Source organism: Truncatella angustata, assembly GCF_020726525.1.
Source record: "Truncatella angustata strain MPI-SDFR-AT-0073 chromosome Unknown BKA67scaffold_1, whole genome shotgun sequence".
Lineage (NCBI taxonomy): Eukaryota > Fungi > Ascomycota > Sordariomycetes > Amphisphaeriales > Sporocadaceae > Truncatella > Truncatella angustata.
In genome coordinates, this window is record NW_025763381.1 from 7829539 (window position 1) to 8266315 (window position 436777).

General features: G+C 49.1%; 129 protein-coding genes and 1 non-coding gene across 130 annotated transcripts; 67 read left to right on the top strand and 63 right to left on the bottom strand.

The window, feature by feature from the left end:
- Window positions 1-1817: 1817 nt before the first annotated feature.
- On the top strand, window positions 1818-4009 carry BKA67DRAFT_81365 (2-nitropropane dioxygenase). The gene is made up of 6 exons (XM_046109455.1): window positions 1818-2326; window positions 2394-2968; window positions 3027-3112; window positions 3180-3356; window positions 3410-3504; window positions 3829-4009. Exons 1-6 carry the CDS (start codon window positions 2176-2178, stop codon window positions 3888-3890), a joined length of 1146 nt encoding a protein of 381 aa, XP_045965431.1. The 5' UTR covers window positions 1818-2175; the 3' UTR covers window positions 3891-4009.
- BKA67DRAFT_81340 (uncharacterized protein) lies at window positions 3650-5756 on the top strand. Its single transcript, XM_046109454.1, has 3 exons — window positions 3650-4652; window positions 4713-4728; window positions 4863-5756. Exons 1-3 carry the CDS (start codon window positions 4129-4131, stop codon window positions 5556-5558), a joined length of 1236 nt encoding a protein of 411 aa, XP_045965432.1. The 5' UTR covers window positions 3650-4128; the 3' UTR covers window positions 5559-5756.
- Window positions 5757-6440: 684 nt separating this feature from the next.
- BKA67DRAFT_81285 (heterokaryon incompatibility protein-domain-containing protein) lies at window positions 6441-8748 on the top strand. Its single transcript, XM_046109452.1, has one exon. The coding sequence runs from the start codon at window positions 6681-6683 to the stop codon at window positions 8697-8699; it is 2019 nt and encodes a 672-aa protein (XP_045965433.1). The 5' UTR covers window positions 6441-6680; the 3' UTR covers window positions 8700-8748.
- On the bottom strand, window positions 8749-9877 carry BKA67DRAFT_81286 (uncharacterized protein). The gene has a single exon (XM_046109453.1). It carries the CDS (start codon window positions 9652-9654, stop codon window positions 8797-8799), a length of 858 nt encoding a protein of 285 aa, XP_045965434.1. The 5' UTR covers window positions 9655-9877; the 3' UTR covers window positions 8749-8796.
- A 1113-nt stretch (window positions 9878-10990) lies between these two features.
- On the bottom strand, window positions 10991-13003 carry BKA67DRAFT_654425 (uncharacterized protein; the record flags this gene model as incomplete). Its single annotated transcript, XM_046106557.1, has 1 exon — window positions 10991-13003. The coding sequence occupies one exon, from the start codon at window positions 13001-13003 to the stop codon at window positions 10991-10993; it is 2013 nt and encodes a 670-aa protein (XP_045965435.1).
- Window positions 13004-16894: 3891 nt separating this feature from the next.
- Window positions 16895-18819, top strand: BKA67DRAFT_81464 (Saccharopine dehydrogenase-domain-containing protein). Its single transcript, XM_046109456.1, has 5 exons — window positions 16895-17200; window positions 17254-17397; window positions 17448-17793; window positions 17848-18404; window positions 18458-18819. Exons 1-5 carry the CDS (start codon window positions 17146-17148, stop codon window positions 18613-18615), a joined length of 1260 nt encoding a protein of 419 aa, XP_045965436.1. The 5' UTR covers window positions 16895-17145; the 3' UTR covers window positions 18616-18819.
- Window positions 18820-19735: 916 nt separating this feature from the next.
- BKA67DRAFT_654427 (uncharacterized protein) lies at window positions 19736-21562 on the top strand (the record flags this gene model as incomplete). Its single annotated transcript, XM_046106558.1, has 3 exons — window positions 19736-20986; window positions 21037-21388; window positions 21486-21562. 3 exons carry the CDS (start codon window positions 19736-19738, stop codon window positions 21560-21562), a joined length of 1680 nt encoding a protein of 559 aa, XP_045965437.1.
- A 1286-nt stretch (window positions 21563-22848) lies between these two features.
- On the bottom strand, window positions 22849-24195 carry BKA67DRAFT_531365 (uncharacterized protein; the record flags this gene model as incomplete). Its single annotated transcript, XM_046099374.1, has 2 exons — window positions 22849-23792; window positions 24180-24195. 2 exons carry the CDS (start codon window positions 24193-24195, stop codon window positions 22849-22851), a joined length of 960 nt encoding a protein of 319 aa, XP_045965438.1.
- An 813-nt stretch (window positions 24196-25008) lies between these two features.
- On the top strand, window positions 25009-27162 carry BKA67DRAFT_550793 (T-complex protein 1 subunit theta). Its single transcript, XM_046101688.1, has 3 exons — window positions 25009-25217; window positions 25313-26705; window positions 26779-27162. The coding sequence occupies exons 1-3, from the start codon at window positions 25159-25161 to the stop codon at window positions 26968-26970; spliced, it is 1644 nt and encodes a 547-aa protein (XP_045965439.1). The 5' UTR covers window positions 25009-25158; the 3' UTR covers window positions 26971-27162.
- Window positions 27163-36607: 9445 nt separating this feature from the next.
- On the top strand, window positions 36608-37297 carry BKA67DRAFT_81555 (uncharacterized protein). Its single transcript, XM_046109457.1, has one exon. The coding sequence runs from the start codon at window positions 36778-36780 to the stop codon at window positions 37129-37131; it is 354 nt and encodes a 117-aa protein (XP_045965440.1). The 5' UTR covers window positions 36608-36777; the 3' UTR covers window positions 37132-37297.
- A 2301-nt stretch (window positions 37298-39598) lies between these two features.
- Window positions 39599-42780, top strand: BKA67DRAFT_590324 (Pleckstrin homology domain-containing protein; the record flags this gene model as incomplete). The annotated part of the gene is made up of 3 exons (XM_046104578.1): window positions 39599-39842; window positions 39903-40560; window positions 40614-42780. The coding sequence occupies 3 exons, from the start codon at window positions 39599-39601 to the stop codon at window positions 42778-42780; spliced, it is 3069 nt and encodes a 1022-aa protein (XP_045965441.1).
- Window positions 42781-44254: 1474 nt separating this feature from the next.
- On the top strand, window positions 44255-45362 carry BKA67DRAFT_654431 (uncharacterized protein; the record flags this gene model as incomplete). The annotated part of the gene is made up of 2 exons (XM_046106559.1): window positions 44255-44922; window positions 44978-45362. The coding sequence occupies 2 exons, from the start codon at window positions 44255-44257 to the stop codon at window positions 45360-45362; spliced, it is 1053 nt and encodes a 350-aa protein (XP_045965442.1).
- A 1692-nt stretch (window positions 45363-47054) lies between these two features.
- BKA67DRAFT_81626 (uncharacterized protein) lies at window positions 47055-49618 on the top strand. The gene is made up of 4 exons (XM_046109459.1): window positions 47055-48111; window positions 48162-48324; window positions 48381-49094; window positions 49152-49618. The coding sequence occupies exons 1-4, from the start codon at window positions 47401-47403 to the stop codon at window positions 49280-49282; spliced, it is 1719 nt and encodes a 572-aa protein (XP_045965443.1). The 5' UTR covers window positions 47055-47400; the 3' UTR covers window positions 49283-49618.
- Window positions 49341-50799, bottom strand: BKA67DRAFT_81618 (uncharacterized protein). Its single transcript, XM_046109458.1, has 2 exons — window positions 49959-50799; window positions 49341-49895 (listed from the first exon to the last, which is right to left on the bottom strand). The coding sequence occupies exons 1-2, from the start codon at window positions 50561-50563 to the stop codon at window positions 49400-49402; spliced, it is 1101 nt and encodes a 366-aa protein (XP_045965444.1). The 5' UTR covers window positions 50564-50799; the 3' UTR covers window positions 49341-49399.
- A 16-nt stretch (window positions 50800-50815) lies between these two features.
- On the top strand, window positions 50816-52147 carry BKA67DRAFT_550814 (uncharacterized protein). Its single transcript, XM_046101689.1, has one exon. It carries the CDS (start codon window positions 51006-51008, stop codon window positions 52047-52049), a length of 1044 nt encoding a protein of 347 aa, XP_045965445.1. The 5' UTR covers window positions 50816-51005; the 3' UTR covers window positions 52050-52147.
- BKA67DRAFT_550817 (uncharacterized protein) lies at window positions 52148-55238 on the bottom strand. The gene is made up of 11 exons (XM_046101690.1): window positions 55074-55238; window positions 54097-55010; window positions 54009-54039; window positions 53868-53951; window positions 53553-53814; window positions 53362-53473; window positions 53186-53310; window positions 52922-53135; window positions 52692-52872; window positions 52464-52631; window positions 52148-52396 (listed from the first exon to the last, which is right to left on the bottom strand). Exons 2-11 carry the CDS (start codon window positions 54985-54987, stop codon window positions 52317-52319), a joined length of 2148 nt encoding a protein of 715 aa, XP_045965446.1. The 5' UTR covers window positions 54988-55010; window positions 55074-55238; the 3' UTR covers window positions 52148-52316.
- Window positions 55239-55949: 711 nt separating this feature from the next.
- On the top strand, window positions 55950-58564 carry BKA67DRAFT_550819 (uncharacterized protein). Its single transcript, XM_046101691.1, has 3 exons — window positions 55950-56817; window positions 56868-57735; window positions 57792-58564. Exons 1-3 carry the CDS (start codon window positions 56287-56289, stop codon window positions 58388-58390), a joined length of 1998 nt encoding a protein of 665 aa, XP_045965447.1. The 5' UTR covers window positions 55950-56286; the 3' UTR covers window positions 58391-58564.
- A 105-nt stretch (window positions 58565-58669) lies between these two features.
- Window positions 58670-59522, bottom strand: BKA67DRAFT_668260 (uncharacterized protein; the record flags this gene model as incomplete). The annotated part of the gene is made up of 1 exon (XM_046108635.1): window positions 58670-59522. Exon 1 carries the CDS (start codon window positions 59450-59452, stop codon window positions 58670-58672), a length of 783 nt encoding a protein of 260 aa, XP_045965448.1. The 5' UTR covers window positions 59453-59522.
- Window positions 59523-59889: 367 nt separating this feature from the next.
- Window positions 59890-60447, top strand: BKA67DRAFT_654438 (uncharacterized protein; the record flags this gene model as incomplete). The annotated part of the gene is made up of 1 exon (XM_046106560.1): window positions 59890-60447. The coding sequence occupies one exon, from the start codon at window positions 59890-59892 to the stop codon at window positions 60445-60447; it is 558 nt and encodes a 185-aa protein (XP_045965449.1).
- A 243-nt stretch (window positions 60448-60690) lies between these two features.
- On the top strand, window positions 60691-61689 carry BKA67DRAFT_654439 (ribosomal protein L18e/L15P; the record flags this gene model as incomplete). Its single annotated transcript, XM_046106561.1, has 2 exons — window positions 60691-61010; window positions 61110-61689. The coding sequence occupies 2 exons, from the start codon at window positions 60691-60693 to the stop codon at window positions 61687-61689; spliced, it is 900 nt and encodes a 299-aa protein (XP_045965450.1).
- A 1418-nt stretch (window positions 61690-63107) lies between these two features.
- BKA67DRAFT_654440 (major facilitator superfamily-domain-containing protein) lies at window positions 63108-64845 on the bottom strand (the record flags this gene model as incomplete). Its single annotated transcript, XM_046106562.1, has 2 exons — window positions 63108-63762; window positions 63893-64845. 2 exons carry the CDS (start codon window positions 64843-64845, stop codon window positions 63108-63110), a joined length of 1608 nt encoding a protein of 535 aa, XP_045965451.1.
- An 839-nt stretch (window positions 64846-65684) lies between these two features.
- BKA67DRAFT_511153 (glycoside hydrolase family 3 protein) lies at window positions 65685-68344 on the bottom strand (the record flags this gene model as incomplete). Its single annotated transcript, XM_046097384.1, has 3 exons — window positions 65685-66333; window positions 66415-67591; window positions 67660-68344. 3 exons carry the CDS (start codon window positions 68342-68344, stop codon window positions 65685-65687), a joined length of 2511 nt encoding a protein of 836 aa, XP_045965452.1.
- A 2758-nt stretch (window positions 68345-71102) lies between these two features.
- BKA67DRAFT_531378 (uncharacterized protein) lies at window positions 71103-73646 on the top strand (the record flags this gene model as incomplete). The annotated part of the gene is made up of 4 exons (XM_046099375.1): window positions 71103-71607; window positions 71820-72724; window positions 72786-73382; window positions 73437-73646. The coding sequence occupies 4 exons, from the start codon at window positions 71103-71105 to the stop codon at window positions 73644-73646; spliced, it is 2217 nt and encodes a 738-aa protein (XP_045965453.1).
- A 1251-nt stretch (window positions 73647-74897) lies between these two features.
- Window positions 74898-75966, top strand: BKA67DRAFT_654443 (Cullin binding-domain-containing protein; the record flags this gene model as incomplete). The annotated part of the gene is made up of 5 exons (XM_046106563.1): window positions 74898-74978; window positions 75018-75106; window positions 75176-75240; window positions 75295-75469; window positions 75534-75966. 5 exons carry the CDS (start codon window positions 74898-74900, stop codon window positions 75964-75966), a joined length of 843 nt encoding a protein of 280 aa, XP_045965454.1.
- Window positions 75967-76965: 999 nt separating this feature from the next.
- On the bottom strand, window positions 76966-77819 carry BKA67DRAFT_654444 (ribosomal protein S6; the record flags this gene model as incomplete). Its single annotated transcript, XM_046106564.1, has 3 exons — window positions 76966-77263; window positions 77558-77589; window positions 77796-77819. 3 exons carry the CDS (start codon window positions 77817-77819, stop codon window positions 76966-76968), a joined length of 354 nt encoding a protein of 117 aa, XP_045965455.1.
- A 1258-nt stretch (window positions 77820-79077) lies between these two features.
- On the bottom strand, window positions 79078-81643 carry BKA67DRAFT_81861 (uncharacterized protein). The gene is made up of 3 exons (XM_046109461.1): window positions 80832-81643; window positions 79385-80774; window positions 79078-79335 (listed from the first exon to the last, which is right to left on the bottom strand). The coding sequence occupies exons 1-3, from the start codon at window positions 81535-81537 to the stop codon at window positions 79275-79277; spliced, it is 2157 nt and encodes a 718-aa protein (XP_045965456.1). The 5' UTR covers window positions 81538-81643; the 3' UTR covers window positions 79078-79274.
- A 6150-nt stretch (window positions 81644-87793) lies between these two features.
- Window positions 87794-88697, bottom strand: BKA67DRAFT_531381 (cytochrome c oxidase subunit VB-domain-containing protein; the record flags this gene model as incomplete). The annotated part of the gene is made up of 4 exons (XM_046099376.1): window positions 87794-87949; window positions 88056-88315; window positions 88457-88522; window positions 88607-88697. The coding sequence occupies 4 exons, from the start codon at window positions 88695-88697 to the stop codon at window positions 87794-87796; spliced, it is 573 nt and encodes a 190-aa protein (XP_045965457.1).
- A 701-nt stretch (window positions 88698-89398) lies between these two features.
- Window positions 89399-90391, bottom strand: BKA67DRAFT_654447 (uncharacterized protein; the record flags this gene model as incomplete). Its single annotated transcript, XM_046106565.1, has 1 exon — window positions 89399-90391. The coding sequence occupies one exon, from the start codon at window positions 90389-90391 to the stop codon at window positions 89399-89401; it is 993 nt and encodes a 330-aa protein (XP_045965458.1).
- A 714-nt stretch (window positions 90392-91105) lies between these two features.
- Window positions 91106-92221, top strand: BKA67DRAFT_550880 (NUDIX hydrolase domain-like protein). Its single transcript, XM_046101692.1, has 2 exons — window positions 91106-91338; window positions 91405-92221. Exon 2 carries the CDS (start codon window positions 91543-91545, stop codon window positions 92158-92160), a length of 618 nt encoding a protein of 205 aa, XP_045965459.1. The 5' UTR covers window positions 91106-91338; window positions 91405-91542; the 3' UTR covers window positions 92161-92221.
- Window positions 92222-94844: 2623 nt separating this feature from the next.
- Window positions 94845-96804, top strand: BKA67DRAFT_82217 (aspartic peptidase domain-containing protein). Its single transcript, XM_046109462.1, has 3 exons — window positions 94845-95207; window positions 95260-95508; window positions 95556-96804. The coding sequence occupies exons 1-3, from the start codon at window positions 94970-94972 to the stop codon at window positions 96545-96547; spliced, it is 1479 nt and encodes a 492-aa protein (XP_045965460.1). The 5' UTR covers window positions 94845-94969; the 3' UTR covers window positions 96548-96804.
- A 257-nt stretch (window positions 96805-97061) lies between these two features.
- On the bottom strand, window positions 97062-98444 carry BKA67DRAFT_510107 (globin-like protein; the record flags this gene model as incomplete). Its single annotated transcript, XM_046097301.1, has 2 exons — window positions 97062-97655; window positions 97773-98444. The coding sequence occupies 2 exons, from the start codon at window positions 98442-98444 to the stop codon at window positions 97062-97064; spliced, it is 1266 nt and encodes a 421-aa protein (XP_045965461.1).
- A 1770-nt stretch (window positions 98445-100214) lies between these two features.
- Window positions 100215-101671, top strand: BKA67DRAFT_550884 (uncharacterized protein). Its single transcript, XM_046101693.1, has one exon. It carries the CDS (start codon window positions 100605-100607, stop codon window positions 101517-101519), a length of 915 nt encoding a protein of 304 aa, XP_045965462.1. The 5' UTR covers window positions 100215-100604; the 3' UTR covers window positions 101520-101671.
- Window positions 101672-102233: 562 nt separating this feature from the next.
- BKA67DRAFT_654452 (uncharacterized protein) lies at window positions 102234-105197 on the top strand (the record flags this gene model as incomplete). Its single annotated transcript, XM_046106566.1, has 1 exon — window positions 102234-105197. The coding sequence occupies one exon, from the start codon at window positions 102234-102236 to the stop codon at window positions 105195-105197; it is 2964 nt and encodes a 987-aa protein (XP_045965463.1).
- Window positions 105198-106333: 1136 nt separating this feature from the next.
- Window positions 106334-107042, bottom strand: BKA67DRAFT_492606 (aquaporin-like protein; the record flags this gene model as incomplete). The annotated part of the gene is made up of 2 exons (XM_046097000.1): window positions 106334-106463; window positions 106513-107042. Coding segments are annotated over 2 exons (660 nt in total), but the record flags the coding sequence as incomplete, so codon positions are not given.
- A 940-nt stretch (window positions 107043-107982) lies between these two features.
- Window positions 107983-109305, bottom strand: BKA67DRAFT_654454 (uncharacterized protein; the record flags this gene model as incomplete). Its single annotated transcript, XM_046106567.1, has 4 exons — window positions 107983-108392; window positions 108447-108803; window positions 108865-109054; window positions 109135-109305. 4 exons carry the CDS (start codon window positions 109303-109305, stop codon window positions 107983-107985), a joined length of 1128 nt encoding a protein of 375 aa, XP_045965465.1.
- A 1613-nt stretch (window positions 109306-110918) lies between these two features.
- BKA67DRAFT_82357 (uncharacterized protein) lies at window positions 110919-112262 on the bottom strand. Its single transcript, XM_046109463.1, has 2 exons — window positions 111806-112262; window positions 110919-111717 (listed from the first exon to the last, which is right to left on the bottom strand). Exons 1-2 carry the CDS (start codon window positions 111964-111966, stop codon window positions 111027-111029), a joined length of 852 nt encoding a protein of 283 aa, XP_045965466.1. The 5' UTR covers window positions 111967-112262; the 3' UTR covers window positions 110919-111026.
- Window positions 112263-113871: 1609 nt separating this feature from the next.
- On the top strand, window positions 113872-115372 carry BKA67DRAFT_531391 (concanavalin A-like lectin/glucanase domain-containing protein; the record flags this gene model as incomplete). Its single annotated transcript, XM_046099377.1, has 3 exons — window positions 113872-113989; window positions 114085-114522; window positions 114579-115372. 3 exons carry the CDS (start codon window positions 113872-113874, stop codon window positions 115370-115372), a joined length of 1350 nt encoding a protein of 449 aa, XP_045965467.1.
- Window positions 115373-116069: 697 nt separating this feature from the next.
- On the top strand, window positions 116070-117341 carry BKA67DRAFT_82370 (NAD(P)-binding protein). The gene has a single exon (XM_046109464.1). The coding sequence runs from the start codon at window positions 116422-116424 to the stop codon at window positions 117172-117174; it is 753 nt and encodes a 250-aa protein (XP_045965468.1). The 5' UTR covers window positions 116070-116421; the 3' UTR covers window positions 117175-117341.
- Window positions 117342-118432: 1091 nt separating this feature from the next.
- BKA67DRAFT_82383 (Lactonase, 7-bladed beta-propeller-domain-containing protein) lies at window positions 118433-119906 on the top strand. Its single transcript, XM_046109465.1, has one exon. The coding sequence runs from the start codon at window positions 118649-118651 to the stop codon at window positions 119843-119845; it is 1197 nt and encodes a 398-aa protein (XP_045965469.1). The 5' UTR covers window positions 118433-118648; the 3' UTR covers window positions 119846-119906.
- A 629-nt stretch (window positions 119907-120535) lies between these two features.
- Window positions 120536-121693, bottom strand: BKA67DRAFT_531394 (thioesterase-like superfamily-domain-containing protein; the record flags this gene model as incomplete). Its single annotated transcript, XM_046099378.1, has 2 exons — window positions 120536-121354; window positions 121406-121693. 2 exons carry the CDS (start codon window positions 121691-121693, stop codon window positions 120536-120538), a joined length of 1107 nt encoding a protein of 368 aa, XP_045965470.1.
- A 3860-nt stretch (window positions 121694-125553) lies between these two features.
- On the top strand, window positions 125554-127393 carry BKA67DRAFT_82393 (uncharacterized protein). Its single transcript, XM_046109466.1, has 2 exons — window positions 125554-125983; window positions 126062-127393. The coding sequence occupies exons 1-2, from the start codon at window positions 125742-125744 to the stop codon at window positions 127071-127073; spliced, it is 1254 nt and encodes a 417-aa protein (XP_045965471.1). The 5' UTR covers window positions 125554-125741; the 3' UTR covers window positions 127074-127393.
- Window positions 127394-129129: 1736 nt separating this feature from the next.
- On the bottom strand, window positions 129130-130082 carry BKA67DRAFT_550903 (OHCU decarboxylase-domain-containing protein). The gene has a single exon (XM_046101694.1). It carries the CDS (start codon window positions 129910-129912, stop codon window positions 129148-129150), a length of 765 nt encoding a protein of 254 aa, XP_045965472.1. The 5' UTR covers window positions 129913-130082; the 3' UTR covers window positions 129130-129147.
- A 362-nt stretch (window positions 130083-130444) lies between these two features.
- Window positions 130445-132031, top strand: BKA67DRAFT_511558 (WD40-repeat-containing domain protein; the record flags this gene model as incomplete). Its single annotated transcript, XM_046097407.1, has 3 exons — window positions 130445-130544; window positions 130606-131502; window positions 131559-132031. The coding sequence occupies 3 exons, from the start codon at window positions 130445-130447 to the stop codon at window positions 132029-132031; spliced, it is 1470 nt and encodes a 489-aa protein (XP_045965473.1).
- A 1453-nt stretch (window positions 132032-133484) lies between these two features.
- On the top strand, window positions 133485-135599 carry BKA67DRAFT_531398 (uncharacterized protein; the record flags this gene model as incomplete). The annotated part of the gene is made up of 2 exons (XM_046099379.1): window positions 133485-135371; window positions 135435-135599. 2 exons carry the CDS (start codon window positions 133485-133487, stop codon window positions 135597-135599), a joined length of 2052 nt encoding a protein of 683 aa, XP_045965474.1.
- A 678-nt stretch (window positions 135600-136277) lies between these two features.
- BKA67DRAFT_642307 (uncharacterized protein) lies at window positions 136278-138455 on the bottom strand (the record flags this gene model as incomplete). Its single annotated transcript, XM_046105796.1, has 1 exon — window positions 136278-138455. The coding sequence occupies one exon, from the start codon at window positions 138453-138455 to the stop codon at window positions 136278-136280; it is 2178 nt and encodes a 725-aa protein (XP_045965475.1).
- A 1961-nt stretch (window positions 138456-140416) lies between these two features.
- On the bottom strand, window positions 140417-140488 carry BKA67DRAFT_t25. Its single transcript has one exon. It is a non-coding gene; the product is annotated as a tRNA-Met (tRNA).
- A 692-nt stretch (window positions 140489-141180) lies between these two features.
- BKA67DRAFT_654465 (uncharacterized protein) lies at window positions 141181-141711 on the bottom strand (the record flags this gene model as incomplete). Its single annotated transcript, XM_046106568.1, has 1 exon — window positions 141181-141711. One exon carries the CDS (start codon window positions 141709-141711, stop codon window positions 141181-141183), a length of 531 nt encoding a protein of 176 aa, XP_045965476.1.
- A 355-nt stretch (window positions 141712-142066) lies between these two features.
- BKA67DRAFT_550929 (anaphase-promoting complex, cyclosome, subunit 4-domain-containing protein) lies at window positions 142067-145114 on the bottom strand. The gene is made up of 6 exons (XM_046101695.1): window positions 144645-145114; window positions 144278-144596; window positions 143622-144228; window positions 142867-143574; window positions 142761-142815; window positions 142067-142712 (listed from the first exon to the last, which is right to left on the bottom strand). Exons 1-6 carry the CDS (start codon window positions 144859-144861, stop codon window positions 142234-142236), a joined length of 2385 nt encoding a protein of 794 aa, XP_045965477.1. The 5' UTR covers window positions 144862-145114; the 3' UTR covers window positions 142067-142233.
- A 41-nt stretch (window positions 145115-145155) lies between these two features.
- On the bottom strand, window positions 145156-147450 carry BKA67DRAFT_550932 (coatomer subunit delta). The gene is made up of 5 exons (XM_046101696.1): window positions 147330-147450; window positions 147093-147270; window positions 146575-147018; window positions 145508-146515; window positions 145156-145445 (listed from the first exon to the last, which is right to left on the bottom strand). Exons 2-5 carry the CDS (start codon window positions 147093-147095, stop codon window positions 145356-145358), a joined length of 1545 nt encoding a protein of 514 aa, XP_045965478.1. The 5' UTR covers window positions 147096-147270; window positions 147330-147450; the 3' UTR covers window positions 145156-145355.
- Window positions 147451-148341: 891 nt separating this feature from the next.
- On the top strand, window positions 148342-151160 carry BKA67DRAFT_654468 (uncharacterized protein; the record flags this gene model as incomplete). Its single annotated transcript, XM_046106569.1, has 3 exons — window positions 148342-149799; window positions 149851-151087; window positions 151138-151160. 3 exons carry the CDS (start codon window positions 148342-148344, stop codon window positions 151158-151160), a joined length of 2718 nt encoding a protein of 905 aa, XP_045965479.1.
- A 1719-nt stretch (window positions 151161-152879) lies between these two features.
- Window positions 152880-153467, bottom strand: BKA67DRAFT_654469 (uncharacterized protein; the record flags this gene model as incomplete). Its single annotated transcript, XM_046106570.1, has 1 exon — window positions 152880-153467. One exon carries the CDS (start codon window positions 153465-153467, stop codon window positions 152880-152882), a length of 588 nt encoding a protein of 195 aa, XP_045965480.1.
- A 584-nt stretch (window positions 153468-154051) lies between these two features.
- BKA67DRAFT_510196 (AMP-binding enzyme) lies at window positions 154052-156004 on the bottom strand (the record flags this gene model as incomplete). Its single annotated transcript, XM_046097307.1, has 5 exons — window positions 154052-154979; window positions 155033-155059; window positions 155119-155405; window positions 155459-155591; window positions 155646-156004. The coding sequence occupies 5 exons, from the start codon at window positions 156002-156004 to the stop codon at window positions 154052-154054; spliced, it is 1734 nt and encodes a 577-aa protein (XP_045965481.1).
- Window positions 156005-157692: 1688 nt separating this feature from the next.
- Window positions 157693-160678, bottom strand: BKA67DRAFT_550944 (uncharacterized protein). Its single transcript, XM_046101697.1, has one exon. It carries the CDS (start codon window positions 160270-160272, stop codon window positions 158164-158166), a length of 2109 nt encoding a protein of 702 aa, XP_045965482.1. The 5' UTR covers window positions 160273-160678; the 3' UTR covers window positions 157693-158163.
- Window positions 160679-161772: 1094 nt separating this feature from the next.
- BKA67DRAFT_550948 (uncharacterized protein) lies at window positions 161773-164244 on the bottom strand. The gene is made up of 6 exons (XM_046101698.1): window positions 163856-164244; window positions 163733-163742; window positions 163502-163660; window positions 162830-163399; window positions 162518-162771; window positions 161773-162466 (listed from the first exon to the last, which is right to left on the bottom strand). The coding sequence occupies exons 1-6, from the start codon at window positions 163915-163917 to the stop codon at window positions 162229-162231; spliced, it is 1293 nt and encodes a 430-aa protein (XP_045965483.1). The 5' UTR covers window positions 163918-164244; the 3' UTR covers window positions 161773-162228.
- Window positions 164245-166857: 2613 nt separating this feature from the next.
- On the top strand, window positions 166858-167268 carry BKA67DRAFT_82827 (uncharacterized protein). Its single transcript, XM_046109467.1, has one exon. The coding sequence runs from the start codon at window positions 167019-167021 to the stop codon at window positions 167232-167234; it is 216 nt and encodes a 71-aa protein (XP_045965484.1). The 5' UTR covers window positions 166858-167018; the 3' UTR covers window positions 167235-167268.
- Window positions 167269-167880: 612 nt separating this feature from the next.
- On the top strand, window positions 167881-169324 carry BKA67DRAFT_82836 (uncharacterized protein). The gene is made up of 2 exons (XM_046109468.1): window positions 167881-168373; window positions 168439-169324. Exons 1-2 carry the CDS (start codon window positions 168247-168249, stop codon window positions 169191-169193), a joined length of 882 nt encoding a protein of 293 aa, XP_045965485.1. The 5' UTR covers window positions 167881-168246; the 3' UTR covers window positions 169194-169324.
- A 215-nt stretch (window positions 169325-169539) lies between these two features.
- Window positions 169540-171293, bottom strand: BKA67DRAFT_550957 (serine threonine protein kinase). Its single transcript, XM_046101699.1, has one exon. It carries the CDS (start codon window positions 171070-171072, stop codon window positions 169627-169629), a length of 1446 nt encoding a protein of 481 aa, XP_045965486.1. The 5' UTR covers window positions 171073-171293; the 3' UTR covers window positions 169540-169626.
- Window positions 171294-171348: 55 nt separating this feature from the next.
- On the top strand, window positions 171349-173188 carry BKA67DRAFT_599435 (S-adenosyl-L-methionine-dependent methyltransferase). The gene is made up of 3 exons (XM_046105318.1): window positions 171349-171637; window positions 171687-171956; window positions 172005-173188. The coding sequence occupies exons 1-3, from the start codon at window positions 171455-171457 to the stop codon at window positions 173070-173072; spliced, it is 1521 nt and encodes a 506-aa protein (XP_045965487.1). The 5' UTR covers window positions 171349-171454; the 3' UTR covers window positions 173073-173188.
- Window positions 173189-173898: 710 nt separating this feature from the next.
- On the top strand, window positions 173899-174927 carry BKA67DRAFT_531410 (uncharacterized protein; the record flags this gene model as incomplete). The annotated part of the gene is made up of 2 exons (XM_046099380.1): window positions 173899-174290; window positions 174354-174927. 2 exons carry the CDS (start codon window positions 173899-173901, stop codon window positions 174925-174927), a joined length of 966 nt encoding a protein of 321 aa, XP_045965488.1.
- Window positions 174928-176364: 1437 nt separating this feature from the next.
- BKA67DRAFT_511563 (major facilitator superfamily domain-containing protein) lies at window positions 176365-178186 on the bottom strand (the record flags this gene model as incomplete). The annotated part of the gene is made up of 3 exons (XM_046097408.1): window positions 176365-177372; window positions 177423-177952; window positions 178003-178186. 3 exons carry the CDS (start codon window positions 178184-178186, stop codon window positions 176365-176367), a joined length of 1722 nt encoding a protein of 573 aa, XP_045965489.1.
- A 722-nt stretch (window positions 178187-178908) lies between these two features.
- BKA67DRAFT_590342 (major facilitator superfamily domain-containing protein) lies at window positions 178909-180462 on the bottom strand (the record flags this gene model as incomplete). Its single annotated transcript, XM_046104579.1, has 3 exons — window positions 178909-179488; window positions 179540-180050; window positions 180105-180462. The coding sequence occupies 3 exons, from the start codon at window positions 180460-180462 to the stop codon at window positions 178909-178911; spliced, it is 1449 nt and encodes a 482-aa protein (XP_045965490.1).
- A 548-nt stretch (window positions 180463-181010) lies between these two features.
- On the bottom strand, window positions 181011-182235 carry BKA67DRAFT_550963 (thioesterase-like superfamily-domain-containing protein). Its single transcript, XM_046101700.1, has 2 exons — window positions 181968-182235; window positions 181011-181920 (listed from the first exon to the last, which is right to left on the bottom strand). The coding sequence occupies exons 1-2, from the start codon at window positions 182056-182058 to the stop codon at window positions 181067-181069; spliced, it is 945 nt and encodes a 314-aa protein (XP_045965491.1). The 5' UTR covers window positions 182059-182235; the 3' UTR covers window positions 181011-181066.
- Window positions 182236-184752, bottom strand: BKA67DRAFT_550965 (general substrate transporter). The gene is made up of 4 exons (XM_046101701.1): window positions 183976-184752; window positions 183216-183923; window positions 182953-183120; window positions 182236-182899 (listed from the first exon to the last, which is right to left on the bottom strand). Exons 1-4 carry the CDS (start codon window positions 184361-184363, stop codon window positions 182484-182486), a joined length of 1680 nt encoding a protein of 559 aa, XP_045965492.1. The 5' UTR covers window positions 184364-184752; the 3' UTR covers window positions 182236-182483.
- A 1850-nt stretch (window positions 184753-186602) lies between these two features.
- Window positions 186603-188332, bottom strand: BKA67DRAFT_499265 (chitin synthase-domain-containing protein; the record flags this gene model as incomplete). Its single annotated transcript, XM_046097071.1, has 3 exons — window positions 186603-186868; window positions 186928-188210; window positions 188262-188332. Coding segments are annotated over 3 exons (1620 nt in total), but the record flags the coding sequence as incomplete, so codon positions are not given.
- A 2421-nt stretch (window positions 188333-190753) lies between these two features.
- BKA67DRAFT_654482 (uncharacterized protein) lies at window positions 190754-192308 on the top strand (the record flags this gene model as incomplete). The annotated part of the gene is made up of 2 exons (XM_046106571.1): window positions 190754-191347; window positions 191406-192308. 2 exons carry the CDS (start codon window positions 190754-190756, stop codon window positions 192306-192308), a joined length of 1497 nt encoding a protein of 498 aa, XP_045965494.1.
- Window positions 192309-192896: 588 nt separating this feature from the next.
- Window positions 192897-194739, top strand: BKA67DRAFT_550970 (glycoside hydrolase family 18 protein). Its single transcript, XM_046101702.1, has one exon. It carries the CDS (start codon window positions 193206-193208, stop codon window positions 194271-194273), a length of 1068 nt encoding a protein of 355 aa, XP_045965495.1. The 5' UTR covers window positions 192897-193205; the 3' UTR covers window positions 194274-194739.
- A 198-nt stretch (window positions 194740-194937) lies between these two features.
- Window positions 194938-196824, top strand: BKA67DRAFT_550972 (uncharacterized protein). The gene is made up of 3 exons (XM_046101703.1): window positions 194938-195858; window positions 195922-196260; window positions 196426-196824. The coding sequence occupies exons 1-3, from the start codon at window positions 195072-195074 to the stop codon at window positions 196449-196451; spliced, it is 1152 nt and encodes a 383-aa protein (XP_045965496.1). The 5' UTR covers window positions 194938-195071; the 3' UTR covers window positions 196452-196824.
- Window positions 196825-197000: 176 nt separating this feature from the next.
- On the bottom strand, window positions 197001-198086 carry BKA67DRAFT_531419 (uncharacterized protein; the record flags this gene model as incomplete). Its single annotated transcript, XM_046099381.1, has 3 exons — window positions 197001-197636; window positions 197749-197849; window positions 198047-198086. 3 exons carry the CDS (start codon window positions 198084-198086, stop codon window positions 197001-197003), a joined length of 777 nt encoding a protein of 258 aa, XP_045965497.1.
- A 4824-nt stretch (window positions 198087-202910) lies between these two features.
- BKA67DRAFT_83051 (guanine nucleotide-binding protein subunit alpha) lies at window positions 202911-204295 on the top strand. The gene is made up of 4 exons (XM_046109470.1): window positions 202911-203134; window positions 203214-203556; window positions 203614-204170; window positions 204230-204295. Exons 1-4 carry the CDS (start codon window positions 203017-203019, stop codon window positions 204271-204273), a joined length of 1062 nt encoding a protein of 353 aa, XP_045965498.1. The 5' UTR covers window positions 202911-203016; the 3' UTR covers window positions 204274-204295.
- A 3297-nt stretch (window positions 204296-207592) lies between these two features.
- On the bottom strand, window positions 207593-209360 carry BKA67DRAFT_83103 (D123-domain-containing protein). Its single transcript, XM_046109471.1, has 2 exons — window positions 208893-209360; window positions 207593-208840 (listed from the first exon to the last, which is right to left on the bottom strand). Exons 1-2 carry the CDS (start codon window positions 209015-209017, stop codon window positions 207727-207729), a joined length of 1239 nt encoding a protein of 412 aa, XP_045965499.1. The 5' UTR covers window positions 209018-209360; the 3' UTR covers window positions 207593-207726.
- A 231-nt stretch (window positions 209361-209591) lies between these two features.
- On the top strand, window positions 209592-210194 carry BKA67DRAFT_531422 (cwf21 domain-containing protein; the record flags this gene model as incomplete). The annotated part of the gene is made up of 2 exons (XM_046099382.1): window positions 209592-209821; window positions 209888-210194. 2 exons carry the CDS (start codon window positions 209592-209594, stop codon window positions 210192-210194), a joined length of 537 nt encoding a protein of 178 aa, XP_045965500.1.
- Window positions 210195-210459: 265 nt separating this feature from the next.
- Window positions 210460-211753, bottom strand: BKA67DRAFT_654489 (MOZ protein represents a chromatin-associated acetyltransferase; the record flags this gene model as incomplete). Its single annotated transcript, XM_046106572.1, has 2 exons — window positions 210460-210738; window positions 210806-211753. 2 exons carry the CDS (start codon window positions 211751-211753, stop codon window positions 210460-210462), a joined length of 1227 nt encoding a protein of 408 aa, XP_045965501.1.
- Window positions 211754-212913: 1160 nt separating this feature from the next.
- On the top strand, window positions 212914-215735 carry BKA67DRAFT_550988 (uncharacterized protein). Its single transcript, XM_046101704.1, has one exon. It carries the CDS (start codon window positions 212923-212925, stop codon window positions 215398-215400), a length of 2478 nt encoding a protein of 825 aa, XP_045965502.1. The 5' UTR covers window positions 212914-212922; the 3' UTR covers window positions 215401-215735.
- A 2855-nt stretch (window positions 215736-218590) lies between these two features.
- On the top strand, window positions 218591-220416 carry BKA67DRAFT_654491 (uncharacterized protein; the record flags this gene model as incomplete). Its single annotated transcript, XM_046106573.1, has 5 exons — window positions 218591-218606; window positions 218693-218814; window positions 218873-218947; window positions 219017-220063; window positions 220117-220416. The coding sequence occupies 5 exons, from the start codon at window positions 218591-218593 to the stop codon at window positions 220414-220416; spliced, it is 1560 nt and encodes a 519-aa protein (XP_045965503.1).
- A 1883-nt stretch (window positions 220417-222299) lies between these two features.
- On the top strand, window positions 222300-224386 carry BKA67DRAFT_83268 (uncharacterized protein). The gene is made up of 2 exons (XM_046109474.1): window positions 222300-223151; window positions 223261-224386. Exons 1-2 carry the CDS (start codon window positions 222634-222636, stop codon window positions 224042-224044), a joined length of 1302 nt encoding a protein of 433 aa, XP_045965504.1. The 5' UTR covers window positions 222300-222633; the 3' UTR covers window positions 224045-224386.
- Window positions 224387-225106: 720 nt separating this feature from the next.
- On the bottom strand, window positions 225107-225895 carry BKA67DRAFT_531427 (Nnf1-domain-containing protein; the record flags this gene model as incomplete). The annotated part of the gene is made up of 2 exons (XM_046099383.1): window positions 225107-225386; window positions 225486-225895. The coding sequence occupies 2 exons, from the start codon at window positions 225893-225895 to the stop codon at window positions 225107-225109; spliced, it is 690 nt and encodes a 229-aa protein (XP_045965505.1).
- Window positions 225896-226235: 340 nt separating this feature from the next.
- On the bottom strand, window positions 226236-227572 carry BKA67DRAFT_551004 (uncharacterized protein). Its single transcript, XM_046101705.1, has one exon. The coding sequence runs from the start codon at window positions 227347-227349 to the stop codon at window positions 226444-226446; it is 906 nt and encodes a 301-aa protein (XP_045965506.1). The 5' UTR covers window positions 227350-227572; the 3' UTR covers window positions 226236-226443.
- Window positions 227573-228225: 653 nt separating this feature from the next.
- On the top strand, window positions 228226-229299 carry BKA67DRAFT_654495 (uncharacterized protein; the record flags this gene model as incomplete). The annotated part of the gene is made up of 1 exon (XM_046106574.1): window positions 228226-229299. One exon carries the CDS (start codon window positions 228226-228228, stop codon window positions 229297-229299), a length of 1074 nt encoding a protein of 357 aa, XP_045965507.1.
- Window positions 229300-230429: 1130 nt separating this feature from the next.
- Window positions 230430-232556, bottom strand: BKA67DRAFT_83225 (mitochondrial carrier domain-containing protein). Its single transcript, XM_046109472.1, has 2 exons — window positions 232094-232556; window positions 230430-231911 (listed from the first exon to the last, which is right to left on the bottom strand). The coding sequence occupies exons 1-2, from the start codon at window positions 232229-232231 to the stop codon at window positions 230661-230663; spliced, it is 1389 nt and encodes a 462-aa protein (XP_045965508.1). The 5' UTR covers window positions 232232-232556; the 3' UTR covers window positions 230430-230660.
- A 1401-nt stretch (window positions 232557-233957) lies between these two features.
- Window positions 233958-235579, bottom strand: BKA67DRAFT_83254 (SCA7, zinc-binding domain-containing protein). Its single transcript, XM_046109473.1, has 3 exons — window positions 234912-235579; window positions 234651-234827; window positions 233958-234527 (listed from the first exon to the last, which is right to left on the bottom strand). The coding sequence occupies exons 1-3, from the start codon at window positions 235453-235455 to the stop codon at window positions 234124-234126; spliced, it is 1125 nt and encodes a 374-aa protein (XP_045965509.1). The 5' UTR covers window positions 235456-235579; the 3' UTR covers window positions 233958-234123.
- A 4920-nt stretch (window positions 235580-240499) lies between these two features.
- Window positions 240500-242082, top strand: BKA67DRAFT_531432 (uncharacterized protein; the record flags this gene model as incomplete). Its single annotated transcript, XM_046099384.1, has 2 exons — window positions 240500-241195; window positions 241261-242082. 2 exons carry the CDS (start codon window positions 240500-240502, stop codon window positions 242080-242082), a joined length of 1518 nt encoding a protein of 505 aa, XP_045965510.1.
- Window positions 242083-243622: 1540 nt separating this feature from the next.
- Window positions 243623-245816, bottom strand: BKA67DRAFT_510700 (Poly(A) polymerase central domain-containing protein; the record flags this gene model as incomplete). The annotated part of the gene is made up of 4 exons (XM_046097348.1): window positions 243623-243908; window positions 243956-244070; window positions 244182-245614; window positions 245671-245816. The coding sequence occupies 4 exons, from the start codon at window positions 245814-245816 to the stop codon at window positions 243623-243625; spliced, it is 1980 nt and encodes a 659-aa protein (XP_045965511.1).
- An 898-nt stretch (window positions 245817-246714) lies between these two features.
- On the bottom strand, window positions 246715-249422 carry BKA67DRAFT_551027 (Septin-domain-containing protein). The gene is made up of 3 exons (XM_046101706.1): window positions 248073-249422; window positions 247873-248023; window positions 246715-247822 (listed from the first exon to the last, which is right to left on the bottom strand). Exons 1-3 carry the CDS (start codon window positions 249033-249035, stop codon window positions 246891-246893), a joined length of 2046 nt encoding a protein of 681 aa, XP_045965512.1. The 5' UTR covers window positions 249036-249422; the 3' UTR covers window positions 246715-246890.
- A 1035-nt stretch (window positions 249423-250457) lies between these two features.
- BKA67DRAFT_511586 (kinase-like domain-containing protein) lies at window positions 250458-251521 on the top strand (the record flags this gene model as incomplete). The annotated part of the gene is made up of 2 exons (XM_046097410.1): window positions 250458-250526; window positions 250589-251521. 2 exons carry the CDS (start codon window positions 250458-250460, stop codon window positions 251519-251521), a joined length of 1002 nt encoding a protein of 333 aa, XP_045965513.1.
- Window positions 251522-252082: 561 nt separating this feature from the next.
- BKA67DRAFT_83742 (Gtr1/RagA G domain-containing protein) lies at window positions 252083-253692 on the bottom strand. Its single transcript, XM_046109476.1, has 3 exons — window positions 253311-253692; window positions 253143-253244; window positions 252083-253092 (listed from the first exon to the last, which is right to left on the bottom strand). Exons 1-3 carry the CDS (start codon window positions 253541-253543, stop codon window positions 252237-252239), a joined length of 1191 nt encoding a protein of 396 aa, XP_045965514.1. The 5' UTR covers window positions 253544-253692; the 3' UTR covers window positions 252083-252236.
- A 1440-nt stretch (window positions 253693-255132) lies between these two features.
- BKA67DRAFT_83838 (Tautomerase/MIF superfamily) lies at window positions 255133-256813 on the bottom strand. Its single transcript, XM_046109477.1, has 3 exons — window positions 256298-256813; window positions 255807-256244; window positions 255133-255744 (listed from the first exon to the last, which is right to left on the bottom strand). The coding sequence occupies exons 1-3, from the start codon at window positions 256676-256678 to the stop codon at window positions 255481-255483; spliced, it is 1083 nt and encodes a 360-aa protein (XP_045965515.1). The 5' UTR covers window positions 256679-256813; the 3' UTR covers window positions 255133-255480.
- Window positions 256814-258360: 1547 nt separating this feature from the next.
- BKA67DRAFT_551044 (uncharacterized protein) lies at window positions 258361-259980 on the bottom strand. The gene is made up of 2 exons (XM_046101707.1): window positions 259254-259980; window positions 258361-259191 (listed from the first exon to the last, which is right to left on the bottom strand). The coding sequence occupies exons 1-2, from the start codon at window positions 259581-259583 to the stop codon at window positions 258847-258849; spliced, it is 675 nt and encodes a 224-aa protein (XP_045965516.1). The 5' UTR covers window positions 259584-259980; the 3' UTR covers window positions 258361-258846.
- Window positions 259981-260257: 277 nt separating this feature from the next.
- BKA67DRAFT_551045 (concanavalin A-like lectin/glucanase domain-containing protein) lies at window positions 260258-262529 on the bottom strand. Its single transcript, XM_046101708.1, has 2 exons — window positions 262007-262529; window positions 260258-261915 (listed from the first exon to the last, which is right to left on the bottom strand). Exons 1-2 carry the CDS (start codon window positions 262114-262116, stop codon window positions 260688-260690), a joined length of 1338 nt encoding a protein of 445 aa, XP_045965517.1. The 5' UTR covers window positions 262117-262529; the 3' UTR covers window positions 260258-260687.
- Window positions 262530-263548: 1019 nt separating this feature from the next.
- BKA67DRAFT_511229 (Dolichyl pyrophosphate Glc1Man9GlcNAc2 alpha-1,3-glucosyltransferase) lies at window positions 263549-265242 on the top strand (the record flags this gene model as incomplete). The annotated part of the gene is made up of 4 exons (XM_046097388.1): window positions 263549-263625; window positions 263711-263983; window positions 264037-264530; window positions 264581-265242. The coding sequence occupies 4 exons, from the start codon at window positions 263549-263551 to the stop codon at window positions 265240-265242; spliced, it is 1506 nt and encodes a 501-aa protein (XP_045965518.1).
- A 1552-nt stretch (window positions 265243-266794) lies between these two features.
- BKA67DRAFT_590350 (ATP-utilizing chromatin assembly and remodelling N-terminal-domain-containing protein) lies at window positions 266795-270093 on the top strand (the record flags this gene model as incomplete). The annotated part of the gene is made up of 6 exons (XM_046104580.1): window positions 266795-266797; window positions 266851-266916; window positions 266988-267046; window positions 267104-267122; window positions 267184-268973; window positions 269031-270093. The coding sequence occupies 6 exons, from the start codon at window positions 266795-266797 to the stop codon at window positions 270091-270093; spliced, it is 3000 nt and encodes a 999-aa protein (XP_045965519.1).
- Window positions 270094-271985: 1892 nt separating this feature from the next.
- On the top strand, window positions 271986-274494 carry BKA67DRAFT_498511 (uncharacterized protein; the record flags this gene model as incomplete). The annotated part of the gene is made up of 2 exons (XM_046097062.1): window positions 271986-273444; window positions 273596-274494. Coding segments are annotated over 2 exons (2358 nt in total), but the record flags the coding sequence as incomplete, so codon positions are not given.
- A 1162-nt stretch (window positions 274495-275656) lies between these two features.
- On the bottom strand, window positions 275657-281176 carry BKA67DRAFT_510819 (uncharacterized protein; the record flags this gene model as incomplete). Its single annotated transcript, XM_046097359.1, has 9 exons — window positions 275657-276986; window positions 277038-277164; window positions 277220-277260; window positions 277350-277459; window positions 277485-277607; window positions 278203-278254; window positions 278293-279032; window positions 279085-280099; window positions 280161-281176. The coding sequence occupies 9 exons, from the start codon at window positions 281174-281176 to the stop codon at window positions 275657-275659; spliced, it is 4554 nt and encodes a 1517-aa protein (XP_045965521.1).
- Window positions 281177-284514: 3338 nt separating this feature from the next.
- Window positions 284515-286556, top strand: BKA67DRAFT_551073 (26S proteasome subunit RPN7-domain-containing protein). The gene is made up of 4 exons (XM_046101709.1): window positions 284515-284828; window positions 284903-284947; window positions 285007-285287; window positions 285362-286556. Exons 1-4 carry the CDS (start codon window positions 284753-284755, stop codon window positions 286352-286354), a joined length of 1395 nt encoding a protein of 464 aa, XP_045965522.1. The 5' UTR covers window positions 284515-284752; the 3' UTR covers window positions 286355-286556.
- Window positions 286557-286817: 261 nt separating this feature from the next.
- On the bottom strand, window positions 286818-287675 carry BKA67DRAFT_531446 (Sin3 associated polypeptide p18-domain-containing protein; the record flags this gene model as incomplete). Its single annotated transcript, XM_046099385.1, has 1 exon — window positions 286818-287675. The coding sequence occupies one exon, from the start codon at window positions 287673-287675 to the stop codon at window positions 286818-286820; it is 858 nt and encodes a 285-aa protein (XP_045965523.1).
- A 329-nt stretch (window positions 287676-288004) lies between these two features.
- On the top strand, window positions 288005-289358 carry BKA67DRAFT_84329 (uncharacterized protein). Its single transcript, XM_046109481.1, has one exon. The coding sequence runs from the start codon at window positions 288176-288178 to the stop codon at window positions 289226-289228; it is 1053 nt and encodes a 350-aa protein (XP_045965524.1). The 5' UTR covers window positions 288005-288175; the 3' UTR covers window positions 289229-289358.
- Window positions 289359-289727: 369 nt separating this feature from the next.
- On the bottom strand, window positions 289728-290188 carry BKA67DRAFT_654513 (uncharacterized protein; the record flags this gene model as incomplete). The annotated part of the gene is made up of 4 exons (XM_046106575.1): window positions 289728-289781; window positions 289854-289969; window positions 290062-290097; window positions 290167-290188. The coding sequence occupies 4 exons, from the start codon at window positions 290186-290188 to the stop codon at window positions 289728-289730; spliced, it is 228 nt and encodes a 75-aa protein (XP_045965525.1).
- Window positions 290189-290947: 759 nt separating this feature from the next.
- Window positions 290948-292081, top strand: BKA67DRAFT_551081 (uncharacterized protein). Its single transcript, XM_046101710.1, has 2 exons — window positions 290948-291168; window positions 291225-292081. The coding sequence occupies exons 1-2, from the start codon at window positions 291131-291133 to the stop codon at window positions 291973-291975; spliced, it is 789 nt and encodes a 262-aa protein (XP_045965526.1). The 5' UTR covers window positions 290948-291130; the 3' UTR covers window positions 291976-292081.
- Window positions 292082-293811: 1730 nt separating this feature from the next.
- BKA67DRAFT_551084 (carbohydrate esterase family 9 protein) lies at window positions 293812-297653 on the top strand. The gene is made up of 10 exons (XM_046101711.1): window positions 293812-294491; window positions 294539-294914; window positions 295023-295283; window positions 295334-295451; window positions 295510-295547; window positions 295598-295739; window positions 295839-296744; window positions 296799-296882; window positions 296966-297137; window positions 297209-297653. The coding sequence occupies exons 1-10, from the start codon at window positions 293900-293902 to the stop codon at window positions 297472-297474; spliced, it is 2955 nt and encodes a 984-aa protein (XP_045965527.1). The 5' UTR covers window positions 293812-293899; the 3' UTR covers window positions 297475-297653.
- Window positions 297654-298965: 1312 nt separating this feature from the next.
- Window positions 298966-299636, bottom strand: BKA67DRAFT_551086 (uncharacterized protein). The gene has a single exon (XM_046101712.1). The coding sequence runs from the start codon at window positions 299414-299416 to the stop codon at window positions 298985-298987; it is 432 nt and encodes a 143-aa protein (XP_045965528.1). The 5' UTR covers window positions 299417-299636; the 3' UTR covers window positions 298966-298984.
- A 1321-nt stretch (window positions 299637-300957) lies between these two features.
- Window positions 300958-301510, top strand: BKA67DRAFT_531451 (uncharacterized protein; the record flags this gene model as incomplete). The annotated part of the gene is made up of 2 exons (XM_046099386.1): window positions 300958-301215; window positions 301265-301510. 2 exons carry the CDS (start codon window positions 300958-300960, stop codon window positions 301508-301510), a joined length of 504 nt encoding a protein of 167 aa, XP_045965529.1.
- Window positions 301511-305650: 4140 nt separating this feature from the next.
- Window positions 305651-308088, top strand: BKA67DRAFT_551088 (uncharacterized protein). Its single transcript, XM_046101713.1, has 2 exons — window positions 305651-306413; window positions 306463-308088. The coding sequence occupies exons 1-2, from the start codon at window positions 306064-306066 to the stop codon at window positions 307733-307735; spliced, it is 1623 nt and encodes a 540-aa protein (XP_045965530.1). The 5' UTR covers window positions 305651-306063; the 3' UTR covers window positions 307736-308088.
- Window positions 308089-308651: 563 nt separating this feature from the next.
- Window positions 308652-310916, top strand: BKA67DRAFT_599485 (S-adenosyl-L-methionine-dependent methyltransferase). The gene is made up of 2 exons (XM_046105319.1): window positions 308652-309015; window positions 309086-310916. The coding sequence occupies exons 1-2, from the start codon at window positions 308815-308817 to the stop codon at window positions 310571-310573; spliced, it is 1689 nt and encodes a 562-aa protein (XP_045965531.1). The 5' UTR covers window positions 308652-308814; the 3' UTR covers window positions 310574-310916.
- Window positions 310917-314558: 3642 nt separating this feature from the next.
- Window positions 314559-316018, bottom strand: BKA67DRAFT_654519 (uncharacterized protein; the record flags this gene model as incomplete). Its single annotated transcript, XM_046106576.1, has 7 exons — window positions 314559-314981; window positions 315040-315090; window positions 315140-315464; window positions 315517-315708; window positions 315758-315765; window positions 315822-315829; window positions 315892-316018. 7 exons carry the CDS (start codon window positions 316016-316018, stop codon window positions 314559-314561), a joined length of 1134 nt encoding a protein of 377 aa, XP_045965532.1.
- Window positions 316019-318609: 2591 nt separating this feature from the next.
- BKA67DRAFT_590356 (uncharacterized protein) lies at window positions 318610-319932 on the top strand (the record flags this gene model as incomplete). The annotated part of the gene is made up of 4 exons (XM_046104581.1): window positions 318610-318673; window positions 318830-319031; window positions 319087-319474; window positions 319537-319932. 4 exons carry the CDS (start codon window positions 318610-318612, stop codon window positions 319930-319932), a joined length of 1050 nt encoding a protein of 349 aa, XP_045965533.1.
- Window positions 319933-322081: 2149 nt separating this feature from the next.
- Window positions 322082-322994, bottom strand: BKA67DRAFT_84427 (uncharacterized protein). The gene is made up of 2 exons (XM_046109482.1): window positions 322813-322994; window positions 322082-322692 (listed from the first exon to the last, which is right to left on the bottom strand). Exons 1-2 carry the CDS (start codon window positions 322909-322911, stop codon window positions 322327-322329), a joined length of 465 nt encoding a protein of 154 aa, XP_045965534.1. The 5' UTR covers window positions 322912-322994; the 3' UTR covers window positions 322082-322326.
- A 4686-nt stretch (window positions 322995-327680) lies between these two features.
- Window positions 327681-330824, top strand: BKA67DRAFT_508519 (tRNA exportin; the record flags this gene model as incomplete). Its single annotated transcript, XM_046097162.1, has 2 exons — window positions 327681-329247; window positions 329299-330824. The coding sequence occupies 2 exons, from the start codon at window positions 327681-327683 to the stop codon at window positions 330822-330824; spliced, it is 3093 nt and encodes a 1030-aa protein (XP_045965535.1).
- A 1477-nt stretch (window positions 330825-332301) lies between these two features.
- BKA67DRAFT_551098 (peptidase M18) lies at window positions 332302-334600 on the bottom strand. The gene is made up of 2 exons (XM_046101714.1): window positions 334198-334600; window positions 332302-334123 (listed from the first exon to the last, which is right to left on the bottom strand). Exons 1-2 carry the CDS (start codon window positions 334373-334375, stop codon window positions 332694-332696), a joined length of 1608 nt encoding a protein of 535 aa, XP_045965536.1. The 5' UTR covers window positions 334376-334600; the 3' UTR covers window positions 332302-332693.
- Window positions 334601-341634: 7034 nt separating this feature from the next.
- On the top strand, window positions 341635-346700 carry BKA67DRAFT_668329 (uncharacterized protein; the record flags this gene model as incomplete). The annotated part of the gene is made up of 4 exons (XM_046108636.1): window positions 341635-342260; window positions 342337-342439; window positions 342513-345302; window positions 345369-346700. The coding sequence occupies exons 1-4, from the start codon at window positions 342082-342084 to the stop codon at window positions 346698-346700; spliced, it is 4404 nt and encodes a 1467-aa protein (XP_045965537.1). The 5' UTR covers window positions 341635-342081.
- A 1287-nt stretch (window positions 346701-347987) lies between these two features.
- On the top strand, window positions 347988-349343 carry BKA67DRAFT_84549 (uncharacterized protein). The gene has a single exon (XM_046109483.1). The coding sequence runs from the start codon at window positions 348140-348142 to the stop codon at window positions 348992-348994; it is 855 nt and encodes a 284-aa protein (XP_045965538.1). The 5' UTR covers window positions 347988-348139; the 3' UTR covers window positions 348995-349343.
- Window positions 349344-351088: 1745 nt separating this feature from the next.
- Window positions 351089-357751, bottom strand: BKA67DRAFT_599494 (armadillo-type protein). Its single transcript, XM_046105320.1, has 2 exons — window positions 351909-357751; window positions 351089-351845 (listed from the first exon to the last, which is right to left on the bottom strand). The coding sequence occupies exons 1-2, from the start codon at window positions 357618-357620 to the stop codon at window positions 351369-351371; spliced, it is 6189 nt and encodes a 2062-aa protein (XP_045965539.1). The 5' UTR covers window positions 357621-357751; the 3' UTR covers window positions 351089-351368.
- A 621-nt stretch (window positions 357752-358372) lies between these two features.
- Window positions 358373-359580, top strand: BKA67DRAFT_84587 (transcriptional regulator TACO1-like protein). The gene has a single exon (XM_046109484.1). The coding sequence runs from the start codon at window positions 358561-358563 to the stop codon at window positions 359440-359442; it is 882 nt and encodes a 293-aa protein (XP_045965540.1). The 5' UTR covers window positions 358373-358560; the 3' UTR covers window positions 359443-359580.
- A 1260-nt stretch (window positions 359581-360840) lies between these two features.
- Window positions 360841-362564, bottom strand: BKA67DRAFT_510043 (GPI mannosyltransferase 4; the record flags this gene model as incomplete). Its single annotated transcript, XM_046097294.1, has 3 exons — window positions 360841-361768; window positions 361867-362000; window positions 362070-362564. The coding sequence occupies 3 exons, from the start codon at window positions 362562-362564 to the stop codon at window positions 360841-360843; spliced, it is 1557 nt and encodes a 518-aa protein (XP_045965541.1).
- Window positions 362565-363942: 1378 nt separating this feature from the next.
- BKA67DRAFT_551116 (alkaline-phosphatase-like protein) lies at window positions 363943-367739 on the bottom strand. Its single transcript, XM_046101715.1, has 9 exons — window positions 367249-367739; window positions 367150-367194; window positions 366774-367065; window positions 366582-366709; window positions 366144-366514; window positions 365866-366095; window positions 365536-365810; window positions 365028-365485; window positions 363943-364973 (listed from the first exon to the last, which is right to left on the bottom strand). The coding sequence occupies exons 1-9, from the start codon at window positions 367458-367460 to the stop codon at window positions 364402-364404; spliced, it is 2583 nt and encodes an 860-aa protein (XP_045965542.1). The 5' UTR covers window positions 367461-367739; the 3' UTR covers window positions 363943-364401.
- A 287-nt stretch (window positions 367740-368026) lies between these two features.
- BKA67DRAFT_551118 (uncharacterized protein) lies at window positions 368027-369848 on the top strand. The gene has a single exon (XM_046101716.1). It carries the CDS (start codon window positions 368243-368245, stop codon window positions 369530-369532), a length of 1290 nt encoding a protein of 429 aa, XP_045965543.1. The 5' UTR covers window positions 368027-368242; the 3' UTR covers window positions 369533-369848.
- On the bottom strand, window positions 369849-372445 carry BKA67DRAFT_551119 (uncharacterized protein). The gene has a single exon (XM_046101717.1). It carries the CDS (start codon window positions 372291-372293, stop codon window positions 369927-369929), a length of 2367 nt encoding a protein of 788 aa, XP_045965544.1. The 5' UTR covers window positions 372294-372445; the 3' UTR covers window positions 369849-369926.
- A 349-nt stretch (window positions 372446-372794) lies between these two features.
- Window positions 372795-376408, top strand: BKA67DRAFT_551120 (condensin subunit Cnd3-like protein). The gene is made up of 2 exons (XM_046101718.1): window positions 372795-375871; window positions 375932-376408. Exons 1-2 carry the CDS (start codon window positions 373129-373131, stop codon window positions 376342-376344), a joined length of 3156 nt encoding a protein of 1051 aa, XP_045965545.1. The 5' UTR covers window positions 372795-373128; the 3' UTR covers window positions 376345-376408.
- A 1290-nt stretch (window positions 376409-377698) lies between these two features.
- On the top strand, window positions 377699-379529 carry BKA67DRAFT_618156 (subtilase; the record flags this gene model as incomplete). Its single annotated transcript, XM_046105450.1, has 7 exons — window positions 377699-377974; window positions 378026-378117; window positions 378282-378369; window positions 378421-378496; window positions 378637-378733; window positions 378790-379129; window positions 379187-379529. The coding sequence occupies 7 exons, from the start codon at window positions 377699-377701 to the stop codon at window positions 379397-379399; spliced, it is 1182 nt and encodes a 393-aa protein (XP_045965546.1). The 3' UTR covers window positions 379400-379529.
- Window positions 379530-410457: 30928 nt separating this feature from the next.
- BKA67DRAFT_551139 (Alpha/Beta hydrolase protein) lies at window positions 410458-411647 on the bottom strand. The gene has a single exon (XM_046101719.1). It carries the CDS (start codon window positions 411405-411407, stop codon window positions 410616-410618), a length of 792 nt encoding a protein of 263 aa, XP_045965547.1. The 5' UTR covers window positions 411408-411647; the 3' UTR covers window positions 410458-410615.
- A 2073-nt stretch (window positions 411648-413720) lies between these two features.
- On the bottom strand, window positions 413721-414515 carry BKA67DRAFT_496745 (heterokaryon incompatibility protein-domain-containing protein; the record flags this gene model as incomplete). The annotated part of the gene is made up of 2 exons (XM_046097042.1): window positions 413721-413844; window positions 414079-414515. Coding segments are annotated over 2 exons (561 nt in total), but the record flags the coding sequence as incomplete, so codon positions are not given.
- Window positions 414516-415616: 1101 nt separating this feature from the next.
- BKA67DRAFT_551146 (uncharacterized protein) lies at window positions 415617-416160 on the bottom strand. The gene has a single exon (XM_046101720.1). It carries the CDS (start codon window positions 416134-416136, stop codon window positions 415912-415914), a length of 225 nt encoding a protein of 74 aa, XP_045965549.1. The 5' UTR covers window positions 416137-416160; the 3' UTR covers window positions 415617-415911.
- An 809-nt stretch (window positions 416161-416969) lies between these two features.
- BKA67DRAFT_508781 (uncharacterized protein) lies at window positions 416970-417468 on the top strand (the record flags this gene model as incomplete). Its single annotated transcript, XM_046097184.1, has 2 exons — window positions 416970-417378; window positions 417431-417468. Coding segments are annotated over 2 exons (447 nt in total), but the record flags the coding sequence as incomplete, so codon positions are not given.
- A 51-nt stretch (window positions 417469-417519) lies between these two features.
- Window positions 417520-418516, top strand: BKA67DRAFT_496781 (heterokaryon incompatibility protein-domain-containing protein; the record flags this gene model as incomplete). The annotated part of the gene is made up of 2 exons (XM_046097043.1): window positions 417520-418002; window positions 418025-418516. Coding segments are annotated over 2 exons (975 nt in total), but the record flags the coding sequence as incomplete, so codon positions are not given.
- An 851-nt stretch (window positions 418517-419367) lies between these two features.
- Window positions 419368-420746, bottom strand: BKA67DRAFT_551149 (aldehyde reductase). Its single transcript, XM_046101721.1, has 2 exons — window positions 420277-420746; window positions 419368-420174 (listed from the first exon to the last, which is right to left on the bottom strand). Exons 1-2 carry the CDS (start codon window positions 420559-420561, stop codon window positions 419512-419514), a joined length of 948 nt encoding a protein of 315 aa, XP_045965552.1. The 5' UTR covers window positions 420562-420746; the 3' UTR covers window positions 419368-419511.
- Window positions 420747-420832: 86 nt separating this feature from the next.
- Window positions 420833-427048, top strand: BKA67DRAFT_551178 (ABC transporter). The gene is made up of 17 exons (XM_046101722.1): window positions 420833-421212; window positions 421277-421410; window positions 421491-422330; window positions 422391-422673; window positions 422755-422988; window positions 423043-423839; window positions 423900-424062; window positions 424143-424460; window positions 424569-424692; window positions 424797-424868; window positions 424927-424977; window positions 425048-425112; window positions 425172-425313; window positions 425366-425848; window positions 425921-425995; window positions 426066-426473; window positions 426572-427048. Exons 1-17 carry the CDS (start codon window positions 421125-421127, stop codon window positions 426810-426812), a joined length of 4518 nt encoding a protein of 1505 aa, XP_045965553.1. The 5' UTR covers window positions 420833-421124; the 3' UTR covers window positions 426813-427048.
- Window positions 427049-427250: 202 nt separating this feature from the next.
- On the bottom strand, window positions 427251-427684 carry BKA67DRAFT_493092 (uncharacterized protein; the record flags this gene model as incomplete). Its single annotated transcript, XM_046097006.1, has 3 exons — window positions 427251-427456; window positions 427542-427593; window positions 427649-427684. Coding segments are annotated over 3 exons (294 nt in total), but the record flags the coding sequence as incomplete, so codon positions are not given.
- An 805-nt stretch (window positions 427685-428489) lies between these two features.
- On the bottom strand, window positions 428490-428654 carry BKA67DRAFT_510437 (uncharacterized protein; the record flags this gene model as incomplete). The annotated part of the gene is made up of 1 exon (XM_046097325.1): window positions 428490-428654. A coding segment is annotated over one exon (165 nt), but the record flags the coding sequence as incomplete, so codon positions are not given.
- Window positions 428655-431368: 2714 nt separating this feature from the next.
- On the top strand, window positions 431369-432265 carry BKA67DRAFT_510544 (uncharacterized protein; the record flags this gene model as incomplete). The annotated part of the gene is made up of 2 exons (XM_046097332.1): window positions 431369-431724; window positions 431746-432265. Coding segments are annotated over 2 exons (876 nt in total), but the record flags the coding sequence as incomplete, so codon positions are not given.
- Window positions 432266-432418: 153 nt separating this feature from the next.
- Window positions 432419-433021, top strand: BKA67DRAFT_531476 (uncharacterized protein; the record flags this gene model as incomplete). The annotated part of the gene is made up of 1 exon (XM_046099387.1): window positions 432419-433021. The coding sequence occupies one exon, from the start codon at window positions 432419-432421 to the stop codon at window positions 433019-433021; it is 603 nt and encodes a 200-aa protein (XP_045965557.1).
- A 547-nt stretch (window positions 433022-433568) lies between these two features.
- BKA67DRAFT_551205 (uncharacterized protein) lies at window positions 433569-433939 on the top strand. The gene has a single exon (XM_046101723.1). It carries the CDS (start codon window positions 433677-433679, stop codon window positions 433866-433868), a length of 192 nt encoding a protein of 63 aa, XP_045965558.1. The 5' UTR covers window positions 433569-433676; the 3' UTR covers window positions 433869-433939.
- Window positions 433940-434509: 570 nt separating this feature from the next.
- Window positions 434510-434935, top strand: BKA67DRAFT_531478 (uncharacterized protein; the record flags this gene model as incomplete). The annotated part of the gene is made up of 1 exon (XM_046099388.1): window positions 434510-434935. The coding sequence occupies one exon, from the start codon at window positions 434510-434512 to the stop codon at window positions 434933-434935; it is 426 nt and encodes a 141-aa protein (XP_045965559.1).
- Window positions 434936-436777: the final 1842 nt, after the last annotated feature.

Sequence of the window (436777 nt, forward strand, 5' to 3'; positions counted from 1 at the left end):
CGAGAGTGCAGCTGATCAGGACATGTCCAGTGGAAACAAGGGTAGCGTTTCGCAAGCTCAGGAACAGCCAACGGAGGGGGAGATGGATGATGCCAAAGATTCATCTGTTGACCAACCCTTCAAAGCTCTTGGCGATGCTTTGGAGAAGTTCTACCGCCAACAGCGGGATATCAAAGAAGCGCCGAGCGATGAGGCTCAGCCGCAAGAGCAAACCAAGGCAGACACAAATGAGCAGGAAATGGCCTCTAGAGAGTTCCAACATCTTCAAAACGACGACATGGCAGCTGATACCCAAGCAATTGGCACGGCCAATGAGGATGAGGCTCGACCATTTGACGATGCCATGGCTATAGACGATGAGACTCAAGCTTCAGATAGTCACGTTCAGCCCGAGGACAAGGACGAGCTTGCTGAAGATACCACCAATGAGGAGAAGATGGACACATCGGAGCCGCTCGAGTCGACAAGCAACCAGGAGCCCAAGACCGACGAGCCACGTACTGGTGTCTCGACTCGACAAGGTGCCTATGATAGGGAAGAAACCCCGCCTATGGAAGGAGTGGACCGCGAACTACAAGAAGAAGAGGAACACGTCGAAGAGACACGTGACCAACTCGAACTGACGCATCTCTCCGACGCAACGCACGAGTTGCGAGACTTCGACGAGTCCATGGAGCAGTGGACAACCTTCCAGACAAAGACAAATCCACTATCGCTCTCGCTTACGTCGCAGCTTCGACTTATCCTGACACCATCTCAGTCGACCAAGCTCTCCGGCTCTTACCGTACGGGTAAGCGTCTCAATATCAAACGCATCATCCCTTACATTGCATCGAGCTACAAGCGGGACAAGATCTGGATGCGCCGCGCTGTTCCCACGAAACGATCTTACCAGATCCTACTCTGTGTCGACGACAGTAAATCTATGGGCGAATCATCGTCCGGAACCTTGGCACTCGAATCCCTCGTCATGGTCTCGCGTGCACTTACCATGCTTGAGGTGGGCCAAGTAGGTATTCTTGGCTTCGGCGCAAACACGTTCATGGCGCACGAGTTTACCGAACCCTTTGCCTCTTACGATGCTGGCGCCAAGGTGTTGCAAAAGTTTACGTTCAATCAAGACCACACCGACATCAGCCTCTTGATCCAACAGACAATCGACCGCTTCCGCACTGCAAGGCTTCAGAACCCTGGTCGCGGCTCGGAGGATCTATGGCAGCTCGCTCTCATTTTGTCTGACGGCCTCACCCCTTCCGACAAGCACGATGAGATTCGTCGTCTTCTCCGCGAAGCACACGAGGAGCGCATCATGATCGTGTTCATTGTGATGGATGACACCACCACTCACAAACGTGACAGCGTATTGAACCTGCGAAAGGTTCAATTCGTGAAGGATGACCTGGGTCATACTACGGGAGAAATGCACATGGAGTATTACCTCGACAGCTTCCCGTTCAGATATTATTTGATTGTACATAATCTGGAGGACCTGCCGGGTGCGCTGGCGGGTCTCCTTAGGAGTTGGTTCGCGGAGGTCAACGCATAATACGGCGAAAATGTATAGAAAGTAGAATTTAGCGTCATGCCAGCATTATTGCATATGGGAGGTGTTGTGGAGTTCTAAGAATTGGCTGCATGATTCGTTTTAGGTACAGATAGAACACAATACGACCGCAAGGTAATCCTCTACGTTTAAGCATGCACACTGGCTTTGAGTTAGTCTATAGAAAGTTATACTGTCACGACAAGCCTTTATCAGCGGTCCTTAAGAACGAACATCGAAAAGATCCCCTGCTAGGTGTGTCCGGAAAAAGGAGGTAATGGTAGGTCGATTTGTCTAGTCTACTCAAAAAGAACATGTGGAAAGGGGCCATTCGCCGTGCAGTCGTGCCGAGGAGTTGTCCACTGCTATATTATTATGCATAGGGCTTCCGGAAGCCCGTCTACCTTGCTTGGTGAACTAACCTTAGCACCTAACTCCACTATGGCACAACCCGCTAATAGCCAAACGCCAGAGACAGCCGAGGGTAAGGTGACATGTAATATTATTTACTCTAAACTTTATATTTGTCAACGACTTTCATATTGTTCCCGAGAGACCTGGCCACGAACGGGATATATTCACTGCACGTCAGTTTTCAATCGTGCAAACACATTGTAGTGTGCAGGTTCCTCATGACAGTTTCGAGGCGCACTGCAGCTATGGCGGCTTCCAGAATGAAGAGCTGGTTCCCCACCACGACATCACCACTGATAGTCAGCGCGCCCATGGCCTTCGTGACTAATGTGCAGCTGGCATCAGAAGTCAGCAGAGTAGGTGGCTTAGGTAGGTAAACATCATCTTCGTCGGCATTTGGCAATTATGCATAGTCTGGGCCATTGATACTTGGCAGGTTTTATTCAAGGTGGCCGCGACTTCTCCGCTGGCTCGCCAGCTCTCAAGAAGCTTGACGAGGATCTCTCTACAGCGCGTCAAGCGCTCAAGGTCGGCGGGGGCGCCAGGGATACGCTGCCGATTGGCGTCGGATTTGTTGCCTACCCATCCTCGGTCAGTGAGTTCGCTAATACCACTACTCCGATCCTGCAAAGTCATCGGCCGGCTGCCGTTTGGCTCTTTGCGCCGTCCCCCTCAGCGCCCACCACCATCGCAGACATCATCCAGTCTTTGTCCTCGGTGGGAGGTGAGTGGGGATTAAAGGTCGTCGTCCAAGTAGGCAACGTAGCCGCTGCCCGGCAGGCTGCGGAGGAGGGGGCCCACATCATCGTCGCTCAAGGAATAGATGCTGGAGGACATCAATGGGCTAGCGGAGCAAGTATCGTCAGTTTGGTACCGGAAGTGGCGGATATGCTGAAGACAGAGTTCCCCGACCGCGAGATAGGCCTCTGGGCCGCAGGAGGCATTGCAGATGGCCGGGGTGTCGCTGCTGCCTTAGCCCTAGGCGCAGAAGGTGCAGTCCTAGGAACAAGAGTAGGTCATCCTCCATGGAGTGGAGTGTATTGGGATAAATCCATTGATGCGAGCGCAGTTCATGGTGGCAACCGAATCCGATACACAAGACTATAAGCGCCAAGTCATTCTATCCACAACAGATGGTGGGGCAACTACGGCCAAGTGAGTATTGAAGCCAGCGCTGGGAGAGGAACGGTTGCACAAGTTCTCAGCTGACCGAGAGAACAAGGTCACAAATCCATGACCATATCCAGGGAAACCGCGAATGGCCCGATGTATATGACGGTAGGGCAGTGATTCACCCATCGTATCAGGATCAGCAGAGCGGCATCTCATTCGAGGAGAACGAGAAGCGCTTCAAAGCTGCTAAAGAAGCTGGAGAAGTCTCAAGAATGGTGACTTGGTCGTAAGTCGAGAAACAACTCTCTTCAGCTTTTTATTCGCTAATGGGCACTGCAGAGGCACTGGTGTAGGACTCATCAAAGAAGCGCTTCCTGCCGCAGATATTGTACAGTTACTGAGAGAGCAGACATTGAAGGTAATCGGACCGCTAAGTAAGTTGTAGCATTGTTCAATGCCATGTTTATAGTGCTTGATATGAGGTATCCTGTTCGTCAAACTCCCCGTATGTTATATACATCAACTCAATGTCCCTCCCGAGTGATCCGTCCCATGATCTGATTTATTTGGTGGTGACCTCATTTACCGCCAGGGAGGACTGTGCTGGGGTCCATGTAAGCTAGGTTCGGGATTCTGACTGAGTGGGGCGGTATTGATCTTCGTACATCTCGGCAATTGAATCTTAGGGGAGACTTGAACCGTGTTCTCTCACCCTTGCGAAGTAGTGTTGAGCTTCACTGATGGCTACTAATGAGCAGAACAAATACGCAGAATCATGCGGTGTACCGGGTTCCATCCCTGCCATGCAGCCAAGGCCTAAAGGCGAAAGGAATGCCGACGCTGCTGCAACTCCGGTGTCCAAAGTAGTCACCCGTGAGAAAGCCCAGTTTCCCCGAGGACAGTACGATTGGTCCTTAGTGGTGCCAGTCATATACAATCTCTACATCGTGCAGAACCTGCCACTTTCTGAAGTGATGGAGATCATGAAATCCCAGCACAAATTCAAGGCTACGTATTGAATACCGATGTCGACTCTCAGTCCTACCAGCTAACAATGTATGAATAGTACGCGTATGTACAAGGACCGTTTTACAAGATGGGGTTGGCTTAAATATAGTAGGAGGAAACCGCCTGAGAAGGCAGCCACGGCAAGCTCCCGGCACTTTGAACAACATGAAAAAGGGACTTTCAATGTTGTCCGGCACCAGAGCTTGTCTTCACCCACTCGTCGGATGCTGACGCATCAGCACGACTTGGGCCGCTCATTGGACATGGGCTATCGTGCTCTCAAGGTCTTCATCCAACACTGGGCTGAGAACGACCCACGCTGGAAGGCCACTGCAGTCGACAGCTCGATGACTTACCATACGCTACCTGGATATGTCACGACGGCCGTTGGCTACTTTCAGGACGGCAAAGTCGTGCAAGGGGGCAAGTTTCTGCGGCTCGCTTTTCTTGACATTGAACACTGTATCAAGGACAGCCATCTGCTCACTACAATCGGCCTGTTCTTAGATTACGGGCACCCATTCATACAACTTCCTCCCGTGCGAGGTGTAAACCTGTTCCAAGTCTTTAGTCAGTAAGTGTGCAGATACCACGCGCTATGTTCGAGAGTTGCTCTGCTCACGTATGAGTCTAGATATGTATATCAACAGGTAAATCAAATTTCCTCGTAGGACTCGAGTATGGGCCCAGTCCTCTTTAGTTTCTGTGATGGTGACTTCGTGGAGACTGCGGCACTCTATCTTCCTACCAGTAAAAACTCAACAAGGCTGACTCATCCGACCAGGCCACAATACATTTTAGAGAACATCCCATCGCATTAATCTCGAAGAGCCTACTGGCGGTTTCACGTGAGGGTAATGAGCAGGTACGCTCTTGGATACGCAGCATGTTTCGTCTCGTGCTAGACTTGTTCAGATTATTGCGCGGATACGACGAAACGACAATGATAACACAAACATTATTTCTTTCGAGATTCCCGGACCGTGATATAGCCTTGGATTTTGCTCAACACCAAGAGATACGCATCAAGAGACTTGAGAAGGAATTTGGTCGTGATGATGTGCGAGTCCTGCGGGCACACATGGCGTTAATGTGGGTTGGAATGCAGTTCCACATCTTGGACGACGAATTAGAAGGGCGACTGGAACGGCTATGTGCCAGGGCTAGGTCGCTCTTCAAATATATCCAGGATCGAGACCAGGATGTATGGCTCGCAGAAAAAGAGCTAGATCTTTTTCGCGGATCACACTTCCTCCTCGCCTCATACTGGGGTTCGAAAGCAAATATCGACAGAATGGTGGAGGCTTGCCAGGAAGTCGTCTTTCTGGAGGATGAACCGTCCAGTATTTGGGCATCTCGCACTGTTGCTGTCATCGAACTATTGCGGCAATATGGAGTGCACGACGAAGCAGACAGAATAGACGCATGGAGAAAACAAGTGGAGCTCCCCCCATCTTTGGAAGCCCTCCTGGAGGACTAGGCATTGAGGCAAGAACTCTAAAGTAAATTAGGATATATTGAATGCTGATGCTCTGCAATAGACGTGTGCGAGATATACCTTCTTTTCCATTCAATCGCACCTTCCATTTCGATTTCCAAATCCTCCAAACTAACTTTATTAAAGGTTCGTTGCATAACTCGAACAAGGGTTCCCAATTGCTTTCCGACACCTTGCCAAGTGAACAGGAGGATCCATCAAGTCTGTGTAGAAGTTGCTCATAGAACAGGAGATATTAGCCAAGTCTCGCGCTGTTAACTTCTCATTATGCCCAACACCTCATGTTCGTAAGATGTGCCCAGCCGGACCTCGCCTGATGAACTCGAGTGTCACATATCAGTGGCATGGTGAGGGCAGCTGGATCTACACTATTGAGCTCAGATGATTGTTGGCTGTGTTACAATTATCGATGGCGGGCATGCAAGTTTTGGAGCCTGTGTGCCTCTTGCGCGAGCTAGCAGTGCAGCATATCGTTCGTCCGCTATCATATATATGATAGATGAGAGGCACCAGAGTTTTGTATCATCGTAGGCAAAGGACGGCGCATTGTATGATCCCATAGAACAGCAACGAACGCGAATATGTACGGTACATGTGGGTGGCTTTCTTATACCTACATTCATAGAAATTTACACACAAAAACCCTTCCTCTTTGCGTAACATATATGTTTTGACTATTTATTTGTTTTCCCAAATTCCTGCAAGCAGTGAATTTCAGAAAATGCAATGCTTACCATTGGTTTTGGGGCGATTCACTGTAATCGCTCTGACAGACCACATGTGAAGTGGTTCTTCCTACACCCCAGCAGAGCCAACGAAAATCCTCTCTGCGATTAAAGAATTTTTTCCCAAGCTTCTTGGTACGCTCAGAACTGTATCAGGGTCTTATGTTACGGCATAGTGTTTCGCTGGGCATAAGCCCCTGTGGTGCTCTGACGCATTGGGCTGCGACAGTGCCACTGGGACGCGGGTGGGGCGGATGCACGAAGAAGGATCAAGTATGCAGCAGTTTTGATTTTTTGACAACAATTGAGACCTGAATAATCTCCTCGGATAAGTACCCTCCCGCGCGATTCTGGAGAAGAAAGAAAGAAGTAAAAAAATATGCTGGAGCTCGTCAATGTCCCATTTACACCGCACGATGTAAAGCCGACGACGGTTGTAGATGCCAAGGATACCTCGTTCCGGTACCAGCCCAACATCATCTGCTCCGCATGCCGGGAGCTTCTAAGCCTGGGTCTCGAGCTGCACAGGAAACATGGCCGCCAGATGGCCCAGTTCGTACAGACAAAGTTCGAGTTTGCCGACCTGCTGGCATCGGCGGACCTCGGTTGTCATTTGTGTGCCCTGCTGAGAACAGGCATGCTCGGCGTGGCCAACGGCGAGCCCATCCCGGCGCCGTCGTGGGGTGTCGCGTTCTCGGTGCAGCGCGCCGCAGCTGAAGAGGCTCTGTATCAGATCACGCTCGACTGCAGTGGCCCGCCAGGCGAGAACCAGTACGGCAGCATACGCAGAGGGTACCTGCGTGTCTATCCGCGCGACTATGTTGACTATGCGGCCATGAAGCCGCCTCCGGCGGCACATGCTATCCTCGGCAGAAGCACTGGTGACGAAGAGACCTTTGCCCTTGCCGAGTCGTGGCTGAAACAGTGCCTGGACGAGCACCCGCTATGTGCTGAGAACGATGACGAAGCTCGAATCGTCCGGCCTGCGCGCCTTTTGTACCTTGATGGTACCATTAAGTTGGTCGACTCTGCTGAAGCCCAGGGCGAAAAGTACGTCACTTTAAGTCATTGCTGGGGGAAACAGACGTATGTTCCTCGTTTGCTTTTTGAGACTGAGGCCACTCTGCGAGGAGGCGTTGATATCGACTATCTCCCCAAGACGTTCCAGGACGCCGTCACGGTCACGAGAAAGCTGGGTTACAAGTATATATGGATCGACTCGTTGTGTATCATTCAAGACTCGCCGGAGGACTGGGAGGATCAGGCCAAGATTATGGCTCTGGTCTATGTGAACTCGGTCTTTACTATCGCTGCCCTAAAATCACCCGGCAGTTCGGGTGGGTGCTTCACCAACGAGCGCAATCCTCTTGGCCTGCGACCTCTGGTCGTCGATGAGTTGGGCATCACTATCGCCCACTCCATTCCCACCGAGTTATGGGAAGCTGAAGTGAATACGTCTGGCTATGGTGCCTCACCGTTGCATACTCGATCATGGGTCGTGCAGGAGCGTCTCTCATCACCTCGTACCTTACTGTACGGCGCTTTCAGCGTATATTGGGAATGCCGCTGTGCGCAAGGCTCGGAGTTACATTATCGCAAACTGGCATGGGACGATCCAAACAACAAGAAGACGTGGTTGCAGAAACTTGAGGGTGAAGACTCTTGGATGGACCACTGGATAGACCTGCTGAAGACATATTCGAGCTGTGAGTTGACTATGAAGACCGACAAGATTATCGCAGTAACGGGGTTGATCTCAGAGGTCGAAAGGCGGTCCAAAACATCCAAACACTGCATTCTAGGGCTCTGGTCTGATGATCTGGCCGGCATGTTGCTCTGGTACCGAGCAAGAAATGACATGAATTCACCTACAGATATGGTCGGTCGGTTAGAGAACGGAATGCCAACGTGGACTTGGGCATCTGTGGAGGGCCGTTGCAGCTATCTCTCTTCCACGTTGGGGATTATTGAATGGCAAGCGGTGGCCGAGGTGAATACGGCCTCTACGCCTGCGACCATGGCGCTCGAATCCTGGAGGAGGAAGGTTCTTCTTGATGAGGATAATTCGCTCGTACTTGACCCTGATGATCCGAAAACAGGTCAGAAGGGCTGGGGTGGCGATCTCGACGACGTCTATTCATGGTTCTGCGACTGCGAGATGCCGCCAGCTGAGCAGGAGCTCTATCTAGTCCCTATACGTAGAGCACGGATCACAGGTTCGTCACCTCTGTGGGTGACTCAATGTCTGTTGGTGAGTCCATTGTCTCAAGCCGTAGCAAACAAAGGCCAAGCTGTTTTCACTCGTGTTGGGGTGTCAACAGTTCGGTTTGGCAGAGCAAAAGACGATCCATTCAAGTCAAAAGATCCCGAAGCGCGGGAGGTGATTGGGCTCCAATAATTATATTATCTGGTGTTGAATCATTAAAGGAACTTAGCATGTTCTGTATGGTCTTGTAGATGGATGAAACTAGTTGTGATTCATGAATAGTCATGACCTACCTTTCTCGGCTTTCCATCCAGTGGTACGACCCATTCTCATACCGATACTCAATAAAAGTCTGCACCAAAATCTCGAAAGGCGAGGCCTGTGTATTCCGGTTCTGTTCTCCATGCTGCGAAGAATCCCATTCCTGGGTTGCCCAAAGATACTGGGCCGTCCTTTGCACTACGACCTCAACCCAATGTAACAATGCCGAGACTCGTGCGACCTGACCTGGACTCCTGGCTTCCGGCCCTCTCTCATGCACCACGGAAAGCGTGCCTAGGTCATTGAGCGATGCACCACTGATACGCCGCAGCCGGCATCGTGCTGTGGGAGCTGAGAATGCGGCATGTAGGGAATGGCGCCCCGTGGATGATGGAAGGATGATCGTCAATGTCTCCATATTTGTAAAATATGTCATTAGTGCCAACGACCGTGCCCCGTAGTTTAGAAAAGTCTGCGGCTGCATGGCAATATGACGAGTTGTCGAGCAGTGTCTGTCAGCACTGAACCAGACTGGGCTAGAATCCACAGCAGGGATGTAGAGGACGTCAATTTCTGGACGAAATTGCCTGGTTGGCACATCCATCAACGCTGTTTGGGAATAGCGAAGAGTCGTGCGGGCAACGGCAAAGCCTCGCCATTCGCGACAGACATGCATGAGCACCGGATACGCCGTGTAGATTATCAGATAATGCTCTGCAGAGTCATCCGGACGAGGACCTAGAGGAATAATTGGGCGCAAGCCACCGGGCAGGAACGCAATCTCAGGGACCTCCGTAGGCATCGAGTACTGCAAAACAAGCTCCTTGAGCTCGATAGGAAGCTTATTGAAGGGGCAGTTTGCAACCCCATGATTAGGGAGCAACATGGATCGCGGTGCTATCCCCCGATGAGCATTGGGTCAGATAAAATTCAATTGACCATCACTTAGGGTCATGACTTATTCGCATGCCGGGCCTTGACACTTACTTATGTATCAAAGTAGGGATATGCGCAGACGAAAAGCCGAAGCACCAAAGGTCGCAGCAAATATCGAGCGCATTGTCCTAGCATGAATCAGCCAGACGCGTCGAACAATCGATCTATTGTTGTCTGAAGAGTAGACATGAAGCCACCAGAGTTTGCTCAACCAAACTTGGCACAATAATCTAGATTGTGCGTCAAGTTGTATCACAAGTGCTAAACAAGAAAATAGCCACACAAGAGAAATAAATGTGCGCAGTAACTATCTAACAGCCACCCAGTGGTTCCGTAGATGCAGGAGCTGCTAGCGAAAAAAGACTGCCCGATTCCGTCTTGGCACTCGTAAATGGTCAGAACATCGTGGGAGTGAGTAGATGTCTGATGATAAGATGGTGCCTTGAGATTATGTAGAAGAAGAGAAGACAAAGGAGAAGCTCACAAAATTTTCTGAAGGATATCGATTTCCTCCGCGGTGTGGCGCTAGCGTTCGGCTGGCGGCACTTGTGGCTGTTTTGGGTAAGGCTGAAGCTGTGAGGGGCATTCATTTGTATACTTTTATGCATGATATTAATCCCAGCGTAGCATTGGATCGCTAGACTGCGGTGAGGTTCTCAAACAACTTTGAGAACCGACTGGCGCATGGTCATCGGCGTGATTCAAAGTTCCATAGTCGGCCGAACTGAAATGCCGCCCTCGAATACGAACACACTGGGTAGGTATAGGTGCATAATAGCATTTCTTCCAGAACTCCTTCTATCACTAGCACTAGTACAATTCATCCGTCTTAACCTGCTTCAAATCATTGTTGCGTGTAACATCAATATTGATGCTCAAAATACCAAGATCCGACCATGACCTAAAACGCACAGTCTCCTCAAACTTGAGTATATCGCACCTAATGGTACATCCGTTATTGCGACAGGTCCTTTCTATGAAACATGACAGTGTAAGGACCCATTAACACTGCTCGATGATACCGAATAACGCCGTGCGGATGCTGCAAAGTTGGTGAATTTCGAGTGTTTCTCAGACTTGAATGTCCAACAGGACAGCTCCCACTAAATTCAATCGCAATTATCCTCTCACGGGTATATTAGCCAGGCAAAAAGCCGCCTAGTCGTGCCCAAAGCATGCCAGCCATGCTGAAGTCGCTGTGCCCTAAAACAAAACGCCCCCTTCTGAAGAACGCCTATGTTCATGCCCCATGAGTCGTTATGCAATCGTCAAGATAAACAGAGAAATCAAACATTGATCTCTTTCAGTTCCGAGATGGCCTTTGCTACTTCGTTGTTGGCAATCTTTTCGCAATGGCGGCGAGTCTCTTCACTTAGTGACTCTTCCGGGACCTCTTTATACAGTCGGCGAGATAGATCACGATTGATGATAGTATACTGATCGGCAGTAATACTACCTGACTTATAATGAGGCTTCAAGGCTTCCTTGATCACCGCGCTAATGCTTTCTTTCGTCTTCAAGGGAAGTGACTCGCGAGTCGGCGAGGACTCAGGCGACCGAGAATGGTGGTGATGAACATCCGTGTTGATGTTGACTGGGTTTCGACGGCGCGGCTGGGGATTTCGAATTCTCGACTGATAGGAAGCGCCGTTTGGGCGATGACGACATGCTGGCTCCGAATCGCTGCCACTCTGGTCACTACTCATACGAGTGCGACTCGGGGAGAAGTTCGCCATAGATGGATACATGGGCTCGATATGCGATGACAGAGTTAGAGGGGAGCCAGGCCTGTCGGCAATTCCTCTAGGAGGGGGTGTAGCCGAGAGAGCACGAGGACTACTTGGTCCAGAGGGGGAAGGAGAGCCTGCCGGTGAAGACGCATCTGCAGAGGGCCGAGCAAGTGAGCCTAAAAAGTTGCGCACATTCTCGTCATCAGACGGCGTGCTCGCCTCGACTTCCTTAAGCAGGGACGAAAGAAATGTTGGTGCGCCAGCTTGTGCCGGGAACACTGGGGGTTGCCGTGGCGATGCTAACGATGATGATGATGATGCTGCTGCTGCTGCTACCGCTGCGGGTGCATGATTCGCGGTCGACGGCTCTCGGTTTTGACGTGAAGACGAGGGCTCACCTGACTGTGGCATGCGGCGAGTTCGGGGACGCTTCAGGCGGCGTTCTGGTTCAGGCGCAGGCTCTCTAGGCGATGCAGTCGCAGAGCGTGACTTTCGCTTCCGATGATTAGCGGTGGTGCCGTTAGAACTGCTGTCGACCTCCATTGCCGCTTCTAAAGCGCCCCATGCTCTCCGCGCGTCGGCGGTTTCTGGGGGAGGAGGCGGCGGACGAGTCGGCTGGCGATGTGGTTGGGCACGCTGAGGAAGTCCTCGTGCTAAGTTGCTGGCGAAAGTGTCGCCAGCGCCTAATCGACTTGCGATGTTGAGTCTCTGCTGCCATCTTTGATACTCTTGACGCTCTCTCTGCTGTACGCGCTGTGCGACACGGAAATTTTGCACGTCTTCGTCGTCGTCATGGTTATCGAGGTCAAGCTCAAGTGCATCAAAAATGTGACTCGCGATCTGACCCCAAGCACCTTGCCACTCATCCGATCGTGCTCGCCGACGCGCACGCCGCATGGTCGCTTGGGTGCGTGGGAGGTAGTCTGAGCGTCCATGTTCAAGCTCATCCTCGTCTGCATCTTCCAGCTCTTCACCTAGGAGGGCTCTGTATTGAGCGTTGCATTCCATGCATAGCCAGTGCCTTCGAGGGACACAGTCCAGGCCAACGCAGTAAGTGTGGTAGGGGGCATCGCAGTTGTCGCAAAGCAGTGTGAGCTCTTCATGTTCGGGATTCTGGCAGATAATGCATGGCTGTGCTGGTTCTTCGTCTTCGGGGTTTTCGTCCAGCCATGCTTGTGCATCAAATTCGGCAACCTGCTTCTTGTCTTCAACTGTATATGATGAGAGCTTGGTACCACCAACTCTATCGTATACATTGACTAGGTTGAAGGACTGCCGACAAATTGGGCAGCTGTTGGCCTTGCCTGTCCATTCCCGTAAGCACGAATCATGTAAGATGTGACCACATATTTCGATTTCGGCGATCTTGGTGTCATCGACGGTCGTTGCCTTGCCGTTCGTGATTGACGTCGGATGCGCTTGTACTGGTGCTCTAGTGGTGGATTCAGGTACCAGTTGCTCGCTCGAATGCAGACCCGGAGGCTCATTGCTTTGTTCCACTGGAGAGACAGTTCCAGCCAGGGGATGCACGTCTAGATTTTCTAGACATACAATACATTGATCAGCCATCAGGACAAACCTTCATGAAAAGCCTGTACTGCTGTGTTGACATGTAATAAAGTCGTTGCTTTCTAGTTGACTATGCGGTCGGCGCTGCTGCGTTGAATGCAACAAGCCGAAAGTGTACGCGAGTTAGTGCTAACTTTGAGCTCCGTGCTCGTGATTTAAAACAACACCGAGGGGAGTCGAGGGGCACCAGTGATGATGAGGTGCAGGGGGTGGAAATGTTGCGTATTCTGTGGTCTTGGCAGGTGTGCACCGTTATTCTCGAGCAGTGCTCATGAGCAACAGTTCCAAAGATAAACAGACCAGTCAAGTGGGCGATAAAGGTCAGATAACACGTCCTAGCCCGAGTGGTTGATAGAGTGAGTTGGGATGTTTTATGGATCAAAGAAGGACGAAAAGATGGGCATGGAAGTCAACTAGCATGGACACTGGAGGTTGGTAATAACGAGCTTCCCAAAAGCTGTCGAGAAACGTCGATGATCAAAGGTGTCTCTGGAGGGGGGGCGATATGAGTGTATGTGCGCATGTGGTAGTAACTTAATCCACCCTGCGAATAATAAGAGGGAGAACGCAGAGAGAATCATGGGAGTTAATTGCGGAAGGAAACAAGGCCAAATCTGCGGCGAAACTAAGCCGCCAGAGCTTGCCAGTGCCACGCTGGAATTGATAGGGAAGCTCTCTGTTGAAAGTGGGCAGAAAGGCTCAAGTGATGCAGAACTGCGGCAGGTGTCTTCAGGTCGAGAGAGGGGCCTCTGGGGCCTACCGTGAGCAGCCTGGCTTTTGACGGGTTTAGCGCTGTCGGTACAGCCCAATTGAAAGACTTCAGGCTAAGCGGATCCAATCAGCTGATGCCACCACAAATATACTGAAGGAATCCGCACCCTGGAACAACATACCTTCTTCGTGAGAGATGCCCGCAAAAGAATCGTTGTGGAGGCGAGCTGTCCTGGACGGTATCCAGATAAATCTGGGTTATGCCTCTAAACTCATAGAGATTGGACGCTCTGCGCAAGCTCAATGCTATCGTGCACATATGTGTGCTTAATAGCTGGAGTGCTGGAGGTCAAGCACAACTTGGTGTCGGATGGGTACGTACCGAACCTCCCGCGCGCTGACAGCGTCACTTGCCTGCAGTGGATCCAATCGCAGGGCCAATTGGACCAGGCACTGGGAACCACACCCACACTCGAGCACAACTCGAGGATTGCAGCGATTATGGTGAGCAGCCACCTGCAAAGAATAATGGACTCTGGTGGCTGGACTATCGTTGGGTGTGACCGCTCGAGAGCATGTCAAAGCTGTGACGTTAGGATGTGGATCATAGATGTATGGTGGAGTTGGCCTGGCGGTGATGGGATCCCATGCCCAAGCTGGGATTTTGTCCTGGGAATAGAATATAGCTTGCACTGAGACTCAATCCGCCGAAGAGTCGTATGAGCTGTTTGCTATGGGAACATAACGGAGAAGATGCTCCCAGCAACAAATTGGAGATCAGAGTTCAGTTGCGAGCCGTGGCTGATAAGTTCATGAAACGTCAGAAGTGAATAACTTCCGGGGCCGCTAGTGCTTTTGCTCGGACAAACTTGAACGAGAACAATAAGACAACAGCCGACCAACCACGTGAAGGTTCATATGGCGGCCAAGTGCATAGCTGAAGTTTGCTGATACTGGGAAACTCAGAGCAGCGTCTCCAAATGTGCACGCTATACTCAACCACCAAGATAACTGGACTAAATGGAATCAATCCTCACGTTTTGCTTGAAAGAAAGCTCGAACAGTAGATGGCTCTATATGGTTGGGGACCGTGAAGCCGGACTCTACGTTTGGTGATCTCGCACTGATGGTGGTGCAATTGGCGTTTCCCGCGGCGTCGTGCCCACTGCTTGCTTTGTCTGAATTCAAGGAATTCAAGATCGGGAGGCGCTTTTGTTGGAGAAGCAAAGCCAAGTCCTCAAAACTGATTCGACCTGATTTGCCAATTCGATGCCCCTGATTGCCGAGTCTGTTTGTAGCAATGAATATCAAAGCGCGACCTATTTGTAGAAATTGCTGATGTGGTTGCTTTCTACATCACCATATAATATCATTCATGTTCTGCAACGAGATCAGTGACTTAATGTGCTAGGTTAGGCAATTTACTTGGCATCTGTATCTTTTAGGCGGTCACAATTGATGACTCACTTGTACCTGCGTCACACTGGCAAAGATACCACACAGATGTGGTTCCGACTTGTGAATCAAGTCCTCTCCGTCGATCGAAAGGCTGCCCAAGAGACTGTGCATGCTAAGTAGGCTGAGACGCAGGCATTAGTGGCAACTTGACGAATAGCGATCCACGATTGAGCCTGAAATGGACGAAGAACGACGCGACCAATGTCTTTTGTACAAAACTGCCTGCAGCCTGGCATTGTACCAGACTACAGTGCCTCTTCCACGTGGTTTGTAAGGCGGACAACCCGACAACAGCAATGACTCCTGCAAGTGCGGTAAAGTCAAGCCCGTCTTGCCCAAGATCAGGTGTACCGTTGACCCAGACTTGCTGTCACAGGATGGAGGAATTTCGTTGGCGAACTCGCGAAGATGCTTGAAACCACGGAGTATGGTCTTGAGTCTTTCTCATTCACGTCTTGTCATTGGTGACCCATTTGCGTCTCTTTCTAATCACGGAGGTCGAGACCCGATCTCATGCAGCGTCAACCTAAGAATAGTATGCGTAAGAAATCTGATTTTCCCTTTCCGACACCAAAACCAAGCCAAGCGCAGAGACCAATACATTCCATTGCTGTACGTTTCGACTTCAGCAGCCTCCCTCAGACGACGCAGAATTTGTCAGCACATAGATATCCAATACAGAGTTTCCACGCCTGCGCAAAGGCGTGCTCAGCCCGACGTTGGGGATATCGAAACGCACGAGACAGTATAGGCACCACCAGCAACAGTCTTGCGGCAAGAATTGCATTTCCAGGTACCAATGAAGTGACGTTTAACGATGACTACAACGAATGCGAGCATAACCTTGACCATCTTGATACAGAATGCACGAATGCATATTCACGTGTGCTACTTGGGTCTAACCCAATCTCCAAATTCTAAATTCTAGTGTTTCATGGTGCTGCGAAAGACACTCTCTACTGCAGTCCCTGAAGTGAGCCAACACTTCAGTCTAGTTATACTACGTGTCATTTGCTGACTAATGCTGTGTAAAAAAAAATCTGAAGTTTGATGTTTAAGTGAACAGTTTGTTAAACTTCAACATTGTATCAGATTGCCAACGGTGGACAGAAAAGTTCACCCATGCAGCACCAGGCCTGGCCCCACAATGCATTTCCGCTGCAGCACGGAAAAATGACAAGATATCTTTGATTTTCAATAGGTAAATATGTCAAGTAAATTGTCAATTGGTCTAACAAGACAGCAGAGATGAGAGGGATGTGAAAGTAAACATAAAGATGAAGAGTTCAACCGGCGCTTGCGACCCGTTTTGTCCACGTCTTGCACGCTTGCTTTCGCAAGAGCTCGCATTGGGGCATGACTGATGATACCAAGGTTAGCTAGGTTAGACCCAAGAGGCAAGCTCCAATACGACTCTGGCTTCAAAGCGCATCGGTTCTCCTCTCGTTCCATGATCAAGCAACTAATCATGGAGTGAGCTCGGCCGTCCAATCTTTTCTGAGCAATTCAACCGTACACACTAGTCATTTGTCTGACATGGACCTTCGGTGCAGTGCTATTGCGAGATTGTGTTAGTCCTTCGTCAGATTAGTGCAGTATCAAAGTTACGTCGCCGAGGCGCCTTCGGCGTTGCTTCCACACAGAGGAAGCCGTCCTAATGGCACTCCACCCGAAAAGGAAAGGAGTAGAGGTCGGTTAGACCACCGCGGCCTTTGTTCATCCCGTCTGGAGATTATCGCGTTCTCAACGTAGCTCTGCAACGCCCAAGGTTGGTCCATACACTCCGAAGTCGATGCCGCCCAAGCGGCTCCATAAAGGAGCTACGGGGAATGCGTGTACAAAGAGGATCTTGTTACCCATGTCGCACATTGCTGGTGGGGATAGTGTAGAACCTCTTCATTTTTTTGCCAAAGCTTGACAGTTCAAGTATTTTGTCCACAACGTTGTAGAAGCAAGCATAACAAACCTAGAAAATGCCTTCTAAACAGCATGGGCGTCAGTATGACGTCGTCATATTCGGCGCTACCGGTTAGATCCAATATTCTTATGCCACTCAGGCGTAGCTCTAATTCCAAGGACAGGATACACCGGCCTCATGACAGCTGAGCATATTGCTGCTCACTTCCCAACAGATCTCAGGTGGGCTGTTGCAGGTCGTTCTTCCGAGAAACTGCGGAATGTCGTTGCGGAATGCAAGGCACTAAATGCGGACAGAATCCAGCCAGGTATGCTCTTCGATAACGTCATAATCACAGTCACTAAAAAGCTCCCTCAGAGGTTGAGGTTTGCAACCTCGATGATGCCGACCTTCTGGAACTCGCAAAGAAGACATTTGTTCTCATCACCACTGTTGGTCCATATGCTCAGTATGGCGAACATGCATTTAAGGCTTGCGCCGAGGCCGGCACGCACTATGTCGACTGTACGGGCGAAGCTCCTTGGACCCTGCAGATGATCAGGAAGTACGAAGCAAAGGCCAAAGAAACGGGTGCCATCTTGCTGCCTCAGAGTGGAATCGAGTCTGGGCCTTCCGACCTGCTCACCTGGGCAATGGCTCAACTTATCCAGTCGAAGTTGTCCGCTCAGACCGCTGACGTTGTCGTTGAAGTTCATGAGCTCCAGTGAGTACTTACATAAATGCTCAAAAATGTAGTACGTTGTACTGATTCCACCAGCTCTGCTCCCTCCGGCGGTACTCTCGCAACCGTGTTCGGGCTTTTTGATAAATTCACTATCAAAGAAATAGCCGACGCGCACGAGCCCTATGCTCTTTCACCAGTGTCCAACCCACACAACGCGCCAAGGGCTTCCTTGTTCTCCAAACTCACAGGGCTCTACGATATTCCCAATCTCGGCTTATTACACACTTCTATAACTGCCGGAACCAATGCTGCTGTCGTTCAACGTACTTGGGGTGTATTCAAGCAGGACCCTGCCCGGCAAAAGCAGTTCTACGGACCGAATTTTACTTATCGCGAATTCATGAAGGCTCGAAACTTTGTCATCGGCATAGCCATGCACTACGGTCTAATGATCGGGGGTGCGCTGCTCATGTTCGTCCCGCCTTTCCGGAACCTTGTGCGTAGATTTGTCTTCCAGCCTGGACAGGGCCCGAGCAAGGAAGACAGTGCCAAAGAGTACATCGAGTTTAGAGGTGTGGCCAAGCCCGACCTCGAGGAGAGCAAGAAGCTGGCTTTTGTGAAGGCATGGTACTCTGGGTCGATGTATTATTGTAAGTCATCTCCACTGTTTGAACGATTAACCTAGTTTGTTAAGTATCATTAGTGACTGCCGTATTGCTTGCTCAAGCGGCCGGGACGCTACTGCAGGAAGAGGTTGGCCTGCATGGAGGAGTCTACACTCCGGCGTCTTTAGGTCAAGGGTATATTGACCGATTGAACGAGCATGGTTTCAAGATCGAGACCAAGCTCATAGACGCATAGATGTTAGCTCACCATGCGTTCAGTCCGTAGCTCATCTATTTGATAACTAAATCAAATAAGAAGTACAGGGTTCCAAGCTGTGTGTGGCCAGCTTGCCCTCAACCTACTTATAACATGTCGATGAAGAAATTGGCAGTTTAAGACAGAAAGAACTAGGAGACGAAGAAACCGCCGAGGTAGCTGACGATGTTTTTGTGAACTGCCAGGCCATGCCGATACGTCATGGATACTCGGTGATTGCTTCCAGTTTTAGCAGCAATCACTGAGTATCCATGAGATGTCATGTCCATCGGCAACATGAATAGACAACCGAGGTCAACCCCCATACGGAGCGCAGTGAACTACTGTAACCTTGGCACATTCAAGGTGTAGAAGAAGACAGGATCATAAGAAGGGGGCATGCCTGTATGGCATTAGAGAGCACGACATTCTGTCAGTATTCTTTGGTAAATATCGGCCCGCGACTGCTGGCCCAGGTGTGTGTGTGTCACTTAGTTAGTGCTCGACCGAGGATGATTGATAGGATAAAGTGGCGTGTTTTAGCTGGAAATAGGAACCGTGGTACGGAATGCGTGCCAACCAAGAACAGGCCGTGCCCCGCATTGATCTAGGTTAACCCAGTCTAGTCTACATAGGCCGGGCAGGGACCGCATTGTTCAAGAGCTATTGGATGGATACACACATGTACTGCAGGGCGTACGGAACCGTACCTAACCTTAGCTAAGTTATGTATGTACTGGTAGTGCTAAAGTGTTGACCTTGGCTTTGGGCGAGCCTCCCAAAAATTTCCTAGTTCAATTTAGACGTCATCAGAGCCGAGCACCCAGTTGCAACTCCAAATCCTTACGACGAGAATCTGGAAATAAGGCCGTCGTGTCACGATTCAGGCTCCCAAAAGGCTATCACGCGACCTTATCACAATCATCTACGTGTTTGTAATTATGCAATCATAATATTACCTTGTCGTCGTCGGGTATTCCATTACCGTATAGCGGATAGCGACATAGTCTCTCGGCTCAGAGCTCAGAGCTCAGCTCCTAGGCTCCACGAACGCTCGCGCGCGCAGAGCTGAGGCACTGAGACACTCACGGCACGGCCGCCGCAAGGAAGCAAAGCTGCCATGGCTTCATCCGGTGCTTCATCCTCGACAGCCACCGGTTCCAACCTGGAAAGGACTCCGCTCCTTCACGATGGCGAACGACCTCGGGCTACCCGTAATGTCACCTTTAACCCAGACCCCGTGTCGAGCACCTATTTCCCCGAGCCGGCATCTTTAGCCTCGTCCCCAGGAAGCACTCTTGGTACCATACCGACGACTAATCCCTTGAGTCCAGTCGGAACCACGGGTTCCATACCGAACCCAGCAGGCTCTGCTGCCGCCCACTCTTCGACCATATCGGCCATGACAAGCCGTCTGCGACGTAGGAACTCCCATGGCGCTACCTTCTCGACCTTGCCCGCACCTTTGGGGCCTCTGCCCAAGCTGGGTCCTCAAAGGTCTAGCAAGACTGCTCAGAAGCTCAAGCTCCTGCCTAATCCAGACACTGGAGAAGGAATGCCAGATGAAGAGAGTGGCAGGGACGTCTACAGCCAGTATACACGAATCCAAGATCCCGTAGCAAGGCGGGATGCTGCCCGTCTTGGAAAAGCAGATCGGGACCGGCTGCCAAGAGTGACTGCCTACTGCACCGCGAACAACTATCAAATGGAGGCACTATTGCGTTTCTTGAAAGGTCGTGGAAAGACCAGGAGTGCCAATCCAAAGTTGATCGACGAGTGCATATACACCCCATATAACTACAGCACGGGCAAGGGTGCTGAGCGGGCAGAGACTGTCGAGGAACGGACGAGGAGGGAGCGAGGAGAGCAGGAGCGTCGCGAGCGCGAGGCGTCCGGGGAGAGCACGCAAATGCCAGTGCAAAACTACGAGCGGAGGCATTCCACAGGCCAGTTGATCGATGTCGGTGACGGTGCTGCAGATGTCGGTACTGTCGAAACCTATGATAGTGGACGCGATTTTCACAACAATCTCTCCTATCCCTCGCAACATGACGAGATCCACGATCCTTCCAGTACGCAACACGAGGCCGACTTCGATACAACAGTTCACGTACCAGAAGTCTTCCTGTTTGAGTACGGTGTTGTGGTGATCTGGGGCATGACACTTGCACACGAGAAGAGGTTCTTGAAAGATATCGCCAAATTCGAAAATGAGAAGCTTGACGATGACGACGTGGAAACGGAGTGCTTTAACTTCTATTATACGCGAGAATACCAAGCGCGGATATATAACGATTTCATCACTTTACGAGACAAGACCAACTACATGACGAAGCTGGCAATCAGCCATGCACTTGCCCAGAGTGTCAAGGTAAGTGTAGAGGGTTCGCACTACAGAGCTGCGTGGCTAACATGATCTAGACGTCCCTGTTCGAAGAGTTAATTGCTAGTACTATTGAGACATGCAAAGACATACCTACACAAATCGCATTAACTGGCAAGATTGCATTAACTCGCAGTCAGATCAACATGCAAATCGGCGAACTCTTCATCCTCCGTATCAATATCCATCTCAACGGCTCTGTTCTCGATACGCCGGAGCTTTTCTGGGTAGAGCCCGCTTTGGAGCCTCTGTATCAAGCAGTGCGTGCCTACCTAGAGATGGACCAGAGAGTCGGACTATTGACAGAGAGGTTGGACGTGATCGCGGATTTGTTAGCAGTACTGAAGGACCAATTGAGTCATGGCCATGGAGAGATGCTGGAGTGGATAGGTAAGTCGTCCCCTCACCTTTCATCGAATCGGCAGTGTTCTAGATCTCCTCCGTGATTACGTCAAATCACTAAATTGCATCGCTGATTGTCTCACAGTTATCATCCTCATTGCTGCCGAGATTCTGGTAGCAGCAGTCAATATCGTCGTCGATCTCTACGCTGGTGTTGACTAATCATTGGCCACTTAGTCATTCATAATAGCAGTGTATGATAGATGCAGGCAGACTTCTGGTGGTACTCGATATTTCAGCCACTGGAAATGGAATGAAGGACATCAACACTTGCACTCCTACCTGGGGAAAAAAAAAAAAAAAAAACACCAGACATCCTTATGTAATGCATAGGTACAGATATGCACCGTCGCTCGGCCATACCTGGTACGGACGCAAAGTTTTTATTTTATCTTTACCATGAAGAATATCCACATTAGCTACATGGCGTTCCTTGGTTCATAGGTAATTAGATTTGGGATGGTTTCACGGTGTCATGTAGATGTACATTAATCGGGCCAGCATTTTCTGATACCTTAGATGTCATGCCTCCGTCTGATCAGGTTTCAACCAAAAGGTTGTTAAAAATTGAGATTCTATTGAAATACATAATTTGACTAGATTGAGGCGTAAATATGGTCCGTTTCTTAGTCCGCAAATGCATCTCATTCCAAGTAGAGAGCTTTGGTCATGATGTGGGAGACATGCACCGCAGTCGTAGATCTGATTGGGACGCTTCAATTTCCAAATAAAAGATTGAAGGTCTGTCATCTTCACTGCGATTTTAAACTCCCACAAGAGGTGCGTAGCCTTAGATACTCCGCATCAGGAGGATAAACGCCCACTTGCACCTGAGGCCAAAGTGACACCATAGCGCAAGCTGGTAGGCCCAAATGAAAGTTGAGACGGCCGACCAAGCTCACATGTACGGAGTAAGGAAGAGATATTCATCATGCTCGCAATCTTCAATTCCAAAACGCGGTATACACTTTGACCGAAGTAGGCGCAAGGTCAACATGAGTCTTGAGTTTTAAATCCTTCTCCAGATCTCGTGCTTCCATTAATGTATTGCTAGACCGTCAGAGCCATAACATATGCTTCTTTCCCAACTCCAAAAACGCCATCATTCCGGAACCAGGCTTCTTGCAAGCACACACTTAAAGCATTTTGCCCAAGACCACAAGGAAACGCCATAAATTTTGCTTGCGTTACATCTTCTGGGTATCGGAGCGTCCAATCGAGGAATCGTTCAGAGCGTCGATCGACTTGACAGAAGCACTTCGTGTCTCGTTTTTTGCCCCTTTCGCAGTCCATCTCGTCTTGACCGAGGTTCGCATATGGCACCAACTTTTAAGTTTCCGACAACTTTCACAACTGGCGCGAACCTGACCGCCATCAGCCAGAAACCTGTTCGGTCATCTGGACGGTACAGGAGGAATCGGCAGTGTTTACGGAACACGCTTCTGCCTCTAGTCTGAGTCGGCGGGTTCCGGCTCGTCCTCGGTCTCTGGATCATCGTAGAGGCCCTCCTCAGCCGGATCAGCGTCTCCCATCTCGATGTCCTGCTCATCACCCTGGTCCTCCATGACACTGGCATCCTCGTCGTCCTGCTGAGCAAGAAGAGAGCGTTGTCTGGCGGCAGCGGCCGAGCCACGGCCGCGTCTGCTAGGAGCTTGGGAGTAATCATCGTAACCATTACGACCAGCCTTAGCGCCTTTGACACTGCGGCGGTAGGCATCGCGCTCCTCTTTCCATTGCTTGAGTGCCTCCTCATAACGCTTCTGGTAAACAGCCTGTGCGTCAGAGGTGAGATCTTTCCAGCCCTTTGCCAACTCTTGCTCTAGCTGATACTCGCCGTTGGCGATTTCGTCCTTGTGCTTCTCCTGCAGGAGAGGTCGAGTGTCATTACAATAGATCTCAAATCCATTGCTGGGCCGCTTCGGGGGCTTGGGTATATTTCCATTGCGGGTAAAGGAATCACGGGGGAAACTGTCTGACCCATTGGGGGAGTATAGACGGGGGTTGTCGTCGATGAAGGTTGGCCCGGAAGTGGTGAGCTCGGACGCGAGGAGAGATTTGTGGCCTCTCTTGACCCTCATGGGCTTATCTTCTGGCTGAAATCCTCGAGCGTTAGTCGATTCATTTCCATCAAGGCCTGGCGAAGAGTGTCGTACCGTTGGCGGAGGACTCGGGCTACCATCTGAATCTTCTACATTTGTGCTTGTGCGTTTGGCGATTTGTTCTAAGAGGAAAGCGCGCTCAAGACGGGTTTTTTGGATCTGGCGCTCTAGGCGCCTTAGGCGTAGTCTGTAGGCATCGTTCTCGTCCTCAATCTCCTTTGATCTCTGCTTTAGTTGTATACACTTCCGGCGGTATGCCTCCTCTACTGTTGGAGGCAGCGATGGTGGGTTCGCTGCGAGAAAAAGGGTGTGTCAGTGTGCATTCATGGGGTTTTAATGAAGAATAGAAGCTGGAGGCCGGTGACCCAGCACTGAGCGGCGCGATATAGAGCAAGTGCTTCGGCGCTCTGAGGCCGAGGCGTTGCAAAAGCCGAGAGCCCACAGCAGCAACAACAGCAGTCGCCGTCGCAGTCCCAGTTTATGCGTAAGGGCAGACGCCAAGGGGGCCACAACCATTTCTCCAAGACCTTAGGCTGATAAGAACGGCTGACTGACAGCCCATTCGCAAGTGGGAGGTTGTGGATAAGACAGTGGCTCATATCCCGGCCCAGGTGACGCCAGAGAATGCGAGGGCAGAAAAGGTCGGCAGACGGTTTCGAGGGAAGAAGGAAAAGACTTACCATTTGAGGGCGCCATTGTGTGCGCTTCAGAAGTTGTACAGGGTGGTGAAGAGGAAGTACAGAAATGGTGGAGATGTGACGATTGCAATGGGCGTTTGGAAAAGAACAGCGGATATGATTGTGCAGTCGAAAAAAGAAGAAGAAGCAGCAGAAGAAGAAGAAGAATGTAAAACGATGGTGGCTTGGGCCTGGGGGGATGAAAATGGTATCAAGAACGTGTGTGTGTGTGTGTGTGTGTGTGTGTGTGTGTGTGTGTGTTAAGAAAGTGAGCAAGAACGGTGGCATGGAATGAAAGCGAGCAGAGGTCGCGACAGCTTCAGGAGCTTATGCGGGCGAGGCTGCTCAGTCGCAAACAGTGAGTAACGAGTGATTGGTTCACTAATTTTAGTGCCTGGAAGCTTATGCTGCAAGGCTTTAATTGATCAAGCATGTCACTAAGTATGTAACTACACATGTAACCCAAGGTTAGTGAATTCTGCTCATGTTGGCACTGGGTGACCAGAGGGGGACGGGACGTATTTGATGTGGATTCTGAGCAGCTTGTTCCACCAAAAAACCGACAACGGAAGAACGACCTATGGATGTATGCACACATGCATGCCTTGTATTGTATTGTATTGCATTGTATTGTATTGCCATAGAAGACCAAACTTGATTTCGGCTTGGGTAACATGGAAGATGTGACTTTAGAGAGAGAGAGAGAGATAGAGAGAGAGAGGATACTCCAGCTCCACGCAGCCACGCAGCCACGCAGTCAGTCAGTCGGCGCCCCACCTAAATTTCAGCGAGGGTCCCTCTCTGGCAGCTGCTCAACTTTTTTTCCCATCTGGGGAGCTTTGCTCTGCTTTGCGGGCCATATACAGGCTGCTGTGTGTCGTCCGTCAACTTTGGAAGCCAGGTCCAGTTCAAAGACTCAACATCCTTCCAGAAGCTTTCCTCCCGTGATATCTACTGTGGTATCGCGAAGCATCTGGTCACCATGTCGTTAAATATTCCCAACGCCCCCAACGCCGGGCTGTTCAAGGGCGGCTACAACAGGTTTGTTTCTTTTCCTTTCCTTTCCTCGCCCCCGCCATGCCGCATTTCTGCCCTTGCGACGGACCATGAACATGTCTAACAACCACACCTTGTAGCTACGATTCCGAGGATGGCGCCGTCCTCAGAAACATTGATGCCTGCCGGGCCATCGCCTCCACCGTCCAGACCTCTCTGGGTCCCTACGGCCGCAACAAGATCGTCATCAACCATCTCCAGAAGATGATCCTCACCTCGGATGCCGCCACCATCCTCAAGGAGCTCGATGTCGTTCACCCCGCGGCTAAGCTTCTGGTCATGGCCAGTCAGCAGCAAGAGGCCGAGATGGGAGATGCCACCAACTTTGTCATCGTCCTTGCCGGTGAGCTTCTGAAGAAGGCCGAGGACTTGCTGCGCATGGGCCTCAAGACCGCCGACATCGTCCAGGGCTACGAGCGTGCTCAGCAATTCGCCCTCGAGGCTTTGGAGGAGCTCGTCGTTGACAAGGTCGACGACATCAGAGATCAAGAGGAACTGAGCAAGGCCATCCGAACAGTCATTGCTAGCAAGCAAAACGGAAACGAGGACTTCTTGGCCGATCTCGTCGCCGAGGCCGTCCTTGCCGTCCTGCCCAAGAACCCCGCCGGCTTCAACGTCGACAACATCCGCGTCGTCAAGATCATGGGCGGTGCCTTGGAGCAGAGCAGAGTCGTCAAGGGTATGGTCTTCCCCAAGGAGCCCGATGGTTCCGTCAAGAAGGTCAAGAAGGCCAAGGTCGGTGTCTTCTCCTGCCCCATCGATACCAGCCAGACAGAAACCAAGGGCACCGTGCTACTTCATAACGCCAAGGAGATGATGGACTTCACCAAGGGCGAAGAGGCCCAGCTCGATGCCGCCATCAAGGAGCTGCACGATGTCGGCTTGCGTGTTGTCATTGCCGGCTCCACCGTCGGAGAGCTTGCCATGCACTACCTCAACCGCTATGGCATCCTTGTCATCAAGATTCTTAGCAAGTTTGAGCTTCGCAGAATATGCCGAGTTGTCGGCGCCACTCCTCTGGCCAGGTTAGGCGCTCCCATGCCTGATGAGATGGGATCTGTTGACGTTGTCGAGACTTTGGAGATCGGTGGTGACCGTGTGACCGTATTCAGACAAGAAGACGAGGTGACACGGACAGCAACCATTGTCCTCCGTGGAGCCACCCAAAACCACTTGGATGATGTTGAGCGTGCCGTGGACGACGGCGTCAACGTCGTCAAGGCTATCACAAGGGACCCTCGATTGGTGCCTGGTGCTGGTGCTGCAGAGACACAATTGGTAGAACGGATACAGGCATTTGGAGACAAGACCCCTGGCCTGGCTCAATACTCCATCCGGAAGTATGGCGAGGCCTTCGAAGTTATTCCCAGAACCTTGGCTGAGAGTGCTGGTCTTGATGCCACTGAGGTTCTCAGCAGATTGTACACCGCGCACCACAAGAAGGACGACTGGAAGACCGGCGTTGACATTGAGGTAAGTTAACATGAACCATGGCTCTTTGATAATTCAAAAAAAGAAGAAGAAAAACTCACCAATAATTTCGCAGAACGATGACGGCACTGGCACATTGGATGCAAACGATGAAGGTATTCTTGACTTGATGGTCACCAAGGCCTGGGCTATTAAGATGGCTACGGAGGCAGTGCGCACAATCCTGTCTGTGGATCAGATTATTGTGGCAAGACAGGCTGGTGGGCCGAAGCCTCCCGGTCCCAACCCCAACTGGGACGACGACTGAAGAACTAATGAAGTAACGAAAAGATAAAGAAAGGCTTGTCGGCGCGTCGAAACTTGATTCTAGAAGGGGAGTCCTGTGTGGCTGGCGTTGTACAAGTCGATAGACGGTTTACCAAAATACCACTTGTGTCCATTCTGAGCAATATAAACTCACTAACACATTTGAGATGATAGCCATGACTCGCATCGGCTCGTGTATTTGTTCTGCATGGAGCCCTTATGGACACGAGCCGTCCAAATTGTGCTTCGACACACCAGTCTAGACCGACAAATCACGCAAGCAGATGACACAAATGCTTGCATCAGCGCTCAGACTCATACCATGATCGCATACCCAGAGTCATCCATACTATCCTATAACATGATAACAGCTTCTTCCACTGACGGCCCTGGAATCTTTCACTCCAATTATGTCGTGCAATAGTGCAGCTGTATGGGTAGCAAGCTTGGGAGTGGCACGAACTCTCGTGTCTGTGGCTTACCCCGTACTGAGAGTGATAACCCCCAAACTTCAGTGAATCAAATGAGAACGCCGCAAATTCGGTTGGCGTGAATTTAACATGATTTATGACACTGTTGCAAAACAATTGTATAGCCGCCCGAAACGTGTTCTGGGCCCGATATCACGATGCTTGTCGCGTCTGGTAAGGGGGGGTCTCATTCCGGCACCTTGCGAATTATAGCACATAAAGCAACGCTCTAATGCGATGACGGTTTTAAATATTAGCAGCTTTCCTGAGGTCACATTATAATGCTCCTATGTTTACTACTCTCAATTGAAGTAACATTGCGGCCTTGTCAGTCCTTGATATTTCCAATCTCGGCAGATATTCCAGCCTCTCCCTGGTCGAGTTGACGGATCTCATAACCTTCGGATCCCTCAACAGCGTTGTTGCCTGTCCATAACTCCCGGTATTAGCCTCCATAGATGGCCTCGAGATCATTCATAACAGCGCGAATTCCCGCTATGTAATCTCAGTAGCCTCACAGCTGTCGGAACTGCCAAGTGGACGAAAAGTCTCATATGGTAACAGCTCGACTCCTTTGTCGGTTGCTTATCCGAGCTGCCTCTCCGTTCTGGCAGACCCAGGGTACTGTGAAAATCAGGCCGTCGCACTTTGAACATCTTGCTGAAAGCTCCAGTGTGACCCGTGAACGGCGGGGTGACTCCTCCAAATTTAGTGTCTTTCAAGGGGCTAAAAAGTGTAAGAGAAAGCATTATATTGAAGAATAATTTGTACTCGATGATTTGAGGTCCGTGACCTTGAGACCGTTGGGTATCTACATATATGTGGCAATACAAACGTTACCTTCTGGTTTAATTCCACGTTGGGGGTTACAGCAACAAGGGGCTACAACAATATCAATACTCTCCTTTCCGGCGCGTTCTTAAGTCTCCGCGGGGCGGTCGAAATTTGTCTGAGTGGGATCATGAACACGTCAGTCGACCCGAAGTCTTGAAGAGGGCACATGGCTGACCCTTTTTGTAAACAAGTCCTTGAACTGTAACATATTCCCATCGCTCACCATTGTCCACGACAGCGCTCATGTGGAGTCCTGGAATCTGGACTTCGATTGCCTCAAGCTAGCCGAAAGAGCGAAAGCCGATTCATTCGCAGAATTCTACTGCAGCGGTACAGGCTCGACTAGATCTTGGTCACAGACTCAGGACCGCTGTATGGGCCAGCATCGGTGTATCGACTGGGTTATTCATGGTAATAGAGCTTGTTCCGTGTCGCACTTTGCGTTATCGCTCCACGATCATGTCGTCGCTATGGCTGCGAGCGCATAACATATATCGACCAAATGAACATCCACGTTTGCGTTGTGGTTTTCACGAAGTCGGATTTGGAGAAGTTCTGGACAAGGTAGAAGAGCCAGTAACACACTAGGTATAGTTATATATCGTCAGTCCCAACGGCTCGCGTAGAGATAGATGGGAATATATCACGCCTGGAGATAAACACTATTAGATCACCTCGCGAAATGGATATCTCCAACTGACGTGCTGAAACGAATTCCATTAGGTCGCCCATCGAAAGGGGAAGTAAATGGCGCCTAACATAGCAAGCTTACATATATCTGGCTGTGGTTTCCCAGAACTGCGACTAGCGATGGTTTATTTTTATTTTTAATCTAAAGCGTTTTGAACAGAGCAAATCGAGTTTTGGCATGGGAAACTTAATATGTGTATCCATAATTCTATATATGCGTGACAGCTAATTGTACGGTAGTTCCTTCTTGATACGGAATTGTAACATTCTATCTGGAGGACCCAGCTTTAAGGTGGGTGGACTATGAAGCGTCCATATACCGCCAACTAATAGGCCGTTGCCCAAAAGGTAGCACTAAATTGCGAGTCGCGAAATGTTCACTGTATAGAAGTTGTGACCTGGCTTGCCACCAAATTCATAGTCTGAAGTTTTCAAAACTGACTCAGATCGTCTGAGATGATTTTGTACCAGCATGATTTTGCTTATCTGGCCTTGAGTGAAATCAGATCGTTGGCAATACACCAGGGGGAGCTGTCAGATGATAATCACATTCTCTAAAATGGGGCCCAACTGGATAGTCGGTTAAGGTCGGGTACGGAGCATTATTCTATAGTAGGGGCTCGAACAATGACCTCTTTTGCCTTTGTCTTTGTGAAGCACACCTCGGAAGGGAATGAGGCCGATGAAAAGAAAATTTCAATCCCACCGAACTTGGAGGCAACTCTCAGGCACCTATGTTCCGTGAAGGGCCGCGAATCATGTGTATAAGTGCCATCTGCATCAGTCAGAATGACGATATTGAGCGAAGCTGTCAAATATCGATCATGGCGAAAATTTATCATGCCGCGTGGCAGGTTGTTGTATGCGTTGGAGCTGAGTGAAACGATAATAATTACACTTCGGCATATATTACAGGAAACGCGAGCAATATGGTTGTGGATTGATATACTTCTACCGTTATTTTGTCGGCGGCGGCTTGAGCGGTCCCACGCCAATTATCGCAGATGCTTCCATGGAACAATCGCCTCGGAAAAGCGTTACACTCGTTATCTGTATGAAGGTAATCTAGGCATCTTTAGGTCAGGCAAGAAACTCGCATAGATTCCAAGGCTGTGTTGCTACGCGGTCTGTACTCTATGCCCTAGACTGACTTCACGGCCACTATCTATTTTATTCATCACTGAGGGTGTTATATGAAACCTAATCCTTTTGGCAACTTCTAGCGTTGGTTTCAATTGATATATATACGCTATCTTAACACGTTCCTGGGTCCTTACGTCTAGATAGTCTGCGCCTTGCACTGCTGGGCCGCTCATAAAAGTAATCAGCAGACTCCGTTTATGCGATCCAAAGTGTACTATCAAATTGGGATTTCGCGTTGGAATCTTCTCTGGGACCATTAGAGATCAGGAGGCCGATTTCGTCAACTCGGACATAGGTTGTATGCGTGACAAGATTACAAATAGAATAGCTTGGCAATACATCGGTCTGGCACCAGGGGTGATGTTAAGCGCAACGCATGTCTGATGTACTGACAGTCATGGTGGATTAACGGTCGTCTGTATTGGCATAATCCATAGTAAGAGGATCTATATATGTGACACGAAGTTCTAGTACATAGCTGATACCAGCATACAAGCAACAAACTTGAAGCCAGCTGAACTTGGGGTCTAGCGATGATCTCTTGTCCGCCTTGGTAAGTCGTTGGGCTTACCCATAGTCGAAGCGTTTCGAACATTTGCAACAAAGTCAGCAGGTTGACTTTCTAGTTGAGTACTTCCCTACTAGTGGCACTATGAGATTCCTGGTGGACTGGAGGTTGCTATGTTAACGACCGAGAGGCCTATTTTTGTGATAGTTTACACGAGGAAGACACTCTCATTGTCACTGTTTCCATTCCCTCGTGACCAAAATCTAGACCGGTGCATCCTCCATGGACAAGCCCAAAGACTCACATGTACTTCTAGACTTCTAAATTTGCAAAAGCAGACGGATCATAGTCACACGATATGCGTCTCAGCATCATCACCCTACTATCACGAAGACATGTCGCACGAGTGGTCGTCGAACGTTCTAGCCCGCTGACAAGTAGTGTCGTGATAGTGTACACAGATCATCACCATCACAGCCTCATCCTTCACATTTCCTCGACTGTCAATTTTCTGCATCAAGTGTGAAACTGAGCTGCTCGGGTGAGCAATAAGAAGCTGCTTTACCACCACACGTAATGATTGGATGTGGCTGCTTACCACAATATCTTTGTCGTAGTGGCACAAATGGCTCTATGAGGGATAGTGTATGATGATACGTGATAATTTGATAGTATTCTAGTCATACTTCCTACCGTCTAACACGTTATGACTTCCCCTGAAAGTTGTCCCATGGATGCATTTTCTTTTCACTACACGACTTGTTGCCTGGTTTGTCTCAACATTACTTAGCTTTGATCTTGTCTGCCGTAGCTGATCATGGGAAAGGAGCATGGCAGGAAGCCGAGATATCACATGCTTGCTGGCTCGCTGGCCTACACTTGCGCAACACGGGATGCCTATTTTCCGCAAGCGAGCAACCGTACATCCTACCACGGGGCAATCTGATGCGGCGCTTGTGCAGCTCAAACCTCGTGGTGGCAGTGAAGGTGTACGCATCGCATCCTGCGTATCTCAGGATTTGCCTGCCATGTGCTCAGATCTCACCCCTGGGCGGGACCGGCATGGTTATGGCCAAGATGCCGCATCCGAAGTATGTCATGCATACGGGCTGCTGTATAGTGGCTTAGCTATCGGGTGTCTGTCTGTTCGTCACCGATGGTAGGCCTAGATATGCGCGCGTGTGCTGACAGATCCTGCAAAATGAAATGTACTGTTATGAAATATACTCGTATGAAATGTACTGTCTCAACGTGAGCATTGCAGTCACGAGTGTGGCGGAGAGTCAGCATGGGACGAAGATAAGGATGGGGATTTTCCCTCGACAGGCACACCAATAGCAGCCTCGTTCCTTCGAAGTGCATGGCTGCGTGGAGCCGTTCGGTCACTGGCGATAAGGCAGAATGCCCATTTGCCGCAACAGGCGTCATATACGAAGTTCACGATGCGCCACAGCTGCCGGTAGACAGTGCGTAGCGCGGCGTCTAGATGCGGGTATCAAGAACAATCCCTGTGTACCAATACCCTCGCATCGCGCTACATGCGTTACCTTTCGATGTAATGCAGACACAACCAGCAGTCCGAGAATAGTTTATCAGTCGAACCCCATGAGGCCCGCGCATCAGTGGTTGGTCAGGATCCGTGGGTAACACTACAGCGATGACAAGTCAAAAGAAACGCTGCCATATGGTCAAGTATTCTACAACAGCTTCCTGATTGGGTCAACAGGCCAGGGAAAATATGGTGTGAGTTCAACGGTTTGGGTCAAGGTTCATCGATCTCCTTTGCTGCGACTTTGCCGCAAAGCTAGGAGGATTTGATTGAATCCCAACAGGGTCGTGAACCTGGTACGTGCATTCACGTGCAACATCAACGCCAGAGGCGGTGCTATGAGCGAAGACCATCTCCTGTATTAATTTCCCTGTCTGGATATCAGTCCGAATATGTGGGGAAAGTACTCTGTACGAATCACCATTCAACATCCGGGCATCGGCCTTGAGACTCCAGGCGAACTCGGAAACAATTTGAGTTCTGAGGTCTAGTTTCATTGACGACCAAGCCGGGGGGCCTAGTAGATTGCCTGGTGTTGAAGGGTGGTTGCTTTGTTTCACGTTGCTGGGAGTTGTAACCAGATGATCGGTGAAGTAACAGAATCTAGATTCGGAATTTCTTTCGGGAAGGAGATTTTGTCGTAGATTCAGGATCGGCGCAAAATTTGACTATCTTGATATTTGTTGAGAGGATACCTGATTACGACAAAGAGCCCAAGAGTGCCACATTGTCCAATGTTACAGTATTCGTGACAGTTCACCTAGAAGCTAAGAAAGCGGCATTCCTTTGGAGTCCTCCTGATATCGCACTGTCGCACGATCCTGCCGGCAAGAAGCTCTATCCTCAAGGTGATATGACTAGATCCTCTTGGCATCTCCTCTTCAATGAAGCCATCATTCCCGGAACACAGATCCTGGGGCCGAAGAGAGCTTCTCAAGTGAGGAAAGAACAGACGATAATCCCTGGGCAGATCTCAAGTTGACAATGTCCGCTGGTGGAGAGGCAGGAGAAATGACCCCTCACACAAAGTTTCGCTTATTGCGTCTTGGGCACGGTGTGTAAGAGTGAAGCGAAACAAAAGTCGCGATGGTCGCGAAAATTGAGGAGTGATAATGATTAACCCATTGCCTATAACGACAGGCTCTCCATGTTCGTGTCACAAATGTCGATAATTTTTGCAAGGGAGAAACGGACCAGTAACGAAGACTGTTCCGGATCCGGGAGTAACATGCCTAGGGGCCCCCCGTCGAGTGACCAAATTCAACTTCGCGCAGGAGCCGGGGTCGAAATTCACCATGTATGTACATCGAGCGGGGCATAAACACGTGCGATAGATAGCATCGTTCTGAAGCCCATGGCAGTAACGGTAGGATTCAACGGGCGTTAGGTATGTAGTACAGAGGGATTTCACGAAATGAGTTTGGGTTGCATAAAAGGCATTACACTTCTCAAGATGTGCTTACTATGTAGCAATTGTGGCTGGTGGGCAATCCTCCAGGATATGTTGTACCTAATACCAATTTCCGAGCAGCATATTGTTGATCCTTTGCCTCGCAGCTATTTTCGATCTCGCATGCCCAGGTCACATGAGTACTTCATGATGCCACTTTCGCAGCAAGGGCTAAGGGGTCAATAAGAGCGAACGGACTGCTGGGAATTAAGTGGCTATCGGTCGGAAAATTTACAACAACCGTTCACTAACGAGATGACGAAATGTAACCTTGCAACTCGTGAGCGTCCCTCTCCCAGGCGTCATTCGCGTAGAGCCGCAAGCACAATCTAGGTTAGCAGCTAGTCTAGTACTATGTAACCAGTGTACCTGAAAGTCACCAGATTTGGTTCGACAAGGCGGGGCGGCGCGTGTGTTTCGTGTGAGAACCCCCGCGTGTCTACTATGTAACTAACTAACCGACGGAGGATTGCTGATTAAGACAACGCTGGATCCTGCTGTATAGCTTTCGCACGCCACAGTTGAGATGCCCTTATTTGATGACGACGGCTCCAGATCCTTCGCTGCAACCATATTGGTTACCGGTAGAGGCAGATTTTAGACACGTACATAGCGGCAGCGGCTCGGCAAGTCATGGAATCCTTCCCGTTCTTCCATCGAGTCATGCCAGATTGACAGAAATCCAATGAATACACTTCTCCTGATCTGCTGCCTGCCGGTCACCCAGAGTTACCGGGACTACCTGATGCTATTGGGGTGAATTTTCTACTACGCCCTTATGGTGTGCTCAAGTTGATTATCACTACCCACATCGTGCTCGTTGCCGGAATAGTTTGGCTCAAGAAGCATGATTCGGTAGACACTGGTACAATCGAGCTTCACCTGAAAACTCGAATCCGGTAATTCGCTGATGAGGACTATGGACATGATTGGATGGAACAGTTACGGGTAAATCAGCCGGCGAATTCCAGTGGCGGACAATGCGTGGTAGACTAACTTATCAAGTTAGCATTGACGAGCTGGACGACTAGCCCTGACGCGGAGTAGTAATGCTAACTCTTTTCGACCTTGCCAAAGTCAGGACTGCATTTCTAGAGCTCTTCCTCAAGACCGAATTGTGAAGCCCACAGAACCATTAGCAATGTATGGGAAATCTAATGCAGGGCTCTACGTCAAACGCATTGCAAGAAAGCCAGCTAAGGCACACTTAAAAGTTAAGTGACTTTTCGAAGGTGTTATAGAAGAACTTTGACGCCGCAAAGGTTGGTTCATTGTATTTGGCGTTTTAACATGATGCAGTAGTCGAACTCTATTCTTATCCATCTCGTTGACTTTCAGAGCCACAATGAAGCTTGCTAGTTTGGCCTGTGTTTGTGTGGCGTGTACGGAACGCAGCTTTGCCTTGATCTTGTCATTGGGACAATGCTGGAAACACGAGCACGATCTCAGTGATAGACTCCACAAATTACATGTGGCATCTCAATAAAAGCACTATGGCAGGCAACCTGGCAATCGAGTATGAACGAAAGCTAGACATTTAGCGGAATCACCAAAAGTGACAATCGCAGATCCTTATAATATGGTGTTGCCCGGAATAACGTGAGGCTTGTTAACAAGTTGGCAAGGAAAGTATGCAGCTAAGAATATACTCTGCTGGACGGCGTGGGTGTTTTTAAAAGTACTACGACTGCGATTGTGGCTTTTAGAATATACTGACATACATGCAAATGCAGAAGATGATCGCTTGAGGGGAATCTTTGATCAGACCATTGTAATGAGGCAATGGCAGATTGAGCTGCCGGCAGTTGTAAAACCGTTCACTCTTGCACGATCCAGATGGCGTAATTCTCTCGAGGATCGCCACAACTACAGAATGACAAGAAAGAATGCCAGCCTGCTGGCAGTCGACTCCACCTCTGCTTAGCCTTTGTCGAGCCAACTGAGTTTCGAGATCAATTGGAATCGTAAGTTTTCAGTCATGGACCTTGCCAAGTCAAAACCGTAAAACACATTATTCTGATATTGATCGGCAGAGATGATTGACAAGAGGCGGACAATTGACAGTTTGAAGTGGAGCTTGCTGCATTATCCTAAAGCATGACAGGTGCCCCCGGCAGCGATCGCATTCTACATGCGGATGAGTGCCCCTCGCTCAACATGGATCTCTGTTTGAAGTGAGCCCGAAAGCTGGCATGCCGAGCAGGGTGACTCCTAGAACTAAGTAAAGGGTCAGTACTTCGCGTGTCTCCCCAACGTGTTCCAGGAAGCTGGCTAAACTTCCGATTTGTCCTACTTGCAAGTTGTCATCTCGAAATTTGATATTTACGTCGATCCGCACTAGGCCCACCAGCGCTACATCAGAAACACCTGCAAGACCTGCCCCACGGCTGTGCCAGGCCCGCCAGGCCTATCTTCGTTGACCCTGCCCTGGACAGTACCGAGACCGCGGCGTGCGGCGCGACCCTGTCGCACTTTTATTTTTCTTTCTGTTTTGTTTGTAGTTATTACCGTAATAATGACATAAATATCTATGTGTTTAGAAAATTTTGAAATCTGAAAAAAAAAACTCCCCCCCCCCTTTTGGGGAAAATAGCTTGACGTAGCAATGCGAGAAAAATTGGGTTCTAATCACAATAGTATAGTTGCAGTACTCATTTCTTCTTGCCCCAACAGAACAAATTTGTCCAAAGACCGAATACCTTGAAAGCTTATTTTGGCAATCAGATGGTGACTGTGACTGGCTTACCCGTAGAAGTACAGTGGACTGTAGTGAAAGTAATTGTTTATTTGGGAAGCCGTTGCCGGATATTACGGTGTTCTAAAGTAGGAGGCCCTCCTTACGCGGTTCAGTTGAACGATATAAATTAATGTTGGCTGGAAAGATCTGAGCGCTGTCTCACACAACCGATAAGTCTCACCAACCAAGGCTTTAAGGTCCTGCACAATAAGACTACGACACGACTGAATTCGCCTTGATCAGTCCATAACGATATGGAATATGACGATGCAATGCAGACGCTTGTGGAAGCTTTCTTGATACAAGTCGTCCAGTAGCTCTTGACGGATATGCAGGGCAGTCAAAGCGCAGATGCTACGAACAGCTCTATGTATAGGCCGGTTCCGTGGCCAACATTTAACCAGCGGCAGAGGCGCATGTATTTGAGATGCGTGCTTGCCGGATAGTGTCTCTTTCTTTCAGTTGTATTGTAAAATCTGTGCATCTTTCCAAGATGTGCTTGCGCCAAATGCGTCAATTCCAGAAAGGACTTATAATATGTGCGTGCACCTTCAAGAGGTCATTGTCAAGGTCTGGATACCCGAGTGTTCAAGTATACTCTGTACGAAGTGGCGCAATCAAGGAAATTTCCTTCGACGCCGCTGTAGGAAGCACCGAAGCCACTCCTTTCGTAGCCTTGAGAGCAATGAAATTCAAGGGCAGAATGAGGCCCAGTTTGCATGATTCCTGTCATCATTCTCTATTGCAACCCCATATGCTAGCTTCAGAAGTCTCACCCTGATTTTGCCCAAAAATTTCTCCAAAAACGCTACAAGCCACGTGGGCATGGCGCCGACGTGCATGTCTATCTTTTTTGCTCCGTTAGTCACTCCACTAACCTAAACGGCCTGGCAGGAACGCCTTCTGTGCTCTGAAAATCGACCGGCGCCTTCGATGGCCAACACTACGTACCAAGTAGCTGTTATGACCACACTCGATCTTGCTATTGACTTGTCTACTGTAGCTCCTGACGCTGATAAATGCTGCAGCTAGCAAACCGGTCCCATTGACCCGGGCGGAGATGAGGTGCTGGCACGTCTTTAATAACAGCAGCGAACTAGGCTAGGTTAGTTTGGTGTTGACCCGGGTGCGAGCAAGTCTCTCTCCTTTGAATTTACAGTCATATTGGCTGGTCAACATCGCTTCGCGCGATAAAAGTCCTTCGATACTGCGAGAAAAATCTATGCTGAAGGACTCTCCTAACTGCCAGCAAGAGAAGGACAGCACTGACACTCTGGTCACTTTGTCAAGACTTTATCTGTCCCAGCTTTTCATCACCAATGGGCCAGTCAAAATAGCGCCCACGCGCAAGCGGCGATCGTTGATAAACTGCCCAGCAGTCCCGGCCAGGCACTTTCCTGCATGCGGCAGTCACCTTGCTCAAGTGCACGAACAAATTCGACAAGATCCAAAGCCATGGAAGCAGGGAGTCTGACCAGTGCTTGCTTTAGTGGTGGTGTCCCGGCTTTGCATAGCAGAACTCATCGGGTACATTTCTATACCTACTGGAGTGTGATGTTGATGTTGCCATGTAACCTGCCGTTCTCCTGCGTACAGTATCCCATACTTGGAATAGGCTTTTTACATGAGGTGAGGACTTTGGAGGAGCCGACAGCCCCCTGGTCGAACCAGGGATGAGGAGCATGACTCTATCTAATTAAGACCCCTGGCAGTACATCCGTACCATCCTTCTGCTGGGTATCCCCACCACTACATGCCCATCCACATGTAGTATCCGCTAATCAAGTACCCTCCACTTCTACCGTTGTAAGCGACGCTGGGACTGGACAATTGCTCCTTCAAGGGCACGGTCAACCGAGCGAAACCATGAGAAAGGAAGAGGAACGACGAGGGTCCAGAAGCACCAGCCGTACATAACTTAGTATCTTCTAGGCTGGCCTACCTGGTCATTTGCAAATGGGCATTACGGTAGAGTCGCTCAAATGAAATAATACCCCCCATGGTCCCAATTTTCCCTTCTATCCTGCTCCTTGATTGTTTCCGTTTGTATGCTCTTCGTTGCACACGACAATTGACGATTTGTTGTGTGGTCTTCCCCGTTAGAGTTCTTTTTTTTCTGGGAACATAATCTATCAGGTGGTTGCCTGTTTCAGCGGAACAAGAAGCAAACAAAAGAAACACAATATACAAAGTGTGCAAAGGAATTCGTCCCTTCCGATTATCACAGCCAGAGTCTTCTCAGACACCAGAATTAGCGACTGGGAGTTCTAGTAATTCGTCAATTACTGGGTGAAGTGAGGGCCACTGCCGATTGGCTTCCAACCAGTGACCTCTTCGGATGGATTGATTGATTGATTGGAGCTCCTTGACCCCCAATCAAAGCAAAGCAAACCAGCGCAAAAGCAGCCCGACCCGACCGAATAGCGACCAGCCTCCAGTCAACGAGCCTGGGAATCCCCGAGACTCACGAAGGCTCATCACGACCACCAAGTCAGACATTGAACAGCCTGACTCAACACGTAATCAAGAGTCCTTGTGTCACCCCCGCGAGGCTTTTTATACATCATCACCGGGATGCGCCACACTCTTTGAGGCCTTTTGTTGCCCGCATTGAAAAGTCCCATATCTTGAAACACAGCTCGAGTATGCAAGGACATCTGTAACACGACCTCCCAAAAGAAGAAAACCAAGCTCTCTTTGGGCGACACTCTCTGTGTCAACCCGCACGTCACGCCTTAATACTTTTATTCTGCTTTTGCGCGTTCCCTGCGTTGCTCACGTTGCCCTATGTTTAGTCGATTGACATCAAAGGCACAAGGTTCTCCATCGGGTAGGAAAGAACATCGAACTAGTACTAGGGATCAGATTTCGAACTTGCGCGAGCTTGGGATACTCGGCAGTCTATCATCAGAGGCCCGATCACTACGCTCGCTGAACTCAACCAAGAAAAAGCAACAAAAACCTAACAATTGGGACAGTGGGTTTGATCAGCCGTCGTTCCCCGAAAAGAGTAAGTCTCCTCGTGGCCTCCGATAATTGAAAATCCACATTTACCATGTCTCACAACTATCCATGGTATCGGTTGCTGACTCGAACTCGCGCTAGACCACTCCATCTCTGCTGGGAAGTCCCGCGCGTTTCCACCGCGAGCTCCCTCGCATCGCTCGGTAGCTTCTTTAAGGTCGACCACATCCAGGGACACCGTCAAGCAGCTGAGCCCGCACTCTACTACGGCCATGTCAAGCATAATGAGTGCAGACCGTAGCCGCAACCGGCGAGAGCGGACCTTTGTCGGCAGTGAATGCGCTGTGTGCGAGGAGCCCCTTGAACATACGTTGCGTGGCGAGCGCATCTTGCAGTTTTCATGTTCACACGTCTCACACGAAGCATGCTTCTACGAATTTATCAGGGAATTTGAATCGCAATACTGCCCGTCATGTAATGCGCCGTTACATCTGGATACTAGCCGTGGAGGCAATGTACTAGATATCGGTAAGAACAGACCGCCGGCTTCTGCCCGACTCATTGCTGACGAGTCTTCCGACCGTACAGAAAAGATTACCAATATGGTGCGGTCCGCATCAACCAGCGATTCAAGGTCGCAACCTACACCTACACCCGCCGCGGGCCATTGGGATGAGCCAGTCAGCCACAGAGGGCCGCCAGCCAGCAATGGCCGCGAAAGCGCTGCGCGCGGAAGTCAGCGGGATAGCCGTGAGGCGCCATCTTCATTCGCAGCAACATCGCGGCACACGCGCAGCGACAGTGAGGCGACTGGAGTCACGTCATCTGCTGGCTACCCCGAAACTACTCAGAGTGGACCAGCGCGGCGGCATGATTATGACCTGCAGGCAATGGAGACAACACCCACAAGCCCGCAAAGAATAGCGCGGAATCCTATTCCGGCGCCCAGCGTGACAGTGCGCTCAGAATTCCCGACCATTAACAAGTCTCGCCAGCAGCAAACCCTGACATGCCTTATCACTGTCGAGGTTCCAGACAACAAATGGAAACCGGACCCGGAAGATTTAGGGTCTGTTGCGCCGGTTCAGCCAATGCGCATTGAAGAGACCTTCGCACAGCGACCACCGTCGCCAGCGAAAAGCAACAAGCCTCGCTTCTATCCATACGAGTCCCCCGAAGTCCTGCAAGAAATGACGGACAACTTACGAGATCGCGTCGACAACTGGCACGGGTTGGACTTCAACAGGTAGGTTTCCATGTGCCGCCACTGTCGGATTTATGAACTAATGGTCTGCTTAGGTTTGGAAAGCTCCGACTTTACGGAACTCTTCGTGTTGGAAAAGACAAAGTGTCTTGGCAGGAACTTGAATGCTTTTTATTCGCCGAAATGCTCATCTGTGTCAAGGAGAAGAAGAACGCCGCAGCCGCTCAGCAGTGGGACGAGAACGGCATGCCGCGCAAAGCTACGAGATGCACGCTCAAAGGTTCCATACTTATCAAGAAGCACCTGAATGATGTTGCAGAGACTGGTACGATTGACGAGAACGTCCTGACTCTCAGCCTGTCCGTCAACGAGCTGCCGTCATTTCATCTGAGATTCGACAATCGCAATCAGCTCAAGCTTTGGCAACAGGCACTTCTTGACCTTAACGCAACAGAACAATCACCCGTCAGAGGTCCCGACTATGAGCGCGCAGAGACGTCTGAGACGGATGAGGATGACTGGGGACGATCACAAGGCGGCCCCAGGCGGACATCAGCTGCCTCCTCGGGCTGGGGTGGTCCAAAATCAACAACCACGGCACCGACCGAGTATACCAACTTCCCCAAGAGCCCCTTGTTTTCGTCGGTTCATGTTCCCATCGATGTCGTGGTTGTTGTGCCAATTTCATCATCGATGCAGGGCGTCAAAATCAACCTTGTTAGAGATGCACTGAAATTTATGGTTGGCAATCTTGGCGAAAGGGATCGCATGGGCTTGGTAACCTTCGGTTCTGGAGGCGGTGGTGTTCCAATTGTCGGTATGACCACTAAAGCGTGGCACGGTTGGAACAATGTTCTCGCATCGATCAAGCCCGTGGGTCAGAAGAGCCATCGTGCTGACGTGGTGGAGGGCGCCAATGTTGCAATGGATCTTCTCATGCAGCGCAAGCATAACAACCCTATCGCTACCATTATGCTCATAAGCGATGCATCAACTTCTGATGTTGACAGCGTTGACTTTGTCGTGTCGCGAGCAGAAGCCGCCAAGATCACAATACACTCATTCGGCCTTGGAATGACGCACAAGCCGGACACCATGATTGAGCTGTCTACGAGGACCAAGGCTTCGTACACTTATGTCAAAGATTGGATGATGTTGCGAGAGTGTCTGGCTGGCTGCTTGGGATCAATGCAGTCTTTGTCGCATCAGAACGTGAAGCTCAAGCTTAAGCTTCCGGAAGGGTCTCCAGCCAAGTTCCACAAGGTTAGTGGTGCGTTGCAAGTCACTAAGCGGGCCACGGGCCGGGATGCAGAAGCCTCGCTTGGTGATCTCAGATTCGGTGACAAGCGAGATATTTTGGTCCAACTGGTCATCTTGCCCGATACTTCATCTCAGGAGCAGCTGCCGCAGGATCCATGGGAGACCATTGTTTCTGGTCTTGAGGCGCTTGGTGGTCCCATGGACTCAGAGGATCAAAGAACACTCTCTGTGGAGGAATTGCCTCTCATTCAAGCAGACCTTGTCTGGGGTGATATTCTTCGCGAGGGCACAATGATGCATCTGCCCAGACCATCTCTGCTCGCAATCACCATGCTGCCGCCAACAGCCAGTTCGAAGAAGTCCTCATGGCAGAACAACCCGCCCATCCCTCCACACCAAAGTATCGTGCAACGCCGTATGGAATTATTGACATCTGACATGCTTACGCGGGCTTTGACCCTTGTGTCCCGTGGTCAGCATGATCGCGCCCATACATTACTGAATGAAACACGATCAATCTTGAAAGGGCTTGGAAAGGGCGGTCTACCACCAGTTCCACCTCCACCAGGCAGCAAATCACATCCTTCTACACCACATCCTGGTTTAGAGCCGGATGCATCCGCTACCCCTGAGCGTAGGCGTACACCTTCACCAACTGCGTCGGCCAATGGATCTGTCGCCCACGGCTTTCCGCGTCCTCAATCTAATGAAGCCCTGTCACTTGGGTCTTCTGGTGGCATTGATGGGAACACAGTTGCGGCACTCGATGCCGAGCTTGAAGCCAGCTTAGAGTGGATCAGCCACCCCGCCGTGTTTGGGCGTGACAGCCGCAAGCAAGTCCTTCAAGCAATTGGCGTCATCAGCAGCCAACGCGCATACACCTTCCGAACTCCCATCGAAAGCTTGTGGGCTGCACGAGTCGGTGGCGTAAAGAAGCTGACTGACAAGAGTCGCGAATGGAGAGAGGAAGCTGCTGGTGAGGGTATCATTGAGGAGGCGTAAAAGCCACTTCATACCGCTTTTTCTTATTTTTAATCGATACCAAACTTTTCGATACCCTACAAACGTATCTTTTATAGACCAGCGACCTCTACAGGGTTCTGTCTTTTTGTTTTTTCCCTCCCTCCCAGCACACGATATCCCTTGGCTTCATCCAATATATCGCCGCTATTTATTTGGGGATTGAGTCCCATTTCTTTCGAATGTGGTTGATACTCCAAAATAGTCTCTGTTTTCATTCTATGATACCACTTGACGATTTCTTTTCTCTGTGGCTACTGCATAGCATTGCGCTTGTTACTCCTTTAGGTTTAGGCCCTGGACGAGCAGTTTCTTTGTTTTACGAATTTGCATCACTACCCCGAGTTTTCTGGAAATGGCATGGCTAGGCAACGGCAAAAAGTGTTTGGATTTCTCGATGTGAAGCTGAAGTCATAGGAGTCTTCTGGTGCAGCCTGGGAATTTTAGGACTTGTTGTACATTGATGATAAATGATCCCCGAGTATATAGAGAAATATGGGTTTCTCGATACTACGCCAAATGTATCCGTTTTGCAACCCTCCGTTTCAACACTGTCCAAATGTGAGGCCAAAAGTGTTCTTGTCATTGACAACTAAGTTGATATTGGGGCTGATCTAGGCCGCTTGTTTTGCCGCCAGACAAAGATCCCAGCCAAACCTCCCATATGAACGTTGACGGACGGGCCATGTTCCTAGAAATGTATACTATATCGGTATAGTCTTGGCAGGCAGCAGACAATCGAGACCGTGCACTTGCAAGATCTTTTCCTATTTCTGGCGAAGCGAGAGAAGTCATGCTAACTCAAATGTTATTTATTAAAATTTTTTTTACCAGTGTGTCCCTATCATCATAGATTGTGCGGGACGTTTCCTCGCAGCACCAATAGCCACCTGGGGACTGTGCACACTTTTGTCGGCAGAACCTACAATCCTGGATCGGCAGGCCTTCATCCAGCACATTTGCCGGTTGTTCTAGAAGACACTAATGCAGAGAGATAGCAACGTTTCTTGGTCGGCAAGAAGCTTGATTTGAGTTACTCCGCATACAACACCGGCAACGTCGGCGATGTTGGAGTAGTTGGTCGTACGGCCTTCCCCGCTTTCAGCTGGAGAGCTATATACCCAATGCCCTTTGCAATTACCGAGACTGGCAGGCGATGTGGTTGAGCTCATGAAGTAACTCAGATATTGCTTGTGCACCACATTCAAACCGTTGGTATTGGTCTTCTGGTTCGGATCTTCCGAAGCAAAACGATTCAACCTGCCTAACGCATCATCGACTTGCCACATAGGAATTGTGAGACAAATCTCCACTGACCGTGGAGGCCGTGCTACAAATAACTGCCAAGCAACATTTTCGTTGAGCCGGACGCCGAGTACTACTTCTGCGTCAACTTATACCAAACCTGGATGGTTCCTTAGGGTTTCCTGGAAGCTGCCCTTTCCATACAGAAGCCATGACGAAAGACAGGTATACCGAGTTCACCCCTGAGCAGTATCCGCCATTTCCGGATGGACTGCCTGTGGTGGAACTTCAGACCATCTCGCTTGACAAGCTTCTCAAAGGCGACGAAAATGCACAAGATGAAGTCTTCGAGATCTGCAAAGGCAGAGGGTTTTTCTACCTGGATCTTCGGGGCTCAGGGGTTGGTGACGACTTCCTCAAGAACGCCGAGCAGATCGCTCGCGTCGGCGAGGAGACGTTCGACTTGCCAGTAGACGAAAAGATGAGGTACACGTTGGGCAACAAAGTGAGGACGCTCTTCGGCTACAAATTCGTCGGCGCTACCGTCACGGACAAACAGGGCACCAAGGACACCGCCGAGTTCTTCAACGTGGCAAAGAATGACATGATCGTGCCGGACGAGCAGATGAAATATCCGTGGCCAGCCCCGATCCTCGACTCGAAACCGCTGTTCCGAGAGTATATCGAAACAGCTCACTCGATGGGGATGCTGCTCCTTGGCATTCTGGCGGAAAGGTTGGGTGTCGACGCCGCTGAAATTACGAGCAAGCACAGGATCTCAGAACTAGCAGGCGATCATGTGAGAATTACCCGCGGCCCGCCAAGAGAGACTGAGGATATGCCTGAAATTCAAACACCTTCGCACACGGACTTTGGCACGTGAGTGAATACCATGGACCGTAAAATATTGTGAAATCTGACAAGTGGCACACAGAATCACGATTCTTATGAACTGGCTAGGGGGCTTACAAGTATGGTCTGAGTCGGCGCGCAAAGCACAGCTAAGCGACGGCCAACCAGACACAGCTGGCGAATGGCTGTGGGTCAAGCCTCAGAAGGGTTGCGCTATCGTTAATCTCGGCGACGCAGCTGTGAAGTTTACCAACGGCGCATTGTGCTCGGGTCGCCATCGGGTCATACCAGCACCTGGGGCGCAAGGTAAGTGGCCACGGTATAGTATTGTGTACTTCGTAAGGCCAGAAGACAAGTGCATTTTGAAGCAGCTGAGAGGCACGGGAATTCCCGATGGCCCCGAGGAAGAAGGGCTCACAGCCCAAGATTGGATTTATCGACAGGCTCAAAACCTTGGAATTAAGTAAAGCAAGTAAGAGGGATCGATAGGATGCTCGAACGTATAAGATCATAATCAGATTATTGAGGTAGAATATATTTCGTGCCGGAGTAAGACGCCCGCCTTTGATAACTGTACATCCAGCGACGGAGCTTCTGTGGAACTCTGACGAATAAACAGCTAGACTTCTTCTTGCTTTGCCACACAGGGTCTCCAATTCTTGGAACACCGACTTGAACGTGTCTTGAGCGTATACAAAACGCATCAAATCGCAGATACGTCTATACCACAATGTGTTTCCCCCCTCAACAATTTTACCTTTTTTTGTGGCCTGCCATGTAAACTCCGGCGTTAGGTCTACATTCTTGCCACACCGTCCCGTGTTGTTCAAGTATGGGAAAGGGTTTCACCTTGGAGCGAATCAAGATCTATCAGAGTTCGGAAAAGGCTGAAAGGAGATCCCTTTGAATTAGACTGCGTTTGAAAAGTTCAGGAAGAAGTCTTGAACCGGCCCTCCTAGTTTTAACATCGGGCATCATCCTGGTGTGACACATTTGGCCCATAACTGGGGCGACAGGCTGCTATGGTATCCCGAGGGGCTGTGATAGACTAAATCGAATGACTATGGTTTTATATCTTCTGAACATCTGGTGGATTTGGTCGTTTTGATGACACTCATGGCTGGCTCCATTCTTGCTGTCCGGAGACTGTATGTGAAAAGCTTCTTGTCAGGATGATGCAATTGGGGGACTGGCTGATTCGCTGTGCAAGATCCCCAACGAGCAAAGCGTGTCGTCCTTGGGGATGGTGCATGTGAGTCTGGTAGACATGAAGACATCGCTCAGAGAGCCTTACCACTCTTGATAAACCTGCAGGAATTGTGCCTTGAAAAGTGGAAGGCAGGAAACCTGACCAAATAGTTTTCGACCGTAGACAGCCGACATTTAATGAAAACGCCACTACCTGGGACAGACCAATTACTCGAAAACATCCAAGCAGCCGCAGTGGGAGTGCTTTGACTCGTGTTGCTGTAGAAGAGGTCGATGCCGTGTCAAGCGTGTTTTGGCCGGGAATTATGGTCAAAGATGTGCCTAACTTGTTACAACTAGCAAGGCAAGCCGATACCGCTACAAATTGCTTCATTAGAAGAACATTCCGGGGTAGAGCTTATTATGAAAATCACTGCCAAGAAGATGCGAAGCAGCTTTGTCCAGACTACGAGTACCGCAAAGAACACAACTGGGAGTTCGCCTAGTTTGATGGTCAGATTCGTATATATCTTCCCAAAATTACTAGCTCGAAGGTTCTTGCAAGGACGATATGTTTACTGGGACTACTTCTGCTGGTTACTGAAGGCCTCTGCTAGGGATAGGTACTGAATACTCCTAATGATTAACGCACCCTCCCCAAGGCCACCTTTCAATGTTTTGGGCAAAGTTTGCTTGGGTAGGCCAGTCGTGGGCTCAATTTCTAAGATTCATTCAATAAGAGGGTGGTATGGACTTGAGAAGTCACGCTCTCGATTCTGTACAGGTCTGGTGTCTCGATTCAACCATCATTCCTGAGCCAAGCGTAGGCGTGTTATACAGCTATCACGCAAGTTTCCGGGGCTCAACAGCTTATGAGATTATGCCGATACGGCACATAGCTCTCGATCTTAAGGTGGCGTATGAGACACATGATAGCTCGAAATAACCATGAATGCTTGGCATCAGCTTATCGCCATCACGTTTCTTACGAGTATTACAGATACGCCACACTACGCCTTGAGAGTCACGCAGACAAAGTAACGACACCGTGGGCGGTCGACGCTTATTGTTCAAGCGTAGGGTCAACAAAAAGCAATAAACGCTCTCGTAAGGACTCTGAGCCTTACTCTCGCTCTGGCTGGCAGCAGAATTGGGGGCTGTAGGATTGCGGCATAGCCTCGCCTGTTCTGCCTAGATGTTATGCTGACAGGGGGGAGCACGCAGCCATAAAACCCAAGAGGTTTCGCCAGGTCGCGTATTGCGTATTTCGATGTAAATCTCTCGAAAAGAAGAATAAGAAAACCTGCATTCTTTAAAATGGTTTACAGCTCCGACACAATCGAATTTGGGCACGGTTACACAGATCCAACACCCACCAGCGCCGCAGTGGTGTCCGATATTCCTACACAAACTAGCCGCCCTTCCACATCCGCTGCCAAATCGGCTTCTACGCATAGCACTTCGCATATCAAGCCAACGGCGACTCCTGAACCGCCGCCTATACTACAAATATACAGCAGTAACCAAGATGGCGTTTACCTCATGGGCGAGGGCGCCCTATCGACAACGCCATTCTACCAGCTCTGCCCGGGGCAGGATTGCGTCGCGGCATGCGAAGATAAGGCTCGGCTGTACCAGGCTGTCCCTATGGGCATAGAAGCGACTATGAACACGTACGGGAGACGTGGGAGTGACGGCCACTTGAACATGACTTTGTTCGGATTATGTAGTAATTTGCAGCAGACACAAACACTTGCGACATCGCAGCCAGATGTAGCGCCGTTCTTTCGAGCAAACCAGTCGGAAGCACGCATCGAAAGCATAGCATCGGATATCGCCATGTGTCTGGCCGGTACCTGTGAACTAACCAGAGATCCGGGACTCTGTGCCGGACCTTGCTCATTCGAAAGCTTGATCTCGAATGACTCATTGGTAGACATCAACCCTGGCGTCTATACCTGCATAAACACACTGTGTCCTAACACGTGCGGACTTCCATATGCGGACAGAGACACATTTGGCGTTGGGGTAGGTTGCATCGTAGTCTTGCAACTGTGATTTCCGCTGACGGCCATTAGATACTATTGTCTTATTTTATACAGGTCGGCCTATTGCTGATATGCGCACTATTTGTAATCGCAGTTGTACAAGTCCAGGAAAAAGCGTTTAATCCGAAGAGTTCGCTTGTAGCTTTCAAGAAGCCCCTCAAGAACTTTCTGGCTATACAGTGCTTTTTTGGAGGTAAGGAGATCGGAGCACTTGTTGTTCACATATAGGGTCTCTGCTGACAATGGTAGTGACAACCGCCATAGCAGCCATAGCTACCATTGCGTCCCGAGACATCAACCCACTCACGGGTTACGTGCTCATATTTGTAGCAATAGACGGGTTCCTATGCCCGGTCTTCACGCTGATGCTGCTTCACTATTGCGGCATCAAGTTCCGATACTTGACCGCACTAACGGTCATTAGCTGGGCGATTTCCTCGGGGGTCTTCTTGAGGTTGGTGTCGGTCTTGTCCCACATCTCATTCGACGAGAGCGCAATGCAGAGCGGTCTCGAGGAGCTGTTCCAGGTGTCGTCCTGCGGAGGTTCATCGGCCATGATGCTCTGCCAACAGATGCTCGGCACGAACCCTTTGTTCTACATGACCCAGTTCTACAACCATGAGAAGGTGCCGAGCCTCGAGACGGTTCCTCTCCTTCTGGCATGGAGCACTGTCGTACTGTTGGGTGTTGTGGCAGTGCAGTGTCTGCCGGCGCTCGGAGAGACGTCCACGAAGGTATGGCATAATGCCGCGCGAGTAATACGAATACCAGAGCCAGTAGTTAAAGCGTTACCAATTATCCTTTCGTCGACACTTTTCATGCTGTCCATCGCATATTACGTCGATATGGTCGTGGTATATCAGCGGATGGATTTGATTGATTGGCGAGGCTGGGATTTCGGGCAGGTTGTTGCATTTCTGTTATGGCTGCCGACCTTGATCGAGCTCGGGGACGCTTTTCTGAGTAAGTCGACACCGCCCTCTATGATCGGACTCGACCCGTTAATATGTAAAACCACAGAAATACGGAGGAACAGGCGGCAGGCTCATAAATTCCAACAATTGGCAGACGACGAGCCAGACAAGATGCTTGGCCGATATGATTCATTGAATGTTGCAGGGACGCGGAATAATTCGAACGTAAATAAGTAGATTACCATAGAAACGGGTCATGATGCCATATCCTGCTTCACATCCAAGATCCATGGAGTGATAACCGTCACATGTCCTACATGAAAGCAATTGTATTAATGTAGGTTTCGACGCTAATTACGTCCGCTTGAAGAACCCTTTGGCCTTGTTCGGGGCCGCTCCGACCCGCCTACGGTGCATGAGCATCTCTTTCACAGCCTTCGAGTTATGATTCGCCTTTGGTGCTAACTTCTGGTCGCTCTGGTCGACCATGACCCTGTAGGCGGTGGAGCCAACAATCTCATCCCGGGGTGCCCTTCCTTGCTGGGAGAGTGTTTGCAATGCATCGTCGAATTTGATCTTCTTCGGCTTCGCCACTCTCAAATCACGGTCGTCTTCGCTTTCCTCCTCGGAATCTGTAAGAAACTCTGCTGGCAGGACGCTGGGCAAATTGAACTTGTCGGCTCTCCTACGGCCGGTGGTCGCCCTCTCAACTTCAGGCTCGGAATCTTCCTCGTCTTCGGTCTCAGCTTTGCTGGTTTTCTTGGGCTTTGCTGCACGTTGTCTCTTCTGAGCTTGTTGCTTCATCATGTTATCTCGCTCTTGACGCTTCCTCTTCACTGTCGCTGCTTGCCTGGGTGACACTGTTAGCACCAGCCTCCGAAGTACCTACGTATATATATGATCTTGAACCTACTTCTCTGCGGCGTCTGTGGCAGCTTGTGCTGCCTTCTTGGACTCCTTCGCGGCTGCGGAGGTGGTGACGGCCTCAGGGGCCTCGTCGTCGTCGTCACTATCTTCCGGCTCTTGGACTGCAGTCGGCTGTGCCTTCTTGGCCTCCTTTGCAGCTGCTGCCACGTATTTCTCCACGTCGTCATCGTCCCCAAAGACGATACGCTTGCTCTTGGGTGCCGCGGCATCGAGCTCGTGGTTCAATTGCTGTCGTGCATCCTCCTCGAGCTGCTTCGTCACGGCGCCGGGCGTGGGCTCTGCATCCTCACTCTCTTCGGCGGAATCCGCTATGAGGGCCTCGCGGCTTCGTTTCGACTTGAGGGCTGATGACGGCTCGGCCCTCGTGGTTCGCTTGATCTTGGTGGTCGTCGTGCCATCTTCGTCGCGCACACGCACGGCGAGCCTTTGCCGCTTGGGTGTGGTCTCTTCTGCGTCGGGGCTTTTCAGCTGGCCGAATGTCTCTTCTACTGTGACCTTGCGCTTCACTTTCGGTGCCGGCGATTTTGGCGGGGCAGTCTCGGAAACTTGGGGGCTGCTCTGCGCGGCCTTGCGTCTCGTGAGAGGCGCCATATTCGGGCTGAGGGTCGAGTGATATACAGTCTGGCGTCGAGTTGAAACTGAGGGTAGATGCGGAAGGCAATTGCGCTGGATGTAATTAAGAGGACGCTTCCGTCGCTTGTTCTTCGAGAGACTTCAGCGCTCCCAACTTTTTTCTGGAGCGGAGCTTGTTGATAAGAGATAACGTTAAGACGTCTGAGACCACTTATCGGCTGCACCCGATAATGGCAAAAGAGCCGGATAGTTGCATAGCATACATATCATCAACAAGCCAAGGAGAGTTGGCCGTCACGAACCACAGCACGAGCACGGAAAGCAAAAGAGTGTCTCTAAGAGGAGAGTCCCGTTGCTTCTTGTGAGGGCTTCGCTTGGTTCAAACCAAAGCCGGCTGGGCAGAGCCATTGTTGCTACACGACCGTCGTCAACGGTGAGAGCGAGCATCCCTGAGACTAGCATGTTTGCCAGGACGACAACAAGACAGGCCAGGCTTTTGCGGCGAATCGTGACACGCCAAAATTGCCTGAGAGGCAGCAGCATCCAGACTCCAAATATTGCACATTCCGCTGCATTCTCTACCACCAGAAGCCAGAATGCAGTGCCGCGAAAGGTCCCGGGCACCTTCGCCAAAGCCCGCTTCTCCAAGATGGAAGTTCCCCAGCTGGCTTTCTGGAAGAGCATGGCACGCCCACCATTGGTAGTTGACACGGAACCGGACGAGTTCTTCAGAACCACGCATGTCTATGTTGACCTGGCCGTGGCCGACAAGGCCGGATGGCGCAGCACACTTAAAGACCCGCCTCATTCGTTATCATATGCCACTCTCCACTATGCAGCAGCAATGATCATGAATGGGCCAGTTGGGCCGGCTTACCAAATTGCCTTACATATTTACCACACTCTGGTAACCCTCAACTACCCGCCGTCCATCATTACTGTTATACGCTTGGCCTTCATGAGAAACAAGCTGGGACAGCCGCAATTCAGTCTAGCAGAGGAGAAATTCGCAGCCCTGTTGCGGCGAAAGGACGATCCTAATGCTTGTGCGATGCAAGGCATTATACTTGCATCGAAACTGACGCCCGAAACCGATAAGCAAGCATTGCAATGGTTCCGCACCGCAGCTTCTCTAGGTGGGGAGGAGCCAGGTGCTTGGGACTGGCAAGCAAGCTGCGCCATGGAGATGGGAAAGGTGTATCTGCGCATGAACAACACAAATAAGGCTAACGAAATCTGGAAATATTGCGCCGAGAGACTTGATGTGGCCGAGGGCGCTTGGTTGTATTCTACTCTGTTGGACCACTCGGACCCGAAGAAGTACTACTGGGTATGCAGAGCCGCTGTTTCTGGTATTCAAGATGCTGCACGGGAGATGGCACGACTTGAAGGCTCAAGGACAGAAATCGAAGGCGTGGGAGGCGCCGGAGCCTGGGATGCTAAGTCGGCTGGTGTATTGCAGAGAGAATGGGAAGCCATTGCCGGTGATCGAGCACTTGTGTGACGACGGAACTCATGTGATCCAAGTCTGACATAATTAAAATGTAGAACATGTACTCTATACTTGTATATAAGTCACCGTACAAAGGGATGTCAAAGATCTCATTCGCAGTTGGGCAATGGATGAAACCCCTCCTATAATTCACTCTGGCTCACTGTGCTTCAATAAAATATACGTGACTCCAAAAAACCCCGTCGCCTATCCTCCTAACATAATGGTCTCCCTTTCTCGGTTAAGTATTGCTCTGGTTGGCGATACCTTGACCTGCCATCATTCCACGCCAGCGTCAAAGGCGGAAGCAATGTTGATCTGGCACCGCTGAATTTCGGTATCCTTATACTTGGCGTAGCCTTTCGCAACAATTAGTGCCACCGTCGGATGCCCTTAAAAATTCGTCCTGAAATGCAAGCCACTTACATTGTAGGTCTCTTCCAACAACTCTCAAGAAGAGTTCGTACTCGACTTCATAATGTTTTCTGCCTACCGGTTTGCCTGTCTCCTCGTCGAAGCGTTGTCGTGGCCTAATCAAGCCTTGCTTGCGAAGGAAAGTGAAGTCTGTGATGATTCTTCCGATGACTTCCGCACCTAGCAATAATCAGTCATGAGGAAACAAGAAGAACAGTTCACTGTCTCATTCCCAATTACCGTGGTTCTTTGAATGATCTCTCTTATAGTATGATTCGGTGTCTGAGTCAGACACGAAGAGCAACTCTTCACACCGCAGTGGACCTTGAGTGGCAACAATTGTGTGAGTACAGGAGATGGCCTCAGATGTCCATACGGGCTCGGCAGGTTTGTTATTGGAGCGAGTTACGACTTCGGAACCCTGTCATATGTTACGAATATGTCTTATTCAGAGTCAGCTGGCAACTTACATGTTTCAGGACCCAATATATGGTATCCCTTACCCAATATCCACCGTCAGTCGAGCTCCGTTGCGGCTTTGTCAACCCAGCAATTTTGAATTCTTCCTTCTCGTCGTCCCAGGGCTCAGTGCGAAGAAGGCCGAAGCTAGAGCGAATAAAGCGAGCCGGCCCGAGGTCCTTGTTCAAAGATCGGAGAATCCCTCCAGAAGCAACTGCGGATACGCTGGTACTGGATTAGTAACTATTGTGGCCGACTTGAATACTGCCACTAACTCTCTATTCGGCACAAGTACATCAATCTTTGGATAACCGTACCGCCTGGAATATGCCCAAAGCTTGCGTTCAAGATATCTATTTAGAGAAATTGATCCTGCAAAGCCGCCGGTCAAGACGACTTTCTGGCAAACGATCAGTACGTTGTGTCTTAGGCGCGTTAGCAATCATCTTACATCGATTACTTTGTCCGCCCCTGCGAGGTTTCGATATCGTTCAATCTGTGCTTGAACAAGTTCCCACGTAGGCTGTAGGCAAGGTTTGAAAACCTTTTCCTTCATGTGGTGGCTAAGGGACAATAGTTCTTCAATCAACTTGAATGCCGGAAAATAATTTATGGAGCAAACAGACAGAAAAAAAGACTCACAAAGGTACCTCAATGTAATTTTTTCGAAAACCTTGGTTCATATTTTGTTCCAAGCCTACGCACTTGATTAACTTGTTGGATTCACTTTTATGGAAAATGTCGAAGTTTCTTTTGTGGATCAGCTCAAACTCAGTCATGGTGATTGTGTGAGCTATCTCGTCCAATGTCTCTCCTCGTCTGGTCAGGTAGTCTGCACCCTCGAGCCTGCTACGAATGTAGCGGAAGAAAAGCTCGTTCAGATAGCTCGATCCACAAAGATCACCTAGATGAGTCAGTCGCTTTCGTAATTGCCTACAAATGCTGGTCAAGACTCACCTTGAGGTGTAATCCCTTCCGCTTGAAGCCTCAAAGGAACTTTTTGGGAAACGGTATAGATACTGACATCTACCGTACCGCCGCCTGTGTGCAATGAGCTAGAAGCACAAAACGAGCCCCAAAATGGTTTGGATTACCTACCAGCATCAACAAGTACAAAGGTATCGCCCGCCTGAAAATGAATTAGTATTGCTTTATAATTGTGTGATTAGTCAGACCGTGTACTCACCGAAATACTTGTGTTGGTTTGTAAAACCCACGCTGCCGCTGCTTCGGGTTCAGACACAAGGAAGAGTCCGTTGATTGAATTCTGTTCTGTGGTCACCTGATCAAAGTCCGCATGCGTGAAGGCCAATGCAAGTGCAGTCTGCATTTCTCTGCATGCCTTCGGCGTCCAGATAGCTGGGATACATAGGACAACCTCAAAAGCACATTCTTTGTAGCTGTCCTGTGCAATCAACTCGCTCTTCACATGCCTCAGCAGACATGTCAGATAATCAGATATAGCGCAAATATGCGCGTTTGAGGCGTCGTGGTAGCCGATTTGTGACAGTAACGGCGCAAGATCACGTCGCACTTGATGCGTTCTGATGTCATCCTGAAGCATAAGTTTAAAGCGCTTCAATAGTGTTCCTCCATCTGACGAGCCCCGGGCTTGGTAGCCCCAACGTAGATGTCTTGCGATTTGATGATGGGGAGATCCTACTTCTGTGCGCCAGGTACTATCAGCACTCGAACTGCAATCGAAGTCGTCAATCATAGGTGAGTCGTCGATCGTAGACGAGTCGTCAGTTGTAGGGTAGATGATTTCTGAGGGAACTCCAACAGCCGCTGGGAAATCATAGAGGTGGTTTGGGTCGTCTGGCCAATTCGTAATGTAGTTGATGTCTGCTGCAGGTACATGCCTACTGTTTCTATTATGATCGAGGACTGCGTATGACACCTCACAAGTTGTGGTACCAAAATCGATGCTCATGATCACCCGACGGGACTGAGATTTACTGAGAGACTCCCCCCAAGCCAAACTACCAAAGCCATCAGATACCTTGGATGGCGTGGTCTCTGAGGCCAGAAAGTTACGGCGGCGGGATGGACCGCTGAATGACTTCTGTGCGGCCATAGGTCGGCTTTTTAAAACAATGCCTGGAGAATGATGAGCTCGGTATAAAATTTTCAAGACTAGTCTGAAAATATGGCAGCACAAACCTTGGTTTTGTACTACAGTGGTGTTGAACAACAAGTAATAATGAGATCAAACAATTCGTCACATACCAAGACAACATCACGAAGAAACATTCTAGGTTAGATATTCTTGGTTGCCTTAATGTTTCTGCATAGCAGGCATAGACGCAAACCGCAGGAAACTGTGCGAAGATTCAGCATCAAGGATAATGACTTGTGCACGGATCGCTATCACACTTGTGATGGAGCGTATAAAGATTGGTGGCTTCACAAGGCTTGTTGACCCATGGCTCTGAGCCGATTGGATTCAAATTGCTTTTCATTTATATTTCCATCTCTTGGCGACCAACAATTAGCTGCACATTTCCAGCCCTGTTGTTTTACAATCCCGGCAGTCCTACATAGAACGCATAATCATAAAACACTGGCACATCGTGTCAAGATTCATCATCAAGAGAAAATGACTTGTTCACGGATTGCTATCACATTTGTGAGGGTGCGTATGGGATTCGTGGCTTCACAAGACATGTTGACCCATGGGTCTGAATCGATTGGATTCGAATTGCTCCTCATTTCTATTTCCATTCCTTAGTGACCAACAATAAGCTACGTATTTCCAGCCATTTCGTTCTACAATCCCGGTGATACTACCAGCCTTATTATATTTGCAAGGGCCATTAATTGATAACCTCCGGGGTGAAGCTAGAAATAGAAATGCGGGTTCTAAATGATTACGGGACCTCAAATTTGAGCCAAAAGCTGCACATCGATTTATTTGTTTATGAATGGTTCTGGAGAATAAACCCCTTGGCCACAAGGCCTAGTATAGCTATCATTGTAGCCTTGTCTCCAAAAAAAATTGGGGGGGGGGGGGGGGGTTTTTTTCACAAAGTGGCAATGATTGATTCCAAGTTTAGAGTGCACATCAACACCTGTGACGGTGCGAGAAAAGCAAGCATAGCACAGGAGGACGTGATCACATTTGCTTTTTGTGATGATATCTATACACCCTGGCTTTATGTCTCATGTAGATACTCCCCGATTGGCTTTGCGTCCTACCGGAAACAAATTACCCCTCGTAGCGTGCAGGCAGCTCGCATGAAAATGTGACAACTTCCATCGATTCTGGAAGAAGATGAAAGGTAAACGACAAGAATTTATTTATTTCAGGTGCACTTAGCAATTTCCAGTGATAGCATCATTCGGAACTTTTGGAAGTCGCAGTTGTACTATCACCATGACAGCAAACAGCCGTAAGGCTGCAGAGTTAACAACGAAATCACAGGCGGTATGGTCTCGAGATTCTGTACCACAACTGCTTGCATGGTTGGATTTGTGTCGGGAAGAGGGCAAAACTGCTCACTTTTACACAACAATCATTCATCGCCTGCAAGATACATTGAACTTTTCCTTTACAGTAGTGCAAGTCAAGAACAAGCTCACTTACCTTGCGCGGAAGGAAGATTCAAAGCGCAAAATCTACAGGCCTTTGATTCACAAGTTTGGAAGCGACCATTTGTCGAAGTTGTCATCTAAAGATAGGATCCGACTTGAAGAGATCAAAGCAGCCCTGAGGCCAATCTTCAACAATACTCTGAGAAAATATATGGAAAATCAGTCGCTGCAAATCAAGGGGACGACGAGGCTATCGAACCAAAAATCTCAAATAGCGACAAGCAAGGTTGCACTTTCCACCAGCACGAATCAAAGTGAAGATTTCGTTACTATATCGGCGAATCTGTACGGCAAACGAAAACGTTCAGACACTGTTAGTTATTTTCCAGGCTAGTAATTCCTTAATAGTAATGAGGATTGCAGGTACATGTTCAAATGGACCACTCACCGAGATTCCCCAGGCGTTCATCCTCGTTCATAGAGATATCCGCAAAAGACTTAATCTCAGACGAAGAATATGATGTCGAGAAAGCCTCTGATACTTATCGCAATCAAAAGGCGCAAGCGGAACGTGTGACCGGCGCTGTCGTTGAACACCACACCAGAGATCGTGCGATTAGGGTTGCAAGTAGCCTCCCGAGCTTGACTTCTAGAGATTGTCAAGAGAAGCTACCAGATCCGGTCCTTGATCTCACGATATCACCGCAACTAGAGAAGAGGTTGGGAACAGATCAGATACACATATCAGCAATGTTCCAAATTCTCAAGGACGAGTCTTCGGCACTCCACCATCGCATCTGTATGCTCGAGAATGACAACGACGTGACAAAACAATGTCTACGCGCGCCAATCGACGTGGCTGCCATGCGATATGAGAGTAATCATCTGCATGAGAAGAATGCTGCTCTGGAAAATCATATCGAGAAACTGCGAGATCATGAAAAGAATACTCTCGGCATGAGAAGCTGCGAATTAAGCGCGAGGGTCAGAACATTGGAGTCAGATATCAACGATGTCTGCCTCAAGATTTGCTCGATTTTTGATGCAACAGAGTTATCACTTCCGGAAGAAAACGAGCAAATCTACAACGGCTTGTTTGAGCGAGCACTGAAACCGAGCAGCTGGAGTGAAATCACCAAATCATCAGCGCCTTCCCCACTCATGTCGGATGCTTTTCGTATTTTGAGTGCAATTCATGTCTGTGTAAGAATATTCGAGGATCGGGCTTTTGATTCACTGACGGCGGTGGAGCCTTTTTTGAATGGCTGGCGCCGGATGACGCTGTGTGACGGTACGTAGTTAGGATCACCACCGCGCGACTGTTGACTGATACCCTTATTCTCTCAGGTGGCTCGGATGCATTAAGAAAATTTGACTTGCTGGGTCTCAGCTCCAGTCTTAGGTCAAAAGCATTCGACCGCCAAGTAAAGGCCAAAGCCCAGGCGCTGTCCCATGAGATAGTCGCCACCATATCTGACTTGACTCATCAATGTGGCGACCATCAATTTCACCCTTTGCGCAATATTCAATCGACAGCGATCTGTCTCTCCGACTTTGAATCTTTATTCGGAAATGCGCTGAAACTCAAAGCAGAACTTATGCTTACTGGCCAGGAGTACACTGCATTCTTCGTGCCGTCTGGCACAAAATTCAATCCCGAAATGATGGAAAAGGCGGCCTACTCCATTGAGGAGCCTTGCTGGAAACGAAGATCGGGTTTCAGTGAGGATGATGAAAGGACTAATAAGCCACAAACCTTCACTGTCAATATTTGCCTGTTTCCCGCGATCTGCGCGTACACTTCTGAGCCAAAACGCGACAGACAAGCGATCAATTGGAAGACAGTCAGACCATTGGAGGATGCTTGGAAACGCTACTACAATATTGAGGATTTGAAGGCTATGGGTGCTAAGACGTTGTCGAAGGCAGTTGTACTTTTAAGATAGGTGGCTCTGGGATTGCCGGAGAAACAGTTCATGATTTCGAGTTTGTCCTGACCACGAAAAAAGAAAACGTCATTGGAGTGGACAGAGTTGATGACATTAAAATCCGCGATTTCTCGCAATTTATTTACAACATATACTTATGAGAACACAAAATGTGAAAGTGTACCATAGTGATTGCACTATCTCCGGGAATACACAACAGGGAAACAAGAAACATTGAATATAAAAACTGGAACCTATGCCCTCTACACCAGTAACAAGGAAATACTCCGCCTCGGTCTACCTGCGGCGGAGACCAAAACGAGTGCGAATGGCTCGCGTTTCTCTAGTAATGGTCTGCCAGCCTGAAGCCACTCTCCTCCGAGCCTTTGAAAGCTTTGCCTCAAAATGGACACGGCGCCCGTGTAAGAACGGCTTAGCCTCATGGATGGGCTTGAGATGTGTCTCGATTTGGTCAGGACTCGTTCCATCTCCAGAACCAGTCCCCATGACGTCCGAACCTACTTCGGCTTTGAAAGAACCGGCCGCTTCCTCCAAGACTTCGGAAGAGGTCGAGGCTGCGTCGGCATCATCAACATATGCGGAAGAAACGTACTCTGGCGGCACTACACCTGTGGCGAAAGATGGAGGACGATCATTCTCAAGGATTACCTCGTTTCGTCGGCACGTTGCCCCGTAAAGAGGCAGTGGCTCAACCCAAGGGTCTGCAACTGTCTTGGGTGGAGCGTAGCCGTTACGGCCATCCATGTGCTCGATCTCGGCATGTGAATAGACACGCATAGACCCACTCAGTTGCCGGTTTGTGGTGCCCGGAATGAGTTCTCCTATGCTGTTAACGTCTTGCATATATGTGATGTAGTCATCTACGCTACCCCAGCACCCCTCGAACAGGATGTCCTCGACGTCGATTGGAGTCAAGACATATCTATGCTTCGACCAAGCATAGGCGATGACCTGGGGCGTCAGATGCTCCTCTACGATCACCTGGGAAGTCATCTGGATTACGGATGATTCATCTCTCAGAGCCGGATGAATATCCGCCAAAACCGTGACAGTGGCCATTATTTCTCGACGATTCGTACTACGATGGCGTTCTTGTCGTTTCGGTTTCGATATGAATCGGCGCTATTAGGTTCGAAGCATATGGTCTTTAGAGTAGAAGGGTTTATCCTGGGCATGTACGTGGTCACTCATATTTGTATATTCACTGGAGCTTGGTCTTACATGTTTCACAATGGGCTTGTTGCCCTCGAAAAATGCAACAAAAACACCTTTGTTTTTGAAAGGTCACTTACGAACACGGCTTTTGCAGGTTTGCCCGGATTATTGTCACAGCTGTGTTTTCTTTATTGCAGGTCCTGACAAACCAGCGTAACAAGGACGCCTTGTATTAAGCTGTATATATGATAGTAGGCATAGCGGAGGAGGTTTTGGGAATGACAAAACTTCCACGAACGACTCTACTATTGCAGGGAGGTTGACCATTCGACAGAAGCAGAATGTCATTTGCCGGACCCAACGCAATTCGAGATGGTGTCCGGCCATCTAACGTACTATCCAAAGAAGATGACGGTCTTGTTCAATACGAGGTATTCGACTGTGGGCACGCCTATATTCCACAAGAGGGCATGCCTCAGGTGTTCATCGGTAACAAATACACAGGTTGTCGTGCCGAGTATTTTCCGAGACGAGGCCGCCAGCCTGCAAAGTTCCTATTTTACCATGGCTATGATCCGTCGGTCACAGCAGCTTGCGGCTGTCTCACCAAGAGCCAGCCCAAAACCATTACGTGCGATCTCCCGAGGGCGCTGGCAGAGCACGGAGTGGGGCTTGTCAGCCAAAAGAGGCTCGAGACGAAAATGGCCTCGATCGTCGTTATGAAGCTGTTCTTAGGTCTGTATGTGCCTGAATCACTACAAGGACCTTTCTTCGAAGAAGAAAATGAACGGCAGGCGAAGCAAGTTGAGCAAACTGAACGACCAACATGTGATATTGCATTGAATCCAGAGTCAGGAGCAGAAGAAGAGGTAGCCCGAGCTCAGGGTGACGGTGAATAATACACCCATTTAGTCATAGATTTGTTTGTTCAATTGTGCGACCACCTTGAGGAGGTATGTGAGTTGTTGGCTGTTGCTGCCGGGGAAGTTCGAGGTAGCCAACGTCAACTTGTTAGCCGTTACGCACAGGCCATAGCGTGGGGGCACGGGCCACTAAAATTTATCGAGCTTCAACTCAGCATCTTGGAAAGGGATCATGGCTTTCTTGTCGCGGAGCTCCATTGCCACGCAGCGAAACACACAATGCCTCCCAGGATACCAGCGCGCTTGACGGCGCAGTGCTGCCGGGCAGCTCTCGAGCCCTCCAAGTCGACTCCCCTCATTGGCGCTTTCGCCGCGCTTTCAGTCCAGACCCGCAGTGCTTCCATTCTCGCCGATCTCAGAGACAACGACGGAGCCTACCAGAAGCGCATTCGTGTTGGTCGTGGTCCGTCTGCGGGCAAGGGAAAGACGTCCGGAAGAGGTCACAAGGGTCAGAAGCAGCATGGAAAGGTGAACCCGTGGTTCCAGGGTGGTCAGACACCCCTTCTGTTCTCAAGAGGTAAACTGGGTTTTGAGAATCTGTACGTCTCCTCCACCGGACTCTTAGGCAGCGCCGTGCTTGTGCCAACGTGCCATACAGCTCTCGGCTGAAACCAGGCTGACCCAGACACTTCTTCTAGTCGCGCTCCCGTCATGTCGGAAGTGAACCTCGATAAGCTGCAGGAGTGGATAGACCAAGGCCGAATCGACCCTACGAAACAAATCACACCAAAGGAGATCATTCAGTCGAACCTCATTGGTACCATCAGGGATGGTGTCAAGATCCTCGCCCGTGGTGCAACCAACCTCAAGCAGCCCATTGACATCATGGTCTCGCGCGCCTCCTCGGCGGCCATCGATGCCATCGAGAAGGCAGGCGGCAAGGTTGTGACCAGATACTACACAAAGCAATCAATAAAGCGACTGGTGGAGGGCAAAAGTGTCAACACTGCTCTTCCTCTGCCCGTGGGGCCTGAACATGTTGGCCCGGTACTGGAGCAGGTCCGCCAGAAGGGCTTTTTCTACAGATTACCCGATCCCACAAGCCGTTGGGACATCGAGTACTACAGAGATCCGGCACACAGGGGTTATTTGAGCCACACCCTCAAGCCAGGCGAGTCGCCATCACTCTTCTTCAGGGTGCCTCCCACCAAGCTCGCCAAGTCGAAGAAGCAGAAGACGGCGAAGAAGGAGGATACCAAGCTTTGGGAGAAGTTGTAGAGTATACAGATTCCAGATATGTACAGAATACTTGTATTATGAGAATGCTATGCTAGCATGCACTGTATCAACTACCTTTCCGATAATACTACAAACTTGCGGTATTGACAACTTCTCAATGCGTGGCCATTAACATACAGACTTGCTGGAAGCTGTCACTGGATTTGTTTGCACACTTGATTCAGATGGAATGGCCGTGGACCTCAAGAGTCCGCCATATTATCGAATTCTCATCTCGAACCGTAGCACACAGGATAGATCCTATGTGCGATGACGCTTTGCACAATGAATCACAAGCACCCTGGCAAAGCTGAAACATGATGAGTTACCTACACAAGGGTTCCTGTACTCGTTCGCCCAGGTGCTATCGCTAATCAAGACGGCAAACAAGCTTTTCAGCAGGTCACGGTCACTGTAGTTCAACGTAGCTCTGCCCCAGTATTCGTGTAAGCTGCTACGAATGGATCCTGTCGACACTGGAGCTCACAGCCTTGGTACTCTATCTGCGAATGGGCTCAGTAGCCTCCTGCGATAGTTGGCTTTAGTGACTGTGATCTCTCTCGAGATTATGTTCGTACACCAAATAAATACCAAGCATCAATCTCACTCAGAAGTATATGATCGAATATGACATGCCGCATCTAACTATATATATCTATTCACCGCATTCTTCCCACCTTGAATCACTCGTATCCGACTCTATACTAGATAGTATATCTCCAAACCAACAGAACCATGCCCATATATACAGGCTACGGTCGTTATAGTCAATGATGACCACACGAGTTGTTGGGCAGATGCGAAATCTGTGGCCAGCCGACCCTCCGTGGTCTTGAGGAGATGTTTCCGCTACACAAGCGCCAAGAGGCGCAGATGCCTGATCTTGTCGGTGCGGCCGAGATCAGGCCTGGAAAGCTTATGAAGTACATCGGCACCAGCAAGCGACTGTGCTGGCTCTGTCGGTAGTTTCTGAACCAGGGCCGGGTGGATAGCACGACTGTCACATCTGAAGATGCAAGTGGCCGTTGGTATGTGGCAGATATTGCAGCCAAGAATATCCACAACCAGGACGCCTCGACGGACGAAAAAGCCGATGGTGGATCTCGTCAAGAATGCTTATTGTCGTGGTTATTGGGATCGAGAGAACCGACCACGAACTCCTGATGAACTCTCAAACCTTTCGCCAATTGGCCCCTCAAGCCTTAGTACCAGTTCTGGTGAATTTGAGATCGGAAGTCCAAAGACCAGACACCCAGAGGCCAGCATGCCAGGTATCAGACACGCACAAAGTCTTCCAAATAATCTAAATGGTCGGCACGAGGAGTACCTACGTGGTTGTTGCTGACTGTAATTGCTGGTCAACGTGGATCCTGTATTCACTATATAGTCGTATCGTTCTATTTTCATCTATTCCCTATCTAAGCATTCCCGCCAAGTGTCTTTGCAGCCTCGGTGTTAAGCCGGCTCCATCTATTGAGCAGACTAATGGCAAATGCCAATCCACTTGCCGCAATTGATATCGCCAGTGCAACCTTGATGCCAGCCATGTATGCCATCAGCACACCAGGAATCTGGTTTGCATCAAAGACGTTTCGCAACTCTGTCGCACCGGTAGCAACCACGACAGCTGGGTCGACACCCGGCGCCGTCATCGGCAGTTCCTGGACCAGCTTATTGACGAAAGCCGCCTGGGCAGCGGAGAGCATGGTTGTTCCGCCAAGGTTCATGAAGAACAAGACGATTGCCGTGATGGATGGTAAGTCAACAGGATCGGCATTGCCTTGGCCGATGACGATTGGCACCTGCCATGCCATGCCCCAGGCCACACCCCCGAGAATCTGATATCCGATCCATCGTCCGGTGCTGGTGTCAATGTCCAGCGTGTACAGCAGACCGGAAGCTACAGTTGCAAGAGCACTGCCGACGACTTCTAAAGGCGCTGCATGGCCAGTAGCAGTGATACACACGCCAGACAGGATTAAGCATATCGTGACTGGTATGATCAATGGTAAGCTATAGACGCCAGACATTGTCGGCGTGGCGCCATCGACGCTCTGGAAGTAGATTGGGAGACTGCCGATCAATAATGGTTAGCTTGTTATTCCAGTTTCGGGCAATGAGAACCACAACTGCGTAACTGAAACAGTCGGAACAGTAGAGAAACTAACGAATATTGAGATGAGCTAAGGGGGTCGAAACTTACTAGTAGATAGTGAGGAAGTAAGGGCCTGAGAAGAGGAAAGTGAAAGCACTGCTCACACTAACTGAGCGTTGCTTCATCAGTCGTGGGGGAATCATCGCCCTCTCGCCTTGATTGAACTCCCAACAGCAGAACGCGACGGCAATTGCGACGGACCCGACGAGTAAGCCGATCACGGTGCTAGATTTCCACGCCATGGACTGGCCTCCGTATTGTAAAGCCAGGGTATAGGAGATCAGTGCAGCCATGACCAGTGCAACGCCCACGAAGTCCATCTGGAGCATCTTCTCCCTCCAGGTGGCAACAATGGGCTTCGAAGCGCTGGGGGTGTGGAACAGGAAGAAGATGATGAGTGCAGAGACTCCACCGACAGGAAGATTGATGTAGAAACACCAACGCCACGAGACCTTGTCGGTAAATGCCCCGCCGATCAGAGGCCCAAGTACAGCGGCTGCTCCGTATGATATCCCGACGATCCCCGTGTAGCTTGCTCTTTTTGCTGGCTCCACGATCAACGCAATGATGGTGTAAACCCCTGTTCCAAGACCGGCAGCACCAACACCTGTAATGGCTCGACCGACAATCAAAGCCTCAGGGTTTGGAGCTACACCACACAGTAGACTCCCGAGTTCGAAGACGAAGACGGAGGTGAGGAATGTTGTTTTGAGGGGAAAGTACTTGTATGCTTTCCCCCATGAGGACTGAAAGCCACCATTTGTCATGAAGAAGGCAGATCCGTACCAAGATACTTTGTCGAGTCCGCCGAATTCGTCTGTGATTTTGGGAATGGCTGTCGCGACGATCGTCATGTCGAGGGAGGCGAGAAAAATGGCCAAGACAAGTGCCATAACGATGAACAAGAGCTTGGAGCCCTTTGGGTAATCATTTTCTTTTGCATTGTTGCCATCTTCGATGGAAGAAGACTCGTCGAGCTTTTCGTCATTCTTAGTGATCATGGTTGGAGGTTGAGGGGAAATCCTCGCTTCGAGAGGATTTTTCTGAGGACTTGGCTCAAGTATGTCTTGGCTATGATTATCCATCGCTCGAATACTTTGTCGTAAGACTCAATGATTGAAGGGCGTGCTGGAGATGAGTGCCTGGAGTATTGTGACTCTAGTTCTTGAGAAGGATGCTCAGTCCGACTTATATGTCCCACACGAGCCGAATAACAACCAGTAAGTTTGTCGTTTGGTGTGACCGTCTCGGTCGAGAGTCATAATAAAATTTGACTGGACCACATAACATATGAGACATACTTCATCATTGCTTCCCAATTATAATCTCAGTTTCATGTATTCTTCGAGTGCATGCTTGGTACGACATACAAATGCAGATAGATGTATACGGTTAGCGCCGCCTTGAGACCCACAATGAATCAGAATGGTTCACCTAATCCAACACAAAGGCCAACAGCAAACATTGGCGAGCTGAAAAGGGGACCGCCGCGCCCGCAACTAACATTTTCTTGCTTATTTTAATCAAACACATTGGAAAGGGACATGAAAAATCAAATTGCCGAGAGTAAACCAATCTCGAAATGCCTGACAACTTTCGGCCGAGTGCGGTGGTTTCCGGCCCACCTAGCGGACATAGTACACTGATATGGCGATACATTGCGCAGACAAATGAGCTTGGCTTGACCTGATCTTTCACATGGACTGTTTCAAATGACGAGCTCTGTTGGGAAAGGAAAATAAAGTATGATTCTTCCTTCAAGTCGAAAATAATGACTATATACATGAATTGGTTCTACCACACCTGCAGACTACCTACAGCTTGAGATAGTATCCCTCATTTAAGAGCAGCGCTTGACAGCAGTAGAGCCCACCGTAAGGGTAAGCGTGGTGCTAGCCCTGATATCTCTCGAGCTAGAGCCGACAGCAATGGTGTAGTCGCCGGATGCGACAGCCCAGGCCTGGGCCGCGGTGTCCCAGTAGCTCAGATCACGTCTGTGCAGGCTGAATGTGATGTCCACAGACTCGCCGGCAGCCATGCTGACCTTCTCGAAACCGCGCAGGATGCGAATGGGCTGCTCGGCCTCGTCGGGGAAGCTGATGTAAAGCTGAGCGACCTCAGCACCCGTCAGTTCTCCGCTGTTCGAGACGCTGGCAGTCACGTTGACGATCTCGTCCCACAGATCCTCCTCACCACCGAGAGTGAGAGTGCCGGAGGCATACTTGTAGGTCAGGGCGGTCTCGTTGGTGACGGTAGCAGTAACGTCGGCTCCGTAAGTGAAGTTGGTGTACGACAGACCGTAACCGAAGGGGAAACGGACGGTGACGTTCTCGGCGTCAAACCAGCGGTAGTCGAGGTAGACACCCTCGGTGTAGTCGCATTGCTCCTCCTCGCAGATATTGAACTCAGTTGGGTAGTCGCTCGCGTTCTTGGGGATGGTGTAGCCGAGCTTGGCGCTGGGGTTGACATCTCCGTAGAGGACGTCGGCGCTAGATCAAAATTATGTCAGTGTCACGGCCTTTCTCTTTTGGAATAGCGGAACCGGGGAATTGTGACCATGGGATACTTACATGGCATTGCCTGACTCTTGTCCCAACAGCCCACTGTAGAGCACAGCAGTGACGTTCTCGTGCTCGATCCAGGCATCGAGGATACGAGGGCCAACTGTGTTTACAACGACAATGGTGTTGTTGCAGGTGGCAGCGACGGTAGTGACCATGGTATCCTGCTCATCGTTGGACAGCTCACCACGGTCGGCACCCTCGCCGGAGTCCGCGTTGATGAAAACGAGGCACACGGCAGAGTTCTCAGCATAGTTCGAAAGAGAGGGCGACAGAGCAGTGCCGGAGCCGAGGTTGCCAAGGTTTGTACTGCCACCAGAGCTGGAACCGCCACCGGAACCCGCAGCATCAGAGCTGCTGTTTCCAGATGTAGTGCCGTTGGTGTCCGAGAAGCTTGTGCTGCTAGCGCCGCTGGGAGCGGTTCCGGTAGAGGTGCTGTTGTCGCTCATGCTAGGCATACCACCACCGCCGGAGCCACCGCCCATACCACCAGAGGAAGAATTGTCGTCAGTGTAGGTGTTGTTGAGGATCCACCAGATCATGGATCGGTCAGCGATGGCACGGGCACTAATTGCTTGGAATGGGGTAACCAGGTAAGAGAGTGAGGGCTGGCCAGAACCTCCAGGCCCGGCAAGATGGCCCTGGTAAGTGTCGGCTGGAGTTCCCTGAACGCTAAAAGCACGATTGGGACCGGCCATGACAGGGCCGGCATGTGCACCGAACAAGGAAATGGTCTTGGGCTTGTTCAGGGGCAAACCGCGGCCAGTATCATCTTGGGTGTTCTTGAGAAGCACGAGTGCTTCGCCGCCAACTTGACGGATGACATCAGCATGGTCACCACGAACGTCACGGTAGTTCACATAGGCAGTCTCTGAAGGCTGCTCCCCATCATCAAGACCGGCAAAGTAGTAACCAATGACGTTACGGACAGCCATATCATCCAATCTGGCCTGTGTAAAGCTGCCGTTGGAAATACCAGCCTCGAGGATCTCTTCAGACCAGAGCGAACTGGAACCGTAATCCAAACCACCATTAGCGGAACCATAAGACGTGGACTGAGCTCCCTGGTCAGGGAAAACCATACCAGGAAAACCAACAGCAGTCTTGAGGTACTCGTTGAGGAGCTCGGAGTTCTCGCAAGACAGTGTGTTGTTGACCTTGTTCATGGCACACATAGCAGCCATCACTGTATAGCAATTGTCAGCAGGATATTTTTCTGGCGCGAATTTTCACCGACTGCCATCTTGGACTTACAGCCTGACTTGACACCATCAGCAAAAGGCCAAAGGTAGACCTCCCGGGTGGTCTTGTCGTCAACGTTGCTCGAGTATCTGTTTGTGCTGGATCGGTTCGTCTCCTGCTCGTTAAAGAGGAAGTGCCTGCCAGCAGTAATAACACCGGCGCTGTTCATGCCAGTGACGGCTTGGCCCATCGCAACACCATTCAGGTAAGGGTCGGATGCAAACCCCTCGCTGTTTCGTCCTCCGTAAACCACACGTCCCATAGGGCTGGATACAGGTCCATCGATAAGGTTGGCGCCAGAATCGTAGAACTCCTGGCCGACGGCGGCGAAGTTCTCAAGGAAAAGAGTACGGTTCCACGTCATTGCCAGGGCGGCAGGAGTTGTGAAACCAGAGACGAAGAAGTTCATGTTGACACCCACGGCACCATCCTTAGTGACAAGAGGAGTCCATGTTGCGTTGTCATCTGTGATGGACTGTCCAGTAATAATGGAGATTTTCTGAGCATTGGTCAGACTCGAGACAAATGTCACAGCTTTCTCGTAAGCCTCAGCGGCGATGCCAAGGTCAACGGTGCCATCGGCCAGGAGGACTGGGGAAGAAGCAGAAGAAGTTGTGTTAGTAGAATTGCTGGCACACAGGCCGCTAGTAAAGAATGAAAGCGCCGAAGCGACACTGAGGGCTCGAGGTCCCTTCATTGTGAAAGAGTGAATGGAGCAGAGGTAAAGACTGGTTTGCAGAGACCAGTATGATTCAGCAGTCTGGACCCAACGTCCAGTTTATATCCAAATGGGTCTTATGAGACCTGATATCACATCGTCATCCAGCGGAGCCGCAATCTTTTCTTTTCACTCAGCCATATCCCTACAGATTCGATGGACTTCCCGTACGAATCCATATGGTATCATCCAGTCATGGCTGGATCTGAAGGACCCATAATCTGCAAGGTTGACATCGACAATGATCTACATGACTTGTTCACGGGCATGCTTGGGGGTGGCATTCTACGCTTTGCCGTATTGCCCATGTAATTCTGCAGTGACGAGCTCTTAACCATAGTGTTTCGAAACATGATGGGGACTTCTAGCGCTCCTTGGTGCCCGCAGCCACTACCGCTCGATGAAAGCTTGTGTCGGCATTCGCCGTTCACAGCCCGTGTCGAGATTGAGCTTGTCAAGATCACTGGTATGCGCTGCCGTTTAGAGTTGAATGGCATACGCGGCCACCCTATTGAGGCATAACGTTTCCACGTTTTCAGGGAGTAGAGGGCTACCTAGTCAGCGGGTCAGGGCCACAAGTGCCGTGAGTAGTGGAGACACCGGCACCACAACCGGGATCTCTGAGCCACTTCAACGCAGTTTATCTGATGGCAATATGGATGCATTCGATATCGGTGCCACGAGGTATTTAGGTCTTATGGGTCCTTCGATGCACGACCGCCCGGCTCCCTGGTAGCACTGGCACGGATTTCCCGCGCCGTACGTACTCCTAGTTCGGAAAATCCGGCCTGCATCTAGAGAGACTCGACGAAAAATTTAGATGAAAGGGGAGAAGCTTACGTGCATGTGGGCATGTTTTAGAACAGGCAACCAGTAATATAATAAAAGTGCAGAATCCGCGAATGACAGGATATCCCAAAATAGATATATATACTATGGTATGCAAGTTCGTAACAAAGCTGTAAAGCCGTCATGCTAAATAAGAGCAACTAGACTATATCTCACCAAGCCAAGGGGGAACAGACAGCAGAGAGCAGAAAACAAATGAGATCGATGTGTCAGTTACTGACACAATTGAAACTTCGCACTTACACAGGCTCTGCAATTCCTTCCTGTTCACCACGTGTTGGACCGAGTTGTTCAATCAATGTGGGCATGTGAGAGGCCAGGATAACTGCTATATGATCATACTTAAGTCCAAGCAGCAGGCAATACCGCGATTCATCCCGGTTGCAATGCCCGTGTTGCAGTAATTTTATAGAGCTACATACTCGTTGCTGTCTGACTAGATTAGATGATGGTTTTTTGCATCTGTCAATATTTGAGAATGCAATGGCGTTCTTGGATATCGAGTTTGGCCTGAAATATCATGACCATGATTCTAACTATGACGCGATATTAATCTAGCCTGAGCAGCATGCATCATGACCGTGTTTGCTTGTTGGTGTCAGTTAATTTTGGCGTAAGAACTTTCGAATAGAGGAATATGTCATGGCGCCTTACGGCAAATCGCACATCAAGTCGTCGCTGTTCGTTTCTCTTCCCGACAAGACACTTTAGAGCATTCCTCCGGGCTGTGGAGTTCTGGCGATAGCCATGACTTCGCGAGCTCGCTGAAGCTACAAGGCTCCAATGCGATGGAGAGGCAAATGGTGCAAAACACACTTGAACGCCTGTCTGCGCGATAGGCTCGAACTAATGATTAGGACTCCCACAAGTACCTGGAACATATCTGGGACTGCACAACACATTAAGCCGCAGGTACTCCGTAACAGGTTTTGTTCTGGGGTGTTTTGACGTTTCTATAAAGGAAGGGAAGAAAAGAAGAAGGAAAGAGGAAAACTTATGTCAGGGGATTATAAAATTCTTTCGATTTGGACCGGCAGCTCTGCTCCACTGTAGAGTGTCCGAGTACCACTTGGGATGTTATACCTCAGCCTCACGTAGCTGAAGAGGTTCAGCTGATCTTCGAAGGTTAGGTATCCAATATTCAACGAATGCGCACCAAAAGAAGTATCCACACGACCTTGCATGAAAGTCCTCATTACTTGGGGGTCGCAATTGTTTGCAGCGCATTTCTTGAGACAAGTTCCAGATATACGGGATCCGAAGTGCCAACATGTTGAGGAGCAGGAACCAGATCCCTTAGCTTGCGATGAGATCATCGGCCAAGCCTGGCGCGGCGATAAGGTGCAATACTCCCTAGGCAGGATGCGGGTTGAGATTGAGGTTGAGGTTGAGGGTGGTACTGATTTTAGGCGTTTTCGGCTCCACATCAGCTCCCCAAGGCCCCCCAAGGCCCCCCAAGGCCCTGTTTCAGTGTGGGCAGCGCCATAATAATACACTTGGAACCAATACGATTGATTGATTCACGCAGTAACCTTAACTACTGTAGAAGCTTCCCCAGCTTGGTCAGTGGAAGTCATCGCGACGAGAGCTCTTCTCGCACAAGTTTCCCCGTCTTCCACCTCGGCAATTGCGCTGCGTTCTGCGCTTCATCAGCTGAGTGCAACTGTACATTACCTGTATCACCTCGTCATTTACTGCAACAGCGACAGCCCCGTCTCATAATCCCTCCGTGATTGCTCCATATCGTCACTACGAGGCACATTACGACAGCCGGATAGGCCGCCGATATAACTTTGAACTTGCAGGTTTACCTGCATACATCTACATATATCAATACATTTTCTCCGACGGGCTGTACTAGCTAGGTTCAGAGTCCCAGCCTGTAAACATGTCTCTCTTTGGCACCTCTCCGCCGAACGAGGAGTCCATCCTCGCCAGCTCGACTCTCGGCCGGTCGCGCAACACGCTCTTCGACGAAGAAAACCCGATGACCCGGTCTACGGGAGACTCGCTCTTCAACGACGACGAGCTGTCTGGCAGCGGTGCTGCTTCGCCTTGGGACATGCCCACGCCTCGAAAGCAGCAATCGCGCGCCGACCTGATCCGCGGCCTGCTTTCTGGCGCACAAGTGCCAGATGGCTATATCGAGGCATTCGACCACGCCGTGCAAGAGGACGGTCGAGGCGGCAGAGTCACGCCAGCCGGTGTATCCAAGATACTTGCAGCAGCCAAGCTTGGCGCAGACGAACAAGCCCGCATCACGAGCATCCTTGCGCCTGGCGGAGAGGAGACGGACCTTACACGTGATGCTTTCAGTGTTCTTCTAGCACTTGTCGGACTGGCGCAAGAAGGCGAGACAGTGAGTCTGGACAGCGTTGACGAGAGAAGACGAAGTAAGTTCCGCGCCTGCCTTCACAGTACCTTTGTGCATGGATCTATTGCCTCATTCCCATCCTGCGCTTCTTCAATTACGTGTAGCTCCGCTGGCCATGGGTCGGTTAACATAGGCTGCATGTCCTGTGCTCACTTCCCACTTATGATGAGCGGGTCCCTTGTTTTTGACGCTATCGTAATGCCCAGATTAGATACTTACGAGGCGAAATAGATCTCCCACAGCCACAGCTATCCAACATCCCCAAGAGGGAAGCGCCTGTTTTCGACGCGTCTGAGCTCGCTGCCAAACCACCGCAGGCTCCCGAAACGCCGCGAAAGGATTCATTTCCCAGGCCAGCTGCCAACGTCAGAAAACCCACCATGACCGACCCCGAAGACGATCCGTGGGGTTCGCCCGATCTACACAGAAACCACCACCACCCCGAAACATCCCAGACGAACGGGAATCCTCCCACCAACGGACTTGGCTATGACGGTCTCGGCGCCGGCGCACCCGAGCTGCACCAGAGGACGACTTCGACCTTCACCACTACCACGGCCGGCTCGGGCCCGCCTTCAGGACGCCAGTCAGCTGCTTCGGGCACCATAACCGAGAATCCGACCGTCGGATGGAATTATTTCGAGGGCGCAAGTTCCCACCAAGATCAAGGCTTTGGTGTTCCACCCAACAACCAGCCTACGAGTCCCTTTGGCGGAGTGCCTCGAGAGTCGGGCCCGAATCCTGCCGTTGCTTCGCATTCCCGCACTATCAGTGGTAGTCGGATTGGCAGCGGCGCCGAAGAAAACATCCTGGTCACGTTGATGCCGGAGAAAGAAGGCATGCTCTTCTTCCAGCACCACAATTACGAAGTCACGAGCTCGCGACGGGGAAGCAAGGTCATCAGACGGTACAGCGACTTCGTGTGGTTACTAGACTGCCTTCACAAGCGTTATCCATTCCGCGTTCTGCCACTCCTTCCGCCAAAGAGGGTAGCGGTCAGTGGAAACCACCTCACCAACGACAACGGGTTTATCGAGAAGCGAAGACGGGGTCTGGCACGATTCTTGAATGCTGTTGTTCGGCACCCGATACTGGGCCAGGAGCAATTGGTCATCATGTTCTTGACTGTGCCTACCGTAAGACCCGGCTCTGCTTGAGCTTTGACATGAAACAACAAGAAGGCTAACAGGAAGACAGGAGCTTGCGGTCTGGCGCAAACAAGCCACCATCTCCGTCCAGGACGAGTTTACTGGTCGGGCACTACCACCCGGCCTGGAGGATTCGCTGCCCATCGGACCACTCAACGAGCTGTTTGACCGCACTCGGTCAGGTGTCCGTCGGTCCGCGGACTTGTATATCAACACTTGCAGCCTCATGGATCGCCTGGCCAAACGCTCCGAGGGCGTGGCAGCTGACCATGGGCGTCTGGCTGGATCGCTGGCATCCCTCACAGAAGCTAGCGCGGACACGTACTCGACCGACACAAATGACGTGCCGCTGCTGAATGACGGACTACACGCCATGTCGAAGCGATTGCAGACGGCGAAAGGATTACTCGAGGACGAGAGCAAGGCATGGGAGACTGGAGTGCTCGAGGATTTGAAAAGACAGCGCGACGGGCTGGTATCCGTGAGGGAAATGTTTGACCGCAGAGAACGGCTTGACAAGGACAGCATTCCGTCTCTCGAACGGCGCATTCAAAGCAACGAGACGAAGCTTGCTGGGTTGCGCGCCAAGCCTGATGGTTTGGTCAAGCCCGGCGAGATTGAGAGGGTAGTGGAGAGCATCATCAAGGTATGTGTCTTTTCGTTGCTGCCACGCTTGGATACGTGCTGACGGCGGTAACAGGATAAGGAAAGCATCGTGACCCAGCACAACCGCTCTGTCTTTGTGCGAGAAACTCTCCGCGACGAACTCATATACTTCCAACAGACACAGTATCAAGTCTCGAGATGGAACCAGGACTGGGCGCAGGAGCGTGTCAAGTACGCCGAGATGCTGGCCGACAACTGGCGCCGACTTCTGGACGAGCTCGAGGGCATGCCGCTGGGAGAGTAGGGTTCTCATGGTGGCCGTGGTGGCGGGCGGGGGGTGTCTCAACACCATCTAAAGCGTTCGTCAAACAGTGCAGGCATATCGCCAACTAGGACATGGGCGAGGGGCATTCTAGACGGTGCTTCGGATACTGCGGGAGACGCCAGACGGAAGGGGAGCGAACAGCAGGCCTGCGAAGCGGTGAAGAAAACTGATGCTGCGAAGGCGAGAAGACTTGTCCCAGGTGGCGCTTGCACGACAGGTTGGGCCTTGCCAAATTGGCTTTGCATTTTCTACCACTTGGCACGACGGTAGGTGTTACTGAAGATGTCACGGGATCGCATCTGTTGTGCGGGAGCTTAGATTGCATGTTGGCATTTTTGGTGTTTTATTTATTCGTAAGAGCAGGGGGCATACGCCGAAGGTCAAGAAGAAGAGGCAATGCCGATGACGGCGGAAGGGGCTGAACTGCTGCGATACCCTTTGGTGCAATATACATTAATTTGATTTCTTGTCCATGGATTGGCTGCTCACGAATGGGCAATCAACAGGAGAGGACTTTTGAGATATAAGGAAGTTGGTTAGAGGCCCGGATGCATGGCAAGTATGTGTTTGAAATACATTCTATGCAAACCTACGGGCTCCGAGTGAGTGAATTGACGATACCAACGTCTAGCTGTGCACGGAGGACCTTGCTGTAATCTGGGGCAAGTCGAATTGAGCGGTTCCGTGCTTTGGGATGGCCAGTGTTTGTATCACTGATTTGATTGTCTTGGATATACTCAGAACCCCCAAAATATGTTTAGCCTGGACTAGACTAACCTAGACTAGGTTAGGCACTGGATCGACACGACCCGGCTTTTGAACCACCTCGAAAGAAAAAAAACCCCACCAAGGCCACGACCACCCCCACCATCCCCTTCCGCTTAACTTGGGACGTCAGCCGCGTAGACATCACAAGACACTCTCAGCCAAGGGTCTCTTTTGTGAATCACTTCCAACGCAGCTGCTTCTCTCGCGGAAGGAGGTATTTGTGTTTGCTGGGCGCCGACTTGGGGGATCTTGAGAGTGAGTCTTCTTCGCCTATCCTCATCCCGCTTGCACAAAGCTGATTCCGCCGTCCTCAGACGTCATTGTTCATCCCATATCCTCCATTATCTCCGACAGCCATCGAGCCATCCAGCACGTCGGCGCATTTCTCCCCTGCGGAAACCACTCCGGACGACCGAGGAATCCTTCAAGATATAGGGACGTCGGACCCGGCCAGTCTTCGCCATGCCACTGACATCCGGCCAGAAGAACCTGGTCGACCATTTCGTCGCCAGGACTGGGGCCGACAAGAAGAGGGCTGAGCGCGTAAGTCTCGTCTCACCTTCAAACATTTTATCCCTCTAGATTTCGGCCAAGGATGACCCGGCTAAATCATTGTTGCTCTTCAAGTTACTCAAGACCTCTGGCTGGGACCTTGAAGCTGCTCTCAGATCGTAAGTCACATTGTCTCCCCCGTCTCTACTTTCGCCATGGTCCATCTCATGCTGAACTGTGCGTTGAAGCCATTACCCTCCCGGCTCTGGACCTTCCGAGACTGCTCTCAAGAGCCAGTTCGACTCGCTGCGAAGTATGCGATTCTGCGCCCTGACTTTTATGAACCCACCAGCTCACGATACAACAGATGCTCAGGAGGACGCCCCAGATACAATCGGTGCCGAGAGCGCCATGCAATACCTCTCGCAGCTGGGCGTTGACTTCGAAGACGCCTCCATGTTCGTCGCATTACAGGTCCTCAAGGCAGAAGATATCGGCGACCTGAAAAAAGAGGGCTTCGTCAAGGGCTGGAAGGAAGCCGGGTATGTCTTGCCCCCTGGTCAACGACGTTTCGTATCGTTACCCCGTATGCTGACCCCGCCGCAGCGTCGATGCAAACATCGCTGCCCAGAAGAACTACATGACCAACCAGGTGCAAAGTCTGAGCCGTGACCCCAAGACTTTTAGGGAAGTCTACCGACACGCCTTTGTGCTGGGCAAAGAGGGCGAGGCCCGCGCCTTGACCCTGGAGATGGCCACGACCTTCTGGCAGATGCTCTTCAAGGCCCCCGGGCGTCCCTGGGTTGGCAAACAGACGGGTCTTAACTGGTTGGCCCAATGGCTCGCGTTCCTCGAGGAGAAGTGGACTCGCACTGTGAGCAAGGATATGTGGAATCAGACATACGAGTTCGCCGTCAAGAGCGCCGACGACGAGTCCCTCTCGTTCTGGTCAGAGGATGGCGCCTGGCCAGGTGTCATCGATTCGTTTGTGGCCTGGTACAAGGCGAAGCCCGCCGAGGCTATGGATGTCGACTCCTAGCAGGAGGTGGATGACCAACAAGTTCCCGGTACCAAGCCAAAGGAGGGCAGGGACCAGCGAGGTCCCGGCCCCAAGCGCAGCAGGACCAGCCCAGAACAGGCTCATAGTGCCAGGCAAAAGAGGAGCGGCAATGGACGACAAGCCGCCGGTGCTAGGCGATCTACGCGGCTGAACTTCAGCCTCGGAGGCCAGCCGCGAGCAGGGTAGAGCGGTAGCATGGTGAGTCCCAATGGGTGGCTGACAAACCTCACCAACAAACAACCCACCAGATGGCCGGCTCGAGACAGGGTTTGCACATGGCAGCAATGGCTTCATTACAGCATCAGATTAGATTAGCCAACGAGACATGATCATGATGATGGCAGCGACGATAGACAAATATGAACAAAGCTTTCACGATTGCAGGCCTTGAATCTTCCAGTGACCTGTCATGTTGCCGCACCATCGTACGCAAGGCCACATTTCGGTCACATAATCGCTCTCAGTGATAGAGGACTTGCGGCTTGCATGACACGTAACTGAGCAGTAGTTGAAAATGTGATTGTAACACTCCCTACTACAGCACGCCGCCTCTCTGGCAAAAACAAAACTTCATGTCTCCTACTCTATGCAATGTGTGTGAATCTCCCCCCGATGATATCCTGTTCTGCACTCTCACCCCTTGCGGCGTCTCGTTCGGTCGTGCGATATGTATACAGATCTTCCTCATATCATACACGGACCAGGAGCTTGTATATATGTGTGCCCCTCCCTGTTGATGTACATCCGGTGGCTGCAAACAGAAGTCGTAAAATAACCGCTGCTGGACAGTACTGCCGTTTTCTCCGCCTCTCCCAGCAGGATATTCGTCTTGGGCTGGTCGGCTGCTGCTATCGTCGTTCGCCTTTCTCCCCTTTCGTGTTTCGTTTCCGCGCCCTTTACGACGGGCAGAGATGCCATGGGGGTAGCAGGGCGGGAGGAAGGAGGAAAATGGATTTTTTTTTTCTTTCTTTTTCTTTTTTACCAGCCCTGCGCGCCGTTGCCGCCGTCCCTGCCAAGGCGGGCGAGGGTGTCGAGCTTGCCGTCGCCGAGCTTGACGCTCGTGTGGCGGATCATGCGCGGGTCCTTGGCCAGCACCTGCTTGACGGCCTCCTGGGTGCCCACGGACGAGTCGAACCGCATGGCGAAGTAGTGGCCAGTCTTGTGCCGCATCTGGTGTACCGACGTCGGCTTGGCCAGCGAGAACACGCCCCAGTTCGACACGCCCCGTATCACCCCCTTGTTCTGCAGGATCATGTTTCCGGCTGCCAGGACGATCCTTGGGTGTCGCGTTAGTATAGGAAAGGGCGTTGTCGAGAGAGCATCGGGGGCGCAAAGAGAGGGGGGAGGGAGATGAGTTGTTGACCGGGGCAAGGGCTAGATGTGCTGTAATCGTTCGTCAAGATGAGCCCGAGTGCTCAGCAGTTGTGCGATGATATATCGCTCCGCTTGTGATAATGCTTCGCGCTTGTGATGCGTAGACGGTGCTGCCATCACCGAAGGGGAGAGGGAAGAGAGAGAAGAGAGAGAGAGAGAGAAGTCGTCGCATCATAATCGTGGTGTAGGTACATACTCTTTCACCTCGGCCAGGTTGCCGGGTCGGACCTGTTGAAGAGAGTATTGGTCAGCATAGGCCCTTTGATCCTTTGGACATATTTTTTCAAAACACCTAGCCCATGGGGACGTCACCAGCATCCTCGCCGTCGTCGTTCAAAATGCATGCCGGGCTCCTTTTTTTTTTGGTCTTTGTTTTTTTTGGCTCCCCTTCTTCCGCATCGCCTTTCTCGGACAGGAAAAGGGTCGGTACTCACAATTCCAATCAACTCGTACAGCATCTTGCCGACAAATTTTACATCTGCTTCCCGATCTCGTAAGGCTGAAGCAGGAGATGAGGGAACACGGGCAAAGGGATAGTGTCGCGTGCTGGGTAAATTGGTATGCTATGAGGTTGAGCTCCGCGACGGGCCTCGAAATTTCATCGGTGCTTACAGGGGTCCGTGGCGCCGGCGGCCTTTTGCACTTGCAGTTGCAGTTGCGGCTAAAAGTGGAGGCGGGGGGAGAGGGGGGAGTTGACATCTATCGGTACCTAGCTGCCTACCTGCCTACCTGCCTACCTGCCTACCCGATCATGCACCTACACTCGACTTCACGCAGTTGACCACAGCAACACCAAATGTAACATGTGTAGTTGGTTTACTTTTTACCGCAGACGAACGCCCGGCGAAACGTTCCTCTGCAACACCTAGACAGACGGGTTCACATGTCACTTTGCTGCGATTCCGTGTCACTACGGTCGTCTTCGTACATGGCAAGAAGAGAGGCGTTTATCCGAGGCGTTAAACCAACCTGTCAACCACAATGTGCTTGAATAGTATTTAGAGTCAAACCATACGAATTAGTCATATATTAGGCAAACGAAAGACTTGCATTTTCTCTCCTATAGTACACAACTAGAGCTACTTGTTCAGAAAGGCAACAAGCATCATCAATGATCAACCCTGCTTCTCTGGTCTGTTCAGCCGTGAGGCCCCCATAACCATTCTCGTGACAACCTCAGTAGCTTGTGAATTGAGCGCCTTCCACAACCGTGTTTCAAGCAAGTGCACAACTCCCATGTGAAATTTCATGCGGTGTAATGTGTCGGTCTCCCCACGGGTATCTTTTGAGAGGAAAAAGAAATGAAACGAAAGAAACATTTGACTGTGGAAAAAAAGTGCAGCCGGAAAGGAAGAGAGGACGACGAGTGCCTTGGCAGAACCAATTCGTCCACTTCACTCCGAGAAGAGGCGCATGCGAACGAGTCATGCGAACCATGCTGTGCATTAAAAGGGTGTATGGGGTAGGGTGTATGCTGCAAGAAATGGAAATGGAAAAGGGTATTGCGATGGCCACCTGAACTCTAAAGCCCTCTCATGAGCTCCCGTGACCTCGAGAGAATTCCATGAACACCGTGGTTTTGTTTTGCCTCCATGGCCGCCACATGATGAAAATACCAAACAAATAATGCCGACCAGGAAATCAATTTGAAGAAAGGGGTTGAGACATCATGTCGAGTTCATGAGAACCTTGCCGTCTCGCGAGCAGTAGATTTGGTGGATTACATCGGAAATGCATCCTCCAGTCTTCGCAGGTGCTGCTGCGACTCGCCCACCTGGAAAGTGTTGGCACCCAATCGCCCATTAAAAAAAAGCATCGGCACGCAAGGAGATGCACAGGCAGGTGTTCCAAATCAGTACCTCGGCCATTTGAGTACAAAGCCCCAACAGCCGGGCGAGTGTCGGGCGATCCCATTACTCTTCACCCGTCAACTCTTCACCCTTCATTGCCTCCCAAGCATCATCCAAGTTGTCACTACGCGCTGTTAGCTAGTTGCTGGCGAAGAAATCAAGACACGACTTACGAGGCGATCTTTGTAACATTTATGTTCTGCTTGCGGAGGAAGGCTAGGAAACGCCTCTTGGTACGCTCACGCTTGAACTGAGCCAACACAGTAGGCCGTGCTGGGTCGCGGAGCTGCATAGCAACTCGAAGATTGCCCGAAGAATACTGAGCCTCGATGAGCTCGTCGAGTTTGAGGTCGAAGTCGAGTGGCTTCTGGTATACACCCCAGATAACCTTTGGGTGAACATCGCGGAGGACCTGGTGAAGGAACGTTCTGGACTCCTTCTTATACGTCCAGTACTGTGTAACCTCGCTGCTGGTCGTCAGCTGGGGGGTCTTGATTTGATGGATGCGCCAGTCGAGATGAGAGATGGTGCCGGCCGAGAACGAATCAGTGCTGCTCCATCCATCATATTCGAGATCATCCACAACCTGCTGTGGTTGTTGGGGCTGCTGCATGGGGGGCAGCATTTGATGGGGCATGTGCTGAGGGATAGGCTGAGGCATCATGGTCATTTCCTCGATACGAGCTCGCTTCTGCATGCGAGGTGTCAGAGGGTCCAGGTATTCCTGCTGAGGGTGCTGGGGGTAGCCGTCGATGCTCTGGGAATCATCCATATCGACTTGACCAATTGACCGTCGTGCTTTGCTACGGCGGCTGGTCAACCCCATCTGCTCACGCCTCTGCTTTGCCTTGCCCTTGTCAGGGTTCTTCTCGCCAACTTTGTAGCCTGAGGGACGGCCAATGTTGCCGAAACCGTGCTTCTCACGCAACACCTTGAGCTTGGAGTCGTGATACAGGTCGTGGGTGTACTTGGAGAGATTGAACTTATCACCCTGTGCGGTCGAAACTTCATACATGCGTTGACGAAGCCACTCCAGGGGGGTGACGTCAAGGTCGAACTTCTTCAGCTCCTCATGAACATTGATAAGTCGGAACATTGTATCGTAGTTGATGAATGTCTTGTAGAACTTGACCATCATTTCTTTGCCAACGTATTGATAAGGGTGAAACTCGGGGTTCGGGCTCTTCAGGTAATCAATAATGGCCTGGCCACGGTTGACCTGTCGGTTGGCGAGAAAGACAGTATGGCGCACGGCGGATTTGTCCTGGCGCAACTTATCTAACTTTTGCTGCCATTGTTCGAGCTGAGGCATGATGTGGTCCTCCAGAGGAAGCCATTCCGGATCCCAGTACTCGTGCTCAGGTGCGATTCGCGCCAGAGGAACCCCGGCGTACATGGGAGGCTCCGTGTAGATGATGCCATTATCTTTGAGTTCGATCGTGTCGCGGTTGATCTCGATGTGGTCGGCGGGGTTTGGCTCGTGCGGTGCCTGGGAGTGCGATCTTGCGCCAGGCAACGACCTGCGGCCAGAAGGTGATCGTCCCTTGGGGTCAACCGGCGAATCTTGTAGATGTAAGTAAAATCAAGACACGGCAAAGGCATTCTCCAGAATTGACGTACCTCTACTCGCTTCAGAATGGAACCCGGGCAGACTGTGGCGCTGCTGCTGCTGCTGCTGCTGCTGCTGCTGTTGTTGTTGCTTCGGCTTCAGAGGTCTGCTACGACCAGCCAGACTGGCGTCTGACTCGTCAATATCCATACCAGAACCGTTAGGCCGAAACGGTAGTGGCTTGCCATTTGCATGGCCATCGTCAGCAGACTGATAGGTGCCAGACATGATATTGCCGGCATCTATGGGCAACTCTTCGTCCTCGCGCTTCCGACCTCGCGAGCCATTAATGCTGGTCCAGCCACCACTCTGCGGAGTACTCGTGCCCCGTGCTGAACCGGGGCGGCCATTGCCGTTGGCTTCAGCTCGCTCACGGTCCTGTGCTGCGTACATCTGCTGCTGCCTATCCTCCTCGGCGAACTTTTGGTTGAGCTGATGCAAAGCTGTATCCCATTCGACAGAGAGCCGCTCCTGGTCTTGCTCATGCATGTGAATGGTTCGACTCACAGCTTGCAGCTCTGTCTGGAGGGTAGATCTGCGGTCATATTGGTTGACTAGTCTGGCTCTGAGTGACTCGTATTTCTGCTCAAAGACTTTCTGCAGCTCTAGGTGCTCATTTCGGCGGCGAAGGGCGATTGGATCGCGTGTTTGCGCTTCGCTCCAAGCTGGCGCCTGATCTGGTTCTGGTTTGATTGACATGATCACACGTCCAGGCATGAACTTGATCACCACGCAATGATCTATACAACTTGGAAAAAGTCAGTTGTTTGTACTGAAAGGTGCATGAGACTAGGATGGTTTGGGTGCAGTAGTTTGAGGTGTGCAGTATAGGCGCGCCCCACCTTGGTAGAGCAGATGCAACACATAGGCTAGGTGCCGGGTAATGGAAGTCGGCCAGCAAGAACAAGTCATCGATCGTGTCGTTTGAGGATGATCAGACGCGACAACGAGTACGACAAATGCTGCCGGCTATATGCAAACGAAATGGAGAAATGTGAAAGCAATGGATGGATTCTGGGGAGTGGGGAATGCGAAATGGTGGTTCCCAACTATAGTCGAAAAATATACTCGAGTATGGAAGCAGTGATTGTCATGTGCTGAATGTGGGGGGTGGGAAAGTGACGGCACGAAAATAGGTGGGCGCACTTTCCCTGGTTGGTGAAGGTGAGAGCTCTGGGGGGGGGGAGGGAAAGGGTAAGGCGAAAAAAAAAATTTAGATGGAAAAAAAAACTCCCCCTTCTCACCTGCTCCCCTAAATTGTGGCAAAGGGCAGAAATGCGAGCTGTGCTAATAAGGTGCGAGGTGATACAGGATTGTGATTAAGGAAGTTCCTTCGAATACACGGTGCTTGCAGTATAGGAACATCACCGCCTACTAGACAGCGTCATGCTAGGGTGGTCGCATCTGACGAAAGATGATTCTGAATGGGGAAATTGGTGATTGCCATCTGACTGCGGTGTGCATCTGCGATGCAAGGGTGCATTGGAGAAAAGCGCAGAGAAAACGGAGTATAGCGACGCGTCGGAAATACGCGATGCGCGCCTATGGTTGGGGGATGTAATAGAAACAAAATATAGGACTTACACTACTGTTTGAATGCCTTCAGGCGATATTCGGACTCGTGCTCATAACACGCAAGTGAACAGATTGATGCGATCGTGGTTGGGAGGTGTGGACGAAGAAAGAGTGATGCAGGCCGCGAGGGACTAGTATGCGGTCTATTAGTCGTGCGGAAGACAAGAAAGGGTGGGTGGGAGGGATAGTTGGAGGATTTGGCGGGCGCGGCCAGGATAAAATATTAAAGTCGACTATTTTCGCTCGATAGCCGAAGGGATGGGAAATTGATGAAATTGGGTGATACGTACCGAGTATGAAAAAGCTTAGATACCCAGGCTTTGCTAGGCAACCGGGGTGGGTCGATATAAATTCTGATGCGATGCGATGTGAGCACTATGCGCTAATTGAGTGAGTAATTATTAGTCTAGGCTCTCCTCTCTCTCTCTACCTTATCGATAGGTTGCAGGCACAAAGTGCAGGTGGCAGCATAGATGCACGCGCACAGAATAGGTGCCAAGGAAGAGGGAATAGAACTCGTGTGGGAAAAGTCTTGGGGTGCAGAAGGGCATCGCTCTTTGCGACTTGGCGGTAGAATCATATACTCGCGAGGGAGGGATTGCGAAGCACTGATGGAGGATGATGGTGTATACTCTGCTTTGATGCAGCTTGATCAAAGGAGGTCGGCTTTGATGGATGCACCTTAGCACAGAGAAGTCATGAAAAACCAACTTACCACGTTCTTCAAAGGCACGCCTGTCAAAAGATCAACAGGTTGGCCGGGAATGGTTCGAAATCTGAGGCGTGGCGTCAGTGAACCCACGTATTATACTCATTCGATCACTATAGGCGTCGTGATAGTCGGTGAGTGACGAATGTGATGCGGTGAGAATCGGAATAGTCGAACCGGGAATGATTGGAAGAAAAATAGCCTAGTGAGATGCAGGAAGGCAAAGCGTGGGTGTGGAGTATTGGTGTGTAAGGGCGAAAGTCGATTCACTTACATTGACGAGGCAATCAGGGTAGGGTGTTCAGCTCACATACTACTGTGTAATCGGCAAGTCAGAGCATGGCTTAGCAGGCTAGAGACAAAAAGGATGAAATAACAAAAAACGGCGGCGCACGTAATAGTCTGGGCGTGTGGGAGTATTTACCTGCTGCTGTGCCACTAGTGGCCGGGCCGGACGATGAGTAGGCAGGTAAGAGTATGGGCCGCAGGAAGAAAAAATTGAGCTTTTCCTATCGCTCAACTTTCGTGAGTGAGTATTGAGTAGAGGCTGTGACCGACCCCTTTGTGCCAATTACTTGACCTAGTAGTATTCCAAGTACTATCAGGTAGAGGAGTGGAGCACTTTTAGCGAGTTGTGCAGCCGTGGATGGAAGGACACCCCGGCCAGTTGCGGCTCCCCCCTACCAAGGAGATCTACTGGGGGTGTGTCTATGCTGGGGCTGCTTGGGAAAAAGACAGCTCTGTGCTTTGCACCCAGATCAGCCTAGGACGCAAAGACCTCTGCAGCCGTTCTTGTACAACCAGCTTAGTCGACAAGTTTCTGCAAGTGAGCTGAAAGAGTAGACGGGCCACCGCAAGCCAGACTTGAGCGCGCGACGTGCAACCCCAATCTTGCAAAGACTGGTACAGGTTGAGCGTTTGATGGCGGTTATCAAAGAGAGTTCCAAAGCAAAGAAATAGGAGTAGCGCAAAACTGGTAAAGTTTGAAGTTTCGGACTAGCAACGCTTCAATATCCCAGTCATGTGATGCCGGGCAATAGGAATAGCTCGGGATAAGGTCAATACTTAGGGGGTCCCAATAGTAAGTAATGAATGAAATTACAAGCCTTACGAGCCAGCCCACTCCGATAGCATTGTTGGGACTATCGAACGCGGATTGTACTTGTATCCTGCTGGTTGCGCTGCCAAGTCTCACGGCGCTTTTTCTACCCGCGTGTCACTTCAACTGCACTCGCATTTATCAGCGAGAGTTTTTGTTTTTGGGTTTCCCTACTGATTGAGCTGTGTTACCGTGTTGGGCGACCGTCTTGTTATCCACCGAAAATTATAGAATCCTGCACAAATCACAACGATTGGTCGACATGGTTTATGCAGATCTCCACATACCTGAGGTTAGAGAAGTGTTAGCAGTAGGCCGGGCACTATTTCGATAAGCGACGCGAGCGCCAGGGCTTTCGCATCGATATACACAGCTGCATTCCGTAAAACCAGGTGATTTGCATGATGTTATTATGCTTGTAGACATATATCGAGTTGATTCCATCCTTCTTGTACTCGGTTGTAACATGACGGGGCAGTATTCAGAAAGCTCGAAGCTAAACGCCGATCCGGCAGACGCGTTTAAGCAAACGCTTCCGCCAATATTTTTGATGTTGAAGGTGGCTTTCTTTGCGATATGCACCATGTTTGCTACTTCCCACTCGCCTGCACTCGGTTTCAGCTTTAGCTGATTTAAAACCACGAACATTGGTTTAAGATACAGTAGTATTCCTGGCTTAGTTACAAGAAAATGTTACTTGACTTACCAGCTAAATGTAACGGTCACTGTAAGGAGGTGCAATATAGGGCTTAAACGTTGATGAGAAGTGACGTGAAGGTCTGGTATTCATGCCATCTCGGGCAGATAAAGTAACAGTAAGCGTATTGATTCTTGTACTACCTTGGTGCCACTGGAAGGATTTTGCGACGATCCGCTGACGTCGTGTATAATTGTCACATTATTCACCACAATTCCAGGGATGGTGGGGGTCTTGGGTCTTGGTGGCACATTCGGGTTTTATGTTGGGGGGCTTCTGGTTGACTCACGGCGTTAGGTCGTGATCTAAGGCGCCTTTGGAAACAAATATTCACACCAAAGATGCTACTCCCGTGTGTTTCTAATTAATAAAAGTTCTGTTCCGTTGTCATGGGGAAGTCAATTGAAATTTGCACCGGAGTTTATATGATATGATAAACTGGAGAGGATGCTTTTTCAAATGAGACGAGTGTCTCATCCTTGAACATCAGATCATACCTTGTCAATTGCGCCAAGGCGGGGACTCGGCATGTTGATCACGATCCTGACCAGTCACACAATTTGGGCATTTCGCTAGTACCTCAAAGTCAGTTCGGATTCAGGGAATTGATGCCTGGTCGAATAGCAAGCATCTCAAGCTATAGGCGGACGAATACTTTAGCCGGCTAGCATATCGGTCCGGGCTGCGTCTATGGCACACAGGTTTGGCCCAAGCGAGCCTGGGCTAGAAATAGCAGCCGCCGATTTAGGTCTTGCAATTGCTGACTTGAATGGTGGCGCAGTCTTGGATGCGAGCATGGTTGGCCTTCATCTTGCTCGATCGCAATTGTTCAACGCAGCTCTAACCCCTTGCAAGGGATTATTACGAGGTTTGAGGAAGTTGGCGGGTTATCGAACTGATCTATATGCATCAGCTGGTTGATCGCTGACCGTGCCTACTAACAGAAGTTGGTCCAGAGTGTAGAGGTCAAGGATGGCATGTGAACCCAAGCTGAATACTACGTCAAAAGTGAATAGTTACTGAAGTATCGGTGGTCGGCACCTCGAGTATACGACTTGCAGTGTAGGCACACCTACCCACTCAAAGCCTAAGACAACCGAAAGGCAGTTGACAAGGTGTCATCAAATACATCTAGTTCGAAGGCTTATTTCAACCATTAGCGATTCAGGTGACACTACAGAAAGAAACAAAGAAGAAGAAATAAATAAATCCAATTATGCGTCTCTAAACTCAACAAGACAGGCAATAGGTTGGAGCATTGGTAGTAGTAGGTACATATGCAAAACTTCCTTCGAGGGGATTTCCTTAGGAGTATGCGAAATGCGTAAAATAGACAAACTTGCGACGCATGCCCCGGCCCTGAACGCGCCAGTGTCAGACCAGCAAGCCAGTAAGAAGTAGCCCTCGTATGGGCTTAGTGCAAACTCTACAAAGTGTGTCACACTACCTCATGCATGAGTTATTATGCTTTTGCGGTAAGTCAGCGACCCAAATAGTGCATGTATCGTGTGGTACCTACCAATGACATATATTTGTCGTCTCTATATTGGGTCGGCGGTTGATTACCCAAAAGAGTATTTATAAAAATGTTCATGGTGTTAACCTCTGAGACTTGAAAATCTTTGCTTAACGCTACCTGAACTTGTATGAGTATTTTGTGCCTCGTGCATTACAAACAGTTGCCAAATGGGTGTCGCCATTCTCAGTGTAGGTAGAAGGAATATACGTATCCTGCGGCGCGGCTTCTCTGGATCACTTCGCTTATGATCAACCTATCTTAGCACACCGGTTCTGTTCATGGCTAGCCTAACATTGCAAGTAGTAAGGGCAGATATTCCTCTCTATACGATGCAGGTGGCATGCAGAAATAAATAAAAGAGATACTATGGTTATAGCTCTGTTATTCGTGTATACTGTGATTCAAGAAAGTGCCGCAATCGAGTATTGTGGTGACACAAGAATTGGCCAAGTATCAAGATTCTTATTTCAGCTCCTCGAGCACCACAGTTGCCCTTGTGATTACAATCATGAATTGCGCTTAGTCATGTTTTCGGCAAATTTACTGCGTACAAGAAGTTGGTGCACTTAAGGAAAGATAATATCCATCTTACTGCCACGACTCAGCCGTCAGCCAAGCTGACAAACCAAGGGTATGTTTGCCCGACTGGGAGGGGGGGGATAACTGATACGACAATAATTCGACGAGATACACGGTGGACACATGCTTGTCGGAGTAACGAGAAGGAGGAAGATGACGCCGCTTCCATACGCATTCATCCCTACCGCAATGATGAGTAACATGTCAGCGTGGTGGTCGATATATCATATCATAGCACGGTGCCCAATGCAACACTGGCCCAATCAATGTACGTGTCAGCACACGGCGGATAACCGGACGCCGTGGTGACACAGGGCAGTCGGCTGTCGTATCTCTACATGGCATTGCGTAATACTTTGAGAACTCGTCCAGTGACTTATCAAAACCTTGCGGCCCTAATAAAGCACAGATATCGCGAATTCGATAGGCCTCTGCCCGGCCTTGACGATTGAACCAGCTCTTCATCCCATTTTGGAGGTCGTTAGAGTGCTACCCGTCAGTATACCAGACATGGATATTCACGATGGGAGATCCAGGGGTCTGGCGACCAAATATGCAGTGTGCCATGTGGATTTGACCAGAATGATGAATGCACAACAATGGACAAAATCCCACAACCAAGTTACAAAGAAAAGTCTTGGGATGGTATTTGATTGCTGAAATCTGGATTCTATACACAGTTGTTTCCCGTCTCACAATCAATGACCCTAATCCTGTTCTACAGCTGCTGCCTTTCTCGCCGCTACGCCTCTGTGCACCGGGTGCTATCATGAAACACAAGCCAACTCGCATTGTTTACCAGTACTGGGGCTTGACGAAGTCGGCGAAGGTCTTGGGCTCCTCGTATCCGTGGTGGTCGTGGCCGTGGTGGTCGTCCTGGGGTCCAACGTACTCCATCTTGTAGACGCTACCGCACTCAGGGCATCGCTCCACGGGGCGCTCGCGGGACATCTACGCAGAAGGGAGTCAGTATCATATCAACATAGATAGGTCGCACTGAGAGCCAGAGTGTTTCTTCCCGACCTTGGCCGACAGTGCGGACCATGGGAGAACTTACACCCAACCAGGTCACGACGTGAGAGTCAGCGGGGTAGCCGGTGCAACCAGCGTACTGCTCGTCACCAGCGGACTTGACCAAGATAGGGTTGTCCAAGGTTCCCTTGCGCGAGGCATCGAGGGGGCGCATGTCGAAAATGTCAACACCCTCCATCTTTCCCAGAATTTCCAAACGCTCCAGACCAGTAGCCTGCTCGAGATCGGTAGGGACGGATCCGGGAGCGGCACCAGGACCAACAAGGTCGGCCTCGGTCTTGATATCTGCGTGGCGATTGCCGTGTTAGCTCTCCTAGCTCTCGCGCGGTCCCGCGATGGCCAATTGCATTCAATGATGCCCACGATGTCCGATCCCATCTCGGTCGGGTTGTGGCGGCCGGGCACAGGTGGAAGAGGGTCTCGTACCGTGGAACTGCTTTATCTTCTGGCCAACAGTGGCATGAGGCTCGACATTCTTGGCACCGGCATCACCTGTGGTGGCGGGATTGAGGGTTAGCTAGCTGTGACGTGATGGTGTGACTCTTGTGGATTTCTCCTGGTGATTGGGCGTCTTACGGCGGATGACCGAGGCGGAAAAGGTTCGTCGGACGATGGGGGAGACGGCAGCGCGTCTGGCGGCGGCCACAGCAGATCGTTGCAAGAACATGGTGGCGGACAATTGATGTGCTGTTGAGGAGTGGAGAGGCGGGTGACCAAGTTGGTGATGTCGGGTTAGGCTTTCAAATTGCTAGCAAAAGAGGGATTTCCAATTTGTCGGCTGTCAATTGAATGAGCTCGGGTCGGGTCAGATCAAATCGTTCGATTGAGTGAGCGAGTGCTTTGCTCCAATTCCAATTCGTTTGAAAGCTCTAACCTCAGGCTAGTCTAGTCTAAGCTGGATTGGGGCAGTTAAGCGAGAGAAAGGTCACTGCAACCGCAACAAAATCCCAACTCCCAGCTGCGCAGCTTCGGGGGGGACGGCAACCACGTGATTGTGATTGGCCAAAGCTTCATTCTTCCACGGCAGTTACTAGGTAGTGTAGCAGTTCTTCGATCGTCTCCTCGCTTCTTTGCCTTGATGTCGATATTTACAAGTCGCCAGAGCTCGAACAATTTTCGAGGGCATCCGCGTTGTCCGCCGGAGCACGGGGGAAGGAGAACCAGGCCGATATTTCCTCTCCACATACGATCACTCTTTTGTAAGTTATCACGTAAACAACTTTCAGCATGTTCGAAGTGCTCCTCAGCCGGGAATCAACTAGATTCCCCGACGCTGCGTGGTTCAAACCGGAGAGATGGTTGAGAGATGCTGTAGTATATTACACGATCATGCCCACGTCAGTCTAGCGATTGCTCGTAGACTCAAACTCAAGCCACTTTCAACACAACCTTCCCTCTGGCGTGCCTCGACTCGACCTTTTCCCAAGCTTGCTCGAAATCCTTGAACTCGACCACGCTATCAATGACCGGCCGAGCCCTGCCGTCTTCGATCAGCTCCGTGACCATGTCCAAGTTCTTACCAAGACTTTCCATCACAAACCATAAAGCATGCACATCCTTCTTCTCCACGCCTGCTGGCTTGCTCTCTTCAGGCTGGCCACAGATACTAATGAATCTTCCATCTTCCTTGACGGCAATCCAGCAGTGAGCCAATGTCTGCCCACCAACACAGTCAACAACAAGATCAACTTGTCTTTCCGCGATATCTTGGCTCGCCCATTCCGCCACATTCTGTTTATGGTAGTCCACGACCTCCGTAGCACCTAGTCGACGAACAAATTCCACATTATTCGTCCCATTAACCGCAACGATAGCACCCGCACCAGCCAACTTGGCGAGTTGCACGGCCCAACTACCCACACTGCCTGCGGCAGCTGTGATTAGGACCCTTTTCTCACCATTGCTTCTTCGCGCCTTCTCCTCCCCCTTCAAAGCCTCCACGTCCAGATTACCTTGCACGAACAGCGCCTGGTAGGCGGTCAAAGCACTGAGGGGCGTTGCCGCAGCCTCAGTCCAGCTCTGATTCTTTGGCTTGAGCGCCAACTCGCTCACACGAGCCAGTGTGTACTCGGCGGCAGCGCCAGGGCGGTTGGCTGTGATGCGGCAGTAGACTTCATCGCCGGCACTGAACTTACTAGACTCAGGCGCAGAAACCACGGTTCCAGCCATGTCTTGGCCAGGGATAGGAACTTTGTCACCGACGAAGTCGGGCGCCCAGAGTGCCCAGTCAAGCTCACCCGAGCAGGGAGAGGTCGCTTGGACGCGGATAAGTACGTCGTCTGGATGATGCGGCACAGGTATGGGCTGCTCGCTGAGTGTCAATTTATGAGAAGCTTTGTCGGGCTGTATGACAGCCCTCATAGTGTCTGGAACGGCGGTAATCGATGCCATAGGCGTGACTAATGGATCGTATCTGTAACTTGATGTGAGAGGTTCTCTATGCAATGGACTAGGGGCTGTTTCTCAATGCTTGATATGTGCACTTGTGCTGCGTGTTCACAATCTGAGACTGATGCGCTCATCTTTTGTCGTCTCCATCCCTTATTTGTACAGCAGTTATGATGAATTCACGGTGACCTTCGGCCTCGCGTTCTTGAATTCGCCGTGGCTGTCATTCTCTTCCGGGTGCGTTTTGTCAGCACTGTCATACGGTGTGACAACCAGATGCCTTAGACAGGAATTAACTTTTGCAACGGTGCCCGGTGAGACGGATAATCCAAGTTGCCAAGAGATCTTTTACATGTGTCTCTTCTACACAGTACTGCGGCCCGCGAGGCATGAATAAGCACATGCGAATTTTGCGTAGAATGGTGTTATCCGGCATTTATTGCATGCAGCTCTGCATTTGGCTTACTCACGCGGAGGCATTTCCTGGGTAAGACAAGACGACGGGGTTGAAGTGTAGGACCCGATTCGGGTGACATCCTAACGTTAAAATGACTCGTGCGGTGCATCTCCGCGGACCACCTATACAGGACGGTGTCGCTTGTATATCGTGTGCTAAAAGCACTATCGAATATTTATCTTAAACAATCTTGAGGTATCAGATCTCGGCTGTGAGCAGTACAATACGAGATTTGTCCGTGTAAATCGAGGATATATGGATTTCCGGCATGACTGCTGGAAAAAGTAGTGGGGCAATAATCGCCTCTCAATGGAATGGTCCGGCTTGCTGCGGAGCCCCTGGCGATAGTCGCGTTTGCCTATTGATTAGTCTTTGCGTTTCAAAATTTCCCTTTACATTGATTCCATTGAGTATTGCTCCATAGTGGACCGGCAACTGTGCATTGTTCGCAACACATCTTACAGTGAGCATCTTTTCCACTGTTGTTATCGAAATGTTAGAAACACCAATCGCTAATTGCCCCGGCAAGTGAACCAGAAACTGAATACTTAAACGACTTTGGGTCTTCTTATGGATCACGTCTTGCATTTCAATACACTCATATTACCTAGTATTGGGTCTTTTTACTTGGATTGCGTTGTTGCGGATAAGTACGAGAGCCGTGAACATGTCCGAACAGAACCCGGTACCAGACAAAGCTCCTTATCATCCCCCGGCGTTCACCTTGGGCCCGAATTTAGCACTTTATGATGTGCCCTTAGCATCATATCTTCCCTCCAACCTATGTGCTTCTGGAATCCCTTACCAAGGCATTGCAACGGGCTCAGTGGTCATTGACCCACGTACAACCAAAGTGCTGCTTGTTCAGCGAGCGCCTCACGATTCGATGCCACTGCGTTGGGAAACACCAGGCGGTGCCGTGGATCCTGAAGATGAAAGTATTATACACGGTGCTGTACGTGAGCTGTACGAAGAGGCTGGACTCGTAGCCACAAGAGTCTGCGAGGTTGTCGGTGGCGTTCGAGTGTTTTTCACCAGGAGAGGCCAACTCATGGGCAGGATCAATTTTCTTGTAGAGGTGGATGTGCCGCAGGATGGAGACATCGACGTGAAGCTGGACCCTAATGAACATGTGCAATATGTTTGGGCCAGTGAGGAGGAGGCTAGAGCCAAGAGAGTAGATGAGGTGGTGTTCGAGTACACAAACAAGGCTCAGGAGCAAACGATATACGAGGCATTTAGGATATGGAGAGAGCGGGCTAGTGGCACAAGCGAGACATTGTAACCAGGCACAAGCATAATATCCATATATACCCAACAGTGCTGTGACGCAGCTTTTCTCAATACCAAAGACGGCCTGCGCCGTCTGCATAGTCTGCTGAAAGACACGTTTCTGTGTGGAAAAGGTAAACATTTTAGACTTTCGTCGCACTATATGCCTGCTGCATGTCTCGAAATGTCGTTGGTTATGCATCTTGGACTAATGAAAGGTTCACTGATGTCCAAGTGGCCGCTTTTGACGGCCACATGGAGCGGACCGAACATGCTTTTTCGTGTTCCACGTCGACAAAGCCTTCCAGACATATTTCGCGAAATTGGTGGCTCCGTTGGCGGCCACAAGACAACCTTTCGAAGTTGCTCATTGAAGCACCTTGGAATTCGCCATGTGAGATATGATACGTGGTGGGAGTTTCACACGGTGCGCCTACAGAGTATATACATATCCTCATTTATGCTTCTCCTCACGCCTCGTCGTAATTTTCTCTTTGTCTGCTTCGTCCGGTGCGATATGCTCAGCGTTTTGTGCTAAAATGCCCCCCTGCTGTCTCGTATTTCCTAATCTCCTCCCACCTCAGCCTCAGACCTTTCAAAATGTAGTTCTGGAGAGTCACTATATCGGGCTCGGCCACTATCTATCCTTCTACATTAATCTGATGTCTAATGATTCAACTGAAACGACAAAATCCTGCGTTGTGTCAGCCATCTCTGAATTATAGCGACCTAGCAACGGGGACGTCTGTGATGACGGTTTCCTGCCGTGTCGCGGCGTATAGCCTTTTGTTGCTCGTAGCAAGTGTGAAGACATCCCACAGGTCAATTGAGTAGTCTTTGAAGCACCTTCCCCCGGGGGGTCTTTTTCTTTTGCGGATCATCACCATCTTCAGAATCTTTAGGTGTTTTCAGCTCGGCTCCATCGTTGGGCTTTAACGCCACCGCCTGGCGGATTGTCGTGACGTGGGCCCTCTGAAGCCAACATCGTAATAAACTTAGCGATCTGCACTAACAAGTAGTGATATATAATGGAGTAAGACACTGCTTTACGTAGTAAATTGGTCAGATCAACACTTGAAAGGTGCAAGTGAACACTCTGTTTGCTTTGTGCAGCCCGCTTCCATGATGCTTTCAAATAGTAAGTAAACAGCAAACGGCGTTGATAAATTAAGAAGGACAGCCAACAAGGAATTTGCAGTTGCATGTTTAGTACACAAAGCGAGCAGATTATATTTCTCCAGCCAAGAAGAATTATGGTGAAGGACTCAAACCACCACCGAGAAGCTAGCATCAAGTCTCAGGAGTCGGTTGTTTCTGCGGCCACGAACGATTGTATGTTTGTTGTGGGGTGCTACAGACTTGGCTGGTGAGTTCGCTTCCTTTCAAGGCGGGTTTTTTTGTGCATACCACCATAGACAGGTATGAAGCTCTTCAAGTACGTGCAGTCCGAAATCGAGCATTTTCTTTAAATGCCCTAAAAGCACAAAGGGCTCGCGAGCAGTCGTCTGGATATAGGCAAGTGGTTGCGAAATGCATGCTCAGACATCGAGCTACGGGCTACTCCAACCTTGAAGAAGCCGCTCCAATGTCAGGTTCATAACGAGCGTCGACTTGAAACGCGTCGTCTTGAAACGTCACCAGAGACATTAGCAAATGCTATCGACGGGTACGCTACATGGGCGGCGCACGGCAGAATCTAGTTAAGGCAACTAACCTTAGAGCATCTTCAAGTATTGAATCGCGAATAAAAAGTGAACACTAATTCCCCAGTCAAATGTCCTGAAGTTAATCTTATTAAGCATCGTAAACTTTGTCATGTGGCCCTGCTATCCGAACCGGCTAAGCTATAGCGGGATCCCTGATCCCGAGGGCTCCTAACAATTACCATTCACGGATACTCGGCCACTAAATGCGGCGTTCCCTCTATCTCGAGTCAGCCTCCAACAGTTGGAACGGCCAAATTTTGGAGAATACCAAGTGTGATTGTTCTAAGCCTGATCAGCTACGTTGCAGTCATCATCTTCCATCTTCCCATGGCATTTCTCGAGGAATGCCTGATAATCCATGTGATAAATCGGTGAGGCCAACAGGAAATTCGCATGGCAGCCCAGATACTGAAGCCTACATATGCCCAGCAATTTGAACCCTTGGCGACCCATCTTTGAGGTTAGCGACCTCCTGAAGATCCCTGCCTGAGCCGCAGAAATGACAGGGAACACGAGTTTGTGTTTGATCTGCCCAGCCAAGTTAGCACAAGTTTGTTACAGCTCGAAGGGCTCAGCGCTCTTGCATCTGCAATGGTCGCGCCCAGCGGCGCGGTAAGCGTCGAAACGGCGTTCTTTTCTGTCCACTTGCTCTCGTCGCGGCGGGAGTTATTATTATTCATTGCGACGACTACTTGACGCCCAGCTTCTGCTATTACACACGTCTTGTCTGGGCGCCGGGCTAGTTGCTGCCAGTTACCCGTTTGGAACGGGGCTGAGCGGTCAAACATCGATTGATCATTCGTGTTTCCATCTTTCAGCCTTTCTCGGCATTCTCTTCTATTTCTCTTGGAAATCGGCTCGTTCATTTGCTTTCATCTGTCGCTAAGCATTGGCAAATCTGGGGACCCTTGCATCATTTCTATTCTAATATATCCCGTTACCCAGCTTTAGAACGCATATCTTTTTTCATTACTGTTCCCACGCTCTAATTTGACAACGGGTCCACGACTTGCGGGAGGTTATCGATTGAACATTGGAGTATCGCAAGGAGATTTTGATATCGCATGAGCTGTGTGCAGTAGTAGATCGTTTTCTCGACCTTTTTGCTCCCAAAAAATGGCGTCCCGTCTTGCCGCCATCAGTATAGCTTTGGCTTCATATTGTCACGCTCTGGACAGCCTGCCAACGGACGACATTACGGATACTCCCAGCAAATATGTCAGATTTCCCGTGATTCATTCGACAAATACGGACGTATTTTCCGATGTTTGGACAAAGCGAGAGTTATGGTCGAAACGAGGCATTCAAACTTTGCCTCTAGCCAACCGATCTGATGTGGCATACTATGCAAAATGTACGAAAATGCAGATCATCTCATATTGACGCTCATCACTAACATATAATAGTGGAGATTGGTAGCCCACCTCAGTCGAACTATGTTCAGCTGGACACAGGATCCTTTGAGCTTTGGGTGAACCCGGACTGCACCAACCTGGATTCGTCTTCGGATAAGCGTTTTTGCCAGGCCGTTGGGTCATATGATCCGTCCACCTCAGGTTCATCTGTGGTAAGCACTTCTACCAAGAACCTTAGATATGGTATTGGTAGTGCACAGATCCAGTATGTCACTGATGACATTGGCTTTGAGGGGTCAGGTAAGGTTTTGGACCATGGAGCAAAAACATGTCTAACAGGTTTCTAGACATCCAACTCAAGAATGTGCAGTTTGGAGCGGCTACCTCGACTGTAGATGAGTTCTCTGGTATCTTGGGGATTGGGCACGGTGAGAATGTGACTATCCTCTATAAGAACTTTGTGGACGAATTGCAGGCACAGGGTGTCACAGACACGAAGGCATTTAGTCTGGCGCTTGGCAGCAAGAGTGAGCAGGAGGGTGTAATTATTTTTGGTGGTATCGACACTGGAAAATTCGCTGGACCTTTAGTCTCACAACCGATTATCCCAGCAGAACAAGCACCGGATGGCGTCCCTCGATACTGGATTGACATGGACTACTTGAGTATAACGCCACCGAGTGGCAAGGAGCAGAAGTACGCCAACTCAACGATGGCCGTCTTCCTCGATAGTGGAGCGACACTCACACTGCTCCCTCAGGTATTGGCAGACACCATTGCCGCAGACTTTGGTGCTACTGGCACCGACTCCAACGGGTTTTATCTTGTGGACTGCTCGTTGAACAATCTTGGCGGTACTGTCAACTTCGCGTTTCCGGGCGTCACCATCCATGTTCCTTACAAGGAGATCATTCGTGAGCTGGCAACGTCTTTTGGAACCTTGTGTTACCTGGGCATCACGCCCAACGAGGATTTTGTGCTCCTGGGTGACAGCATGCTGCGCTCCGCGTACGCTGTCTTTGACCAGACGGGCAACGCGATCCATCTCGCGCAGTACGTCAATTGCGGCACCAACGAGAAGGAGATTTCGACCTCATTGAACATCAGCTCACTTACGGGCGATTGTGATGCGCCTGACTTTCGTACTGAGGCTTCTGCATCCACTACTGCTTCCACTGGACTGGCCACCACCACCGCGACCGCCACCAGCTCTGGTAATTCTGCCGCGAGCAGTACCGGGGCCTCGAACGCAGCTGGGCCAGCGTACGGCAACGTCTTCAGCTGGGTTGCCGTGTGGGTTGGAGCCATGGCCACTGTTGGCTTCATCGAGACTATCTAAGGATGATTGGAGTGGGCGGGCATGGACTTTGCATCAACACTGGCGTTACCATTGGATATCCCTCACATTGTATTTCATAAAGCATTGTTGGCACAGGGCACTCAAAATTATCGAGGCTCACTGTAGCACCGGGGACTGCTTAGATCAGAAAAACATTGGATTATTGCTAAAAATTGTATTTCAGACTCGCAGCCACCTTGTCATGGGGGTTGCACGTCGATATCAACAAAACTGTTCATATCAGGAGTTGAATTCTCTCATCGTAAGATGCGTTTAGCAATACCATTAGCAAATGAAGCTCATGTCCACGCGAATACAATGATTATAACCTTCCGGTAGTGGCCCCCATTTCCCCTCTATATCAGACGCCATACACTACGTAAGCAATAACTTTTCCACTGTTATGCATTGATCTGTATCATCCCGACCCGTGTGTATCAATTGCAGTTCCAATCTCTTCGGCCTCTTCCTCCGCGGCAGACCCAGTCCCACGCTCCTCGTGCTCGGTTGCCACCTAAGCATCCTGAGCTAACTCGAAGGAACCAACGGAATGCAGTTCGTACCGAATTTGCGCCGACGAAACGCCGTTTGTAACAAGATAAGTTGAAATGTCCTTCATGAATCTCTCTGGGCCACAGATATAGTACTCGGTCGACCTGTTGCTAAAGTACATATCTTCTTCTTTAAGCCACTCAAGGTAGTAGCCGAAGCCAAGGCTGTCGGTCGACTCAGCGAGGTCTTTGTTGCCCATCCCTGTGTTGAAGAAAGTCGTCCTCATATTTGGCCTCGTCTTTGCCAGCTTCATGACATGCTCCTCGAAAGGAATGCTCTGCTTCGACCCCTGAGCCCATGTGATTGGTCGCGTTGAGTTCTTCTCTGTCACTGTGTTTAACATTGATAGAATCGGGGACACGCCGATCCCTGCAGATATAAACACCAATGGCGTCGAGCCCGAGTCATTGCTGGTATCGAGGTAGAAATCGCCAGAAGGATGGCTCAGTTCGAGGACATCACCTTCCATAATTTCGTCGATCAACAAGTTTGATACAACGCCCTGTTTCCTCTTAGAATAGTCCATGATTCCCAAGAAGCTATCCCCAGTTGTACTCTCGACAGCTGTGGAGAACGAAGACGCTCGGCTATGAGATCTGTTCGGTGGTGAAGGCCTCCTGGAGGGGGCCGAGAGATTACTGCTGGCTGAGGAAGCTACGGTTGTCTCCGAGACTCTTTTCACGGAGATGCGGTAACGGTCGGGCCGAGGTGTATCACTGAGGGAGTACTGTCGAATTTGCAGATATCCGGATCCGGGAACACGAACGCGCAGAGACACGTATTGGCCTGGCATGAAAGCTGGCAAGGGGACCCCGTCCACAGCTTTAAGCTCGAAAGAGACTATATCTCCCTCAGTCGTCTCACGCGTCTTCTTGTCAACAATGAAGCGACGGAAGCCTTTCCAATTCTCGTGCTCTCGGTAGAGCTGCCGCTCTCTACCAGCCAACATGTTGGCCATAATCCAATATGCCTTGGTCCATGCCACACGCACATCGGTGTCCATGGCAGGCCCGAGGACGGCAGCAAACGCCCTCATCAAGTACTTGCAGACGATCTCATAGTGATCGGGCTGTATGCCGAGGCTGACGTGCTTGTTTGCAACGCGCTCAAACTTGGGTGTGAGCTCGCTGATGTGGCTGATGTTAGAAGCATACGCCAGTATGAGCTGGGTGAGGGCGCGCGGCTGCCTGCCGCTTTTCATGTTCACGGCATTGAAGTAGTTGTTGAGCTCCGGGTGGTCCTTGAGCATTGTCTTGTAGAAAACCGTAGAGATATGTTCTCCATGCTCCCGCAATGTAGGAATTGTGCCCTTCACCAGCTTCATCTGGTTGTAGGTGAGGGCCATTATGGGTTGATGACGTGAGGGGTCGTCTGCCCTTGCTATGGTACGGTTCGCTGGGATAGATGTCGGTAGATCGCAATGTGGTGTTGGGCAAGGTCGCTTGACAGGGTTTAACGATCCTTTGAGATCTTCTGGAACAAATAGTAAAGAGAATCAGGAAAACTTCGGGTGATAACCGGAGCAGATAAGGAAAGGAAAATATTTAAGAGGAAGAGCGACCCAGGCTTCTCGGTTAGAACCTTCTCGCCCACGAAATTACCTACCTATGCAGTCTAGGTATCACAAAGTTCGACAAGTCTATCACAATCCATCTGTCACTTTCTACTTTTCCCGGTCCACGCGACATCTTCTGATGTATGGCGCCTGATCCCGGCAAGAAATCTGCAACGCAAGTGGGCGGGCGAATGTGAGTTCAGACTTTATTAGCCCTCACCTTCCGAGGTATCCCACTTTGCGGTGACCCTTCAGGGTTTTGGAGGAACAATGCTGCCGGGGCACGTGTGGATTCGAGTGCCGGCATACTACGCGAAGCAACGGAATGCTTACAGAATTTGCCTTGTATTCGGAAAGTCCAAGCAAGCGTGCCAATGACTGTGAAAGAGCGAAATTGTAAATTGGTTCGATATTGTAAGGTTGAAGGCCGCCGTCATGATGGGCTGATGAACAGGCGAAATGGCACGATTGTCGCCCGAGTCATGTTCGAACTGTCAGTTCCACGGGCCGCACACGGCCTAAGCGCCCAATCAGGAAAACCGTGTCTCATGCAAGGGACAAACAGAGAATCCGAGCAACCGGCCAAGGGAAGACCCTGAATTTGCGAAATGACCGCCCAAAAGACTCGTGAATACCCCATATCTAGGGCAGAGCGCTCGGGGACGGGATCTTTACCGCCGTGCCAACGAGCAGATCATCTGAGATATGGATGGCGGTGGCTCAAAAGAGTCCCGAGGGCGTATTGAGATTTGAGTATATGTAGGGGAACGGCGAAGTCCTATACTTGAAAGTGGCAAGCACACAACCTTAATCGCATCGCGTCGACAGACACTTGTCCTTCGATACTCGTCGTCGTGGCCGCACCTTCTCTGCCCAGGTGTGTTTTCTGGTACGGATCCGTACGTAGTAGAGCTTCTTCACTTGGGATCCGCTTCGTGGCAGTGATTTTTCTCGAAGATTTCTTGGAGGGGCTAACCAACGGTTCGGATTCCCGGGTAGTTAGCCCTCGTTCGTTGCGGGCCTTCTAATTATATGCGAGCAAGGATAGGCCTGTGATTTGTCGGTTCGAGTCCGATTTCCGACCTCGTAAGCATTGAAATTACAACCCCAGATACACGTAGTACATTAGCATCCTTCCGAGGTCTGTCGGTGTTTACTTTTGACCTCAAATCTCTGCATAGCCGACAACGCCCGCAAGTAGTCAAAATAAAAAAGGTCGTAATGACCTGAACACACCGGTACAAGCCGGCTAGTCTACTACCTATTAATCTAGCTCCTCGGGAAATAGTTCGGATATTTATTAGCAACCAATTTTTAAAACACTGCAACCATAAGAAAGCACCCGTTATTGTGTACGTAGTATTATAGCGATAACCGTTGCTTATGGCTAGACACATTGTACATAGGAAACAATAACATATGACAAGTACATCATCTAGTCTTAGTTCTAATCTTTGCCATAGACCGCCAGGCCCATAGGGCCCACATAACGATCCAGGTGGATGCATCATTATTTTCACTCAGAATTGCTGATTTTGCTGTGTTATACTATGTAACCTTCATAACATTATAGTATAGACTAGAACAACCTGATGAAATACAAAGTCTTCTCAGAGAATTCCGGTGACAGGTGTTGATTCGTTCGAAAATCCCCACGCCGTCTAAATTGACTCCCCTTACTATGTACATACTGCGGATCCGTACTCGAGGGTGGTTCTGTAGGTCGCCCTGCTGCCTGGCGCCTCCGCGCTTCTGGCTTTCTCCTCACCTGGGGTCCACATATGCTGATGACACTGGAGCGCATGATACATTGGGGTGATTCATATGGCTGGGGTCAATTGCACCACTTGAGGTGTAACGATTCCCACAACAACGAGGCACACAGGTAGTCCAAGCGTCTTATCTAGATTATCTGGTATTATTCCCAAATTAACGCTGATTGAATCCGTCATGGCCATCAAGAACGTTGCCCTTGTTGGTGCCAACGGTAACTTGGGCGGGCCGATCCTGGAGGCTCTTATCAACTCGAAGCTCTTCAACGTCACAATCCTAAAGCGAGCATCATCAAGCTCAAACCCTACGCCGGGTTCAAATGTTCGCGTTGTCGACATCGATGATGGGATGTCACTCGACAGCCTCAGGTCGGCCCTGGAAGGCCAGGACGCATGCATTGCTAGCTTTCCACTGAAAGACACCGAACAGCACCTGCGTCTTGTTGATGCGGCTGCCGCAGCGGGCGTCAAACGCTTCATCCCTGCTGACTACGGCAGCTGCGACTCGAACAGCGAGCAGGCTCAAGAACTTGTTCCTCTGTTTTTGAACAAGGTCCGCGTGCGTGAGCGTTGCCAGGAACATGCGAAGGACAATCCCAATTTCACATGGACGAGCCTTGTAGCGGGTCACTTCTTCGATTGGGGTCTGAGGGAGAACTTTCTCCATTTCAATATCGATACGAAGACGGCGGATATTCTGGACGATGGCACATATAGGAGCTCCACCTCGACGCTCGCGCGCATCGCAGAGGCCGTGGTGAAGGTCCTGCGGGACGAGGATGTGGGCCGTAACAAAATGCTTTTCATGCAGAGTTTCTGTGTATCACAGTTGGACGTGCTGGCATCGCTCGAGAAGGCTACAGGCGAGAAGTGGAAGGTCAACTGGCTCAAGTCGAACGAGTTTATCAAGGAGAACAAGGCCAAAGCCGACGGAGGTGATAGGGATGCCATTGAGCACCTTGTGTTCGCGCTGGGTGCTATAGATGGTGACTGGGAGAAGAAAGATGGCTTTGCCATGGACGCCCTGGGCCTCCGGAACGAGGATCTGGATGAAGTAGTCCAGAAGGTGGTATCTGAGGTTCGATCATCCTAGATCACCGCACATGACGTCTTGGGCTGCATGCTTCATGCCTATGGATGATGCCTCGGCCCAGGTTCTGTCACAATCACATGCGCCTAGACAGCATAAGCGAGAGAGTGGAATTCATAGACGAGCTAGACAATTGAACCATGTTCTAGATGCAATTTCTCTTTGTACTGCTTTGATGGCAACACGATAGACTACAGGAAGCCGTACAAAGTTGGGTTGGTCGTCCGGGCGCAAAGCCGCAAGCTTGAGGATTATCCAGGTTATCTGCATGACTGTACGTCGCTGTAGTATTCAGTGTCGCCGTAACGTTTTCATATCATTCACCATAAGTTTATGATTCGTTTACAAGACTAGAAACGGATCTGTCGTTCTGTTTCAACTGTGGTGGAGGGTTACATACACAATTAATGCTCAAGTGGCGCCTGCTAATCAAGGTCGTTCGCTCTATTATCCCTTTTGCTGTCATGTGTTTTCGCTCATCCCGGCCATATTTAGCGCTCACCGTCAGAACCCCGCCAACGCGCCAGGACGCGACTCACAGTAACTACTTGGAGATCAATACACAGTCCCTTGTGAACCGATACTCAAGCACACACATACGCACAAGCACAAGCAAAAGCAATTAATACCACCAATATCAGTCAAGCCTGTACACGGCTGTCTTCAATTGGCAACCCAACTGTGTACCAACATGCAGGTCGCGGTGTCCTCTTCAGGATGGCCCCCATACAGCAGACATTCTCGTTGATCCCTGAGCTGCCCTCGGCGCTCAATGGCGGGGAACAGGCCGGCAAGCTCTCGAGACCACCCATGACGACCAAGCAGGCGAAGAAAGCCTACAAGGCCAAGAACAACGGTCCGAAGCTCTCCAAGGCCGAGCAGCGCCGTATAGAGCTCATGGAGCAAGATCGCATCCGACGCGAGTTCGAGAAAGAGCGCAACCAAGCAAGAGCCAGGGCCGCCAGGGACAAGCGGAAAGAAAAAGAAGAGAAAGAGAACGCCGACAAGAAGAAAAAGGGCCTCCCCCTTGTGAACGTCCATCCGTCACAGGACACCCTGGCACGTTTCGTGAGGAAACCTATGACCCCTGTACCAGAACAAGCAAAGAACGGCGAGACGAAGGAGCCACAAGCACCAAGCGGTGAACCAAGGAACCAGGAATCCATACCAGTACTTGTTGCTCGTCCCGAGGCATATAACAGTGAAGGGACCTTGTCAGCCGGAGATGAGACTGAAAGGCCGGCCAAGCGACAGCGGGTTGGTAAATCACCCAACCTTCAGGAAGTTCTTGGACCTGTCCCACATAATATGTTCACACCAAAAGCCCAAAAACCGGAAGCAGAAATAGAACTCAGAACAGATAAGCTACCCGTGATTTCGGCAGTGGTCTCCCAAAGAGAGCCTGCACAAAAGACGAGCCGTTTTGTTCCAGATGATGCTACTATCGAGGAACTGGTCAATCACCAAATTTTCAGCGAGTCATTCTCTGCCGATGATGGTCTATTTGATGATATCGACATCGAAGCCATCAAGGTGAAACCTACCGTTGACGACGCCGCACAACGAACGAAACTGGATGGACCTCCTCCCAGACCTCCTGACTGTTCGCCGGTCATCGGGAAACAGAACGTAAAGACTCAAAATCGCAAAGAGGAATATCGGAACTATAAAGAGATCAATTCAGGAAGAATGGATTGTCACAGTGTATCGAATGCTACACCACGACAAAGAGTTGGAGACCCAAAATCTCGGGGAATTAACGAGCCTCGTCAAGACCCCCTTCACACAACAAACCAAGAGAAATCCACTGTAGAGAGAATTACTACGCATCAAATTCTACCAGATCATTCGAAGCAATCCGAAGAGCTAGTTGACGGGCCTCTGCAAACCCTTGCTAACACCAAATCACCCTCCGGCTATGGGGCGCCGAAACAATCTCGTAGGTTGTTGATTGTGGCCGAGCAGGATGACCGAAAACCAGTCCGTGAAATGACTTCTAATGAATGCGGTCAGGTCAGATCGCACATTGTGGCGCAAAAGGTGGTCATGAAAGCACAAGCCGAGAAACAGCCCCAGGAGAAGCCGCTGAAGCCAATATTGGCAAAGCAACGGGTGGCATTTTCTAAACCTGACTCTTTTCGGTCTCCTAAGACGCCTATTATGGGTCCACCACCTGTCCCGCCTAAATTCAAGACATTTTTATCCACGTCTGGCATCATCGCAAGTGGAAAATTCAGGTTTCTGCCTCAGAAATCACCCTCGAGCGTGTCACGAGATGAGCAAAATCAATGTACAACCAGCCACGAGAGCACACTATCGGCTCCACCGCCTAGCACACAGTCATTCTTGTTCAACAACCTGGACGACCTCTTTCCAAGCCCTTCTCAAGAAGTTGCCGAGATCTTTGAACGACCTCTTGGTGCAAGACATGGCATTTCTACTCGCCCAAAGACTGCTCCGCCGCCTCCACGCTTCATGCCGCCTGCTTGCGAGAGGCCCAAGACAGCAAATAACTTGAGCCGCCATATTACCTCGAGGTCTCTTTCACGGGACTCGGGTATCACAACAACAGCAAAGTGTCAGGAAACCTCGTTGGCGCGTACGACAAGTGCGAAGGTCGTCCAGTACCAAGCGCCATCGGCACCTATCAATGATTTCATGTCATTATTATCAACTCAAGATGTTTCATTATCATCAGAGGACCTCATGGAGCTTGGGGACGGGGCTTGCTCACCAACAAAAATCCCGGAGGCAGGGAATAGTCCTACGTTTCAAGATGATTCATTGATTTCATTACACTGTACCTCTAATATACACCTCAATCACGGGTATGATGATCTCCAGACTCCTTGTGGAAAGCAGCACAATACCATGAACATAGGCACAACACCTGCGGCAAGCAAAACGGATGCTCCAACCACGGAAGATAGGGTGCTAGGGTCCAATTATCAACCGCAGCATTCAAGCGGTTTGCCCGAGACACCTTCAGGTGCATATCCTCGTGTAAAGAAAGCATCTCGCAACGGTACACCGGTAGCTATGGAGCAGGCGCATAAGGCTTCGCGATGTCAAGAAGACGCAGAACCTAATTCCTCTTTCATGGACGATGAAATTGCAGAACTTCTAGACATGGACTTGGAAAAGGAAGCCGTGGCTGGCCAAAAGAACACCGAGGCCATCCGTTCAGCAAATGACCAGCAGACACCGGTAGGAACACGACCGTCTCCAAAACCATTCTTCACATCTAGCGGTACCAAAGAAAAGGTATATTTAGCCATTGAAAAAACTAAACACACAGCTTGGCGAGATTTAGACGCACAACGGCAAGCCCAGCAAGATTTAGACATCCTTCTAAAGCAAGAAGATGAAAAACAGGAACGAGTACTATTGACCAAGATGCTCGAGGAAGAGGAGGAGATTATTGAGACCTCGCAACCAGATCCTCCTCGTAGAAATGGCAACTTCCTTCAAGGTTTGCCGAGAAAAGAAGCAGGCAATATCATACCCCAAAGCCAGAGAAGCAAGACTAGTACGCCACCGGCTCGCCGGCGGAGCCAGCCACAGAGCTCATTCGAGAAGATGCTGCAGATGCTCGATAAGTCAAAGAATGACCAGAACGTGATCTGTGCATCTCAGGAGAGCGATTATGGTTGGGATGACGATGACATGATTGATGTATAGGTAGATGCCGGTTTTATGAGCGATATTTACCGCCTGGGGCCTCGATACAGCCTTGGTTATATACACTTGCAAACAACGGTTCTCATTGTGCCTGTTTGCAAACGGCATACGGCATACGGAACCAGAATACAGCGGCAAACAACTATCGCTTGTGATAGCGTCTTGAGAGGTTACACCCCTGGTATTTCGAATGTGCCGCCGTTCTTTGAAACCCCAAATAAAGTAAACCGAGAAGTCAACGTATGACGGGTAGGTAAGCAGTATCACCAAGGTAAGCAGTATTACCATGGGTCTCATATTTAGGCCCACGAGGCCCGTTTGCATGCAGTGTAATTAATTTTCGGCTTCTTTACGGCTTCATGCAACGCATTACAGCTACTTACAAAGATACTTATGTGACGGGCATATCAACGGAAATCTTGTACCGGCGAACGATTGGTGCCATTTACAGACTGTTCATTATACGAGCACATCCGTTGATCCAACGGTTATGACTTCCTGCAATACTACATTACAATTACCAATATGTTATGGCAAAGGGACCACCCACCATAGCTGAAGCCTACGGCTACCCAAGGCACCCACCTGGATATGGACATATATATTGCCACGGATTCATAGATCCACGCCACGGGTATCTTCCCTCCTTACGCCCTTTCTGCTATACCACTTCACCCCATATTTCTCCGTTTCAAATCACCTAATTTTTGCACAAGCCTACACATCGTATTTTACCATGCTTAACACGTCGCATTTTTACGCTTTCACCATCTTTAATAAATCTATATTTACGTTGTCATTTTCTTAAATAGCTTTTGATTGATTACGAGCAAAACTGAAATGAACGCCGTGAAATAATCTTCCTCGTCTAGCTAACTCAACCAAATCGCGAAGTGCCCAATCTTCTTTCAAGGGCCATTGCGTGATGATTCTCCGGACTCCAAGTTTGGACCATGCACGTATGCGCCATCTGTTCCCACAGACCTGCTTGGCACATTTGTCTCCGTAGCGGTATTACCATCGGTGTTATTGTCGTGATGATCAGGTATGATGCCGTCATCCTCGGGGTCCTGATCCGCATCCTGAAGAGGATTGAGCGTTCTGTAATCCACGGCTTTGACAAGAAAATATATGAATGAGGCAAGTAAAGAACCGAGTATTGGACCGATCCAGTATATCCAATGGTGACTCGGCCAGGCGCCTGACACGACAGCAGGGCCAAAGGATCGCGCTGGGTTGAGCGATGCGCCAGTATAGTATACGCCTCTATTTTACGGTCAGAAGCCAACTCTGATATAAAAATGGAGATTCTTACGTCAAATGAGTAATAAATAAAGCCAATCCAATGCCTATCGGCGCAATAAATGTGCCTCGGTGCTTCTCGCCAGCGAGCATGAATATCGTAAAAATAAGCTGCGCAGTCAAGAACATTTCAAGAAAAACTCCCTGAGCCAAAGTCATTCCGTCTTTGAGCGTCGTATTTACACTGAGAGGTCCAGGTAATAGGCCGTGGATGACTGCGGCTGCCGCGATACCTCCGGCCAGCTGCGCCAATACAAACAAGATGCCTCGGACGACCGTGATAGCACCGACAAGGACCATGGCTAGACTGACAGCCGGGTTGAAAAGCCCACCGCTGATCCTGTAGAAGACCCATGCGTTCACCGCTAGACTGATGCCAAAACTCAAGGATATAAAGAGGAGGCGGGCCGGGTTGGCAGCAAGGTCCCAGGGCTGTCCATCGTCGGGAGCCGTATTGACGGCTTGAGTGCCGCCGAAAGCGAAAAAGAGGAACATGAACGTGCCGACGAATTCAGAGACGGCGGCCACAAAATGGTGTCTAATGGGTTTGGGCAACTTGTTAAGCAATCTGACTCGACGACCTTGTAGCACGCCATGTCCTGGATTGGTATCATAATCGTGAGACGGGTCGCCAGAAATGGGAGTGGCTGGATTGTTCTTTGCAAGTGGCATTTTCATGTCCCGATCCACCAATAACTTAGGAATGTCGAACCCAAGGACAAATATTTAGCGAGAGGGGCTCGTTTTTGAGCCAGGTTGGGTTCTGTGTAGAGTGCAGTGTTACAGGACTCGAATGAGCCGAGCGAAGGTCTTAAGAAAAGTGGTGAAATGCCGGCTTTATAGAAGCTACAACCGAAAGACAGCAATGCACTGATGCTCATGATTTATGATCAACGGGATGCAAGTACAGTCGTGACTCCTTAGGTTGCAACACCTGTGAACACAATAGTCTGTTAGGACGTTACACCTGTACGAAGTTACTGGCACACTACTCCAAACAATGTGTATTGGTGAGACCTCATCATACTAGAGTTGTGAGACGATAAACTACACTTAAAAGTGGCATGATATTAGAGGTCTTTAGGATTAAGATACAACACCATAGGTACGCACAAGAAGAACGCAAGCACATGACAACCGAAGCCTGGACCAATTAGCAATGTTGCTTGGTTTCCTCCGCATCACACGAGAATCATGCATCATGACCCTGTAATAAATCGGTCATCAGCCCTTGCGGGATAAGTAGGATCTTGCTTGGATATATTTCGTGGGATTTTCAGGAGGAGCTATCATTACTTTCACATGGAGTCTGCTGTCTGGGCCTTGCCCTGGCCTCTTTAACTTAGTAAAGCGATATGCAGGTAAATGAGACAAAACTTTTCCGATGTAGATTGAGACCCTGAAGCATATACATGAATTTCATTTTCCGCTAAATACACTCGCTTTTCGTAACGTATTTCGTAATATAGTCCTATAGCATCGGCTAACCGCCTGCACGTGACGACCCAATGACGGGGGGCTCATTACCTGACAGGGGCCATTCCAGCGGCTTGGTTCGTGATGCTTCTATGGCACGATCAACCTCGGACGGCGTTAAAGATACATGGGAGACCATTCGACTTTTTCTTTGGGCTTGAGATTGTAGCTCTGCCAAGATAAAATTTTCAGTATCGTGATCCACCGTTGTACTTGGGCGTAGAGGAGTAGACCGCGTAGACTCCTGTCGCTTCATTTCTCCTGTGATGCTTCGTCCATCCTCGGCATCAGCAAGTCTTCTCGATGCTAGAGATGTCTTCATTTCGCCCAGCAGTGGCCTCATCACTGGGATGCACTGCACCATGATTGTTCCGGTGACCTCGGCTGAGTACCAAACCATTGATAAGCCTTGGTGCCCTGTGTCCCTTGGTCAGTTGCCGTACGTGGTAAGAGACTACCTGAAGAACTTACAGAAATACCAATCGTCGTAATTTGATGTAGCAGGGCTGTCCATCCACGATTGTCGAACAGCTGAGATTACTGCCACCACAATGCCCAGACTCATGGTCCCACAGAGGCCTATTTTTTCCCACTTGCTGATTTTGAGTTTCCATATGACCATCCATGGGTACAGTGCTAGAACGAAATCCATAACAATGTTCCATATATTGCCAGCAGCTTTCGTTCTCGACACGGCCACGTAGTCCAAACAGAATCCCTGCATCCGCCAATAATTCTGGTAGGACGATTCGTTGCAGTACTGTGCCCAGTTCATGAAAACTTTCAGGACCATGAACGCATTGAGCGATACTATGCAAAACCACAGCCCTAAGAACATCTAAATTAATGGAGGTTCTATTGCGGTGCCTGCAGATAGAAAGCCGCTTACCTTTTTTCTTTAGACTGTCAGTTATTCGAAGCAAAGTCACAGCGAATGCAGTCTTGCTCCATGTCTGGCTAATGGTTGTCCCGCAAGACGATATCGAAATGAGCATCAACATTTGATCGCCCCATGACTTTGTGACATAACCATTTGCCATTTCGTAAGTGATGACAATATTTGTTGCCAGCAACACAAGCTAGTAGGACGCATCCGTCAGCTTTCTTCCGTCGAGCATGGGTATCAGACGAGGAGACCGAAATGGGAAGGATCGCTTACCCAGCAGACTAGGAGAATATAGTCATCGTACCAAAGCCCATGGCGGCGCTTGAGCTTGCACCATATCCTGACACCCAAGAATGTGGTTGCGCCTGCGAACAAGGTCCACAGACCGGTATCGACTTGCTTCACAGGCGACACGAAATGGTGAACGGCCCGTGGCGAGGACATCCTCGCATCTTGTCTTGGCGAAGAGAAAATTGTCTTGGCAGATAAAAAGAGGAAGGGATTCAAGGGCCGAGGGAAAATAATGGCGGTTACACAGATTTGACTGGTTCCAGGAAATGTCCTTCCAAGACGATTCCGTACTTCTTTCCTTGAAATTCTGTTTGTTCGCTTGTTCCCCATCTCTGCTGCGGCCTAATATCGGGTGCAGCATATTGGAGGGGGGACCCATGCAGACCATGTGGCCGGAGCTGGAATATACGATGACTTTAGATAACTTTAGATGAAGAGATGACCACCATCAGCTTTCATCGTGAGACCGAAATCCAGTAATTTCCACGGTGCTGTCGCATCTTTATTGATGGAGTTGTCATTAGTGGTATATGGACAAGGGGCCCCCAGTCCCTACCCCTGCTGTCGACGGATACTGAGATCCACGAATGACGAATCGCAACCTCGAGAGGTAACACACCACGTGTGATTGTATTTCTTTTCACGTTCTATGGAGTTGCGGAAAGTTTAGCGAACGGCAATTGAAGATGTACATACTGTAGTCTCGTGGGGATAATAGATTACTGTCATAGCGGCCATCTATTTGACATGTAACAGGTCCAACTTCTCAAGTGTTCACTTTGCGGATCGCATCCAGCTATGTTAGCTGACTCCAGCGAACCAGGACTACTGTACATAAGAACCCAGCGGCTCCGCAATCTCCTGTTTCCATCTGAGTTGACCGAAATCGGTTAGGACGGGTTCGGGGCTGACATCTTTCTGCGTGTTCCGAGGTCATCAGAGATTGACGAAATACGTAAATACTCTGCACAGACTTCGGCGGACAATTCATACCTGGGCTAAGTGCAGAGGTATGTCGCGATAGGTGACGTGACATGAAGTGCATGCGCATGAAAATTATACTGGGTAACCTTCGTAGCGCGCATGACCAACGCTACTGCATGTTAATTCACGGTGGGCCGTGAGCCTTGTGAAAAAAGAATTGTTCCTACCCTTCTTTCTTCCCCGTGTAGAACGACACCATCAGCGACAGAGCTGTGCCCGGGATCTGGCCCATGGAAGCATTCGATAGCATTGGCCACGATCACAGGTCGGCAGATGGTGCATCGTCAGAGAACGGCCTGATCTGGACTTTCTTTGCGCATGGCATCCCTGCCATTCTGTAACTTTGCGTATCACATTTAAAATAATAAAATCTAGTAATAATAAAATGGAAGCCAGACTTCTCTATAGTCTGCTTATTCGGAAAGTCACTTCCATGCGTACTGTTATATTCTGCCCAAGTATATCGCCTTGTCTGATATAGTATATTCAAGCACAGCCCTCTGTTTGCTTATGTCGCCGTCGTGGACTTTGCCATTATACCATGATATACTGTCGCCTTGTTGTGTACGTGATGTTCGGGCTGTCCGAGGTCTTGAGCTTTGCAATTCCAGAGAATTATCTCATTATCGGCAAAGACTCGCTAATTCTTCAGTAGGCAATAGTATTGCTGACTAGATTCTTGCGAAATCAACTCCTCAACCTGATAATTGTGAGGTATCAGGTCCAATATTCTGCACTGGCGTGCCATAACTGGTTCCTACATTTGGCGCCACGTACATCAATCCTATCATGATACACTTTATCCACAACGGAGCTCCCTAAGTGCTTGCTTGCTGTTCGAGCCTACAAGCCCGCCTGGAGCCCTTGGAATATATCACACAAGCGAATACTCAGCAAAGACGCCTCGCCGCCCAGGTCAAAGCCTCCTTTGCAAGATCGCGGGTCTCGTCTCGGAGATTGAGCATCCCCAGTGCGTTCCAGGTCGCCCAGACGTACTCTTCATGCTCGTCACTTTTGACAGCAACATCCCCGATATCACTCACGGCTACGGCCCAGTTTAGCTGCAAGTAGTCCGTATTGACCAAGGATGTGAGGTCGGTATGGTCGTCATCGTCCATCCAAGAATACTGCCTGTCCACCCATCGCTTCTCGCGTAACATGGCATTTATTCGAAAGACCTTCAAATCGACTAGACTGCTGACTGCCCGGGCTATAGAGTCCGAGATGATGAAGTCATCGTCATTCACATTACCGTTAGGGACTTCAAAGAGTGCTGGACTGTGTATGCCGTGCCGCTTGCGTTTTAGAAGCAGTATCGATGGTCTTGAAGACTGAACATCTACTTTGAAGATGGCAGCAGCGACCTGGAGCTTTGTTTCGTAGTCGTAGTTGCCGATATGCGAGAGGTATTCAGCCTTGGACATGGCCAAGATGTTCTTTTGGATGACTGTCAGGGTCGCAGCCATTCTAGTTGATAAGGGTACTGAAATGCCGATTTGGTCTGCCCAGCTGCTCCCGTTGTACTTACTGGATGACTTCGAACAGAAAGATAATTGGGCGCGGGTTGATTGATTGAGTGATCTTTGGTCATATAACGAATCAGCTCTTCTTGATTCCAGGAATAGGTCTTGTTTCACAACATGAAGCTGCAGGATCCAGGTGGCCTTACAGTAAGCCGTCATATCTTAGACGGAAGCTTCCAAACGTGGTTCCTGCGAAGTCCTCACAAGCACTTGTCATTTGGACTGACAGAGTTTGGTATGAGACACGGGTTGATGCAGTACGATTCAAGCACCGAACGATTCCCAGGTGGGTGAGGTTGCAAGGCATGTACGCAGGAGTTGCTTTGCTTCGCTTCTAGACTAACCTAGGTCAAACCCCATTTTGAAGAATTATACCCAGAACAATAGACCACCTCACGTCTGAGGCAATCTCTGCCCTCAATAATCAGCGCCAAATACCCACATACTGATTGTGACTATAAGCATGCCTATGCGTTGGCTACTTTGCTAGGTATGAGACATGTCTTAGACGAGAACGCCATCGCGTGGCATCATAGAGATATTGGGTCTGGCCAGTGAAATATTGCCCAACACACCAATTTCCTGTTGAATTCCACAGCACTGCATTTGATTAACGCTGGATAATGTGACTGAGAGTCCAACCTAGACTCGATACTGTCGAGCTGTCGCATATATTCGGAGTTAGAAGAGCGGACAGGAAATGCAGCTCCAGTTCGTAGATCCGGGGTAGAATTCTCTTGGCTTTTTGTCGTGGGCCGACGTCACTGGTGAACCTTGTGACCCTGCATAATGCGGAGCGCCTAGATCGGGCACTCGACAGATGCCGTGTAGAGGGAGGCGCAACGACTATGAACTTGTCAAGGGTTCCTCTACGAAGATCGTGGGTTTATTTTTTATTTTTATTTTTTTTTTACTTTTTTAACCTTACTTGTAATGACCTTGACACGAGCTTTGAAAAGCCGCAATGAGAGGGCGTTTTTGCATGGTCGCACGACATTCCTTCGGACGCCACCGTTAAATGACAGCGGGTACAGCCCAGTGGACCATTGCAAGGGAGCGGCTTTTCTCTCTGTTTCAGTCAGATCGTGCATAGAGGCGCATATCCCGGAGTCGGGTTGTGTTGCACTGAAAGCTCAATTCACCAGTCTCTTAAAACAGACTGAGCAGAGTAAACATGATCCCACCAACTTGCACCAGAACCCATCTGGAGGGATGCGTGAATCCAGCTGAGCGGTTTAGTTAGTGCTCAACTGTTTCAAACGGCGTGCGATTTAGCACGGATTCAATGCACTTGCATGGTGGACGGTGCAGGAAAAGGAGAACGGCGCCGATCACCAGGAGGATCAACTTGCCGAGGAAGGTATAGCGCTGCCCGATACGGGGAACTCGAGCGAATTGGGGCCACTAATTACGAGCCATTACCCCTTGGTCGCAAGGTTAATTGGTTAAATTCAGTAGAGTTATTGTGTGGATCATCACGAATGGAAAACAGTGTCGTGTTGGGGGACCTAGACCTCGGGTTTCGATGCCCAGAGAACCATTGCTGCTCCTTCCTGCCTGTTACATCTTCTAATCGCATCTTCCAGCAGCACTGTGCTTTTTGGGTCTTTGTGCCTTTTCTTGTTTTTGCCTTGGTTTCGGCGGTCCTTGGTAGCGGAGCCATTGATCGACGACAATCAGGTTACCATCAAAGATCTCATGTGCCAGTGAGTCTCTGAGTCTCCTGACGAATCTGAGTCCCTTTCGACTCGCCACGATCGCTCTGGTATACACTCGCTATAGCCTCAATCGAACGACCGAATTTCGCTTCCAAAACAAATATCTGGTTGAACAGGAGAGTTATTTCACATTTAGACGCCGACTTATAGTTCATATATACGCAACAGCAACAATAACAACAACTATACTACTATATTTTGGGCTGGGTCTTTGCCCACCATATCACGGTCGCACTTTCTGTTGGACATCGTTCCAGTTCGAAAACTCGCCACACTTTCTCTCATCGTAAAGTTAACAGCAACGATAATACCTCACAATCACAGATATCGGTTGTCATTACTTGGCAACACTACCTTCGCTTGTGTTGCGTTCTGTTTCGAGATCGCCGCTGTGTAACGCATTATTCGATCAGTTTGCCGGGGCGGATTTGTTCTTCGAAAGTTTACAGCACTATAATATCTAATACTATTGTTTCGGAAACGGCTCTCCTATCATGCTCCGCTCTCTCCTACCCGTGGGCATTGCCCTGCTAGGTGCAAAGTCTGTTCTTGCTGCTGCCGCAACATGCTCTTTAGAAAGCAAATGCCCTGAAGACACGCCATGTTGTTCACGTAAGTCTTTCTGCCAGTTCCCTGAATAGTTCTGTATCGAAGTTTCTGTGCGTGTTCTAGCGTATGCCATGTCTGCTAATGCGAAACTTTATTAGAGTATGGCCAGTGTGGTGTGGGCGCCTACTGCCTTGGAGGGTGCGATCCTCGCATGTCGTTTTCGCTCGACGCTTGTGTCCCAGAACCAGTATGCGTCAGCAAAACTATAAAAATGGACAGCAAAGACAATATTGTGGATGTTTCGAAATATCTCGGCGATTCGACGAAAGCCGATTGGGTTGCCCAGGGCACGCCCGTGCCTTTTAATGGAAACATGCTTTTGACCATGCCTCCAAATACTGCGGGTACTGTTCTTGCGTCTACGAACTATATTTGGTATGGAAACGTAAAAGCGAAAGTGAAAACTGGTAGAGGCGCGGGAGTGGTAACAGCGTTCATCTTGTTAAGTGATGTGAAGGACGAAATTGATTACGAATGGGTTGGTACCGAGCTCGATATCGCACAAACAAATTACTATTTCCAGGGCATCCCGGACTGTAAGTAGCCACCCGCCGCATCGGTCTTGCATGCGCATCTAGCTCACGGTCTGCAGATACACACTCTTCTAACATTACTGGCGTTTCCGATACGAACGCCAACTTCCATGAGTACGAGATTCGTTGGACGCCTGACGACATCACATGGCTCGTAGATGGCAAAGTTGGTCGGACTCAAAAGAAGTCGGACACATGGAACGCTACTGCCAACCAGTGGGACTTCCCTCAAACGCCTGCTCGTCTACAACTGTCTATCTGGCCCGGTGGAGCCAGCACCAACGCAAAAGGAACCATCGACTGGGCTGGTGGTCCGATTGACTGGAACAGCGAGGATATTCAACGCGATAAATACTACTATGCTACCTTTGGCGAAGTCAGCATCGAGTGTTACCAGACCAAGTCTCCACCGGGTACGAACTCAGGCAAGAGCTACACATTCAACGACTACCGTGCCACCAACGACACCGTCATAGATGGCGATAGCAATACAATCCTCAAGTCACTTTTGGGCACTGGTCTGGATATGGACAAGGAGATTGCTGCGTCGGCCTCTGGCACAGCTGAGGTCATCCCTGGTCTGAGTGGTGGTGGACCCGGTACCAACGGACAGGCAGCTGGCGATGCCAGTGGCGACAGCAGTTCTGGAGGCAGCAGTGGCAGCAGCTCATCTGGCTCCAGCGGTTCCACTCCCAAGTGCAATAGTGACAGTGGATGGCAACAGGATTGCTCGTCAAGCAGTAGCGATAGTAGTACCACTACTAGTACCAGTGATGGCGAGAAACAAATACACGTTTTTGGTGTAAGCGTGTTCGCTGCACTGATCGCTGTTGGTGGCATGCTGTTCATGTAGGGAAAGAGTGGGATAACACGACGAGTATTGTATATATTCACGAGAGCCTCAATCAGGTGTTACTTGGGTCAAACAGCTCAGCCTCGCATCTGGTCAGAGCGCACATTCTTTGGCAGCTCATCTGCTTTTCGTGAGTATAAGTTTGTTTTCCAGCATTTGGAAGTACGGGCATCTTTTGGAGCATATTTGCAAAGTAGTAATGGAAAATGCCGTCCCTTCATTCAGGACTTGGTCCGATTCATTGGTGCCAATGCACACAATTACAAATTACGCAGCCTACGGATTTGAGAGGTTGAACGGTTGGCTAGTATCTAACTTCTTCGTTATCATGTAGACCAGTACCATCATCCTAAGCAAGTCATGCCCCAGAAGATATGGAGCCTATAACGCGAACAGTGTTTTCTAACAAGGGGCAAGAGCAATATCCCAGACATGAGCCATAAGACGGTGTTTGATAATGATCTGTCTCGGACTTGTACCTACCCGAACTATGTATGCCATATTACAGTAGCACGTGGCATCAAGACACGCAGTTGAAATGAGTATTTATCAGTCGTCATATCACTTGTAAAACGTGTTGAGAAGTGTCCATTCGCACCCTCTAGCTTATTCCCTACGGCACCTTCGAACTGAACTTTAGAGTGTGGCGTTCCCCACTCGGCTTGATTCAACCTCCGTGTACAACCTCCAACTTACACATCGCTGCAGGCTTCAGTATTGATTTTGCCGACTTGTGGCTTTCTTACGATCGAGGCCGGGCAAATCTAGCTCGCGAAATGGGGGTACTCAAGTAGCAACTGTGGACTGATGTATGTCCGCTTCGCTACTGGCCGCGTGTCAAGTATGGTTTAGTGATTTGCAGATGATCAAGTCTAACATTCCGTCCAAGCATATAAGGATGATGGAATGACCATTTCTACGGATGTGGAAAAATCACATCTAATAAGATACATTAACCAGAGGAAGGTCTTACTGACTGACATACTTTGCATATTAAAATAACATTGTTACGACCATACACATTTCCTCTCATTCATCTAGTCCTCATAATGTCAAATACCAAGGCGATCGCTTTCTTTGGAGCTTCTGGAGGTTGCGGACTGTCAGCCCTCAAGCATGCTCTCGCAGAAGGTCATACTTGTATCGCGCTCTGCCGTTCACCCTCAAAACTCACAGACCAGTTCCCAGCGGACAAGTACCCCAATCTGAGCGTGATCGAAGGAAATGCACATGACGTCGCGGCAGTCTCAAAGTGCATAGTGCAACCCTCCGACCCCCTGAAAATTGTAGACCACATATTATCGTCAATCGGTGGTGTTTTCCAGCCCAGCAAGCTCACCATCGATGACCCTCACGTCTGTGAGCGGGGCATGGAAGCCCTCCTTCAAGCACTCGCAAATGTGAGGGCAAACGGAGCGACAGGAAGGCCGCATATCTCTGCTCTGAGCACAACCGGCATCTCAAAGGCCGGGCGCGACCTGCCGCTCGCTATGGATTTGTTCTACCGCATGGTCATAAGCGTGCCGCACAAGGATAAGAGAGCTATGGAGGACCTGGTTGTGAGCAGTCGTGAGGACTTTACAATTGTCAGGCCGAGCTTGCTAGTGGCGGACAAGGAGCATGAGGACTGGGATATCAGGGTTGGAATTGAGGACTTGATGGGTGGAAAGAATATCGTCGAGAGGAAGGAGTGGGGCTACACAATTTCTAGAGCTGATGTTGGAAAATGGATTTACCAAAATCTGATAAAGGAGGACGAAGGAAGACAATATGTCGGAAAAGCCACCAGTCTCACATGGTAATTTGGCGGGTTACTCTACACGGGTTATGAGCTTGGTATCGTCTTTTTACGGCTGGCTTGATCGCAAATGTGACGATTTGACGTTGTTTTTCGTCCACCACAACTTTCCATAATTATTATTATGTGATGGACTACTTCCATCAACTTCTAATACATCACAGAACATATACATCGGCTACACCCTACACGTATGCGGAAGTGCTTGACGGGAACGCGTGAATCGATGACTTACAACTATTAATCGCGAATCACACCCCAACCGAGTTGGCAGTGCGGTTTCCAGCAGTTCAGTGATCGCAGCTTGGAAATCCAGAAACCCAGTGGGTGGTACGTGCCTATTCACCAGACACCAAACTATGTAGTTGATCTTGCTCTGAATCCGTCATCGCGCCAGGAGTTGTATGAGAGTCCATTCGACTGGAGACAGAAACATGCCACAAAAGTGATTGGCTGATGGATTCGATTGAGCACAGTTGTTTCTAAAGAAGCACCAACGACTGGGTTCCAAAGCTCTGTTGGCGGGTACTGGTGCTTGGCAGGCCGCTGTGTTGTTCCCGTCGGCTGCCTGAGCCCAATACTTAGACCACAGGATGTAAGCTTTGAGCCAACCATTTCCCAGACTGTATTCGTAAAGCCGCCGCTGGGACTCTCCTTGAAGCGCAGCCCAGGAGCTCGCAGTAGCTAGTGAGCCAAGATTGATTCAAAGCCAATGGCCAGGCAGGTTTGTTTCCGATCGGAGCCTTGCTGCGCATGAGGATCAGACCGGATCAGACCGGATCGAATCATCCATGCTTATTTTAAGTGTTGCACTGCCAGCTCCCTAACCTAGGTGCAAAAACCCACCTTACAGCGCCTTCTAAGGCTAAGAACAACCCCGTGTAGTTCGGGCATCCGTAAGTACCTGCATAAGCACAAACAAGCCAAATCCCTATATAGACTGTCAAACAGACAGGTCTTTCTGGCCTTGCCATGCTGTCATTCATGACTCTTTTCAATGAAATTTAAAGTCAAGAAATAATCACTTCTTTATTATCAGCCAATTTTGATTGAAGTTGCTTTCACTTTGCAGTCGTTGTAAGCATTGATGCCTGTGTAGAGGGTTGTTTGAAGGGATTCTAACCAAATGCTTAAAGATTTATTGTATCTGTTCCATATTTAGATTTGGCAACGATCAACGCAGGAAACCGCAAAGGCAACAATCACAATTGAATTTACTTTTTCTTTTTTTGTGAATCATATAAGATCCTTTGTTCCGCTGGCTCTTGTCACCAAAGTCATCCGACCATAAAGCAGTGCCATCGACTCATTATTTGCGACCTTGACTTCAACCAAGCTGAACTTCGCAACAAGATTTCTCACCACACCGGCCTCAAGAACGATATCCCTTCACGGACAACTTCCTCCTTTCGCCAGAGAAACACGCAAATATCGCAACTCGATAAAACCTTCCCCACCACAATCGAATCGAGTCGAACATGGTACGGATATTGCCATCGCTGCTCCTGCTTTCGCTTGGACTGGTCTCCGCGAACTCGATGCTTACCTCACGGCAGGAGTCAACCGACCAGTCCAGAAGACTGATCGTAGGTGCGCCCGGACAGATATTGTCGTATGATTACGATGGAAAGACCTTCACCTTGGTAGCCAACTCGTCGGCAGCAGGCACTGCTCCCAGCTGGATGATCTTCAAACAACCCGACCAACTCTATGCTGTTGACGAAAACTCTAACACCACTCGGCTCTTCAACTTCAACCCTGCTAACGGCAGTCTTTCGGGACAGCCCAGCTTTGTTGCCGATGGCTCATTGGGGGTAGTCTCGCTCGAGTTCAACTCGAACCAAACGTATCTAATCGGTGGTTCGTACAGTGAAGGTCAGGTCGATATCTGGGACCTATCGTCACCTGACGTTAGCCTGAAGCTTGCGAAACAAATTCCCTTGCCTGGCTCCCTTGGTCCTGATCAAACGACTCACCGGGCACACCAAATTGTCCTTGATCCGACGGGGCAATTCTTCGCCGTTGCGGATCTTGGAGGAGATGCTATCCACTTCATTGATTCATCGACGTGGGAGATTAACAACTCCGTCCGGGTTGAGCCAGCAGGTGCTGGTCCTCGCCATGGCGCATTCCTCGGTGGTAATGCAACATCGCTGCCGAAGTACTATGCCGTCGCTTGCGAATCCCAGAACTTGATCATCCTCTGGGATATTGAGAAGACCGAGAACGGCAAGATCAACCTCACAAATTCACAGACTCTAAGCACGTTCGGCGACGCCTTCCCCCCTTCGAATGCGACTAGCGCCGCAGCTGGTGAACTGCTTGCCTCGCGGAACGGCAGAGACATTTACGTCTCGAACCGCATTAGCGGCAACGAAACAGACAGCATCTCGCATTTTCTAGTTCAGGATGGCAAGCTTGTCTTTGCCGATCAGGTTTCTAGCGGTGGCTACATCCCCCGGCAGCTCAGTTTCAGCACCGACGAGTTGTTGGTCTTCGGCACAAACCAGGGTGGCAAGAACGGGCTGGTTGCTTTTCAACGCTGTTCCGACGAAGGAACACTTACACTTGCTGCCGCTCTGCCCAACACGGAGACCAGCGCCACTGCTAACACTGGACCGCAGTTCATAATGGAGGTTCCCATTTTATCTACTCAGGAACCTGATCAGTGTTAAATGGTACTCCGAAGCGATTACGATAGGGAACGGCTTGATAGGGAGTTTGGCTAGTTAGGCGTTTAAAGGAAAGGTCAAGATTACTGTGACCGCAGGCGTTGTCACGAAGGATTTTACCTAAATTAGATTCCGCCCGAAGGCCTAGAGGTATAATAATGCGATATAGATTTTCTAAACGAACTCTCATCATATGACATGACATCAGATGCACTACTTTATGAAGCATTGAATAGTAGTTTCTATACACCCTGAGAATATCCTCCTCGCTCCGAGACAATGGTATTCACAAAGCCGTAATGTCAAGCTAGCAATACATATAGAAAACTAACTAATCGTAAGATTTGACCACTTATCATCATAGATGATTATTACCTTTGTTAACCTATATTATACCGTCCACTTCTTACTTAAGTCGTTATTAAAATCTAGTGGCTTTCGCATTTATCTAATATGATATTCGTAATCGTCTACTAGCTTTTAGTTCCAGCCTCCATCAAGTTTGATGGTTACGACGCGCACGCCTCCTAGTTTATTTATTTATTAATTCGTCGACCAAATCGCGCAAACGTAATCCGTTTTGCTGGCTAATATTATAGCTGCCAAGATAGGGGATTGGGTTTAATTAATCCGGCAATCACTCTTTCAGCTCTCGATCCACAGAAACTGTGTTGGCCTACCACTCGTTCTAAATCATAGCTTCTGTACTGCCGTCAACTGTCTCCTGGCTCCTTTGTTTCTGAGGATTCCATCTTGATAGCAAGTCGCAACATGTTGGCCCTTTGGATCCCAAATCTTGCTGTGCAACATCCCTCTTCCAGCATCTGATCTACCAATAAGGACCTCTTGCACCCACCAGCCTCCATTTTGCATGATGGCATCTGCTGGATTAGTATGCACCACAATTGAATTACTCAATGAGGCCACACGCCCGAAATCATGACCCCAACCAATGTGGTTGACAACCATCAAGATCCCATTCCGATCGGCCTCGTAAGCGTGAACCATCACATGTGCCGCCGGTTCGTCAGGCGGCAGAGGGGCCAGAAGACGATACAAGATCAGCTCGCGGCGCTCGTGCAGGGGCCTGCCATTGTTGAACGAGCGCATGTCCACTTTGCGCATCTCCAGGGCTGGAAAGCTCCCTACTAGGCTGCGTGGTGTGTTTTGGGTGTAGAAATCGATATCCAGTGGCGGCGCGGGGATCCATTCCATGGGACTGCGGGATGAGAGGATCGTAGCGAAGCGGCTCTGGACAGACGGCTCCTGGTGTTTGTAATATGTTTTCTCAGGTGGTCTGAAGGATACCAGACTGCTGAAACATATTTTCCCCATGGAAACCTCGATATCTGCTGGAGTGTAGTAGTCCCCTGACCCCGTTGTGCTTGGAGATAGTGGCTGCCGAGCTGTGACTAAAAGGTTTATAAACAAAGGTGACACTGACAGCGGCGTCACCTCATAGACAAATGGACGGTCTGTGCTACCAATCTCGGACCAATATCCATGCATTGTCTGTTTTGACATTAGCGAATATAAGTCCCAACACAAGAGTTTGAAACATACGTGTATACCATACTGGCTCAGGTCTCCTCTTTGTATATAAGATGACTCCCTCATAGCTTGAGCAGCTGCCATTCCAGCTTGGCAGTAAACGTGGCCACCGAAAGCATTACGATTCACTATGGAGTTTTTGACAACCACGGATACCTCCTCGGACGCCTTCAAATCGGAACCTGGAAGCCATGCAGCTCTTACGCTCATAAATCGTCTCATGCCTTTCACGTCATCTTCACTTCGGGAGGGCAGAGACAGGAGGCTCATAGCCTCCTGAAACGTTAAACGAACGGTCATGATGTCCTCTTATAAAAGCACGCCGAGGTGATAAGCGCTGTCCAGAAAGACGTTCTTATCCTGGTTAAGACTGTAATCCGAAATGTTCGCGACAAGGTCGCACCACGGCAAGAATACAGCGCAGAACACAGAGACGGTATACAGAAAGGTCTGTTCTCATTTCCAGAGGAGAGGAATTCCGACTGGCCTCAACATCTTTGGGAGAACGCCTGAAAAGGCACAAAAAAGCTGAGTTCCTGTAAGCGCTTGACCTTATGTGGAAGCTTGTGGGAGGTGAGTCGCGGGGTCAGGAAGCACAGATACGGAACATTGCCAACGATCACCATCACAGCTTCAAACCGCTGGAAGTCTACATGACCTCTCATCGTAACGGACACGCAGAGACATCATTTGTTTGGCTGGATTTACCAGCGATCAAATAGGCCGAAGAAATAATCTCGCTCGAGAGCCATGCGAACTGATCGTATTAAGTTGGTTAGACGACATGAAAATATACTGCGTAGGGTAGGAGTTATATATGGCGCAAAAAGATACTGCAGATCCATGTATAAATTATGAAAGGACAAAAGGGCAGGCTCAAAATGGATTTCGATTATCAGGATGAAACTATACTAAACTCCACAAACGCTTTTACGCCAAAAATACAACTCATTCGGTTTAGTGGCCTTTGTATATCATGGGGTGCCATGGTAGTTAACAATCATCATCGAGCTTCGGGTTATAATCGTATTCACTATTAGTATAATCTTACATTCAAGAATGTGAGTCTATTGCGCCTCGGAAATAGCCTTGCGAAATTGGGGAATCAGTGGGCTGGCAATGGCGACCATAACTTGAAACACTCTGTAGAAGTGTGAATGGGTAGTTCGCAAGGTCGCTGAAAGCAGAATTTACAGTAGTACTAGACAGAGATTTAGAGCCAGTCGAGTATATCATTTGGAGATATTAATTAGTCTAGCCGGTTAGTCTAGATGGGATATTGATCCACATGGATCTTGCAAACCAATTGAGTAATAACAAATCACAACGAAGCGCCGCATTCCAGTAAACCCACCCAGTCCATTTCGAGGAAGGATACCTTGGGTTTCTCGAGAGCTAGAACCTGAAATATTCTCGCAAGGAGTTGTTCTCGCCCTAGTTCAGCATTGTTGTCTGGCTTATAGCGGTAAGGCGAGCCTGATTGAAGACATCTTCCGCGGTGGTAGCTGTCACATTCCTCCGTCTTGTTGGGCAGTACTCTGAAAGACTCTGACAACCTCGACTTGTCTCGAATGGGAGCCCAACTCTTGCGGTAATTAAATTGCAAACTAACCAACCCATGACCTTATTGTGGCAATAGCGGACGGGAAAGCAAATTCAGCCAACTGCGGCTGAAAGAATGTGGGCCATTAGAACCTCTAAAGGGCAGGTCTCGGCCTTGGAGCAAGAAAAGCACGTGTAACTGATTGATCGGATCTTTGTGCTTAGAGTTATCCAGTAGTAATAGCATCAAACATGCATGAAAACCAATTCCAATGACATACCCACGGCAATGTCCCTTTACCATGGTCAGCATTTTGTACGTTGTAGTCTTCGAGCCCGCTGACTGCAATCTGTAACCCCGCTTCCTGTCATGCGGGTGAGCGTGTCAACAAGGTCTAGGGTTTATGCAGTACCTGTGTGCTCTAGAGCCCTGGATGTATCTGGAAGAAGAAATGCCGTCGCTTGTCGGGCTTCCTGATCTCTGAGTGACTAGAAATTCTTGTCAGTAGGACACCAATTGATCGAGATGCTACAAATAGCTTTGTGTACTGCGGAGGGTGCCGCTTTGAGGCGAGCCACATGGGAGAAATCCCGCAGCGAGTCTTTCAGAGGCTGACGTTTTCTTCCAACCGCGTGACCTGACAGCCACGACAACGATTGGTTATATCAGATGTACACGATTTTTGTTGAGACTTAGGCGATGGGTTTGGCCACAACGTAATGCCAATCAGAAAGTATCTCGCGTCAGCGAACTCTACCTTCATATTTGGTTGGCAAGTAGAACCGACACGACTGCAAGGACTGGAGACCGGTTGAGATCTTCATACCGAAGGCAAAATCTGCATCGACAGTCATTTCGGTTCCGCCGCCGGCGATTTCTCTCGGAAGAGTCTACATAGTTATGCGACCAGGTATGAACAAGATTGAATAGGAGCTCTCGTATCCATAACGAGAAATCTGAAAGCCGTACGTACCCGGCCTCGCGTCGTAGGGATTCTGTATGGCTAGCGGGTGTTTTTGTGCCCGAGCGGGCTGGCGACAGGCCCCCAACTTAAAGATGAGACAACTGTGCTGGGAACTAGGTAGTATTATACTGTAGCTCGACGAAAATACAACTTGGAGGAGCCAATGTGATGTAAGCATTCTACAGGAGCGAAATGTCGGGGCTTCCGCCGTCGTGAGGACAGGCCCGGTTCTGGTGTCCTTGGGCGAAAGGAGGTCCTCGCTTGGAATGATGGATGTGTACATCCATACTGTAGTATCCGTACCAACCTTGGGTGTTCCATTTTCAAGTTGCGCGTCCTGGCGATCCAATACATCGGACAGTACCAACTAGTTCTAGTCTTGGACGAAGGGCGTGTGGAGAAAAGGAAAATTGGCAAATGGCCCTGGCAGGAGGAAATCAGTTTTTGCAAGGAAGTTGCTGCAGGCCAGCCCTGGAAGTCCGGGGGATCTCACCTTGTCAGTCTGGGGTACTTCGGGTGAGGGGGCTCACAAGGTCAGGGGTCAGAGCCAAAAGCCAGAAACCAAAAATCTGCGACCCACGCGGACCGTAGTTAGTTCAGGCCTCTCCTTAGCACGCACCATCATAAAGGAAATGCGACACATACGATTCGCAACATGTTGTCGTACATTGATGTCCTCGTTTCTCCTGCATTGATTCTTGCGGCGCGGATGTTGCCCACGTGAGCCCAATCGACGCCACCAGCTGGTCCAACCATAGCCTCGGGAAACATCGCAACTCCGGAAATAAGGTTCCATGTCCCAGCCGTTCAAGCGTGTTCGGTGCAAGCAAGCCTCCCCCAAAGACCATCGCCATGTTCATCACCGCCGAGCGTAGCCAATGAGAGACGAGTGCTCAGTGGCTGTTCTCTTACGGGACGCTATTTTCCATACGAAAACCGCGCCGTGCTCGCGTGCCACCTCAAGTGCCTCCAGCGAGGCGTGGGCAAGAAGTGAACCTCTGCTGCTCATCCAAGGCTAACTAAATACCACCCTTCACCCTTCTTAATGGCCAGCATTTCTTACGCCAGAGTCGAGTAATACGAACGGGGCCATCAATCCCGCACACCGATTCTTCGGCCCTTGAACTGGTCACGCCCTACTTGCCGTCTTACCACCAGGTTAGTTGTATAGTAGACCCGCTCGGAAGACCCCCCCGCTCCGTCGATTGTCCAACAAAACTGATTGAAACGAATCAGTCTTGTCTTGTGCCCTCTACAAAAGACAGCTCATTAACTCCCCTGGATCGTCAAAACTTACAACCTTGGTACACCAATAAAGACCCGAGGACCCTGGCACTCCGCAGGCAGACGGTCTGGTTCGCCTTCCCCACGGGGACACTCTTCTACCCCACACAAACCGACTCCCCGGTTCTCTAGACCTCTCAGGTCTCGATTTGCACAGGCTTTCCTGGTTATCATTCTGCATTGTAGATTGGGTTCTGCCGTTTGTTTTCTGTTCGGGGTGGTTCAGCTCCTCACTCGGTCGTCTCGTCAAGCAGGTTGTCTCGTTAGTAAGAAACAGCCTTTCGTCCTTGAAGCAAGTCGAATAATCTGGTCCCCCGATCGTTCAAATTTGCAGATCCTGCTCGGTCCTTCTGGACAACATATATCGAAAAGAGTCACAGTATTATTCGCGAGTATGGTAGTATCAACCACACGGCCACTGTTACAGGACTACTGAGGGGGTTGGATTCACTGGATCCCGATAACTCCTCTCCAACACGTCACTTGTGAGAGATACAAAGGCAGGGTCCAGAGCAAGCATTTATTCTTGCTTATGAATAGCTCAGGCGCAGCACATAATGGTCATAGGGTTGGAGATACGCCAGGCAAATCTGGACCATTTCAACCGATGGCCTTACCGGTCGAAAGATCAACCGAACGAAGCTGGTGGAGAAAGTGTTTACCTAGCCCGTCAAACATCACAATCAGCTACGTCGGCTAATGGAGTGTCTGCTATCAACGGTATCCTTGGTGATGCGCGTAACGCGTTGGCCGAGGGTCTCGATGCAGACATTGTTCGATTGCCGGACATGAATAATCTGTTGGCCCCATTTCCAGAGCCTCCATTCAAGCACGCATCAGCTTTGAGTGAGACGCATGCTGACCGCTCCAACGAAAGTGCCGGGTCTCCAGAGTCGTTGACTACGAACATAACGACAACTGGGTCTCGTTCTAGCCAGACGCAAATCCGAATCATGACAGCAACAAGTCTGTCAGAGGGGCAAGCTGAAAACCAGCCATACACATCGCCTAGTCTCTCTTATAGAGCCTCGACTACATTCAAACGAAGAAGGGCGCTGCATGATGTTGATGGACCTGGTACTAGCCATATGTCGTGCAAGAAGCGGCGTCTACGCCTCCAGCTTGTCACTTCGAGGTTATCTCAACCATTTTCCTTACCTGCCACACACATCCTCAACCGCGAATCGGATAACGACACGCCAGTAATCTCTAGATTCGTCAAACGCGCAGCAATAGGTGCCAAGAAGGCAGGCCATCAAACGGCACTGGTTCGCAAGGCAGCAATCATGAATCGTGTCAGGCTGACCATACGACAGACAGCAGTCACGCGTGGTCATGATCGAATATGGAAAAGAACAGGATGGGGTGCCATGAGACATGGCTTCCAGTTAGTAACAGATAGCACCGGTGCGATGTTTCCGGGTAGATCAGGAGAGCAGGTCCCCGGTCCTATAGTTCCACGCGCATGGCGACCACATACTACTAGTACCAACGCCAAATCTCCTCCAGGGATGCTACTACCTGGGTTAATATCCTCGGAGAAACGAATTGTGCATATGAACGCAGCGTCTAGCAGAGACATGCCGCCAACATCATCCCATACCAAGGCAGTAGTGGAGGATACGTCATTACCACTACCTCCTCCTCCTCCACCAGCTACATATATCATGACGCCATTGGCCGGAGCGGATGAAGACGAAGCATCTTTTCCTGACTCAGACCTGGATTCGAGGTATACTGAGGCAAGCGATGACGAAATGGATGATGTATATGCTGACTTTGGTGTCCTGTTCGGTGGCGGGACAGATTCACTCGAAGGTCTAGAGGAAGACGAGCATTTCTACGAGGAATACCTCGACGAAGTTGATGGTATCATATGGGCATCGTAGGATGTAGTGGAATAGGCGGCGCTCACAGGTTCTGCATTGCTGGTGTTATTTACGGAAGCACTTCAAAAGTCTAGCATAAAACATCTTCATCGTTATGAGCGTAACATCAAGCATATGGTAGCTCAATCAAGTTATCATTAGCGGATAATTGGAATACTGTGTTTGCAAATTTCGATAAGCATATCACAGTCATGGTCGAAACTAGTTAATGTTGCTTATTTGCTTTGAAACCTACCTAAGGCCCAAGGGCCCTACTATTCATTTGTTATGCAAACTCAGCTCTGTTGCCGAGGTATAATGAGAGCTGTAAACCTTTCTGCAGTAATACATGTATATCGATAGTTGAGCCTTTTCGTACTTGGCCACCGGCACCGGCACACGGGATATTACGTCTCATTATTATGATACCAAATATTGATGAACTTGCCCCCATGTCCAATAATGATGTTGGGACATCTCTCTTTTATGGCGAAGGGGCTACTTCCCAACTCCGGGTTTCCTTCCCTTCTATATCTTTCAGAATTTTCTCACATTGTGCCTTAGATTCAGATTTATTATGTAGTCTTGCCTCTTCCATAAATCTTTTCACACCCTAAAGCTCCGGCTCACGGCCGAGCAGACTCTGCACACATTCTGTAGCCAAATCCCAGTTATATCGTTGTTTATCCTTTCTTAGCGGTACCTCGCTCATTGAAGTTGGCATCTGTTGAGTAGCTGCTGCAATTGATATGTGAGAAATCTGACGTTTACCTGGAAGTCTTCCGAGGCCAAAACTCTCCAACCATTGGCCAAATCGGTGCTGAATCTCCATGTAAATATTGCATCCACTTGTACATATACTATCCCATTGAGATCGCGTCGAAGACGCTCCCATGAAGTGTACCTGACTCTTTCTCGAGGCTCCACTTCCCTACGTCATACCCAGCTGGAATATGATGCTTCTCAAGATCGGCTGCCGTTCGATTTCGTATGTTGACCTTTGCGGTTAAGATGGAGTCGGCTGGGATAGTGTTAAAAGGCTGGGGAACATGTGAAGTTCTTGTACTTGAGCGTAGAACAGGATCCCCATGGGAGACCTGCTCACCGTGTTGATTGGAATAGTTAATAGAGGTTGCGTATTTCCCACTTGATATGTAACGAGGATCCACCAAGGTTCCTGTATAAACGGGTTTTGTTCTGGGAGATTTTGAGTAGCGCTTTGATAATACAATGCTGATATGCACGCAGGACACAGGCAGGGTCCAGGGGGCGGGTTACCATAACGGGGGGCATAATATTGTGCCATTTTTAAGATAGAGCTAAGCCGTATTTGTGGTAAAGAGTAGACTCCTTGTGCAAGATAAATTCTGACTTGGTCCTTTCAGTGCGCACAATATAGGTTGGACTGCCGTTTATACTTGAATCGGCCATATCTTAAACCATTATCTTCAATGATCCACGCTGTCGAATGAACACAGACGCAGTAACGTACAGGCAACACGAATGACTAGAACCGCAATCATCGCATGCTTATCCTTTGTCCTTATTCCTAACCAATATGACGGCAACGTCCGACTAGAACTACTACTGTACGGGAATTTGATCAGATGAATGGCTAGAGGGATTTTGAACAGATATAGATCGTAGTCGAAATGCATACTCATGACACATTATACTAGAGGGACAAAGATTTCGTGTGTATTTGCAATCAATGAAGGCGACAACTTTCGAAACCCGTGACGCTCAGGAAGACCGGCCATATGACTTGATCACGTCGAATTATATGAAAGGCACTCAAAACTGATCGAAACACGGCGGCGACTGCATGTTGACCGTGCAGACCGATACTTTGTTTCCAGACAAGACCGCGGCGCCGTGCCCACTTGGTATTGCGGAAGCCTTCGATGTATATTCCCGCGAGGCAGGGCGCCACATGCTGTGTATACAAAACCATGTGTCATGGTGATTGGCTACTAATGCCACTGGTGAACTGTCCCGTCACCACGTTTGGACATAAATATGGTTTAGACGGTGAAGTAAAACTCCTTGAGCACTGTGGGATGGCGAAGTACAAGTACGCGGCAATTCCATTTATTCATTGTTGCACGAGTTGGAGCTTCTTGGCTCGATCCTGGGCAATGTCTACCATGGCGCGTATGGCCTCACGCTCCTCCTCTCTGATATCGGCTCTATCAATCCTCTGCCTCATGTTCTCCATGATGACAGGCCTACTCCTTCCATTGACAAAGACAACGTATCGGAGGCCGGGGAATGTGGCCTCGTACTCATCATTTAAAGCCTTGAGCTTTTCAGCTTCATCGGCGGTACCTGCATTGAGCGAGGCCTGTTCAGCCTGCGATTGCGTACTGTCCACTTTCTTTGCCCCCAGCCGCGGGTGCGATCCCAGAATGGCATGTAACTTTTGCTTGGCGGATGGCTCGTCTGACTGGGCAAGCTGGAGAAGAAGAGAGGCGATATGTTGTACAAGTGCAGGGTAGGAATCAAAGGCGGGTTCCGCAGCACTGGCGGCGGAGGTGACCGTGTTAGCGGGGGTTCTTTTCGATTTCAGGGCCGGGAGCGCCAGGGTGTGCAATTGTTTGGAAGGCTCGAAGAGCAGGTCGAGGGCCTGTATCTGGGTGTTTATGGAGGCGCTGGAAAGCTCAGAGATGGGCGGGAGTGTAGTCATCTTGCGACGAGCAGGTGTGGATGGGGTCGCTACGGCTGCTGGCGAGATGCGCTCTTGGAGGGGCACGTGGGGAGGCCGGTCAATATGGACTGGACGTTTGGAGGTGAGATTGAATCCCAGGTCGTGATGGTTCTTTATATTTATCTTTAGCTGCAAAGGAGTGAATTGAGGCATATTTCGGCCCCTTGAGCGGAAAGTTTATGCTGCCAGTCTGGCTCGCGGCGAGGTGCGACGTCGGGGTGGATGATGAAGTTGCGACGGGGGAAGGAGATCCCCCCGAAAGAGAGTCCCGAGGTCCCGATCCATGAGACGGAAATGCGGTGCAACGCATGAATATCGATAAGATAAGGGAGAGAGTGCTGTGGCTACTGCATTGTAATGGATATACCAGCACAGTGCGGAGCAGCTGGACGCTCAAATAGCTACGGCTACGGCCACAACCACAACTACAACGCCAGCTGCAGCGGCAGCCACGGCTCAGTGAAACACAGTGCAATGTCTACCGCACGGACTGTACGCAAGCAACTATTCTTTGAGCTTTGTCTGATCAAAGCTAGCGTCCCGCCCCCCCGTGGCTGTTTTCCTTTTGGCGGCTCACTTTCAAGGCTGCCAACGCAACTCCAGCAAATTTCCAGCATCTGAAGCTTGATGCGCCAGAGCTAATTGCACAACACCACATTAGAACCTCATCATGCTGTGTGCTTGTATGTACTGGTCCATATATCGACCCCCCCCACCAAGAGATACTAACGCGTCAATAGTGTCCGGCGAAGCTCCTCAGGAGCCTGTTGTCTCCAAGCTCTCAGGTACCTCTCTCAATGTGCTATAAATGCAAACGGGTACTACACCGGACTAACAACGCGACAGGTAACGTCTTCGAGAAGCGCCTCATTGAGAAATACATTGAGGAGAATGGAAAGGACCCCGTGACTGGCCAAGACCTCACTCTCGATGACCTCCTTCCCGTCAAGACCGCACGTATAGTCCGACCTCGCCCCCCTACTCTCACATCGATACCCGCACTCCTCTCTACCTTCCAGAACGAATGGGATGCATTGGCACTGGAGACATTCAACTTGCGTGAGCAACTGACACGCACACGTGAGGAGCTGGCCACGTCCCTATACCAGCACGATGCAGCCGTCAGAGTTATCGCTAGATTGACATCCGAGAGAGATGAGGCACGAGACGCCCTGTCCAAGGTCACTGTCGCCGGCACAGGAGCAAGCAATGGCGACGCCATGGCCGTCGATGCCGAGGCCCTTCCGGAGCACCTGGTAGCAAAGGTCGAGGAGACCCAAGCTAGGCTGTCCAAGAGCCGCAAGAAGCGACCTGTACCTGAGGGCTGGGCTACCGTCGACGATGTATCGTCATTCGCCGTTAGCAAGGAGAGTGCTTCCAACGTTGAGCAGCCCACGACGCTGTCGGTCGAAGAGGATTATGCAGCAGTTGGTGGTCTAAAGGGCGACGTCGCCATCTACTCGATCGAGGCAGACAAGGTGGAGAGATCTTTACAGGTCAACGAGCCTGTGACCGATTCCATCTGGAAGGGTTCGAGGGTCATTTTTGCGACGGCAAAGGGTTCAGTCAAGGTTTATGAGAGTGGCAGCGAAGTATCTTCTTTCTCGGACCATGCGGGACCTGCCACCGCTCTCGCTATCCATCCGTCCGGCGACATCCTGGCCTCGGTAGGCTCAGACAAGAGCTTTGTCTTCTACGACTTGGTCGCTCTGAAGCGCGTCACTCGCGTTTTCAACAACTCATGTAAGTTCATCCAGCCCCATTGGGGCATTTCCACATGATTGCTAACTCTTTGCCAGCGCTCACGGCATGTGCATTCCATCCCGATGGACACCTGTTTGCCGCAGGTACTTCTACGGGCGACATCAAGTTCTACATGACTGCTACCGGGGAGCAAGCTACTTCCTTCTCTCTCGGTGCACCAGTGCAAAGCATTGTGTTCTCCGAAAACGGTTACTGGTTCGCAACTACGGCCAAGGGACAGACAACGGTGACCATCTTTGATATTAGAAAGGAGGGTGATGCTGCGCGTGCCAAGGTGATTGATGTTGGCGGTGCTGTGCAGGATCTGGCATGGGACTACAGTCAGCAATTCCTGGCGACGGCTGGCCCTGCCGGGATCACGGTGCAGCAATACGCGAAGAGCAGCAAGAGCTGGACCGAGCTCGTTAGGAAAGATTTCGCCGCCTCACAAGTACAATGGGGCAAGGATGCCCGACAACTCATTGCGGTGGGTCAAAATGGCAGCATCGGGGTGCTGGCAGCGCAGTAAGCCACAAAAGGCTTCGTCCAGAATAGCACCGTCTTGTTGTTGTTATTGTTGTTGTTGTTGTTGTTGTTTTGCTTGTAAAATGAACGGTTAGAGAAGGTCAAAACAAGCTGGCGTTGTTATTGTTGTTGTCGTTTTATAAAACGGGAATCAGAATGGTCATCGGATTTCAGCATGATTTGTATAGTACATATGGATGTATGATATCGACCTAGCCAGTGCAGAGTCCGTGTCGGAGTTTCTCAAAGCATCTCGTCAAATTGTACCGTCTATGCTAAGCCAGCGTTACAGCAGTGGACTGGTCGCCGTAGTTTCATGACAATATGCGCTTGTTTCTGTGTGTGAGAAGAATGACGAAATAGGCTGTAGGTCCGTCGGTGATGGGAAATTTGAGGCGTGGGCCATCGGAGTTTGCAGTCGGCGCGCGGGACATCAGCAGGGGTAATTGGTGGCTAATTTACCTCTACTTTACAGTACATAGCACTCGCTGAGCTAACGTTGGTACGGAGCATTTTGCATTACAATTACAATTACATTCATGTACTTTACAAGCACAAAGTAGCCGGAAGGTAAGGTGCTCGTCATCCTGCCCTGGCGCCAACCGAACTAAAACCTACAAGGCCCAAGGAAAGGATCCAAGCATCCAAGCATCCGGGCGGCAACAAAGAGACCTCACCTCACCTTGGGGGCGGTTGGAGGCGCTCCTGCTGTACCTGTACCCCCTGTGGACAACAAACATACCAACGAACGAACGGCTGAGTTGGAAAAGCACAGAAGTCTGTTTTTGCAACAAATTATTCATTTCCGGCTTTGACCGCACGAATAACCACTTGTGCTTTCGCGACATTTCAATTCGACTCGTCGACAAAGAGATTAACCCAGTGCGCCCACTGCCCGCTGCTGCCCCATGGCCACTTACTGATTGATTGGATGATTGATTGACTAATCGAGCACGAGCTCCAAGTACGCTCGGGAAAGCATGATCTCGAATATCTGGTCGATCCCAGGCCTCTGCGACTCTTTGTACTGAGATTACTTGGTCGCCGAACTCTGCTTAAATTCAACTGAGCGACAAGGAGACTCACAATCCTGAGTTGGACTCGAAGGCTTAAGGTTGAGGCTCAAGGCGGCTCAAGGCTCTGTCGGTAAGTGTGACCCTACACTTGTTGCTTTCGCCCCTCTGTCTACCATCATCCAACTGCCAACCCTCTCCATGCCACCAGAGACGCCGACCGTGACTTGAGTATTCCCTGCCTGTGCCGTGCACCCACAAGGTAGCCATAAGGTAACCACTCGTCCAATCTCGCGCTGCATGGGAGAGGGGGGAGAGGGAGAGAGAGAAAGAGGAAGAGAAAAGAACTACCGGTAGAGGAACACGGAAAGATTTAGACACAAATTATAGCACATTCCGCATAACCTGCTTGCTGCCGTACCAAACGACACTGACGTTCGGAACATGAGTAGCCCGGCCGACCCAAAAAAAAAACTATTACCACGACCACTCGAGGAATTCGCCTCCTGCTTGTCCGAGCTGAGGCATTGCGTTATGGACCATTATTCTAGCACCGTTTCTGCCTCCCCATCCTCTGCTAGGTACGGTGCCGGGTCTGACGTTTCCTTCGACTCGGACTATAACTCGGATCAAGCCGACGCATTTCAAGATCAACAAAGCCTACCAGACAGCCATATTGGCGAAACCGCCAGCGAGAGCGAAAGCGAAGGCGGGCTCTTTGTCGAACAAGACCGCAGTTCTCCTGCTTCCATCATTACACTTTCCGCTTCTGAGCCAGGAAGCGATCATAGTCGTCTGGGCTACGGTTTGCCTGAGCCAGATTTAGGACCCGGCTTAGTAAACGGGCTGTATCTGGGCAACGACCCCGACGAGTTCGATCACGACTACGACCTAGAGTCCGAACTCGAGAGGGAGCTCGTGAGGGGCAATATTGATATCATCAGTAGCGACAGCGAGGGAACTGTTGGCCAGGAGCCGCACGGTTCCCCATCACCAGATCCGCTACATATCGGGGCACACCAATATCGCCTTCTCGTTCACGACGATTACCCACAGCCAGGATCAGACGACTCTGGGGAATCCGAAGATCTAGACTTTGACAATTACGACTTCGACGACGAGCTTGACAACGATCATCTATTTGGCGACGCCTTTGGGGAATCTGAAGAGGAGGACTTTGGGGAAGGAGCAGGCGACGCCGAGTTCCTAGGTTTGCCTGAACCTGTGCCACATCACCACCACCATCATCATCAACACCACCACCATTTCCATCACCCCAGACTTGCTGCAGTTCACCCGGACAGGCATTCACCCATTGTTCTAGGTATCAATCCGTTGCAACACTTGGTACCTAACTTTCTCCCCCCACATCTGCACGAGCACTTGCGCCGAGCAAGTTCCTCACCTGCATTATCCCCCAACCGTGTACCCAGGATGGAGGCTAGGAACCAACAAAGAGATGAGCTGGTTGGTGTCGAGTTGGGCCGAGGTCGTGGGAATTCAGCCCAGAACAATAACGTCATTGATTTAACACTCGATGATGAGGATGTAGAGATTGTCAACGGATCCCAAAACGCCCGGAGGCAACAATCACAACGTCGGGATAATGCCCCGCGTCTCAATCGAAGCGACGGTAGCTACGTGGGCAACCGAAACGTCATTGAGCTTAGCTCCGATTCTGAAGACGATGTGCAGATTCACCGCGTCAACGCTGTAGAATTACAACCCGCAGCAGCTGCTGCCGCAGCAAACCATCATAGGCATCATCATCACCACGTTTACCACCACCACGCAGCTGCCCATCATCATCATCGTGCTGCTGCTGCCGCCATGGAGCGTGCTGCCGCCATGAACCAGAGACAGCAACGGCGTATGCCTGCCGCCAACAATGTTCGAGCCGATGACAATAGCAATCGTGGCTTCTTTAACATGGCCATGAATGGAATTAGGGGTGTATTCGGCGTCGGCGTCGGCAACCGCCGCGGTGACGATGGAGATGTTGTCATGCTAGGTGCAGGGCCAGCCGCCATTTTACCAATACCCAATATGCCTAATTTTGGCCACATCCAACTTGACTATGGAGCGCACCCATTCCGGCCCCCACAACCAGCTCCTGGTCCCCAAAAGCCCCCCCATGAAGCTCCTCCAAAAGCCCGCGAAGGGTTCACCAGAGACACCGAAGGCAATAGTCCCGTTGTATGTCCAAGTTGCGACGAGGAATTGGCATTCGACCCCGATGACGGGGATGAGAACGGGCCACCTGCAAAGAAAGCAAGAACGAAAAAGGACAAGGCCGAACACCACTTTTGGGCTGTCAAGGAGTGTGGCCACGTGAGTTTTAACTGACATTCAGTAATACCATCACTGGTACATTTACTAACACCGACATCTCAGGTCTTCTGCAAGAAATGCTATGAGAATCGCAAACCTACAATCAGGAATCCCGTCAAAGTTGGCTTCAAGACCTCTCCCCAAAACAACAAGAAGATTTTGTGTGCCGTGGATGACTGTAACTCCGACGTCTCCAGCAAGACCGCCTGGGTTGGGATCTTTTTATGATACTGCGTCCATTGGCGTGCGTGGGAGGAAACTTTTTTCTTCGCTTTCACAACATAGTTTGGGCACATGACTTTCTCGACATGCACACTCCAGCAAAACATCCGACGCACATCTGGGTTTTGCATTCTAGGGCGTTCACTCGACAGATGAACAAGAAGGTTTCTGCACTACATGGCGTCTAGGCGGTAAAGGCTTGCTGGGATCGCCCAAGAGGCACATTTGCGTACGGACTCACTGCATTACACTGGCGTTGATTCAACACGGATTCACGAATAGAACGAGTCATGAAGGTAGTGGCCATCAGTGTATATATATATACACCTGCCATGCTAAGTTTGGCTTACAAACGTTTCATCATCGTCTGAGACGGTAGTTTGGAGGCTATCCATAGTAAGCGTTATGCCTAGACTAATGAAAATATTTAAATTCATGGTACACTATTGTTGTCGGGACACTGTGTTTCCAACCATGCTTCAAGTTAATCATCTGCAATATTCATTTGACCTGTGCGAGCTTTGCTGCCCATTACTGACGGATACCCGCAACGCTTTCTCTCTTCCCCTAGAACAAGCTCAGGTTCGTCCTCGGAGCGGCCTCCCATGGTTGTGAGGGTCTAGGCTACTGACAGCCGGTTGTCTCAAGAGAGAGAGAGAGAGAGATATATATATATATATATTTTTATCGTCGAGCCCTTATTTCCAGGCACCTGCTAATCTTATGGCAGAACCCAAGTCTCGGAGCCATATTGTCATGATTGCTAACATGAACGTCGCCTCTAGGCAAGGTATAGAGTGGTCCATGGGGCCTGGACTGCTCTTCTCCTCCTGACACAGCTGCAAGCGTCTCGTCAGAGCTGCTTTCTGAAATATCAGATCGATCTCCCAACGCAGCGACGCTTCGTGCTACGGGCCGAGGATGGACGGTGAACCCCCCGTTTCCCCCACGCTCGACATCACCTGGTCCCGCAAAGGTCGGTGTCTCGCTCGATGGCCTGTCCTCCGTTACCTGTACATGGTGGTCAATCTGCACTTTTATCCCGTTTTTCATGTGCGTCCTGCCGCGGAGTCGGCCCTCGTACTGCGTGATCCGCGTGCTAATCTTGTGGCGCAGGAGATTTGCATTGGTGTCGGTCTGGCTTGAGAGCTGCTCGCGCAGCTGTTGGTATGCCGCGATTGCCTCCCTTATTCGGGCCCGGTCCGTGTCGTCCAGTCCGGCCTTGAGCGATTTTCCTTGTTTTGCTGGTTTAGTACGGACTAGCAAGTCGTCCTTTTTTGTTTTCGGTTCAGGCGGTGTCTTGAGGACTGTGACGGGCGCGGAGGTGCTGATCGGTACAGATCGGAACCGTCTCTTCAGCATCTGGTATCGGAGCACGTTTCTTGCCGGAATCATATTCCATAGCGCCGTTGGGTCAAAACCTAACCTGGTGTCGTATACGAAGGTAGTTCTTCTGACGGCTTGCATCTGATACTCCTCGTTCTTCACACCGCGCCCTGGGCTGGAGGCGAAGCCAAACGCATCGCCTGGGAGCTCTCCCAGGGTGCTCGTTTCCTCAGGAATGACACCGTTCCGTTCTAGGACAGCCCGCAATATCCTGGTTTGTTTTTCGAGATCCGTCCGATTTCTCTCAGCCATCTGCTGAAAATGTGCGATACCATCCCACAGAAGGTAACTTCCAGCCGCTGAGCGCTCAACTGACGGCCATGCCTTCTCACACTGCTTGACGACGGGGTAAACCGTCCATATCGCCTTCCTCAAGGTCCCAATAAAGCCTTGCTCGTCGGCTTTCCCCATCGTTCTCGTGTCTGTTTCGCTGGGTTCCGACGGCCCAGGCGCTTCTGGCATGTAGGGAGCCCGCAACCGGAAGCCCTCCGGGCAGTAGGGAGAGCGGCGAAAGGCATCGACATGGACGTCAAGTTCGTGGGCCACCGCGATAAGGGGCTTTACCGACGACTCCCAGTTCGCCCCCAGCCACGGCTTCTTGGAGATGCCCATTCGCTGCGAGCACAGGGCCTTGCGTACGCTGCGCCAATCGCCCAGGACCAGCTCCAGGTTGTCCTGGGTCTTGGTCGCATTGGGCGCGCCCTGGCCGCGCGGAACATTTTGCCAGGCCACTGCCTCCTTGGGTTCGATGTCTTCTTCGAGATAAGGATTAGAGAGGCCTGGTGGCAGTGGTGGCTCAGCAAGGCCGGGAATGCGGTTCTCTGTGTTGCGCGTTGAGGCCGCAGATGAGTTATGCATCAGTCGTGCAATCTCGCTCTCGTCAAATGGCTCAGGGCCGAGTAAACCCGTCCTATTCGATGTGTGTATATCCGTGGCGTCTTCAGCCTGGGATCTCGATGAGGAGGTTTCGCTGCTGGGGTTTTGGGTCCCATTAATGAGTGTATCTTTTGGACGCGGCCTTGACTGTCCCGGTGTAGATCGGTCGTGCGTGAGGGACTCTGCATGCATTTGGCCATGCTGGAGATGCAGCTGCGTTGGCTTCCCTGATGCCAGAATGGCGTCGATTGAATAGTTCCAGGATAGCCAACTACGAACTGCCTCAGTTCGCTCCTGGAGTGATTCTCTCAATCCTTTCGAGTCATATGATGGCTTGTTCATCTCTATGGGATTATGGTTAGTGGTATGTCTACGGACCAAAATCCCCGATACCCTGGCATGTTCATGATATATCTCATCGTTTCCTTCGGGCTCTAGCAGTTGTCTCTGTACAATGTCGGTATTTATTCCCCCTGCTGCAGGTAGATCTGGTGAGTCTCCTGACTTCGGAGTAGCCACAGGCGCGATAGTACCTAGCGCGGGATACTTGTCGGGCACGCGCCCATGTTCAGACAGCCCGCTGTTGCTCATCCCGTCCATTTTCAAACAATAAGTCGGTTTGTTATTGCCTATCAGAGGTTACCGGTGAGATACATTGTTTCTGAAAGAGCTCGCCTTGTTATGGTGTGTAAATGCGACACTTAAGAAGCGGGAGACGACTGCAATAAATCATGGTCATAGTTATATGGTTCGAGTACACAAGATTTTGTAGACAATGCGCGCAGAGCAGATTTGCTACAATTTTGTTGTACTGCACAAGCGCGTCACGAACCTGCACCTCAGGAGAGCATGTTATGATATGACTGGATGCACTGGTCTGAACAGCACTTTCAATGAGGGATTCCACGTCAGAAATGATGCGTATACATAATGAAAGAGCGATAGTACGCCAATACTTGGGGTGAAAAGGTAAACCTATTCCGCTGCTACAACTATGAAGACTGAGGAGACTATACTGAGTCGTGATCGACTGCATTTGTGTTGGAGTTTTCTAACATATGCGGCGACTGATGTGGCTAGCCTTTGTGAACCACACAGACAGTAAACGTAAATGTTTCTGCATAGGGCCCGCGTATGTACTTTTGAAATTTGAGCGTCATTGACGATCCGCAAAGTCCTACATTATTTATATTGTACGGAAGCTAGCGACAGAGCACCTCCATTGCCTGTGCTGTATCAGTCTCTAGCAAACAACGTAATCCGGGCAGTATGCCGCAGGGGAAAAAAAGCAAGTTTCTTGGATCGCAAATCTGGAGGACAGCTCTCAAGCCAGCCTCTCAACAGAAATACCCCTGTGAGCTTGTTTCTTGGCCGAGAGCGGCCAGAACGAGGGCTCTGCTAGAGGCACCCATAGATTCAAGAGGGATGCCCAAATAAAGACCAGTAGCCAAGTTGGCGCTCTGTACAAGGCTGGGCCATCCGATCAACAGGCTGGACAGGCCGATCCGCGGTCTATCAAGGTGAAACGAAGAACTTTCCCTATGCTTCTGAAGTTGAAGGGCCAAGAAGAATGAACGATGTTCTTTGAGTGCATTGTCGAAATAGAGTACATTGTGTAAGTTTTATCATCTAGACTTCCATCACATTCGATTTGCGGCCGACATGCTCCTGTTTTTGGAAATGGGCAAACTGAGTCAACCCTCAGATAGAGCAGTCGCTCCCCTGAGATATGACGCAAAGTCTCAGAAGAGTCAACGGTGAGGTTATGTGAGAAGCCCTCCCAGGACTCCCAACATGGTAGGAATATTACCTCCTGTCGTCTCGACTCCATTGTCGGCCCATTCATGATTGTCATGGCTGCCTGAAAGCACCTTTTTGAGGATGACTGTACCCTTAGAAGGCCTATGGATGAGATTCAATATGTGGCGATAAAGCTGGAATATCATTTGTACGGGTATGCATTTCAGTGTACAAGCTCAGATTCAACTCTATTTATATAATTCAGTAAGTAAGTGGCCATGTAGCCGAAGCAATCCAAGATGGGGTGAGATTTCGAACGAACCAATGAGAGTATAACCGCCTACCAGGAAAATTGTAGTGAAATGCCTCACATAGCAGACCCGCAAAGGACGAAATAAAGCGGAAGTAGGCGGCCTCATCTTCCGCCCGAAGGCTTTGATTTTGGCTAGACGAAACCATTTGCAACGACTTCAGAAGTCATTAAAATTAAAGTTGTATTACTGCGATCGATATCCGAACATAATGATCACGCCTTCAATCTACCCAAAAGTCTTTATTATGGTATTGTAATAAATACGAAAGTGTACTACTAAATGAGAGTGTCCAGTTTATTTTGTCCTCTTTGGGCAATAGACAAAAAGTTGCATAATAAATCGAGAACAGCCAAAAGAAAGCATAATATCTGTGCGTTTTGATCTGTTCTGATTGACCTATCGCTGTGTGTGCATGCAAAACACTGGGTTAAGACAGCAAAATGCTGCAAACCACCACGTAAAAATAAGGAATATGACAAAAACGGGACAAAAGTAAAAGAAATATTGTAGCACCTACTCGTTTCGATCGAGTGTCCTCCGGGTTATGAGCCCGGCGCGCTTCCACTGCGCCAAGGTGCTTCCTTTGTTGTTGAGTTTTCGAAGCTAAATGAGTAATAAGTAGCTAAGCTTCTAGCATGACACAGTTACGTACAATTATGCACACAGCTAAGGTTAAGCTTAGTTCGAGAGCACTGCTCCGGCAGAACGTCGGTTATGCCCAAGCACGGTTTGAAAAATGATCATTTCAGCTTCATCACAATCATTCTGTATAATGTGTGGTAGGATTATCTGCCGTTGCCATTTATAGTCTTCCAATGTTCCAAAAGTTTGGCGGTACACCCGAAGCGAGTAGCAGGATTTTGGGGCGTCGGAGTCCGGACGATATTCTCCATATGTTTCGCCTTTCAATGTATCCACAAGCCGCTCAAAGAAGCCAGGGATATACTCAGTGGGACTTGAGGATGAGAGCTGTCAGAGCTGAATCCATGTCCTTATTTGTTCTATTTCACCGTCGAAGAGGCCACTAACCAAACCTGTCCCGTAAACCCAAACTGCATCCACCACAGCAGGTGTATTTTCCAAAACACTTCGCTCCGTATTATACATAATCAGCTTTAACCCTGGAGATACTAGTCATGTAGTATCACAAACCACGATGGGGACTTCGACTAGCTATCTGCTCGATTTCCCAACTCTTGTCTCATAATGACCACACACGGCGAAGATGGACTACTCTTATCATACTGGAAATGCTCAAGATATGTAAGCATCTAGATGAGGGTGATGAATCTAAGGTTCCCCGGGGAGACACCACGACAATTTGTATGGGCCGACACGGACCGCGCCCAATCTGCCGTCAGGGTCCAGTTCCTCCGCTGGGCGCTGTCGAGGCGGCGCCATTCGGGATGCGGGGGGACGCCGCCGTCCCAGTCTGGATGTGTCGGGTCCAGCTCGCGGTTATGGAGCAGAGCCCGCACCCGTCTCAGCAAGGCCGCCGCCCCGGTCAGCCTCTGATCTACGTCTTGCCACTTCGCCAGAGCGCTTCGGGTCCACCGCGCCCTGGCCTCGTCGTGCATGTTGGGGATGCTGCCCTGCCAAGCCCGGAGCATCCTGCCCATTCGGCTGAACGAGCGGTCGGCTCTCCCAAAGCTCGTGATGGTAGCCTCCAAAACCTCCAGGGGCTTTGGGCAAGGTAAAGTTGCCGTGCGTTGGCGGCAAATGACTGTGGCGGCTGTTTCTTGTGCGCTGCGCATGGACTGTTCAATGTGCTGGAGCGCAAGACCGACAACGAGCACTGCCATGGTCGTTAGAGACCAGTGCCACCAAGAGTGGGATCAAAATCATAAATAAATCGGCCGAGAATGAAACTCACTTTCGTCGGAATCGGGTCCCCTTAGTCGGGCTCGTTGGCGCCACTCACTGGAGTCGAAATAGGCAGAATTTCCGTACATGGTACCGAGTAGTGATAGATCGACAATTGTATATAACTGCAATGACGAATATTTTGTACCTGAGAGTGTCGGAGCATTCAAAGGCAGCAAGGAACTCAATTAAGCAACATCCAAATGAACGTGGTTTTACATAGTCACGAAATTTCGCAAATCTTCTCTGCCCTCTCCTCGGACATAGCTAATCATCGCAATTCATTGACTTACACGCGAGACCAGATTCTGCCACCAAGCGCAAATAGTTTGTTGTGATGCTCAATTATGCTCAACTACGGTTGAGAATTAATGTTCTGAGGATACGACATTTAGGTCTACTGGCTCAAAAAATGAGAGCCATCTACGTGGCTTGCGACCAACATACTTAAACATGATGTCTCAAAAGACATTTTCGGGGAGAGCAAAGACCCTATATGTGTGTCCATCATTGCTTAACAGGCATACCCGTGCCGGAATGTGGCCACGCTCGGAGCTGGCCTCCTTGACCTCCATACGAACCGGTACAAAGCCGTTTGTACCAGGAACAATCACGTTAGGGAAGATACTGGTGACTTGCTCTGTGCTAAGCTCATGTGGTTCTTCAAGTACCCACGGGTCGTATTTCTGGTAGCCGAGATCGGCTGATTGATGTGGGACTTTGATTAGCCGCAGTTGCTCTACAACAAGATTAGTACATTGCGGTAAAAAGGACCTCTTAGCTTCTTTACCATCAACTAATAAAAGGACAAGTAATGATTCGTCGTTGAGGAACCTCAGATCGAGAACCTTGGCATCGCCGAGCTTAAGGTATGAGTGCTGGGTTGCTACAGCACCACTAATTCCGTTGACAATTATCGTTTCTGTGCGGAACACATGTACTGCAGCTAGTTAGTCAAGAGCCATAAGCTTGTCGTATGAGTTCCTACTGCTGCCCTCTTGCTCCTCTTCCATCAAGGCTGTGTAGGTCACTGCGTTGGAACTCTAATCTCGTCAGTGTTCCGAAGCTATTAGAATATGGAAATGGTGCCTCACCCCTTTGTCAATTGTACACATCCTCATGTCAAGCTTGGACACATTGTGCTCTAGTTTGATCATTTGAAGCGTTCCGAAGCGGACGCTGCGCCGCTCTGCCGCAGCAATGCCTTCAAATACGACATCGGCTTTCTTCAGTAGGAGAGCCCCAAGAAATTCGACCTGGGGGACAACTGTGGTATGAGGCTTCCCATCTTCTTGTCCTTTAATGTGCTTGCCAAGTGTATCAAGAAGCGAAGCCACATCTTCGGTGGCCGCTGTATCTCGCGATGCATCCTCTTCAGACACCTTACTAAGATAGTATCTTAGGGGACTGGCAGGCATGTATTGTGAGATATAAGTCAATATCTTGCCGTGTTCCATTGTTGCCTCCTTTTCTGTCAACTCTTCAGACACTGTCGAGGACGCAAGACGGTCGATTTCATAACGTAGCCATGTGGAGAAAGACTGGAACAGTTCCAGCTCCTCCATGACCAAAAGTAGAATTTTGTTGCCGACAAGCATTAGACATGTTACGACATCCATGACTTTGGAAATATGGATGCTGGTAAACCCAATCTCGTCCTTGGAGTCGTGAAAGCGAGCTATGCCAAGAAGGCGGCTCAGAAGGATTGCAATCCTTTCCAAGGCTGGCAGGAAGTTCTCGTGCACGAGACTACGGAGACCTTCTAAACCAGCCACCACTGCTTTGTCCCAACGTTTGTGACCCTGAGATGGGTTTAGACACATTCAGACCAGGAATAGGACGAACTTACACGTTCCGCCAACTGGTCAACTAGCCATTCCTTCACCTCTGGAAATGTGTGACCCGTAACAACCGTGTGGTACATGGCTTGGCCGATGTCCATGCCGCCGTACTTGCCTGTCTCTTTCAATGTCTCATTAATGCTATCAAGAAACTTGTGGGGAAGCTCTCGTGTGGATTGCCACTCAAACCCCATATGTGTCTGCACCTGTTTGACGTATCTGAGGAGCTTCTGCAAAGTAGTAGTTTTAGAAGCCAAAAGTGACAGGTTCTCAGGTGAGGAATAGATGAATCCCAAGTCGACAGGAACGATGTACAGCTCGTTGGTCTTCATCTCTTGAGAAGGTTGGAAGAGTAGTGAATGTGTGGTAAGAGCAGGATGCGATGCATGGTGTGTCAACTTCAGCGACGGTGCTGCATGCAAACCGTCTGGGAGGTCATATTGAGGTACAGTGTATTTGAAATGGCCGATGACGAAGGAGTCGTAAATGCTTAAATGAATGTGGCCATTATCCGTTCCTACAAGCATAATGTCGACCATATCGGCCGCCTCAGGAGAGAAGGGGCGAAATAAGAACTCCAGAGACGCTCTCGTGGTAAAGACGTACATGTCATCTCTATCATTTCGTTAGCCGGCCATCTCTGTCGTTGCAGCAGCTGACATACCCCGAACCACCCGATGCTGGCAAAGGACTGAGCTTGGGCAGCGCAGTCTCTACCTCCAGGAATGCAAGCTCACGCGGAAGATCAGGTTTTTGTTTCTTTTCACCCAGGCTTCGCCCGTCTACAGATGATAGATCTTTCCATAGCGAATCGGACTTGGCCGCCGCAGGAGCCTTTTTACCGGCACGATTGCGAGTCCAGCCGATGCAAGTTATCTTGGTGGCAACACCATCACAAACGGGAATTTGATGAACGGCTTTGCTGTTCTCTAAACCCATCAGCCGCACTACGCCGTCGCTCCATGCTACAGCCAAGAACTCTCCTGCTTGCACGTTAGTCTGCCATCTCACATTGTGTGCGGGCTATATACCATCGGTCTTCCATCTGAGTGCCTGTATGGAGTCCTTTTCGCCTTTCTGGCTACTTTTGATGACGGATTGGCCATTGGAACGCCAAACCTGGAGTGTTTTCGAGCCTGCTGCCCTGGCGAAAAGCTCGATGCTGGGGTTGTAGGTGAGTAGGCCGCCGTGGGGCTTGGGATCTAGCTTTGTCTCGCTCAAAAGCTGCAAGGTGGTTGGCTCAGCCATATTGAGGGTAGACAGCAATTCTCATAAGATCTGTGATCATCTTGGGGGTTTCTCAGAATTGACAAAAGATTTGTTCTTACAAAGACCGCTTGTGAGAGCAGTGCGCAACAAGCAGTTGCCATGGAACGCGCCTAACGCGACATTTATTTTGTTTTTTAGAGGGTGCATACTCGGTACAGTGCTGGCGTATTGTCGCTCGTGCGCAGCAGTAGGAACCTCACAAGACCCAACCAAATCGGCGCTTTACAAATGCACTTTCCACAAACTCTGGGATTGAAGAGGCAAACGCATCAAGTTTTATGGCTTTGCAGCGCCAGTCGAATATCCTGTTGGACGTGACCAATTGCATATAGGGCGCGTGTATCACAGTGTATAATCTTCTTTTCAACCATTATGCATAATCATCAAAGTAATCCACAGTTCTCTATAAGCCTTGAGCTTTTGATTAACCTTTGCTCCAAGAAATTCGCTGAATATTGCACCTCTATCACAGTCTATTCGACCACATAGTTGTCCGCCACGGACTTGATCTCCTTGGAGAAAGTCACCTCCTCGTTCTCTTCTACCAAAGCAACGGACAAGACCTAGTAGTGCATTTGTTAGCGAATTTGGGACCTGGGGTCTGCAGACACGAGTAAGGACTTACATCAACGTCGATAAATGGCGTTGTCTTTGAGAATCGGACTTGCATGGGGAAGAACTCCTCCTCGGCGTCTGCTTGAGCTTCGAACTCGAAAGAGCCACTAGGTTCATCTGGTGTAACTGTGCCAATTGTCCACTCCAAGCTGTCGCCAGATACCTCATACTGTGCATCAAAGCTGGAGACGGACGGCTCGCTCGTGGAGTAGGGAATGGTGACGCTAACATCCTTCAACTCTTGGCCACCGGTCAGTTCGTATTCGACAGTAAGACCGTAGTTGCCCTCGGAGCCCTTGTTCACCCAGACGGTAAATTGAATGGGGACAGCCTCCGGGTCATCGACCTTTGGCGAAGCTCTCCATCTAAGCACACCGACAGCGTTGTTTACGGGGAAGCCACGTGCTAAATTGCTCATCTGGATGGTCCTGGAGCTGTTGAAGGCGGCCTTGTCCACGTTGGGGTGCGTTCTGAACTGGGCTCCGTGAGAGGGGGTGGCTGAGAGGGCGAGCTTGACCTTGGTCAAGCTGGGATCCAGGACGCGCAGGGTCAAATCTCCAGTTACGGACAAGGAGTTGACGGAGCCTTCTTTGGACAGCTTGGCAGAGATGGTTTCGTTGACTGTGACGTGAATAGCATCGCGGTCTAATGTGGTGGATGCACGCGGCGCGGCAGGTTCAGCAGCGGGAGCCGGGGCGGCAACGGGCACCAGAGGTGAGTCGTCGGCCTCATGGCCCATGTCTCCTCGCACACGCTCAAACATATCGGTGGTCTTGGACTTCTTGCCGAGCTGCATACCCTTGCCCTTCATGGTACTTGACTTGAGGGTGGTCTTGTTCTTCTCGGCCTCGTAACTATCGTAGGTATCGGCAGGGGTAGGCCGCGAGGGCGGCGTGTAGGTCGGGTAGACTGGGGTACGTGGGACGCCGGCACGACCGCTCCTTGCGGATTCCTTGCGCTGCATTTCCAGCTGCTTCGCCTTGCGCTTGCGCTCCTCTGTAGCCTCGAGCTCCTTGTTCTGTTGAATTGTGTTAGCCAGAGTGAGGGATGGGGGTGTGTCGTGAAGCAGTCAAATACCCTTGCGATGATCTCCTGTATGCGCTCCTCGTGGGACTCCATTTCCAGGAAGGTCTTGATCTGGCTGATTGTGAGGTTTTCCCTGTAGCCGAGGGTGACGAGCTCGTCGAATGCGCTGAGCAGCTCGTAGGCATTCTTGAGGATTTCTCTCTCGTCCAAACTCTTGCACGTGCTGGTGACGACCTGGGCGAACAGGTGGAGGGAGTCGATGTCCTGGAGGATGTTGGACTGGCGGTTGGTGATAAGGACCATGTAGAGTTCGTCGAGTGGCTGGTAGACGAAACGGACATTGTCCTGCTCGACAGTGGTATGTTGGGTGCCCGAGTCGGCAAGCTTGGGGAACGATGCCAGGAGGGCCTCGATTCGGGACCTGGGCATCTCGCGGAACTGCCTGGAGAGGACAGCTTTACCCCCGCGGGTGCAGATTGATGCAGCGAGGACGACCTAGAGGAGCATTGATTCGTTAATGAGTTGTCATAGTGTGGGCGACGATATGATATATATATGCATATACTCACCATTGTTGCTGCTGGTTGTCTTTCTTGGTCTGGGTCTTTCTGGTCTTGGAAGTGTGGGAAAGAAAGGGCAGGTTGAGTTCTGGGCTGGACTTTGAGGCGGTGTTTGAGGCCGTTCAGGAGATACAGTAGACGTGCACCATATGCGCAACTGCGTCTGCAGCTACAACCACTACTACAACTGGAGGTACAGGGCAGTTATTAACAAGCTGGCCGAATCGCCCCGACCTTTGGACTAACCTTGGACTAGTCTAACAATTCCTTGCAGTAAACGCTTGCAAGGCTAAAATTCAATGCCAAATGCCAACTCGTTGCGACCGATGGTTAGTGGGATAAGTCGTGGCTTGTGGCTCAGGTACTGTGCCGACAGAATCGTGGCACATTGTGACATTCTGGCCTGATTTATTAGTACTTTTCTAGGTTAACCTAGACCGAGTGTAGCTACAGTATCAACGTGCCGCAAAGCAGTGCTAAAGGTAAGCTTTCAGAGAGGGGCAAGGCAAGGGGAGCACGTTCAGCAGGTCAGGCTAATTAATTTGCGCCGCGCTCTGGAATCAACGCCGCGCCTCCGCACCTCTTCTAATTTAAAGCTGAGGCAGCTCGCGTAAGTCACCCAGAGCCCACTTTCCAGTCATCAACCACCAAACTTTTCCTTTCCTTCTTCGAGACCGTCCGCGTCACACCGGAGTTTGTCGCAGCTCACCATCATCTTCGCCTCCCGCCATTCCTTCCTCCCTGTGCCTGCTCTCAGCTTAGAGTAGCTTAGCTCTCGAGACCACCTCTCACAACCTCCCCCGCGAGCGAGCCACTCCTTGTTGAATCCAAGACTCCGGCTTCGTCGCGAAAGACGCCCATCCGCCGACCTCCATCCGGCTTCCTGTATTCCCAACTCCATCCTGTATTGGAGCTGCTGGCCATCACACTCAGCCTTCCAGTTCGACACCAATGTGCCTCGTTTCACAAGACAAATTGAACTACCTGAATTTCGACCGGGAGAAACCATAAGCTTGGACCCGAGCATTACCAAAGCCAAGTGAGGCGTCTTCACCACCCCAGTTTAGACTCTTCTTAGTTCTCGAATCAATATTGTTCAACAGGACAGTGCTTGTTTCCGTTTGGGCCACTAACAACACAGAGGCAATCCCCTTGCCCATAACCCGTCGTTGAGGCTAGTCCTGGCCCTTCTAGCTTTGTCTCCGTCCTTCGTACCGAAACCCCCCGCTGCTACGCTTCCGTCAAGTTCATATGCAACATGTCGACCGAGGACATGGAAATCAGCATGGATTTCGGCCATCAAGTCTCCGCCGAGGACATTGATATCGATATCGAATTCGCCGCTGGACAAAATGACCAAGATCTCGAGTTGGGCGATTATAACCAAGCCGACGAGTTCCAGCATTTCAACTCAGATAATAGAGACGAGCTCATGGCAGAGGACGACGACGCCTCGTATGCCATGGCTGACGCCGATGAAATTAGCTACAACGAGACTGCCACTGCCGCCAGTGACTATGATATTGCCATTGGTGATACCGATGTATTTTCCTGGCAAGAGCATCATGGCACCGATAACCTTGAACAAGTCTCAGCTGTGGTTCAAACCCAGCAGCTCAATGGCACCCAAGTCAAAGGTGACGATTTGATCTCAGCTGTCATCGAGGATTCCGGTGCACAGCTGCAGGATCAACCGACGCGCCCGGAGACGGTGTTTGAAGACTCCCTGGAGGCTGTAGAGTCGGTTCAGATCTTTGAGAGCGCCAGCACAAAGACTCCGAATCCGGAAGAGCTTGCAAACCCCAATGACATTGTAACTCAAGATTCCGAGGTTGGCTCAACCGCCGTAGATGAGGGCCATGCCGCTTTGGCAGACAATGTGGAGACTGAAGCAGACCAGCAGCAACAGAATCTTCAAAGCTCCGTGACCCTAGATGCCAGGAGTATTGAAGATATCCATGATGCTGCCGGCTTCGAAAGCACGCATGACACTGAAAGCCCTGAAAACGCGCATGATGGTATCGTGGACCGCCTTGATAATAAGCCAGACGCTGAACAAGTGGGTGCAGACCATGTAGAGCCCGCTTTGATAGAGGAACATGATGAAAATGGCAATGACCTAGAGGCTCAAGAGGATGAGATTGGCTATGATCAACTTGAAGATGAAGACGATCCCAGCCATGGGAGCCTGGCTTCTTCCTCTGCCGCCGATGAACATTCGAAAGAACAAGGGCCCGCCGAGCAGTACACCGCCGAAGGCGATGGCAATGGTGAGGACAATGACTTCACTGCTGGTAACTACCAGTTGGACGACGAGTCATTCGAGCACATCGAGAACCAGAACACCCAGGAAACTGAAGAGTCCGAGCAGCGCCAAGACGCCTCGCCAGAACCTAGCGAGCAAGCCGAGTCTGTTGAATTCGCTGGTCATGACCTGGGAGACACCGATAACACTAACACTGGGAACGTGAATCAAGAAATTGCATCGGTTGCCAAGCGTCATATCCTGGTTGTTCGCTACGGTGAGACAGATTATCAGCTCTTCGCCAGCGATCCGGATGATGACCCGAGTAACTACTTCTTCAAAGACACGTCAGCTTTAGATCTCCCACTTGGAGAGTTCTTGTCGGGCATACGCAGTGTAATCTCGGAAGAGGTTTCGCCACTGGACGAGCTTGTCCTGCATATCGATGGTCTTGGCCTCGAGTTTGGAGAGGTATGTGACTTCTTGTGCTTTGAAAGTTCCGCTCGCTGATAAATATAACAGAGTATGACGAACCAGATACTCGAAGAGTACACATTTGGACATATTCTATCATTGTATGATTCGCTCGTCCAGAATGATGCCAACAAGGAGGTTATAGATGCCCCTGAACTGTACATGTACCTCATGGTGAGACCGAATTGCTTGCAGCGCCTTTTGGCACTACAAGTCCAGGCAGCATCAGGTAGATGTTTGACCGACGTCGCGGTGTATCGTGAGGCCTCCCCAGCACAAGATGATGCTGATGACGGCCACGTCCTCGCTGTATCTCCTGATTTTATCGAGGATGAGTTGTATGATGATGAAGATGAAGATGAACTTGAAGAACACGAATCGCCGGACCACACAGAAAATGCTCAGCATGACGTTCAACCATCGCAAAGCGAGGACACCGAGGCCGAGGCGTCACAACACGGCGATGAGCATGGGGACGAAACACAGGAATTTGCAGATGACGTTCAACCATCGCAAAGCGAGGACACCGAGGCCGAGGCGTCACAACACGGCGATGAGCATGGGGACGAAACACAGGAATTTGCAGATGACGACGATGAAGATGCCGTTGATTATGGCGATCTTGATCTCACGCCGTCACAGCAGGGTAATGCCCCTCTTTCCCTTAGCTCTCCCTTATCTACGCATTGTACAGGCGAAGTCACCTGTCTATGCGATCCTTGTTGGTACCAGCAAATTGAGGACGACTTTGCTCCCCTCACTTCGAGCGACCCAGCGCTGATCAACAATGGCGGAGTGTTATTCGCTCAGGCGCATTTCAAGCATGACTCGTCAGATGCTAACAATTTTTACTGCGAAGACTTCCCAAACGATATTACTAACGAAACCACAACTGAAGCGAACGCGCCCCTGGCCAATGGCAATGGTACTACCAACGACGCCGATACTGTCCCCTCCGCGCATGATGAGCAGCATGACGACCCTCCTTCTGAGAGTACCAGCGCTACCGCCACTTTGGACGGCAATCCAGATGATGAAATCGACTACGATGAGAACGATCAGAATGCCAGTGTGGACATAGCTGACGCCGAGTATGCGACCCCTGCTCTTCCTGCTGCGAAGCTCCCAGCGCCACTGGACGAGGAGATCACATGGGAATCCGAAAATGAGGAAGCACGAAACGAACAACCCGCAACATCTCAGCCGTCTGAACAAGTGTCCACGACGCCGGGAAAGAGAACGCGTTCTGGCTCAGACGCGGCTGCATCCGCAGGTGATCGGAAAGGTACGTTGCGCTTTCCTTATCGATGTAGGTTGCCTGCTAACATGTCATAGATGTCAAGCGTCAACGATCCTGATTACCCGGAAAATGCATTCCTGGGCATAGTGCTTCTTTGCGGTATCCCCTCCCTCTTCGGCTTTTTCATGACAACCATCGCAACAGGGATCGACTAATGGCACCATGACAACGCGTCCCGCTTACGATCCTGTCCAACTTTTCCCCATTCTATTACAGATTACTAACAAATAGGAAGTGAGCGCAGATCTGACAGAGCGACAGATTCTGCTGGTAAGTTTGCACTGCTCCGTCGGACACTCTTGGTCTTGATTTTCATGTTCGCATCGGTTTCAGAGGTCGACTTTCTTCGCCCGGCTTCTTCACTTGTCCCCATATACCCCTAATCTGGGTCGCGTTTGGTTGTAATCAGTGTCATTTAAGGAGTCCAGGATTATCAAGAGTTCTGTAAGAGGCGGAAAGCATTTTAGGGGCGTAATAGGCTCTTGAGAGATATGGTAGCACCGTATTTTTACCAGATACCTAGGTGTCGTACTGAGAATCTGGAACGTGGGTAATCTGTCTCGAGACATCGGCGAAACTGATGGACACCAGGGCGCTGTCGTGCCATCTATCGGGAAGTATATGCGCTTCCGAACGATTTTAGCATTTAGTGTTGAGACTCTGGCAACCAGGTCGTCCTGTTGGGCCCCCTGCATCAAATACACTATAGCCAAGAATATGATATTTGATATTTATTTCTTGGTATTCAGGACTTCTATAACAATTGGGTATTTCTTCAGTAAAATATTGGTTTAAGCTAACCACATCCCATGAGTTACGAGCCTGGGCCTAACAAGATGGTACTTTTCGTTGGCTGCTCCTTTGTAGAAGGAGGGCTTCCACACCCGCTTTCAGACGTCGAGAGAGCAACTCTGTAACGCGCCCCAGCGAATTCGCCACCTCTCCGTATATGAATATTCAGTCAAACATAATTTATCGAAAATGTGTTTTCAAATTACATAATTGCAACAACCAGAAGCCCTCCGAGAAACCGAGACAGTGATAGCTTTAGTACCAGCTCTTGCTGATAACACTGAGCATAAGCCAGAAGGCACGCCCACCGTGGACTGTTCACACAGGCTACAGGCTTGAGTCTGAGGTCCCTGAGGATGAGACTAGACGGAGATGTTGTAGGCGAAGAACTGACCAGTCTCGAGAGGTTACTTCTCTAGCTGAGCAAGCCAATGGACGCCCCCCTGGAAATGATCAATGCCGACCACCCTATCCTGACGAGCCCGTCCAGAAGCAATTCAAAATTAGAAGACAAGAACAATGCAGAAAGTAGTGGTTCGATCCAAAGGAAATTGGGGAAGCAAGCTGCACCGAAGTATGAGTAACTGCAATCCTCGGAAGCTGTTCTCATGGAGATACTTGAGCGCGACCTCAACAAGAGGATTACGACCCAGGATGTGTCGGAGCATGAATGGTTCAGTCACACACATCATGGTGCCTAACAGCGGGCGTCAGGATAAAGTTCAAGCACGAGTTGGTGCGGTATACGGACAGGTCGTGTAGTCTACTCTTTAGTTGCATCCCCATAACGACCATATGAATGAAATTGTGTTCATGAGGCTGGCATCTTGCACGTACGCGGCCAGGAAAGATCTGAGCATTTTTGCCCCCTCCCCATACGCTATTGAGCATTGTCAATTCCGTGCCGCGTATACCAACGAGGAGATCGTCCTCAATCAACGAAAAGCGCACTCTCCGCTGCTTTTGAGTCGTATCAGGATCCGACTCAAGCCAGACTAATCTGTCCCTGCTTTTTCAGGTATCGTTGGCTGTACCAGATGCCCAGCGCCTCGAACCCCTGGATGACGGCCAGCAGATACTCCACCACGACGATCACCAACCAGGCGTTCAGGATCCAGCCCTGCACGTGGAAGACCCTCCCGAGGCAGCGCGGCTCCCCGCACTCCACCGCGAGGTCCCGCGCCAGGGTCGAGAAGACCACCAACAGCGTGGCCAGCACCACGTCCACGAACGCGAAGACGAGCTTGGCCGCGAGCGGCGCCATCAGGCCGTCGCCGCCCTCGTCCGAGTCCCCGTACGCCAGGACCGTCCGGCCCCTCACGGTGACGCTCACGGGGAACGGCAGGCCGTCAGCGAAGCGCTGCAGGTAAGGGTGCACGGCGGCGGCGGAGATGCAGACGGCGTTCCAGGCCACGACGGCCCACGAGGTGGCCATGGAGCCGTGTGCGCTGAAGAGGGCCCGGAACGGCCCGATGTAGGTGTGGTAGTTGGCGAGGAAGGCGGCGCTGAAGAACAGCAGGATCGTGCGGAGGATCTGCGTGAGCAGGAGACGGGGTGCTAGCTCTTTCGCCATTGCTGATGCTCAAGACTCTGTACTCAACGACGCTGTCCGTTCGCGGTTGTTCTTGGGATGTAGGATAGCCCAAGGGTATTTGGATGTGCGCTGCAATGCCAATACGGTGATCTTTGGGATACAGAAGGTCGGTGGAAAAATGGAAAGAAACTTATGTCTTCTCTCTAAGGCAGCTCTGAATTATTTGTTTATATAAATGAAAGGCGGAGTCTGCGACCTTATTGTACTGCGCGTATGACGTTGCGGCGGAGCATGATCCTTGTTTCATGCCCCTCCTGCCTTTGTGTACTGCAACCGTGGTCCCCTCAATTGTGCAGGAATACATCATATTGCTGCAATAACTGTTTGCTCCTTTTTTCCTTTCTTTTTCTACTTTCAAGAAAAATGGCAGATGCAGGTTCCTTATTAATAAGTGTAGCAAAGCTTCTATCCAGAATTAAGACTCCTCGAGGCTAGCAATTATACCATGGTTGCACCGGACCATCGTTGAAGTGTTGAACTATAGTGGACGATGTAGGGTCTGGGTCGCATGAGGTTCAAGTATTCAATTGAAAGAAGTGCAGAGCACTCGGTACTCTCCCCATTTAAGCCTGGGGTTTCCCCTTCTTTGACCATTCTCTGAGCACGTTCTTCTGAATCTTTCCAGTGCTTGTCTTCGGAAGCTCGTCGACAACCTCAACTTCTCTTGGCACCATAAACTTACTAATAGTACTTTGATGCTTTGCCCAGTCGATCATATCCTCTGCCTTCAAAGTCTTGCCTTCTTTGACAGTAAGGTATGCTTTAGGCCGCTCACCCCAGTGCGAGTCAGGCACGGCCACAACTCCTGCCTCCAGCACATCCGGATGCTGTACCAGCATGCTCTCTAAAGCCACCGAGGATATGTTTTCGCCACCTGAAATTATGATGTCTTTGGCGCGATCTTGGATCTGTGCACTGCCGTCAGGATGCCAGACTGCCAAGTCGCCAGAGTGTAGAACACCACCGAGGAAAAGTTTTCGTGTAGCCTCCGCATCCTTGTAGTAGCCTTTCGCACAAATGTTGCCTGTGAAGACGATCTCTCCAATTTCTCTACCGTCTTTGGCAACATCGATGAGAACCCCGTCTGGCTGATCCGGCTTGATAATTCTGATCGGTAGACTGGTCACGAAACCATGACCTTGGAGTGCCATCTTTGCGAATTTCTGTGCTGACGGCAATATATCCCATTCGGGCATGTGATACCCCTTGGTAGCTGGTCCATAGGTCTCAGTCAAGCCATAGACGTGAACAGGGTGAAGGTTCAGGTTCATCATTTGCTCAAAAAGATGAGCTGTCGGCGGGCTAGCCGCAACTGTTACTCGTACTGGCTCCGGTAGTTTTTCGGCTTCTTTGGATGCACATAGGAGGGTATTGACAGTAGGCGCTGCGTTGAAATGGGTAATACGCTCTTCCTTGAGTAACCTCCATATCAGTGAGTAGTCAATCTTCCTCAAACAATAATGCGTGCCCCTAACAGCTGTTATTGCCCAGCTGAGGTTGATTAGCAGAAAGTTTTTCATACATTGATCATGTAAACAACTTACGGAAACGTCCAACCCATGGCATGAAATCTAGAAACCGAGCATTAGTAAGTCGAAATTTGGGACCAGGTGGCAAGGGGTTGGCTTACAGAGGCAATGTCCACAGATACCTACATCTGCCATTGTGGTAGTTCAAACCAGACTCTATCACATTTCCCATGCTTGCCAGATACGCTCCCCTATGGGTGTATATCACTCCCTTCGGCCTTGAGGTTGTGCCTGAAGTGAACGGAATTGCGAGCATGTCATCTTCATTCGAGCATTGTGAGTGCAAGCCTACCCAGCCCTTGTTGCCTTGCGTTTTGTCATACTGTAGACCCTCAAGGATTGTCTCATCAAAAGGCCCGCACAGCTGACCTTCAGTTGCATCCGTATCCTGTAGATCGTCATTAATAACACTTGGATGGGATACAGAAAAAAAGCCCCTACAGTGTCAATGATAATTTTCACCCCTGGGTGCGCCTTCTTGAATTCATCTAGTAGAGAGATATACTCTTGGTCGACGATAATGGAATCCACTTCCGCAAAATCCAAGATATAGGTTATGTCATCCGGCTTCAATCTGCCGCTGTGTTAGAAAGCTTATGGGCCCCGTGTTTCTGATGATGATACACACCGATAATTGACTGGCACAAGTACGGCACCAGCTGCAGCAACACCGAAGATGGACTCGAGGAAAGCAGGCGTATTTGTGGCCAGGATGCCAACGCGCTTGAACCGATTTTTCAAAAGGTAGTAAGCGAGTCCTCGCGCCCGATCGGCGAATTCTATGTACGATCGTCTCAGTATCTGATTGTTGGACGTTACATGATAGATAGCCGGGGCATCGGGTTCAATCGCTGCTGCGCGCTCCAGGAAGAATGTTGGCGACAATTCGTGTACATGGTGATTATGATCGTACTCCGCCGGAGGTGTCTTCGCCGATGAAGTGAGATGTCCCAACAGGCCCTTGAGGCGCGATGTAGCCACAGACATGGCGGCGGGTGGTGACCCCTTCCGCAGGCGGACTGTTGGCTGGTGGATTCCAATGTATTGCTTTCTCAGTTCTTCACAAAATCTGAACTTGATGAAGGCTGGTGATTTCTGTCAACCGGCTTGATGCTCTACGATCTCACGCAAGGTCGTGTCATGTCATGTATAGCAGTTGGGTGAGATTCAGCGGCAAGACATCACGACTCCGATCTCCTTAAGGTGAGAGCTGCAATCTTCGGCATCATTGCTACGAAAAGGGCTCTTAAAAGCAGAGCTCGGTATTAAGGTAGGGGTGATGCGGGGAAGACAACCGAGGACCCCTGAGCGCTAGATTATATGTACATACATAGTCGGTGCCAATGACTCTGGGGACGACGCGCTAAAAATTAGCAGTTTAGATAGCCCCGGAAAGCTTGCCATCCCCACATGCAATAGTCTACCCTGTTTAGGTATCCATTAATAATTGGGTTTGGCAGACTCTCTTCTACATTCTAATCGTTTCGATTTTTTACGATCTTGTATAATAGTAAAGCACCTTGACATAGGAATAGTAGATGATTCTCGCACCCTGCCAGCCTGGCCAGTTTTACAATATCAATTTGGTCGCATAGTGGTACCAAACAATATGAAGCGTAAAAATGCGTAGGAATAAATAACCCTCGCAGAATTGAATGAATCGATATCTCTTCCTAACATTTTTCCGTTCCTTTTTTTATTTTATTACTTTTTTTCCTGCTGTCTTTTCCGTTCCTCCAATAACTCAGGACATTTTGCTCGCCATACTCGAAACATCATAAATGCCAATGACGGCTCTAGAACTGCTCCGATCTATTACTCACATAACTCGAGCCCCGTCTGCTAACGTAACATCGGTTTTGTCGACAACCAGTGCTCTCGCACTCCAGGACGAAAACGTTGCCATTTCGTTCTTGTAACCCAAATATTATTCCGATTTCGATATTCGTGGCTGACTCGTATTGAAATTCCATGTCTACCGTAGTGCCGCCATTTTTCCAAATCCTCATGTGGGCGTCCACAAGTCCCCTCATCCTCCAAAACTCATGTGCCGAGTGTTACAGAACATCTTTGATCTTGCTCCAAAGTCTTGAAATTTGAAAAGTTCTAGGAGAGCTGCCCAGATTCAAATGGTCTTTGTTCGGAGAGCACCAGAAGGAGCATGTTGGGCTTGAATCTGCAAACTGCGTTGGCAGCCGTACAGTGCCCAATCTGGGCTTCGCGATGTGCCCAAACACGGCGTCGACTTGGGGTTAACATGGCATCTCGCATGGTTTAGAACAAATGATCATATATGTGTATCGTGGATGAATCGATGTCCTTCCCCACTATATTATGCGGAGCTCATAGAAATGCTCATTGCGGTTATTATAGAGAGAGCTATTAAGCAGTCGGCGAAGACGCCAAGCACGCACACCGTAGCGCTACCAACGTTGTATGACTTTGTAGTGCTGCTGCACGAAGTATGAGTATTACCGGTTCCAGAGAAACTTCATTCGGCGTGGGCCATACTACCGAGCCTTATACCAAAAGTCTAGTGACTTCTGAAAACCATATTAAGAGCAAGTCTACTCACCTTGGGCGTTGTTACGGTCATATCTTCTCGTGTGTAAATTGTAGGTCTACTCCTCGCGATGTTGAACGGGCATCACGTATTAGTCCTTTACTTAAGCAAGTATCGAATCAAAACTGTGATTAATGTACTGTAATCTCATAACTCTAATGCTACACATATCCTCTTATTCGGCGATAGAACGCTAGCCCATGTCAACACCTGTAGGCAATCGAAACCCTACTTCGCACAGCTCCCTGATAATGTATACACTGTGAGTGGCGCTAGGTTGTGCGTTAGTGCTTCCGCCGCAGAAGAAGCATCGAGGCCCAAACCACTGCTGGCATTGTTCAAGATGTCGCCTCTCGAAGGCACTATGTTGTGGTTGTGAACCTGCCACCTATCCATCTCATGCCACTCCCCCTCAACTTCTAGGACTAGCAGTCATATGATCACATAGCTGCTGCCTGTTCACGCATCTCGGAATGCGTCGGAGGAGTATTCGCAGAATGATGCAATAGAGTATCTGAGATGCCAGTAAACAAAAACAATCGCTTTACATGCATAAATTTCGAAATCATAGTACTAGATACATTCAACGCTGTGGTTTAGAGGCGTTCTTCAAGTAATTCATCAAGAAGCTTTGATCCGCAGGGGTCAACGAAGTTGGAGTCGTTTGGCTACCGCGGCGGCTGCTGTTGGTAGCTGAAGCTGAAGCTATCGATGCAACCCGTGACCGCGGACGCTCCATGAACACGGGAGAGGAAGCTGGCTCCTTCCCCTTGTTCTTACCAAAGAGAGATAAGAGTTGGGTTTTCTGCTCCGATGACGAGTCTTGCCTTGGCTTGAGAAGTTGATTTGGAAGCGGTAGTGCAGATGCCTCCGGAGCACGTGCAATCGACAAATCGGCTGCAGAAACGCCACGATTGCCTTTCACACCGTACGTTTCCGGGGCAGGCTTGGGGCGTGAAGCGATTGAGAGAGCCCCGAAGGGCAGATGTAAGTCGGGACGCGCAGCCGCCGCCGCCGGTGCAGACGCTGGTGTGGGTACCTGTGCTGGCATCTGTGCGTCGTCCTGCTTGAACATACCCAGCAGTCCACTTCGATGTTGGTCTGTAGGACGCAGAGGTTTCGGCTGAGTTGCAGGCTGCAACGCATTCTCCTGCGCGTGTTTGTCCTTGAACATATTGAGCAAACCCATCGAATGGGCGTTGGGCTGAGCTGCTTGTCTAGAAGCGACCGGTGCACCGGATGCCGTGAAGGAATTTGGTGGTTGTTGTTGTTGATATGCAATATGCTGAGTGCCTGGGGCAGATGCATGCCGTGGTTGTTGGTGCATTGGCGCGCCAGGCGTGCCGAGCATTCCGCGCATCAACAAGGCCTGCTGGACTTGAGGCGGCTGTGGTTGCGGATGAAGTAGTTGAGGTTGTGTTTGGTGCTGGCGGGGCGAAACCATGACATTTGTTGGATGGCCACGCGCATCCGTGGTCATATGTACCTGTGGCCGCCCCTGGTACTGCTGAGGACTGCCGTTATACATATGGTGCGGGTTGGGCGCGATTGGAAACTGGGGTGGGTTCTCGAAAGCACCGTGTGGCAGCCGTGCTGCTTGGTGATTGTAACGAGGCGACTGGGGTTGCGGCGGGTTGGTGTTGATATGGTCCATAGGTGTATGTGGATATTGGTTCTGGAATGGTTGTACATCAGGCTCCTTGGACTTCAACATGGAAAGTAATGCCGCTCCTTGGCTGTTGCTGCCATTCGGCAGTTGCGCCGCTGCATGTTCCTGGACCTGGAGCAGGGTACGCATTTCTTGTTCAGCGGCACGAGCACGACTGGCAGCCTCTTGGAGATGCGGGATTGCCGCCTCCAAATCTTCCATATCTCCGTTGTTGACGAAAACATCGTCCTGAAAGACCTCTGGTGGAATGTCCTTCTTCTTCTGGCTGAGTACCCATTTCTTAAGGGGGACCAAGAAGGGTGCCACATTGTAGAACTTGCTGGCGTTGGGTATGGCGTTGTTGGCAGAAGGTCCTTCGTTCTGTTTGCCGCCCTTCTTCTTCCGGAAAGCTGGCAAGTCCCGAAGCGCGTACCAGGCGACCTTGCCAATCTCATTTCTCGTCTGGGGTTCGAAGACGGTGTCCATGGGCACGTCGCGAAAGACAAACATGCGCAAGTGCTGATCACGCATAGTTATATCAAACGACTTGGCGTCCTTTTCTTTGGGAACCAGCCCGGCTTTCTGCAGGTCGAAACCTGTCTCTTCCCAACATTCTCGCACGGCGCAATCGAGGTCGGATTCGTCTTTGTTGATTTTCCCCCTAGGAAAACTCCATGTGGCATTGCTCTTCCATCCTCGGACCAGGACACAGTGGTCCATTTCGTGATTCAACATGATAGCTCCGCGTACGGGTATGCGGGTCTTGTATTGCATGAATTCGGAATATGCCTGCAAGTGGTGCTCGATGGAGTAGGCGGCGAACAGCGGACAGTGCTGGAACATGCGGAGGCAGAAGTCCTTGAGGCTCATGTGAGGCAAGGCGGGATCCAAGACTCGTATGAAGTCCTCGTAGAACCAATGGGCCTCTTCAATCTGAAAGCATATGTGTGGGATGGATCCCAGATCTTCGGCCGGGAGGTTTAGAATAAAGCGGACGCAGAGGTCGTCCAGCCAGTCTTCGAGAGTCATTTGTTCCTGGTCCATCTTGCCTAGGCATGTCCGATGAGGTGGATAATATGAGGTGAGTTGTGCGAAGAAGGAGAGGGGGACTGCATCGGTCGCCTTAAAGCAAAAGTGGTTGGGCCGTGATAAGAATATTTGGACTTGGGAGACAAAATAGATCAGATCAATTGGGTGACGTGACGCAGAGGAGCTCGCTGGCACTCTCAACTGTTAGGCGCAACCTGAACCATGAGCTGGCGCTAGCTTTGAAGTGGGGCCTTTTTCTTCTTCTCGGCAGGTGCCCAGTGCCGATACAGTATGTACATATCCCGGGACACTACAGACCCGTACTTATGTATTAATAAGTTACCTTACTTATCGATACTGCAGACAGCTGCCAAGAAACATCTGGCCGCTCACATGAATTGAATTGGGAGCCCCCGATGGCTGTGCCCGCTTCGTCCCTGGTGGGGGTGGGGTGGCAGGGTGGGAGGCAGAGGAAGCGACAGTCGCTGTTGCCAACATGTTTCTATACTAAGAGCCCCAAAGCTGATTTTCACTTCCCTACCTTTCAACGATATGCTAAAAATAAGCGTCGCTTTGCCGTGGTTGGACTGTATCACAAGACGCGCCAGGTATTTGATACACAACTCCATTTATACCATGCATTTTACTTCTGGAGATGGATGACTTTGAGTTGGAATTTACCTTTGGGATTACTTGAATTGTATAATATCAACATATCAACCCGCTAACTAGCGTACTTTACTGGACATGGTGTCGCATCGTATTATGGCGCACTCTTGGCAGCATATGCAGCTTGATTCGAAATACGAGCATCGTGACAACCTCACCTCGGATACGTTGTGTGTAACTCCAAGGCAGTAAAAGTTCCTTCACCGCACCGTCAGTCACGGAGCCAAGACCATTCAGTAGTTGAGCCGGAGCTGCAGAAACTAGATCACTAGGTAGAGATCAAACGAACACCTAGCATCACAGTTGCTCCGTTTCACAGGAGAGGAAGGTTCTGTTGTGAAGAGGACACTTGTACCGACTGGCGGCATCAAAATACAATGCGTGGTACGCCGTATTGGTACACACACCACCAGAACAATACAAATACCATCACCCACATTCAACGCTTTCCTATTCAGCAGATAGCCATTCATAGATGTGACATCAAAGTCGTACTTGCAGCAGGGAGTACTCTATTTATGTATTCGTGAGTCATCTTGAGTGCGTTGATGTGTCGTAAAGAAACGAACAACTATCTAAACCAACGGATGGAGGCCAGCACACCTCGGGCCAATCAGAGCAGATCCAGGACTTACGGAACATGACATGGGACACCGGGCCGAGGATAGGCGCCCGCGCTAATAAGCGAGGTCAGGTCCCAAACTGTCGGGTTTGAAAGGTGGGGTTAGTTGAGATCTTGTAGGTCTTTGGTTGATCACTTAGTTGAGCTGAACATTGCTGTATGTGCCTTAGACTTCATGGTCGGGGTATGTTCACGAGTCGAGCAGTACCCAGTGAATGTATTGTAGGCAGTGCTAGAAACCAAAACAACATAACAAGTAAAGACTAGGTACTCAATCTTGCTACGCAGTCTTGGAAATACATTCAACAGAAATTGCTGTGTATCAACACTTTTATTTCTATAAACATGTTTAGAAACAGGAACCTCAAAGTGAAACAACCACACATGCAACTTCTGTCCCGGTAGCCCTGGATATCTATGTAGTCGGCTCCCTCGCGCCACTGCAGTCTCTCGTATATCGTGTGAGGTTCACCGTTGATCATCCAAGGTCCATCATTCAGGTGAACCCGATTCTCTCCACCAGCAACACCTTGCTCGCCACTGGAGGGACCGGTCAAAATCAGAGCCTGAAAATTTATGACCGATACTATGCAGATTAACACAAAACTAGGCGCAGCCAGGTCTTTGTCGGAGCGTATGCATAGATGGATATCCAGGTTGCTGTCCTCGGAGAGCCGTCACTATGCGGTGACATCAACAGTGCTGGGCATGTCAAACTCGGCCGAGCTGTCGAATATATCGTCTGTCTCGGCGTTATCGTCATCATCTAGTCGTAATGTGGCGAAGCGGTTGCGTGTCTTAACGATCGGCTTCTTGGGGAGCTCTTGCTGGGGCTTAGGATGTGATTGTCGCGGAACTGTCTCAAGGGGCTGCTCGCATTCATCCGTATCCCACTCGATCTTGGAGCCCTTGTATTTGCTGAAAGGTGTCTCGTGAGTACTGGTAAACGAAATATGACGCGAGACTTACATTTGGCTCATCATACATGTGCGCGCGAATATCGCGTTGTGCACAGAATTGGTCTTGATGTAGCAGCTACCACCAGAAAACTCGACCTTGACCACTACCAGATTGTGGATGTGTTCAAGATCATCGCGAATGCTGTCCTCGGTATTGTTGGGATCACATCGTCGAATAATCATATTTCGTGTGGCTCCGCGGACGATTTTCCCGGCAACGTGGCCTGCAAGGTGAAAGTGTCGATCCGCCCACTTGATGAAAACCTGTATGAGCAAGGTCAATTGCTCATCGTTCGTTAAAGGCCCAAAATGGTATGCTTACACGCTTATGGTTGATGTACAAGTCATTCTTTCGTGAGTGATCATAGAAGCGCACGGCGTCTTCTCCACGCAGGAACGAGACGTGGGCTGAATGTTCCGCCGTTCTGATATATACCTCCAACAGTAACCCACCTCGGACGACCTTGGTGATATCCTCGTGCGAAGTGTTGTCTGCAATTCCGGCGAGTACGATCGTTCGCTTACACATGCGAGGATAGCGGGGTTGATCGAAAGGCTGAGTGTGACCAAAATTGTTGAAAGCGCTATCCTGTTGTATTTCCGTAGTTTGAACGTCAGGAGAATACTCAGCAGAACATTCGTCCCCTTTCACACCATCCCACACTGGAGGGTTGTCATAGGGCTTCCCATCACAACCTCTATAGTACTGGTACTCATGCTGTTGAGCACCCTTGGCAGGACTGAAGCAAGCCTCTGGGTTCCAGTCAGTCTTGGTTTTCTGAATCCCGCCAGAGACTTGTCCAGTGTGGTCATCATGTTGGTAGGTAAGCAAATCGGTCGACTGACTGGTCACTTCCTGATTTCGCAGTTTTGCTTCCTCCTGGCTCAAGAGCTAAGCGCAATCAGCCCCAACGTAACTCTCATTATGCTCAGAAATGCCTCGGCCAATAATGCTATGGGTGACGATGGAACACTTGCCAAAGGGCGAACTCACTGAAATAGTGTTTTCATCAATACCGCCCGCAATCAGGTTGGATCGGAGAGTTGCGAATTGGTGTGCAATGAACATGAGTTGCTCGTATTCCGTATTTTGCACAACCATCAGATTCTGCTCTGCCAAAGCGTCGACGAAAGCTTCGTAATCGCCATTATTCTGGTAGATTTCATTAGAGTCCTTGCAGTTGAACTCGAAGGGATTGTAGATTCATCCATGGATATAACATACAAAATTGGCCCTAGTAATGGAGCAAAGCGTCTAGAATCAGCCTTATGGAGCATTTCCACCAATAGCCAGGGAAGATATTGGGCAGCTCTGTTTTGATAGAGCAATTTTCAATACAAGTCTTACCTACGCACAAGGGTCTCGAAGTAAGTGCGGTCTATGGTGACGGGTTCGGGGGTTGAGGCCATATTTGACAAAATAACGAAAGGGGAACGAGGCACGAAATCAATGTGAACCTCGTATACAGAGTACTAGTAAGGAATGAAAGAGAATTTCGAAGGGAAGGAAGAAAATATTATTAAAAAAAATTCTTCTGCTCTCGACTCGGGTACTTGCAAAAAAGTAAGGGAATTGTGACGACGAACCAAAGACCCTTGCGGCAACTGCGACCATATGGGTGGTGGGTCCACCAACACTGTTGGATGCAGATGCAATTGGAGGCACATCTGGGGGCCTTAGGCGGGCGCTAAATACCCTGGGGGAGGGGGTCTTCAGAATTGAAGTTCTTGCTAGATAGATAGATGGAGCGGCAGCTATTCGACATCTGCCGCTTGACATCCGTTCCGCGTGAACAAGACTGTTGGTAGATCTGACATGGCAAAGCTTATTGTGTGGATACGAATAGCTGGCCCCCAAGAATCCCTAGATGCCAACAGCAGTATCCATTTATATGGCTGCCAACATATCTCTAAGAAAAGATCGGTATGGGAAACATGTTCTGACAGATAACATATCCAGACGTCGTCCACAAATGTAGAAGTGCCGCCGGCCGAGGCAAGTAGCATCCGCCCTGGCTTCCAATGTGAGAGCATGTTTACTATCTCTTTGAGATGTCTCGCATTCAACACATCAAAAGTCCACGGAATTTTGATAATCTTGGGGATGTGACCGCTGGCCGCTGCCCAACTTCAGTGTACCAGATCCAATGACAACCATCTGTTCACCGCGATTCAAAGATGCAATTTTCATACAATAGAGTATGCAATATGTGGCAGTCTAAGCTCAATGACATTTTCCATCGGTCTTTCACAATATTATTCTGCTCTAACTAATTAAGCCCTTTGACAGAGCACTCAGGTAACGCAATAGCAGTTGCAGCTCGTAAGCTTCTGTAAAGAACCCATTTTGACATATATTACTAAACCCTCGTCTCATACGAGCACAAACATCCTTTATTGCGACCAACTCGAGTTATATATGGAAATGGTACGCGAGTACAAGCTAGCCATGAATATTTGCATGATTCAATAAACAAAAGACCTAGCATCCACATGCCGTTATCAAATTCAAGCATTCTCTTCATCTGCCGGCATAGATGCCGCTCCATGATCGTATCTCATAGATCGACGGCTTTTCTAGCAGGATTTAAGAGGTGCTCTTGTTGTTGGACCGTTTTGACGTGAGTTACCAAGGCTGACGAGCGTTTTCATCATCATTCGTTCTCGGGTTTACTTGGCATAAAATATCTTTGGGCTCGTGGAGCTTTTCGTTGTGCCAGAGGGCCTAGGAGTTTGTGCAAGTCTTCAAGTGGGATTAGAAGCTCACAGGATTCAGGGTGATTTTTTCTGCTCCAATCGTTGCTGAAAACAATGCTTCTGATCTTGCAGGTAGGCTGGAAGTTGTCAAATATACGGACAATGATGTATGCCTATTTGAAAACGCATGCAGCAAGCCTTGCCCTTATTTGCTTCGTCAACTGCCGTGCAGATCTCCGCCTAATAACTAGGCAGAGACCAAGTTCTATCATGCACACAAAATAGTTTAGGCCATACAGCGCCAGTTTTCATGCCTCCCACCGTCAGTCAATCTTGGGGGGCGATGCATGGCATGTCCGTCACCAACTCTTGTAGAAACGCTGATAGGGTCCAACTAGCGCTCAGTGACCTTGTGTTCGCCGGTATTGTTCTAAGGATACCCAATGTGCTGACTTGTCATGAGAGAGACATCAAAACCAAGAAGTAGCGGCCTACCCAGGCTCCTGCTGTTGACGAGATTGTGGACATGTCTTGCTCAGCATCTAATTTTTGCCCAACTCTGCAAATGCAATTGGTTGATGACCGTAACAGGTCCAGGTGGACTTGAAAGTGGTCACGAAAATTCAACGAACCATGTTTAGATCACCAGCATGTTTGTTGAAATGCTAAAACGCCTCACCGGTAACCATTTTTCGTAGAATGTAACCGTGTAAAATAGCAAGTAGTCATTATATAGTGCTTAGAGCCCTTCGACTTCGTCAGCGGCAGATTTGCCTTCGAAGTTCCCATTCATGTTGGCTCCACGAAATAACAAGTAGCTGTCAACCAGCTGCACAATCTGTTTCGAATCAGTTTAAATGTATGGAAAATAGTTTGAACCCAGCCGGGGACAGCTGTCGCTTTCACGAAGTCGTTTAAATTTTATACTTGTTTGTTCAAGTGTGTGAAAACATCGTGTTCTATTGTAGATTGCTAGGCTAGACTCTTATTCGAAGCACTTGCCAAGTTACTGACTTTCGAACTTAAACCAGGTTTCACCAATGGAAAAGCACTAAGAATCGATTGTAGCCATCAATCAAGCCACTGTAAATTGTTGATACGCCACATTGTTTGTACATGGCCCTGCTGTGGATTCCCAGATATCTTACGTTGGCAGTGGCAGTTTAAGTTCCGCGGATGAAACAGGAAAACGTGGAGTGGTGGTGATACCCTGATGATGCCCACGTTGCTGAGAGACTCTGCAACGTCCAAGAAGGCACATCGACAGAATTGCAAGCTTATGCGGTGAAATTCTTAATACACCTAGGTATGCAAAGAATCTTTGATGCGGAGCTTCTCGAGAAGCATACAGGATAGACCGGATAGGTTAATAAGGTGTGCTGAGAAGCTGTAGGGTTTCGGGGATCCGGCTGTTGCATGCTTGGCTGCATGATGATGGCGACAAGCAGAAGACATGCAGGGATGGGCAATATGCAGCCATAAACACAAACATTTATCGGAAGGGGGAATGAGTACGGCCGTTTGCCGTGCCCATGAACGAAATATATATTTTTTTGGAGAGACTATATGGATTGTTCAACTTTGGAGAAGGATAAACTTATTTCGAGGAATGCGAATGAGGTCATTCGATATCACACAGCCTCCACGAAACACGAGGAAAGCATGTGGCGAGAGCCTATTTTTAGGCGGTTAAGATATTCTACTGTCTCGCTCGGTGCCACGTCCAAGCTCTGGAAAAGCTCCTGGCTCCTAGCCTTCGTGCTCCCCTGACTCCGTACAATACAGTACAGCTGGAGAGCAGCTAAAAGATCTCAATGCTTTTTTATGTATCTAACCCACCAGCCAATCTCAATCCGGCGGACGCCAGGTCACCTGCCCCGCCCGGGAACTCAAAGGCTCAATGCTCAATGCTCGAGGCTCAGGTCAGGGCTCCAGGGCTGCAAATACGACCTCGATCCAGGTTGAGGATCGTCGCTGGGTCGACCAGGGATTTACCCTGTTGGGAGTGGTCAACTCAAAACATGGGTTGATTCTGGACGGCTTTTGCAGCATGTAAAAGGCGCTGACAACTAACTTAAGTCTCTGGGGCGATGAGTATTATTTGTTTGTGTCTGTCTTTTCTTTCCTGCGCCACGGCCAACATCCATTGCATTCAACGAGAGGACGCCGAGTCCTGAGATAAAACCGAACCGGCCTACAAGTACTCAGTGATTCCCTCGAGTCTGACCAGGAAAGCTTGCCAGCTTGGATCCCCGAACTGCATTGAGGTCGCGTCCACTGGTCATTAGCGCGCATCAACGCCTTCCCCATCTTGGGCTGGTACGAGCCGATTTACTTCGTGTTCGTCAGTCCCCGGGCCAAAAGAGCAGCAGTGCCCCTGTCTAAACCGAAGGTAGGTGGATGGCCTGCACTTTAATCAACGGGTCAGCCGTATTGTATTAACTCGACATTCCCCCCTTGTTACCGCCCGTTCCCTTCACTCAATCGATACCATCGCTCAGCTTTTAATGATTGTTGCATTTCGGATTCTGCCTTAGAGAGAATCCTGCTTCCCATCCGACACTCGCTTGTTTACTATTCGACTATATTCTTTCCCTCGCTCGCTCGTTCTGTGCATCAGCTATACCCTAATAGTTTTTAAGTTTTCTCTGATCAGTTTTCTTTTCAGCAGAGCCAGAGTCAGAGTCAGAGTCACAGTAAATTCTGAGGACATTCTATATCTAATTTAGTCCACGCCATCCGTCTGTCTCCGCGAGTACCAGTCAACACGAAGCTGCAAAAAGGGGCATCAACACAAACGCATCGCCCCGACAGGTACCACGTACAACGTGAGACGACAACTTTAAAAACTTCAGTTCACAAGTTTTCGGACGTGGCACAACATATTCTTCGGCATAAAACCCTGTCCATTTTATAATTGCTCAGCATTGGATTTGGATTGGGAACTCTTCGCCCCCCACAAAGTAAAAGAGTTGATTGAGACTATTCTCAAGCCCGCATTCCGACACTCTGAGACAATACCCCCCAACAACAGACATCAAAATGAAGGGTCCTACAAGTTTCTTGGTTGCAGCTGTTGCACTTTCTTCAACAGTATCGGCATGGCCCCAATGGCTTCCAGCTCTCGACTCCCTCGTCGTGAGGCAGGATGACTCGACCACAACATCCGGTATGCCCTGCACAAGTTCTGGCCATCTCTAGGGAAATTTACATTACTAACGGGGGGGATAACAGCACCCAAAGAGACCGGCACTACAACAGCCGAATCAGCAACAGAGACAGCCACAACGACAGCTACAGGAAAAACTACTGCCAAAGTTATCACAACAAATTTGAACACTGGTGGCGTGTCAACGACGAAGACGACGGGGACAGGCGAGACGACAGGCACGGGCAAAGAATCAGGCAGCAGCAGCACCGGTACGAGTGGGTCAGGAAATTCTACGCACACATCTTACGATTCCGACGACCCAGCAGGCGGTATCTCCATGATCACGCCAGCAACGACCGCAAGCACACCACTTTACCGTATCGGAGAAACAATCACATGGGCGTGGAACTACACGTCGCTCCAAGGCACGCCAACTGCCGTAGATGTCCTCGTGTCCTGCAGTGTCGCCACCGAGACCTGGACTCTGACCCAGAACATGACATTCGAGCCTACCGGCACTTACATCTGGGACACTAACTCATATGCTCAAACCGCTGTGGCCAGTCCTTTGCTGACGGAGCAGTACACACTGATCATCTACGATGCCGACTCACAAATCTCAGCTACTGCCGAACCGGGATACCTGAGCGTCTATAAAGGATTCACATTCGGCATGTACACTGCCCGTCCATACAAGGATCTAGGCGAGTGGAAGTGTGTCACCTGCAGTGCCGCCAACAGCAACCTCGACAACCAAGCATTGCGATTTGCTGTTGGCATGGCGACCATCACCGTCTTGACCTTCACCTGGTTCGTGGCTGGATTTGCAGGGTTATAGAAGTAGATGGCCCAAACGGATGACTAATCGTGAACTTTTTATGAGGTTCAAGAGGGCACAGGGAATCTCGGATGGGTGCCGTTTCACTGGGTAATATCTTGGGATATGGAGGGAAAATTCATTGTACATGGCGTTCTACATTTGATTGAAAACATAGCCGGAGCTATATGTTTTGCGAGTTTATTTGCACATAGTCGGTTTGGAACGGGTACTCAGCATTTCGATGACCACAAACACAGCTTAATGACCAGACCTACACTTTCAAAGCATAGAAGAAGATGTCATCTCCGATTGGCCACTATGGTTTGATACGCAATGCACATATTTACAAATCAGTTTCACATACTCTTACAAGTCGCACGACGATGGCGTACGTTGGGATTCTTCTAACCTAGGCTACTTGATTGTCATGAGTCCATGTAACTTGTATATTTTACACCAGTCGCAGGGTGAATCCACCACCCCTTTCTTCCTTTTCTCTTCCAGCGAAGATGCCACTGAGATCCATCGTGCCCAGATCTGCCGCCTTTTGTCCGCGCCCCGGTGCGTTCGGGGTCTCCCTTCTGCGTCTCCTCTCTTGACCTGCCTTTGACGGGAATGTGGGGAAGAGAGCCTCGTGCTTGGGCTTGGGGTCCTGCACGAAATACTCGTGCTTCAGCATCTCTCGCGCACCAGGCCGCTGTTCGGGGTCTAGAGACAAGAGACTGTTCAGTAGACCGCTGCCCGCCGCGGTCAGTAGGGGGAACTTGGCGCGTATCACCGAGCCGGTCGTTGCGGAACTCTTGGGCAGCCGCAGAGTTCTGGCATTTGGGAGTCGCCTGAAGCCCGGCCACGACTCCTCTGTAGGAATGCCACAGAGCTCGAAGATCTTGGTCAGCTCGTCGACCTCATTCCGGCCCTGCAACAATGGTTCTCGCGTGAGGAGCTCTCCGAATATGCAACCTATACTCCACATGTCGACCTTGTTGTCGTATGTCTTCGCGCCCAGCAATAGCTCGGGCGCGCGATACCACAGCGTTACGACCAGTTGTGTAAGTTTTGGCGGGGGTGGATCGCCGACGTACCGGGCCATGCCGAAATCTGCTATCTTGAGCTGTCCACGATTGTTCAGCAGCAGATTTGACGTCTTGAGATCCCGATGTAGTATCCAGTTCTCATGTAGATATCCCACGCCCGCCGCGAGCTGCTGCACGAGCGTCTTGACCTCTGACGCCAGGAATGGCTCCGGCATGTCCTCCAGTATAGTCTTAAGATCGTGCTCGACGAACTCCAGAACGAGGAATATAGACTCGATCTTGCCCGGCCTGCTATCTGCAGCGCCGTCGTTGACCACCACGTCATGTAGATCCACAATGTTGCGGTGCGAGCAGTCCTTGAGGATCTGGATCTCGCGCAGCCCCGTCTCGGGTAGGCCGATGCGATTCTGTGGCGAGTCGTCGAGCTTCAGGCGCTTCAGCGCCACGACGCGGTTCGTTCGCAGGTCCTTTGCGCGGGCGACCCAGCCGTAGGCGCCCTCTTCGATGTCGTTTAGCTTGTCGTAGTTCTCGACGCTCGTCGCGGGTGCAAAGACGCCGGATTCGAAGCGCAGGAGTTTTGCCGTCTCGCCGTCCTCCTTGCTCGCTGCATCGTCGCGCTCGGGTGTGAGTTTCCGTCGTTTTACTGGCCTGTCGTCGTCGTGCTCGGCTGCTTCTTGCTGGGATTGCAGTGCTTCTTGCCGTCGGGCTTCTGCTGCTGCGCGCCGTTGTTCTTCTTCTGCCTCTTCAGCTGCCTTGCGAGCTTTCTCAGCCTTGGCGCGCTTCTTTTCTTCCTTCTCCCGCTTCAGCTTTGCCTCGAGGGCGGCATCTTCTTCTGTGTCTGCCCAGCGTGATTTGCCAGCCATGGTGCTGTGGTGCAAGGACCGCAGCTAGAATGAAGCCACTCGAGGTGGACAACCAAGCGGACCTTGGAGGGATCGATGCAGACGCTTGTCTCGTTGGATAGCTATCGGATTGATAGGTGACTTTGAGCCGAAATGAGTGATCGTGTTGACAGGCTTATCGCTATTGAGATAGGGATTCTCCCTTGACGTAGGCGCGGGACAAGTTCCGCCTTAAATTTTTTGGAGTTCGGCACCTTCTGTAATGTTAGAGCTCTAATAGCTAAAGCTCCATTTTAGCCTCCCGTCTCTGAATTGACAGAGGTCAGGTCAACACCATTGGCTCAACGCACATATAAGGCTATTCGCGGCATGTGTTTGTGATTGTAGATTTTACGAGGCCAGAATGCGGTCCGTAATTACACGCAATGCCCGTCATGGGCTGATCAGTGGCTTGAGACTGAGGTCTGCACAACCTTTATGGATCTCATGTCAGAGCCGCCGGAACTTTGTGGCAACAGCCGAGAGAAAAGATGAGGATCGTAAATGGTCAACACCGTTGGCGAAGCAGTTAACAGAAGCGATAAATGTGAGTCTCCTTCGCAGCGTATCATCAAACATTGCTAAGGCTGGAGTAGACGACCGGGCCTGTGCCCCTTGCAAGCTTTATGCGCATGTGCTTGACGTCTGATACCGGTGGCTACTACACTGGGGCACTGCAAGAAGGTCGAGACCAGTTCGGCAAAAAGGGCGACTTCATCACATCTCCAGAGATTTCTCAGACTTTCGGGGAACTCATTGGTATCTGGTTTGTTGCAGAGTGGATATCTCAAGGTCGACCAAAGAAGGGCGTTGAGCTCATGGAAGTCGGCCCTGGCCGAGGCACTCTGATGGATGATATGCTCCGTGTAAGTTGTTCTGTCACCGTAAGAAGCGCCATTGCTCATTTTGAGTAGACCATCAGAAACTTCCCAGACATGGTATCAAGTATCGATGCCATCTACATGGTGGAAGCTAGTCCAGAACTGCGGGTGGCGCAAAAGAACCTCCTCTGTGGCCAGGACGCTCAGATGACGGAAGACAAAGTCGGATATCACAGCACAAGCAAGTACTCGGGTCTGCCTATAGTCTGGACGGAGACTATCCAGGCTGTGCCTCGAGACGCCAGTAAGACACCACTTATAGTGGCCCACGAGTTCTTCGATGCTCTCCCTATCCATGCTTTCCAAGTTGTGGATATACCACATTCAGAGAAGAAGCAACCGTCCCTCTCGTCAGCACAGCCTAGAGCTACCACTGATGCTAAATCAAAGAAGCAATGGCGTGAGATGGTGGTCGCGCCAGCGCCGCTGGGATCTACACACGACAGTCTCGGAACGCCCAAGTCCGAACGGCACGATGGACCGGTTCCTGAGTTTCAACTCACCCTTTCGCCATCCGCCACACGTCACTCCATGTACGTGCCCGAGACATCAGCACGATATCGAGCACTCAAGTCCACTCCCGATGCACTTATTGAGGTTTGTCCGGACTCATATCTTTATGCTGCCGAATTCGCCTCACGCATTGGTGGATCTAAGCAATATCCCAAAGAGCGACCTTCTGGCGCTGCACTTATCCTGGACTATGGCCCAAGTGACACAATACCTGTGAACTCTCTTCGTGGTATCAAAGCCCATAAGCGTGTTAGCCCCTTCAGTGAACCAGGACAAGTGGACCTCAGCGCAGACGTTGATTTCATGGCTATTGCAGAGGCGTCAATGATGGCGAGCGAGGGAATCGAGGTTCATGGCCCTATAACGCAAGCAGACTTTCTAGAGACGATGGGCATACGACACCGTGCAGAGCATCTTGCTAGAAAGGTCACAGACGAAACAAAGAAGCAGGAGATAGAGAAATCCTGGAGGCGACTCGTTGACAAAGGCCCAGGAGGTATGGGAAAGCTATACAAAGCGTTGGCAATCTTACCGGAGAATGACGGAAGAAGGAGGCCCACCGGTTTTGGTGGTGATGTAGGAGCTTGACGCCCTTCTCTACTTGTACATATCGGCATTGCGGTTGGCAGAATGGCCTTGTATTATAAGTCATCACTGTAGAGTATTGTATAGCCATAGAAAATTTAGGCCTTATTGTGCTTCTACATACAGCATGCATGTAGTATTCTCAAACCTGGATTGGATGCTTTCATAACCCACGTTCCCGCTCCTCCTAGATATAAGGTGGTCTACTTCCACGCGGTTGTGGATTCACATTTTGCTAACTTCGTTTTCCTACGTTGACCATCTGTTTCAGGATATGTTAAAATGGTTAGTTAAGGTCATGGCATTACCGGTAGCAACAAGATTGTATATGCATAGGATGCTCGCTGTGGCGCAGCTCGAAATTAAAACAAAAACACAACGTATGAAATGAGAGCGATGGATACAAACGTACTCCTTCGATCAGCCGTTCTCCTGTTCATTGGTGAATCACTGGTCTCGCGTCCGTGCGATCATTCAGGGCGCCGGGAGAGTCCATGATTCCTTGGCTAAGAATGAACAACATCCGTGGAGCCGTGCGCTCACCCTCTAGCTCCGGTTTCGACTTCGGCCGATGTTTTGCGGATCGGCACTATCCCGCCCGCAACATTTGAAGTCGATCAATGCCTGGAGTGTGATGGAGTCTTCGACCGGTCTGAAATTGTTCTGGCCCCCTTGAGCACGGAAGTGTCACAGGCTTGGCATTGATCCCGCGCTGGGATCCGTTCTCTTTGCCTAGTGCATGGAGTTGGTTGCTATAAGTAATGGTCCCAGTCCCGTCGTTTTATGTTAAGCCTATTTACTATCATTACGTACAATACGTTCGTTCAAAATGTCTTACGACACGACTGTAGAGGACGCGCTGAGCGTCGAAAGCGTAACGATACCGGACAGTGTTTGCGAGAAGGTCGGTGAAGCTCTGCCCGATATTGCAGGTGTTGGTGTCATGGTATCCTTCGCTGGCCAAGCTTTCCTATCACTAGCCATCACTATCTGGGTCTTCTTCCTAGCACGGCATGGGCACCTAGATCTCGATGGATTCGAAGGAACAGTAGAGTACTGGCGGCGGAAAAAGAGACTGGAGATATTCTCCAAAATGCTCCGGGTTGGAAATGATGTGCAGATGCTGCTAGGAATAGCATATATGATCACGGTGTGGGCCAAGCAGGACAAGATAGGGGTCTATCATCTGAGACTTGCCTTTGACACTGTCAGCTTCGTGGGGTAGGCGAATCCCAACAAACCATAGTAACGATGTGCAAGTATATTAACCTCAGATCTTCACAGAGTATCCGGCATTGTCGCTTTTGTCTGGACGAGGTTTTGCCAAGCCAAGCTCAACAAGTCGCCGCGTCGATTGTCCCTCCAGTACTTGTCTGTCTACCTTTACGCAGCATTTTTCTTCGCCCTGACAATCGTCACGCTTTCGCATATGCTCCAATGGAACGAGCACTCGGAGTCACTGGGCTACTGCTATGAAACCAAGGGTTCTGCAGATGCAGGTGCTGAACAGCCAGGCACGGAAATAACATATGTTCTTATCACAGGATTTGCACTCCTGATTACCATGATCGGTGCCATTTTCTCTGGCCCTAAGCTCAGATTCCCCTTGGTCATCCTTGCGGTCCTACACTTTGGGGTTCACCTATATTTCATGGTGGTGGTGAGAGAAGCAAACCAGAAACTGCTAGAGGGTGTTGAGCGGGAAGATCGGTGGGATTTTGGACAGTCAACGGCCATGTTGCTGCTAGGCCTCGCAATCCTCGAAGTTATTAAGAAGTCAGTGATGTACTGGCAATGGAACCACACGTCGGACGAAATGATTTTGGAAGAGGGTAAATTATCTCAGTTTGATTATTAGTTTTGGCCTTCGCGTTCACTGTACAGCGTAAATAATAATTGTCATCTATCACATATTTACCAAAGTTCCGGGTCGATTCCATCAATGGGAGCGGTATCGCCAACCCCCATTTCTAGGCCCGTATTCGTCGTTTGGAGCCCATTTCTGGCTCGAGCTGTAGCCTTCAGTTCTCTAGCACTTCCGCTGAGACTTGGCATGACTGACGCCATTAGCATAATCTATGAAAACGTTCCGTGTCCTCGCAGCATCTTCTAGCTGTCACTGAACATATCGGCCACATGTTCTAGCACTTGGAAGTTATGTAGACAGACACAGCCATAATGACCACCTTTTCTGAATCCAGCAGCAGTCGGCTTGTAATGTCCAAATCGCTCAGATAAGCTCCTTGCAGTGTAAGGAGACAAGTCACTCCCAGGATTTAAGCTTGCGATGAACGGGTACAGTTCTCTGGGCGCTGGTTTGTTAAAGGCCTTAGTATACACGTAATGATATGTTGCGATTTGCTTACCATTTTCCATTGGTTCTTGGTGGTGCTCGATCAACTTGAAGGGACAAATGAGGTGCGTTCTCTCCCAGTGATACGGATGCATCGAATACATATTTCATGTTGTTTGATAGTATTTCTCAGTGCTTGATTTGGACTGGACCTTTAAGTTTTATCTAAATCATGTGGTGGAATGAAAGCAATCCCGATTTTAGCCACGTCGCATTTTGTTACACCCAAAGGCTCAAAACCAAACGCAGTGAAGCTGCGGGGGTGTTTCATGAGTTTACGAACACCTTGCGGTCTGGCACTCGATTATTTAAAAATGAGCTCCGGTAGAGGCGGAAAGCTGTTTTGGGTCTTGGTACCGCTTGTTGAGGTTGAGTCATGGTAGAAGATTTGGCATATTGACACAGGAGCTGGAAAGATCCAAGTCATTTACCATAATATTCTCCTATGAGTGCGTACGGTCGAAGACAAGGACTTTCCGAGTTTCAACTTGCAAGGTTTGAATGTGAGAATGCGCAGTTTCTATAGGTAGCGCCCCGATCATAATTTTGAAGACAGCGCAGGCAATACGTCGCCTCAGACCACCTATATTCATCATTAGACTTGTAGTCTTCTGCCTCCTAATATGCTCCATCACGAGCCGTTTGTTCATCTCACCTATTTTAGTCCGACGGTGGTTTATAGTTGCCTCAAGTGCTTCCTCACTCAAGAGCTTGTTATTATGACGCTAGATTGAGTCGAATTGCATCAAGTACTACCATTGTGGGAAACGGACACGGGGTTCTCCTTGTTGACATATCCAATAGGACAGCACATATCCGCTAGTAAAATTTTACAACGAATGAATTATTGACAAGCCTAGACAGAGGACTGCAGCAATGTTTCACGTTTATCGGCTCTAGTATTGTAACAATGTACTGCACTGATTATTCATACAAGTAGCTTTACAGTGTGAAGCGCTGAGCCTTCCTCAGCTTCAGCCCGAATTTGTAGAACAACATTGGCGTCGGGATCATCGCCACGCAAATAAATCCAAGCAGTGAATTTCCCCATCCCAGACCCAGCGACTCATACATTGGTGGTCCTGCTAAGGGAAGCAATGCACCCACAAGACTTCTTAGTACAGTGCTGGCAGCGATAGCCGAAGCGGCATACATGGGATAACTGTCAACAATATAAGTAGTAAGGGGCAGGAAAACACCCACGACACCAAAGCCGTACGGTATCAACGAAACGATAGTTGCCGCCCAGTGTGCTTTGTAGTATGCGCACCATCCGTACCAGAACAACGTTATGGGAAGGAACACGCTGAAGTACATACTAATGTTCAGTCTCATCTCGGGCTCGAAAACGCCTCCATTGGCCTGCGCGAGGCGCACAACAGACTTATCTGAGTAAAGCGTCACGAGGGTCCAGCCGAAGAGATTACCAACACCCAGAGCCAGATACACCAGGCCTGTCAGCTTGACCTCGAAACCATACGTCTCCTCAAAGACAGTGGGAATGGTTGTAAAGAGGAGGTAAAGGACACCATAGACGAAAGCAATATACATGGAGATGAAGAAGACCAGGGGTGACAAAAACAGTAACTTCAGTGGCCGTACAAGGCCATTGAGCATGGTCCTTGTTGCACTGTGTTGGTGCTGATTGCTGGTTTCGTAGCAACTCCGCAAATCATCTCGGCCGAGCTCTTTCTGAAGTCGAGCTGTCTTTCGTTCGATCAATTTCTTGTGACTTGTTTCCTTGTTCAAAACCTCTATCAAGGCCGTGATGATGACAGCAAGGATAAGGACAATCCAGAAGTCCCATCGCCAGCCAATAGAGTCAGCGACAAACCCGCCGATCAAGGGTCCGATGGTAGGTCCAAACAGCGGACCAAGTGTCCAGATGCCCATGGCAAATCCTCGTCGATCTGGCTGGAACATATCACCGATGACACCGCCTCCGAGAGTCTTTGTGATAGTTAGCAAGTTGCCAGTCTAGGATTTGTGGTTGAACTTACTAGGCAGCCGGCACCACCGAGGCCAGTAAAAAAGCGGCAAATAATGAGTGTGGTGATATTAGGTGCCAAGGCACACCCTATCTGCCATACACAGAAGAACACGTTGGCAGCGCCTAGGATAGGTTTCCGTCCATATATTTCTGACAGAGGGGCCAGAAAGAGTGGGCCTACAACATACCCAAGCAGGTAGATACTGACTGTCATGGAACCAACAATGGAATTCTCCTCGCCAAAATCTTCCATTAATTTCGAAATTCCAGGTGAGAGAATCGAAGAAGCAAACGGTGTCAGAAGAGTGATTGCGGCCAACAAACCAACCAGCAGCCATTTCTTCCACATGGGAAAGTTCAATGGCATGTCTGGATCGTCCTGCCCTTCCCATCCAACTACGCCTTCGTTGAGATCCGTGACCGGAAGCAGCTCGTAGCGAATGCCATCTCTATTTGTCCTACTACGGCGGCTGACAATGCTGAGAACACGAGAAGCCTTACTTCGAACTGAAGCGCGTGTCTCTACTCTGTGAGCCTGGTCTGTGTTAGTTATCCTACGGTTCGTCGTAACTTGGCGTTTTGCTGCAGACCTACGTTCTGCATTTCCATGTCGAACTCATGGCCCGGAACTGCTTTTTCAACATCTTCGTGGTTTGAGTCTGGCTCACCGTGCAGCTCACCGGCTTCGTGGGAGTATCTTTGATATTCTTCCTGTGCTGTCGAAGACGAGGTCGATCGGCGTGAACCACCCTTCTCTTCTGCCTTATCACTCATTTCGGCGGATGTGGGACGGCAGCTTCTTGGTCAATAGTCTGCACTGGAGCATCCTGAGATGGAAAGTGCCCGTTGCTAACGCGCAAAACCTGGGGTCACCGGGGAATCCGAGGGGAATGGGGACATATCCACCTGTGACTCAAGCCGGTGTTGAGCTCAATTCCGAAACTGTCAACTTGACTAAACGGGGAAAACCCCCAGTCTTTCAACGGTCTATACTCTTTTGGTGCTTAATCTCGCGTTTATGAGCTTCGGCAACTACTGATTCCCGTGCAAAAGCCGTAGCCGAGGACGAAACCCACAGCACCGGCACCGTTCCGCTTAACGAACGGCTAACATCAACCGCAATTTCGGGGGGTCATTGAGCCGACATATGATTTCAGACAACCAGGAGTTCGATCTGGTTGACTCGATTTACTTGCAGTAGTCTAAACTATACATAACAGAGGTAATCTTTCAAAAATTGACCCTTTGAATTGTCCGTCCTCCTACAACTTACGAGCAAATCATGAGTCGGAGAAATACCATCAGTCTCACCAAAAACCTGTTAGTCTTGACTAAATAACTTTCTTGGTGCAGTGTGCACAAAGCAAACATGCTGCTTTTTCAATGAATGACATTTCAACTGCGTTCAAGTTTTCTTGTAGCATATCTTCAATTGATCGAAACTCGACATCTTAGTTCTATACATCGGCCATATCGCATACTATTCCTAAGCAATATTAATCATTGCTTCTGCGTTCCAGGAGACGCTCGAATTCCTCATCGGCCCGCTCAAGATCGGTCTTATTCCCCTCAGGAAGGAAATAATAAATGGCTGAAGTGAGTATGCCAACACCTCCAGCTACGTAGAACGTCGAAGCTGGGCCAGCCGCAGCTCTGATCGGTGTGAACACCTGAGTGCCAATTGCAGCTCCTGCTTTTCCGAACCCTGCCGCGATACCATAACCCATACCTCGTGCAGCGGTAGGGAATGCTTCACACGAGATCAAGCCAATTGTGGCTCCTGGTCCGAGATGTCCGAATGCTTGTAGTAGACCGTAAAGAACAACAAAGGCAGGAAGTGCATCCTGCGTGAGCTTGTCGTAGCAACCGCCAATGATGAAGCCAATAATCACATAGCCTCCCATCAAGCCAACGATACCCGTCCAGCGGCGACCAATCTTGTTCACTAGCCATGCTCCAATGACCACACCAGGAATGGGCATTAGGGCCAGATAAAGTTGCCATAAAGCGACGTGCCGGACGTTCTTGCCGGGGACCAACGAGTTTATGATGACTGATGACATAATCGAGTTTGGACTATATACTTGTTAGTTCGGATCTCTTAGTGGACAGTACCGGAGTACTCACAAGTTCACGAAATCGTAAAGGAAGAACGCAGCCGATGTCCCAATAATACGCCAAAAGTATTGTCTAAGGAGTAGAGTCCAGGGAATTGCCCGTTCCTTGAAATTGCTCCGAGTAAAAAGCATGCCATCTTGCATTCGCCATCTAATGACGACCACGAACAAAGGTAGAAAAATGGCGATGGAGTAAATAGCATGAAAGGCGACTTTCAAATCATTGCCGCTACCAACCAGAGCCATGAGGTATACGAATGTGCACACAGCTGAACCAGATGTCGCTTGCAGAGTTGAAATAAGCACTTGAATAGGACCGCGCCTAGAGTCAAAATGCTCTTGCGAACCTTCGAGTGCGGCTGCAGCTGATGTTGGATACTCGCCTCCAACACCTATTCCAGCAGTCCCGCGCGCAATCGTCATAAACCAAAGCATGGCATTTACTCCCTGCGAGCTATAAACCTGGAATGCCAATGTCGACATTAGAGTACCGACAACAACCAATCCTGACGTGGCGAGCACTGGGTCACTCAATCAGCTCAAGTTCAGAAGTAACCCAGAGGCGATACACTTACTTCCACCTTTTCGACTGAATTTATCCGCCAGGTATCCGAACAACACAATACCGATCACAGAGCCCACTAATAACGAGTTTGAGATGCGCGTCTGAATGGCGGATGTGTAGACATGTGTACCAATAATGTGATTGAAAATTATGTTTGTGGACGAAGCCAGGTTCTGCTGGTAGCCATCAGAGAAATTGGCTATCGCACTTCCTACAATGGTCATAATACTGCCGGTCTTTCGCCCCGACGACCCATTCTCAAAACACTTCCCTGAAGTATCGACGGCACCGGTCACTGTAAGTGCGGGCTTTTCGACTTGCGGAGGTTCTTGAGCCGTCCGCGGAGGCAATGTTTGTACGGCCGCCATCGTGAGTACAGGCAAGTTTCGCTATGTGCTGGCAGAGCGACTGCCTTCTTCGCCTAAAACTATTATATTCATATTGGATAAAGAGATTTCCTTGGCTTCCACTATCCTCCGCGGGATTGTAGACGTTCGGACCGATCTACCCACTGTATCTGCGCCAAGTGGGAACCACAACCCAGGAATTGTGGGTAGAAGATTGCTATGATAGGCTATGAGAGGGCAGGGCATTGGCTTATCTGTACGACCTGATGGTAATAATGACGAGAAACTTATTCTAATGATGATAGAGTAGCGGCGTTTAGCTCATCGTTATGTCCTTTAGCTTTTGGAGGCTCAAAACCTAAGTCCGACCAAAGTTGCCAAGATCCTCTATAGTTCTCCATTAGATATACAACAGTATACAATGCCAAGATTTATATTCAGGACATTGGCAAACCTCAAGACTAGCTCCACCACATGGTCTGCCAATGTATCGCCAGCTCTATCTTCTCAGAGATGGCATGCTCCATTTTTACACTCTCAATGGCATTCAAACAAGTCTGCAACGAAAGTGTTAACTAGTTGTCTCTATAATTAATACATTTTACGTATAAAAATATTTTTGCATTCATAATTTGCTCGAAATCTGATCCTTTTTGCCATCGCCCCTCTTTGCGAGGTTTCTGGCAGAGCTCAGAATCATGGCCACGTGGTGGCTCAAGGCCACAACTTCCTTCTGTTCGTCCATTATTATGACTTCCAAATCTTTTCTTCCATTTGCGATGAGTTTCGACTGGATCCTGACAAAAATCCATTTGGCGCCGCCGTCGGGTAAAAGCTTCTTGATATCCAAATTGAGCGCCAACGTTGGATACCAGTGCTGTGTCAACTGTTTCTGTGAGATGCCAGCGTTGTTCATGGCTTCCCAGTCTTCGCTGTACGATTCAACCATCTGAGGAAACATGTCGCTTAGCAGGCCGAGGCAAGTATTGGTAAAATTTTCGCCGTTCTTGAACTTGATCCACTGATCCATGATACCTCTGCCCACCCTTCCACCTTTCGGGATGTATACATCCATATTCAACGATGCCTTTCTGAAGTCCGACCGGGGCGACTTCCACTGGTCCCACGTGCCGTCTGTTCCATTCTCAGCGAGCTCGTCCAAGTCAGCAGGGGGAGGAACCGGATCGAGAGTCCAAGCCGTTGGCAGCGACAAGCCCGACTCAAGTGCGATATTGGCATGCGTGAGCACGGCAATGATTTCATCTCGTCCCTCCTGTGTGAGTATCAACTGCACTGTGGAAGTTTGCCGGCCGAGTTTGAGGTCCTTGACATTCACGACAGCAGGCCCGACAGATGTGCGTTGTACGAAATCGACGTGAAGTGTGATGCAATCCGGTTGGTTTTGTGTTTTCAGAGTAGTGGTGAAATGTCTACGAGCGACCGATTGCAAAACCGACGTCACGACACCGCCGTTAGGCACTGTAAAAGTCAGTGCGGGTCATATGTACTAACAACAAAGTTCTCACCAGATCCAATAGCCCATTCGTCCTTCAGGTTCACCTGATATGAATGCGAGTCAATCGCCTCGACTCTCAATATCTCCGAGAAAGAAGCCATTTCTTAACCGGAGCTTATTTAAAGTGGTACAGCCTTTAACAATCTTCTTAGCCGTTAGATGTATGCATAGATTTGTCTTTGCTAGAAGGGCAAGGTATAGGGGTCCGGTCAGGCACTTGTATGAGAAAGTTCAGAGTTTCAGCAAGAATATCATATATATTTTGTTCAAGTCTAAGAGACGCTAATTGGTGAACCTCGGCAACTTTGCGCAACGCTGCCGACCGGCGATAATTTGTACCCCGCTTAAAAGGTACGAAGGCAACTTCAACCCTGTTATAGAAATATATATCCAATGAAGGGATCGGAAGAGCCCGTTGTTTTCGGCATTGCGCATTTCAAGCCACTAAGAATGGTCAATTTTCCAGCGTCTGCCTCGATAAATTGCAACCTTTTACTATACTCGTTTTCGCCGTTATACTCGAAGTCTAAGAAGACACTTTATGCAGATTCTCTTCGTGCACAGAAACATCTCCGCGTCTATGATGCGTCTGTAAGCCACTCTCCTGATCTACGACTCCTTCTCCTTTCTTCGCAGCATGAACCAGATCGGGTTGTTCAGCCTTGAGTCGCGCAAAGGTCTTCTCGGCATCCCAGACCCATGGTGTCTTCGCCGCAAACAGTAGGTCCATCTCCTCGAGTGTTCGCTGGTTGCTCTCGGGATATAGGGCCCAGACAATAGGAATGGCGACAAAATTGCACGCGCCAAAAATGTACAGAGTTTTTTCTCCAATGGCGTTGAACATGACCGGGCATAATAGTGTAAGCCATCCGTTACCGATACTCCAACCTACCACTCCCCACGCGTTGCCCTTGGCGCGAACAAAAAGAGGAAATATCTCGGCTGTAGACGATTTATTAGCTTGAGAACCTTCATGGAATTCCGCAACTACTCACCAGGATATAGCCATGGTACTGTAAGCCAGGTAGCGCCGAAGATTGAGGTAAAAATGAACACAAACGACGCGGCAGCAGCACCATATGAGTTCGCCTTGGAGAGGTCACCGGCGCTGGTCGCGTCTTGCCCAAGGCGCGAGAAACCTCCGGCTAAAAACATGGCAATACCTTGTATCCCGTTAGCGATGTACACCAGTGTGACGCTGCACATGTGATCTATCACGAAAAGACAGTCAAATAGAGAGAAAAGAAGAAGAAATTACCTTGTCCAACCGCGCCCCAGTATAGCGTCCATCGGCGACCAATGCGATCAAGGGTAAACACGCAAATGAGTGTCGCGAACATGTAGAAAATATTATTTAGCCCACTGATCCATTGGCTCTTGACTGTATCGAAGCCGGCAATGCGAAAAATGGTTGGCGCGTAGATGGTAACGCCAGCAATTCCTACCCATTCCTGAATGATCTGAAGCCAGATCACAAGTTGCACACGTCGTCCAGTATGCAGCTCGCCAGAACCGATACCAAACAGCATATGGTAATAGGAATTCTTCGAGGACTCCTTCGACTCCAGCTGAACAATATTGCGAATGTCTTGATATTCGAGATCTGCACGCTTGGCATCCTCGTGGGTAGAGCCTCGGAGACGATGCAATATGTATCTCGCCTCCTCGTCGCGGCCAACTTTCACCAGCCAGCGCGGTGACTCGGGAAAGAACCATACCACACCCAAGAGGATCAAGAGAGGAATGATCTGAAAGGCAATCGGAAATCTCCAGCGAATAGCACTATTGCCGTTGTCAACGTATGACAACCCAAACTCTAACCAGTAAGCTACAACAACACCAAATATGTTTAGCGTAAACTCGATAGCAATAAACTGTCCGCGGGAAGTGTGCTCAGCAGTTTCGGTAGCCCATACAGGCACAATGGCGTTGAGAATACCAGTACCGATACCATTTATAGCTCGAGCTGTAAGCTGTCAGCCCATTGTTCACTTTTACTTCGTCACGAGTACAATTACCGCAAATCATCCAGTTATGGTTCATTGCTGAGCACTGGAGGCACGCCCCGATTATAGCCCAAACTGTCCCAATGGCAATCGTTTTTATTCTACCAACCTTGTCGCCGACCCACCCTCCCAGCAAACAGCCGAATAGCGTTCCTAGATAATAGACGGAAACGATGCCGCCTTGCAGAAGACTGTTCGTGACAATGGGCTCCTCCGTAACAGGGTCGACGTAGCCGAAACCCATCAAGTCGATATAGTTTTTGGCGTTATTGACACCGCCCATCATGCCTTGGTCATAGCCGAAAAAGAAAATGGAGAGTGCTGCAACGCAGTTGATTGCGATCAACAACGATCGCTTCTCTAGCACATTGGCTACGTTGAAACCTGGAAGTCGTTCCATGTTGCAGATATATTCATACCACAAACTTCTATCAGACCTGGAGTGAAAGCCCAGTACGAAAGTATTCAGTGGGAGGGGCTTTTCCTAGGTCTTATAGTCTCGCTCAAAGTCTGCAAACTTGTTGCTGATCACACCACCCGTCATGGGCCGAGCTCATCGGAGCATTCGCCGTATCACTACCGCCATTATTCTTCGGCAATATGACCGACCCCTAGACTGGAATCCTTGTTTCCGAGTCATTTCGTTTTGCCATTCTTGCAGCTTGACCGTTGAAAAATAGAGCCGCCTGAATGCTGTGGCTTCCGGTTGGCTGGCGGGAGAGTTCTGGGGCGTTTAGGCCTTGTCTTGAATAACCCTTGGGGAAGCGTAATGCTGATCATCGACTGATGCGCGCCAATGAAGCTATTAGAAGGTTGGGGCTCACTGCAAGAATGTGGGGTGTCGTGGGGTCCCCATCATCACCATCGTGACCACGAGACTAGTTGTGAAAAAGTGACACTGACGTCACGACGGTGCAGCACTGATGACGTTCAAGAAAATGTATAGAAAAGACGTCGTATACACAGATACATGGAGCTGACCAAACCCTTGGTACAGTTTCTCAGCTGCGGTTACAGACGTAGCGGTGTTCAATATCTTGAACAAGCACTCACTAACAAAGCCACCGGCCCAGACATCAGTCTAGGATTTATGATCACATATAATTTGTCAGGTGCGTGTTGAAGTCGCACTATGAACTGTTGGGAACCTTAGTCACTCCTTCAAGAAGAGCCAACTCATAGTGGTCTCAAGGCATCTTCCTGACCACTGGTTTTTACGATTGAGTTGCAAATAGGTTGTAGCGATGGGACGGGTTTTTATTTCTTTTTACAAAGGAACTCATATAAAAACGCGCGTTCTACAGCTCATCAAGTGCTCTCTGGTGAATACGCTCTAAGATGGATGTGTTGACGCCTTATGACATGGGAAATGTCAGAATAATAGTATGGATCCAGTGAGAAGAATTCGTTATTCGAACGAAGAACGGGTATAATCGACTAATACATGAGAACTTCTAGGTCTCTTGCTTACGTATAGGAGGTTATCTGGCTGCATGATACAACTTCTAAACTTCTGATTCTGAGAACGAAAACCCATGCACTCATTATCATATATAAATCATATAAAGTTGATACTAGTCTGAGTTTGTAAAAATACGGATTTATCATCGTAGGTGACTGTGGTGTGAAGATCGATCTAACAATCCGCCAAAAAGCATAAAGTTAATAGCATAGCTTAAGACAAACATAGACGACTACCCAGCCATAAGCGCTATTACTTGACCTAATATGGCTCTCGAAAGGAGGGAGCCAGCCCAGCCCCCTTCATTACATCATCAAAGTTGGCTCGACACTGACTGGTGCGAAAAAGCAGATTTAATATCATTGTTGATGTTATTGTTATAGACCTACTTATTCGTCCAGATGAAGTTGCGCTAAGTTTATATCTGTAATTTGTTTTAAAAGAATTATGAAAGAAATTAAAAAGAAAAGAAAAATCAATCGTCTTGAACCTCATCGACAAAAAAAACATGCACTTTTCACTTGCCCAACTACTCTACTCTTCTATAATTGGGAAGGAATCGATTTGGTATATCGCCATCAAAAGCGAACCAGTTACACCATCGGAAGGGTTGAAGGAGTCCGTAACACCTAGAGACTCAATCCGATAATCCGCGGCAGCAACTCAAGCCTCACCTCAGTGTTTTCCAAGTAAGAAACATTGATGTCAGCAATTTTGTGCAAGTCGAAATCTCCTGCTCCTAATGGCGAGTGCGGAAATCCTCCGGACGAAATCTCGGACTGTGGTTGCGATAGCGACCTCTGTTTATCTCAAATGGCCCAGATTCAAAAGGTGGCCGTGAACATCCCTGGGCTACCGCAATTGAGTGAGGACGTGCTGCACGTAAGGGTCGGTATTGAAAGCTGTCGTGACCATTACCACTGATACCATTATGTGAACTATCGACTCGATTATCGCCGTCTAGGCCTGGTGGAGGAACAGGTGTAGGCGAAGCGGCACGCGCAGCAAATTCGGGTGCATCTGCTTGCACTTTGCGTGGAGCGCTAGCTAAGGGCCTGTGTAGCATGGCAATATAGGACGTGGCCGCCCGAGCCGAGAGCTGGTTCTCCTCGTCGGGAACTTGAGGTCCAACATCATTCTCGTTGTTGCTTACAGCGTCTTCCATCCGCCAATGCTCTTCATCAGCACTGGCCTCCTCGACTTCGCCAGTCACGGCAACGACTGTCCTTGTCTTACCCCAACTAAAATTGTCCATATTCCAAATGGCGTAGACTGTGACTCCAATGTTGATAAAAGGGCCACAGAGGGTAAAGATACATAGACCTAACATGAACTGACATCTCTCCAGGAGATTTCGTGGCATCCAAGCGATCATGGTGACATAGTACAAGAGAGGGATGATCATAATCGAGGCGAATGTCACAATGATCCACCAGGGTATGTCTGACGAGATTTTAGTATGAGCTTTGAAAGGCGTTAGGCTTTCCAGGGCAATAACTCACGAATGAAGGCGTATATCATGCAACCCAGACTGGCAATAACGAAAGGATTTAGGAGCCATGTAATAACATTGGAAAAGGCTACAATTCTTTCCCACCAATTGAAATGCCACAAGTGAGCTTTGGTGAAAAGCATTAAATCGTTTGAGGTGGCACCAAGGGTCCAGCGTCGTCTTTGACTTAAAAAGACCCTAAACCCATGTGGTACATCTGTGTAAGCTCTTGCCCGAAGCGCCTGCCGTGTCTGGGCTCTGGGACTCTCCATCAACATCAAACAGACGTGGTTGCGATCTTCCGAGGCAGTAGCGCGAATACGACGTATAATGCCGTCAAGAGGCTTGGGGTGATATCCAAAGAGGTCAATAAGGACTCTGTCACCGCATGTCTCTTCGCACACCTTAAGAAGCTGACAACAACCTGGCAGGCATGAGACTTTGTGTGTCACCAAACTCTGGTGCAGACGTCGGAGTGCCTGAGAAATAGTATATTCTGCTGATTGATAAATGGACCACAGGTTCCAGTTACCATAAAGAAAGTCGACTGCCACGTACCCACAAACACCAACAGTGTTGGGGTAATGGCTCTCTGTCACGAGGTGGGAGATACAGTCTCTATCAAAGACCGTATCAGCGTCCATGCCGATAATAACATCAACCATATCGAATTCAGCCTCATTGTGTAACCAATTTGCCATTGCCTCAAAAAATACTGGGGCGAAGACAACCTTGGGACGTTCAGCTCGTCGATTGAAGTTGTAGACGAATGATCTACTGACGATGAGACTATCACGCTTGCCTTGGTTCTGCTGCTTGATGATACAGAAGAATGGAACTCCTTTGTAAATACCCTTGACATATTCAATATCCATCGTTTGGCCGTCCCAAGCTCGGTAAGCTGCGCGAATCGATCGGCGTTCGGTCCCGTGGCCCATGAGGATGTCCTCGATTAAGTATTGTGCAGTGGTTTTCTCCATGCCTGGACCACGAACCTTTCCATCGCAAATAATCATGATGGCTTTCTTGTGCTGGTCAATTCTGACTTGGCTTATGAGTGAGTCTAGAGATCGTGTGCACTCTTCGAAGGTCTCGTTGTAGCATGGCATTACGAGAACCATGGTCTCTGGCGTTGCGGGGACAATTTGCTCCGGTTTGAAGACTAGATTCTTGATACTGTAAGTAATGATCATGAAGACCATGATGCAATTCAACACCAAAGGCAGCGAAATAAACGGCAAGTAGATGTAGTAGTATTTCTGCCACCACCAACTTGCGAATATCAAAATGAAGCTGTGCAAGAGTTAGCCATGTTAATGGATCACTTCAAGACGGGGTACTTACTTGGCAGAAAAAACCAGCGCTGTCAGGAACTGCTTTTGCCAAAAGACTTTACGTTGGCCTCGCTTGATGATCTTTGGCTCAAGTGCCTCTACAGCTTCCGCTGCAGTTTTCTCGTTCAGCAAAAGAGGAGGTGCCCCTAGGGTTGGCGGCCCACTCTGTTTGACGTTGGTGATTTCTTGAGAAGACGTAAATGATCGCGTTACTGCTATAGCTGGTGCTGGCATCTGAGAGGACGCCTGCAAGATACGCTCTGGAGCTTTGCCCTTGCCACTGGTGGCCGATTGTCGACTTGAGCGCTTGGAAGATTCCCGTGGTTTGTCACGAGAAGAGCCTTCATGCCCATCTAGCAGTTGTCTTGACGACGATGCCACTGCTGGGAAATCACGGAACAATCCTTCTGAGGGTGTGGTATTTCCCTTATTCGAGGAGTTCTTGGATTGCTCCAAGACCGGTGAAGCGTCACTTTGTTGAACATGGCCATGCTGCTTTGGAGATATCTAACCACTATTTAGATAGTACTATACGGTTTTGATTTTGCTAGACTCACCGTTTGGGGGCCACGTAAAGTTCTATTAGATTGTTCGCTTGTCGAATTAGAAGAAATGCTGCGTCGCACGGCATGGTCGCCAAAGGGATCTGCAACGCCTGGAGGCGGAGTGCCACTCGACCATCGTTCTGAGTCCATATTGCGAGACTAGTGCTCCCCAAAGTGAACTACCTGATTGAGGCTTCTTCTGAGAATAGCACTCAGGGTTCTTGGAGGATCGAATTGTCTAAATCGCCATCGTGTTGCATAACTTATACACGGCTGTTCTAAGACGAACCCATTGACAGACACTGTGAAAAGTGTTTCACTATACTAGAAATTTCGAAGTCTTATGGAAGCTGACGGGACATTAAGTAGACCAATGTCAGGATTCAGAGACGGAGAGCACGGAGTGAGCCTAGACTAGAGCGCATGCCCAAACTTGCGCACCATCAAACATCGTGATTGTAAAATTTTGTTTTACAAACTCCAACCGAAGGCAAGGATCTGCACATGCACAGAAGAGCCCGTTAAGTGAAAACTTAAAGGCGAGCAGCCCAGTTGCTGAGCAATTTTGCGATCCACCTGCCTGCATGTGCACTTGGAATTGACACCTGTCTGTACCGGAGATGTAAGGTCGATGGGCGTGATAATTGTTTATCCAGTAGCATACTGAGAGCTGAAATAACGTCTCTATGATATGGCCTGGGCCGTGTCAGTCGACCTGCAGCATTGGCGCCGTTGTGTTAACCCTTTCTCAACCCTCTCATTTGCGAGAAGGTATACTGCATTCGAGTCTACGCTCACCATCACCACCCGCTGACAGCATTATAGCAAATGTTGAAACACTTGCGGACAAATCTTTGTCACCCAAAAGCCATCCTATAACATTTATCACCATGTATAAATAGGTTCAATTGCTTTGACAATAAAGCAACCGGTTGGACTTATCATTTACCCAGATAGACCTTAATAATACGTAGTTTTAATCCAAGTCGATGCCATTTGGGATTCATAAGAACCCCCCGCGTACGCAGACGACCGCCATGAAAGAAATCGCGTCTCAGTCACGCAAATAGTTGTTTTAAGATGTGCGGTCATTATTTAGTAGTGGAAATACGTCGCTTTTCCAGCACCGCTCTGAGGACTTCCAGTAACACAAATAATGATATCTGTAGTTTTATGTTGTGGATATTTCTATTCGACCAGGAGTAGTTGTTTATAGAGTGTCCAATCTCCAGGTCAAACTACCTCGCTAAAACCAAATACCTTTCAGGAACCTGGCTACCAAACATAAGGGTCGGTATATAGTTCAATCACACAGGAGCTGTGACATTCCCGTATTCTGCTTAGTTGGGCTGGCTCCTGGAAGTTGATGTTCTGGAACAGCCCCCATGCTCGTAATACTATCGAGAAGCCCCTAGGCAACGAGATAACCTAATATTATCTGTGACATATACAGTTTACAGTTAGACTAGTTTTAAGATTCGCCCTCGCAAAAAGTAACGAATGATTTACAGTAGTAGCAATATTATAAGCTCTCTGTGGAGAGTAGTGAAACGAATTGTACGATGGGTGAAAGCGCTTTAACCTTTGCAGTATCCTTGGACAACCCTGGGGTCTCCTTTGGTTTGCTTTCAATGTACGGCTCTGCATGCAGGCCAAGGAAGACATATTTCGGACATTGGCGTCGCGAAATTATGGGTACCCGTACAGGGCTCGCGAACAGCAACAAGTCCCTGGGCGCGGGTTGCGTCTACTATACTGAAAGTCAAAATTATAGAATTGCGAAATTTCCCATCCAAATCCTTTTGATTCGTCTTCGGACTTGCTCGTGCTCTTGGTATCGGGTTACTTATCGATCTCTTCCACACACGTTCGTTGCCTTGCCAGTGGTAGTACCAGTAAATCGGATTGATCGTCCATTTCTTTCGCTCACACCTGTCCGATCTTCCATCTGATAAGCATGGCTCCAATAATAACTACATCATTTTCTCAGCCTAGCTTGGGTCGTCACGGCCATTCGATTGATCTGTTTAGTGGCTCAAAGCCAACACAACAGACCTCGCCTCCACGTACACCTCCTGCTGGAGTCCACAAGGACAGCGCATCTGATATTGAACACCTCAGTGTCTCACGTTTTCCTCCAGTAGACCCAGGAGAGGAGCCACATGTTGCTATCATCGGATGTGGCTACGTCGGAGAACATCTCATAAAAAGATTCTCAAGCCGTTACAGTGTGCTTGGATTCGAGGTTTCCACCGAGCGCGTTGAGTCTTTGAGAAAGGTGTATGATCAGGAAGACAGTCGCGTTTCCTTCACGCTCGCTCCCAAGGACCTATCCAGAGCCACCCATTTCCTAGTCTCTGTTCCAACCCTCTTGCTGGAGGACAAAAGTATCAACACCAGTTATATCCAGCTTGCTCTAACGACGATCGGCAGATATGCGCGTCGCGGTTCTACCATTGTCGTGGAAAGCTCTGTAGCTGTGGGAATGACCAGACAACTTGTCGGGCCGCTAGCAAAGCAAAAGGGATTCTATGCAGGCATGTCTCCTGAGGTCAGTAATTCTACTCATCCCCCGGTGTGCTTGTATGCAGTACTAAATTTCACCGAAGAGGGTTGATCCTGGCCGAACCGAACCACCTGCGCAGAGAATACCGAAGATCATCTCTGGCCTAGATGACGTTGTTCCCGGATCACTGGAAGCTATCACTCGCCTGTACTCTCCCGTCTTTGACACCATTTTCCCTGTCTCCAAGCCAGAGGTTGCGGAAATGATGAAACTTTACGAAAACTGCCAGAGAATGGTATGCATTGCATACGCAAATGAAATGGCTGATGCTTGTGCCCCCCATGGCATCGACCCCTACGAAGTCTGCCGGGCTGCAGCAACCAAACCGTTTGGTTATATGCCTTACACGCCAAGTTTGGGCGTAGGAGGGCATTGTATACCAGTCAACCCTTATTACCTCCTCTCCAACAGCGATTTTCCTTTATTGGAAGCTTGCACAGAGAAAATGTGGCAAAGACCGGTGGAGATTGGCCAGAAAGCCCTTGAACTTCTCGGCAATATTGATGGCAGGGAAGAACAGATGCGACCGGCAATTCATCATGTCGATTCTTGTATGGACATGTATTGTGCCCAAACCGTACACAACGCTGCCCTCGAGAACAAAGACATGGCCATTGAAGTGACAAGCCGTAGAAGCTCTACGTCACGAGCTCGTGTGCTTATCGTCGGTATAGGCTTCAAGCCAGGCCAGAGCGTCTTGAGCAACTCTCCTGGACAAAAGTTGGCTCAATCACTTGCAGACTCGGGTCGCGTCGACGTCATGTTTGCTGACCCTTTGGTGGAACAATCTGCCATACCGCTTATCCCACGCCTCGACGACGAGTCCTGGAACAAAGAGGTGCTCGAGACATTCGACATGATTATCGTCGCCATCAAGCAAGTTGGCCCCGACTTGGACGTTCTTCAGGAGTTAGATGGACCGAAGATCCAGATGTGGTGCGCGTAATGGAGGATCCGCAATTCTGTACCAATTCATGGAGCATCGTACCGTCGCAATTAGCCGTGGCCAGGCGAAATCAAATGGTTTGAACAGGCGTTATGTCTTTAATTAAAAGCCAAGGTCAACGACGCAGGCCATTCGGCTAAGGCGAAGCTATTTGTGCAAGTGCACACATTACATATTTTAATATTCATACTGTAGCAAATAATGTCATTCTTCAATGGAGACAATAGGAAATATACCATTTGCACACGCTTGGTACGAAAGCAGTTGCAACCAGTGCTAGGCATTGCGATAGCCATTAGAATGCGTGAGCAACATTCGCCAAAGCACCTGGCAGACTTTCCATCCGCTCCCAACCATGCTGCCTTTTATGCGTCTCTTGCGCTCTGTGCATGCATTTGGGTTTCATTTGAGACTGCAGCGCAGGTGGCATCAACCGTGCCAATACTTTTCGTGAAACATACTAGGTGCTGCTATTATAGCGCGGGTTGGTAGAAGTGGTTTGCACCTGAAGTTGTGGGAAGTGTGTTGATTGACATCGGTGGAACCTTCAAAGTCTAAATGTTCGACCATTTGCAGTTCATGTTAGCACATGAGACAGACGCGCCTTCTACCAAATCAGTGCGGAAGTCTTGCCCTGGTGGTTTTCTGACATGAACCTGCTTGGTACTAGATTGTCTTTCTCTTTTTAGATGTCTTCTTGAGAACCTTCTTGAGCACTGGTTGTACCCAGACCTGGACTATCCTTCTCAACATCTTATGCAAATGTTCTGATCCGGAACAACTACCTAATACTCAAAGTGCCACCTAGTATACTCTTAACAAGTTTTATCACAGCCACAGCTTCAGTATTTACCGCAACAACGAACCAGTGCAAAGTTCCTGTCCTAGCACAGAGCTATGGCCAGCCCTCATTTTGTCAATGGCGTATACTACCCCTGCTGGCGTATATACAAAGGTCATGCCCCGTCATCCCTCCAGCTGGATGCCATTTCACACATTTTTTACGCTTTCGTGCATGTAAACGAAGATGGTACACTTCGCTTCCTGGACGACTATGCCGATTGTCATATCGTCGCCGATGGAGAAAAGGGATGTCTGGCTGCTCTCGCCAAGCTCAAGACTCGAGTACCAGGACTGAAGACACTCATGTCCATCGGCGGCGGCAGCGGGAGTGCCGAGTTTCCAGTCATGGCAGCTAATCCAGATACCCGTATTACTTTCGCCAAAAGCTGCCGAGAATTCTGCGAGAAATATGGTGTGGATGGGGTGGATGTCGACTGGGAACATCCGCAGACGCCGCATGATGGAGCAAACTACATCGCTATGCTTCAGGAGTTGCGCCGGGCACTGCCATCACCTTGGTTCCAGATCAGCACGGCGCTGCCTACGAGACAATATTGTCTCCAGCACATCAATCTTGCAGTTGCCGGCCAGCTACTCGACTACCTCAACCTGATGGTATATGACTTCAATGGACCGTGGACAGACGTCTGCGGCCATCAAGCCCAGCTATATCCTCCGCCAGGACCCTTGGAGAGCGTGTATCCTCGGTTAAGGAATTCCGGCCACGGAGGCGTCGAGTACATATTATCACGCGGCTTTCCGGCCAGGAAGCTCGTAATCGGAATTCCAGTGTACACCCGGACCTTCGAGGGTGCTCACGGCGTTGGCCAGCCTTTTAAGAGAGCGCACGAGATGGAGTACAACGAGATGCCGCCCGAGTGGGTCGCATATGCTACCGTCGACCATGACTCTGTAGCAGCAAGTTTTGTGGATAAAACACCTGGGGGCAAAGGTTTCGCGAGCTTTGATGTTCCAGAAACCGTGGAGAAAAAGGCCGAATATGTCAAACGGATGGGTTTGGGCGGGTTGTTCTACTGGCATGGCGTTGGCGACGTTCAAGGACCAGACAGCTTGGTACGCACTGGGTATCGAGCACTACACAATATACCACGCCCGACTTGAATCAACATAGCCCCAAGAGAGACATACGCAAACCAATAGACACCGCTCAACTATGCCATCATCTCTGAGAACAGTAGCAGACTGATATCTGGTTATTATACCCACGAGGCTGTGTCAATTAAGCCAGACCTTGAAGAGCTAATACTGGCCCGCCTGGACGTTTAGTGTTGCGGGCACTGCCTAGCTTAGCATAGAAGGTGACAAGTAATCGGGTACGATCCTCGGTCTCGGAGTGTATGACTTTCAGCCCAGTTGTTTCCGTTGCTTACCATAACTTCCCGTTCCTCTTGCGCACATGGAGCAAGTAGAAGCACTGAGCAATTGCAGAAATTGGGGTTCTATCGCGTGTGTATTTTAGCACAGAGCTTGGCGTCACTAGCGTCATTAACGTGTGCATGCATCATTGCTTCTCGTTCAGAAAATTTGGGAGCATAATATTGCTTTGATCAACTGTGGAAGTCTGCATAGTCGGTCCAGAGGGGAGGAAATAGAACGGGGGCAGAGACGGAGCCAGGAAGGATGGATGCAAGCAAAAGCATGGACACGTTGACGAATCGGTACATGGTACACGCACACGGTACATGCATAATCTCCAATAACCTAGCGCGTTTTCCCTAGCGTGTTTATCTAGTAGGTCATCCACAGCTCCCTCAACCACGGCGAGAGAAAACTCTCCCCCCAAAACCTCGCACAATTGTCACTGCTGCAGCTGCCGACAGCTGATTCTTCGCATCAGTTCCAGCGCGTTTTCATCCAACTGCCAGACAGCCGACGACGACCTCAATCGCCTACTCGACCATGTCCACGACCAATAGAGGAGGCATCATCCAGCCTCCGCGAGGCCGGCCTTCCAAGGTTACCAAACCCGCCGCGACACCTCGCCGTCCCGCTGCTCGCGGACGCCCCGGACTTCAAGACACAGTCCCGAACCAGGACCCTGAACTCGAAGCGCACCATGATCTAGGCCCGGAGCCCGAGGATATAGACCAGCAACAGCATCATCACCATGAGCATGAGCATGAGCATGAGCATGAACATGAGCATGAACATGAACATGATCACCACAATGACTTTGATCCCGAAGCTGCCGCAGCAGCCGCCGCCGTCGCTGCTCAGCATACCGCCGCTCAGCAGCACCAGCAGCAGTTGGACCTGAGCACGGCAGCCAGCATTCTGGCTAGCAGCGGCGCGAACCCCATGGGAGTCAGCCCCCACGAACAACCAGACTTCGAGATGACTCAGCATGATGGAGCAGAAGAGGCCCCTCACACCACCGAGAGCCTCGCCATCCAGTCTGGCTACCACAACGTCATCGTCGAAAGCGCCTTGGCCAAGAGACTTGCTCGCGAGCCAGGCATGCGCTTAGCCCAGCAAAGACGCCCAGAGCAGCAACTAAACTTGCAAAGACGTAGCAACGTTGAGGCTTTGTTTGCCCACATTGCTGGCGAGTCTGCCCCCGTTCCTTGCAAGAATTGCCACAAGGGTCACGGCCCATGGACTACATGTGTCATTGTCGACGGCCAAATGTGTGGCAGTTGTGCCAACTGCTGGTTCAACGCATCAGGTGCTAGATGCTCATTCCATGGTAAGGGACCCCTCGGAAGCACGGGTTTTTTTATTTGGTTGCTTGCTAACCAAGACAATTCAGAAACCCGCAACCCAGCAGCTCATCCTGGGGCTGTGATAGGAGACGGCTCGTTCAACAATTTGGCCATACCATCTGCCGCCCTCGGTGGCTTCAATTACGTATCTGGGCCTGCTTCAGCTGATCCCGTTGTCAAGTACACCATCGAACGGGCCATGGCAGATATCAGAGCAGCTGACAAGAGAACACGCCATATGCTTATGATCGAAGCTGCGGCCAAGCAGCTGGCTTTCCAAGTTGTTGCCTACGAGGAAATTGTCCATGAAGAGCAGGCACAAGAACACGCACAGGCTCAAGCGCAAGCACAAAGCCAAGGCCATCCGCCACCCCCGGAAGCCATCAGTAAGTAATCCCTGCCTGCCTCTAGCCCCCCTCCCCCCCCCCTCTTTCCCAGCTTATGCTGTAAGCTCTATCATTGTCTCTCTGGAGTGTTTTGGGAGCATAGAATTAATCCCCTTTTCTCATCAGTGAAATATCACTTCAGTCCCACTGACACCGGACCTCTAGTGGAAGACCCTGATACTGCCCAGTAAGGCGCAGGAGGTCCTCGCTAGTCTTTCTTGGGTAGGCCAGCGTGAACTGGAGTTAAAAAGCGAATGCTCATGTGATATGGCAAAATCGTCAATTTCAATGTTAATAGTAACAATATTGAGGCTAGTCCTTCGACGCATGTTGTCTCATGGTCCTGTCGTCATAGTTCCAGGTGATTTATGGCCAGTTGATTCTTGAGGCAGACGAGAGGAACCGAGCACTTTCTACATGGTTAGAGGGAGCATGGCTGAGATTATATCATACGGTGTGGACGGCGGCGGCGATGTTTTTCAGCACTCTATGATGTGTTTGGGAACATGTGAGCAGAGCAGATCATTTTGTAGTAGGCGACGAGTCGCCTTTGAAACTGGAATTCAATTACTCCAGTACTTAAAACTCTCATTTGGTATTACTGCATCATACAGGCGTTATCTTGAGACATGCCTGATAGCTTTGTCTTCCGTATTACCCATATACCGTAGCAGGTCATTATAATCTCCTTCCAGCCGTACATCCAAATATTAACCAAACATGGTAGAACCCAAGGCTTTCTACATGACGACACAGCAAGCCTTCTCCAGCTTCTTGAGCAATGTCGTGACGATCTTTTCAGCCATATCACCACCTTGTTGCTGTTGCTGTTGCTGGTGCTGCTGGCCACCATGTTGTTGCTGTTGCCCACCAGGGTACTGGCTCTGTCCGCCATGGTGTTGTTGCTGGCCTCCATGCTGCTGTTGCTGCTGGTGGCCGCCGCCATGCGGGTAGCCACCCTGCTGCGCAGGCGGCATGACGGCCTCGCCGCCCTGCAGGTTGATATACATTCTCCCGGCGTTCTCCTCAGTCGCATACTGGAGGCCCAGCTCCTGGCAGACCTGCTCGACCCTTGGCTTGATCTTCTGGACGTGGTTGGTGGAGTGGTTGCCCTTGCCGACGATGACGTGCAGGTGCGTCTGGCCGTGCTGCTGGGCGTAGCGGATGCGCTGCTCGAGGATGTCCTCGGCCTCCTCGACGAACTGCCCGTGCAGGTCGATGGTGTCGTCGGCGACGCGGCCGGTGGCGTTGTTCTCGCGGAAGATGAAGTCCGAGGCCTGCTTGTTGTACTCGTCCATCTTGGCCGCGTGCCGCTTGCCCTCGTTGCTCAGCTCCTTGGCCTCGGCGCCGTCGCCGCGCTCATAGGCTTGGTGGGACTGCCGGGAAGCATTCTTGTCAGCGCCCAGTGTCCTTCAGAAGTGTGTCCGAGGCCATGAAACGCGAGATAGAGTGGGCGTGACAGGCCTGGCTGGTTATGAGAACACATACCCGATCAAAACACGCATTGCGCTTCTTGGCCTCCTCGCGCGCAAGGTCGCGAAGACGGTCGTATTCAGCCTCGGCATCATTGCCGGCGCTGTGGTTGAAGGCTACAAGTGATGGTTCTTTGTTAGTTGAGTTCCTTCATCTATTCATCATCACATCGTCTGCAACACCGGCGCATGATACACACAAACACCGGATGCATGAAAGCTACGTTGTGGGGTTCATGATGCATTGGCCGGCTCTTGTGATTTTTGGGGGGGTTTCGTCTGAAATGGAGACGTCAACTTTTAACAACGCGTACCTTTTCCGCCGAGACGCGTCAGTGGGATAGCCTGCGACATAATTGGGATTGTCCAACGAACTGCAGGCGGCTAACAGACCTAAGGAATCGGCTGACGTAGTAATGATTGTACCGCAATTATTCTTGCGAAACACAAAGGGGCACGAATAATGTGCAGTTGCAAGCGGCTGATACTTGAACTGGATTCTGCAGGCCGCCAATGCATACTTGGGTACGTGCTTCGGGAGCTGCGACGGTCTGGCCCTCCCTTCTCCCTGGTTTATTGGAGGCTGAGAGGTGCGGTGGACTGCACAACAAGGCAATTGAGCTGTACTATGATCATGCGCCAAATTGTCAAGATTTGAGTAACCTAGATAGACAGTAGACTAGATCCGATATACGTCTAACCTGACCAAGTTAGATCAATCAATCTAGATGCCTCCCGTAAATGAGTCTTATTCCGTTCAACGAACCGTGCTGGAGGTGAAAACTCCAGGCTGGGGGCTGAATGTGATACCTTTCTTGGGAAACCAGTATGCCGCATCTTCAGTCACGAACTCGCATCGTAGCATATACTAGGGTAAGCTTATTCTACACGTGTCTTGGAACCCTAATCGGCGAACTGCATAGCGGGGGTCTCCTCTTTGTGCTGGTCCTGAGGGAGTTTGATGCGAGTTGCCGCCTTCTTCTAGACCTTGAGTCATACAGAACGGGAGTTCCCTCCTTAAATGAAGGCATGCTAAAAATTCGCTTGCGGTGCAAGAGCGGCAGAGGGTTGCATCTGGACGTATACGCGTTGCCGCCCATGTTCGAGTATGCCCGGTAACCTGCAGCTTCATTGAAAAGAAGGCGACAGCATCGTGAGTACAGGGGTGTTTCTGTATGGGCTTCTGGAAGCGCTTTCCAATTAGGGCCATCCATGAATGCTCGTCCAAGGGTCCAGCAGCACGCTGCCCAGTCTGACGTCGCTTGAACTTCTATTACAAACTCTTGTGGAGTCATCACAACTGCCGTGGCTCGCTGTGGCTTTGCTGTGGTAATGGATCTTTTGGGAGCAGGTTGAAACGTGCTACCAGAGAACCCAGTAGACAGGACTGGATATTGGCAAGGTACTGAGCCTTGGGTGAACATGAGTCCTCCATGTAAATCCAACATGGTTGACAGCGTTGAAAACCAGGAGACTGCGCAGAAGAATGCTCGACTATGTGCTCAGTACAATTGAGCCCATCGGCCCGTGGCCTATCAAAGATGGTGCCGATTGCCACGTGGAATGCCGGCCGACCGGTTACTTTCTGAACCAATCTGACCTTCAATTACTGGCCCATTACAAGTCGATGGAGCATGTTCGAGTTCAAGCTAATGCGGGAAAGCCTCAGTAATTACAGTACACAAATGGCGCGAGGGACGAGATGTACATTGGAATAAAGGAATGAAAGTTAATGGTCAAGGCACCTTGAACGTTAATCAGACCACCCCAGAAGGTTCTGTGCAGGCTTCTAGAACGGTTCAAGGAGGCATATCCTCAAGAACTCGTTTCAATTCCCTTGTCGCGTCCTGTGCCTGCCAGGTAATCGTATCAATAACGACAGAATTATTGCATCGAGAAAGGATACCCTAGCCCTGACGATGTTAAGCAAAATACCTAAACTGGCCTTTTCTGTGAAAGAATACACACGCTATAAGACCATTTCGGAATAGCGCCAGGGGCACGGAGTATTTTCTGCTTCATGGGATGCAGATCATGAAAGGTGGGCATGGATTTCACCACCAGTGGTGGGGTTGGAAAGTTGTAGTCTGCATATGGATACTATCCGGCTAATCTGGAAGATGTTTCAGATGTCGAGTTGATGTACCATCTTCCCTATGTTTGGAACGGATCGGTCCTCGAAGCTATATGCCAACTTGAAAAGTTAAAAGATTGAAGTTAACGACCAGAGACTTAACCTTAGAGCTGTTTAAAACGGTTGGTTTTTGGGTGCAAATCACCAAGCTCAAAGCGTCTCTCATCTAGCGGCTTGCCAGCTCGAACTGGAAAATTGGCGCTCAGGAAAAGCCTAGGCAACCCCGTAAAAGAAGGATTAGTTCTCATCCATCGGATGAACAGACTGCAAAGCAGGGCGAGTCAGCACTGCTCCCAGCCACACCCGCTAATCACTTACATACATAACATTTCAAAGCTGACTGCAGAAAGACAACCAAAAATGTCAAGTAGTATGGCTGTTATAAGCAACCAAATGTCAAGAAGCGTTGCTTATTATTACGAATGTCTCTGTCGATCTTTGGCGCAATCCCGTGTCGCACGGACTGGAGTGGAGCGCATCAAGTCTAGAAACAGGATGGTGATCAAAGGCTAGGTGACGAGTCAAGGTTCATGCCTTGCAAGTCGGAAGAACAAATAGTAAGTTGTGAAGATCACGGAAGCTTACTGATCACCATGCAGTTCGGGTCATGGCACATGTGAGCAGTATGTAGTGTTAAAAGCAGCTGCTGGAGAGTGTCTCAGACTGTCAGACGACAACTGCGTAGGTAAGACGATCATACCCAGCCATCGATCAATATTATCTCCACAAGCGCTGTGTGCCGCAGGAAGAAAGGCCTGGAGTGTTGAGCTGCGGTGTCATATTTATAGACCCTGGCTTGAAATGAGTGCGACCGGCAGGGTCCGAGCAAGCAACAAGTACATAGATTGCCTGGCTTCTTGCTTGCAATTCGTTCGGCACTGCAACTGGAAATTTGCTGCAAGCTGGTTGCAGATGCGCGTCACGGTGCAAATCAGTGGATCGGCAATCCCGGTTAGGAATGCTGGTGATGGCTACTTGGACTCTGAAAGTTGCGCGCGCCCTGAGTTTATATGTTGATCTATGTACTGTAGCAGAGCATGGTAACCGAAGATCGTGTGCTGCTTGTTTACTGTAGGTATATTCCTTGGAGACGAAATCAATAGTGGACGGATCTGGGGTGCTCATTTGCGAAATGAGCATGGGGGATGGAGATGATGCACAGTGTGATGCACACGGACCAATCTTATGTCATATTACCCAGGTGAAGATAGTGTGCTTCTATAATCAGGACGAGGACGAGGACGAGGAGCATGCGAGACGGATACGCCGTGTCAAAGCCCACCACTATAGCAGTGACTTATTACCGTCATGGCAACCCAAATAGGACCAGTTAGTTGCGCGTTCACTATACCGAGCCGATGGTTCCTCGGACGACTCATGTATATCTAAACAAGGATCAACGGCCGAATGCTGCATGCACGAGTTCAACCTTATCCGGGCGAAGCAATAGCCGCGCACTTCCAAGGCCGCCAAAAGGGCAGCATGGTACTATGGAATGGAATGGAGATGCGACAACGCCGATGCGACCCTCCGGCAGCACAGGATTTGTTGGAGATGATGGTGGTGCCTATTACTTTGCCAGCTAGCAGGAAGCTAGAGGATGGATAGTCGGGCTGGATACTGTAAGACTGAGGATAGGAAATGACCATGACTACAGTACCTATGGGAAGAGTGGTGGCGCGAATGGGAATTTCCATGGGCGTGGAAGCGTGCTTCTAGACTGGCGACGAGTCAAGAAGCTTGAGGCGCGGCGGCGAGCCATCACAAGATGCTCATTAACCAACAATGGGGCTCATAGCATAGTCCTCCACCTGTGATGCTCACGATGCAGTCGCTAGGACAGGCTTGCCTCGCTTGCCACGCCTGCTAATGAAAGCAAATCCGGGCACTTGTTAGAGAATACAGGAGTCCTTTCCGCTTGGAGGCTAGTGCCCCTGACATTATGGAATGCCCCCGGCTGCGACAGGCTGGATGCTGGATCCCGATTCACCAATTGATGCTCTGGCGTCTCCTCTTTCGAGTTCTCTGGTGCCAGGCAAGCCAGGACAAGGTCAGGAAAAGCGCAAGGACCCAGACCCGCCTTTGCAGCAGCGGCGGCCATCCCCCCTGGCCCATCTTTTGGCACCCTTTTTTGTGTATTTTTTTTTCTTCCCTTCTGTCTTTCTTTTCCCCCCTAAGCCCTCCCCTGCTGGTGCTACTTTGCTGCTGTACTTTGTTGGATTACAGTGAGCGACAGGCTGAAGCAGCTCCAATTGGCTTAGTCCCACGCAGTACCAAGTAGGTAGCCTCTGGCACAGTACCGAACTTGTTCTCCATTTCCAGTGTCCCACCGGCCACCATCCAATCCATTCATCTCTTTGCGTCGCCTTCGCCATCAATTCTCCTCCCTTTCCACTTCAGGAGACAGACTTAGACTGGCGTCCTGTCACATTTGATTTTCCCATCCATCATCCATCTGGGCCACCCTTTTTCCTTTTTCCTTCCCATCGTCGTCGGGGGCCTATCGTGCATTCACTGCGCATTCATTCAGCTACCGTGACACCTATCACGATCCTTTCTATCCAGCACTGCGTCTGCATCTGCATCTGCATCTGCCTCTGCGCCTTCGAATTCTAACTATTGCTTCGTTCAATCGGTAAGTTCCAAAAGAACCAAAACCACACTCGGCTACAGAACCTTATTTCACCTGCCAACACCACATCACATCACCCATCACATCAACCATCCCGTCCCATCTCCTCCACCGTAGCCCGTAACCGTAACCAGCAACAACGCCAGCCTTGTTTCCGTGTCGCTGCTTGCGATGCTACTTCCCCCTCTCGGCCTCACGTTCTCCATGTAGCAAGTTGTGCGATAATTGAAGCTGTTTCGTTCTGCCAACCACCGACCGCGAAACACTTGACGCCAAGAGCGTCTGCAAGCATCGCCATCGCGCATTGAGTCTCGGGCACTGCATTCAATCACGGCTTCGCCACTCGGCCGCTTCTAAATCATACATGCTGTCTAACCACTCAACTCGCTAACATTGCTCCTTCCCAACAGACAGCAGCTTAATAGCCATAAATCATCCAACCGTACCAATAGACCTGGTGCTTCCGTTATATCCATACACCAGTCTTTATATAATCGACAACTGAAACTCCAGTCAAGATGGGCTGCGGAATGAGCACAGAGGAGAAGGAGGGCAAGGCCCGTAACGAGGAGATTGAGAACCAGCTCAAGAGGGACAAGATGATGCAGCGAAACGAGATCAAGATGCTTCTTCTGGGTGAGTACACGTCCCTTGAAGACATGCCCGGGACAGGAAGTCACGAGAGCAACGATATCTGACCGGCTTTTCTTTCTAGGTGCTGGTGAATCCGGAAAGTCAACCATCTTGAAGCAAATGAAGCTCATCCACGAGGGCGGCTACTCGCGCGACGAGAGGGAATCCTTCAAGGAGATCATCTTCAGCAACACTGTCCAGTCGATGCGCGTTATTCTTGAGGCCATGGAGTCCCTTGAGCTGCCGCTTGAGGATCAACGCATGGAGTACCACGTTCAGACCATCTTCATGCAGCCCGCCCAGATTGAGGGTGATGTGTTACCACCCGAGGTCGGTAATGCCATTGAGGCCCTCTGGAAAGACCGTGGTGTGCAAGAGTGTTTCAAGCGTTCGCGTGAATACCAGCTCAACGACTCTGCCCGATAGTGAGTTGACATCTGTTGTCTGTTCCCTTTTCCACGCCCTAACCTGTTTCCTTTTAGCTACTTCGACAACATCGCCAGAATTGCCGCTCCTGACTACATGCCTAATGATCAAGATGTCCTGCGATCTCGTGTCAAGACAACCGGTATCACGGAGACGACTTTTATCATTGGCGATCTGACCTACAGAATGTTCGATGTCGGTGGTCAGCGATCTGAGAGAAAGAAGTGGATTCACTGCTTCGAGAATGTCACCACCATCCTCTTCCTTGTCGCCATCTCCGAGTACGATCAACTGCTCTTCGAAGATGAGACCGTCAACCGTATGCAAGAGGCTTTGACCCTGTTCGACTCCATCTGCAACTCGAGGTGGTTCATTAAGACTTCCATCATCTTGTTTTTGAACAAGATTGATCGCTTCAAGGAGAAGCTCCCTGTTAGCCCCATGAAGAACTACTTCCCTGATTACGAGGGCGGTGACGATTACGCCGCTGCTTGCGACTACATCCTGAACCGATTCGTAAGCCTCAACCAGCACGAGACCAAGCAAATCTACACACATTTCACTTGTGCTACGGATACGACGCAAATCCGTTTCGTCATGGCTGCTGTCAATGGTAAGTCCCTCATGCTTTCAACCTGAAGCCGTGTCCCGCGGAGCTAACCCGGACTCTAGATATCATCATTCAAGAGAACCTGCGTCTCTGCGGTCTCATCTGATTTCATTTGATTGTTTACGCGATGCTACGAAGAATACCCCTTTTCACCACTTTACAGTACGGCTTGCCAGTAATGTCACTCTCTGGCTAATGAAAATTGGGCACACGCCCAAACTCACAAATTCATCAACCCATCTCCTTCCGTACCTCTGTTTCGACGCTTCACAGCATACATCTTCGGAGCTTGTTTTACCATACCAATCACCACGCGGTTGAACCGAAAGGATATCGACGATAGATGTGGAAACGCGAAGGGGAGAGGCAAGGACTGCATCTAAAGCCATGGCGGTTACATATCTTGTTTAATTATGTGTTTGTGGAGTCCTTGGTTCTTTCTATATTTTCTCTTTCTGCGGCACAGGGCCGCCTGCGATGACGGGCGGAAATGCGGTGAGGTACACCCAAGCGAAATAGTTGACGAAGGTCGATCAGTAGAGGAGTCCAGTGCGTGTTGCAGACTATACCAGAGCAGATGCCAGATGGATCTGTAGGAGCATAACGGAGGCGTGTATCCAATGCGTTGGATGTGTATACAGATCAAAACAATGTTTCCAAAAGCCTACGCAAGTTTAGCATACTCCCGTGCGTATTGATCGCTCCGAGAGCTTATCTCCGCCGCAATCATTATTTGTCTGTCACGATGCCACCCACTTACCCAACCGTGAGTCACACAATGTTGTTGCTCGTGTTCGACTATTTTTATTTTTATTTTTTCTAAATGTTTTTTTGGGCGAAATCCAGTAACCCAGCGTGCCCGATTTAGGCTTACGGGACGGGGACGGGACGAAGGCCTGGTACGCGTGCTCAGTCAAATTTTGTAAAACCTAAATCCCGAAGTCAATTGAGGTCAAGACCTGCATGCAGAGCAGTGAAACCACCCGTAAAGATGGATCGGATCATCCCGTGTACCTAGAGCTTAAGAGTATCTTGCTGGCTCTATACGGGCTGCAAATATGCGTAGTGTGTTGTGATTGGTTGTATGCAGGTATATAACCAGAGTGTCTCGGCTTTTGGGATTGTAGGGGGGTTTGACCATGGCGGTTGTGACAATAAGGACACGGGACGATGGCTTGTATAGTTTGCTTATAATCCAGTGCATGCCAATGACACAGCACGTCGGAGTGCTTCTGGGCAGTCCCCTGCGAAAAGACACCATCACCATGGCTCGGCGAAATATTCTCCGTTTTTCTTCTTGGAGCTCATGGAACTATCTATATCCTGAATTGTTAACCTTCATCAGGCAACAGGTTTGATACAAGGAAGAACCTGAGGAGCTCCGTGGCTCACTTGTTTCTACCAGACATGCACGCTGTTCAAATACCACGTCAGTGCTCTAGACGGACTCCTCCAAGATTCATGGCTCCCTGTCGCTAATTTTTATTTCATACTTTAGCGGCGCAGATGGAAATGTCTACAAAGTGTCTCTCAGGTCTGGATAATCCAGAGAATGAGACAAAACGTTGACAAGACTTCGACTACTGTTCGACCCGTCCAAACTACTCGTCCAGGTGAACGGCGTAGGCCTAGCTCAGCTCGGGGGGTTTTTATTTTCTCCCAGCCATCTTACCGTGTAACTGGGCTGTATAAGTTGTAGTACTTCAAGCCGCACGCTGTATGGTCTCGCCGAGTGACAGCAGTGAGCCCGATCTAACAGTACGTGCCCAGCAAACGCTGAGCTTAACCTAACGTTTGGATTAAGGCAAGTTGTCACAGTGGCAACTCTTTTGTCCTCGACCTATGGAATACCCGTGTAAACTAAACTTTTTTTTATTTTCCTGAAATGTTGTGGACTAAACATGTTGTAGTTCAGTGCTAGCAGAAATGATAAGGTTGTTGTTGTTTTCAATCACCTGTAGCCCTGGATACGTGAATCATATATGTTCATGTCCCTGGACCTGTCTCCAGTAGTTCCACCTCAAAACGTCAGCCTTCCTCATACAAAGAAGTAGTTTTTCTTCTTCTAAGTGCTCTGGCATTTCAGTTTAGATCTGATGGTCTTAGGTTACCCATCGGACATTTCAGGGATGAATCTCGTACTGTACCTCTAGCCCCTTTTCAAAAACTCCATTGCAACGCCATGCTTTAACACACTACCGCACGGTACAGCAGGAACACGCTTTCTGACATGCTTCTGATTCGCCCGTCGGAGGCATCGTGGGATGTTTGCTGCGTTAATATCTCAACAGAATCGCTCTGCATGACGATTACGGAACAAAAATCACGCAGAGACTCCCGTCGGTCCCTAACTTATCTTGGTACCGGGGGGGGGTTTTTTTTTTGGCTTCACTCAACAGAAGCTCGAGTGAAGTGGCGAAATTATTGTTTGTACGTCTCATATAGCCCCATGCTAAGACCTGAGTTGCTATTCACGCGGAAACCGTAAGCGGCAAGGATGATATTCTATCGCCTCGCCATTCGGACCTTACGGGGTCGGCTTTCGAGCCTAAATTAACACTCAGCTGGACTCTAAATCGTGGGCCATTTTCGCCTGCTACCGAGTCCAGTCAGCTTGTCTTCAAGACTACAGATACTTTACGACATGGCCAGCTGTCCTCGCAGTGCGTTTGCCTCTTCACGGTGTACCTGTTCGTGGGCGACGCAAGTCCACCCACGGCGAGTTGCTAGACACTCAAAGTAACCTGGTGATATTCAAAGGTTCAAGAGATCCTGGCCTTCGGAAAAGGTTAATCACATGACATTGATTGCATGGGTGCCGAGGTCTTCTATGAACGTGAAAACCATGTCCCCAACCAGTACCGTTAGCATGGACTGCGAGCATTGGACTGACTAATGCATATCTTACTTGACTCGTAAGATTGATGGCTATCCTGGACCTGAACACGATTCACGGAAATTCTGTTTCTCTTCGTTATGCACAAGGAAGGGGACCAGCTAGCGGGTTTTCGGTGATGTAAGGTACTCTGTATCTCTTTTCGAACTCAATATTAATTCATCTATATTCTGCTTAAATGCGTCCTGGAATTTCCGATCGCGGGTTGAAAATCTGGCATAGCAAAGAGGTTTCTTACAGCCGAACCTTGACAGCAGGCTTCGACATAATCGCTTTAGTGGCTGGTGAGGTCTTGACCCGTCTCGAAGGTGGGTATGTCAAGCTCTCTGCCGAATGAAACCATTGACCATACTTTGTGGTTGCGATCGCAAGTATGATTACCCGCCTGTTCCCCATGAGTGACAGGGCATGGATTGTTGGGCGAAGCCTGCAGCCGTTGGAGATGCCCACACCACTGCGCAATGCTCTGATTACCAGCAGCCCACCCCATGCCCCCGAGCAAAGGTGGCAGCTGCAGTAATGTGATTAGCCGCCGATTGGAGCAGTTCACCTGTAGTGACATGCACGCCGGTGTCAGTAAGGCTGACATGAACGTTCACTGGGGAAGCCTCGAGGTTTGGAACGCGTGGTTGGTCGTGGGATTAATTGCCATCTTGTTGCTGCTTAATCTTTCTCCCACTGCGCGAGGTGGTCTCTATACTCAATCATTTCTTTCCACTTCTGCGCAAACTCTCGCATGCCACCCTCGCCGGCCTGGCTCGCATCTACGACATCTTTGGGTAGTTTGTGAGCCGAATAGGCCGGGGAACTCATGTTATAAGCACCTGCGTGTTCTTTCTCAACCAGCCTAAGCTCCGGTACGATATCTTCATCGTCGTCATCTTCGTCTTCGGTCGTTTCCGATTCTGTTTGTAGAACACCATCGTCCCCTTCTCCTGCAACTCCGATGACTGGGCCGGGAACTTGCCAGTCGTTCAGCTCATCCCAACCGAAGAGCAGGCTGTCTGTGTGAGGTGCCCAGGCGTTTACATCGATGAGCCGTACCCGGCCTAATGGCTCGTCTTCGCCTTCAGGAATGTAGACGTCAAAGGCGAAATTGCCGTCCGGAAATGTGTAGCGAATTTTGTTGTTGAAGAATTGGCTGATTTTAGCCACAATGGCAGGACGCAAATCCATGAGGAAGTCGTAATGCTTCAAGTCGCGTTGACACATGCCGATCAAATTTCTATGCTTCACGAAACACCTGAATTCCAGTGCTGTGTGGGGGTTGAAGAAAGATCGAAGCACTAATACCGGCTTGAATGGTGCCTGTTCCGCAGCTCCAGGTATAGGAGTACAGTCCTCGAAGGCGTGCTCCATATCATAAGTGATAAAGTTGGAGCTCTTGAGGAGCAGGTAGATATCATTCGGCGTGGTGCACTTGACAGTGTTTTGATGAGGCGATATCCATGCAGCGTCTTTTGGCGATGTCCAGTTGAGCTTTGGGGCAACTTCACCACCCAGCTCAGCAATCTTGTCCTTGATGGCCTGGTGCAGTTCAGGAAACCTCTTGTTGGGCGGCAAAGCTGCAGGGGCTTCGTCCTCACTTTCCGAGTCCGAGTCCAGTTCCTCGGGCTCAACTCGCGAAACCGTGGTTGGGCCTTCCCATTCTACATCATCATCATCCTCCTCCTCCTCATCGTCTTCGTCGGCCAGGGTGATGCCGTCTTCCCGGATGTACTCCACGAAGTCGGGTGTAAGTGGAATGATCCTGGACTTGATGCATGATGCTCGGTACCTGACGAATGTGTTAGGTATGACCATCTCAAGCCAGAAGGATAGATGCGCACTTGGGAAACCAGTAGTCATATGAGCAATGAAGAATGTGATCTCTGGTTATAGGAGGAAAGCGCAATTCCGGCGCAGGACCCTTTGATGCGCCAGCCGCAGGCTTTGTATTAGTGACGGTAGGCATTTGGCCAGACCTTTGATACCCAGCGGTATTCTTGTGTTCGGGCGGAGCGGAACGAGAGAAGACTCCGTCAGGTATTTACAGACAGTAGGCCCTAGGATATCGAGACCAAAGCCGTAGGAAATATCAAGGAAGGGTGTATAGATGAAAGGATGAACATGGCAATCACAACTATTTCGATGGGATAAATTCAGATACGAGTCATCGCGGGGCAAAATCCCAACGCGCGAAGCTTTGAGTCAAAAACCCCACCATCGAATTGATTAGTTAGACACCGGGGGCATTCTTGCGTGTCTAGCTGCTAGGTTGGACTACTGCCAGAGCCTACTGATGGTATGAGATTTAGAGCCCGTTGCCCGTAGAAAGCGCCCAGGCCGCTCTAGGGTGCTGCTGTCCGTGCTATACTGCCTACCCAGACCGCTAATATGAACCGGCATCTCGCTGGTCACGACGCTACATCATCAACCGATTGTATGCATCTCGGGGGCGACTACTGAAACCGCTTTTACACCGAAAACACTTGCGATATTCCGAGTCTGTCCATTTCTCGCAACGACAAACCCCATCTGCAGCCATCATGTCGGACAACGTGGGCCTTTCGACGCCCCGTGGCTCAGGCACCTCAGGCTACGTCCAGCGCAACCTGGCGCATGTGAGACCGCGCGACCGCGCTGCCCCATATCCCAAGGACTTTGACTCCATGCGCCACAGGCAGAGGCAGCCGGACAAGGGAATACTGGAGCATGAACGCAAACGCGAGGTGGAAGTCAAGGTGTTTGAGCTACGGGATCGGCTTGAGGACGAAGGGTGAGTTCCTCCCCGTTGTTACGGACTCTACTCAGGGCCCGGGGCCCGGGCTAACAGGCGCGGCAGTGTTGACGAAGATGAGATCGACTCCCAATGCGACAAGCTTCGGAAAGAGCTACTCGACAAGATGAACAGGGGCGGAAATGAGTCCAAGAAGGGGCTAAAGATGCACCAAGTACACGAACTCGCAGACGCCAAGATCAAGGAGAGCGAAAGACTGAGAAAGGCGCTCAAGATCGACAAGGACTACGAGGAGGGCAGTCACTGGAGGAGACAGGAAGAGCGCTTAAAGAAGGCGCTCGAACGGGATGCCGACAGAGACGAGGATAACCGGGATGGCCAGCGGCGATCGAGGTCGCCCCGGCCATCATAGAGTGGTATCCTGTCATGGGGGGGAGGCATATTGCATCGTCACGGCCCACGGTCTACGGCCCACGGAAGTCTGGAGTTCTGGGTTGCTTTGGTTTTGGCAAATCGTGGGCTGACATCATACGATCAAACTGGTGATCAGCAGCGCTTCTTGCATTGAGACAAATGAAAAGGTGATTGAGCTGTTAGTCCTGTAATCGTTTCCTCTTCCGCCTGTCTATTGGGTATCATTGATAGGTGTCCATCCATGTTTTCCGAAACTTCCGTTCCTAGTTGGCGGCCAGAATGGCTGCTGCCTCGTGGGCCGGCGCATTATCTTCACGGCCGATATTCCTCCTTGCGTCCTCGGCCTTTCTGGCCTTCTCTTCCACCTCTTTCTTCTTCTCGTGGTTGACGTATGTTGCATAGCGTATCGTACCAAGGGTGAAGACGGCCATGAACAGGATGCCTATGACTGACCGACGAATCAGCACCCAGCGTAGCCCTTCAATGTCCGACTTGGCATCACTGGTCAGAATGACACTGATGTCGAGATTGACTTGTTGAATCTTTTGCACGTGTTAGCCGCCGTGGATGCCCACTCCTGTGGTCACTGCAGTGACGGGCCTAACTTACAGCTCCCTCCATCCGCCTCTGCTCTTCCCTCACCACCATCTTCCGGTCGTTGAACATTCCCCTGACGTCATCCCTCAGCGTCATCAAATCTTGGCTCAGCTTCTGGCTCAATATGTCGACTTCGTGTTGCAGCAGAGTGCGCTTCTGCCGCGATTCCTCGTCGGCCTTTCTCTGGTTGTTGATCACTTCCGAGCTCAGTTCGGAACAGGCAGCTCGGAAGAGGTATGTTTCGTTGTCGACATCGCTCTTGCTGACCAGGCCGTCCTGTGCGATATCCAGGTTGGACGACAGCAACCCCCTGACTGCTTTCATGATGGTGATGGCTTGGTCGTTGGAGTAGCCTCCGCCCTCAAGCTGCTTGACAAGTGTATATGTGTCGAAGTGGTGCACATACGGCGGCTTGGAGATGTGCGGGTGAGAAAGCTGACCGGGAGGTGGCATGTGAAGGACTGCATCCATAGGCCCGCTGGACTGCATCTTCTCTTCTGCCGCTTTCTGCTGGGGAGAGAGCGCGGTCTCGTTGGGTTGGTGCGACCCCTCGTCTTGTTTGTTGGTCTCCTTGTCCCCGTCCGTCTTGGGTTCCGGTACAGCCTTGGCCTCGAGGTTTGCTGTGTCGGCGGCGGTAGCGGCAGCGGCAGCGGCAGCAGCGGCGGCGGCACTGGCAGCATTCTTCTGCTGTCGCGACTCGGCGTCGGCGACCTTGGTGTTGCCGGGTTGCGGTAATTCCACAACGTCTGGCAGAGTGGATGGGGGTTCGACAGCCTTGCCATGCCTCTCGAAAACGGCTTCTCTCGACTTGGCCGAGGTGGTAAAAGCCGCTGCACAAGGTTTACGTCGGGGAAGGGATTTGCGACATGATGTCTTGGAGGTCTGCAGAGCGGCAGACTCACCTAGGCGGATGGACCTGAAGAGGTGGGGGTAGAGGAAAGTCAAGCGGGCTGTCGACATGGCGAGTGCTGCGGATGAGGTTGTGTAGAGTCAAAGTTGAAGAGTTGAAGTGATGGAGAATACCCCGAGCATGGCTAAAGTGGAATTTGCTTTTGTTCAGGGGCCATGGACACGGTTGGCTGGCGGCGGGACGTGTGATCTCGTGGAGCCCCGGCAAGCCTGGATATACAAAGTAATATGGAACAAGTGCTTGTACAGTACGAGCACCAGACGCTTCCCACGTGGGTCGCATGGGGCACCTGTTATCAATTACGGAGTAATGTGTGATCCGTGATCTGCGATCTGTAAGTTGATGAATAGCGTGGAGGAGGGCAGTTGACGGGCAGTGTCAAAAGTCGATTCGGCACGTGTTTGCAGTTTTCAAGGCCCGTGGTGAGCGAGCTCCTATAAGTTCCCAGTTCTGCTGTAAGCTCCACTGTAGGTTCTAAGCTCTGGCTGATCTGCCCAGGTGGGCAACGGTTCTGCGGGGCCCTGCTGATGCCCCCCGGCCGTCACCCAGCGCAACGGCAGTGCAAGTCCAATCCATAGTCAACAATAAGCTCGAGATGTGACGACCCTTGTCAGAGAGAGTGCGACTACTGTAGGTGTCACCCATAATACTTCCGCCAAAGCTGCACAGTCCCTTCTTGCTGCAGCTGTCCTTTCTCAGACTCCAAGTCTTGGATGCGAACTCTTTCCCCTTCTTCCTAGCCCTCGCATCCACCGAGTATCGACCGACGTCGACATTCTTTTGGGCGTCACCGCTTCGCTTGTACACGTAGGTATACGCTCCGCTGGGCGCTACCCCACCTGAATACCCGAGTTCACCTACGGAGCAGAAGTCACTTCACTTCGACCAGATCAAGTCGCGACATCGCTTTTGCTACAGTACAGCCAACTTTTGGAGAGCTTGCGCCTGTCCTCAGCGACTCAAACCTACGACACTTACATTCTGCCGACATCCAACCAGAAGCCATCGTGCCGTTCTCCGCAGGCCGAGTCGACCAACAAGCACAGTATTGTGCTGCCGCGAAAACGGCTTTGTCGCAACCATGGCCCCGGCCGATGCCCTGTCGGCGCCGGGGGCAGTATCCTACTCCTCTGATAATCTCGTCGTAGGAGATGGAACCTGGGATTTCACCAAGAATGATTTCCTCCTGCCCAACCTCATGGGCTTGCCCTTTGACACCATGCAGTACAACGGTGAGTGCCTCTTGCAGTTCCCCGCCCCAGTTTTGACATGCTGTGCTTTGCCGTGCCATGCCATGCGCCGACTGACGCATCCAAACATAGGCATGGGCAATCGCTTCTCCTCGATAGCGCAATATCATCAGCTCATCACCGGCCACGGAATCCTGGCCGCCATCGTCTTCTTGTTCGTCATACCGTTTGCCGTCATGATAGCCAGGTTTTCTCGACGTAGAGACGACCGAGCCGTCAAACATCACGCTTATCTACAGGTACTGGCCGTCGGTTTGACCACTGTCGTCTTCATATTAGGATTCTTCGCAGTTGGCCCCGAACGAAGTCTGACCAACCCACATCACGGCATTGGGGTTGCCATATACACCCTGATTTTGCTTCAAGCATTGGGCGGCCGCTTCATCCGTAAAATCAGGAAGACGTCGCTGCGCATTATGATTCACCAGTGGTTTGGACGGACTATCGCCCTCCTTGGTATTGCCCAAGTGCCATTGGGCCTGACATTGTATGGATCACCCAAGTACACGTTTATCCTGTTCGCCGTCTGGATGGCTTTCCTACTGTTGGTCTATTTCCTGCTGAGCTGGCGCCACGAGAAGACGAATCCCAAGATCTATGCTCATGGCGGAAGGTCTGTCCCGGCGGGCACTGAGTACTCTGTGTCTGAGAGAAGGGAGGAACGGGATGGCCGTGGCTGGTTAGGTCCCCTGGCCGCTGGTGCTGGGATTGCAGCGCTATGGCAAGGTCGCAAGAACAGGAAAGAAAAGGAGCAGAGCCACAGTCGCAGCCGCAGCCGATCGCATGTGCGAAGTCGGAGCAGGCCAGCCGAAGTCATTTCTTCTAGACATGGCTCGCCAAGCTACGTTGAAAAGACCGAATACTCGGAACATGCCGAGCCACCGAAAAGCGGTGGTTTCATGAACAAGCTATTGGGCGCTGCAGCTCTATTCGGAGCTGGCGCTTTTGCCAAGAAGCAGTTGGACAAACGAGAAACGCGGAGATATCGCGATGAGGAGTATTCTGCAGTAGCAACTGAAACGCCCAGCAAATCCGATCAGAGAACTAGACCAAAGCGCCCGGCCCACTCTCAGCTCACCGAGAGTGAGTTCTCGGATTCCGTGACAGAGTTTGGAAGAGACGGTAGACATGGCGGCCCTACCGCTGCAGCCGCTGCTTTGAGCGCTGCTGAAGCTCGCCCTCATCGGCCAATGACACCAAGGCCATCACACCATCGAGGGCCTACAGAATCCCGCCTTGACAGTGTATTCAGTTCTGATTACTCATCCTACGTGAGTCCATCCAGGAGGGCCAGAGAAGAGAGGGAGAAGGGAAAGGGTGGTGCGGGTAAAGGCATCCTTGCTGGTTTGGGTCTGGGCTGGCTCGCGGCCAAATTGCAGGGGCGGAAAGACAGAAGGGCGGCCGAGGAGGAAGAGCGCGTGAGATACGAAGATGAGAGGCGCGACGGACAACATGGGTCGAGGCTTACTGGAGACGGCTATGGATCGCCTAGGAGGGCATCACGCCGGCGTCCATCCCGACCTGCAGGAACCGTCACCACTTACATGACTGGCGATTCGGACTTATCTTCTGTCGAACCTCGTCCTACCGGCGTCAGTTCTGCAGGCCCGCCAATGCCCCCGCTCGGCCCAGCAGGTCATGGCCCTGTGCAGATCCGGCCAGTCGCCGGTGAATCAATCACGCAGCACGGGGCAGTCGTGGAGCCTGTGGACATGCCCTCGATCCCTAACGATCCACACGGTATCTTACACAGGTCTCAATCGGGCAGTGAAGAATACATGTCCGCTGGTGGCCACCCACATCGCCGCCACTCGTCTCGCCGACGACGCGAGTCTGTAGCTGCTTCCGCCGCGGCACCAGCCAGCGCCCTCGCAGCCGAGCAAGAATTTGACAGTCGTCGTACGGCTAGGAGCCACTCTCGGGCTCCGAGTCAACCTGTGAGCGTCAAGGTCAAATATCACGACGATCGGGACCGCAACATCACCCTGCGACGTCTGACAGAGGAGGAAGCAGCACGTGAACAACGAAGAAGACGCCGATCCCAGTCTGCCAGTAGCCTTAGTGGGTCTGATATCGGTGGAAATGGACGCCAGCGTCGTTACCGTCGCGATTCGAGCGCGAGGCGGCCTGGAGATGAATTGGCCTCGGAACAACTATCTCCCCCGGCGCCAGCATTTGCCGGAGGACGAAGACCAGCGAAGGACTCTGCCTACTACTCAGGTCCCCCGCCAGGTCCTTCGACTGCGCCAATGACACCTATGCATGGGAACCCCACGGTTTCTAGTATTGGCAGTCCAGGTAGCCACGGCGAATGGAGCGCGCTCAGCCCGTCGCCGAGTGGACCGACTGGCACAGATGGCGGCATCTCTGCAGCCGAGCGGAGAAGACGGAGAAGACTTGAAAGAAGAGACCAGCGACCTCCCGCCAGCACTGTGGAGTTCAGCTAGAGGACCTTTTTATGTTTGGTGAGCAAGCATGGCGAAGCGATGACAACAAACTCATGGGTCGGCGTTCTGGGTGTGATTCTGATCATCTGGGTACTTGCATGAAGCACATTTTTTCTTATGACTGATGTATCCAAGAACACGTTTTTCGGTCAATTTTCAATTAGAAGTCACTGCACTCGGGGCTTCACAGCCTTGGGTGCTGATCATAGTGGGAAATTCGGTTCAATCCTAGAATGGATTATGTGGTTGGGCTCATAATTGAGTACACCATCACGGCTTCTTTGTATTGTAGATATGAACTTGGAGAATGGTAATACGACATGCATTTTTGGCAAGCTTTTCGCTCGTGAAGTGTGTTGCAGGTGAAGGATTGATCTTATCACCCGAATTACTCTTGTGACTTGTGAAGCTTACCGTTCCTGATGTGAGCACTGTGCGCCTGGCCTTTCCTGCCCGCTTTCTCGTTTTTCATACTCGCCATTTGGGCTTGACTATTCAATGCCAGTCCTGGCATCCGTCCGCCATTTATTCACTGCGCTCACGGTCCCAAGCGCATATATTGCCCCAATCGTACTTGTTTAATACGTCTTCATAATTGTCACTTATCTTGCGCTGTGTTCTCTCGCGGTAGTACAGATGATACGGCAGCTGCACACTCATTTCGTAGCCATCAAAGTTGTCGTATATTAGGGCTTTAGTCTGCGATTCGCACGGTTGTTATCCTTGTGCGGCTTTTGATGCTTTTCTACCCAACTGTCGGTCCACCTGCAACGTTGGTCGTCGGCCGGTCGGTCGACCGTCATACTCAGAAGTTCAAGTCCCATCTTTGTGCACAAGGGATGCCAAGCCAAAGGGACAAGGATCGTAAATTACTCGAACCCTCTACTGGTAATTCCACGGCACTCGGTGGTACCACAACTGCATACGATACATCGACAAAACGGCTGCTAGGCGCTCTATCGAGACTTTGATGGGAACCCTACATTACCTGCGCCGGCGAGTCGTCTATGTGGGCGTCTTCTGCCATGACGGCGAGTAGAGCAGGTGGAACTACGTCGCGATGGGGTGCTGAGGTGAGAGAGAGCGGGTTGCGACAGTTTCGCACCAGAGGTATCCAAGAGGACGAAAGATTCGCTGGCGCGAGACACCTTGGAAGATAATATGACGTGTGGGATGAGTAACATCGTCGTCGGTTATATTAGTCCTAAGCGGTAGTGAGGTAATCGACGTGGTCAGTGAAGCAGTCAACGTGGTGATGGAATATTCGATATCGTAGTGAAGCAGTTGACTCGGAGTGAAACACTCGACGTCGTAGAGAAATAGGTAGGTTGAATCGCCATATATACGAGTAGCTAGAATAGACCAATGCCTACGTAGAGTGCGTGCTTTCCACGAGCGAAGCATGTTATGCCATACCCTGGGCTTACTGTCAAGTGGTGCCTTTTGCGACATCAGGACTCTAGAAGAGATCACCGACGGAAGGCAAGTTATTATTAATCCGCACACTATTATGCAAATGGGCCGCAACGATCTATCAATGCCTGGGCTTGTGGAATCCGCAATAAATTTATATAAATTTGAAACTTTACACGTCTGGGTAAGAACACATCCACTTGTCATGATATAATAATCTTGCCCATGGAAAGATGTAAGTGAGAGAGCCCTGGTACATTCAAAAGGGACAAACCTGGTGGTTGCCAGCATGACTAATTATTGGAACTTGTTTGTACATGATGTCCGGTTCCGTGTGTCAAGTATTACGCATTGTCAGGTCATCCCTTGGTTCGTTTAATTGCGCCTCTTGCACTGAATGGCACCGTAACAGGCTGCATTTCGGCTTCTGCCATTGTCTGTCAGTGCATGGGCCGTGCCCTCAGAACCTGGTGGCCCTTGCATACCAGACTGGTACATATAGTCGAGGCTTAATAATACGGATGGTGATAGTAATAGTAAATCGTTAGCTTGCTATGACCCTATTGAAGGGCCTAGAAACAAATGCTGTCGATTCAATGGAAGGTTCCGATATTTCTCCGAGCGCCTGTCTCTCATCTGCGAGCTCGAGCTTCCAAGTTCAGGGTACTGCATAATCCGTACTTAGACAGAATAACGGGGGGAAACCGATCAGATTTTTGGAGGCGGACGCGGACGCGGACCCTCTTGGGCCACGTGCACCACGCCTTCCATTTCGACATTCCAGCGTACTAGACTAAGGTTGGAGGTTTGAAAGTCCATCTTCTGCTCTCCGCATCTTACGTAGAATACTGTTATAGTGAAGGGCTTACCTGAATAGCTACCTACCTTTGTCTTTCAGAAAGAAACTAGAATATTTGGTCTTGTCTTCAACGCCGCCCTTATTCATTATATATCGTATCCTGCGCATCGCATCTGACGCGTGCAGCACAGTATCCAGTTTGGTAGCCAAAGCAAGCCAAAGTAGAGGTAGACTAGGGTAACAAGCAGACCTCTCCGACCTTTTTGAAAAAGGAAAAAAAAAAGGAAAAAAGGAAAAGTACAGTAGCTAAAAACGACGTTTGCGTCTAGCTAGTACTGGGCTTGATAGGCTAAGGTTAGACTCCATCCCCAAGTCTAGGGTAGGTGCTTTAGAAGCCGAGTCCACTTCCATTTGATTGGCATTTTGGCCCATCCCGCATCACCACCATCACAATCTTCTCCCGCACCACAACACAACCGAAGACACCACAATACAATACAAGACAAGACACCACACTTCATCCAGTCGACGCTTCCTCTCTCGCCAGGAAACCGTCCTCTTTTCCTCAACCCCAACTCTTTTTTCCCCCATTAACGACAGATTAGTAGACCTCCGAGTCTCTTGATTTCAATTCCCTTAACCAGCGGGTCTACATCTAATTCTCTTTCCACGCGACTTCATTCTGGGCGTTTGCTAGGGTAGGTGATTTTGGTTCAGAAAAGGTAAGCTTGCAAGAGCTCCATCCCACGACAGCCGCCTCGGTTTTAGTTGCTTCCACTGCTTCGCAATTGCGTCCTCATCCACGTGCACTACGTACGGTACCTTACACGCCTTTCTTTCTCACTTCAGGATCCTCCTTCGAATTTTCTATCCACGAAATCCCACACGGCCGCGACTCTCTGTATACGATCGTCACATCCCACGATCGAATCCGATTTCCTCTTTTCTGCCCATCGTAATAATCACAAGCAAATAAACATGGCAAGCACAAACGGTATGTTCACCTGGTTCCGAATCATCAGATCCCCACGACGCGTCCTTGTCTTGACCCTTGTCCTCCTTCTGACAACATAGTTCAAGGTTCCACCGCTGTCGAGCAATCGGGCGGTCCCAACAACAACAACCTTGGCAAGGATGAGGTGGCCTGGTTCTTTGTCGAGCAATACTACACCACCCTCAGCAAGACACCTGAGAAGCTCCACGTATGTTCCTGCTGTAACCTCATGTGAATTCATCTATCTACTTGCTGACATGTTGCAGCTATTCTACAGCAAGCGATCCCAGTTCGTGTACGGAGCAGAGGCCGAGGTAGCTGACGTCTCGGTCGGTAGACAGGTATGCGCACATCCTGTCATCCCTCATTGCTGCCCACGGAAGACAGAAGCTAACCCGTACACTTCACAGAACATTCAAGAGCGAATCAAGTCTCTCGACCTGTCGGAAAACTGCAGTAAGGTTCGCATCTCCAATGTCGACTCCCAGACCTCTTTCGACAACATCGTCATCCAAGTCATCGGTGAGACATCCAACAGGGCTGGCGATGACCCAAAGAAGTTCGTGCAGACCTTTGTTCTGGCCCAGCAGCCTTCCGGCTACTTTGTCCTGAACGACATTCTCCGTTACCTCAACGAGGAGACCGAGGAGGAGCAGGGCGACATTGCTACCCAGGAGGCTGCCGTCGAGGTCGCTGCTCCTGCCCCCGCCTCCGCTCCTGCTGCTGCCGAGACTCAGGAGGAGCCTGCGGCCAAGCCTGAACCAGTCGCAGAGGAGACCGCCCCCGCGGCATCTTCTTTTGACGCCGGCGCCGTTGATGAGAAGTTGGAGGAGGTCGCCACCAAGGACACTGCCGACGTCAATGGAGACGATGCGGCCGAGGCCTCCCCTGAGCCGGCAGCTGCTCCCGAGCCAGAGGCTCCAGCTCCCGCCGAGCCCACCAAGGTCACTGACCCAGAAGAGACAGCTCGTCAACTTGAGGAGGAGGACACCAAGGAGCCGGAGAAGCCCACTGACCCAAGCCCAACCCCTGTTGCTGCTCGTCAACAGCCTCCTGCCCCTCAACCCTCGGCTCCCGCTCAGCCACCCAAGCCAATGACCTGGGCTAGCCGTCTCGCTGCTGGTGCACCTCCCAAGCCCGTCGTTCCTCTCCCCAAGGCGGCGACCCCAGCTGCCCAGCCGAAGCCGGCAGGCCAACCCGCTGCAGCCGCCGCAAAGGCCGCCGCCGCTCCCGCTCAAGCAGCTGAAGCACCAGCAGCTACCAAAGACGAGTGGCAAACAGCTGGCAGCGACAACAAGAAGCACACCCGCATTCAGTCCGTCTCTAGCCCTCAGCCAGAGAAGGAAGGTGTTTTGGGATACGTTAAGTATGTTACCGAGAAAGTCCAGCAGGACGAACTGAAGGCGGCATTGGCCAAGTACGGCGACGTTGCCTACCTCGACATCAACCGCGCAAAGGTATGTGTCTCTCCAAAACAATTTCTTGATAGCCTCACTGACTGGTCTCGCAGAGCTGCGCCTTTGTTGAGTTTGCGAGCCCCGCTGGTTACCAAGCAGCTGTAGCTGCTAATCCCCATGTGGTCAATGGCGAGAATATCACTGTCGAGCCTCGCCGCGCCAAGGCCCAACCCTACGGTGGTGGCAACTTCGGCTCGGGGCGCGGAAACCCGGCCAACCGAGGACGTGGTGGGTTTGATGGAGGTCGCAGCGGAAGCCAAGGTGGCCGAGGCAACTTTGGCGGCCAGAACCGTGGCGGACGAGGTGGAGCTCGGGGAGCTCGGGGAGGTGCCCAGCCTCCTGCTGCTGCTTAAGGATCTGTCTCGATCCGGTTGCTAGCGTCATGTACGCCAGCAGTGAGAAGGCGTATCGGCGTGGTATAGGTTGGGTGAGTTGCTCAGCTGTTCGCCTGGCGGGCGATAAGGAGTCTTGTGCCTGTCAAGCATGGTGGCAGGACGGCGGACCGTCTGAGTTTGGGTTGACGCCTATTGTTATTCCTTGATAGACTCATTCTCTAGGGTGTATTTTTTGTTGAGGTGGTCGTGGTTATGGTCGTCACACTTGTGCAAATAAGCATTGCGAGGGTCATTTGCTGCTAGGAACTAGCATCATGGGGATTTGTACATTGCTCGGTGGCTGGGAAAAGTCGATACCTAGGGATCATTTTGCATGAAGCGTTACGGTGGAACGTGATCAAGCCCAAAGATGGGATATGTACAATACTGGAAGAGTATTCGGTATCCTACTTGTATTAGTGTAATGCTACCAACGAACTTGATGACCTTTATACCAGGATAATCACATTGCCTGACAGTGGTGCAGCTTATAAAACACTAAGTGAGACCTGTTTGAGGCTCTTGGACATGAATTGTACTTGTACCAGACCAGCAGCGGCATTAACTTGGCTACCCTTTATACAGGGGGGGTACGTTATGAAGGAGACCTGGTCCATAGCATATAGCTGAGCTATTCGCAAAGTATAATCTTTTTGCTTGTATGTATTTATGTAGCCGTGATCATGGCGATGCGCGTGTACGAAACGAATAATATCCGAATGTTCGATATATATATATATTTTAATAGATTATTTATGCGCGCGATTAACCATAAAACTTCCGTTGTTTCGTTTCGTTCTCATTTTAGTCCACCCCGCAGTTTGCGGCCACGACGATTGAAAAGCACGGATTCGTTGTTCACGCCGACCTGCAAGTCAGTCTCAATCTATGTTATTTCCATAGAGCAGGAGTTGAGTTTGTAGACACCCAACCAAGCATCAAGGCATGGCCCCTTGTCCATTCCGCGCTTTTAAGAGCATCTGGGAGATCTCGCAGCATCCGGCAATGTCACCTTCCACAATGAATTTCTCTTACGAAATAGGCTTTGAGGAATACAATTGAGCACGCAATACGGATCCACCCATCATCCTGGCTCACGAAGCTCCAGGCTCACGACCTGGCAGCTGCTGGGTTCTACGTTCCCGCCCCCCCCCCCCCCCCCCCCCCCAAGCGATCGGCATGGATTAGCACGTCGGAAGCGATGACGGGTACGTGGCCAAAATGGCCGATCTTCTGGAAGTGGCAATGGGATCCTGTACTATGTACGTACTGTAATTAGTGTGCTTGCAAATGGGTTCCGGCCTTGGCTGTCCAACCAGCAACCACACCGACCCAGACAAACATGATCCCCCAAGTACATGCTTCTGCCTGCGTCAGGATGCCCATGTATTGGGTAATTTCGCCATGCAACGGATATGCAGCCCGCTGCAGACCACTCGGTCAACGCGAGTACTCTCTACGTCGTTGGCGTCTTACAGCGCTGCCCACAACTCCATGCAGTTACTTACCACCTACTTGGATGGGTTAGCGGCGTCGATGTGATAGGCTCGGCAGACACAACCCTCTCTGAACCACCCCTGAGCACACGGGATTAGGGGACCATGTACAATTTGATGGCCCAGGGGGACTGCGATCTTCAGACTCGTTGTCCGCTGGACTTCCGCCCTAGAACACTTATCGAACGCGAGAAAAAGGCTTGATTCAAGTACGACTGACACGGTTCCTCAGAAAGCCCTCTCTTAGCGCATGAACACCTACACTCGTGATCCTTGCTTAAGTTCATAGTGCACACAACGCCGACAGCACTGCACGGATTATATTATACTGAGCAGCCTGGAGCAGCTAGCCGCATTCCCCGGCCTTTTACTTCACCCTACCCGGGGCCCTTCTGACCTTATTCCTATGCTGCCTCCCCTGATCTCTTGGTTCTCTCTCGGCACCTGATCAGTGTCACCCCTTTGCATCTTCCTTCCACCCCGACGACTACAGCTTGGCCCTGTCTTACTTTGCTGCATAACTCTGACGGCTTAGTTGCAACATGTTGATGGACTGGCAATAACACCAAAGTTGCAGTTTCCTCGTCACTCCTTGCTCGGCGCGGCACCGGCACCGGCCTTGCGGACCAAGCCTCAGCATCTCTGTTGATGACCCCCTTGCCAAGACCTGGGCTCTTGTCCTCATACTAGAGACGAGTTGATGTCTATGGCACCTGTAGCCGCACACGAGGAACATGATGTCACGAGTCCAAGCCCATTGGCGGCATCGCCACTCCGGCGCCGCGTCTCCATGGAGGAGGACTACTTCTACCAAGAGGTCATGACTATCCCAACAGGCCGTCGCCTCTCATTACCGCCGGAGTACTCGCCGCCTCTCTTTGGATACGACAAGGACGGTGAGCTGGTAGTACTAGCAGAAGACGAGCCTCTACCGCAGTACACCTGCGATGTGCAGATGGAAGGCGTCTTCAACATGAAGATGGAGATCGTGGACACGATCAAGCGAGCACCGGCTCGGAACTGGCGCGCCATGTTTGTTCAGCTGGAAGGCACAAAATTAAGCATCTATTCCATCAAAAGGGACTGGGGATTGAGTAGGTCGAGTAGACACGGGGCCGAGGTTTTTGCCGACAATCCGCCCTGGGTACAAAAAGGCGCTCTCGAAAAGACATATACCCTCCTGCACGCGGATGTCGGCATTGCGGCAGACTATGAGAAGTACGTATTTTATCGCCGCACCACGGCCGGTTGCTTATAGCATCTGGAAACCGTAGCACCTCAACACCCCACAGCTAGGATCTTGGGCAGTTCTAACATGTAACCGTAGGCGAAGATATGTTATACGCGTCCGCGCAGAGACAGACCAATTCTTACTTTCCTGCATCGAGCTCGAAACCTTTGTGCGTTGGTTGGACGCCTTGTTCGCAGCTCTCAACATTGCACCGGCCATCGACGAGCGGGATTTCCCCAAGGACCAGAGCATACCCCGGAGAGCACGGTTGCAATATTTCCGTGGAGGCATAACTGCGAGCGGTTCCGGTGTTGCGCGGCAAAGCAGCAGGGGCTCCGATGTCCCACGGCCGGAACCAGTCGTCCACCATTCAGCTGTTACGCCGAGAGTCCCAGTACAGCAACCAAGCCACGGGAACAACCGACCGGATCAACCCAGATCTACAACGGGTCGTTCATCTCAGCCTGGATCCTCGAGGGCGGTTGCGAGGGCGTCGACTAATAATTTGCCAGGCTCCTCTCGCCCTGGGCGAAACACTTCTTCATCAGCCGCCCAGGCCCAGCCGGGACCTTCGACAGAGCCCTTACCGGTCAGGTTATCCACGACCTCGTACTACAACGAGCACATCAATCCCGAGACGGGAAAGTGGCGGCCGATACACGAGTGGACTGCTGCACACGACATGGTCTATGCCAAGCTCTGCTATGCCGTTCTGCTATTCAGAAGTCCAAGAAAGTCCAACTACGTGATCGCCAAAGGCAAGAAGTGGTTTGTAGACTGGACGACGGGGAGGATGATTAGAGTCCTGCCTCCGGGGTATTTCGAGCACGAGGTCGTGGGACCATGGCAAGTCTGGAGTAGCGAGAATAGGAGGATATGAATCCAATTGTGGAAGGTCTGTTGCGTGATTTGCGCCTGTGTGGGTGCGGGTCTTCCCAGGGTCGAAGCCAGGCCGACGTGGGAAGTCAAGACTGGAGGGAGATGTTGGGGATACTTTTCTTTGTGACCTTTGCATACATGGACGCATCAAAACATCTGGCTGCATATTTATTGAATTCTGGCATGGGTGGATACCAAGCACTATAGCTCTCACAATGCCTTGCATATAACATTCTATATTGTCCAAGACAAGAAACAGGCATGATTTGCCTACAAGCTGATTTGGCTCGATTACCTGGCTCGCGTTGTGCACCACTTTTCTTTTGACTGCCGTCTTTGAGAACTTTGTTCCGTCTTGAAGCAGACTTGGTCTGGTCAGGAGTGTGACACACTTCCAGTCGCAGCCAAACTTCCCAATACTGACTGTGCAAAAGGTAGTAGAGGGCGGCCCGGGCTGCTTCTCATTAGACACCACCATACATGTTTAGCTTCTCCGGCCCCTTGAGATGATGATGATGATGATGGTGGTGGTGGAGATGATGATTCTGGTCAGAATTGCTCGATCAGATGGTGGCTCAACCTCACGGGATCAGTGGAAGACATAGACGTGTCCGTGAACAAGGCCGCAACGGACCAGGCGGTTTGCGATGCAGCGTGATGGGGGCTGAAAAGGTTGAGAACCGGGATGATGGAAACGCATCCCTCTCGTGGCCTCGATGGGGATCGGGGTACTAGAGTCTGGCCTGGCCAGCCTCTACTCCATAGCGTCTACCTCGACGGGGCCAGCAGGCGTCATGGCCCTGCGTGGACTGCCATTATTCTCGTCTTGTGGAATCTGTTGGTGGTTTGTCAGGCCGTGCTCCTTTCTTTGGCATTAGGAACAGCGGAGAGTTCGAAGTGCCCTCTGGTAGTCGATATAAATGCTCTGCTGGAGGGGATCATGTCAATATCCACAGAAGGTGTATTGGCCGCCGTGGGTGTATGTAATCGTCACACAGGGGACGCGAGGGAGACCAGGCCGAAGGGAGCCTTACCTGTTACAAAGCTCGTAGCATCGTGGGCTTCAAGACCCGGACATTTCGGCTTCCACAATCCTCGTCTCTTTGGCCAGATCGTCTACGACACCGTCCATGGCCTCGTTGGCGCCGTGGATGTCTGCGAACAGCTTCTCGAGCAGCATGACGAGGGATTCGAGCTCCGCGCGCTGCTTCTGGATGTCGGCGAAGAGCCTTGCGTTGTGCGCCTGTGTCGTCTGAAGCCTGGCATTGAGCTGGGACTGATGCTGGGCGAGGTGAGGTGCGAGATGCGCCGCAAGCACAGTGTCGGCGGGGAGTAGATGCGGCCTGTCGGGCTCGGCGGTCAGCGGATCCGTGTCTCTCTCTCCGCCCTGGCCCTGACCCGAGATAGGATAGGATTGGGATGTCAAGTGTCATGAGACTTACGGCGCTGGGGCGTCGCCGGCGTCTACCGGTCCCGCCTCGTCCCTCCTCTGCTCCGCCTGTCCGATCAAGCTCTCGAGCTCGTTGAGCTTGGCCACCACGCCGCGGTTCAGCAGGATGGAGTCGAACTCCTTCCGGCACAGGGCACCCAGCCTATCCACCATCTGCTTTTGCACGGCCTTGAGGGTGCCCGGCGCTTGGGCGGCGATGGTGGGGTAGCACGAGGCGAAGTTTTCCCAGCTGATCTTGCCGAGCGTGTGCGACAAGGCGCTTTCGAGGGTCTTCTGAAAACGCGCTGCCCTGGGGCCCGGCGCGACGGGTGTATGTTTCGTAGGAAGGGGAGGAGATGCGGGAGCGGGCGCCGGCGCTGGCGACGGCGCAGATTCCGAATTTGAAGCCTCTGGTTCGGCCATGTTTGCAATGCTCTATCTCGACGCTTTGGGAGTCTGCCCGCAGAGATGGAAGAGGATGACAGTCAGCTGGGATATCGCGAGTGGGGGACGCGTCGCAGGTCGCATCGCGTTTGGGGGCACCGGTGATAGTAATAGTAAGGTTAGACACTCAAATTGGTGGGGTCAGGCTCGTCTCGTCTTTATCTTTATCGCCGATAACCTATTATCCTCCAGTATTCTTGTGAACATGCTACAGTACTACGCACGCCTCATGGAATGCTTTGGAGTGATGCCAAAAGATTCAATCCGAGGTTGTAGATCAATCATGCGTATCAGCCTGTGCTGTTGTGCCCCCGCGAAATGTGCCTTTGAAGTAACGTTTGATATTTATACATTGTAATCACATGTAATTTGTACAACACGCCGGCTTGTGGATATCTCAGGAAGCTCTACAACTGGAATGCATGCTCGCACAACACGACTGCCTGGATGCTTACAAGCAACCTTCCCGCCCAACTCGCAATGATCAGGCCCCTCCCCCTTCCTCCGCAACACATAATTGGCCTCGATTACTCCTTCCTCACCAGGCTGCCATCGACGCTGCTCGGGAACGCTTCCGTCGGTGGTTCTTTCGCCCACGTCTCGGCGAGACCGAGTTTCGCATCGCCCTCTGCATGTCCGGCACCAACCCTGAGCTTCTCGATCTGGTCTCTTACTCGCCTTGCCACCTCTATCCGCAACTCGACAGCCTCGCGCCCATACTTGAGCTCATCTGTAAGCTCGCCCATGGCCAATGCCTTGCCATCCTTTGTCTCCTTGCGCACGAGCTCCTGCCATTTCTTCCGGAGATCGCCGAATGTGGCTTCTCGGTCGACGAGTTCGCCAAACGACACACGTAGTGTCTTGTTAACTCTGGGCAAGAAGCGCGGAAACGTCCTGTTCTCGGGCATCATGTGCTGCGTTCCATCGATGAAAATGGGCAGCACATCAGGCATAGGATCTGACTCGAGGATCAGACGCGCCGTACCCCATTTGAAGTAGCGAAGTGTCAAATCTGGGTGTTGGTGTGTACACCCTTCTGGGAAGACGTGCAACCAGGCCATCCGGTTTTGTGCATACGCCGAGGGAGCAGTAAACGAGTCGGTCCCGGTAGTGGTAAAGGTCAGACCACCTGTCGTGAACGGGTCTGGTATCTCATCGGCGGGCGACGAGATCAATGGTGGTGAAGAAGAGCCCGGCTGAGCACCCGCAAAAGGTTGTGCCGAAAGCAACCGGATTGCCTGCGGGATTGTTGACTGAAAGGCACCTCCGTGCCGAGAGTATAGGAACCGATGAGTCGGTAGAACTTGGCCCAGGCTGAAGAAGGTTGCCAGGGCTCTATGGTAGACATGAGCATGGGCACGGGCTGAGTGGTGGGACGAAAGGTGAAGGCTCACTTGTTCTTGAAGCATATGTCGTGGGCTCCCAGGCCCCATCTCATGTTGGCTGGGTTGAAGGCATAGCGCGTTGGCAGCACTCCCCACATTACAGGGTCATCTATCCTGTGGCCATGCATGAGCTTTGGAGTGTATATAGTCAAAGATCACTTTACAACGTACACACTCACGTGGTTGCACACTGTATGATCTGTTAGTCACTGATGTCACCGGACGGGGAGGGAAATGAGAGACGGTACCTGTCAAAAGACCTCTTTCCCTTTTGTTCACATCTTCCCTGCCGTCTAGTATATTAAGAAATCTCTGCAATCCATAGGTTTCAACGTTGTTGAAGCCGTATAGAAATCCCTTGCAGACCATGCCAGTGAGGCCCATAATCACTGAGGATGACGCACGCCATGACAGACTTGGGTGCTGCAGCGGAACCCTGGCTGGTGGCGGGTTCGACACTTCGATATTGTCCTTTGCCATGGCTGAAGTCATGACGCCCTCGCCGGAGAAGGAACGGGGGAATTAATGGAAGTCAAATCAAAGACTGAGTCATAGCCGAGGAAGCAAGCAGTATCAGCTCCTCAGAACGAACGTTGGGCGGCACGAGCCGAAGTTGGGTTTTTTTTCTTGAGAAGAAAAGCGCGACAGCGAAATCTTCATCTCAACTCAACATTTTCAACAAGCGACCTGGTCCCCCTGTCAGGAACAACCAGCTAAAAGAGCCCCAGAATCGCCAGAATTGGGGCGGCTTCCATGTCCCATTTTAGCCCCCGGGCCGCCAACCGAAACCACTGAACCTTGGGAATCCGGCACGCTAAGAACGAGGCAGCTCTCGCCATTGAAATACTTACGTATGCAGAATGCTCGTGTACGTAGAATACCCAACGCAGAATACTCGTCTACCGCACGCCCCTCGTCTGCAACATGTCACATAGCAAGCGCAACACCTCCCGTGCCGTCTTCACGTCCTACGAGCGAGAGCAAGCGAAGAAGGCATGGGGTGCCAACTCGGCCCGCCTGTCGCGCGAGTCCATGCTGCCTTTCTCGGCGTGTAGACTCTGTCTCGAGCCTGCAGAAGATCCCGTCTCTTGCACGCACGGCGACATCTTCTGTCGAGAATGTGCCCTGTCCAATATCTTGGCTCAGAAACAGGATATCAAGCGACTGGAAAAGGTGCGGGAGCATGAAACGCGAGACAAGGCAGACGAGGACGCCAGAAGAGACGCCGAGGCCAGAGACCGCGAGATCAAAGAGTTTGAGCACATCATGAGTGGTGTGGCTTCGTCAGCGCCCGCCAATTCAAGCGTGCCCGACGCAACAACTGCCCAGCCAAGCAGCACAGATCGCCCCGGGAAGCGCAAGTTCGAGATGGACGATGAAGAGCTGCAGCGCATAGCTGCTGGAGACCGAGCCAAGGCACGCAAAGCTCTCGACGACGAAAAGAATGCGAAGCCCAAACTGCCCTCCTTCTGGACGCCTTCCATAACGCCAACCTCGAATACCAAAGACGCCCTGCACGATATAGTCAAGAAGGCCAAGACCACCCCGACATGTCCGGCTTCCCAGCAGAGCAACTCTCACCCATACTCTCTAGCCACCCTGGTCACGGTGCATTTCACAGAGGACGAGGATGAAAAGACGCGCAAAAAACAACGCGTCTGCCCGTCGTGCAAGAAAGTTCTGAGCAACGCATCCAAAGCTGTACTCGCCAAACCTTGTGGGCATGTTGTATGCAAGAACTGCGTCGACAGGTTCATGCGCCCCACAGGCCATCACGATCCTCATGCCGACGACTTCGATCCGGAAAGTCTGCGATGCTATGTTTGCGACGCCGATCTTGTCGACAAGAAGCCCGCCAAAGACAAGGGTGAGAAATCCAAGAAGAAAGACAAGGAGAAGATCAAGCCTGGCCTAGTAGACTTGCGCAGTGAGGGCACGGGCTTCTCGGCTGGAGGAGTCAACCAAGTCCAGAAATCAGGCGTCGCCTTTCAATGCTAAGCCAATGGCAATCGTGTCCCGGAATCATGGCGGATTTGGTACAAGGTGGGTTGACGTCCAGATGTACGTGATAAGCCCTGTATGGACCGAACTAGATGTGTCCCTCTATCTTCATGTGTCTCCCAGAGTACCTGCATGGGGATCGGTCGGTGATACCGCCGTTGCCGGGGGCGCTTAACTCTTGCACGAGACCACGTTTCTATCTTTCTTTCGGAGACAAAAGGTCAGAGTGTCCTCACGATGACTTTGCCCGAGCTTGACTTACTGCCTCAAACCCACTCGTTGCCACCTAGGGTACAACTTAGGAGCAGATAGCTTCCTGCGCCAGATACCATGCTCAAGCCTGCGTTGAAGGCCTTCTGTATCTCAACCAACCCTTTGTTCCTCAACGTACGGTGAGGTTGATCACACCTAGTCGGGTGCTCAACTTAGTACGGGGAACCAGAAAACGGCAAAGGACACTGGTTCGATCACGGGAATCGGCATGTGATGACCCTCTGACCTTTTGTCCCCGAAATATATGATAGATGAAATAGGTCGAACCTATTTTTCTGTCGTTGCCGCTAAATATGACTATTACTGTCCGTACACACAAACTCGGCTTGCCTGGCGTGATATCTGCATGACAAGCCCCGCTGAATAATGTGGTATATCTCTTTATGGGTTACCTACCCGCCGAGGAATGTACTCACGCGCTACATAGTCTACTGATAAGATGGGCCGGACTTCTGTGCTCGCACTTCGGGAGCAGCTCGTAGTCTTCGTCGATGCATCTATAAGGTATATCGGCATATGGGTCGTGTGTCTCCACAAGAGGATGATTGTCCAAACGATTTCTGGGATTAAGGCACTTCGAACATCAGCGACTTCAAGGTTTTTGGACCCAAATTCCCATTGCATGAATTTCTTGCGTTTTACGCCTCATGTTAGGTGGTATTTGTCGACTTGATTGCGATAATGCATATATACATGTTATCCTTCTAGAAGGCCTCTCTGCATAATCAAGGTCAAGTCATCCACGAATAGTAATCAGAGGTAACGAATATGGAGTAATCAATACTGAGTCGGTTTGGTAACGAGAGACATAGATGTGGTTGATAGCGACGTAATTAGCCGTGGAGGAAATAAACCTGTGTTATGCTTGACGCCTCCCCGACCCCCCGAAAAGAAAAAGACAACTAATCTAGAAGAAGAAAAGAAGAAGAAAACTCCTGCTAATGCGCGTAGTTACAAAAGGAGATATCACAGCAACTAGGGGAAACATGCTTTAACCCTCCTCTCCATTTGTATCTCCTCCATCATTTTCGGGTTACAAAGTTCTCCTTTAAATTTCTCCCTCTTCTTCTTCTTCTTCTTCCTCCTCAATCTTCGTCAACCGTTCTGTGCGTTCTATCCTGAAAATTCAGTACGATATTGGCGCTGGATTGAGGTTGCCTGGCGGTATCGGCTTTCGTGGCAAACGGGTAAAGTCGGGAAAGGAAATTTAGCGAGCCAGATTGAGACTTGACAGGTGTGGGTGCTATAGCCGCATTGTGAGGGCCTGGGCTTCTAAAGCTCAGAGATGTTGGCATATCTGCTGCTGACCCATCACCGACTCTTCGCAGGCGCCTGGCCCTGAGTTCCTGGAGCACGCCAGCCACAACCAAGTAAAGCTTGAACAACAACTTATGCATGACATCTTTAGCAAGCATGGTCGTGCCATGACTAAAGAAACCTTTGAGCAGCTCGCCATGAATGCCGCCGTAGAGCGACCCAACGCCTTCGGTACGCACAATTTGTGCAATAGTCCCAAAGACGCTTTGCTGGGCGAACTTTTGGACAGCACGCGTGGCCTTGAGCTTAGCGTCGATTTCTTTGTCGAGAGCGCGATCGGGAGACTGTAATTCGGTGGGTCTGTCAGTTTGCTCTTCTTTGTTCTCTCCTTCCCGAGACTCTGCAGTGACAGGTACGCCAGCTTGGAGACGAGCCTTGGCCGTTTGGAAAGGGTAAGTGATCGTGCTAGCGATGGCTTTGCTGCTTGCCGCCAGTAGGAATGTCAATGCAGCACCGGGATCTTCCGGACTATCGTCGCCCAGTATACTCCGTTTCAGAAAGTCTTGTAGGAAGAAGGTGATGCCCGGGTTGAGCGTCAGAACCAAGGTGGCCGAGTACCCGGACCAAAGCCCCTTGACACCTTTCTCCTTCAGGATGCTGTTCACGATTTCTCGGACGCTCAGTTGTCTCGCATCCGCGTTCTCGCCCTCCACCATGGCCCCAGTCTGTTTTCGCGTGACCACATTAGAGATAGGGGTCGTGAAGGCCCTCGAGCAGGCACCGGCGGCGACGCCAACGGCAAGATCCTCGATGACCCTTCGTGCTCCACCACTCTTTCGAGCAGGCGTCCGCGACAACAGCCGAGACCTGAAGAACTCATAGAACAAAAAGAATAGAAAAGAGTCCAAGACAGATTTGGCTGACTCCGTCGTCAGGCCAGTATAGAGTGCTGCGATGCTCTGGCGCGTGCCTGCAGCGCTTGCACTCGGCTCGCCATCCCGCCAGATCCGAGAAAAGGCGTCGACGATGCCGGCGTACTCGTCGGCTGCGGCGAGATGACCGGTACGAGCTAGTTGGCGCTGTTCGGTGTATAAGCATTAGCATTAGTCTCTTTGATATTGAAGTGGATGAGCGGTGTAAGTCGTGGTGGGTCTTATAGTGGCCCTCAAGAGTGAGAGCACAAAATGCTCTGTGCACATGAATGAATGTTGTGCACCCGGGACAGGACTGCGATGTACGATATGCATAGAGGAGTCCTCACCTGTACCTGTAGACGGGTCACTACTAGAGATAACGGATAGCTCGTGCATGTCGATATCAATGTGCCGGCTGAGCCAGAAAGAGCGTGGTGGAGAGCAGGTAATAACTTGCTTGCAGAGGTACGGTTGGAGTTTGTCATGGTGAGAGGAGAAGCGAAGGCAAGTTCGCTTTGACTTATATAAAAGCGTGAAGGTATCCTCAGTTGCGGTCTACAAGTATGGAAGACCCAGAGTGGAACGAGGTGGGTATATTGGGCACATATGTGAGAGGACGTAACCGGGTAACAGCTGCGACTCAATCGTTCTGAGCTGCTATATTCACAGTGCGCGCTGTTGTAAATCTGGTTTGTTTGCAACGTCTACTCTGTAGCTGTGTTCGCGTCCCACAAATTCGAGCTGCAGGACGCGGGAGTTGCCCACAGAGCGAATCGGCGTGTTACCGGAGGTGCCAGGTCTGAAGTCTGAACCTCCTCAGGTGTCTGTACAGCATGCAACCTGACGCCGAACAGTCCAGGCTAGACTAGCAAAGGGTCGGGCTGACAAAAAAAAACCTGAGAGGTCTACAAAGCGATCGATAGCTCCGTGTTGACGATTGCAGGCACCTGGAGTGCAGCGATTGGAAGTTAGTCGGTCAAGGGAAACAAACAACTCAGCAATCACATCCCTCCTCCTCGATGGTGGTTGGGGCGTTATACAACCACGGCAGCAATCGACGTCCAAGCTAGCCTCCAGTACTCAAACCCGAGGTTACTTGACCTGGACCTTGATCGACGTCATTGCCGAAACGCAACTAACTTAGCCAACGTTTAGAACATGTGCTCCGCCAGCCAACAAACAAGCCCAACTCTTCCAACGACGACACATGCGAAAAGAGCCCAGGTGCTGCATACATGAGCCCGCGAATCGTGCTTAGACCAATAATGGTTCGAGTTGATGCCCTTATGTAGACTTTTGTGTCAACAGCCTGCGTGGAATACTCTGTTACACACGAACACCACCCTACCACAACTACGCACAGTGCCATGTTGGTTTGTCGGCGTAGACAGTAGAGATGCGGGCAAGTCCTCCGGAAAATGAAACTTCTATTTCCAGACACGGCACCCCTGAAATTGGCTGCCCCATCTGTACCCTGTAGGGATGTACCGCTCACAAGCCGCGCCGATACGCGAGTTCCACGTTGCCAGCCGTGGGGCTCGGTTCATGCAGGTTGAACTCGCCTCGTTGTGTCAGGCGTCGACACGTCAAGAGCTTGCCCACCAGCAGTGTGTCCAACCCAAACTCACTCGGCATGCGACGGACAAACAACCACTTGTATTGCATTCGTAATCTGCCCTACCTTGGTTTGACACCTTCATCGGAGTGAAGCTACATGCTCTGAGTCAGTCCTTCTTGCCGTTGCCCGTTAAGAAGGAACAAGACTGATGAAAATAAAATTAAAATGAAATGTTTCTTAGATCATTGATCAAGCGGTATAAATGCATGGTTCCAACCGAGCAACTGCCATATGATAAATATACAGCGACATCTTCAAATGCGACATGAGCATATGAGCCAATACAATGCGAGAGGCGGATGCCCAACTCGCCCTCACTGTAACTTGCCAAAACTCGCCCAAGACCTGAACGCCGTCGCCAACCGTGAATTCCTAACAGTAGGTTCCATAGGCACCGCAAAATAGAGGTGATCTGCTTATCAATCATGCCTTCAAGCTTGAAGCGATTCTATAATAATTTCATCACCGAACGCCAATGCTCAAGTTCGATTCCCCTTGTTAGCCGTATGTAAGGTGTTTTCTGGGCCTACCGCGCTTTCTACGAGGCGTCTCGACGGGTGTTTCACCCGTACATTTTGTAGGCCTTGTCTTCTTAGTCCCAGAGCCTGCCATGGAAGGCAGCTCTTTTGAAACAGGCGTGGGTGACGGTCCGAAGGCCAATCTTCCGATTGGCGTTGCCGCGACTGCATCGAATACCGACCCTGGTTCTCGTGGACCCGGGCTGTTTGGCGTTATACCTTCGTTCTCTGCCGTAGCATCCTATGTCCGGCTTGCGATTGATGGACGTCTCGAGGCATTTGACATGCTGAAACTAGGCGTTCGTCGGGCCGTCACTGAGCTCATCATAATATCTGGCTCGCCTGGTGCATCATCCATATCCATGTTTAAATCAATAGTGGCATCCGGTAGTTTTTGTGTACCATGGCCAACGACCTTGAAGATATGCTGCCGGCCACCATTAGTGGCAGTTTGCAGCTGTTCATGAAGGCGGGCTAGTTGATATGTCCGTCTTATCGGGTTGAAGACCGGTTGCGGCACCACTGGCTGTGGGTTCCAACGAGCAAGAGCACTCATGACTGCCGCAGTCTCTTCGTCAGAGTCGACCGGCGCTGCATTCATTTCGTCCTCATCTTCCAGTGGTGCGTTGGCATCTAAAGCAGCCTCTATAGACAAAATGGGGTATTAGTCATCTACATTTCGTTGATTTCTCCTTTTTCTTCTCTTCTCCTTCTTCTTCTTCTTCTTCTTCTTCTTCTTCTTCTGGCTAGCACGCGAAGGGGGCTTACTTTGCTGTTTGGCCTGGTTCTTCTTTTGATATGCTGCTAACAACATATCATAAGGAAGTGATCGACCGGGAACGGCACGTTTGGCACCCATCGAATGGCTCTTGCACGTCAGTGACCGAGCACAGGGCTGGCCGTTGGGTAATATGACACCGCATTGTTTCTCGACATCCACGGGGCCTAGATGATGGAAATATGGTTAACGAGTTCTTGACCGGAGGGCCATGTGGTGGGAGGAGGAGGGCCCGGGGGTGCAGGGGGTACCTTTAGGTTTGGGGACCTTGGGCTTGGGTTCTTCCTTCTTCTTTTTGTTTTTGGGCCCCTTGTCTGCATCGCCGTCAGCCTTCCGCTTCTTGCCCCCTTTGCTCTCCCCGTCGGGCTTCTTGCCGCCGAGCTTTTTGTTTGCTTTACCGCCAGCTCCCTTTTTGTCATCTTCGTCGTCGTCGCTGTCATCGTTCATCAGAGTGTCGCCGTCGGGGTCGTTTTTGCGAGCCTCTTCTTGACGAGCCTCCTCTTTGGCTCGCTCTCTGGCCTCCCTGGCTTCCTTCTTTCGCTGAGCCTTCTCTTTCTTAATTTTCAGGCATTGAGCGATATGTTCTTTGGCAGCACCCTTGAGGATGCCTTTCTTGCAGTGTTTGCATTGTTGTAGAGGCAGGAGGTCATCGAGTGGCATACCAGTCGAGAAGGTATCTCTGGTGTCGTCGACGAGAGGAAAGACGACAGGTGCTGGTGACGATGCGCCCAGAATGGCCGATGGGCTTTCGCTTCGCTTCTTCTTCTTATCCACTGTAGAAAACAAATCACGCATCAGCCAAAACAGCTCTTGATGGCCATAGTAAGATCCAAGGTGCCAATGGAGGGAAACATACAGTCTGCAACAATGCCTTCCCTCCAGTTGCCTGGTTTCGTCTGCTTCACGACCGTCTTCTTCAGCTTCAGGCCGCCATTCGCCTGCGCCCTTGAGATCTTCCTCGAGGCGACGTTGATGGTGCCCTCGTCATCAAGGCCTGGCCATGACCATGTCAGTACGGTGCTGGCTGCCGAGCGCTTCTCATGTGCAGCAGCGTGGGAGCACGACTCACCTTTGCGTCCCTCCGACACGGTCGCCATTTTGTGTCACAGGAGGGCGCACTCAGCGGCGCGTCATGTGGTGCAGCCGACCAGATTTGCCGTCGATGATGGTCGTGATATCTTGCGCCGTCTCAATCGCGGTCCCTGTCGCTCTGCGCTGTGGAGCGCGATATCTCCGATGACGTGTCGCGCAGGCCGGGTAGTAAGATGTTGGTACGGCGAAGTTGTTGTTTTGGCGTCTTTCGTTCCTGTGGTTGTCCCAAGTGACGCGCCGCAGGTGTTCTCGATGAAAAGAGCTTTGAGAGCCGAGCAATCGATGAATTGAGTGCGTTTCGTCGCAACATCTGATGGCCATCCGTCGTCGTCTTTGGTGGAATGCGGCGCTTGCAGCTGGAGCCTAACACGGACCCTCCAAAGCACGGACCATCAATCTATCGATCTGGACTGATAAGCTTATCCATAATCAGAATCATGGTCATGATAATCATAGTCATAATCGATGCGGATCCGTAGGTTGTTGCAGGTACAACTTGACCAACGTCAACTCCGTAACGAGACCCCACACAAGCTACCTGACTTGTGAAGTACACTCGAGGTCTTTATTTCCCAACTTATGAAAGCAAATCGGCAAGTTGAGTTACTTTGTACACTACTTGAATGGAATCATGACGTCAACCGGCACGGAACTGGTCTTTCGATTCTTTGAGATCCATTCAGCCTTTTGTCTGTAATTACCATCCTTGGTCATTCAACTTCGGCAGGGTAGATAACTTGTGGCTTGCGCCTGTTGTAGGTTATTTGCATGATTCATTACTGTTATATACTGAAGGCAACGAACATTGCTGGACATCCTTCGAGTCGTGTATGCAAGCATCATCGACGGTCTCCCAGACTCTGGCCCACAGTAGAAATCAAAATTGAGCAGTCCTCTAACTGGGATTTCCTTATTGGTATTGTCATTGGTATCCGATTATATACATGAAGAGCGACGCAGCAATTATCAGTGCCCATAACACAAACAGTACTACACAAAACTCACACACGCATGAGGTAATATTTCACTGCCAGGGGGAGCGACAGGTCGAATATAATAAGACTTGAATTCTTTCGAAATCTAAACTAGGATACTACACTCCTTCCCTTAAACCCCCTGAACAACCATCCAGGTCGTTCCCTAACCGCTATCAGTTGCTTCAAGTCGGTTATCATGGTAGATAGTTGGATGTCGCGGCGAGATGTCAGGGGCATCCAAGTTATACCATACGTGAGGTGACCTGAGCTTAGCTGCCGTAACATATGTCCTCTGTAGTCCTGGCCACAGCGCCGCAGATAAGCTCTTTCTGACAACTAGCAACTACTCTTGGGCTTGTCTGGCCGTAGGATCTACGGTCATCTTATACGACAAGACTGCATACCCAAAGCCGAGGCCGTGCTGTTTTTCTTCCAGTGGTTCAAAAGCAAGGATCAACTTGGTAGAAAGCGGTGGAAATCGAGGCCTCTAGATCACAGAGCATATGCATTCAGATCGGCATCGTTGCTACGTCAAGCACCATATGTGACTGTCTTCTAGGATTGTGAACTACCTTATGCCAGCTGCGACAACATGCAATTCAGGCGCCGAACGTGATTCAACACTGCAAAGTGGCGGAGAATATCACTCAAGGCGAACGTACAGTGAGGACTTACTAGGATAACATGCCTTTCCTACTCAATAGTAACTCCACAGTAATAGTTGGGGGCTAGACTCGTTTTCGGTTGCCGAGGATAATTTCAAGTTGCACACCAGTGTTTTTTGCAGCATCAAATGTCTTTTGTGGTTTATGTTAAATATATTCTCTGCTACGCTCATATTCCAAGCATGGACGTGCACAAGTGCAAAATGCAGCCAAATTGATGGTCTGCCAACCAGTATCTCAAAAATATGGCTTTCAATTTGTATGTTGTTAAGTCAGAGGTAACGTCCCGTATTGTTGCTATCATATGGTTCAAATACAAGCACAGGTTAAGCAGTGCAGCCTTGATGCAGCTTGTCTGGTAAAACGGTTGTTCATGAGCCAAATGGGGACAGAGCCACGGGATTGTAATGGAAACCATCCGTTCCAGCTCTTACTGTGCTAAAACAACTAATAAATAACAGAAAGGAACTACAGTCGCCTTGGGCCAGATGGTCATGAATGAAATATGCAGGCAATCAGTAATCAAACATAGTGATGAGGTCACCACCCGGCTCATTTTCCACGGAGCCGCGTGAAGAGAGCTGTAATACCGCTGGCGACCCTTGTCGAGCCATGGGCGGCCTACATAACAATTGCTGTTACCCCTTAGCACATATTCATTTCGCCAATTGAGCCTCGAGATGTGTCGCGCGTGAAACTCGTTACCAAGGTTTGAGATGCCAGGCGCTTTCGTTTATCGTTTGACGCGAGCTGTTTCCTGGTTGTCGGTAATTATTTTTGACAGCAGACATCCATTAGAAATTACAGGGATGCTGCACTCGGAGCTTTCTGTTGGCGTCACGACGTTGGCCCTCTCGGGAAGCGGGATGACTTGAAATCCGCAGTCTTCTAGGGTCACGAGGCTATCCCCTGCAAGGAAGACCTTCCCAGATGCTCGATTGGGAAATCACTCGGAACAATCCTCACAGGGAAGCTCAAGATGAGGAGTGGCTAATCGTTTGTGAATAATAGAGTAAGTATCAGAGCCTTCCTGAAGCAGCAGGGAAGCAAGAGAGAAACAGTGACATTTGGGTGATGTGTAGTGTTTTTCCCATACATCATAACCAGCATTGGCTTAGGTTACCACCGTGACTTTACCAGGGCCAAAGGCAACATCCGCGCCGCACCCCAGTCCACCGAAGAAGCGGATTACAGGGGATCAGCCTGGCAGATGGAGATGGCAGATGGACTCGCTGACAGGGAATCCTGCAGTCGCCGTCAGACGTTATTCGTCGAACTCTATCGGTTTGCTATGGTGTCTGCAGGCAACGACAGACCTCCTGATACAATTTGGCCCAGAGATATGGCTCAAGGTCAAAGATGAGCCCGGGGCCAGATTAACTGATTGACGGCTTGGTTAAGGGATCAGCGCTTTGCGTGATGACGATTGTGCCATGTACATAGCACGGCGCTGCTGTAGTGCCCGTCAGCTAGCGAGCATCTGCGGAGTACTAATGAGGGAACCCTCCGCCGAGCGTCGAAGCGGCGGAACGAAGGTTTGCTTCTAATGCAAGCAAGAAAAGCTACCGCACACGTACAGTACAATATGCAGGCGATGTCGAGCTGTGGGCAGGTATTCTAAACACATACTCGAGTGGGCAAGAACATCGCATTTCGGGAGGCTTGCAGCAAGCTAAGGCAAAGTTGTCGTTCTTGATCAATAGAGTGTGGAATTTGGTCACAATGTGGAGTGCAGAGACGGGCTCATTACACTGCATCTTGTTGATCTCCGCATAATATGTAATTCTACCGAACGGGCGCGTGGTGGTCATGCTTGAAGGGCTAAAAGGGGAAAGCTACCTTTCCTGTAGGTAGACTGGCGTACCGATGGGGAGTTCTCTTACATCTCATGGGGTTCTTGGTATTCAGGGACAGGCGAATAACTACATGCCCAGGTACCCTCCCTCACTCCCATTTGGATATTAGTGCACCATGTGTACTCCATGGCTTTGCGAAATGCGGGTGCGCTCTGTTGCTAGGTTAGTAGGCTGTCTGAGGTTGCCCCTCGGCCGTCTCTAATGCCAGATGCGCGCCGATGATGCCGACTCATCATCCATAATCTCTTCCAGGGGCTCCTGGTTCATGGTAGTTTTCTACAGTATTTAGTGACCTCCGCAAGAACTCCATAATCGCCATCAATAGTCGTGCTTAGGGGGGTCCCCTTGCCGTTTGTCTCGAAACTTTCTTCCTTTCCGGCGGCAGTTCGCACTCGATCCTGGTTCCGATTCACTCGGGTCTGTGTCTTCCGCGCTGGACGTCTTGTACCGGTTTGTGCGACAGTCTGCGCCGCGCTGCATTGCATTGCTGAGCTGCGAGTTGCCAGCACTGGAAGAGGAGCAATCCCGACTTAGGCAAAATCAGCTAAAAACTGGCAGTATTCGAAACATGGTCGTCCCCTCCCCTTTTGTTTCCACGATCTTTACGAGTTGCTTTCCATGTTTGGATGCCCTACAGCGTTAAGAACATACTTTTGGTGGAGAGATCCTACAATGCGCACGAGTCACCCGTACGAGCTTCATGCCTGACTTGGTATCCTATTCGTCCCCAAGCTGGCTTAGTTTATTGTTATCAGCGTTACCGTAGATCTTTGCATACGAACTCCTGTAAGGATGGTATATTGTGGAAAGGCATCCCAAGGTTCGTCAAAAATTAATGTTCTACTTATCATTGTCGTGTCTCACTAGTAGAATCGTGCAGGATGCCAAAATTGTCGTCAGCGTCGAATCAAAGTAAGCACCGACTTCCTACGCAGCATGACTCCTCACCCACAGTCAATCTTGCGCTCTCTCCTGTTGCTTAACAAGCATATATACTGCGCTCCACATGGCCTTAGAACTGTGTAATTGGCTCGGCGCTCTACGGCTTGCATGGCACTCTGCAACGCAAGACACAATCCCTCTACCGTTGATTTCCCTAGGTTGATCTATCACACAATGCACTAGTTTTATGATCACCTCCATACCGTTGGCTGATTATCGACTATAGTGCGACAAGGTGAAGCCAGAATGCTCTCAATGCATCCGGATCGGCAAGAAATGTCCTGGCTACCGGGATCAGCTGTCATTGATGTTCCGAGATGAGAGCAGTAAAGTGATTCAGAAAGCACATGCTCAGTGGGGGGCAGCAGCAACACCACCGTCGGCCGCCTCTGCATCAGCACCGTCAAGCTCGGCATCATGGACCTCGTCGCCGACGGGTACGTATGAATCGGGGAGCCCAGTGACAGACAACGCAACCTCCCCTGCCGAGTTCGTACTGAGCAAGAATATGGAGTTGTTATCTCCAAAACTACAGGCGAGGGTGGAACCTACCATCGATCAGCGTGGTCTTCAGTTTTTCGTTGACCAGTATCTCATGAAGACTCCGGACGCCCCCTCACTCGGCCGGCATCTGGCCGTGTATAGTGGTAGCTCCGAGGCGATGCAGACAATCATGATCGCCGTTGGTCTTGCTGGGCTGTCACACAAACAAGGTGACCGGGCAATGAACCTAGTGGCACGCCAGAAGTACACCACAGCAATGAAACAGACCCGCCAACTCATTGCAACGGGCCCGAACGATGCCGTCAGTGTGATGGCACCGCTTCGTGCTGTCGTCTCGTTGGCCATGTTCGAAGTCGTCCAGGGGAAGGGTTCGAAATTATCCACCGGAACAGCAAACATCCATATACTGGGTGCAATTGCCTTGCTGAGAAATGTAGTGCCAAAATCCCAAATGCCCATCTTTGGTGCAAGGGCTATACTGCAGCTTATGTATTCTTTGGTTAGTGCTCGCTTGCCACGGAGCTTACTCCTCGAATCATCGGAACGAGACTGACCGCCCGCAAGTTGATTCCTTCTCAAGTGACAGACGAGCCACTACCAGCACTGTTCTTTGACGCCATGGACATGGTCCGACATATTCTGCCTCCACAAGAGCACTCTACCTGCGATCTCGCTGTGGGCATCGCTGAAGTTTTACAACTACTTGCACTTTCTAAGAGCGCTCTGCTTTCAGATGGAAATCACGAAACTGACAAAATACTCGAACAGCTACTGAAAATGGACGTCATAATGAGTGGTCTCGAACAGAGGCTGCAGGACTCATTTCCTTTCACGATAGAAAATGCTCCTAAAGGATACCCACCGGAAGCCGTCTTCAAGGGCAAATATCACAGATATGTCGAAATCGAAGCGGCACGTCTCTGGAACCACCTCCGCTGGGCACGAATATTAGTTGCCCAGCGAATTCTTGAGATGGAAAAGGAATTCCCGTGCTCGTACTCGCTGATGGTCTCTCCTTCACATACAGAAACGTGTTACAGCACTTCGCTACGCATGGCCGAAGACATCATCACGAGCACACCGTCGCATTGGCACCATCCCGTATTGTCCGAAACACAAGCGAGGACAATAGCTGCCGTTGGGAAGGGAGGTACTGGCGCCGCGGGTCTTCCAGGACTTTTGTGGCATCTGAAGATTGCGGGCTGTGCTCCCGGGGTCCCGACAGAATTCTGGGACTGGTCATACGCAGTGGCGCAGATCGTGTGGAGGACTATGGGTATGCAGCACGCCCTTGCCCTTTCCGAGGTGATGGAGGGGCACCGTGCCGGAGTGGAAAAGGAGGCTATAGATCGCCTCATCAAGGTGGAACAGGACGACTGGCAATGATCAATCGATGGTTTTCGGCAAGCTACACCGTGGCACAGACATTTGTACATGATTAGTAGAGTCATGGTGTGACACAGGTATTTCCTTATTGTCACATGTGCGGGGTTGGGGGCTAAGAAGTATACCATGGTTTGGCGTTCAAGGGCGAAATGTTCACCGACTACTGCATTGTTGGATTTCACAATATCTGAAAGTGTGGGAAACGGACGGCCAGTCTGCTGGAGTATGTCCCTAGACACTTGGCTCGGGTTGGTTCCCGCGGTGCCGGGACAAAGGGTTAGGATTCCCGGCTTGAAGTGTACATGTATGCATCTAACTCTTTACTTGGGGTCCACGAGCTGTATACCACCCATTGCAATACCTGATGAAATCGATTGAAACGCCAGGATCCCTCATTTCCCGGGAATTGCTTTGAGCGCATCATGTACTAATAGAGGACAAGCCGAGCCTTCTAGTGCTCTCTACCAAAAGGGAGTTCTCAAGAGCATTTTCACACCCCAGCTCCTACTCATGCCCCACCTATACGGTTGTTCCGCGTGTATGGGATGTGTGCGATATTCGAAAACGATGTTTTATCACTGATGCCCTGTGACTCCGTATTGCTCCACGTGTTTGCCAGCAAGCACATATGTCTGTGGTCTTTTGTTATGACAACGTTTTTCACGGCTCGTGTTTCTACCTAACGATCGAGCCAACATTACATAATAGTAAGAGTCATGGTGAAGCAGTCTGAGGAGGATTTTGTTTTGAGGTAGTCGGGCACTTATGCCCAAGAAGCTAGATTTATTCATCTGCAGGTTCTTTCTACATACATATCGTGGTACGTTGCTGGCCCATCCGGACCGAGATTCCACTGGGTCAGTAGAAAGAGAGTTCCGTCAGGTACTGGCAGACCAACATTTCCTTTAGCAAGCCTCGCTGAAGCCACTGTCAGTTTCCAGCTGGAGCCAACGCAACCTCAAAAACAATTTCCAACTGTCGGCTGTATCAGGGGACGGCCGACTAACTTATTTGGTAGCAGTCAATGAGACACCGTATGACTGGACAACAGAGGCGCACTGCGAACCCTGCCAGTCTCTAGAAGCCTTCTGACCATTTCCTTGTTAGATTACTGTGTTATTAGGCATCATTCTTTTTCTGTTTTTGTTTTTGTGCCGCTCGGCGCACTATGAAGACACCCTACCGGATGAAAGCGTTTACTGGCATTGCTTTCGACAGTGGTATAGCCATGAGAACCTCTTGGGGTTCAGCGCAGAAATGCCACTGGGCCGAGAACAGTGGTCGATTAATGGTAATGAAAAATGGACAGCGATGTCTCTGCTCGAAGTTGGTGGCGCTTGGGGCCACGACAGTCATGGCAAAAATATCGATCTGTTTCCTGTACAGAAGGGGTCGATCAAAGTGCAAAGAACTGATGCGCCCGTCTAATTCCATGTTGCTTACCGAGCTCCGAAGCAGGACAGCATTTGGTCTTAAAAGACGAGAGACCGTGTCTTCTACTAAATTAGAAAAGTTGTAAACAGCTGAGTGGTTTCCGTAATCATTCAGCTGTCTTCAACCTGCGACTGTTGGCTGGGGTCGTTTTGACGGGGGTTGTCCCTACGCGTCCAGTTAGTGGTTCTCCACGCATCAGGGGTAAAAAAAGGGTTTTGCATCGGCCATCGCTTTTAGCAATCCACCGTTCATCCCAACATACATCTGACGGCGACGGATTAGGCCGCTTCACGGTTTTCTGAGATGCAGCTCCATTCGTGGCGCCCGACTTCTTAAGCGGGCGCGTGGGCTTCACCTCGCCGGCTTCGAACACGTCATCGGGTAGGTTGATGCTATTGATGTTGAGCAGCGGGTCAGAGAGGACGCGGCGAGCACTTACTTTCTCACGTGCTGAATGCTCAAGAAGTTCAACTCAGGCTTGTATTTGTCCCAGCCATGGCAAAGGTCCTTAAACTCGTTTACCTGGAAAGAAAGGTCCAAAGATTTGGCACCTGCTAGGTCAGCAACCTCTGCTACAAACCACCACGAGCGGCGGATTTGTTGTCGTGAAACGCCGAAGATCACTATTCTGAATTAGGGGAGGAAGTCACTGATTGAAATCATACCTTCTGCGAGCTCAAGGCCAATGTAATGGGTGGTGGTGTATATCTTGTCGTCTTGAGAAGGGAGATCTTCGATTTTGACTTTCGACTCTTCTCCTGATTCTGACTTCATAGAAATGTCTAGCTGCGTGGGTGCAGACTCGACACCAGGACTTGAAGATTCGGGTTTGATTGGCGTTTCGGCGCTCGGCTTGATTTTGTCGGCATTGTCCTTGACGGGCCCATCCTTCACCGGGGTCACTGGAGTATCGTCCTCCTTGCAAACATAATCCAGCTTTCCGTCCATGACGGCACTGAATTGATCGTCGTCGAGAACCTTGTGGGTTCGATCGAATCCCTTGTTGAAAGGATGGGCTATGGCAATGGAGGCGTGTCGCTCGACGCTAGCGACAAGGACTCTAACTTTACTCTCGACGAAGCCTGACCAAATCTTGTGGGCATCCTTGTCTTTAGAAGTGACAACAACAGCCAAGTAGTATTTGTAGCCACTTGTGAAGAAGCTATGCTTTACGAAGAGGTCCTTCCAGGGCCGGGCGCCTGCGATGATCTCGCTGGCAATATCTCGAGCGCGCTCCAGCTCTCGTTGAATAACGGCCTTGTTTGAGTGGGTAATGTTGAAGGTAGCACACATCTGTGGATAGGCAGGAGTAATGACAGGCATCAAATGGAAGCTATCACCCTTGTAGATCTTGGGATTCCAGACACGGACGTTCAAGGGACCATCCTCCATTTGCTTCAACATGACGGGGGAAGGCCAGGGCCACTGGCGAATTATGACAAAGAACTTTGTGACGATGATGGCGGCAGAAGCCTTGGGGTACAGCTGACAGATTCTGGCAACCAGCATCGCCCAGACCACGCCACCGGGAAAACCAATGATATTGGCGTAGATGGCACGACGTTGGGCCCAGAGTTTGATAGCACGCAATGCCAGGCGGAAGGTCGCCTTTTCGGGGACGAGGTTCAAGATCTCATTAGTGACACGGGTTCCATTCACAGAGCGCAGCTCGGCTTCGTCAAGACCGCGGAGATATTGGTTGTCTGTCAGATACAACTCCTTGTGTTTGGGGAACTGGGTGAGAGTGGCAATGCGGGCAAAGATCAGATCGATGCTGATGCCCCAGTACTCGAACTTGATGATGGGGACAAAGGCATCTTCGACGGGAGTGAGATCGGTGATTGCGCCTTTGGGTGCCATCTCGACGATTAGGTCGGGGAAGTCTTCGAAGTAGTGCTGGCGTGTCACGTACTTGGGGGCACAGACGAGAGTATCTATATCGGAGCCAGGGCCGTACACGCCGAGACAGAAACTTCCATAGGTGAAGACCTCTCCACGAGCTTCTCTGATCAAGGCAGTATTATGTGGCTCTTTCTTCTTGGCAATGCGACGAACAAACTCATCCGTGATCCGTTGTAAATCGGCCAGAACCTTGTGCCTAGAGCGACTTGTCAGGGTGGCTGTATCACGTTGAGCTGGATGTGATGCCCTCACCTTTTATTTGTCTCCTCCTGGGACTCGTATGTTCCCTGACGCTTGAGTTCTTCAAGTAGTGCATTCGTGGATTGCACCTCGATGGGCGTGGGCAGTACTGTCGAGATGGGTGGCGTTACGCCGTACGTCTTCTCCGAGGATGCCATGAGAACGGATATAGCTGGTGCAAAGAACCGAGTCAATGATGAATAACAAGAAGGAGAAGAAAAGAAGAAGCGAATCCCAAAAAAGAAAAGAAAAGAACAAAGCCCCCCTCCAGGTGTAGTTTGCGACGCGACAACTAGAAGGGTGTTGCGTCTCGCAATGTGAGTCCGAACTCGTCCAGCTCTTAAACGTGCGCGTTTGAAATGCACCTGCGTCTGAGTGACGAATTGAAGGAACGAATAACGAGCGAAGGAAGGTGAAGCATGAGGAACATGCGCAGGAACGGACACAGTTCAGGCGGCCTGTTTGCTGGTGGTAGTGGCTGATGATGCAGTTGTAGTTGCAGCTGGAACTGGAGCTAGAGTTCTGCCATCGAAACAAAATGCAGCTGTAGCAATGAGATCCAAGATCCATTAAACATTGGAAGGCACTAACCTAACCTAGTTGACTTACATACACAAGGCTTGAGTCAAAGCTTTGCTTCGGCGACCAAAGACATGCTTGACAGACTACATGAGCATAAACATACTGAAATTTACTGTAGTCTAGCGCGTTTTTAGCGGGTCCCATCAGCGAAGGCTACTAACCTTACTTGAATGCAGCCTGCCACGGTATGTATTGGAACCTCTCGGTTACAGTAGTTTACACAAACCACATATAGATCACCTTCCCCCCCACCCGACGATACCATGAGACAAACGACCTGGACGATTCTGCAAATTGCCGTTCATTGACGTTTCCAAGAGAAGGCCATGTCGCGCATAGCTATCAAAAGTGAAGCCGCACCAACCAGCCCTTGGGTAAAGATTTCTTGGCAAATTATCATATGCTACTAGCTTTCGAGCCCAAACATACTTCTCTCATCTCGCAGATCGCGGGGCCCCGTCAGAGCAGGCTATACTGGCTCAATTCCTGGATTACAATGCCTGTTAAATTGTATATGGGAAGTGGTAGACAAATCAAAGACTGTTGGGTATGCGACTCCTGCCCTAACTCCTGCCCCTGAGCTGTGTTTCATACGCATCACCATCGCATCTACTAATTATATACAGCTTATCCCACGCCTTTCGCCATCCTCAGATGTCGAGTCCCCACATCCTTGCCCAGTCATCCGCGCTCTGCGCCGCGTCTATCTGCCAGCGTTGTCGTGCCAGCCAGTACGTTATGCCGCCAAGTACACCGAGGCCACCCAGCATCTCCAGAGCCAGCCAGCCTTTTGCCTTCAGATCCGCTGCCACTTGTAGTAAGCCAAGTGGATCTTGATGACGGGATCCTCTCTTCCACGTTTGATATTTTCGCTTCCTCTTGCGACATGGAATTGCCTCCTGTGAACTGTTCGTCGGGACTAATGTGCCATCTTGGAAACATCCGTTCAGTCGCTCATTGAGCCATGCAGCTTGTCCCCTCCTTGGGTGCGCCTCGTATTGCGCTTTCTCGGATTCGAGACTTCTCTGAAGGTCCATTGCCCAGTCCGCCATGTAGACACGAGGACTGGTGTCATTGTCTCTTTGAAGATGCACGCGGGCGAGCGCCAGAGGTCGCCGGCCGATGAGTGCACCCGTCGTGGGGTTCAACGGCTGATATAGATATTTCGGTCTCGGTGCAGCTGAGGCATCTCGCCACTGCATATACTTCTTGGCAGCCGAGTGCCTCAACCATGAGGACCCCTCGAAGCTGAATAGATGCTCTACCAGCCGAGTAAGTTCTGATGAGGCCAAAGGCTGGATATAGTCTGGACTCATTAAAAGACTCGCATCCATAACATCATGATCAGACCCAGCGGCACACGACACAGCGTGAATTGTTGGCAATGCGGAGCTTGGCGATTGACCCGCGCTTGAAGTGAAACTAAAGTACCGTATACCAGCCTCGCGGAGTTGACATGCTATCTGCTCTTTGCAGCTAGCTTGCTCGTCCGGGCTCCAGTTGTCAGCCTGGGCCAAGATTGGTATGATGTTCGTCAACGGTGCTAGACGCTTCAGGTATTCAATATCGACAGAGCTTAAATCTACAAATTGTAAGACGCAATGCTAAAGTTGTCGCGAGAGAAGCACTTACGGTGTTGAATCATGTAAAGCACAGCATCGACCTGGAACCCACCGTCCCCTCCCAACAGGCGAAGCATTTCCGGCTCGCTCAACGCATCGGAAGACACCTTGTTCAAGTGAGACTCAACGTATTCTACACACGGCATAATAGTTTCCAGGGCCTATCACAGTGAGCAGATAGATCGTAGCACTAGGTTCGGGGAAGCTTACAGATGAGCTATTACCATAGCCGGGTGTGTCCACGAAGCATATATTACGGTCGAGTACCTGGTCGCCAAGGCTTTTCCTTCGTTGGTTGGCACGGGATTCATCCAGCTCTGTCCACCAGTCTGGATATGGCTTCGTGCTCGCGAATATCTCACATATTGCTTTTGTTGAGTCGGAGCCTCGCCGACTAGGAGCAGCAGGCCTTGCGGAACCTTTCGAGGATCGTCTCAAGCCAGCCTGGGGTACAATGGGATCTACATGGACAATGTGCTCACAGCTCTGAACAACTGCCTTGACGAGTGAAGTCTTGCCAATACCAGACTTTCCTGCGATTAGCAGCTTCAAGCGACCAAGACTTTTACCCAACTCAGTAAAGGGACGGCGACTCGGCATCTTGATGCTGGGCATGACCAGTTGTGGGGCACTGCCGCTGTCTGCCATATTCATGGCTGACCTGTCGGGAGTATACTCGTCGTCATCTGAGCTGACAGCGTTTTCTGATATGGAGCCTGCTATGGAATTTCTCCTGGACGACGGGCTGCTCAGCAAGGAGCCCGCGACCGAAGTGCCTAGTGTTATCGGGGTGATGGACCGCGACAGTGGGGCGCGATGGTGGGAAGATGTTGGAACTGGCGTCGGGCTGGGTAACGATGGCATGGACAAAGGCGAATATGCCGAGCCATGCTCTTCCAGTGACTCTATTGAAGTGCTTCTCGACAAGGCATGGCCCCGGTCATGACTGCGTGCCGACAGGGTGTGCCCTGACTCTGTGACTTTCCTGTGGTCTCTCAAACGGGAACTGGCAAGACTTGGTTGGTCAAGATAGGAATCGACAGTGGCTTCATCGGCGAGGAAGAAAGACATCTGGCTGGTGGAGGTGGAAGTCGAATTTACGGATGGAAGGTTATCGAGTCGATGGACCGAACATTGATGCCCAGAGGCATTGTCGCTAGGGAGGGGTCGCATAATCACATCAAAGGTGCTATGTATGTATGTATGTATGGGTATTGGTACAAGCGCAGCCCATACTCAGATGATAGGGTTGGCAGCAGGACGATCTGGCCTCAGAGTAACGAAGAGTTGGGCATTTTAGAGGAAGCTGTCTAGAACGCGGATGACTGATGACAAGACATGACATGAATGGATGCAAGTCCGTTAGCAGTCTGGTTGCAGGTGATGGGTTGAGCTAAATGGTAGGGGTAGGGGTATGTGTATGTGTGTGAGTGTCCCTCTCCCTCTCTCTCCCTCTCTCTTTCTTCTCTGGCGGATAAAGCACACCCCGCATCATGAGTGTGTCGCCATTGAACCCGTGGTTAATCGTACTACGTACCAGACTACCAGACATAGTTGGAAGGTTCAAGGTTGGGGGGTGATGGGGGCCAGAACATGGGTGAGGGGTGAGTGAGGTGGTGAGAGGTGAGGGGTCACAGCTGATGGACGATCATGTCTCCCCCACACCACCAAATCAGCGGCCAGGCTTGCTAGGTACAAAGCATGTACGTGTGTATGCTGTCGGTGGAAGTGGCCATTATTAAGGGTCTCACGTCTGGTGCTCTGCAGTCTGTCACAGGCAGAAACAGGCGGCGATGTTGATCAGACTAGCGGCGTTACCAGTCTATTTCGCAGGGATTTGCCCCAGAAGCTGCGCCAGGGTCCTTACCTAACTGTTACGGTAGCCCGCTAAACTGATTGCACTTTCACAAAACTATTGGGAGCGTTTGTATCGCGACTTCCCCTCATTGGGATTCGCCTGTTCTTTTTGAAGTTCAAGTCTACAAAGTAAGTCTAAGTCTAAGTCTAAGTCTAGGTTCAGGTTCAGGTCCAGGTTCAGGCCCAGGTCCAAATTCAGGTTCAGGTTCAGGTTGGAGAGCTTCTCAACTCCAAACACTCCCAGAAACTCGGCCATATCAACTCAAACTCAACTCTTGCCCATTTACACCCACCTAGACTACCGATAGTAGACACCATCACACCCGCAACCAATCTTCTTTTTTCCCCGATCCCGAGACCGGACTGGTATCTTCTCGTAATCCCGACAACCCCCCCACGATCGCCACTATAACACCGTCGCCCGTGCGAGAGCGTCCGTCCCAGACGGCGAACGAGAACGTGAACGAGAACGAGCCTCCTCCTGTTCCCGTTCCCGTTCCTGCTGTTCCCACGGCTACATTTACAACTGCAACCACAGCTACGGCTTCGTCCCCAACAATACCCATCGCGCTTGTGCCGCCCGTATTCCATCAAGACAGCCGATCATCGGTTTCTCGACCAAGGATAACGACGGCCGCAGAAATCTTGTTCAACCCGCGCTACACATCGCAGCAGCCTCGTGCCGCTTCTCCTGACCCCGCCGTGTTTAGCACCTTTCCGACGAGCTCTGTTCCAGCCATGGACGCAAAGAGACACCCCAGCTCCTTTCAGCAGCTGGAGAAGCTGGGAGAAGGCACTTATGCTACCGTACGCTTCACCTCACGAGATATATCTATCTGTACGTAGTACCTGCTAACCCCCGTCCCCAGGTCTTCAAGGGCCGGAACCGGCAGACAGGTGAGCTCGTTGCCTTGAAGGAGATCCATCTCGACTCGGAAGAGGGCACCCCTTCGACCGCCATTCGAGAAATCTCTCTCATGAAAGAGCTCAAGCACGAGAACATTGTGGCATTACATGACGTTATCCATACAGAGAACAAGCTCATGTTGGTCTTCGAATACATGGATGGCGACCTGAAGAAGTACATGGACACCCACGGAGACCGCGGCGCTCTGAAGCCAATGACAATCAAGTCTTTCATGTACCAACTCCTCAAGGGCATCGATTTCTGCCACCAGAACAGAGTCCTGCATCGGGACCTGAAGCCTCAGAACCTCCTGATTAGTCCTAAGGGTGTATTGAAGCTTGGCGATTTTGGCCTGGCTCGTGCCTTTGGAATTCCAGTCAACACGTTTTCCAACGAGGTCGTCACCCTCTGGTATCGCGCCCCAGATGTCTTGCTTGGAAGTAGGACTTACAACACAAGCATTGATATCTGGTCGGCGGGATGTATCATGGCCGAGATGTACACCGGTCGCCCTTTATTCCCCGGAACGACAAACGAGGACCAGATTGTCCGTATTTTCCGCATCATGGGCACACCCACCGAAAGAACTTGGCCTGGTATAACTCAGTTTGCCGAGTACAAGCCAAACTTCCAGATGTATGCCACTCAGAACCTGCAGTCTATCCTCCCGCAGATCGACCAGCTGGGCATCGACCTCCTGCAAAGAATGTTGGTTCTTCGTCCCGAGCATAGAATCAGTGCCCATGATGCTCTTCAGCACCCTTGGTTCAATGACATTGTCATGCAGCAACAAATGCAACAGCAACAGCAACAGCAGCAGCTGCACGCCCAATCTAGAGGGTATGCGGCACAGGACTCGGTTCCATCACAAGCGGCTTACAATAGTGGTTATTAGATACGGTCAGCAGAACTAGGAATCAGGACTTATCCTATAACGTATGCGTCCTCATATCCGATCGAAGAAGCAGTGCATATTTCGGCCGAAAACGTTGAGACGTTCTTAGTAGAGTTCATCGACGAGGTGGGATGCGGGTCGCAAAGTCCACAAGCGTAAAAAGGTGTTATGGAACTTAGGCTGCGGTCGGGATTTCAGCATTATTGCGGCAAGGGCGTTTCAGGTGGGCTTTTTCTTCTTCTCTATTTGTGAAATTCTGTTCTTTTTCTTTTTGGGGGGCGGGGGGAGGCTCTCTTGTTCGGTGGCCCCGACTGCACCTGGATCCATAGAGCTGGCCGGAGATGAATTGGCCGCACTCGGTTTCTAATGATAATACCCAAAAACATTGCATGTTATTTTACGTTCGACCAAGTGCGAGGTAGAAAGAAATCCTCGTGACAAGTAAAGTAAGGTTAGTGTCTGACGAATTGACGGCTACTGGCTGCTGGCTGCTACTAACAGCAAAACCTGGTAGGCATGCAGTGACACTTTGCATCGGAAAGCATTAGACTAGGCAAACTATGCAGGATTGCGGGTGACATGGTCTTTTGATTACCTCAAGCCTTGCCCACTATATGTATCAGCTTTACGAGCTAAATCTCCTATTTGTGTGTATATGCTCTTGAGAGGGCCATCCCTCCACTGTCCAAGTCCATTCCGTGCAAACCACTCCTCCTTATTTCGGTTTCGTGATCTCAAAGAACTCCTTCAAACCATCGACAACCACGTCAACGTTCATGTTGACGAGAGGCATTTTGTCGTAGCTGTCCTCCTTCATGATCGCTACAAGGGCCAGGTACTTGTCGACCTCTCGCAGCATGATCGGTCTGTTTCCGTCGGTCAGAACCATGCAGCTCTCTGCCCAATTGCTGGCGACTTGATCCTCGAGCTTCTGGTTCCATGGTTCACCTTCCAACAACTCCCGGTAGCCTTGGGATCGTGGCCAACTGCCGTACACTTCCGTCAGGTCAATAATGACATCGATGTAATCCGAACAAATCTCGTAGCTGGCCATGTCTGCAGGCGCACTGTCCGTGGCGATGTAGATCTTTGACAGCACGTCAAAAAGATACGCCTTCTCGAAGCGGCACGTACGGCAAAGGTTGGTAAGCATTGCCTCAAGGCTGCCGAGGCGTGGTATCAGCTTCTGGATGACCTTGCTGAAGGCTTCGAAGATACTGTGGTTGTAGATACTCGTAAGGTGGAACCTCAACGGTACATTGTCGAATCCGTGGTCGGACAGCTCGTCCTGGATACGTATGGTGATATCCCGCTGTATGTCCAGCTTGTAGTCGTCAGATAGACCGTCCACTTTGTGAATAAATACCTCAATCTTGATATTCGGAAATCTGCTCTGCAGGTTGAGGATGGTCACATTGAGTCGCGCCACCGCTTCCATGTAATCGTCTTGAGCGTCAATCACCCATATCAGTGCTCCAATCTCTCCGAACATGGCATCGATGTCGAAAGTTGGGTTTTCAAATATGTCAATTTGACCTGGAAAATCCCAAACTTGAAAGTCCATGAAAGATCTAAGCGAAAATTAGTGTGGCTCTCACAAGAAAATACAAACGAATCTTACGCCATTGAGTCTTTCTGTATGCGTGCTGTAGATTCCAGAAATAGCGTTTCACTAGGAGGCAACTTGTGGAATACGACGCTTGATATTGATGATTTGCCACTCCTGGATCCAGTCAGCATGGTCATGGACATGGGCATAGGCGTGTTCTATGTAGCTGAGACAATATACCTTCTCTGGCCCATCAAAAGTAGTCTGGGCTTTCCTTTTGCCGGAGGACCTGCGTTCGCCGGCTCCGGGGCTTGCGTGCCATTCTGTTTCTGCTGAATTCGGAGACGGTTCTGTTCGAAGACACGTTCAAGATTTAGCTGAGCTGGACTAAGAAGGCCTTGTAAACGTTCTGAAGATGCTCGGGAATCTCTTGACCTGGGAGCAACATCCCATCCACTTAAATGAGAAAACATTATAACCGGCAAAAATGTAGCAAGAGAATAAGGGGAAGAAAACGAGATGGTGATCCCAAGATCTTTGGTTTCCCAGTCTCATCAATGCCCAGTAGATGGCTTTCGCCAGGTGCCTGCTGTTCTACAGTCGGGTCTCTTGCCATATCATCTGGACTTCAGGAGCCTCTCACTGGTTTATGACGTTGCAACTAGCAACGTTTTTGATTGGATTCTGCCTGCACTTTGCTCCAGCGAGCCAACCCACAGACGAAGCTGCCGAAGACAATTCCCTTAGACAATGACCGGACCACCGATTTCATTAGAGGTGACGTCGGCACGGATGCAGGCAGGCAGTCCGTTCAGCCATACGCTTGGTGTTTGCTGAAACTATTCTTTCTTTGGAAGACAGAGACAAGTTGTCGACTATGAATCTCTGGGTGAACAGGTACAGGACCATGGGTGATCTCACGGTTCCACGACCAAGCAGCTTGTGTCTCTGCCCAAAAAGTGACCCAATCCTCATGCCTGTCGAGCTCGGGCCCGCTTGTGACGCCTGCCTGGTTTTATCGTTTGCGTTTGGGCAAATTCATACCTGACTGCCGCGGAGAGGCCGATGAACCCATGAAAGTTTCACATCCAAGAAGCTCTATCGCTTGTCTTAAGCATCTTGGGACAGAACCCTTGTACCCAGGTTCTGCGGGTATTTCTGTACCACTCGGCAGGTTTGTTGGCGGGTTTTAGACGAACTTGACCAAGAACAACTCAGGGTTGCAAATGAAGGGATTCCCGGTCACTGACAGAAACAAAAACGTCTTACCTCCATGATTTCAGCACCCAGTGGACAAACTGTCTCAGTGTCTCTAATATCCGAATCACTGTTCAGTCCTCCCCTCCACCACAGCTGCACCGATGAGCTAAGCAGCAGCGCCCGTCCGTTGCGTCCTGCCCGCCCTTTCTGGCCACAAAGGTCAAATTGGAGGTATCCCGGTTTCTGGGCGTCGCGTAAGTCCCTACAATTATGTGGTGATCCAGAACTCGAACAGATTTGGTGTTCTGTCGTACAAGCTCGGCGTCTGGTGACAGCAGCCGAGTTAGTCTTCGTCTTGAGGAGCAAACAGCCAATCAGCCATGGAGATAAAACTCTCTTCCTCCGATAACGTTGAGATGTGCTTGACGGCGATGTGCCTCCTCAGCCTGCAACTATTGTCGATATCTGCTTTTAAGCAGTGGTGATGTGATTGATTGAAGTCAATTCAGAACAGGCGCGCGGTAGGACAAGTCAGTCCTGACCCTTTGCAATTGCTGCTACCACACGCTCGATAACCGTGCTCGATCGAGCAATGCACCCGGATGAATGGGTAATTTTGAATGCCTTTGATCGCGCAAATATCGTTGCATGTGACGAGTTGATTGATGCAAAGTACGAAGTCACACTCACTTCTGCAAGGCTGATAGATCTAAGATGTGTGGGGGAATTGGCAGGTGAGGCTAATGATTAGAGAGACAGTGTCTCGCTTCACTAATTTTGCACTGTACGCGTACGTTGTCCACTCAACTAAAGCTTCCAGATCTCGGCGTGAGCCTCACAAATTCAATTAGACGAGTGATTCATTATTCATTGCACATTCAAACGGCACATTGATACCAGGCTTTCTCTTCATGCTTATTCCGTGTTACATACCTGAATTAGTCCTCATGCCTGGACATATACTATGTGCCGCCGTTAACCACAGCTTGACAAAGGGGCACCCACTACAATCATTGTTTGAGCTACACCGAGAGTGAAATGAGTACGGGCAACTGATGATGAAATATCTATCAATGTGCAATGCTAGCTCAAGCAAACATAGCTAGGAAACAATGCATTATGGCGATCTGTATATTTTTCGCCGATCAGACTATTTCTTGATCTCATGCTACATGGATGGTATCAATAGAGCGAAGTGCAGTACAGATGACTACAGAGCAGGTGAAGCTGAAGATGTCTTTGGACAGCGCGCCTTACTTGAAGTCTTGCCGCCAAACAAAGCCGTGACGAAGCTCTTCCTACGAGCTGCTGTCCTGGTAGGCTTCTGGTCCTGCGGTGGATCCGCTGGCGGTGTGGGAGGATGCTCTGACATTGCTGTTGTGATCATAGGAGTTTCATCTGTGCTAGCTGGTGGTGTTGGCAGAGGGTCGGCTCTAATGTTTCCAGGCGTAGACGGTCGCAAAGTCGCAAAAGACTGCGTCTAAAATTAGTTTCATGTGATCCACAAATACCGATGGGAGAACTCGGGCCTGAAACCTTGTTGTTAGTGATGGCATGACTTACGCGCACACTAAGCCTTTTGCTGTTTTTCGATGGCTTCAAGGACTCACGTCCGGGTTCGTGATGGCCATTTAAAGCCCTCTCCAACTCGTCCATCTCACCAGCCAGTGTTTTGCCGGCACAGGCGACGTCCTCTTCCGGCGTCGCAACGAACCGCACGTATCCTCTGGAGGGCGCAACACCGAGACTTTCCTGTAAGTGACTCTGGATAAGGGCTGCGTTTCTCTTGTTCGTGGTCGGTTGAACCAGGCTCGGCAATGCAAAGACTGTCAGGGTATATGCAGGATCGAAAGAGCCGCCAAACATCATGCAACACCCATGCTGAAGGTTGATGACAATGGATGACATGGACCTCTGATACCGATTGGACAGTTGGTACGAAAGATCAGTGATGAAGGTAAACTCGTCTTGTATCTACCCAGGAATTGTAAGTGGAGGGCCAAACCCCAACGAGCAAGGCAACGTACCATAACATTCGTCCGTAACTCTGCGAGGACGATAGCTTCATTTCGTACTCTGTCTTTTGTGGGATCGGCTTCTCGCCCGACCGAGAACTCATTCTCGTAGTATGCGCTTCTCTTCTTCGCCAGCCCGGGCTGAAGTTGCGATTTGCGGCGGCTGCTCATAATATCTCCAGGAGGGGGCCGTTCAATGTCCCTTATTACATTGTTACCCTCCACGATACTGGTCTTTAAAGGTCGTGACAGTTGGACTTTTCGCTGTGCAAAAGACAGAGAGGCGGAAGAGACGACATCTTGTCCCTGATTTTGATTTGCCGTCGAGTTGACCGACTTATTAGGCAAATGGGGTTGTTTGACACCCGGGCCTGGGGTAGCTGATCGTTCCATCCTCTGGGATGAGCGATAGCACGGACTAGGCTTGCCAAGAGGGTATAGTTTCACGCATCAGGTGGTGGTGAGGGTGCTAGTTCCCTGCTGAGTAGAGACTCTTGTGGGTCTGAGCGACCTGAAGAATGTCGTATTTCAGACCAAGCTGAGAGCTTTGTGGAGTCGCAATGACTAATGCAGAAAGACACCGGTGATCACAATGCTAGTGCTCGTTTGTAGTGTTCTAACCTTAGATGGATCGCAAGTTGGGTAGCGTGTTTGTCGAGCTTGATGGTGTTCAACACATTGTTGAACATTCATGCAGCACAGAAAAGGTTGACCACTCGAGGTTCTTACGGGTGTGTTGCAAATGGACGTAAAACACAAGATACTGCAGCCGAAAAAGAAGCAGAGAAAACAAAAGAAAAGAGAAAAGGAAAATTATTCCGGAGAAGAGTGCGGCACCAGAGATGGGATTCCTAGAAGCGGATTAACATCATGCTTGCCAACTCCTGTACGGATGCAGGTTGCAGTGTTGCAGGATAAGAGAAAAGTGAATCGCTTCAATGGGAGATGTTTGCTTGACTCGAAACCTCAAAAACAGCACCGGATACGCAATGTGCTCACAGCATATCCACCAATTGAGCAATTGAATGGGCACTTAATATAAAAGATAAGTGACCAATGTGGGATGAGGTGACATGAGGATGATATCGAGCTGAGAAAGATACGCCTACCTACAGTAACGTAGGGACCGCCGTGTTACACGTTAGCCGATCACAGTGGAAGCTTTCGACCGCACTAACCTTAGACGTATGTGAGAGACTGTAAAGTAATCGAGACATCACAGCATTGGGTGATCGGGAGAATCCCTAAATTCGGCATACATCTAAATTTGTCAATTATGACAACGCCTTGCGTCGGTGTTTGTGTCCTACAACACGGTTAATGGTGGTGATAAGGATAGTTGCATCCTCCTGTTGGGGAAGCAAATTCCCCACGGATCTGGCCAGCGATGATCCTAGCGTGGATCATCTAAATAAATGAAGGGTGCGACCGGCAGCCGTCATTCACAGTACGAAACCAGCCAGTAATCTTTGAGGCCATGACATTTCCGCAAGAATAGAATTCGACCGCAAAGGCGTGGCCTGCAAAACTCGTCCGAACCTATGCACAATTGATCCAAAATTTGAATTTAAAAATTTGTACATAGGTAATTTTTCATGGCCGACAGATCAAAGCAGGAGACGTAGCAAAGCTGAAAATTAGGAGACAGGACTTCGCAGACTAAGAGTATCGTACGGATCCGTATGGATGATGTGTACACTCCACCAGCCTGCTCAGAGCTGGGTGTTCAATTTGACAGCACAAGAGCAAGCTTGAGTTGTCGCCTGAGAACCACCAGTCTGCTCGGTCGCTCAAAACAAAGTTTTTGGTCTTTTTTTGGGGCTTAAAAGATGTTCACGTTCTGCTAGGAATGTCGTCTTGATACCCGGGGTTAGTCCCGATTTCTTCTTCTTGCTTTCTCTGTTTTCTTTTCTGTTGAACAACAGCTTTGCTTAGTTGCTCGACCCAACACGGTGCTACTCAATGCAAATTTGGTCACATACAAATGGTCATTGTACGGTCAAAGTACTCTCCGGCTCAAGCATCGTGCAAGTGACCGCAAGACCGCCCACTCAACCCATTTATACCACCAGCAGGAGAGCCTCAACGCGTTCACTGCGTGGCACGGAGCCAATAGAACACCAATATCATACTGGCACAAGTCTGACGTAAAACGGCAATTAAAATAAAAATAAAAATTCGGACGAGGCGATACTCCCATTTCACTTCCGATATCCATCGTCGCCTTGGAGGTTTAATGTTGTAGAATTACAAGGTGGTTATTATTCAGCTAAGTCCAGACAATAACAGCATACCAGATAGTTCGCTGTACACCTCAGAACTCGCTCCATTCCAGGTCGTCTAGTCATAGTGCATACAATATCACCTGCGCAAACCCGTTTCACGTCAAGCCACCTGACATAACCCCCCTTTCCAATCACAAAAAGATTTACCTTGTGTGACTTCAAACCCATCCACTACTGCTACAACGATCCACACGGCACCTGGATACAGCCCCAATCTCTGCATTCATAGCAGCGTGAAGCATAAAATTCTCGAGGGGAAAGCTTGGCCTCCCCTTCTCAAGCAGATGGAGTAGGGCTGCCGCGCTTTGTGGAGCGTGCGAGGCCAGCGGCCTTTTTCTCCAGTGCCAGCTGGTATCCGGCCAAAGACAGAATAACAGCCTCAACGGGCACCAGAATAACGGACAGGTAGAGTGCAGTTTTGCTCTCCCGGCAAAGCGTACCAAAATAAGGTTGTACCGTCATCTCAATGGACTCCCACTGGCAGCTCCAGCTTTGCAGTGTATCAACTGTGCTGGATGTGTTAACAGCATAGAAGAGGATCATTGCGATCGTGGATGCAGTGAATCCAACGAAAGGTGTGACAAGTGTCAATGGTGTGTGGATAGCAACTCGGCTACGGAGCTGAATGACATTCACAGGTCAGCACATATTCACTGTGAAAAAGGACAACGACCAATCCTTACCGACGCCGTCTTGCTGAAAGCTAGTGATAGGATGCTGGCGAGGACGACGATCGCACTTCCTATCACAAGGGCAACCGTTGGGCGAGCATCGAACTCATCGGGCCACAATGGGAGCAAGAAATTCGTCGCCAATGATGTGTTGTTGTAAACGTCCAGAGCATGGCCAGAAGTCCCCAGGATAGTGATACCGGAAAGCAGAGCGAGCAGGGTCAAGCCGACTCTGGCGCCATCAACAAGACGTATTGTTCGAAGATGGGAGTGGTGTTGCAAGTCTTGAGGATCAACCTCGAACTCCGAGGTCGAAACCGGGCCCTTCGTATCATGGGACATTATGAAGAAATAACGAGTGTCGATCTGTTACAACTTTACCAGAAAGATGGGGAGGACAATAATAATAAACACCAACAATGTGACTAAATGACACAAAAAACAAGAAATAAAAGGTAGAGGAGCGCTTGAAGAAACGAATAATGTTGAATGCGAATAGAAACAAAGTTAACCCACCTCCAGGAAATGCGAAACAAGTGATTATAATGATGAGTCCCAAATAGCCGCCCAGAAGCGCCAATACCAGATCAAAGTCTTGTCAGGTTCTAAAGGTGTGAAGCACCAAGGATAAACCTCAAAGGTGCATACGGCATAATTAGAGCGTTGCGCTCATGCACTGTGAGCGCCTCGCGGCGGCCATTTGGAAAGGCCATCGCCAGTGGTCGATAAGGACAGCTTTGAATGCAAGAATGAGGAGCTGTCTTGGATTGGCTGCAGGTTTTGCTTTAGGCCCCAATTTGGCACATCTGGGCGCCTAGGAGATCGTCTAGCCAATGAATACAGGGCGTTAAAACGAGACCATACCTACTGCATCCCCGATTGGCTCCACGGCCTACCTAGGTACCTGCATGTGCCCAGATTTCTATTTCTATTCAGGAGGTTCAACGTTTGGGTCGATACGTATCAACTTTGCAGTTACGTTCAGCAAGAAAACATGACCATTTATTTGGTTTGTACATTGTTAGTATCGCGCATGAATAAAGTAGTCGTCTAGTCACGTCATGGTCTCACCACCCTGGCTTAAGCTCTATTGTGTAGGATGTTAATGCTATTGTTAATTTGCTCCTTGAGCTTCGATCGTGATTTGAACGACACGTCTGCCTCGGCCTGACTTAGATGCGAAGCGGTAGGATTGTTAGCCAAAGTATTGAGACGCGCACATATATCTGGGCATGGGGCCAGGTGCTCGTTCTCAACTTTGGCAAATCAAGTTCTGGCCCGCACGTGGCACATAGTCGCAAGCAATTCACCAACTAAATTCCATGTCGCATATTGCAATGCCCTAGATGCCTCGAAAATATCATAAGCGCTATGATTTTGAACAGATAATGATGTACGCTGACCCTTTGGTGGTGGCTTCGTAGCCATTCCCACATCACAACCGCACTACAGGTACTTCTTGGGCGACGTCTTCTTGCGCTCGTACCAAATATATGCAGCCACCAATACAATTTGACTCCCGATAATGACGAAGATCAACTTTCCGTGGGTGGGCTGGGTCTTTTCAGCAACATGCAAGAGCATATCGCCATGAGAAGTGCCGAGCAACTTCTTGATTGCATTCTCCGAGTCCTTGACCTTGTTGGCTGTGTCCTGTTTGATTGTCTTGATCTCCCGCTCCAGGGACACAATCTGGCCTTGCAGGCCATCAATCTTGTTCAGCTTCTCTAGCCTGTCTAACAGGCCTTTGATCTCATTGATTGCGGTCGAGGTTTCCTCGTGGCGCCTCTCCCCAATGCTGTCTTGCGTTGCTACTTTTCGGAAGATTGTTGAGAGATGGTGGTTTACACTTTGTAAGCGATTATGTAAATCGGAGAACTGGGCCTTGGAGCTGGTGATAGAGTCGGCAGTGGCATCGGCAATGTCCTGCTCCCATGCACTGTCATCAAAACGCATGTTCTTTTCGTAGCCGTGACCACCCGGATTGGTCCAAGTGTTCTGCTGTTGCTCCTGGGAGTTGAGCTGTTGCTGGGGTGGCGCTTCGTGCTGCTTGTTGAGGTCCTCGGTCATGACGACGAACTTGAAAATCTCGAAGGAGTCTGGGTTCTCGGCACTGGCAGCAGTGAGGCCGAAATTGTATCCCGGGGGGATTTGAATGTTGCTGCTCTCGAAGCAGAGCTGGCCGTCGACGTCAACACGGAAGTTACTCACAGTTTGACGCAACTTGATCTGGGAGGGCCGGCCAAGATTGCGGTAACTATAATCGCAGTGGCCAAAGGCCAGACTGTCGACGCTGTGATGGTTGCTGTAGTCTGTGGTGCCATCATTCAGGAAGCCACGAATCATGCCAGCACCTCCGCCAGAACGATCAATGACCAAGGCCAAGCCATCGAAACGTCCGACCTTGTATATACTCGCTGTGCCAACTTCTTGGGGGCCACGGCGCGCCAGCCAGATGTTGAGGTTACCGCCGGCTCTTTCGGGGCCGTTGACACGAAAATCAACGTCTGCTACCCATTCTTTGTACTTGTTCGGGTTGTCGCCCCAAACCGCGCCTCTAGCATTGCCTGGCGACGGCTGTGTGAGAATGATTTTATTGGAAAGGATCTCTGGTGTGTTGGGCTCTCCTTGCAAGGAGAATTGAGGAACTGTTTGTTGGCCTTTGTCATTTATCCTGCGGAAGAGTCAGCATGTGATATGAGATGCGACGCGATGCCTCGCCTTGGGAGAACATATTGTCCAAGACATAGAGTTCTTGAGCTTACCTGCCAGTATAGCCGAAACTGAGTTGATCTACTAGAAACTGAGCTTGAGCTTCAGCGACGGAAATTCCAGCAAGCAATCCGGCTAGCGATGCCGGGCGGGAGAAGCGCATCTCTATGCTTTGGACAAGGACTAGGGAACAAAAAAGCTAGGCGGAAGCTGCAAATGAGATGAACTGACAAGCGCGAGATTTTGTGATGTGCGAAGAAGAAGAAAAGAGAAAGAAGAAAGAAGAAAAAAGACAGTGAAACCGTCGCACAAATTCTACACGACTTGCTCCTTGCGCTCGTGGTGGATTTGCTGTATCTGAAGCTGAGGACACTTTGTCTCCAAAACCGGGGACGGTGGTGAAGCTCAATGCGGGCCGGATCCCAGCGTTGGTGTACGAGTAGGGGCCAGCAGGCCCAAGCAGGCCCAAGCAGGCCCAGAGGCAGGGGTCTTGGATGCACATCAGACAGGCATGCCCATCTCCCATGCGCCCCCCTCCGAGGAAGACTCGTTCTTTCTGGGGAAAGCTTGTGGTGCAGGCGACTTTACAAGTCTACTGTAAGAATTGCTTGGTACATTGTACCTATGTAGCCACCGCAAACTAAACTAACCTGGTGCCTGGTAGCCGGCCTGGTTACTTAAGCTTGCAGCGTCGTGCACCCACTAATACCATAAGAACAATGTCTTGTCCTCGGAGCTTATGAGAATATCTCACTGGAGATATTCCGTCTCTATGCTGCCACTATGAGTCCTACCCACTGTAGGCAAACAAGGTCTTGACCAAGCATCACTTCTAGCTGATGTCCATGACTGGTGTACCATGTAGAAGTCGGGACGTTAGGGGTTCAGTCCGTTGGAGCCAGCCAGACTCATGTGGGGTAAAGGCTTGATTGAAACAATGGAGAAAGTGAGTTAAGCGTGGTTCTGTCTAGGTTAACCGTAAGTTCCTGTGCCGGGTTCTGTTTCTGTTCACGTTCCTGGGGATGCCACGCTACAGCCAGGCGGTTACTCTCTACCAAAGTTTGCAGTACGTATGTGGGCAGTCACCACGACGCGTTGTGAGCCGTGCATGTACTGAGCAGTAACTATATACCCATACTATGTATCCACTGGCGAAGGTCGGGAACACCCCGCTGACATCTACATTGACGGGAATCTTTGAAAAGCGGTAGAGCCCTCCAAGCAGTGACTTGGATTTCGCGACAAGGCTACTGTAGTTCCGGGAACCCCTTTGTTTGTGACTTTTTAATACTATAGGAAATCACTATCGGCATGGCCTAGGTTACTGTACTTGGACCAAGGTATATTCTGGCGCTGGCCCCAAGACATACCTATCCACTAACTTATGTACCGGCGGGGGGGTTATCGGTGCTTCGTGGCCTTTGACGCCGATTTCGAGCGGCGCGTCACAAAAAGTTAACGACGTCGTTTGCTCACCTGCGCGTGCTTTCCTACCATCTGCAGCACCTCACCAAAGCTAATACCCGCTTATACGCCGCCTACAAAGCTCAAAGCTACACCATAACGTGCGCCTGGCAGGCAATGACCTTACAAGCATGACAGACATCTACCCAACAATCGCACAATGCGCAATTGTCGCGACCGCCTTCAAGATCCTGCTCTTCCCAGCTTAGTACGTGACGCCTTTAACCGAGGTACATGATACTTGGTAGCGAGCTACAACAAGAACTCAGGAGGCGCTGACAGCTGTATAACAGTAAATCAACAGACTTCGAGGTTCATCGCAACTGGCTCGCCATCACCCATAGTCTGCCATTGTGGGAGTGGTACTACGAGAAGACATCAGAATGGACTCTCGACTACCCGCCCTTCTTTGCCTACTTCGAATGGGCCATGTCCCAAGTCGCCAAGCTCGTCGATCCCTCCATGCTCAAGATCTACAACTTGGAATACGATAGTTGGCAGACGGTTTACTTCCAAAGGTTCACCGTCATTGCCACCGAGCTGATTCTCATATATGCCCTGCAAATGTAAGTCTGGTTCTCCCGAATATCAGACGCTGGGGAAGCTCATCTTATCCTAGCCTCATCGATGCCAACAGCGGAACAACAAAGAAGGCTGCACAGGCTGCAGCTATTTCCGTTTTTCTTTCCCCCGGTCTTCTCATCATCGATCATATACACTTCCAGTACAACGGATGTATGTACGGCATCTTGATCGCGTCTCTCGTCCTGGCAAAAGAAAGATCGGGCCTCCTCCCAAGTGGGCTGATATTTGCCGCGTTGCTTTGCATGAAACACATTTATGCTTACCTTGCACCCGCATACTTTGTATATCTGCTGCGCGTCTATTGTCTCTCACCCAAATCTGTCTTCCGCATACAATTTCTCAACTGTGTCAAGCTCGGCGCCGGCATAATCGGGATACTTGGAGTCGCGTTCGGACCGTTCGCCATCAAGGGCCAGATTCCTCAAATTCTCAGCCGGCTGTTTCCTTTCTCTCGCGGGCTTTGCCATGCTTACTGGGCTCCCAACATGTGGGCGATATATTCATTTGTGGACCGCCTCCTGATCCTTGGTACGTTGCACGGTTCTCACATCGAAGAACAGGTTACTTACACCAGATAGTTGCTCCACGACTCGGATTGCCGGTGAAGACCGAAGCATTGAACAGCGTCACTCGAGGGCTTGTAGGAGATACTTCTTTCGCAGTCCTTCTTGAGATCACCCCTAGACTTTGCTTCCTCTTGACACTTCTCTTCCAGGCCATTCCCCTGGTCAAACTCTTCCTCAAGCCAACTTGGGACGGGTTTGTTGGAGCTGTCACGCTCTGCGGTTATGCATCGTTCCTCTTCGGGTGGCATGTTCACGAAAAAGCTATTCTGCTGGTCATTATCCCTTTCAGTCTCATTGCGCTCAAGGATCGCAGGTATCTCAGTGCCTTCCGTCCCTTGGCAGTGTCCGGTCATGTTTCCTTATTTCCATTACTTTTCACACCTGCCGAGTTTCCTATCAAAACAGTATACACCATATTTTGGTTGATACTGTTCCTGATGGTCTTTGACCGACTAGCTCCAGCATCAAATAGGCAGCGATTCTTCTTGTTCGACCGCTTCACGGTACTGTACATCGCAGTCAGCATACCTCTGATTGCATATACATCGCTCATACACCAGATGGTGTTTGGCAAGAGTTATGAATTTCTTCCGCTGATGTTTACGAGCTCTTACTCGGCGATTGGGGTAGTTGGAAGTTGGCTCGGTTTCATGGTTGTGTATTTCACCTCGTAGAAATCAACAGTGGCTAGGACAGCAACAACAAGAAAGTAAAGTATATAGAAGACTATACACGCGAAATGAAATATCAACCAGTCGTAATTTATAGCCTGTATTTCTATTCGAAAAGTTCGCAGAAAGTGGAACTTGGAGTGTGATTGCTGGATGTGTCGTCATGCGAGGCACGCACACACTGGCTTTTTTCCTAACCTTAGGGTGGTCGGTCACCTACATGATTGTTTGAGCCGCAGGGTTGGCTTTCTTCCCACAACGATCCCTGCCGGCTAGTCCGCTGGGCTCAGTCTCACACAAGGGGTCCATTCTTCACAGACGAGTTTGGAAATCCAAGAATAGAGATTACCAGCGTTGAGGATGCGCTCTGACTACTCCCTCGATACTCTCGATACCAGAAGTGCCAAGGTGGGGTTTTATCAAGATATTTGTTGGCATTGGGATTCGAGAGCAGGGAGTGAAGGCGGCGGCCGGGTTATACTAGGTTGTACCTCACCAAAGCGACGGTAAAAAACGAGGTCTTTGGCGCCTGCAGATAGTTGAATGGTCACGAGAGGAAATGAGTACTGTTTGCAATGTCGCCGATGGGTTGTCGGCTTGAGAGCAGGCGTCTAGCATGTCGTCTATGAGGAGGCAACCTGCGCCTGGATCGGGCTACCTTGAAGGTGAGAATGGGCCAAATCACACTTGGAGGGATATCTGATGCTGATGACGTCCAAATCTAGTGATTTGGAGCTTGGAAGATTCCCCTCGCAGCGACGAGTAGATCGAGTACAAGAACGTGGGCGTATCCGCAGAATGCGGTCTGATGCATGCGTAAAAAGAAGAAGTCGATGGGGTAGGTAGGAGATGTTGCTCTAAGGTCCACATTCAATCGAGGTGGACTCCTGGACCCAATGGAGCAATGGGCTATCCACAGTTGGTATGACGAGCCAGTGATATGCGAGCTGCAGCTCGTCTACACCCCCGGTCTGTCTTTCTCTTCCCGTCCGCGTCCGCCTCCCTGGAGGTCATTGACCTGACTAGTAGCACTTGAGTCCTCCCGCTTCCTTACCTGCCTTTGCTTCCTCCTCTACTCAAACCTGCGAAAACTTTGTCAAGAACAACATAGCAATTGCACATCACCGCATCAGCCCACGACGTCGACTTGCATCCGCCACCACTAGCAGATTAATCCTTGCGTCCCTGCCAGGTGGATCAGACGCGTCTTATAGAGCCCAGACCGCGTCCTGCTAGATTGAAGGCCAGGTACTGTATGTATGTGTATGCTCTTTCATCTCAGTGCCCGCCCTATTCTTCGCTTTTCTGACTACCCAAGCCTGCACTACCCACATGGGGGGGGGGGCCCTTACTCGCCAACCAAACACCACGACCCCTTCCTTGACGCGCTTTTCTTCCTCACTCCCACCATTATTTTTTTCATTCTCGTTTTCTTCACCCAACTACTTGCAGCACCCAGCTCACACGAACGAGGCTGATTCTCAGCCTTGCAGATTGATCGGCCACTAGTTACCCGGCAAAGGTCGCCGGCTACCTTGAATTGTTGCCCGCTGTTATGGTAAGAGAAGCTTCCAACTCCAGACTTCCTTGACCAGTATCTGACATGCTCAGGTGCTTTTCAAGCGCAAGCCGGTGCAGTTTCTGCAGACGCCGGTAGTAGAAGATGAGTCTCTGGAGGTAGGTACCTGCGCTTGCTCCGCCTATTCCCTTATTTCTACCATGAAACCCCATGCTGAGAAGCTGTCTAGGTGTGGCATATTCCCCAGACGGGGGAAATCTTCGTGTCGTATGAGGAATATCTGAATCGGTAAGTTGGACAGACGTGTTGTGCCTTTTCGCACATGGCTGACAAGTATCTATTTAGCATGGATTTTTATAACCAGGTTTGTAGCACCAACACCAACTCGGTGCACACCCGTCATGGCTTCTCTAACAGATCATTAGCCGCGATTCATCTGCCAGATCACCGGCCACTCTGGCTTGACATTCTTCGCAGCTCTGAGAAGCGAACAGGCTGGCGCCGAAGAGGTAGAGCAAGCTTTCCCCGAAGCACTGAAAGGCCCCGTCTTGCGACGCGTCCAGTTCCAGACCATCTCGCGAATCGATAATCTCGTGGACTTGATATACGACGAGTTCAAGGCCGACTATTACCCTGGAGAAGCTGTCACGATTCACCTCATGAACGGCGACCGCACGACCGGCATCGTCAGGGACAAGGCGCGACTGGGCAGCAAAGTACTACCTGACGGCACTCTCACAGAGCCCTACTCGCGCTACTTTACCAGCATTGACGGCAGACCCGGCGAGGAGGGCGTCGTCGACGAGAACAACATCTACCGTGACAGGAAGATCTTTACCAAAGCCGTGCTCCGATCCTTCATCAAGAAGACCGTCACTCGAGAGGCCTGGACGGGAGCACCTTGGCTTGTTAAGCATGACGTCGCAGCGCAATACCACATCGACACCCGCGTACCTCCGCATTTGCGGTACGACAACAAATTGCTGGAGCGCAAGCAACACCAGGCGCAGAAGAGGGCCTTGGGTGCGCAAGAGATGAACAACTCCAACGGCATCTCATTCCAGGCCACATTCGGACCTACGAGGTTGCCTGAGCTCAAACCCGCGCCCAAGTCCCAGAAACTAGCCCGGCTTCAAGAGCAGCAGTTCAAAGGCAGACAGGGCATCCATGTTGGGCCAGATCCGCACTTTGTGCCTGGCAACAACCCTTTCCAGTTCCCCGTCTCGTACCGCAACAACATGCCACCACCTCCCACGCCTGTCGTATACACGCCTCCTGCTCCACCGCCGCCCCCTCCACCCCCCAAGTATCCAATCGAAGATCTCCAGCTTGAACCGCGCGACGATTACGTACGACCGCCATTGAAGTTCATATGTGCCGACCCCCCTCAGGGTGTGGTTGATAGCGGCGCTCGAAACGATAAGATCCTCATGAAATCTATCGGGCCTCTGTTGGAGACTTGGGATACCTTGAACGTCTATGCCGAGATCTTCAAGCTGGATTCCTTCACGTTCGACGACTTCGTCCAGGCCATGGAGATTGCCAGCGCAGACATCCCCGTTCAGCTTTTTAACGAAATCCATTGCGCCGTCTTGAAGCAGCTCGTGAGCTCCGAAGCAGATGGTGGCAAGCTTTTGGTACGAATGCCAGAGCTTGAAGAGGAAGAGGATGATGAGAGCGAGGACGAAGAAGACCAGAGCCAAATTCCTACCCCAGAGCCAGAACCGCAACCAAAACCGGCAACGCGTGCAACTCGAAGTAGCCTAGCTAAGGCCGAAGCCGAAAGACTACAAGCCGAGACGGCTGCTGCAGAGAAAGAGGAGGTTGAAGCTACCCCAGCTCTAAAACATCGTGCGGCAGAGGCCCTTGCGAACTACGATTGGATTGAACATCTGAAGAAGCGCGACTTTAAAGAAGGCGGGTGGGAGCTCATCATGGTTGGGCTGTTGAATCAGTTATCTCGAGATCCCAGGAAGACCGAGGTTTGCGAGGAGCTGCTAATTCAGCTGGTGCCACCCGACCATGAGCCTACACAAGAGACGGTACAGCAGTGCTACGGCAAGCTTGATCTCAATCTCCGGATTTCCGCTCTCCAGATAATATGTATGTTGACAGTCGGAACCAAGGCCGTCCGTGCGTATATGGAGGACTGCTCCGAGACTATGACTGGCTATCGAAAGGAAAAGATCGAGTGGCAGAAGAATCGAAAGCAGACGTAAGTAATACGCCATATCTAGACACTTTAGATGCGTGCTAACAAATATCATTCCAGAATCGAGGAGCTCAAGGCCCTAAACGATCAGCGCAAAATTCTACTACCTGCCAATATGCCGCAATCTCCCAAGTCCGAGGATGCGCCGGAAACCAATGGTGACGTTAAGATGACGGACGCCGAAGAGTCACAGCCTGAAGAGCCTACCGAAGACATTGTTGATAGTGACGAGGAGACTTCCCTTCGACGTAACACGCGACGCGGAGGCGATCGTGCTGTTGCCCAGAGAAAGCAAAAAGAAAGGGAAGAAGAGCAACGCAAGAAAGAGGCCGAGGCAGCCGCTAAACTCCCAAAGCAGTCGAAACAGTTTATCAAAGTTGTCAAGGATATCCAGAAGAAGGAGGACTATGTCAAGAAATGCGAGGACGAGATTGCGGTTATCGACAACGATCTACGAGAAGCTGATTGTGCGCGCACTCGAGTTCTGGGCAAGGATCGCTTCTGGAATCGATATTACTGGTTTGAACGCAATGGCATGCCCTATGCTGGTCTTCCGACCAGTTCTACTGCTGAAGCAGGTTATGCCAATGGTTGCATCTGGGTTCAAGGCCCCGACAATCTCGAACGGGAAGGCTACATTGATCTCCCCCCAGAGCTGCAAGCCGAGTACAAGCAGAAGTTCAAGATCACAGTGCCCCAGCGAAAGAAGATGGAGGAGGGTCGCACAAGCGTTTTCAACGCGCATCAATGGGGCTATTATTCCGATCCAAACGACGTTGATTCCTTACTTAGCTGGCTTGACCCCCGAGGCTTCAATGAGCTCAAGCTGCGCAAAGAATTGCTCAACTACAAGGAGAAAATTGTTGCCGGTATGGAGAGTCGGGCAAAGTACCTCGCTGCAGTTGAAGAAGCGGAGGACAAGAAGGAGGAAGAACAGTCAAAGGAGCCAAAGCGTATGAGCACTCGCGCTAAGAACCAGCCCTCTCCAGAGCTCCAACCACAACACCGATGTGCAACTTGGTACAACTCTATGGCGATTGACGACATTGGCCACGTACACAGCGAAGAGCCCCCTCCCCCAGAGAAGAAAGCTAAAAAGCCTGCTCGAAAGTCCAAAGGCTAATCCGATACATCAGTTCAGCTGGTTGTTGAAGGTGTTCGGACCGACATGACCAAAATGCCTGCGGTCAAGTCACTCCACAGATGACCGCTGGCATAACAGTTGCATTTTGTTAAAATATTGATTTCTGGCGTCCAAGGGCGCGGTTGCATAAAGGAACGCATGAATAGAATGGACTGGGGTTCTGTCTGCATATACGCAATAGTTTTGAGGGCTGGTGCATCAGCGAGCAAGCGAGATTTATGGCACGACAATCTGGATGGGAGGCAAGATTAATCTTAGATGATTCTCCCAGATGAAGCACGGCGATTGTTTTTATTATTATTATTATTACTATTATCGACCTTTCTTTACGGTAATTGTGAGAAGTTCCCGGTCACGAAGTATCGCCCACGACATCCCTGGAACGGAGAGCAGATCCTCGTGGTGCAGACAGGAATGGAGCATTGCATCATGGCGTAAACTGGTTTGACAATTCAAACAAAAGTTATGTACGCATTCCTTGTTTGGTAGATTAGAGCATATTGCACAATCAGTTAGAGAAACGAATTCGACAACTCCATGCTCATATGTCGAAACTTGAGGGAATCATGAATTGGTAGAGTGAACTGTAGGCGCGTCTGTGCGTGTTTCTGTGTTTTTTTGTGACAGCGATGTAGGAAGAAAGCCGAGGACAACACAAGGCTTTGAAGCAAATTTTACAGACCGTTCATCCACATTGCCACGACAGTGTCCAAGATTGCCTTTGTACTTGAGCGAGGGTAGACTTGTGCATGTCTGAAGCGCAACGTCAGAGCTGGGAGTGATTGGAGGTCAGCGGCATGCGAATTGGGTTTGGCTTGCTGACATCTCACGCTTATTATATCAGCTTCTTTCGTCCTTGGGTTTTTACTTTCCATTTCAAATTCGCACTGTAACTAGCTTGTTAGAATCATAACATCGCTTCCACTCCATCGACAACTGGCATGTATTCCGATGACGTCAAGGCGGTGGCAGTTGGACTAGAAAAAAGTTCGGCGCCGCACCAGCAGCTCTACTAGTGGCCTGACCAGCATAAATCAGCATCATCATCATTTCTTTTCAAATGTTCACAGTACGAAATGCCAGATCGGGCCACGAAAATGTCAATGTTAGGGATTAAGTGAGATGGTCCCAGTCAGTCTTGAGGATCAGGCCTACTAGTTCAGTGGCAGTGAACACACACAGATGGCGATACATCGAGATCATGATTGGCCCGGCACAGACTAAAAAATGCTTATATGGGATCCATTATCGTGGCGGCGCCAACAGCCTTCCAATATCCGTTTTTAGGCAAGGACCCTGAGAAAGGATTACTCCATTGCTTGCAAGCAATGCCCATAGTCCGTTTGAGTGCTTCCCTCGCTACATGTAAAATCCACTCCGTTTTTCGAGTCTTGTCATTGTTATTCCTCTATCTCCTAACCCTGCATTGTATTTCTCTCTCTTTCAAGTGTCTGACCTGTACCCTTCAATGTGAGAGTAACATCTCATTTTGGTAATTTTTTGACTGCACACACGCTCCAACATCGCCTCGGGCCTAGCGACTCCGATCAACCTCGCCGGCCCTTCCGGGACCCTCATTGCTACCGAGGCCCCTTTGGGTACATGTGCTTGTGGGTCTGACTCTATTACGGATTATGATTTGCATCGAACGAAACTTTCTGAGCCACTGATTCTGCTGGTTGGCGGCGTGATCCTGCATTTCAAGAAGGATCCGATGTAACAGGCGCACACCGTTAGGCACCATGGCCAACACGTCTGCACCTGGCGAGCCACAAGCCACGCCTAGTACGTCGACATTGGCATCGTCTTCTCGCCAAGAACCAGAGACGCTGGTCCTGCCACCAGACGAACTTTCGTCCGATAGCAACTTGGAGGATGATCCGTTATTTGCAAACCCGGAGGATGCGCAGTCCATCTTCCAGCCGGCGCTGAGCCCGGCTGCTACCAGACTGACATCGCCCAAAACGCCAGCAGCTGAGAAGGCAGCGGCAATGGAGAAACTGCCTGGCGGTGGAATTTTTGGTGCTTTCGAAGGTACAGCGGTATCTAACGGGGCTACGGGAGCACTTCCGCGAAAACTGGTGAAGCAGGCACCAAATCGCCAAAACCGCGGGCTATCGCTTTGTGAAGTGCCTCCACGATATGTATCTCTGCCCAAACTTCCCTCACCGTGGCAGTCCGGTGCGAAGGATATCATAGTGCAGAATGATCGCACGTCCAGACCGGCGCTATCAGGTGTGTTCGGAGGAACTAGACATAGCAGGTCTTCCTCGGGAGGCGCTGAAGCGTTCAGGAAGCTTAAGGACGCATTACCAAACATCACACTTCCAACCAATCTTTGGTCAAGTCTGCGGTCTCCCTCGTTCCTCTCTGACGGCTCATCGCAGAAGAGCCCAGGTCTGGAAGCTAAGCAAACATCGACTAACGGCAGTATCGGGTCCCCCCAGGTTTCATCGTATGATGGGATCCGGGACAGAGATGGTCACCTGGCGGAGGGGTTTGGGGAATCTTCACTGCGGACGCCATCTACTAGCCTGAACAGACCTAGAGCGATCAGAAGGTCGACGTCTGATGATTCGATGCTTTATCACTCCTTGTCACGCGTGTCCTCGCTAGGAGATGATGACAGGTGGGGAGACGTCACCGAAATGGCCAACGTCAGATTTAAGGCCATCAAGGAGAGTTTCGACAAGCCATCATTCAAGCTACCACAGTTTCCACATGCTCTCAAGAAACATTCGCTTTTAAGCTCGTCACCACCGCATGAGAAGAACCCCATAGGCTCACCAACCCTGAATAACTCAGGATCCTTTCATAAAGACCCCTATCCTGAGCTTGGTCAGGCCTTGGAGACGCTCACGGGCGATATAGTAGTAATGGGTGGGTACAGGGGCTCCATTTTACGGTCTACAAAAACAAACCGTCAAGTTTGGGTTCCTGTCAAAGTCGGGCTAAACATCCGAAAGGTCAACCTCGAAGTTGGCCTAGAGCCCGAAGATGAAGAGAGAATGGAAGAGACCATATACCCATCAGGTATGCTTACGAATATTGGGCCAGTGGATATATCAAGACGTTTGTTCAAAAGGCTAAGAGAATGCGAAAATGCCAAGAGCGGCAGACTAAGAGTGTGGGACTATGGTTGGGATTGGCGGTTGAGCCCACATATCCTAAGCAGAAAGTTGATTGCGTTTCTGGAGTCATTACCTTGTAACCAGCCTGGCAATTCGGAAGATAGGGGCGCTACCGTCATCGCGCACAGCCTTGGCGGCATGATCACTCGGCACGCGATAAATCAACGACCTGATCTCTTCGCTGGTGTGGTTTTTGCAGGTCAGTCGATTAGAGTTGTTTGTTACCCTGTCTGATTATCTCAGGATTCGAAGCTGGCCTAGTTGCCATCCGTGCTTCCAAAACATCATAAGCACTTCGACACTCTTGAGACAATCTGATCGAACAAACTACTAACACGTATGTTGCATAGGAACGCCACAAAGATGCATCAACATCCTTGGCCCAATTCGAAACGGAGATGCAGTCTTATTGAACGAAAAGGTGCTTACAGCACAAGTCAATTTTTCACTTCGGACAAGCTTTGCATTCTTACCCGAAGACGGGTTTTGCTTTGTCAACAAGAACACGGGTGAGAATTTCCCTATAGACTTTTACGACGCAGAAGAATGGGCGAAGCATGCACTTTCTCCTTGCGTTGGCCCTACTTTACCGGCATATAACATTCGACAAAGTGCGCTGGGCTCGCTACGTAGCTTCTCTGCCAGCTTTCCTAGTCTACCAACGAGAAGTCGCGGCAACAGTACTGCTAGTGACTTAGACACAAAATCAACAACGAGGTATGGTGCAGCAGATGCTGCTCGGCAGGTAGAAGTCAAGAACGATCATACTTTGGCTCCACAGATGGGCAGTCGGCCAGGAGGCTCGGGAGCTGCTCAGCAGCAACAGGCTGCCCCGAAGACCTTCAACGAGCAAGAACGGTACATGAAATACTTAAAACGCACGTTGTCTGACACGAAGCGTTTTCGGGCGGAGCTGCATCATCGGGCAGAGTTGACCGAGTCAAATATGTATCCACCAATGGCTGTGATATATGGCAAGGAGATTCCTACAGTGTATGCAGCACATGTCACAAATCGTGACCAGATCCCCTGCGCTGACGCGTATGACGATCTCCTATTCAGGAGTGGCGATGGCGTGGTGCTTTCTCGCGAGGCTATGTTACCACCAGGGTACGATGTAGTCAAAGACGGCCGTATTAGTACTGATCGTGGCCATATAACAATGCTCGGTGATATGCAGGTTGTAGGAAGAGCACTCCAGGCAGTGTTAAGGGGACGGCAAAAAGGCATTGGGTTGGGTACTCCGACGAAGCCGAACCGACCCCCAGAGGCCACGCAGACAGACTCACCCAGTCAATGGAAAGGGCCGCTTTGCGGTGATTGAACAGATGGCTCTTCCACGGCGCTGTGAGAGACTAAGGCGAGACGAGTGAAATAGAGCAAACGCTTATTGCATACAAACATGCTACTATTTCGAGTATAAATTTAGACATCCCTATTTATGGCTTCGATACTCTTGTGTGATCTGCTTCTGGTGTATGATGACGAAAACACTTTAACGGTACTGGACAAGTGAACGTGGGTACGGACTTCCAAAGAAACAAGTGGACATTATTAAGCCAATACTCTGGCTGACATGTCGGCAGACAAATTTGAGCCTTGATATCCACAAATGGCTCTGGCAATAAGGGCGTTGAAGGTATTCGTGACCAGGCGGCTAAATATAACTCACCGTAGGTGCTTGTAAGATTGATTACGAACCAGCACTCTGTTACCCGTCTCTGACTGCAGTGATGAGAGGCGCTCGTTGTTCACAAGTTCAATGGTGGCCAGGGCAAGGTTACAGAGTTAAAGGTGGCGAGAGGAGTCTTGTCATGATGCAATATTATGAAATTTCGGATGGGGGTTTCCCAAACACGGGCTGGCAAGTGGTGGGCGTTGCCTGCTCCATGGAGCAGTGCGAATCTGATTATTACCCAAGGGTCTCAGCGATTCTCAGGCGCGCCGGACGGACCTGTGCTCTTATCACCATTTGAGGGTGGCGTCTGCCTTTTCATGTTGTGTCCCTGTACTCTCTTGCCATGGCGGTGGTTCTTTGACAAATAATTAGTTCATCGGACCTGTCCTATCAAGAGGCATCTGCTTTCCTCTGAATAACAAGACCCCGCCCTGGACATGAACACGTACACGGAGGCTTACAATACTTGGTTCAAAGTCCTCCTGCCAAAGTGACACCAACTAATAAGCTAACGGAATGGCTACATCCCTGTCATAACAACCGAGGCTATAGCTAATTACTGCTATGTGAAATCAATCCGAAACCAGTTTTTCATACCAACTTCGACGCTTGGCCTCGAGCCATCGCAAACGCCAGTTGATGTGGACTCGCCTACTTTCGTGCTTGGGGGGCATCACTGATGACTCGGTTTAATGGACGCATAATTGTTTTGAAAGGGACACAGCAGCTCTATCTACATTGATTTCCCGTTGATGATGTTCAGCATCTCCTCGCCTTTGGGTGCCCAGCTCAGGTTCTCAGCGCCATCTTCTGTCACCAATAGACAATCCTCAATCCGGACACCACCTACATCCCAATACCTCTCCAGAACTTCTTGGTTGATATACTTGGCATGCTCCGGTTGTCTCAGGAAATACGCCTCAATGTATTGCCTGTTAAAGTAGAGGCCAGGCTCAACGGTGACCACCATGCCCGGTGCCAATTCTCTTCGGCCTTTGTACGGCGGCCCTGTAGTTGCTGCGGCATCTCCTGCATCTCCCTTGGACACGGCCGTGTTGATCATCTCCTTCAGCATATGGGGCACAAACAGCTTCATCTTCCCACCAAGTGTCATAAATCCATCCTGTTCAACCAAGAGCCGCTCGTAGCCAGCAACATCGTGAACCTCAAGTCCAACGTGATGGCCTAGCCCGTGAGGGAAGAACGCCGCACTGGTACCGTTCTTGAAAATCTCGCTCGCAGTGCCGTTGTGGAGAATACCCAGCTCGAGCAGACCCTTTACCGCGACCAAGTGTGCGTGCAAATGCAGACTAAAGTACACCGTGCCAGGGCGGATGCGGTCTTCGCATTGTGACTGCATCTCCGCCACCAAGTCGTAGATAGCCCGGGCTTCAGGTGTAAACTTCCCCGAGATTGGTAGCGTGCGGGTGATGTCGGATGAATAAACGTTCCACTCGGCGCCGGCATCCAGGACAAGCAGCTGGCGGCCGGCAAGGGGTTCATTGTTGGCACCGTAGTGGAGCGAGGCGCCATTGGAGCCCGAGCCGGCAATGATAGCGTACGATTGAGAGTGCGCATTGCGGGAAAGGCTGACGGCTTGGAAGATGGCTTCGACCTCACACTCGTTCTTCAGGTAGCGGATCTTCTGGCAGACAGCTTTGTGGGCTGCAGAACTAATGTCGTTGGCTTTTCGGATCATGGAGATCTCAAAGGCAGTCTTAATCACCCGAGCCTCGCTTATGGCAGGGAGCAGGGACGTTGTGTCAACCGTGACATGCGGCTTGAGGGTGTCAAAGGATTTGAATCTGGGCAGCTGGGATTCTCTGAGTACGTATAGAGTCTCGACGAGTGCTAGGGTTGGGACAAGATACTTTGGAAGCTCGGCAGTATACTTGACATCGTCCAGGTCCGATTGCTTCAAGCACTCCGCCGGCGTGGGCGTTGTACCATACCATAAGGCCTGTTGAGGAGGTGTGTATGGTACCCAGAGAATAAGGTTGTCTGCTTCGATGTCATACGTGACTGCGCAGCGCGGGAAATTTGCACCACTCAGGTAATAAAAGCTGGAAGGAATCATGAGTACACGATGATGGCCTTTCCCAGCGGTGACTTACTATCGGCGTTGCCGAAAGGGAACGTCCATGTCCGAGTCCTCCCATCCCTTTTCGGATTGACCTGGCAGGTAGATAATGCCGTGGTCAACGCCAAGCTCCTTCGCCACCTTCCTTGCATGTTGTTTCGCTATAGTCAATCAGATATCAATGCAGTGCAATCCAAGAAAAGCCCGCAGACATACCAGGAAACTTCTGAGACGGTGCGGGCTTCACCTCAATGGCCCTGGAGATTGTGTCGGTTAGCGGTAGATCAGAAAGCGACAGGCCGAGCAGAACCTCTGCCGGAGCTTGATATTATGCGGATAGTCTTACAAAGCATCGAACTCTTCCACAATCACCAGGTCGTGGTCTAAAACATCATGTGCCTCCATATCAAGACAGATGTCGATGAATTGCCAAGGGGGTTTCGTAGTGAACGCTACCTATGCAAACTGGCGTAGTCAGCACAGAAGTCGCAGCTACCGAGACGAAGGTTAAGCCTGCTGCTCGCCTGTGTGTCGAGCTCTGTTGCGCACCTGGAGTAACGACGTTCTTTTCTTGCTTCCACTCACAAAATAAAGTACTTCCTTGCTCAATTCTCAATCCCTACCTAGGTACGTACATACGCTTGAGATCATTGAAGGGGTAGAGGCCATTTGCGGGGCAGATGGTTGGGTACAAAAACAATACCAAAGTAAATAACAGATGCCATGTTCGGTTTAGCGCTCACCGGTTACAACCTCATAGAAACACCGCACTTATCGTGCCAATTGTTGTTGGTGAGGGTTTTTCATCAAGCACCACTATCTCTTAATTGTTTTGTTCTGTCTTGCTCACATACCGGCCGCCAGATCGATGTGGCAGATCGCGGTATCATGAAACTGGGTATTCCGAATGAATATTACAGCTCAGGGAGATCCGTCATGGTACTCCGAGCCCCGCTAACTACTTTTGAAAATACAAAATCTAGTCCCTGTTCGCATGAACCATTGGACCGCTCGCTAATCACCGTAGCTATGTACAGTCATCTTCCTTCTATATCCGATGTAGCCTAGAAGGACTGCGAAAGACGCCTCACATCTTTTCCCACAACTTGAAAAAGAAAAGAAAAGAAAACCCCCCTCCAAGACACTTGCAACACGTGACAAGTGATCGTGAACGTATATGCTCCCGAAACAATATGAACTCCAACAAAACTTTCCGCGATTCCATAAACTGCTTCCAAACCGGCCGTCGTACTCATGAAGGGGTATCATTTGGTCCACTCTAATCATACTGAGGAAACATGCCAGACCACGGTTGCTGGCTGCCGAACTGACTGAACATGCGTCGCCGCTGAGCCTGTTGCGGCATCTGGTGGTGCGGGTGAGGCTGGTGCTGGGGTGCCCGCTGCATCTGTATCGCGAGCATTGGATCTGGATACATTTGAGCTGGGAACGAAAACCCGGGCTGTCCTTGAGGTGTCTGCATCAGGTATGGAGGGAGCGGACCCATCAACTGACCTTCAATGCCATCGAACAGATTAGGCGCGTAGAACTGGGATGGATCATAATGCTGAGGTCCACCCCTCATTGCGAATCCTGGTTGATTGGGATAGGCCAACGGGTCTGCCGAAGGAAACATGACCGCATCGAGTTGGTTGATTGGGTTTACCCCATGGGTCATGCCATCGGGCAGACGTTGCCCTTGTTCCATTTGGCCGGAAGACATGGACTCCACTGGTGTTGAGGCCAGGTCCAGCGGAGACATACCCGGGACGTTTGAAGAGAAGTCGTCCATGCCAAAGTTGGTGTCGAGGTCAAAAGAGACGTTGGGTGCCATAGGTCCTAGGGAACCTCTAGCTCCATGTGCTGAATGATTCCGCATGCCGTCCATTGCATCGCCCGTAATATGCATGGGCGACGGGGAGACGACTGCGTGAAGTGACTCCTTGGAATCAGTTGCAGAACGCTTCTTGGAAGGCGCTGCACCAGCGGCAACTCCCTTCATCTTGTCGGGGAGTTGGTCAAACATAACCTATGCATGTCAGTATTACAGCAATTGCATATTCAGTTGATTTTGTACTTACATCCAAAGCTTTGGAGATACGGTCAGCAGCCATGCTTCGTCTCGCAAGCTTACCGATCATGTCTCTACCGGCCGTAGCATCCGCCATAATATCGGTTGTGCCAGGCTTATCGTCGTTTTCCAGAACGTAGAAAACCAACGTAATGATGGCAAAGAACTCGGTGAACAGAGTAAACCAGTACGGTCCAACCAATGATACCTGTTTTCGCATTTCAATGCCAATATGTATGATGTTCCGGGCAACATTGATGCCAGCTGCACCACAGGCGTATGAACGCTCATCCGGCGGCTTTCCTGAAGTCATCTTGGCCGAGACTGCGTGAAGGAATGGCCTGTACAGTACCATCTGCACATGAGCGTATGCGAACCTGAGTAGGTTACGGACACGAACGACTTCCTCGGGCCCTTCAGAATCCGGTCGCCAAGCAGCAGGCAGCTCCTCGTTCCACTGTTGAAGCGCGGTCTCGAGCTCCTGTACCTTGCCATAACTTATCATGTACGACGGACTCATTTGACCCCCTTCCGCAACAGTCTGCTCCATTCCCTTGACAGGATAAATATGTTTGATGATCTTGCTCAGGATGTCCATTAGGCGAGCGTGGGCGTTGAAGGCCTCAATGAAAGAAGTTGTGCCTGGAGGGACTGGCACCATCCCATTCTTGGTGATGAATTCGTCATCAATTGGGGTTGGTAGTGGCTGGTCAATATCGTCGTCGTTGAGCAGCATGGGAAATCCGAGAAGCGCGGACACATAAATGTCTAGCTGGCGGCAAACAGAGAAGACCCGCCGCCTTGACTCGGCATCGATAGCAGTACCTTGATTGTGCGGCAGGTTTCGATGAAGGCCCATCCTCAAGGCAGATCGTAGCGCTATGCCGACGAAGCCGTAACATGTGCCAAGGCTCGATATTGATTGTATGAACAGAATCATGAATAAGAGAGCCTGGAGTGATATGAGATCTCGGCAGTCTGTAACGTCTTGAAGTAAAAACCTCGCAGAGGTGTAGTACTTTAAACTAAACACATAAAAGAATTCAGTATATATATTCCCTGTTTGTGCAAAGATCAGGGACTTACCCTTGCTCCGTGGCGATTTCATAAGGAGGCTTTTTTGATTTTTCGTCGTCTGCAACATTGTACATGCATCCTAATGCTAAGACGGAATAGAGCAGGGCCAGGTCCCTGTCCTCGTCGGTTCCATAACTGCCATACTTTCCCGGCGGCTTGTCGTATATTCTATCGACCATTGTGTAAAAGGAGGGAACGTGGACAATTCGAAGTAGACATGTTGCATACTTGAGAGAATGTGAACACAGGCGACGGGCTATGACCTTTGGGGGTAGATCACAGACGTCGGCGGTAGAGCCCTTCCTGCTGCTGCCAGGCGAACTTATGGCTGATAAGCGGGGAGAGTCGAGACCCACGATGCTGGAGGGTTTCGGCGGACGAGGTAGCACTGGTACGTGGTAGTCACGACCTAGCAAGCCCTTGAAGTGGTTCTTCATCTTCTTGAAGAAGACATTGCCAGAAGAGGGACCGTGAAAGTCATAGTCACCATTGTCGTCAAATTCGAGTTGGCCGACACCCGAGATCATGGACATGAGACGCTCATCAGATTTCATGGGCGACGGAGAGGAGCTGTCTTCCTTTTTGAGGGCCTTGGTACGTGCCTGTTCCCGTAGGCGGAACTCCTGCTCAACAGCAGGGTCGAGGTTCGGGTCGGCCAGATCAACGTCGGGCATGAACTTCTTCAGAAGTCCTTCAGCGCGCTGCAGCCGGTTCTCCAGGGCCTCGATATACTGTGGCGCAGGGTTTCTGCGTCGGTTAGAGGGCTTGTCGTAAGTGCACTCGTAGCTGTAGACTTGGCAATGGGTGCAGGGTTGTTTCCCGTCGCACTTGATCTTCTTCCTCCGACACTCATCACAAGCTCTCGTAACCCTCCGGCGCTTCTGGAGTGGAACATTTGGGGTGTCGCCTGCCTTGCCCTTGTCCTGGGTGGTGCTTTCATCTTCAGAGTGGCCGCTAGACTCTGCATCGGACAGGTCCAAGTTGGGAGATTCGGTGGCCTTGTCCTTGCCTTTGGGAGGCGCCATGTTGCCTTTAGTGATGGAGGTCCGCGCGTGGGACCGCGGCGTCTTCAGTCAAAATGATTGCGTGATAACGGTAGATGTGCGATTGACGCGCTTGAGTAAGGGAGGTGAGTCGCAGTAGTTGTTGGTGCAATTATCTCATGTCGGACCCCCTCGAAAACACTGGTCAAGATTCGCGACGGACGCGGGGCAGGTGGCAGTGAAGTGAAATGAGGCGAGGTGAGGTGAGATGGAACACGGCCAGCAGTCCTGTCGGGCAAGATAACTAAGTTGGCGTATTTACCCCCCAAGGCCGAGCTCAGTCCGAACAGGAATGCGAGTAAGCTTTGATCCAGATGGCCAAAAAGACTCAATCAAGAACGGGGGGGCGGGATAAATGAAAGCGACACGAGTAGAGAGAGATTTGGATGAGCAATGGCCCCGGGGAATCGTCGCAGAAAACCAGGTCGATCGACGGGCTGGGTTGTATGAATCAGAGTCAGTGGTCGTTTGAAGCGAACTGAACTGGTTGAAGAGGAACACTCAATCAGTTGGTGTGTGCAGGACCCAGGCAAAAGGTGGTCTTCCATGCACATGGACTAACCTAGGACATGAACAAGAACGAGAGCCGGGGAGGTCCAGTAGGGAGCGCCCAGTGCCTTGGGGCCCAGTGTACTATGCACATTCAGAGTACAGTAGCAAATCAAGTGGACCGCATGCGACAGCCAAAAACAGGTCAAAGTCTTCGCGCCTTGTGGTTGGAGACTTGGGAGATGCGGCCTCTGCGCTAGACATGCATACTACGTATATCCCGTCTCTGCTCTTGCGACGACACTATGTACCCAAGAATTGTCCAGTGCCGTAGTTTCGTTTCGGTACTCATTAGCCTAGCTCGACATCGTTCCAAATACGAATATATACGGCAGTATATTTTCATTCTGCGTCCAAAGGCCCTTGCGAGGTTCTCTCAGCTACAGTAGAGTCGGACGACATCCTGCTGTAACCAACGCGCCAAGCCCGACATGGTATGACGGTTGCCGATTTCAGCTTTGTACAGGCACCGGCTGCGATCACCTTGGCCGTTTTACGTATGCCGTTGGACTTTCGAAATTGAGGACTCCCAAGTCCAGTCCCTCTCTCCTGACATCCAATCATGTTTGCAGATACTTCTCACGAAACTAATTTCATCGTTCCCAGCTCCACAGTACCGTGTGGCGGGCACCTGTCTGCCCTCAACCGAGTCTAATCCAAACCGCCCAATGGTTATTATGCCACGCTCAACTTCAAAAGTAACGGCATCCCAACGTCCTGGGTAGGAAAAGGACGCTATTGTTGCTCACGTGTGTAGGCCGGAGCCTTGGCCGTCAACCGTTCATTGACCCGGGCCCTCGCAATCTTCACCACTGCCTGTCCAATGCAGGACAAGGCGATAAATCATCATTGGCTTCGTCCCTACTGTAGTGTATCTGGCTAAAGAAGACGCGAACGTTCGAAGCCATTGTCATATGCTGCTAGCTGTCCTAGCCTTTTCGACTATAACTCATCTACCGCCACGTAACAAGCCGGCCGCGCTCGATTATCGAACGCTTGGTACAATACGTACTGCATATTCTGCATCCTTTTCACAGTATGGCCAAACCATGCAGTAATGACTTACTTACTTGGTATTGCGTCACTGTGCCTCGGAATATTTAGTAACCTTTTCCCAGCATAATTCTCAAACGTCGTTCGGAAACATTGACTAATTAATGTGCTTGTGGAATAAGACCTTGCATATCCGAAGTTTCTTGTTGCTGATCGTTTGACAGCACGACTCATGCCTTCCTCATGAGAAATTGTGTCTTTTTTTTTAACGTCACCTCGCGGCCCATGTATGCAAGGTAAGCGAATCACATAAGTACATACTTTGACGCCCAGTGATTAGAAGATCGAAGGTAACATAGCTATGAAAACAAGATCACCGACGGTGCGTGGCTTTTCCCGAGCTCTCAGCTAGTATCAGGCCGCACCTTGCAACCGCAGCCGGTGTTGAAGTTGAGTTGCCAAGTAAACCGAAGCTTCTTGGCATTTTCTAGTGCCAGACCATGTGCCGGATATCCGATTTGGTCATTGCTATTTTCTTTGGTCGTTCGCTTATCAGATTATGTTTCAGACAATCTTGGGGAAAGGAAACTGCTTCTCAGGCAAATTCGAACTGGACATTTTAATACACAGTATGCCGTTGCAGCTAGCTTCTCTTGTTTTGAGAGGCTTGTATAGTGCCCGACTGATTTCCTGTGGCTTGTCGCGTCAGACGTTCTCTCAAGATTCCATGCTTACTGAAACCATCAAAGCGCGGTGCGAGTCATTGGCCATGCAAGCCTTGTCAGACCCTGCGAGAGGCTTCAGACGGCGCGCAGTGGCAATAAAAAGTGTGATGATGTACTATGAGGCATCTTATCTCAGGTGGGAATGATAAGTCTTGATACATATCTTCGCGCACCCCGAGAGTGAAAAAGAGAGAGAGAGAGAGGGAGAGAGAGTCAAGATACGTAGCATTACGGCCCACTCGAACCAGGTGGGACGTTTATCTTAACCTCCCCGTTTAACCTCACCTCCAAGCACATATGCGTGTAGTGAGAGTAGCATCTCCGCTACATAGGTGTGACATGCCGTGCATAGTCGGGCAGACATGGACTTTCCCGTACGTAGCACGCATTTGAGTTGCCTTGGGGGCTGTCATCGCTTGGTTAATCAGTGGACTCGGGAGGTAGATAAACTGTATCGTTTATCAAGTTGCTATCTCTACTACATATCTAGTACCAAGTCAGTTGAATATATTCATAGGTTGATCCACCGGGGACGTTCCTACCAGGTGTTAATTTTGTGCAAAGTGATGGCCAGACTGGTCCATTGTGGCACAGATGAAGCATTTTCTTTTGGAAGGAAAACTAGTCAGAGGTTGCGCGGGCATGCTACCAAGCTACATACATACTGCACATGTTGAGGCTGCGAATACTTGAATACTTGGTAGCGTCCGTCTACTATGGTGCTGGTGTTCGTTACTAACGTTAGCTGTGGAAGAGCGAAGGAGGCCGTTGATTGGTTAGGACGTAGAGAAAGAAAGGTCCGGTCCGCATGTGCGCTGCCCTGTCGGGACTCTTGATTCCTTCCAAGTTGCGAGGCGCAACGGCTGAAAATTGGAGCCTGTCCAGACTGAAGCAACTGGACCAACGCCTGGACACAGGCGGAACAGAAGCTACCCCGCTGTCCGATGAGATGAGATGGCCAACTACTGTAGCTTCACAGCTTCCCAGCCCCACCCCAAGCTGTCCATCTGGCTACCTAATTGGAGCATCTGCAACCTACATTAAGTTAGGTAGGCTTAGACACATGGAGTAGTTAGTGGCCCTTCAGCACCTTTCAGTGGCCCAAGGCTTGCGGAGGCCCGCTGAGGCTTGCTGAGGCTACCTCCCACCTGGAGTTGTTACAGCACGAAGTCTTACTTGGGCAAGGCTGCAGCTATCATCTACCTCCTGGGCATATCTTTCTCCCAACTCCTCCATCTCCCTGCAGTGTGAATTGTTCGTTGATGGTGTTGCCAGGGCTGTAGTATACATCATGGCGGACCAGAGCGGCGCTCAGCTGCTTACCTACTTCACTGCCATGGACAACCAAGGAAACGTCATCGTCAGAGGTAAAGGCATACAGATACAACTGCCCTTCCAGCATGCTCTTCAAGGCCGGCAACTAAACTTTATCATCCAATAGAAACCCCGAAACTCGACCTCGAGCTGTATATCTCTAATTATCGAGGTAGGCTTGGCCTGACCACACTCCCCCGACCAGTCACGTATGCCATTAACACCAACTAGGACGAACCCGCTTCGAACGCCTGCTCTTGGTAGGCCAATCGTCTGTTCCCCTCGCCGTTGACGCCCTCAAAGCCGCTGTCCTCGAGGCCAAGAGGGGCAGGGATACCCAACGCTACCGTAACGCATGGGAAGCTATCCGCATCGCCGCTCCCACTGAGCCGGAGGCACAATGGGATCAGTCGTGGCTGGACAGGACGAACCAGTCAAACAAGACTGAAGCACATCGTTTGGACGTCGAGCTCAAGGGGTACAAGAACAATCTCATCCGCGAGAGCATTCGAGTACGTAAACCGACATCCATCCCTCCACTTCGACAACGTCGAGTATGTTCCGAATTTCTAACTGGTTTGTCTAGATTGGCTACCGAGACATTGCCCTCCACCTCGAGAATACTGGCGACCTACAAGGTGCTTCTGACGCCTTTCTTAGAATGAGAGGCGAAGCAAGCACTCAATCTCATCTCCTTGAGGCTGCCAAGAACACAATCGGCGTCATGGTCCAAAAACGGGACTGGCCCAGTGTACTGGCTAACGTAAGCAAGATGCTCTCGGGCAACACCAGCGATGATGAGTTCAAGGCACAGCAGCCATACCAAAAAGTCGTCACTGGCCTCGCCAACCTCCATTCTGACAAGTATCATGAAGCTGCCAGGAACTTCCTGGAAACAGGAGACCTGGCCACTTGCCAACTTCACAACGACATCATCAGTCCGAACGATGTGGCCACGTATGGTGGGCTACTGGCATTGGCCTCCATGGATCGATCCGAGCTGCAGGCTCGGGTGCTCAACAACTCGAGTTTCAGAAGCTACCTGGAGTTGGAGTCTCATATCCGAAAAGCGATCAACATGTTTGTCAACGGCCGCTACTCACAGTGCCTAGCCATACTCGAGTCATACCGACCTGATTACCTTCTGGACATCCACCTTCAGAGACATGTGCCGGCCATCTATTCCCAGATCAGGACCAAGTGCATTGTTCAGTACTTCATCCCATTCTCCTGTGTCACCCTGGACAGCTTGAACGAATCTTTTGCTCAGCCTGGAGAGTCTCTTGAGGCTGAGCTCGTCACCATGATTCGAGGCGGTCATCTTCAAGCCCGCATCAACACAATCGACAGGCTGCTTGTTGCAGTCTCCACGGATCGCCGCGTCGAAATGCAGGCCAAGGCACTGGAGGCGGCAAAGCTGTACGAGAAGGAAGCATTGGAGCGAATCAGGCGGATGAGTATCGCCGCAGCTGACCTGGAGGTGAAGGGAAGTCGGAAAGGGGTTGCCGCTGCGGGCGCCGGCATGTCCGATGTCTGGTTTGACGATGCCCGAAAAGGGGTGGCGGAGAGTTTGATGTAGAGGTGGCCAGGTATGATAAAGGTCATTGGCATACGGATGGCGTTCCTTGAGTGGGCAGAACATGGCATGACTGGCGTTTATCGGCGTTACAGGCCTGGTCAAGGAGTGAAATGAATTGCCACGACGCCCAAAGATAGAGCTTACTAGGCGGAAAGCCAGGAATGATACATGAGAGATGACAAGACAACGTACAGGACAAACCGGGCTGAAACGAACATGTGATTCACAAGATGATGTGTGACAAGTAGACTATCCTGGAAAGGACATGCATGCTTTCATCGTCTCACTTGCTCTATGGGTATCTGGCCAAAATGCGACAATTCGAACCTGAGAGCCGACATGCCCGAACTTCAAAAGACACGCGAAAAACCAACCAGGCACAACTGGCCCCCAAACGCCCGAAACACCAGTGCAAAGTCGAGCCGACCAACAAGGTAAAAGCAAATTGGGCAAAGGGTAGTTCTCACCAGCGTCCCCGGCCCCTGTTCCGACCAAATGGCGCATCGGGCGGCGGTCCCTCTGCCCTCCTCCACTCCCCAGATAGGCCACGCCCTTCCCTCTGCGCCTCGGGCAATGCCTCACCTCTCCTCCACTCGCCCACGGGCACGTTTCCTCGGCCGAACTGTTCAGGCCGACCGCCGCGACCACCCCTGCGGCCGCCAAACCCGTTCTCCCTATCTCGTCCGCCCAGGCCGGGGGCCCGTCCGACAACAGCACCTGCCTCTCCGGCACCGGCGCCACGGCCCATGCGCGCAGCACTCGCCGGGGCTACACTGCCGTCCTCGAGGGGTGGCAGGATGGCGACGGACACGTGGTCGCCCACGACGAATCGGGCCTCGGCGAGGGTCTTGGCCCCGTCCCCGCCGTGGTCCGGGGCGGCGACGCTCTTCGCAGCGGAGGAGGGCGCGGGATCTAGCCCCGAGGCTGGGCCTGACCCTCCGTGGCCTATCACGATGCTGCCCAAGTCCTTGACCATGTACTTTGGAGGCTGGCTAAGGGTTGAGGAGGAGCTGGCGGTCGACCGCGTGTCGGGAAAGATGAGGCGAAAGGAAAGCCTCGTCCCAATGGCCGGGTCGGGGAGGATGGCCGGGGCAGTAAAGGCGAGGTGATGTGAGAGCTCCGTCAGCGTACACGACGGCCAGGTATGTACTGTGAGGTGTGGTGGGAGCTGAAACGAAGAGAACTCGTCGGGTCTGCGCGCCATGGTCAGTTGACGTGCAGGGAGAACAAGGGCGTAGTCTGCGTGTTCATCGTACCTATGAAACGCGCCGGTCCGGTAGAAGAGCCGTATTGCGCATGGCGGATTGGTGCGCCGGTCCATGTTTTCACCAAGATGATTTGGATGGTGTCCGGCCTTGCGACAGACAGACAGCCAGGCAGACGGTGATGTTGCCGTGGATCGGGCGCAGTTTCAACCTAAGCACAGATGTTGTATACCTGCATATGCATTTGACCTTTTGTACGTGACCAGGAAGCGACGGGAGAAGCATATGTACCTTGCTCTGGACAGCCGCATGTACCCCCCATGCCACTCGTTCAGCCTGCTAAGTATGTACGTAATCGGGGCCCCGTCGAGGCCCTGTAATGCTTGGAGCTTTAGCGCGCTCGACCCCTCCAAGCTCGCGCCGCGGCTACCAATAGCATCAAGCAACTACTCAAACAAAGTATGTGACCTCCTGGCAGTGCAACTGCTTGCTTCTGGCGCTGTGATGCTTCGACAAGTCTACTTCTTCTTCTCCAATCCACATCAGAGCTGAATAATCATCTGCACTTGCCCCGGTATTCCATCTGTCCCGGACACCCGGGCCGAACCCCGTCGCCATGGACTTCGCATCTCTCATGTCCAAAGAGATCGCGAAAACAAACCCCAAATCTGAGGATGCTCCTTCCAAGCCCACCAAGTACATGCGGCGCGCCGAAGTGGAGGCCGAAAGGCAAAGGGCATATCTAGCAGAGCAGAAAGAGCTTGACGAGAAGCGCCTCGCCAGAGCTGCAGAAAAGCGCAAGCGCGACGAAGACGCCGAGGAGGAGGCACGTCTACGAGATGAGAAGCGTCGCAGGATGGAGGAAGACACCAGGAGACGCCGTGAAGAGGCCGCCAAGGAGGAAGAGAGAAAACGAAGGAAGCGGCTAGGACTGCCAGAACTGAGAGAGGAGGACAGCGCAGAGCCCTCCGACGATGGCGACGGCGACGACGACCTCCCGCCCCAAGAGCTAGTCAACAAGCTGAGAGCCCTTGGCGAACCGGCGACGCTGTTTGGAGAGACACACAAGGCCCGCCTGCGGCGCTATACGAGACTGACGACTGTCATGACCAAGGGCCCCATCCCGACAACGCTCCAGCTGCTAGAGGAGAAGGACATGAAGGTCGACGGCGACATGCCGCAGAGCAAGGAGGCCCGGAAGCTCCTCTTCCGACAACTGGCTTCCTACTTCACCATGGTGCTCCGAGAGTGGCAGCTGGCCCTTGCCCAGGAGGAGAGGAGGGACACATTCGAGAGCAAGGCCGCTTTCAACGCCATGACCCAGAGTCGCGAAAACATGGTGCCGCTGTTTCGCAAGCTTGAGAAAGGCGATCTTGACGATGATATCATCAAACCTGTGATCGAGATCGTGAAGGCTGCACAGGAGAGGCGATATGTGGATGCAAACGACGGCTATCTACGCTTGAGTATTGGAAAGGCGGCTTGGCCCATTGGTGTCACCATGGTGGGTATCCACGAACGTAGCGCCAGAGAGAAGCTTCATAACGGAGAGAGAGGACATGTCATGGGCGACGAGGTCACGAGGAAATATCTCCAAAGTATCAAGCGTTGCCTTACCTTTGCCCAGGTAAGGTGGCCGCCGGAAGATGTTAGACAGCTGATGGGCTAGATGAATCAGAAGACCCATGAATAGAAGAAGCAATTGATCAGTCGCTGGTCAACAATAAACCATTGTGCTCAGCAGCTAAGAATTGGGGGGGTTTTCCCCCCGGTACCCTGCCAGTAACGGGAAGCCAAGTATCAAGGCCAAGGAGTGAAGGAGAATGCAAGCCTGGACAAAAAGAAGAAGAAAAAGGTTCCGACTGAGAACTTGACCCAGATGATAACACCTGAGGCTCCCTTACCGCGGGTGCCATATTTCTTTCAGCATGCTACGACTGCACCACCGGGCCCAGGAGAAATCATTAATAGTTAGATTCATGGGTCGCCGAGCAATCAGGGTACCGGACTGCAACAATCGCCCGAACGCGACATTCCATAATCTACAGTCCAGTTCATTTCTGTTTAAATATAATTTTTTTCCCTTCTTCTTCTTCTTTTCAATGCCCGTCCACTGCCCCGAAATTATGTACAAGTCCGACGCCTGGCCTTTGCTGCACCGGTTCCATCTAGTACTCGGAGATCAAGTCGCCCTTCCTCTTGGCCCGGAGATCGTATTTGCCCTGTGAGTTATATACGCATTAGTCCCGAGCTGAACGTTGGTGCTGGTTTCCTGGGTGGAGGCAAAGACTCACGTCTGTCTGGTATGCGAGGATGCCGAAGAGTGCAGGCACGAACACGACGTACATGAAGGTGATGCGGGCAGTTCGGGGTGTCCAGCGAAAGTATTTGGCTCGGTTCGTTTGCATCGCTATCCTTCAATTAGCCACGGTAGCTCTCGGCGGTGTAGCCCTCAGTCCTCCTCTTGTGGGTTCGCTCGAGGCATCGGGAGATAGAACATACTCCCCAGCTTTTGGATGGACGGGTCAAGCGCCAGCTCTATTGTCGTACAGATTAGCTTGCTGCTTCCAGTTGGGGGGACTGACTTGACGTGGCTCCGGGACGTACTGAAGTGCTTGAGGCCAGCCATTTTGATTGCGTCGGGGCAAGGGCCTGCACAGGATGTGGAATGGTGGTTGGTATATGGTCGCGTTCAATGCGAGTGAAGCGCTGCTGTATCTCTCTGCTCCGAGCACTTTGGACTTTGGGATGTCGTCCGTCGGGGAGTTTGTGCGCCTCACCTCACGCACGACCTTCACCTTTCGGCACGCAAGCACTTCATCAGAGGTGGGGAAATGAGCCACACTGTGGCGTTTGCTTTGGTTATGAAATAATAACTTACAGTACAAAGTACATACTGTAATTAGGTAGCACTCCGTACGGATCCGTACATGGCAGCCCGCCAGCAATTGGTCAATTCCTCAATTCCTCAATTCGCGCCCCCCCCCGCCATTCTTACATAGTAAAAACGAAATGATAGCAATCACGTTGCTTCTTTCCATATGACATTTTCTTGAGTATAGTCCATACGTACAGCACGTGTGATCAGGCCCAACATCGCACTAACGCGTGATATTTGTTGTCCGCAGAGGCTCAGCATATGACCATTGCTCCAGAATCCAGAATGAGAGAACCCTCAACTTACGTCAACTATTAACCTTTCTTGGACAAAACTTGGGCCGGGAGTGCAACTTACCGAGGTAGCCGTCATTCCAATAGCCCCAGAGATAGCGAATTAAAATCAATACGCTTGACGAATCTGTCCTGCGATTCCCCTTGTGTCCGCCTATTAATCTTTATTAACTTTTCTCAATTGCCGCTTTTGGTAGCTTCTTCGAGCTTTTGGTAAAATAAAGCCCACTGTAAAGGACCACTGTAACTATCAGAACACGGACGTGGCAAGATTCTTTTCTTTTGCTTCTTCTACTTCTTCTTGTTTTTCGCATACTCCAGAAATCAAGACGCCTTCACCCAGGCACATGAAAAATTTTTACCTCTCTAGCAGCAATCACACATCAGTAGTTTCCGCATCATGTCTACAGAGCAGCAGCCTAAAATCAAGCTTTACTGGTACTTCAACAGGGTGCATTCCCCCCACCAAAGACATCATCCCTAACTATGTACAGGCTAGAGAAATCAAGGGCCCAGAGTATCCTGTGGCTGCTCGAGGAGCTCAAACTCGAATATGAGCTTGAACTCATCCACCGAAATAAGGAGACCATGCTGGCTCCTCCCGAGCTCAAGGAAGTTCACCCGCTGGGCAAATCGCCCGTCATCACAATTACTCCCGTCGGTTCTGATAAGCCGATTGTGATCGCAGAGACTGGCTTTATCGCCCAGTACCTGAGTGAGAATTTCGGTCGGAACAGCACATTAGTACCAAAGCGCTGGAAGGATGGGCAGGAGAACAAGATTGGTGGTGAGACCGACCAGTGGATGCGCTGGATGTACTTCCTGCACTACAACGAAGGCAGTCTGATGTCGCTGTTTATGATGACCCTAGTTGTGAGCATGATGAAGGGCCCCAAGGTGCCATTCTTCATCCGTCCCGTCACCACTCTCGTTGTCAACCAGGTCTTCAGCTCTTTCCTCATGCCCAACGTGAAAACCCACATGGGTTTCTTGGAGGACCAGCTCTCAACCAGCGGCGGCGACTATCTCTGCGGGACGAATCTGACGACTGCTGATATCGTCGTCAGCTTCGCGCTGATCACCTATCGACAGAGGTTTGACTCCATGGGAGTATGGAGCGACAGCCCGGATAAGCTGTTCCCCAAGGTGTGGGCGTACATCGACAGGATTGAATCCTCCCCAGGGTACAAGCGATCAGCTGAAAAGATTAAGGAGATCGATGACAGCTACGGGGTCAAGTGGTAAACCATTACAGATATTCCAATGTACTAATTACACGCTTTACAATATTGTTGCTCTGCAAAGCATCGAAACTACCGTTCCGGGTGTTTCTAGCATATCTCCTTTCTTATCACTGTAACATAACTCCATATCGTAGACTGCATCTCTGCGTCACGATATGTTCCAAAGATGTTAATTAACCGTAACAAAACATACACATTAACCAGGATCAGCCTTGTTGTCACTACAGAGTAATCAGATTACCTGTATCTTATCTCGGTCGGCCAATTTCTCGCTGTTATGACACTACTTTCCGTTTCTATCCAGATGTCGGTTTTGCCCAAGGTCGGAATCAAGTCAGAGACGTGATCTGGTTAATTAGAACACTTGAGTTAATGTATCATCACGTGGATGACTTGCCTGCACCCCTTTAGTTAGTTTATATCATCCAAGTCTCTGATCCAGCTTGGGCATGATATATCCATGTAGTTGTAGCTTTTGAACAAACTAAAATAACGCTTTGCAGTGTTCTCGAAACTTGGAGAGGTGGTCGACTTCCTTGACTTGTCCGAATAACATAATACACAGTTGTATATATTTGAGATTATCTGATGGCGAACGCATGGTATTCAATCATATGTATATATACATACCTCACACACAGCCCGGCTGGGAGTATTGTCCGATACGCTGGCGTCCTTCCGTGTAATACCAATGGTAGATAAACGAAGTCTCGTCTTATAAACTTAACAGAGACTTTGCTTGCCACTAGTGCTAGCCTTTGGCCTGCTTTATTTAAGATGGGTTGGTTTGGTTATTATATTTCCGCTTTCCTTGATAATTCTGAGATCACTATTATTAACCGCGAAGGCAATATTCTAGTTGCGGAGACTTTTCGCTTTGTAGCAGTTTATTCTATCTCTTGCCTGATAAGCGTCCCCTCTCTCATTTGGTATGTAATTACACCTAGGAGGTTTATAGTGGCTAAACTTCACCTCGAGCTGGAAATCGCGATGGTGGGTATTCATGCCCCTCTCGTATAAATTGTGGCACGCGTGGGACCTCAGCGATATGTACCGTGTCTACGCGTACAACACAAAAATCTTCGCCGTCTCGTCGTGAAACACGTTTGACAAGTTATTGTAAATTGCATACGGTCAATGTGGCATCACTCGCAGTTTCAAGTATTCTATGAACCAGATATCGCAGCCTATGCAGTTGTTCTAGAGGCAGGAACCATGAAGATCGGTCGGCTACCTATACCAGTACAGTTTTACCGATTGTTCGTGGTGACTAGATTCAATGTTTGGGTTGTCGTTGCTGACTAACGTTGGCATATTGATATGTAGCTTCGATTACAGGGCTGCAGCCATCGGGTTGCACGGTACCAGTTAAATGATAATAAGATACAGTAATTTCAGCTCACACAAACGTTTGGTTCGATCTTCTCGACGGACCATGGTTATTTTGACGGAAATTTCTCATTATCTATCAACTATGGGTCTCGCGTAGTTCCGTTCTATCTGTAGCTTAACCTTAGTCTAGTCTAACCTAGTGCACTTGCTAAGCGCCAAATGAGTTAACCTAGATACGTTGTTGTCCCAAGACTAAGACCAGCCTGCAACCATGTAACCTTAGCTATCTAACTGTATAATGTCATGAATTGTGCCAATGATCTTATCACCTTCCTATATAGTCCAAGTGTGGTAATCCATGTCTCTGTTTTCAAAATCTTGCTTGCATTCGCGAATGGATCCCAGAGTATCGACACTGATGACGATGGGTCAGACGCAAAACGCGTAACTGGCGGATCTCTGTCGGAGTTGCAACCGGAGTTCGGACAAGTCCATCAGTAATATTCATAAATGTTCGTCAATAACAATAGTTTGAGTTGAGATCTTGATTAAAAAAAACACAAGCTTGACCAACTGCGGGAGGAATCTCGAAGATGGCTCCTCGGAAGAATGAATTTGCTGCTCAATTGTCACCCCCGCCTTATGAAGTAGAAGCATACACGTATAGACGGCCCCAATTCCGTCGACGTTTACGACGCGCTTGCTCATTTCCGATTGTCATCGCGTTAGGCCTGTCATTTGCGGTCTCATATCTTTGTTTGTTGATTGGGAGAGAAACCTTATTGAGGTCATCCACATCCGATGCGTTTGCATCGGTCGCGCTCCAGAAATTCGAGAAGTCTATTCAGCAATGTGCAGCTCGCACCCGTTTCCCGTTGGAAGTGCCACCTGAGTCTCGGAAGGAAAATCCTAGATGGAACGGGGTGCGCGGTCAAAATGAGACCATTGCGCTGCGCAATGCAACGCTGTTTGACGGAGTATCCTTTGCTTCAGCTCCTGTAGACATCATTTTCTCAAAAGGGCTGATTACAGCTGTATCTCCTGCTTCATCGGCGGAATCAATACTGGAAAATGGCGCACAGTATAACCTGGATGGACGCTATGTGACTCCAGGGCTTGTGGACATGCATTCGCACCATCTCGAGATGCCATGGCCAGGCGTGGAGGCGGTAGACGATGGCAATGGTAAGCACCAAGCGCTGGCGTAGTCGACTGGTCTAATCTATCCACAGAGATGCACGAGTTGTTTGGACCATTGACTCCATTTGTCAAGATTACTGAATCGCTCAAGGCATATGACAAGGCAACAAAGATCATCGCCTCGGGCGGTGTTACGTCAAGTCTTCTCATTCCCGGCTCGGCCAATATCATGGGCGGAGAAGGGACTGTTGTAAAGAATATCGCAAAGGCTGGCGAACTTGGTGAATACGTGGTGGAGGAGATGCTTCTTGAACATGGCATCAATATTGAAGACCGTCACCGCTATATGAAATTTGCTTGCGGAGAAAACCCAAAACGAGTCTATGGCCACACTCGAATGGGCCTGGCCTACATGCTGCGTCGCCACCTTACACGCGCAAAGGAACTGATGGACGACCAAGACGCTTGGTATGCATCTCTGCACCTCTGAACTATATCCCTACCATTGGAGTTGCCCCATGAGTGGTGTTCGTTCCTGACTAAATAAGGTATCACTAACCTCTGATTATGGTATAGGTGCGATGCGGCCACTAAACTTCGTACAGACGCGCAAAGGATTTATTTCACAGAAGAGAAGGGCCGGCTTCCAGAGCAACTTGAACTTGAGTCAACAATTGCTTTAATTCGTGGACAAGTGGCGATGCATAACCATTGTTATGAACCTCAAGACTTTGAAACAATGCTCGGGGTAGTTCAGGAGTTTGGCATTCACGTGCGGGCTTTTCATCATGCAATCGAGGCATGGCAGGTCCCAGAGATGATAAAGGCCTACGGAGGGTGAGCGCAACCTGCCTATTGTTAACTGGTAGCGGACTGACAGACCATAGCAACATCACGATTGCAACATTTGCTTCGGATTCCCTTTATAAGCACGAAGCTTACCACCCCAGCCTGTATGCCGGGGCTATATTGGACGCTCATGGCTTGGCCGTTGCGTACAAGTCTGCAAGTGTCACTCAAACAAACGCGCAGGAATAAGAAGACTGAGACTAATACTTCTCAGGACCATGGAGATGAATCAACTAATGCTAAATATATTTTGTCAGTATTGATAGTCTGGCTGTACAGGCCGTTCGTTAACTTTGATTCAGATCGCAAGCGGCCGCAGGACACGCTTTTCACCTTCCGGCCGAAAAAGCTCTTCAATCCGTAACATCTATACCAGCAAAAGCGATAGATCAAGGCAATCGTATCGGTTATGTTCGTGTTGGATACGACGCTGATATTGTCGTTGTAAGTACTGTATTCGTATTGTTACAGAGACGGTTCTCCTTAAGTCCTTAACTCTTGTCCGACACTCTCATCAGGATCTCTACTGACAAGCATACCTAGTGGGATGACCATCCTTTATCGATCGGCACAACACCGCAGCAGGTCTTTATCGACGGAGTAGCAACTCTGAACTCCAGAGACGTGCAGGTGTCCACTGGCTCCTCTATGGAAAGCGCTGTCAAGACAAGAAGAATATCAGAACCGCCGGTGATGCGTCAGAGGTATCAGCCTGAAGATACAGAAAGCTTCTGCGCATCTGCCAAGCGACAGAGCACGAGTTTTGTTATCCAGGGAATTAGGAAATCATTCTTGGACAATCATTCAGATTTGTCGGCCTCAGTCTCGACAACTGGTGCCGACAATCTCACACTCGTCGTCCATGCTGGGCGTGTGTCTTGTTTGGACACATCAGCCTTGTGTGCCAAAGAAATCACAGCGACAAGCGATGATGCAGTCCACGTTACATTGCAGAATGGTCACCTACTTCCAGGGCTCACAGCCGTCACTTATAGCCTTGGCATGAAAGAAATCTATATGGAGGAAGACACTGGAAATGGCGTTGCAAGAGCAAAGGATATCAAGGACCCTGCTTCTGTCGACTATGCTAAGTATGGGGTGTATCTTGACGGGAAGGCCTTTGCCAGGGCACGCGTAGGCGGAATCACTAGGGCAATCACAGCACCGGAATTCCCGACAGTCGACTGGCAACCGTCCGGCTTGGTCCAGGGCGTATCTGTTGGTATTCGTACATCTGGCACAAAAACCATTTTGAACGGCGGCATATTCCAAGATGAAGTTGGATTACACGTGGTCATTGGTCAAGCTAATAGGGGTATAGGAAGCGTCAGCATGGCAATCAAAACGCTTCGAACAATCCTGACAGAGAACAAGGGTAAAGGTAACGAGAGCGCATTCGGCCTGGTAGCGGATGGCAGAATGCCCGTCTTGATCAATGTGGATAGTGTTGTAAGTCCCGATCTCAGTCCACCCATGTATCTTGACCTAACCCCCTCTGCGCAGCCACACACCCAACAAATTGTATTACTGAAGAAAGACTTTCCAAATGTTAATATAGTGATCGATGGCGGCCATGGGGCACCTCTGGTGAGTGGTCTTTAAGCATCAGTCATATTTGGAACAAGGGGGTGGAAGACCGAGAACTTTTCAAGACTGACTTGGAGACCTAGCTAGCGGAAGAGCTGGCTGCTGCAAATATCTCCGTGATTCTGAGCAAGACACGTCCCGCACCAGCGCACTTTGACACGAAAGACACCCTTGTAGGACCTCCACTCACTCGAAGCCCTGCGAGTGTTCTGAGTGAAGCCGGTGTACACTACGCTATTTCGGTTGCAGACGAAAGTACGTGAAAAAGTTCTCCTTGATTGCTGTTATCCGAAACTAACCCAGCAATTTGCTGAAAATAGTCCCAGTGGCGGATTCTAGAATCCATGACCTAGTTCTTGAGGCGTCCTGGGTAGCCAAGTACGCCGGGCTCACTGAGCATGAAGCTGTCCAGCTTGTCACCAAAAATGTGGAAACAATATTGGGACTCAAGCCGAGTAAAGACATAGTCGTGTGGGAGAACAATCCGTTACAATATGGCGGGTCAGTCGTGCTTACATTTGAGGAAACTGCAGATGGCATGCTAGCCTTGGGCACATGCTGGCCAGATGATACCATGGATAACTCATACTAAGCACATATAAGTCGTGGTAGCCGCGTTGCAAGTCGGTTGATTGCCCCGTGAAAGGCAGTATAGTCGGCGGTTAGGTGTTGCCAACTAAGTACTCTTCTATGAGGCCGCCAAGGCTAACAATGTATGAATGCGTCATAAATGTAGTTCTCAAAAATTAGGTATTGGCTTACAAAGTTGGTCATATTTATATGCTTCAAATAAGTCGCAGCCTGGAAATAAATAGACAATTATGCACGTACGTACCTTACAAATAATGACACTAGTCTGGCGCAAGCTCTTATGTAGCAGCCGTTCCAGGGGAGGAAGGTGGTGGGAGTGGCTTGCCCTTGGTGACTCTTGCTAGGAGGAAACAATTTGTCAATTAATGTACTTAGCAGCTCGTCGTAGCGCCTATTTAAGGCACGATGGCTGTTGTGCTATTACGCTGAGTACAAATACTCACCAGTTAAGCTGTTTTTGGACTTGTTCCGGGATAAGCTTTGCGGAAGATGTGATACTAAGTTTTGCGGATCGCCAATGTCTAGGAACTGCCTACGGACCAGGTAGAAAGGACATTGTCCAAGGTTTGCTGTGTGAAAGGGAAGCTTGATCTCGACGACCACGCGAACTAACATGAGGAGGGTATAACCTCACAGCTGTCACCGTGACAATTGCATGGCCGTGGATTACTACAATAGTTGAGACATGCAACAGTTAAACTTCACATGCGTCACTCCTCGTAATCAACATATAGGCTAGTTCAACCCAGATACTCTCCTTGAACGACATGATGCAGGTGCTGTTATGAATTGACTACGGCAACATCTAAGGCCGTGTGCTAAATTTAGAACTCATGGCAAGAGCCTTGTCAAAATAAAAAGGTAGTACCGAATCATTATTGAAGCTCTTGTGATATAGCGAAAATGGCATATGCTTTTCGAGAAAAAAAAAATTTCGCGCCTAAGGGCGAAGCGCAAATCGATCTGTCCAAATGGCGGATTGTTACTCCTAGTTGATCTGGTATTGTACCTCGTTGGGTCTTCAGGATGCATGTCACGAGGCTGGCTACAGCTGGTGTTTGTGTCTAGTCCCGACTGCGTTCAATATCAAGCAAGCCCAAATTTGAACCGTACATGGTTGGGCCAACCAGAACCTAGTATTATAAATGGCTATGGCCCTGCAGCATCTGAAAGGTATGAAGACAAGAGTGAAGCCTTTCTCTCACGAAGATGAAATCCAACAAGGATCGTGCAAGCGCCCAGGAAAGGTAATGCAGCGAGTGCCGGCCAGCACGCACCTAGATGAATCAATTATAACTACTCCGTCGGAAGAATTTTTTATAAAAAGAAATTTGGTATGCCGTGATTGGTGCACGTGGAGAGACAACCGCGCGCAATGGATTGCGTCGATGCAGGGTTTCTCAAAGCCGATTGGGTGGGAAATACTTCATAACGTTCATCTATGATGTACTAAGAATAAATCCACAGTAACTTGAATGTGCGTCTCTTATAAGCTTAATCCAGGTTGTACCCTACATCTTTGTTTTCTTTAATGACCGTACCAATAAGGCAAATATTTTCTCGCCATTACAGAAGACACAGGCGTTCTCCCACTCTGTTATAGTCTTAATCCTGCGCACATGATCGTAATTCACGTCACAGTTCTGGACCTTTTCCCTGTCAGCGAGTTCGACTTCGTCATCACTAAACATCTCGACCTTGGTTGCCATGGTGACTTTAGGCACGGAATGTCGGTCGACAATAGCCTGCAGCTTCTCGGGGTTTGATATGGGACTGTCAGAGGCGAGAATGATGGGGAAGTGTGGCTCCGGCACGCGAATTCCGGCAAGCCAAGCAGCACGAGCTTGGGCGAACTTGTATCCCCACACATCTCTATTTTCGTCCTCATGCTGAAGGTGCTCGACTTTAAACTTGGCCAGCTGGACCCTGAGATGGTCTGACATGGCACGTGACGGGTTTGGGTAATTGGAAAGTGTGGAAAGCGAGTGCGATTGTTGCGCCGGACGAAAAGTTCCTCTAGAATTGCTTTCAGCTTAGCGAATTTGAGAAGCCTTACACAACCGAGGTGGGTGGCTCATTAAAACTATGTACGATGCTGGGTGATATGAAACGTAAACGCTTTGGGTTTGAATTCATATGAGTACGGAGTAATGGAGCATAATTCATAGCATGTTACAGGATCAATGTTCTTACTGGCACGCGGTGGACAAAAGAAAAACTCTGACATAAGTAAGACTACATAACACAATATGTATTCTGATTATTATTACTGTAGTATAGTTTAACTATAAAGAAATCAAATCAAATAAGAGCTTATCGTTAAAATGGTCACTTGATCTTATAGGATTCTTTAAAAAGAGAATTAGTTAGATTAAATATAATATTTAAGCTATAAGATGATATGCCAAATAGAGGATGGGGACATGTGTCGGAGGGGCCGGGTTGTTTGTCCACCTTGTGACTGGCTGTTGGTCAATAAGTTACCAAAGTCTACATTAAAACCAACAACCAACCTAACCTTAGTCTAGTCTAGTTTCAGGAACCGCCCATAGGCTATATGACGAGCCAACCACTGCTCCTAATTTGTATCTCCTCAATGGCCAGACCAGCCGATTAAACTGGCAGCCCCCTAATACATTATGATTCTTACTATTCGCAGACTTCTGAAGTCCCGTGCTCTCACATGCATATAGCAGTGGCAATTGGCCAATAATCCTTACAAGAGCTCATTTGAGATTCAAGATAGTTCATACGTCATGTCAGGTTGTAGACGACGTGGCTATGAGCTGTGGCGACGGCTGTCTTCAGGCCTATGTGCCAAAAGTTGTATGCTTGCAGTACAGCCTAGTCTTGTAAGGACCAACTGCACCCATCTCAGCGCCAAGACTGCTGGCATTACAGATTGACCATAAAAAGAGACTTGAGCTATATATAGAAAAAAACATATACTACCGATTTTATTACATCATGTACATTTACTCACATCAAGCATATTTGGGGAGAAACTTCGTCTTCTCTCATTGTCCGAGCTTGCACTAATATTGTTGATACTTTACTTAACTAAATTTATCAACTATAGAGTCATTCTCAGTTAGCACTCTAAATTTTTTAGACTAGAGACGGAGATGCTTGTTAGGCCCAGGTCACCTCTACGACATTCTTGGGAAGGCAGGCTGGAACAAAAACGTCGAGTCAGGAGACCCGACTCCACGACGCAGCCCTGAGGACAAGAATAGACTTGCAGCAGAGATACCTCAGAACCTCCAACGAAAGATCCTTCGGAATACACTCGCCGCTTTGCTGAACAGAGGGGGTGTCAAAGCCGGGACAGCAGCCGAATAGTACTCACAAACGACATTAGCCGACGAACCTAGCCTTGATGAAGTCAGCCCAAATTTCTTTGAGTGCCACATTTTGATAACCACATCATTGAATGACAATCTGATAACAGTCAACTTGGCGGCTCGAGCTGGCATCCCGAATTATGAACACAAATGAGGACTGGCAACGAGAAGTTCATCTGGTCTTTTCAATTCCAGAGGAGTACTGTGAAATCAAACAGACTGTCGGCTGCTTTATGCACATTCACGTGGCACCTATGCAGACCACAGACCTCGACCAAAAGTACGCGATGGTCCAGCTGCAAATCATCCTAAACGTAATCTCGTACTACGATGCAGCCATCACACAGATCATGCCGGCTGAGGGGAGAACAATCTATAGGCCCACTCCAACATCAAGAGTGAGAAAACGCCAAGCGGGATAAAATGGCATACAGAGCTGTCCCCCAGAGGTCCCGGAAGCCACTATTTTTTATCTTGGAGAAGATCAAAATGAAGCCAATGGTCTACCGTGAGATGGGCCAGGATAAATATCAATCCTGGAATTTCGGCCATTTGACCAATCAGTGCGGTAACATCGAGTTTCGTCGACCACCCGGAGTCCAAACCGCCGCGGATGCGAAACCCTGGACAGCTTACACTCTTAGTTTCATCAACATGGCCATAACCATGTCCATTGGATGGGCTAAGGTTTAGACGAAAACGTCCATCCTTCTATCGATCATCTCAAAAGTTTCGTATAAGCCGGTGCCGCCACGCTAGGACCTAAGTGCCAAGAAGCGCTGAATGATCGAAGAATTGTAGTGGACAAGTCACGGGCACGTGTATACTCTGCCGCCGAAATCGAAAATATCAACGTGAACATGAATGGGACGAATAAGTTTGGGAGCGTCTTTGCTGAGAAGGTTTGTAGTTCCACAATTCTGAGACTCCTTCCGGCTAAACTTTGTTAATGTTAATCAGATATCTTTTTAGAAGGCCAACCCCCGCCCAATACACCAAGCAGCCGCCCTTCTTCGTACTCGTCCAACCCATGAGCAGCAGAATCATGTGAGATTACCTCCATCCTCCTGCAAATATCAAAGAAGACACTGCGGCGGATGATTACTATGTTATGTCATATGATATACAGGTTGGGTAGGATGGTTGTCTCCAGCCTTTATCGGGCTTGCATTGGATACTCGTACATTATGTTTACATTTGGGTATCAATATATGTGATTAGTCGTAGATTAAACAGCAGTGGTAAGAGTTTATGAAGTGTTTGTAAGTTACACGAATCGACTGTGTCTTGACGGAGCACCGAGAGAATGGCTGGGTAGTTATTGCTTGGGAAACAAGCATGCCAATATGCGTCAGATAAGACCGCTACTACCTCCTGATTACATAAGGTCGGTGTTTCCCCCCTCCCCAAGTGTCTTACCAAGTTTTAATATGGAGCTATTAGACACTGGACCATGTATACTTATTAGCATGTCCTCCAAGTCAAACCATTTAACCTTGGTGTAGTTTCAAGTCTTTTTCGGAGCAGTCTCATCCCTCTTCTTCTAAACTCGCAGAATCCATATCCCACACAGATGCCTCAGATGGCCAGCTTGGGAATCCAAAATGAAGCATGGTCAATTTTTCTGTTTTCACTCTTAATATCTAAGAGTCATGAGATATGAAGGCCTTGTCAAAATGGTCCACCTCGAGCGGGCAGCGCGGTTGGTTTGCCCAAGCAGTATCATGGTAGTCAACCATCTCAAAATCCACGCAAGTCTTTGTGAGTGGTTCGTGGCACACTTAACGACACCTTGGCGTGCAGAAGGGACCCTGAGGCTACATCCAATGGACCCTGAATCAGAGCGAGCGGAGTGGGTGGTGGCCGGCGCGATACTGGATGAGGTCATAAAGCTGACCCATGCAGAGGCCTGGGGACTTTTCAGGAGTACCGGGGATCACCAGTACCATATGAGTTGTCAGACCGGACCCAATCGGGCTGTCAAGAAAAAATGATATGCTGGGCGACAAATAGCCAAGTTGAAGCGGTGGTGGTTGGGATATTAACATGCGCCGCCAGCTTTTCTGTCTGGTCACTCTCGCCGTGGGTGGAGTGGGCTTCCGCATAGTACGGAAGGAACCCTTATTTAACGGGTGAGTGAACTCTACCTCCTGGTACGGTCGTGCAGTCTAAGGAAGCGTGTAGAAGGACCCCGAGCGTCGGAAGTAAGCGTGTTTTCCAGAAAGGTCGAAGAAGCACAGGGAAAACCTTTCCAGTAGCAGCGGGTTAGGCTGAGCACTTTCTTTCTGCTTCTCAGGAGTCGAAGGCTAGTGGAACGCCTGCGCATCGTTATGAGTAGATATACGTGTCTTGAGAATCTTCGTAGGAGTCGGTTTGAAATATGGAGCCTCCTGGATCGCCGTGGAGTTCATCGTGACGTTGTGCCATGCCATGCTTACTCGCGAAGCCGACACAGGCAAAGGAGTGGCCAAAAACTGCTATTCAATAAGCCACATCGGCCGGGCTACACCATGATTAAATACTGTTTGCTCTGCATAAACGAGCATAATGTCTCGTGACCCTGGTTACTCAGGGTACGTGGCTGGAACTATAGCATGGCGCGCACTTTTTCTATGTCAATAGTAAGATAAAAAGCCTAACCTAGTACACATCGAATGCTGATCATTTTAATTCCGAAGTAGATATGCTTGGCGCAATTAACATTGATAATAGAAATCTAGGGGGGAAGCTTAAGTGAATTAGATAATCGCATAAGGAATTCGCACCTGAATGGAGTTCGTACCTCAATGGAATCCGAGAAGAGACGGACTTCAGATTTTCGAGGCACACGTCAAGACCCAAGTCCTTTACCTCTCCCGCAAAAGCAAACGCTCAGCACATGGCCGGTTTATTGAGTTTGAGTCAGTTGTGCATAATTTCTCAGTGCATGCTTCTATTTTCATTCGGTGCACATTTGGGGGTGCACAACTCACGCCCTGCTCAGGCCCCGCTCAGGTCCCGATATCAGAGGGCCATGGACCCTCTACTTACAAGGTAGCCAATGCAAAGGAAGGATTTGCAGGGATTTGACATCGGACGACAGCTGAGCTGAATCTTGACGCACTTCTACAGAATGAGTTCAGGTAGGCTGTCCTGTCAAGTGAACATATAAGGCTAAGAAGGGAACGAAGACAGCATGGGCGTTTCGTTTCCGGTCCCGAAAAGTGGCGAGGAGCATGCATTTTGCTTGAGAGCACAATCCCGGTCTTCCAACCCGGGCCTAGTCTAGAGACTAACGAGCCTGTTCACGATAAATATTTTGAGCTGTGATGGGAGAATATCAGTCATACCTTTTCGAATGCTTAAATATTGATGCTACTATGTACATAGCACAAAATAAGACAGGGAACCCGGCCCCAGTTTCGCAGCGCAAACCCGTGGAGATAGACACTGTACATGGTAGTCAAATGCTTTTAACCTTAAGTTTAGTTGTTCTTGCAAAAGCCTAAATTCAACGACGACGCAACCGAGCCAATGAACCTCAAAGCACAAGCAAAGCACGTTGCTCTGAGATCCCAGACAGCCATGATTTTAGTGTGTTTCGATATTCTGCAAAGCCCCGGGGACAGGTCCCGATTTGCCAACACCGACACCAATGCTGGGCTCTAGCATGCCCGTAATGGCTGCAGGTGGGAGGGGCAACCTGCAAGTGGGCTGCCAAAGATACCCACACTTTTGCGAGGCTTTCACCACCTGGGCAGCGTGGTGCTTGAAACAAGAGTAAACAATCTTAATCTAAACCAAAGGATTGGGTCGTTTCGGGTCGACCTCAAGCATTATACATGTCATGTTTTCGCCTCGTGCTGTTCGCACGAAAAGAAACTGACAAGGGACCGAATACTGACCGGCCAGACATTGTGGCCTCGGGTAAACGCGATGCTCTCAACTGCATTGCAATTCGAGATAGCTTACGTGTGTAGACCAGAAGTATATCGCCTTCTTCTCACCCATCTCTGACATCTTCATCCACAAGTAAGGCCCAGAGATTTCGTCCCACCGCCTTTAGTGCCTCTGGGAGAGTCCTCCTATTTAATTTACTGTCTCGGGAGACGCCACAGTGCTAGCGTTGCATCGGATACTAAATTTGGCCGCCTGGTCTGCTTACAGCTCCCTTGTCAACAGCTCATTCGATGATGGCTTTTGACACGACGGGAGCGAGCGCGCTAAGTTAACGTTAGAATGATACACATGTACATATGTACTTAGAAGGTTAGGATTCTGGATTCTGCCCCTCTCTGCAGAATCATCCCATTGGTCCGATCGAATCCGTTCCTGGCGGCGTTCCTGGACTACCTCGATTGCATCTAGAACAGGAACTTGAGTAATAGCGACCCACCCCCTGCATGTTGCTTGTTGGGTCATCTTTTCCAACTTCAAAGAACAAGAAGGAAACACCAAGTTGCTTCTTTGGCTCAGCTCATGGAGAATGCTGGGCCTCACGCGCATGGAGTTTCACCTTGCATCACAGCAACTTGTCTAGCTAATTTAGCCTCTCTTTCTCGTCTTTTGATTACAATTCGTTCGATAGGGACTGTCATCATACACTATTATGCGCCATTATTCATCCCCTGCATACCCGGCTTCAGTGCCGCGCCTAGGATTTCGTCGGTCGTTATGGAGTGCACACCATGTTTTGGAGTCTTGGTCAACGGTGCTCTCGGGTTGGCAATAACTAGCGCTCTCATCAGGGGCGATCCTTTGTTCTGGTCCAACCGCCAGTATATCCACACGTGCATACTACTTACTTTAGCTCGATTGCTACGCTGAGGCCTCGAAAGCCCACCCTTTTTTAATTTTTAATTTTTAATTTTTACATTTACATATGGCCGCCCTGTTGCGCAGTTTACGTTGTTTGTTGCTCTTCGTCCCTTTTCAAGTTCTTTCTGTTCACCGGCTGAGTCCGTCCTATCATTCAAACAAAACAGCCTTTGTCTGTCCTTCCTTTCTCACCAACAGAGGTCACATGCTTGACACCTTGTCAATCCAATCCCTATTGTCACTCATTATCTGCCCTAGAATCTGCATAGGCGGATGCTATATCATTCCTAGTGCTCTGGAAACGCCACAACTCATAAGTCTTCTTCAGTATTGATACAAAGTCGATCAAAACAACGTTTTAGTTTACAAGACACTTGCGGGTACAAAAAGAATTAAAAAAAAATTTAAACCCCAATTAGAAGAACAAGGAAAGTTTTGGGGAAATAGCAATGAGGGTCACCAACTTGAGCGTCCTGGCCACCCTAGCCAGCTGGGCAGCGGCTGCTCAGAGTGAGAGAACCTTTGCTGTACTTCGATTTGATGGCGATGGATTTATGACCGAGGGTCGGGTCGACCCCATTATCAGCCCTGGAACCGTGTCCAGCCACCTCCATGGTATTATGGGTGGAAGCAACTTTGGTACAACTGTCGAGGGGGACCAGCTACTTTCATCGCCTTGCACGAACGCCAAGATCAAGAACGACAAGAGCAACTATTGGGCTCCCCAAGTATTCTTCCATGATCCCAACAATGGGACTTTCACGAAAGTTCCACTGTTCTACATGAATGTTTACTATTTGTATGACTCCCTGCTCTCACCAATATGACAACTACCTAACTAGATATAGCTTTGAGCCTACCGACGATGAGATCGAAGCATTCCCTCCTGGTTTGAAGATGGTCAGTGGCAATGCTATGACAAGGGAGCCGCCTGCATTCGGCGGTGCCATCAATCTGGATCCCGGCGCTGGTGCCGTCCAGCCCATACAGTTCACTTGCCCACGCGCAAACTACAACCCCCCCTCGTACCCTTCAGGCTCTGATGGCACGGCAGCTGGAATACAAGATCCGAACAATGCAGGTGCAGGTGCTGGTTTCCCTCTTTACCCTTGCGACGGCTACGCTTCACCTATGAGAGCTGACATTCACTTCCCTTCATGCTACAACCCAAAAGCTGGCCTTGAGGACTATAAGAACAACATGGCATTTCCCACAGTCACCAACGGAAAGCAAAATTGCCCTTCAGGCTGGACTCATGTACCGCATATCTTCTTTGAGCTATACTGGAACACCCCTCTTTTCAGCGACTTGTGGACACCCGATGGCGTTGCCCAGCCGTTCGTCATGGCCAATGGAGATGTAACTGGATATAGCTCGCATGGTGACTTTATTTCGGGATGGGATGAGCCCACTCTGAAGAGAATTATTGATACATGCAATGCTGGCTCAAGTGGCATGGATCAATGTCCTGATATTCCAGGTGGCCTGAACGATGACAACAACTGCAAGATTAGCGACCCGGTCGCTGAGATCTTGAGCCTTGCTAGCGCGTTAACGGCCCTCCCAGGCGACAACCCTCTCTCTGGCTGGAAATACGGTAGCAGCGGCTCGAGCGGTAGTGGTTCTTCCAACAGCGCAAGTTCTTACCCAACTTCGGGTGCTACCAAGTCAAGTACCACTGTTTCTAGCGATGATACCAAGTCAACTACCATTGTTTCTAGCGGTGTTTCTTCGTCTGCTCGCATTGTGTCCTCGGCGGTTTCATCGTCTTCCTATATTGTATCCGCAGCAGAGTTCTCGTCCACATCTATCGCTTCTTCGGCCAACCACAGTGGCAAGAAGAGCAAGGGCTCGTCTACATATGGCGCTTCACCGACGGAGACGTCGACTTCAGTCGTTGCTGCTGAACAATCCGACTATCCCACAGTCGTCGCTGCAGCTGCACAGACAGCTTCAGGCGACGGCGATCTTGGTCTCCTTACATCAACGATTTATGACATCGTCACAGCGACTCAAACTGTTACTGTTTGGGCAGAAGAGACTTCACCGATCAAGCGTCACGTTCACGAACATGGTGGTCATCTTGCTCGTCACCGACGATCCGGCCACATGCGCAGATGAACTGCGCCTACCTTCATTTCTTGTATACACTTTCTAGGGCGACGGCGCAGAGGCTGCTTGGATAGAAGAAACGCACTGGGCTGGTTACAAAATTTGAGTTATTCATTTGGATATGATACGACGCCATGTTGAAGTCCTGCTTGGACAGGGTTTTGCATTTGATTGTTTGGTTCGATTGTATTTGTTAGATCTTCAATTCTTTGGCGGGGCCGTTGCCTGAAATAGGTAATGTCACGGCCTCACCCCTTCACATCTCAGTTGGGGTATCTACTACTCATGACTGGCATTCTCAGTGTCCCTATACGGAGTATCTGGACAGAGGAATTCAATTAGCCAGATTCTACAACCTCGCGTCTCGCCTGGGAAACCCGAAACCATTCGATTTATGAGAACTGATGTGAACCACTAATACCCACAATGATGGGATTTCTATCCCCTTGCAGTACTGGATTGTGTTGACAACACACAATCTGACAACAGCAAAGCTCATGAGTTCAAGTCATATGTAGACGCAAATCACCTGCCGGGTGTGATTATGGTGGTGCTGTGTTTCTTTATACAAGGTGAACACACCAACGCGTGAGAATCGTCTGCTTGGCGCTCGCGCAATTAGGATAGTATAGTGAGACTTATTCCACTATCTGAACATTGAGAGCGCTGGGTCAACATAGCGGGCAATGAGTGTTTGCTTGCTTGTCCGCTGTAGAATATTGTGACTTAAGTAACTATTGAGGCATCCGGTAACCGTGTTTGTTGAATCTCATTGTGCTTAAGCCTTAGTTAGGTGGTCTACCTCCAAACAATTAACCTAACCTAGACTAGGTTAGTCATGACCAACGGCGTAACGTAGTTGGTGGGGCGGAAGTCTATTTAAATAGTGTAACTTAGGTAAGTGCAGTATGTAGCAAACCTCAGGGCTCAGGCTGGATCCAGCGCAGATTCAACCAATTGTATCCACTGGAGAAAAAGCTGAGCTGCATTCATGTGTCTAGGCTAGCTTGTAGTCTAGAGTCTGGATTGGATTTTCACCAACCAGAAAAACCAAACACCGTTGCACTTCTTGTAATGATATTTCCATCATGTCGCTGTATCATGAGACGGCAGCTATCCTGTCAATTCCCGCCAGCGCCGGTGGCAATCTGAAAAGCCGTGTGTTTGGAAAGAAGGACCACAAGACATCTCCCCAGCAAATCTACGCCTTGGCCGCAGAAACGTGCAAGTGGAGCGCCGTCCTCAAGGAGGTTATTGACAATGCAGATATCCTGCGTCTTGAGCGGAAGGTATGTTCACTCACGCCGTGGGTTAGCCCACAGCTCTCGCTTCATTTCCTTCGGTATTGATGTTGCGTAGCTGAGCCCAATGCTTGTGCTCCTGCTCGTCCATGACCTGCTGCTGTCAAAGAAAGGCATCGCACTGCCTGCTTCTCATGGGCTCAGGGTTTCCATTGAGCGTCACAAGGCTCGCTTGTCGGCAGAGCTTACAAGAGCTAGACTGAGGAGAAAGGCGCCGTCGCTTGATGCGCTCCACGTCCAAGTAGAAGCTGCATTTGCGGAGACTTCTCCTAAATATCCTCGTTGGATACGGATCAATGCTCTTCGCACCTCCCTAGAGGAACAACTTAAAACCACATTCAAAGACTTTGTGAGGGTGGATGCAATCGGCGATGTTGCAGCCGCCAGCAGCAATACTTTATACGTTGACGAACACATTCCGAATCTGGTTGCTGTCTCCCCGAGCTTTGAGGTTCTAAAATCAGCTGCCTACAAATCAGGTGCTGTAATTCTTCAGGATAAGGCTTCCTGTTTCCCAGCATATCTCCTTGATCCCCGAGCTGAAGATGGCGACATCATCGACTCGTGTGCCGCTCCTGGCAATAAGACGACTCATCTCGCTGCTATTGTGTCTCCTCGCGCTCATAAAGTTGATGGCACAACCCCGAGAATTTTTGCTTTTGAGCGAAACGGGTACCGAGCCCAGACATTAGAAAAAATGGTTGCAGTAGCCGGCGGAGAGGACATTATAGATATAACCCCCAAGCAAGACTTCCTTAAGGTCGACCCGAATGGCAGAGCGCATAAAAATGTTGGCTGTCTGCTTCTTGATCCTAGTTGCTCGGGTAGTGGTATTGTCGATCGTGAAGGGCTGCCGGAAATCCATCTCCCTGGAGGTAGAAGCTCTGCAGCCCAGAAGTCCACCGGCGAGGACCAAAACCGGAAACGGAAGCGCAACGCGGAGGGAGTTGTCGGCGCTCAGGAGGTTATGGTAGATGATGATGGCCAGCAGACAGTGATTTCTACCGAGCAAGAATTGCTCTCTCGACTCGATACCCTTTCATCCTTTCAGCTCATATTACTTCAGCATGCATTCAAGTTCCCCTCCGCAAAGCGGGTAACCTATTCTACCTGTTCAGTTCACGCTCAGGAGAACGAGCACGTGGTCATCAAAGCACTGCAGTCCGAAATTGCGAAAGAACGTGGCTGGCGAATACTACCCCGAGAGCACCAAGTTCGTGGCATGAAAGATTGGCCAGTTCGAGGTTCTATCGATGCTGCTAGCGGTGACGAGATGGTAGCAGATGCTTGTATTCGTACCTACCGCGACGATGGTCGAGGCGTCATGGGCTTCTTTGTGGCAGCATTTGTCCGTGATGTACAAGGCGATGCCAATAATACCGGATCGTACGTGCGCAACGATGAACTCGGAATGACCCAGCACGTAATAGGCATGTCTGGATTGAGACACGTAGATTCCGGGGAGGCCAAATCCCCAACTGTGGGCGGCGCAACAATCGTTGATGAGGACGACTCGAGTGATGGATGGGAAGGCTTCAAGGACTGACAAGAACCAATGCCATTTATCAATACGAAAATTTTTGTACGTGTTCTTCCATCCTTCACTCATAAATTGAGCCTCGGGGAGGTATTGTGATCCAGTCATCCAGGAAATGTTAGAAACGACAAATCAGCGCAGTGAAAACCCCCGACGGATCAGTCACTTCGCTGATGTATGGTTATAGACGCCGTAGAAGCAGTACCACCTAGGTTATGGACAAGAGTTTCGAGTAAAGACTCAGCACATAGTTTACTCTGTGGCACGGCGCAAAATAGTACACACTTTCCACCAACATCCGGTCTTTCCTGTAGCAATACATAACCCGCTGGGCACCTTGACGACATAAAGCTGCGTAGTGACTCATTCAATACGATGTACTGATTAGAAGTCTCTTCCTCGAATGATTAATGAGACAAGGTTACCCAAGCCCATACTTTTGGCTGTGGCTAGCTTTTCGATTCAAGGAGATTTCAGGCAAGCTTGCTAATGGCCTAGCATCCAAGAGCCCATGATAACTATACACATGTTATTGGATATAAGTTTCGCCCTATGTGGCAGTATGCAAACACTCGAAGTGATATTTGCGTCCTAAAATGTGGTATTTATAAGCATCGTGAATTGCTCACAATATCATGCGAGGTTTCAGTTTGGGGCAGATCAGTACTGTATTTACACATTTCCATTTAATGCGGGAAAGCCACTTTCAGTTTTACAATGATACGTTGGTCCTTTTGTAGAACCCCTGAGCTTGTAAAGGTCATCCCAGCCAACCAAGACCGATAAGGTGTTGACAATCATCCATTCGATGATAGACTATCTACCGCCACGCCGAAGTAAGTAAAAAACTCCTGTAAAGCCTGAATGTTGATGATATTATGCCACCAGCTTTTTAGGTCTTAATAATGCACTTGTATTCTGAGAAATACTATACTAAGCAGACGAGGCAAGGTTTTGAGGCCAAGACGGGGTCAAGATTGTATGCATCTCAGCCGCAAGGTACTCTGACTATTACCAGGTAACACGGCCCGATATTATCTTCCGGCTGCACGGCTTCCGAGTAACAGAAAATCTCAAACTTCAAATCGTGTGGATCAACAAACACACCATCTCCACCTCGTCTAACGATGTTTAGTTTATGGTAAGTATCGAAAACGATCAAGGTAAACCAAGGGCTCACAGGTTACACCAGGATTTGGCTAGGAATACATGCCGTGAACCAGGCCTTAGGAGATTCTAATGCCACATTGAGTCCGTTGTCCAATTTTACTGCTTGCTTCTAATGGCCTACAAACGTGATCTATGCCCATGGCATATCTGTCAGTCGAGGATCTTCTGCGAGGCTGATACAGCATACCGCGGCATCAAAACTCGAATCCAGTGGACTCAAGACACTGCTTTGTCCTAGTGGCTGCATAACTTAGCACAAGACAGATGATATCCCAGACTTGCGAGTGTTTTTAATCATGTCCATCATGAGATCTAATCCACTATGAATGGTCCAGCTTTTGGAACAAGTCTGGCTCTGGGTCGGAATTATCGAAAGGTAACGTCTGCTGTGGAGTCTCTTATGCAACTCTGCTCCTATTTTACAATGCATATTGACGTGAATTCTAGCTGTATTGATGGTAGATTCGACGTGTCACTCCTCTGCTTGGGTTTTGGGAGGTTAACCTTTCTAATATTCTAGTTCAACTTTCCCAAAGACAACTAACTTGACGATGCCAACACTAACTTCTTCATCGCCCTCAGTTACAGCAATGGAGACAAGGCAAGATGTCAAGTCACAGAAGAATCACCGACTGCCCGCATTTATCATGCTATTCGACCAACCTGCTGTAACTTGGGAAGTCCTGGTATGAAGATACAGAGGCAAAGTAACTACCGAGGAACTATATGTTGTTGATTTTCTAGATGGCGATCTGAAAAATTCTACATGTTTCCGCAATAGAAGAAGTGTAGTGTCCTGATTCTTCAGGCATTTGCAGTCCTAGCTGTAATTGGCATTTATGTCTACGGCCTCCTCTGGAGAGAACCTCTGAACTCATGGAAGAATTTGAAGTGAATGCAAATCACAGCTATACCGAGCATCTTCCTCTTCATCACAGGCTTTGCAGTAGGGTAAATCTTTTGATTTTGTCCGTTAGGAACTTAGATGCTGAATCATCCTTGTGGTTGGATCCCTTCTACGGGCTCCTTTGTCCGAGTTATCTGGCCAACAGGTCCTGTTCTTCGGATTGTATTTGGCCTTGACAGCGTGCAACGCAGGAGCAGCAGCGCCACCAAATATTCGGACACTCATCATTCCTCGATTCTTCGCTGACACATTTAATTGCTCTCTAATGACCAATGCTGGGGAAGTCGTTGCCCACATGTTCTCTGCATCAGACAGAGGTATGGTGACAGCTGTCTTTGCCACGCTTCTTTCTTATGACCCTCGACAGGACCAATTGTTTGAGAATTTCTGGGAGAGAAGTCGTGGAGATAGGTCTAGGGCTTGATGGCGTGCTTTGCTGGTCTGATTGGATCACTGGCCCCTTCTGCGTGCCCTAACCTTATACTCCTATAGTACTCCGCAAACGAGTTAATAAAATCTCACAGATTACTGGTAAGGTTTATATTCCCAAGTTGGATACGAGAAGCCCCCAGAAGACCATATCACAGGCGTCCAGGGTTGCACTCACACGACCATGGATTCTGTTATTTAACGAACATATCGCGATGCCTACGTCACTTTACATGGCCTTTCTATACGGTAATACTTACATGATGTCCGCTGCTTTTGTCATCCTCTTCCTGCAGCTGCGAGGTTGGTCTTCTGGAATTGGTTAGCTTGATTTTCTTGGTGTTTCCTTCGGTATGGTGTTCTCGGCCGGCTACAGTATAATCGCCAGCGAACGTTATACGAAGATATCAGAAGCTCGAGGATGACATGTGGCTCCAGAAGAACGGCTACCAAGTGCAATAATGGTTTCAGTGCTGCCCCTAGTCAGCCCGGTTTGGCTCGCTTAGACCAATTATATATTATATGTTAGTTAGTTGTATGAGCAAAGGTTTGAGTTTTGGGCTAACAGTTTCACCGGCACGGATTATCACTTGGTTGTATCTATCGTCGCGTCGGGCTTTTTGGGTGTTGGACTCGTCCTTATTTTCCTTACTACTTGATAGAAGCTATGAGTCATTATACATGTCAACAACAGTCAGATTCATCGCTAACAAAATGCATAGCTAATTTATGCTGCCTCAGTACCAGGTGCTAACTCCGTCCTTCCATCATTGTATAGTGCTGCCTTTCCCACTTTTCACGACAAATGAATTCAGAATTCTCCAGTCATTCCTAAAGCATTCATTCAGCTTAGATGGTTCTGATATGAACCAAGATATGTATATTCACTGGGCATTTTCAGTCCCGGCATTCCCTTCCCTGGCGTGTTTACCGTTCCACTTCCTTTTCCGAAAGTTTGGCGGCCAAATCAGGACCCGATGCAAATTTGCCGCTGGTGCCGCCAAAGTCTTGGCCATGGTGCTACAGAGTGCTGACAACTCAGTAGTTAAAGTCGTCAATGAGAAGAAGGCCATACAAGAGTCTGTAAGGGAGATTTTGTCTGACAAGGGTACTGTCACAAGCTTAGATGGGTCAATGAGCGGCCAGACACAGTTCAGTGAAGTTGCGAGAATTCCAAGTAAAGTTAAATCAGAACATACAGGGGCATTATATAGATTTGGATGCGCGTAGAATTGGCCTGGATGACAGTGTCGCCATAGACGTCCTGCCAACACTTGTATATGCATTCTATCGGCTATGGGAATTCAGTCATAGATATAGATAGTTTGCTCACATATGTAATTATAATACACAATTACCCGCCGAATCCGCATGATCGAGTGAATTATGACGGCTGTCCGCAACCAGTTGAAAACCATAGAGCCAAATGCCTCAGGACTCTGATGGCTGTCGACATTAAAACCCGTTGTATAAAATCATGTGTCACTTCTAGAGCTCATCACGGCCGATATTGATCTTTATACCCGGATAACTTCGAATTGAGACTTTTCGCGAGGCTTTGATCTGACCCGGAGCTTCTGATACGAGTGCAGTGGTCGTTCCAGGCGGACTCCAAGGCTTTATTCGTCCTTGCCAAACATCCAATCCCCATTTCTGCATTGACGAAGGCGTTATTGGCGTCCCTTTGGGATAGGGAAAGATCCTGTTTGTTGAGAGCTGGTGCACAGCACCAGCTGGGAAAATCTCGGGCTCGAGACCCAGCTTTGCTGGCAGGTCCGGGAATTCCAAAGGGTCAACGGTAACCATGGTAAGTGATTCATAGTGGCTACGGGCCAACTTCTTCAGACTCTCACGTAAGTTGGCCCGTTCGGCTTCCGTAGCAGCAAAGACGTACACCATTGGCCACTCGCGCTAAAACTGGATCAATGGAAACGTTTCCAATGGTGACCAAGATGCTGTCGCAACTTACTTCAATAAAACGCTGATGGTTGTAAGGTAAGAGTTCACCAATTATTGGACGCTTGGTATTATGAGTCAGCCTTTGTAGTCACTTCGTACTGACAACATACCGAAGCTTCTATCACAAAAGATTCAAGAGACACTTGATCGAACGGGTCATTGAGCACCTTGCGGTCTCCATCTATGACCCTGAAGCAGTCAACTGTCGGATTATTCAACTCCTCCTTGCTTTCGTATTTTACAATATGGATGCCGAAAGTGAACTCGTTCTTATATTTCAAGGCCACTGCCTCCAATATAGGTCGAGATACTTCATCATCGGGACGGATATTTGCCACTATGACTACTTCGTCTATGGACCGGAACAATTCCATTGAACTGAGCTGTACGTCAGATACTGATGGTCGCAGGACTCTCGCGGCCCAAGCTGTAATCCTAATTTCATCGTTAGCAATTTTGAGGAGTAGCAAGTATGGGTCATACATACGCGGAAGCTCGGCTGGGCCCTTGATATGTTGCCATAATATTTCCATCCTTCAACAGCTTAATGCCGTAAGATGCCGGCGATCCATATGTCTCACAGACTTCGCCATCTGCACTACAGTCAACGCTAAAGAACGGCAAGTGCGAGGCTGTTGCAGCCACATTCCATTCCAATTCGAGTGCTTTGAATTTATCGCTTTCAACATATCAGTATTTTCCTTGGGTTATCCAGGCTAAGGACTCACTCTGCTGGCTACACAACGGACATATCGTAAGCAGAATTGGTCATAGACGATGGAAGCTACATACCGACACAACTAGATTCACACCATTAGCTCAAAGTCGATCAAAAACAAGACTGCAAGATTTTGTCACGCACAGGCCACCACGGCTGTTTTTTTCTCGTTGGTCAATTCCCCCAACTCTTTCGAAGATGCGAACTTCCAGGCGAAGCTTTGAGCTGAAAGGAAACCGACCCAGGCTAGTAAGCATGCAAGTCGTGCCATGACGGAATCGGCAGCTACGACAACTAGTTAAGCGCACTGAATTCGTCAGGTAACTGATGTTAATTACCTGTGAACGAGGCGGATTGTAGGAGTAGCAATGCAAACGCAAACGTGTTATCTAGGGCGATTGCGAGGTTTCATCGCGCTGCCCTCCATGCCAGCACAATCAGTTCTTAGCGTTGTCGTAGAACTGCAGGGGGTATAATTGCCAATATGCCATCAGCTAAAGAACGTTTTTAAAGAAAAGAAATAAGTAAGGAAAAGAAAGGAAATAGGTTCGCCAAAAAAAAATTTCCTTAATGATTTTCTTAAATGTTCCTAATCGTGGGATTCCACGATAACCATATTAATTATCGCTTTCCCTTAACATTTCAATTTTGCAAGAATATAATAGAAATTATAAGACTAAGCCGTTGAATACCAAACAATGCCATTAACAAGCCTTCGCTATCATGGCTAAAACATTAAGTAATTGACCACGAACAATACCAATAATGTAACACACTATACATACAACGTTATAAGAAGATTGGTAGATAATTTATTATCAAAGTACAAGAGCCGGACAAGTGGTTGCAATCGACAGGGTCTTTCTTTATCGGCCAGCAATGCTTATGGTATTGTGCTATGTGAGTTTCTTAAGCCGAAAGCAATTCCAACCACTCTGAGATAGGTGTTGTATCATTGCTTTGATCAAGTCAGCGCACAGGCTTTTCAAAGTCGGGTTTGGTTGTCTTCACCAAAAACCGAGTATCCACGTTGTAGACTTACCATCTGAACCAGCCTTGCTAAAGTCTTGTGGCTAGGAGGTCATGTCATTTTTATGCCCCGGGTATTTAGCAACAAGCATTGCGACTTTTATGTGGAAGAACTGTAAGCTATTCTATATGAATGGAATCATATGGGATCTTGGATTCCGCAATGGTCAAGCTTGGATGATTGAGTCAACGACTGTTGAAACCTTGTAAACGAGCGGTGAACCCCTTAAAGTACGTGGATGTAAGGGATTTTTTTTATGATTGCATAGAACCAGGCTAATAGCATATCACAAATAGTGACCAATCACCAACAATCACACGCCTTGTGGGCTTTCGCGGCTGAGTAGAAACCCAATCAGACGTAGACCGGAATGAAGTGCCAAACATTCACCCACTCCCGCTGCTGTACCTCTGCTCTTAAATTAGGTGTGAGTCAGTTTTACTTCTAGCCTATGAACCAAAAGTTGCAAGTCTCAATATCTAGATGAAGAACACAAATCCAATGATTACGAAGGGCATCGAACCCCGTCAGTGATATATACATCAGTGTGACGCTATAGATGTGTTCTGTTGCAAAAGGATGGACCAATAATGAATACCAATCTATTACCTGGTAAACCGATTGCCGGATTGTAGAAACTCTTCACGAATGACAGCTGGTGCTCTGCGAACTTGGACTACAGGGGATATCGAATGAGGACATTATACAGCCAGGTCGAGGGTGTTTGTACACTACAGAGGCTAGCAGAAATAATAGGCTCATACAAATGTACCGAGACAAGTATAGTGGCCTAAGCATCCAAGCGCAATTATATGAGACCTGTTAAATGAATGATTTGGATTACTGCGACCAACGTACGTAGACGTCGCAAACTTATTTTTTGTGTCCAATTGGACGACTGGCTGACGTTTCCGTCAAATTCAGATTATTACACTTCATAATGCCTGGATTATAAACTCAATGTAAGGTGTGCCCTGAATTAAAGACAGCGCCATGCTCGAATTGGGCCATCCTGGTTGAAGTTCATTTTGTATATGGACTAGTCTAGTATAGATCAACACCACTGTACGTAATCATTAATCCGAAATGTGTGTGGGATCTGGAATTGTATTGGTTAGCGGCATGGGGTATGTCAGAAAGTGGCCTAAGGAGTCCATCTTGAAACGATCTGCTGGCTCCGGCCCTTTACCCGGTAGCCCGGTCTGGCAGCACTTTATGACAACCAGTGGAGGCATCGTGATCTAGAACATACGTACTGTATTCTTGCCTGCAGCCTGCCATACTGCCTGCTGGATTAACACACTAGGTAGGCTATAACGACAAGCAAGCGAGTCATTAGCACAATGAACTAACTCGATGATGCTATTAGCTGCTATGGTGGCTTAGTCCAGCAATGCACCTAAAATCTTCTAATTTCAAACCTAGCCTTCGTGACAAGAGACTGCGCCGAGATGGTATCCATTCACCTTGCCAGATAAACGACGAAAATGGTAGATCACAGACCGATGGATTGGACCAGGCATCTCGCGTGGTTACCAAGTCAGATGGCAATCTCAGGAACAGGCTATTGTTCAGAGCCTGCGCCGATTAACCCCATCTGGTTCAACGGTTACCACAAGTCATTCGCTTGTCAAACGCCAATAACTAGCTATCTTTATGAATAACAGTAGGATCCAAAGTGTTTGCATGTCTGTGTAACTAGCTCGGTCTGCTCTCACAGGATAGGGGTCATAGACCTTATAATATGATCTGAACGCCCTGTTCTACCTGTCCTGTGCCAGCTAAAATTTGACGATAGATTTTTATTCCTACTACTTGAGTCTCAAACGATTATGGCACAATCCGGGTTCCTTGTACCATCGAGGTACGTGGCAGAAGTCCCCACCGAAACGGACTGTAAGTTACCTTTGCAATTATTTACAAACCTGTCCAGCATGACTCGAGGGAGCATATTGCTTGACAATGGCTTTTGAGCTGTTGAAAGAATTCTGGTGCTTACAAAAGCGCATCTCGTATAAAACCCAAAACAACTACTGATCTTCTATGTGTCAGTGAATATTGCCAGTATTATCTGGGGGTTTTCTCTCGCCTGCAGCTGCTTCACTTTTGCTAAAGCGTCACGCCAGACATGGACTTCCATGCGGCGGATTAAATCAGTTAACGCATATGTAATCATGATTTGGGCTGAATGGGTTGCCTGTCTTATAATTTCTGTGATAAGCTGGTTGTTCCTTAGAGGCGTGATTCCAATCAGGTAAATTCCTCTTGCTATCTTTGGAGCATCCGCTATGCTAATCGTCAATATCTAGCTTCTGGTTTGCTTTCTCTCTTCTCTGCCTATGGGTTGTCCAAATTCAATGTATCATGCAAATAATCATCAACCGTATTGCACTTCTCATGGTCAATCAACAGAAGGCAAGAACGATCAAATGGATTGTATTTCTGATCATATCAGCCATTAACATTAGTGTCTTCTGTATCTGGATTCCGGCAAGACTACAGATCAGCGACACGTATGTTAGCGTCAACAACGTCTGGGATAGGTGTGAGAAGGCTATCATCGCCGTAATAGACATGGGGCTCAACTTCTATTTTATTCACCTGATCCGCGCGAAACTTATCTCGAACGGTCTTACCAAATACACTAGACTGTTTCATTTCAACTTGGGCATGATATGTATCTCTCTGGCACTTGACGTGAGAATCCCCCTAACATCCAAACTGTATGACACGTTGTGTAGTTGCTTACCTTCATCTAGGTCATCCTCATTGGTGTCATGTCTCTTCCCAATAGCGTTGTCTACGTTCAGTTTCACCCTCTCATCTACCTTGTGAAGTTACACATCGAGATGAACATCGCTGATATGATCGCGCGGGTTGTGCGTGCTGCGAACCCACACCACACAGGATCATACGACAAATCCAACTCGAGACGATACGAGGGGGGGCACAAAATGACAACTCTGGTTACAACACGACATAACAACGCTTCGCATGCTAAAGCTGACGAGGGTAATGAAGATCAGTATCCTATGGATGGTATCAAACGGACTATCGAAACGCAGGTGGTACGTGAGCCCAAGGTACAAGACGACGACGACCAAAGCGAATCCAGTTCCACACGTGAGCTGCAGAAGCATTTTGCCATTGTATAAGATGGCAGTTCCGTTTGATGCTGATAGCAGCGAATGGCGTTCTTGCAAATTCATCTAAAGTCTTGCATGCGACAGTTCTAATGCATATAAACCCTCACTCTATATATAATGTCGAATACACGACATGGCTGCTACCAAAAGACAATTGTATAGCAAAAATATCATTTCGGGCAGACAATGCGGCTTTCCACACTAAATGCCAAGAGAACCTGTCACCAATTTGTTGAATAACAATGAAGTTGATACATATTGGCAAACTTGAATTCTACCTGCGTTGCTGTAGTCATCGACTACCCCTTTTCGCTCACGCTTTATGCCATTTGAAACGAATGGTATGCTTATGTCCTGCACATTGCCATGCCAGCGAACTTCCTTTTACGGGTAGGAAATGATATTCCAGGGAGTACGTATCCAGAAGCCTATCATATTGGCTACTAGTCTACCCAGTCATTATGTCACGCTACCGGCAACAATCTCTGAGCCCATGGAAGCACATATATTTTAATATTTTCATTTATCAATGAACGGTATTTTTTTCATCAATGAACGATACTTTTTTCATCAATGCGGATTTTCTAAAAGCAACTCGGGGACTTTTCCTCACACCTACTATGTTTGTATACACCCTTGCCGTAAGTAATGTAATCAGCTCGCAAATATATACATGCCGTAGCACGTGTCGTTGTGACTTGATCTTATATAGTACTTCATATCGATTTGTTGTGTTAGCTAGCTGTATACCCGTCACGACTCATAGTTAGTCAATATACCATATGGAAACATGCTAAAAGCACAATCTTTGGAACATCCACGAAACTCTCCCATCTACGTGTTAAAGCTCTTATGAGATTTCACTTCTTCTTCTTAATCATGTATATCTAAAAATGTAGACAAGTGCTAGTGTGGACAGCAATTAGTAGGGGGGGGGATTCCAGGGAATAATTAAACTATCCCGATATAACTATAGCTGAGGTTAGGAGTCTAATACTAGGAGTCTCCATAAGGATGATTTGAGAAAAAGACATGAAAAAAAGAGGGAAAGAAGAAAATGATGAGAAATCAAGAGATGTGTCATATCACAAGTGCATATCGTTTGTGAGTTAAGAAGGATAACTCGATTGCGAACTTCCTATCAAATACCGCTGAGACGGTATGTTTTTGCTGGACACACATTTCGTTGTTCTTAATACACACAAACCTGAAATGCAAAAGAATAAGATTTCGGCAACTTAGGTAATTAGCTCTAGGGCGAGCGTAGGAGCGAACAAATTAATGAGTCAGTCATAGACCTAGGTACCATATGATGGCGCTTGCTTGAAATTGAACATAGTAAGCTGAAAATATGTATGCGTGCTAATTCGATAAAACACGCGCTGAACACGCTCTCATGGCTGCGTAAACCATAGCAAAATCGGTTCACGCAGCAGCGAGTTTGACGGCATGAAGTAAGGTAATATATGTCGGAACCATTAGTAGAACGGCTGTTCCATTGGCCTCTACAATCATACACAATTATACGCTGGACACCTACGGACGGTACGGTACAGTCTGTGTTATGAAGGAGGTTAAACCCTTTAGGTGTTGTCGGGATCGGCCCCGCGAGCGCAGATAGCGGGTTTCATATACAGGGATTTGGGATAAGGAACAAGGAACAAGTGATGATCGCTGTGTTTGGGGTTTAGTGTTTGTGGAGCCCTCAGAAATGGCACGCTTCCCAACTCGGGAATCTGGCTTCGTCACCCACACAGAAGTGTTTTTGCCTCTAAAATCTTGACACAACCAAATCACAATATCCATGGTCAAACATTTCACGTACAAGTCGGAGCTATTACACATTGGTCCGAACTATGGGCGATAAGCTGAAAGTTGTCAGAGAATGGTTGCAACATGGGCGTGAATGGTAACGTATAATGCAACATTCAGCGACCATATATACATTTAGAAGATTAAATACATGGATAGAATTGGCATATATTCATATACCTGATGAAGCCTGAACTAGATCGCCCACTAGCTTTACTCTCCCGTGCTGCCTAGGGTATCGAGAAGTTATAGCGCAAGAACGGCAGCAAAGATCGCCAGGACTGCGGAACCAGCAACGCTGCCGGCGCCAGCAGTGACCGGGTAGGTCGAAGAGGGGGTTGCACCAGTGGTAGAGTTAGTACCGTAGCCAGGAACAGAGGTACCGACGCTGGGCTTAGCAGTTGCGACAGTAGAAGCGGCGGTGCTCTGGCCGACAGTGACGGTTGAGTAGATGACAGTGCTAATAGAAAATGTCAGCCTTTACTCATAATGGTGGACAGACGGAACCTTCTCGGCGGTATTGACACCGGATGGAGAGGGTTCACATTCTAAATGGCACGCGGCATGTAGAAAACATGCGTGTCCTGGTACTTACGGGATGCAGGTGGTAGTAGAGATGGTCAGGACAGAAGAGCTACCCTCAGCCGGGGACGTGCTCTCAGCACTGTTCTCAGAGGTGGTCTTGCCAGTCTTCACAGTGGTGGGGAAAGGAGCCGCAGAAGAAGGGGCGTAGGTTGGGTAAGCGGCCGAAGGAACACCAGAGGCAACGCCCGAGGGGTATCCGGAAGGAGCAGACCCGGATGGGTAGCCAGAAGGCTTGCCAGATGAGACAGCGGGATAAGTGGAAGGAATCTCGGCGGAGGGAGTCTCGGCAGGGTAGCTGGAAGCCTCAGTTGGGACAGAGACAGCGTATGTAGAAGAGTACACTGCAGTGGATCTAGCAGGGCAGTTTGTGACCTATAAGGGCGTATTAGCTCCTTTCCCTTGAATTATAGCCATCCAATGGTGTGGTGAGACGATGGATAATCATGTTCACGCCAAAATTATTGATGATTATTGAACGCATCCAAGGCTTACCTCGGGTGCACAGCTCGTGATAGTAACGTAGTCAGTACTGTAGACAGTCTTGGCCGAGACGGCACCAGCGAATACAACGGCAACGGTAGAGAAACGCATCTTGATGGTATCTGGGTTTGTTCGTTGGGGAACGTAGTGTTGTCAATGAGTGGTGATAAGCTGAAAGCTTGAGTGAGTTTTTGTTAAAGAATGGACGACGGTTAAGTCAAGAGTTTCAGTTGAATTGGCTTGTTTAGCTGAAGAGGGACAGAAACCAAAGTAGGAATCAAGACGCAGGACAACCAGTATTAATAGGATACACCCACATAACGCCGACAAAGGAGAGGAGACAAACGACTGGGCTCCGGGAGATTAACTGGATGCAATATGCGGGACTAAAGCCCATGATCATCGGGAAAGACACCCATGCGCTGGTTGACATGATGACCGGATCCACTTAAACCGGGGTGATAGACATGGGCAAGCATGGAATAGGCCCCGTGGCCGCCAAACGGGCAAACGTTCTTAAAGTTGTCATCGACGAGCCTTCTCCACAATCGTTGGTGGTCTCATCGCCAACTGATCTCAGTTGAGTGGGCAGAGTGGGCAAAATGGGTTAGTTGCTTCAGACAATCTTGTGTGTTTGTTTGGGTCTGGGCTGAGCTGGCTGCCCCCCCGGTGATATAGTCAGTCCAATAACGATACAGGACTTGGCACATTCATGGAAATTGAATCTAACCAGCGGTTGCGAAGGGTCCATAAGGGCTGCTGATTTGTGTGGTGTCCGGGACGATGGGTTTCGACCCTTGTCCAATCTACATCGGACATGGTGGCATACATAGCTACAGTATTACAAGGGCAGTGCAAGGACTTGCTTGAGGGGTACCGCCGAAATCCGTCCTTGCTTGACATTTGTACACTGTGATTAGCCTCCTGTCGATTCGGTACTTGCATTGCCTTACTACATATGTACATATATAGCCACGATATGAGAGTGGGAAAATAGCATTAGGTTCATCAGAGTCAAAGCCGAGGTTCTGTGTGTGTAGTTCAGCACATTAAGGGCTACTAAAATATCTATTAGTCTATTATAGTAGAGATTGACAGCCAAGTCTTTACAATAAGATAACCAAGTCGAATGGACAAAGCGTCAACGTCAATGTCCATGACTGTCACAGGTGCGCCGCATGCTTGCAGCCAATTTCTGCCCGGGCCTGCCACTATAAGCACTCCATCTCTGTGAATTATGTATTCCGCGCAACTTCTGTGCACTTCTTGCATCATCAACTTGTTCAAAAGGGAAATGCGGCACATTCATTGTGTTCTGGAGTTGCGCAGGCTACGGATTAGGTACCCCGCGATTTGTGGTACTCAAACAACCCGTATCTATTTTCCAGGATGGGTGTTGAGCAACACAAGACCAAATCCACAATGAGATCGTCCAGGATTGAGCTGCGCTCAGGGTCCTACTGTGTAGGTAACATTAGACCCAACCAGGAATGTCCAAAGCACACTGGCACTTGGGCTACAATACAAAGTATGCCGCTCAGATCTGGGAGAATGGTCTAACCTAGCAGATCAGGGCCCAGGGAATGGAATGGTGTGCTAGAGCTAATGCAGGTACCGACGCCTCTCGGCCTCCTTCCCTCGTCGTCAGTGCTTTGGATTTACAGGAGTTAAGCCGTCAATGCCTCCAGACCGAATTTAACGACCAGGTCGTTAATTTCGTTCGTTGGCAATTCAACCCCTGCTGAAGAGGCTCTGTAATTAATCGGAGAAACCAAACACATCTTATTTGCAACAGCATGCCCGGAGAAGTGAAGAGTGCCTGTGAAATTGTCATTTGCGACTGCGAGCCCTGGAGAGTAGTCTAGGGTTCTACCCCACCGACTCGCTGCACGGGAAATAGCCCTATCATTCCTTCAATTTTACTTGACCGCTCCGTAATCCGCAATCTAAATGTCAAGCATTGAGACGAGCAGAATTCATAACAACTTGATACCATGCAACCTCATACTGGCCATAAGCATCATGGAAGACGACTACGTAGACGTTGAATACCGTTGCAACATGGCATCACCCACTGTCGGGTTATACTTGATCAGAGACATGCATGGACAAGTGCCTACGCTCATAGTATTCAATTACCTATCAGCAAGTGGTTCCAATAATAGATCATCGTGGACTACTAATGGTGCGACACGCACATGAATAGATCAGCAATGCCAGTATGCCTCGCAAGCAGGCAAGCCTCGATGTCTCTGCTCTCTAATGATACGTGCCGCCACTACCGTAGACTAGACTAAGGTTAGTCTAAATACTAAATACCATTGTGACAAGCTGTGCTCGTCGATCACAATCCGCTGGTGGCTGATTACGTCGTTGGTATAGGCCATGTAGGAAGAGTAACTTGGTCGCAGTAATGCGTCGAACTCTTCCAAGCCAAGGAACAGGGGGGAAAAAGCAAATTCCTTTATCTTTAGGTATGGCGGCTATATCTATCAGTGGAGACTACAAAGTTTACTTGCACGCTGTTTGAGAGATATTGGTTTTGTCGAGGATCAACGCCATCAAAAGTTCCCCAGAGGTTTTTCGCCAGTTTATTACCGTCCATGACCTGGAGGCAGTCAATTGTCTCTTGATCTTTTATACTCAGATGCACCCAAGTGCATTAACCTGTTCTAAGTTGCTTCGCGGTCGGTAGTGGTAGTCTGTGTAGTATAGCAACGAAAACAAGAGCTCATCGAAACAGTCTTGTATCCACCTCATAGGCTTGACGGTGAACTATCCGCTTGCCCAGTATGTTTCGTTGATAAGCAAAGGGTATTTCAAAGACTTCGAAAAGTTGCTATACCTTTGTTATATAGACTAAGATCGAGATATTGAAAGGTGAGTATTCGGCTTCGCCGGTGGTTTGATGAGATAGACAATAATGACTATCGATTTTATAGGTTGATACGTGCTTAATCGGAGTAGCTTGGCAAATGATGTGTTCCGGCATACATTCGAAGCGGTCCTAGGAACCGGTACAAGGGCACTATACAGACGATGATTTCAATCGCTGTGTCCGAATGCATGGTCATATCAATCGCTAACACAATGTATCTTCACCTCTCCACTAGTCTAGCCTATACTTTATACGCCATCCTTTGCGGCTAAGCGTTTCATGGCTTACAGTTACGACGAATTACTATAAGTAGCCGAGTATTTCATCTGATCATCTCACCAACATCGAGAAGTTGCTCGCGTGCCTGATGTCATAATAAAGAGCCATGTTACCGGTATCAACAAAAGCGCGTCGGTGGTCAAATCAGTATTAGAAAGCCATTCTCTCGACTGGTCTTGCTAGAACAGGGCTATAGCGCCTGTTATAAAGCCAACTCGTGGACGCTTGAGAGCTGCCATGGCCAATTCTGCCACGATGGGTTTTTTTTAATCATTTTTTATAATTTAAAATTTGAACTGACATTGAATGAACGCAGTAGGTTGCTTGAAAGGTTTGAGCGAGCTAGCCCTGGTGTAGACTGCTGAGAAACTGAAATCTGCTCGAGTATTTACATTAGTGTCTTCAGGCTGGAGAAAAGACGAGCGGTGGCATTTTAACAACTGTAATCAATATCACGTTTCCCCCGGCATACTCTAATCCTAACATTGGTCCAGTATGGCTTGTGCCACACAACGCCAAATCCTCTTGTAGACCCCGGCAGTCAATAGGTTCCGTGCAGCATGATGTCGTTTCCGGCTATAAGACAGCAATACCGGATTTACTGGCACTGTCACACACCCATATATTACGGCTTTCTCCTGATCAGTCTATGCTAAGCTTGGAATTCTACTGTGGTTGCCGCCCAAAGTCACCTAGGTTAGCATAAGAGCAGAAACCGCATAAGCAGCTTTCGGGGGACAGAGCAAAAAGCTGTTGAGTGATGACATTTTCTTTTTGAGGCTCTGCTGCGCATTATATCACGGACGTGGAAGTCCATATTGCTGCTGGGGGGCAATCTCTGGGGGTGCCGTGCGTGCTTTTATGGGCGTGGCTGAATGTAGTAGCAACGGCACCACGGTATCCAATAAAGCCGAGGGGAGCTCCAGCCCACTTTGTTTGTTCTCACTGACCGCCTGGCAGATACCAAGACCCTAGGTTAGTCAAGGCGGGGTGAGGGAAAAAAAAAATTATGGATGGCAGGGTCGAAGAGTTGGGCTGCGATGTGGCAGCGGTGGGTAGCTGGATCTAGTGAGGCTGCTGCGCTCTTTACTACAGTATCGAATACATACATTCCTCGTTTGCTTGTGACCGTGATGTGTTCAGAAACTCAGTTGGCCACATATCTGGTGGCATAGAACTTACTTACCGGGCTGGAGAATAGAATGATCTCGGTGAAAATCTCAGTGGAATACCCCAAATTACAGTACTCAAAGTTCTCAAGCCCGACTGGCGGCTGATTCCGACAGCAGTTAACGTTCTAACGTTAGTTCATGTCACAGCGACTTGAACCACTAACGTTACCGTGAATCACATCCCACCTTCACATTCAACGGGCCACACAACATTATTCGCAATCTCCGTCTCCGTCTCAATCTCCATCTCCATCTCAGTCCAAAATCATCATTGGCAACACACCGCTGTCAGGAAAACACAACGACTGTTGACCAATACGAGCTGCATACTTGCAAGCATGCTGTATGCACCCCGTTGAGGGTTGCCCACATCATAGCAGCAGCAGCAGCAGCAGCAATCTCATCACCCCGCCGAGTACCTAACATTGCGCTGCGGTCATAACAGACGCGGGGCTCTGGCTCTGGCTTTGACTTTGGCTTCGGCTCTCCTTTTTTTTTTTTTTTTTCCCACACCCCCTTCCCCTTGGGATACTTCCGCGGTAACCGTTAATATGGACACCCAGATCGAGAAGGCAGTGGAAATAGTATGGAACCCAACTGGTGATCAGGCCATCAAGGCTCAGGCCTTCGACTATCTTCAACAGCTGCGCTCCGACCCTCAAGCCTGGCAAGCCTGTGTCAGCCTCTTCACCAGGACCCCTCGCGTTTCCGAGATCGTGCGTCATGTCTGCCTCGAGTTGATCAGCAACAGTGTTCACACCCATGCTCTCGACGGTCAAAGCCTCGTCGTCCTAAAAGATACACTGCTTGCCTACATCAAGGAAACATACGGCACGAACCAGCCCGAGAAGGTCGACTCTACCAACCTGCAAAACAAGATTACCCAGACCGTCACATATCTGTTTGTTACCCTCTACCAGCAGGGCTGGGAGTCTTTCTTCGACGACTTCCTGGCACTCACTGCTCTGCCCGGTAGCGCCACTCACGACAACATCATTGGCACCGTTCTCTACTTGCGCATCCTGAACAATGTACATGACGAGATCGCCGATCAGGTCGTCATGCGTCAGGGCAATGAGGTCAAAATTCACACCGAGCTCAAGGACTTGGTGAGAGCTCGTGATGTCGGTAAAATCGCTCAGTCATGGCAGGAGCTCCTCGCCGAGCATGCTGACCATGATCAAATCATTGTCGAGACAACACTCAAGGTCATTGGGAAATGGGTGAGCTGGGTTGACATTTCTCTGATTCTCAATGATTCCATGATGAGCCGCATATTTCCCTTGATTGGTCGCAGCAACCCCAACAGTGGTGAGGACAAGATTCGCGACGCCGCCGTCGACGCCTTTACTGAAATAGTAGGCAAGAAGATGCGGCCTGCCGACAAAGCCAGCATGATATCCTTCCTCAATCTGCGTGAAATCATTTCTCAGCTCATTTCGAGCCCCCCCTTGAATGACTTCAAGGGCACCCCACACTATGATACGGACTTGGGCGAGGCAGTGGCAAAGCTAGTCAATACTGTCTTGGCCGACCTTGTACGCGTCCTTGAGGACCGCACAACTGACGATGACACACGCGCCAAAGCAAGCCAACAGCTACAAGAATTTCTCCCTCTTCTTCTCCGCTTTTTTAGTGACGAGTATGATGAGATATGCTCCACTGTTATCCCTTCGCTCACCGATGTTCTTACCTATCTGCGGAAGGTCCCCGACCTCCCTGGCCCTTTCCGCGAAATGTTGCCTCCTATTTTGAACGCTATTATAATGAAGATGAGATATGACGAAACTTCTTCATGGGGTCATGAGGACGAGCAGACAGACGAGGCTGAGTTCCAGGAATTAAGGAAACGTTTGCAGCTTCTGCAAAAGAGTGTGGCAGCCGTGGACCAGAACCTTTATGTGGACGTCCTGAGTAACCTGGTGGCAAACACATTCCAACGCCTTGACGAGCAAGGCTCCCAGTTAGATTGGCGGGATCTGGATCTGGCCTTGCACGAAATGTTTCTCTTTGGAGAATCGGCCATGCCCTCTCAGGTCCTGGGTGCTAATAAAAGCCAACCGTTGGCCCCTGCTGCCGAGCGGCTCATGGCCTTGATGAACAAGATGATACAGTCAGGTATGTGATCGCAGTAGAAAAGCTGTGCCGGTATATACTAATCTGACATAGGTGTTGCCAACTTTCCCCATCCAGCAATCATACTCCAATATATGGAGATCATTGTTCGATACTGGAATTTCTTCGAGATGGAGGCCAACTCGTCACTCATAGGACAGGTGCTCGAGAATTTTGTCCGCTTCGTCCACCACGAGCACGTACGCATCCGCAGCCGTTCGTGGTATCTCTTCCACCGGTTTGTGAAACATCTTCGAGCATATGTTGGCAACGTTGCGGAGACCATCATTCAATCAATTGCTGATCTTCTGCCCATCAAGGCTGAGGTACCAGGCGAAGATGCGGATGATGATATGTCTTCGGACGAAATAGACAACTCTGCTGATGCTGTATTCACAAGCCAACTGTACTTATTCGAAGCAATTGGTTGCATATCCTCAACTGCCAGCACGCCTGCCGACAAACAAGCTTTCTACGCTCGATCTATCATAGATCCCCTCTTCAGGGATATGGAACAGCATCTCCCAAGGGCCAAATCCGGGGACATCCAAGCCATTCTTCAAATACACCATATAATCATGGCATTGGGCACGTTGGCTCATGGATTCTCCGACTGGACTCCTGGCTCGACCTCGTCCAACCAACGAGCCCCACCTGATAAACTGTTGTCTGAAGAATTTGCCCGAGCTGCTGAGGCCATCTTGATTGCCCTAAGCCAGCTGAATGGCTCCGCAGAGATTCGCACTGCGTGCAGGTCCGCATTTTCCCGCCTCTTGGGTGTTCTGGGAGCGGCTGTCCTTCCCCAGCTGCCTCAATGGATCGAAGGCCTCTTATCGCAAAGCTCTTCCAAAGACGAAATGGCCATGTTCCTTCGTCTTTTGGATCAAGTCGTGTACGGCTTTAAGACTGAGATATACGATGTCCTGAACCTCCTACTAACTCCATTACTCCAACGAGTCTTTGGCGGGTTGTCCGAACCCATGGATGGTACCGACGATGAGATACAGCTTGCAGAACTGCGCCGTGAATATTTAAGCTTCATTGGGGTAATTCTCAACAACGACCTTGGTGGTGTACTCGTATCCGAGGCAAATCAGGTATTCTTTGACTCCTTGATCACATCCATCCTAAACATGGCTACGGATATCAGTTCTGGTAACCTACCAGCGAGCCGTCTTGCTTTTGGGATTTTATCAAAAATGGCTGGAGTTTGGGGAGGCCCAGACGTTGCGAACATAGCAGCCAACCCTTCTGCCCCGACCGGGTCTCCGTCCCCCGCCATTCCGGGTTTCGATCAGTTCCTCCTTGACAGGTTTCACTCGGTCTGCTGGGAGGTTATGAGAGATCCGCAGTTCAGACCGTCACAGGACGCTCAAAGCAAGCAAGTCCTCAATGAGATTGCAGGACTTGAGCAAGCAGTCTACGTCAAGACCGGCGAACTCTTTATCCAGCATTTGCAAAACTCCTTGTTTCCAGGGTTGGGCATTGATGGGAACGACTTCCTCCGGCCGATGACCACCTCAACAGATCGACGGGCGTTCTCTAAATATTTGCAGGATCTACAGAAGACATTCAGGTGATAGAAATGGAAGTGCGAGATTATATCCTCATTGCCAAAAGTCATTGATGGCATCATTGCGGTGGCTTTTCTAGCATTTGCATATACAGGAGTTCGGCCAAATATACCAATTCGTGTTGCGGGGATCTAGAAATTTGTTTTGTAAGGAGCCGAGTGATGCGTACCGTGGAGTGATATCGGTCGTGGAGCGCTCATCTGATATAGTGCGGCCTCGGAAGTGAATAGATATCCCATAACTACACCCAACAATTACAAGCCATTGTTCTATTGAAATTATTAGTTGAGCGCAATTTTGCCACTCAGCTGTTTACATATGAAGCCATGATCTGCTCGCGCCTAGGCTACGATCCTCACTGGAAGATATTTCAACTATATAAAAAGCGAAAAAGCCTGCCACGAAGCTAACAAGTTTGGTCACAGCATGACAGTCGTCGACCAGCGGTCATCAGTGCTGCAACTAATTCACTGCTTTCGTTGTACGCTTAATCACAAGACGCACGCCGCAAGGGGCTTCAGATTGCACAACTATAATGGTAATGGGCACGCAAACATTGCTGTACATATATTTGTCAACCTTTAATCATGCGAATGCTAAACTCCACTCGTCGCTGCTTGTGGCGATCATTGTAGCAATATGTATGTCCTGTCTGGGCCTTTCATTAAATTCACATCTTTGAGCCGCAGATTTGAGAAACACGACTTCTACTGTTCTTGCTACTCTCTTCTGGTTCCATAAAGCTTGGGACCGAAGAGTATCTTTCGACGTCTCCAGAGAGTTAAGGCCAAATGTCGCAACTTGGACTGCTTCTTAGATCCGGAAATGTTATTTTCAATTCGCCCCTCCCTCCCTGGCTGGTACCCTTAACTGATAAAAACGGTTACTATATATTACGACACGCGTTGAACGGCCTATCTTCACCTACTAACACGAATACGGTATGAACCCTGGCTGTTGCTACCGCTTATGTTTGATGTTTTTTTTTTTTGCTATATTTCCTTTTTGTGATTCATACGGCGTTATCAAATAGTTACTCACTAGCAGGATCAACTACCACGGTGAAAGAATTCAGACACATATTAACTGCTGATAGCATGAATTACGCTGCACAGTGTTGACATAAACCGCAGTTGAGATACATACACCATGTATCTTCAAAGATTTATTTCTTTAAGGTGACATCCTTCTCTGTCCACGCCGAGGGGAATCACTGCAAGCGTTCCAATAGTGCAGCGCGGGTTGTAAGAACATTGGCAGCATTTCTCTAGACTACATGGAAGAGGGACTGTGTCAAATAGCAATGATGTGAAGACAACGAATAGGGGAGTAACGGGTAAAATTGTCAGGCCGGGTCCAGTGCAAAAACATCTGCTTTTTTTTATTTTTCTTTTACAAAACTTCAAAATCGGGACTCCCTAGCCGTCGCTTGTCTTACTCCTAAGGAACCTATATTACATAAACCATAAGTACATATGAAGCCGCTGGCTATAGTGTTTTATGCCTGACAGACTATTAGAATGCTAATAAATACGATACCAAGAAATCGTGCATTGCCTTAGAGAGAGAGGTGCGAGAGGCAGTCCAAATTATTTGCACTATTACGTTTTGCACTTTCTTCACAATGACACTTGTTCGGATTATTCTATTTTTACGACTTTTCGTTCACTCCTGCATGATCGCCAGCATCTCGAGTGTCTCAAGCAAGAATAAGTATATAACATGTGCTGCAGTTTTCTATTTTTATTTCAGCTGCTCGCTCGTTTATACCATTGTACGGGTAAGGTCCATTGCCAGAAGAACCAAACGTCATATACCGAATATGACGAGTAGCGGACAGTTGGCATGGGTACTCATCACAAGCCGGTCAGTTGCTCAGTCCACATATATTTTGGCCTCAAGTTCTGAGTAGTGGGACAAGAAAGAATCGAACAGCTTAATGGCATGCTCGACATCATACGTACCACCAGTCTCGCGGATACTGTGCATGGAAAGTTGTGGGTTGCCAAGGTCCAGCGTGCGAACTCCCATCTTGGCCGAGAGCATGGGCCCAATGGTCGAGCCACAAGACGAGTCGTTCCTGACCACAAACAATTGTAGCGGGACACCAGCGCGCTTCGCTGCCTCCTGCAAGAGTACAATGCCAGGAGAGTTGGTTGCGTATCTTTGGTTGGCGTTTACTTTGATAACAGTTCCCTTGTTCATCTCAGGCTGGTGGTTGGACTCATATTTGACTACATAATTGGGATGCACCGAGTGTGCCATGTCGGCGGAGACGAGGAATGAGCCAGATGCAGTCTGCTCATAGGCTGTAGTCAGGTCGACTTCAGGGTCGGAACTGATGTGTTCCCATGACTTGTTGGAGGCGGAATCGCCATGACGATCGCCGGCGACCACAGACAGGCGGCGAACGACAGCAGGCAAAAGATCCGAATTTGCGCCCTGGGCGGACGTGGAGCCAACTTCCTCATGATCAAAGCAGGCGATCAAGCGGATCGAACTCTCGTTGTCCAGGGAGGAGGAGGATACGGACTCGATCAGTCCCATGACGCTGCAGTAGGTCATGTTGAGGTTGTCGAGGCGAGCGGAGTATATGAACTCCTGGTTCAAACCACCGAGAACAGATTTTTGAACGTCATAGAGGACGAGTTCGAAATCAACCACATCAGCTACGGCCACACCGGCGTGCTCGGCAATGATTTCCATGATGTAGGGGTGATGGCGATCCGTCATCTCCTTGAGTGGTTGGAAGGTGTCATTTTTGCTAAGTTGGTCTTCCTCGACCTCCTTGACGCCAGTTCGATTGAGCTCAGCGGCAACCATGCCCGCAATAGGGAACAGTTCGGTCTCCTTGTTGGGATCGAAGCCGGAGGAGCGATCGAGGTGGATGGCGAGAGTGGGAATACGGATTATAGGTCGGTCGACTTTGACAAGCTTTTGTAGGAAATTGCCCTTGCCGTCCTTGACCAGGACTCTGCCGGCAATGCTGAGGTCTCGGTCAAACCAGCTGTGCCATATACCGCCTCCATATGTCTCTACACCGACTTGAAGGAAGCCGACGCCGCTCTTCTTGCTGACAGGCTTGATACGGAGGCAGGGCGAGTCGGTGTGGGCGCCGACCATGGCGATAGGGTTTCCGGGCTTCCATTTGGAACCGATGGCGAATGCGACGATGGTAGAACCGTTTCGTGTCATGTAGTACTTCCCGCCAGGCTGGAGGGTGGAAGACCAGTTATCGCGCTCCTTGATCTTGGAGAACCCGGCCTTCTCGAGACGAGTGATGGAGGACTGGACGGCATGGTATGCTATATGGTAAGGCTCAAGTGTCAGCCAACATGGCCATGGCACGACCAAAGACGCACGTACGGATTCGACTTACGAGTGGGCGAGGCATTAACAAAGTCGAGGAAGTCTAGAGCCGACTTTGGGGGAGCCATCTTGATCTTGCCAGTGGTTGCGGAGTGGAAGCGAGTACTACTAGCAATTATGCGAACGGGAGTGCGAATGCCAATGGTGGGGTTCGGGTTCAGCAAGAAGTGACAACCTCTAGCCCTCATCGACGCAACTGCAAAAATAACGTATCAGGTAGTTCGCTGTGATGGCGGCGGATGGTCGCGATGAACGGGGTGTGTGTCTCTTCACACTAACCTTGGGTCGACAACCCCCAATCGGAGCTAACCTGACAAAGCAACTCGATAAGAGTCCACGACGATACTCTAGATCGCCCTACGACCTATGGTACGGAGCACTGGTGAAGAAATTCGTCAAAGCTACTTTGTCCATGCCTCACTCGAATGCTTTTCTCTTTTCTTAGGCCCCCCCCCCCCCCCCCCCTTTGTTTTGTTTTGTTTCTTGGGGGGGTTTTTTTGGCCTCAAGAATGTAGATATATTTACGTATATACATATATATATGTAAATGCTATATTTTATTGTTACGCCTGCACAAAAGCTAAACCCTTAGATCCTGTTCAAAGCGATTAACCACGTGGAACGTACTGGGAGCGCAAGGCACAGACAGTCATGGATGCGCTGTAGCGATCATCATTGGGGCGGCCGCTAACCATCTCGTCGATGGAGGCCAAGTTCCTTGTACGTGACAGCTATTACGTATGGTTGAATTCAAGTTCTTGGCAAACGATTGACGGTCATGTCCACATGAAGCCATCGCATTGCGAATCCGCCGGGGATGTAGGGCTGTTGATTATTTGGCAGGTGACGTCTACTGTATAACGCCAACATGGCAGTACTCCAAAGTCCAAATCCTGCTCTCAGTGCAGCGTCGGGTCTTTTAGTGACGCTTTTGATACCAACATTATGTAATGTAGGTATCGATTACTGTACCTACCACGCACTGCCGTGAAGCGTGCATGTGGCCTGGACTAGCAGTCGTCATCGCACGGCTTTGTTCTCAACTAGTCTAGTAATACGCTTTCTGTAAAGGTATCTATCTATGCGACCAACTACAATTACGGATTGGCAAGTCTCCCAGAGTCTCAAACACAAAAGCTACGGCGTACCAACTAACAGGCATAGTTTGCCTATGCTGCATGCACTTGAGGACCGTCGAAATAACACGATAGCCATACGCACAAACAAACCACGCGCGATTCAACGAGTCTTTAGCGAATGAGAGGTTCTACTCTGTGCTTTACAAGACCCTGCAAAAGAAACTCCATAGGATTACATAATTTCTCATGTAAATTTCAAGACCAGCGATTTCGCGAGTGACTACCCTCATTAAGTTTATTTCTTGTCGTATTATTCGCACGAATTTCATCTACCCATGGCGTATGCATCTATCCCAGCTTGTTTCTATTACGCTATTAATCTGCCGGGTCCAAATGCGTGGAAATGGTTAAGCACTAACCTTAGATCGAGGGGCAGTGGATCATCTCTCGCCACCACGTAGCTTGGCAGGGTCTATGGCTTGAACTGAGGCTAAGAGATCAAGATACACCGGTATGTACCTATAACTAGACTAAGGTTAGACCTGTCTGAAAGTCTCAGAATCTGATACTTGTCTGCTGATCGTGCTTTTGTGCGACGGCGACGGCTACCCATTTATAGCGATATCGGAACGCATGCTTCAACACCAAGCAATGCGTGATGGGCTCCTTTCCTGTACAAGACGTTCCTCTTCACGGTGCCCCTAGGGACGGCATCGTGCGTGGCAGCGTTGCACTTGTCTGGGAACGTGGCAGGGTCTTCCGCCTCCCCTGGTGCAGCTCAAAAATATTTTTTTGGGCGGCGGGCGCAAACCAATCAAGGGCTCATGCCTACTGTATGCCAGGCTAGGGTCGAACATGCCCCTTAGAGCCTGAGCCAAACATGGTTCGAATGACAGTAATGTCTGCGAGATGACTTTGCTCCAGGAACAGCTTATTCATTACATCTGTACAGCCAACTCGATCGAGTTCGCATTCATTGGGATGTGAAGTTGAGACGCCTGTCTGTCATGTTCCGCCACAACGTGAAAGGCGCCCATCTCAATCCCAGTCACCCAATGCATGTTGTCCCGAAAAAGGTAAACGACGATCAGACAAATATATTTGTATCAGAATATTCGAGACTGTCGTGGCACCTTTTATACTGCGTTAACGATCCGAACCGACGAGGTAGACTAACCTAACCTTAGCAACTAACCTTAGTCTAGACTCCAACGCCCATCGATCCTGCTCGGAATAAGATAATCAAACCCAAGGTGCAGATGCCATGCTGATTCAGTAATACCAATTAGCGATATATGTTTGAATGTTTGTTTTCATGCTGGAGGAAATTTGCAAGACCAAGCCAGCGCACGGAGCGCATAAACTGGACGCACTGGTCTTCGTCCTAACGACGTAAGCTGCTAACGTGGGGTACACAATCGCCCAAGGTCGATATCAGAGGCATATTGGGATATGCAACCACGGTGTGGTCTTCCAATTGGAAGATACGCCACCCTGAAGTTCACAATATTAACGGTGGTCCACCTAGTTCCACTGTCGAAATGGATGATTACCAACAAAGGTTTCGAAAAACAAATACATGCTTACATCACTGCTTGCCATACCTGGCACGTTCGTTTTTCCAGCTACTAACTAGCCCACCTTAGATGCTTGGGTATAGTTTTACAAACGGAGGCACATTGCTACAGTGCTAAAGATGACATAGTTAGGGAGAACAATCACTTCGTCTTGACAGTGTTCCAATGGCGCGACTCAAGTGTTCTAATATCGAGAATTACACTACAGGGTATGGACTATAGGCAGGTATCGGTACCCAAGAGCCGCTGTACTTATAAAGAAGAGGAGACAAGAAGGGCCAAAGGAGTCAAAAAGACGCCCGCTAGGTAAAGCGTAAGGTTATATTTTAGGGAATCCCAATATCCCAGGTGGAGGTCATCAACAACTTTGCCTCTACCGACCTTTAGAGTTAACAATTCGTATCGCTGTAAAGTGTACTATGTACTGTGTCCAGCATGGCCGGGTGGTGGGGACCCAGGTGGCTTTTGTTATTTACAGTACGGAGTAGAACTGGAGTGAATTCCTGGCATAGGGGACGAATCTGAAACAACACTTGAAGCGCACGTCTTTTCATGGCCCTAGATCCATACAAAAAATTGTGACAGTCTGTTATTGATATGATCACTGACAACGAAAGTCACATCGAAGGCATAGAACGACAGAACGACTTCGTCATCAGCCTGCTGCTTGACTTGGGGGAAGGGGGGCGCCTCGTGGGATGGTGTTGTCAGTTGTGTCTCGCTTAGTCCGGTAGGTAGTTGGGCAAAGAAGCCATTCGTGCTTGCAGCAGGTTCTAGGGCTCTACAGAGTACATAGCACAAAGTACGCAACACCGTGACGCCGTGGAACTAACGCGGTTGGCAGAAGCGGGGGGCTAGTCTGAGAACGGCTTACAGTGGAGCGTGCTAGTCCGGGGTGCTTGTCAAGAATCGCATCGCCTGCCTGCGTCCGAGACAATGTCGCCACAAAACGAGATTCTGGAGCGAAATGCTGCGGAATTGTCCTGGGTTGTGACTGATTGAATCTTGTGGAAGAGGGATGAAATGCTCCCGCTCAAGTTCAAAGAGCCCTACTACTAACAGTCATTATTGCTCAAGTCACGAGAAGCCCTCCCTCTGGAGACGAAACCACCAAGGTGTACAAATGAAAGCATGTGTCACACGGGCAGGATGGGCAGCAATTGACATGACAAGCTTTAGCTGCATTGTTGGTCGGCTGAGCCCAAGCGGCTGCCCATTGCTGTCAACATCTTATGGTACACATACAAAATTCCCAGATAGCGGTGACCGGCAGAATAGAACAACAACCAGAGGTGAGGGCATAAAATAGCGGCCCTCACAGAGTATGACTGGCCCACCCTTCCGCCATGAAAGGCTGGTCATGACAGTACTGGTTTATAGTAAGCTTCAAATATGTATCTTCAAGACAAAGATAGGCAGTCCTGGGCAACCAACCTGTCGTCCGGAGCTCGTCGTTCATTTCGCATCACACATAGGTGATTGGCCGAAGAGCAATATGGCAAGGCTTACATCTCAACTAGGTTTGAGCCAATTACACCACCAACGCAACCACGCAACCACGCAACTATTATTGGACAAGTACATCCAGATATGTGCAGGGGAATGAGGACCACGTCCGCATGGAAGAAAAAAAAATTAGCCTCCGAGATTCTTGATAGTCGAGCAGACTACGCTGCTTTTGAGGTTCTACAAACGTTGAATTTCGGAATCTTTTTCGATCGAGTCCTGCTGTGCAATAGCATCTTTACTTGCTTCGACGGCAAGCTCCAAGATTCATAACGCAATTCCAAGGCCGACTGATGTGGGACAGGGATGGTGAGGCACCTGGAAACTCGGCCTACTTGACATTGCTAAGCTTGGCTAATCCAATCGAATCCTTGCCCTCTGTCTTGCACTAATCTGGCTACCGGCACCATCGGTCAAGGGTACACTTGTCCCCATAATCTTGTATTCCTGGCACACTGTATGGGCATGCTGACCTAGATGGTAAGGCATATATTATCAAGTGTTTACACCACAGAGCCAATATGGTAGCCGTTCCTCGAGATGACCTTGACCTAACGGCAAGCACCCCAAGATTGAGAGATGCATCCTGACAAATCTGTCCACTGTAGGGCTGTCTCTAAGTTCGTCGTGGCGGATTATCAACGGGTTGCTCGCAGCATTTACCGTTCTTTGGCTCGTTCGACAGGGGAGCATACTTGCATACTACAGTATGTCATCCACGCACATAGTGTTACAAGAAGAACCTGATCATCCTGGCACTCCTAAGTTCGCAGAAGGCTTACAAGCGGGGTTGACACGTTGTGTACTACTCCTGTGCTACCGTCATCGACATGAAGTGCTAGGTGACGACGTTGAGAACGACCAAATGTTCAATTTACGCTGATTTGGCCGAGAGTGGCAGGTATAGTACAAGAATGCTTGGGCAACTCAGAGTACCACAAGAAATGAACCCAGCCAGTTGCAGATGCCTTGGGAGTCCGCAATTTAGAGTTGGGACGACTTCTCCCTAATTTTGAGAATGAGTCTTGACTTTATGAGCACTGCAGTCGATAGGACGCCACCGAGAGCGTTGCTTTGCGTTTATTCTGTAACTACATCTCGAGTTGTAGATGCGATTGCTCCCCAGTTGCTCTCCCGGAGACACAGCCCTCATGTTTGCTGATAGCACGTCCCACATATTTGTGACTACGAAATACCAGGTCAATTGTCAGGCGATGTACAGAGTATACTCTCACGAAACGATTGGAGCACGACAGTGCAATCCCGAGGAAGATCTAGTGCAGGGCACAATAAAGTGCCGATCCGCAGATGAAACCCAACTTGTTGCATTTGCCCGCGGTAGCACTCGGTTGCTTGATGTTATTGACAACTCTTTCCTTCAGAGGAGTTGGCCCTTACTTGGCAAGTCTATTTGATGGTTTATTTTCGTTGGATACTGTTAGGTACCAAGGTGCGCTGCTTGAATCTCGCCTATTTAGAGGATTTATTGGTGCCCTGTGCGCAAGTGCTGTGGAAATACGCAACCGAGAAAGATGTTTGCCACACGAACCTCTCGTCATGAAGATGACCTGCTAAAGCCGTAGAAGGCTGGACTGCCCAGCTGAACTGCCAACTGAGCAGCAAAGCTGCGACTACCCACGTATAAAGTGCATATGAACCTGCCTTACTACGTTGCTACCTACCTATCTAGCTAGCTAGCGGCCTATCTGTATACCTATTCCTGTCTTCTCGAAGGATGTTGACGCTTTGAGATGCTAGACTAGTCGGAGCATACTTTGCACCATCAAAGCCAACGCCTACTCGAAGTGCAAGTGTGCGATGATGGAGTTTGCGGCACCGTGGCTGACAACCGCGCTTGATGAAAAACTGTTACTGAGCTGTGGAAGAAGGAAGACACAAGTGTAACATGTGGTGCAGGGTCTTTGGAAAACTGATATCTCTGGAAGTACAGTGTGAAGGCTACTGTATGATCTGTATTGAGTTGGGCTGATCAAGTACCGGAAGACCACCGCTAGATGCCGGGGGTTCTAGCCAGTCAGCGCAACGGTCTGCCGCCTCCCAGGCCCCCAGGTGAACTGCTACAGTATAGACATGCGCATGTTGAGATCTCAGCCTTGAGGAACTGTTCATGCTTGATATTAGGAAGTGCACAACTTGGCGGAGGAGAGCAGGTGGCATGGAAGACATTTGAGTATGTATGCCTACTTTTGCTCGACTCTGGACTTGCATTTGTATTCTTATCTTTGTATCAATCTTTCACTCATTCCCAACCCGTGTACGGATCCGTAGATGGCCGATACATAGTACTACTCCCAGGGACACACTCGATTGGATTTATACCATGCATGATCCACTCACACGCACATGGACACACACCAGACACACCGCAGACACACACACACACACACACACACACACCTTTCCTGCCTACTAGTACTACTGCAGTCCGGTACTAACTCATTCACCCTATCACCCGCCGCCGCCGCGTGCAGCCTGGGTACGGGTACCGCATACTTAGTCTACCCTTTTTTGTCGAGGAGCCCTGTCCGGGAGCCCTGTCGAGGAGCCCTGTCCACAGCCAGGTTCAGGTGCCAGGCCCAATCTAGTGCCAGGCGCCTTGCTGGGCACCCCTCGCCCGTCCCCTTCCATTTCCCAATGATATCCTCTTTCCACGCCAGCTCTCCTTCACCACCAGACACTACGGATTACATAGATACTCACATACTGCCTACAGTATCGTCAAATCTTGGTGCGCCAGCAACCTGCTCGTTTTGCTGCTCGGTATCGCCCTCTCTACCTGTGCCTGCTGCCCATCTGTGCAGATTCAGATTCGGGTTCGGATTCTGTCCCGCAAGCACATGAGGCTTGTCATCTCTCGACTGTAGACTGGAAGACGCCAGGACCATTTCAGTATACCCATCGATCCATCCGCATCCAGCCCCCCGGCCCCCCCCCCTCCTCCCAACGACGAACCGTGTCTCGAGGAAACCTTGGGAAACTAACTAACCTACCGACTGCACTTTATTTTATCCACCTTGCCAGCCAACCCACCCTGATCCACCTACCTTACATTCTTGTTCGAAATTGATCAGCATTGCTTTCTCTTCACCCACTGCCCCATTCGACGACAACCCTTCTTCCGCCAACTTACCGGGCTGAATCTTCTCATCGAGGATGCGGTCTTGACAAGCTCCTCACCAGACGAAACAAATTTCGTACTCTTTTGCCTCGCTGCACAAGTCCTCGCTGGGCTCGAATTGCTGCGCGCCCTGGCATAGACCGTCACGACCCGACCCGATCCGACCCTACTGCATTGTACTCGCACCCGTACTCGATCACCCGCCGAGATTCCTGCGCGACAAAAGCACGACTGCCCTCCTTCTTGATATCATTTCATCGTCAAGGGACTGGCTGCACCTCCTAACCCATCCACATCCACACAGTAGCCATTATTCGACGGACCCGACCCCTTCGCCCCGCATCCCCAAACCCCAGGCGTCCTTCCTGCCCTTCCCAGCACGCCCAGACGGACCAGGACCAGGACACACACGTCTTTATGGCTAGTATCTGAGTACTCGCGGGCAACACCTAGCCTTGGCCTAGCCTGGTCGCAGTACAGCGTAGTCCAGGGACGCTCTTTGTTCCAGCATCATCTAGACCACCACTCATTACTTACCCGCGAGCGACAACGACTCTTGTGAGGCGAGTTACTCCGACAACACCGTTGCGGCCATGGCCGCCCAAATGCCTATGATGGGCCCTGGAGGGCAGATGCGGCCTCGCGTGCCACAGGGGAACCTTCCTGGCGTCCTCATGAACCTGCTCATTTCGGAGCAGCAGAAGATGGGGCCACCACAAGGCTGGCAGGCCGCGCTGCCCATGCAAAACCGTGTACAGGTCGCTCACAACTTGTAAGTATATGTCCCACAACTCATGCTACCGGCCAAAAAGGCCACAGTGACAAGAGTACTGATGATGCCCAAAAAGGTTCACCAATGCCATGCTGGCTATGCCACAGAACGACCAGAGCGCGACCATTAGCCAAATCGTTGGCTTTGAGAAACAGGTCTTCGTGGAGTCACCGTCGAGAGTGAGTCGCATCTCTTGCCCCCCACCCCCACATATATGCCTATTGCTTGTTCACGTGCTTACACTCACTGAAGGAGGTCTACGACCAGAAAATCAGAAGCAAAATACAGGAGCTGTTTATAAAACGCCAGCAGCAAGAGCCCAATTTGCAAAACACCATCAACCAGCAAGCTGCCCAGATGCAGGGTCTTCCTCCCGGCATGATGAACCAGCCCAACATGTTAAATCAGCACATGAGAATGGGCCAAACCCCCCAGCAAGGTTTTCAGCACCTTCAGCAACAAATGCAGGCCTCGCCTATCCCTGGCCAAGCACAGCCTGGCATGGGCATGCCAAATCCAGGTGCGAATGTTATGAATCCCAATCCTCAACAGCCCATGCACATGGGAGCTCCCTCAATGCGCCCCCAAGGTGCAGGTCCACAGCAACTCGCACCTCAGGACCGACAACGCATCCAAAATATGGCCGTTGCCAAGTTCAATTCCATGTCTGATCAGGAGAAAATACAACTGCGGAATACGGCAAACCAAAAATTCGCGCCTCAGCTTTTACAAGCTTTACAGGCCAAACATATGGACCCGGCCATTTATTTTATTCAGCAAAATATTCAGATTCAGATGAGCGCTAAGATGGTCAACATGTCTCCCAATGGGCCCATGAACGCCGCTGCTCTGCAGATGCAAGCGCAGCAGCAGCAGCAACAACAACAGCACCAGCACCAGCAACAGCAACAGCAACAGCAACAACAACAGCACCAGCAACAGCAGCAGCAGCAGCAACAGCAACAACAACAGCAACAACAGCAGCAGCAGCAACAACAGCAGCAACAGCAGCAGCAACAGCAGCAGCAGCAACAGCAGCAGCAGCAGCAACGTTCAGCTAATCCTGGCAGCGTCAATACTGGTGGTCAGCAGCAAGGTGCAACTGCGGCAGGTGATCTAGGTCCCTTCTCTAATGCCGAGATCATGAACCAACAAAAAGCAGGTTTGATGGCTCAGGAGGCTGGACAAATGGTTGTTCCAGCGAGTGGACCCGGTCGAAATAACACTCCGCAACCGATGAGTGGTGGTCCTGGTCAAAACCAAGCTGGAAGTCAACAGGCACCCAGTCAAGGCGGACGTCCACAGCACCAACAGCAACCATTTAACATGCAACAGAACCAGCAGATGCAGATGGATCAGGCCGCCGCCAAGACGCAGGCTCAAATTCGAGCTCAGGCTCACGCAAAACAGATGCAAGGTCAGCCAGGCGGTCTTGGCGGTCCCGCGCAGATGTCCCAGAGCCCTGCTATGAACACCCTCAACGCTCCCGTCCAACGGCCACCCGTGGCAATGGGACAGCAACCGCCCATGAACCAAGCTAATCTACCTTTCGGACAAACGCTGGACCCACGATTCAATCAAGGTAATCAGCGACCCCAGCCTGGATCCATTGCGAATAGAAATCAGTTAATGAGTTTCATGGCGCAAAGCATGACACCCGAACAGCAGCAGGCTCTTCGAAACCTAACGCCCGACAAACAAAATGAAGTCTTGGCTCGGTGGTTTGCCTCGCAGAGAAATCAACAAATGGCTGGTCGTCCTCAACCGCAGCCTGGTCAATTCGGCCAGGGAAACCCAATGGCACAGTTTGCTCAAGGTGCCAATATGGCCGCGCCGCAGGCCAACGGCTCCATTTCCATGAATACGCAGAACCCTGCCCTGGTTCAACAACACTTAAATAGGATGCGCGCCAACGGGGTCAATCAGTCCTCTTTCCCTGCAGATCCAGCTGCGGCGGGCCCTTTCATGGATTCATTGGACATACCACCTAACGTCCTCAGTCAGATATCAAACTTACCCCCCACAGTCAGGAAATGGGGTCAGCTCAAGCAGTGGATGGCACAGGCCAGTGTGCACCCAAACACTCAAGCCAAATTACTACAAATACAGAACATGCAAGTTGGGAGAATAATGAATCAACGTGCCCAGGCAGCCGGGGGAGTGTCATTGCCTCCGGGTGTTCCTCAGCCTCAGGGGCCCCAGGGGCCAGGAATCGGCCAAATGCAGCCTCAACATCCCAATCCTGCCATGCAAATGGCTATGCACAACATCACGGTGACATCACAAGAGATACAAAGCGCACGAGCAGCAAGCGAGAGATTCAGCACTTGGGATGACGGACGGGTAAGGCAGTACCTTGTTCAGCTTAAGCAACACCAGATGAAAAACAAAATCATGGCTGGTCAGCAACAAGCACAACCTGCTCAGCCAAACCAACCCACCGCCATTAACTCCGCACCGCCAAATCAAACCGCCCCTGCGCCTGTCCCAGCTGCTCCGCAAAGAGCGCCCAGTACTACTGAACAGCCGGTCTCCGCTGGCCCTATCAAGGCTCAGAAGCCTGGGTCTGGAAATCGCTCAACGCAACAACAAAATTCGTCTCCGGCGATCCCTCAGAGACCTAACAAGAGAAGTAGTGACGATGTGGTGGAAGTGCCGGCTCCAGCTGCAACACCGGTTCAGCGCACGCCCTCGCAGCCCTCTCAACCACTGGCAGGTCCTCCGAAGATGACAGCGGCGCAGCTCGCTTCTTTGACGCCGGAACAAAGGATCAAGTACGAACAATTCATCAAGAATCGCCAGGCCCACCCTGCACAGGGCAAGTCGGAAGATTTTGAACGCCTCAGGAGTATTGGTATCGAGATTCAGCGGCAGTCTCAACAAGAAGTACTCCCGGACGTACCAATGAGCCCACAGCAACATGCAGAGATGGCCCGAGATATCCAGTACATTATTGGCGAGATGAACAAAGTTGGTAAGATTTTGGGAAGATGGTATTCCCTGACACGTGATGACAATCGAGCCAAGCAATACTTCACAATGGTCAGACGCCCTGCACTCTATACTTTATATCCCCCACCTTCGTATTTGTGGCTAACTCTGAACTAGCGTATACGGCTTATCAAACAGTTCAAAGATGGGGAGGCGTCCACGCAGCCGAGAGAGACATTCTCGATCGAGCGCAGTCATGTTACAGAAGCCAAGGCACTTCTGGGCAGTATGGCACAAGATTTAAAGGCAGCGGCGGCAGGAGGACAGAGAACCGCGGCGGCTCAGGGCGTAATGGACACAGGTCAGCAACAAGGAACCCCAGCCCAACCCGCCACGTCAGGGCAATCTATCCCTCTGAGCGCAGCAAATCTAGACAAGCACAACAAGCACGTACGGTCGAACAGCAGGCAGGGTCCACCAGCTGCTCCAACGTCGAGCCAACCTCCGTTCCAGATACCCTCTGCCCCTTCACCTCACGGTGTACCGACTTATAGCACCAACAATGGTGTTCTCGAGCTTCAGCTTCCCAACAAGAGGCGGAAATACGGCCCTGGACAATCTACGGGTGCGAGCGCCAGCCCGCAGTTGGGCAAGCAAGCCTCTCCGGACGCCAAGAAAGAAAACATCCCCGAGCCTCAATTCCCTTGCCCAGAGCCGGATTGCGAATCCAGCCAGTTCGCATTCTTGACTGAGGAGGCTCGCCGTATACACATCCAAGAAGAGCACGTTAAGCCTCACGAAAATCCCATGAAATTTGTCTTCGACGCCTACACAGACAGCCTTGGTTTTGGCTCTAGCGGTAACCTGAGGTCGGATTCCATCGCGGCAGCCGCTTCACTAGGGGTCGCTTCTTCCCGGCAGGGACAGGCTCCGGCCGCTGCACCCATGTCGCGCGGTCCGTCCATGAAGAGGCAGGAGAGCGCGCCAGGTCCGGCGGAGGCTTTCAGAGATGCAGTCACTAAGATGCCCGGGCAAAAGCCCACATTGATCAAAGCGGAAGACGATGCGACCGTGCAACAAACAGTGGCCGAAATACCTTTCCAATTTGGAACCATTGATCCACAGGATCTGTTTCAGAATCTGGGTGGGCTACAGAGTGGCGGGGGCGGCGCCATCTCGGATATGAACGTGTATCGATCAGTGACACCCAATGATACTCCAGAATCGAGCAAGGATAGTGCTTCGTCGGAGCCAACGAGTGATGTGTCAGAAGGTGTGGCACTCAACGTGACCTTGGATATGGGGTTCGATACCTGGCAACCGTTTGATGGTGATCGATACATGAACATGGGCTTGGATGTAGAATTGGATCTGCTCGAGGCAAACAACGTCGACATGGCAGGGAGTTCCGGCTTGATGGAAATGCCTTCTTGGGATGAGATGCAACCAGATTTCACGAAACCATTTGCGCTAGACACTAGTCTTTTCGCTCTAGACACATCTTCGTGATTGTGTCGACACAAAATGCATCAAAGGTGGTCAGTTGGCCATACAGGGTAATTGAGATTCGAGCGGCGGGATTGGGAAGATATGACCTGGGCCAGCGGCGTTCGGGACACGGGGTGGCAATATTGTCTTTATGTTTTTCAAGTATTCAGCAATTGGCGGCGACATAGTGATTGTTTATGGGCGTTTCGGAAAGTGAGAGAAAATGAGGCTGGTGCATTGGGAAACCTAGGATTCAAGGACAGGGATGGCGCCGGATTGGGGGTGTATTAGGGAGGGAGAGGCCAGTAATATCTATGCCATACGGACTTAGATTTCTTTTTCCTTCCCTTTTTTCTTTTTTTTTTCATCTTTTTTTTTGGAATCTTTTCCCTTCCTATGGAAGTTTTCCGAGGGGGTGGTGTATTACGGTTTGACAGTATGATACCCGCAAAAGAAGAGACGAGCAGCAAGTCACAGCTGAAAGCAAAAAGGAAAAAAAGTCTAGTCTACATTTTATATCAGCTGCTAATGCACTAACGTTGAATATAACCTATGTCTATATCTACATGTACGGGAGTATACAGGTCAAGGTACCACTACAGGAGTGCCGGTGAAGAATGGCGGGAGCAAGGCGCGACTCTCCCACACACGTAGATCAAGGTCAAGATCGCAGTCTAGACTAGGTGAAGGTCAAGTCAAGTGGATGGAGGTAGAGTACAATATAAGTTACAGTACACACACACACTACCTGCGAATACTCGGTAGGGCAGCAAGCCTGCAGTGCATCCCGGAATGGGGATGCGGCTCCACCTCGCGCTAATGTTAATGTCAATGTTATGTACATATGCAGGTGATCTGATCTTGTCCCAATAGGGTCAGGATGGGGCGCTTGGTTACATATGTACTGCATGTATAGTACAGTAGCAGACTGCCATTTTTTATGTTTATACATAACATACAGATCCGCACATAGCAGATTACCTTTTAGCGTCGGATCGTGCTCAAACGGGCAAGAAACAAACAGTGCATAAGTCATCACGACTCACAAAACAAGCATTATATTCACATCACCTGACGCGGGACGGACGCGACTTGACCTTTGGAGGGGGACTGGCTTGTCATTTAGTACTAGTCCAGCTCCCAAGTTGGCATTAGACTAACCTAGCTAAATCAACTATCACCATCTCCTTCATTTCGACATTCGCAACCAATCAACCAAACCAACCACTCAAAAAAACGAAGGGGCATTGTTTCTCTCCTCGTTCTCCTCCTTCTTCTTCTTCTTCCACTCCCTCTTCCTCTTCTCCTTCTTCTTCTCTCTCCTGACCTGGTCACTCTTCTCCTCTGCTGCTGCCTTCCACCTGGTGCAATCTGAGACCTGACCTGCGCCGCGCTTTGCTGCCGATTAATGCTCCGCGCGAGTATTACTTGTTGATTGCATTGTACACCAACAGTCCGACATGGACGCTTCACCGGCCAAGAGGCGCGTACTGGGCCCTCTCGATGCCAATCTCCAATCTCCCGTCTCCCACAACACCTCGAAGCAGGGCCAAGTGAAGCCCCAGGCGTTCCGCGACACGAGTCCCACCACAACTATAAATGGAGGCATCAAGAGGAGCATGTGTACAGCAGACCACCAGCCAGCCAAGCGACAATGCAAAACAGTCTCGTGTCCTGCACCCGTCTCGTCGAATGACAACATACTGCCCAGCGAGGAGAGGGATTGCTCCGCCTCGCCAGAACCCTCCTCCGTCTTTGACAATTCCGCAATCGATACATCCCAAGCGACATGCACCACGGAACCAGACCCAGACCTCCACGTGCACGCCGACACTGGTGCTAATGCCGATGCCCTTGCCCTTGCCCTTGTGCATTCGCCGCCCCGTCTGCCGCGCCCGCTGACAATCACCCGCGATGAGGCTCGGCAGAAGGCAGAGGTATTACGGCTCAGACTGGGACTCGCTGGCTACAAGCTCCGGACGGGACAGGAGAACGTGCCCTTGGAACGTCTGCAACTTCGACGGATATCCAGCCGCAAGTCGGACCCTCACCTGGCCTGTACCGCCCAGACCAGCAACAAACCCGCGAGTCGGCAGGCGATATTGCAGACGAGTGACCACAGTTCGGATCTGCCAATACCACGTGCGGCGCGGTTGCGTGCATCTTCCTCGCCCGAAAAGAACAGACTACCAACCCTCCCTCCGGCGTCCTCCATGACGCCTCCGCCCCCGCCTTACCACGAGGAAGGGTGCCTCCCGAGCAATGCCACCAAAGGAGGGGCGGCAAAAGGCTTACTCAGTCTATCTCGCAGCTGATCCCCGGCGTTCCCGGGAGGGTGCGGGTTGGTGTATCATGGAAAAGAACATCGATTCCTTACGTGTTTGCATTTTCACTGTGGGACTGTGATTTATTTTACTGCATGGAAGCGAGGGGGCCATCGCTGGGAGCCAGGGCGTTGCATACGGTTGCTACGGGGTCCTGTCACGGAGCTGGACACCGGATCGCGAACAGCTAAGCTACATTGTGCAGAGCTGAAGTGGTCAGTAATATAATTTCAAAATATCTTCGTTCATGTCCGTGTCTGTATCTGTGTCGGGTGACTGTTCTTGAAGCAGCACGACAGGGTAGCCATAACTTCCATCTACATCCCAATCCAGGTGGACAGTTTGATACGCTCCCGCCTCAAACTCAACCGGGCAATTATACCGCAGGCGCGTAATCGGGCAAGTTGACCAGCAAGCCTGTCTGCTTTTGTACGCCCACAGCTACACATAGACGACCACGTTCACCCGTAACAGCTCTAATCAGGCATGCTCAATCACGGTGGCCGGGATGGGGTATGTTTTCTCGAGCTATGTTTATCAGCCTTGCGGGGAGTTGCCTTTGCTGTTTGGGAGTTTACGTTGGTTCTGTAGTGCATGTATATAAAATCACCAACCTGACATCGCCACCTGGGCCTTCTTTCTCTTCTCCCGATTTCTTTTCTTGGCCCTACTGTTATATCATCCCAGTATGTGTTACAGCCAAACTCGTCTTGGCTTCGTCCGAGTTGCTCGGGGTATCCTTAATATCATGGCGGTGATCTATCATGTACAGAGTCTGTCTTACAGTTCGGATGTTTGTGTCCAGCATTACCCTTTCGAGATATGCACGTTCTTACGTGCTAACTTCCACTCCTATTCGTGGCCATCATGCCATGTGTTTCCTGCCCGTCGGCGCTTTGGGCTCATACTATCCATATCTACTGATATCCCGGCAGCGACAGCTGTGGACTTTCTCTCGTCACGATTTGAAAACGTCGGTGCTCTAAACTGTTTCGCCATGCTTGCTGCTCACCACGATAGGCACCGAACCTGCACAACCCCTAGCCTCGAAACAGCCGCCCACGGCCGGCCTGTTCATGGATGATGTTTGGAATGACGAAGTTCTGTCCAGCGGGGGGATGGCTTAGAACCTAATTAACCTTGGTTGGTATAATTGGTCAATGCACTGCGAATATGTTTCACCTCATCGGAGATGTATAGCGACGGTGTCAGACAAGCACCAGAGTGTATAAATCACATAGATCGGTCACGGCACGCTCGAATTTTCAAAGGGCCAGGCGATGGTGAGACCGGTAAAGCCACGTACTCGATGAGCTTCCCTGCCTCGCAGTCACCCTGTGGCATTGGCATTTTAGGTCTAGCCCCCAGCAATGGTGTTTTGTACGGGTCTACCCTTTTATTTATCTAACAGGATGGGTCAAGCCGTGTCTTCCACATGAAAGCTAGCAAAAGACGCATGTCTGAAGACCGGCCTTCTAGAGAGGATACACTGAATTCATTCCTGTAAGCGTTTGCCACAACAGAAGCTCACGAGTGATTCATACGTGATAGCAACACAGCAGCGAGGTGTTAGCACCAAATCAGTTCCAGTCCTTGTGTGTTCCAACTCTTACGTCTTCATGGATGGATTTCAAATACACATTACGCTACGGCGCAAGGACTTTTCTGATAACTGTATGTCAACTACTCATACTACAGCTAGCCCGGCTCTCGTAGTATCTAGAATCATGTCAAGTTTTCCCTGAATGAGGCGAGAGAATGGTTCAGGACGGCAGGCCAATCCGTTAAGTTATCGTTTTAGACAATTAATATTTCCATAACCGTTCGTGCAGCCTTGTCCCGGACCACAGTGAGCCCCTGCGGTAATTGTTCGTAATCATAGCACCGACGCCTGTCCCAATGACTATGGTTCATGTTACAATCGGACGTGCGGCGATTCCAACAGTGCTATATACATGGCTAACACTGCTTAATCATAAAATTACTTGACTCACACATCAAGTAAGCGCTTAGCAAATACTTTGTTGCACGAGCATCCAACCCATAGCATATACAATGTACATGAAAACATATGATCATGTTATACCATCTTTGGACAGAGCAACATTGGAACAATCTTGGCCCTCTATCCTAGTCTTCACTCGGATAGACAATTAGCGCGTTTTGACTGTTACATTCTAAGTGGGCTGGCTTGAGGCATTTCGACGAGGTCGAGGTGAACGACGAGATGCTGCTTGAGGATGACTATTATCATATCATGTTATTCGTCTAATTCTTTGGCTCATGCAGCCTATGAGGCGTAGCTCCTTACCCAATCACGCCAGCTTGATCCCATCGGCACGCACAACGCCGTGTAAATACACCCCTAGGCTCCGAAGTCCATTTTAAGCGCAATGCTTGGCTGGCCACCTGCATCGGTAGCACCTTTCCCACTGTCACCAGTCGCACGTCCTGACTTGATGACTTCCTCCATGAAGGCCCTTTGCCCTTCAGTCATAGCAGCTACTATACCCCTAAAGGCAATTTGGTCCACAGATGCCATCTCCAGCAGCCTCGTGCTGGTCTCCCGATATACCTCAGCGCCCTCGGTTGACGCACGCGAAAGGAGAGCTGGCACAACGACCGCCATGACGATTTGAGCATGTTCGTTGCCCACGCTTGTCACATAGTGCGTCAACGTTTGTGAGACAAGGCGGCGCGCATTCTCTGGATCATCTGGCTCCGTGTTCGTCACGAAGACGATGAGCCGAGGAAGAAGATATCGCACGATGGACTGATCAGCAGGGCTCGGCGACGGTTGCAGAAGTAGAGAGCGAACGCAATTAGCGGCGATATTGGCAGTCTGTACGCATGCATGTGTTAACAACGGTTTGATATCACGTGGATATTGTCAACTTTTACTTACCATTCGGTCCGTGAGGCAGTCTACGAGCTCATCAAGGAAGCGAACAACTACCGGATCGTTGGCTGCGAGGCGGTTATTTCCTCCAGTAAAAAGGACGGTGACAGCGAGAAGACAGTTCTTGACACATGTGAGTGAGTTGGAAGATTCGCGTTTCTGGGCGTTCAAGTATATGGACAAGAAGCGGCGCAGACATCCCTGTAGCTGTGCGCTGGAATTGGAGTTCGTGTTTGCTGCTGATGGTAAATCGGATATGCTCATCATGAATCGTTTGAGTATCGGCAAAGCTTGCGGAACAATGACTTCCTGACAAGATGGCGTGGCCAAGATAGTCGCAAAGATATGAATGATGCAAGCATGAAGATCCGTCTTGATAATCGTAGGGAAGACTTCAGCTGCGTCGACTATGGCATTGAGAGCCGACCGTATCAACAGGACCGCTTCCTCGGTTAACTGGTGGCGGACGGGCTGATTTGTATCGCTGAGGTTCGGAAGGAGGCCAGAGAGAACGAGGACAATGATGCGAGTGAGCTCGAAAAGTTGCTCGATATCTTCCGACAAGTCGCCACTCTCAGCCTGTCCCTGCTTACGCGCAGAAGGATGAGAAACACACAGAGCCCTAGCTATTTCAACAATTACGCCTTGCACATCGAGCCCTTCGGTTAGTACAAGTCTGTCGAGCAAGTCCATGGTTTCGGAAAATATGGCTTCTCTGTAGATAGCATGACCGGAAACGCTGGGATGTAGTATCTTTTTGAGAGCCTGCAGGATCTCAAGCGTCTGTTCTTGGGTCGCAAGGGAATCTGCCTGGCCGGGACGAGTCGCCAAAGCTTCGAACGCGATGCCGAAAAGAACAAAAAAGAAGGCAACAGGCTCATCTCGATAGTTGATATCGACTCCTTTCGATTCGCCGTTGGGTGAAGGTCCTTCGGTTTCTTTGCCATCGAGGGCATCGAACACAAATTCACTGTCCTGCTCTATGAGACTGGCGATGGCATCAACAAGCTTCAACCACGAGTCCTGATAGAACCGCAAGAGCGTTTCACGGTTTAACGCAGCATATATGGTATCAAGACTACCCGAGAGTGAAGGCGGCCCAAGAGTCATCGAGATGTCAGGCTCGAAGCGTAGTCGTGCGAATTCTCTCAGTGAAGCCAGCCAGAGAGGAGTGAGGGTTCCGATATGCGGCTTTAGGACGTCCAGCAGGTATTTTTGTTCCAGACTAGCCACTTGCAGATCAGCCCAGGCGGAAAACACAGACATTTTGACCATGATTTGGGCGTTCGAGCTGAGGCATTGCAGATCTCCTATCCCTGCATTTTCAGAGTCCTTCGAGAAATTCTCCAGGGCAGTGACGAGCGTTTTCAGGATGCGCCCCATCCGATCAACGTCGGTCACGATGCCGGTAGATATGAAGGCTGCGCAAACGTTTACAGCTTCGGAAGCTAGCTCAGGTGAAGAGTCAGCAGCGAAAGCTGGCGTCAAGGCGGAGCTGATTTGTGCTTGGTACTGTTCGAGGAGCATGGCTTCGTCAAAGTCAGGATCCGGCGTTTTTCCAAACATGCGCAGCACAGCTCCAATGATCTTCAACCCCCATATCCTTAATTCTAGGACATTCGACGTAGAGGCGGAAAACCCCATGCGCACGACGTCAGCGATGCGTACTTGTAGAGCTGTCTGTGCCGGTGATTCACCATTGGTTGCAATGTCTTTGTTGACAAGAATGAATATCTCGTTCAAACAGCTCATTGCAAAAGTTCGGACTTGCCAGCGCAATGGCTCAACCTCCGAGCTCGCTGGCTGGTCTTTTTCGTCCTTGGCAATACCCGCAAACCCTGCAACCTCTTCGTCCTGAAGGTCCAGAGCTACCGTCGGTTTGCCCATACCAGCACGGCGTTCCTCTTTTGCCTTCGGCCTCGTCATCCTGAGGACATTTTGAAGGCGTAGTAACCAGGACGTTGTGTCAAGCAAGGACGTTTGACGTATCCAGTTGCGAACAATGTTGCGGGCACCATCATGGCCAGGACAAGAATCGAGAACGAGCCAGAACTGGTCCTCTAGACCCGGATCGGCCGCATCAAACACGTCCCGAGGGTTTCGCTTCATCAGGTTGTAAAGACCATCTACAGCAGCGTCTCGCAGAGACGGACGCTCGCCGTTGAGATGGGTTTGGAGAAGCTTCACATAGTCTACGAAAACCATGTTTCCTGGTGCATAGAGCGAAAGGTGTTCCAAGCAGCTCAGGCTTGCGCGTTGAACAAGCACGTTGGTTTCATCCTGGAGCTGACCGACCAATGTAAGAATCAATTCCCGCGACTTTGTCGAGTCCTGTAGATCGGGTCCTAGCACATTAATCATCGAATCAATGCAACGTGTGATAGAGCCTGCTGTAGACAACTCCGTTTCGAGATTCATCGAAATGGCTGAGGGTATCTCAGGATGATGGGTATCCGACAGGTATAGTTGTGCCAGCATTCCCAAACTACTCGACACGAACGGGGCGAACCCCAGCCCAGCCGCGTCGGCTGCCTGAGAGAGCGCCTCCAGAGCCCAGTAGTGAACGGTGGGGTGCGGATCGTTACAGAGCGACATCAGAATACCTAATATAGTCTTGAGATGGTAGCCTGCAGCCATGCCCCCGACTTTCGCTTGTATGCATCCGAGAGCCATGGCACATCCAGCTCGCGCACTAGGCTCCCTGTTGCCGACGATAGTGTCGACGAGGTGCTTGATTTCACTGTTAGTGAAAGCGTTGCCGCATGTATTGCAAAGCCTCGCAATCGTTTCATAGCCAAGTCGGCGGATGTACTGGTCCGGGTCTACAACAAACCCCCGGACAACCTCCTGGAGAAGTCTTTCTACTGCCAGGTTTGTAACATCTCCTGGCGGCGACGTTGTTTCCTTGGAGGCCACCTTCAAGCTATACAGGAGTGCTGCAGAGATATTGACATCCATGGCTGCTTTGCGACCGGGATCGCGCTGTAGAACGCCTGCAGACATGAAAGTAGCTAGTTGCTCCAGAATACTCTCCTGGACTTTGGCAGGGGTCAAAGGGAAGACGAAGGCGAACAGCTGGATGGCCATGTTGATGACTTGGGTGGCCGGCGGGTCAGGTAGTATGTGGGACTTGTCGAGGCTCGTGACGTAGAGCATGGCTGCATCGTGCTCAAGAGCTTGACATACGGGTGACTTGAGAAGGTCATCAATCAATTCCTCCGGGTCTGTCTCATCAGAAGTTGGTTGTTCGCTCAAGCCCTCCTGCTCTCCAGGGAGCTTCTGGAGCCGGAACCCATTGATGAGGCCAGTCACACCAAACCCAGAATTATCGCCAACCTCCCAAACGGACTCAAACGTACCGGCGGCATTGGCTATAGATGCACTAAGGGAGTTGCCGACGTAGTTCTCTGGGTCAGCGAATAGGGAGATTGCCAATGTGAGCAAATTAGACTGTAACAATGCCTCGCTACCCCCAGCAGGGCTCTGATTGACTAGCTTCATGTAGCACTGGAGAACACGGCGTTGGACCATGAGGTCGAGGTCCTGTAGTTGCAATGCTGGAGTCAGTCTTTGTGAGATGTCATCGCTGACCTTTTTGGATGGCAGGGTTCGGAGGAAAGCAGTGGTGCTTTGCAGCATGGCTGCTATACGCTTCGAAACATCCACTGTCAAAAGCCGACTGTTAAACTGCAAAAAGGAGAGGATAGATCCAAGCGCACATTCCCTGACGTGGGTCAAGAATGAGGCCTCCAGCAGGCTGCGCTGTGATGTATTGTCCTTAGCCAAGGGCTTGGGGAGGGCGTTCTTCCAGAGGAGCAGCAGTTGGGACAGGTGAATCTTGACGAAGTTGGGGCCCAGGGACATGAGACCGCCTATCAGTATCCAGGCAACTTGTATCTGTGTGCTCGAAACGCGGAGCTCCGATTTTCCACTCGACTTGAGTAGGTTGGTGGCCATGGTCAAAACGCGGCTGTTGATGTCAACGGATCCATACAAGGGACGAGCCGGGCTGGCACTGAGGGTGGCGGCCAGACCATGGGCGAAACCGATACACCTCCTTGGAGAGTTACGCCCTGTGCCGAGTTGGGACAGTTCCCGGCTCAGACTATTCATACACACGGACAAACATGGCAGCAATTGTTGCGGACATGCCTTGACGAAACTCTTCATGCAATATGATGCATGCACTTGCACACTATAGCTAGGGTGCTGTAAGACCTGTAGAAGGCCATCGCGGCAAGCTTCGGCAAAGTTGTTGGCGGCGGACCCCAGAGAGTCAATGAGAGATGCCACGGCACCAAGAGCAGCGATCAGTGTGTGTTTGCTTGGTTCAGGACGCTCCGGGAGTGCCTGGGGATAATTTTTCAAGACGTCGTTGATGATAGCCGTGGCAGCGGCTACCTGACCGGACTCGCCGAGAATGCGCTGGCCAACTGTGCTCCGAAGGATGGAATCGACGATTCGACGGGAGGTAAGCAAGCGGTAGCGATTGTTGGTCACATTTGAATTGCCTAGAAGGTCGACCGTCAGGTTTTCCATAATCTTCAGATAGTTGACCTCGACGGTCTTCTCGCCGAGTCTTCTAAGCAGTCTGCCATAGCAGACACCAAGGGCAGCCCTTGCTCTGTTGGTTGTGGACAGCCTCACGTAGTGGGTGGACAAGGTCTTGAGCATGTCAATCAGTGTCAGCGACAAGACCTGTGTCTTCCTCCCACCAGGAGCAGGGCTTCCTGGTCGCGAGGGGATATCGTCGTCGTCGACGAGATTTGCACCGGGCTGGACAGAAGCGCGCTTTGCAGCCTTTGACTTTGGTCTCTTGATCATAGGGACTGCGCTCCCGATGGCGCTCATCTCGGAATGGCTTTTGACCATGGCATCAGCCAGACAGTCAGCAGCAGCTTGGCGCACGGGAGAAGAAGCCGAGTCAAAGGCTTTGAAGAGGGCATCTTTCAGCTTGTCGAAGTCGCCCGAATTGTCGAAATATGCGGTGTGCTTGGCCAGAGCCCTCAAGCAACGACAAGCGGCGACGACGGACAGATGGCCTTTGTCCCCAGAGGCGACTGCTCGAGACTGTTTCCATATATCGCGGGCGATGTTCTCATCCATGCTGGGGCCAATCATGGCAGCAACCTTGGCGAGGGAGACGAGTATGGCGGTGCGCAGGCCGGCATTGGCCGAAGTGGCCCTGAGGAGCTTGATGAGGGCACCACATGCCAACTGGTGAAGAGGAACGGCACTGTCGCCTGCGGCAGCGTAGACGTCGCCGAGGCATGTTACAGCAGCATGCCTCGTTCTAGTCTCGGCGTCGGTCTTGACTTTTGAGTTGGCAATGATGGCGACCAGATCGTTGACGGTTTCGAAGAGGAGTTTCCGATCGCCGTTTTGGAAGACATGGGCCAGTACTTGGCCGATATCAGTCCTTACGACGCGGCTCGGGGAGGGGACAGAGAGGTTGATGACCTGGAAAGCCTCCTTCTTCAGATAGAACTGCTGAGCGGTACAGTCGTCGGCGGGAAGGCTCTTGACGTGTTTGCGGAGGCTGGAAACAAAAGTCAAAAGATATAGATCCTGCTGCTCGGCGGGAAGCGACTGCAATTTCGCGACATCGAGCTCCGGGTTCTGAGTGACGGTGGCCGCCGCAGGGGCAGTCACACGAGGCGGCGAGGGTGGGCTGGCGTGGCCATTGGCATCATCGGCAGCTGGCGTGGGCGCCGACATGAGGAGATATCGTTTCCACCAAACAAGGTTGGTATGGAGGTGCCCTTTGCCTGGACGCGAACGATAGGACTCGGCGTGGTGCACTGCTTGTATCGCAGCTTGGTATGAAGATATTCAGAATGTTGGTCGACTGTGTTCAGTACAGCAAGCACCTTGGCTGTTGGCTGGGTGGTAACTAATAATAATGCATCGTACAGTACGGGTTATTTGGCCTACTGTAGCGTCGCTTCAGTGCCGCCCGCACGCACTTCAAATAGTGCTCCTAGGAGGCTCCTTGGTGCTTGCGGTTACCGGTAATCCCCCTAACGAGGTGCCGCATGGGGGGTGTGCCGCAATGCGAGGGAGAGTTGACGCATGGGGGATTCCAGGGCCTGGTCTGCCTCAGGGCAACCAATGAGCACCCAGTGTGCGGCCTGCGTCTCTCACACAACCACTCCCCACAGATCGGCTGAAGGAGCACCTACATAAGCTCCCGCTCCAGCTCACACTGGCGACTACTGACCAGGAGCCGAGCTGAAGGAGAAGAGGGTACCGTAGTATCTGGTGGACGAGGCGGACTTTCATTTATCCTGCGATACAATGGTTACTTTGTGCTCACTGTTGTTGCATTGTCACCTAACGAGAGTATATTCAGGCCCAGGTCCTGTGGATTGGATCACAGTCAGTGAACAAGTGCATAGGCGCATTTTCTCGGCCGGTTTTGCAGCTTTGCAAGTTTATACCGAATCGCGCTGCATCATTGGTCCCCCCTTCTCCCTCTCTCTCTCCCCATCTCTTTTCCTCTCTCCCTCCCCCCCTTCTCTCTTCATCATGCTCATGTAATATAATATGCTCTTTCGGAAACGATCAGCTTGTCTAAGCTCTCTGGGGAAAGAAAAAAGAAAAAAGGGTTCATTTTACGCTCTCCAAGGTTGAGGGCTGAAAATATAATCACACTCTGATGGTCTTGATTTCACCGTTGAGGCGCCCGGCCGCGCAAATGCTTCGAGCCCCTCCACCAAAATATTCCCAGTGCCGCCGCGCGTTTGGCACAACTCTTGCGGCTTCTAGTGGCCACAATCGCTGGTCAAAAATAAAACATGAAAAGGGCGCAGCCGACAAGAGGAAGACGACTGAGAGAAGTTCCTTCGCCAAGAACCTGACCTTGTATTCCAAGCTCTACGGCGCAAATCCGGATCTGAACGCCCAGCTAGCCAAGACCATCACCGATGCCAAAAAATCGGGCATGCCAAAGGCCAACATAGAGCTGGCCATCGCCCGCGGTCAGGGGAGGTCGTCAACGGGCGAGAAGTTAGAGACGGCCATGCTGGAACTCATGGGCCCGGGATCCGTGGCCGTCATCGTGGAGATCGAGTGCGACAACAAGCAACGCGCTCTGAAGGACCTAAAGCTCATTGCCAAGAAGCATGCGGCCACGGTCACCCCCACGACGTTTTTGTTCACCAGGCTTGGAAGGACCATTCTGAAGGATCTGGCCGACAAGGACTTTGACCATGTCTTCATGCAGGCGGTAGAGGCAGGTGCAGAAGACGTCGAACAGGACCAGGAGGGAAACGTCATTGTCTGGACACAGCCCAATGCGACACACCAAACAGCCCAGAGTCTCAGCACCGCCCTCGAAGCCGAGGTTGTGACGTCGGACATAATCTGGAAACCATCAGAGGATAGCATCAAAGTTGACGATCAGATTACAGCGGGCCAGCTTGGCAACTTATTGGCGGCGATCAAGGACAACGAGGATGTGCAGGCAGTCTACGCCAACGCCGAAAAAGGAGACATCTCAGAGGAAGTGTGGAGCTCGATCGAGGATAATCTCGACTGAGCGCCCAAGTGATCATCAAGTATATATGCATAGAATTGTACATTATGTAAACATAGGCGCCTCCCCCAGAACCAAGGGTTTGGACATTTGCCATTTCCTGATATACAGCAGCCGATATAGCAAAACACTGCCTCCTTCAGGGGCCAGGCCTCTTGTTGTCTGTCGCTATACACGCCGATATGAGACGGCTTCTCAATCGCACATGGGGCGCATGGCCCGCGGCGGATGTGTGCGCTTGTGTGTGCGTGTGCGTTTCCTAAAGGTGTGCTCCAGAGTTACTTGTCCTGATGCCCACTCGGGTCGGCCTGGGGCGGGGGCGGTGGTCTCCGTGCCTCCTCTTCAAGTCTCTTATCCCTGAGGTAGAGTCTTCTGGCCCTTAGGCGCTGCAGTTCGGCATGGATCTCGTCTTTATCAAGGGGTACCTTGTTGGCGTTTTCGGCCTTGGGCCAGAAGTCGGGAACAGCGAATCGCTCGTCGAGGTTGGTGCCAAAGTAGTACATGATGCCGATCGGGAACATGACATACATGCCGAACTATGGATCTTTCATGTCAGTACAGGTTGGCTACGTTGGCCATGGGGGGTTGGGGGGGTTGAAGGGACGTAGTAGGAAGCGGCATGTATTCCCGTCGTACCTTGAAAACCTCAAGATTGAGACCGCCCATCTTCACAGTATGGTGGCTGCGGCAGCACAGATTTCGAAATCGAGATGCGATTTGTCCTGACTGATTGGGTCGGTTGGTTGATCGACCGGGCTGACTGGTCGGTTGATTGATTTGCTGCTCCTCAAGTTGCGCGTTCGTCCGGCGACGGTCCCCGGTTGTTTGTGGAAGACAGGCAATTGTGGTGGTTTGTAACTGGATTCAGTCCATGACAATCTGATGTTGGATTGAGCTTATTGCCCATTTGACAGTGGGGCACCAACTTTTAAGGATCGATCGGTCAAATCGAGACGATTAAATAAACTATGGGCGCAAGTGCAGGTGCGGGTGCAGGTGCAGGTGCAGGCTGGCAGGCGCTGCACTAAAGCTTGTTGGGGCTTACAGCGGCTTGATGCACTGCACAAGTACTGTACCGTACTGCCCATCGTATCGTTGTGGGGGCCGTAAAATATCTCCGGCTACGTGTGCCCGTTAATCCAGAGCCGCCTTGGATACTGCGTAAACCTTGTTTTCACACAACATCCAAATGCTCAAGCCGGTAGAATCAATACACATTTCTACACATATTAGAGCATCTGTACCTTCCACCTATCCCATACCTCACAATCTCATACCATGAACGCGCCCTGCTCGGCACGTGTTAGATCTTCATCCGCAATCATGAAGTCATCACGCGAGATGAGCTGCATCCTCGAATTGACTGAGATTATGCGTCTAGAAAAGTAAACGCTTTCGTTCCTACCTACACGTCTTTGTCACCCTCCAAGCCGCGAGGCCCCGTCTGCCTATTACTCTCTTCAGTGTCGGCCAGAACCCGTCCTCTGCCCAGTCCAAGTCATCAAGATTCAGATGTTGTTTGTGCCGCCACACCTCCCGGAACCGTAAGCCGTCCAGTCCTTTGTTTGGTAGGTAAGAATCGAGCCATGTCGCCGATAACGGCGCCACCAGGTAGGTACCATTTGGCTCCTTCAGGTATTCCTTGTTCCTCCGATCTGCCGGCGTATCGCATGTTGCCAGCCTTTCGAGCTCCTCAAGGAGCTTGGCCCCATCCAAATCCATTACATCCCGTGTCCGCAACACCTCGTTCTTTCCGTTCAGAAGCCAGATAGGTGGCATGTATGTCTTCCACCATATGGCCTGAGTTGCGTCGGGCTGCTTGCTCAGAAAAACCTGACCGGGCACGATCCCTCCTTGGTGATAGACCCCCATGAGCAACGATAGCGCCACGTTGAACGCAATCCAGGCGCCCACCCAGATTTTGAGTATCTTGGTGTTCTGTGGCAGTTGAACCGACGACAAGATCAAGGGGATTGTTGGAAGTAAAAAACGTGCTTCCTGATGTTGAAACACAGATAGCACAAACAGGCCCGACACGGCGGAATAAAGCCGAAGCGACAAGTGCGGCTGGAAAAACAGCAATCCAGCCGCAGGTCCGAGAAGCATCGGTATGTTGACCAACATGTGCTGATACCACGGGTGGAGTCCATGCTGGGCCAGGTTGGCCGGAGACATGTTGTATCTCAGATTGTTCCAGGGCGTCACAACCGGATTGCGCAACAGATCAGACCAGTTGATAGAATACGGTATATAAAACGAGGTATCTAGCGAAATGGCCACGATCACGGTTGCGGTAGCTGACGCTACCAAGACGACAAAAGACACAGGCCTACCGGTGACTCGGTCAGCTTTCCGAACATGGAAAAGAAAAGTGCATTGCGGCACCTGCTGGACAGGCATGCCGCGCAAGGTAGACACTAGACTTACTTGTTCCAGAAATGCGGTATCAACCGAAACCCAGGGATCAACAAAAAGGCTGGAAATGTGATCCTATTAAAAATACCGAAGACGGCGACCACGCCGAGTACAGTCGGCGCAAGAAGCGAAGACGTTTGTTGTGACTATACAGTTGTGAGTTTAGCCGGGGTGCGCTTTAGGCTGGGAAAAGGGTTGGTCCTGGCTAGTCTTACAGAAGTGTCCAAAATACGCTCTATCAAGACCAAACTCCAGGCGACAGCGAGTGTCTCGATGGAGTTGGAAAATGTGTGTGTCTGGAAAGTCCAGGTGACGTAGGATGATGCAACTAACAGCATGGCGATGCGGCGGTGTCGCGCAGACTGCACAAGCTCGTGAACAGCCCAGTCCTCAAGCACAAAGCTGAGAATGAACATGAGGACCCTCAGAGTCCAGAAGACGGCAATGGGTGGTACATCGCCGTCCTTGCCGTTGCCGATCCATAGCCACCTCAGGAGCAGCATGGGCAGTCCGTAGACGGGCCACAGAGGAAAGACGCTACGGATGGGATGTTCGCTCGTGAATTCCCATGTCCGCCGTACCGGATAGCTGAATATTTCGCCGGCAATCACTTCAGGGCCTTGGAAATTTTCGTCAGGATGTAGATAGCTTGGCGACAGGGCGAACCATAGCCGCACCAATAACAACAACAAGTACGTGCGCCTCCACATACTGGCGATCAATCTGGTGTGTTCCCGTTCTCCTTCTCCTTCTCGTCAAGTCTTCGTCTTCGTCTGCTCAAGGTGGCACGCCGCTGACTAGCAACGTCATCTACTTGAACACGGATCCGATCAGTGCTCCAAGGGAGGCGAGGGTAGTCCGGAAAGGCCTGGTGGCGTAGTTCTTTCACCTCACCAACCTTGGGATATACGTGTTCTTGTTCTTGTTCTTGTTCAGTTGCGCTATGGTTTCGTGTCGGATTGTTGCATGGTCGAAGAGCGCGCTCTTTTTACCATAAGCTGGTAATGCGACTGTAGAACTCGGACTGTGCTAGCTGGTTACCAATTTCTGAACCGTCTGTGGCCGTTGGTGTCGCGGCGCATTCGCAATAATGGTCGTGACTATGAGGAGGAGGGCAGGCTGGAGCAAAAGCAGTATTCAGGGCAGAAGGAATCTTGGTTGTCTGCTGTATTGGTAAGACATGCCGGATGATCAAATCAAAACAACACCCATGATGACAGGAAATGAGCTGATGACAGCCCACGGTGGCTGGAACTTTTCAATTTTTATCTTATTTTTAAACTGGGACAGGGGAGAAAGGGAAAGCCTTCCTCGTGGCATCGCACATGTAGGTCGCGTTTGTGATGCACATCACATCGCACAGACAGTAATTACACAAACCAATGTCCATATCCACACCTAAACAGGGGCCAATGTTGAACACGCTGGCACTGATCGATCAGTGGGGAGTGGTCACGAATCTGGAAATACACGATGCTACAGTGCGGGGATCCACAGCATGTATCTACAGTATGCACTAAAGGTGAGCCCCATGCCCGCGCATACACCTAGCCCGGCAGGCTCAGTCCCACTGAATATGTCTTTGGATGATTGTTTGCAGGGGCCTGATCTGCCAACTACCGTGCACAGAACAGAACTCTAGGCGGGCAGACAAGTTTCTGGGCCTCTGCCCCCATTTCGCGTCTAGGGAAACCCGCGGAGGTACTACGCCTAGTGCTTGATCATGAGATATGCACTGTACAGAAAAGTACTGTGCAAATCATTGATGGGGCAAAGATTGCGCTAATGTCCCCGGGTTTCCGTGTCCGTCTCCGCCGATATCTAATTACATACGGAGGTTGCTACCAAGGTCTCCGGTCCCTCTAGTTTGTACAAGCAGCTGCGGTCGGTAGCGATCATTATTAGCGCCAGCCGATATCTCATTTTCGTAAGCTGTCGGCCAGTTGCTACGGTACGTAACGAAAGTCTTGGGGACCTAAGACTTTTGGTAGCGACCTCCGTACAGATGCATACTTACCTCAAACGCTGCAAATGCCTGGCGACAAACAAACTTGCTCAAGACACACGGATCAACGGCCATGGACATCATTTTACTAGTGATGGCGCCTGGTCCACCATGGTGACATTGCAGTATTTGTTTCTCTTCTTGTTATCTTTTCTCCTTCTTTCTCCATACTTGTGCGGCGTACCTACAACCCAACCAAACTTCAACTGCCTACATTTAAGTATTACCAAGTCCACAAATTCTGCGGACCATCTAAATGCGCTGAATGGCTCTTGTTCCACATCTCAACATATCCGTTTGGAGGGGGGGTTCTACGCCTCGGGTAGCCAACGTACATTCTGTGGCCGAGACATGCGCACTCGCACTTGTGTAAGGTTCACTTCCATGCCCGATGCGCATGGTACCGTAGGCCTCCAGTATGTATGCCTCACACCGTATATCCGAGGTTTCCATTGGCAACCGTCAATTCACCAAAGACAGAAATGAAGGTTCCTAGTACGCTTCACTTATAGTGTAAAGTTCTTTGTAACCATTGACAGAGCCTACCTGGCCCGGCTTCCTAACCAGTAGAGCAAACCTCCTAGCCCAACATTAACTGCAATATGTTGCCCAATACTCCAACCCATGCTGTAGAGGTACTTGGGCGAAAACACAGTCCAAATGAAGAGATGTGTTCTCAGTGCCGTACAAGCAGCCATCACAAAAGTCAAACTCGCCGCCACGAAAAGCGTGAGTAGAGCGATGTGGGACTGGAACACATTGCCGGCATTGTTGTGCTTGTTCCGCAACAAGAGCAGAGTAGTTGCCGACGCCCACCAAATAGGAGCCGCCCAATTGCTGATGAATGTCAACACTCCGACAGCGACAACGTTGAAGTCACTAATTCCATTGTATGCACTTGAGAGATCTACTGATGAGATTGCGTTTGAGCCACCCATAGCAAAGAATGATGCGAACTGCAAGATAATGGACGACGTTGTGATCTCAACGATACTGAGACTCAGCGCTTCCAAGTACGCTTGCAATATTCGGAACAGAAGGAACAGCGGAATATTCGTCGCCCGAGTCTGGGTCAAGGCAAGGAGCGTATACAAACCATGCAAAACCTTCAAGCCTATAGAGAACAATAGTTAGACTCCAGCACGGAATATGTTGACTCTTGGCTTACCTCTGTAGCGTGCCGATCCCTTCGTAGCAGTTAGGAGGTATAGAGGATATATCAACGCAAGCGATAGTCCTAAGAAAACTGCTTGAGCCCTTGCTACAAGTGAAAGATCACCAATGAGGTGCAGAAGGCTGCGCACACATCCCACAACCAGTTCTGGAGCATCCTCGTTTGTGAAGGCAAGCTTAAAAGATATCGCAGATAGCGCCAAGCCAAGAATCACAGGTTGGTTGATAGCATTGGGAAGCCTGCTTGTACTGACCATGAGCTCAGTGGTAACCATTGCATACGCACCAAGAATCAGGCACCAAAGGAGTCGCGGGTGAGGCAGCAGGAAGAGCTTCACGAGATCCGGGCTGCCAGCAAACTTCTGGCCCGTCTGATTCCAGCCCCTAATGAGACGCATGGAGACGAGAACAATCCCTTGGACAGACGCCGAACCTAGCATAGACATGTTTGAGCTGGTATATATTAGCGGAAGGCTATGAAACACTTGAAGATCCTGCAGTACCGTTTATAGGACAGGTACACCAGCCAGGCTGTAGCTGACCAGTACCAGAAGTGTTGCTCTTCTTCGACGTAACTACTGGCAAACATCATCGTGCCATAGAGGATTGTAACCGTCGCAAAACACAAGATAGAGCCAGCTGTGCTCCTCACGGAAAGAATGGATGCCACTAAAGCAAACATAAGTGCCAGCAGGGCAACAGCAGCGCCTTGGCTCAGCCTTGTGATGTCGTAATTGCTCGCCATACTGCTCATGGTTCGTTGCGAGTTTCGCAACCACTGTAAGATAGAATTCAGCAACTCAGTCCTTCAAGGGAGGCTATTAGCAACCGACCTGCAAGACCCGCTGGTCCCATTCTACATCGTCCAAGGCCTGTGAGCTATCCAGTGGTGGTCCTCGACTCAAAAAATGCCATTCGCAAGCTAGTTCTTCCGCGTCAGTGGGCATGTGTGAGCAGTCATTTCCATCAAAGCTGTCAATAAGCATTGAGTCACCAAAAGCCGCTACCACAATCCTGAAAATTTGCTTGGCGTTGTGCATGAGGATGTGCACCTGCTCACGTCCTAGATTTCTATAAGCCAATGTGTGTGTAATTTATCTGGGCAACTTACGTTGTGGCCACATAGGTAAGAAGTCGGAGATTATAGCCCCTAAATTGTTTTTGGGTACTGGGAAGCCAAGCAGCGCGCCAAGAGTAGGTGCCAAATCAGATTGCTCAACGGCGGAATAGTATTGAAAATCTTCCCTGTAAGGAGCTGGGACGGCTAATGGCTTCGAAACGGACTTCAGTTTAGGCGACATGAAGACCAAGGCAGGCGAAGTCTCACCAGCCGAGGAAGCACCATGGTTACCTGCATCGTTCATGCCGTGATCCCCGCAAAGTACCAGAATGGTTGACTCCAGATGTGGATAGGTTTCCATTGCTTTATAGATACGCCGGACGATTCCATCCATCTCTCGTTGTTTCGGTACCATGTTGACACTGAGCGGTCGGTAAGCTTGATGAAAATGCTCCGCCGGGCAATCAAGCCAGGACAAGCGTGACATACCTTCGAGGTCCAGATTTATGGCCAATGTGGTCAAGACCTAAGTAGTGAAGAACCATAGTATTCCAGTCATTCTGGCGCAATTCTGCATCGATATGCCTGGTCACGTTGCTGTCCACCTCGGTAAAATCCTTTCCGCACAAAGCCATCCATTAGCTTGCAACCCCTGTTTCCATAAAGCCGTGGGCTCCTTACCGAAACAAAGAAGCTCGAGGTGCCATCGGCTCTGTCGAATGTATGGGGAAACAGCTTCAACCAGGTATCGTCTCCGTACATGACTAATTTGCCAGCCTTTTTCGCTCTCATTTGAGCAAGCCATGTGTCCTGGGAGGCAAGTGTTGAGGAACTGTCGGCCTCGTCGAGGTTCAGGATGACATCGAGAAAAGAAGGAATCGAGCCGGTGGTTATGGCCTTGAGACGGGGCATGGTGACGGTCGGGGAGGCGGCGTGGGCCGTGTAAGGAAGGGCATAGCCATCTCGAATCAAGCTGTGTTCCTGATGAGTATTACTCAATGTACAATGTGTGGTATAGGGGGGGGGGGGAGCTGGTAGGGGAGGAGAGATGACAAACCCTTGGGTGAACTCAAAGCCAGAGCCTTCGGCAAACACAAAATCGCTTCGCACATTTAGTATCGACTCACGGAGCAGCACTACGATGTTCCTACGTTACCTTCTCAAAGCATCAACCACCATGAAGACCAAACGATTAAAGGGTGGGGGTGGAGGCGGGCCGTAACCGAGGTCGTCATATTGAGCAAGCCCTGACAGGAACGGCTTGTAGGGAAAGAAACCAGCAGCAAAAATCAGAATGGCCGCTGGTATTAGCAGATTGGCGGCTACGAGAAAACCCTGGGCCGTAAGAGTGGTCCTGCGTTGCTGCATCTTGGACTTGGCTGCTGTCGAGGAGGTCACCGGGCGCGATGGTATATCCTCAGCCGCTGGCAATCCCCATTGCTCGAATGACTGGAATCGCAGAGATGGGGACGAAGCGCGCAAGCGTGGAGAATTGATCGATCTCCGTACTGGTCAAATGAGCAAGAGCAAAAGACAGGGCGGGTTTACTTGGCTGACTCCATGGGCAATGTCTTGTACATGGCACGTCTGTTTAAGGTGTGTTCGGAATATTTATTTGGTCAGAGTCCTGTTCGGACGCGAAACCGATACCTATGTAGGGGTCCCCAGTAGCCATGCGCCCTGCAAGGCACGTCCCATTCACGACATTCGCTGTGCGTCCAGTAGTACCAAGTAACAATCTTGTGCATGTAGGCAAGTATGTAGGTACCTAACCTTAGGTATCTAGCTGCGGTTTAGAGTGGCCAGGGGACCTCCAAACGGCTCTGTACTATGTATGTAATCATGCACCCTTGGTACATTATGGAGTACATGCTTGTACACACTGGTCCAAGGCGCGTTAGCAACGGATGGTAGTGCCCCGCAACGACATCATGTCAGAAGTTATGTAACTTGTCGCCTTTGTCGACTGCCACTGGGGATTCTACTAGTACTCATGGATATTTCCGAACTCGCGTTGCTCACCGAATATACCCTCCTGTAGCGCCAATTTCTACTCTGTACGCGCTTCTGCCGAGTTGCCCTTCCCCTAAACTATTAAATAACACTCCCCCTAATCGTGCGTGGCCGTACAAAGACCGGCGTCTTCAAGCATGCCAAGCGACCAAAGTCCAGACAATCCCTTTGTCCGCTTCAAAAAGGAAATCGACAGCCAGTTCTCAAGAATTTGGCACGGCAACCGCCAAGATGTGAACAGTGTCGGCTTGTACGCTGATAAAAAGGCCGAAGGGCTCCCTCCCATGCCTCTCAGCAGCTTTTCCTCAGACAATATCAATTCTGAACCTGATGAGACGCTGACCTTGGGAGGTGTTGCTGAGCAATTACGATTCCAGACAATCTCGTCATGGCTGAACTTTTCATCCTATTCACCAGAAAACCTGTACTTCATGCCTCAGCCCTCACCGAAAGACCTGCCGCCCGAGCCTCTGGCACACTTCACTTTCCACGATGCTTTAGAAGATCTCCTGCTTGTGCGCTCAGGCCAGCCCTTGAGAGATCTTGAGCAAATCAGAGCAGGACGAACAAGTCATATGGACAGCCTTTTCGATATATTTGTGCAAGCCTTCAGTTCAAGGCCGTGGCGAGCTGCGCTCGAAGATCGCGGCCTTTGGGACGCATATTTCCCGCGTTCGGATTTTCAACAGGGGGCGCAATCCATCCTTCGCCAGGTCGCTGAGGCCGGGCAGCAGGGAAAAAGTTGGCAAAGATCGGACGTCCTGGTCAGGTCTCTTGTGAAACAAGCAGCCAGCTGTGAAGACGAGGTCAAGGTATCCAGCATCATGGGACACCTGGCATCGCTCGGTCCTTCCGCTTTCTTTGGTTTTGTGGGCGACGATTTGAGTCATGTCATCCATGAACTAGACGAGTTACATAGTCCTTGGGCGAAGAAACTAGGACTGCGCGCACCCAAAGACAGCTCCGCTGGCGCGGCAGACACGTCGGGAGGAAAACCTACGACTGAGGAAGACCTCCACCAAGTCCTATATTCCCATTTTGCTCAAGGCTGGCCCAAAACACTTCCCTCATGGGATGATTATCCAGCAAGTCAGCACGATACACCAGAAGACACCAGTACAGACCGAGAAACAGAAAACTCAACAGACACAAACACAGTAACCTTGACGGATGGAAGTAGGATTGTGACAAAAACCGAAAGGCGTTCGCGTGGCGGCATCATCAAAACCTCCCTTACCATAGAGAAGCACGACCCTCAGGGCAAAGTACTAGAGCGTTCTGTAAAGACTCGCACTTTCTCATCCAGTGGCGGCGACGGGCATCCAGGCTATAGCTGGTCTCGGGGAAATGGTGGTTTCAGCAACGGCCCAACCAAGGACAAAAATACCGCCGGGCCAAGTGGATGGTTCTGGACCAAAGATGAGTGAAGCTCGGAGAGCAGCAGGCTATCTTGAGTGGCTGCGTTCGATTTGTCTGTCCTACCAACAACTCTCAAGCCTTTGGTATACGTGCCTTAGAGTGTGGGTGGATTATCAAGCACTCGTTGGTACCAGCTGGGCGGAAGGAACAGTCCTCTCACGCAAGGGGCACACAAGTGACCGAGGTCTCCCCCCCTCTCTCTCTCTCTCTGGATTTTTTTTTAAAAAGAATTCGAAAAAATTGGTGTCTAAAGAATCTTGGCATAGGGGTGGGGTCCGGTTTAAACAATACTATAATGGCTCAATGACAATTAGTCCCAAGGGTACGTAGCAAGTTGACGTATATTAACATTTTAGTAGGATCGTCTGGATATCTATGTGCACCATGCTCCCCATCTAATGCTTAGCCTCGAGCATTCGCCTTCTTCTTCTTCATGATCCTTTTTCTACCGATGATCTTTTGCTCTAGAGCACTGCGAGCATCGCTTGTTTTCGCCGCCGCGCCGTCTTTAATAATATTTTTTTCATCTGATCCCTTGAACTTGTTCCTGAGTTGGTCTCCCTTGGCAGTCCTAGGAGCTCGCCTGTCGTTATAACTGCCACGATGACCTCCTCGCTCATCCCTAGCAAACTTTGAATGCCCCTGCTGCGCAGCGCTGGTGTCGCCGGCTCCTTGGCCGAATTTCGTCTGTCTGTCATTGCGCCTGGAGACAACCTGGGCATTCTCGATGGCAAACTCAACAATAAGTCGTTGTGTCTTTCCAGAGGCGTTCTTCAGCGCGTGGCCGTTCAGCCAGCGCAGTCCCATTAGAGCCCACCTATGTGAGGAGTACTCGACGAATCCATAGCCTCGACTCTTGCCGGCAGCATCGGCTTCGGCTACCTTGGTTCCTTGTGTATTCTCGTATACAATCTTGGCCTGCTTGACGATGCCCTTGCCCTTCTCCTTGCGCTTGCGCTCTGCTTCGCGGTCGTCGTCACCACCACGGGTGACCTCCTCCTTGGATAAGGGTTGGCGGCGACCCTCTTTGACATCCTTAGAAAAGCCAACGGCAGCCTCACGGGCCAGGGCCTTGAGTTCCTTGTGCGAAACATTTCGCGGGATGTTCCGAATGGCCAGGCGGGTAAGACTCAGATGAAGACTGGGGTTGGTCTGAATCTGCTTTTTCCTCTGGGCTTCACTCTCTTCTCTCATCTTAATCTCGGAGGCTGAGAGGAGGGAGTACAGGGGCGAGCTGGCGGCGATGGTGCCCTCGGGGAGCAAGTATAGGCGTCGCTTATCCCTGTCTTTGCCATCACGGGTAGCAACGCCATCAGCAGTCAACTTAGTGGCCTCGTCCTTGCTTACGGCCTGAGTAAGTTGTAGTATTCTGCCCTCGAGAGTATACAATCCCTGTGCATCGGCCAGCTCGTCCTGCAGAATGGATCGCTTGCCGGATTGGTCGTTGGGTCGAGGCCGCGGAGCTCCTTTGAGACACTTCATGGCATCATCAAAGCTAATGAAGTTGACAAAACCAGTACCCGCAGGTCGGTCCGTGGCACGGTCCATGACAACTCTGGCATATCGTACCGGGCCGAACTGTTCGAAATGGCCCTTCAGGTCAGAGTCGGTGGTGGAGAACGGTAGGTTGCGAATAAACAGAGTCGATGAATTATCTGTCATGAGGGGCTTGGTGGGCTTGCTGTTTTTTCCCTCCGGGTCGTCCAAGTCGTCTTCATCGTCGTTGTCTTGCTCAAGACTACTATCATCGTCGGCTTCTGAGTCTGGCCCGTCGCCTTCAGCGCCACTCTCTTCATCCTCGAGCTTGTCTCCAAAGTTTTTCATGAAGTTTCGAAGATCCTCGTCCTCTTCCTCGTCGTCTTCGTCTTCAGGTTTCTTTTCGCTCTTGCTGTCATGGCTGGGATCCGCTCCGTCCTGCTTGGAGGACTTCTTCTTGGCCGATTTTTCCTTGGTGGCAGTCTCTCCATCCTCCTGGTCTTGAACATCATGGTCGCCATGGTGCAGCTTTCCCCATTCCTGCTTGCTGACAGCCCAATCGACGGCAAGAGTGCGACCATCAACAACCTTTCCATTGACGGCCTCGATTGCTTTTTCGGCACCTTTGCGCTTCATGGTGACGAAGCCGAAACCGGAGAGCTTGCCCTTGTTTTGGGGCAGGTCGCAGTAGTAGATCTTGCCATGACCACGAAAGAGGGCGGCGAGCTGGTCGGGCTTCTTGATGCTCCAAGGCAGGTTTCTGATGATGAGCTTGGGGGGCTTTCTGGCTTCCTGCTCGGCTGCACGCCTCTCTTCGTTGCCATTGTCGTTTGTAGTGCCAGTAGTGTCGTTGTTGTTGTTCTTGCGGTCTCTCGCTTTGGCGAGATCAATGCTTATGGGGCGGCCGTCGAACTTTTGGCCATGGAGCTTCTCCTTGGCATCATTGGCATCCTGGGCGTCAGTCAGGACGACGAAGCCGTAGCCTCTGGAAAGTTTGGTGGCGGGGTCCTTGACGACGACGGCGCTCTTGACGGGGAAGTGCTCAGAAAAGAAGTCGGTGAGGGTGTCGTCGGTGGCAGAAGGAGGCAGGGACCTGACAAAAAGGGATCTGCCAGCCTCGACTCTGGCTTTCTTCTTGGAAGGTTCGGCCTGTGTCTGAGTCTGAGTCTGGGTCTGAGTCTGGGTTTGAGTCTTAGTCTCTACGTCTGTGTTGGGGTGGGACTGAGATTGAGAGGGCTCTGCAGTCGCATCCTCGACCTGGTCGCGGGAGCGCTTCTTGGTATTGCCGGCCATATTGAAAGGTGTTAGGAGATGACTGTGTTGCGTTGTTATCTCAGACCACACTGCACAGCATAGCCAAGCATGGCATATCGATACTATTTTCGCCAGAGAAAAAGTTCTGGGTTGTTTCTTAATCTTAGCGCAGCCAGAACGATAAGGGTGGATATGACATGTACGACGCATTCGCGGTGGCGGCGGGTACTACTGTATGTATGTAGTAGGGCATCACTGATAGATGCATAACCCCGCCATCAGCAACGGAACTTCCTTCAAAGTACCTCCCCTCCAGCACGCTTGGACGCGCTCGTCGGGGTACACGTACACGACAGACCCAGAGGCTGAGGCCCAGAGACCTACAATAGTAAAGACCAGAGGCTTCCGTTAGCGGCTGTCTAATGTCTGAGGTCCAGCTGCACAATAGTTACCTGCCGCAGTTGTTTGTTGCTCTGCCACCCCCCACTTGTTGTTGACATGCACAGATGGAGAAGCTATCAAGCCCGTCACCCAAACAAATCAAGACAGACGCGCATGCAAATCAATCAATCGCGTGTTGAGTAGTCCCAGCATAGCACAAGCACAAGCATAAACACAAGCACAAATCATCTCGGCCCGGCGCAACGGGGTCGACGCTTATTTACTGCCTCTCCCTGTCGTGTTTCTTGCTTTTACAACTGTTGCTCTCGCTCAATCGATTCTTCGGTTTCACTTGAATCCAATATCCCCCCTCCCCTTGGCTGGGAGAGAGAGAGAGATCTCCAGGGCACACCAAGGCCAAGACAAACTGGCAATCCATCCCTCGATTGACGACTGTATTTATATTTACATTCACACAACCGTCCCATCTGTCATGCCGGCCAAGACCTCGACGAGGTCAACACGCACCTCGAGTGCTGCTACCTCACGCAAATCATCCGCCCCTGCCTTGCAATCGAGGACTTCCAACACTTCTCGCACCTCTGCCCCAGCCATTAGTGTCCCAGAAGAGCCACTGGAAAACTCCTTGCGCACCCGGGTCTGCCTTATCTTCAGGGACGCCCAGAAGACCACCGCCTCTCATAGGAAGCTCGTTGTCAACCTGCGCAAAATCCACGAGTCATGTTGCTACGAACCCAGCCCTCCTAACAAGGGCAACAGCAAGGGCCCTCCGCCCGCCGACGACTTCGATGAGGACGACTTCAACACAGAGTTCGCACGCTGCGTCATGAGGGCCATGCCCGTCAGGAAGAGCGAGGCCGTCGGTGAAAAAACTATCCGCTTCGTCGGCCTCTTCTTGCGCCACGCCAGTGACAAGGACAACGAGTTGCTGGGCGAGGACGATGCCGATGCTAGTACCATGCCCGAGACTCCCACCACCAGGCTCATCACCCGCGTCATGAGCGCCATCCTGCCCTTACTCACTGCCAAGGACAAGTTTGTCCGCTTCAGGGCCACTCAGTTTGTCTCCCACGTCATTAACTCCCTCGACGCCATCGATGACGATCTCTTCCAGAACCTGCGACACGGTCTGCTCAAGCGCATACGTGACAAGGAGGCCATGGTGCGCGCGCAGGCTGTCCTCGGCCTGGGGAGGTTGGCAGGGAACCAGGTCGAAGCCATGGCCAACTCGGACGATAGCGACGATGACGCCGAGACCGGCTTGCTCGAGAAGCTCCTCGAGGTCCTTCAGAACGACCCCAGCGCAGAGGTCCGCCGCTCCCTCCTCGTCAACTTGCCCATCCTGCCAAACACTCTCCCCTACCTCCTGGAGAGGGCCAGGGATCAGGATCCTCTAACCCGCCGCGCCGTCTACGCCAGACTCCTGCCCGCCTTGGGCGATTTCCGTCATCTTTCCTTGTCCATGCGCGAGAAACTTCTGCGCTGGGGGCTGAGAGACCGAGATGAAAATGTGAGAAAGGCCGCAGGGCGCCTGTTCCGCGATCGATGGATCGAGGACTGCGCCGGTACGCCTCCTCCAGCCGAAGATGGGAAGCTCAACGAGAGTCCGGAGCCCAGTTTCGATGGTCTCCTCGAACTTCTCGAGCGTATCGATGTCGTCAATTCCGGAGTCGAGAATGGCGTCGCTCTCGAGGCCATGAAAGGCTTTTGGGAGGGCCGCCCTGACTACAGAGATGCTGTTACCTTTGATGACTATTTCTGGGAGACTCTTTCTGCCGAGTCCGTCTTCATGGCCAGGAGTTTCAACGACTTCTGTCGAGCCGAAGGCAATCGAAAGTACGAGACCCTCGTCGAAGAAAAACTTCCTGAAGTCACCAAGCTAGCTTTCTTTCTTGAGCGCTATCTGAAAGTCCTCGTAGAGGCTATTGGTAGGGTCAATAGTCAAGAACTGGCCGATGACGACGACGACGACGACGAGGAAGAAGATACGGTAGAGCAAGAGTTCATCGTGGAACAACTTTTACACATCATTCTCACTTTGGACTATTCAGATGAGGTCGGCCGCCGGAAAATGTTCAGTCTCTTGCGCCAGATGCTGTCCATACCGGAACTTCCCGACGAGGTGACCAAGCTCACCATTGATGTGCTTCGCGATATTTGTTCGCCAGATGCAGCTGGTGAAAAGGAGTTTTGTAGCGTGGTCCTCGAGGCTGTAGCCGACGTCCACGATACTATCGTTGACGAGCCAAGTCCCGATAACGATGATGATAGTTTCCACTCCGCCCGCTCTGACGTTAGTGGCGACACCACTCCCACCAAGAGCGAAAGGCGTTCCAAGGAACCGGAGAGCGAAGAAGAAGCAAGAGCCAAGGCTATCAAAGAGATCATGATCAACATGAAGTGCCTCCATATCGTACAATGCATGCTCGCCAACGTCCAAGGTACTTTACAGGAGAACGACCACCTCGTTGCCATGCTCAACAATCTTGTCGTCCCTGCTGTGCGCAGCCATGAGGCTCCTGTCCGAGAGCGAGGTCTTGTCTGTCTAGGGCTCTGTGCCCTGCTCGATCGCCCCCTTGCCGAGGAGAATCTCACGCTCTTCATGCACTTCTTTGCTAAGGGGCACTCTACCCTCCAGATCACGGCGCTTCAGATCCTTACTGACATTCTGAATGTACATGGCGCTCAGTTGCTTGCCGACAACTCAGCTCTACTCAAAATATATATCAAGGCACTCCGATCGGGCTCCAAGAACCCCGAAGTACAGGGTGCCGCCACAGTTGCTGTCTCCAAGCTGCTGTTGGGCAGGGTCGTTACGGACCACGATACGTCCGCTGAGCTTCTCAAAACTCTTGTTGTGGCCTACTTCGACCCTTCCACGGCGGGGAATCAGAGCGTAAGGCAAGCTTTGAACTACTTCCTCCCCGTCTTCTGCTATTCAAGAGCTGAGAACCAGGACCTCATGCGTTCCGTGGCATTAGACGCTCTGCATGCACTTTACAACGTGCGAGAGGGCCTAGAAGATGACGACGCCGACGTAAATGAGGAGATGGCAACTCTCAACACTATCGGCGCATGCTTAGTAGACTGGACGGACCCCCGGAAGTGTTATCAGCCCGGAGTCTCAATGGACGCCGAGAAGAAAAATGTCAACGGTGATGGACATCTCGACTTCGCCACAGCTATTATAGAAAGGCTGAATGGGAACATGAGCAGTAAGTGACTACCCCATGACGCACATTCTCCATCATGGGCCGCTTCTAATACGAGAGCAGAGGATGAAAAGAAGGTCATCGCGACCCTCTTGGGTAAACTTTATGTTTCACCCTTCTCGTCAGAAGCCAAAATTCGCAATCTATACGATGAGATCAATATGGCCGTGGAAGAAAACATTCTATCAGATGCCACAAGTCGAAATTCTCTCTACAAGATTCACGTGAGTCTCGGTAAGATTGTCAATCAATTTACAGAGCAAGAGAAAAGTGGTGGAAGAAGGATGAGCCGCAGCGTTAGTATCTCTGCTGTTGGTTCCGTCGCCGGTGACGAGAGAACCATCACGGAGGAGCAGGAGCCTATCAAAGAAGAAGACGTTTCGGATGATGAAGATCGGAGCAATGATACTATCCGCCAAGGTGGAGAGCATGAGTCTGGGTCTTTGGTGGAAGAGCTTCTCACGGATGGCGAGTAGCTGGGCTGAATATTTATGGTATGCCGGACTTTTTACGGTTTCATGTTAGACAACGATTCCCCTGGTTCACTTATGAATTGAACGTTTTGCTTTTTGCTCTCAATCATGATCTCGTATCGAACCTGACTAAAGAAGCAGTGTCAGTTTTGGCCGTAAAAGCCAGAACTGTGTCTCTACTCCGTTGCGGCTCAAAGCTATACTATCACAGTAGTTCAAGTGTTGTCCAAGACAAGACTCTCGCTTGAATTGATGCGTATGAATGGTGCTTGGTCAACTGGTGGGACCGCATTGACTCGTAGCAATCAACGCGAAGCTCTGCTGCATAGACCCACTCTTGGTCTTGTTTCGGCCATGTCAGTATCATAATAGTCTCGGAAACATGGAGGGATTGAGCCCGAGCTCTCTGTAGAATGAGTACGGAGTAGGAAGTATCATGCAATCGGAATGAAATGATTGATCCATTGTTAGGAGATAAAGATGATCTCACCATGTTTCGGCAGCATGATCGCGGCTAAAAACGGCCACCCAAATGGGAAAGACTATAGAATACGGTGGGGGTTTGAAAGATCCGGAAAAATCACAACCTCGGGGCTCGTCGATTCAGGGATGATCGACAGCTTGGTAAAACCCCCAGGGTCTGCTCTCCCGGATGTAACTGGTTCAAGTCCCAGCCGCTGCCGAGACTTTTAGAGTTCCATAAGTTTCAACGAGCAGCTCCGTCGCCTATCTGCCGTATACCGCACCAAACAGGATGCTGATCCAAGTCCCGTAGTCACAAGTTTATGCACTACAGCGCCAAGCTTTCATGCCGTCCCGATCAATATGGTACGGCGCAAGCGCTGGTTGGCGTTTCTCCCATGGTTACTTCGATGGGCATCTAATAACTACTGTCAAATCAGATAATCGCCTAGTTCCAAGCCATAGCAATGCGCCAGCACAGCATTTCCATGGCTCATAGCAACTCGCTAGTCGGATTGGCCAACACGTGAACCGGAGGTTGTTCGTCATGTAGATCACATCAAGTGGTCAAGACATTAGTCCAATGATGCCTGATCACCTAGCGGCAGTTTCTCAACCGCGCCGCTATGCCGTGCTCTCATTCGCCGACGTTCCTACAATGAGGACATGCGTTGTCGAAGATAGTCTGGCTAAGTTGCATATATGCCTCACCGGGATAAATAAACTGCTTACTCACAGATGAAATGGTTATTTTGTCTTCATCCAACCGTGGGAACTCTGATTGCCGGCAGCTCGAATACAAATTGACTTAAGTCGGTCTTTACACCTCACTCCAAAGACACCCGCTGTTTTGCTTCTTCTTTTTATCTTCTTCTTCTAGTTTCCTATCGTCACGATGCACCCTGCTACTTTCCTGGTACTGTTCCCATTGGTGTCTGCCACCCCCTCGAACCGAGCACAGCCCGTACCCCTTCTCAAACCTAGAGGGGCTCAGCTTGTTGATGGGAAGTACATTGTGAAACTACAACATGATGCCATCGAAGGTGTCCTGAGCTCGACGATAAGCACGCTCGCAAACAACGCTGAATTTGTCTACAATACGGGCAAGTTTAGGGGATTCGCTTCAGGATTGACAGCTGCTGAGCTTGACGCCCTACGTAATGACGACAGTGTCAGTACAATTATCAGGCCTCCTCAACCACACGTGCTAACTAATGATTAGGTTGAATATATCGAGCAAGATGGTATCGTCACTATCAAGACTACCCAGACAAATGCAGATTGGGGTTTGGCGCGCCTATCTAGCAAAGAGCCGTAAGCAATTCCCGAACCCTTTCCCACGACGTTCAGTGTGGCTACGGAGAGTGTATCATCGATCGGCTGTCAAAGACATCGACCTCCTCATGGCTCCTCTACGATACCCCCGAGCAAACCCCAACCTGTCTCAACGAAGCGATGACTAACTCCGAATGCTGTAGTGGGAGTACGACGTACACCTATGATAACTCGGCCGGGAAGGGTACTTGCGTCTATGTCGTTGATACTGGTATCGACACGAGCCATCCTGTATGATCTTGTCGATTATCTAGTGGCCTACCTCGCTGACGTTTTGCACAGGAGTTTGGAGGTCGAGCTGAATTTCTTGCCAACTATGCCGACAATGATAACACGGACGGTCATGGGCATGGAACACGTATGTATACACCTAAAAATGGAACTCGCACAGGTTGGTAGACCCTGAGATGTGCTTTTTATGAGCTAAGGTCTACCACCGCTCCCTGGCCTTGGGTATATCCTTTGTCATGACCTATCTGCTAACTTGGCGATGATAAGACGTTGCTGGCACCATTGGCTCTGTTACGTACGGTGTTGCTAAAAAAACCAAGTTATTTGCCGTCAAGGTACTTGATTCTAACGGCTCGGGCGCAAAGTAAATATCACCACAAGTGGGCTTGGTCGTAATCAGTTTTACTGACTACCTCTCAGCTCACAGGTCATTGCAGGTATGGGATTTGTGGTCGACGATGCGCCTGCCCAAGATTGTCCCAATGGCGTGCTTGTTAACATGTCCCTCGGTGGAGCAACGTCGACTGCTGTGAATGAAGCTGCTGCTGCCGTGGTCGAGGCTGGTTTATTCCTCGCAGTAGCAGCTGGCAACGAAGCGGTGGGTGCTTCCACCTCCTCTCCGGCCTCTGAGAATTCGGTTTGCACCGTCGGCGCTACCGACATAGACGACCACCTTGCTGAGTACTCCAACTTCGGCAAACTTGTCGACATCCTTGCGCCAGGGACAGACATCAAGAGCACGTGGCGTGGCAATAGAACCGTATGTACATACGAATTATTGTCATGCCGCCATGAAATAACTAATAGTGACCGATAGAACACCATATCTGGGACCTCCATGGCTAGCCCCCACATTGCTGGTCTCGCAGCCTATCTCCTCGGTCTAGGTTCCACCCCAACAGATCCGCAAGAACTATGTAGCTACATTGGTCAGACGGCGCTTTCAGATGTCATTCTGGGAGTTCCTGGCAGTACAGTCAACCTACTAGCACAAAATGGCGATACTACAAGTAACAGAACGGTCGTCTAGAGCTATATAAGACGTTCTCGAATGCTATACGTTACAGAAATTAAGACCTAAGAGAAGTAGGCTAGCTCGAGTTATTATATTAAAACAAAAGTAGTATAAAGAGTATAATTAAATATTTATTTATATTATTATTATATATAATTTAAAAGATTTAAAAATATTACTAAGTTAATAATAATAATAATAATAATAATAATAATAATAATAATAATAATAATAATAGTAATAATAGTAATAATAGTAATAATAGTAATAATAGTAATAATAATAATAATAATAATAATAATAAAATATAAGCTTAAAATTTAACTTATTACTTAAATTAATAGTTAATTTCTAAGTTAATTTAAACTTGTTAAGTTTAATTTAAGTTTTAATATTAATTAAACTTATAACTAATAATTTATAACTTATATATTAACTTTATACATTAATAAATCTGTAATATAACTTTATTAATAAAATTTAATATTATTATTACTTTTATTTTATATCTCTTTATTTAATATATAATTGTTTTCGTTTATTTCGGCTAGAATAATTTCTTAAATTTCTTATATTAATTTAAATCTTTAACTCTTTAAAAGTGTTAACATTTTAACTGTTCTTAACGATATATTGTTTATACTTTTAAGAATATTATTATTTAAAATAAAATAAACTCGTTTTAAAATAATAAAGAATTTATTTATTATAAAGTTAATAATTAAAATACTAAGATAATAAAGAGATATAAAATATAACGTACTTTAATTAAAATTATTCTTTCGTTAATATAAACTTCGTATTCTTTAAGATTTTAAGTACGATTTTAATTTAAAAAGAATCTTTCGTCGTTTTTATTATTAATATTAATATTAATATTATCGTCTTCGTTAAATAAAGTATAAATGTTATTAAATACTAAGATTAAGAATTAATTAAATCGAAAGTAATTAAAACTAAGACTAAAATTAAGACTAAGATTAATTTAATTAAAGAAAGCCGTAATAAAAACTAAATTAATTAATTACCTTTATAATTAATATTAGTTAATTTAGTTTTAATTATAATTATAATTAAATTAATAACTATTAATAAAAATGTATATTTTATATAAGATATATAAAAAATGTTTTATCGAATTTTAATTATTAAATAATAAGTTTAACTAAAATAATTAATTTAAAAATTATAAAAAAGGAAAAGGAAAAGAAAAAAAGAATTTAAAAAGAAAGAAAATAAAGTGGTATTATTAAGAAAAGAAATAAAAAGGCTTTTTTTCGATATTATATTTTTAAGTTATTTAACTGTTTTTCTTCTTTTATAACCTTTTTTATTTCCTTTAATAATTTGATTTTTTAACTTTTTAATAAAGTTAATTATTTAAGTATATTAAGATTTAATTAATTTCTTATTTTAAAAATAATTAATTTAAAAATAAAAAAGGCACGTTTAATAAAAGTTAAAGTTATTAAAATTATTAAATATCGACGAGTTATTGTTAATAAATCGGGTATTTAATAAAGTATTATTTATAAAAAATATTAATAAATTTATATTAAGAAAAAGTTAATATTTTTTCTTTTTATCTTTTTATCTTTTATTTCTATATACCTTTTTAATAAAAATAAGTATAAATCGTTTTATTAAATATAATTATAAATATAAGCTTTTATTATAGTTAAGAATATTATTATAATTTATAATTTATTTTATAATTATTTTAATTTCTTTTTTTATAAAATATATATATATTAACATTAATTTTATATAAAAGTTAAATATTAATATAATCTTTATAATATAAATTAAATAGTATTAATATTTATATTAAAGCTATTTAATAATATTTAAGTTATATTTAAATTTTAATAAAAGTTTATTTTCCTTTAATTATTACTTAAACTAAAGATTAATTAAGGTTAATATTAATTAGTTTTTACCTTAAATAATAATTAAATTAAATTAATTACGAAACTCGTAAGTAATAGTTAATAATTTTAGTCTTAGTTTTAATTAAACTAACTTAGTCTTACTTATAATTATAAATAATAAAAAGACAGATAATTAATTTTTAAACCTTATTTATAATAATTATATAATTAATATCTTCGCCCTTTTTAATATTAATATAGCTTTAACAAGGTCGTAATATATATATAATTTAATTAATCTTATTCTCCTTTTAAAGCGAGCTTAAGATTCTTTTAATAGTTTAGAATAAATAAATACGTACTCGATTATTCTTAATACTTAGCCGTAATAATATAAAGGCGTATATACTCCGGTTTTAAAAAGAACGCCGCGAGTTTAATCCGCCCCGTTTTAAATAAAGATTTATCGTAACTTCTTTCCTTTTTAACTTTATATATTAAATAAGGCCGTTCCTTAACGCTTTATTAGTTAACGCTTTATATTAACGATTATCTTTCGAAACATTAACACATTTTTTTTATAATTATTAATATTTAATAAGCGTTACCTTTTAATTAAAGCCGTTAACTTAGTTTAATATTCATTCGAACTTCTTTATTAACTACGTTATTAAACGTAAACGAGGCGATAATAATAATATAATATTATATTATATTTAATAAACTTCGTTATTCGTAAAATATATATTACTTTAATATTAATATTACGTAAAAGATTATTAGTATTCTTCTTATATATATATTTTAAATTTAATTACTTTTAAGTTAAAATAAATATTTAACTATAAGATCGTTATTTTAGCTTCGAGTAATCGTGTTAATATTACTTTATACATGTTATATATCGTTTATAAACACTCGTTTTAAATGACTATTAATAATTTAATTAATATTATAAAAGCCCCGTTAATAATATATTACATTATTACTTTATATAATTATTAACCTTATAATTACTATATATAATAACTTTACTTATATAAAGTTTATTCTTTATATTATTTTAACGAGCTTAATAAAAGTTAACGTTTAAATAATTATCTTTAATTTCACCCTTTTTATATAAACGTATTAATTTAACGTTAAACAAACTTATCTTATTAATAAACTTTATTTTAATAAATAAGAAATAATTTATTATTAACTCATTATATAACGTAAAGTTATAAAGTAAAAAAAGAATATATAATAATAATAAACTTGAAAAGATATTAATATATAAAAAGAAAAGTATAAACTCTTTATTATTAATAAGGGTTAGAAATTAAGGTTTGGAATTAATTAGACTAAAAGTGACTAAGACTAAGACTAACTTAATTAAAAAAATCCGTGATTAAAACTAAATTAATTAGTTACTCTTATAATTAATATTAATTAACTTAATCTTAGTCTTAGTTATAATTAAATTAATAACTAATAATAAAAATATATATTCTATATAAAAAAGAATTTTTTTAAGGTATTAGTTTAATTAATTTAATTAATTTAAAAGTTTAAATTTATAAAGAGGAAAAGAAAATAAGGAAACAATTTAAAGAAAAAAATAAATAGGCTTTTATTATTATTATATATTTAAGTTTTTAAGCTCTTCTTCCTCTTATATAATCTTTTATATTTCTTCGATTAATTTTATTTTCTAACTTTTTAATAAGATTAATTATTTAACTATATTAGGATTTAATTAATTCCTTATTTTAGAAATAATTAACTTAGAAATTGAAAATATACGTTCGATAAACGCTTAAATAGCCGGAATTACTAAATATCGGCGAGTTATAATTAATTAAATCAAATATTTAATAAAGTGTTATTTTTAAAAGATTAACAAGTCTATTTGAAAAAATTGTTTAATAACTTAATAAATAATAAATATATAAATTAAAAGTAAATACCTTTTTATAACTTAAAGGTGAATTTAGATAATTTGTTAATTCGATTTTAATTCGAATAAAATCTTAATTTAAAAAGAATTCATTGTCCGAAGTATTTAAAGTATTAGAATTATCTTTAATATTTAATTCGTCTTTGTTTATTATACTTTATAATAAATATAATTTAATTTTTTGTTTTAATTTAAATTAGATTTAATAAATAAAAGAATAAATAAACTTACTTATCGAATTTGAATTTTAATAATTTCAAAATCTATATATAAATTTATAAATAAAAGTATAATAAATTGCCCGGTTTAAAATAAATATCTTTAAATCGAGGATTTAAAGTTAAAGATATTAATTAATAAATAATATGTTTAGTATCTCTAGAATTTTTTATTATTAAATTATAATAAAATTTTAATTTTCGAATACCCTTTTCTATAATATTAATTAAACCTTTAAAGATCTTTTCCTATTTAAATAAGTTAATATAAATAAATATAAATAGAAAAATAAACGTACTAAATCTTCATTGTCTTCTTTCTAATTATTATAATAAATAAGCTTTTTATTTAATTATTTATATGTTTTAAAAATATATAATAAAGCTGTTAGGCATGTTGGCACGGCCAACGTGTGGTCAGAGAAGAGTGTTATATAAAGCATGTCTAGCAACTTATCTGTGGCATTGGCCTAGCCAAAGCTATGGCTGGCCTCACGCCAATGCCATGGCTGGCCTCACGCCAATGCCATGGCTGGCCTCACGCCAATGCCATGGCTGGCCTCACGCCAATGCCATGGCTGGCTTAGGGCCAGCCATGTGTTAGTCTAGCCTAACAAAAGCTAAAGGTAAAGTTATGTAAACTTAACCTTATAATTTAATATTTATAATAATAAATATTTTGAATAAGCTTTTTAACTTGTTTAATAAATCTTAATCTAACGAATTAAAAAACGTATTTTTATATTCGTTATTAAAAGTATTACGATAAATAAAAATTAAAGCTTCCTTTGATTTTAAAGTAACTTCAATTATATTATGCGTAAAATTTTAATAAATATAAGAATTTAAAATATAAATTAATAAGTTTATTTAATTATATTAAAATAAGATAAAATAAATACTTATTATTTAGAATTTTTGTTTTATTATAATTTTCGTTTATTCGATTATTTCGTTTCGTGAGGCTAATACCTTTTAATAATAATTTATTTATTTTAGAAGTATATTTAATTAAAATAGCGATTTATCGTACTCGGTTAATTAATTCTAATTACTTATTAATATTATTTATACAATAATATTAATAACATAAGATATATATCGAATATCGCATCGAAATTTATTAAATATAATACTTTTATATTCGTTTTTAAAGGCTTCGATTAAAATATTATTATTACTTACGTTATCTCGAGTAATAATAATATAATAATTAATACGTTTTAATATAAAATAAAAGAATAAATATGAAAATAAAATATTTACTTAAAGATATTTAAAATCTTTAAAATTAGATAATTACTTAAAACGGACTTAAATTCGTTATAAATATTTATTTTAATATATTTTTCTTTTAATAAAGTAAACCTGATTAATTTATAAATTAAATCAAATTAAGTATTAATAAAATAGATAATTACTCCTAAATAAGAAGTATTATTATATGAAGTTTAAATATCGAAAATAATAGAAAATCTTCTATTATTCTTAATATTAAATTTTAAAAACAAATTAAGAGTTATTAAGCTTCTTCGAATCGGGTTTCTAAAATTCCTTTAATTTTCTAACTATTAATAGTTAGGGAATTCCTATTATATTATTTATTTATTTAAATAAGAAAATATAAGAAGTATTTACTTATTAAAATAAGATAACATTTCTTTAAACGACGGAGCGTTAAGAATATTCAAAGAAAGATTATTATTTATAATAAAATTTAAGATTTTATTATAAGCTTCTTTTTTTTTTAAATTCGTTATTTTCTTTAGAATTAATCGTATTTACCCGTTATTATTTACTTCGATTTGTTAAATCGAAGAAATTTAAATTTCGTAAAAGAATTTCAGATTTTATTAAAAAAAGAATTAATATAATATTATTATATAAATAAAAGGTTAATAAATAACCTACTTTTTTATAGCCCTTTAATTCGCGTTTTTTATTATAAGTAATTAAATAATAATATTCTCAATAATAACGAGAGAAATTCGATAATTAAAATTTTCGAATAAAAGCAATCGACTTTTATTTATAACTAATTTAATTTAATTAATATAAATAATAAGATAAACAAAGGAATAATAATACTTACGTAATATAACATAAAGTCATTTTCCTTTAGTAGAAAAATCGATTAGATTTAATACCCGATTAAATAAATCATTTTTAAAAATATAAATATCTTCTTTTTCGTTAAGCTTTAACGTAAAAGTCGATTTATTATATTTAAATTCGATATATTTATTTAATTTCGAAAAAGACGAAAGGTTAAAATCTGTATTTTGCGATTTAAATATATTAAAATCCGAGTTAATAATAATAGAATTAGAATTTATTATATTAAATTCGGATTCTAAATAATTAGAATTTATAATAAATAAAAATAAAAGGGCAATTTAAATATAATATTATTAAAACTTAATATTAATAATAAATAATAAATAATAAGAAGAAGAAAATGTTTAAAAGTAAAGAAGTTCTTAAACTTATATAATTATTTATATTTATAATTAGAAATTATATAAATAAAGGATAGTTATTTTAAACTTAAATCTATAAGATTAATCTTACGATTCCTATAATTCTTACGATTCTTACGATTCTTACGATTCTTACGATTCTTACGATTCTTACGATTCTTACGATTCTTACGATTATTATAATTATTATAATTCTAATAATTCTTATAATTTTATAAGATTAATCCTTTAATTCCTTCGATTCATTCGATTCCTTTATATTATTTTTAATAATTACATTAATAATATAAAACTTAAGATTCTTTTAATATTATAAATTCACTATTTATAAAAGATATATCCCCTTTTAAAATTCTAGTTCCTTGTCTTTTTATTAATTACTTAATATTCAATACTTAATACTTAGTACTTAATAATTACTATTTAATATTTAATTATTTAAAGTTTATCTTTTTATCTTTTTATCCTTTTTTCCTTTTATCCTTTTTTAAAAAAAAAAGAAAGTAAGTATAAATTGTTTTATTAAAGATCGTTATTAACTTACGCTTTAGTATATAATTTAAATAATATCGATATTAATATTACATTTCTTTAAATATAAGTTTAAGTTTTCTAAATAAAAGATAATTATTAATATAACCTTTATTAATAGATTAAGTAATATTTGTATTTATATTAAATTTGATAAATATATTTAACTTATCTTTTAATTATAATAAAAGTTTATTTTCCTTTTAATCATTAGTCAGACTAAAGATTAACTAAGATTAATTAAGACTAATATTAATTAGTTAGTGCCTTGAATAATGACTAAATTAATTATGAAATCCGTAACTAAGATTAAATAATGTTAGTCTTAGTCTTAGTCATAAATAATAGAAAGACTAGTGATTAATTTCTAAACCTTAAATAATAATAGATTCGGATTTTAAACAATTAGATTTTATAATGAATAAAGATAAAAGGGCAATTAAATATAATAATATTAAAACATAATATTATTATTATTATTATTAAATACGCCGTAGGACTCTAAGTCCCTCGGTACCTCTCCGAGTTAAACTGTACGGTAAACCTTGCCTTAAGGGCTGGACAAAACCCGTACGCTTCGTGTGCTCTACGCTCTAATAGCGTTTACGTTATAATGTCTATAATGCGACGTTGGTTTTCACCTAACCAACGTAACTACCCTTGAAAAGACTGGCTATCCCCGATATTAAATAGTCTCCCCGTTTGTAATAGCCATTGAACTAGAACCTTTGACACTTTCGGAATCAACGTAGCCGCGGCGAGGTCGCGGCGTGTATCCAATCTTACCGGAGTTATAAAGCTCCTTAGGCGTGCTTAAGTCTCTTCTAATAATCCGTAATAAAGGAATACGTGTACGATTGTTTTAGGGGCTTCGCCGTAGCGGTAGAGGGGTGTATACGCTCCGAACGCGTTTATTTTAAATAAGAAGGCTACGAGTCTAATCCGTTTAGACCGGATTTGGAAGATTATCGTGGCTTCTTTCCTTTTAAACTTCTCGTACTATTTTAGACCGGTTCTAAGGGCTTCGTCAGCTAATACTCTGCGTTGGCGATCATCTTACGAAGCGTTATCGCTTTGTCTACGCTTTTGCCAGTGTTTAGAGAGAGCTTGTCGTATATCTAGTCCTTCGGCCCATCTTAGTGCTCGTTCGTACTTCTCGATCGGGTATGTTATTAGGCGTAAGGGGAGCGGTAACGGCTTTCTTCGCTTGACCGGCCTTGCTTCTCGTAATATATGCGTCGCCTTTACGTAAGCGGTGCGTAATAGCTTGTTAGTCTTTTTCTTACAAATCCGTAGTTCGAACTTCGTTACCTAAGCGCTTAAATAAATGTCTAGCGGCGGGATCGCTAATTTAGCTTTAAGTATCCGCGTTAGTATAGCCTTATATACGCCGTAAATAGCGCGTAGGCACTCGTTTTGGGAGCTCGCTAATGCTTTGACCGGGCCTACGGGTCTCTCGCTAATAGTGTGCCACGTAGCCGCTCCGTATGTAAGGGCTGTTCGTATCATTACTATATATAGTAGCCTTGCTCGTAGGAAGTCTATTCCCCACGCCATTCGTACGAGCTTCGTAAGGGCTAGCTTTTGTGTAGCGAACTTCGATTTTACTCTCTTTATATAGGCGTGCTAATTCAGTTTCCTATCGAACCAGACGCCAAGGAACCGTGTTAATATAACCGGCGTTATAGTTACGTTTCCGAGGCGAACTCTTAACGTTAACGGGTCTCTGGCTCTTGTAAAGTGTATAAGCTCGCACTTTTCTGGCGCGAAGTCTATGCCGTGCCTAGTTGCCTATGCTTTATACGTCGTCCACGCTGCTTCTAAGTGTGTATAGGTTGTCTTTATATCGTGGCCGACGCTAAGTAAGTTCGTGTCGTCGGCGAACCTTATTATAATTAGCGATAAGTGATTTATTGCTAGCTCTTCGTATAAGGTAAAGATATAAAGTAGGAATAATATAGGTGATAGTGGGGAGCCTTAAGGGACGCCCGCGTTTAGTAAGAAGGGCGTGGACTCTTCGCCGTCGAAGCGTAGCCTAGCCGTCTTATCCTCTACGTAACTTGTAACCTATGCCCGGACTTATTCCGGAAATCCCTTCTAGGCTAGGATCGCGATTAACCTGGTATGATTAATTATATCGAACGCTCCTTTTATGTCTAGTTATAATAGCGAGGCGATACCTCCGCGCCGCCAAGTTATATGCGTTACGTCTTCGACGATACGTATAGCGAGTTCCGTAGAACGGCCCTTACGGTTGCCTATTTAGCCGTTAGGAAGGACGCCCCCTTTCTCGGTTGCTTCTGTAATTCTCCGGGCCATTACCCCTTCGATAACCTTCCCTATCGTACTAAGTAACGCTATTAGTCGCCACCCGCTTACCGTGCGTCTTTAGGCTGTTATCTTGTTTGGTTTAGGGATAACTACTACTTTAGCGGTGCGAAAGCGCCGTGGGAAGTAGTTAATAGCGAGGCTTGTTATAGTTATATCCGCTAGGATTTTATAGAGTGGTTCCCCGTAGCTCTTTAGTAGTCCTACCGGGATTAAGTCGTCTCCCGGGGCTTTCTATGACGCCATCTTTAATACGGTAATGCTAATATTTATTATAAATACCTCTTGTTTTATATCGAGTACGTTGCTCGCTCGTGGTGGTATTATAGCGAGGTCGTATAAGTCCGCGTACGGGCTCGGGAAGAACCTTTCCGCTAGGATTTGTGCCTTTATGTTATGGGTAGTCCCTATAGCCGTGGCCGTCCCGTTGTCGTTGCTTTGTAGGTCTGGTATACTGTGTTAATCTTGGGGTTTCCAACTACGTAGTCGAGCCTACCGTTGTAACGCTTATAAGCTGTTACGGTCCCTTGCCATGGCTTCTAGCTTTTCTTGCTAGCTCTGTTCTTGGGCGTCTGCTATTTCTTCCTTTTGGTGCTGCGTAGTAGTGGTATACTTAGTCCATGTGTTAAGGGATTTCGCTTATAAGTAGTCCTTACGGCGTCGCTTTATATTTGCGTAGGCTTTGTTAACTTGTGGACTTTACCATGGTACCCCGTGGCTAGTGCTTACCGTCCGTTTTGGCGTTGTTAAGTTTGCGATTTCATGTAATTCGTTTACTAGCTAGTCCACTATTTAGTCGATTTCATCGGCTGTTTAGACGGGTAGCCAGTTCTCGAATCTGTTGGCCGCTTCGGCTAGGATAAGCTCTTTGTTAGCTGTTACCTAGTTCTAGCCTTCTATCGTACGTAGTCCTTTAGCTGCGGCTTCGCCGTTATTAAGGATTTGTACCCTTTAGGCCCGGTAATCTAAACCTTTTAAGCCTGGGTCCCCTTCGTAAAGGATCTCTATACCTTCCGTAGCCCAAGCTAGGTCGATAGTTAAGTCCTTTTGGTTGTGTTTGCTCCTTGTTACCTCCCCGTACGGTGTTATTAACGTAAGTCGCTACCGTTACGCCTACGTTGTTACTTTCTCACTATGCCTTAACTCTCGCCCGTATATATCCCATAACGGGTAGTAAGTGTTAAAATCCCTTACGAGTAAGTGCTTTCCTTTAAGAGCGTCGCTTAGGAGCTCTGTTAAAGGGCTAACCTAGCTGCTTATTTGGTTCGGTGAGTAAATAAACTATATTATGACTGGTTCTAAGCCTTTTATAAGTGTAATACATGCTTAGTCGTGGCCTGACCGGGGGTGTAGTGTTGTTATGTTATATCTTTTGTGTACGTAAAGCGCTACTCGTCCGTTATTATATACTACTTTGTAGCTCGACTAAGATGGGTAGTAAATGATCCCGTTTTTCACCTATGGTTCTTGGAGCGTAATGAAGTCGTTACCTCCTCCCTTGTCTAACGCTAGTATTACGTTGGACCTTGATCCTACGGTATTTTAATAAAGGGTTATAATTCCCATTATGCTATAGAGGGTGGTGGTATTCGGCTGTCTTTTGTTATAGTGGTCCACTGGCGGAGCCGAGCTGCGGACTGTTCCCTTTGGGCGGCTTGCTTCTTCGACCCGCCTACTAGGCGTCCGCGTTTCGATGACATTACGGTAAAGCCATCCTTACTTCTTGGCTGGCTTGTGTGGTCGGCTGTAGGTAGGGAGTTAGGCGGGGTAAGCCGTCCTTTGCTTTGCGATCCCTCGGTGTAACTACGGACCTCGAACTGACGTGGTCGGTGGGTATACGCCTCCGCCGCTCTTTTACGTTGCTTGATCGCGGCTGGACAGCTGCGGTCCCACGCAGGGTGTAGCCTTGTGCAGTTGATACAGCGTTTTGTTCCCTTTTCGCCCTTTTGGGGGCACCCTTTTTCCCCGTCTAGGTGGGCCGTGGCTGCGTAGATGCCACATCGTGGTGTCTTTTTGTAGAACCTTGCGATATGGTCGTATTCATGGCAGCGGAAGCACTGGCGTACCCGGAGCGTTGCATCGTATGGTTCGTAGCTAAATACTAACGCTTCCCATACTAGCCCGTAGTCGTAAAGCTTCTTCGCTGCCTTTACGCTATCCACGTAGAGGATTAGAGCTCCGTATAAGGCCTGGGGGGCTTTTAGGAGGCTCCTCTTCGCTTTAGTAACATGGTCATCTACTTTGTTAACTTCGAGGATATCCCGTAAGATCTTTGTTTTATCGTGGGCTACCCGTAATAGCTTTGTTAGGATGCCTTTCGCTAGTACCGCTACCTCCCGGCGAGTAAGTAGTGCCTTTTCTCCGAAGGCGCTACTTACCCATTGTTGGTTAACAATGGCCGTTTGGATAGTCCCGTGTTTAAACGTAACTACCGTGTCGCCGTTATATAGCTTGCGGACTATTATCGCATCGTTAACGCTACGAGCTTTATTTACTGCCTTTAATACTTTGGTAGTAGACTTATTCTTTAACTAGTCCCCTTGGATTCCTTTTACTACCACCTCTCTCTCGCGGCTTGCCGGTATAATTACCGCTTGCTTCCACGGGTCGACCCCGTTATGTCCTAGTTGCGTATCCGCTGCGACTTTAGCCTAGGTCGTATCCGTCGTGTTCTTCCTCTCCGTGAGGGCCACTTGTACCGATTGTACGGATTATAAGATCGCTTGTTATAGCCCGGCTAGAGCTTTGGTCATATCCTCTTTGCTAGCCGTACGGCTCCCATCCTCGAGGGAGCGGAGCTGGTACCATCGGCCTATTAGCTCCGCTAATTCACCAGTCTTTTCGGGGGTAACTAAGCTGGTTATCATCGATTCGACAAGTTGTAGTTCGCTGCCGGTAGCCTCATTCGCATTCGCTTCGCTGCTTTTTCGCTGTTTCTCCGTTGCGCCCGCGCCATTCGGGGCGTGGGTGCTCTCGTTTGCTTAGGGGTAGTGAAAACTCTGATCGAGTCCGCCCCGCCCTTCGTCAATTGCCATCGGCGCCGCCATCGCGTTGCGCCTACGTCTCGACGTAAGTGCGCGATCGTAAATAGCGGGAGTCGATAGTAAGGATTCGATTGCCGTGCCCGGCGTGTTAATTAGACGCGATTTCGTAGAGTTACCGTTCTTATAAGCTCCCCTTAACGAAGATAAGAAGAGCTTAATCTAATATTAATAATGAATAGAAAATAAGAAGAAGAAGAAAATATTTAAAAGTAAAGAAATTCTTAAACTTATATAACTATTTATATTTATAATTAGAAATTATATAAATAAAAGGTAGCTATTTTAAACTTAAATCTATAAGACTAATCCTACGATTCTTACGATTCTTATAATTCTTATAATTCTTATAGTTCTTATAGTTCTTACGATTCTTATAATTCCTACGATTATTTTAATTCTTATAATTATAATAATTCTTACGATTTCATAAGATTAATCCTTTAATTCTTTCGATTACTTCGATTCCTTCGACTCTATTAATTCCTTTGTATTACTTTTAATAATTATATTAATAATATAAAACTTAAGATTTATCTAATATCATAAAATCATTATTTATGAAAGATATAATATTCCCTTTGAAAATTCTAGTTCCTTTGCTTTTTATCGATTACTTAATATTTAATACTTAATACTTAATACTTAATACTTAGTACTTAATTCTTAATTCTTAATTCTTAATTCTTAATTCTTAATTCTTAATACTTAGTACTTAATACTTAATACTTAATACTTAATACTTAATACTTAATACTTAATACTTAATATTTAATACTTAATTATTTAAAGTTTATCTTTTTATTTTTTTATCCCTTTTAAAAAAAAAGTAAATATAAATTGTTTTACTCTTATATTATATGTATATTCCTTAACGATAAAGCTCTTTATAAAAAATTAACACTATCGTTATTTCTTTAAGATTTTCTTATAATTAATAATAATTAAATAATATATAAATTAAATTAATGTATAAGTTAAAAGCCGTATATTAGTTATTTATAAGTATTAATAATATTAACACTTTAGTTATTTAATTAAACATTATATTTTTATAATATACTTACGGCTTTTTAATTTTATAACATTATTATTATTATGTTTAATATTTCGTTAAATATTAAGCCTTTTCGGGACTGGAGCCTAGTTTATTTTATAATTATTACTACCTTATAGTTTAATTATTTTTAATATATAATAAAGTATTTATTTAAATTATTACTAAACTACCTTTATAAATAACTATCTTTACCCCTTTTTAAAATATACCCCTTTTATAATTTAAATGGTTTTATCAAGGTTTAACATGTTAAATAAGTTATTAAATAAATTAATTTAAATATGTTTTAAAATATTATTCAACTAATATAAGAGTTAAAACTAATTAAACATTATAGAAAAACATACATAATATAATATATAATTTTAAATATATAATAATAATGAAAGTGTAATATTTTCAAAATATTTAATAGCTTCTTATGTGACGATTATACTATCGGGTTGCACAACCACAAATAATATAATACAAGGGGGTTTATGCTAACAAGATATGCTAGCCACGAATAGAAGACTATAGAGATAGACCTTCGAATATACTGAGCAAAGAGATTCACAAGTGTAGTCGTCAAAGCGTGAGCTTCACCTATGGGTAAGATAGATGCTTAGATTGATCACTGAAGTAATGACTGTCTATGTAGAGTAGGGAATCCAATCCTTATTATATCCATTCATTCCTTCACTGTGATAGTTCTGCTCACTGGTGATCAGTAGAGGTATACTGATCACGACTGAGCCCTGTGTCCTTTGATCAGTGTCGCTACACTGATCATCACTGATCATAGCTGAAGGGTCACGTGACCTCATGGTGTCTCCTGGCCAATCACCATGCTGGTTGCCAAGCCTTCCTCTGGTTGGTGCGTTCTGGGGACTTCCCTGCGGCCCATGTAATGGCCTCGTTCGTAACATCAGGTCCTCCCTCTCTTTGTCTTAGCCCTCTAAGACTTGGTCCATAAGTAGGTCTGTGTCGTCGCGTTTCAATCTGGTGAGTTCCCTTCTTCTTCATGTTTTTGTGATGCATGGCCATCATGTCTAATCGTGTTCAAAAGCGGTCATCCGGAATTAAGAAAATCCGAACTTCTCCGCAACAATCCACTGCTCGTCGCCACGACCTCGTCGCAGCTTTCGACGACTTCGGGTTTGAAGTTATGCCGTGCTCTCGTTGTTTCGACAAAGGTTGGAATTGTGTGATGATGGAAGATGTTTCGAAATGTAAGGAGTGTACCCGCGCGGGGTGCAGTTGCGATGGTTCTGGTGTTCCGCTCTCTTCCCTTCAACGGTTACGGGAAGAGCATCAGCGTCTTTCACGCGAGGAGGTGATAGCTGAGGAGCGCTTTCTGGAGCTTCAACGCCGTCATCAATCGGAGATGAACGAAGCGATTGCTCGGTTGATTCGTCTGCGCAAGCTGAAAGAGAAGGCTCGTTCCAACGGTGTGAAGATGGTTCAGCGTGGCCTTCGTTCTCTGGAAGAGTTAGAGGAGCAGGAGCGCGCGGAGTCTGAAGCCGCCCTGGCCGTACAGGCGCATGGTGGTTTCGGGGTTATTGATTGGAGCTCCGTTGGGCTCTTGCAGGAGTCCGTCCCTGCGGATACCTTCGATGGTACTCCTCAAGAACTCCTGGGGAGCGCTCAAAATGCTTCTTAGGTTCCCAAGTGTTTTCCGAATGTGGGTACCCTTCCCATTTTACCAAGTACTGATAACCTCTTCCCTTTTTCCTGTGTCCCATGATTTCCTCGACCTCATATTCTTGCTGACCGAGTTGTTCGACCTCTAGATTGGTTTCTAGTTTCGTGTTTTCTGGTGCGGGTTCAAGCAAGGCTATATGCACGGTTGGGAATATTCGCATGGTTTTTGGTAGCGCTAGTCGATAATTGACTGGCGAAATGACTTCGTCGATTTTGAATGGTCCGATCTTTTTGAAATCGAGTTTGTCGCTTGGTCGCTTTGTTTTGATGTTTTTGCGTAAGAGGTAGACCTTGTCTCCCCTCCCTAAGGTTGGTCCCTCAACCCTTTTCTTGTCGTAGTATGTTTTCATGCGTTGTTGCACAAACATCAATTCCTGCTGCAATGATTCTTGCATGTTTCGTAGCTTATCGACGTGTTCGATAGCTTTCGGAGCTTCTTCTCCTTCTAATGGTTCTTTGGTGATGTCTGGCTGGTAGCCATAGTTTGCGTAGAATGGTGACATTCCGGTGGGTTCACTAACCGCACTATTGTATGCAAACTGTGCTGTGGGCAATAACGATACCCAATTGTCTTGTTCGTAATTGACATAGCACCGTAAGTACTGTTCGAGCGTCTGATTAGCTCGTTCCGTTTGTCCATCCGTCTGAGGATGATAAGCTGTGGATAGCTTATGTTTGACGCCTAACTGCGTCATGAGTGATTTCCAGAATTTCGACGTGAAGAGCTTGTCTCTGTCGGAGATGAATTCGTCTGGTAGCCCGTGCTGGCTTATCACTATTCGTAAGATTGCATATGCGAGTTCTTCTGCATTGCTAGCTTCTTTGTACGGAATGAAGTAAGCGTACTTCGTGAGTCGTTCCGTGATGACTAGGATACTGTCGTATTCCGTTCCTGTCATGGGTTCCTTGGATAGCGGTAGCTTGACAATGAAGTCCATGGCTACTGACTTCCATGCTCGGTCGGGCGGTACTATCGGCTGTAGTTCCCCGTAAGGTTTATGTCGTGAAGCCTTGGCTTTATTGCAAAGGTTGCAATTCTTGATGTACCTCTGTACATGCTGTCTCAGGTTGGCACAGTCGAATTTCTGCTGAATTCGTTTGAGTGTCTTGAATACACCCATGTGTCCTTGAAATGGTAATTCGTGATAGTCTTTTATGAGATCGTCTCGGAGCTCTTCCGGGATCCATAATTTGCCGTTGTATTTAGCAACGTTTTCCATTCCTCCAACTTCTAGTGTTGGATTGTGGAACAGATCCTGAAGGTGCGGTTCTGTCGCAGCCTTGATCTTGCTTGTCCACGTGTCTGCTGTGTTTACCTTGAAAGTGGCGTACATGCTCATCGCGGGTATGAGGTTCCCGTCTTTGTCCGTAGATAGGATAGCATGCGTTTCCTTGGGTGCCACTTGGAAGTGGTCTACCCTTCGACTAAGTGCATCTGCACGGCCGTTGTCGGATCCTTTCCGATACATGATCACAAAGTTGTAATCTGCAAGGAATTCTGCCCAACGTACTTGTCGTTTGTTGAGTTCCTTGTTCTTGGTGAAAGATGTCAGATTCTTGTGATCCGTGTACACCTTCACAGGGTGTGTGGTCCCACTAAGATAGTGTTTCCATTCTTTAAATGCTTCAATAATGGCCATCAGTTCTTTGTCGTGAATCTGATAATTCAGTTCTGGTCCATTGAGCTTTTTGGAGTAAAATGCGACTGGGTGAAGTTTCCCATCGTCTCCTCGTTGGCTGAGCTGTCCTCCGAGCGCGTAGTCTGACGCGTCGGGTTCGACTTCGAATTCCTTATCTGGATCGGCCATAGCCAACACTGGTTCGCTTGTCACGCGAAGCTTTAATTCGTCGAATGCGTTCTGCTCTTTCTCTGTCCATCGGAAGGGGGTATCCTTCTTCGTCAGGTCCGTCAGGGGTCCACCAATCTTTCCGAATCCGGCAATGAACATCCGATAGAAGTTCACAAGGCCTAGGAAGGATCGCACTTCCGTAACGGTTGTTGGTGTAGGCCAGTCTCTGACTGCCGCGATTTTAGAATCCTCCATCCGGATTTCTCCTGGGGATATGACGTATCCCACAAATGTCACCTTTTTCTGGTGAAACTCGCTTTTCTCAGCGTTGACTAGCAGGTTTGCGTCCTGTAGTTTCTGTAACACGGTAGCAACATGCTTCTTGTGTTCTTCGAGCGTTTTCGAGAATATGAGGATGTCATCCAGGTATACTACGACGAATTTGTCGAGGCATTCTCGTAGTACCGTATTTATCATATTCTGGAAGCTGGCTGGTGCATTGGTCAAGCCAAATGGCATGGCCAGGTATTCAAAGTGACCGTACTTGGTTCTGAATGCCGTTTTCCATTCGTCGCCTTCTTTAATCCTGATCAAGTTGTATGCGTTGGGCAAATCTAGGGCCGTAAACCATTCGGCTCCGTGCAATTTGTCGCGCAGGTCCTTGATCAAGGGTAAGGGGTAACGATTCTTCTTCGTGATTTCGTTGAGTTCTCGATAATCGATGCACATTCTCCATTTGATGCTTCCGTCATGGCTTTTCTTGGGTACAAACAGTACCGGAAAGCCTGCTGATGATGTTGATGCTCGGATAATTCCTTTTCTGAGTCCTTCAGCTATGTGTTCTTTTAACACTTCTTCGTGCTGAGGTTTGACCGGGTAGATTTTCATGAATCTGGGTTCCTTTCCCTCTTGGAGTGGAATCTCATGGTCAAATACCGAATGCGGCGGTAATCCTGTGTCGAGCTTTCCGCTGAACAGTTTTCTGAACTTGTTGTATTCTTCGGGTATTGTTTTGTTTGAGTTCAGTTTGACATCTTTGGTTACTAGATAGAATCCAAATGTCTTAGGCTTGCTTGAGGGTTTCTCCGAACGCTTCTCAGAGGCTAAGTCTCTACTTGGTGTATCCCACTGGAAATGGCCTGTGATCCAGTTTACTCTGGGATTGCTCGCTCGCAACCAAGGTATCCCTAGGACTAAGTCGTAGTCCGTAATTTCGGTGATGTCGCATTGGAGTTGTTCCTCTCGATCTTGGATGTAAACGGGGATATGCGCAGTCTCTCTGCTTACAAGTCCGTTGTCGTAAGTAACAAATTCTCCATCTACCGTTCTGAGTGTGTAGGGCGTCGTTTTCTGCTTCCAATCGATCTGGAGCCTGTTGACGATTTGTGGCGAGATAAAATTTCCTTGAGCACCCGTGTCTACTAGGGCCTCAATATCGTGTCCCATGATTCGAACCTTTATCGTGAGGTGATCATGTATGTTAGTTGTGGCAATGCACAGGGACCTTTCTTCTAACCGTTGCTGTCCCGTTACAGACGGTTGGGTTCTTTTCCCGATCCTGTCTTGATAGGTCGGCGTCGCTCTCGACGTTCTGTGGCTTCTTGTATAGCCTGAGCGTACCCGCGCTGTTCGCTTGCTTCGTAGTCCTCTTCCTGAGTTCCTGGGGTATTGGCTCGTCGTCCTGTCGCGGTCATCGCGAGGATTGCGTAGTTTCGCAATGTTTCTGTCTGAGGTGGAATGACTCCGTCTTGTTCCAACTCGTGTTGTCGATCTCGTATCCATCTCTGGATTCTACTGCTAGGTAGATTGTCAGGGTTGGTGCACGTCCGTAGATCGTGACTTGATCTGTTGGTTCGATGCTGGTTCTCTGGCGATACAACTCCAGACTGAGTTGTCCCCATTGTCGGTAAACGTCCCGATATATTTCCCTGAATGACGGCCAGCCGTTGCTGTCGTCGTATTCTTGATACATCCTTCGCTCGACTTCTTCGAGTAGGTATCTGTGATCGTCGTATCCTTCCTGAGGGGCTGATCCCTTCCTGAGGTCTTTTCTGATAATTTCGACTCCTGTTAGTCCTTCGTCGGAATCTTCGTCCATGGTGTCACTACTGTCATCGACACTAGGGGTTTTCTTGTTCTGTCGTTCTCTCAGTCGATCGCTCATTTCCGCAATGTCGTTGAGCTCTTGGAGGTCGATACGTTTTTCTGGGTTCCGTGTGAGGTGGTAGAGTAACTGATCTAACCTCGTGTCCATCGTAGTTTTTACGATGCGGAATGCTTTCTGTTGGTGGTATTGCTGTAATCCTCTCCACGCGCGACATTTCCGGTCGGCGTGTTCCATGCAGTAGTTGTTTGGGCATTGGTCCCAGTCAACTTGCTCCTTAAGGCAAGCGAAGTATTGGCGAGGGTCCGTGGTGACGATAGCGTATCCCTGCGGGTCTCGGTATTGTACCACTACTTCTCCAATCTCATCGGCCAAGTAAGGTTTGTTGATGGACCATGATGCGATTCTGCTTGGAAAGAACTCGTGCTTCAATTTTTCTTCGAGGTGGAACGTGCAGTTCCTGTCGATGCATGAGGTCCAAGCGAGTGTTCCGTGTCCTCTGCTGTTTTTGTACAATATCTGGTCATCTCCAAATATGGCTCCTGGTGTCCATTTTTCCCATCCCGTGGTGCTGAGGTCTTGTGCGTCGTTCAGTACTTGGTACAATTCTTGTGGGGTATGGAATGATTGTCCTGCGAAGATCATAGCTCCTGTTTCTTCGAGGGTGTTTTCAGCGAGTATTCGTGGAAACTCTTGTGTTCGAATAGCTCGATCCATAAGGTATCGAAGTTTCGCTATACTGTTCTCTCGGTGGAGTTTTCCTTGGTAATTCTTCTGTTCGGCGTCTTCTCGTTCTACCGAGAGACGTGCGTCTTCTTCGAGACTGTCTTCCGATTCGTACTCGGATTCGTTTTCTAGACGTGTGGGTCCGTCATATTCCTGGGCAGCCCGTATGTGTTCCTCTGAACTGCTGTACGTGTCTTCTGCCTGTGTTACTGGTTGTCTCCGAACCATGTGGAAGTTGCGTGGCTTGGAAGGGTACCACCCCTGGTCCCTTTTGCTCGAAGCGTGCGTGCTGCAGCTGTCGCCGTAGCAAAATGTCCAATGCAAGTCCTCGTGCGGTGGTTCGATACGGGTGGTCACGTTGACCTGTCGTTCTTCCGTATTGCTGGTTCTGGTGGCTGCTTGGGCCTGTCTTCCTTCCGGAACGGGTTTGAAACCTTCCTTCTTGGGTTGTCGGCATTCGTTGGCGTAGTGGCCCTTCTTGTTGCAGTTGTAGCAAGTGATGTTGGTCTTGTCCTTTTGGTCCTTCCTAGGTTTGTCGCGCTTGGTGGCGTCGAGGTCCATGGGTCCACTATGGTTGCCATACGAAGTTTTGTTTCGCCATTCGTTGTTTGGTCGGTTGTTCTGTCGAGGTTTGCCGGTGTTTGCCTGTGCTTTCTGGTAACGGTTCTGTCCTCCGTTACTGCGTCGTTCGGTCTTCCTCGCGTACAGTTGGTTGTCGATCCTGATAACCAATTCGCTGTACCTTCCAAATTCCATTGGGGGTTCAAGGATTCTGCTAATCTCATCCTTGACATCTTCCTTAAGCCCTTGGTAATACAGCATGATCTTGGTGTCGTCGGTGCAATCCATTCTAGCAATGACTCTTTTGAAGTCTGCTGTGTATCCGGATGCAGATCCTTTCTGTTTAAGGTGCTCAAGTTCTCTTTCGGCCTGTCGTTTCTCGTCGGGATCTTGGAACAATGATCTGAGTGCGGTCTCATAACCGGTGTATGTTTCGAAGATCTTCTGTGTTTCTCCTTTGCAGAGTTCTAGCTGCCATTCATTTTCGGCGGCTTCAGAGAGATAAGGCTCGAACCACGCGAGGGCTCGCCCTTTCAAGAATGAAGCAGCGTGAAGGACTTTCTGAGTGTCGTCCTTGAAGTTGTTGCCGTAGAATGTTTGATAGGCTCGCACCTGAGCCAGGTATCCTCGGAGAGCTCCGGGGGTACCATCAAATGCAGCGGGAGTACTGAGTCGAAGGTTCTCTGGTTTGACGGGGGTGGAAATAATTCTGGCTGCGCCCGTCATGGCGTTGTTCGTGTCTTGGAGTTCCTTGATCACAGTATCCTTGCGTACTTCTTCTCGCTCAAGGGACTTGATTCTTGTAACCAACTCGAGGTATTGATCCTTGGTGAGTTCGAAGTCGTCTTCTTCCATTTCCTGCGCCAGGCTTCGTGCCGGCTGCTTGGAAGATGATCCATTTCCAACGGAAGACATAGTGCCTAGATATTGCTCAGTACTTTTCGCGGATAACGTACCTGAACAAGAGTGATCAAAATGTGACGATTATACTATCGGGTTGCACAACCACAAATAATATAATACAAGGGGGTTTATGCTAACAAGATATGCTAGCCACGAATAGAAGACTATAGAGATAGACCTTCGAATATACTGAGCAAAGAGATTCACAAGTGTAGTCGTCAAAGCGTGAGCTTCACCTATGGGTAAGATAGATGCTTAGATTGATCACTGAAGTAATGACTGTCTATGTAGAGTAGGGAATCCAATCCTTATTATATCCATTCATTCCTTCACTGTGATAGTTCTGCTCACTGGTGATCAGTAGAGGTATACTGATCACGACTGAGCCCTGTGTCCTTTGATCAGTGTCGCTACACTGATCATCACTGATCATAGCTGAAGGGTCACGTGACCTCATGGTGTCTCCTGGCCAATCACCATGCTGGTTGCCAAGCCTTCCTCTGGTTGGTGCGTTCTGGGGACTTCCCTGCGGCCCATGTAATGGCCTCGTTCGTAACAGTCTTGTCTTAAAAGCTATTTTTGATATAAGTTAAAGAGAGCTGTTTATATACCTGTTATATCCCATAGCCCCGCTATGGGTATTATAACATTATAACTTAAAAGATAAGTTAATAATCTTAGTTTAATATACGTTTTAAACGCGTTTATTTTAAATAAAAAGGTTATAAGTTTAATCCGTTTAAATTAGATTTAAAAGATTATTATAACTTTTTTTCTTTTAAACTTTTTATATTACTTTTTTTTTAAGTAATTTACTTCTTTAACTTATTTATTAAAAGTTTACGTTTTAATAATATTATAATAAAGTTATCCTCGCTTTTTAATTAATTTATATAATTAATTATTAATAAAAAGTTAAATATACGCTTTCGTTACTTTTTTATATTACTTAATTATTATTAAATAATTATAGTTTTAAATAAAGTATAACTTTATATAATTAATATAATGTTTTATTCTTTTTTCGCTTTTTTAAAAAACACTTTTTATCTTCGTTTAAATAAATTATAATTATATAAATATTATATTATAATATTTTTCTATAAAACCTCGTAATATAATTACATTTATAATAATAAAAGTATTAATATACTCGAAGCGTTACATTATATAATTCTTAATTAAATATTAACGCTTTTTATATTAATTTATAATTATAAAGCTTTTTCATTACTTTTATATTATTTATATAAAGTTTAAAAGACTTTTAAAAGGTTTTTCTTTACTTTAATAACGTAATTATTTACTTTATTAACTTCACGAGAGTTGTGACGATTATACTATCGGGTTACACAACCACAAATAATATAATGTAAGGGGGTTTATGTTAACAAGATATGTTAGCCACGAATAGAAGACTATAGAGATAGACCTTCGAGTATACTAAGTAATAGAGATTTACAAGTGTAGTCGTCAAAGCGTGAGCTTTACCTATGGGTAAGATAGATGCTTAGATTGATTACTGAAGTAATGACTGTCTATGTAGAGTAGGAAATCCAATCCTTATTATATCCATTCATTCCTTTATTGATACTCCTTGGAGCGCTGGGAGCGCGATGCTCTTGTCGCTCCTGGAGCGCTGGGAGCGCGGCGCCTTTATCGCTCTTAGAGTCGCATGAAGCGCCGTCCTTGTGTGGCTCCTAAGTCACGTGACTTAGAGTCTTGTGCTGTCTTTTGTCCAATGGAATCTCAGTAGTGGTGACTGGCTGGTCCATGCTTCCTTTCTCCACTTCAGGCCTGGTTCCTGACCTTCGTTTGTAATATCAGGTCCTCCCTCTCTTTGTCTTAGCCCTTTAAGACTTGGTCACATAAGTAGGTCGCTGTCGCCTACTTCCTTGGTTTGGTAAGTTTTATCCTTCTTTTGCATGTCTTTCGTGATGTATGCTTATTATGTCAGATTGTACTGAGGAAACTACTGTGCGCAAAACTCGCGAACGTTCCTCTCTTGTTCGATTGATTAGTCGCCTTGGTGTTCCGGCCACAATGCCGTGCACTTACTACTTCAAGCGTAAGCTTAAGTGTAAGATGATCGAGAAGTCTTCTCGCTGCTAACGGTGCGCTTAGGCTCGGAAGCAATGTGATGGAGTTTTGGTGGCGGGGTCCTTAGAGAAGTTACTCGCGCATCATGAAAAACTGGATGCGGAGGAGGATAAAGCGAATCTGGATTTGCTTTAACTTCATGAGAAAATGACTGAGATCCAATCTCAGCTTTCTACGGCGGTTGGCCGTTTGGCGCGGATCCGTAAGATCCGGAATCATGTGAAAGGGAAAAGTCTGGAGTTGGCTGAGCGGGGCATGTTGGAACTGGACAAGGAGGACAAAATCCTTCCTGCCTTGGACAGTTATGAGCATTATGTTGTTGACGATATCCAATCGATGGGCGTTCCTAACGATGTGGACTGGGCTTCGTTTGGCCTCGGCGAGGAGTTCGTAGAGCTTGGGCCCCTTGTGCCTTCGGGTGTCGCTAATATTCCTTAAGAGTCTCCTTTTTGAAGTGGGACGTAAGTTCCTAGGTGTTTTCCTCGGGTGGGTAATCTTCCCATTTTACCAAGTATTGGTATCCTTTTCCTTTCTTTTTGTGTTCGAGAATCTTCTCGATTATATAGTCTTGTTAACCGAGTTGTTCGACTTCTAGATTAGTTTCGAGTTCGGCGTTTTCTAGTGTTGGTTCGAGCAAGGCTATATATACGGTTGGGAATATCCGCATGGTTTTTAGTAGCGATAGTCGATAATTGACTGGCGAAACGACTTTGTCGATTTTGAATGGTCCGATCTTCTTAAAATCGAGTTTGTCGCTTGGTCGCTTTGTTTTGATGTTTTTGCGTAAGAGGTAGACCTTGTCTCCCCTTCCTAAGGTTAGTCCCTTAACCTTATTCTTGTCATAGTATGCTTTCATGCGTTGTTACACAAACATCAATTCTTGTTGCAATGATTCTTATAGGTTTCGTAGCTTATCGACGTGTTCGATAGCTTTCGGAGCTTCTTCTCCTTCTAACGGTTCTTTGGTAATGTCTGGTTAGTAGCCATAGTTTGCGTAAAATGGTGACATTCCGGTGGGTTCACTAACCGCACTATTGTATGCAAACTGTGCTATAGGCAATAACGATACCTAATTGTCTTGTTCGTAATTGACATAGCACCGTAAGTACTGTTCGAGCGTCTAATTAGCTCGTTCCGTTTGTCCATCCGTCTGAGGATAATAAGCTGTGGATAGCTTATGCTTAACGCCTAACTGTGTCATGAGTGATTTCCAGAATTTCGACGTGAAGAGCTTGTCTCTGTCGGAGATGAATTCGTCTAGTAGCCCGTGCTAGCTTATCACTACTCGTAAGATTACATATGCGAGTTCTTCTACATTGCTAGCTTCTTTGTACGGAATGAAGTAAGCGTACTTCGTGAGTCGTTCCGTGATGACTAGGATACTGTCGTATTCTGTACCTGTCATAGGTTCTTTGGATAGCGGTAGCTTGACAATGAAGTCTATGGCTACTAACTTCTATGCTCGGTCGGGTGGTACTATCGGCTGTAATTCCCCGTACGGCTTATGTCGTGAAGCCTTGGCCTTATTGCAAAGGTTGCAATTCTTGATGTACCGTTATACATGTTGTCTTAGGTTGGCATAATCGAATTTCTGCTGAATTCGCTTGAGTGTCTTGAATACACCCATGTGTCCTTGAAATGGTAATTCGTGGTAGTCTTTGATGAGGTCGTCTCGGAGCTCTTCCGGGATCCATCTCTTGCCTTTGTATTTGACAATGTCTTCGAATTCTCTAACTTTAAGTGTTGGATCGTGGAACAGGTCCTAAAGGTGCGGATGTGTCGCGGCCTTGATCTTGTTCGTCCACGTGTCCACTGTGTTTACCTTGAAAGTGGCGTACATGCTCATGGCGGGTATGAGGTTCCCGTCTTTATCCGTTGCTAGGATAGCATGCGTTTCCTTGGGTGCTACTTGGAAGTGGTCTACCCTTCGGCTAAGTGCATTTGCACGGCCGTTATCGGATCCTTTCCGATATATGATCACAAAGTTGTAATCTACAAGGAATTCTGCCTAACGTACTTGTCGTTTGTTAAGTTCCTTGTTCTTGGTGAAAGATGTTAGATTCTTGTGATCCGTGTACACCTTTATAGGGTGTATGGTCCTACTAAGGTAGTGTTTCCATTCTTTGAATGCTTTAATAATGGCCATTAGTTCTTTGTCGTGAATTTGATAATTTAGTTCTGGTCCATTGAGCTTCTTGGAGTAAAATGCGACTGGGTGAAGTTTCTTATCGTCTCCTCGTTGACTGAGCTGTCCTCCGATCGCGTAATCTAACGCGTCGGGTTCGACTTCGAATTCCTTATCTGGATCGGTTATAGCCATAACTGGTTCGCTTGTCACGCGAAGCTTCAGTTCGTCGAATGCGTTTTACTCTTTCTCTATCCATCGAAAGGGGGTATCCTTCTTCGTCAGGTCCGTCAGGGGTCTACCAATCTTTCCGAATCCGGTAATGAACATCCGATAGAAGTTCACAAGGCCTAGGAAGGATCGTACTTCCGTAACGGTTGTTGGTGTAGGCCAGTCTCTGACTGCTGCGATTTTAGAATCCTCCATCCGGATTTCTCCTGGGGATATAACGTATCCCACAAATGTCACCTTCTTCTAGTGAAACTCGCTTTTCTCAGCGTTGACTAATAGGTTTGCGTCCTATAATTTCTGTAACACGGTAGTAACATGCTTTTTGTGTTCTTCGAGCGTTTTCGAGAATATGAGGATGTCGTCTAGGTATACTACGACGAAGTCGTCGAGGCATTCTCGTAGTACCGTATTGATCATATTCTGGAAGCTGGCTGGTGCATTGGTTAAGCCGAATGGCATGACTAGGTATTCAAAGTGACCGTACTTGGTCTTGAATGCCGTTTTCCATTCGTCGCCTTCCTTAATCCTAATTAAGTTGTATGCGTTAGGCAAGTCTAGGGCCGTAAACCATTAGGCTCCGTGTAACTTGTCGCGTAGGTCCTTGATTAAGGGTAAGGGGTAACGATTCTTTTTTGTGATTTCGTTGAGTTCTCGATAATCGATGTACATTCTCTATTTAATACTTCCGTCGTGGCTTTTCTTGGGTATAAATAGTACTGGAAAGCTTGTTAATAATGTTAATGCTCGGATAATTCCTTTTCTGAGTCCTTTAACTATATGTTCTTTTAACACTTCTTCGTGCTAAGGTTTGACCGGGTAGATTTTTATGAATCTGGGTTCCTTTCCCTCTTGGAGTGGAATCTCATGGTTAAATACCGAATGCGGCGGTAATCCTGTGTCGAGCTTTTTGCTAAACAGTTTCCTGAACTTGTCGTACTCTTCGGGTATTGTTTTTGTTGAGTTTAGTTTGACATCTTTGGTTACTAGATAGAATCCAAATGTCTTAGGCTTGCTTGAGGGTTCCCTGGAACGCTTCTTAGAGGTTAAGTCTCTACTTGGTGTATCCCACTAGAAATGGCCTGTGATCCAGTTTACTCTGGGATTGCTCGCTCGTAACTAAGGTATCCCTAGGACTAAGTCGTAGTCCGTAATTTCGGTGATATCGCATTGGAGTTGTTCCTTTCGATCTTGGATGTAAACGGGGATATGCGCAGTCTCTCTGCTTACGAGTCCGTTGTCGTAAGTAACGAATTCTCCATCTACCGTCCTGAGTGTGTAGGGCGTCTTTTTCTGCTTTTAATCGATTTGGAGCCTGTTAACGATTTGTGGCGAGATAAAATTTCCTTGAGCACCCGTGTCTACTAGGGCCTTAATATCGTGTCCCATGATTCGAACCTTTATCGTGAGGTGATCATGTATGTTGGTTATGGCAATGTACAGGGACCTTTCTTCTAACCGTTGCTGTCCCGTTACAGACGGTTGGGTTCTTTTCCCGATCCTTTCTTGATAGGTCGGCGTCGCTCTCGACGTTCTGTGGCTTCTTGTACAGCCTGAGCGTACCTACGCCGTTCCTCGGCTTCGTAATCCTCCTCTTGAGTTCCTAGGGTATTGGCTCGTCGTCCTGTCGCGGTCATCGCGAGGATTGCGTAGTTTCGCAATGTTTCTGTCTGAGGTGGAATGACTCCGTCTTGTTCCAGCTCGTGTTGTCGATCTCGTATCCATCTCTGGATTCTACTACTAGGTAGATTGTCAGGGGTTAGTGCGCGTCTATAAATCGTAACTTGATTTGTTGGTTCGATGTTAGTTCTCTGGCGATACAACTCAAGACTAAGTTGTCCCCATTGTCGGTAAACGTCCCGATATATTTCCCTAAATGACGGCCAGTCGTTACTATCGTCGTATTCTTGGTACATTCTTCGATCGACTTCCTCGAGTAGATATCTGTGATCGTCGTATCCTTCCTAAGGGGCTGGCCCTTTCATAAGGTCTTTTCTGATAATTTCGATTCCTGTTAGTCCTTCGTCGGAATCTTCGTCCATGGTGTCGCTACTATCATCGACACTAGGGGTTTTCTTGTTTTGTCGTTCCCTTAGTTGATCGCTTATCTCCGAAACATCGTTAAGTTCTCGGAGGTTGATACGTCTTTCTGGGTTCCGTGTGAGGTGGTAGATTAACTGATCTAACCTCGTGTCCATCGTGGTTTTTACGATACGGAATGCGTTTCGTTGGTGATATTATTATAATCCTCTCCACGCGCGACACTTCTGGTCGGCGTGTTCCATGTAGTAGTTGTTCGGGCATTGGTCCCAATTAACTTGTCCCTTAAGGCAAGCGAAGTATTAGCGAGGGTCCGGGGTGATAATAGCGTATCCCTACGGGTCTCGGTATTATACCACTATCTCTCCAATTGCTCCGGCCACGTAAGGGTCGTTGATTGACTATAAGGCGAACCTGCTTAGGAAGAACTCATGCTTTAGTTTGTCTTCGAGGTGGAACGCATAGTTCCGGTCGATGCATGTAGTCCAGTCCAGTGCTCCATGTGTTATGTTATTTCTGGACAGTGTTTGGTGATCTCCAAATATGGCTCCTGGTGTCCATTTTTCCCATCCTGTGGCGCCAGGTTGTTGTGCGTCGTTGAGGATTTGGTGTAATTCTTGTGGGGTGTGGAATGACTGCCTTACGAGGATTATGACCCCATCTTCCTCGAGGGTGTTCTCGGCGAGTGTTCGTGGAAACTCTTGTGTTCGAATAGCTCGATCTATAAGGTATCGAAGTTTCGCTATACTGTTCTTTCGGTGGAGTTTTCCTTGGTAATTCTTCTGTTCGGCGTCTTCTCGTTCTACCGAGAGACGTGCGTCTTCTTCGAGACTGTCTTCCGATTCGTACTCGGATTCGTTTTCTAGACGTGTGGGTCCGTCATATTCCTGGGCAGCCCGTATGTGTTCCTCTGAACTACTGTACGTGTCTTCTGCCTGTGTTACTAGTTGTCTCCGAACCATGTGGAAGTTGCGTGGCTTAGAAGGGTACCATCCCTAGTCCCTTTTGCTCGAAGCGTGCGTGCTACAGCTGTCGTCGTAGCAAAATGTCCAATGCAAGTCCTCGTGTGGTGGTTCGATACGGGTGGTCACGTTGACTTGTCGTTCTTCCGTATTGCTGGTTCTGGTGGCTACTTGAGCCTATCTTCCTTCCGGAACGGGTTTGAAACCTTCCTTCTTAGGTTGTCGGCATTCGTTGGCGTAGTGGCCCTTCTTGTTACAGTTGTAGCAAGTGATGTTGGTCTTGTCCTTTTGGTCCTTCCTAGGTTTGTCGCGCTTGGTGGCGTCGAGGTCCATGGGTCCACTATGGTTGCCATACGAAGTTTTGTTTCGCCATTCGTTGTTTGGTCGGTTGTTCTGTCGAGGTTTGCCGGTGTTTGCCTGTGCTTTCTGGTAACGATTCTGTCCTCCGTTACTGCGTCGTTCGGTCTTCCTCGCGTATAGCTGGTTGTCGATCCTGATAACCAATTCGCTATACCTTCCAAATTCCATTGGGGGTTCAAGGATTCTGCTAATCTCATCCTTGACATCTTCCTTAAGCCCTTGGTAATACAGCATGATCTTGGTGTCGTCGGTGCAATCCATCCTGGCGATGACTCTCTTAAAGTCTACCGTGTATCCGGATACAGATCCTTTCTGTTTAAGGTGCTCAAGTTCTCTTTCGGCTTGTCGTTTCTCGTCGGGATCTTGAAACAATGATCTGAGTGCGGTCTCGTAACCGGTGTATGTTTCGAAGATCTTCTGTGTTTCTCCTTTACAGAGTTCTAGCTGCCATTCATTTTCGGCGGCTTCAGAGAGATAAGGTTCGAACCATGCGAGGGCTCGTCCTTTCAGGAATGAAGCGGCGTGAAGGACTTTCTGAGTGTCGTCCTTGAAGTTGTTGCCGTAGAATGTCTGATAGGCTCGCACCTAAGCCAGGTATCCTCGGAGAGCTCCGGGGGTACCATCAAATGCAGCGGGAGTACTGAGTCGAAGGTTCTCTGGTTTGACGGGGGTGGAAATAATCCTAGCTGCGCCCGTCATGGCGTTGTTCGTGTCTTGGAGTTCCTTGATCACAGTATCCTTGCGTACTTCTTCTCGCTTAAGGGACTTGATTCTTGTAACCAACTCGAGGTATTGATCCTTGGTGAGTTCGAAGTCGTCTTCTTCCATTTCCTGCGCCAGGCTTCGTGCCGGCTGCTTGGAAGATGATCTATTTCCAACGGAAGACATAGTGCCTAGATATTGCTTAGTACTTTTCGCGGATAACGTACCTGAACAAGAGTGATCAAAATGTGACGATTATACTATCGGGTTGCACAACCACAAATAATATAATGCAAGGGGGTTTATGCTAACAAGATATGCTAGCCACGAATAGAAGACTATAGAGATAGACCTTCGAGTATACTGAGCAATAGAGATTCACAAGTGTAGTCGTCAAAGCGTGAGCTTCACCTATGGGTAAGATAGATGCTTAGATTGATCACTGAAGTAATGACTGTCTATGTAGAGTAGGAAATCCAATCCTTATTATATCCATTCATTCTTTTACTGATACTCCTTGGAGCGCTGGGAGCGCGATGCTCCTGTCGCTCCTGGAGCGCTGGGAGCGCAGCGCTGGGAGCGCGGCGCCTTCATCGCTCCTAGAGTCGCATGAAGCGCCGTCCCTGTGTGGCTCCCAAGTCACGTGACCCAGAGTCCTGTGCTGTCTTTTGTCCAATGGAATCTCAGCAGTGGTGACTGGCTGGTCCATGCTTCCTTTCTCCACTTCAGGCCTGGTTCCTGGCCTTCGTTCGTAACAAGAGTATCCGGAGGCAAACTCTTAGAAGTTGTGCAAATATAGGAAAGATAAAGGCTGGTACCGAGGGAGAGGCTTGCAAACCATCCAATCGAGAATTAGTAACAGAAAGGAACAGTTATAAAGCCACTAAGAATACATAACACGATAAGGGACTCTCAAGCCGAACGACCTACAAATTAACCAACGTTGCTCCTTGCGCATATCTAGGGTAATGGGCTTTGGAATGGACATTCGACGTTAGTAATAAGCAGCGATAGTTAAGGGAAAAGGCTTTAAAAAATCATAATTAGTGTTATCATTGGGTTTATTGAGCAGGCTGGGCGTATTATTGGCTTCCCTTTATCCCTTTCATATTTCTTCTTGTCGCACACTCCTTAGCGGAATGGAACTTGTTTTCAAAGTCTTACGAAAAGGGAGAATCTCAAATGTTTTATTATGTAGGGTCCTATAAGAGGATTGTTAGATGTGAACAAATCCTAATTAATACGAAGCAAATGACCGTGCCGCTATATCACATATGTTTAATGGCATCATTGCGAACTATATCGAAGCAGTAAAATATAAGTTGTAATAAAAATAAAGATAAAGATACAGCAGCACTAAAACACTATGTACAAACGTTATCGCATTTCCATATAGCTAGAGAATAGACTTAATTTAAATGATCACTCACTCCAGGACTAATTAAAGTAAGAAGCATGTACGACCTACTGAACGGATCATAGATCGTCGATCCATTTACCTACTATTTGATTAAACCTCTCCGCCTCCTGAACATGCAACCAGTGATCGCCGTCCAGCACCATCAACCCATCCTTCTCTCCTAGGCCCAAACTTCTCTCCTTTTCCAGATTGGTCTCATCTTTAAGCACTACCAACCTCGGACACCCTCTCCCCCCAAACATCCCCCTCACGACCTCCCAGTTGCCCACAGCAGGCTCAACGACATTCTTCTGATAAGCAACCTGATAAACGACCCACTCCGGCGTAGCCAGCAGCCTCATGCGATGCCAAGTCCTCAACCAAGCCGGCTTGTCGTCCGGTTGCGCAAACGAGCGTCCGAGAACCTCATGTGCGCGGCCATCGCCGGCAAGCGCCCTTGTGAACCCCTCGTGCGCCGCCGCCGTCTGGTAATACATGGGGTCGACCAAAACCAGAGCACGCACGAGCCGCGGCGCACGGATCGCGAGCAGCGATGCTGTCAGGCAGCCTAGGGAGTGACCGAGCACAAGGACGGGCGCCGCGATGCCCAGGTGGGCCAGGAGGGCTACGGCATCGTCGCTCGTCACCTCGGGTCGGAGCTGTTCCGGGTGGGAGACTGGTGGGGTGGAGGAGCGGCCGTGGCCGCGGGCGTCGAAGGCAATGGTGTGGTAGCCCAGGGCCTGCAGGAAGGGGATCTGGAAGATGAAGTCTTGGCTGTCACATGCCCAGCCGTGCAAGAAGAGGACGGGCGGGCCCTGGCCTTCGGTTATGTAGAACAACAAGGCGCCGTCTCTTTCGAAGTAGGGCATTGTTTTTTATGCTTTGAGTTCATTCACTTCTAAAACGATTAGGGAATGCCACGGCAGCTAGCTTTCCAACCGCTTTTATGTAATAGTTTATAACTACGTCTTAGAAAGATTGTATTCCTATAAGATATAATGTTTCTTGGCAGGACTATTAACGACAACTTATAATTCACTGCCTTATTATGTACTGTAGTATTATGTAGTATTATGTAGATGTTTAGGCAGCCATGCTGACCGGAGGTGGATCAAAAGTTGACCCGACTCGACGGCTAGAAGGCGTTGGAGTTATTGGTGGATAGTCATAAGCACTAAATGACCCTCGGCGCCGCTTTGTGGCTAAAACCTTCTTGCTGCCTGGGGCACTAATGCGAACCCTAAGGTGGCCAAGTTAGACACTGCTTTTAGGCAATATCAACCAGGCTGTTATACTGTAATAGGTCACTTACAGCGTATTCAGAGTAGCGAATGTCACGGCCGGCATACCGAGAGAAGGAACTTAGCGTGGTGCAACGAAACACAGACTGCCAATTTTGTCAAACAGCTGTGATGTACACAATTCTCACGCACTACGTCATCGTAAATTGGATTTTGTTCACGTGATGTAGTGCCTAAGCGAAATCATCTGTTTCAGAAGTCCGCCGGCTGGAAATCCCAAAAATCTAAATCAGTAATCACCGCTACTGTGATTTATAGTAATGCTAGAAAGTCATTCATCACTAGAACAGCCACCGTCTTCATGCGTTACGCGTTGACAGTTCCTAAACAGGGTTCTTTGCTTGCTTTGGTTCTCGAGTACACAGAACTTTATGTGACTCTAGCCCAATGGACCGACGTCTATATACAACGGCTTAACTGTTATTTCTATGACGATTATACTATCGGGTTATATAACCATAAATAATATAATGTAAGGGGTTTAAGTTAATAAGATATACTAGCCACGAATAAAAGACTATAGAGATAGACCTTTGAATATATTAAGTAAAGAGATTTATAAGTGTAATTATTAAAGCGTAAGCTTTACTTATAAATAAGATAAATGTTTAGATGAATTACTAAAGTAATGATTATTTATATAAAGTAAGAAATCCGATCCTTATTATATTTATTTATTCTTTTATTAATGTTAATTAAACTACTTTAAATTATTATTTACTTATTAATAATCTCTTTTATTTATAAGTAATCCTGTGGAATGGCTTCTCTATTCATTTCTTTCCGTACAGTTTAGGCGACAAATAGATCTATTCAGCGCTATCGTACGAAGAAGAAGAAGGGATTCTTCCCCTCGTACGTGATCTATAGATAGGGGTTCACCCGTACGGCTGCTGGCTGCCGACAGCCACATCGTGGCTGTGGTGGCTTACTACCAGCACGCCGGTAACTAACTAGGCTATATGGTCGTGCGATACCGCGGATGACTATGTTCCAACAAATCCTTTATATAAATTACTTTTAACTTATATTAAGGCTACGTAATCTTATAATCTTTATATAACCTCGTTTTATTAAAGTTTAACCGTTTAACACTTTATTAATTATATTTATATAAGGTTTTATAACTTATTTATAAACTTCGTTTATAATATTAAGTTTTAACTTTTTTAATTTTAGCCCTTTAAAACTTTAATTATATAAATAAGTCTTATTTACTTACTTTTACTAGGTAAGTTCTTTCCTTTTTATATTGTTCTTTTTATAATATATGCTTATTATATTTAATCGCGTTATACGGGTAGTAATTGAACCATTAGAGCTTAAATTAGAGATCGTGCTTATATCGGATTTCTTGGTATGATGACTTCGGGAAAGCATTATATAAGCTCCATCGCTGATCTTCTCCTCTTTTCCCTACAGGCAATCTTTGACTAAAGTCGATTGCCCAAGAAGGCAGGTTTTTGATCGCCGTTCTTCTGGCACCAACTGCCTTCTGAAGATTTACCAAACTTGAGGTTTCCATGTAGAGCAACTTTGTGCCTTGAGCAAATACCTCAGCGCTTGTACGAAAGTACCCCGGTTTTGCAAAATATGTCTGGCATTCGTCGGATAGCAGTCCTAGGACACCGAAGAAATAATCGCGGGTATCTTTACATTCCCGAGACCGTGTTGAGTCAAAGATATCTTTGATACTTAGGGCTGCCGATCCAGATTCTATAAAACTTTGTCGATCTTGCCAAACGCTGAAACCGATTCCCATAGCGCAAACGGAAAATTTTGATATTCTGCCATCCATATCCCCCCAATGTTTTTGCAGCAACTTTGGCGGTGGTCAATCACACAACTGACACCATTTAGCAGCCTTGAAATGCGGAACGAAGAAGACCCTATGTGCACCAGAGAATCTACACGTGGTAGTATAGCTTCTTGTAATGTCCAGACCCGAGACCACCATGGGCGACTTATAATCCATCGCAAAGAGTCAACGATTGTAGGCCAGCGTCTGTTCATGACAATTTGACCCATACCGAGAGTGTTGATATTTAAGAATAAAGGAAACTCATAGAGGTGCTTTCCGCTAGTGACACGATCAAGTGTATCAAGAGCCAGCAGAAGAAGGTCTCCTGACGATGGTTCTTCACTCGTTTCGGACATTGGTTGGGAATGCGGTGTTACTCCATTAACCTCTAGTATCAACTTCAGATCGCGGAAGCAGGATATCTCAGCTCGATCCCACATAACTTCAGTAAATTGTGAAGTCGGAACGTACAATGGATCCGAGAGAATCTCATCTTTCCATGAATGTGTAAAATCGCCAAACCAAATATGGTTTTCTTTTCCCTGCCGGTATATTTGGGCCATTAGTCCAATTTGAGTACTCTTTTCTCTTCCATTCTGCTGATCAATGCAGAGGGCATCAGCCCATAATACTAAATCAGCATTCGGTGACCTTAGGCAACGCAGGAACTCCTCCAGATTTACTGTAATCTCGAAGGTCACGTTATCAACCAGGATTGTCTTGGTCATATTGTCGTCGCCCCAAGGATATGACAATGTGTCATAGGCCGGTTTGTCCTTCAAGGACACCACCAGAAAGTTGCAGATTAGCGGGTCGTCCGTGGTTCCTCTCCGTAACTTAATAAGGCGAATACAGGATCTGTTGGCGTCTAAAGGAGTATCAAACCATGGCATTCGTTTGAAGATTTCGGAATCGACATAACCATCGTCGCCGAAACTATCCATCTTGCCGCTTATATTACCCTAGTATCATAGCGTGTCGTCACTTCCGAATAGGTTTCATTGTGTTGATATTAGGGCTAATTGCGTGTGTAACTGTTTAATGACGCGTCGTTGGCCATATAGATCTTAAGGGTAGCGGTTGACGAAAAGGCGAAGGGTCAAGTACAGTTGAACAATTACGACTTTCACCATGCTTCCAATCTGGCTTACACACAGTTAAGGTCCCTACCCACTCTGTACTGTACGCGCTGGTTCGGTAGAGCTTGAAGTCAAGCTTTCTGGAGTCCAGAAATAGAGCCTCCGAGCCAGTCAGAAATAAAAGCGTATCTTAGGGAACGTTCGATACGTACGTCGTATCGATGCAGCCACATCCAATTAGCACTGAACGCGACATGTTACCCCGCTCGACCCTCGAATGCGGCCACTTCCGGTCTTAAAGTAAGACAGGTTGTTGCAACGAAGGCAGAATTTCAGCCAAGGCATACATCGTCAGCTGATCAATATGCCTCTGGCTGACTCGCACAGCATCAGCAAGGCCAGTGAAGATCTCTGACATGGTGAACCGTAAAATGTGGCCAGCTGGTGGAGACGTGCTTGGCTTATCGACTGACACTTGGCATTCCAGTGAGGATTAGCTTAGACTAACTCAACTCCGCTATACTAATCTGACATTCCCCAATCTCCGGCTTCATTTGCTCGACTTCTCTTCTGTACCTTGCTTAGCTTCTCTTAATTAACGGACAGAACCGGCTAATAATGCAAAATGGCGGCTTTAGTAGGATCTCTTGATCTTAAGTTTCAATGGCTAAGCGCCGACTTGTTTATTGTAAGATACATGAACTTGAGTCTACTATCAACAGTGCATATAAATTTAGATACTGGTCAATGCACAAATCGTGCGCCAGGCAATGAATCAGGAAAACAGGGGAGTTGGGCAGGAGAACAAGAATGGCTAGCCTCTGGTGCGTTACGGTATCCAAAACTCGTGGAATGATCAATTTAAACTAATGATTTCTAATTACACCCAACCATCAACTTCTTTATGTGGTGGTTCCGTAAAGGCAACAGAGTAATAATTTGAATCGAATTTAGTGGGGATCTCCAACGCGGAAGCGTATGGTGCCCTACGAGGACTCGCACCTGCAAGAGCGATCGCACCGGACAAGGAATTGTACATCTTCGTGTAGGCGAATTTTGGTTATGCCGCCAACATGCATATCGAAACAGGCACTTTGAGGCGTAAAAGATGCAGCACAGAGGCTTTGCAATGTAAGTAGCGATAGCCTCGTATTACTTCCTCTAAGATGGTCCCCCTAACAACCTTCGACTTCTAATCCCAACCATCTATATTATCGTGTTCCCAATGTGACATGCCTTCTTTTGCAGCTCTCAAACAAAGGTTCAAACTCAAGCGACAAGAGAGCGGCGGCCGATCGGGAGTCATCCATATAAACGCGTTGACCAACAGCCCAGAGGTCCAACAAAGATGGAGACTCGCAAGAAGAAGCTGGGCGAGGACCATCCACACACGTTGGTCAGATGAACAACCTTTCATTCACGTAGAAAGCGTTAGGAAAAGATATAGAAGGCATTCATTTACTGTACGTAGCGAAATCAGCGTCCTCTTTTTACACTATATCGAATTTAGAAGCAGGGATATTTTGAGTGGGTCGAACTGCTGACCAAGTACCCCTCATAATCTCTACGTACTGGTTACTTGAAGCCAATATTAGATCTTTTCTTAAATGCATATATGTTACAGTATATGATGGTATTGTGCCAGCCAAAAGTTCTGTTCTCCTATTTAACGACTGCTGACGGGTTCAACCCACTCACTGCCCGCACCCGCAGCCTCCCAAGTCGCGGATGCGTCAGTGGACTGATGGTATGGGGATGAAGAGGGCATCCAACCGCAATTATACCATCCATACTGTCCCTAATCATGGCGATGGCGGAGTCGTTTATCAGCAAGATGAGACTTCTCTTCAAGGCATGACTTCAGTGCCCTTGGCACCGACTAGCGATTTTTGACTAACAGAACAACTTTAAGGTGATTGTTCGGAGAATATATTATATAAGATTTGTATTCCCTGCTTGTTGCCAGTGATTCAATCACAGAGTAGAGCATACCAGTACGATGCAAACCCCTTCATGTTAGCCATTCGTGCAGTGCTTCTTAATAGCCAAGATGTCCCTACTTTCAGACCACATCATTGCTGCCGTACAATGACACACGGAATGCCTCTGGTTACAGTCGTGCTGGCTCCCAGCGCGACATGGTGTGTTGCCCCGCATTTATAAGATCCCACGGCACTACATAGCCCGCTGCCTTCACTCTAGCCTGCTTCCCCGCCAACACCATAATATCAGAATACAATGGCCATGCAAATGTTGAGAAAGGAGCCTGAATTATGCACCTTATGCCGAGAAATTAATCTAGAGGACCTCAAAAGCGACCATGGATTTCTCCATCATTCAACCTGCGATTCACTCGTCCAAAGTGCGCACACTTGCGATCTATGCAAGTCTATTACGAATTTATTTATACGAAGCATTCACATGTATCGAAGTATTATCCATCCAATTCGAAGTATCTATGACTGCAGTCGTCTGGGCCCTATAGCTTTGCATGCTGCGTGCCGAGATTTAGACTCTGATAGGTCTTCGTGGGCACGTATACCAGGGCCTGTCTTGAGTAGCAAGCTATCATTGCAAGTGGCAGTTACATTAGGGCCTACTGGAGACCGAGTATTCTATGGCGCGGGGTACCCAACTTTGTCAATGTTTTGTGATCCAGGTTTGTTCCCAATATGAGTACTACCAACATGTGACTGATGAAACTCTACTAGGGTCGATCGCTGAGGGGTTGGGTGTTGTAGGGCTATCCGCTATTGATAGAGGGATACAAGATAATCTCCTCTGCATATACAACATATCAAGGATCTTGCGATGGACTGACGAATGCAAAAGAAGTCATGACGCCTGCAATCATCCCTTGCCTGGCCAGCAGATCAATAGTCTGCTCCCGAAACGACCTATGGATGTCGGGCTAACGGGGCAATCACATCTCCGTCTGGTTATCCTGAATAACATCCCTGGCGAGTATCTTGCGCTCAGTTACTGCTGGGGTAAGACACATGCCGGCATGATCACAACCGATGACAACTTGGGTCAGATGCAAGTTGGAGTTGAGCTGGCTTTGTTTTCTCAAACCATAAAATATGCTGTCAAGGTTGCACGCGCATTGCATGTCCAATACTTATGGGTTGATGCCCTGTGTATCATTCAGCGACAACCAGGTAGCGAAGACTGGAAAGAAGAGTCACAGAAAATGAGCCAAATCTATGGCAATGCTTATTTAACAATTGCTGCCTCGTCAGCTAGCGATTCCGCGGAGGTTTCCTTCGTCGAGCCAATGGGAGTGGCATTGCCGTTGTTTTAAGCCCCTAAGAGATTCTTCTACCGGTCAGAGAAAGATCTACTTCAAAGAACAAATAGATATGCGAGAGGCTTTCGCGGAGGATGTGGAGAAAGGTTTCCTGTTGAGACGAGCTTCGGTCAAGCAAGAACGGATCTTGTCTCCTCGTATCATAGACTTTTCAGGCAGACAAATCTACTGGTCTTGTCGAACGTGCAGATACTCAGAAGCCGGCGAGAATAATGCTGATGGCGCTAGAGAAGCAGCCAACCTCATGCATAGCATGAGATTATGGGGTATCATCCGTTTGCTTCACGGAAAGCAAAGAGACACGATGGAGGGATTCTTTTTCAGAGCTTGGGGAAACTTGATAGGCGAGTACTCTGTCCTTGGTCTCACGTACGAGAGCGATAGACTCGCTGCTATGCAAGGCATTGCCGCTGTTCTGAGTGAAGTCATTGGTTGTCGATACTTCGCAGGATTGTGGGAGAATAACCTTGCGGACGGACTAATGTGGGAGCCAATGAACCGAATCCAACCGGGCCATTATATATATATTTGACAAGCCTGCCAAATTGGACGTCGAAGTTGGTTTCCGATATGGTCCATTGCGCCAAATCATTCGCTAGCCTGGATGAGATGAAGTCCATGGACAACTTCGTGGAATAGTTCTTGGCGACTATCTATACTTGAATGTGGCTAATAAGATGGTCAACTGCTCCGGCGCATGATGAAGCGGTGTCAACCTTATACTTGAGCATCCAACAAAACCGGTTATAAATGTTGAGATATAGCGTACCATGAAGACCGAAGGGCCACAATTACACAGCAAAATTAAGCCTGACGTTCGTTACTCACTGATATCGGCTATGGGGGCAAGAGTGTCACAGGCTGTCTGTATAGTTGCGTTTGGCGATGCCCTCAGCCAAGGGACCCACCGAAACTCCGCGATGCTTCTCCGCGTTATAAATTGCTTTTTCCAAGTATATAAGTGAATCTTGATCCTGTATCCTAGACAACTTTTGTTCCTTAGGCTCGCAATACTCGTCATATAGGATAGTCAATTGAAACCTATATTGACTACACCTCTCACAGGTAGCGTCGCATTCGAACGCCCATAAACAAGTATTCGAGGATAATCCTCCAAATATACGTCGAAGATTCTGATCTAAAGGGGCTTGATATTGGATCCTGGTGGACTGATCAAGCAACTGTCGACACTGGAAACGATATTGACGAGCTACTGGGAATGATAGCAGTGCCAAAAGACCCTGAAGATGGCTATCCACTCTGTCACGGATTTGTAAATCTGAAAACGCACTGCAGGAGTCAGTGAAACGGCTGGCAGCCAATCTGAGTCAGGTGACGTTATTGGGCGATTAATCAATTAATGCATGTAATGCTCTTTGGCAAGTCACTAAGTATTGTGCTGTCTAGATGTCGAAGTCCCTTCAATGCGACGACGGCCCGACCGTACAGACGTTCCGAAGGCCGACATGATCCATTATGAATTCAAAGATCGCCCGCATTGTTCAATGGGGCTTCGTCTTTGATGGACTCCCAGATCTCGTCAATTCTCTTGGCTGTATCACTGCTTAATGGCCCTTTCTTGATCCAATTGAGGGTTTCTCGGAAATGATCAATCTTCGACGCACCGATAATGATGGCGTCACCCAAATCTCCTCGCAGACTCGAGTTGTGGACAGCCCAGCGGTATGCCAGCTCACTCTGCGAAATCCTCTCATCCTTGGCGATCTGGCCCCAGGTGTTCAGAGCTTTAAGGTAGCTGGGCCTATGATACAACGCGATATAGAGTTTGCCGAGGGCCGACTCGGGATCCCAGCGCTGGGTGGAGGTCAAAGTCTCCTTGGTCTTGGCAAGGAAACCGCCAGCGATCGGGCTATATGCGTAGAATATGATCCGGTGCTTGCGGAGGACAGGTAGGATCTCTGTCTCGGTACGACGGGCTATTGCCGAATAGTTGCCCTGGTAGACGGATGGGCGGACCCAGCCGCGCTCCTTGGTAATGCGAACGACCTCTTCAATCTCATGGGCCAGGAAATTGGAGATGCCGAAACGTTTGAATGCGCCTTCCTTGTATAGCTCGTTGACGCCCTCGAGTGTTTCCTCGAGCGACACCCGGCGATCAGGGGTATGCAGGTAGTAGATATCAACCTATGAACATGGTGTCAGTAAGGGAGATTTGAGCTGGTGGGGCCGAAAGCAGCTTTCTTGGTCTGTTGAGGAGTAGTGCGGCTCTATACTAGTAGTACTCACGCTTTGAGTGTTGAGCTTCTTCAGACTCTCATGGCCTGACTTTAGAATAACATCCTTGGTGGCAGGTTTGCCGAAGCCAGCTGCAGCCTTTGTATCTACGGTAAAACGCGATGGTGCATTGATATTGCCGAGATTCACTTCTGACTCGGCGTAAACTTGAGCCGTGTCGATGGTCTCAATGCCATTTTCCTGAAGAAAATCAAGCCATTTCTCGTGGGTATCGCGATCGCCTCCAAAGAAGGGATTGCTTCCGAAAATAACCTTTGGGGGTTGTGTCGTCGGCATGTTGGCTAAGTTCGTTAATGGTGCGCAAAGTGATTGGATTAGAGACTGGAGGGTACCGATTAGGCGGGGTTAAGTACGATAGTGATTGAACACTAAGAGATGAATACACGATCGTTACTTGTGAAGTGATTAAAGTTAGGTATCGTGGCTGGAGACAGCAATAGCTTTTAAATTTCTTAGACAAGCGGTGCCGTATTACAAATGCAATGTGCCCCTGTTAGCGCAGTTGGTATTTGTGACATATATTATCACTCCCATACCCCCCTAGGACCCGTTCCGGACCCACCCACTCAAACCAATCAGAGTGAAGCCGTGAGGGGCTCTGGTTGCCGATCATTGCTTATGTACGTGCCCACGTTTGTTAAAAGGATTGCACGGTGCCTCTCTTCATTCCTCACCTTACAAGATTCGGGAAGCTCCGCTTTCATTTGTGTCCTTGTGTTCGCTCAAAGCCGAACTAGTACCGTGAGGACCAGATCCTTTCCTGGCCATACGATCACCCGCTTTTACCAACGAAACCTTTAATAATTTACCAGGCTTCACCCAATACTCTGTGACCCAGCATGAATAATGTGTCGAATGTCTGCCACGATGAGCTTTTCGGGCCAGCCGTCGCCACGGAGTCTTGTCGAGGCGGGTTCGACTTCACAGGTACGCAGCCCTTGAATGATAATGCGATACTTTGTGGCTAGTCACTGACATGATCTTTCCATAGTGCTATTCGAAGAAAGCGTCCTGTCTATCCCGCTGTCGGCTGGGTTTCTCCTGATTACCCCTATTCAGGTGGCCCGTATCTTCAAAGCCGTTTCGGCTGTGAGGCCATCACTACTTCTATCGATGTTCAAACTCGTTCGTACTTCTCGGTCACCATTGTTGTTACACTTTTTTGTAATTATCAGCAAGTTCATGTCATTAACATAGGCTGGCAGGTATCGACTCTCGTTTATGCCGGACTTAATTTAGCCTTGCTGATCTTATGGGCTTCGGGACATGGATTCACCACTCGCGCAACCCTGGCCTCATCCGTGTTAAGTCTCTGCGCCGCTCTCGCCCTCGCTGTCCTGTCCCAAGTTCAACATGGCAAAAGCCCACGGCCATCTTTCATAATCACTGGTTATCTCATAATTTCACTACCCCTGAACGGCGCGCGTGTCCGAACCGCCTGGCTCATGGCATCGGACAAACATCTCATGCCAGCTATTCTCACCGCTGCTCTAGCCGTCCAGGTTCTGATTCTCGTCCTAGAGACCAAGAACAAAAGGAAAATCCTGGCTGGTGCGTATCGTAGCCTCTCACGCGAGGCAACAAGTGGCCTCCTCAGTCGTGGGCTTTTTTGGTGGTTGAGACACTTGCTTTCTGATGGATCCCGGCGCATCTTGGCCGTTGAAGATCTCGAGTCCATCAATGAAAAGCTTAGATCTTCCAAGCTTTCGAGTGAGCTACAGGTTCGATGGATGAATAAAAGTGAGAACTATTTAAGCCCTCTTGCACCGAAATTGTCGTCTAGTACTCTGACCTTGCCTCACGCGTCAGAGAAAGTAGACCACAATCGGCACAAGCACGCCTTAGCTCTGGCTACGCTTTCGGCCTGGCGTTTGGAACTTGCCAAGATTGCGCTTCCTCGTCTTTGTCTGGTTGCACTTAGCCTTGCACAGCCTTTCCTCATCCACCAGATCGTAGAGACTATATCGGCTCCTGTCAGTCAGCAAACTTGGAACCAAGGATATGGCCTGATCGGTGCTGTGGCTTTAGTCTATACAGGGATACCCGTAAGCTCAACTTCCTTCCTCCCGCCCGGGTTACTGCTGATCAGTCATGTGTGTCACAAGATTGCGACAGGCTTTTATCAGCACCTTTCCTTTCGACTCATGGCTATGGTCAGGGGCGGCCTCATTTCCCTGATCTATGAGAAGATTGTGCAATCGCCGTCGACGCAAGTCGGTGACTCTGCTGCGATGACCTTGATTGGTACAGACGTCGAACGAATCTGCGAGACGTGGCATCTTGTGGTCGCCGAAAGCTGGGCGAGTGTCATCCAGCTTGCTTTTGCTGTGTGGCTCTTACAGATGCAAATCGGTCCCGTTTGTGTCACTCCAGTCATTGTTGCTTTGGGTAGGTCAATGTACTCATGTCGAATGGGCTAAGAGTGGCTTTTATTCACTGGTTTATGTTGCTAACTTCACGACTTGGTAGTGGCGACCGCCCTGTCAGTCAAAGCGGCTGGGTTTGTGAATCCCCGCCAGAAGGTCTGGCTCGAGGCAATTCAAGCGAGGATTAACTTTACCGCACATGCCCTAGGCTCGATGAGAAGTGTCAAGATGTTGGGCCTTAGCAGAAAATTTGAATCTCTCATACAGGGTATGCGTGTTACTGAACTGGACCTCTCCAAGAGGTTCAGGCGCTTGTCCAGCTTCAATATCTGCCTTGGTAAGCTGAAACGCACCTCCAAGTTGATCCAGCGCGGGCACTAATGAACCGCAGTAAACCTACCGTCGCTGTTCTCCCAGTTCTTCACATTTACGACCTTTGCAATCGCCGCCAGAGTTCAGGGTAACGGCTTCGTGACGGTGTCGCAGGCAGTCACATCCCTGTCCATTCTCTCCATCCTCATGGCGCCTCTAGGCACGGTGTTGATGGTGATTCCTCAGGCATATGCTGCCTTGGGTTGCTTTCAGAGAATCCAGGACTTTCTTGATAGCGAGTCCTGGGACGACAAACGACTGCCTGAATGCCCGCTGGAAACAACGAATCTGGAGAGCCACGATAGGTCGGACACGATTCAGATGCCCTCGGGCTATAACCATGTGGAAATGATTCAACGTCCACAATCAACACCAAAAGAGCCTCTTCCTCGTACCATCCTTATCTCCGACCATGTGATCATCCATAATGCTACCATTGGCTGGGGAGGCTCCAGCCATGTAATCAAAGACCTATCACTGCGCATTGGCCAAAACCATCATCTCACAGTCATTTTGGGACCAGTCGGCTGCGGCAAGTCTACAATTCTAAAGGCCATTCTCGGTGAAGCCACCATATTCAGCGGCTCCGTCTGGATCAGTAGCAAGGAGCTAGCCTATTGCGATCAAAGCCCGTGGGTTTCGAACGGCTCCGTCCGAGAAAACATTGTCTCGGGAACTGACTTCGACGCTGCCTGGTACAATACTGTCATCCACGCTTGCGCTTTACAAGTGGATCTGCTGCAGCTGTCCAACGGCGATGCGACGAACGTCGGGAGCAAAGGGGTTTCGCTCAGCGGTGGGCAGAAGCAACGCCTGGTAAGAGCTGCCTCGGCGCCTGACTATATTGTATTGTATACTGATACTGAGATGAAACAGACGTTAGCTCGGGCACTTTATGCGCGCAAGCCTATCGCTGTCCTGGATGATGTACTGAGTGGCCTGGATGCCGCCACCCACGACATCGTCACCACGCGTGTCTTCGGACCCGATGGACTGATTCGGAAGCTGGGCATGACAGCCATCTTGGCCACGCATTCTGGTGAGTAACAATGAAGTTTTGAATAGCAGCTCATAGAGCGTTTGGGAAAACGTGTCGAACCTACTAACGACCACACACAGTGAGCCTATGCACCATCGCAGACCAAACTATCATACTTGACGACCAAGGACAAATCATCCAGCAGGGCTCATCTGATAATATGGCGCCTCTTGCGCCACAGCTAGCCGGAGACGATGGCTCTTCGGCGAGCTCAGGAGATAGCCCACCTCCCAAAGTTTCAGCTGGTGAAACTCAGGGCTCAAGCACGAAACGAGATGACGAGAGACAGGTGGGAGACTTGTCCATCTATCTATACTACTTCTCGTCTTTGGGATGGCTCAGCTTCGCCTTGTTCGGTATCTTCGCAGCTTCATACGTGGCATTCAGCACCTTGCAATGTAAGCATGCTTCTTCTTCCATCAGATCTGCCCCCCTTTTATCAGTACTGTTGTAGTGCCACTCAGCCGCAGTAAGTCAGGCTCGGAAGCTGATGTGGGTGAGTACAGATGCATGGATCACACTGTTCGCCCAAAGCAGTGACGCTTCGCAACCATCACGTCTTGGCTACTGGCTTGGGTTATATGCACTTTTTAGTGTTTTGAGTGCGGCAGGTCTTATTTCTGCGGTCCAGTGAGTTCTTCTTCTCCTACGGTGTCGAACCTGACTTATCAAAGCCTGGAGGCTCACCGAGCATCATGCTTGAGGCTCCTACTTATGCTAATGATTATACCCAGCTACATGTACGTGGTGATCGTACCCAAATCTGCACAGGCTCTCCACTTGACTGTGCTTCGGGCAGTTATACGGTAAGATCGCCGAATTCTTGTGGCCAGTGGATTGTTCATGTTCTTACGGTAACGACAGAGCTCCGATGTCTTTTCTCGCCAAGACCGACAATGGGGTGTTGGTTAACAGGTATGTCATGACTTTCGCGTAAGACAACAAGAGTATGAACTAACCCATAAGTATTTCTTTCCCATGACAGATTCAGTCAAGACATGCAATTGGTTGACATGACCCTACCTGGGGCACTCGTGAATGCGAGCTTTCGTCCGTAGCAACTTTAACGCAATCCTCTAGGAAGCTGGTCGCTAATTTGAGAATCATAGAGCTTGCGGCGTGTTTCGCAGTTGCAGCGTTGGCCATTGTCGCTGTTTCCTACTTCGCAGCTGTACTGCCCTTCGTCGCCTGCGCTCTCTTCTTCCTCCAGCGCTTTTATCTAAGAACATCTCGGCAGCTTCGACTACTAGAGTAATGCCTATTGTTACCTTGCAAAGGATATGAAGTACTAATGCTGGCTTAGCCTGGAAGCGAAAGCACCTCTCTATTCTCACGTTCTGGAGTCTCTCCAGGGCATCGCCACTATCCGAGCATATTGCTGGACGAGCAACCACGTCGCCAAGAATCTCGCCCTCCTCGACAGGGCCCAGAAGCCTTATTACTTGCTCCTCTGCATTCAACGATGGCTGACTCTTGTATTGGGACTGACGGTCGCTGGGCTCGCGATACTGCTCACCACCCTAGGCCTCACGCTCCGCAGCAGACTGGACGCCGGTTTCCTCGGCGTTGCCCTTGTCAGCATGATGAATCTTGGCCAATCCTTGGCTGCCCTTATCACCTTTTGGACTTTGCTTGAGACGTCCTTGGGTGCCATTTCGCGCGTGAAGACTTTCTCCGAGGATACCCCGACCGAGAAACCTCGCGAGATTATGGATACAAGAATTCTCGCTGGCTGGCCGTCTCAAGGATCGGTGGTGATTGAGAATTGGTCGGCTCACTATAATGGGTATCTATATCTCACTTTATACTTTCTGGAGTTTTGTACCAGTCTTAAGCAGTAGCTAACATCATACAACAGTCACCCCGTGCTTCGCAACATCGATATTTCGATTCAGGCCGGGGAGAAAGTTGCCATATGCGGCAGGACAGGAAGGTAAGAGTCACAAGCATAAATCATTCCACAAGTCTTATGACGAGAAACTTGCTAACGAAAGTGCCACAAGTGGCAAAACCTCACTTCTCTTATCTCTGCTCGGCATGGTCGAGGAGTCTACCGGGAGGATTGTCTTAGACGATGTCGATCTTGCATTAGTACCTAAAGATGTCACCCGCCAGAAGCTCACATGTCTCACACAAGACCCTTTCTTGTTTGGCGGGAGTGTCAGACTGAATGCAGATCCGTATGGCGAGGCTACAGATACTGATATCATCTCTGCCCTGCAGAAGGTTGGGCTATGGGATGTCTTCCGATCAAAGGAGAGCACAGAGACCTCTCACCCTCTAGAATTCTCGACACTTGATATGAAGATGGAAGAGGACTTCTTGTCCCAAGGGCAAAGAAAGCTTTTCTGTCTCGGCCGTGCGCTTTTGCGCAAGAACCCGGTCCTGGTTTTAGATGAGCCGAGCAGCGGGTAAGTAACAGACCCTCCCTCTCCTTGCGTTCATATCTGAAAATAGATACTATGATGCAGTATGAAAGCTGACACTAAGTATCACTCATAATTCACAGTGTTGACGCCAGCACCGAATCTTACATAGAAGCCATCGTCGAGTCGGAGTTTGCGACTAGCACTGTCATCATGGCAACGCACAGTCTCGCTGGTGTCCGTAGATTTGATAAGGTTGTTGTTCTAGATGGGGGCGTGTTACTTGAGTATGGTGAGCCAGAGGAGCTATTGGCAAGGGTTGATGGGGCATTCGCGAAGCTCTATGCTGTGCAACGTGGAAGACCCGAGACTTCTTCTGCGTAAGCAGGGGTGATAACAATACCTACAGCACAGGCCAGGTTTCACTGTTAGTTCCAAACTTACTTGATATAAGTTTTCCAGTGGAATAACCCTATCAAAGGTACTATCCCTACATAATAGCCAACAATCAATCCTGCTTTGTAGTGTGCCATTTGTAAACCAGAAGACACAGTCTAGAATTATGATAACTTGAGGTAAATTCTCTACTGGAAAAACGAAGGTACATGAGCACTTCCAACACAACGAGGCACTGTATTATCCCTTTGGAGGGCCAATGCAAGGTCTTAGTTCACATCGTGATCTACTTTCTCAGGGGCTGTGATGTCCATGACCACTGACGCCCAGTGCGGCCTTTGTTTTCTCTAGGCGCTCACCCCACATGACCATTGTCTCGTCCTCGACAGCCTCGGAGCCGGGACCTTGCTGTGCCCGCACGTTCGGTGACCTCGCCAGTGACCAATCCATCAGTGCATCGAAGTTTCTGCATGTGTGCTGTGTGCGGAAATTGGGTCCAAACGTCTGTGCCGACTCGAACCATTTATGAGTCACAAGGGTGGTGTCGGCATTGCACATGACGGCCTGTCGCACGTAGTCGAGGCAGTGTTCTGCCAGATTTTCATTGTTAGTGTCAGTCTTAGACGGTATACCTGAACCTGGACCACGGGTTCAACGAGTCACAGGCGTAGTTCAATGGGAGAGGAGACCTACCCCAATGAAGCTTGTGTGCTCGACTGCTCTGGGAGGGAGGATAGTATTCCGGATAAAGGGCTTTTCGTACTTGATTCTAGACACAAGTCAGCTCTGTAAACAGATGACCCAATCTCATGGACAGAGCATACAATGCAATGGACCTGGTGGAAAACATCGAGACCTGTTACCTAGTAACCGTTCCCAAGCGTTGTACGATCCCGCACAAGGTCGGCCTCGGCGCCTTGGAAGAGTACTGTCGATGCTATATGCAACTGGCTAACATCAGTATCAAAGCAACCAGCAAGAGCACCAAAAGACTGTACCAGCTTCAACATGATCCCATAGACGGTCCATCTCCGGGCCTGGATCTCCGACCCATATTCTCTCATAAGGCGCGTGCTCTCGGGCCAGATCGCCTGTCGAGTTGTAGGATAGAGCGCCGTCGAAGAGTTTGGGTTCGAGTTGGATGACACTAAATTCAGGACCTGTGGCAGTTACTAATGTAGTTCAGACGACTTGAAATGGCAGACTCACTGATCCTACACACCGATGTCGAAGGCGCATGTTCCAGCATAGCGAGATAGCGTTGTCCTCGTTCTCCAGTAGTCTATGAACAGTCCAGCAGCGGTGAGGGCCAACACGCCGGTAGAAAAGATCCATGGCCAACGCCGCACGTGATATGCCCTGTAGCGATTATTAACATAAGATCCGGCTGAGAACTTGGCGGCTTGTTCATCGTCGAGCAAGCCAGCACGTAGAGACTCTGTTGACTCTCGGTGACTCGCGTCAGAATCTGGACGCCAACCGCGACCATGAAGGATTCTTTGGGTATTTGCGGTTCGTCCTCTCCAGGGGCAAGGTGGAAATCAACCATGAAGGTGGCCTTAATTTTTTTCTCACACTCAATTGTGACGAGATGTAGACCATTCCTATTCAACTAATCTAGTATCTGACGGGCTTCCTTTCCTGGCGTTTTGGTATAACGTATTGTCATTGATAGCAAACCTTTGTTGATACTGCAGATACCGGAAATAAGCCCTTCAAGCCTTCATAACCGCGGATACAAAGCAGAAAATAAAGACACCATTCCGGATCGTTAGTGCTATGTAAGGTAGCATTGGCGAGATGAAGAAGGCCAGTGTGCCAAACGATGGATTACAAAGCCGCTACATGATTAGTCCGATAACACACAACAAGAAACTTAAGTTGATTAACTGAAGAAGCATAATATCTATCGGGAAAGCTTGCTGGCGCTGCAAAAGTTCTCATTCGACGTTTTTGGTTGGGGTTCAGGCCGATATACGGCCATAGCATAGCTATGATAGCTGTATGTAGCCATATGCTACTCCTAATTAGTTGATAGTACAATATGGGAATCCAAAAGCCAGGGAAATGTAGTGTATGGGGTAGCGATAACATGCTGAAACACTGTCACATGATGGGAACAGTTCTGGTGCCGTAGCATGGAAGGGGATAAGGTCTCTACCCAAGCAATGAGTTCATGAAAGTGGTACTCTATCACTTCCGCTCTTGGATTGGTCGAAGGACTCTCATAGTATGGTAAGTTGATCCAGCATGTTCGTTGAATGATCCACAGAACTCGCAGACCACCTGGAAGATATTGGTCATGACTTCAACATCTCGATCTGAATTTTCGCCTGATTGTCGAACCACGAACCACTTTCTTTCGGGAATAGACAGAGCAGGAGGGGAAATAGGTGTTTCCGAACTCGGTTTTCGATAAAACAGATAAACAAACCTATAATATCAGCACTATACTGTGGCGTCGTAAGTAGTTACTCACATAATCCAGTTGAAACCTCCCCATGCTGCTAGGCAACGAGCATTATTTTCTTTCTAAGTATTATTTCCGGCATTGGCTTTTCACCAAAAAGGCGCAACGCGATGCCCATTCGTTGTCGGCCTGTTCGCTCTATAGAAAAGTAGGGGTATATCCTTTGTTCCTGTGCGCCCTCTTGTTCATTACGATCATGTCATTGCAGTTGTAGATCCGTTGTGGTAAGCTGCATGCGTTCGCGTGGGCGGATCATGCTGAAGCGGTGTTGGACGTCATATGAAGCAGAATTCTGTATGGGGGTACCCCTACTAGCCCAACGATTTGTGTGTAGCTTCTCAGTGTCAAAAGCCTTCCGCCTGCATAAGTGTTGCCTGCCAGCATCCACACAGCCACTGCAAGGGAGAACTTGTGTACACTGGACTTTTCGTCGAGAACATTCAGTACAACTGAGGATGTTGCGCCAGATGGGGTGAGCTCCATCTCCTTCGTTTGGGTTGCGGCCGAGAGGACGGAAGATAGAGGAGGTGAGGAATGGCTCAGACACGAACCCGCGGGGCTAGGCGCTGGGCTATTATGCTTTGCACAGAACTGGACATTTTTCAATCTATCCCCTCCAAACACCACCCGTACCCCAACCTCTTTCTATGTCGGCAAATCGCCCTGCCCATTGAGTTGTGACGGAGATAGTGCAATACATGGCGCCGGTTTCTCGTCCTCACAGCTTCTTATGAATAGCTCTGGTGCTGTTACAGACGGCGTTGATATGAACTCTGCGCCAGTGGCTTTTAAGCGCACTTGTGACACCCATTTCGCCTTCCACCTATAGAGAACAAATAAGGAGCTAAGTCGAAGGCTTTCTCAACTATAGCACTATAGCAGCCATTCTAAAAGCAAACAGCCTAATATTCAATCGGAGATCCAGTCAAGAAGGCTAATTTAGCTTTCTTTGATTTAATATCAAATTGAAGAGGTTCCCAGCTGGCGCCGCGAGGAGGCATTAGAATCCGACTTCGCCAGCCTATTCCTTATAACTTTGGTATATTAACACTTTATATATCGCGATATAACTTTTTTATATTTAAGCGAACTTTTTTATAAATGATTATTACTTATAATTTATTCAAGTTAAGATTTATATTATAAACGACGAGGAATAATTATTTAAAGAAGTATTTTGGCAATATAGATGGCTATAGATGTCCGCAGTATACGGAGAGCACTCCGTACACTAAGGCGACGAGCTCGTGGATCACCAAACTTGGGAAGTGGTGATCACGTGACTAGGCCAGTGGGTATACGCCCACTTTCTATACACCAATATTCTCTTTTATACTCTTAGACTTCTATATACTACTTGACAGTACCTAACCTGTAGTCTGAAGGAATCCTACGTAGAATTCTTTCATTTTGTATGGTTAATTGCACGGACTAACAAATTTACATGGGGTAGGATTCTTTCAATCTGGGGGGTAGGATTCTTTCAACTAACTTGCCATAATTCATTTTTCGAGACTGACATTTGGACGCCCTAACCTTTGCGATATAGGAACCGATCTTCTTTTTCTTATACGACCATGTTTTACGTAGAATTCTTTCAACTGAAATTCGTGCTGTCCGTTTCGATGGGGGCGCTAGTGCCATAAAGCTACACCGGATGTAGTAAGGTCAATATGGCCCGAGTAAACGGGGGCACAATATTGCAGCGTAGACCGCTAGCTCCTAGTCCCGCTATGGAAGAATTTAATGTAGGATTCTTTCAATTTTAGTCTTATACTTATTTAGTGTACGATTATAGTAACATTTGTATAAGCGTTACGTTAGTTAATCTAGTTTCAATATTAGCTTTATGACCTAATTAGCATCCGACTTTTCTATTATGGCCAATATCCGACCATTTATTTACTTGCCTAACCACCGTGTTATAGTGTGTAGTCAATGCCAACATGCGTGTGTTGGCGATAAAGTCGAGAGGCATCTTTCTAGCGATGTGCACAACCATATACTTGGACCCACACGAAAACAGACGGGCGAAACGATCCGATAATTGCCCGGTATCATTCGAACGTAATAAGAACTCGACCATTTTACTCTCCCCGATCCACATTCTGCCCCCATCCCCGTATTAGGCGAGCCGTTCGAAGATGGACTCGGATGTAACGAATGTCGATACGTAGTGCGAAATATCAAAGGAATACAAGAGCACTACCGCAAGGAACACGGCTGGTCGAACGATCGTAAAAGAGGTGGACAGAAGAAACACGGCAACCATTACGTAGCAGTGCCGTGGAGGGAACATGTCCGATGCCAGCGCTTTTTTCCTAACAGGAAGGCTAGCCAGTACTTTGAGGTGGGGAGAATCGCTGTGCTTACCACGCCGTCGAGATCGCTCGCCATTCGGTCGCCCGCTGCATCGCCGGCCAGCAAGGGGTTGCTTTAATTATCAGAAAGACGTATGATCTTCGAGAAGACCAGTCTTCAAGTTATAAACGTAGCCGAGGAGAAGTTGGAGCCCAATCCATGGGTACGCCGTGTAGGATGGGCGAGGCATTTGCAGGACTTTCTCACGGACGACCATATGACGAGGCTGCGAGAGTCTATCAGCATACCTACTACAAAAGAGCCGAAGCTACAGGTAATATGGGAAAGCTTTATGCGTATGATCCACGATGCACAAGACCGGGTTTGCGGTTTGGACAGCGGTGCAACGGTGTTATTTGAGATGTATCGGGAAACCGAAGTTAAGCCATTAACCCCGTTCGTAGCCACTATGGAGAAGGACTCGTGGTCCCGGTACTGCATCTTCGTCGGCCAGATTCTCATGTATATTTTCAGGACACAGGAATGGAGGGATGAGGACAGGCCGGCATATACGCTTACAAGGCAACAAGGTAACATCTTCGATCGACTGTCCGCTATCGTTGGGTCCAGTATTGATAGTGTAGGCGATGCGGACGATGCAGATGTATAACGCGACCAGATGGACAAGCATTATAGAGATCTGGTTGTTGCATTATTTGACCATCATTATCATATATCGCCATACGAGAGTGTAGTGATTAGTGCGCTCGCCGTCATGGGTATTCGAGGTGATAATGGCTGGGAAGAAGCCTAGGACTATACGATGCGTTATTCTGCCATGGTCAAGATCGCGCGTATCGCCGTCGTAGCCCAATCGATGGCGAGTCTCGAAAAAGAAGTTTCCAAGCGGGTTACGGGCGGGCAGGATGTGGACGAGGCCCGAGAGTTTACCGAGAGCTTGTTCGTCAACGTGCGCAGAAAGGTGGATCGGTTTATGACCAGGGCCACGGCTAAGTCGCAGCCAGGGGTAATGGACTGGATCTTGACGACGAGGACATATGGTCTCAAGATTGTATATACTACGCTAGCAGAAGGGCATATACAATGGGATGGCGACCGTATTACGTTCCACCGCATCCAGTTTACCATGAATGAGCTAAGGGCCATGGTATACCAGATGGTGCGAGATACACGGAAGATGCTGGGCGATGCGTTGCTGCTTGCGTCGGGCCCGGACCAGGAAGAGCCCGTTGGATTTCCAGAAATCCCGTGGGACTTGCTACAAGATGACCATGGCGACAGCCGTATCGGGTACTCGTTCTTACAAGACGATAGGAATCCATGGCCGGTGGAGGGCACGCGTTGGCTGGCAGAAAGGATTAGCAGCCATCTAGAGCTAAAACACCGGTGGTTCCGTGGTGAATAAGGGCAGCCGATCCGCCAGAAAGCCGCCAAAGCATTCGGCAGACTAGCTGATGACATCCGGGGGAGGTTGCTGGTATTATGTCACATGGTTAGCGGCTAGCCCGGGAGGAGCATAGAAATGCTTGGTCCGCGCATGTTTAACACAAGACAGGGCGGCATCCGGAATATCTTTATCTATTAGAAGATGGTTTGTCTTGTCGTCGGGTATCATAAATGGTACCAGGCGTCGAATAAGCTAAAGATGATCTTCCGGTTTCTATTACGAGAGGTCGGCGAGCTCGTGGTGTAGTACTTATGGCTGGCATTACCATTCTGGCAACAATTGCAAGGCGTTATGCGGAAGGCGGACTATAAGAGCCCGTTCATATTTGCCGAAGCCGTTGTCTATGGTACCATGTCGAAGAAGACGAGGGATGAGGTAGTACGGGGAGATGATCCATTCTGGGATACGCCGCCGCCGGAGGGTGTAGAGGAACAAGGAGTAGAGGACTTAGACGGGCAGACCGGTCTTCGTTACGGTGTGGACGGGCATATGACTTGGGTATTAGATCGCATAAGGAGGCTTCTAAAAGAGCACTCGGGCCGCTATCTAGGTACCGAGTTCAACATCAGCTTATGGCGGCAATTAGCCATCGCTATCAATCGAAAATACTGCTATGGGCAGTTTGTCTATGAAGATGACGATAACGAGAAGGGGGCGGAAGAAGACCGGCCCGAAGATCTTCAGGCCGGCCATACGACGTATATCGGAGAGGCCATCTATGCGCGTGGGTTGCAAGAAATCTTTAGTACGTCGAGCATGCGGGACAAGTTCTTGGCGGCTAGCAAAACATGGCACCGCTTCTTAGGACTGGGCCATACTGAGGGGATGTTCATCGGAAAGAGGCGGCTCGAGCCGTTCGAGGAGCATTCGGCAGAGGGTCGGATGAAAAGACAGAGAAGGCTGGCCGAAGTGGACTTAGGAGGGAGGCTCCGACAAATGTTGGATAACGAGTCGGCTGCATTCCGACCGGGGTAGGAGCGGGTGCTTCAAGCGATCCATCGTGGGTATTCGCCCATACTGCAAATCGTGGGCACGGGCGGTGGAAAGAGCTTGTCATTTATGCTGCCGGCTTACTATGCAGGGGACGGTGTGACTATCGTCATCGTGCCGCTAGTCGCGCTCCGGGAGGATATGGTGCGACGGTATGAGGCAGCACGCATTTAGTCATACGTCTGGAGTGTAAGCAGCCCGGTGGCCGGGAGCGCGTCTATTATCTTTGTGACACCAGAGTCGGCCACTACTAAAGCGTTCGCGTCGTATGTGACGGGACTGCGGACAAATTCGCGACTCGACCGGATGGTGGTAGATGAATGTTATATGATTCTGGACAGTGCCAGCCAAAACTCGCGGTTTCGGCCAGCATTCTTAGAAATCGGGAAGTTTCTCGAAGGCACGGGTGTATAACTGATTTTCTTGACGGCGACGCTGGCACCACGCGATGAGACCATGTTTTTCCAACACGCACATATCCCACGGGACCGCTCGATGGTTTTCCGAAGTCGAATTACACGGGGTAATATCCGCTACCAAGTCCAGGAGGTGGACATGGACGAAGAGGACGACGTAGAGGACTGTCTGGCACAAGCGGTGGAAGAAGAGCTCCGGTTGTGCGAGCAAAGATTTCCTAGCGGCAAGATTATTATTTATTATGGAACCATTGTGCGCGCCCAGTCCATCAGTCGAAGGCTGAATTGTCCGGCATATTACAACCAAGCGGGAAATGCGAAACAAAAGCGAGAGATACTCGAGGAATGGATGGAGCATGGAAGGGCGATCGTAGCCACCAACGCGCTTGGGGTGGGACTCGACGTGCCCGACGTCCGAGAGGTGATTCATGTAACGTCGCTAAGGAGAATCCGTGACTTTGCATAAGAGAGTGGGCGCGCGGGTCGTAACAAGTAGGAAAGCAGGTCGGTTATTATCCGGCAGAGTACGGGACCGATACGGGAGAATATGATTTATTAAGCGCCAAGGGTCGAGTCTAGACGCCAGCTATAAGAAAGGCGAAGGCGAGAGAAACAGGAGCAGCGGTCGGGGATAGTCCCGGGAGATTTTATTAAGGATGATATAGCGGAATTTCTTGAAACGGTATATTGCCGGAGGGTTATACTAGACAAGGTGATGGATGGGATAGAGCGAGAGGGGTGCGCAGGGGATGAGAACTTTTGCGACTTGTGCGAACAGAGGGGGTCGATGTTATCCGATGAAGAGGGCGACGAGAGCACCGATTTACTATAAGACAACATGGAAGAGCAGTTTATCATGGCCGAATTAGCGCGGCAACGGGCCAAGGGGGAGAGAAAGAAGGAAGGGAGGGACTGGGCGCTTTTCCGGGATTGGCTGCCCAAGTGGCAAGAATACTGCTTCATCTATATAGTATATCTAGAGGGTGAGGAGGGCTAGATACACAGACAAGGAGACTGCCCGTTACGAGGAGGGAGGCAGTGGGAAGGAGTAGATGAAATGAAAGGAATGATAGGACAGGGAGTTTTTGGAGATAAGATGTTGCAACAGTTTTCGGGCTGTAGCCATTGTGGGATTCTATAGATGATGTGCGAATCATGGGAAGCGAAGAGGGACGATATGGGCAGGTTCCAGAAATTGGGACAAGAATGGCATTGCCAATTCGAAGGAGAGGCGATCCGGATCGTGGTAGAAATCAGCAAGACACACGGGGAGATGGCATGGACGATAGCAAAGGAGATGATGAATGGGGACGGCGTAGGCGAAGTGGTGCGACCGGAAGATGACTTGGACCCGTGGCTGGCATGGATGGGGCGGCGGGTGATTTGGGCGGGACACGAAACGAACAACTTATGTAAATATTTGTTCAAGCTGGTTACTCGATGCTATGTTGAGGAATAGAAGGGGAAGAAGGTTCCGGTTAGGGTGAACACAGTTAGAGATAAGAAGTGAGAGACGATAAAGGTCCGTATAGGAAGCATAGCGACCCGTACTTACTAGCCGGCGGAGGCCCGGTACTTGATAAAAAAGACAGGTTAAAGACGAGGACCAAGAGGAGTAAAGATAGGCCGAGGCGGGCTAGCGTAAGGAAAGGAAAAAAAGGGGAAGTTATTTAAGAAGATAAAAGAAAGAGGAAATATAGATAAGAACAAAGAAGAAGAAATGAGAAAAAAAAGGAAAAGGGTAATACATTATAAAACGAAAGTAGGAGGATAAAATGTGAGAAAGAATAAATAAAATAAGGAAAAAGGGTAATAAATTATAAAAGGAAAATATAAGACGATAACACGTAAAAAAGAATAGATAAATTAAGGAAAAAGATGAAGAAATCTATTCACTTTGAAAAGTAAGGTAAAAGCGAACAAAGATATGAATACTATACAGAAAATATAAGTAATACGGGAATAATAAAGAAAAAGAAAAAAAAAACCACAACAACTATTTCGTAAGAAAAGGGTTGAACAGGGTTAAAATAACCCAACTTGCAGGTCAGGGTTAGTGTTAGTCGTTTATAGTGGGAAGCTAGGTGGATAGGGTTAAAGGCAGCTAGCCAACTTGCGGGTAACGGTTTAGGGTGGGTAGTAAAGAAAGGCAGCTAGCCAACTTGCGGGTTAGGGTTAGGGTTAGGGTTAGGGTTAGGGTTAGGGTTAGGGTTAGGGTTAGGGTTAGGGTTAGGGTTAGGGTTAGGGTTAGGGTTAGGGTTAGGGTTAGGGTTAGGGTTAGGGTTAGGGTTAGGGTTAGGTTAGGGTA

Excerpts from the sequence above, each read along its gene's own strand:
- BKA67DRAFT_83051 (XM_046109470.1), top strand. The coding sequence starts at position 203,017 with ATGGGCTGCGGAATGAGCACAGAGGAGAAGGAGGGCAAGGCCCGTAAC. Across the intron at positions 203,135-203,213 it reads GATCAAGATGCTTCTTCTGG|GTGCTGGTGAATCCGGAAAG; the intron begins GTGAGTACACGT and ends TTTTCTTTCTAG. Across the intron at positions 204,171-204,229 it reads CGTCATGGCTGCTGTCAATG|ATATCATCATTCAAGAGAAC; the intron begins GTAAGTCCCTCA and ends CCCGGACTCTAG.
- BKA67DRAFT_551149 (XM_046101721.1), bottom strand. The coding sequence starts at position 420,561 with ATGCCGACGACACAACCCCCAAAGGTTATTTTCGGAAGCAATCCCTTC. Across the intron at positions 420,175-420,276 it reads AGAAGCTCAACACTCAAAGC|GTTGATATCTACTACCTGCA; the intron begins GTGAGTACTACT and ends CCATGTTCATAG.
- BKA67DRAFT_82217 (XM_046109462.1), top strand. The coding sequence starts at position 94,970 with ATGGCGTCCCGTCTTGCCGCCATCAGTATAGCTTTGGCTTCATATTGT. Across the intron at positions 95,208-95,259 it reads TGTGGCATACTATGCAAAAT|TGGAGATTGGTAGCCCACCT; the intron begins GTACGAAAATGC and ends AACATATAATAG. Across the intron at positions 95,509-95,555 it reads CATTGGCTTTGAGGGGTCAG|ACATCCAACTCAAGAATGTG; the intron begins GTAAGGTTTTGG and ends ACAGGTTTCTAG.
- BKA67DRAFT_551045 (XM_046101708.1), bottom strand. The coding sequence starts at position 262,116 with ATGCGCTTCTCCCGCCCGGCATCGCTAGCCGGATTGCTTGCTGGAATT. Across the intron at positions 261,916-262,006 it reads AGTTTCGGCTATACTGGCAG|GATAAATGACAAAGGCCAAC; the intron begins GTAAGCTCAAGA and ends ACTCTTCCGCAG.
- BKA67DRAFT_84587 (XM_046109484.1), top strand. The coding sequence starts at position 358,561 with ATGGTCTTGATTTCACCGTTGAGGCGCCCGGCCGCGCAAATGCTTCGA.
- BKA67DRAFT_550970 (XM_046101702.1), top strand. The coding sequence starts at position 193,206 with ATGGCCAGCCCTCATTTTGTCAATGGCGTATACTACCCCTGCTGGCGT.
- BKA67DRAFT_551178 (XM_046101722.1), top strand. The coding sequence starts at position 421,125 with ATGAATAATGTGTCGAATGTCTGCCACGATGAGCTTTTCGGGCCAGCC. Across the intron at positions 422,674-422,754 it reads TCCAGTCATTGTTGCTTTGG|TGGCGACCGCCCTGTCAGTC; the intron begins GTAGGTCAATGT and ends ACGACTTGGTAG. Across the intron at positions 423,840-423,899 it reads GTGGGCAGAAGCAACGCCTG|ACGTTAGCTCGGGCACTTTA; the intron begins GTAAGAGCTGCC and ends GAGATGAAACAG.
- BKA67DRAFT_551081 (XM_046101710.1), top strand. The coding sequence starts at position 291,131 with ATGTCTACAGAGCAGCAGCCTAAAATCAAGCTTTACTG. Across the intron at positions 291,169-291,224 it reads CCTAAAATCAAGCTTTACTG|GCTAGAGAAATCAAGGGCCC; the intron begins GTACTTCAACAG and ends AACTATGTACAG.
- BKA67DRAFT_551027 (XM_046101706.1), bottom strand. The coding sequence starts at position 249,035 with ATGCGACCCCTCCCTAGCGACAATGCCTCTGGGCATCAATGTTCGGTC. Across the intron at positions 248,024-248,072 it reads GCTATGGTAATAGCTCATCT|GCCCTGGAAACTATTATGCC; the intron begins GTAAGCTTCCCC and ends TCACTGTGATAG. Across the intron at positions 247,823-247,872 it reads GCTTTACATGATTCAACACC|ATTTAAGCTCTGTCGATATT; the intron begins GTAAGTGCTTCT and ends TACAATTTGTAG.
- BKA67DRAFT_599485 (XM_046105319.1), top strand. The coding sequence starts at position 308,815 with ATGTCGCTGTATCATGAGACGGCAGCTATCCTGTCAATTCCCGCCAGC. Across the intron at positions 309,016-309,085 it reads TCCTGCGTCTTGAGCGGAAG|CTGAGCCCAATGCTTGTGCT; the intron begins GTATGTTCACTC and ends GATGTTGCGTAG.
- BKA67DRAFT_81285 (XM_046109452.1), top strand. The coding sequence starts at position 6,681 with ATGCTGGAGCTCGTCAATGTCCCATTTACACCGCACGATGTAAAGCCG.
- BKA67DRAFT_84549 (XM_046109483.1), top strand. The coding sequence starts at position 348,140 with ATGGACGCTTCACCGGCCAAGAGGCGCGTACTGGGCCCTCTCGATGCC.
- BKA67DRAFT_599494 (XM_046105320.1), bottom strand. The coding sequence starts at position 357,620 with ATGTCGGCGCCCACGCCAGCTGCCGATGATGCCAATGGCCACGCCAGC. Across the intron at positions 351,846-351,908 it reads ACTGCCTCACGGACCGAATG|ACTGCCAATATCGCCGCTAA; the intron begins GTAAGTAAAAGT and ends GCATGCGTACAG.
- BKA67DRAFT_82370 (XM_046109464.1), top strand. The coding sequence starts at position 116,422 with ATGTCAAATACCAAGGCGATCGCTTTCTTTGGAGCTTCTGGAGGTTGC.
- BKA67DRAFT_550944 (XM_046101697.1), bottom strand. The coding sequence starts at position 160,272 with ATGGACCAGGAACAAATGACTCTCGAAGACTGGCTGGACGACCTCTGC.
- BKA67DRAFT_83103 (XM_046109471.1), bottom strand. The coding sequence starts at position 209,017 with ATGCCTACCGTCACTAATACAAAGCCTGCGGCTGGCGCATCAAAGGGT. Across the intron at positions 208,841-208,892 it reads TATGACTACTGGTTTCCCAA|GTACCGAGCATCATGCATCA; the intron begins GTGCGCATCTAT and ends CACATTCGTCAG.
- BKA67DRAFT_551088 (XM_046101713.1), top strand. The coding sequence starts at position 306,064 with ATGAGGGTCACCAACTTGAGCGTCCTGGCCACCCTAGCCAGCTGGGCA. Across the intron at positions 306,414-306,462 it reads TACATGAATGTTTACTATTT|CTTTGAGCCTACCGACGATG; the intron begins GTATGACTCCCT and ends AACTAGATATAG.
- BKA67DRAFT_81286 (XM_046109453.1), bottom strand. The coding sequence starts at position 9,654 with ATGTTGCTCCCTAATCATGGGGTTGCAAACTGCCCCTTCAATAAGCTT.
- BKA67DRAFT_551098 (XM_046101714.1), bottom strand. The coding sequence starts at position 334,375 with ATGAGGGCTAGAGGTTGTCACTTCTTGCTGAACCCGAACCCCACCATT. Across the intron at positions 334,124-334,197 it reads TGTTAATGCCTCGCCCACTC|CATACCATGCCGTCCAGTCC; the intron begins GTAAGTCGAATC and ends CTTACCATATAG.
- BKA67DRAFT_551073 (XM_046101709.1), top strand. The coding sequence starts at position 284,753 with ATGGCGGACCAGAGCGGCGCTCAGCTGCTTACCTACTTCACTGCCATG. Across the intron at positions 284,948-285,006 it reads GTATATCTCTAATTATCGAG|GACGAACCCGCTTCGAACGC; the intron begins GTAGGCTTGGCC and ends AACACCAACTAG. Across the intron at positions 285,288-285,361 it reads TCATCCGCGAGAGCATTCGA|ATTGGCTACCGAGACATTGC; the intron begins GTACGTAAACCG and ends TGGTTTGTCTAG.
- BKA67DRAFT_84427 (XM_046109482.1), bottom strand. The coding sequence starts at position 322,911 with ATGCGTTTCTCTACCGTTGCCGTTGTATTCGCTGGTGCCGTCTCGGCC. Across the intron at positions 322,693-322,812 it reads TCACGAGCTGTGCACCCGAG|GTCACAAACTGCCCTGCTAG; the intron begins GTAAGCCTTGGA and ends ACGCCCTTATAG.
- BKA67DRAFT_83268 (XM_046109474.1), top strand. The coding sequence starts at position 222,634 with ATGTCTATGGCACCTGTAGCCGCACACGAGGAACATGATGTCACGAGT. Across the intron at positions 223,152-223,260 it reads ATTGCGGCAGACTATGAGAA|GCGAAGATATGTTATACGCG; the intron begins GTACGTATTTTA and ends ATGTAACCGTAG.
- BKA67DRAFT_550814 (XM_046101689.1), top strand. The coding sequence starts at position 51,006 with ATGTTTGCCAGGACGACAACAAGACAGGCCAGGCTTTTGCGGCGAATC.
- BKA67DRAFT_82357 (XM_046109463.1), bottom strand. The coding sequence starts at position 111,966 with ATGCCTTGCAACCTCACCCACCTGGGAATCGTTCGGTGCTTGAATCGT. Across the intron at positions 111,718-111,805 it reads CTAAGATATGACGGCTTACT|ATCACTCAATCAATCAACCC; the intron begins GTAAGGCCACCT and ends ATATGACCAAAG.
- BKA67DRAFT_81861 (XM_046109461.1), bottom strand. The coding sequence starts at position 81,537 with ATGCCTGGACGTGTGATCATGTCAATCAAACCAGAACCAGATCAGGCG. Across the intron at positions 80,775-80,831 it reads CCATTCTGAAGCGAGTAGAG|ATTCGCCGGTTGACCCCAAG; the intron begins GTACGTCAATTC and ends TACATCTACAAG. Across the intron at positions 79,336-79,384 it reads AATGTTACAAAGATCGCCTC|TGACAACTTGGATGATGCTT; the intron begins GTAAGTCGTGTC and ends AACAGCGCGTAG.
- BKA67DRAFT_550972 (XM_046101703.1), top strand. The coding sequence starts at position 195,072 with ATGTCCACGACCAATAGAGGAGGCATCATCCAGCCTCCGCGAGGCCGG. Across the intron at positions 195,859-195,921 it reads TGCTAGATGCTCATTCCATG|AAACCCGCAACCCAGCAGCT; the intron begins GTAAGGGACCCC and ends AAGACAATTCAG. Across the intron at positions 196,261-196,425 it reads GCCACCCCCGGAAGCCATCA|TGGAAGACCCTGATACTGCC; the intron begins GTAAGTAATCCC and ends CCGGACCTCTAG.
- BKA67DRAFT_550793 (XM_046101688.1), top strand. The coding sequence starts at position 25,159 with ATGTCGTTAAATATTCCCAACGCCCCCAACGCCGGGCTGTTCAAGGGC. Across the intron at positions 25,218-25,312 it reads TTCAAGGGCGGCTACAACAG|CTACGATTCCGAGGATGGCG; the intron begins GTTTGTTTCTTT and ends CACACCTTGTAG. Across the intron at positions 26,706-26,778 it reads AGACCGGCGTTGACATTGAG|AACGATGACGGCACTGGCAC; the intron begins GTAAGTTAACAT and ends ATAATTTCGCAG.
- BKA67DRAFT_551084 (XM_046101711.1), top strand. The coding sequence starts at position 293,900 with ATGGCTCCTCGGAAGAATGAATTTGCTGCTCAATTGTCACCCCCGCCT. Across the intron at positions 294,915-295,022 it reads ATGGACGACCAAGACGCTTG|GTGCGATGCGGCCACTAAAC; the intron begins GTATGCATCTCT and ends ATTATGGTATAG. Across the intron at positions 296,745-296,798 it reads TGATCAATGTGGATAGTGTT|CCACACACCCAACAAATTGT; the intron begins GTAAGTCCCGAT and ends CCCTCTGCGCAG.
- BKA67DRAFT_550880 (XM_046101692.1), top strand. The coding sequence starts at position 91,543 with ATGTCCGAACAGAACCCGGTACCAGACAAAGCTCCTTATCATCCCCCG.
- BKA67DRAFT_551118 (XM_046101716.1), top strand. The coding sequence starts at position 368,243 with ATGCCAAGCGACCAAAGTCCAGACAATCCCTTTGTCCGCTTCAAAAAG.
- BKA67DRAFT_599435 (XM_046105318.1), top strand. The coding sequence starts at position 171,455 with ATGCGGTCCGTAATTACACGCAATGCCCGTCATGGGCTGATCAGTGGC. Across the intron at positions 171,638-171,686 it reads AGTTAACAGAAGCGATAAAT|ACGACCGGGCCTGTGCCCCT; the intron begins GTGAGTCTCCTT and ends AGGCTGGAGTAG. Across the intron at positions 171,957-172,004 it reads TGATGGATGATATGCTCCGT|ACCATCAGAAACTTCCCAGA; the intron begins GTAAGTTGTTCT and ends CATTTTGAGTAG.
- BKA67DRAFT_550957 (XM_046101699.1), bottom strand. The coding sequence starts at position 171,072 with ATGGCTGGCAAATCACGCTGGGCAGACACAGAAGAAGATGCCGCCCTC.
- BKA67DRAFT_551120 (XM_046101718.1), top strand. The coding sequence starts at position 373,129 with ATGCCGGCCAAGACCTCGACGAGGTCAACACGCACCTCGAGTGCTGCT. Across the intron at positions 375,872-375,931 it reads GCTGAATGGGAACATGAGCA|AGGATGAAAAGAAGGTCATC; the intron begins GTAAGTGACTAC and ends ATACGAGAGCAG.
- BKA67DRAFT_83742 (XM_046109476.1), bottom strand. The coding sequence starts at position 253,543 with ATGTTTTCTCATTTAAGTGGATGGGATGTTGCTCCCAGGTCAAGAGAT. Across the intron at positions 253,245-253,310 it reads CTTTTGATGGGCCAGAGAAG|GAGTGGCAAATCATCAATAT; the intron begins GTATATTGTCTC and ends GACTGGATCCAG. Across the intron at positions 253,093-253,142 it reads ATACAGAAAGACTCAATGGC|ATCTTTCATGGACTTTCAAG; the intron begins GTAAGATTCGTT and ends ATTTTCGCTTAG.
- BKA67DRAFT_550903 (XM_046101694.1), bottom strand. The coding sequence starts at position 129,912 with ATGCCTCAATTCACTCCTTTGCAGCTAAAGATAAATATAAAGAACCAT.
- BKA67DRAFT_81626 (XM_046109459.1), top strand. The coding sequence starts at position 47,401 with ATGGTTTACAGCTCCGACACAATCGAATTTGGGCACGGTTACACAGAT. Across the intron at positions 48,112-48,161 it reads GAGACACATTTGGCGTTGGG|ATACTATTGTCTTATTTTAT; the intron begins GTAGGTTGCATC and ends GACGGCCATTAG. Across the intron at positions 48,325-48,380 it reads TATACAGTGCTTTTTTGGAG|TGACAACCGCCATAGCAGCC; the intron begins GTAAGGAGATCG and ends TGACAATGGTAG.
- BKA67DRAFT_82836 (XM_046109468.1), top strand. The coding sequence starts at position 168,247 with ATGAAGGGTCCTACAAGTTTCTTGGTTGCAGCTGTTGCACTTTCTTCA. Across the intron at positions 168,374-168,438 it reads TGACTCGACCACAACATCCG|CACCCAAAGAGACCGGCACT; the intron begins GTATGCCCTGCA and ends GGGGGATAACAG.
- BKA67DRAFT_81618 (XM_046109458.1), bottom strand. The coding sequence starts at position 50,563 with ATGGCGCCTCTCACGAGACGCAAGGCCGCGCAGAGCAGCCCCCAAGTT. Across the intron at positions 49,896-49,958 it reads GCCACAGACGCCGCAGAGAA|GCAAGCAGCGACAGTGAAGA; the intron begins GTAGGTTCAAGA and ends AGTGTCACCCAG.
- BKA67DRAFT_81340 (XM_046109454.1), top strand. The coding sequence starts at position 4,129 with ATGAATAGTACGCGTATGTACAAGGACCGTTTTACAAGATGGGGTTGG.
- BKA67DRAFT_550988 (XM_046101704.1), top strand. The coding sequence starts at position 212,923 with ATGCAGTACAACGGTGAGTGCCTCTTGCAGTTCCCCGCCCCAGTTTTG.
- BKA67DRAFT_551086 (XM_046101712.1), bottom strand. The coding sequence starts at position 299,416 with ATGTCAGACCATCTCAGGGTCCAGCTGGCCAAGTTTAAAGTCGAGCAC.
- BKA67DRAFT_550929 (XM_046101695.1), bottom strand. The coding sequence starts at position 144,861 with ATGGCTGAGCCAACCACCTTGCAGCTTTTGAGCGAGACAAAGCTAGAT. Across the intron at positions 143,575-143,621 it reads TTGACCAGTTGGCGGAACGT|GGTCACAAACGTTGGGACAA; the intron begins GTAAGTTCGTCC and ends AACCCATCTCAG. Across the intron at positions 142,816-142,866 it reads TGTGTACAATTGACAAAGGG|AGTTCCAACGCAGTGACCTA; the intron begins GTGAGGCACCAT and ends TGACGAGATTAG.
- BKA67DRAFT_550932 (XM_046101696.1), bottom strand. Across the intron at positions 146,516-146,574 it reads TACAGGAGATCATCGCAAGG|AACAAGGAGCTCGAGGCTAC; the intron begins GTATTTGACTGC and ends ACAATTCAACAG. Across the intron at positions 145,446-145,507 it reads CGCCATTTATCGACGTTGAT|GTCTTGTCCGTTGCTTTGGT; the intron begins GTAAGTCCTTAC and ends ATGCACTACTAG.
- BKA67DRAFT_81365 (XM_046109455.1), top strand. The coding sequence starts at position 2,176 with ATGACAGTTTCGAGGCGCACTGCAGCTATGGCGGCTTCCAGAATGAAG. Across the intron at positions 2,327-2,393 it reads CAGCAGAGTAGGTGGCTTAG|GTTTTATTCAAGGTGGCCGC; the intron begins GTAGGTAAACAT and ends GATACTTGGCAG. Across the intron at positions 3,505-3,828 it reads GAAGGTAATCGGACCGCTAA|AACAAATACGCAGAATCATG; the intron begins GTAAGTTGTAGC and ends ACTAATGAGCAG.
- BKA67DRAFT_551116 (XM_046101715.1), bottom strand. The coding sequence starts at position 367,460 with ATGCAGCAACGCAGGACCACTCTTACGGCCCAGGGTTTTCTCGTAGCC. Across the intron at positions 366,096-366,143 it reads CTTACCTATGTGGCCACAAC|GACGTGAGCAGGTGCACATC; the intron begins GTAAGTTGCCCA and ends ATAGAAATCTAG. Across the intron at positions 365,486-365,535 it reads GTGTACCTGTCCTATAAACG|CTCAAACATGTCTATGCTAG; the intron begins GTACTGCAGGAT and ends AATATATACCAG.
- BKA67DRAFT_551044 (XM_046101707.1), bottom strand. The coding sequence starts at position 259,583 with ATGTCCCATGATACGAAGGGCCCGGTTTCGACCTCGGAGTTCGAGGTT. Across the intron at positions 259,192-259,253 it reads CTTTCAGCAAGACGGCGTCG|CTCCGTAGCCGAGTTGCTAT; the intron begins GTAAGGATTGGT and ends AATGTCATTCAG.
- BKA67DRAFT_551139 (XM_046101719.1), bottom strand. The coding sequence starts at position 411,407 with ATGCCCTACTTCGAAAGAGACGGCGCCTTGTTGTTCTACATAACCGAA.
- BKA67DRAFT_82827 (XM_046109467.1), top strand. The coding sequence starts at position 167,019 with ATGCTTTTTTATGTATCTAACCCACCAGCCAATCTCAATCCGGCGGAC.
- BKA67DRAFT_83838 (XM_046109477.1), bottom strand. The coding sequence starts at position 256,678 with ATGGAACGATCAGCTACCCCAGGCCCGGGTGTCAAACAACCCCATTTG. Across the intron at positions 256,245-256,297 it reads AGTTACGGACGAATGTTATG|ATACAAGACGAGTTTACCTT; the intron begins GTACGTTGCCTT and ends ATTCCTGGGTAG. Across the intron at positions 255,745-255,806 it reads ATGCCATCACTAACAACAAG|TCTTTTGCGACTTTGCGACC; the intron begins GTTTCAGGCCCG and ends TTTTAGACGCAG.
- BKA67DRAFT_84329 (XM_046109481.1), top strand. The coding sequence starts at position 288,176 with ATGGACTTCGCATCTCTCATGTCCAAAGAGATCGCGAAAACAAACCCC.
- BKA67DRAFT_550819 (XM_046101691.1), top strand. The coding sequence starts at position 56,287 with ATGACAGCAAACAGCCGTAAGGCTGCAGAGTTAACAACGAAATCACAG. Across the intron at positions 56,818-56,867 it reads AACGAAAACGTTCAGACACT|GTACATGTTCAAATGGACCA; the intron begins GTTAGTTATTTT and ends TGAGGATTGCAG. Across the intron at positions 57,736-57,791 it reads CCGGATGACGCTGTGTGACG|GTGGCTCGGATGCATTAAGA; the intron begins GTACGTAGTTAG and ends TTATTCTCTCAG.
- BKA67DRAFT_551205 (XM_046101723.1), top strand. The coding sequence starts at position 433,677 with ATGGGCAGTTTGTCTATGAAGATGACGATAACGAGAAGGGGGCGGAAG.
- BKA67DRAFT_550884 (XM_046101693.1), top strand. The coding sequence starts at position 100,605 with ATGGCCATCAAGAACGTTGCCCTTGTTGGTGCCAACGGTAACTTGGGC.
- BKA67DRAFT_82383 (XM_046109465.1), top strand. The coding sequence starts at position 118,649 with ATGGTACGGATATTGCCATCGCTGCTCCTGCTTTCGCTTGGACTGGTC.
- BKA67DRAFT_550948 (XM_046101698.1), bottom strand. The coding sequence starts at position 163,917 with ATGGCCTCAACCCCCGAACCCGTCACCATAGACCGCACTTACTTCGAG. Across the intron at positions 162,772-162,829 it reads TGTACATCAACCATAAGCGT|GTTTTCATCAAGTGGGCGGA; the intron begins GTAAGCATACCA and ends TTGCTCATACAG. Across the intron at positions 162,467-162,517 it reads ACATGTATGATGAGCCAAAT|CAAATACAAGGGCTCCAAGA; the intron begins GTAAGTCTCGCG and ends GACACCTTTCAG.
- BKA67DRAFT_551004 (XM_046101705.1), bottom strand. The coding sequence starts at position 227,349 with ATGGGGCCTGGGAGCCCACGACATATGCTTCAAGAACAAGTGAGCCTT.
- BKA67DRAFT_550965 (XM_046101701.1), bottom strand. The coding sequence starts at position 184,363 with ATGGAACGACTTCCAGGTTTCAACGTAGCCAATGTGCTAGAGAAGCGA. Across the intron at positions 183,121-183,215 it reads CTGGGGCGCGGTTGGACAAG|GTATTGCCATGTTTTTAGCC; the intron begins GTAATTTCTTCT and ends ACGGGATACAAG. Across the intron at positions 182,900-182,952 it reads AGTACCATGGCTATATCCTG|CCGAGATATTTCCTCTTTTT; the intron begins GTGAGTAGTTGC and ends AATCGTCTACAG.
- BKA67DRAFT_81555 (XM_046109457.1), top strand. The coding sequence starts at position 36,778 with ATGCGTGCTTGCCGGATAGTGTCTCTTTCTTTCAGTTGTATTGTAAAA.
- BKA67DRAFT_81464 (XM_046109456.1), top strand. The coding sequence starts at position 17,146 with ATGCCTTCTAAACAGCATGGGCGTCAGTATGACGTCGTCATATTCGGC. Across the intron at positions 17,201-17,253 it reads CGTCATATTCGGCGCTACCG|GATACACCGGCCTCATGACA; the intron begins GTTAGATCCAAT and ends TTCCAAGGACAG. Across the intron at positions 17,794-17,847 it reads GTTGAAGTTCATGAGCTCCA|CTCTGCTCCCTCCGGCGGTA; the intron begins GTGAGTACTTAC and ends TGATTCCACCAG.
- BKA67DRAFT_83254 (XM_046109473.1), bottom strand. The coding sequence starts at position 235,455 with ATGCGTGATTTGTTTTCTACAGTGGATAAGAAGAAGAAGCGAAGCGAA. Across the intron at positions 234,828-234,911 it reads CAAGGTCCCCAAACCTAAAG|GCCCCGTGGATGTCGAGAAA; the intron begins GTACCCCCTGCA and ends TCCATCATCTAG. Across the intron at positions 234,528-234,650 it reads GAACCAGGCCAAACAGCAAA|AGGCTGCTTTAGATGCCAAC; the intron begins GTAAGCCCCCTT and ends TTTTGTCTATAG.
- BKA67DRAFT_551119 (XM_046101717.1), bottom strand. The coding sequence starts at position 372,293 with ATGGCCGGCAATACCAAGAAGCGCTCCCGCGACCAGGTCGAGGATGCG.
- BKA67DRAFT_82393 (XM_046109466.1), top strand. The coding sequence starts at position 125,742 with ATGGTCATAGGGTTGGAGATACGCCAGGCAAATCTGGACCATTTCAAC. Across the intron at positions 125,984-126,061 it reads TTGCCGGACATGAATAATCT|TGCCGGGTCTCCAGAGTCGT; the intron begins GTTGGCCCCATT and ends CTCCAACGAAAG.
- BKA67DRAFT_550963 (XM_046101700.1), bottom strand. The coding sequence starts at position 182,058 with ATGGCTTCTTTCTCGGAGATATTGAGAGTCGAGGCGATTGACTCGCAT. Across the intron at positions 181,921-181,967 it reads CGAATGGGCTATTGGATCTG|TGCCTAACGGCGGTGTCGTG; the intron begins GTGAGAACTTTG and ends TGACTTTTACAG.
- BKA67DRAFT_83225 (XM_046109472.1), bottom strand. The coding sequence starts at position 232,231 with ATGACAAACTCCAACCGTACCTCTGCAAGCAAGTTATTACCTGCTCTC. Across the intron at positions 231,912-232,093 it reads TGACCCGTCTACAGGTACAG|CGCCAACTAGCTCGTACCGG; the intron begins GTGAGGACTCCT and ends TACACCGAACAG.
- BKA67DRAFT_551146 (XM_046101720.1), bottom strand. The coding sequence starts at position 416,136 with ATGAAAGGTTGTTCATCTGACCAACGTGTGTGGATGGTCCTCGCCCAG.
- BKA67DRAFT_550817 (XM_046101690.1), bottom strand. The coding sequence starts at position 54,987 with ATGGCCGCACAGAAGTCATTCAGCGGTCCATCCCGCCGCCGTAACTTT. Across the intron at positions 53,952-54,008 it reads CTTTGTACTTGTTGATGCTG|GCGGCGGTACGGTAGATGTC; the intron begins GTAGGTAATCCA and ends CATTGCACACAG. Across the intron at positions 53,474-53,552 it reads AATTACATTGAGGTACCTTT|CCACCACATGAAGGAAAAGG; the intron begins GTGAGTCTTTTT and ends ATTGTCCCTTAG.